Source organism: Xenopus laevis, chromosome 2S (assembly GCF_017654675.1).
Source record: "Xenopus laevis strain J_2021 chromosome 2S, Xenopus_laevis_v10.1, whole genome shotgun sequence".
Taxonomy (NCBI): Eukaryota; Metazoa; Chordata; class Amphibia; order Anura; family Pipidae; genus Xenopus; species Xenopus laevis.
The window spans coordinates 51,841,709-52,418,424 of NC_054374.1; the positions used below are offsets into that span (position 1 = coordinate 51,841,709).

Sequence of the window (576,716 nt, forward strand, 5' to 3'; positions counted from 1 at the left end):
ATTCCGAATATTTAGGCGGAACCTCTTTTCTTCTAATCGGAATGGGTGACCTTGTGTCAGCTGGAAAGACCTACTGGTAAATAAAGCATTAGAGAGATTATTATATGATCCCCTTATATATTTATACATAGTTATCATATCACCCCTTAAGCGCCTCTTCTCCAGCGTGAACATCCCCAATTTGGCCAGTCTTTCCTCATAGCTAAGATTTTCAATAGCTTTTACCAGCTTAGTTGCCCTTCTCTGTACCCTCTCTAATACAATAATGTGCTGTTTGAGTGATGGAGACCAAAACTGTACGGCATATTCTAGATGGGGCCTTACAAGTGCTCTATACAGTGGAAGAATGACCCCCTCCTCCCTTGACTCTATGCCCCTTTTAATACAGCTCAAGACCTTATTTGCCCTTGATGCTGCCAACTGGCATTGCTTGCTACAGCCAAGTTTATCATCCACAAGGACTCCAAGGTCCTTTTCCATAATGGATTTGCCTAGTGCAGTCCCATTAAGGGTATAAGTGGCTTGGATATTTTTACATCCCAGGTGTATGACTTTACATTTATCAACATTGAATCTCATTTGCCACTTAGCTGCCCAGATTGCCAGTTTGTCAAGATCCTGGATGGAATAAATTGGGCTGGATAATTTTGTGTCATCTGCAAACACTGATACATTACTTACAACACCCTCCCCTAAGTCATTAATGAACAAGTTAAATAAAAGTGGACCCAATACTGAGCCCTGGGGGACACCATTAAAAACCACCCTCTGTACCCGATCCTGTACCCGATCCTGTAGCCAGTTTCCTATCCACGTGCAAACGACTTTATTAAAGGGGAAGGAAACCTAGTCGGCGCAAACCCCCCACCCCCCTCCCGTTTGTTGCCCACCCACCCTCCTCCCCCCTGGCCTACTCGTCCCACTGGGCAAATGCCCCTAACTTGTTACTTACCCTTCTGCGCAGGTCCAGTCCAGGGAGTTCACCGACGACATCTTCTTCCACGCGATCTTCTTCCTGCTTTGACCGGCGCATGCGCAGTAGGATCATGTTGCCGGTACGATCTACTGCGCAAAACGCCGTTCACAGCAGGAAGAAGATCGCGTGGAAGAAGATGTCGTCGGTGAACTCGGGTTTGCGCCGACTAGGTTTCTTTCCCCTTTAAGCCAACAGACCTTAGTTTAGAAAGCAGTCGTTTGTGGGGCACAGTATTAAACGCTTTGGCAAAATCCAAATAGATCACATCTACTTCCCCCCCCCTCTGTCCAGAATCTTACTTACCACATCATAAAATGCAATCAAATTCGTCTGACATGACCTAACCTTCATAAAGCCATGCTGATTGTTGCTCATAATGCCATTCATTAGGACAAAATTTTGAGTGGTCCCTTAACAAGCCTTCAAATAATTTGCCCACCACAGATGTCAAGCTTACTGGCCTATAATTGCCAGGCTGAGATCGTAATCCCTTTTTAAATATTGGAATAACATCAGCTTTTCTCCAATCCATAGGCACCATACCAGATGACAGTGAATCTGAGGAAATCAGAAATAAGGGCTGGTCTAAAACTGAACTAAGCTCTCTTAGAACCCGGGGGTGTATGCCATCAGGCCCTGGAGCCTTGTTTACATTAATTTGTATTAAAACTTTTTGAATCATATCCTGAGTCAGCCACTCACTCGATTGAGCTGAACCATTCGTGCAGTTATAAAGTGAGCCTGTGAACCCAGACTCTTCTATTGTATACACTGAAGAAAAGAACTGATTTAACACATTTGCCTTTTCTGTATCTGTTACAACCATACTGGTACCATTATTTAATGGAGCAACACTCTCAACCTGCATATTTTTACTATTAATATATTTAAAAAACTTTTTAGGGTTAGTTTTCACCTCCACCGCAATTAACTCTTCATTTCTTTTCTTAGCCTTCCGGATTGCTGATTTACAACATTTATTACAGTGTTTATATTCATTAAATGCAGCTTCTGTCCCTACAGATTTGTGGTTTTTAAACGCCTTTCTCTTCTTTCCCATTAACTTCTTTACTTCTGTATTAAGCCAAACAGGATGATTCTTAGAGCTTCTACGTTTAGACCTTAAGGGAATAAAAATCATTTTAAAGGACAACCATTTCTGTTCTGTGTTTTTAGCTGAAAACTTATTGCTCCAATCAATGCTCTGTAGGGCAGCCCTCAAGGCACTACAATTAGCTTTTCCAAAATTCATGGTTTTTGTTGCCCCAGTATATTTTTGTTTTTTGTACCAGACATTAAAAGATATAACATTATGGTCACTATTACCCAGGGGTTCAATGACTTGCACATTTGCTATAAGTTCTGGGTGATTTGAGATCACTAAATCAAGAATAGCATTTTTTCTGGTAGGCTCCTCAACAACCTGTGCTAAAAAATTGTCGTGCAGTAAGTTTATAAACTTGTTCCCATTAGCTGATCTAGCAGTACTGTTGCTCCAGTCAATATCTGGGTATTTAAAATCCCCCATTATCATTACTTTACCTAAACTAGCAGCCTTTTCTATTTGCATTAGGAGCTTTGTCTCTTCCTCCTCACTTACATTAGGGGGTCTATAGCATACGCCTACAATTAATTTGCTGGATTCTTTACAATTGGTGTAGTACTCCACCCATACGACTTCTGCCCCCTCATTTTCTAACATAACCTCCTCCTTTATATGAGCTTTTAAATCCTGCCTAACATACAGACATACCCCTCCTCCTTTTCTATTGCCTCTGTCCCTCCGAAACAAAGTATAGCCACTGAAATTTACTGCCCAGTCATACGACTCATTCAGCCATGTTTTGGCCACACCAATCACATCATATTTTCCTTCCAACACCAGCAGCTCCAGCTCTCCCATTTTACCAGTCAGACTTCTTGCACTTGTAAACATACATTTAATACTGGTACCATATTGAACATATGACATGTGGTCCTCCCTATACTTAACAGTACCCCCAGCCAAATCTCCTCCCCCATTTTCCCTTTCTTTGTCCACTATCTCATCTAACCTGTCTTCCACTGAATCTTTTACTGAACCCTCCCCCCCCCCACACCTAGTTTAAAATCTCCTCCAACCGTCTAGCCATCTTCTCTCCCAAAACAGCTGCCCCATCATCATTGAGGGGCAGCCCATCCCTAGCAAAGAGCCTGTAGCCAACTGAGAAATCAGCCCAGTTCTCCAAAACCCAAAACCCTCCTCCCTACACCAATCTTTCAGCCACGCATTAATCTCTCTATGCTCCCACTGTCTCCTTAGTGTTGCTCGTGGCTCAGGTAATATCTCTGAGAAAATTACCTTGGAAGTCCTCGCCCTCAGCTTTGCACCTAGTTTTTTGAAATCATTTTTGAGGACTTCACCACCTCCTCTAACTTTGTCATTGGTACCTATGTGTACCAAGACCGCTGGGTCTTCCCCAGCCCCTCCCAATAATCTGTCCACTCGTTCCACCACATGCCGAACCCTAGCACCAGGCAAGCAGCAGACTGTTCGGCATGTAGGGGCCTTGCGACAGATTACACTATCCACCTTTCTAATAATTGAATCCCCTATAACTAGAACCTGCCTTTCCATACTTGCACTCCCCCCACCACCCGTATTAGAGCCACTGCCTCCCGGGGTGCTCCGAGAGTCCGCCTGCTCCATACACGCCAGTTCAGAGTTTTCCTCCCCAGCATCTTCAGCCAAAATGGTGAATTTGCTGTTTTGGACAAACTGTGGACCAGCCCCCCTTCTGTCCCCTACTTCCCCTCTTGACTGTCACAAACCTTCCTCCCTCATTAGCCTCCACTGCCCCTTCTCCTCCCTCACCTCCACTAGCCCCTGCCAGTAGTTGCTTTGCGAGCCTCCTGTCATTCCCCTTGTTTGCTGCTGCACTCAGTGCTGCAAGTTCACCCCGTAGAGTCTGCAGTTCAGATTCCAAGATGAAAACCCACCCTGAATCTTATTGTCTGCCCTTTCATAACCTGGCAACATTTTGTAAAATGGACATGGTAATTAGGGGGTGTGGCCACATAAATGGGCTTGGTCAAAAAAATTGTAGCCATGCTCGGTCCTGCAAATTTTTTTGTCCCTCTTTCTGTATCGTACTGGGCACAGACAGAGTAACCATTTCACCCAGAAGTGGTATTCACTGACATGTGAACTAGTCCCAAGCACTAACTAATGTTTACAGTACTGCTTACTCTAAGGGGGTTATTTATCAAACTTGAACATTTCTCACTACTTTGTTATAATCCCTCCGACCAAATTCCTGCTGACTTTTTTACCGTATTTATCAATAAATAATAAAATCGTTAATAAATCTGAATCGTATGTTTTATTGGATTTGACAACTGAAAACCCTGACTTTTTTGGATTATCTCCTGAAACCATGAAAATCTTTGAATTATTGTACGAACCCAGTGCAGATCAGAATATCTTCCAATTATTGCAAATGGGACATCTGCCATTGACTTCTATATGATCTCAGCAGGTTTGAGCTGGAGTACTTTTTTTATAGAAACTTTTAGCACCTACAAAAATTCTAGGTGTTTTCCCCTTTAAAAGTCCGACCAGATAAAATCTGACTTTAATAAATAACCACCTAAGAATCTCTTCACTGACCCTAATGGCTTAAATCCTTATACTGGTGGGAACTAACCCTTCTCCTTGTTGGAGCCTCAGGTTACGCTACTTACCTACCCTAAACCTTATTTTCTGGTCATTATGATAATATATATATATATCTAAACTCATTTAATGCATTTAACCTTATTAGCATACCAAAGCACCATTGTTCACAAATGGTGAACTCTAAATTTAATTAAAGTTTGATACATTTAAGTTATAAACTTTGACAGTACACGTAAGTGAAAGGGGGGAACTGAAAGGGTTAATTTCTATCCTTGAAACTTCTGTCCTTGCTCAAACTTCTTTGTGCAAAACATGCTTATATGGCACGTACTCCCCAGCTGGCCTGAGCAGCCCCCAATGCCCTTGGGCGAATATGTTTCTTATCTCTTCTTATCACGCATACCAGCACACCCCACTCTTACAACTTCTACAATGTTTCTTTCTGCAGACACATAATACTTTTCATTTTCCCTTAGGCTAAGGCATACCTTTGTAACACGTCATATTGGCTATATAAGCAACTGCTGTAACCCTAATAAATCGGAACTTGCTTTGCAACACACGTGCCTACTGTGTCGTTCTTTGTAAGACCCCTGCGCAGTGTATCTGGAGGGTGTAATCATATGGTTTCTGCCGTGCCAAGACGAACCGGTACACACAGGGATAGCACAAGGATAGCACAGTGAAAGCCCGGGATTTCTCCTGTTCCTTTCAGTAAGGAACCCACCTGCTTACTGTATGTATGTTTTAATTTTACCTGTCCCTTAACCATGATGTTAGTGCTCAGTAACCTGTAGCCCTTTAACTGCCACCAACAGGCAATATTTGTTAATATCTGAGTGGTGAATGATTATATGGCTTTGGAGGGTATTTCCTCTTTAACTGCTGGCTGCTTTAGCTGTATTGTTACATAGTTATCTTTGCAACTCAGCCAAGAGCTAAGTCCTTTTTAGGTGAACAATAAACTTTCTGATTTGCCATAAAACTGCATTTCATTGATAGTATGAACAAAGGGATTTGTTGGGACAATGTTCCTGACAAAACTTGTTGAGGTAGCTCTGCTACCGATCTGTCTCTATATACTGTCTCTATATATTAAATTCAGGCTTAAAACAAAACAAACAAAAAAAGGTGAATTGCTTCATAGCTCCCTGGTTCAATAAACTTTTGTAACAATTCCATTCCAGTGTCAGTGCCTCTGAAACACTTCTCCCTTCGGTACTTTGCATTATATACATATTTATAAACAGTTTTTCATCTTTCAGAGACCTAGTAATGCATTCTGTAAAGATCTTCACATTTGTGAATATTATATCAGTAAAGCAGATAACAAATGGAGAAGTTTCCATATCTTAATATAGAAGATTAGATATATATTAGTCCAGGTGCTGCATTTTAGTGACAGCAAATGGGAGTGGTGTTGTAAAAGCAATAATATTTTACACCCTTACTATATTACTTTCTGTAAAACTTCCCCCTCAATTACAGCGCCATAGAGGAGCCATAGTGCTACACTTCCCTGAGCCTAACCCCACTATTACTAGAATGTCTTCCTCATGTCCCATGTTAGTGTTGCACAAGAACACTGTATGTGTATTTTAAACACCATTGTTATGATACTTTATAAGCAGTGTCCCTTCAAATATCCTAAGTCCACCTATTGTCCCCTGGCTCCTCTTTGCCACCAATGATATGATCAGGGGTGCCACACATAGAGATTGTGGGCATTTGGTGACCCTGCTCATTCTGGGGTTTTGGCTGAAACTCAGAGCCTTTCCTGCCATGAGGCGGCAGTGAGCGGCCGGTTACAAGGGGCAGCAAAAAGCCTTCTCTTGTAACTTTCTTATCTGCTATTGCACTAATTGCAATAGGGATGCTGCCCTCATTTGACCCACTCGGAGCTGATTTTTAAAAGCGGAGCAGGAGAAGGGGCGACAGCAGCCACGGGAAGCCCCTGCTGAACATTACTTTTAATACAGCCAAAGTTGTCTAAGTTGTGGACTTGGGGGGGGGGGGGTTGGGGGACTAATTTTGTATCTGTTTTTTAAAATAAAATTTAGCATTACAATTTGTGTATATCCCCATCTCACTGTGTAGTATCCCCACGAGGAACTGTCAGCAAATGAGCTACTTGACCAACTTGGAGTATATTCCTCTCAAGAAGACTCAAGAAGACATTACTATAAAATAATTGAATCTGTAGAAAGGCTACCAAGATTATGAATCCCTATAGTATAAAAAAAATCTTTAATTTGAAAAAAGTTTTCAAACCCATTATTAACGTGACTCTTGGTGAAGTTGTTGGTTTCTAGTAATTTTTTCATGTGACACTTTATTCAACTTTAAGATCATATTTCTAATCAAATAAATGTAGCCTTATAATGTCTGTTGCAGTCCAGTTTCATAGTAATGTATTTGTTTGCAGTATTTATTTCACTACTGTACCTGTGTGTGTGACAGACTGACTTGTGGGAATGTGAGCACAAACTGCCACAAACCACTGAGATTAAAAGTTCAGCATGCAGGGCTTTGGTAAAGTTATTATATAAGGTTAGCCTTGATGTTTCATCCAGATTTTATGGATAATACATTTAGGGCCTATGACTGTATGTATCTAAATTGTGTAGAACTTTTGGTATGATTCAGAGTGATCTGCATAATGTTATAGAGAATATACAAAGAACTAAGATCCATAGGACTATAATTATCATTATTATTATTTACATTTATTTATATAGTGCCAGCATATCTCGTAGTGCTGTACAGTAAATGTGTTTATACAATTAAATCACATTAATTACATACATAGAACATATGGAATTACATACATCACAACCAATACTGGTACAAAAGGTGACTAAGGCCCTGTGCAAAAGAGCTTACAGTCTAAAGGGAAAGGGAATAAGAGACAAGGTGTGGGAGTGGGCAAGAGATGTAGTACTGTACATGGATACAGATGAGGCCTTAAACTGGCCATAGACGCAAAGATCTCATCGTAAGAATCGAGGATTCGTACGATTTTCGGACTGTGTGTGGAAAGTCCTGACATTTTTCATCCAGCGGAGATCGTTGTTTGGTCGATCGTACAGGTTAGAAAATTTCTTTCGGCTGCCGATAATATCTCTGCGTGTACTGCCGATCGTACGATTTTCAGTGGGAGACTGTCACTAACTTAGTCTATCATACGATTTCTGTCAGGGGCAGTCCCCGGGCAGAACATCGGCTGATCTGTTCTTTACTACTTTATTTGGTCGGAATGGTAAGACTTTGATCTGAATAATTAGTGGCTGGTCGGGAGATGGGAAAGTCCGAACGTACATTGATTTGTACGATCGGATCTCTGCGTCTGTGGCCAGCTTAACCAGGGACCTATAAAGAGGCAAAACTATGTTTTCATCCCTTCTTATGCAAGACAGTACATAGTACAGCCAATGTCACTACTATGCAGAAGGACAGGCTAGATCTACCAGCAGGGGAGGAAGTAGGGCAATGACAGTGAATCATTATACTGTAGTAGAAGAAAGTATTGCATGTGGCTGGGGAATGTGGTAGTCCCTGGTAGATCTGGAATATCCTTCTACATTATAGTGACCTACTGGCAGGGCCGGATTTCTGTTTCATCCACCCCTAGGCTGGAGCATGAAACTCCCTCCCCACTCCCCTCGCAAACATGCACACACAGGCTGCCTCCTGAACACTGGCGGTGTGCTGGAGATTGAAACAATCATCGGATTCCCAGTGCTTTCTATGAAATAAGAATGAGGCTGTGCAGCATGCTGTCCCTAAAATTTTGCTACCCTAGGCCGAGCCTTTGTGGCAGACCTGCCTACTGGCTGCTCGGGGGGGGCTATATTAAGTATGCTATGAATAATTTTGTCTGCTAAGCTGAACAGCATAGTAGGATAGCTGTCACGCTTGAGTCTGATATACACCTGTATGGCCTCTAGCTATTTTGAACTTTTGCATAAAATAAAACATCTAGAATAAGGTTTAATAAACGCATTTACTTTATGAATAAGGCTTAGGTGACTCAGATATGAGAATTGCCAAATAGTTCAGAAAGGCAATTTTGTAGTTGAATTTTATATTAGTTAGGTTTTTATTCTCAGATAATTCTCATCATCATTCCATTGTCATATGGCAGCCACATATGTGGTACAGCAAATAAGTGGGCCCTATAAGGAAAAGACCAACAGTACTCCCCAGCATGTATCCTGGGAGGACTGAGATAGGGGCATAAACTCCTAAAATGAATCCTTCAATATAAGATAGAATATACTTACAATATAATTGTAAGCAAACAAGCAACATAAAGTAGTAGTGATGGGCGAATTTATTCGCCAGGCGCAAATTCGCGGCGAATTTGCGCGTTTCGCCGCCAGCGAATAAATTCGCGAATCGCCTGCGAAAATTCGCGTCAAAAAATTCGCCGGCGTCAAAATTTTTTTTTCGAAAAACGAGACGTCGGCGCCGTTTCGCGAATTTTTCGCCGTTTCGCGAAATTTGCGAATTTTTCGGCGAAGCGAAACGGCGCAAATTCGCCCATCACTATAAAGTAGGTGTCTTGTATAACACTAAGGGGCCGATTCACTAAGGGTCGAATTTCGAAGTTAAAAATACTTCGAAATTCGACCCTCGAATTGAAATCCTTCGACTTCGAATATCGAAGTCGAAGGATTTAGCGCTAATCCTGCGATCGATCGATCGAAGGATTTTTCGTTCGATCGAACGATTAAATCCTTCGAATCGAACGATTCGAAGGATTTTAATCCAACGATCGAAGGAAAATCCTTCGATCAAAAAATCACAGGCAAGCCTATGGGGACCTTCCCCATAGGCTAACATTGACTTCGGTAGCTTTTAGCTGCCGAAGTAGGGGGTCGAAGTTTTTTTTAAAGGGGAAGTACTTCGACCATCGAATGGTCGAATAGTCGAAGGATTTTTCGTTCGATTCGTTCGATTTCGTTCGAATTCGAACTAATTTAACCAATTCGATGGTCGAAGTACCCAAAAAATACTTCGAAATTCGAATTTTTTTAATTCGAATCCTTCACTCGAGCTTAGTGAATCGGCCCCTAAATATGCACACCAGGATAGTGTCAAAGATGACACTAAATTCTTCATCTCCTAGTCCCATCCCATGTTAGCAGTCTCTCCTCCACTGACTTTTTGAGTCTTGATTTGATCTTCGTACTTTGTGACTTTTTATATTAACTTGATTCAAATGATCTTCCAAGGGGATAAGAGGACGAGCTAAACTATAGATGTATTATGTGGACACTAAGGGGCACATTTACTTAGTTCGAGTGAAGGAATAGAAAAAAACTTTCAAATGATTTTTTGGGCTACTTCGACCATAGAATTGGCTACTTCGACCTTCGACTACGACTTTGAATCGAACAATTCAAACTAAAAATAGTTTGACTATTCGACCATCCGATAGTCGAAGTACTGTCTCTTTAAAAAAAACTTCGACCCCCTACTTCGGCAAGTAAAACCTAACGATGTGCAAAGTGGGGGGGGGGGGAAGGTCCCCATAGGCTTTCTAAGCTTTTTTTGGTCGTAGAAAAATCGTTCGATCGATGGTTTAAAATCCTTCGAATCGTTCTAATCGAACTAATTGCGGTAAATCCTTTGACTTCGATATTCGACAGTTGAATATCGAGGGTTAATTAACCCTCGATATTCGACCCTATGTAAATCTGCCCCCAAATTCTTCATCTCCTGGTCCCTGCCCATGTTAGCAGTCTCTCCTCCACTGACTTGTTGAGTCTTGATTTGATCTTTGTACTTTGTGACTTTTTATATTAACTTGATTCAAATGATCTTCCAAGGGAAAAGAGGAAGAGCTAAACAATAGATGTATTATGCAACACACCCAATATTTGCATACCTTTGTTATCGCCTCTCAGCTCTAATTCATGAACGCAGTAGGTAGTACATTAAAGATAGTGAAATGACAAAGCACAAAAAAAAAAAACTAAAAAAAATTAATGAATTAAACAGGATCCAGAATACAGTTTTTAAAGAAATGATTAGTAATACTACCATCATTTAGCAAAAAGTCGATGTTTGGATTAAGGGTTTACTTGACTCTTCTTTAAATGTCTCATTCATTTAGGTTTTGCCCTAGTCTCTACTTCATGAAGACAGGGAAATTGGTGAACAAATAGCAATGAGAGATAGACCTCAACAGGGAAGTCTTCAGGGAGGAACAACAAAGTTATTTTTTCACAGGTAGAGAGCACAGTTTTTGCTGGTGGGCCCAGACCCATGCAGTAATGACTTTGCTCTGGACGTGTATACTATATAATAATACTGTGCTGTCTAAATCTTGGAGTGCTCTGTAATTATTTATGTATTTCTTTTCACTCTTTGTTTAGCTGCTATTATTGACGCCACAATAGATTTTTTGATCTGATGTCACTGGACATCAGATCAATAGAGGCCAGCTTAGACTTTCCATAAGAAATCTGAGAGAGATATAACCTTTACAGTACAGGAAAAACTTCAGATATTAAGCAAACTTAATGGCGAATAATGGATATCAGGCCACCTACACAGGCAAAGTTCAGCTATTCCAAGACTGTGATATTGCCAAGCACTACGAAAATGGTTTTGACTACAAAGTTAATAATTTCAAATCTATTTAGTCAAGAACAATTTCCAATACAGCAGTGTTACCAGATTCCCCACCCCCCTCTGAATCCAAGGACCCAAAACTACTCCATTTTTTCAGACACTCTCAATTTTTCCACTCTTAATTAATTCAAATTGTATTTTTTTAACCTGCTGCCTATAAAGGGGCTGTAGGTCAGATAGATTTATTCAAAATAGCAATGGACACCACACTGTTTCCCTTAGCACTAAACAAAGCCTGGCATATTGATCGAGATTGTGTCATCTCAGCAAAACAAGCAATGACAATGGCTTTACAGATATTGTGCCATTATTGTATATAGGATAGTATGATGCACATGTAGGGATGTGAACATCTTAGACACCCTTACACATTACAGACAGGCTTATGTAACCCCTGTAGTTCACACAGTGTACACCAGATGGCACTGTGCCAGAGTATAAAAGGTTTAGGAACCATGAGGTCTGGGTCCATTGCTTTAGCCCAACCAAGCAGGCTGGAAGGGAATGGGTAGTATCGACCCTAGGCGCCTAGGCCCTAGTAATTAGACAGCTATACTCAATTATAGATCAGTCTAGGAGTTACATAGTTACATAGTTAAATTGGGTTGAAAAAAGACAAAGTCCATCAAGTTCAACCCCTCCAAATGAAAACCCAGCATCCATACACACACCCCTCCCTACTTTTAATTAAATTCTATATACCCATACCAATACTAACTATAGAGCTTAGTATCACAATAGCCTTTGATATTATGACTGTCCAAGAAATCATCCAAGCCATTCTTAAAGGCATTAACTGAATCAGCCATCACAACATCACCCAGCAGTGCATTCCACAACCTCACTGTCCTGACTGTGAAGAACCCCCTACGTTGCTTCAAATGAAAGTTCTTTTCTTCTAGTCTAAAGGGGTGGCCTCTGGTACGGTGATCCACTTTATGGGTAAAAAGGTCCCCCGCTATTTGTCTATAATGGCGTCTAATGTACTTGTAAAGTGTAATCATGTCCCCTCGCAAGTGCCTTTTTTCCAGAGAAAACAACCCCAACCTTGACAGTCTGCCCTCATAATTTAAGTCTTCCGTCCCTCTAACCAATTTAGTTGCACGTCTCTGCACTCTCTCCAGCTCATTTATATCCCTCTTAAGGACTGGAGTCCAAACTGCACTGCATACTCCAGATGAGGCCTTACCAGGGACCTATAAAGAGGCATAATTATGTTTTCATCCCTTGAGTTAATGCCCTTTTTTATGCAAGACAGAACTTTATTTGCTTTATTAGCCACAGAATGACACTGCCCAGAATTAGACAATGTGTTATCTACAAAGACCCCTAGATCCTTCTCATTTAAGGAAACTCCCAACACACTGCCATTTAGTGTATAACTTGCATTTATATTATTTTTGCCAAAGTGCATAACCTTGCATTTATCAACATTGATCCTCATTTTCCAGTTTGCTGCCCAGTTTTACAGTTTAGCCAAATCACTCTGCAAAGTGGCAGCATCCTGCATGGAACCTAGTTCTGCACAATTTAGTATCATCTGCAAAAATAGAAACAGTACTTTCAATGCCCACCTCCAGGTCATTAATAAACAAGTTGAAAAGCAAGGGACCTAGTACAGAGCCCTGCGGTACTCCACTTACAACACTGGTCCAATTAGAAAATGTTCCATTTACCACCGCTCTCTATCCAGGTACAAATACTATGTTCCAGGCCAACATTCCTTAATTTAACCAGTAACCTTTTGTGTGGCACTGTATCAAATGCTTTAGCAAAGTCTAAGTAAATCACATCCACTGCCATCCCAGGAGTGATAGAGAGTTTATTTAGTTGAGCAGCTCAAGGCTCCGCCGAGGAGATTAGAGGGATTACTGACCCGGAGTAAGGACTAAAGTGTTGAGATAGGGATGATAGGAGTTCCCCTAATCTGCCACTGGAAGATATCCTGAAAACTGGGCAATACCCATCACATGCTGTCAACTTACTCTCTGCTGTATATTCCCTAACCTGTGGGAATTCAGCCTATACGTGCTGTGAGTATATGCTTCCTTTATGCCTTGTATGTTCTATGCTCCATTGTGGATTAATGTGCTGAATGATCTATGTGCTATTGTTCAATAAATACAGTTCTATGTTCAACCGTTAAATAACTACTGGCGCCCATCATTGTGCTATTGCACCTAGTTACAGTTACTCTACACCCTGCCTCCACCGCGTTGCGAGGGCTTGCCCCTGAGAAAAAGAGCTCATCTGTGGTCTCAGCCCACAAAGGAAAGTACAAAGCAGTTTACTATAGCGCTACACACACATAGAGTTAGGCCCATAAATCTTTGGAAAGAGACAACTTTTTTCTAATTTTGGTTCTGTACATTACCACAATTAATTTTCTAATAACACAACTCAGATGCATTTGAATTGCAGACTTTCAGCTTTAATTCAGTGGGTTGAAAAAAAAGATTGCATAAAAATGTGAGGAACTAAAGCCTTTTTTTAACACAATTACTTCATTTCAGGGATTCATAAGAAATTGGACAAATTTAAAAACTGAAAATAAAATGTTCATTTCTAATACATGTGTAGGGATGTGTAAAATAGCCACCCCTAGTATTTTGTGCAGGCAGTCCCTCAATGTTATGGACACCTAAAAGGGTCCTAAAATACAGTTGAGAGGGGTACTGTTTGCTCTTTTCTGCTCTAAGCTAGGCCCCTGCTACTTCTAACAGTGACCAGCAGATGGCACTGTGCTGGGATATAAAAGGCTCTGAAGCCATGCTTTCAGTCGTCCATTTTGTGTTAGTTCTGACTTGAATAGGCAGGCAGAGCTCTGTGGAACCTAGACAAGTCAGGTCTAGTAAGAATAGGCTACTCACCATTATAGGTCACTCTAGGAGTGACAGACAGACAGGTTATTTAGCTGAGCAGCTCCAGGCTCTGACGAGGAGAGTCAGAGGGATTAAGATCCCGGGTACTAATAGCCCAGAAGTAGGGACTAAGTGTATAGGAACAGGGTAGATATATTCCCCTCAGGTTCCACTTAGGGAAAGGCTGAAAGCTGGTTGTACCTTTATTGCTGCTGAGCATGTCCTCTTGCCTGTGGGGACTAATATTGGCCAAAAGGTGCTGTGAGTATTGCTTATTCCATGTGATACCAAATTCTGTCATGCTCTATTGTATACTCCACTGAGGATTGTGTATGTTCAATAAATCAGTTCATGTTTAAGTTATAAGAACCACTGGCGCCCAATTATTATACCCTGAATCCAGTTACAGTTGCTCTACATCCTGCCTCCACACCGTTGCGAGGGCTCACTCCCTAAGATTACAGGTCTCATCCGGTGCACATTTATCGGGAGTGGAGAACAATAGTGGTGTAAATAACACACAATTTACTATAGCGCTACATTTTGACGCCCAACATGGGGCTCGAGGGGTTAAACTGTAACACCGCACTGCAGCCTAGTGTGACAGGCGCTGCAGGTGCGGACTCAACAGGAAAAAGGCCAGTAGCGATAGTGGGTTTTTCTGTGGTTCTTAAAACCCATGTAGCTATGGTGTTTGAAAGTACTGTTAGTAACATGGATCAGATCCAGCCTAAAGAAGTGTCCGCATGGGCTGCCGAGAAAGCTGTAGACGCTGTTGCATTTTTGCTGTAGACGGCGTAGGCCCAGCGGTTATTCAGAGCGGCCTTCAGGAGGTGATGAAGGAGAAACCGTTATGCAAGGGGAGTCGATTAGTGGCTGAGGGCCGCTCTAGAATGCTAAATAGCCGGTCGTTGTTATATAAAGCTCCTCAGGAAATACGTCAAGGAGAGAGACTAACGAGGCTCTATCCGGCTGGATCGTTCCCAAATGGTTGCAATGTGATATACCCAGAGTGTGGTAATGTGTTTCAGGTTGAAGGCAAGGTAAAACCTGAACCAGAGGTCTCTGGTTTGACAGTGCATGGTGCTATCCCTTCAGCAATGGCAGTTCCCAGTTATCCCTCTCCTCAACCTGCTCAAGCCAACCTGGTGTTCACGGGGACTAAGTACCCAAAGTTAAAAGTGTTTTCCGGAACAATTCCTGTGCCAGAGGGAGAGCAAGGTTTTGACGAATGGCAAGAAACAGCAGAGCAGATGCTGGAGGAGGATCCGTGTTCAGAGAATGACAAGCGGATTTGATTGGTTGAAAATCTACGGCCTCCGGCTAGCAGAGTCAGGGCCGCCATTAGAAATCACGGGGCCCCGTACAACAAAATTTTTGGGGCCCCCTGGGCCCCGCCCACACTGACGACCAAGCTCCGCCCCATATTCCGCCCACATCGCAGTTAAAAGACCACACAGACATCAGCGCTAAAAAAGTAACCCCCCCCCCCACACAAGTTGTAAAAAGCTATTGATGGTCAGGGCCCCCTTATAAAAAAAATTGGGGCCCCAAAAAAAAAAAATTAAATTTTTTTTTTTTAAAAAACATTGGTGGCAGGGGCCCCCTGTTAAAAAAAACTTGGGGCCCCAACAAAAAAAATGTAAAAAAAACTAAAAAATAAACAAACATTGGTGGCAGGGGCCCCCTTCTAAGTTAAAAACAAATTGGGGCCCCAAAAAAAAATTTGAAAAAAAATTAACTTTTTTTGAAAAAAAAAAATGGTGGCAGGGGCCCCCTTACAAGTTAAAAACAAATTGGGGCCCCAAAAAAAATTTAAAAAAAAAATAATTTTTTTTTGAAAAAAAAAAAAAACTGGTGGCAGGGGCCCCCTTACAAGTTAAAAAAATTTGGGGCCACCAAAAAGAAAATTAATTTTTTTTTTTAAAAACAAAACCCAAAAAAAAACAATGGTAGCAAGGGGCCCCTTACGAGTTAAAAAAAAAATTGGGGCCCCAAAAACAAAAGTTTTAAAAAAAGATTGGTGGCAGGGGCCTATAGAATATTAAAATAATACATTGGTGGCCAGGGGATTAAAAAAAAAAAAACACAAACTGGTGTTCAGTAGAATTGAACTCATGGCTTCAGTACTTCAACTTCGCCTCCTTTCGTGACTTCGGGTCTTTTCACCGCTTCAGGACTTCGGCTTCGGCTGTTTTCGTGACTTCGGGTCTTTGCGCTGCTTCAGGACTTCGGCTTCGGCTGTTTTCGTGACTTCGGGTCTTTTCGGCGCTTCGTGACTTCGGCTTTTTCCGTGACTTCGGGTCTTTTCGTCGCATCGGCTTCGGCTTTTCGGCACTTCCGCATTCGGCACTGAAGAGGCAAGACGTACGGCTCGGGCGCTCGTAAGGGGGGCCCGGATCTTCAAAAAAATGCAGCGCTGCCGGGCCCCCCTTCATGCCCGGGCCCGGTACGCTTGTCCCCCCTGTCCCCCCCTGATGGCGGCCCTGAGCAGAGTGGTTAGGATGTTTCGTATGGGGCAGGATACAGTCACCGCTAGGGAGTGCTTGAAAGCCCTGGAGGATGTATATGGGACATGTGATCATCCTCATGTCTGGTTACAAAAATTCCACAGTTTGAGACAAAGGGAGATGGAGGAAGTTTCTGTTTTTGTGCAGCGCTTATATGATATATTGTGCAAAATGGTGCAGAAGAATATAATCACCCGAGGAGAAGTTGAAGATAAGATGAGGGATCAGCTTTTATGTAGCCTGCGTGGGGAACAGTCGGTGTCTACTGTATTAAGGATAAAATACCGGCATGGTCCTCCTCCCACTTTTGGAGATCTTATGCTTACGGTGAAAGAGTTGGAGGCTGAATTACATTATGCAACCGCTGATACCTCCAGAGAAGACGGTCCTAGTGCAAAATTCCCTGTGCCACGATGAGAGGTGTCCGAAAAGTCACTGCCGGGAAAGAAGTTTCCAGGGAACCGCGCCGGAGGCTCTTTTTGTAAGAGTCTCAGAATACAGTCTCTTCCCCAAAGTGCTTCCGATGTGGACACCTGGGACACCGTGTGCAGGAGTGTCCCATGCCTGAGGATGGTGGACACTTACAGAGTAACGCGGGGCAACTATCCAAGAAGCCTGGATATTCACCCCAGAAGATGGGTTCTCTTTGTCTTCCAGGAGTAGGCCGACGTTGCACTTTTGAACTGGTGGTTAATGATGTTCCGGCCACTGCTTTGTTTGATACGGGTTCACAATTGACCATCATTCACCGTCCCTTCTACCAAAGATATCTAAGCCATTTACCATTGCAGCCTGTAGGAGCTATACCTGTATTTGGGGTAGGACAGCACCCCACCTATATGGATGGGACTGTAAATGTATTATTGCACATTCCTGGAGTAATGGGGGAGCGAGATGAACCGGTTTCAGTGACTGCATATGTGGGTCCTCCATCGGGAGGTAGAGAGACCACCCCAGTGATTTTAGGCTCCAATGTGAACGTGGTGGAGGAGGCCTTTTTGAGTCTTTTTCAGCCTAAGGCTGCAACTACTTCAAATGCTGTACCTGGAGTTCCGGAAGTGTCTAAGTTTTGCCAGACTTCCAACCCAGAGTTGCCGGGAGGTTGTGTAGGAAACCCGTGGCATCCTGTGGAGATTCCACCAGGGGGAGTCTACAGCCTTAAATTATATGTGGAGATTGTGCCTGCTACTTGTGGTAGTTTTTACTTGTTGGAAACCAACCCGGTAGAAGCTGATTTGAATGGATGGGAGATAGTTCCTGAGAGGAAAGACTATCGCTATAGGAGCACTCTAACAGATGTGGTCACTGTCAAGAATATCACTTCTCACTCGGTGGTGATACCTGCCTGGCGTACAGTGGCATACTGTTATCCCGTGGAGTGTGTAGATTCGTGCCCTGTTCAAATGGGGTCACCTGATGCTAAACTGGCTTTCCATCTGGAAGAAGGTGAAGATCCTCCAGAACATCGAAGAAAGCTATAAGGGCGACTAGCATCATACAGTGATGTGTTCTCTGTGGATGACATGGACATGGGATGTGCTAGGCATGCTGAACACCGAATACGGTTGAGTGATGCTACTCCTTTCCGAGAGAGGTCCAGGCGGATTCCTCCTAGAGATTTAGAGGATGTCCGGAATTATCTAAATATGTTTCAGGATCAGAAGATAATTGTAGAATCTCGCAGTCCCTATGTCTTTCCAATTGTGATAGTACGGTAGAAGAATGGCAGTGTTCGGCTGTGTGTGGATTATCGAACCCTTAACCGACGCACTATACCAGATCAGTATACATTACCTCGTATTGATGAGGTGCTTGATGCATTACATGGCAGTGCTTGGTTTTCGGTGATGGATTTGAGGTCGGGGTATTATAAAATTCCCATGGACCCTGAGGATCTAGAAAAGACTGCTTTTATTTGCTCGTTAGGGTTTTATTAATTCACTCGAATGCCTCAAAGCATAAGTGGGGCTCCTGCCACATTCCAGCGCCTTATGGAAAAGGTGTTGGGAGATATAACTCCTCGACACTGTATAGTGTATTTGGATGACATTATAGTGTTTGGGTCTACCTTGGAGGAACATGATATTAGACTATTTAATGTGTTGGAGCGTCTCCGACAGGAAGGCTTAAAGCTCTCCCTGAACAAGTGCAAGTTTGCTCGGAAGTCTGTACGGTTTGTAGGACACATAGTGTCTGCAGATGGAGTTGCTACGGATCCTGAAAAAGTAGCTGCTGTACTAAGTTGGCCTAAACCCAGCAACGTGACTGAATTGAGATCGTTCTTGGGGTTTTGTGGATATTATCGGCGGTTTGTGGAAGGATATTCTAAAATTGCTCATCCTCTGAATGGACTGTTGAAAGGTAATAATACTAAAGAGAGATCTTCGGTGGCCTCCCAGTTTCAAAACAACTGGTCTCTGGAATGCGAAGAAGCTTTCCAGACTTTGAAGAAAAAGCTCACTGAAGCTCCTGTGCTGGCCTATGCTGATCCACAGAAACCTTATGTTTTGCATGTAGACGCAAGCTATGAAGGTTTAGGGGGAATACTCCACCAGGAATATCCCGTGGCCTATGTCAGTCGGAGTATCAGCAGCACTGAGAAGAATTATCCTGTGCATAAATTGGAGTTGTTGGCTCTAAAGTGGGCCATTACTGAGAAACTGCATGATTATCTATATGGGGCACAGTTTGAGGTAAGAACTGATAATAACCCGCTGACCTACATTTTAACCACTGCCAAATTGGATGCTCCAGGGCACCGATGGTTGGCTGCTTTAACAAATTATCAGTTCTCATTGAAATACAAGCCGGGACCTAAGAATGTGGTTGCAGATGCTCTTTCCCGTCGCCCTGGGCTACCTCAGCAACCGGATGAGGATGAATGGGAAGAGATTCCCAGTTTTGCTATTGCCGCTCACTGTGCCACAGCGGCGGTGAAAGGACAACACATAGCTTTCTCTAAGCTACGAGTGGTGGACTCTCTTGGGGCTGGAAAAGATTGTATTCCTGTTATGTATAGTTATCCTACTGCATTAGGGATATGATATGATTCAACTACAAAAGAAAGATTCTGTGATTCGGCATGTGAGAGAATCAGGAAAGACCCATAGTATATAAAGAGAGAAATACCAAAGGAGGGTAGTTCCTTCTTGAGAGAATGGGATAAGCTGAGAATTATTGATGGTCTCCTTTATAGGGTGCAGCTATATCATGATCACCCTGGTAGGAGACAACTAGTGCTTCCTCAAAGTTATAGAAAAATTGCATTGAGAAGTCTACATGATCAGCATGGGCATCTAGGCGTTGAAAAAACGTATGGCCTAGTACAAGACCGTTTTTTTTTGCCTAAAATGACGGATGCTGTTACAGAGTATTGTTGAAGATGTGTTCCCTGTTTGCAGAGAAAAACGTTGCCTACTCGGGCTGCACCCATGGAGCACTTCAAGAGTGTTGGTCCTTTGGATATGGTCTGCATGGACTTTTTGTGTATTGATAATGATACCAGTGGGACAGGAAATGTACTGGTTGTAACTGATCATTATGTTGGCTTTGAAAAAGCCAACATCTTGATCTACTAGTTCAGCTCGTTCTTATTATGTTGGCTATGAAATAGCCAACATACTGTTCTTCGAGTTCAGCTCGTTCTTCTTCTTATTATGTTGGCTATGAAATAGCCAACATACTGTTCTTCGAGTTCAGCTCGTTCTTCTTCTTATTATGTTGGCTATGAAATAGCCAACATACTGTTCTTCGAGTTCAGCTCGTTCTTCTTCTTATTATGTTGGCTATGAAATAGCCAACATACTGTTCTTCGAGTTCAGCTCGTTCTTCTTCTTATTATTATTATTGGCGAACCCCATTTTCTAAACGCTACTCCTCCTACAGTTTTAGGGGTGGATAGTTTTAAGACTATCGCTATAGGAGCACTCTAACAGATGTGGTCACTGTCAAGAATATCACTTCTCACTCGGTGGTGATACCTGCCTGGCGTACAGTGGCATACTGTTATCCCGTGGAGTGTGTAGATTCGTGCCCTGTTCAAATGGGGTCACCTGATGCTAAACTGGCTTTCCATCTGGAAGAAGGTGAAGATCCTCCAGAACATCGAAGAAAGCTAGAAGGGCGACTAGCATCATACAGTGATGTGTTCTCTGTGGATGACATGGACATGGGATGTGCTAGGCATGCTGAACACCGAATACGGTTGAGTGATGCTACTCCTTTCCGAGAGAGGTCCAGGCGGATTCCTCCTAGAGATTTAGAGGATGTCCGGAATTATCTAAATATGTTTCAGGATCAGAAGATAATTGTAGAATCTCGCAGTCCCTATGTCTTTCCAATTGTGATAGTACGGTAGAAGAATGGCAGTGTTCGGCTGTGTGTGGATTATCGAACCCTTAACCGACGCACTATACCAGATCAGTATACATTACCTCGTATTGATGAGGTGCTTGATGCATTACATGGCAGTGCTTGGTTTTCGGTGATGGATTTGAGGTCGGGGTATTATAAAATTCCCATGGACCCTGAGGATCTAGAAAAGACTGCTTTTATTTGCTCGTTAGGGTTTTATTAATTCACTCGAATGCCTCAAAGCATAAGTGGGGCTCCTGCCACATTCCAGCGCCTTATGGAAAAGGTGTTGGGAGATATAACTCCTCGACACTGTATAGTGTATTTGGATGACATTATAGTGTTTGGGTCTACCTTGGAGGAACATGATATTAGACTATTTAATGTGTTGGAGCGTCTCCGACAGGAAGGCTTAAAGCTCTCCCTGAACAAGTGCAAGTTTGCTCGGAAGTCTGTACGGTTTGTAGGACACATAGTGTCTGCAGATGGAGTTGCTACGGATCCTGAAAAAGTAGCTGCTGTACTAAGTTGGCCTAAACCCAGCAACGTGACTGAATTGAGATCGTTCTTGGGGTTTTGTGGATATTATCGGCGGTTTGTGGAAGGATATTCTAAAATTGCTCATCCTCTGAATGGACTGTTGAAAGGTAATAATACTAAAGAGAGATCTTCGGTGGCCTCCCAGTTTCAAAACAACTGGTCTCTGGAATGCGAAGAAGCTTTCCAGACTTTGAAGAAAAAGCTCACTGAAGCTCCTGTGCTGGCCTATTGCTGATCCACAGAAACCTTATGTTTTGCATGTAGACGCAAGCTATGAAGGTTTAGGGGGAATACTCCACCAGGAATATCCCGTGGCCTATGTCAGTCGGAGTATCAGCAGCACTGAGAAGAATTATCCTGTGCATAAATTGGAGTTTTTGGCTCTAAAGTGGGCCATTACTGAGAAACTGCATGATTATCTATATGGGGCACAGTTTGAGGTAAGAACTGATAATAACCCGCTGACCTACATTTAACCACTGCCAAATTGGATGCTCCAGGGCACCGATGGTTGGCTGCTTTAACAAATTATCAGTTCTCATTGAAATACAAGCCGGGACCTAAGAATGTGGTTGCAGATGCTCTTTCCCGTCGCCCTGGGCTACCTCAGCAACCGGATGAGGATGAATGGGAAGAGATTCCCAGTTTTGCTATTGCCGCTCACTGTGCCACAGCGGCGGTGAAAGGACAACACATAGCTTTCTCTAAGCTACGAGTGGTGGACTCTCTTGGGGCTGGAAAAGATTGTATTCCTGTTATGTATAGTTATCCTACTGCATTAGGGATATGATATGATTCAACTACAAAGAAAGATTCTGTGATTCGGCATGTGAGAGAATCAGGAAAGACCCATAGTATATAAAGAGAGAAATACCAAAGGAGGGTAGTTCCTTCTTGAGAGAATGGGATAAGCTGAGAATTATTGATGGTCTCCTTTATAGGGTGCAGCTATATCATGATCACCCTGGTAGGAGACAACTAGTGCTTCCTCAAAGTTATAGAAAAATTGCATTGAGAAGTCTACATGATCAGCATGGGCATCTAGGCGTTGAAAAAACGTATGGCCTAGTACAAGACCGTTTTTTTTTTGCCTAAAATGACGGATGCTGTTACAGAGTATTGTTGAAGATGTGTTCCCTGTTTGCAGAGAAAAACGTTGCCTACTCGGGCTGCACCCATGGAGCACTTCAAGAGTGTTGGTCCTTTGGATATGGTCTGCATGGACTTTTTGTGTATTGATAATGATACCAGTGGGACAGGAAATGTACTGGTTGTAACTGATCATTATGTTGGCTTTGAAAAAGCCAACATCTTGATCTACTAGTTCAGCTCGTTCTTATTATGTTGGCTATGAAATAGCCAACATACTGTTCTTCGAGTTCAGCTCGTTCTTCTTCTTATTATGTTGGCTATGAAATAGCCAACATACTGTTCTTCGAGTTCAGCTCGTTCTTCTTCTTATTATGTTGGCTATGAAATAGCCAACATACTGTTCTTCGAGTTCAGCTCGTTCTTCTTCTTATTATGTTGGCTATGAAATAGCCAACATACTGTTCTTCGAGTTCAGCTCGTTCTTCTTCTTATTATTATTATTGGCGAACCCCATTTTCTAAACGCTACTCCTCCTACAGTTTTAGGGGTGGATAGTTTTAAGACTATCGCTATAGGAGCACTCTAACAGATGTGGTCACTGTCAAGAATATCACTTCTCACTCGGTGGTGATACCTGCCTGGCGTACAGTGGCATACTGTTATCCCGTGGAGTGTGTAGATTCGTGCCCTGTTCAAATGGGGTCACCTGATGCTAAACTGGCTTTCCATCTGGAAGAAGGTGAAGATCCTCCAGAACATCGAAGAAAGCTAGAAGGGCGACTAGCATCATACAGTGATGTGTTCTCTGTGGATGACATGGACATGGGATGTGCTAGGCATGCTGAACACCGAATACGGTTGAGTGATGCTACTCCTTTCCGAGAGAGGTCCAGGCGGATTCCTCCTAGAGATTTAGAGGATGTCCGGAATTATCTAAATATGTTTCAGGATCAGAAGATAATTGTAGAATCTCGCAGTCCCTATGTCTTTCCAATTGTGATAGTACGGTAGAAGAATGGCAGTGTTCGGCTGTGTGTGGATTATCGAACCCTTAACCGACGCACTATACCAGATCAGTATACATTACCTCGTATTGATGAGGTGCTTGATGCATTACATGGCAGTGCTTGGTTTTCGGTGATGGATTTGAGGTCGGGGTATTATAAAATTCCCATGGACCCTGAGGATCTAGAAAAGACTGCTTTTATTTGCTCGTTAGGGTTTTATTAATTCACTCGAATGCCTCAAAGCATAAGTGGGGCTCCTGCCACATTCCAGCGCCTTATGGAAAAGGTGTTGGGAGATATAACTCCTCGACACTGTATAGTGTATTTGGATGACATTATAGTGTTTGGGTCTACCTTGGAGGAACATGATATTAGACTATTTAATGTGTTGGAGCGTCTCCGACAGGAAGGCTTAAAGCTCTCCCTGAACAAGTGCAAGTTTGCTCGGAAGTCTGTACGGTTTGTAGGACACATAGTGTCTGCAGATGGAGTTGCTACGGATCCTGAAAAAGTAGCTGCTGTACTAAGTTGGCCTAAACCCAGCAACGTGACTGAATTGAGATCGTTCTTGGGGTTTTGTGGATATTATCGGCGGTTTGTGGAAGGATATTCTAAAATTGCTCATCCTCTGAATGGACTGTTGAAAGGTAATAATACTAAAGAGAGATCTTCGGTGGCCTCCCAGTTTCAAAACAACTGGTCTCTGGAATGCGAAGAAGCTTTCCAGACTTTGAAGAAAAAGCTCACTGAAGCTCCTGTGCTGGCCTATGCTGATCCACAGAAACCTTATGTTTTGCATGTAGACGCAAGCTATGAAGGTTTAGGGGGAATACTCCACCAGGAATATCCCGTGGCCTATGTCAGTCGGAGTATCAGCAGCACTGAGAAGAATTATCCTGTGCATAAATTGGAGTTTTTGGCTCTAAAGTGGGCCATTACTGAGAAACTGCATGATTATCTATATGGGGCACAGTTTGAGGTAAGAACTGATAATAACCCGCTGACCTACATTTTAACCACTGCCAAATTGGATGCTCCAGGGCACCGATGGTTGGCTGCTTTAACAAATTATCAGTTCTCATTGAAATACAAGCCGGGACCTAAGAATGTGGTTGCAGATGCTCTTTCCCGTCGCCCTGGGCTACCTCAGCAACCGGATGAGGATGAATGGGAAGAGATTCCCAGTTTTGCTATTGCCGCTCACTGTGCCACAGCGGCGGTGAAAGGACAACACATAGCTTTCTCTAAGCTACGAGTGGTGGACTCTCTTGGGGCTGGAAAAGATTGTATTCCTGTTATGTATAGTTATCCTACTGCATTAGGGATATGATATGATTCAACTACAAAAGAAAGATTCTGTGATTCGGCATGTGAGAGAATCAGGAAAGACCCATAGTATATAAAGAGAGAAATACCAAAGGAGGGTAGTTCCTTCTTGAGAGAATGGGATAAGCTGAGAATTATTGATGGTCTCCTTTATAGGGTGCAGCTATATCATGATCACCCTGGTAGGAGACAACTAGTGCTTCCTCAAAGTTATAGAAAAATTGCATTGAGAAGTCTACATGATCAGCATGGGCATCTAGGCGTTGAAAAAACGTATGGCCTAGTACAAGACCGTTTTTTTTTTGCCTAAAATGACGGATGCTGTTACAGAGTATTGTTGAAGATGTGTTCCCTGTTTGCAGAGAAAAACGTTGCCTACTCGGGCTGCACCCATGGAGCACTTCAAGAGTGTTGGTCCTTTGGATATGGTCTGCATGGACTTTTTGTGTATTGATAATGATACCAGTGGGACAGGAAATGTACTGGTTGTAACTGATCATTATGTTGGCTTTGAAAAAGCCAACATCTTGATCTACTAGTTCAGCTCGTTCTTATTATGTTGGCTATGAAATAGCCAACATACTGTTCTTCGAGTTCAGCTCGTTCTTCTTCTTATTATGTTGGCTATGAAATAGCCAACATACTGTTCTTCGAGTTCAGCTCGTTCTTCTTCTTATTATGTTGGCTATGAAATAGCCAACATACTGTTCTTCGAGTTCAGCTCGTTCTTCTTCTTATTATGTTGGCTATGAAATAGCCAACATACTGTTCTTCGAGTTCAGCTCGTTCTTCTTCTTCTTATTATTATTGGCGAACCCCATTTTCTAAACGCTACTCCTCCTACAGTTTTAGGGGTGCAAGCGCCAAACTTTCCACACTTATTCCTCTTATAGCAAAGTACGTTGCTTGTGCTTTAATAAGCGATCCCACCCACCCTGCCCCTGTGGCGACCCCCCGACGACCCCTTTTTTCCCATTGACTTTGACAGGGAAAAATTTCAAATCGCCGCCACTCGTACAGTTTTGAAGATACAGTCCCCAAACTCGGACCACATATTGTTGATGTCACCCCGAATAAAAATAAGTATTTTGGGGGGCACCCCAAAGTGGGCGGAGCTACCAACGCCCAATGAAAATTTAGCAATTTTCTATACGCTACTCCTCCCAGAGGTTTAGGAGTACAATTATGAAACTTTGCCACACTTGTTCGACTCATACTCGAATAGGTTGCTTGTGCTTTGTTAAGCGATCCCAACCTCCGTGCCCCTGTGGCGACCCCCCGACGACCCTTTTTTCCCCATAGACTTTCATTGGAAAACTTGAAACTTTTGCCACTTGTACAGCTTTGAAGTTACACTCACCAAACTTGGCTCATTTAGTCATGAGGTGAAACTGAAAAATTCTGTCCTATTTTGGGGACCCAAAAAAGTGGGCGGAGCCGCAAACAACCAATCAGATTTTCCCTATTGACTTCAATGAGAAAATGTAAACAGCTGTAATTCTCACAGTATTAAAGCCAGAGCTCCCAAACTTGGCACCGTGGGTCACTGGGTGACTCGGCTAAAATTGACCTAAAGTGGGCGGAGTCTACAACAGCCAATCAAATTTCAGCCATTCAAATAAATAGGAAAATGTTAAACTGCTGCCGCTCTTAGACGGTTAATGGCAGGGTCCTCAAACTTGGCACAGTTGGTCACTGGGGGACTGGGATTAAAATTAAGAAAAGTGGGTGGAGCCAAAACCAACCAATCAGATTTCTTTGATTGATTTTAATGAGAACAATTAAGAAGGCTGCCATTCTCTCAGTATTGATGTCAGGGACCTTGAATATCACAAATGTGGTCGCTGGGGGTTTCCACTTCAAGTTTAGAAAAAGTGGGCGGAGCCACCACAACCAATCGAATTTCATTCATTGATTTTCACTAGAAAAAAATAAAAATGCTGCCATTTTTACACAATAAATGACAGCATTCCCAAACTTTGGAATGTTAGTCACTGAGTGACTGTGGTTCACAATTAGGAAAAAAAGGGGCGGGGCAACAACAGCCATCAGATTTCAGCCATTGACCTTAATTAAAAATGATAAACTGCTGCTATTATCACGGTTTAAATGCTAGGTGTACCAAACTTGGCTCAATTACTCACTGGGTGACTGCGGTCAAAATTTAGGAAAAGTGGGTGGAGCCAAAAACGGCCAATCAGTTTTCACCTATTGACTTCAATGTAAAATTTTTGATTACTGCCGTTCTCACAGTTTTAAAACCAGAGGTCCCAAACTTAGCACTGACCATGACTAGGTAACTGGGGTTAAAATTCAGAAACTGGGCGGAGCTTAAGACAGCCAATCAGATTTCTTTGATTGATTTTAATGGGAACAATTAAGAAGGCTGCCATTCTCACAGTATTGATGTCAGGGACCTTGAATATCACAAATGTGGCCGCTGGGGTTTCCACTTCAAGTTTAGAAAAAGTGGGCGGAGCCACCAACAACCAATCGAATTTCATTCATTGATTTTCACTAGAAAAAAATAAAAATGCTGCCATTTTTACACATTAAATCACAGCATTCACAAACTTTGAAATGTTAGTCACTGAGTGACTGTGGTTCATAATTAGGAAAAAAAGGGGCGGGGCAACAACAACCAATCAGATTTCAGCCATTGACCTTAAAGAAAAATGATAAACTGCTGCTATTATCACAGTTTAAATGCTAGGTGTACCAAACTTGACTCAATTACTCACTGGGTGACTGTGGTCAAAATTTAGGAAAAGTGGGTGGAGCCAAAAACAGCCAATCAGTTTTCACCTCTTGACTTTAATGTAAAATTTTGTATTACCGCCGTTCTCACAGTTTTAAAACCGGAGGCCCCAAACTTGGCACTGACCATGACTAGGTAACTTGGGTTAAAATTCAGAAACTGGGCGGAGCTTAAGACAGCCAATCACATTTTACCAAATGCTATTCAATGGGAATATTTAAATTCCTGTCAATCTTACACTGTTAATGTAAGAGTGCTCAAACTTGGTCCATTTGGTGAAGGGGTGACTGGGATGCAAATTTTTTAAAGTGGGCGGAGCCAAAAATAGCCAGTTTGTTTGAATGGATTTCAATGGTAAAATTGGATTGGCTTTAAATTTCACCGTTTTAATCCGGATTCTACCGACTTTGTGTACTCTCTAGGCACCGGGGGCGACTGGGCAAGACACCTATAGCGTTTCATAGCCAACATCCCGTGGTTTCTTCAGAAACGACACCCTCTAGTTATGTTGGCTATGAAATAGCCAACATACTGTTCTTCGAGTTCAGCTCGTTCTTCTTCTTATTATTATTATTATTGGCGAACCCCATTTTCTAAACGCTACTCCTCCTACAGTTTTAGGGGTGCAAGCGCCAAACTTTCCACACTTATTCCTCTTATAGCAAAGTACGTTGCTTGTGCTTTAATAAGCGATCCCACCCACCCCGCCCCTGTGGCGACCCCCCGACGACCCCTTTTTTCCCATTGACTTTGACAGGGAAAAATTTCAAATCGCCGCCATCGTACAGTTTTGAAGATACAGTCCCCAAACTCGGACCACATATTGTTGATGTCACCCCGAATAAAAATAAGTATTTTGGGGGGCACCCCAAAGTGGGCGGAGCTACCAACGCCCAATGAAATTTAGCAATTTTCTATAACGCTACTCCTCCAGAGGTTTAGGAGTACAATTATCATACTTTGCAACTTGTTCGGCTCATACCCGAATAGGTTGCTTGTGCTTTGTTAAGCGATCCCACCCTCCGTGCCCCTGTGGCGACCCCCGACGACCCCATTTTTCCCCATAGACTTTCATTGGAAACTTGAAACTTTTGCCACTTGTACAGCTTTTGAAGTTACAACTCACCAAACTTGGGTCATTTAGTCATGAGGTGAAGCTGAAAATTCTGTCTATTTTGGGGACCCCACCCCGCCCCTGTGGCGACCCCCCGACGACCCCTTTTTTCCCATTGAGATTGACAGGGAAAAATTTCAAATCGCTGCCACTTGTACAGTTTTGAAGATACAGTCCCCAAACTCGGACCACATATAGTTGATGTCACCCCGAATAAAAATAAGTATTTTGGGGGGGCACCCCAAAGTGGGCGGAGCTACCAACGCCCAATGAAAATTGAGCAATTTTCTAAACGCTACTCCTCCCAGAGTTTTAGGAGTACAATTATGAAACTTTGCACACTTGTTCGACTCATACTCGAATAGGTTGCTTGTGCTTTGTTAAGCGATCCCAACCTCCGTGCCCCTGTGGCGACCCCCCGACGACCCCTTTTTTCCCCATAGACTTTCATTGGAAAACTTGAAACTTTTGCCACTTGTACAGCTTTGAAGTTACACTCACCAAACTTGGCTCATTTAGTCATGGGGTGAAACTGAAAAATTCTGTCCTATTTTGGGGACCCAAAAAAGTGGGCGGAGCCGCAACAAACCAATCAGATTTTCCCTATTGACTTCAATGAGAAAATGTAAACAGCTGTAATTCTCACAGTATTAAAGCTAGAGCTCTCCCAGACTTGGCACCGTGGGTCACTGGGTGACTCGGCTAAAATTTACCTAAAGTGGGCGGAGTCTACAACAGCCAATCAAATTTCAGCCATTCAAATAAATAGGAAAATGTTAAACTGCTGCCGCTCTTAGACGGTTAATGGCAGGGTCCTCAAACTTGGCACAGTTGGTCACTGGGGACTGGGATTAAAATTAAGAAAAGTGGGTGGAGCCAAAACCAACCAATCAGATTTCTTTGATTGATTTAATGAGAACAATTAAGAAGGCTGCATTCTCTCAGTATTGATGTCAGGGACCTTGAATATCACAAATGTGGTCGCTGGGGGTTTCCACTTCAAGTTTAGAAAAAGTGGGCGGAGCCACCAACAACCAATCGAATTTCATTCATTGATTTTCACTAGAAAAAATAAAAATGCTGCCATTTTTACACAATAAATGACAGCATTCCCAAACTTTGGAATGTTAGTCACTGAGTGACTGTGGTTCACAATTAGGAAAAAAAAGGGGCGGGGCAACAACAGCCAATCAGATTTCAGCCATTGACCTTAATTAAAAATGATAAACTGCTGCTATTATCACGGTTTAAATGCTAGGTGTACCAAACTTGGCTCAATTACTCACTGGGTGACTGCGGTCAAAATTTAGGAAAAGTGGGTGGAGCCAAAAACGGCCAATCAGTTTTCACCTATTGACTTCAATGTAAAATTTTTGATTACTGCCGTTCTCACAGTTTTAAAACCAGAGGTCCCAAACTTAGCACTGACCATGACTAGGTAACTGGGGTTAAAATTCAGAAAACTGGGCGGAGCTTAAGACAGCCAATCAGATTTCTTTGATTGATTTTAATGGGAACAATTAAGAAGGCTGCCATTCTCACAGTATTGATGTCAGGGACCTTGAATATCACAAATGTGGCCGCTGGGGGTTTCCACTTCAAGTTAGAAAAAGTGGCGGAGCCACCAACAACCAATCAAATTTCATTCATTGATTTTCACTAGAAAAAAATAAAAATGCTGCCATTTTTACACATTAAATCACAGCATTCACAAACTTTGAAATGTTAGTCACTGAGTGACTGTGGTTCATAATTAGGAAAAAAAGGGGCGGGGCAACAACAACCAATCAGATTTCAGCCATTGACCTTAAAGAAAATGATAAACTGCTGCTATTATCACAGTTTAAATGCTAGGTGTACCAAACTTGACTCAATTACTCACTGGGTGACTGTGGTCAAAATTTAGGAAAAGTGGGTGGAGCCAAAAACAGCCAATCAGTTTTCACCTCTTGACTTTAATGTAAAATTTTGTATTACCGCCGTTCTCACACTTTTAAAACCGGAGGCCCCAAACTTGCACTGACCATGACTAGGTAACTGGGGTTAAAATTCAGAAAACTGGGCGGAGCTTAAGACAGCCAATCACATTTTACCAAACGCTATTCAATGGGAATATTTAAATTCCTGTCAATCTTACACTGTTAATGTAAGAGTGCTCAAACTTGGTCCATTTGGTGAAGGGGTGACTGGGATGCAAATTTTTAAAAGTGGGCGGAGCCAAAAATAGCCAGTTTGTTTGAATGGATTTCAATGGTAAAATTGGATTGGCTTTAAATTTCACCGTTTTAATCCGGATTCTACCGACTTTGTGTTACTCTCTAGGCACCGGGGCGACTGGGCAAGACACCTATAGCGTTTCATAGCCAACATCCCGTGGTTTCTTCAGAAACGACACCCTCTAGTTATGTTGGCTATGAAATAGCCAACATACTGTTCTTCGAGTTCAGCTCGTTCTTCTTATTATTATTATTATTATTGGCGAACCCCATTTTCTAAACGCTACTCCTCCTACAGTTTTAGGGGGTGCAAGCTCCAAAACTTTCCACACTTATTCCTCTTATAGCCAAGTACGTTGCTTGTGCTTTAATAAGCGATCCCACCCACCCCGCCCTGTGGCGAGCCCCCCCGACGACCCTTTTTTCCCATTGACTTTGACAGGGAAAATTTCAAATCGCGCACTCGTACATTTTTTGAAGATACAGTCCCCAAACTCGGACCACATATTGTTGATGTCACCCCGAATAAAAATAAGTATTTTGGGGGCACCCCAAATGTGGGACGGAAGCTACCAACGCCCAATGAAAAATTTTAGCAATTTTCTATACGCTACTCCTCCCAGAGGTTTAGGAGTACAATTATGATACTTTGCACACTTGTTCGGCTCATACCCGAATAGGTTGCTTGTGCTTTGTTAAGCGCGATCCCACCCTCCGTGCCCCTGTGGCGACCCCGACGACCCCATTTTTCCCCATAGACTTTCATGGAAAACTTGAACTTTTGCACTTGTACTAGCTTTTGAAGTTACACTCACCAAACTTGGCTCATTTAGTCTAGTTATTATTATTATTGGCGAACCCCATTTTCTAAACGCTACTCTCCTACAGTTTTAGGGGTGCAAGCGCCAAACTTTCCACACTTATTCCTCTTATAGCAAAGTACGTTGCTTGTGCTTTAATAAGCGATCCCACCCACCCCGCCCCTGTGGCGACCCCCCGACGACCCCTTTTTTCCCATTGACTTTGACAGGGAAAAATTTCAAATCGCCGCCACTCGTACAGTTTTGAAGATACAGTCCCAAACTCGGACCACATATTGTTGATGTCACCCCGAATAAAAATAAGTATTTTGGGGGGCACCCAAAGTGGGCGGAGCTACCAACGCCCAATGAAAATTTAGCAATTTTCTATACGCTACTCCTCCCAGAGGTTTAGGAGTACAATTATGATACTTTGCACACTTGTTCGCTCATACCCGAATAGGTTGCTTGTGCTTTGTTAAGCGATCCCACCCTCCGTGCCCCTGTGGCGACCCCCCGACGACCCCATTTTTCCCCATAGACTTTCATTGGAAAACTTGAAACTTTTGCCACTTGTACAGCTTTGAAGTTACACTCACCAAACTTGGTCATTTAGTCATGAGGTGAAGCTGAAAAATTCTGTCCTATTTTGGGGACCCACCCCGCCCCTGTGGCGACCCCCCGACGACCCCTTTTTTCCCATTGAGATTGACAGGGAAAAATTTCAAATCGCTGCCACTTGTACAGTTTTGAAGATACAGTCCCCAAACTCGGACCACATATAGTTGATGTCACCCCGAATAAAAATAAGTATTTTGGGGGGCACCCCAAAGTGGGCGGAGCTACCAACGCCCAATGAAAATTGAGCAATTTTCTAAACGCTACTCCTCCCAGAGTTTTAGGAGTACAATTATGAAACTTTGCACACTTGTTCGACTCATACTCGAATAGGTTGCTTGTGCTTTGTTAAGCGATCCCAACCTCCGTGCCCCTGTGGCGACCCCCCGACGACCCCTTTTTTCCCCATAGACTTTCATTGGAAAACTTGAAACTTTTGCCACTTGTACAGCTTTGAAGTTACACTCACCAAACTTGGCTCATTTAGTCATGGGGTGAAACTGAAAAATTCTGTCCTATTTTGGGGACCCAAAAAAGTGGGCGGAGCCGCAAACAACCAATCAGATTTTCCCTATTGACTTCAATGAGAAAATGTAAACAGCTGTAATTCTCACAGTATTAAAGCTAGAGCTCTCCAGACTTGGCACCGTGGGTCACTGGGTGACTCGGCTAAAATTTACCTAAAGTGGGCGGAGTCTACAAACAGCCAATCAAATTTCAGCCATTCAAATAAATAGGAAAATGTTAAACTGCTGCCGCTCTTAGACGGTTAATGGCAGGGTCCTCAAACTTGGCACAGTTGGTCACTGGGGGACTGGGATTAAAATTAAGAAAAGTGGGTGGAGCCAAAACCAACCAATCAGATTTCTTTGATTGATTTTAATGAGAACAATTAAGAAGGCTGCCATTCTCTCAGTATTGATGTCAGGGACCTTGAATATCACAAATGTGGTCGCTGGGGGTTTCCACTTCAAGTTTAGAAAAAGTGGGCGGAGCCACCAACAACCAATCGAATTTCATTCATTGATTTTCACTAGAAAAAATAAAAATGCTGCCATTTTTACACAATAAATGACAGCATTCCCAAACTTTGGAATGTTAGTCACTGAGTGACTGTGGTTCACAATTAGGAAAAAAAAGGGGCGGGGCAACAACAGCCAATCAGATTTCAGCCATTGACCTTAATTAAAAATGATAAACTGCTGCTATTATCACGGTTTAAATGCTAGGTGTACCAAACTTGGCTCAATTACTCACTGGGTGACTGCGGTCAAAATTTAGGAAAAGTGGGTGGAGCCAAAAAACGGCCAATCAGTTTTCACCTATTGACTTCAATGTAAAATTTTTGATTACTGCCGTTCTCACAGTTTTAAAACCAGAGGTCCCAAACTTAGCACTGACCATGACTAGGTAACTGGGGTTAAAATTCAGAAAACTGGGCGGAGCTTAAGACAGCCAATCAGATTTCTTTGATTGATTTTAATGGGAACAATTAAGAAGGCTGCCATTCTCACAGTATTGATGTCAGGGACCTTGAATATCACAAATGTGGCCGCTGGGGGTTTCCACTTCAAGTTTAGAAAAAGTGGGCGGAGCCACCAACAACCAATCAAATTTCATTCATTGATTTTCACTAGAAAAAAATAAAAATGCTGCCATTTTTACACATTAAATCACAGCATTCACAAACTTTGAAATGTTAGTCACTGAGTGACTGTGGTTCATAATTAGGAAAAAAAGGGGCGGGGCAACAACAACCAATCAGATTTCAGCCATTGACCTTAAAGAAAAATGATAAACTGCTGCTATTATCACAGTTTAAATGCTAGGTGTACCAAACTTGACTCAATTACTCACTGGGTGACTGTGGTCAAAATTTAGGAAAAGTGGGTGGAGCCAAAAACAGCCAATCAGTTTTCACCTCTTGACTTTAATGTAAAATTTTGTATTACCGCCGTTCTCACACTTTTAAAACCGGAGGCCCCAAACTTGGCACTGACCATGACTAGGTAACTGGGGTTAAAATTCAGAAAACTGGGCGGAGCTTAAGACAGCCAATCACATTTTACCAAACGCTATTCAATGGAATATTTAAATTCCTGTCAATCTTACACTGTTAATGTAAGAGTGCTCAAACTTGGTCCATTTGGTGAAGGGGTGACTGGGATGCAAATTTTTAAAAGTGGGCGGAGCCAAAAATAGCCAGTTTGTTTGAATGGATTTCAATGGTAAAATTGGATTGGCTTTAAATTTCACCGTTTTAATCCGGATTCTACCGACTTTGTGTACTCTCTAGGCACCGGGGGCGACTGGGCAAGACACCTATAGCGTTTCATAGCCAACATCCCGTGGTTTCTTCAGAAACGACACCCTCTAGTTATGTTGGCTATGAAATAGCCAACATACTGTTCTTCGAGTTCAGCTCGTTCTTCTTCTTATTATTATTATTATTGGCGAACCCCATTTTCTAAACGCTACTCCTCCTACAGTTTTAGGGTGCAAGCGCCAAACTTTCCACACTTATTCCTCTTATAGCAAAGTACGTTGCTTGTGCTTTAATAAGCGATCCCACCCCACCCGCCCCTGTGGCGACCCCCCGACGACCCCTTTTTTCCCATTGACTTTGACAGGGAAAAATTTCAAATCGCCGCCACTCGTACAGTTTTGAAGATACAGTCCCCAAACTCGGACCACATATTGTTGATGTCACCCGAATAAAAATAAGTATTTTGGGGGGCACCCCAAAGTGGGCGGAGCTACCAACGCCCAATGAAAATTTAGCAATTTTCTATACGCTACTCCTCCCGAGGTTTAGGAGTACAATTATGATACTTTGCACACTTGTTCGGCTCATACCCGAATAGGTTGCTTGTGCTTTGTTAAGCGATCCACCCTCCGTGCCCCTGTGGCGACCCCCCGACGACCCATTTTTCCCCATAGACTTTCATTGGAAAACTTGAAACTTTTGCCACTTGTACAGCTTTGAAGTTACACTCACCAAACTTGGGTCATTTAGTCATGGGGTGAAGCTGAAAAATTCTGTCCTATTTTGGGACCCACCCCGCCCCTGTGGCGACCCCCCGACGACCCCTTTTTTCCCATTGAGATTGACAGGGAAAAATTTCAAATCGCTGCCACTTGTACAGTTTTGAAGATACAGTCCCCAAACTCGGACCACATATAGTTGATGTCACCCCGAATAAAAATAAGTATTTTGGGGGGCACCCCAAAGTGGGCGGAGCTACCAACGCCCAATGAAAATTTAGCAATTTTCTATACGCTACTCCTCCCAGAGGTTTAGGAGTACAATTATGATACTTTGCACACTTGTTCGGCTCATACCCGAATAGGTTGCTTGTGCTTTGTTAAGCGATCCCACCCTCCGTGCCCCTGTGGCGACCCCCCGACGACCCCATTTTTCCCCATAGACTTTCATTGGAAAACTTGAAACTTTTGCCACTTGTACAGCTTTGAAGTTACACTCACCAAACTTGGGTCATTTAGTCATGGGGTGAAGCTGAAAAATTCTGTCCTATTTTGGGGACCCACCCCGCCCCTGTGGCGACCCCCCGACGACCCCTTTTTTTCCCATTGAGATTGACAGGGAAAAATTTCAAATCGCTGCCACTTGTACAGTTTTGAAGATACAGTCCCCAAACTCGGACCACATATAGTTGATGTCACCCCGAATAAAAATAAGTATTTTGGGGGGCACCCCAAAGTGGGCGGAGCTACCAACGCCCAATGAAAATTGAGCAATTTTCTAAACGCTACTCCTCCCAGAGTTTTAGGAGTACAATTATGAAACTTTGCACACTTGTTCGACTCATACTCGAATAGGTTGCTTGTGCTTTGTTAAGCGATCCCAACCTCCGTGCCCCTGTGGCGACCCCCCGACGACCCCTTTTTTCCCCATAGACTTTCATTGGAAAACTTGAAACTTTTGCCACTTGTACAGCTTTGAAGTTACACTCACCAAACTTGGCTCATTTAGTCATGGGGTGAAACTGAAAAATTCTGTCCTATTTTGGGGACCCAAAAAAGTGGGCGGAGCCGCAAACAACCAATCAGATTTTCCCTATTGACTTCAATGAGAAAATGTAAACAGCTGTAATTCTCACAGTATTAAAGCCAGAGCTCTCCCAAACTTGGCACCGTGGGTCACTGGGTGACTCGGCTAAAATTGACCTAAAGTGGGCGGAGTCTACAACAGCCAATCAAATTTCAGCCATTCAAATAAATAGGAAAATGTTAAACTGCTGCCGCTCTTAGACGGTTAATGGCAGGGTCCTCAAACTTGGCACAGTTGGTCACTGGGGGACTGGGATTAAAATTAAGAAAAGTGGGTGGAGCCAAAACCAACCAATCAGATTTCTTTGATTGATTTTAATGAGAACAATTAAGAAGGCTGCCATTCTCTCAGTATTGATGTCAGGGACCTTGAATATCACAAATGTGGTCGCTGGGGGTTTCCACTTCAAGTTTAGAAAAAGTGGGCGGAGCCACCAACAACCAATCGAATTTCATTCATTGATTTTCAATAGAAAAAAATAAAAATGCTGCCATTTTTACACAATAAATGACAGCATTCCCAAACTTTGGAATGTTAGTCACTGAGTGACTGTGGTTCACAATTAGGAAAAAAAAGGGGCGGGGCAACAACAGCCAATCAGATTTCAGCCATTGACCTTAATTAAAAATGATAAACTGCTGCTATTATCACGGTTTAAATGCTAGGTGTACCAAACTTGGCTCAATTACTCACTGGGTGACTGCGGTCAAAATTTAGGAAAAGTGGGTGGAGCCAAAAACGGCCAATCAGTTTTCACCTATTGACTTCAATGTAAAATTTTTGATTACTGCGTTCTCACAGTTTTAAAACCAGAGGTCCCAAACTTAGCACTGACCATGACTAGGTAACTGGGGTTAAAATTCAGAAAACTGGGCGGAGCTTAAGACAGCCAATCAGATTTCTTTGATTGATTTTAATGGGAACAATTAAGAAGGCTGCCATTCTCACAGTATTGATGTCAGGGACCTTGAATATCACAAATGTGGCCGCTGGGGGTTTCCACTTCAAGTTTAGAAAAAGTGGCGGAGCCACCAACAACCAATCGAATTTCATTCATTGATTTTCACTAGAAAAAAATAAAAATGCTGCCATTTTTACACATTAAATCACAGCATTCACAAACTTTGAAATGTTAGTCACTGAGTGACTGTGGTTCATAATTAGGAAAAAAAGGGGCGGGGCAACAACAACCAATCAGATTTCAGCCATTGACCTTAAAGAAAAATGATAAACTGCTGCTATTATCACAGTTTAAATGCTAGGTGTACCAAACTTGACTCAATTACTCACTGGGTGACTGCGGTCAAAATTTAGGAAAAGTGGGTGGAGCCAAAAACAGCCAATCAGTTTTCACCTCTTGACTTTAATGTAAAATTTTGTATTACCGCCGTTCTCACACTTTTAAAACCGGAGGCCCCAAACTTGGCACTGACCATGACTAGGTAACTGGGGTTAAAATTCAGAAAACTGGGCGGAGCTTAAGACAGCCAATCACATTTTACCAAACGCTATTCAATGGGAATATTTAAATTCCTGTCAATCTTACACTGTTAATGTAAGAGTGCTCAAACTTGGTCCATTTGGAAGGGGTGACTGGGATGCAAATTTTTAAAAGTGGGCGGAGCCAAAAATAGCCAGTTTGTTTGAATGGATTTCAATGGTAAAATTGGATTGGCTTTAAATTTCACCGTTTTAATCCGGATTCTACCGACTTTGTGTACTCTCTAGGCACCGGGGGCGACTGGGCAAGACACCTATAGCGTTTCATAGCCAACATCCCTGTTTCTCAGAAACGACACCCTCAGTTATTATTATGTTGGCTATGAAATAGCCAACATACTGTCTTCGAGTTCAGCTCGTTCTTCTTTATATTATGTGGCTATGAAATAGCCAACATATGTTCTTCGAGTTCAAGCTCGTTCTTCTTCTTATTATTATTGGCGAACCCCATTTTCTAAACGCTACTCTCTCCTACAGTTTAGGGGTGCAAGCGCCAAACTTCCACACTTATTCCTCTTATAAGCAAAGTACGTTGCTTTGTGCTTTAATAAGCGATCCCACCCACCCGCCCCTGTGGCGACCCCCCGACGACCCCTTTTTTTCCCATTGACTTTGACAGGGAAAAATTTCAAATCGCCGCCAACTCGTACAGTTTTGAAGATACAGTCCCCAAACTCGGACACACATATTGTTGATGTCACCGCCGAATAAAAATAAGTATTTTGGGGGGCCACCCCAAAGTGGGCGGAGCTACCCAACGCCTAATGAAAATTTAGCAATTTTCTATACGCTACTCCTCCCAGAGGTTTAGGAGTACAAATTATGATTACTTTGCACACTTGTTCGGCTCATACCCGAATAGGTTGCTTGTGCTTTGTTAAGCGATCCCACCCTCCGTGCCCCTGTGGCGACCCCCCGACGACCCCATTTTTCCCCATAGACTTTCATTGGAAAAACTTGAAACTTTTGCCACTTGTACAGCTTTGAAGTTACACTCACCAAACTTGGGTCATTTAGTCATGAGGTGAAGCTGAAAAATTCTGTCCTATTTTGGGGACCCACCCCCGCCCCTGTGGCGACCCCCCGACGACCCCTTTTTTCCCATTGAGATTGACAGGGAAAAATTTCAAATCGCTGCCACTTGTACAGTTTTGAAGATACAGTCCCCAAACTCGGACCACATATAGTTGATGTCACCCCGAATAAAAATAAGTATTTTGGGGGGGCACCCCAAAGTGGGCGGAGCTACCAACGCCCAATGAAAATTGAGCAATTTTCTAAACGCTACTCCTCCCAGAGTTTTAGGAGTACAATTATGAAACTTGCACACTTGTTCGACTCCATACTCGAATAGGTTGCTTGTGCTTTGTTAAGCGATCCCAACCTCCGTGCCCCTGTGGCGACCCCCCGACGACCCCTTTTTTCCCCATAGACTTTCATTGGAAAACTTGAAACTTTGCCACTTGTACAGCTTTGAAGTTACACTCACCAAACTTGGCTCATTTAGTCATGGGGTGAAACTGAAAAATTCTGTCCTATTTTGGGGACCCAAAAAAGTGGGCGGAGCCGCAAACAACCAATCAGATTTTCCCTATTGACTTCAATGAGAAATGTAAACAGCTGTAATTCTCACAGTATTAAAGCTAGAGCTCTCCCAAACTTGGCACCGTGGGTCACTGGGTGACTCGGCTAAAATTGACCTAAAGTGGGCGGAGTCTACAACAGCCAATCAAATTTCAGCCATTCAAATAAAATAGGAAAATGTTAAACTGCTGCCGCTCTTAGACGGTTAATGGCAGGGTCCTCAAACTTGGCACAGTTGGTCACTGGGGGACTGGGATTAAAATTAAGAAAAGTGGGTGGAGCCAAAACCAACCAATCAGATTTCTTTGATTGATTTTAATGAGAACAATTAAGAAGGCTGCCATTCTCTCAGTATTGATGTCAGGGACCTTGAATATCACAAATGTGGTCGCTGGGGGTTTCCACTTCAAGTTTAGAAAAAGTGGGCGGAGCCACCAACAACCAATCGAATTTCATTCATTGATTTTCAATAGAAAAAAATAAAAATGCTGCCATTTTTACACAATAAATGACAGCATTCCCAAACTTTGGAATGTTAGTCACTGAGTGACTGTGGTTCACAATTAGGAAAAAAAAGGGGCGGGGCAACAAAAGCCAATCAGATTTCAGCCATTGACCTTAATTAAAAATAATAAACTGCTGCTATTATCACGGTTTAAATGCTAGGTGTACCAAACTTGGCTCAATTACTCACTGGGTGACTGCGGTCAAAATTTAGGAAAAGTGGGTGGAGCCAAAAACGGCCAATCAGTTTTCACCTATTGACTTCAATGTAAAATTTTTGATTACTGCCGTTCTCACAGTTTTAAAACCAGAGGTCCCAAACTTAGCACTGACCATGACTAGGTAACTGGGGTTAAAATTCAGAAAACTGGGCGGAGCTTAAGACAGCCAATCAGATTTCTTTGATTGATTTTAATGGGAACAATTAAGAAGGCTGCCATTCTCACAGTATTGATGCCAGGGACCTTGAATATCACAAATGTGGCCGCTGGGGGTTTCCACTTCAAGTTTAGAAAAAGTGGGCGGAGCCACCAACAACCAATCGAATTTCATTCATTGATTTTCACTAGAAAAAAATAAAAATGCTGCCATTTTTACACATTAAATCACAGCATTCACAAACTTTGAAATGTTAGTCACTGAGTGACTGTGGTTCATAATTAGGAAAAAAGGGGCGGGGCAACAACAACCAATCAGATTTCAGCCATTGACCTTAAAGAAAAATGATAAACTGCTGCTATTATCACAGTTTAAATGCTAGGTGTACCAAACTTGACTCAATTACTCACTGGGTGACTGCGGTCAAAATTTAGGAAAAGTGGGTGGAACCAAAAACAGCCAATCAGTTTTCACCTCTTGACTTTAATGTAAAATTTTGTATTACCGCCGTTCTCACAGTTTTAAAACCGGAGGCCCCAAACTTGGCACTGACCATGACTAGGTAACTGGGGTTAAAATTCAGAAAACTGGGCGGAGCTTAAGACAGCCAATCACATTTTACCAAACGCTATTCAATGGGAATATTTAAATTCCTGTCAATCTTACACTGTTAATGTAAGAGTGCTCAAACTTGGTCCATTTGGTGAAGGGGTGACTGGGATGCAAATTTTTAAAAGTGGGCGGAGCCAAAAATAGCCAGTTTGTTTGAATGGATTTCAATGGTAAAATTGGATTGGCTTTAAATTTCACCGTTTTAATCCGGATTCTACCGACTTTGTGTACTCTCTAGGCACCGGGGGGCGACTGGGCAAGACACCTATAGCGTTTCATAGCCAACATCCCGTGGTTTCTTCAGAAACGACACCCTCTAGTTATTAGTGGTGCTTGCGAAGCAAAGCATCACTACTGTTATCTTGCAAACTTATTTTTATTTAGTGGTGCTTGCGAAGCAAAGCATCACTACTGTTATCTTGCAAACTTATTTTTATTCTTCTTCCGTATGAAAGTTTGGCGCGTAACTAGTCCCGCACCGTTTGTCCTAGACCCATGAATGAGGTGCCAATCGTGCGGCTTAATCGGGAATGGGGTGGTATGACTTTTCTAAGGGGTGGGTGGTTAATTGCCCCTTGCGGGGGCAATTAACCACCCCGAAAAGTCCCTCAGATTAACATTGAGGCCAACTTTTGACGGATTCTAGCGCAGAGAGGGAATCTTGTAGAAACGTTAAATTTACCACATTTGAAGAGGTTTGCGACCTGTGTCAGATGATACCCCACACGAGGGTATAAGTTTTACCCCCGGGGCAGGAGAGGTCCCCAAATTTGCCCCATTGACTTATAATGGGGAATTTATCGAATAATTAGTTTGTCGCAGACCCATGAATGAGGTGTCAAACCGTTCAGCTTATTCGGGAAAGGGGTGTTGTGACTTTTCTGTCCTATTTTGGGGACCCAAAAAAGTGAGCGGAGCCGCAAACAACCAATCAGATTTTCCCTTGACTTCAATGAGAAAATGTAAACAGCTGTAATTCTCACAGTAATAAAGCCAGAGCTCCCAAACTTGGCACCGTGGGTCACTGGGTGACTGCAGCCAAAATTTACAAAAAGTGGGCGGAGTCTACAACAGCCAATCAAATTTCAGCCATTCAATTAAATAGGAAAATTTTAAACTGCTGCCGCTCTTAGACGGTTAATGGCAGCCTCCTCAAAGTTGGCACAGTTGGTCACTGGGGGACTGGGATTAAAATTAAGAAAAGTGGGTGGAGCCAAAACCAACCAATCAGATTTCTTTGATTGGTTTTAATGGGAAAAATTAAGAAGGCTGCCATTCTCTCAGTATTGATGTCAGGGACCTTGAATATCACAAATGTGGTCGCTGGGGGTTTCCACTTCAAGTTTAGAAAAAGTGGGCGGAGCCACCAACAACCAATCAAATTTCATTCATTGATTTTCAATAGAAAAAAATAGAAATGCTGCCATTTTTACACATTAAATGACAGCATTCCCAAACTTTGGTATGTTAGTCACTGAGTGACTGTGGTTCACAATTAGGAAAAAAAGGGGCGGGGCAACAACAGCCAATCAGATTGGGCCTGAGTTTTGCCACGGCAAGCACCACTCACATTTTCTTCAGGAAATGTACCTCTCTAGTTATTATTATTAGCGCCCCCCGGTTTTCTAAACGCTACTCCTCCTACAGTTTTAGGGGTACAAGCGCCAAACTTTCCACACCTATTCGCCTTATAGCAAAGTACGTAGCTTGTGCTTTAGTAAGCGATCCCACCCACTGCGCCCGTGCGGCGGACCACCAAAGACGCCGTTTTTCGTATTGACTTTGACAGGGAAAATTTTCAAATCGCTGCCGCTCGTACAGTTTTGAAGCTACACTCCCCAAACTCGGACCACATATTGTTGGTGCCACCCCGAATAAAAATATGTATTTTTGGGGGGCACCCCAAAGTGGGCGGAGCTACCAACAGCCAATGAAATTTTAGCAATTTTCTAAACGCTACTCCTCCCAGAGTTTTAGGAGTACAATTATGAAACTTTGCACACTTGTTGGGCTCATACCCGAATAGGTTGCTTGTGCTCTGTTAAGCAATCCCACCCTCCGTGGCCCTGTGGCGGCCCCCCAAAGACCCTATTTTTTCCCATAGACTTTCATTGGAAAATTTGAAACTTTTGCCACTCGTACAGCATTAAAGTTACACTCACCAAACTTGGGTCACTTAGTCATGGGGTCAACCTGAAAAGTTCTGTCACATTTTGGGGGCTCCAAAAAGTGGGCGGAGCAACAAACAGCCAATCAGATTTTCCCTATTGACTTCAATGAGAAAATGTCAAACACTGTCATTCCCACAGTGTTAAAGCCAGAGACCCAAAACTTGGCACCATGGGTCACTGGGGTTAGAATTTGGAAAAGTGGGCGGAGTCTACCACAGCCAATCAAATATTAGCCATTTGTTTCAATGGGAAAAGTTAAAACTGTCGCCGCTCTTAGATTGTTCATGGGAGGGTCCTCAAACTTGGCACAGTTGGTCACTGGAGGACCGGGATCAAAATCTGGAAAAGTGGGTGGAGCCAAAAACAACCAATCAGATTTCTTTGATGATTTCAATGGGAAAAATTTAAATTGCTGCCATTTGCACGTTATTGATGTCATGGACCTCGAATATCACAAATGTGGTCACTGGTTGTTTGCACTTCAAAGTTAGGAAAAGTGGGTGGAGCCACCAACAACCAATCAAATGTCATTCATTGATTTTCAATAGAAAAACATAAAATTGCTGCCATTTTTCCATGTTAAATGTTATGATTCCGAAACCTTAAAGTGTTAGTCACTTGGTGACTCTGGTTCAGAATTAGGGAAAAAAGGGGGCGGGGCAACAACAGCCAATCGGACTTCAGCCATTGACCTTAATGAAAAACGCCAAATTGCTGCTATTATCACGGCGTACATGCCAAGTGTCCCAAACTCAGCACAATTACTCACTGGGTGACTGTGGTCAAAATTTAGGAAAAGTGGGCGGAGCCAATAACAGCCAATCAGATTTTACCTATTGACTTCAATGTAAAAGTTTCAAATGCTGCCATTCTCATAGTTTTAAAGCCAAAGGCCCCCAAACTTGGTACAGACCAAGCCTGGGTGACTGAGGTGAAAATTCGGAAAACTGGGTGGAGCTTAAAACAGCCAATCAAATTTTACCTATTGCTAATCAATGTCAATATATAAGTTGCTGCCATTCTTTCACAGTTAATGGCAGGGACATCAAACTTGGCACAGTCGGTCACAGGGGGACTGGGGTTCAAATTTTAAAAGTGGGTGGGGCCAAAAACAGCCAATCAGGTTTTTGGATTGATTTTAATGGTACAATTTGATCTGCTTCAATTTTTCCCGTTTTAAACCAGATTCTACCAACTTTGTGTACTCTCTATGCACCAGGGGCGACTGGCCCCAACACCTCTTGCGTTTCAAAGCCAACATCTTGTGGTTTCTTCAGAAACGACACCCTCTAGTTCTTATTATTATTATTATTATTAGCGCCCCCCGGTTTTCTAAACGCTACTCCTCCTACAGTTTTAGGGGTACAAGCGCCAAACTTTCCACACCTATTCGCCTTATAGCAAAGTACGTTGCTTGTGCTTTAGTAAGCGATCCCACCCACTGCGCCCGTGCGGCAGACCACCGAAGACGCCTTTTTTCGTATTGACTTTGACAGGGAAAATTTTCAAATCGCTGCCGCTCGTACAGTTTTGAAGCTACACTCCCCAAACTCGGACCGCATATTGTTGGTGCCACCCCGAATAAAAATATGTATTTTTGGGGGGCACCCCAAAGTGGGCGGAGCTACCAACAGCCAATGAAATTTTAGCAATTTTCTAAACGCTACTCCTCCCAGAGTTTTAGGAGTACAATTATGAAACTTTGCACACTTGTTGGGCTCATACCCGAATAGGTTGCTTGTGCTCTGTTAAGCAATCCCACCCTCCGTGGCCCTGTGGCGGCCCCCCAAAGACCCCATTTTTTCCCATAGACTTTCATTGGCAAATTTGAAACTTTTGCCACTCGTACAGCATTAAAGTTACACTCACCAAACTTGGGTCACTTAGTCATGGGGTCAACCTGAAAAGTTCTGTCACATTTTGGGGGCTCCAAAAAGTGGGCGGAGCAACAAACAGCCAATCAGATTTTCCCTATTGACTTCAATGAGAAAATGTCAAACACTGTCTATAGTTAGTATAGGTATGGGTATATAGAATTTTAATTAAAAGTAGGGAGGGGTGTGTGTATGGATGATGGGTTTTCATTTGGAGGGGTTGAACTTGATGGACTTTGTCTTTTTTCAACCCAATTTAACTATGTAACTATGTAACTATGTAACTGTCATTCCCACAGTGTTAAAGCCAGAGACCCCAAACTTGGCACCATGGGTCACTGGGGTTAGAATTTGGAAAAGTGGGCGGAGTCTACCACAGCCAATCAAATATTAGCCATTTGTTTCAATGGGAAAAGTTAAAACTGTCGCCGCTCTTAGATTGTTCATGGGAGGGTCCTCAAACTTGACACAGTTGGTCACTGGAGGACCGGGATCAAAATCATCAAATGTCATTCATTGATTTTCAAGAGAAAAACATAAAACTGCTGCCATTTTTACAGGTTTAATGTCATGATTCCGAAACCTTAAAGTGTTAGTCACTTGGTGACTCTGGTTCAGAATTAGGAAAAAAAGGGGGCGGGGCAACAACAGCCAATCGGACTTCAGCCATTGACCTTAATGAAAAACGCCAAATTGCTGCTATTATTATGGCGTCCATGCCAAGTGTCCCAAACTCAGCACAATTACTCACTGGGTGACTGTGGTCAAAATTTAGGAAAAGTGGGCGGAGCCAATAACAGCCAATCAGATTTTACCTATTGACTTCAATGTAAAAGTTTCAAATACTACCATTCTCACAGTTTTAAAGCCAGAGGCCCCAAACTTGGTACAGATCATGACTGGGTGACTGGGGTTAAAATTCGGAAAACTGGGTGGAGCTTAAAACAGCCAATCAAATGTTACCTATTGCTAATCAATGTCAATATATAAGTTGCTGCCATTCTTTCACAGTTAATGGTAGGGACATCAAACTTGGCACAGTCGGTCACAGGGGGACTGGGATTCAAATTTTAAAAGTGGGTGGAGCCAAAAACAGCCAATCAGGTTTTTTGGATTGATTTTAATGGTACAATTTGATCTGCTTCAATTTTCACAGTTTTAAACCAGATTCTACCAACTTTGTGTACTCTCTATGCACCAGGGGCGACTGGCCCCAACACCTCTTGCGTTTCAAAGCCAACATCTTGTGGTTTCTTCAGAAACGACACCATCTAGTTACACTTGTTATGCTCAGGCTTACCCTACCAAAGACCAGAAAGCTGCTACAGTGGCTAAGACTTTGTGGGAGAAATTCTGTGTTCATTATGGTTTGCAAAATCAACTTCACTCTGACCAAGGGCGAGATTTTGAAAGTCGGTTGATCAAGGAGCTGTTAGGAATGTTGAATATAGCGAAGAGTCGTACTACCCCTTACCATCCTGAGGGAGATGCTTTACCTGAACGGTTCAACAGAACCCTGTTGGACATGTTGGGAACACTGCCTGCCAATGCTAAGTCCTCTTGGAGTTGTCATGTGAGTGCACTGGTTCACGCATATAATTGTACTTGGCATGAGTCTACAGGATTTTCCCCCTATTTTTTAATGTTCGGGAGAGAAGCTCGACTTCCTATTGATGTACAAGCAGAAATATCGACTGACGGAGTGGGATGCAAAGAGCATTATCAATATGTGGCTCGTCTTTGAGCTAGCTTACAGGAGGCCTATTCTTTGGCTGAGGAAAATGCTGCCAAAATAAATGCTGGAAATAAAAGACGTTTTGATGCCAAGGCACGATACCGTGAATTGGTACCGGGCGATAAAGTTCTGCTGTGAAATTTGGGGCCTACTGCTAAACATAAATTGGCTGACAGATGGAGGAAGCAAGTGTTTGAGGTGATAAGCAAATTGCCGCGGATTCCTGTTTACCAAATTCGTGGTTCTGAGGGGCGGATTAAGGCATGGTATCGAAATCATTTGCTTCCTATACCACAGGTTCCTCCTGTGGGTGACAAGATGGATCCTGTAGGTGACACCAATGATGTTTCCAATGGGAGCGAATTGGAAGAGAGTGTGAACAATGACTGGTTTTTACCCTCAGAAGATCTGGTGGCTCCCACTGAGTCAGTTGGAGACAGTGTTGTTTTACCTCAAAGAGGTGGATTGAATGCTCAGGCCCCCCCGTTTTGTTCAGGAGAGGATAATGGACATTCCCCTGACACTGGTTCATTGGTAAATGCGGAGCCTACACCTGTCATGATGGTTCCTGAGGAAGTAAGGAGAGGGGATTGAATTAGGAGGCCTCCTTCATATTTTACTTATGATACTCTGGGGAGACCCTGCTATGCGGTGCCTTGTTATTCTGATCTATCTTTTCCTGCTATGAATATAATTGGTGCTCATACTGGACTTGTTGATATGATACCTGTTTGTTATTAACCCAATAAGCCTGGTACGATATGTTTAACTGTTTACTTTGCAGGTTAACCATTGTTCCCTGGTAGACCTATGGAGAGGCTACTAAAACGGATGTTAACCATACAGTAATGCCATAACAGGTTAAGGTTGCAATGTATTTTTGTGTGTTGTTATTTGAATATGTTCCTTGCCGGGACGTAAGGAATTCACCAGGGGAGAATGTAGGGATGTGTAAAATAGCCACCCCTAGTATTTTGTGCAGGCAGTCCGTCAATGTTATGGACACCTAAATGGGTCCTAAAATACAGTTGGGAGGGGTACTGTTTGCTCTTTTCTGCTCTAAGCTAGGCCCCTGCTACTTCTAACAGTGACCAGCAGATGGCACTGTGATGGGATATAAAAGGCTCTGAAGCCATGCTTTCAGTCGTCCATTTTGTGTTAGTTCTGACCTGAATAGGCAGGCAGAGCTCTGTGGAACCTAGACAAGTCAGGTCTAGTAAGAATAGGCTACTCACCATTATAGGTCACTCTAGGAGTGACAGACAGGTTATTTAGCTGAGCAGCTCCAGGCTCCGACGAGGAGAGTCAGAGGGATTAAGATCCCGGGTACAAATAGCCCAGAAGTAGGGACTAAGTGTATAGGATCAGGGTAGATATATTCCCCTCAGGTTCCACTTAGGGAAAGGCTGAAAGCTGGTTGTACCTTTATTGCTGCTGAGCATGTCCTCTTGCCTGTGGGGACTAATATTGGCCAAAAGGTGCTGTGAGTATTGCTTATTCCATGTGATACCAAATTCTGTCATGCTCTATTGTATAATCCACTGAGGATTGTGTATGTTCAATAAATCAGTTCATGTTTAAGTTATAAGAACCACTGGCGCCCAATTATTATACCCTGAATCCAGTTACAGTTGCTCTACACCCTCCCTCCACACTGTTGCGAGGGCTCACTCCCTAAGATTACAGGTCTCATCCGGTTCACATTTATTGGGAGTGGAGCTCAATAGTGGTGTAAATAACACACAATTTACTATAGCGCTACACATGGTTGAAACCCCTTTGCTGGCAATGACAGCCTGAACTCATGGACATCACCAGATTCTGGGTTTCCTCCCAGTGGCGTAACTAGACCTTTAAGGGCCCTGGTACGTAAATTTACAACTGGAACCCCCCGCCCACCCCCACCCCCCCGTGCATTGGGCTGAAACACAGTCTCCCATAGGCTCCATTATAATCAGATAATTAAACTTTTTAAAAGTGATTTCCATTTTTTCTCTTTAATAATAAAACAGTAGCTTGTACTTGATCCCAACTAAGATATCATTTATCCTTATTGGAGGCAAAACCAGCCTATTGGCTTTATTTAATGTTTATATGATTTTCTAGTAGACTAAAGGTATGAAGATCCAAATTACGGAAAGATCTGTTATCTGGATACCCCCCGGTTCCTGAGCATTCTGTATAACAGGTCCCAAACCTGTACTCAAAGGATATAAGCAAAGGAGTCTGAAACACATTTTTTACTGTGTTAATGTCCAGGGTTAATCAGTGCAGCAGTACATTTACTTTAATATGGTGGAGAGAGTGAATTTCTAAGAAACTTTGCAATTGTTTTTTTTTTCTTTGCGTCATTTAGCTTTTTATTCAGCAGCTCTCCAGTTTGCAATTTCAATAGTCTGGTTGCTAGTGTCTAAATTACCCTAGCAACTCTGAATTGATTTGAATGAAAGATTGGAATATGAATTGCAGAGAGCATGCAAAAAACAAAATCAAAATAACAATAAATGTATAGCCTTACAAGGTATTGTTGTTTAGATGGGTTCAGTGATCCCCCATTTTAAAGCTGGAAAGACTCAGAAGAAATATTAAAAGAAATAAATTAAGACCAATTGAAAAGTTGGTTAGAAATTACCATTCTATAACATACTAAAAGTTAACCTGAAGGTGAACCACCCCTTTAATGTTACACTATAGGGGCATGTGTAAGGCCTCTCTGCATGTTACATTCCATGCACAACCTAGAGCAGTAGGTGAATTGGTGCCTGACTGTAGGAGACTAGTTGGAATGAAATTTTTATAGACAGAACCATGGCAAATATCTTAGACCATTTATGTTCACTAACAACATTTACAGAGAACTTCTAGCCATTTTGGGGAACACCATAACAGTAATAATAAATATTGGAGGGGGCTGTTCCTGCTGAATTGTGCTTAGTACAGGGGAATATCTATGCTGCCATAGTTTTATGGGATCTCTCTGTACAGACTATTAACAAATTTAGGGATCTGTTCCTGCTGAATTCTGCTTAGTACAGAGGAATACCTATGCTCCATAGTTTTATGGGATCTCTCTGTACAGACTATGAGCAAACTTAGGGGACTGTTCCTGCTGAATTGTGCTTAGTACAGGGGAATACCTATGCTGCCATAGTTATATGGGATCTCTCTGTAAAGGCTATGAGCAAAGGGACTGTTACTGCACAAGTTAGACCATGCCCACTATATATATATATATATATATATATATATATATATATATATATATATATATATAGGACCAGAGAGTAGCACGCACGCCGTATCTTCTTTACTCCAAAGGATTTATTTAGAATACAAAAAGCATTTACATCGGTTATACATCGACGTTTCGGTTGTGTTCTACAACCTTTATCAAGATGTGTTACTTAATCAATGTATAATTTAAAATGAGCAGTAGAATTTAAAGACTGTGAAGCCCTGCCCAATCTGTGACATCACTACCTCTACATATACCTAACTCACACAGGTGAATTGATTCAAGTTACACAGAATAGGGTGAGAAGATCAGTACTCCTGTGCTACAAAAAGTTGTATCACTATATGTATACATTGTATCATCATGACAATAAAGAAAGTTACAAAAATTCAAAATGAAAAGAATGTTAAACAAAAATAAAAAAAATGAAAAGATACATATAAAACAAAAGTAGCAGTCTACCGCAGTTCAAGGAAGCAGCTGTAGGAACAATGTTCATTTAACCCTGCGGGTGTCAAAGTGCCTAAAGTTTTTATCCAAAAAGTTTCCCGCTGTAGTAAGAGACGTGATCTATCCACTGTGGTGGGGGATTGAACCTTCTGTTTAGCTTTCTCTAATGCTAAAAAAGCTAAACAGAAGGTTCAATCCCCCACCACAGTGGATAGATCCACGAACCCCCTAATTCTATCTACCTGCTTCAACAGTCTTTCAAAACCTATTGCTAGAGCGCTTAGATCAAATTGGAATATAATTATGGCTGATGACCGTTTGAGACAGCTATGCCCTAGACCGGCAATGGTTGGGTATCGAAGGGGCTCTAATCTTAGGGATCTCCTTGTCCATACTGATCCCGTTAAAGCTTATAAGAAAGAAAAACATGAGACGTCTTGGCTATCTGCAACCAAAAAGTTGGGATGCTTTAAATGTCCATCCTGTCTGTCTTGCCGATATATGACTCCCACAGACAGCTTTGTACACCCGAGAACAGGACATAGATTTAAGATTCGTCATCACATTACTTGTACAACTACCCATGTTATTTATCTAATTACTTACCCGTGTGGCTTGTCATATGTCGGCAAGACAGATCTTATGTTAAGATTACGTATGGACGCCCACCGTTCAGCTATCAATACAGCATACAGGGATTTAAAGAGTACTAAACCTGTTGCAAAGCACTTCTTGGAAGCTGGTCATAGGTTACCTATGTTCAAATATGTAGCAATTGATCATATCCCAATGCCCAAACGAGGCGGTGACAGATCACGTCTCTTACTACAGCGGGAAACTTTTTGGATAAAAACTTTAGGCACTTTGACACCCGCAGGGTTAAATGAACATTGTTCCTACAGCTGCTTCCTTGAACTGCGGTAGACTGCTACTTTTGTTTTATATGTATCTTTTCATTTTTTTTATTTTTGTTTAACATTCTTTTCATTTTGAATTTTTGTAACTTTCTTTATTGTCATGATGATACAATGTATACATATAGTGATACAACTTTTTGTAGCACAGGAGTACTGATCTTCTCACCCTATTCTGTGTAACTTGAATCAATTCACCTGTGTGAGTTAGGTATATGTAGAGGTAGTGATGTCACAGATTGGGCAGGGCTTCACAGTCTTTAAATTCTACTGCTCATTTTAAATTATACATTGATTAAGTAACACATCTTGATAAAGGTTGTAGAACACAACCGAAACGTCGATGTATAACCGATGTAAATGCTTTTTGTATTCTAAATAAATCCTTTGGAGTAAAGAAGATACGGTGTGCGTGCTACTTTCTGGTCCTGTACAACATTGAACTACAGCACAGCACCCGACATTTACTTAACAGCAGATAGCGTGTGCGGATTTTGGAGTCTTTTATATATATATATATATATATATATATATATATATATATATATATATATATATATATATATATATATATATATAAAAGCATCTATTTTAGCTCTTTCTAAAGTATAAATCTCATTGTTCTTAAAAATAAAGCCACTGATGCAATTTCATTTATAATGCCCATAAAACACTTAGCAGAATAAATCCAGTGGCAATTCCATGTATAAATACCCCCAGAACTTATATCTGAAGCTTCCGAAGCTGTATCAGGAGTCAGAGGCAGCAGTGCAGAGAAAGGGACAGACACAATGTTACACAGAACTATAAACCCAGTGAGAATGAGGAATGAATGGATATTGGGAAGTTGTATCAGGAGTCAGAGGCAGCAGTGCAGAGAAGAGAAAAGGACATGGGAGTAGGGAGAGATGGTGCCTATAGTAACAGTGGTATAATAGTCTCTGGGAAGGGAGTGTGACTGTGGCATAGCAGGTATAGTAGGGAGAGATGATGCCTATAGTAACAGTGGGATAATAGTCTCTTGGAAGGGAGTGTGACTGTGGGATAGCAGGTATAGTAGGGAGAGATGGTGCCTATAGTAACAGTGGAATAATAGTCTCTGGGAAGGGAGTGTGACTGTGGGATAGCAGGTATAGTAGGGAGAAATGGTGCCTATAGTAACAGTGGGATAATAGTCTCTGGGAAGGGAGTGTGACTGAGGGATAGCAGGTATAGTAGGGAGAGATAGTGCTTACTTTAGTAATCATGTAACAAGAATTGAGCATTAACTTTAATCTCTTTTTTCCCTTGGGCAAGTTATTTAAATGATATGAAATGCATGGTGTTTTACAGAGAATAATAATATGCAGTTCATGTATGGCCTCTTTAATGCGTTTGGAAAAGCTGGAGTATAACCTTACATATCTAGGCATTTATCTGATTGAAAAAAAATTCTACAGTGATACAAAAGACCCATTTGGAGATTGAATTTCCGGGAAGCAGATTTTCTGGGAACTGATATAAGGTGTAGGAACTACTATATGAAACTTTAAAAAGCAGCCTTTATGCTGAATCTTTCTGTGTCTGTTCATGAACAAACTGCTTAAAATGAATTAGTTTTCCTTAGAGTGCAGATATTAGAGTGCAGATATTAGAGTACAGATAAGCTCTTTCGCCCAATATTATGCTCCCTAGTAATGCCAATATAATTTTTCTTTATCTCTATTACCCAAACAAAGGATTTTAATGAAATGACTGCACTCTGGTAGTAAAAGAGTTAGCCAATCCCAAATACAAAAGGAATCTATGTTGGGAAATATTTTGTGATGCACATACAGTAAATAAAAGTTCCCTGATCAATAAAAACCTATTTAGATTTGCATTACTGCTTGTGGTATTTGTGTTGTGTCTGTGCCCAACGTGACTGATGAGCCAAGCGCTTAGCTAAAAACCTGACCTTTAGGGGCCCCCACAGCCCCTACAGCCCCAACCACCCCCTGCCTAGCACTTACCCACTGTCATGCAGTATGCTCACACAAACACTTAACTTAGTTCAGCTGCAGAGTGCCGCCTGTGGAGACTAAAGCGCGCCGGCGATGAAGTCACACGCAGCGCGCCCATCGATGACGTCGCACACAGAGCGCCGGCGGTGACGTCACACGCAGCACGCCGAGGAGTTTGCGATCTCCTCCCAATCTCCACTGCCACTAATAATTTGAATCTGGCTCTGACTTGCGGGCGGCGGGCCCCATCGGGGGTGCAGGGGCTCGGACCCTGGTGTCGCTGCACCTCTTGCACCCCTGGTAGTTCCGCCACTGTTTCCTCCTTTTTAATGCTTTGCCAGGCCTTTACTGCAGCAGCTTTCAGTTGCTTTTTGTTTGTGGGCCTTTCTGTCCGAAGTTTAGTCTTCAACAAGTGAAATGCATTCTCAATTGGGTTCAAATCAAGTGACTGACTTGGCCTCCTGGGTTGCTTTGGCTGTATGTTTTGGGCCATTGTCCATCTGTATTATTAAACGCTCCCAATCAATTTGACTGCATTTAGCTGGATTTGAGCAGACCGTATGTCTCTGAACACCTCAGAATTCATTCAGCTGCTTCTGTCCTGTGTCACATCATCGATAAACACTATTGTCCCAGTGCCATTGGCAGCCATGCATGCCCAAGCCATCACACTGCCTCTACCATGTTTTATAGATGATGTGGTATTCTTTGTATCATGAGCTGTTCTATGTATTTTGTCCATACTTTTTTCTTGCCATCATTATGGTAGAGGTTGATCTTGGTTTCATCTGCCCAAAGAATGTTTTCCCAGAACTGTGCTGGCTTTTTTAGATTTTTTTTAGCAAAGCCTTTCTATTCTTAAAGCTTATGAGTGGCTTGCACCTTGCAGTGCACCCTCTGTATTTACTTTCATGCAGTCTTCTCTTTTTGGTAGACTTGGATATCAATACGCCTACCTCCTGGAGAGTGTTGTTGGCTGTTGTGAAGGGGAAATGATTCTGCTATCATCCACCACTGTTGTCTTCCGTTGAGGTCCAGGTCTTTTTGCGTTGCTGATTTCACCAGTGCTTTCTTTTTTTCTCTCTCAGGATGTACCAAACTGTAGATTTTGCTACTTCTAATATTGTAGCCATTTCTTGATGTTTTTTTCTGTTTTTGCAGCTTAAAGGAAAAGTCAAGCCGCTTTTTTATTTTAGTATCCCTGTGTAGCCTACCTTAGCCCAATGTGAACCGCATTAGTCTCGCTTTGAAAAGCGCTCCAGTTTCCCTGCACCGTCGCATTCTTTGAACCATTGCGCACTGACTAACCTGGCAGCCATTTTTTCCTATATGCACTCTTCCTGATACCAATGCGCATGCGCCAATAGCGGCTTGATTATTTTGCCGACGCTAAACACAGTCATCTGCGCATATGTTAGATTTTTTTTGTGAACTGCGCATGAGCGTATTGCCAAATTACAGCGCGCATTCCTAAGGGAGGGGGGAGAGAGGCTGACAGTGCTGGAAACCAGCCGGAAGGGAAAAACAACAGTGCTGCTTAACGGATTACTTGTCAAGGACTGCAGTGGTCGGTATGTAAATCATGCTAAAAGGCTTTTCTCAGATAAAATTTGTGTTAGGGGGGTTGACATGCCCTTTAAGGATGGCTTGTTTCAACTGCATGGAGAGCTCCTTTGACCGCATGTTGTCTGTTCACAGCAAAATCTCCCACGTACAAGCACCTCCCCCTCTCAAATCAACTCCAGGGCTTTTATCTGCTTCATTGATAATAAAATAACGAAGGAATTACCCACACCTGTCCATGAAATAGCCTTTGAATCAATTGTCCAATTGCTTTTGAGCCCCTGAAATGAAGTGATTGTGTTAAAAAATGCTTTAGTTCCTCACATTTTTATGCAAACTTTTTGTTCAACCGACTGAATTAAAGCTGAAAGTCTGCAGTTCAACTGAATCTGGGTTGTTTCATTTAAAATTCATTGTGGTAATGTACAGAACCAAAATTAGAAAAAAGTTGTCTCTGTCCAAAGATTTATGGGCCTAACTGTAAATTACCATTTTCTTTGCTTCTCTGACAGCTCTTCACCTTCTGTTCTCCAACATCTCCTTGATGATCCTCTTCTGCTTTTTCTCCTCGCCCCAAGAATTACTTTTTGAGTTGTAAGAGATTCTGAAGGGGAAGTAATGAGTCAGTTAACATACAAACAAGTCCTGAAGAAGGGGGGACAAAGTCAGGAACAAAATAAGCAGGAGTGGGAAGGAATGGACATAGAGACAGGAACAGGCAGGAGTGGGATAGAGCAGACAAAAACATAGGACATACCTAGGAAAGGAATAGTACTGAGCAATAGGAGCAAGAACTAGGGGCAAGTCAAACTGCTCACATTACAGAAGCTATTACTCAGGCAAAGAAGTAATGTGGGAGCTGGGTTTACAGCTGTCTCTGATTTGCTGACCAAGAAGGCTGTTAGGATGAAATGGAAAAGGCAAGTGAAAGGTAATTAGAGTCACCAACGACTCTCCTGGCCTTAGTTCCTAGTTTGAATCTCAGCAAAGCCTTACATGAGCATTATCTCCCTGCTGACAAACCATATATCCTTTATTCACTTTTCACTTTTATCATCATCATTACTTTTTTAATTGTGACCAATGACTAGTGCCAACTCTTAATATTGGTGTCAATGGCTCTCTTGTACAGTATATGATCCACCCTGGAATTCTCAACCCCAATTAATCATGGTTGATCAATATCTAGCTATAAGAAATTAAGATGCCCGGACCTGACTGATCTTTACAGTCTGCACTGCTGCTTATCTCCATTTTTTCCGCTGTTACCAGATCTCCATCTCTTCATGAACTCAAAATACAATGTTTGTGACTCTACCTACACTTATGGACAAATGTATCCAGACAATCTTCCTGCAACTGCAGCTCCTCAGTTCCAAATTATTTTTGTAAGTATCAGCATAAGACCTCTTTATGGGAGGTATATGTTTTTCTTTTATTGGTTACTTACATCATGCATGCCATGCCTTGGCAGTTATGGTGTATATACCTATACCATTGGACTCATTATGCTTCACATCTGGCAGTTTATCAGATTAGTCTTGCAACTAGTGCAGTATCCAAAAATCTGGACAACGTGGTGATCGAAGTACCATACAGGTTACCTTAAGAGAGATGGCACAAGGCTCAGCGATCACCATCACAGGCCCTAGTCCTGCTGTAGAATACTTTTCTTCAGAACAGAAAAAGGTCGACACACAGGCATTAAAAGTGCAGGATTACCTGCTCATGTCAAGCAAAGGGGCGTGACCCCGAAACGTTGCATTCCGCACAATAAACGAGCAGGTAATCCTGCAACTTTAATGCATGTGTGCTGACCTTCTTCTGTTCTATAGTATATGTGAGGCTGCCGGATCCTCTAGGATTGTGCACCAGGCTGATCTGTGGAAGGGTGTGCGATTGTTCTATCTACTTTGGTGAATACTTTTCTTCCCCAGTACCTGTAATATAAATACACCCTATCCTCAACAGAAATTACTTCAAGCATAGAAAGCCATCACAAAGCTCCCACCTTCACCTGCTGAGAAATCAAAAGTGCAGAGTGACAACTTTGGCGGTAAATTGAAACAGTTGTCAATGTTTTCCCACCAATTGCCTCTCTACTGTACTGTCACTCTGTGTCTTCTGATGTACCACGGGGACATTTATGAAGGACGAGTTTCCCCTGGGACCTACAGGCCCTGTCCTCAGAAAACATGGATTTATTAAAGAATTTATCATTGTTGTCTGAATAACTGTTATTTTGTAACAAGAGTGACAACAGGGCTCATTTACAATTGCAAGGCACAGAATTGCATCCTTCAACTGGCCATCCACAAAGATGCCTGTACCAATATGTGAGCATACAGGTGCTTGATAGTGTACACCCATGTACCCAATTTAACATTTTCACAATCTTTCTAAAGGTGGCCATAGGTGTTACAATTATGATCTTTGGAAAGATTGTTCATTTTCAATACAAATGTGTAAAGTTGAATCGTCAGATATACAGGTGGAAACAATAGAATGAACAAAGGCAGCAGATGTTCAGGCGCATTAAAACTTTCTGGCCTGCCCAGTGGACAAGCTGACCAATATCCTTGTTTTCGGCGATATCGGTCAGCTCTTCTCTTTCCATACACACACACCGGATATTATAATGAACTTCATTTTAATGATATCTGTGCATCTTTGGTCACCTTTACTCTGCTATTGGGCCAAGTTCAGTTATGCAGGAATTCTGCAAACGTTTGAATTATGGGTACATATCCCAGATTACATTTTTTTTTTAGTTTACTAAATGAGCCCTTAAGTGTCCAAAACTACATGTCCTACAAGATCATTTTGCATTAATCTTTGTACTAATACAACACGTGTAAGGTAGCAATTCAGTAATGGGTAACTGGATCACAGAATCACAGATACATCACGTTATATTTATCTGACACAGGAAAAAAGAATCACACTACATAAACATCAGTGGGTATTATTAGTACATTTCTCAATTAAAAAAAGCCCCAAAACTTCCAAAACAAGCTTTTGACTTCATGATGACGGAGAATGTGCCTAAGGAGGTATTTATAGCAGTGCAAAATATGTGTTGCCTTTTTCCAGGCTTGTGACAACTTGCCCTTTGATCCTCCAATAAGTTTAGTCGGTGTTGTCTTTGCATAGAGAAGTTATTAGAACAAGGAAACCTTAGTTACTAAGTGTCAGAAGCAGCCATTGTGGGCAGAGACAATTATTACATTTATTATTGTATGCGTACAATGACGTTCCTGCTATGCTTTGGCTACAGTTCTTATCTACGCCACCTTCCAAAGTAAAGATCTCCAAAGCAGATCTAATGCCTTTTATGAAACAAAGAGAAGAATCGTGTAAAAATATGGATCGGGATTTATTTCAAAACCAGGGTTTATTAATTTGGACAGCCAGCTCTTTTTTCACAGCTTAACCCATGGTGTGCTGACTCATCTTTTGAATTTCCATGTTGAGTGTTAGCAGTGAACACCCAGTATGATCAAGATATAATCTACTGTATGATCTATAGTGTCAGCTCTAAGATATTTTTGTGGCAACAACTGGGCAGCGTTAAAAGGGTTATTGCAGTTTACACTTAATACCTCATTTTTCATGAAATCAATTTGTTCAATGTTTACTGGACTGTTTATAGTAAGGGCCATTTCCTTTAGGAAGATTTGAGGAAGTTATATGTAGCATGCTAAATTTAGCTAGTAACATATTACTTTCTCATATGAAAGCAAACTATTTCTAGCAGGCTACAGCAAGCTGCACCATATCTTCCTGGGTAATGTCAGCCAAAATGTCACCCTTTTACTGCAATGGGGCAGTCCCTTGCATTATGAACTTATACTGTATTGTTCATCACAAAACATGGTATTAAAGGGGAAATATACCCACTGAGCACTTTTGCAATTTACATATTTTTTTTAGATTTCATGATATTAGTAGTTTTACACTGTGATAATGTATAACAAAGATTGCCACCTGCTGTTATGTCATTCTATGCGAGCAGAGAAACATCAGGAGAAACTTCTTGTACCAGTTTACTCAATTTTTTTTTCATTCTGTCCAGCCCCCATTCAAACTGAACAGCAGAGGGGGGGGGGGGCACCAGTGCACACACAGTGATAATAGACTTTGCTAAAACACTACATGTGTATCAGCAAAGGCAATTGTCAGTATTGTCTATGGCAGGGTATTTTTTTGGCATTTTGTAGCAACAACAAGTAGCTGCTACTAGTAGCTTTGTGTTTCTTTACCCATAAAGCAACCCGGTAGCAAGCATAATGGAACAGAAAAATTGGCTTGAGTTTGAGATGGGGGGCCACAGTAATATAAGAATCCCCCCCCCAAATGAAAAGGCAAAAATATATAAATAAGGGATATCCCCAACCTTTCAGGTGGTGTCCCACTACAACTCTTAGCCTTCAGAGAGTGTCAGTTCCACAACAGGAGAACGGTTGGTCATTTCTGCAGTATATACTGAATATAAAATATTCCATTATGTATTCCACTATTCCATTATCTTATTATAAACATATGTTATCAAAATGATTCTGGAACTATTATATTGTTTTTGAATTATGTGGTTTCTGACTCTTTCCAACTTTCCAGCAGCAAAAAACTAATGTTACATTTTATCACTTATCTTTTACTGCAGGCCCTCTTCTATTCATATTCCTGTCTCTCATTCAAACCACTGACTGGTTACTAGGGTAAATAAAACCTTAGCAACCAGCTGCTGAAATGCCAAATTGGAGAGCTGCTGAACAAAAAGATAAATAACTGAAAAACCACAAAAAAATATTGTCTACATCCAGGGCCGCTATCACGCGGGGACTGGGGGGACATTTGTCCCGGGCCCGGTGCTTTTTGAGTGTTGGGGGGGGGGGTTTGTGGCTGTACTCATGCTGTGGCAGGGCCCCTGCTGCTGTGAGCGAGCTGCAGAATCGGGTGGTGAGAAGGGACCTGTAGTGTCTGCACGTTTCTTTCCCTTCCCTGTGAATGATAATTTCTTACTTCTTAACCTCCTAGTCCTTGTCTCTATTAGTTGGTCAGAACTAATTACATTGGCAGTGGGGGGTCCTACCCAGACTGTTGCACAAGAACAAATGGCCATAAATATATATCATATATATGGCATCAGGGCCAGAACTAGGGGTAGGCAGAAGAGGCACGTGCCTAGGGCGCAACAAAGTGGGGGCACCAAGCACGTACCTCTTCCTTCAGCCTACCCCTGGTCCAGACCCTTTCTCTCCCATCGGCACTGACTTCCCCCTCCTTAAAAGAAAATATTGAATGCAGATGCGCACTCCGGGACGCGCATGCATGTGCACTCTGGGACGTGCGTACTTAGTGACGCATGCACACTCCCGGACGCGATCGCACTCGGAGCTGTGCCGGCAAGAGGGCGAAGTGGCCAGCCAGGTTGCCTTGGTTGCCCAGCTGGCTTGGTCCGTGCCTGTATGGCATAAAGATACAGTACAATATAAGGGTAGACCATGCTCCCGCCTTATATATAGACAATTCCAACACTGGTAACTGGGAGGCTTCAGTGCTGCATTCATGCACAACAGGTTCTAAATATCCAGAACCTTTTTTTTCTCTTATTAATACAAAGAGGCATGAAGCCCCCATGGTCATAATAATAATTAGAGACTCAAGGATATGATTCGTGCCATTTGCACGTGTGTACCAAACTTACAGAAGAAAATATACACACAGAGATTCCAGCATAGCCCTGCTCAGTATATTTCCATAAGTCCCTATATAAAGGGGAATGTTGGGGGGATACACCTAATGTGGGGTGCCGAGATTGCAGCACAGCCCTGCACAGTATATTGTGTTGTGGGCTGAATCTGGAGTGGGTGGGCCAATGGGGCCCCGAAAAATTTTGTTGTACGGGGCCCTGTGATTTCTAATGGTGGCCCTGTCTACATCATACTAAAAGTTAATTTAAAGGTGAACAATCCCTTTAATACAGAGACAAAAAAGGAATTATGACAGGCTCTAGTATCCTGCTTTCCAACAACGACATGCTGGGAGCTATGTATGAAGGCAAGGAGCCTCATTGCCGTAACACGTCAGTCTGAGCTTGCAGGTGTACAGTACATAAAGCCCTGCATGTGGCAGACTTGCCCTCTTTCAGGCTGACTAATTCACTGTTTCCTACCATTGGTAAATTTATACTGTTTATTTTTTTCTCCAAAATGTGTTGCGAAAACAGCACAATGATAAATAAAATCAGTATAAGGAAAGTATGATGAATGGAACAGGGCAGTAATCGTATAGTTAAAGTGGACCTGTCATCTACACATAAAAAGCTGCATAATGAAAGTCCTTTGCAAATTAAATATGAAACCCAAAAAAATTTTTTCATTAAAACATCCATACCTGTTATAAAGGTGTTTAAATATCTAAACTGTCAATCAAATATTAACTGCCCCGCCTCTATGCCTGTGGCATAGAGGAGGGGCAGTCAATTACTTTCACTTTCCATTCAGCACTTCCTACATGTCACTGCTCTCCTCACATTCCCCCTTCCCTCCTCAGGCTCTATAATTGTGTAGGGCACTGCACATGGACATTAGGTCCCCCATTCTGGTGCATACACAAGATTTTGGGGTGATACACAATTTCTCTTAATAACCGTGTCCACAAAATGGCTGCTGCCTGCTTGCTGTGATTGTATAATTCCAAGACAGAAGGAAACAAAACGTAAATAATAAATACAGTGTAAGTAAAGTTTATTTTGCTCAACTAACATGATAGAAAAGAATTTGAAATTATTTTTTAGGGTGACAGGTCCCCTTTAAACATTGCATACATCAAATCTAAAAAGATCACATTTCTTTGTCACATGATTTAATGGCTGCTGGGGTTTTAGCACGCTGGATGTTTGTAAATGGATCAGCAACAGAAAGACCTTTAGACATGCAATAGTGTAACAGAGCTCGCCATCAGAAGGAAAGCAATATATATAGTTTAACTTCCAATTCTATCAGGAATGTTTAGAGAGTCTAAAATTAAGGGCATAGTATGTACAATAAAATGTTTAGAAAATTAAATATGCCGTACAATCCAATCAAACCAAAGGTATTGCTAGAGATTAGTATTTCCATTTTGTGAAAAGTCCAGAAACATGAATAATGCTACTAATTTGCACATAGGAAAATTCAGACAATAAAAGGCAGAGACAGGAGTCCCCATTTGGCCAGTTAACTTGTCCCATTATTACTTGATCCGATCAGATGGAAGACTTTCGGTAAGACATTTGAGCTGCTCCTCTCCAAGCTTGATTTTGTCTTCAAGCTCTCGCTGCTCAAGGATGAGTGCTGACTTCATCTTCACAAAGTGGTCATAATCGGCAAGATTTCCCTCATTATGGTAAGTCGCCAAAATATCATAAACAGTACGCTCACGCCGGTCCAGGTTCTCTTTTAATTCCTTGGCATCTTCATGCTGCCTTGTAAGCAATTTCCTCTTTTGCAACAAGGTTTTCTACAAGAATGTAATATACAAGTGAGTTATTGGCCAAAGCAACAATTTGAACATACAGATTTGCATACAAAGCATCCAATAACCAGAAAAAGAGCAAAGAGGACCTTGTCCAAAAGAGCATGCACACTAAAAGGTAAGCATTGTATTTAGAAGAAATATGTTTAAGAGACCTTTTAAGGGCAGAGAGCATTGGAAGAAAGCCAGACTGAAGGTATATTAGCCTGCAAGATTCATTATGTTTTGTAAAGGTGACAGTCTCTCTGAGGGAAGACCAATTAATAGAGATTTACAGTAGTCAATGAGTGATATGATGAGAGTCAGAATTTTGGTGAAATCTTTGGTGATAAATTATCATAATTTCCAAATATTCATTAGGTGAACATGACATGATTTAGTAAATGGCTACGAGGAGTGAAAGACAGGGCAGAATTAAGAATAATTCCAAGGTACTGGGCCTGGGAAGATGATGATACAACCCCAGTGAAACTGAGAACAATGTGTGATTCAATATGTAACATAGTTTATATCATCCCTTACCCGTTCATCAGGAGATACAGTCTCATCCAAGTTATTAAGAGCATTTTCCACTCGAGCAAGTCGCCCAGAAAGTGACAGCAGTAGATTGACGATTTTCTCTAGATCTCCAATGAACATCCTGAACTTGTCAAATTCATTTGGTTTGCAGACCTCTTTCACAATGATCTCCACCTCCTCCCCCAAAGCATTGTTACACTGGATATCTTCTAACAGGGTTTCTTTTGCATCTCACAGGACCTGCAGCTTCTTGCTGATACTGTCAATCAGTTCTTGCTGAAAGCCAAGGTTTAAAAGAATGCATTACTATTGTACAATTTCTTAGAATCAGTTCTGTAGATGATACACACAATGATCAACATTATATTTTGTATATCAAAACACATTTATTTAATGATTGGTATGTTCTATATAAGGTATCCTTGTTAAAAGGATACAAACAAAAAGTATGTGCATAAGGCATAAGAATGCATTACTATTGTACAATTTCTTAGAATCAGTTCTGTAGATGATACACACAATGATCAACATTATATTTTGTATATCAAAACACATTTATTTAATGATTGGTATGTTCTATATAAGATATCCTTGTTAAAAGGATACAAACAAAAAGTATGTGCATTAGGCAATAAAAATATAATTTTCCCCTTTGCATGGCAAATGCTACAAAGCAATACTAGAAATTCAGCTCTACTGATTAAGTCTCTAAAGTCTCAATCTAAGAAATATAATAATTCTACTTTATTCAATACTTAAGATTTTTCAGTACCAAAAACTGACTGGGACAGTCCTAGGAGAAAGGAAACAAAAGAGTCCTAGTTAAACGGATTTACGAAAACTCATTTTTCAGGGTACAAAGCTATATTGAGATAGAGGAGATGTTAAGATATAAGATTCATCTCCACATTCAAATTTTCTGAAATTTGTAAATTAAATATGTTGGGATAATGTTGTTTAGTGCGTGGTACAACCATTAATTCTAACGCTGTTCAGTGCCCTATTCTGTTAAAAAAGTGCGGCATCTTCATGGTTAGAAGCAAATACTGAGGTTTAAAGGGAAAGTATACCTCCCCTTTTTGACATGAGCTTATTTATTTGGGGTTATGTAGAAAAGGTGCATAAACACTATCTGAATTACACAGCAATACCTGATTCCACAGAAGCCATGTTACTTGTAAGAAGAATTTGGCAATTTTCTTTAGGCTCACAATATAGTCTAAACCCACCCTAACACTGTTCTATTGCAAAGTGGTGGATTCATAGCGGGTTGTGCACAGATTCTCTGTACAGCAGAGGTACCTCCAAGGCCCAAAATTCATCACTTCACATTCCCAATGGAACAAGGGAGAGAGGGGTTGAATCACTCTGGGTGACTAAAGGGGGGGGGGGAGAGCTTCAATCCAGTACAGGCAGATTATCATGGTTTCCTTTAATATTTTATCTTTAAACCCAGGCTTCCCATCGTAAAGAATTGCATCTCAGTTGTCTATGTCACTGTGTGATTTGGCACACTAGCTCTACATAAAGTAGTACTGTATGCCAGAATAAAGTCATTGAAATGAAAGCCCTGTTATTATGTTATTCAATCCAAGCCAACTGAAGCAAAAAACTGAAGCTTGCACTCATTAAATGGATTACTAAGGGAAGGAAATCTCAGGTATAAAATGCAGTACATTTCTTATGAGGTTTGGGGCTATAAATCTTTGAGCCACAGCCTGGAAAATTGGATATCAAGCAAACAAAGCTCACTGGTTTGAACATATGGCCAGGGTGCAACCAGACCTACACCAGTGGAAGGGGATGAAGTTGGTACTGACAGCACTCTGCCTATAGGCATAGCAGAACAAGCTCCAAGAAGTATAAGCTTCCCTTATAAACCCGTCTGTCTTTCAGTAAACCCCATCAAATAAAATCTAGGACTGTTCTGGGGAAAAAGTGGACAGCTGGCAGGTATTCGTTTAATCAAGATTCCAAACATATTTCCAGAACAGCACTGAGCAGCAATTACCTTTGAAATTTACTTTGAACAGTAAGGATTTCAGCTCATACATGGATTACTGTATATTTTGTATCAGATCCCATAACAAGAACTATAATTTACCTTATATTGGCAACAAAGGGTTGCGAACAGGCTAAAATATGGATCACAAAAAGTGGTGGAATGGATTATTTTCTAATTGGACCAGTGTTGTTAGTGGAGTACTGCAGTGCTCTGTACTTGGTCCTTTGCTGTTCAACTTGTTTATTAATGACCTGGAGATGGGCATTAAAAGTACGGTTTCTATTGTTGCTGATGATACTAAATTGCGCAGAACTATAGGCTCCATTTAGGATGTTGCCACTTTGCAGAGTGATTTGACTAAATAGGAAAACTAGGCAGCAAACTGAGGTTCAGTTTTGATAAATGCAAAGTTATGCACTTTGGCAAAAATAATATAAATGCAAGTTATACACTAAATGTAAGTGTGTTGGGATGTTCCTGAAAACATAATTTTGCCTCTTTATAGGTCCCTGGTAAGGCCTCATCTGGAGTTTGCAGTGCAATTTTGGACTCCAGTCCTTAAGCAAAATAAATGAGCTGGAGAAAATGCAGAGACATGCAACTAAACTGGTTAGAGGGATGGAAGAATAACGGAGGACCTTTTTATCCATAAAGAGGTTCACCACACCAGAGGCCACCCCTTAGAGGAGACTAGAGGAAAATAACTTTTATTTAAAGCAGTGCAGGTGGTTCTTCACAGTGAGGGCAATGAGGCTGTGGAATGTCCTGCTGGATGTTGTTGCGATGGCTGATTCTGTTAATGCCTTTAAGAGCGGCTTGGATGATTTCTTGGACAACCATAATATCCAAGGCTATTGTGATACTAAAATCTATAGTTAGTATAGATATGAGTATATATAGTTATGTGTATGAAGGGATCAGTGCGAGTGTATGTATGGATGGTGGGTTTCATTTGGAGGAGTTGAACTTTGGTCTTTTTTCTACCAAATGTAACTATGTAACCTGCATGTGTGATATGCTAAAGACAAATCTAAATTTAATTCAAGGGACACTGGACCTTTGTACCAAACAAGAAGGGCAGAGCATTATTACCACAATAGATGGTATACTTGATGGGCATGTTTATGATAGTTTTAGACATAGCTTTTCAGTTGCATTACGTTATAAAGTTGACATAAACTACTCACACACCCGTGCCATCTCCCAGGTAGATAAGTCTGGCACTCATTGGTAGAGGTTAAGCAAACTCAATTCACATAGTATGAAAGACATCCAATGGCACACAGAAATGCTGCAAGCAAGGTAAGTCTTGCACGTTTAATGCGGATGTGCATAAAAAAGGAGTTATTCAGTTCCAAATAAGTGCCATGGATAGTCTTTTAAGAGTGAATTTCAGGGGGAGGGGGGGCAGCAGCAACTGCTGCTGCTTCAGGCGGCAGAGGGGCCAGGATCGCCCCTGACCATGCTTTGCACTTCCAAAAAATAAGAACCTCCAGAGTGTTATGCTTATTATGCATTCAGAAGCATTTAACAAGTCTGCAATAAGGGCATAGAATTTGTAATACATTTTCATTGAATATCTTTTTAAAAAGGTGAATTGTTTCACATTATGCAGCCATTCCTTCCAACTCATTGCCAGATCAGGAGTCTTTAATTAAGAGAGCAGTATCCCAAACTCTTAAAGAGACAGTGCTTATGCTTAAAATCTCTCTGTGCCTATCAAGGTTTTCTCTATCTAGGAAATTTCCTTTAATATAGGGCCAGCAGCTAAGCTCAGTGACATGGTGTAATGGAAATGGAGGAACTTACCCCACGGGACATCCAAGATGGCGACCTCCTGCTCCACCATGCGGTTCTTCCTGGTCGCAGTGGGACTGCATCAGAAACGTGTCGCCCCAGGATTGGTCGCCGGCGACGGAATGTGCGTCGGCGTCAGGACACCAACGTGAGGACGCCGGCGTCAGCGTCATGATGTCAGCGCGTCAAGTTTTGGCGCAAAACTATGGACTATTTAAATCTATTTGCCCATCCTGTCATTGCCCAATTATAGGTCTATCTTGTATAGTTCCTGGGTGCGATTTCTTGCTATTTGGATTCTCCGTGTATTGACTTATTGCCTGTTTAACGATTCTGATTCTTTGCTGCCTGTACCGACCAATTTGCCTGCTTTTGACCATTCTTCTGATAAACCCTCTTGTACTGCGAACTTGGTGTTGTTTTGTCTCCTCCTTGGTCCACACTACAACAGAGCCTTCGGGCCCTGACAGTATAATTGGGCCATGGACCCTTCTGAGGAGCCTCAAGTTCCTACTGATGTCGGCAGAGCTGTTTGTGGATTGGCTTCTCGCATGCAGACCTACGAAGCCCAACAAACCCACTTCGGCCAGGCACTAGAAGCAATCCTGGAGAAATTGTCTGCCTTGTCTCCAGTGGTTCCAGTTCCTCTGCCTGTCCCTGCTACTCCGCTCCAGGTTTCCGAGCCTCGCATCCCTGCACCTCCTCTGTACAGCGGTGATCCGGAATCATGCCGTGGTTTCATCAACCAGTGTGAGATCCAATTCACCCTGCTTCCAGGTCAGTTTGTCTCGGAGCGAGCGAAGGTGGGCTATATCATCACCCGCCTGCAAGGGAAAGCTCTGGAGTGGGCTTCTCCTTTCTGGGAGAAGGAGGATCCGGTTATTGACGATGCCAAGGCCTTCATCCATGACCTTCGCACGGTGTTCGATGCTCCTGGTCGGGCTACCTCTGCCTCGGCTCGTTTATTTCAGCTGCAGCAAGGGACTCGTTCTGTTCCGGAATACGCCATCGAATTCCGCACTCTTGTGGCTGAAACTTCTTGGAATAATGATGGTTACCATGCTGCCTTCTACAACGGCCTGGCAATGCGCATCAAGAATGATCTTGTATCACGGGAAATTCCTTCTCGCTGGGAAGATCTTGTTGCGTTGGCTGTGAAAGTTGACACCAGACAAAGGGAGTTCCAAGTCGAACTTGACAGGGAACGCGCTAGGAAGTTTTCCAGGTTCCAACCCACCCTGGCTCCACGCTTCCAAAGACCCTTACTCTCCAGTCCGGCTTCCAACCTTCTTTCTCCGCCTCCTGCGGCATCTGCTACTTCTTCTTTACCTCCTGAAGAACCAATGCAGATTGGACGGGCACGTCTTTCCGAACAGGGGAAGCTCTGGAGAAGGGCTGCTGGGTTATGTCTCTACTGTGGGGGAAAAGCCCACTTCGCCCATGAATGCCCAGTGAAGCCGGGAAACTCCTGAACCTAGGTAAGATTGGGGAGACTTACCTGGGTGGAATTTTTCATTCTCCCCATTCCTCTGCTCAACGTTTTCTCCTTCCTATACAAATCCAGTTCGGCTCCAAGAAGATCCTTTCTCAAGCCTTCCTCGATTCTGGCGCTGCGGGCAACTTCATGGATCGAGCCTTTGCCGGTAAACATGCTATTCCGCTCCAACCCTTGGCAACCCCTCTTCGAGTCCTGGCGATCGATGATCGTCCTCTTTCTTCTGCCATCATCTCGCAGTCTACTCAGGAACTTTCTTTCAAGGTGGGCACTATGCATTTGGAAAGACTGTCTTTTCTTCTTATCGATTGCCCTTCCACTCCTGTTGTCCTGGGATTGCCGTGGCTGTATGTTCATAATCCAGTCATTGACTGGTCCACCACACAAGTGTCCCGTTGGAGCTCATTTTGTCTACATAATTGTTTGCCTGCTGTTCCTGTTGTTAAAGTTTCTTCAGTATCTTCAAATTCTTCTCTTCCTCCTGTGTATCAAGCCTTTTCCGATGTCTTTGATAAGAAATCCGCTGAGATTCTCCCACCTTATCGTCCCTATGATTGTCCTATTGAACTCTTACCCGGCTCAATGCCCCCCCGATGCCGCACTTACCCGCTTTCTCCCTCCGAAACTTCTGCTATGAAGTCATATATCCAGGAGAATCTTCAAAGAGGTTTCATTCGTCCTTCTACCTCCCCTGCTGGGGCAGGGTTCTTCTTTGTCGAAAAGAAAGACGGTAGTTTGCGGCCCTGCATTGACTACAGGGGGTTAAATAAGATCACCATAAAGAACAGATATCCTCTTCCTCTCATCTCCGAACTTTTTGATCGGCTTAAGGGTGCTAATTTCTTTACTAAGCTGGATCTACGTGGGGCCTACAATCTCATTCGGATCCGTGAGGGAGATGAATGGAAGACCGCTTTCAATACTCGCGATGGACATTACGAGTACCTCGTCATGCCATTTGGTCTCTGCAACGCTCCTGCGGTCTTCCAAGAATTAGTCAATGACATTTTTCGTGATCTTTTGGGACAGTGTGTGGTCGTGTATTTAGACGACATTCTTATTTTTTCTAAGAATCTTCTGGATCATCGTTGCCAAGTGCGAGAAGTTCTTTCCAGGTTGAGGAAAAACAATCTCTTCGCCAAATTGGAGAAATGCATCTTCGAAGCTTCTTCCATTCCTTTTCTTGGCTACATCATTTCTCCACAAGGCTTCAAGATGGATCCCGCCAAAGTCTCTGCAATCTTGGATTGGCCCCTTCCTACCAGCGTCAAGGCAGTTCAGAGGTTTATTGGCTTCGCCAATTATTATAGACAGTTTATCAAAGACTTTTCTTCCAAAATCTTTCCAATTCTTGCCTTGATCCGTAAAGGGAGTAAACCTCAACACTGGTTCCCCTCTAGCTCTCGAAGCCTTCAAGACCCTCAAAGAAGCCTTTTCTTCTGCTCCAATTCTTAGACACCCTGAACCTCTACTACCCTTCTTCATGGAAGTTGATGCCTCTGATGTTGGAGCTGGAGCAGTTCTGTCTCAAAGATCTTCTTCTGATGGTAAACTTCATCCTTGTGCTTTTTTCTCTAAAAAAATTTTCTTCCCCAGAGCAAAATTACGATGTTGGGAATCGCAAGCTACTTGCCGTTAAGTTGGCCCTGGAAGAATGGAGACATTTACTTGAAGGTTCTTCAGTTCCTGTGACCATCTTTACTGACCACAAAAATCTTGAATTTATTCAATCCCTCAAGCGCCTCAATCCCCGGCAAGCCAGGTGGGCACTTTTCTTTTCTCGCTTTAATTTTGTTATCACCTTTCATCCTGGCTCCAGAAACAGGAAGGCTGATGCTCTGTCCAGAAGCTTTGTTCCTGAAGATTCCTGCCCTGAAGATCCTGAACCCATTGTGCCTTCTACCAAGATTATTGCCGCCTTGTTTCCCTCCTGTGCCTCTCAGTTACTTTCTGCTCAGTCTTCGGCTCCTGTAGAGACTCCTCTTGGTGTTGCTTTTGTTCCTCCGGAATTCCGTCATGCCATTTTATCCCAATCTCACAGTTCCAAACAGGCTGGTCATCTCGGGATTAAGAAGACAACCGAGCTCTTGTCTCGTTTGCTTTGGTGGCCGACCCTAAGGAAAGATGTTAAAGACTTTGTCTCTTCTTGTTCCATTTGTGCTGTTTCCAAGTCCGGACATTCCCCCCCAAGGGTTTACTCTTGCCGCTTCCCATTCCATCTCGACCTTGGACTCACCTGGCAATGGATTTCATTGTTGATCTCCCTGTTTCTTCTGGCCACACTGTCATCTGGGTGGTAATCGACAGATTCAGCAAAATGGCTCACTTCACGCCGCTTCGGAAACTGCCTTCCGTCCCTGAACTCTCTGAACTTTTTATTAAACACATTTTTTGTCTTCATGGTTTTCCTGCCGAGATTGTGTCCGACCGGGGTTCCCAGTTTGTTTCCAAGTTCTGGAGATCTCTTTGCAAGGCTCTTAACATTTTTCTTCAATTTTCTTCTGCTTACCACCCACAGTCTAATGGAGATTAACTGAGAAGGCGGCTTTGCCAATAGATGACATTTCAGCACTGAAACATCGCAGGAATTAAAGAAATGTTATGTCTTCTGGATGGCCTATAGCTTACTGTAGCTCTGTGGCAGTTACAAAGGCCCGTTCTATGTGGACAAAGAATCTGGAACAAGTCGTTGAGGATTACGTTCCCAGAAAAAATAAAATAATAATAATAATAAATAATTAAAAAAATATATATTTTATAAAACTTAAAAGGTCTGGATGACTTCAGAATAAGCCTCTCTAGAGCTTGTCCAGCTGTCAGCTTGCTCTTTGTCATTGAAGTTGCAGCGCAGAGCCCTTTTGGTTAAAACATGGTTTGTAGATACTGGCTCCAGGAATTTCTTTGCAAGATGCCTTTTCAAGGGAAAGGATTATTTGGGAAAGCCTTAGGTGACATGGTCTCCAAGTCTTCAGGGGGAAGAGTACTTTGCTTTCCCAAGCAAGACAGTTCCATGACAATTCCATGACAATTCCAGGAATGTTTGTAGGTCTTCTCCAGAAGAAGAAAATTTTTTTTAAAAGTACAGCAACAGGCAAAGAATATGAATGTAGAACCTACGTGAACTGTCGAACTAACAATGTAATCTACCTAGCTACCTGCAAATGTGGATGTCAATATGTGGGGAGAACGATGCGTAGAATGAAAGATAGGATTCTAGAACACCTGGCATGTGTAGGAAGGAAAGATATTTCATCAGCAATAGCAGACCATTTAATAAATGTACATAATGGGAATATGAAATATATATCATTTCAGGGTATAGAACAAGTCAGTCTAGGAAAAAGGAAAGGAGATATGGAGAAATTGATAAATAAAAGAGAGGTGTGGTGGATGTTCACCCTGGAAACGGAGAGACCAATAGGTCTGAATAAAGATTGGGATATAAAGTATTATCTAGACAAGTAGAGGTATAGAGATGGATGCACTAATTGGAGCAAAATAAGTAAAACTAAAAATATAGAGATATGAAAAGATTTAAGGAGATATTTAGAGAATATATACACTAAAGGATATGTATTATGTAGATACTATGATGAGTGTATAAAAGAACTATCCCTCTAGATAAAAACTGTGAATGTACTTATTATTATAACCACTGCTTTTTAAATAATTGTTTTTAAATATGAAAATAAACAAAGCAAAAGGTGACATGCTGAGATACAGAAGATATGTATAGTTGAACATACTCCCCTTTAAATATCCCTTTAAGATTTTTTTGTTAAGGTGTGGGGTGTCTATAAAGTTGCGTGTTGTGATTGAAATGATATACTCTGAGGAAGTGCCTGCTAGTAAGGGCACGAAACGCGTCAGTGGTGTGTTATATGCACTGTGCCAATGCTGACAACCTTTTAAATATGAATAAATAAAGGATGTGAAGAATTTTAAACGTATCCAGAATGTGTCCGTGAATCAAGTCTTTGTAGTGAGAGAGTTGAAGGAATCCAATGCCAGGATGTGGGACTGGAGGTCACGTGAATAGCCTGGACGAATGGGGAGCTCCACACTCGCAGCGAGAAAGTTTGGACTTCTCCAGAAGAAGGCAGGACTCCAAAAATTTCCAATCCGGAGAATAATTTAGATTTTCATCTTGGCGATCAGGACAAGGTTCTTTCAGGTCCAGAGTTGGAGTCCCAAGATCTCCCAAACCTTCCTCAAAAGCTCATATACAGTCACTCCGTCCAGCCTACCCCAGGTTGCTCACCTTTCAGGAAGTCTCGGCTAGAAAAGTTCAAGATTCAGGGGTGAAAACTTATGTATCTTTCAATTATTTGTTTCTACTGCAATTCCTCAAGACGTAGGGGAAAAGGACATTTCTTGCCAGTGTTTCCAGGGCTGTTGTTAATAGAGCAATTTCAGTGGTTCCATCTCAGGAAGAAGGAAGAGTTTTCAATTCTCTGCTATTTGCTACTGGAGACTTAAGTCCCATATTAGACCTTGAGGAATGACACATTCCCAAAGAGCCAAACTTTAACTGAGACCCTTGCTACTATAAAGTTTGTAGTTTGTCCAAAGGATTGGCTAGCCTCTTTAGATTAAAGATGTTTATTTGCATGTGTCCATTGCTTTAGAACATCACAGATTTATACAATTTTGTCTCTAAGACCAACATTACCAATTTTGCTGTCTTCGCATTGACCTTGCTACTTCTCCCAGAACTTTTACCTTAGTTCTTGTTGTGATAATAGCCAAGCTAAAGGGCACATAGAGATCTACCATTACCTGGATGATTTACTTTAGGGGTGTGTGATCCAGCCACATCACCATCCATCTCATAAAAAGGATGTTTTAGAGAAGTTTGGCTGGATCATAAGGGTAGCAAAAGTCAGATGATACCATGCCAGAAAATGGCATACCTTGGAGCTCAAATTGACAGCTGTCCTTCAGGTAATGCAATTTTGGGAGAGGTCATTCATATCTGCGAAGTAATTCGTGATCATTCTGGGCCTTCTGATTTCAACTATAAACTTGGTGAAATGGACCAAATAGAGGATGAGGTTTATTCAGTTATTTTCTGAGGCAGTATGATCCTATAGTTTGAAACTGGCAATTCAGATCAACACAAGAGTGCAAGAGACATCTAGCCTGGTGGAAAATACCCAGCAATCCCTGCAAGGAGTTTCCCCTCGGGAAACCAGCTTGGATAGAGGTGTTCACAGATGCCTCAGGGGCAGGTAGAAGACCTTTTTCCTAGATACTGACCAATATCCTGGAGCTCAGTGTGGTTCTCCTGTGGTCTGCAGTGAAGATCAGACAATGCAGTGGCTGCAGCTTATTTTAGAAATCAAGGGGAACAAGGAGCAAGTTCTTGCTCAAAGAGTCTTTCCCAATCATGGAATGGGTTTAGACCGACCTTCAAGATTTAACTGCTCTGTACATTTCAGGAGTGCAATATCTTGAGGCAGATTATCTCAGCCAGCATCTACTGTCCGGAGCTGAATATGATGGCGATAGATCTGAACTCCAAGCTTCAGATCTTCCTCTTTAGAGTCCCTTGTGTGGGACTGTGGCAGTGGATGCCTTCTCCCAGAGTTGGGAGGGTCTGTTTGCTTACATCTTTCCTCCAGTACGGATAATATTTAGAGTCCTGCAAAGGGTCTTATTGTCAAGGAAGGACATGATGACCATTCTTCCGCTTGGCCCAGAAGACCTTGGTATCTACTCCTGAGAAGACTGTCAACTGTGTTTGTTACTACGTCCACAAACCAGAGTTCTCCTTCTCCAGGGCAGTTGAAAGCATCCAAACCCAATCACCAACTGATGGTGTGGAAGTTAAAAGGAGGATCCTAAGAATATGAATAGGAGTATGAATGTTCTGATCAGGTCAAACCCTTATCAATTCCAGTAAATTCAATACAAATTTTAAATATTATAAAGCATGGCAGATATTCTCTTACTGGGCTGTTGAGATGCATCTCAATCCATAACACCATCTGCGGTGGATATCCTGAAGTTTCTTAACACAGGGCTACAAAAGGGTCTGAGTCTCAGCACTCTAAAAGACCAAGTCTTTGCATTGTTGGCGATTTGGAGAAGAGGTGGTCGAGAGATCCATTAGTAGATACGTTTTTCCAATCAAAACTCAAAATACGTCCACCGTTGAACTGGTCTATTTGTCCAACCATGGGTCTTCCTCTTGATCAGAGATCCCTCTCCACTGCACGACTGAGCATTTAGATCAAGTTCTTTGTCGTTGCTTACACCTAGTTAGCTGTGAAGTCAAACTTTTGACGTCAGCCCTTTGAGGGCCAGGCCCTTCGATAGATGCTCCTTACAGGATGTTCCATGAGGAGAAAGTATTTCTCAGACTGTAATCAGTATCCTGCCTTAAGTTTTTTCTAAGTTCCACATTAATTAACAAATTGTATTGCTGTCCTTGGAGCCTCCAGCATCCTCTCGGGACGAGGATTCAAATATAGATATAGTCTTACAATGTTTTGAGATTTATTCAGAAGAAGAGAAGACTTCAGAAAGTCTAGAATACCGTTTGCTGTGCGAGCAGGAAGGAAAAAAGGGGAACTTGCCTCCATGTCTACTCTTCCTGGATAGTCAAGACCATATCAAGGGCTTGTAAATAGGAGGGCATCAGAGGCAGGAGTGTCTTGCAAAATTATCTGCAGTTACACCTACTACGTTTCTTTTTAGACTCTACAGATTCGAGGTTATGTCTTCATCTCAGGTCCTGTTTGGACAGTTAGTTCTTATTTTTTAGCCTGTTGGGCCATATAGATTGAAGTATAATTATTTTCCCTCCCTTGTGGTTTAATTGCTTGGGTATGACCCATTAGTGAATTTTCATGTTGACGGGGGATGGCCAGGAAAAAAGAAAATTCATATCATACTTACCGGAATTTTCTTTTCCTGGCCATCCTCCCCGTCAACATGCCCTCCCTATGGTGGCTTTATAAACAGACTGATGTGAGCCAGGAGGGGGTGGGCTTTATGGGTTCTTAAAATTAACTATCTCCTGTCCAGGCTGGGAGTAGCAGGAGATTAACCCATTAGTGAATTTTCATGTTGACAGGGAGGATGGGCAGGAAAAGAAAATATGTAAGTATGATAGGAATTTTCTTTTATTCTTATGTTTGGATATACTGCTGAATTGAAACTGTTTTGTTTTCTGTGCAACTGTTTGCTGCTGAAAGCCTAAACCTGAATTGAGAAAAAATAAACAGACTGTTTTACCTTCAATCTGGAGTGGCCTGCATGTCTGGTGGAAAACCCCGCTGTGATCCCCCAAACTTCACAACTGGTGCTCGGATGCGGGCAGTCACTACCGAAGGGTAAAGACAATTTTTTTTTCTCTCTCTGAAAACTGACATTTAAAGAGCCAGTAATCCATTTTTTGCTAAGATGGAGGAACTGTTGCAGCAACTTGCTCGGGCTACAGTTCAGCTTCAGCAGAGCATGGTCGTGCAGCAGCAGTCTACAGAGGCTCAGCAAAATACTCTGACTGCTCAGCAAAAGAGTCTGGAGGCTCAGCTGTCTGCTATGCTATGACTCAACAGCACTCCACAGATGCTCAGTTGTTTGCTCTGCAAGAGTCTGTAACTTTACAAGCAACCTTATTACAAGAGGCTACAATTGCCCAAGCCAAGGCATTGGCTGAGGCTGTACAGCAGTGTGCTCCAGGATGGGAGTCCATTGCCGTGGCTCAGGGGAACCAGGTAACCACCCGCGCAAGTCATTTTCTTCAAAAGTCCCACGGATGATGTGGACGCCTTTGTCACCACGTTTGAAAGGACTGCAGAGCGAGAAGGGTGGCCCAGAGATAAATGGGCTGGCCTAATAGCTCCATTTCTGTGTGGCGATCCACAGAAGGCATATTATGATCTTAACCCAGATGACGCCATGAATTATGATCGGCTAAAGGCAGAGATCCTAGCACGCCCAGGGGTAACCACTGCAGTCAGAGCACAAAGGGTACACAGATGGAAATATCAAACCAACCTACCGCCTAGGTCACAGATGCATGACCTTATCCATTTGGCTACCAAGTGGCTGCAACCCGAGGATCTGAATGGACCCCAAATTGTGGAGCGAGTTGTGACAGATCGGTACCTTTGGTCCCTCCCTGTTGACCTACAGCATTGGGTGAGTCATGGGGACCCCAAAACAGTGGATCAGCTGGTCAAGATGGTTGAGAGGTACACGGCTACCGAGGAACTACTAGCTCCCACCCATCAGCGACCGTTCACCATTCCACGTCCGGAGAAATCTACACCGGCCAGGAAAAGTTCCCCGCAGAGTCCTAGGCTTAGTGTGAAAGAAAGTGGAGAAGTGCCATAACCGGCCCAACAAGGGGCACCCGCAGATACCACTTCAACCTGGAAAGGGGGGGGGAACGTGCAGTGTTGGAAGTGTCAGGCCTGGGGGGACACTAGAGCACAGTGCCCATGGAAAGACGAGACCATGCAGTGTGGGGCTCTCACCCAGCTTTCCTGTTATGCACAGAAAGTTTACACTGCATGCCCTGACTTGTTTGAGGGGCAATTTGAGTGTGATGTTTACATCAATCAGATTCCTGTCAAGGCTCTCCTAGATTCGGGGAGTATGGTAACCCTGGTACTAGACAGTGTAATTGGAGAATTCAAACCAGCAGCCAAATCACTCCGGGTAATTTGTATCCATTGGGATATCCGGTCCTACCCGCTAGTCCCAGTGACCATCACTATTGCTGGTGAATCCATTGTGCATGAAGTTGGGGTGGTGAGTAAACTGTTGCATCATGCTATTTTGGGATGTGACTTTCCAAAGTTCTGGGACTTGTGGTAAAGTATGGGGAAGGAAACCACTGATTTGAGGGTGGGATTGGGTCCCCCCAAAACCCAAGGGATGTAATAATTGATATACCCAGTGATGTTGAAAATGATGTGATGTATGATTTTCAAAATGATGATGTGTCACTGCCCCAAACTCTGGAGAAGAGTAATAAGGTTATGGAGGATCTCGGTCAGAAGACCGGGCTGTCCTCTGAGGGGGGGATTTCTCTTCATTACAGGTAATGCTCGGGGAGGATGATGAGAATGATTCATCAAATCCCGTATCTCCTGATCTGGATGTGTCAAGGGGAGCCTTTAGCACTGCCCAGATGCAGGATCCCACCTTAGTTAATGCTAGAGAACAGGTGGTGATAAATGGTGTTCCCCAAGAACCAGGTGCAGATAACAGATGGCCGCACTTTGCTGTAAATAGTGATCTGCTTTATAGAGTCACCAAGGTCCGTGAGGAGGTTGTTAAACAACTGTTAGTTCCCCGGCCATAAAGACGAATGGTACTTGACCTGGCGCATAATGATGCCCTGGGTGGACACTTGGGGGTAGAGAAGACCGAAGCAAGAATCACAGACCGGTTTTACTGGCCAGGTTTAAAGTCCGAAGTAAAACCTACTGTGCGTCCTGTCCCACCTGCCAGTTAACATCCCCGGCTTCTCATTTTCGTAGCCCCTTGGTGCCCTTACCCATTATTGAAGTACCATTTGAACGTATAGCCATGGACTTGGTAGGCCCCCTGGTAAAATCTGCCCGAGGGCATCAGTATATCTTGGTAAACCTTGATTATGCCACCTGATACCCGGAAGCTATTCCCTTAAGGAATGCCACATCTAAAGCCATTGCCCGTGAGCTGTTCCTAATGTTTTGAAGGACAGGCTTCCCCAAGGAGATACTCACTGACCAGGGTACCCCATTTATGTCAAAGGTTATGGCTGGTGTGTGTAACTTGTTCCAGATAAAGCAGTTACATACGTCTGTCTACCATCCTCAGACAGATGGCTTGGTTGAACGTTTTAATAAGACCTTAAAAACCATGCTTAAGCGGGTGGTACAAAAAGATGGTAAGGATTGGGATTGTTTATTACCTGCTCTTTTATTCGCAATTCGAGAGGTGCCTCAGGCGACCACAGGTTTCTACCCCTTTGAGTTGGTGTACGGGCGCAGGCCCCGGGGACTGCTTGATATTGTAAAGGAGGCTTGGGAGAGTGAAGCTACTCCCCACAAAAGTGTTTTGGAATATGTCTCTCAAATGAGGGAAAGAATTGCAGGAGTGATGCCACTGGTTAAGGAACACATGCAAAGGGCCCAAGAAGCTCAGCGCCGGGTATACAATCGGTCCACTAAGGTGAGACAATTCCAGGTGGGAGTAGCAGTGTTGATCCCCACTGTAGAGAGCAAATTCTTGGCCTGATGGCAGGGCCATTTGAAATTGTAGAAAAAGTGGGTGAGGTGAACTATAAGGTTCACCAACCTGGTAAGAGAAAGCCCTACCAAATATATCACAAATTTGTTAAAGCCTTGGAGGGATAGAGAACCAGTTTCGGCACTGGCTAGTGGGAAACTTGAGTCTCAGGTTGGTGCTGACAGTGTCAGTGTGGCAACAGCATTGTCAAAAGTTCAGACCCAGCAAGTCAGTGAGTTTCTGCAGAGAAACAAAGATATTTTTTCTGATTTGCCTGGGATCACTAATGTCATAGAGCATGACGTAATTACAGAGCTGGGAGTAAAGGTGTGTCTCAAGTCTTACAGCATTCCAGAGGCTCACCGATGCTTCAGATGTAGGTCTAGGAGCTGTATTATCACAGGTCATTAATGGAGAAGAGCATCCCGTGGTGTTCCTCAGTAGAAAGCTGACTACAGCAGAGAAAAACTATGCAATAGTTGAGCGAGAATGCCTGGCCATCAAGTGGGCCTTGGACTTGCTCCGTTATTACCTTTTAGGTAGAAGGTTCAGGCTGGTTTCTGATCATGCCCCACTCACATGGATGAAGCAAAAAAAATGCCAGAGTAACACGGTGGTTCCTGGCACTCTAGGAGTTTAAGTTTAGGGTAGAGCACAGACCCGGAAAACAGCACCTGAATGCTGATGCTATTCCCGAGTCCATTGTTTGGGCTTTTCTGGTGCCTCCACCTCCCCTGGGTTGATTCAGAGGGGGGGGGGGATATGTAGAAGCTGGGGGGGATATATTGTAGATGACCGGTATATATCCCCATTCTTTAGGTTTTAAAACTACCTCTTTAAGAGACACCATGGGGTTAACCAGCCAGAGGTGGGCTGGACATCCAAGGGGTGTTTAATGGAGGTGAGCAGCAGGTGTGGAAGTTTTTCACAAGTGGTAACTCACTGCTGGGTTGAACAGAAAATGCTGTCTCTCTAAAAAGACTGGAGAGTTCATTCCCTAAAGACTGGATGTTATATGTTTGGCAAGTAAGCTAGTCTTATGTTTGGACTTAAATACTGCTGAAGTGAAGCTGTTTTGTTTTCTGTGCAACTGTTTGCTGCTGAAAGCCTAAACCTGAATTGAGAAAAAATAAACATGACTGTTTTACCTTCAATCTGGAGTGGCCTGCATGTCTGGTGGAAAACCCCGCTGTGATCCCCCAAACTTCACAACAGCAAAATAACCTATTTCTATCTGCAAAATTGATCATTCCACAGCACAATAATGCATATTTACATAGTCTAGCAATCTGTATTAAATGAGCACCAATTACATCAATATCATCCCTATGTAATATTTTGATTCTTCTTGAAAATAGGACACATTTATGCTTATACAAAAATAGGAAGTGTAGCTTGTTAATAAGCAGAGGGCATTCTTTTGTAAACAAAGTTACCCTTGTCTCAAGGACACAAATGTGCACATAAGCCCATCCACAGTCACTAAATGTGGCCATACACAGGTTGATAAAAGCTGCCATGTGCAGTAGTGCTTCACCCAGATATTGGTTGGGTTCATGGTCCCATGCACAGGCCTTTAAAAAAATAAATAAATGACCAAATATAAAATATTTTGTATCATTTGTTTAACTAGGATTTCTTTATGTACTTTTAGGACTTGTTTGAAAATCAAGTGATGTCTTAGGTCACATTCATATAAAGATATAGACAAGTTTAAAGGGTTCACAAATGTTCAAGCACCACTGTAGGCCTGTGCATGGAGCCATGAACCCAACCAATATCTGGGTGAAAAATAAAAATGGGCACATGTCAAGAGGACAGGTTTGAAAATCTGCAGTCCTTACTTTGAAGGCCTAAATATCCATCAAAGGGATCAACCTAATATCACCCACCTCAAGGTTGGCATATCCAGGAAAGATCTACTTGTTTGGCACCTTGCCAAGTGAGCAGATCTTTCAGTGTACTGAACTTTAAAAGCACACTTTTATAATTAATCTATGCCAGTTTTAAAATGCAAGATCATTTGCAATTGGTATTTTCTTTTATCTGCAGAGCTTGTGTTAGGAATAGATTTATGTTTGTATTTCAAAGTTTGTATTATAGTAAGAATGCACCGAATCCAATATTTATCCAATCGTTCGAAAAAGATTTGACCAAATACTGAACCAAATGCTAATTAGGGGTGGGAAGGGGAAAACATTTTTTACTTCCTTGTTTTGTGACAAAAAGTTTCCTCCCCGCCCTAATTTGCATATGTAAATTCGGATTAGGTTCGGCCGGGCACAAGGATTCGTCCGACACCAAACACTGCTGAAAAAGGCTGAATCCCGAACTGAATCCTGGATTCGTGTATCCATATATTATAGAAAACAGAAAAAAATGACAAATCACACATTTGTACCCACTTTTTTTTTTTTAAAAAAAAGTTTTTATTTTTGCAGTTTTGAACAACACAGCACAAACACATAGACATACAAAACAAAAAACCAAAAGACAAATCATACATAATAGACGTGGAACCAGCAGACAAAATACCATCGCACCTAGAACCCAATCTTAATGAGCGGCTTCATATTCCAACCAAGCTCCCCAGACGCCCTCGAATTTCTTGGGGCACCCTCTTGTGATATAAACCAATTTTTGGTAAGGAAGGACGTTGTTAACCTGACTTTTCCAGAAGGTGATGGTTGGGGGTTCAGTCGATTTCCAATGCAAAAGGATAGATTTTTTTGCATAGTATAAAAGTTGGAGGTAGCAAAGCTTGACTGCAGGCTTCAGCCCCAAATTATCCATTATTCCCAAAAGACAAACCAACGGGGTTCTAAAACTAGGGACATCTAAGACCAGAGAAGTATGGTGCAGGACCCCACCCCAGAACCCCTGGATTCTCGGGCAGTCCCAGAATACATGCATAACCGTGCCCACCTCCTGATTACATTTGGTGCATTGGTCTGAAACCGTAGGATATATTTTTGCAAGTCTGTAGGGCGTAAGGTATACTCTGTTCAGAAACTTATTTTGGATATACCTGTCCCTAACCGGCATGGTAATGACTGGGACCTGTTTCAGCGCATCTGTCCACATCTCCTCCTCCAGACCTGGAATATCCCTAGCCCATTTATTTCTTACCCTTTCCAGAGGATCGGGACCAGCCCTTTCCAGTATGGCATAGAACCAGGTGGTGGGTTTCCTAATGCCCTCTTTCCTCAAATAGACTTCTAGGGTAGTCTCCACAATTTCAATGGGTCTACTAGGAAATTGGGTTTGAAAGGCATGCCTGAGCTGGAGGTAGCGGAAAAACATGGAATGTGGCAATTGGAAAGTATGTTGAAGGCTCTGGAATTGTTTCAAATCCCCATGCTCAATGATATATGCCAAGGTTTTGACTCCCCGACTAGCCCAACAGCTCACCTCCGGTATATCCCTGAGGTGTGGGAGGTTACTGTTCCCCCATAGAGGCGTCCAACAGGACCACACAGGTCTAGCCTTATGGACCAGCTTTAATGCTCTCTGGAACACACCCACCACGGTGGCCATCGGCACAGTAATTGAACAATGCAATGAGGTTCCTCTATATAGTAATTTAGCCAGAGCCTCTAAGGAGCCCATGTTCACAGCTTCAAGCATGGTAGAAGGGTTGTCGGACTGTGGAACAACCCACCAATGCGCATAGATAAGTTGGCTCGCTAAAAAGTATGACCTAAGATTGGGCAAAGCAAGGCCTCCCCCAGATGTGGGTGCCTGTAGGGTTCTAAAGCTCACCCGAGGGTGCTCACCCGCCCAGAGGAAGGTACACAAAATGGAGTCAACATACTTAAACCACTGGTTCCGGGGGATTATGGGCGAATTGCGAAATAAATATAAAAACTTGGGGAGGAAAACCATTTTGAATAAGTTAACCCTCCCTGGGAGAGAGAGAGGTAGCGTCCGCCAGACCTCCGTTTTTGTACTAAGAGCTTTGACAATTGGGGTTAAATTATACTCTTCAAACTTTGTAAAGTCTGCCTGTATCACAATCCCCAGATATTTAAAGGATTGTACCACCCTCAATTGACCCAGTCGCTCTGGTGTCCCAGGGGGTAGAGGATCAAGTGGAAAAACAACTGACTTCGACTGGTTAATGCGCAACCCAGAAAATTCCCCAAATTCCTCAATACATTCCAACGCCTTAGTTAAGGCCCTGTGGGGGTTAGCCAAATATAGAAGCATGTCATCAGCATATAATGATAGTTTCTCCACAATTCTGCCAATGTTCAGTCCCTCTATGTCTGGGGAGTCCCTAATCAATGTCGCTAAGGGCTCTATAGCAAGGGCAAACAGTAACGGGGAGAGACGGGAGAGTCCCCCTCCCCAACTGTACCTCGTCAGATAGCAAACCATTCACCAGAACCTTAGCCTTGGGTTTAAGGTACAGGGCCCGAACCCAATCCAGAAAGCGCTGCCCAAAACCAAATTTAGTCAAGACCTCCCATAAATAAGCCCACGAGATTGTGTCAAACGCTTTGGCTGTGTCAATAGACACCACTATTCTGCTGCCCTTATTGCTGTGACCAAGAGCCAGGTTGTTATACAGTCTCTGAATATTAATATCTGTAGCTTTGCTTGGCATGAAGCCAGTTTGGTCCGGATGCACTAATTCCGCAATCACTTGCTTAACCCTATTAGCTAGGACCTTAGCAAAAATCTTGGCATCACAGTTCAGCAGCGTGATACAGTAGGACGGTATGAGGCACAGAATTCTGGTGGCTTCCCCACTTTTGGTATCAGAACAATGTGGGCCATATAGCAGGACTCTGGAAGGGACTTACTGTGTAAAATACTATTAAACAATGTGGCCAGCCTGGGAGTAAGAATTTTAGCGTGGGCCTTGTACCACTCAGCAGGAAGGCCATCTGGACCCGGGTAGCGTCCTGCAGGCATATCTACGATGGCACTCTCTATCTCTTCAGTCGTTATGTCCCCTTCTAGATCATCCCTCATGGGACCCGAGAGACGAGGAAGATCAATTCAGGCCAGATAAGCTACTAAGTGTTCTGTGGGAACCGGGGGAAGAGCAGCATATGTATCTTGAAAGTATTGCCTAAACCTATCAACCAACTGCTGTTTATCCACTAGTAGGTCTCCTCCTACACCGGTAATACTGTGTATCACTGTATGTGGGACTTCCCCTTTAGCTAGAAGGGCCAACAGCTTTCTGTTTTTATCCCCCCTATCATACCACGCAGCTTTCTTATATAGTTCACTCTGGGAGAATTTATCAATCAGCAACAGGTCGAGACGCCTTTGTGCTGCTGCCATTTTTTGTTTAGCCTCATCCGTGGGAGAAGTGACTAGCTCTCGCTCCCGAGTGGTCAATTCCACTCTGGCTCCCTCAATGTCGGCCTCAGTCTCTTTTCGTTTGGCAGAGATTAGTGATACATATTCCCCTCTAGTGTGAGGCTGCGTCCCATACTATAGCTTCCTGAGCTGTCTCTGGGTTTACCTGCCAATAGTTGTTCTAGGGATGGGGCGTACCTTTCCGCCACGGTAGGGTTACAAATCCACTTAGGGGAAAGCCTCCATAGTGATGCAGTTACTATGTTACGTCCCTCTAAAGATAAAACTACAGGGGCATGGTCGGAGCACATCCGAGTGGAAAAATTAATTTTATCCACCTTCCTAAGCAAATCACTAGTAACCAGTATAAGATCAATTCTGGATAATGCTGAAGAAGAAGTGGTGTAGCAAGTAAACTGCTGCCTTCCGGGGTTTTTTAATCTCCATACATCAGTAAGGCCAGTTGCATCTAACCAATGCGCTAGAGCTTTGGAGTCACCACCCACTATGGGACGGAGTCTATCCAAGGTGGGGTCCGGGACCATGTTAAAATCCCCCGCCCAGATCGTGGGAAAGCTGCCCAATGCCGCTACTTTTTGAAGGATCTCATTAAGAGTTTGTACATCAGCTGGGGGAGGAAGATACACATTAATAAAGAGATATGTACTGCCGTTCACTTGAGCTTTAAGTATCAAATATTTCCCCATCATGTCTGTCATTAGCTGTTCAAATTTGAAGCTGAGGGACTTACTCACTAGTATGGCCACTCCTCTCGAGTATGTAGAGTATTCTGCATGGTACACGTGGGAGACCCAGTGTCGCTTTAGGGCCCTCACCCTCTGTCCCACCAAGTGTGTCTCCTGCAACATGATAAGGTCCACCCCCAATTTCCTTAGTTGGCCTAGTATCACTGACCTCTTCACCTTGTCGTTGAGACCCCTAACGTTCCAGGACAGAAGCGTAAATTTAAATTGTACCGCCATTGCAACTCATATGAAAAGAAATACATTTGAGATTGGGAGTTTCTCCCACTTCACCCTTCAGTTTGGCATGACACTGCAGCTGGTTCCACTTTAGCGAAAAAAAAAAGGTTATTACAAACAAACACAACATACACAACCCCAAACCCCCAACCTTTCCCCCCTCCCGGTATCCTCCCCAAACAGCATAGGAGATACATCATTCCCAGAAAAACTTTATAGAGTGAGAGCTCACAACTGTAACCAGTAACTAGTCCATCAGTATTCACCAAGTTCCGTGAAACTGTACTGTCAATTCCCTTTTTGGAACCCAAAGGGCTTTGTGAAATGTACAGAGCAATCAAAACAACAGTCAGAGAGTTGCTCCTTGATGGATAAGGTACTGACCCTCAAATTACGATAACACATGAAAAGTAGTCGACTGTGGCAGAACACAAAGGGATGTAAGAGACCCGGACGTTACCCCGAGGGGTCCCACCTGCCCCGAACAGGAAAACTAGCAGGGGGATTGCCTCACAAGTAGAGCGGGATGAAATAGGTCCAGACACTCTATATTACTTTGGGGTACCCCGAAACAATGTACTTACGGCACCCTTCGGTCCAGATGGACCTATGCTTCATCATGGCTGACACAGAGGACTTCTTTGCGGCCCGGGGGGGCTTCGTTGCTGGGCTCGTGGATGGTTGTCCAACCAATGCTGGACATTGCTTGGTTGCTCAAAAAGCAGCACTTTGCCCCCATCTGTAATCCGCAACTTGGCCGGGAAAATCATGCTGTAGGGAATCCCCAGGTCTCGCAGGCGCCTCTTTACTCCAAAAAAGGTGTTACGCTGACGTTGCAGGGCAGCAGAATAATCTGGATAGAAGGACACTCGAGCACCCTGGTAGTAAATATCACCTTTGGCTCTCGCAGCTTTAAGTGCCGTGTCCCTGTCGCGGTAGTTCAGCAGTTTTATGAGGAAAGGTCTTGGAGGGGCTCCAGGAGGCAGGGCCCTTGTAGGTACCCTATGGGCTCTCTCAGCCACAAATTGCTGTGAAAATATCTCAGTTCCAAGCATCTCTTTCAGCCATTGTTCAGCAAAGAGTTCAGGAGTCTGACCCTCACTTTTTCAGGCAGGCCAACCACTCTGATGTTAGAGCGCCTCTGACGATTTTCGATGTCCTCCATTCGGTCAGAGGCTTGTTTCAGCAATTTATGCATCTGAGCAATCTCATTAGGCAAAGGAGCAGTACGATCCTCCACGGCCCCCACACGCTCCTCCACGGCACTTGTTCTTTCCCGAATATTCTGCACATCATGTTTAAGTAGTGAAATTTCAATCTTCACTTCTTCTATTTTGGTGGTAAGGGCTGCCGTCAGTGAGGATTGACAGGAGGATATGGCGGCTAAGACATCCTGCATGGTTGGCTCTGTGCAGCTCTGCTCCCCTTCCACCATGCTGCGTGGTTGCTACTGCCTAGAGGGGGAGGTGTGTGCGCCATTGTGAGTTGCGCCATTAGCCTGCTCCTCCTGCTCCAGCTCGGCCTCTACATGGTCCCGTGGCTTGGATTTACCTAGAGCAGGTTTGTGCGTTGTTTTCTTTATTACAGGGGAGCCTGCGCTGTCAGCACTATTGTGCCCCCTAGAGACTTGCTTCTCCGGAGACGGGGAGGCAGGGGAGACAGTGCGGACGCCATCTTGTTTGGCGCTTCGGGCGTACTGCTCTAGTTTAGCAGCCGTTTCCGAGCGTACCCGCTGGGCATTTTGGGCGTTCCGCTTCATACCTGGGATGCTGCGGAGTCGAAAGAGCCGTTCCTGCCACTTGTAGTCAGCGTGCGGGTCAGTATATGGGCTGTTCAGGAGTATTGTACGACTGAGCTCCTCAGATGCGCTGCCTACCGGTTCGGCATGCGGCTCCGCCCCCCCATTTGTACCCACTTTAAATCATGCATGCCCTGAGAAACACACACTGCTGTGTTCTTTGGAAACAGCATCAGCACAAAAACTATTCGCTACAGCATGAATAACGCCCAGCACTGCTTGAAGTGTAGTAGAGGTTGCTGTGTTTCTGAAAGGTATTCTCTGGAGTGATAAATTGAATGTCACCATCTGGCACTCTGTGGACAGATCAGGGTTTGGCAGATACCAAGAAAACACTACCTGCCTGAATGTTTAATGCTGACTGGGATGGGCAAGGACCATGGATTCCCCTGAAAGCAAATATTAAGGCTACAGTATACAATAACCTTTTGATAAATCCTTGCAGCTTTACTTTGTGACAATAGTTTGGGAAAGGTTCCTTTGCCTGTTTCACAACATAATGCCCCCATTTGCAAACTTCCATACTGAATTAGATTCCTGAGATGGGAGTTAATGAATCTGACTGGCATGCACTTGTAACACTGATTGCAGACTCCCTGATCCCCAACAATGTTTTAACATCTAGTGAGAAGATACCAATAAGAGGCTGTTATGGCAGCAAAGGGTGGACCAAATTCAACACAATCAATTCACAATAACCACCACTTCAGATTAACAATGGCATTGCAGGGGCTTAGTCATTCCAGTATGGAAAGTAATCCTCCATATCCTTTCACCAAATATGGGATTTGCATCAGAGAGCAATGATTTGGACAAATGTGGTATATGAGTACTCAAAAAAAAAATTCCCGGCAGACTTGAAACTTTTGATAAACAGGGAAAATGTTTGATATTTCACAAGAATGAAACCTCCTGGCTCTGCTATGTACCACACTTAATTTAGATGAGATCCTCATAAAAGTAATCAATCCAATAGGTGGGTAATGATACCAATAGGCACAGGGATTCTGCTGCAAGATGCTTTTATTAACAACACGACATGTGACGGAAATAGCTGTTAAGCTAGAAACAGGTCGTGTTGTTATTAAAAGCACCTTGCAGCAGAATCCCTACGCCTATTGGTATCATTACCCACCTATTGGATTGATTGATTTCATTGCTTTAGATGGAAGCAAGAGTTACGGATACCAGAATAAGGAAGGAAGGGTAATTTTACCAGTTTATTGACTTTGTATCCTCACAAAAGTAGTTACACATTTGTACAACAACCACAGGTATAAGGAGACTTACAGTTCAAGGTTGCAAGGCAGGTCCTGCTCCATCTGCCAGCAGCAGCTGGACTGTGGTATTATCTGTACTATGGATGTGCAATCTGTGGCCCTTCTTATGCTGGAGAACTACCTCAACAGAATCTACAATGTTGCCCAAACCAGTTAAAGTTTTTTTTTAAAAAAAATACTCATATTTCAACATAAAACTCTTTTACACATAAATTATGTTTCATAAGACCTACACATATAGTCATCAGCTCAGTTCTGACGTGCGGTGTTCTAGCTCTGACATTCCATTGGCAAATATGACATTTGGTGAATCAAATTGTATTAACTCATAAAGGTTAAATGTGACTATATTACATGTACACTCTTAATGTCAGTGCAATGATCTCTACAAGTTTTTGATACTTCATAAACAATAAATAGCACAATTAAAGTGTTTAAACTATTAAGTTACAACTGAAAGAGGTGCTGTTGTTTCCTGTTGGAAGTCTGTGCTACAATTTTAAGCCAATGTAATTTGTCCCACAGGAAATATATTTTTACAATAACTGTGCCATTCTACATCCTTAAGTTAAATCCATGCAGTTTATTTTGTTTTCCTTACCTTGGTAATGATAAGGGGCTCTCCATGTTCTTTGCCACCTTTCAAAGTAAATCCCCATGGAGCACCTCCAGTAAGAATAACATCCACCAGCCTAAAGCCTTCTATTACTTTCCTCTCCACCACTGTCTGCCCTTGATTCAACAAACCATGATGAATTCTTGCATCCTCAGGTAAAAACATCTCCTGCCCAGCTCTTGGCTCCAGGTTCTCCATGCTGGTAGATGTGCACTCAAGCCAACACTGTGCTGTCCAAGAGCAGCAGATGATTCTATGAACAAATCCCTGGGAGGAGGTAATACATTGCAGGTGCCTAAGACCAGCATGCACCTTCTGCAAGAACAAGATCCAAGTGCCTAAAAAAACACAATTCTCTTTCCATTATCAATTTCCTGACATATCGAATGTGCCTGTCCTTTATTCCACACACTACCCAAAGCCAAATTGTTCTAAGGAAAAGAACTTTAAGAATGTTTCCCTAGTAAAAAAAAGCAGCAAATCCAAAATGCGAGAACGGGGAGTTCAGCCAGGGCCTCCTATGGACTCCCACGCGCTGACCATTGCCCCAGTGCCAAGGGGCTAACGCCATCAGCCCAGCATAAAAGACAAATCCCTCTACGGCCGCAGTCAGGCAGTGATAGACTAAGATAAATCCAATCTGCAACACGGGACCTGCTTCATCTCCTCGGGCACTTTGCTTAGGGCAAACTTAAAGGACAAATGTCAATAGTAAGGCAATGGTCCCGTCTGCAATTCCCAGCAGGTGCCCGATTCCTTTTTGTGTCCCCTTCCTGGTAGAAGGCAGGAGCCGACCTCCTGGTTGCAGTGCTAGAGGTGACTGAGCCACTGCCTCCCTTGCTTCCTGCTTCCAACCTGAATGAATAATCAGTTCTGGCTCTTTTCTGCTCTCTGATCACCCCCCTCGGCCCTCGCACTGAAGCTTTACATTCCCCAACTCCAGACTTGTTTTTTTTTCCTCAGCCCGGGATGGATGATTGCTATTTGCTGGGAGGCACAAGCAAGCACAATTCCAGAAAGAAAAAAAGAAGCGGCTACAGGAGTTGCTTTCCTGCAGGCTGGCTTCCTCCCTTCCCCCAACTACTGCTTACTAATCACTCCCTGATTATCCCTTGGAGAGAATGCCTGTGTCATTATAACACTGTCTAATGCCAGGATCTCCAACCTGTTGTCTCCCGCTTCTGGTAAACTACAACTTCCAGAAACCCACGTCAGACAAAGGAATCTGGAAGATGTAGTTTGGTAACAGCTGAAAGAGCCTCGATATTCCCCCAATGACAAACTGAGTGTAATATTTTTTTTAATGGTTATAAGCAATGTGACCAGGAAGTACTTTAAGAAACGTTCATATTATTTGTAAAGAGCCAAAATATTCCACATTTCTCTATGATAAATGTGTTTACAGTAAACATACAAATTACATTGGCATAAAACCAATACAAGAGTTAAAGAGTGTCCTGCCAAAGAAAAAAATAAAATAAAAAATAAAAATATATATATATATATAATATCAAAACAGGAGGGTTGTGGGAGCACTCTAAAGGCTTTAAAGTATATATATATAAGTATAATAAATGCTATTGCATATGTACCCAAAACAGGGGTTATTTTGTTACAAAGTTATGATCATAAAATTAATAAGCCACCATACCACGTCAAGGTAAACCCCGAATGGCGGTCCCTAACTTGTTTTATTTTTTATGTGCATTCTAGCATTACCTGTAATCAATGTCCGTTGAACGCTGTTTTTTCACTGTTTTTTCACTGAGGGCTAAATCCTCCCCAGCCAGCAATCAGGCTATTAAAGGAGAGATATTCCCAAAACAAACGCCCAATTTTAAAAGCATAGGATCACCACTAGTTTAAAGGGGGGTATGGGGTGCTACAACCACTGAAGCTATGCCACAGCTTCCGGCTAAATATACAATATCAAAACAGGAGGGTTGTGGGAGCACTCTAAAGGCTTTAAAGTATATATATAAGGTAATAAATGCTATTGCATATGTACCCAAAACAGGGGTTATTTTGTTACAATTTTAAAAGCATAGGATCACCACTAGTTTAAAGGGGGGTATGGGGTGCTACAACCACTGAAGCTATGCCACAGCTTCCGGCTAAATATACAATATCAAAACAGGAGGGTTGTGGGAGCACTCTAAAGGCTTTAAAGTATATATATAAGTATAATAAATGCTATTGCATATGTACCCAAAACAGGGGTTATTTTGTTACAAAGTTATGATCATAAAATTGATAAGCCACCATACCACGTCAAGGTAAACCCCGAATGGCGGTCCCTATCTTGTTTTATTTTTTATGTGCATTCTAGCATTTGGGCGTTTGTTTTGGGAATATCTCTCCTTTAATAGCCTGATTGCTGGCTGGGGAGGATTTAGCCCTCAGTGAAAAAACAGCGTTCAACGGACATTGATTACAGGTAATGCTAGAATTACATTTATTTTAGGGATGCATCGAACCAATCCATTTTCAGGTTCAGGCAAATCCCCAAATCCAGGGTTACTGAGTCGGTCCAATTCCAAACCGAATCCCAACCCTTCCACAACCCAGGAAATGGTGAGGCACGAGCTCAGAAACCCAATTCACTCACAAAGTAACATAGTAAGTAAGGTTGAAAAAAGACACACGTCTATCAAGTTCAACCTTTTAGTTTTTTTTTATCTACCTAACTGCTAGTTGATCCAGAGGAATGCAAAAAACCCATCTGAAACCTCTCCAATTTGCCTCAGATGGGGAAAAATTTCTTCCTGAATCCAAAATGGCAATCGGATTAGTCCCTGGATCAACTTGTACTATGAGCTATCTCCCATAACCCTGTATTCCCTCACTTGCTAAAAAGCAATCCAACCCCTTCTTAAAGCTATCTAATGTAGCAGCCTGTACAACTGATTCAGGGAGTACACATCTAAATGTGTGCCAATTTTTTTCAGTTAGCTAGGGTTAGTATTTAGATCGGCCAAAACCTAATATTGTTAAAAATAGCTCGGATTCCGTGAAGCCCGGTTTTATTTTTTTTATACTTATATTAAATGTATTTTTTTTTACATCTGAAATGCTTACCTCACTATTCTTCATAAGTGGTGGAAAAAATAATGAGGGAAAACATTGGCGCCAGGGCCCCTCTATAAGTTAAAAAAAATAACATTGGTGCCTGGGCCCCCATAAAAGTTTTTTAAAAAACATTAGTGGTCAGGGCTAGAGGCCAAAAAAATAAATGGTGGCCAGGCCCCCCACCTATAAATTAAAAAAAAAAAATTGGCGGCCAGGGCCCCCTCTATAAATTAAAAAAAAAAACATTGGCGCCAGGGTCACCCATTTTTTTTTATTATAAAAAAACATAAGTGGTCAGGGCCCCCCTACAAGTTACAAAAAAATCATTGGTGGCAAAGGCGATCCCTGTAAATTAAAAAAAAAAAAACATTGGCGCCAGAGCCACCATAAAAAACATTGGTGGCTAGAGGCCTATATAGTATTAAAATAATACATTGGTGGCCAGGAGTTTAAAAAAATTCAGTGGAACTTACCTTAGGCTCCTTTCATGCCTTCAGGTCTTTTCACGGCTTTGGGGCTTCAGCTTCGACTCCTTTCGTGACTTCTGGTCTTTTCACAGCTTCGCGGCTTAAGCTTCCGCTCCTTTTGTGGCTTGGGTCTATTTGCAGTTTCAGGACTTCAACTGCGATTTAGGTCTTTTCGGGGCTTAGCCTCTTTGGAACTTTGGCTCTTCTGGACTTTGGCGGTTTGGCACTGTTAAGGGGGGCCTGGCTAATTTGAAATGTGCAGCTCAGCCGGGCTGCCATTTCGGCCTGGGCCTGGTACAGATGTACTCCTGTGCCCCTCTGATAGTGACCCTGCTAATAGCATCCATGAGATTTTCTCTGTTTGCAAAAAAATGTACAAGTGGGCATAGGCTTAGATCCAATGCCTTAACTAAAATCATTTTATTTATAAAAAAGAGAAATCATTTCATTGCTTATTGGTCCCTGGCCTTCTGGCCCCTCCATAACTTCTGAGAACCCCAACAGTTACAGGGTCTGCTTTTTCTGTAGTTATCTCTGGATTTAATCGGTGAGCCACACCAAGAAAGGGTAGTAGTAATGCTACTATACTTAACAACCCACCTCTACTTTGGAAACCACAAGAGCAAAATATAACTGATAGTTGGTATCCTTGAGGGACCTGAGCAAATGACCCTTTTGAACTTGAAAAAGAAACCTATCTCCAATATACTTTTATTAAAAAATGTCTACCTGGCCGTATGCAGTGAAATTCCCCCTTAATTTTACTTGCTCTGTCTGCTGTGGATAGACGGTGCCTAGCTGCTCTGCAGGAAAACGATCATACTTTCAAATGGCAGGGGGAGCCCCCCACCTTACTTCCCTGACCTCAAGCAGCTTTGTCTGTTTCCCTGTAAAGCAGACGGCGACTGTTAAAGATTTGTATCCACAGACCCAGTGCAGTCTTTACATTCTGATTATTAATCAGTCTTGCTGTATCAGCTTCCATGGCAGAGCTTTTTATTCAGCAGCTCTTCAATTTGCATATTAACCAATCTGGTAACTAGGGTCCAAATTACCCTAGCAACCATGCATTGATTTGAAGAGACGGGAATATGAATAGGAGAGGCCTGAATAGAAGGCAGGGCTGAAACTAGTAGAAGGCAGAATAGGCACGTGCCTAGGGCACAAAGCTGGGGGGGGCGAAAGGCATGTACCTGCTCTGTCACCTACCCCATTGTCTGGTCCTGTCTCTCCCTGACTGCCGCTGATATTTTTTCCGTAATTGTGCCTCTGCACATGCGCGCATGCAGATTCGCACATGCGCACCTGAGTGTAGTTTCGCGCATGCACACTCTAGCACGCACTCACCCCTCGCCGTGGCCAGCCAGGTTGCCTAGGGCATCTGGCCGGGTTGGCCCGGATCAGTAATAAAAAGTAGCAGTAACAATACTTTTGTAGCCTTACAGAGCATTTGTTTTTTAGAAGGGAGTCAAATATCTACAAAATAAAAACCAATTGAAAAGTTGCTTAGAATTGGCCATTCTATAACATAAAAGTTACTTTAAAGGTGAACCACCCCTTTAATGAAAAAATCTATCTCCAATATATTTTAATTAAAAAATGTGTACCATTTTTATAAAACCTATTGTATGCAGTGAAATTCCTCCTTCATTTTACTTGCTCTGACAGCTGCAAACTTCAGATGGTCCCTAACTGCTCTGCAGGGAAACATACCTTCAGATGGCAGGGGGGAGCCCCCCACCTTACTTCCCTGTCCTTGAGCAGCTTTGTTTATTTCCCTATAAAGCAGCTGGCGACTGTGTAGAGATTTGTATCCGAAGACCCAATGCAGTTTGCATATTCTGATTATTAATCAGTCTTGCTGTGGCAGATATTATTTGACTTATTGTTTTAATAATTTATGACGATCCCTAAGCTTAACTTCCCAACTGAAGCCCAGACCACACTGAGCATCAGGGGGGGGCAACCTGCATATGTATGCGCGCTCCCGTATGCACGCACACTCCCGTGTCTCAGAGGCAGGATCAGTCATCGGAGGCAGGTGTTTGCTGTGGTTCTGTTCAATAATGCAGAGACTGTGCAGGTCCACTCAGAGCTGCTGTTTAATCATGCTGCAGTGCAGATCTCACAATACATAACATGGCTGTCACAGCTTTATCACTTCCTGTGCTAGGAATACAAAACACATCCTGTGCTAATATACGGTCTGCCACTAGGTGACAGCATAACCCCTTAACATCTCCCTTTTCTAACTGTATAATCCAACATATTTAAACAATATTTCAAACCTTCAAGTAGTAACGTTATTTGCCCTACTGTACTTAAATAATATGCACATATGTAACTTTTTTCAAAGATAACCAAACATGACTGTTTGAAAACTATTTAAAGGTTAAGTCTTTTTGATGGCTGAATTCGCCTGCCACTGCGTGAGTAACGCGGGATCTCAGACTCAATCTCAGGCTGTGAGGCCGATGTGCAGTCCGTTGCAGGCAAGTGCTCTGACTGGCTCTCCACTGTGGCCTCCACTTCTAGTCTCGGCGTTTCACTGGATTCTGTTACTGTTACTGCAGGCTTGCTAGGACTGGGCTCTGCTGGCCTGAGGTCCACTCGCTCTGCTGGCCTGAGGTCCACTCGATTGCACCTGTACAGTGTACCCTCCACCTCAACCAGATAGGAGCGAGGGTCTGTTTGTTGGAGGCAAGTTCCTAGTCTCCATATGCCAGTCCTGTCACCTGGAAGAGGCTTCATTCTTATATTTTGCCCCACATTTAGTGCCGGAAGGTCCCTGGCCGTTTTATCATATGCATGTTTTGCCACTTGCCGTTTGAAATGCAGCTTGCCAGGAACTTCTGATGCAACGCAAGGTTCCAGTAGTGTGTCAGTCACTGGGAGGGGAGTTTTCAGCCTGCGGGCCATTAGGCGTTGCGCGGGGCTAGTGTCCATGCCAATTGTTGGCGTATTTCTCCACAGCAAGATTGATTTCCATGGGTCGTCTCCTGCACGTTTTGCTCGCCTGCACAGGCCTTTAACAATTTTCACTGCCGATTCTGCTTTACCGTTAGCTTTAGGGTACATTGGTGAAGAAGTAACATGCTCAAAACCCCATTCCTGAGAGAACTTGGTGAACAGAGCACAAGCAAATTGTGGACCATTGTCCGCGACGACTCGGTCGGGTTGGCCATACCTGGCAAGTTGAGGTCAGGCAGCAGTTCTATTTCCCAAAAATCTGAATAGTGATCGACGATAAGCAGAAAATCCTTGCCAGCGTAGTTGAATATGTCCATACTCAGAATCTGCCATGGCCGTGTAGGGAGGGGATGTGACATCATAGTCTCTTTTTGTTGTTCATGTGCATATTCGTTACACACAGTGCACTGTTCTACATAGTCTTTAATCTCCCCATGCATATTCGGCCAAAACAGTGTTTCTCTAGCCTGCCTGAAGCATGCCTCACCACCTATATGGCTCCAATGAATGCGACGTAGCATCTCTGCACGTAGTTGCTTTGGAATAATAATGCATTGGCCCTTGAAGAACACCCCATCCTGTAAGCTTATTTCATCCCGGTAGTTCCAATACTCTCTAATAGCCACAGGTGTCTCTGCCCTTGAATCAGGCCATCCGTTGAGCACAACTGATTTGAGGATCTTGAGGTGTTCATCTTGCTCAGAGGACTCCCTGATCTGCGACAGACGCTGATGCGTGACATTTAAATAGTCGGCCTGGTTTATGCCCTCTATGTCGAGCTCTTCACGGTACATGCTGCAGACTGAATGCTGGGCATGAGGTGCGTCCGCTTCGTGCCAGCGTGCTGTGGCTCTGCTCAGTGTATCACTGACATACATATATGGGCCCGGTTTATAGGTCACCTCCAGAGCATAGTTTTGGAGCGAGAGTAGCATGCTTTGAAGTCGTTTTGGGGCACTAAGCAAAGGTTTGTTGAATATCGCGACTAGCGGTTTGTGGTCTGTTTCAACCGTGATGTTTCCCCGACCGTACAAATAACTGTGGAAACGGTGGCAGGCAAACACAATGCTTAGGCATTCTTTCTCGATCTGAGCGTAATTCTGCTCAGTTGCAGTGAGGGCTCTGGAAGCAAATGCTACAGGTTGTCCATCTTGCAATAGGCAGCATCCGAGGCCATTCTGACTGGAGTCACTTTGAACTGTAATGGGCTTGCTAATGTCATAGTATCTTAGTACCGGTGCTGTGGTAATTAGTCACTTGACCTCATCAACTGCTTCCTGGTGCTGTGGCAGCCAGTGCCATGGCATGTCTTTATCCACGAGCCTGCGCAAGGGCTCGCACACCGCTGAGAGGCGGGGCATGAATTTTGACAGGTAGGTGACGAATCCGATGAACCTTTGCACTCCCTTTGAATCGGTTGGAGCAGGCATGTCTTTTATTGCCCTCACCTTTTCAGGATCTGGCTTTAACCCCTCTGCTGATAGTATATGACCGTGGAAGCGGACCTCATTAAGTTTAAACTGTAGCTTCTTGATGCTCAGTCTCAGTTTCACTTCTCTGCAGCGGTTCATAAGGGCAATCATGTTGGCATCGTGGTCGCGAGTGGCCTCTTCTAGTGAGTCTCCACAACCCACTATTAGTATATCATCTGCAATTGGCTCCACACCTCGCAAGCCGGCTAGTAGTTCATGTTGTTTTCTTTGATACACCTCTGGGGCTACAGACACACCGAAGGGTAGTTTGAGCCAGCGCATTCGCCCCCAGGGTGTCCAGAAGGTAGTAAGAAAGCTGCTCTCAGTGTCCAATTTGATTTGTAGGAATGCATCCCGGGCATCCACCAATGAGAAAGTACGGGCTTTGGGCAGTTTATAGAGGACATCTTCAAGTGTTGGCATTATATAGTGGGACCTTTTCAGCGCTTTGTTCAATGCCCTTGGGTCAATGCAGATTCTGATTTTGTCAGCTTTTTTGACTATAACCATGTTGCTTATCCAGTCTGTGGGTTCAGTCACTGAGGCTAGGTTCCCATCCTGTATGTGTTTTTCCAGCTGGGCCTTTACAGCTTCCCTCAGTGCGACTGGAACATTGCGTGGTGAGCATTGTACTGGTGTGACAGTTCGATCTAGGTCAAAGTGCACTTCCCCCGGTAGAGACTCTATCGGACTATTGTACACATCATGGTATGTGCTGGTAAGCTGGTGCTCAGTTAGCACCCCTGTGGTATGGCTTTCCAGATTATGGAGTTCGTCTGGAATAGTAATGCGCATTAGACCCAAACGTTCACATGTTGAGCCCGATAGGAGCGGGTTCTGGCTTGCTTGGACTATTTCGAATTCCAGTCTGTGTCGTAGACCCTTTATGAAGCATTCCGTACAAAAAAGGCCCAATGACTTCATCACCTCCCCCTAATACAGCTTGAGTCTGGTCTGGCTAGGTACTAGTCTTACCTTGGGTGCTATCTTGTGTTTATCATGAAGGCTCATGACGTTGCATGTTGCTCCTGAGTCAAGCTGGCAATGTTGTCGGATGCCATGGAGCTGAAGGTTGACAAACCACTTTTTTCCTCGGGAGCTGGGTGGGCCCATAGCACTGGCGGTGTATATATGTCCATTGTCCTCCTTGTCCACCTCCCATTCAAGCTCCGCTTGATCATCAACTGTATGTAGCTGACGCTGGTCATGTTTTGCTTTAAGGCACACTGCTGCAAAGTGGTTGAGGGTGCCGCAAAGTCGGCAAGTCTTGCCAAAAGCTGGGCATTGCGCTCTCCCCCGGTTGTGTGTGCTGCCACAATACTTACACTTTTCAGGGCTTCTGGAGTAGTTAGGATATCGTGCTATGCTGGGCTTTATGGTGCTTAGAAGTGCTGGCTTTTGGGCAGCTGTAGCATTAATACTGTCATCTGCTCTGGCCTGTGTCAGCACTTTCATTCGCAAGTCTGTTTGCTGCGCAGCTCGGCAAATATCAATGGCAGACGCCAACGTGAGTTCCCTTTCTCTTAGCAAGCGACGGCGCGTGCTTTCATCAGTAATACCTAGCACCAGCCTGTCTCTGATAAGTTCATCTTTTAACTGTCCATAATCACATGTTGCTGCTTTCTCCCTCAGTCTGGTTACAAAACAGTCAATCGTCTCACCCTGCTCTTGCTTGCATGATCCGAAGACAAAGCGCTCGAAGATTACATTCTTTGTCGGCTTGAAATGTGCTTCAAGGGCGTCCAAGATGGCAGTGGCGCTCTTTTGCTGTTCCTCTGTCAGATGCAGATTATGGCGATAGATGTGTCTGCACTCACCACCCATTAGACGCCTCAGAGTGGCTGCCTGTACCTCTTCCGATTTCTCGTCCAGTCCGGAAGCTAACATAAAGTCTTGAAATTCAGCTTTGAATGTTTCCCAGTTGGTAGCCAAGTCGCCGGACATCTTCATCTCGGCTGGTGGAGGTATCATGTTCGCGTACATGGTTGCTTAAATACCAATGCTTAGTATGCTGAGAGTTTCTTTTCCAGCTGGATGCGTGAATGGTGTGCTGTAGTTCAAGCTTCTGACACCATGTTTGCTGTGGTTCTGTTCAATAATGCAGAGACTGTGCAGGTCCACTCAGAGCTGCTGTTTAATCATGCTGCAGTGCAGATCTCACAATACATAACATGGCTGTCACAGCTTTATCACTTCCTGTGCTAGGAATACAAAACACATCCTGTGCTAATATCCGGTCTGCCACTAGGTGACAGCATAACCCCTTAACAGCAGGAGTGCAAAGTGTATTGTAAAGTAGCGATAATTACTAGTACCTTTACCCTTATGACTCAATTCTAGTATCCCATCACCTTGCTTCCATCCAAAGTGGTCAATATGTCAATCCAATGTGTAGGTGTGGATACAAAGATGCGCAGAGTTTCTGCTGCAAAAGGTGCCTTTATTCACAAACATGACATGTTTCGAGCTTGCTTGCGCTATACTTGATAAAGAGCAAGTAAGATCGAAACATGTCGTATTTGTGAAGAAAGGCACCTTTTGCAGCAGAAACTCTGCGCTTCTATGTATCCACACCAACACATTGGATTCATGTATTGTAAAGTATTTGTCTGCTCCTGTAGTGATCTGCAGCAGGCATCATCTTCACTTCAGGAGCTAGGAACTAGAGGCAGCTAGGGAGAAAAGGGAAGTGCTTGGCACCCTTCACCTTTGTGCCCTAGGCACGTGCCTCTTCTGCCTACCCCTAGTTCTGGCCCTACTGAGCATGTGAGTGGTCTTGCAAAGATGTTTAACAAAGTTACAAGATGACAGCTCCCTGCGGCCAACTTTGAAAATATAATTTTTTTAATTAGGCTTCTGGTGCAGTACGTTCATGTTTATGTTTCGTATACAAAATGCAGCATTTCTAGCATTCTTCTATTTTAACATTGATGCAAGAATCAGACCAGCAGAAAGCACCTTCAATAGCAATTAGGATTATAACCATGATGAACTCTTGCATCCTCAGGTAAAAACCTCCCCTGCCCAGGCTGCACACTTAGGGGCAGATTTATCAAGTGTCGAAGTGAATTCGAGGGAATTTTCGAAGCAAAAAAATTCAAAATTCAAAGTAATTTTTTGGATACTTCGACCATCAAATAGGATACTACGACTTTGAATTTACTTCGAATTCGAAGTAAAATAGTTTGAATATTCGAATATTCGATAATCGAAGTACTGTCTCTTTAAAAAAAACGTAGACTTCAATAGTTCGCCAAATTAAACCTACCAAAGTGCTATGTTAGCCTATGGGGACCTTCTAATGCATTTTTGTAAGTCTTCACACATCGAAGTAAAATCGTTCGATCATATGCTAAAATCGTTCGATCTAACGATTTTACTTTGATCGATGCGCCAAATTCGGTGAGAAATCCTTTGACTTCGATATTCAAAGTCGAAGTATTTTAATTCGACGGACGAATTTCAAAGTATTTTTTACTTCGAAATTCGACCCTTGATAAATCTGCCCCTTATTGTTATTGCTACTTTTGATTACTCTAGGCCCTCTCCTATTTATATTCCAGTCTCTTATTTAAATGCATGTTTTGCTAGGGTAATTTGGAACCTAGCAACCAGACTGGAGAGCTACTGACTAAAAAGCTAAATAATCATCATCATTTATTTATATAGCGCTGTCAAGATACGCAGTGCTTTACTGCAGTTATAGCAAACAGGGAATAAATGGTGGATAACAGACAAGGATTACAGAGTACAATAGGGTTTACAAACTAAAAGGTAAGGGTACAATTGAGACATTAGGATTGTATAAACACTTTGTCATTTTTGATACAGCAATGATTAGTTAAGGTACATCGAATAGGCCTCTTAATAACATAAAAAAACACAAACAACATATAAAAACAATTGCAAATTGTCTCAGAATAGCATTCAATACATAATACTAAAAGTTAACAACACATTTAAATATAGCATTATATAAGCAGGATATAAATTTGGAATAGTCTTATCCTGTCAATATTCTTTAAACATCACTCCATGTAGCTTAGAGAACAGGTCTCATAAATAATACAGTTTCAACTGGAACTTTTTTGCAGAATGCGAGTAAAGTACTTTTTCCTCTAAACTATTCTACTACACCACACATTCGTAATTGTTTTCAAGTATGAGTACAAACTTTATTTTTTCAAGATCATGGGATGGAATTCACAAAAGTGATGTTTGAAGTTTGGGGAGCTGGAGTTAAATTGAAGTAAAATGCTCATGTATGCCACAAAAGATTTTAAAAAAATTCCAGCTGGACACTTGTGACTAAATCTACCTGCAGAGCTAAGGGGGGGGGTGCCCTCTCATCTCTTCTCTTATCCCATCGTTGGTGGGGGTAATGGGGACTGCTGACACTATTTTAAAGCCTGCCCATAGCAACCCTTTCACCCAACAGGGCTGTGCTCAGCACCTTGGATCAACAAGCTGATGTAGATAAGCTTAATATTGGCCACCTCAATCGTTAAACATATGGCCAGCTTTAGAGAGTGAGTTAGACTGGTGAGTCATACTGATGGCTAATTAGCATTATGCATAAGCTATAATAGAGATCAGAAAATCAACACAACAACCAGTGGCGTAACTAGATATTACTGGGCCCCACAGCAAATTATTTTTCAGGCCCCCAAAATTTTTAGCAGTTGACTTGTTTTACCAATATTTATTTAAACTGTATATGAATTAGGGCCTCGTGGGGCCCCTATACCTCCTGGGCCCCCCTGCAGGCGCAGGGTCTGCTTGCTCTATAGTTACGCCCCTGACAACAACATAGCATATAACAAATCAAATATAAAGCCAAACAATTTATTCCCAAATTTCAGGTGCACTCAAGTTGTAAAATTATAAAAGCTAAGGACAGACTATGCATTTTTGGATAAAACTTGAATACCAGTCAATGCTATTCTGTATTTCTTAGCAGGGACAGTAATGGAACTCTTGTGTCAGTGTGCATACAGTATGAGGTGCATTTCTGCTCAAAAATTCACTTTAACAATTCTGGGTACTCTATGTCCACATTGACAGGCAGATGTCATTGCTAAGAGCGCCAGTGGAGAAAACACTTCTGGCATAATAGAAATGTGTCAAGTGGAGCAGTCTTAATCAAATAACAAAATAATTGCCCATAACAGGTAAACTGAATTTGCAAAGAAATAGTTGTTCAAGGCGAATTATACTGGCAGTGATAAAAAAAACCCTGCAAAACTGGCCTCAAGACTGATTCAGCAACAAAAAATTTTGCAATACAAACAGTAAGACAGGTCTAATTATTGTATAAAAATCTCTGCATGTGCTCTAGTGGTTTATAGTTTACAAAAACGAATTTTGCCTCTCCAGAATAGCAACAGGTTTTAAATTTCAGAACAGGCATTTCATTGATTATGTAGATTAATCAAAATTACTGGGATACTCATTAAGGACCACAACAGGCTATTCATTGGAAAAATCTTGATCAAGTATATGAGTAAATAAAAAAAACTGAGCTGGAACATAATTACTAAACTATGGAACTGCATATATACAGAGAACTCCATAAATGAGTATGCATTTGTGCTATATGTTTGATGTTTAATAATTCGGTGATATCATCTGGGTGACAGAAAGAAAAACATATTGATGATTAGAAAGGTTATACTGTAGATCTCTGTAGGCAATGATAGTACTAGCACCCCTATAAAATGCTACTGTTTCAAAGATTATTACTGAAGATTTTTAAAAATGTCTTTAATCTACAGCAAAACTAATCCTGGATAAAAGATGTAGTTTCATAGTCACCTGAGGGCCCCAGTTTTAACAAGCATAATGTAACTCATAGTGTACCAACCAAACAACTAGGGGTGATTTAAACAAGGTCCATTTGCTTTAAATAGGGCAGAGAAATAGTAATTAAATGAATGAATGCATAATATATGTGTAATGCTAAGAAACACTGCAAACACACCATACATTTATTATACCACTATATATATATACTATAGTCACTATGCGTAGGTGTCAGAATTTTAAACCAGATGGAACCCAGTTCAAGTTTTGATGCAGCTTTCTACTCAATAAGCAGAAATATCTTGTGCGGCTCATGTTGCTATGGATATATACTGCATATGGATACTGTATATACTGTATAGTAGTAAATGTGCAGGAACTTAAACTCATACATATAACCATGGCCATATAGGCAGGGGTGGATTAAAGGGGTTGTTCACCTTCAAACAACTAGTTGGTTTCAGATAGATCACCAGAAATAACGACTTTCTCCAATGACTTTCTATTTCCTATGTGTGACGGTTTTTCTAATATTGAAGTGTAAAGTGTAATTTCTCTCCTTCTGAAGCAGCTCTGGGAGGGGGGGGGGAGATCCTGTAAACTGTTCTAAATGGATACATTTAGGGCGACATTTATTATGCTGCGAAAATATTACCGTACATAAATACGCACACGCACGCCTCATTCCGATGTAATCCGTTTATGGCGATGAAATAATTTAGTCACTTATTTATGAAGGTATGTTTACGATACTTGCGAATGCGTATCGTATTTTTCCGACGATTGGTTAGCGCACTGAATCGTAATTTGATGCGGATATTATTATGTGTAAATCAGCGAATAACGTGTGAGGTGTTATGTTACTGCGCATGAGCATTACCTCCGTTTTCGTAGCATTCACTGGTGCTAATGCGCATGCTCTGGCATTTACGTCACGTTTTGTTATAAGGCATGGTTGAAATTTTGCGTATCTTCGCAAAACACACATTTCTCATTGTGAAGGAATTGTAATGGCGGCTGATGATAACTCTGAAAGTGGTGGTCATACAACAAAGGCCGGAAGAAATATCAAATTCACCTTCGATGAGAACTGCGCTTTGGTAGACAAGGTTGTTCAGTATTATGATCACATTTATGGGCATTTAGCTCCAAAAACTTCTCAGGCACGTAAAAGAGCTCTTTGGCTGAGAATATGTGAAGCAGTTAATGCAGTGGGTGCTCATCCACGAACAATTGACAATTGCAAGAAAAGAGTCAGCGACATCAAAAGATTGTTGAAGAAAAAGTTAGCTGAAGAAAAGAAGTATGCACGTGGTACTGGAGGTGGTGCTCCACATGAAATACATTATTTGGAATATGAAGAAGATTTTAAAAAGGTGATGGGACCAGATATAGTAGATGGCATCGATGGGCACATTGACACTGATGGTAAGATTTCTTTTTATTCTATTTTTTCTTATGTTCATATGTATGTACCCCTTTACAGCAGTTTACATTCTTGTTTAAAGGAACAAATTAAACAATGAAACAATGTACTGTTGCCCTGCACTGTTAAAACTACGCTGCTGTGTAGCCATGTGGGCAGCCATTACAAGGGGAAACGGCGCTTATATGTGTTATCTGCTATCAACCTGGGCTATTGAGCCATATTTAAAATGCCCCATGGCTATTGTTATTTCTTTGATTTATTTGTTTTATTTAAGAGTCTGCAGTTTCATCAAGGTCTGTTGTGACTGGAAACCATGAAAATCCTACTCAGATGTTAAATTCCACTCAAGGTACAAGTTCATCAGCAACCACTGGAGGACCTAGTGACATAGGTATGTATTATATGTTTATTCTAAATTCTACATGCATATTTAGTTGGCTAAACAATATTTTTTTTAACAGATGATACCGATCTTTCAAACCAACATGATGCTTCAGAGGACAACATACTATATTCTAGTGATTTCCCTGGTTAGTATTATTATGTATTTTTATTATTTTTCATTACAGTATATATGTCACATACAATGAACTAATAAATTTGATTTAGATGTCCCAAATGATGATGCTGGTTCAACTGTGACTTTGGTACTGGAACCTGTATTGCAAAGTGAAGGGGATCACATGGACAACCCTGGTAGAACATATCCTAATACAAGCGAAAATAATGATAGAGGAGAAATTTCAGATCTTCTTTTTCTCTCAAAAGTCGTTGAAAATTTTAGTACCAATACAAATGCTGTGAGAAAGCTGGAATTAAGGAAAATAAAAAAGATGAATAAGGTTGAGGCTCACCTTAAAATGTTAAATCAACATGTGTTAGAGATTCGTAATCAGCAAAGGGCAGATTCTCAGAGAACCAAACAGTACCGTTCAAGAAAGTTATTTCTGATGCAAGAGAATAATAAAATATTGCACAAGATATTACAGGAACCAAAACAAGTAAACCACTGTAATCCTACTACTGAAGCTGTCTCTGCTGCTGCTTTGAGTTCACAAAAATACAATACCCGCAATGGTCGCAATAAAAATGATAGCAATGCTGCTAAAATTACATCTGAGAAAGTTTTCACTAAAAAGAGAAAGAAGTAAAAAAAAGTGCAAAACACAAATTTTGTTCCATAGCGTGTTTTATTTTTTGAAAGTTTGCATTTCCAAAAAGTGCTCTTCTGAAGTTCAATATTGACATGGTTCCGTAGAATTTACATTGTCACAGATAACTGACATTGAGAATTGGTAATCCATTTCTGACATTTTCTGTGGGAAAAAAAGAATATGGTTAACATTTATTCATTGTAAGCAAAATAAAAAGTTTACAAAAACTTACATCTGAAGTGTGAGTTGATTAACTGCATCCTCACATTTCTTCCACTGTCAGTAGTTTCATTACAGCTGGAGCTTAACTGCTCTTGCACACTTTCAGAATACGTTTCTATGTCAGGCACACCATGCTTTAAAGCCAGATTATGCAGAATGCAGCACACTATAATGATATTTGTTACTTTTTTGGGTGTGTATTGTAGAACTCCTCCAGATTTATCTAGACATCTAAATCTGGCTTTTAACAATCCAAATGTTCTTTCAATTACTGATCGTGTGCTGCGATGTGCTTCATTGTATTTCTCCTCAGCTTGTGAATGTGGGTTTAGTACAGGAGTCATGAGCCATGGACGACATCCGTAACCAGAGTCACCTTAGACAATAAAGAAATAATATATACATCATATATACTATATATGCATTAATATACACATTATACTAATTAAAAGGAAAATGTTGCGAAAAAGAATATAAGCTTTCTCATACTGAAATAACAAACTTTGAAATAATCAAGTTTATATTCACTCTTCCTCTCTCAGCATCTGTTTGTTTTTATTCTGTCTTCATGCAGCAGTTGGGTGTCAGACGAATGATCCAATATATCTTGTAGGGGGGGCTCCTTTCCTAGCAGATGTATTAGAGTTCACTCAAATAACTGATTCCAGTACAATCATAATATGACAAATGAACTGCCTTTTGCACAAAATCTGCATGTACAGTGAATTCTGTATCTTCTATGCAAAAGGAGCCCCGTATGAGATATATTGGATCATTCATCTGACACCCAACTGCTGCATGAAGACAGAATGAGGAGAAACAGATGCTGAGAGAGATAGTGGAAAAAAAACTTGATTATTTCAGAAACAAAGCAGAATTTAAAACTGATAAAATTTTCATTTTTGCTATAGTTCCCCTTTAACTAAAAGGTGAACCACCCCTTTATTAAATTTTTAAACTTTTTTTGTTAGCTAATCTGAAAGCTCCTTTACATCATATGCTTATGTTATGTAAGTTATTTAGGCATGAATTGTAATGCATACACAGATATACTTACCAAGTAACCAACCATCTGGCATGTGTCCATCTTCAAATTTTTGAAATAAGGAGGACTGCCGAAGAACCTACGAGTCATGTGTAGAACCTGGGAATCCTGATTTAACACTCATTATCCTATGTTTACCATCACAGACCATCTGTACATTTATTGAGTGGAAGTGCTTTCTGTTTCTATATTGCTCTTCACCATTGCGAGGAGGCCGCAGTGGAACGTGTGTACAATCAATTGCACCTAACACATTAGGCATTGCAGCTATTCGGAAAAATTCAATTTTTACATCATCCCACTGTGCTCTGTTTTGAGGGAAATTAATGTATTCTTTAGCTTTAAGTGCAATTGCTGTTAAAACAGTTTCTAAATACCTTGAAAAGGTAGGTTGACTTATGCCTGAAACAATAGATGTAACAGCCTGAAAGGAGCCTGTTGCTAAAAAGTGTAATACAGCCAGTAATTTTACTTGTCCAGGTACTGCATGTGTCCGGCCAGTCAAAGGTTCAACTTTTTCTTTTATATTATTATATAAGCTGAGTATAGCCTCTCTGTTTAGGCGATATCTCTGAACTATCTCACTGTCACTTAGGTTGTCAAGGTTAGTTCTTTCCAGAAATAGTCTAGGCCTTCTGACTTTAACAATATTCTGGTGGTTGTCAGTGTTGTTGCTTCTAGAGGTTATACTGACACGATGTCTTCTGTGTATTATGGTTCTTCTTGCTAATGAAATCGATATGTCTGACAAAATCATTTCCATTATTCTCACCGACTACTCACTGTCCTGCGGCGATCGTTATGCGTAATACGCATCACACAATAACGCTACGCACGCAACTACCACAATCACGCGAGATTTTGTAATGTGTAATAGAGATAACACTGGACAACAGAAGAATGGAGCAACAATCTGTGTTAGCCAAAAAAAAAAATTTCACCCTTGAGGATCTGCATTTTATGGTTGACTACCTAGATAAGTATACATATGACAATCCACCAGTTGTGAATACGAATGCTTATAAGCACAAAGTTATGGGAAAGTTAGTGCGAATATTAGGACGCAAGACTGGAGTTCAAAGATCTATAAAAGAAGTTCAAGTACGCTATTCAGATCTAAAAAGAAGGGAAAAGAAGCTATATTTACAGATACTACAAGACATAGGTGCATATACTGTATGCCTTATACCAATATGAGTATGAGTTATTTTATGTTATTTATTGTATTAACTGATCATATACATTTTTTAGGTAAGTCAACAGAAGCCATGGAAAATGAACCTGGTACAAGTCAAAAAACAGGTAATTATATATGTCTTTCTATGATTTCAAAACTTTTTTATCGTTGTTTCTATTATCAGTTTTAATTTAATTTATATTTATTTTATAGCAAGTTCCCAGGGTGAAACTTCAACAAATGAAGCTGAAAAAAGCCAAACATCAGGTATAATGATGAATGTATTTATTTTTTCCCTCATCTTTTTCCCTTTATCATTTCTTTTTTTCTAACAACTCTTGCTATCATTCTCTTTAGACTACTGTATTTACCTTATTCTTCTATCTGCTCTCTCTCTCTCTCTCTCTCTCTCTCTCCCCCCCCCTATTTCCCAAGACTTTTCGCTTACATTCCTTTCTACTTTCTTCTGTTTTCTTAATAATGTTGAAGTCTATAGAAAAATAGTATATAGGCAACACTGTTATAGTTATTACTTACTATTATCAATAATAGAGAATTATTTGGCAAATCCAAATGGAAGCTCAGTCTGTTGTAAAACATTTTTAAAATATATCACCCGTATAGAATCGATTTGTAGTCAAAAGTGAACTTATGATCAGTTACTGTATACGATGAGCAGCAGTGTTATAAAGTTGTTTTTTTTGTAGATACAATTGATTCAACAACTTCTACAAATGCAATGCCTTCATCTAAAAAAAGAAACAAAAAGAAAAAACATACATGTGATTGTGACATTCACCTAACTGAAGTGAAAGAGATAATACAGAAAGTGGACAACAAAGTGGACTTTCTGCTTCAAAAAATGGAACCCTTACTCAAGGTTTCTTTTGTAATCCAGCAAGATGCAGAGCAACAGTCACAAGTTTAGAAAAATATTTTATTGTAGTCATTACATTTAGATTTATGGTGTTTTTTTAGATAAAGGAATAGTGACACATTCCATATTTTAATACATTCCATATTTTAACTACAACATGCCAACTTGGAATATAAACAGTGAATTTTTTTTACAAATTTTTTTCAATTACACACACATCCCCGCAATACTTTGTTTTACTAACTCACATCAGTCAGTAACTTCATGAGTGACATCATACTTGAGGGGGGTGTCAACTTGTCAAAAATGTAGGAATCTGCATTCAGCCTAATTGCACTTTTTATAATGAAAGCTTCAATCCACTCAGAAGGATTTAACGATCATCCTGGAATATCAGCCTTTCATTGAGAAAGAGGAGAGCACTCAAACTTGTCTGTTTAGTGATTAATATTTATTCATTCTGCTAAACACAGTGTTTAGCAGAATGAATAAACATTTATCAAAGCAGTTAATCTGTGTTTGAGTGCTCTTCTCTTTCTCATTGAAAGGGGGTGTCAAACTTCAGAGAGGTTGGAGGACAATGTGGAGTGTGTCACTATTCCTCTTGGGCATTACCCTTTCTTTATTTTCATTGATAAGATAATGCAAAAATTGCAGATAATGCCAAACATTTTTTCTATTGTTTAATTATGTTATCCTATATGTGACTGTGTTAATAATAACTGTAACACAACAGACCATTGTGTTGCATAGTTAATTAAGGAGACAATACATATTCTAAAATTGATAGAAACACATAAGTAAATTATGTGTATCTACATATTACATAAGTAATTATGTTTTGAACATATGCTATTGGGTATTACCCTTCCTTTATTTTCATTGAGAAGATAATGCAAAAATTGCAAATAATGCCAAAAAAGTTTTCCTGTGTTTAATTATGTTAATCTACAGATAATTCTTTAATAGTAACTAAATTCTCAAATGTGACTGTGAGAATAATAAGAGCAACTGTAACACAACAGACCATTGTGTTGCCTAGTTAATAATTCAAAGTTGATATACAGGCATAAGTAAACTTTACACAATAAAAATAAGTCTCTGGTGTACTTTTGTTGGCTGAGAAGTAGTTTTTTTTATCAATTACTATTCTGTCTGTCTGTCTGTATATGTATAGGGTGATACAGTCTCTTATCTGTCTGTCTATCTATATCCATCTCTCTTCCCCCTCGTTATCTATCTATCATCTCTCGTCTCTGACTGATTCACCTGTGCCAATGACCGATTCACCTGCGATAATTCACCTGTGGAGCCTCTTGTGCCACTGACTGATTCACCTATCTATCTTCATTCTCTATTTCTCTACGTAGTTAGTTAAATAGCGATCATGGTCTCTGTCTAAACTGTTTCATCTAGCTCTAATTATGTTTTATGAAGCTACATACATTTTGCTATATGTACTGGATCATTAACAAAGAATTTCAGCAACATTTATTAAGGCAAGAACAGCAACCAATATAAAATCGTCATTGATCCATAGGCGTATTTTAACAGCGAATTTTGAATCGTAATTTATAGAGAGAAATAAAAACGCCACTTGATGAATAAGCGATTCTTATCCAGTGGCAGAAAATCTCGTGACTTGCGAATCATGGTGTATGTATAACGCAGCCATCGAGTTTTTCCCGGTAACTACATTAATAAATTGGCGGATTTCGATTTACCGTATATTAGTGCGTAAATGTATGCGTATTATTCATACGAGCCTTTATAAATGTCGCCCTTAGTTGATACATTTCTTATCTTTGTCCCTGCTAAGCAGAATCTCTGGGTTTCATTACAGGCAGCTGTTAGAATTGATACAATTGTTGCTAATACTCCAGAGATGCTGCTGAGAAATGTATCAACTAAATGTTGCAAAATTGTAACAGTTTAGAGTCTGCACCTGAATTACTGGAAGGTCTGTATTTTTTACCTACTTGTGCCCAATGGCGTAACTAGATATTACTGGGCCCCACAGCAAATTATTTTTCAGGCCCCCAAAATTTTTAGCAGTTGACTTGTTTTACCAATATTTATTGAAACTGTATATGAATTAGGGCCTCGTGGGGCCCCTATACCTACTGGGCCCCCCTGCAGGTGCAGGGTCTGCTTCCTCTATAGTTACGCCCCTGCTTGTGCCCCACTCTAACTCTAAATCCTGCTCCACTCTGCCCCTCATACTACTTCATTTGACTACACTGGCCCATAGAGTATTAAGTGATAGACTCCTTAGTTTTAAGTCTACCATATAGGTAGGGGTGGATTAATTTTTTTACATTAAAATAATGCATTATTTATTTACCCACAGTTGAAAGATTATGACAAGCCATATTTATCAATTTTGTGGTGTGACAAATACAATGTCCTGCATTTTGTGGATTAATTTTTCTTTGTGCCTCACACCACTCCAACCCTAAATCCTGCTTCAGCTCTGCTCCTTGTCCCACTTCATCTGAAAACACTGTCAATAGGGTGTTATGGGCCCGGATATACTTTGTGCCTTAATTTTGCATATAAGATATATACCTTCTATATTCAGTATCTTCCAATACCTACCTATACCTTCCTAATAAGAAATGAGACTTTGGCATAGAAATCCACACACAGTTTACCACTTAGTTTTACATTACATGATAGTGTTTTTTATTTTGAAATTGTTATTTGGTGCAAAGCAAGAAAGACACTGTGAAAAACTGGGTGGTGTTATTCTGCCATAATGATAAAAAAAAAAATCAGCCTCACCAAATTTTTCCTGCTGCTGGTTACCTGTGATGAGTCGCCCTCTAATGGTCACAAGTTTTAATGAAAATGAGCAAATGTATTAAAAACATAATATAAGCGATTTGATTTATCAGGGACAGATTTATGGGATATCTGTCAACCCATTTCACTCAAGTTTTTTAAATATTTTCTATAGACAGATTTATATTTTTCTGGCATGAACTAGAACTGGAAAGATTTTTTAATTATGTGCAAAAACATACAACAATTTCTCAACAGTTGCAAATTTCACTTTGCTGTCCATTGTAATATTTATCAATGGTTTAAGCATTTTTGCCAGACCTTCATTAATCTGTCGCTATGTGTTTGTTACATAGAAGGATGCACCAAATAAATGCAAGCAACTTACTTAAATTCAGTTAATTTTTTTTCACATGATTGGGTAACCTTAGGCATGGCTCTGTGGAATAGCCATCTTTCAGCTTTTAACTAATTTTTAACCTGGGGGTATGGCAGATTTTGCATGGGTGACTAATTGCCCAATACCATCACCCTTAATGTTATATGACAATAGGTAGTATGAGCATAAACAGAAATGGATAACACTGAGTTTAAAACAGTGTGACAATAAACAAAGCACACAAATGGTACCCTCAACTGTTAGGGGGAACTACGTACAACCCAAAAAATCTCTATATGGGATTAATAACAGATTGAATAAGATTATGAATTTAGCAAAGCAGGGAAAATAACATACTGTAGTTGTACTTAGATAAGCATAACGTTAAAGTGGACATGTTTACAAAGGAAGCTATGATCGTATAGTATCACTTTAAGGATTTTTAATGATGTTATGGTTTTAGACAAAATATTTACAGTACTGAAATAAACAAGTCTGTTGCTGTGCCGTATGTGACTGCTGTGCCGTATGTGACTTGTGCAGTGGGAGAGGTGGTCAAGCTAGTGGCTGCTGACCTCACTCCCTGGCCCTCTGCACATCTGAAAGAAGGAGAATGTAGGCGCAGGGATGCTGGAGGGGCTCGGGCAGCAGGGTGCATGACAGCATCCACTGGTGGGCCCCCAGTCTGACGCTGTGCTAGGGTAACTTGGACCCTAGCAACTAGATTGTTGAAATTGCACACTGGAGAGCTGCTGAATAAAAAGCTAAATAACTCAAAACCACAAATAATAAAAAATGAAAATCAATTGCATATCACTTTCTACATAATACTAAAAGTTAATTTAAAGATGAACAACCCATTTAATGCACTCCCCTTAGAGCACCACTGCAGATGCATTACATAGTGGCTTGTCTTTCAGTATAACAACAAAATGATCACACTCTTTTCTGACGGTGGGTCTGCTATAATGAAATGTGTCAACAATAAGCATGGTAAATGAATAAAGGGTACATTCGATTTTCCTTTGTTTCGTACCAGTCCTGATATTTTACAACAATATTTATTCACATTTTTATTTGCTATGGGAGCTAAAATACTATGTAAATCTCTAATTTGCAAGATTATTTATTTAATAATTAATTATTTATTAACTTCAGAGATGGCTAAAAATCACATTGTATGTTGAGTGGGAAAAGAATAACATTAAATGGATAAGTCAACACCTACCTATTAATCTGACAGTGACACAGAATTAAGTTGATGGCCATGGACATATCCAATCCAAAATCTCATTCATGTGGTTGCTTTGATCTTTTTTTAAACACTAACCCTTAAATGTCTTAATTGGTTTACTGCAATTATACAAGTTATTTGTATTTCACAATATCCCATTGTTCTTTTGAGTAAAGTTACCAGATTATGTGAAAAACTGAGGACACTTCCAGTAACCCTCTAGCAGTCTAGCTAGATTCTATAGATGTGTGCAATAACTGCCAGAAACCAGAAGCATCCTGTACTTTTCATATAATCTGTGCTGAATAAAACTGAAAATCTATCAAAATAACTATGACCATGGCCAGTTACCAGATGCAGCAAAAAGACTCCTCTGGTAACTTTAAGAGCCGTGCAGCAAGTGCAATAGCTTATCTTAGAATAACTGTTTATCTTATTATGCAAAAACAGTTTTGGATGTAGATTCTATTTTTGATTGCATTTGATTAAAGGCGTGGCTCACCTTAAAGTTAACTTTTATGTAATAGTATGGCTAATTCAACAAAACTTTTCTATTGGACTTTAAATTTGAATTTGTTTTATAGTTTTTGAATTATTTGTCGCTTCTTACTCTTTCCAGCTTTCAAATACAGGTCACAGACCCCATCTAAAAAAAACCAAATGCTCTGTTAGGCTACAAATGTATTGTTATTGCTACTTTTTATTACTCGTCTTTCTATTCAGGTCCTCTCCTGTTTATATTCCAGTCTCTTATTCAAATCAATGCATGGTTGCTAGAGTAATTTGGACACTAGCAACCAGATTGTTGAAACTGCAAACGAGAGAACTGCTGATTAAAAAAAAAAAATAACTCAAAAACCGCAAGTAACAAACTTTAAAACCAATTGTAGATTGTCTCAGACAATCAGGGGCGGGCCCTGATGCATGGCGCGCAGCCGGGCCCCACCCCCCCCTCCGTACACGATGGCTTTCACTGGCGCACCCCCTGCTCCCCCGGTAGTTCCGCCACTGCACCCTAGACAGGTGCCTTTTCTGTCTACCCTTAGTTCTGGCCCTGATGAAGATGTATGTCTTAATGTGTGTTACAGCCTTACTTGCAATGCTCCTGAGGAACATGAGAGGGTGAAAAATGTAATTTAAATCATAGGGTGAAAAATGTAATTTAAATCATAGGGTGAAAAATGTAATTTAAATCATAGGGTGAAAAATGTAATTTAAATCAAAGGGTGAAAAATGTAATTTAAATCATAGGGTGAAAAATGTAATTTAAATCAAAGGGTGAAAAATGTAATTTAAATCATAGGGTGAAAAATGTAATTTAAATCATAGGGAAAAAATGGGTGGGGGTAAAAAGCAGCAACAATTATGTCTAATGTGCTATTTGAAAACAATTGTACTTAAAAAAGGAGTTTGAAAGTTGAACTGTCGCTTTAACAGCGACAGTGAAAAGGTCACAAGCTGAGAGTACTGCAAATATGGCTGGTTGCCTCCTTGTTTCAGTAAAGCACTTTCATCCTCCAGGCACATCTAAGGGATTATTTACGTGTGATTCTGTTGGATCCGATGCTGCGTGCAGCGTTTGACTCCGGCAATCGTGACGCGTCGGAAGAACGATGCGACACCATGTGACTTTTGTATTACTTACCTTGTTTCCTGTCGCATCCGACTTGGCGTGGGCATTTTGTCGCCAAGCGTCGGATCCGACAGAAGCGCACGGAAATCATCAGTGTCGGACTGGCCCACCGGGATACCAGGAAAAATCCCGGGGGGCCAAGGTGTCAGTGGGCCCTCATGCTGCTAAACTTTTGGCCTATTTCATGGCCATTCCCTATTTCTATGAGAACAAAGAGGCTAAATAGATGGAATAATTGATTATAGTATGTAAAGAAAACAGACTAGGAGAATAGAGGTTGATTGAGGAGATGAAGAATAATAGTACTGTGAGTGGCCCCCTGGTCTAAGGTTTTTGGGTGGGCCCCTGGTGTCCTAGTCCGACACTGGAAATCGTCCATGTAGTGCTACCCTAAACCAAAAAAATGCTTGGCAAAAACTTGTTGTCACATAGTGGATGAGGTTGAAAAAAGACACAAACACGTTTAAACTTTTTGACCTGACTAAGGAAAACAAAAGAATCTTTTTCAGTTTGTCTCAGAGGGCCGAAAACCTTCCTTCATGATGCCAAGATGGCAATTAGACCAGTCCCTGGATCAACTATGTTCAAAGCTAATTTTAGTAACTTTGTATTAAAGGAGAAGGAAATGCTGCATTTACTTGAGGGTGCCAAAAGTTAGGTACCCCAAGTGTATATACTTACCTAAAACCCAGGGCCAGTGCTCCTATCAGCAGAAAACTGCACCGCCCCAGGGTTATTCCAGCGAGCACCACGGATTGCTTCTCTTCTGGCTTCTTCTGTTTTCAAATTTCCCGGGGCAGATGCATGCACAGTAGAATGCAAAAGCAGAATTTTAAGTTAAAGTTCGGCTTTCCACTCAAATGCGCATGCACAGCTGCTAGAAGACAGAAGAAGCCGGAAGAGAATCACTCCGTGGTGCTCACTTGAATAACCCTGGGCCGGTGCAGTTTTCTGCTGATAGGTAGGGATGGGCGAATAAATTCGCGCCGAATTTCTGCGTTTTGCCGCGGGCGAATTTTTTGCGAAATTGCGGCAAAAATTTGCCTCGCGACTCGTTTTGCCGCGCGTCAAAATTTTCGTCGCGCGACGAGCCGCGACGCCGCGAGTGCGCGTCAAAAAAAAAAGACGTGCGACAAACTGAACGTCACCCACAGCCAGGGCCGCCATCAGGGGGGGACAGGGGGGACAAGCGTACCGGGCCCGGGCATGAAGGGGGGCCCGGCAGCGCTGCATTTTTTTGAAGATCCGGGCCCCCCTTACGAGCGCCCGAGCCGTACGTCTTGCCTCTTCAGTGCCGAATGCGGAAGTGCCGAAAAGCCGAAGCCAATGCGACGAAAAGACCCGAAGTCACGGAAAAAGCCGAAGTCCCGAAGTCACGAAGCGCCGAAAAGACCCGAAGTCACGAAAACAGCCGAAGCCGAAGTCCTGAAGCAGCGCAAAGACCCGAAGTCACGAAAACAGCCGAAGCCGAAGTCCTGAAGCGGTGAAAAGACCCGAAGTCACGAAAGGAGGCGAAGTTGAAGTACTGAAGCCATGAGTTCAATTCTACTGAACACCAGTTTGTGTTTTTTTTTTTTTTAATCCCCTGGCCACCAATGTATTATTTTAATATTCTATAGGCCCCTGCCACCAATCTTTTTTTTAAAACTTTTGTTTTTGGGGCCCCAATTTTTTTTTAACTCGTAAGGGGCCCCTTGCCACCATTGTTTTTTTTTGGGTTTTTTTTTTAAAAAAAAAATTAATTTTCTTTTTGGTGGCCCCAAATTTTTTTAACTTGTAAGGGGGCCCCTGCCACCAGTTTTTTTTTTTTTTCAAAAAAAAATTATTTTTTTTTTAAATTTTTTTTGGGGCCCCAATTTGTTTTTAACTTGTAAGGGGGCCCCTGCCACCATTTTTTTTTTTTCCCAAAAATTTTTTTTTCTCCAAATTTTTTTTTTGGGGCCCCAATTTGTTTTTAACTTATAAGGGGGCCCCTGCCGCCAATGTTTTTTTTTTTTTCAAAAAAAAATTAATTTTTTTTCAAATTTTTTTTTGGGGCCCCAATTTGTTTTTAACTTATAAGGGGGCCCCTGCCGCCAATGTTTTTTTTTTTTTTTCAAAAAAAAATTAATTTTTTTTCAAATTTTTTTTTGGGGCCCCAATTTGTTTTTAACTTAGAAGGGGGCCCCTGCCACCAATGTTTGTTTATTTTTTAGTTTTTTTTACATTTTTTTTTGTTGGGGCCCCAAGTTTTTTTTAACAGGGGGCCCCTGCCACCAATGTTTTTTAAAAAAAAAAATTTAAATTTTTTTTTTTTGGGGCCCCAATTTTTTTTATAAGGGGGCCCTGACCATCAATAGCTTTTTACAACTTGTGTGGGGGGGGGGGTTACTTTTTTAGCGCTGATGTCTGTGTGGTCTTTTAACTGCGATGTGGGCGGGATATGGGGCGGAGCTTGGTCGTAAGTGTGGGCGGGGCCCAGGGGGCCCCAAAAACTTTGTTGTACGGGGCCCCGTGATTTCTAATGGCGGCCCTGCCCACAGCAGCCAATAAGATGTGAGCCATCCCACTGTCTATATAAGGAGCTGCAGAGGCGGCCATTACTCGTGTCGTTTTTGGTAGAGGTAGAGAGAGCAGGATAGTGAGAGATTTGTGTGTGATTTAGCTAGTGGAGTTTGTGTAGAGAGCTTTTTTTTTTTCTGAGTCAGTGCAAGTGGAGGTTGTGGATTTCAGTTTACTGTTTTCCCTCTTCTGCTTGCCTGCTCACCACCCAATAGCCCTTTTTAAGGCTAACTGTCTTTGTCTTTGTCTGTGCTGGTGTGTGTACTCCTTGTGGGTGCACACTTCTGCTGAGGGGATTTAGTTGAGGGTTTTATTTTTTTCTCCTTTCCTTCCCCGAAATATCCAAACCCCCCCTATTTTATTTTTTTTTAGTTTAGTTGCCCAATATGACGGGCCGTGGGAGAGGGGGGAGGGGTGGTGTGGTGGTGGGAAGAAGGGTGGGATAGGGAGGGGTGGCTGAGGAAGAGGTCGTGGTGCTGGCCGTGGGCATCCAACCCCACAACAGCCCAGCCCATGTGCCATGCCCAGTCTGGGCACTGTAGCGCAGCACAAGCTGCCATCAAAGCAGCTGCCATCACAGCAGCAGCTGCAACAACAACAGCAGCAGCAGCAGCCGCAACAACAGCAGCAGCAGCAAATGCCACAGAAGCAGGTGGCTTTGGGTCGCAGTGGGGCAACTGGCACACGTAGGAATGTGCCAGATTTTTTTGCCACTGCTTCGCGACCCATACGCTCGCAGCAGGCAGAGGCAGTGGTAGACTGGCTGACCCAGGCTACCTTGTCTGCAGCGGGCACCAGTGAGCGGCAGGAGGTGGCATCACCTGCTAGCTCAGTGTGGGATGACACCCCATCCCTCTTATTTGATCCTGAGGTGGACTTGGGCCCAGACACCCAGGATCTTTTTGATGATCAGGCAGGAATGGGGGGGGTGTGCTGTATTGCATCAGCTATGCGTGATGTTGTCTACTGTTCTGTCCTGCTCACTGTCTGAAGTAAGATTGACAGGCAGATAACCCTTCTTCAAAGTACCACACTGTGTAAGTTGTTAACTTGTTTAATGGGTATTTAAAGATGAAAGGGTAAAACTGAAATACATACAAATAAAGAGGTATAAGAGGCTGGACTGGTAAAACAATATACATACAGTACACATGCATATACATTACACAGATGTAATAAATCTGTTACCAAACAGAAACAAACCTCTCTATCTAAGATGCAAAAGCTGAGTATATTAAACAAATAGAACTGTATACACTCACCAACAATGCTGCATAGGGCCTGTTTAGCATGGAGAAAGTTGAAAGCACATGAGATGAACTGCACAGGCTGGAAACACCTACTTCCTGTGACCTGGAGTTATGACATCAGAGGTCAATAACTAACTTTATTAAACAAATAACTAACACCAGGAAATATCTACAAGTGTCCAGTAGATGGAGCTGAAGGACTTCTCATACCTGTAATCAAATGAAAAGACATATACCTGTCCTAACAGTGTAATGGAAACTTCAACTCTCACCCAAGATGGCGTCCAAGATGGCAACCTTCTGCTCCACCGCATGGCTCCTGCCGGGCGCTTTCCTGTGACATCAGCGCCTTCTCCATCTAGGATTGGTCGCCGGCGACGGAACGGACGCCGGCGTCAGAATCGGGCGCCGGCGTCAGGACGTCAGCGTGGGGACGCTGGCGTCAGCGTCTGACGCCACCGCGTCAGCGTCTGACGCCAGCGCGTCAATATTTTGGCGCCAAGACTTGGACTATTTAAACCCCATTTCCCCTGTCTTCATTGCCCAATTATAGGTTCCTTTGACTAGTGTTCCTGGGTGTGACTTCTATTCTGATTATTCGTGTATTGACCTTTGCCTGTTTTTCGTATCTCCATTGTCTGCCGCCTGAATTGATCTTTTGCCTGTACCTTGACTACTCTTCTGGATAAACCCTTTTTGTACCTCGAACCCGGTTGTGTCTCCTCTTTGGTCCACTACTATTACTGCTGCGCCTTCGGGCCCATTACAGTATAATTGGGCCATGGACCCTTCGGAGGAGGCCCAAGCACCTCTTGATGTCGGAGGGGCTATTCGTGGGTTGGCTTCTCGTATGAAGACTTATGAAGCTCAACAATCCCATTTTGGCCAGGCCCTCGAGGCGATTCTGGAGAAGTTGACTGCTCTGTCTCCCGTGGTTCCGCCGGTTGTGCCTGCTCCGGCCATACCTATTCCGCTCCAGGTTTCTGAGCCTCGTATTCCTGCTCCACCTCTCTTCAGTGGTGATCCTGAAGCGTGCAGAGGCTTTATTAACCAATGCGAGATTCAGTTTGCCCTGCTTCCTGGTCAGTTCGTTTCTGAACGTGCAAAGGTGGGTTATATAATCACTCGTCTGCAGGGAAAAGCTTTGGAGTGGGCATCACCCTTTTGGGAAAAGGAGGATCCGCTGATTGACAACGCCAGGGCGTTTGTCCAAGAGCTTCGCACCGTGTTTGATGCTCCAGGTCGTGCCACTGCATCCTCCGCTAGGCTTTTTCAACTGCAGCAAGGTGTTCGCTCTGTCTCCGAGTATGCCATTGAATTTCGCACCCTGGTGGCGGAGACTTCTTGGAACAACGACGGTTACCATGCTGCCTTTTACAATGGTCTTGCCATGCGGATTAAGAATGATCTGGTGTCCCGTGAAATTCCCCCCAGATGGGAGGACCTGGTCGCTTTGGCAGTGAAAGTGGATACTCGCCAGCGAGAATTCCAGGTCGAATTAGACCGTGAACGCTCTAAAAGAAGTTCCCGATTTCAGCCTATCCTGGCTCCCCGCTTCCAGAGACCGTTACTCTACGACCCTGCTTACACCTCGTCCTCTCCAACCCCCGCGACGTCTGCTTCTTCCTCTTCATTACCAGCAGAGGAACCGATGCAGATCGGACGGGCCCGTCTTTCCGAACAGGAGAAGAATCGGAGAAGGGCGGCGGGTTATGTCTCTATTGTGGGGGCAAAGCTCACTTTGCTCTGGAATGCCCAGTGAAGCCGGGAAACGCCAAAGCCTAGGTAATTTTGGGGAGACTTACCTGGGTGGGATTTGTCGCTCTCCCCATTCTTCTGCTCAACGTTTCCTCCTCCCAGTGCAGATCCAGTTTGGTTCCAAAGAGATCTCTTCTCAGGCCTTTCTTGATTCCGGTGCCGCAGGAAATTTTATGGACCGTGTGTTCGCTGCAACCCACTCCATTCCTCTCCAATCCTTGGCGATTCCGCTTCGAGTCCTGGCAATCGATGATCGGCCCTTATCTTCTGCGACCATCTCACAGTCCACTCAAGAACTCTCTTTCAAGGTGGGCTCTTTGCATCTGGAAAGACTGTCTTTTCTTCTTATTGATTGCCCTCCACTCCGGTTGTTTTAGGTCTACCTTGGTTATGTCTCCACAATCCTGTTATCGATTGGTCCTCTACTCAAGTTTCCAGGTGGAGTCCATTTTGTGTACGGAACTGTTTACCTGCTGCTCCTGTCGTCAAAATTTCTTCTGTGTCTTCAAATTCTTCTCTTCCCTCCGTATATCAAGCATTTGCCGATGTCTTTAATAAAAATTCTGCCGAAAACCTTCCACCTCATCGTCCATACGACTGTCCAATTGAACTTTTATCCGGCTCCATGCCTCCTCGCGGCCGCACCTATCCACTTTCTCCCTCGGAGACTTCTGCAATGAAATCCTATATCCAGGAGAATCTGCAGAAAGGATTTATTCGTCCTTCCATCTCCCCTGCAGGAGCGGGGTTCTTCTTTGTTGAAAAGAAAGATGGTAGTTTGCGGCCCTGCATTGATTACAGAGGACTTAACAAGATCACCATTAAAAACAGGTACCCTCTTCCTCTCATTTCTGAACTGTTCGATCAACTTAGGGGTGCCAGTCTCTTCACTAAATTGGATCTTCGTGGGGCCTATAACCTCATTCGGATTCGTGAGGGGGACGAATGGAAGACCGCTTTAATACTCGTGATGGTCATTATGAGTACCTAGTCATGCCTTTTGGTCTCTGCAATGCCCCTGCGGTCTTCCAGGAATTTGTTAATGACATTTTTCGAGATTTATTGGGGCAGTGTGTGGTCGTCTATTTGGATGATATTCTTATTTTTTCTAAAAACCTCCAGGAACATCGCAGCCAAGTACCGTGAAGTACTATCCCAGACTGAGGAAAAACAACCTTTACGCCAAGTTGGAAAAGTGCACCTTTGAAGTCTCTTCTATTCCTTTTCTTGGGTACATTATTTCTTCCCTAGGCTTCAGGATGGATCCGGCCAAGGTCTCTGCAATCCTGGGACTGGCCTCTTCCTACCAGTGTTAAAGCTGTTCAAAGGTTTGTTGGCTTTGCCAATTACTATAGACAGTTCATTAAAAACTGCTTCTTCCAGACTTTTCTCCAATTCTTGCCCTGATCCGTGGTGGAAACAAAACCTCAGCACTGGCCCCTCAAGCTTTGGAAGCCTTCAAATCTCTCAAAGAAGCATTCTCCTCCGCTCCAGTCCTTAGACACCCCGAACCTCTTCAACCCTTTTTCATCGAAGTGGATGCCTCGGACGTCCGGTGCTGGTGGCAGTGTTATCCCAGAGATCTTCTTCTGACGGTAAACTTCATCCATGTGCCTTCTTTTCCAAAAAATTTTCTTCCCCCGAACAGAACTATGACGTTGGCAACCGGGAGCTTCTTGCTGTTAAGCTGGCCCTGGAAGAGTGGAGACACTTATTAGAGGGCTCTTCGGGTCCCAGGTAACGATCTTTACTGACCACAAAAAATCTCGAATTTATCCAGTCTCTCAAACGCCTCAATCCCCGGCAAGCCAGGTGGGCACTTTTCTTTTCTCGTTTTAATTTTGTTATTACTTTTCGCCCTGGGGTCCAGGAACAGGAAGGCCGACGCATTATCCAGAAGCTTTATTCCTGAAGACTCTTGCTCCAAAGATCCTGAACCTGGGTTGTTCCTTCCTCCAAGATCATCGCAGCTTTGTTTCCTTTCCTGCGCTTCTCAGTTACTCTCCGCTCAAGCTTCTGCTCCTGAAGAGACTCCGCCTGGGTTTAGCTTTTGTTCCTCCAGAGTTTCGTCCTGCCATCTTGGTCCCACTCCCACAATTCTAAACAGGCTGGTCATCCTGGATTAAAAAGGACTACCGAACTTTTGTCTCGTTTGGTTCTGGTGGCCATCTTTAAGGAAAGACGTTAAAGACTTTGTTTCATCATGTTCCACCTGTGCGTTTCTAAGTCTGGACATTCCCCCCCTAAGGGTTTTTGTTGCCTCTACCCATTCCTTCTAAGACCTGGACTCATATTTCCATGGACTTTATTGTCGATCTTCCAAATTTCTTCCGGCCACACTGTCATCTGGGTGGTGATTGACAGATTTAGTAAGATGGCTCATTTCACTCCCCTCCGCAAACTGGCCATCTGCCCCGGAACTTTCTGAACTCTTCATTAAACATATGTTTCGTCTCCATGGTTTTCCTGCTGAAATTGTGTCTGATCGTGGTCCTCAGTTTGTGTCTAAATTTTGGAGGTCTCTGTGTAAAGCTTTGAACATTTCTCTTCAATTTTCTTCCGCTTACCATCCTCAATCCAATGGGGCCGCCGAACGTGTCAACCAAGCATTGAACAGTTCCTACGTTGTCACGTGTCCCTGTGTCAGGATGACTGGTCAGACCTTCTTCCATGGGCGGAATTTGCCCACAACAATTCCCTGCATTCTTCTTCCCAGAAGTCTCCTTTTTTCTGTGTTTTTGGTTTAAACCCTTTTGGCATTTCCTCAGGACCTCCTACTCACCAACGTGCCTGCCGCCAATGATCAAGCAGCTCATATGATGGCCATCTGGCAGGCTACTGCCGCTAATTTGGAAAAGAGTGCTTCTTCCCAGAAGAAATTTGCCGACAAAAAGAGGATTGCTTCTCCAACATACTCTCTTGGTGACAAGGTTTGTTGTCTACTCGTAATATTCGTCTCAAGATTCCCTCTCCTAACTTGGTCCCAAGTTCATCGGTCCCTTTCCCATCATCGAGGTCATCAATCCTGTGGCTGTCCGTCTTCTTCTTCCACCTGAAATGAGGATCCCCTAATGTGTTTCATGTGTCTCTTCTTAAACCTGCAGTCTCCTCTCCCTCTTCTTCTTCCACAGCTCCTGTTGTCGTCAATGATTCTTTGGAGTTCGAAGTCAATCGAATCTTGGATTCCCGCATTTCCAGGGGTACTCTCCAATATCTCATTGAATGGAAGGGTTTCGGTCCTGAGGAGTGCTCCTGGGTAAAGAACTCTGACGTTCATGCTCCCATCCTTGTCCGCAGGTTCCACAAACAGTTTCCTTCTCGTCCTGGTCCTGGTGGTCCTGAGGCCCCCCCTAGGGAAGGGGGTACTGTAATGGAAACTTCAACTCTCACCCAAGATGGCGTCCAAGATGGCAACCTTCTGCTCAACCGCATGGCTCCTGCCGGGCGCTTTCCTGTGACATCAGCGCCTTCTCCATCTAGGATTGGTCGCCGGCGACGGACGCCGGCGTCAGAATCGGGCGCCGGCGTCAGGACGTCAGCGTGGGGACGCTGGCGTCAGCGTCTGACGCCACCGCGTCAGCGTCTGACGCCAGCGCGTCAATATTTTGGCGCCAAGACTTGGACTATTTAAACCCCATTTCCCCTGTCTTCATTGCCCAATTATAGGTTCCTTTGACTAGTGTTCCTGGGTGTGACTTCTATTCTGATTATTCGTGTATTGACCTTTGCCTGTTTTTCGTATCTCCATTGTCTGCCGCCTGAATTGATCTTTTGCCTGTACCTTGACTACTCTTCTGGATAAACCCTTTTTGTACCTCGAACCCGGTTGTGTCTCCTCTTTGGTCCACTACTATTACTGCTGCGCCTTCGGGCCCATTACAAACAGTACACTCCCCGCCTGGTGTCTGTAAGATCACCACAATTATTCTAATCCAATCAGGGAGCAGGGTCTTCAGACTGAAGAAGAAGGATGAGCTCTGTCACTAGTCTGAAGAATAATGTAGAACTCCCATCTCTGGCAATCTTTATTTCCACTTTGCGAACTTTGCCATCTTTATCAGGGAAAGTCTTTGTTACACGACCCATAGGCCATTCATTCCTCTTGGTATGTTGATTAAAGATCCAACACACCTCTTGTTTGGAAAGGAAACTTTCTATCTCTTCATAGTTAAGGTTGGAAGAGATTCCAAGTTCACGGCATGCTCCAACGAAGTTGGTACCACGATCAGATCTGATAGTTTTGACTTGACCACATATAGCTAAAAACCTTCTGAAAGAATTTATAAAGCTTGAAGTGTCCATGGATTCTATCACTTCAATATGAATGGCTCTGATATTTAGACAAGTAAAAAGAACTGCCCATCTTTTGCTGTCGGCAAAGCCTCCTCGTGTACGTCTTGAGCAGACTGTCCATGGCCCAAATACATCAAGGCCAATGTGAGTGAATGGTGGATCTGTTCTCAGTCTATCAGGTGGCAAATCTGCCATTTTTTGTGTTTCACAAGTATTTCTGAGCTTCTTGGATATGATACATTTAAAGATGAGACTACTCACACATCTCTTTCCTCCTGTTATCCAGTATCCTGCTGAGCGGACGGCTCCTTCTGTAATGTGGCGCCCTTGGTGTTGCGAATGGATGTGATAGTGACGAACAATGAGTGTAGCAATGTAGTGATGACCAGGCACAATAATTGGATTCCTTTCTTCTGGTCCTAGGTCTGCATTTCTCAAGCGACCACCTACTCTCAGTAGTCCATTTTCATCTATGAAAGGGTCCAATGCTCTGAGAGGACTATCATTTGGCATGCCTTCCTTTTCTAAAATGCTCTGTATTTCTTTTGCAAAAGTCTCTTTTTGAACATTCTGTATGATGACTGTTCTAGCTTTCTTAAAGTCATGCACCAAGTTTAGTTCTTTGCAAAGGTGCCAGCCCTTACAATGATCAAGTTGGCTGTCTCTTTTTTGTTTGAACAGATGCGCTACATGAATGAGGTGTGCTAATGCTCTCGTCAAAGTATTCCAGCTAGAGAACCTGCAAAAACGTTCAGACCCTAGTTCTTTACCATTGGATGTTGTACTCAAGGTTGTAACTTGTGGACGAATCTCTGTATCTTGAGCCGGATCCACGAATGTAAAGGTTTCAGTCTCTAGTTTCAAGTGGTGAGAATGACTCAAGAAGGCTGGACCTGTGAACCACATAGTATCTTTCAGGTGTGCTGCTGATACAGATCTTGTGGCCAGATCAGCTGGATTGCTCTCTGTTGACACATAGTGCCATTGTTCAGGGAGAGAGGATCTTCTTATTCGCTGAACTCTGTTGCTAACAAAGACATAAAATCTTCTTTTCTCATTGCAAATGTAGCCTAAAACTATTCTGCTGTCTGTGAAGTAGCTGACAGAGTCTATATTGGTGTCAATTTCTTTTGTTATGAATGCAGCTATATCCACTACGAGGACTGCTGCACAGAGTTCGAGTCGGGGGACAGTAAGTTCTGGACATGGGGCTAACTTAGCTTTTCCTAGCACAAAACCTATGTGGACCTGACTTTCAGAATCTATCACCTTTAAGTAGGCCACTGCTGCAATTGCTTGCGTGGAAGCATCTGAAAACACACAAAGTTCTTTGTATTGAGCATTAGAACAAGAAACAGATACATAGGGTCTAGTTACCTGTATGTGCTTCAACTGGTGAAGGGACTCTTTCCAATCTTCCCATGACAGTCTCTTACCTTCAGGCAGGGGTGCATCCCAATCTTGAGTCTCAGAGGTGAGATCACGAAGAAGAACTTTCCCTTGAATGGTTACTGGTGCAGCTATCCCCAAAGGGTCATACAAACTGTTTATTGTAGAGAGGACTCCTCTTCATGTGAAGGGTCTTTTCTCTGATGACACTTGGAAGGTCAGGGAATCGCTTTTAAGATCCCAGCAGATGCCTAAGCTTCTTTGCATGGGTAAATCATCATCATTGAAATTGAGATCTTTTAAGTCTGTTGCATGATCTTCAGAAGGAAAGGCAGTCATTACATCACTGCTATTGGATGCTATCTTATGTAAGCGGAGATTTGAACATGCTAGCATTTTTCTTGTCCTGTTCAAGAGGTCAATGGCTTCAGCTGCAGTGGGTACTAACTTCAGACCATCATCCACATAAAAGTCTCTTTTCACAAATCTTTTAGCGTCTGCACCAAACTCCTTTTCTTCCTGACAAGCTGCTTCTCTAAGACCATATATGGCCACTGCTGGAGAAGGGCTGTTACCAAAGATATGTACTTTCATTCTCCATTCTATGATGTCTTGTGTAGGGTCATTGTCTTTGTGCCAGAAGAACCTTAAGTAGTTTCTGTCTTCAGGTCTAACTAGAAAACAATGGAACATCTGTTGGATATCAGCCATGAATGCAATGGTGTCCTTGCGAAAGCGTAACAACACTCCAAGGAGGTTATTATTTAGGTCTGGGCCTTTCAACAGAATGTCATTCAGGGATACCCCACAACACTGTGCACTTGAATCAAAGACAACTCTAATCTGTTGGGGTTTCTTGGGGTGGTAGACTCCAAAGAGAGGCAGATACCAACACTCTTCCCTTGGATTGAGAGGTGGCGCTATCTCTGCGTGGCCATTTTGGATTACCTTTCCCATAAATGCAAAGAAATGCTGTCTCATCTCAGGTTTTACTTTAAGAGACCTCTGTAGGGACCTGAAACATTGCAATACTTGTTCTTTGTTATTTGGTAGCTGCTTTCTTTGTGGTTTGAAGGGTAGAGGAGCTACCCAGCTACTGTCTTCTGCTCTGTAGAAACCCTCCTTCATTGTTTTCATAAAGGCAAGATCTTCCAGAGAAGGAGCAACCGTCTCATCTTCTGTAGTTCTCTGAAAGATACTGTGGCTTACATGATCCTCAAACTCTTTGCAAGAGGATTTGTACGTAGACACTGAGGATTGCATAGTTACCCAAACATTCATGTCATAGTTTTCCCTCACATTGTAGAAGTATGGACAAGGTGGAAAGAGGGATCTGCAGCTCTCTTCTGAGGTTCTGGTGTAAAGACAGTGTACTAAGTGCATTTGAGGCACAGCAACGGTAACGAATATTGTTTTGTTTTAATAAAGTCTTTCTCTCATCAAGGGACTTACTTCTGAAGCCTCGGCATTTGTACAGAGGATGAGGTTTGTGATGAATCGGACATCCTTTAGTTAAGTCCATGGTCTTGGCATCAGTGAAAGCAGCAGAGTTTCCTGTAGCTTGAGATACTTCAGTCTTGTGCACCCTGATGGAACTTCTCTGAGGGGTGTTCTTGTATCGGTATTTCTCTGGCTTGTTGTCACCAAAGGTCTGGAACGTCTGAGCAAACCCTGGGTCATTGTACATCTTTGCCTGTTGAGAGATAAATTGCACGAAATAAGAGAATGGTGGGAATAGTACATTATGTATTTCCTTGTACATGGTCCCATGTGATGCCCATTTCCTTTTTAGAGAATCTGGCAGCTTTTTTACAAGGTCTTCTATTCCTCTAGCGGAATCAAGATTATCTAGTCCTAGAAAGCAACCTTCATTTTTTGCTGCCAACAGTTCTATTACCAGATCACTGAATTCTCTAAGTTTCTTGCTGCAATCTCTTTCAAAGATATTCCCAAAGTTGTCAATCCTGTCCCACAGGGATTTTTCTATCTTCTCTGGAGCTCCATAATCTTCATTCAACCTTTGCCATGACATCTGTAGTCCTTTACAAGAATCATTGACATATACTGCCCAAATGCCTTTCACTTGTCTGCTGGACTCTGGACCTAGCCACTTCACTAGGAGATCTGTTTCTTCTTTGTATGAAAGGTGTAGATCCTCTATAGGATTTTTGAATGATGCCTTCCAAGCCCTGTAGTTTTCTGGCTTCTCATCAAACTGAACAAGGCCTGATGTTATCATTTCTCTGCATGCCATAAATCTCACTAAGTCTGACATCTGCTGATTGCCAGTAAGTTGGTCTGAATCAGGCTTAATAGGAAGCGCTGGCTTGACATCTGGTGTGTACTGGTATGCTCCCTATGGAGAATGACTGCCTCTATCAGGAACCACTGGTTGTGTAACAGGAGGATAGCTGTATTTATTAGTAACAGGTAAAGTCCTCTGAATGTCATTATAGTATCTGGCTGCAGGAGTTTTCACATCAACAGGATACAATTGTTTGAAATCCTTTTGTTCTTGTAACAGAGCACCATCTGGTGGTGGGGTAGAGGTAACTACGGGCACATTGTAGTCACATTGCAAAGGAATGTTCTGGAGAGGTATACTATGTCTACTATCACTGTCTCTGTATTCACTAAGCTTTTCTAGGCTTGGCATTGATGGACTGTACTCCTGTGAATGTTTCAGCACATATTCTTTAGTACGTTGCATAGCAGTTTCTGGTTTTACATCAGGCTGCATAGTGAATTTCTGACTTGCTTGTTCTGTAGTGTCAAGAACTGCATCTAATGCATCTGCCTTGGCATTCGCAATTGCCACCGTCTTACGTAAATTAAGAATCTCAATTGAAGCTTCTAAGCGTGCCATTTGAAGCTTTGCCTCCACTTCTAACCTTGCCTTCTCTGCCTCTTTCTCAGCTGCCAGACGAGCCTTGTCTGCCTCCATCATAGCCTCTAAGCGTGTCTTCTCTAATTTTAGCTCTGTTTCCTTCCCAGTAAATGTGAGTTGAGCTAGTGCAGCGGCAGCTTCTGCACGGAAAAGCGCAGCGTCAGACACCTGGGAGAGGTTTGAGAGTCTGGATGAATGTGACACCCTAGATCTGGTCTTGATTGATCGTTCGGACATCTTGCCGTCTAATCTTGATAAGAGTTAGCACGTGGTACTATGTTAACTGAAGCTGTACTGTATCTCTGTGGTATTTGCTAATCCACTCTGCCTGTGGGCCTCTTGATACCAGCTGTTGTTTTACTGTGCTGTATTGCATCAGCTATGCGTGATGTTGTCTACTGTTCTGTCCTGCTCACTGTCTGAAGTAAGATTGACAGGCAGATAACCCTTCTTCAAAGTACCACACTGTGTAAGTTGTTAACTTGTTTAATGGGTATTTAAAGATGAAAGGGTAAAACTGAAATACATACAAATAAAGAGGTATAAGAGGCTGGACTGGTAAAACAATATACATACAGTACACATGCATATACATTACACAGATGTAATAAATCTGTTACCAAACAGAAACAAACCTCTCTATCTAAGATGCAAAAGCTGAGTATATTAAACAAATAGAACTGTATACACTCACCAACAATGCTGCATAGGGCCTGTTTAGCATGGAGAAAGCTGAAAGCACATGAGATGAACTGCACAGGCTGGAAACACCTACTTCCTGTGACCTGGAGTTATGACATCAGAGGTCAATAACTAACTTTATTAAACAAATAACTAACACCAGGAAATATCTACAAGTGTCCAGTAGATGGAGCTGAAGGACTGCTCATACCTGTAATCAAATGAAAAGACATATACCTGTCCTAACAGTACAGGGGGCATTCATGTCTGATGAAGAGGAGGAGGTCATGTCACAGCCCACATCAGTAGGGGATATTGGGCAGGGTCCCCTTATGGCAGGGCAGCAAGTTGCTGGTGTGGGGTCAGACACCAGCATGCTGGATGTGGGTATTGATGCCATGTATGAGGCAGGGTCTGGTCTGGGGGAGGACGATGACAGGGACAGACCCTGGGAGCCGGCTCCAGAGGATAACAGCAGCAGTTCAGGGGGGGAACTGTTTGTTGTTGATGAGGATGAAGAGCCGGCTCCACCGACCACTGCTAGGGGGGGCAGGCAACAGGGCAGCACTGCGCCTAGGTCCAAAGCCTATGGGCGTACGGGTGGGGACCATCCCCAACCCTCCACAGCAGGCAAGGCAGTGGCCCGCACTTCAGCAGTGTGGGCTTTTTTCACGTGCCATGCAGAGGACCAGGCAGTAGCAGTGTGCCAGCTCTGCCGGCAGAAGGTTCGAAGGGGGCAGGCAGGGTCACATATGAGAACATCAGCTTTAAGTTCCCATATGAAACGTCATCACAGGATGACGTGGGAGCAGCACCAAAGTGGCAGGGCACCGGGGGGCAGCGGTGCTTCCTGTCCACCTCCTCCCATTCCTCAGGGAAGAGGTGCTAGCTCCCCAGACCCTGCAGCAAGGGAAGAGGATTCTGGGGCTCACAGTCAGAGGCAGCCACTGTGTAGCTCAGCCTCTTCTGCAGCCTCCTCCTCCTCAATGCGGCCCCTGTCCCGCCAGGTTTCCCTCCCCCAGTTCCTCACCCGCAAGACGCCTCTTTCCCCCAGCCACCCCCAAGTGCAGAGGCTTAATGGCTGCCTGGCAAAACTTCTGGCAGTGCAGCTGCTGCCCTATCAGCTAGTCGAAGCAGCCCCCTTCCGACAGCTGATGGCTTGCGCTGCCCCTAACTGGCGGATCCCCAGCCACCATTATTTTGCCAGGAAGGCTGTCCCTGCCCTCCACCAGCAGGTGGTGGAGAATGTGTCCCTGTCGCTGGATCATGCTGTTGGCGGCAGGGTGCACTGCACCACTGACACGTGGACCAGCAGGCATGGGCAGGGGAGGTACATAACCTACACTGCGCACTGGGTCACCCTCATGAGTGCTGGGGAGGGTGCAAGCCGGGGTGCTCCCCTCAGGCTACAGGTGCCTCCCCGTGGGGTACAGGGCAAACCCCACAAGTCCACTTCCTCCTCCTCCTCCACTATGGATGAGCCACCCCTGAAGCGTCCCCGCAGCTACGCTTCAGTGCAGCACAGGCGATGTCAGGCTGTGCTGCAACTCCTCTCCCTGGGCGAGAGGAGTCATACTGCACCTGAGCTCATGGCTGCCTTCCAGACTCAGGTGCAGCGGTCGTTCACTCCCCGCCAGCTCCAAGCAGGTAACATTGTTTGCGACAACGGTCGCAACCTGCTGGCCGCCATCCAACTAGGGCACCTGACCCACGTGCCTTGCTTTGCACATGTCCTCAACCTTGTGGTGCAGCGTTTCCTCAAGAGCTACCAAGGGTTGGGTGACATGCTGGAGAAGGTACGTAGGGTATGTGCCCATTTTCGCAGGTCCCCCACCGCCAGCGCTTCTTTGGCATGGATGCAGTGGCAGCATAGTCTGCCACCCCACTGGCTCATCTGTGACCTGCCGACGCGCTGGAATTCCAACCTGCACATGGTGGAGCGCCTCGTAGAGCAGCGCTGGGCGGTCAGCAATTACCTGCTGGAGCACAGTGCCAGGGGTACTCAGGGGGCGGATTTGGGGTACTTTAGTGCAGAGCAGTGGCAGCAAATGAGGCAGCTCTGCCAAGTACTTGCCCCCTTTGAGCAGGCGACACGCTTTGTTAGCAGGGACAATGCGTGTCTTAGTGATGTGATACCCCTGGTGTTCCTCCTCAAGCGCACGTTGGATGGGCTGCTAGAGGAGGGTGACGTGCCTGAGGAAGAGAAGGAGGAGAGTAGGCCCCGTAGGCAGGCAGAGGGGGCTGAGGAGGAAATGGTGCCCGATGAGGGAGAGGAGGACTGGGTGACTGCGCAGCATGGGGAGCAGGGCACATGCCACCCAACCACCCCAGCTATTGTCCGCGGCTGGGAGGGTACAGAGCAGGGGCAGGTCGAGCCAGATGACCTGCTGCATCTGGAGGGCAGTCAAGAAGAGGTTGGTCGGGGGCACCTCTTTCACATGGCTGCCCATATGCAGACTTGCCTCCGAAGCGATCCCCGGGTCTGTTCTATCAAAGACCGGGAGGATTATTGGGTGGCTACTTTGCTTGACCCACGGTACAAGGGAAAGGTGGGGGAGTTCCTTGTACCCAGCCAGAGAGAGAGGAGGATGGGTCAATTGAGGAAGGCTCTGTGCTCAAAATTAGTGGAGGCCTTCCCCCAGTCTGACACTTCTCAGTAGTGATGGGCGAATTTGCACCGTTTCGCTTCGCAGAAAACTTCGCGAATTTCGCGCGAAATTCGCGAAACGGTGAAAAATTAGCGAAACGGCGCCGGCGTCTTGTTTTTGACGCTGGTGCCTGTTTTTGACGCCGGCGCCCGTTATTTCGACGCAGGCGTCCGTTTTTGACGCCGGCGTCCGTTTTTCCGAAAAATTTTTTTGAGGCCGGCGAATTTTTGCCACGAATTTTCACGGGCATTTTGCGAATTTATTTGCTGGCGGCGAATCGCGCAAATTCGCCGCAAATTCGCACCTGGCGAATAAATTCGTCCATCACTACTTCTCAGGCCTCCACTACTCCACACACCCAGCAGAGATCTCATGGGTGTGTGGAAGAGCTTTTTCGAGCCTCAACGGCCAGCAGCAGGCCCAGCCACCACCAGCAGCGGGTGGAGCATATGGTGGCTGACTACATGGGGTCAGTCAGCGTGCAGGATGCCATTCGCCCTGACGATGACCCCATGCATTATTGAGTCTCGAGGCTCGACCAGTGGCCAGAACTGGCACAGTACGCTCTGGAGGTGCTGGCTTGCCCCCCTGCCAGTGTCCTGTCAGAGCGTGTATTCAGTGCCGCAGGTGGGGTGGTCACTGAGAAGCGGACACGGCTATCCACTGGCAGCGTGGATAAGCTGACGTTCATTAAAATGAATGAGGCATGGATAAGCAGGGATATCCAAGTGCCCATTGCAGACAGCAGAGACTAGCCTCCTCTCCTCCTTCTCCTCCACAGATTTAGCCTCCTCTCTCCATTGCTGCCCATACTCTCCTCCTCAGTAGTATTGCCCATTCCCCATCTGTCTGCACCTGCTGCCCTTGCTGCTGCTGCTGCTGTAGCCTGCTACTAGCCCTAGTAGTACTGCTGCTGTGCTGCATTGTCGGCAAATTTTTTTATGGTGGGGGCCTATCAAAGCTCCTACTGCTATTAGGGATGTAGCGAACTGTTCGCCGGCGAACTTGTTTGCGCGAACTTCGACCGTTCGCGTCCGCCGAATGTTCGCGAACGTCGCGCTAAGTTCGCATTTTGCGTTCGCGTTCGATTCGAATACAAATCGTTCGACCATTCGACCATTCGACCATTCGAATTCCTTCGACCGCTAAAAATCGAACGATTTCCATTCGTTCGAACGATTGTAAGCATTCGATCGAATGAAAAGCATTTGATCGAATGCTTCGATCGTTCGATTCAAATGAAAATCGTTCGATCGAACGATTAAAATCCTTCGATCGTTCGAATCGAACGATTTTAGCGGGTGTTCGAAGTTCGCGAACTGTTCGCGAACTTTCGAATTTTTTGCCGGTGTTCGCGAACGACGTTCGCGAACACCAAATCGGCAGTTCGCTACATCCCTAACTGCTATCGTAGATACTACTGCTGCATTGTCGGCAAATTATTTTAGTAGTTGAGGCCTAACATGGCCTCTAAATATGTTTCTTCGAATACTGCCACATTGTTGGCTAATTTCTTCTGGTTGAGGCCTAACATGGCTTCTAAATATGTTGCTTATAATTTTGCCGCTAAATTGGCTAATTTCTTCTGGTTGAGGCCTAACATGGCTTCTAAAAATGTTTCCTCGAATACTGCCACATTGTTGGCTAATTTCTTCTGGTTGAGGCCTAACATGGCTTCTAAATATGTTGCTTATAATTTTGCCGCTAAATTGGCTAATTTCTTCTGGTTGAGGCCTAACATGGCTTCTAAAAATGTTTCCTCGAATACTGCCACATTGTTGGCTAATTTCTTCTGGTTGAGGCCTAACATGGCTTCTAAATATGTTGCTTATAATTTTGCCGCTAAATTGGCTAATTTATTCTGGTTGAGGCCTAACATGGCTTCTAAATATTTTTCTTACAATTTTGCGGCTAATGTCTTCTGTTTGGGGCCTGCCTCATTTAATTCTTCTGGCTCTAATATAGAGTTGATTTAAAGTTACAACATGACTGTTGCTACCGCTGCTGTTGCTACTAATGCCTCATTATTTGGCAAAAGTCTTCTGTTTGGGGCCTGCCTCATTTAATTCTTCTGGCTCTAATATAGAGTTGATTTAAAGTTAAAACATAACTGTTGCTGCCGCTGCTGTTGCTACTAATGCCTCATTATTTGGCAAAAGTCTTCTGTTTGAGGCCTGCCTCATTTAATTCTTCTGGCTCTAATATAGAGTTGATTTAAATTTACAACATGACTGTTGCTGCCGCTGCTGTTGCTACTAATGCCTCATTATTTGGCAAAAGTCTTCTGTTTGAGGCCTGCCTCATTTAATTCTTCTGGCTCTAATATAGAGTTGATTACAACATGACTGCCGCTGCTGTTGCTACTAATGCCTCGTTATTTGGCAAAAGTCTTCTCTGTTTGAGGCCTGCCTCATTTAATTCTTCTGGCTCTAATATAGAGTTGATTAAAAGTTACAACATGACTGTCGCTGCCGCTGCTGTTGCTACTAATGCCTCATTATTTGGCAAAAGTCTTCTGTTTGGGGCCTGCCTCATTTAATTCATCTGGCTCTAATAAATAGTTGATTAAAAGTTACAACATGACTGCCGCTGCTGATGCTACTAATGCCTCATTATTTGGCAAAAGTCTGGTGGGTGTCTATCAAGGCTCCTACTGCTGTTGCTGACACTACTGCTGCATTGTCGGCAATTTTTTTTGTAGTTGAGGCCTAACATGGTTTCTAAATAGGTTGCTTATAATTTTGCCGCTAAGTTGGCTAATTTCTTCTGGTGGTTGAGGCCTATCATGGCTTCTAAAAATGTTTCTTCGAATACTGCCCCATTGTTGGCTAATTTCTTCTGGTGGTTGAGGCCTAACATGGTTTCTAAAAATGTTTCTTCGAACACTGCCACATTGTTGGCTAATTTCTTCTGGTGGTTGAGGCCTAACATGGCTTCTAAAAATGTTTCTTCGAACACTGCCACATTGTTGGCTAATTTCTTCTGGTGGTTGAGGCCTAACATGGCCTCTAAAAATGTTTCTTCGAATACTGCCACATTGTTGGCTAATTTCTTCTGGTGGTTGAGGCCTAACATGGCTTCTAAATATGTTTCTTCGAACACTGCCACATTGTTGGCTAATTTCTTCTGGTGGTTGAGGCCTAACATGGTTTCTAAATAGGTTGCTTATAATTTTGCCGTTAAATTGGCTAATTTCTTCTGGTGGTTGAGGCCTAACATGGCTTCTAAAAATGTTTCTTCGAACACTGCCCCATTGTTGGCTAATTTCTTTGGGTTGAGGCCTAACATGGCCTCTAAAAATGTTTCTTCGAATACTGCCACATTGTTGGCTAATTTCTTCTGGTGGTTGAGGCCTAACATGGCTTCTAAATATGTTTCTTCGAACACTGCCACATTGTTGGCTAATTTCTTTGGGTTGAGGCCTAACATGGCCTCTAAAAATGTTTCTTCGAATACTGCCACATTGTTGGCTAATTTCTTCTGGTGGTTGAGGCCTAACATGGCTTCTAAAAATGTTTCTTCGAATACTGCCCCATTGTTGGCTAATTTCTTTGGGTTGAGGCCTAACATGGTTTCTAAATAGGTTGCTTATAATTTTGTCGCTAAGTTGGCTAATTTCTTCTGGTGGTTGAGACCTAACATGGCTTCTAAAAATGTTTCTTCGAATACTGCCACATTGTTGGCTAATTTCTTCTGGTGGTTGAGGCCTAACATGGCTTCTAAAAATGTTTCTTCGAACACTGCCACATTGTTGGCTAATTTCTTCTGGTGGTTGAGGCCTAACATGGCCTCTAAAATGTTTCTTCGAATACTGCCACATTGTTGGCTAATTTCTTCTGGTGGTTGAGGCCTAACATGGCTTCTAAAAATGTTTCTTCGAATACTGCCCCATTGTTGTCTAATTTCTTCTGGTGGTTGAGGCCTAACATGGCTTCTAAATATGTTTCTTCGAACACTGCCACATTGTTGGCTAATTTCTTTGGGTTGAGGCCTAACATGGCCTCTAAAAATGTTTTTTTCGAATACTGCCACATTGTTGGCTAATTTCTTCTGGTGGTTGAGGCCTAACATGGCTTCTAAATATGTTTCTTCGAATACTGCCCCATTGTTGGCTAATTTCTTTGGGTTGAGGCCTAACATGGTTTCTAAATAGGTTGCTTATAATTTTGCCGCTAAGTTGGCTAATTTCTTCTGGTGGTTGAGACCTAACATGGCTTCTAAAAATGTTTCTTCGAATACTGCCACATTGTTGGCTAATTTCTTCTGGTGGTTGAGGCCTAACATGGCTTCTAAAAATGTTTCTTCGAACACTGCCACATTGTTGGCTAATTTCTTCTGGTGGTTGAGGCCTAACATGGCCTCTAAATATGTTTCTTCGAATACTGCCCCATTGTTGGCTAATTTCTTTGGGTTGAGGCCTAACATGGTTTCTAAATAGGTTGCTTATAATTTTGCCGCTAAGTTGGCTAATTTCTTCTGGTGGTTGAGACCTAACATGGCTTCTAAAAATGTTTCTTCGAATACTGCCACATTGTTGGCTAATTTCTTCTGGTGGTTGAGGCCTAACATGGCTTCTAAAAATGTTTCTTCGAACACTGCCACATTGTTGGCTAATTTCTTCTGGTGGTTGAGGCCTAACATGGCCTCTAAAAATGTTTCTTCAAATACTGCCACATTGTTGGCTAATTTCTTCTGGTGGTTGAGGCCTAACATGGCTTCTAAAAATGTTTCTTCGAATACTGCCCCATTGTTGGCTAATTTCTTTGGGTTGAGGCCTAACATGGTTTCTAAATAGGTTGCTTATAATTTTGCCGCTAAGTTGGCTAATTTCTTCTGGTGGTTGAGGCCTGACATGGCTTCTAAAAATGTAGTTTCGAACACTGCCACATTGTTGGCTAATTTCTTTGGATTGAGGCCTAACATGGCCTCTAAAAATGTTTCTTTGAATACTGCCACATTGTTGGCTAATTTCTTCTGGTGATTGAGGCCTAACATGGCTTCTAAATATGTTTCTTCGAACACTGCCACATTGTTGGCTAATTTCTTTGGGTTGAGGCCTAATATGGCCTCTAAAAATGTTTCTTCGAATACTGCCACATTGTTGGCTAATTTCTTCTGGTGGTTGAGGCCTAACATGGCTTCTAAAAATGTTTTTTCGAATACTGCCCCATTGTTGGCTAATTTCTTTGGGTTGAGGCCTAACATGGTTTCTAAATAGGTTGCTTATAATTTTGCCGCTAAGTTGGCTAATTTCTTCTGGTGGTTGAGACCTAACATGGCTTCTAAAAATGTTTCTTCGAATACTGTCACATTGTTGGCTAATTTCTTCTGGTGGTTGAGGCCTAACATGGCTTCTAAAAATGTTTCTTCGAACACTGCCACATTGTTGGCTAATTTCTTCTGGTGGTTGAGGCCTATCATGGCCTCTAAAAATGTTTCTTCGAATACTGCCACATTGTTGGCTAATTTCTTCTGGTGGTTGAGGCCTAACATGGCTTCTAAATATGTTTCTTCGAATACTGCCCCATTGTTGGCTAATTTCTTTGGGTTGAGGCCTCACATGGTTTCTAAATAGGTTGCTTCTATTTTTGCTGCTTAGTGGGCTAATTTCTTCTGGTGGTTGAGATCTAACATGGCTTCTAAAAATGTTTCTTCGAATACTGTCACATTGTTGGCTAATTTCTTCTGGTGGTTGAGGCCTAACATGGCTTCTAAAAATGTTTCTTCGAACACTGCCACATTGTTGGCTAATTTCTTCTGGTGGTTGAGGCCTAACATGGCCTCTAAAAATGTTTCTTCGAATACTGCCACATTGTTGGCTAATTTCTTCTGGTGGTTGAGGCCTAACATGGCTTCTAAATATGTTTCTTCGAATACTGCCCCATTGTTGGCTAATTTCTTTGGGTTGAGGCCTCACATGGTTTCTAAATACGTTGCTTCTATTTTTGCTGCTTAGTGGGCTAATTTCTTCTGGTTGTTGAGACCTAACATGGCTTCTAAAAATGTTTCTTCGAATACTGTCACATTGTTGGCTAATTTCTTTTGGTGGTTGAGGCCTAACATGGCTTCTAAAAATGTTTCTTCGAACACTGCCACATTGTTGGCTAATTTCTTCTGGTGGTTGAGGCCTAACATGGCCTCTAAAAATGTTTCTTCGAATACTGCCACATTGTTGGCTAATTTCTTCTGGTGGTTGAGGCCTAACATGGCTTCTAAATATGTTTCTTCGAACACTGCCACATTGTTGGCTAATTTCTTCTGGTGGTTGAGGCCTAACATGGCCTCTAAAAATGTTTCTTCGAATACTGCCACATTGTTGGCTAATTTCTTCTGGTGGTTGAGGCCTAACATGGCTTCTAAATATGTTTCTTCGAATACTGCCCCATTGTTGGCTAATTTCTTTGGGTTGAGGCCTAACATGGTTTCTAAATAGGTTGCTTATAATTTTGCCGCTAAGTTGGCTAATTTCTTCTGGTGGTTGAGACCTAACATGGCTTCTAAACATGTTTCTTCGAATACTGCCACATTGTTGGCTAATTTCTTCTGGTGGTTGAGGCCTAACATGGCTTCTAAAAATGTTTCTTCGAACACTGCCACATTGTTGGCTAATTTCTTCTGGTGGTTGAGGCCCAACATGGCCTCTAAAAATGTCTCTTCGAATACTGCCACATTGTTGGCTAATTTCTTCTGGTGGTTGAGGCCTAACATGGCTTCTAAAAATGTTTCTTCGAATACTGCCCCATTGTTGGCTAATTTCTTCTGGTGGTTGAGGCCTAACATGGCTTCTAAAAATGTTTCTTCGAATACTGCCACATTGTTGGCTAATTTCTTTGGGTTGAGGCCTAACATGGTTTCTAAATAGGTTGCTTATAATTTTGCCGCTAAATTGGCTAATTTCTTCTGGTGGTTGAGGCCTAACATGGCTTCTAAAAATGTTTCTTCGAACACTGCCACATTGTTGGCTAATTTCTTTGGGTTGAGGCCTAACATGGCCTCTAAAAATGTTTCTTCGAATACTGCCACATTGTTGGCTAATTTCTTCTGGTGGTTGAGGCCTAACATGGCTTCTAAATATGTTTCTTCGAATACTGCCCCATTGTTGGCTAATTTCTTTGGGTTGAGGCCTAACATGGTTTCTAAATAGGTTGCTTATAATTTTGCCGCTTAGTTGGCTAATTTCTTCTGGAGGTTGAGGCCTAACATGGCTTCTAATTATGTTGCTTCTATTTTTGCTGCTTAGTGGGCTAATTTCTTCGGGTTAAGGCTTGCCTCATTTAATTCTTCTGGCTCTAATACAATTGATTACAACAATGCTTGCTGCTTGGTTGTCAAAAGTATTCACACTATTATTACCCCTGAAACGACTGCGGCCAAAAGTCCTGTGCCTCAGTCATTATTCTTTCTTTTGAAATGATAGGAGTGCTCTAAAAATGTATACAGGGAGGGCATGTGTGTGTAGCAGTAACTGAGTGAAACATAGGTGCGAATTGCTCTTCCCATTGATTTCAAAGCAAAACATGGCATATATACATTTATCACTGTGTACAAAGCTTAAAAGTAAGGGAAATGTTTTAATGGTAGCCCCAAAGCCATGTCTGGTCTGGGAGTCAAAATAGGCCCTGGCATTCAAATTACACAGAGGCCCAAACAGGCCCCAACCATCAGCCCAGTAAATTTGACTGGAAACCAACCAACCTGGCAACCCTGGGTGACGCAAACATAGCCATAAACTCTACTTAAATTCATGCTGTAAGCAATAATTTAGATGGAATTTGTCCTCTGTGAATGCTTTTGTCCTTGAGTTAAATAAACGAGACAACACAGTTTGCTTAATGGAAAGAGGAATTTCATTCCTAGATGGTGTCCATCTTAAATCCCACTTTCAGCTGCATCTGCTATTTTGCAACTTTCAACTTCACAAGCAGTCTTGTCCCAGTTTGCTGTCCATAACCTTCAAAGAGAACACACGCCATCCTTTGTTTCCAAACACTTTACACAACGTATTCATAGATCCAGTGCAAAGCCCTTAAAGGGGTGGTTCACCTTTAAGGTAACTTTTAGTATGCAATAGTATGGCAAATTCTTAATTTGGTTTTAATTATTTGCCTTTTTCTTCTAAGTTCTGACTCTTTGCAGCTTTTAAATGTGAGTCAATGAGTTGACCCCAACTAAAAAGCAAATACTATGTCAGGCTACAAATGTATTGTTAGTCATTGCTACTTTTTCCATTTAGGCCTCTCCTATTCATATTCCAGTCTCTTATTTAAATCAATGCATGATAGCTAGGGGAATAATGTTACTTCTAATAGTGCCTAATTACCAAATCTAGTGTGACTTAATATCATAATTTATTTAAAAAAATCAATGTATGCGGGTTTGCGCATGCGCATGTGTGCGCGCGTCGTGCGCGCGTCAAAAACGGGCGTCGCCACTATAAATAGCCACGCCCATGCTTACAGTTGTAGGAGTGCAGTTTGAAAATGGCAGGACCTGGCATGATGAACAGAGACCAGCTACGGTACTTCGTCAGGTACCTGCACCAGGAGGGATACGACAATATCCCTCCTGGTGTGAGAGGCATCCAGGCACTCCGGCGGAGTATAATGGAGAGGCTGAGGCGCAGGCTGCGGAGGGAGTTCCGCTTGCGCTTAAGCCTAAGGGAGCTCCAGAGGATCTGGAGTGATCTAAAAAGACGCCACAGCGCATTTGTTGAAGATCTGCGCGTGGAGGTTGAAGGTAGAGTTATTTAAAAAGAAAACATCTTATAATGATTTGCTATTTTACAGCAATACTGTAATTAGGATTGGAGCAGTTGACTTTGACTGACTGACATAATTGCAGACAAGTTAGATAACAAGTAAATGAGCTGTCAAATGGAGATTATTTAAACAGATTATAATAGATTTATTTAAATGGAATACATGGGTTTCCTTAACTACAATAAAGCCACTTGATTCCTATTTATTTTGGTATTTTGGAGCAAATGTGTATTTGTTTAGGCCTGTGACAAGGCTAATAAGAATTTTACTTCACATAAAGGTAGATTTATTTAAACGGAATAAATAGGTTTCCCTTCTACAATAAAGCCACTTGATTCCTATTTATTTTGGTATTTTGGAGCAAATGTGTATTTGTTTAGGCCTGTGACAAGGCTAATAAGAATTTTACTTCACATAAAGGTAGATTTATTTAAACGGAATAAATAGGTTTCCCTTCTACAATAAAGCCACTTGATTCCTATTTATTTTGGTATTTTGGAGCAAATGTGTATTTGTTTAGGCCTGTGACAAGGCTAATAAGAATTTTACTTCACATAAAGGTAGATTTATTTAAACGGAATAAGTAGGTTTCCCTTCTTAACTACAATAAAGCCACTTGATCAGGCTCGGATCTGTGGAAAGGCCACCAAGGCCCGGGCCTAGGGCTAGAGGATTTTAGGGGGCGGCATGCTGCCCAACCACACCCATATTGGTTCAGAAACACTGGGGATGCACAGGAGATACAATAGTTTCCCATGCAGCAATCCCCATTGCTCCTGTCCAGATGATAAAAATTTGCCCGAATAAAGGGGAGGGGACAGGGGCGACGAATGCCAGTGGGCCTAGGGGTGCCTACTATGTAAATCTTGCCCTGCACTTGATTCCTATTTATTTTGGTATTTTGGAGCAAATGTGTATTTGTTTAGGCCTGTGACAAGGCTAATAAGAATTTTACTTCACATAAAGGTAGATTTATTTAAACGGAATAAATAGGTTTCCCTTCTTAACTACAATAAAGTTAATTTTCCTGTAGTTACAACATGACACCTTATCCTGTATAATTCATACTGTACAAATGCAATTGCTGTGTTACTCAAACTGAAATTTATTCATTGCCAGCTGAGTGGATCCAGGATGATTCTGATGGTGATGGGGATGTACCACCACCACCACCTGACCAGACAGCACCGCCATCACCTGACGAGGCAGCACCGCCTTCACCAGACGAGGCAGCACCGCCTTCACCACCTGACCAGGCAGCACTGCCACCTGTCCAGGCGGCACCACCACCTCACGGGGCAGCACCACTACCCGAACGGGCGGCGGCACCACCACCGGACCAGGCACCACCACCACACCAGGAGCTCAGTGTAGGCACACAGACTGAACATGCCTACTATGACCACACTGAGCTCCTGGTCACCCTGATCCACCAGGTCAATGCCATCAGGCAAGATCTGGGAGAGGTCAGGGAGATAGTGGAGTCCCTTCAGAGGGTCGTTGCTCCTCCTCCTCCTCCTTCTCCACTGTAATGTAGATATACATCTGTTGGCCTAGCACCGTTCTGCTATTTTGTATATATTAAAAAAGTTTTTATATGATTATATCTCTATATTTTGAGTTAATTTTTCATTTAACTAAACTAATACTCACATGGTACTTGAAATTGTTTGGATTCTAATAACACAACGATGACTATTCTTAATCGGAGTCATTAAAATTACATTACATAGTATTTCAGAATCATTACAATTACATGATGTAAATATAAGGTTCATTCACATAAACATATGGTTTATTCATTTTTATCTGAGATACAAAGCATCCAGATACTATCTGTTCAGATTTATTAGTTGTACTTGTGTTAGTAATCTACTATTAGATATATAAAGTACAGATGGTACTTTTTGGTTAAACAGTGATATAGAATAGTAGTAGATACCATTACCAGTTGACCAGAGGTAATGTGAAAAAATCCACAAACGTTAAAAGTTTAAGAAACTTGCAAAATGGGAGCCATTTTTTCCAAGATAGGAGTCCTCTAACAATGCAGGGCATGTGTGTAGCAGTATACTAAGTGAAACACGCATGTGTATTGGTCTTCCCATGGAGTCCAATCCAATTCAGCACATTCAGACACAAAGCAAAAGATACCATATTCATTTATCATCACAGACTACAAAGCTTGAAACTAAGGGAAAATTTTTTATTTGTAGCCCCAAAGGTGAAAAAAGGTTATACAAACAAAACACCCATAGAAGATGGGTTTCATCAAATTGCAGTGCGAGTCAAAAATAACGGCGCGCGTTAAAACACTTATTTGCGTCTGCGACAAAATATTTTGACGCGCGACGAAATCGGGCCGTGCATCTCGTTTCGCAAATTTTTCGCCGTTTCGCGAATTTCGCTGGAAATTTGCGAATTATTCGGCGAAGCGAAACGCGACAGATTCGCCCATCACTACTGATAGGAGCACCGGCCCGGGATTTCAGGTAAGTAAATACATTCACTTGGGGAGTGCCTAAAATTTGGCTCCCCCAAGTGGTTAACAACTTTCCTTCTCCTTTTAAAGTAATAAAAATATAATGCAGTGTTGCCCTGCACTGCTAAACCTGTTGAGTTTGCTTCAGAAACACTACTACTGTGTAGCAATGGGGGGCAGCTATTCAAAAGAGAAAAGGCTCAAGTTACACAGCAGATGAGCTCTTTGGGATATAATGTTATCTGCTATCCACTATTTATCCTGTGTCATATAGCCTTTTTTCAATATCCGCCATTGGTACTCAGCAGCTTGTTTATATGAACTATAGTAGTGTTTCTGAACCAAACAGATCAGTTTTACCAGTGTTACCAGTGCAGGGCAACACTACATAATATTTTCATTACTTCAAAACACTTTATTTATTTTTTGTGTTACTGTTCCCTGATGTGTGTTCTGTGGCTCTATGTCTGTTGTACAACTGAATTAACACACAATGCATTTTATATTTCAACCCAGTGCCTAGGTTATCTCCCTTCTGATCTTGAAACCGCTGTTTGTCATTGCACTAGTACAAGCCAATACCTTGCTAGCCCTGAGGTTATTGTCACCCTAGGCTGCCTATGTGCAGCTGCGAGCATATTTGGAATGAAAATGCATACTTACACAGTTTTGTGCTGAAAACTGCACAGAACACACACAACAGATCCACCCCCATTGGCTGTTTCACATTAGCCTTACTGCTGCTAACTGGATTGCCTGCAATAGTTACATTTTTTTATCCACAAATGTATTCCACAGATGCAGTTTCAAAAAGTGCTCTAAGAAACTAAGCCATATCTATCTAAGAAAAATAACTGTTCTCAGTACCCTACCATGTCCTTATTAAAGTCCAGATAGGGGAATTTGGTAGAGGCTCTGGCCTAGCCACTCGCCAGTGAAATAGTCAAAAATAAATGGAAAGCCAATACCTTGTCTGCTACAAACGGGTGAATCCCAAACTTTATTCCATGGTGCTCACAACACTTCAATTTTCAAACGTTTCGGGACCGCATGGCCCTTCCTCAGTTTCCCTACCATGTCCTTACCCTCCAAATATGTGCAGCCTGTTTGGCACAATAAATACAGAGGATCACCTTGAGGAGGAGCAGTTCTGTGTGCCGGTAGTGTTTTATGAATGTTCCAGGTGTGTGTCAATCCCACCCGACACTTAAGGGCTGGTCCACACGAGAAGATTCGCCCGCGACAAGTCGCCGCGGTGAGAAAATCAAGAGTAGCGGCGACAAAGCGCATGAAAAAAACAGGCATAAAAAACGAAGCGATTTGGCTCACGCGCGACTATGTTTCCCATGGTGCATCCCAGTACTTCCTCCGCCCAAACTGTATTATGGGTAAAGGACGGAAGTACCAACAGTACAGTGTTGTTGTTGCTGGCGTGTTTACTTCGGCGTGTTTTCGCAGCGTCTTTTGAAAATGGAAGCAGATTTGGCTGCTGTTTTTTTTTTGGTTTACTTATATTTCTATTTGCTAGAGAAAGATAAACAGGAAAGGGCTGCTGCTGCTAGAAAATATTGGGTTCATCCCTTAACTGATCAGCGGCTAAGGAATGGACAATTTCATGTTTTATATGGTGAACTTCGGAACTATCCTGATAAATTCTTCAAGTATTTCAGAATGTCGATTGCAAGTTTTGATGAACTTCTCAGCATTGTAAAACCAGGACTGTGTCGTGCCCAAAGTTTGATGAGGGGTTCAATCTCACCAGAGGAGCGGCTGTGTGTGACACTAAGGTTGGTATGCTTTTTTTTTTTGCTGCTTCTTTGTGATATATATGGTTTTAGGTGACTGGTATGGGCAATTTGGTGTGTGTGTGTGTATATATATATGCTGGATATACTGTATACATATATAGAGATAGATAGATAGATAGATAGATAGATAGATTGATAGAGAAAGGTATATGTGTATTTTAGCAATAATACAGGTCCTCCCTATCATAATATATTTTTTTTTTATCAGAGTAGTAATGCTTATCTTTTCTTTTTCCTTCAGGTTTTTAGCGACTGGACAGTCATTTGCTTCTATGTACTTTCAATTCCTAATTGGTCGAAGCACTATAAGGGTAAGGCCACACTAAGCGATAGCGCGGCGATTTGACTCGCCGCGACTATTCGCCGCGACTTTTAATCCTCAATCGCTGGCGAAACTTTAGCGCTGGCGTCTATGGGGAATCGCTGCGTAAAAACACACGCGGCGATCTTTTTTCTATTGTCGCTCGAAATCGCCTCGCTAGGCGATTTCGAGCGACAATAGAAAAAAGATCGCCGCGTGTGTTTTTACGCTGGCGATTTTGCGCGATTTCCCATAGACGCCAGCGCCAAAGTTTCGCCAGCGATTGAGGATTAAAAGTCGCGGCGAATAGTCGCGGCGAGTCCAGATTATTTGGACTGAGCTGCAAAGAATTGTCATGCCGCCCCCAAATGAAAATGCTTGGCGTACCATTGCTGAAGATTTTTACAAACACACCAATTTTCCTAATTGCTTGGGGGCCTTGGATGGAAAGCACATCAGAGTTACAATGCCATTCAAAAGTGGATCAAAGTACTTTAATTACAAAAATACTTTTCAGTTGTCCTTCTGGCTAGTGTTGATGCCAATTATTGCTTCACTATCATTGATGTGGGATCCTATGGAAGCACTGGTGATGCCAGTGCTTTCCGGCATTCGGCATTGGGACGCAGATTATCAGAAGGGTCACTTGGTATACCTCTTCCTAGACCATTGCCTGGGACCACGGCACCTTCCTTGCCTTATGTTTTTGTGGGAGATGAAGCCTTTGGTCTCACAGAAAATATAATGCGGCCTTACCCAGGGTCACAAAGGGCAATAGAGAAACGTGTTTTTAATTACCGTTTATCAAGAGCACGACGTATGGTAGAGTGTGCTTTCGGCATTCTCTCAAACAAATGGCGTGTGTTCCATACAAGTATACAATTGGAACCCCAGTTTGTGGACATTATAATAAAAGCATGTTGTGTCCTACACAATTTTGTTCGCCTTAGGGATGGCTATCACTTTCAAGACACCCTGACTGATGATATCCCAGATATTGATTGGGCCCCTGTTAGAGGTCCAACAGGAGGGATGAGAGTTCGGGATCAGTTTGCAAATTATTTCATGTCTCCTGATGGAGCTATACCATGGCAGCTGAACCGAATTTAGTCTGCATACAGTTGCATACAGTTGCATAGATACGTATAATTAAAATACTCATTGTCTACATTGTATTAATAAAAAACTGTTTATTTCACAATCTATTGGTGTTACTCAGTTGTCTTTTCTGAAATGTTACTAAAATGACAATTTACTTTGCTACTGTAAGAGCCCAGTGCTTTAGTCTAGCTGTGTTGGGGAGTGGGACTGGTGTGTAGGGATATAGCGAACTGCCAATTATGTGTTCGCGAATGCGGTTTGCGAACACCGACAGAAATGCTAACGTTCGCGAACTTCGAACACCCGCAAAAATCGTTCCGAATCGAACGATTGCAAGCATTCATCGAATGATTTGCATTCAATCAAACGCTAAAATCGTTCGATCGTTCAATTAGAACGATTTTAGCGTTCGATTGAATGAAAATCATTTGATTGAAATGACGCGAACGGCTGAAGTTTGCGCAAACTAGTTCGCCGCAGAACAGTTGCTACATCCCTACTGGTGTGCTGCTCCTCCTAGTAGTTCACCACCACCAGCACCAACCAGAGTCAAAATTGTTACAAAGTACCTTAGTTGCACCTGTTAGCTGTTCTGAGCTCTCTTCCAAAAGCCAATTAAGTTAGTTCCAAAGTATGTTATTTGCACCTGTTAGCTGTTCTGAGCTCTCTGGCAGAATTAAGAATTAAGTTAGAAACTGTTTGGTTGTTCTGGCAGTGCAGATAAAAGAGGGACTTTCCAGTACAAAAGAGGGATGTGATAGAGGGTTGAGTGGTTAAAAGAGGGACTATCCCTCAGAACTGTCTAAAGACAACACGCAGACGTCAAAGAATATAGAAAATACGCCACGACAATACGCCCGTATACGACGGTACGCGTCATGCTTCATACGTTACGTCGTGCGTTACGTCGTGCGTTTTAGAGCCTGCGTCATTGTTTTTTGCAAAGTCGCAAGAATGGTGGGTCTGAACTCCCTTACTGATGGACAGACTTGGGAAATTGCTAGCTTTCTGCAGGCGGAAAGCTATGACAACTTGCCTATGTGGATGCCCAACAAAAGGGCACATAAGCAGAGCCTGCTGCGCAGGCTCCGGCGCAGGTTGAGGCATCACCATGGGGTAAATCTGGACCGCCGCACATTGCAGCGACTGTGGTCAGATTTAAAGCGGAGGGACCCAGATTATGTTATGCAAGTGCAGCTGCACCATCTCAGTGAGTATTTACTATTTCTAAACTAACCTTAACAATACATATATTAAATATATCCATTAATTGATTACATAATTTTCTATCAGGGGGACATCCACAGGCCAGAGCTGCTGTTGAGCAGGAGGCAGAGCTTTCTGATATGGAGGAGGGGGGACATCCACAGGCCAGAGCTGCTGATGCTGCAGAGCAAGTGCCTCCACTTGAGGAGGAGGCAGATTTCCTGGAGGCTGAGCAGTCCGATGTGGAAGCTGCAGAGGAGTTCATGGAAGCAGAGCTGCCAGTGGAGGTAGCAGAACAGGAGGCTCGTGCATCAGATGAAGGTAGCTGCAAGATGACATCACACCCCCCACATAAAAAAATGTTATGATATACTTAAACATGAGTTTATTATAATAATTCTATATTTTTTTTTTTTCATAGAAGACGATGAAAACTGGGACCATGCACGGCTGGTGGCAGAAGTGCGGCAGCTTAAAAATCGGGTGCTGGACCTGGAAAACCAGCTTATGTAATTTTTTTTTTTTTTTTTTTTTTTTGTAAATAGTTTTTTAAGTAAAAGCTTTCCACCTTATGGATATCTGTCTATCATTTTTATAAAAATATGGAGACAAGGAAGAATTGAGCTTAACAAGTTCACCATTTATTTAGAAACAATGGAAAAAAAAGTGCAAAAACATAACTAAAAAAGACAAAGTGCAAAGTGCAATCTGTTTGAATAAACAGTATACATTAATAAACATAATAAACTGCATAACAGTTAATGGTATACCAAACCAGTAATTATATTAAAGGTCGGTAAATGAATTTTGGGAAGGATCCCATGCTTGTGAAGTCGAAGGGTATGGAAAAGGGTAAGGATAAGGGTTTGGGGTACTACTTTGAGGCATACTGAATGATTGTGGGGGTTGATGAAATGGTTGCGGTGGGTGCATAAGAGGCCTGTTTGGTACGTTATTGCCTTGGGGTAAATATTTATATAGCAACTGCAAAAAGTCCATTCTCAGCATTTGCATATGCCCCTCAGGAACCATCATAATGGTTGGAATTAAACCAGTATAAAAGGCAAATTCTTGAGAATCCTCAAAGGCATAGGCCCTCTTAGCAGAAGATTCTTGGGAAGCCTCTCTGGAAGATGAGACCGAATCACATAACTTGGACAGCATATTTTGTACATCACCATATGAAATGTTTGATTTTTTTCTTTTTGCTGCCCGAGTGATGTCAGATTGAGATGATTGTGAAGGTGGGGTGATAGTGCTGCTTAAAGTGCCAGGTGGAGTGCGAGTACTGCTGGAAGTGCCAGGTGAGGTGACAGTGGTACTGGAAGTGCTAGGTCTTGTAGGAGTGCCAGTTGGTGTAACAGTTCTGTTATTGTTTGCAGGATCCACTGTTTCTTGAACCTCATCATCCAGATTGCTAGAAGTTCTAATGGCAAATACAAAAATAATACTGTTACAACAAGGCATTGTTTCCTTAAATGCATACATTTTGTATACTCTGGCATTCCTCTGCATTGTAGTGTTACATACATATACAGTAATACATATATATACCAGGGTAGGTAAAATTCAAATGGAGTTCACTGAGTCCACCTGAAGTTCATATAATCAAAGGCTACAATGTTATCCCAATAACAATTATTTATCTTCTTTCTATATAGGCCCAGTCCAAGATTAGTATGATGCATACCTCCCAACTTTTTTACAACTCAACCTGCAGTCCCTCATTTGTACTGGAAAGTCCCTCTTTTCTCCGCACTGAACAGCCAAAAAAAATGGTTTCTAACTTAATTTTGCCAGAGAGCTCAGAACAGCTAACAGGTGCAAATAACATACTTTGTAACAATTTTGAGATAAGAAATAGGAAAATAAGTAATTATAACAGTTTTGATAAGGAGACATACTTTCAAACTTTTCATAAGCTACCAAAAATGATGATGTAGCATTGATCAACCCCCCCCCCAAAATTAAGGAGGATTATTGACCCCCCAAAAATAAGGAGGATTATTGACTTACTGTCTCTTAGCAAAAGCAGGTAGTAAAAATGTTAAATGTTCTGCATAGATGTACTTCTTCCGTTTGGAAGGCGATGCACCACTCCGTGTGTCTGTCTTCTGGGCAGCCACTTCCCTACGAAAGCAATCACGAACATGCTTCCAGCGCATTTGCATTTCTTTGACTGGGACAAAGAAAAAATAAATATTAGTACTAAACAAAAAGAAAAAGCCATACTAATGATTACCACATACCTATATAGAAAAAAAAAACACATCCACAGGCTGTATGCATACCCCCTACATAAGCTTATAACAGTATAAGGTTCGGTCGGTATAACAATTTTAAAAAAAAGAAAGTGGCAGACATACCCTAAACTTTATATCAACTAAAATTGTGGCCATCACTTACCTCGCAAATTTTTTTCAACATCCGAAAGAGCTTCCCAGCCTTCAAACAGTTCAACCGCCACCTCATCCCACAATTGTCTCCTAGCAATTTTGTTGTGATATAACGGTTGCTCTGTCATATAGAGAGCAGGTCGGTTTTCCACCAATTGAATCAGCTTGTCTGTATCAACATACAGCTTTGTCAAAGACATTTTTCCAAAATGTGTTGGCGCAGGAGAAAAGTCGCACCGCGATGTCCCTCGACCAAACAAAGTTTGAAATTCGCGGGTCCGTGTTAACGCCGTGATTTATACGTTCACGCCTACGTCTTGTCGCCGTGACATCTACGGTCGTGAAATCTACGGTCGTGTCCTCGCATACGCAATTACGTATGCGTCATGTCGTAATGTATCGCCGCTGTTAGTAGCCTCGTCTATTTGCTACACGCATTTTCGTATGCTTTCCTATGCATTTGCTTTTTTCGTTGTTGCCGCGTCTTGTCGCTTCGAAAAGGGTCTCCATGCGTTTTCAGGCTACTGGCGCTTTTTAGTAGCCTGGTGTGGCAGGTATCTTGCGTTTCTCTGTCTTGCCTATTGCAAGACAAGACGAGCGTTTTGTCGCCGCTACTCTTGATTTTCTAACCGCGGCGACTTGTCGCGGGCGAATCTCCCCGTGTGGAATAGCCCTAAGAGTTTGGGTGTGCCTGTGTGTTCACTAAACTTACATAAACAAAACCACACCACAACCTTTATATCAGGTAGTGCCTGTAATATCTTTAGGTGATGGCACACTGGGAAATTAGTTGCCTGTGATAAATTTGCTTTACTGCAGGCAACTAATCTCCCAAAATTGCTTTCCTGTCAGTAAAAATGTAAATTACTGGTATGAAAACATCTGTGTTGCTTAGTTTTTCCGAGGATGCCTGAAGCAAATAAAGTGATGCATGTTTTGCAAGTGATTTACATTTTTGAAAGTCGGAAAGTATTTTTGGGAGATTTTGGGCAAATTTATTATGACTAATCTTCGCATGTGTCATGGCCGTTAACATGCTTTCTTCTTTTATTATTCATTGAAAAAAAAAATTATTAATAGTATGATTTATATTAAAGGGGACCCTGTCACCCAGACATTAAAACTGTATAATAAAAGTCCTTTGCAAATTAGACTTGAAACCCCATTCTTTTTTTCAATTATTAATATACAAACCTGTTATAAATGTATTTAGAAATCTGAGCTGTCAATCATATTTTGACTGCCTCAGGCATAAAGGTGTGGCAGTCAATTACTTTCACTTTCCACTTTTGTGAAAGTAAGATGATCGAAAAGGATTTGCAATGAATACTTGGGGTGCAGGTCCACTTTGCTGTCTTCGGGAGACTAATCTCCCCGAAAAGCCCTTTTTGGGGAGATTAGTAGCACGAAGAAGAGTCAATTAGTCGCCGGGCGACTAAATCTCCCCAAATCTTCGCGTCTGTCTTCACTTTACTGCTGTACTGCAGGTTGGAGTGATATCACCCCCCTCCCTTTTCCCCCCCAGCAGCCAAACAAAAGAACAATGGGAAGGTAACCAAGATAGCAGCTCCCTAATACAAGATAACAGCTGCCTGGTAGATCTAAGAACAACACTCAATAGTAAAAACCCATGTCCCACTGAGACACATTCCGTTACATTGAGAAGGAAAAACAGCAGCCTGCCAGAAAGCATTTCTCTCCTAAAGTGCAGGCACAAGTCACATGACTGGGGGCAGCTGGGAAATTGACAAAATGTCTAGCCCCATGTCAGATTTCAAAATTGAATATAAAAAATCTGTTTGCTCTTTTGAGAAATGGATTTCAGTGCAGAATTCTGCTGGAGTAGCACTATTAACTGATGCATTTTGAAAAAAACATGTTTTCCGATGACAGGATCCCTTTAAGGACAGGGGCATGTGAAACTACTGGGGGAGATTAGTTGGCTAGTGACAAATTGCTTCTTCTTCGGGCGACTAATCTCCCCGAAATGCCTCCCCGCCGACTTGAATCTAAATCGGCGGCGGGATGGCACTTGGGGCACTTCACTTGGGGCACTTTGTTTTCCAAAGTGGAAACTTCTGAAAATTCGGGGAGATTAGTTGCCCGAAGGACTGATTTGTCTCCCCCAGTAGCTTTGTGTGCACCTGCCCTAATGATAACATTATTATAATCACTAGATCTCTTACCAAGGTCCCCATCATACTGGATAACAGATCCCACATACATGAAGTTCTATGTAGTCCTTCTCACATCAGCAATGGCAAATCACACACTGTCAGTGTAAGCAAGCTGAAGAATAAACATTAGCAACTTTAGAAATGAATAATGAATATTCCCCCCAATCCCTTCTTGGTTTATGTTCACAGATATGTGTTTAGTGTTTAGCCCGTAAGCCTTTGTAATGCAATATCTCAGGAGATAACACTAACTCTGCATGCCCAAGCAACAACAGGCAGAATGTACAGCTGAAAAGACAAGTGTGAGTTGGGAGGGAGGAAGTCTCTCATATTTCACCTCCTCCTCCACCAAGCTTTACATAACAATCTGTATTCACAGACATGGAAGCAAACCCATCATTCCTATTTAACAGTAGAATCTGGTACATATGGCAGCCGTGTGAATGGCGGTCATTGAAAAGGTTACAGAATGCCTGCTGTTCCATCACTTCACTAACAGAGGAGCCAGCATTGAGCCAAACGAGACAGACACATAGCTGGGGGGATTGTAAAGGCACATGATCACATTATTCCCGTGATCAGCAGTGCTGTAGCATGAAGCTCAGGAGGTAGCGTACATCTACCCCAACACTTTCTCTTCTGCTGCTGCCTCCTGGAAGACAGCGGGCTTCCGTGCCCAAGGATGGCTTCCCCAAGGCTGGAGACGTTCTGCTGCCCTAACAGGGATGCAGCTACACAATTAGTGCTTGATTTCCAGCCTCAGGTTTATGGCTCGCTGTGTTTCGGCAGTGGATTGCTGAGTCTCTTGCTGACCATTGTCCAGCTGCTGCCCAAGACAATGCAGGGCTACAGGAGACATGGGAGATCAATGTTTCCTAAACCTTCCTCCTCCAGGATCTTGTTTCTAGTTATTGTCTGTGACCTGCTGGGCTGCCTAGGTAAGGGGATCTCCTCCATAAGCAACTCTCAACACTCTGCAACACGTGTGTGAAGCCCCTTTAAGTAGTAATGTAGTAATCTAGTAGTATATGAATGTATGATGACACCCCCCAAATATATCAGACTAATCCCTTGTTTGATAGTGTACAAAATACAATGTTAGAATGAGCTCCTTGGCCTTGCCCAAGAGCTTGCAGTCCATGAAATACTGTCCTGGGAAGCAATACTCAGAAAAAAAACACACAATTTTTGTTGGCATTTGTTTGATATTGTGTATCTGCATTACTATACTTTAATGGACAATATTCATTCAATATACATCTTTCTTCCTAGGCATTTTAATTCGATCATCAGTATGGATATCATCCTCAGGTTTCATTAGTAACATGTCACTAATGAATTCTTCAGACATCTGGCCTTCAACCTTTTGTGTTGGAAGTGCGGTATGTGTTTCTTTATTATTTTCTACGGCATTAAAATGATGTAGAGGGGGTACTACAGTCAGGTGTCCCATGGCAGAAGTGTGCCAAGAGACTTAAAAGTGTGATTGACATGTCACAAGTGTGGCCAGGTATTTATTTTTTCATTGAGGTCCCATTATACATTTTGCCAGGGTCCTTCATCCAGAAGCCCATCTGAACAATGGTTTAGTAATTGGGGGTTCCTTTTGGGGGGGGATATCCCATATAACTTAGTGGTATGGGGCCCATTGATTACTGATGGCTGCCTTGCTGAAAGTTATTTGTAATTGGTAGGGCCCATCCCATATTACTTGTGTCTATCTGTATGCCAGATGTTTTTACCTCTATGCACAGTGCTGTGGAATATCTTGGCTTTATAGATAAATATAATATATGCAGTGCCTCAGGTTTTATTGGTAAGGTGATATTTTGTTATTGTGATATTAAATTGATTTAGCTGGGAGTGGTCTTCATTTCATGTAGGGATGCACCGAATCCACTATTTTGGATTTGGCCGAACCCCCGAATCCTTTGTGAAAGATTCGGCCGAATGCCAAACCGAATCGGAATCCTAATTTGCATATGCAAATTAAGGGTGGGAAGGGGAAAATACTTTTTACTTCCCTGTTTTTTCACAAAAAGTCAGACGATTTCCCACACGCCCCTAATTTGCATATGCAAATTAGGAATCGGATTCGGTTCGGCCAGGCAGAAGGATTCGGCCAAATTCTGTTGAAAAAGGCCGAATCCCGAACCAAATCCTGGATTCGGTGCATCCCTAATTTAATTTAATCCCTGCACTAGAAGAACAGAATTTCCTGTTTATTATATAGTGAATAAAGTACCCCCTCTTGTAAAATATAAGGATATTATCAGTTACTGAGGAGTTTCATGACCATATAAAAACACGAGGCCGAAGGCCAAATGTTTTTATACAGGTCATGGAACTCCGAGGTAACTTCTAATATCCTCATATTTTGCAACGGGGGGTACTTTATTTATTATAATACACAAGTTTCAGTGAGTCATGTGACAGAAATGACATCAGAACTCACCATTTATAACTGATGACATCAGAACTCACCATTTATAAGGAAATGATTTACAGGATATTCATGGCTTTTGTGTATTATATGGAAATTCACTATTAAAGTTACCAGGAGCATTTTTTTTTTGCCACCCCTGGTAATGCAAGGTTTTCACTTCACCTCATGGCAGGTGTGACCTTGCATTCAGTAAGTTATTATGGTGTAGTGTTGTGTATACGGCAATACTTATGTATTTTTATATACAGTATATGAGTAGAATGTGTCATATTACTGAAAATTGCTCTGGTGTATTCAGTAAAAGAGTACATTCTGTGACAATAAGAGGGAAAGTTTATGTGAAAAGTCTGCATTGGCAAACAGTATTGTAGATTTAACTCGTATGAACCCCCCCCCTGTAATGGAAAAAATAGGCTAAAATTCCACTAAATTGTTAAATGTTTTTTTATTTAATATTACATTACATTACTTTCTAAATATGTACATTTTTTGTAGATGTGGATACAGCTGTTTTACAGTGCAAGTTCCTGGTGGTTATTTTGCTATGCAATTGATGCCTACCTCGTGGTTCGTAGATCTGCAGGAATAAGGTATAACTGATTTGTAGTCTCTACACAATGTAACAGTAAATCAGGCATTTACAAATCTCTACAAATAGACCTGCAATGCTTAAAAAAATACTGAGTCGTGATATAAAGGGACAAGAATTTTGGGTGGGTCTGGAATGGACCAAACAAATTGGCAAAATAGGTTGTGAGGGGATCAGGACTGGGGCTGTAACTCAGTGGGTCCAGACAGACAAATTAAACTAAATGTACCTGTATGTACTGTATATTGCCTGTAAATTTGTAATATCATGGCCATATCAGTGGTTTGCCAGCTAGGCTAGTTAAATAATATTCAATTTGCAAAAAAAATGTTATACTAGTTTCAGTCTTCAGTTTACTGGTTATTGTAATGATTGTGCAACTAAATAACTACTACATTTATATTAATACAAATAGAAATATAGGCATAATCTGTTTAAATGAAGACAGATGGACACATACACATGAATAGAATAGATAATAGTTGCTTTTGAACCTCAGCCCATCACAAGGCTTTATTGTAGTTGCCAATTTAATTCATCCAGTTTGGATCAGTCTTTCATTCACATACTGTATAATCTGCATGTGACAAAGGCAGAAAATGACCTTCTGTGATTCACATGATTTGCATGAGAGATTGCATTGAGATTGGAAAAGAAAAGAAGTATGTAGTATTTTCATATGACTGCAGGAATGCAATCAACTATTGCCATGGTTTGTCAATGAAAAAGTATGATAGTCACGGGACTGAGTCTCTCTGCCCAAGGAGCAAAGTAGAAATGTGCTTTGTGCCAAACCATTCACACAGACTTTCTAGTAATAATCAGCCATATATCTCATACATACTGTAGCAGGTCAGTGTAATACCTGTTCTAGTCCCTTGTGATACTTTTAAAGACCTCATGAAAAGGTCTCTGAACTAGTGGTTAAATCTTGTGACTTTTCATCACACTAACAAGAAAATTGTGGGTTTTTTACCCGTGCAGGGCATGATTCAGTTTGGGATTCGCCTGAATCCTTCATGAAATATTCAGGATTCAGCCTAATCCCAAAATAGTAGATTTGTTGTTAACCTACTTACATCAGTGCAAATGAACAGGGCTTGTGTTAAACATACTTTTTGACTATTGTTTTTATCATGAAAAATCTAATAGATAATTACACCAATGCACAGATAACCAGAAATCCATTATGCAGGCGATTATTGTGAGCTCTTGTAATCTACTCTGCAAGGACCAAATATTGAGTAGCTTTGATTTCCATGTGCACTATTTTCACACATGTCAACAGATATGTGGATAAAATTACTTGTATATAATAGTGCAAGATCCTGAATCTGCCTCCAGAATCTCACAAAAGTACTAACATTAGCACTTGTCATCTTAACCACATATGGGATTTTAAAAAATACTGTGTACCAAACACCTGAAAACTCCTTGTTTTCAATTGTAGGGTGATATTTTTATGATTATAGCAATGCATGCAACTGTGCAACAATGATTGACTATGGATAAAATACTGTACACTGGATAAAGTTATAGACATTTTTTTCAATAAACAATTTGCTTTGCATCTGTTATTTATGAATACCATTAAGTTTATGAGTTTGTATCAAGATATGTATAGGGACCCATTAAATTAATATTTTAATGATTTCTTTCCAGCACAATTGTTTTGTATCACATGATGACGTGGGGCCTGGCACTGATGCTGTGCATTGAAGGTGTTGCTATGCTTTACTATCCTTCGGTTTCCAAGTAAGTATTTAATGTCTGCATGTCATTTCGTTTTTCATTTTATTTTCATGTTTAAGTTAAAAACATATAAGTTATGCAATAAAAAGTTTGCTACAGGTCTAGTCATATGTAGCAGCCAAATAGCAAGATTCATTTACTGGTCACCTTTTTAAAAGCAAGCATCTTATTGGTTGCTATGGGTTTCTGTACCTCAGCAAACTTTGTACTTTTTATTACCTATTGGGATTGAGTATTCAGACACATGCCTGTCCAAAATCTCATTCGAAAATCAAGAGTATTTATGTGATATAGGTCCTTTCTTCCAAGAAACATTTTACCAATAGATATGTGAACATTGGTGATGAGATTTGCTTTCATTAAAGGAGAAGGAAACCCTTTCGGCGCAAAACCCCTCCCCCCGTAGGCTCCCCTCCCCCCGACCAAATGCCCCTAACTTGTTAGTCACCCCTCCATGCAGGTCCTCTCTTGCTGAGTTCAAGGGTGCCATCATCATCCGATCGCTCTTCTTCTTGTATTTGGCAGCTAATGCGCAGTAGGAGGCATTTGCCGGTTGAAACTACTGCACATGCGCCAAAAGTCACGAAGTTTTCAAAAAATTGGAAACTTTGTGAAATTCGGGCGCATGCGCAGTAGATACAACCGGCAAATGCCTCCTACTGCGCATTCGCCGCCAATCGCCAATCAGTACAGGAAGAAGAGTGCTCGGACGAAGAAATACTTTTAATATACTGTAGCATTAATAATCATAAATAACTAAAACAATCACAACTACCTGCTTGAAAGAGAATATATAAAAACAGCAAAAGCTGCAGGTAAAAAAGATCTCTAGGTAAAATCAATAGATTACTAAAGGAGCTACGATATGATTCCAAACTTTCATGTAAAGGATGAGAATCATTGCCGAAAATACTCATCAATTAGGACAACATCTTCTTCTCTAAAACCATCTCTAAAGTCTCTAATCTCAAACTTAAAACAGAACCTGTCCCCCTAATAAATTTATTAAGTCTATTTACATCAGCTACCTTTAGTCGACTTCCCAGGCACGCAACACCATAAAACATTAGCATAATTTCCTTGCAAACATTGAATGATCTTAATCTTCTATGGAAGAAAAGCCTACTCATGCCCTTCCTATATAGTACCGCTGTATTTTTGGCCCAGTTCAAACTATTATCAATAAAAATACCCAGGTATTTATATTCCTCTACCATATCTACAACAACCCCATTTATACAGACTGGTTGAAGATCAGTTTTAAACTTTCTAGAAATCCACTACAGTTTTTTGAATAGTTTTAATAGTCACAGGCTGACGTTGCACCAATAGCTTATATTGTGGCATATTATGATCCGATCTGCCAAGTGCAGGAAGAGCAAATGAACTATATGAATCCATAACATTAACATAAAACAAACCCAATACTTTGTCATTCTTTGTGCAACAGTCTACATATTGTTTAAAGGTCGGCAAGGCTTTAGTCAAGGTGACATGATTAAAATTCCCAGAAATTACCATAAATGCATTCTGATGCTGTGTCTGTAGTTTAGCTATCACAGAACTAACACAGCCCTTACCGCATTAGCCGTAGGGGGAATGTAAACCACAATCATAATAACTTGAGAAAACTCTCTAGGCAAATAATATGCAAGCAGCTCCATGTCCGGATTACATAAACATTCCTTAATTGTCATATGTCCGGGCTGGCACCACTTCACTCCGAGTCAGCACAACCAATTCCTCCATCTTATTAGGTAGTGATCTCACATTTCCCAGAATAATTGATGGTAAAAACGGCCTGAATCTTTTTCTTTTCAATCGTCGTTCCCTCCCCGCTCTACATCCACAAATCTGCTACTCAATGCCTTAGGAATATCCACACTCTTACCAGCCATGCCATGCGACCATAGGCACAGTAACTGCTCTGTACTATACACTACAGGTCCCAAAAGTATTGCCTCCAGCCGATTCAGATCCCTCCTGTCATATCAGTACACCCTTTGCTGGCACAACACTTAAATCCAACCGAAAAGGGCAATAGTAAAACGATGCTTCTTAGTGCAAGCTACCAAGTCCTCTCAATCACTGCAAGACCTCTCACTACCAGACCCGCTTAATTCATCTCCGAGCCAGGCACAGGAATCTTTTTTTCCTGTTCCTTTCACATGGCAGTGGGCACACAAAGGGTTAATCCCTCCTGCCGTGAGAAAGGCACAGGAAGTGACGAATAAAAGGACTTCCCCCAGCTCTGGCGCCCATTCTTTTTCTTCCTGTCATGCAATACCCCCACAATGTACCAGCAGAGCCGCTCTCCTCTGTTTGAAGCTCCTCTGGCCGAGATACAGGTTCTCATGTGAGCCGCAGGAGAAGCCGGCGGGCTTATGGCCATCCGTTGCCTGCAGCGCTGTAAGTCGCAATGCCGATCTTCAGACGGCGCATGCGCAATAAGACGCTGATGCGCCCAATGACCTCACGCCTAACCCGGAAGCACTACTGCGCATGTGCGCACTTCCTGGTAAGATTAAAAGGGACGGGAGGCGTGGTATAGACAAACATTTCAACCATTTTATGCTGTTTTTTGTCTGGCGTCTTACTGCTGTTAAAAAGAAGCAGAGTGCTTGAAGTAGTGCATTGCTGGTCCCAGGTGGAAGTAGTTACCTGTGGATATGGATTAAATCACGCTGGGAGCTCAGGTTTGGTAAAATGACTAACCTGCGGTGTGCATATCTCTTGCAGGCTGTCTGTAATGAATCACAGGCGTTCACACTCAGGCTCAAGGGGGTAAGCATTATCTAAGGAGAGAGCTTCTGGGACAGACTTTTCAAAATGTAAGTAACTTTACTCCTTTTTATTTATAGGAGCCCATCACAGGAAAATCAGCCAGAAAGATGTAAAAGTTCCAGACGGGAGTGTATAGCATGTGGTGAACCAGCCATGCTGGATAAAAGGCTGTGCAAAAAATGCCTAATGGAGGCTAGCAATCCTCCCATGGAACAACTGAATAGCATGATGGACTGGATGCAATCCACCTTCAAGCAATCCATGGCTACTATGGTAGATGAAGTCATGGGTAAAGTAATGCATAATCTGAGTAAACAAGGATGCATACCTGCTGCCAGTGCAGGGACGACAGCCGGATCATCTAGAACAGTACAAGAAAGAGACTCTATTTCCTCTGAAGGGGAAATATCAGAAACAGATACAGATGAAGCAGAGGAATCAGCTTTCAATATTGATTTTATTGAGCCTCTAATAAGACACATGAGAATCACACTAGACTTAGATGAAGAAGAACAGCTACCCAAACAAGATAAAATGTTCAGAACTAGAGAAAAGAAAACACAGGTGTTTCCGGTCCATGATGTGATTGCTAGCATGATAAATGCCGAATGGGAAACCCCTGACAGAAAAATGGGGGAATCTAAGAGGTTTAACAGAATGTTTCCTTTTTCAGAAAAATATGTGAAATCATGGAATGCTGTTCCCAAAGTAGATGCGGCAATCACCAGAGTGGCTAGACGAACAACATTGCCAGTTGATGAGGGTGTTTCCCTCAAAGATGCCATGGAAAGAAGGCAAGATGCCATTCTAAAGAAGCTGTACCTTGCAGGAGGAAAGGCTTGCAAAACAACGGTAGCAACCACATCACTCACCAGAGCCAACAGCATTTGGATATCTGAGGTTGAGAAAGCGGTTAAAGAAGGAGCAGATCAAGATAAAATTCTGGACATAATTCAAGACATTAAAACAGCAAATAATTTTGCTTCTGAAGCCTCCCTTGAGGGAGCAAGGGTGGCAGCCAGATCCATGGGCCTTGCAGTTGCAGCCAGACGAGCACTGTGGTTGCGTCATTGGCATGCAGACTCTCAGTCCAAGCATAACCTCTGCTCCCTGCCATTTAAAGGAGAATTCCTTTTTGGGGAACGTTTAGATCAAATAATCTCCAAGGCGTCAGCGGGAAAATCAGCTTTTTTGCCGCAAGATCGCAAGGATAGAAGGAATTTCAGAAATCAGAAACCATCATTCCGGGATACCAAACAATACAAACCAGGAAAGCCCTTTGTCCATAAGCCCTGGAGATCCAGGTTTCGTAACCAAGACAAAAGAGATCAGAAACCTGAGAAGAAAACAGCATGAAGGTGCGCGAGCCCCTCTGGCCCAAGTAGGTGGCAGATTAAGGGCGTTTGGGACAGTGTGGGCTCAACATATACAAGATTCCTGGGTCATCAATACAATTGTGGAAGGTTATGCATTGGAACTGATGAATATACCCCAAAGAAAATTTGTGTCATCAGACTGACAGAGATCAGACCAAGACAGAGGATGTCTCCAATCTGTCATCATGGATCTCTTGGACAAGGGGGTCATAGAGGAAGTTCCAAAAAGAAGTCATTTTTCAGGAATATATTCCCATTTATTCCTCAGACAGAAACACAACGGTTTGATTCGAGTAATACTCAACTTGAAAAGTCTCAATCAAAATCTCCATGTAAGAACATTCAAAATGGAATCCATCAGAACAATTACAATGCATATCTGCCATGGAGATTGGATGGCAAAGAACCACACAGGAAATTTCTGCGTTTCTTCATTTTGGGGAAACATTTTCAATACAAGACAGTCCCTTTCGGGTTGGCGACAGGTCCCAGGGTATTCACAAAGATCTTGGCACCTCTTTTAGCACACCTTCGTATGAAAGGAATTCAGATCTTTGCTTATCTAGACGATCTGTTCATAAAAGCTTCTTCATGCCAGTTGCTGACCGAGCACTTAAGGATTGTGGTAACCACTCTACAGAGTTAGGGCTGGTTAATAAATTGGGAAAAGTCACTTCTGACCCCAACTCAAGAAATATTGTTCTTAGGAACAACAATCAACACACAGGAAGGCCATCTGAGACTCCCGCTAGAAAAAATACCAGATATTCAATATCAAGTACAGCAGATTTGCGCAAAACACAAAGTTTCAGTGAAATTCTGCCAGCAAGTCCTCGGGAAACTGAGCTCTACAATAGACTCGGTCAAATGGGGAAGGATTCATACGAGAACACTACAGATGGAATTCCTAACACAATGGAGCAAGGGCCATCCAGAGTCGAACCAGACCATTTCTTTATCGGAGAAAACTATACTATCCCTAGCTTGGTGGTTAGAAGAAGAGAACTTGAAAAAACCAATATCTTTCATGCCAAAGATCATGGAGACAGTCACAACGGATGCCAGCAGAATAGGCTGGGGAGCACATTGCAGGACACAAACGTGCCAAGGAATTTGGTCTAAGGAAGACAGCAGAAAGAGCTCCAACTGAAGAGAATTGAAAGCAGTCCTACTAAGCCTGATAAGATTCCACGAAATAGTCAGAGGAAAAGAAGTCCAGATAAAATCAGACAATCTTACCGTGGTCAATTACATAAACAAGCAAGGGGACACCAAATCAAAAACCTTATTGACCACGACCATAGCTATTTTTTCGTGGGCGGAAGAGAACCTAATAGGTCTGTCGGCCTGTTACATACCGGGAGTCCAGAACTGCCTAGCAGATCAGCTCAGCAGGAAATTCCCGACAGTGGGAGAATGGGAACTCAGTCAAGAAATTTTCAATCTGATCAACAACAAGTGGGGTCCCTTCTCCATAGACCTGATGGCAACATCTCAGAACAAGAAGATCGCGACATTTTGTTCTTGGGGAAAGAACAGTCAAACGATATTTTGGGATGCCTTTTCCTTCCCATGGAAATTTCGAATGGCTTACATCTTTCCACCTCTAGCTGTGATTCCGAAAGTTCTCAAGAAAATCAGGACAGACAAGGCAAATGTGGTCATTGTGACACCTTGGTGGCCCAGAAGAGCTTGGTTTTCGACACTGATGGAGCTCATACAGGAAGAGCCATTCCACCTTCCAATAGTTCCAACTATTCTCCACCAGGGAATGGTGTTACATCCGAACCCAGGCCGTTGGGCCTTAGCAGCCTGGAAACTGAAAGGCTAAAGCTTAATCGGTTGGGATTATCAGACTCCACAGTATCTACCATATTAGCTTCAAAGAAAAAATCGACACACATAAAGTACGCCAGAACTTGGGAGGTCTTTATTGATTGGTGCAAAGCAAGAGGTCATGACCCTCTCAGAATATCTGAAGTCACCATCATAGAATTTCTACAAGCAGGCGTAGAACGCAATTTAAGTATTTCTACGCTTAAAGGACAGGTGACGGCGATTTCAGCACACACTGACTTTCACTGGGCTTCGGGTATCCTATTGAAAAGATTTTTTCAGGGATTGAAAAAATTTTGCCCTATCATCAGATCAGAAGTTCCACCTTGGGACCTATCGTTGGTCTTAAAAGCGTTAATGGAACACCCTTTTGAACCATTAGAGGAAGCATCTTTAAAAAATCTGTGCCTCAAAACAGTATTCTTGTTAGCCATCACATCTGCCAGAAGGGTAGGAGAATTGCAGGCATTATCAATTAAACCGTCTAAGCTATCCTTCTTTCCAGACAAGATGGTACTCAGAACGGAAGATAGATTCATACCCAAAGTACCATCTAGATTTCATCAGCAACAGGAACTGATCTTACCTGCATTCTATCCGGAACCACAAAATCAACAAGAAGAAAAGCTTCACTCCTTGGATGTAGTCAAATGCTTACGGATTTACCTTAAGAAAGTGGCAACTTTCAGAAAAACAGATTACCTTTTGGTGACCATTGGAAGTAATAATTCAGGAAACAGAGCTGCTAAAAGCACGATTGCAAGATGGTTGAAGCAGTGCATCGTAACAGCATATTCATTACAGTCAGCACCTGAACCAGCACCTAAAGCACACTCCATCAGAGGGATGGCAGCTTCCTGGACACTCAGAGCCCAGGTATCAGCAGAAGAAATCTGCAGAGCGGCCACTTGGTCATCTTTTTGCACTTTTTCCAAACATTACAAATTTGATACATATTCTAAGGATCTAGCCTGTTTTGGGCATTCAATTTTGGAGGCGGCTACTGCTGAATAAATGTATAATTGCAGTACTTGGTCTATGTTTGTTTTGTCCCTCCCTAAATGCTTAGCTTGTTAAGTCCCTTTGTGTGCCCACTGCCATGTGAAAGGAACAGGAAAACTGAAAATCATATCATACTTACCGAGATTTTCATTTCCTGGACTGGAACATGGCAGTGGGCAGGGGCTTCCCTCCCAGGGGTATTGTAATCAGTCAGAAAGAATGGGCGCCAGAGCTGGGGGAAGTCCTTTTATTCATCACTTCCTGTGCCTTTCTCACGGCAGGAGGGATTAACCCTTTGTGTGCCCACTGCCATGTTCCAGTCCAGGAAATGAAAATCTCGGTAAGTATGATATGATTTTCAGTTTTTCTGCGGATCCAGTGGATCAGCTAAATCAAGCAGCTAACAGCCGAACAGTGGCTCGCATTCCTCGGAGAGCCACTACCAGGGAGCAGAATTTGTAATATGACCCCTACAGGATGCGGTATCACTCAGCTCTCAGCTAAGCATATCCCAACCGCTTCTACAGCCAGGAAGTCTTTCCATAATCCATGGCCTCTCCCTTCCCTCACCCCCACAAAGGGTATAAAAGGATATAAAAATACCAAAAAGTAAATAAAACAAACATAAAAGAACACATAGACAAGCACTCTCTAGCAGGCAGCCGCCGGAAGCAGCAGAATTGTCCCAAATTCTGCCTCATAACACACTTGTCATTCATACAGGCTAGGTAGGGTCGACATGTGCAAAAACAAACAAACAGCAGTATAGTGTCATTTTGGAAGTATAGTCATCGTATTTGAATTGTTTTGATTTCAGTTGTGAAAATGGACTAGAACATGCAATTCCTCATTATGTCACAACCTATGCACCACTTCTTATCGTAATGTTTGTGAATCCAATCCTATTTAGAAGAACTGTTGCAGCAGGTAAGCGTACTTTAGATATAAAATTATTTCTAGTAATTTAATAGATGTTATTTTAAATGCAGGAAAGGGGTGCTTTGAAGGGCTATGGCACACAATTGCATTAGTAATGCATAATCTCCTGAAAATGCTATATTGTCCCTCTGGCCATTTGCACATTGCATAAATGTCGATGGGAAAACATATATATAGCCTATGCTTGGCATATTTAACTCATGAGGCAACTTCAGGCTACAGTACCATATGGTGCAGTGATCCCCAACCAGTAGCTCGTGAGCAACATGTTGCTCTCCAACCTCTTGGATGTTGCTCCCAGTGGCCTCAAAGCAGACTATTATTTTTGAATTCCAAGCTTGGAGGCAAGTTTTGATTGCATAAAAACCAGGTGAACTACCAAACAGAGCCTCAATGTAGGTTGACAATCCACATAGGGGCTACTAAATGGCCAATCACAGCACTTATTTGGCACCCCAAGAACATTTTTTATGCTAGTGTTGCTCCCCAACTCCTTTTTCTTCTGAATGTTGCTCACGGGTTCAAAAGGTTGGGGATCCCTGTGGTGTATATGTTTTTCCACTGGTGATTTAAATTAATGACGGTGGGAAAGTATTTTCAGGAGATTTGTTATCAGAGAGCGACTAATCTGTTCATCACCCTAAAGTGGGGAATGTTACCTTGTGGTTATAATAAATAGCTAGTATTTACTTACCATGCAAATTAGTGAAGAATTTAGTATGTAATACTATGATCATGAAAAGTTTAGGAAAAAATAGCAGTTCCTTCTTACAAATTGGTCACTGTTTCTGCATTTTAAAGAATATTAAAAGGGTAATAGCAGCATCTGATGTTGCATTAATGCAAATCGGCAGTGGTAAAACAAATGCATCACATTTGTTTTCATGTAGTAGCCTGACAGTAAAACATATGCACCATGTAATAACCCAAAGTTGCCTTGCAAAGAAACTTCAGGTTGCTATATGATGCACATGCTTCCCACCTACATTTTACATTTATGCCAGCAGGAATTTACGTTCAGACATTTTGTCAGCCACGCTCGAGGAAATTACACATGGGGAACAAAATATCCTGTCTGCCAGGGCCCTTAAAGGCAATATTGATTTTAGCGTGTCTGGGCCAACACACAAAAGAACATTGGTCCAAAACCAATTGGGTACATTTTTGCATATAAGGAGAGGAATAAGGAGAGAGGGAATGATACAATACAAATTTATGTTTGGTGCTTGTTTTATGCTTTTTTTCGTTACTCCACTACCCCTTCATACCACATATTAAATAAATGGATTTTTAGTTGCCTCTTTACTGAAAGGAAGACAAGGAATTTATACAGAGAATGAAAGACGTTTGGGGACAGAAATTCAACTCCGTTTTTTCAAGATCATGTTGGTGTTTATGATATGGTGAGTAATTTTTTCAGTGGTTATGCTCTTTTGGGTTTTTTTCGGCAGCTAAACAGATCAAACAGGGAATTTGAAACTAATCCTTGTTTGGTAATTATATGACCAGTTGACAGATAATCCCCCTAAATAGCAGGTAGGGATGTAGCGAACTGTTCGCCCGCGAACTTCGACCGTTCGCGTCCGCCGAATGTTCGCGAACGTTTGGGAACGTTCGCATTTTGAGTTCGCGTTCAATCGTTCGACCATTCGACCATTCGAATTCCTTCGACCGCTAAAAATCGAACGATTTCCATTCGTTCGAACGATTGTAAGCATTCGATCGAATGAAAAGCATTCGATCGAATGGCTTCGATCGTTCGATTCGAATGAAAATCCTTCGATCGAACGATTAAAATCCTTCGATCGTTCGAATCGAACGATTTTAGCGGGTGTTCGAAGTTTGCGAACTGTTCGCGAACGTTAGCATTTTTTGCCGGTGTTCGCGAACGGCATTCGCGAACACCAAATCGGGAGTTCGCTACATCCCTAATAACAGGCTTCTGCTTCTTTGTGCACTGATAATCTAACTATCTACATTGCATGTTTAGTAAGTAATTTCTGACCAACATAATCATCCAACGGTGATATACTGTAATGTAGTTTCCTCAACCTGTATACTAGATGACTAAAAGCTAGATTGCATAGGAATTTAAGGGGTTCACAGCCAATTGCTGGAAAGTAATTGAGCATTAAGGAGCTCTTTTGTGCCTAGCCCACTATAGTAACATAGTAAATTAGGTTGAAAAAAGACATACATCCATCAAGTTCAATCTTTTAACTCTATTATAAACTGCCTAACTGCTATTTGATCCAGAGGAAGGGAAAACACCCCATCTGAAGCCTCTCCAATTTGCCTCAGAGGGGGAAAAAATCCTTCCTGACTCCAAAATGGAAATCGACTAGTCCCTGGATCTACTTATACTATGAGCTATCTTCCATAACCCTGTATTCCCTCACTTGCTAAAAAGCCATCCAACCCCGTCTTAAAGCTATCTTATGTATCAGCCTGTAAAACTGATTCATTGAGAGAATTCCACATCTTCACAGCTCTCACTGTAAAAAAAACCCTTCAGAATATTTTGGCAGAACCTCCTTCTAATCTGAATGGGTGACCTCACTTCAGCTGGAAAGACCTTCTGGTAAATATATTATTATATAATCCCCTTATATATTTATACATAGTTATCTTAACATGCCTTAACCACCTCTTCTCCAGCATGAACATCCCCAATTTAGGCAGTCTTTCCTCATAGCTAAGACTTTTCCACTTTCTTTTACCAGCTTAGTTGCCCTTCTCTGTACCCTCTTTAATTCAATAATGTCCTGTTTGAGAACTGGAGACCAAAACTGTTGATGGGACCTTACCAGTGCTCCATACAGTGGAGGAATGATTCCTTCCTGCTGTGATTCAATGCCCCTTTTAATACAGCTCAATACCTTATTTGCCCTTGATGCTGCTGACAGGCATTGCTTGCTACAGCCAAGTGTATTATCTACAAGGACTCCAAGGTCCTTTTTCATTATGGATTTGCCTAGTGCAGTCCCATTTAGGGTATAAGTGGCTGGGATATTTTACATCCCATGAGTTATCAATATTGAATCTCATTTGCCACTTAGCTGCCCAGATTGCCAATTTGTCAAGATCGTGTTGCAATGATGCTGCCTCCTGGATGGAATTAATTGGGCTGGATAGTTTTGTGTCATCTGCAAACACTGATACATTACTTACAACAACCTCCCATAAGTCATTAATGAACGAGTTAAATAAAAGTGGACCCAATTCTGAGCCCTCGGGGACCCCACTAAGAACTTTACTCCAAGTAGAGAATGTGCCATTAACAACCACCCTCTGTAACCAATCCTGTACCCCGTTTCCTATCCATATGCAAATGACTGCATTAAGCCCAATAGACCTTAGTTTAGAAAGCAGTCATTTGTGGGGCATGATATAAAACGCTTTGGCAAAATCCAAATAGATATCAAATCTACCACTCCCCCACTGTCCAGCATCTTACTTACCTCATCATAAAAATCAATCAAATTTGTCTGACATGACCTATCCTTGATAAAGCCATGCTGATTGCTGCAAATAATGCCATTAGGACAATTTTTTGATGTGATCCCTTAACAAGCTTTCAAATAATTTGCCCACCACAAATGTCAAATTTACTGGCCTATAATGGCTGAGATCGTAATCCCTTTTTAAATGTTGGAATGACATCAGCTTTTCTCCAATCCATAGGTACCATAACAAATGAAAGCCAATCAGAAAATCAGAAATAGGGGCCAATCTAAAACTGAGCTGACACTTGAAAAAGGGCCAATAGGTCCGAAACATGTCGTGTGGTGACACAATAAACAGCATAATTGCAGTTAATCTGCTGTTGTGAGTGCTTCCCATACTTTACAATACTTTAAAACTGAGCTAAACTAAGCTCTCATAGAATCCAGGGGTATATGCAATCTGGCCCTGGTTCCTTGTTTACTTTGATTTTTGTTAAAGCTTTATGAATCATATCCTGAGTCAGCCACTGACTAGATTGAGCTGAGCCATCAGTGCAGCTATGAATTGAGCCTGGGAATTCTGACTCCTCTATTGTATACAGTACACTGAGGAAAAGAACTGATTTAGCACATTTGCTGGTACCAATATTTAAAGGAGCAATACTCTCAATCCGCTATTAATATACTTAAAAAAACTTTTTAATATACTTATAAAAACTTTTTGGGGTTAGTCTTAGCCTCATCCGCAATGAGCTCCTCATTTCCTTTCTTTGCCTTCCGGATTGCTGTTTTACAACATTTATTATGGTGTTTATATTCATTAAATACAGCTTCTGTCCCCATAGACTTGTAGTTTTTAAATGCCTTCTTTCCTATTAACTTCTATAGTAAGCCACATAGGGTGATTCTTAGTTCTTCTACATTTACTCCTTAAGGGAATAAATTGAGAACAATTAGAAAGAAATAGACAGTGTCTCCATTTTGCACACGGTGACTTATACTAACATATGGTCATTATGAGGAACTCCAGTACTTTTAGCCATCCAATTAGAATACCTATGACACGATATATTTTTAAAAGGTGTAAATTTTAATTCATCACTATTAAAAAGATTTTGCAAATCATGTGTACAAAGTTGATGTCATTTAACCATTTTTTTAAAAAAATACAATAGATAGAATATCACAATTCATGAAACAATTACGTATAAATTTGATATATTGAGATTAATTGATGAGAAAGAGTTAATGCTTCGAGCTTGCATTAAAAAGTCCATAGATTCCTATTAAAAAGGAGAAAGGAATTGATGTGGGAAGGAAATGTCGGAGGAATGAATCACTGAAGACACCCGCTCTAGGTTGTTAGAGAACAATCTCTGAAGGGATTCCGCGTGCTGGAAATAATTAGAGTCATTTGTTACTTTTAGAAATTACAGTATCCTATGTAGAAGGGAATACTGAAAGCATGTAACGATGTAAACCGCTTTCACTTTTTCTGCAGCCGTGTCGGTTTGCCAAAAGCTTGTGAAACAGTAAATCGATACACTGATTGACTCACTGTGCGCCGGCTGCAATTTGAATGCCTGCGAGTAAGCCGCTCCAAGTATACGTTACCCTCAGTTCAAGGTCTGTATTAATGTCTTTTGTCCAGACTCGGATATCTCAGACGCGGATATCGCAGACGAGGGAATGCACGTGTATCTCTGGATTTTGCGGCTTATTCAAGGGCTTACTCGCAGGCATTCAAATTGCAGCCGGCGCACAGTGAGTCAATCAGTGTATCGATTTACTGTTTCACAAGCTTTTGGCAAACCGACACGGCTGCAGAAAAAGTGAAGGCGGTTTACATCGTTACATGCTTTCAGTATTCCCTTCTACATAGGATACTGTAATTTCTAAAAGTAACAAATGACTCTAATTATTTCCAGCACGCGGAATCCCTTCAGAGATTGTTCTCTAACAACCTAGAGCGGGTGTCTTCAGTGATTCATTCCTCCGACATTTCCTTCCCACATCAATTCCTTTCTCCTTTTTAATAGGAATCTATGGACTTTTTAATGCAAGCTCGAAGCATTAACTCTTTCTCATCAATTAATCTCAATATATCAAATTTATACGTAATTGTTTCATGAATTGTGATATTCTATCTATTGTATTTTTTTTAAAAAAATGGTTAAATGACATCAACTTTGTACACATGATTTGCAAAATCTTTTTAATAGTGATGAATTAAAATTTACACCTTTTAAAAATATATCGTGTCATAGGTATTCTAATTGGATGGCTAAAAGTACTGGAGTTCCTCATAATGACCATATGTTAGTATAAGTCACCGTGTGCAAAATGGAGACACTGTCTATTTCTTTCTAATTATCCTTTTTTGCCTCCTGCACCGCCAAAAATTGTTGGCTGAGTGAGACTAAATTATAATATTGGGTGAGTGCTATGCCATTCTTTACATTTAATAAATTGAGAACAGTAACAATTTAATATCCTTTTAAATGACAACCATTTATGTTCTGTGTTTTAGCAGAAAATATCGTGCCCCAATCTATGTTCTGAAGGGCAGCCCTGAAGGCACTAAAATGAGCTTTTCTGAAATTTATGGTTTTTGTTGCCCCAATGTTTATTTGTTTTTTGCACAAGACATTAAATGATATAACATTATGGTTACTATTACACAGGGGTTCAAATGCTTGTACATTCACTATACGTTCTGGGTCATTAGAGATCACTAGATCCAGAATAGCATTTTTTCTGGTTGGCTCCTCAACAACCTTTTCCATAAAATTGTCATGCAAATAAGTTTATAAACTTGTTTCCATTAACTGACCTGGCAGTACTGTTGCTCCATTTAATAACTGAGTAATTAAAATCCCCCATTAGCATTAGGTTCCCCAAACTAGCAGCTTTTTCTTTTTGCATCAGGAGCTTAGCCTCCTCCTCCTCATATACATTATCATACTCCTACAATTAATTTGCTGGACTCTTTACAATTGCTGAAGAGCTCCACCCATAATTCTTCTGCCCTTTCATTTTCTAACATCACATCTTCCTTTATATTAGCTTTTAAATCCTGCCTAACAAACAGACATGCCCCTCATCCTTTTCTATTGCCTCCTTCCCTCCAAAACAAAGTATAGCTGCTGATATTAACTGCCCAGTCATGTGACACATTCAGCCATGTTTCGGCCACAAAAATCACATCATATTCTCCCTCCAGCACTAGCACTTCCAGCTCTTCCATTCTATCAGTGCATTTGCAAACATACATTTAAAACTGGTGCCAAATTTACCATATGACATGTGGTCCTCTCTATCCTTAACTAGGGCAGCCATCAGGGGGGGACAGGGGGGAGAGTTGTAGGGGTCCCGAGGGTAAGGGGGGCCCAGCCTGGCCATGCCACACTTACTTGATTAGCCGTGCCCCCCATCTTTCTGAGAGCTGCTGACTTCAGGAAGGCATGGATGTTTAAGGGGCCCTGGCCACCAATTTTCTCATAATGTGGGGGGGGGCTGGCCACCAATTTTGGCCACCAATATTTTTTAATGGGGGGCCCTGGCCACAAATGTTTTTTTATGGGGGGCCCTGACTACCAATATCTTTTTATTTTTTATTAACATGTGGGAATCCTAAACACCAATTTTTTTTTGTTTTTTACTGTGTGGTGGGGGGCAGACCTGGGGGGTGGGGAGGGCGGTCCTGTAGGTGGGGCTTGAGGTGGGTGAAGCCCAGGGGGCATAGGAAATTTTGTCGTATGGGGCCCTGCGATTTCTGATGGCGGTCTCTACCCCCCACTACACTGGCCCCTGCCAGTGATTGCTCTGTGAGTCTCCTTTCATCCTCCATATTTGACGCTGCCCACAGTGCTGCACGTTCCCCCCTTAGAGTCTGCAGTTCAGATTCCAAGATGAAAACCCACCGACATCTCTCACATCATATAAATACTGCATGGAATGGCTGCTGCAACACCACATACATGTGACAAGACACACACTGATTACAGTTGATAAACAATTCTTTTGTGGTTAATATTCAATCACTTTTAATCCCTAATTCAAGGCTGTGTAGAGGTATATAACCAAACAAATTATCCAGAAAAAGAATTAGCAGTAAAACCCCCCACTTCCTTGCCAGAATCTTCGACTCCCAATCAATCCCGTGCCAACACATGGTTAATACATAATATCTCAATAATTTGCTGAGTATAATAAATAGTCTCAAAAATCGATTGAGACTATTTATTAATTGTGCACAAGCATAAAAGTCACAGTATATGAATTATAGCACAAGCACTTTAATCAATTAATTTATTATACTAATATACTATACTATTATAATAATAATCGATTGAGATATTATATATTAACCATGTGTTGGCACGGGATTAATTGGGAGTCGAGCATGTGATAATAGCACTTTGCACTTTAAAGCACTTATATTTAGATCTCAATCAATTCTGGCAAGGAAGTGGGGGGTTTTACTGCTAATTCTTTTTCTGGATCAAGACACACACTGAGTCATTCCAGCAAACCCATTTATTCCTTGATAATGAAATCATGGGAACAGTCAGATCAGGCCTGAATTAAACAAAAATGTCTCATTTGGTTGCCTTGCTGAAGGCATATGTAAACCTTTAAAATAAGTAACTGTAAAATTGACAAGAGTGCTATTTTAAGTACTTTTGTCATTTACATTATTTTTTTTGGAATTCCAAGATATTGAGGAATACATGTACTGTTTAAATTAATGAATTTTGTTACAACAGCGCCACCTACTGGTCAGTTTCTGACCACCAAGTAGTCAAGGAGGTTTGTAAGACTTACTGGATTGATCCTGGCAGATGGGGGCCACAAACGGTAGCATGGGCATCTAGGCGCATGTGTGCACCAGGTTGCGGGTCAATGTCAATTTCATTGTGGACGTCAGTACGCATAGCATCATTATGCCCAGCGTCATTATGTCCAATGTCAATACGCTCAGCATCAATTTTCAATACGCACACACTCGTTTGGCGCCAAAACCTCCCTTTAAATAGACGCTCAAGGATTTCCTAGTGCTGGGTTATAATCCTAGCAGTGTGACCTTCTTCTTGTGATTTTTGATCTACTGCTTGAACTCCGCCTGAATCATCAGAGCATCCCTCTTTTTCCTGACAACTTCCTTGTCTACTTGGTGGTCAGAATGGTCAAAAACTGACCAGCAGGTGGTGCTGTAACAAATCCATTTATACTAACAGTAAATGTATCTCATAATATCTTGGAATGAAAAAAAAAATGATGGATGTAAGTTACAAAAGTGCTTAGAATATGAAACCCTCATCGATTTTATATTCACTTATTTTAAATACTACCTAATAATATATAAAAGTTGGGATAGGTATGGGACCTATTATCCAGGATGCGCATGACCAGGGGTTTTCTGGATAAGGGATCTTTCTGTTATTTGACTCGCCATACCTTAAGTCTGCTAAAAAAAAAAAATTAAATATTAAATAAACCCTATTGGGATTGTTTTATCACCAATATGGATTACTTATATCTTAGTTGGGATCAAGTACAGGCACTGTTTTATTATTACAGGGGAAATGGATATACTTTTAACAATGTCAAATTATTTGCTTAAAATGAGAGATGGCCTTCCTTTCTGGATGATGGGTTTACAGATAATGGGTCCTGTGGTGTAACTAGAGTGCGCCGGGCTCCCCTGCAAAAAATATTCAGAGGGGCCCAGCACACTCCGATCCCGATCCTCACGCCTACTTCCTGCCTCTGCCCACTTCCCATCTGGACTCCACCCAGACTCCACCAATTAACAGTCCAGACCCTGCTCACTCACTGTCCAAACTCTGTCCACTATCCACCCGTGCCGCAGGTAAGAGAGCGGCTGGGGAGGGGGGTTCTTGTTTAATATTGAGGAAGCAGATCCCGCAGTCCGGCCCCCCCTTTTCACCGGGCCCCCCTGCGACTGCGGGGTCTGCATCCTCTAAAGTATATACAAAATGAAATAATTTAAAAAGGAATAGTTTGGGTTGAGAAACAAGCCTTTAAAATTAGCAAAATAATTTTACTCTGCTTTTAATTTTGTTCATAACATATGTCTTATGTTCTCCTTTATCAGTTGGACAGCTAATATTATCAATGAGACCCTTTTGTTCTACCTGGAAATGCAACCAGACATCAGCACAGATCAGCTAAAAAATGTCAGGAATGCGGCACTCATCACATGGTTTATAATGGTAATTCAAGCATGATTTTAATTACTGGGGATCCTATAATTAATTACATCTGCTGTAGTTTAGCTGTTTCCTGTTTATTTTCTCAGCTTCATGCAGTTCAATATACTGAATATTAATGAATGCATTAAAACATCTGTATGAGAAGGCAAATTATAACAGATAATTGTGGTAGTAAGATAATTAACTGGTTGAATGCATGTTTTTGTATAGGGATCCCTTTTTGTATATCAGTTCAGTGTCGGACTGGCCCACCGGGATACCAGGAAAACTCCCGGTGGGCCAAGGTGTCAGTGGGCCCTCCTGCTTCTAAACTTTTGGCCTATTTCATGGTCATTCTCTATTTCTTTATGGGAATAAAGAGGCTTAATAATCGAAGAATAGAGAATAGTATGTAGAGAAAAGAAACTAGGAGAATAAAGAGGTTGAGTGAGGAGAGGAGGTATAATAGTTTGGAAAGTGGGCCCTCAACCTAAGGTTTTCTGGTGGGCCCCTGGTATCCCAGTCCGACACTGTATCAGTTTTAGGAAACAGCAAAATATTGGGCCATGTTTCCATGTTCAGGAACTGTCAGATATGCTCACAGGTGAGTAGATGGCAGGTAGGAGCCACTTTTACACTGGTAAAGAGGGTATTTGCGGTGTTGATAGGCAGGAAACATGTTTTTACAGAGAAGAATGATTTATTAATGAAGATTAAGCCAATACAACTAGTTAAATGCAAAGCAAGGTAACACAAGCCAATGGTCAGGGAGGCGGTGAACAAGGAGAGTCCGGTAAATGGGCAGAGGTCAGGGGCAGGCTGAAGTCAGAGAGTAGTCAGAGAAACAGGCAGAGGTACTAGGGGATCCAACAGAGACCAGGTAAGGGGAGCTGTAGCTGGACAAATCTGGAGTATAGTTATGGGATTTATTATCTGGAATAGTCTGCATCTGATGTTTTCTGGATAAGGGGTCTTTCGGTAATTCAGATCACAATACCTTGTCTATTAAAAAAATAATCTTAAACATTAAAATATCTTGCCAACAATATGGCTTAATGTAATTATGTAAATATGTAAATATGTAATTTTTGTTCAAAGTCTATAGGAGATGGCCTAAGGGCAGAGACACACGTTTAGATTTGGAGAGATTTAGTTGTCCGGCGATTAATTGCCTCTTCTTTGGGCGACTAATCTCCCCTACCTTCCACCCAGCTATAATGTAAATCACCAACGGGATGGCACTTGGAGCACTTCGTTTTCCAAAGTCGCCCGAAGTTTCCTCTCAAGGCAGTCGGCAGTTTGGGGAGATTAATCGCCTGAAGAAGAGGAGCTTTGTTGTTGGGTGACTAATCTCCCCGAATCTGAGCATGTGTCCCTGCCCTTAATGTAATTGGAGCTGCCTTAATGTAATCCGAGCTTTTTGGGTATCAGGTTTCTGAATTAAAGCTCCCTGTACAAGATTTTATGGAGTTATTAATTCCATTTTGCCAGATTAAATAGCCAGTGATAAGCGAAACTGGCCCTTTTCCTTTTGCCAAAATGTTTGCCAAACTACCAAATTTAACTAAATGCTTTGGAGCCAATGAGAAGGTGAACTTAGATTGCAGTTAATGTGCTTCTAGGTCTGTGGTGCACCCACACAACCAAATGCAAGCTCAAATATTTGGCTAAAATGCTGTTACAGGCATTTTATCACTTTAGAAACACATTCATGAGAATCTCAGTTGCTGGCCACAGGCCATTACATGGGCTAAGCTAGGCAGTGTTGCTTTTGTGCATAGACTATTTGCACTGGAACATTGCTTAACTGCAAGTCCACCTTTGCTAAATCCAGCTACTCCTAAGCAGATGTAGGTACAGTAGCATAAAATATGCTGAGTTCTCGGATGCAGGATATCTGGTGTGTTTTTTTTTGGGGGGGGGTTAGTGGCGCTCTCAGCTTAGGTGGGGGCCCCTGGACACCCCAGTCCGACACTGCTTGGATGATTACTCATACACCAGAGTCTCCATCTCTAAGTCCCTACACATTGTGAGTACCACCAGGACAAATACGCCACACTTATAAAGGTTTCACTGTTCTTTATGGGCTCTTGGTGGTAGCAATAAACTACCAACTAGGGGCATGAAAAGAAGATATGGAACAATTTGTATTTTCTATATTTATTCTGTACGGTCCACCTGTAGCACTGCCTGTCTTTGAGGAATGTATACATATGTACAGTATATGTATAGTAATTCCTCCATATTGCCATGAGAATTGTAGAGCAGTTTAAATATTAAATAATGTAGATTTATAGCTGTTTAATTGTTCTGTTCTGCCTAATTAGCCTTTGGACTTTTTACTGAATTATTGTTGATTTTGATTGTATTGCAGGGTATACTGAATCCAATGCAAGGCTTTCTCTTCACTCTGGCTTTCTACGGGTGGACAGGATGGAATATTGACTTTAATTTCAGACAAAAGGAAGCAGTTTTGGAAAGAGTATCAACATCTACAGTGACTGAAGCTGCACATAATGGCACCAATGGATCTTTCCTGGATTACCCTGGCTATATACAGAATCAAAACAAGACTGAAATTGGAAACAGTCAACGAACAGATGATGCTCTGAGCATACTATCTGAAGGTAATGGGAGTATAGTGGAACGCCTATGCAGGAACTCCCCTATTTATCAAGGATGGTAGTTTCCAAATGTCATTTTTCCGTCTAGGCTATTATTCCAGCCTATTATTCTACACTTTGGTGTAGAATTGTTTCCAGATGCCATAACACTTTCTTAAAAAAATGGTTACCTTGTACTATGAAGAAACAATTGCAATGACAGAACTTAAAATACATTCTCATGCTCATTTTCCATTACAAATTGTAACAGTTAATTTGAGTGCATGCTACCTGCCACTGATACCATACTGTATAATCAAGATGGGATATACTGTATAGTCTGCATCTTTTGCTGTACTCAGGGAAATATTATGGCCAAATAGAGCAATGTCATAAACAGAAATGGATGTTAGGGTTAGGAATTTTGGTAAAATGAATAAAACATTTTTTTGTACATGTCTATTGTTTCAGTTTGGTTCATAAATGTTTTGCATGGTCAGTGATTAAAGAGAAAGCTCAAAAATATAAAATAGCAGCAGAAGCATTTTTTATTACAATTTGTCTAAACTGGAAAACTGGGCAGTAAACTGGAAAATGAGGTTCAATGTTGATAAATGCAAGGTTATGCACTTTGGCAAAAATAATATAAATGCAAGTTATACACTAAATGGTAGTGTGTTGGGAATTTCCTTAAATGAGAAGGATCTAGGGGTCTTTGTAGATAACATGTTGTCAAATTCTGGGCAGTGTAATTCTGTCGCTGCTAAAGCAAATAAAGTTCTGTCTTGCATAAAAAGGGCATTAACTCAAGGGATGAAAACATAATTATGCCTCTTTATAGGTCCCTGGTAAGGCCTCATCTGGAGTATGTAGTGCAGTTTTGGACTCCAGTCCTTAAGAGGGATATAAATGAGCTGGAGAGAGTGCAGAGACGTGCAACTAAATTGGTTAGAGGGACGGAAGACTTAAATTATGAGGGTAGACTGTCAAGGTTGGGGTTGTTTTCTCTGTAAAAAAGGCGCTTGCGAGGGGACATGATTACACTTTACAAGTACATTAGAGGACATTATAGACAAATAGCAGGGGATCTTTTTACCCATAAAGTGGATCACCGTACCAGAGGCCACCCCTTTAGACTAGAAGAAAAGAACTTTCATTTGAAGCAACGTAGGGGGTTCTTCACAGTCAGGACAGTGAGGTTGTGGAATGCACTGCCGGGTTATGTTGTGATGGCTGATTCAGTTAATGCCTTTAAGAATGGTTTGGATGATTTTTTGGACAGACATAATATCAAAGGCTATTGTGATACTAAGCTCTATAGTTAGTATAGGTATGGGTATATAGAATTTAATTAAAATTAGGGAGGGGTGTGTGTATGGATGCTGGGTTTTCATTTGGTGGGGTTGAACTTGATGGACTTTGTCTTTTTTCAACCCAATTTAATTATGTAACTATGTAACTATGTAACCCCCCCAAATATTGTCATCAAACTTTAATAAAGTAATAAAGTTGCACAATAACATACCTGCTTTTCCAGTGAGGGAACATAATATTTCAATTATTTATTGCAAACAAAGGCATAGAACCCTTAATTATTTTGTGGTAAATCTAATTTACCATAATTTATCTAATTTATCTAATTATTTGGCCAAGTCATAATCGTGGCAAAATATTAGTGCAGTTTTTTTATACTTGAATGGAAATGTGAGGGGGTAGAGGTCCATGCACTGAGCTAAACTAGTAAATATATTGGGTATTGGGCCAGTTTTCCTTTTGGCCGATGAATTTTGGTGTAATCTCTCCAAAGGCAGATAAGAGAAGAAAATTAGTTTGAGATTAACAAACATACTGATTAGGTGAAAATGATGTAAATTGTTAAAGGGAAAAAAAGACACATGCTCCTGTGTTATTCTTGTTGTAGCACTTGTTTGATAATTCTATACAACAGGGAAAGTCAGGAGGCATACACCCCTCTTTAGGCAGACTAGGCATGGACCTTCATGTGCCTATATAGAAAATAAAGCCTTATATAGCTTGTCATAACAGGTTACATTAAATAATGTCTAGTGTAGATATATTGAGGCTTATACTACAAAGCAAAGAAAACATTTGACGTTGGTAAAAGCAAGGCTTGAAAGTATTTGCTTTCTTGTTTATAGTTAAAACTAGGCATATAAAACTTCCTAATCTGTTGAACAAATATGACATTCCATAACTCACAACATGACAGCAAACAGCCATGTTATACTGATAAGAAACCTACACAGCGACATCCAAAAAGTGCCTTGGAAAGCTAATGCAGGTTTGTATGTGTTTCTCTATTAACTGGTTTGAGGAGCAAAATGGGGGTCTCACCATTAAACACAAAAATCTAAGATCACACATAAAACTAATCCAAGCAAATGACAATGCAGCTTTGCAGTTTACATTCTGGTCTTTTGGTTAAGTCACAGCAACAGACCTTAGCACATGAAGGTAAGACAATGTTCTTTTATTTTGCTAGGTTCTGACGCTAGCACAATTGAGATCCACATATCCAGTGAGCTGCCAAACTTAGATGACATTGAGGCTGATGAGGAGTCACTGGAAAATGAGGAAGCCTAAAACCGGTGAAAAGATCCTGATGCTGGTTATAAGGAAGATAAACACTTGTCATGTTATTGGTCTTCCTATTGTCAGTTTTATAAGTATACCCACGGCACATCTCACTTTATAGCTTAGTAACACAAAACACAATTTTACTGTTGAATTTTTAAGTCACCTGAAAATCAACTCTCAATATTAAATTATTATACAATCTGGGATTGGTTGTGTTTTTCTATTTTTTTTTTTATTTGCTTTATGAGTTTTTTAATTAGGCTATTTGCATTTTTTAGACTATTATTTTTTAGAAATTAACTTTCTACTCTTGACTGCAACTCTTCATCTTCTAGGCTGCATAGTTTTCTGTGTCAGTGGAACCCTAGCAACCCAAAAACAACATCTGAAATCATTTAAAAATTACAAATAATAAAAAGACCAGTTGCTTATAAAATGCTGTAACCCTATTTTAACCCCTACATGTATTATGGGATGTACATCATCCATATCTTATGAGACACAGGTCCTGAATCCCCTTTGCTAAATTAAAGGGTACTGGGAATTTCTCTCAATGGCAGTGCCTCCACATAGTGGGATCTGGGATATACCTATGGGTGGCCCCACTAGGAAACAATAATTGTACACCCAAGTGCTGCAAACAAATTAAAACTTTATTTAGAAATAAAGAAAGGCAAATTGCAATAACAATATCAATATTAACCCTGCCCTGGGGTACCCATGTTGTCTACTCAAGACACAGTCCCACACTTCACTCTTGGTGGACACACAGTCACAATCCAAAGAGCTTTTTACCATGAGTAGCACTACCTGACCCATATACCTCTCCTTTGGTTAGAGGCAGTAGCTCCCACGTAGTATGCTATCGAGCACAACCTGTCCTCATACAAGGGACACATGCTGGGACCTTTCAATACCCTATTGTCAGGCCAAACATTGCTTACGGCTCACACAGAACTGGCACAGGTATCCACAGCTTATCAAAGAAATCTTCAGGCCGACTCCAACACTCATCCAAAGTGGGAGTATTTTTTTAGCCTTTTTCACTGGAATCCATCTCCAGGCATCTCTCTCTGGTAGATCTCTCTCACGATTATTGGGGTCTCATTATCCCTGTGCCCATCATGGGTATCACCACCCATGTGGTCTCTCTCCGTAGCCTGGGGCCTGTTGGTGCAAGAGCCTCAGATGGAACCAATCACTCCATCCTGAAGTGAAAAAGAGAAAGTAGACTGACACTGATCACATAGTACAGCTATATGAATTAATTACACAACAGTGACACCTTCTGGCCAAATCTGGAATCAGACAGGGAATATTGCATTAGGGACAAAGGACTCAATCCCTTTCCCTTATCCTATTTAGGCCCAACACTTAGCTGGCCACAGCAGGGGATTTTCAGACCATAGGGGAACTAAACCCTATGGTTCCCTAGAATGCCATTATACTAAAAGTTTGGTTAAGGTACCCTCTAAGGTCTAGAAGACCAACAAGATAGTATTAGAATAGTCATATATCCAAATCCTTAATTCATTAAAGGGGTTGTTCACCTTAAATTAACATTTAGTATGATATACAGAGTGATATTGTAATAAATTAATTTTCATGGTTTTATTATTTGTAGTTTGTTGGCTTCAGTAGCTCTCTGGTTTGCAATTTTAGCAATCTGGTTGCTGGGGTCAAATTTACCCTAGCAACCATGAATTGAATAAGAGGCTGGAATATGCATAGTAGAGGGCCTGAATAGATGAGGACTTCTAGTTCGGCACCCGCAGGGATGGAGGCGCAGAGATAGAGCTCCTGCTAGTTGGGGTCTAGAATCGGCACATAGTAATTGTTTCCCCCTCTCTAGATAAACAAACTCAAGAGCTAAAGTTGAAGTCCAAACAGTACATGCATTGTTTTATTTAAGTCTGCTCTTACTCTTCTTTCAGGTTGACGTTCTCATCTAAAACAAATTCATTATCCATTGTTTCCTGGAATGTAATGGATTAAATCATTTTTTCAATAGAAGTAGCATACTTAAAAGTTTGAAAAAAATGTGACATAGCATCCCTAAAACCCATTTGAATGGTTCAGAGACTACTTGGTTGAAAAAAGACTGGGTAGGTGAGCTAACCTTCCCCCTAGCTTTTACAAAAAATGTGGGTTGCTATTTTAATCCATCGCAAACTGAATGTTGCTATAACTAAGTCGACTGAAGATGAGTTTGGCAGATTTATACCGAAGTATTAATTAATGATGTTGTATGGAACTTATGTTCAGTGTATGCTCCAAATAGTTCTAAAAATTATCATTTTAATTGATTTAAAAAACAAATTTCTCCACTTCCTGCTAATAATATAATTTTGGCAGGGGACCTGAATGAGTCCTCTTTCAGTTCTTTAGATAGATCTGATTGGAAATTAAATAATCTTTGTAAGAAGTCTAATCTCCTACATTATTGTTGCAGAGATACCAACCGTAATGATGTATGGAGGCTTTTTCACCCTGCTGAAAAAGATTTTACTGTTTTTCTCATCTGCTCATCACGTAGGAACAACAATAGATTATTTTTTAATTTCCAATAATCTGATAAATAGAACTTTTGAAACAAATATAGGAAACATAGATATCTCAGACCATGCACCAATTTTATTTTTGGTTTCCAAGTCACCTGCCCCTAGAAATGATGTCTCTTGGTCTTTTCCTGATTCACTTAAAGATAATCCTGACTTCATTAAGATGCTACATAGCAGATGGGATTTGTTTTTGGATGAAAACAAAATACACTTGAATGACCCATCCTTATTATGAGAAACTTGGAAGGCAGTGGCTAGGGTTGAGATATATTCTTTTAAGTCTCACTTCTTTAGAAAAGTTCACAAAAAATTTCTTTAGTTAAGTTAATGACAGAGTGTCTCATTTCTTCGATTTAAACAGCACACCTCATTTGAAAATGCCCAAAAATATAACAATATTTTAGATGAATTTAAAATTGGGATTAAGTTGAGACTACATTTTTTTGCATCTTAATCGCAGGCTAAATTTAATAATTTGAGTAATAAAGCTAATAATTTGCTTTTTAATCATACTAAGGCAGAAAACAAGCAGACAAAGCTTACCAAATTAAAGATACTCATAACCAGCTAACAAATGACCCCAATAAATTTGTAGACATTTTCAAAAATTATTTTAAAGACTTGTACTCCAAATATAAACTCTGAGAAAATAAAAGTATTTTTTGAAAGATGTAAAATCCCTCAGATTTCGAAAGAACAGTTGGAAAATCTAAATAGTCCAATTTCCACTGAGGAAGTATCCAATATTATTAACATTGGACATGTGGCATGTGGCCCTGATGACATAACTCCATCTTTTTACAAAATGATGTAGGACAAAATCTCACCTTTTCTAACAAATTTATTTAACAATATTTTATTCTTTGGAAAAGTCTACCTTCTAGTGAACTATCAAATCTTAGAGTCATCCCGAAAAAAGACGAAGACTGATCCCTTCCCTCCTCCTATAGGCCAATTTCCTTCTAAATCAAGACTCTATCCAAGGTCCTTGCTGATATGCTTTCTTTAATTCTTCCCTCTACAATCTCTGAGGCCCAAAATGGCTTTATTAAAAACAGATCAGGAGTCAAAAATATTAGGGCTCTGATTCACATTTTATTTTTTGCCAAAAAGCACAAAATCCCTAGTACCATATTTAATATTGATGCTGAGAAGGCATTTGATAATATTACTTGGGAGAATCTATTTATTTCCTTTAAAAAAATGGTATCATGGGCCCATTTTTCCAATATATCAAATGTCTTTAGAAGAGTCCTCAAACACAAATAATTTTTTGGGGAGCTAGGTCATCACCTTTTGAAATATTTAAGGGTACGTGACAAGGCTGTCCGTTTTTGACCCTTTTATTTAATTTTGCACTAGAACCATTAATTTGGTTCTTTGATCAGTCAATTAAGGGAATAAGTTAATTAAGGGAAATACCATTAATAATATGCATCTCAAAGTTTATTATTTAGCTGATGATTTATTACTAATTTTTAAAAAAAAACAGAGTATTCACTCAAGGTTATTTTTGATTTCTTTCTTCAAGACATCCAGTCTTTTTCTGGCTATAAAGTTAATGTTGACAAATCTGAAGTAATGAATATATATGATTTTTTTTTTCAAACTCTCAACTTAAATACCAAAAGAATCAGATAAAATATTTAGGATTAACAATTCCTTCAGATTTAAAAAATTAATATTCATTAAATATTACACCAGCTTGTCAGAAGGTTTCCGCCATGTGTGAAAAATGGGGCAATTCTCCCCTTAATATTAAGGGACGGGTGCTCTTTTTTAAATCTTTGATATTTCCCAAGCTGATATATCCATTAATTAATTTCCCTTTGCTTATAAAACATTATGATATCAAGAAACTTAATTGTGCTTTAACTAAATGTATTTGTGATGGTAAAAATGCAAAGATTGCCCTCCATAAGTTAAGAGCTCCAGTTAAACTTGGAGGTTTAAACCTTTCTAATTTCAGAGCTTTCAATTTATCAGCCCTTACTAGATATCTCATTGAGTGGATCTCTCAAGGTAATCAATTTACAAACCCTGACACTGAGGTTTTTCAAGAATTCCACTTTGATATTTTATCTGTTTTACAATGTACCTTGTGATTTTAAGAAGAATCCTCTCTATTGCAATTTACTTTTTGCGTGGAAACATTTATTCTCTTCCTATAGGTATAGTTATATGCAAACTCATGCCAGCTAAGCTCTTACTTAAACCCTCAGATTTTCAAAAGTCCGATTCCTTTTTATTTTCTATAAAGAGACAATCAATAGTTTTAGTAAAATACTTATTTGATCCACTTAAGGAGACCCTAATATCTTGGTCAGAACTCAAAAAAAAGGTATAAGCTTCATGAATCTGATAGAAATTATTACTTAGCTTGTCAATGCGGTCTTTCTTTGTTTTAGCTGTGTAAGGAAATTTTAGAGTTAATACTTGAAACGCATGATATGTGAAATGTAGCTTCTTTTAACAATAACATGTCCTTGTGATAAATGTAGCTTCGTTTACAAGAACAAGTCCTTGTGACAATTTGAAACAGTTGCATATGTACGCAGCTAACTGTCCCCTGAATAAATGACGTGAATGTGGGGCAAGATCAGCTGCAGTAAGATTGCAACATTTTACAGCATCTATAAAATTTTCGCTACTTCCGGTATAAGGCAGACAACCAGCAGCTTGCTTCTGTATTGCTTGTCTCCTCACAGCGAGAATAAAACTTATCACATTCCTCTGAACCCTGAATGTCCTTGGCAGATTTTTCTAACAAGCTAACCACAGGCTAGCTGAAGATTTGGCAGAGTTTTTGGAACTCCCTTGTTTGATTTCTAATAACTCTCTATCTAGAAAATTTTGGAATGATTATGGGTCAGACTCACACCCGTTATCAAAAGTTTCCACCAAATGGACTGAGTTTTTACAATGTCAAGTGTCCCCCTCTGATTTGGTGGTCTATATATATAATTACAATAAATTAATTTTAGCAGAGAGTTGGAGGATACAACATTTTAAGCTTGTCCATCTAGGCTATGGAATTTTTTTTTTAAGGGTACCTCTAATAGTCCTGTATTATATTGTCCTAAATGTGATGAGACTTATGTGTCCCTTTTCCATTATCTATGGACTTGCCCAAAGATGAATCTATTTTGAAGGGAAGTCACTAGTTTTTTGAATTTTAGACTGAAGATAAAAATTAAATTGTCACAATGTTTTGCTTTGCTGCATCTAGATAATAATAAACGTTCTTCAATTCCTAAAATAAAATCTATTTCCCACAAGAGTAAATTATTGACAATTTTATTTCTATCTGCTTCCATGAAAGCTTTATTTAATTATTGCCTACAAAAAAATCTCCCTCATTATCAGACATCATTTCTCATATGAACCAGCTTAGTTGGCAAGAAGCCTTAATAGATAAAATAAAAGGAAGTAATACCAAAGGTCTCCTTACTTTGAGATCTGTAACTCCAGTATTAGTGGTCAAATAACTCTGTTTCTCTGTTGGCTAAGTTAATTTTAGTTAGTTTTTGTTAGTTTTTATATATTTCTTCATTGAATGTTATACATTTTTGTTAATAACTTGCTATTGTGTTGAATGCAGCACAGTTTCTTAGTCTGTATAATATTTGTTGTCATTTTGATTTAATTTGTTTAATGTGAAAATCAAATAAAATATTTCAAACTGTAGAAAGATGAAAATTCAAAACTAGCAGTTACAATAAATGTAGAGCCTTACAGAGCATTTGATTTTAGATGTATGTGGAATTAAGGAGATGTTGCACACACAACTTGGCATCATAAAATACTACATTTGTTTACAGGATATAGCCAAACATTATTATTTGAAACCAAGAACTCTTGAACGGCACTAGAATCATATCATGATTAATGATTATTGCAGCATTCATCATACAGTTTAAAATAAAAAAATAATATTAGATATTAATTAATAGATTAATTAATTAATGCATTTAATCAACATGATCAAAAGTATCAAAAGACCATACATGACAAACTAGGAAATAAAGTGCAGCACACAAGTGGGTGGGCCTGAGGAGTGTGTCAGTACTGTGAATTGCTTCATCAAATAACTTCTTTATTTGTAGAGTGGCAGATGATATGGCTCACAGTAGTCAAGAACTTAGTATAACTCTCCAAGTGCAATCAGTGCTCACAGTGGAAAACACCTTCACACTTTATGATATTGACAGTAGATCCCATTCAGGGGGTAGATTGGTGATTTGTGATTTTCCCCCTAGCACTAAGGATCCCACAGGGTATCTTGCTCCTTGACACTTTCCCTGCTCCTGAGCTCACCCACTCATGTCCCTGTCTGGTGGTTTAATTGCCGCAAGCATGCTAACCCCAACTATTCTTCTTGTTGGAGCCACAAAGCTGCTCACTTAATTACTCAGCTACTATCTTTGGTTCCTAGAGTGACTATAACATATAGGGGGTTATGCAATAAAAGGCACTAAGTTTGCCCAGGAGCAGTAACCCATAGCAACCAATCAGCAGGTAGAATTTACTGGTCATCTGTTTAAAAGCAAACATGTTATTTGTAGCTATGAGTTACTGCTCCTGGGCAAACTTAGTGCCATTTATTACATATGGGGGACAATGTCTATCACTATATAAACTTTCCCTAACTTACTGTCCAGACCCACTCCTGTACCCACCTCCCTGCAAGGTGGGATCCATAAAAAGAGCTCTGAGCATGTGTGTTCTCCCTTTTAAACTTTTATACATAACATTGCAACCTACTGGGGAAACCTTGAACTACAATGGACCCAGGAAAAGGAACATAGCTGCCTGGGTGAATCTAATGACAACTTATCCAAATACAGGGGAAATTGCTTGAGTAAAATAGCTAACCCTCAGGCTCTCAACAAAAGTGCACATTCATCAGCAGCCACGTTATATCTAGTGAACCCCCAGTTATATCCCCTCTTGTCCCTGCACTTAAGAGCTCACCGGTTTGCAAGTAACGCATTTGTAATTTATGTAAGAGAGCAAGAAATCCATATTCCATCAGCATTAAACTACATGCTGCTTGCATATTCCTTAGTCACTCAGCTCTTTACAAATGTGATTTTATCCGGACATTTATATAATCCATACACTTTTTGCAAAAGTTCATAAATACAGCACAATGTTGATAGCTATGTTGCTGCTTATATAGCCAAGAAGATGGTGAGGCTGTATCCTACTGTCTCCATGCCAGCAGGGGTGATGCGCCAATGAGGCAGCAGCACCCCACTGGTTACAGGGGTGGCAAAAATGCAGCTCCTGGTAAATTTAAGAGCCAATTTTCAAGCAATTGTGCTTCTCTGTGCTAGCATCATGGACCCTCTCGCCTCAGGGTGGCACAGGAGCCAGAAAGTGGACCTGTCACCCAGACATAAAAATCAGTATAATAAAAGTTCTATTCAAATTAAGCAAGAAATCCAAATTCTTTTTTTTTTATTTAAGTATTCATAGCTATTGTAAGCTCATTTAAAAATATCAGCTGTCAATCAAATACTGCCTAGAAAGGCAATTACTTTCACTTTCCATTCAGCACTTCCTAGATGTCACTGCACTACCCACTTTCCCCCTGTTCTCTTAACCATTTAATTGTGTAGCCAGTGCATGGGGATGGACAGCAGGCACGCCATTCTGGTGAATAAACAAGATTTTGAGATGATGCAAGGCTTGCCTTAATAACAGTGTCCACAAAATGAGTCCTGTCTGCTTGCTGTAATTATGAGTTCCCAGACAGAAGGAAAGAAAATTCAAATACTTTTTGCAGTGTAATTAAAGTTCATTTTGCTTGACTAACATTATAAAATAGGATTTGGAATAATTCTTTGGGGTAACGGGTCCCCTTCAAGAATTGCTTTTTTTTTCAAATCTTTTTATTGATTGATTGATTTTTCAAACAAAAAGAGTTTTACATTTTATCAGTGCATGCATTATAGTATACCAAAGAAATTCGATAGAAAAACTATGCTTAAATCATAACAGTTTTCTACTCGAGCATAGGCTGAAAGTAACAGCAGTCCAGGTTAATTGAAATTAAAAGTGCAATCAAAGCTAACAGTGGAAAACACCTTCACACTTTATATTGACAGTAGATCCCTTATGTTATCTAGAAAGAACCGAATTATGGAAAGGCCTTCTCCCAAAGGCCTTCTCTCCATTTTATTCAAATCCAAATTTTTAAAAATGATTTCCTTTTCCTCTGAACTAATAAAACAATAACTTGTACATGATCCCAAGCAGAACCAGCCTATTGGGCTTATTTACTGTTTACATGATTTTCTAGTAGACTTAAGGTATGAAGATCCAAATTATGGAAAGATCTGTTATCCAAAAAGCCAGAGGTCCCAAGCTTTCTGGATAACAGGTCTCATACCTGTATTAGATAAATAAACCTTATCTTAAGAGTAAAGTAAAGTTATAGTAAAAATGTTATAAAACAGCAATGTAAAAATGTAAATACGTCAATGTAAAAGAAATTAATACAATAGGCAAATCTCCGCTCAGTGAAGAAATAGAACAATTAGCTTTCATTTTTTTAATCCTTAAAAATTCATACTTGTAAAATTAAATTAAAAATAAAAATTCAATCTAACTCCCAACCACAGTTTGGCTTAATTTACTAAATACCTGAACAAAAATTGTATGTGCGGGGAAACATCTTCCAATTGTAAAAGGGACATCTGCCATTGACTTTTACATGACTTTGACAGGTTTTAGCTGGAGTATTTTCGGATTTGTATTTTTAACAGCTTTGGAGCATGATTACAAAGAGTAAAAACAGGTGGTAAATGAAACATTTTCTAATTGGACCAGTGTTGTTAGTGGAGTACTACAGGGCTCTGTACTTGGTCCTTTATTTTTTAACTTGTTTATGACTTGGAGGTGGGTACTGAAAGTAATGTTTCTATCTTTGCCGATGATACAAAATTGTACAGAACTATAGGTTCCATGAAGGATGCTGCCACTTTGCAGAGTGATTTGACTAAATTGGAGAACTGGGCAGCAAATTGGAAAATGAAGCTCATGTTGATAAATGCACTTTGGCAAAGAGAATATAAAGTTATACACTACATGGCAGCATGTTGGGAGTTTCCTTAACTGAGAAAGATATAGGGGTTTTAGTGGATAACAAGTTGTCTAATTCTGTGCAGTGTCATTCTGCAGCTACTAAAGCAAATAACGTTCTGTCTTGTATTAAAAAAAGCATTCACTCAAGGGATGAAACATAATTATGCCTCTTTATTGGTCAATGGTAAGGCCTCTCCTGGAGTATGCAGTGCAGTTTTGGGCTCCCGTTCTTAAGAGAGATATAAATAAGCTGGAGAGAGTGCAGAGACGTGCAACTAACTGATTAGAGGGATGGCAAACATGATTACACTTTACAAGTATATTAGAGGACATTATAGACAATTAGCAGGGGGCCCTTTTATCCATAAGGAGGATCACTGCACCAGAGGCTACCCCTTCAGACTACTGGAAAAAAACTTTTATTTGAAGCAGAGTAGGTGGTTCTTTACAGTGAGGGCAGTGCGGTTGTGGAATTCCCTACCTGATGTTGTTGTGATGGCCGATTCTGTTAATGCTTTTAAGAGTGGCTTGGAAAATGTGAGGATTAATGGATAGGCCCCTTAATATTGCTTAGCTCAATTAACTCTCTATCTTTTAAATCAGCAGTATTTATGAAAATCTCCTAACAATTTCTGTAAATATGTTTTGCTGTCAAAGAACCTACCTTAGAATACAAGGCTTCTTGCAGACTTCTGAATATATAATTTAAAACAAGTTTTAAATTTGGGAACTCATGTTGTATAATCATTGTTAAATACCAATTTTCTTTCAATTATGGTGTAGACCAGACAGCTTTTGCCCATATGTACCCTGCTGCTAGCAAGGAGAGAGCAGGCCAGGCTTCTCCCTTCTTCCCTGCCATCAGATGTTTCCTGCCTTGCACTGGCCTCTCCTTGCGGGACTGCTCCTTGTTTATTTTATAAAAGAGCATCCCAATTTCTTCATGTTCATAGCTGTAGAAACAGTGCCAAATGAATGGACGGCACTCCACTTGAAGAGGGAACAGATATTTATTGCAAGCTCATGCAGGGATCAAACGGCCCTACGCGTTTCGGGATATAATCCCTTAATCATAGGCATAGCTGTAGAAAACCAGGTCGCATGGGGCATTGGGAGGAGGATAGGGTAAACCATACACAGCAACCTTTGAGACCGATAATAGTAGGTCAAAAAAGGACACACAAACACGCTGAAGTGTAGAAATAGTACTCACTTACAAATGGACAACTCAAAATTGACAAAAAGGGAGGGCGCATGCGCGGCATGGAGTAGCTCAGTCGCAAGTTCACGGAGCTCCGTGTACCGGGACAGACAAACCTGGTAATTAGCGTGATAGAGCATTCCTTTTCTGCACCGGGTCCAGTAGCAGGTGTGGGACATCGTACACAGCATGGGAAAACGCAAAAACAAAGAACAGGCAGGCACGATGTCGCCTTTTTTACAGAAAACTCCTTCTGCCTCACAGCGCGTGCTCCAAGATGGCGCAGATGACTCAGATGTGGACCCTCGCCCGACCTCACAGGCCTCATCACCGGTGCACCCAAGATCTAAGGGGGACATGTCTGGCGAAGCAAGGGAAATGAGGCAAGTACAACCCTCAACAGAGTTAGTGACAGTACCAGTGCTCACACAACAGCTTACCCAGTTATACGATAAAATCACTGAGTCTGTTACAAACACAATACGCTCTGCCCTTCATGACCTACGCACTGATGTCAACTGTTTGGGGGACCGGACAGATAAGCTAGAGACGACCATAGATGATTTTATCCTGCTATATAATGCTTTGGAGGACAGCTACTCTGCAAGAAGAAGTAGCATTCCTCAGAGCGCACACAGAGGACATGGAAAACAGGTCGAGGCGCAAAAACTTACGCATTAGAGGCATATCTGAGGAAGTAGGCCCTCAAGACATTAGAGCATTCCTACGCTCCCTCTTTTCCAGCATTAGCCCTGACCTCCCAGCAGAAGCTTGGAGCCGATCACATGGAGGATCCGTGAGTAAAACCTCTGTTCTTCACATTTGAGTGCTTCCACTGCCACCGGGACGCTACCCAGTAAGGCAGTGAACGGCCTATCTTGACCCCACTTCATATACTTGCAGACTTTCTGCGAAACTTTTGGGTTCGTTATTTTTGAACTTTTTATTTTTTCCTTAATTTTTTCTTTTTTTTTTCTTTTCTGGTTCTTTATAACATATACAATTTGCTAAATGCAGGTTTACTCTGTTGTTAAACTACCACTGTTTTGTTGGTTTTCCCTACTGAGGTTTTATGCTTGCCAATGTTACACTTTTGTTTATAGCACGAGTTGCAATGTCAGTCATTAATATGAGCGTCCCTATCTTAAACATCGATAATGGTTAAGTTCCTAACGATTAATGTTAATGGATTAAACAGTGTGGTAAAAAGGTATCTAACTATACGAGAAATCCATAGGCTCAAGCCGGATATAGCCTTGATCCAGGTAACGCATATTAAGCGTTCTAATAGTCCTAGCCCTATCTTGAAGTCTAATATTTATCCAAGGGTATACCAGGCTTCGGCGGATACTAAGAAGGCAGAATTGCTAACCCTGATACATAGAGATTGTCCATTCCAGGTTTCTAATACTGATATCGACCCAGCAGGAAGGTATCTGATCCTCAGGGGAACACTAAGGGGCAAGCCCTTAACTGTCATGAATGTTTATGCGCCAAATAGACGGCAATTGAAATTTTTACACTCCAGTTTGAGCAAAGCTAGAGGGGACTACTCGACTCCCACAATAATTGGTGGAGACTTTAACTCAGTGCTTTCGGAGTTGAAAGATCGCTCCTCTCCACCCAATGCCAAAGATACAGCTGAACATTCCAAAAGACTCTGCCAATTACTTCGTAAACAAGACCTTAGGGACATCTGGAGGGTACACCACCCTAACGAGAGGGAATATACTTTTTTCTCAGCTAGACATAACCTCTCCACTAGAATAGATTTCTTTCTTGTATCTAGAGACCTCCTCTTAGTTCCAGCCACTTCCACCATTTTACCCACATGTTGGACGGATCATTCAGCAGTGATGCTGGAAATAGATGTAATGCACCCACCTAAGAGGTCTTCCCATTGGCGATTAAATTAAGTCCTCCTGAACAATCCAGAGATTAAAAAGAAGGCCCTAGAGACTATAACGGACTACTTTAGTACTAACCAGGGCTCGGTAGATGATGTGGCATGTCTATGGGAGGCTCATAAGGCAGTCCTCAGAGGCCACTTTATCTCAATTTCCTCTAAGCTTAAAAAACAGAGAACACTCCGCATATCGAGGCTGGAAAGCCAGCTGACACACTGGGAGAAACTATATGGCCGTACTCCATCTAGACTGGTAAGACAAAAAATCTCCCAAACACGTAGAGACCTTAAAACCATACTCTTAGCCGACACAGAAAAGGCCCTTAGATGGCTTAAACAGAAATATTACGAAAGCGGGGATAAGGCTCATACTCTATTGGCCAGGAAATTACGGGAACAACTGGCCCAGACGGCCATCCCATCTATAGATACGTGTGATAACCAGTTAGTATATTCCCCTGAGGCCATAGCTGAGACGTTTAGTATTTATTATTCCAAGCTATATAACATAAACGCCCAATCCTCACTGCCAGGGAAGCCCACAGATGAACTAAGAGAAACATTTCTCAGGGACAATATTAAAACTCAACTTACCCAATCTGAATTAGAGACTCTCAATGCTCCCATATCTACAGAGGAAATCGCAGCAACAATAAAATCTTTTCCCACAATGAAAGCCCCTGGCCCTGACGGCTTTACATACGCATATTATAAGGCATTTCATAGTGCTCTTCTCCCCTATCTGACCCAGCTATTTAACTCTTTTCTCACAGGATCACCTATTCCACCAACAATTGTAACCTCGTATATTACTCTGTTGCTTAAGGAGGGCAAAGATCCCAACCAATGTGGAAGTTATCGCCCTATTGCTCTACTAAATTCGGACCTTAAACTATTTACAAAAATTTTAGCCAATAGACTTGCCCCCTTTATGCCCCGGCTTGTCCACCCTGACCAGGTTGGATTTATTCAGGGCAGACAGGCGGGCGACAACACCCGCAGAGCTATTGATGTGATAGATCTTATTAATAGAACCCAAACCCCAGCGGTCATCCTCAGTTTGGACGCAGAGAAAGCATTTGACCGCTTGGATTGGGGTTTTTTGTTCGATCTGTTACGAAACATGGGATTTGAAGGCCCTTTCATGGCAGCAGTAAAAGTTCTATACTCTACACCCACAGCAACCCTTAAATTACCTGGGGCTTCTAGCCAATCCATCCCAATATCAAATGGCACCAGGCAGGGTTGCCCGCTCTCTCCCCTTCTATATGCCCTTAGCATTGAGCCACTAGCTACAGCTATACGGGAACACAAAGACATCACAGGACCCAGGCTGGGGGATAATGAGTTTCGGGTAGCCCTGTTCGCAGATGATGTCATTCTAACCATCACTAACCCCGTAGTCTCCCTTCCAAATCTGCACAGGCTACTTACTCAATACTGCAATCATTAGGATATAAGATGAATCTCCAGAAATCAGAGGCCTTAGCTTTAAATACTCCCTACCACACAAGAGAATTGTTGAAAGCTAATTTTAACTACAAATGGAGAGAACATTCCCTTCGATATCTTGGGGTACAGCTGACGAAATCCTACTTTCAACTTTATAAATTTAACTACATCCCACTACTGAAATCCATCTCTTCGCTCATAGAGAAATGGGGTGCTTATACCATATCTTGGCTGGGTAGGATAACAGCTGTGAAGATGTCAATTCTCCCTAAACTGTTATACCTCTTTGAGACTCTCCCTGTAATGGTGCCAACTGCAGTCTTACAGAATGTCCAAAGAATGTTTTTTAAGTTTATCTGGGCAAAGTCGAGGCACAGAGTTTTCTAAAAAGATAATGACCATGAACAGATCTCAGGGGGGTCTGGCAGTACCCAATATCCGCAGATATTATGAAGCGGCACAACTACGCCAGGTGTTGGGCTGGACCACCTATAACCCTACAACTAGGTGGGCACTCATTGAATCACTTTATATAGCGCCAACACACCCAAACGCTCTTCTGTGGCAGACCCCCAAACTGGTGAAGCTACCACTCAATATTTTACAGGCAACTAAATTCACTCTTAGAATTTGGGAACACTGCTCCAAAACAACGCCTTTGGTCAATTTTCCGTCCACAATGCAGTCCATTCTAGCTAACCCTCAATTTATACCAGGAATGTCTCCCTCCTTCCAAAAACGTTGGGGTTCAAAAGGCCTATTTAGAATACATGATTTTATCAGACCATTGGAGAATAGACTATACTCATTTGCAGAACTTCAGGAGAAGTATCAAATTCCCCAAAGCTGGTGTAATGACTTTTTGCAAATTATGCATTTCATTAAAGGAGTATTCAGGGGGCGCCCTCCGACCATTTCACTGACATTTTTTTAAAAGAAATGCCTGGGTGGCCTGCCACAGAAAGCATTGATCTCAATTATTTATTCCATCCTGAATATGGAACTAGAGGAACCATTTTCTAAGCATAGGTACATGATGCAATGGGAGAGAGAGCTCTCAACCACTTTCACTATAGAACAATGGCAAGAAATATGGGAGAATGCCCGGAAAAGTGTTACCTGTGTGAGACAGAAAGAAAGTATTTACAAAGCTATATTTTATTGGTACTATACCCCAGTGAAGCTAAGTAAAATGTACCCAACCACCTCAGCAATGTGCTGGAGGGCATGTGGACAGGAGGGCTCTCTCTCTACCATATTATGTGGTTCTGCCCAAAACTATCTGAATTTTGGAAAGCTATTGGGGTCATGGTGACAAAGCTCTTTTTTTATGAAATACCAATACATGCACCCAATGCACTATTAGGCCTACCCCATACAGATATCTCCCCCATCAGAACAAAAACTCCTGAATTTCATCTACAAAGCAGCCAGACTGTCTATGACCTCCAATTGTAAAACATCTCGTGCCCCAACGATAGGCGAAACTATCTCACGCATTCGCGATATGAAATTAATGGAAGAAATGACAGCTAAGCATCGCGGGTCCTTGCCTAAGCATGCGAAAGTTTGGTTGAAATGGGATTATTATATGTCTCAGACACCTATACAGGGATAAGGGGAATAACGCCTGTTGATATAATGATACTTGCATGGTACCTCATTGTTGATCAATGTTTTCTATCCACTTCTGTGTTACTGTGAGTTTATTGTGGCTACCATGCTAGCTTCCATTCTCTACCTTTACCAACAGAGAACTTTGTGAAAACAATAACCATGACCTTTTTTCTCTTTTATATATGTATCGTGTAATTTTCTTATGCTTGGAAACTTAAATGCTAAAGCCAAATGAAATTTAAGTTACAAAAAAAAATCGACAAAAAGGGTACTTGTTCTTTATTTGCCCTGTTTTTATTTTTTGCATGATTTAGACAAACCCAACATTTGCAATTACTGTTTGATTTTAAAATTAATTTTTTTAACATAAAAAATATTCTTCTTTTAAAAAATACAGTGGGTTCTTTCTCTTAAAAGTTCATCTTTCTTCTTAATTTTTATTTTATACCTTTGTAAAAAGCTCTTCTGGTGATGCAATCTTATAAAAAGCTTGTGACACAGTTTCACAAAAGTTCCATTATAAGCTAAATTGTGGAGAGGCGAAGAAGCCACTGCTATGCATTGATGGGGGCTCAGAGTTGTAGAGAATATGAAGGTAGGACCTAAAGTATGGAAAAAATAGGTTTGCAAAGAGCTGGGTTAAACATTCCTTCAAGTGCATTAATAGCCAGCACATCACATTAATTGCGGACAAAGCTGAGCCAAAAGCAACATTCGTTTCTCTGGAAAACCTGTAATCTTCTCTGTTGCATTCTCCCAAGCAAGTAGAAAACCACTGAATTACTGGACAAAGCAAAAATAAAGTAGTCTAAAAATAGAAAGTGTATTCATTAAAAAGTCAAATTGATTAATCGATAAAAACTGGTCTTTGTAGGTCATTTGGGAAAACAATCATAGTGTCCAGATTAGAAGGAAAAAAAAATAAAAATGATAATGATGTTTTCCCTTTTGGTTTGTTAGAGCCTCTATTTTTTTCCATCTGAGTCTGTAACCTTTTTGGTAAGGTCAGTTCTGCTATAGCAAGAAGTTTTTTAGACAAACAAATACAGATATCTGGAGCATTGGCCTGCTTTGTCTGAGTGAATTAGGTCCATTCGGAAACTAGTCATTGCAATAAAGTATCTTTTGAAATGGATCTAGGGTGGCATTTCTTTTCCTTAAGTATGAGGTTCTGTTTTTCTTGCACGCTCAGACTATGTCAAGTTCATACAGTTCTCGGAATCTCATGTCACAAACAGTGCACATTTGCTGCTGGTCCATTCTTACAGAATGTATAGCTTCACTTCAGTAGATCCAAAACGCAAACCTGCAAGAAGTACAATTTGTGGAAAATTATTTCTTTCTGTCACAGGGATACAGCTACCAATAGGTAGAGGAGACCTAAGACTGAAATAAAGAAAAAGTATAGGTATGGGATCTATTATCTGGAATGCCTGGAATTTGCAGCACATAGAAGGATAGAAAAAAAACCTTAATATTACAGTATATATATATATATATATATATATATATATATATATATATATATATATATATATATATATATATATATTGTAGGATATGGGCGTCAAAAGGGCCCAATATTGTATGTATTTTACCAGCATTAGGCTGGTGAAGTATAAACTCCAGGGAAAAGTCTGTGTGGCTGCAGCAAATAATGCTGTTAATTCTATTCTGGCTTGGGGAAAAGCTGGATAGTGGGTCCCTGGAGTGAATGGAAGAGAGCAGGGTGGGCTTCCATTCTTTGATTCAGTAAGGGTTTTCAGCTGCCAAGCTAGAGGCAGTTAACTAATTAAGCTACAGGTGAGCTGTGGTTAAAAGGAGGTGTGGAGCAACACCTCAGGGCTTCTTCCCCTGGATATCTCCTGGAGCTGGAGCTGGAGCTGGAGCTGGAGCTGGAGCTGGAGCTGGAGCTGGAGCTGGAGCTGGAGCTGGAGGAGGGTGTGGGGCCATGTAAGAATCTTGAGTTAAGGAAGGTGCCTGTGTGTAGCTGGGAAGAAGAGTGATTCCCTGCTGACCTGTGTTTGAGAGAGCTCTAAAAGACTGGAGAGGAAAAGAGAAACCCCTCCCAGGAGACAAGTGTGTCTTGAGTGTGCCCAGAGAGGATTCTGGGATTTGCGGTCCACCCAAAAGCCAGTGAGGGCTAAGGAAACCGTGAGTTACAGTTAACACCAGTGAGGGTGTGAATTAGGACTGTTAATGCTTATGTGAAGCTAATGTTATCCCCAATGTGAAGCCAGTGGGCTGAAGATTTGTGTTTGTGCCAAATAAAAGTCAGCAAAGCTGCATTTAAACTTAAAGGTGGTGTCAGTCTCCATTCTCTGTGCTGAAAACTGTGCCGGGCCTTGGGTTTCGCTACCTGAAGCTATGTATATGTATATGTATATGTATGTTGTTTTGCCATGAATATGTCTGATTATCAAACAGAATTAATAACAAATAAGCAAATCTACTTATTTATATAGGACTATAAATAGCAATGCTGCATTTCTGAAGTCTGTGGATGATGATTTGCAGACCCTATAGCTCGTATACCTGTACTGTAAATTATACAAAGAGAACACAATAAGGCATCCTCATGCTTTAGACTATTAATTAATCCACACTTGCATTGTCTTCAATCAACAACTGAATGTGTGCAGGATGTTATTCAAATTAATTTGTAAAGCACCATCTGTTTCTGTTGAGTTGTACAAGGAAAAGCAAACTGAGACATGAGGGTATTAGACATTTTGTACCATCATACATTTTGTTAAGGTAATGCTATTGCTCATAAATCATGTCACAACTGCCCATAATATTATTATAATCCTATGTATGTACTAACATAGGTTATGATCAGTGGTATGTTACTTGGCCCATAAATTCAAATTATAGAAATGGATAATTAATTAGTCCTTTACTGGACCCTATACACTGCTGGGCCCTCCTGCAGGGTCTGCTTCCTCTGTAGTTATGCCTATGGTCATAATATATACGTATATATATTACAATAGCAGACATTTTCCCTATTTTATTTTTTATTTGCAGACTTCAGTAAAATGCAATCTATTGTTTGCATTGCGGTTTCTGACTTAATACAATGTAGTAAAAGCCAAGTTGAAAAACCTGTGAAAAAGCATGCAAGGAACTGTGGGAAATGGCATATGGGCTGGAGGAGAGCTGACTTCTGCTACATTGTCAGAACCAGCAGCGGGAAAAGGAACAGATCAATACTGATTTCTTCTGCGACTACATTTACAAATATCTTGTGACAATCTAAATTATTATAGTTGCTTAGAGCTTCTTTCATTAGAAATGTTTTAGTTGTCCTTTGAATGGGAATTTGCAGGTCTTAACTAAATATATTATAGAACATATAATGGCCAATATGTATTTAATTAGATACTGAGTTAATATGGTGCAAGTGATTGATCCAAACATGAATAGCAGCCAATAAAATGTACTCACTGATCCATCAGATGCACTTGCCCCTACTTTGTCCCCTCTGGCATTCCAACATACTTCAAAGATCCCTCCTGTTCCTCTATAGCTGTGTACTAGGGACCCACTCTGATAATGAAAAATTGTATGTTTATTTAAAATGAAGTCATCAATAAAAGACTTACTTTTATCAACATATTTTACCAGATATTTGAAAAAAAATATTTTCTGTAAATATGCTGAATGCAAAAAATAGTTTAATAATTGTTTTTGCAGTGGCCATACTCAATGTTGCATACAAATATTGTGCACCAAGGGAAAGATGGAGCACAATAAAATGCACAATTAATTGAACATTTTAAAAAATGTACAATGCGTGTTACCAAATAAATACAATGCCCCAGCATTATTATCCTTTGAACTGAACCAAAATACAGTATTTGTTTGGTACACTTTGTTCAATCACTCAGTCCCTACACAGGCACACAAACATGGATGACCAATCTGTCAGTTGGCACCAGCATTTTTTTCTTGCCCTTGAGTTAGGTCCCTAAGGATTAGGCACGTTTGTTGTATGAAAAACATGTACATGTGTGGCCTACAACTGAGGGAGCTACCACAGACCAGACGGAACTCATGGAATGATAAACAGGAAATTAGGGGTACAGATGACATTTGTTTCACTTAAAACCTTTATTTTTCCAAGGAAACTAAGAAATATAAATTATGTTAAGGTCTGTACCCTTGCAAGTACAACACACTTTTTATATACATAAATATAAAAAATGGGCATTGCGCTGATTGTACATAACGGCTTTATTATTTTTGGACTTTTCTGAATCTTCCGCAAAAGATCTTGTAGAATACTCAATGCCCATGTGCATTGCCCCACACACCCCTTTTGAACACACACTGCTGAATACAGAGTTAATGGGAGGAACGCAGGATGTGTAGAACACAAGAGAAGTGCAGGGAACAGGACAAAGTGGTGGATTGCACCCAGTTTTTGCATATTGCACCCTGCTCTGCCCTTAAATTACCCCCTAAAAGTTACAGGACTTTAAAGGTTCAGATTTAGTTCGGCTGAAAACATGGTCAGACAAAATGATTACAGAAAAGGTGATTGATTTTTGATGAATCAGCACCTCTGCCCTAATTTCTGTAAAACCCAAATCTTGCATAGCATGCTGGGATGTGACTGAAACCGAATCCTAATTTGGTGTATCCCTAAAAGGATGTTCAAAGATAAAGACAATGTATACAATTTTAATGAACTGAATTTGTTTATATACCTGGGTGTTCCATATGTGAACACATTTATCAAATGAACCACTTGCGAGGTATTTGCCATCAGGGCTAAACGCTACACTGTAAACCGGTTCCTGGTGCTTGGTTAATGTGTGGATGCAAACGCCTCTTTCCACGTCCCACAATCTGACTGTTGAATCAAATGAGGCACTAAAATGAAAAAAGAAGAGAGATTATGAATATTCTGTAAAATATATACTGACACTGCACATAGAGATGTATTTTGATGCATATTTGTTTTATCCATGGCTGACCAGTGTAACATCTATTGACCGGTGGCGGCCACACAGGCTTACTCTTGCAATCGGCACTAGTAATAAATGAATAAATAAAAGTAAAAAATGCTCAGCAGGCTGGAATTATTCTATACAACTAACTGTACCTGTAAGTAAAACACTGATACTATAAAACGGATTGTGAAATGATTGAAAATATCATAAAATATAAACTTGTTCAAATATTTACATATATGCCAAATATTTAAATTTAATATGAATTAAAAATGAAGAAAAAAATGTAATATTTTCCCAACCATTCCAACATATTAAGGGCATTTTCATAAAATGGTGACGTTGGAAAATAGTTTGAAAATATATTTAGCAGCCTTGTGGAATTTTCCTGCAGCAGAGAAGTGAGTGTTGCTGCTTATTTCAGATAAGGAATATTAGGTTGATTTTACCTTGCAGCCTAAATGATTTACAAATGATCTCAGAACAGAGTGCTAGGTTAAGTATGAGGAATCTGTCTACCACTTTCTATGTCCATTACTATGTTTCCTTAAAGGAGAAGGAAAGCCTTAAAAATAAACCCCCTCTCAGATGTTCATCTTAACCCCCTCTCCTGAAACGCTGCCTTATTAACTTTCAAATCCTTACCATTCTCACACAGTATTAGTTGAAAAATCCCCACTATTTAAAAGTTTGCCGCCGCCATATTCCTCTGTGCACGTCACTTCCCTTCCTCCACTGTAATGCTACTGTGCTCTCGCCAGAATTTGACCCCACTACGTCAGTTTGTAAATTGAATGCTGTGTTCGTACAGACGACTGTCTGACAGACCTGAATGCAGCTGATGTATCTCTGTGTACTGCTCCTGAGGAGCGCAGTAGCTTCCAAACTTATCTTAACTTCGGGGCGTCTCCATGGCAACGGGACAGCAGTAATCCTACTGGCGCTTGAGCTAGAACAGGCAGGGGCAGCGAGGTCAGCAATTCCTTTCAGGTCACGTGACGTCTATATGCTGGGGAAAGCTTTCGACGTTGTGCGCATGTACAGGGCACCTCAGAAACTAACTGCGCCTGCGTGTGCCCTGAATAGAAGAATTTCTGGACTGCAGCAGAGGTATACTTTGCAGAACAGCTTAAAGCTTTTTTTTAAAATTGATTCCACCTTCAGAATAACTGACTAATTGTAGGAAAAAAATACTGATGGTATGTATATGTACATTTTACGGCCAATGATTAGAGCTTTATTTATTTTTAGCCTTTCCTTCTCCTTTAATCCTGGCAGCAATATCATATGAAGGTCATCCTCTGTAAATAATGAGTACATTCTTGGGTTTGTTTGCTTGTTGACGATGCTACAGAATATAGATGCTATGGGGGCAAATTCACTAAGATTCGTAGTTGCGCCAGGCGTAACTTCGCCGCACTTCACCAGGCGTAGTTTTACCAGCGCTTCGCAAATTCACTAATCCGAAGTTGCGCTCAGGGGTAGCGTAAGGTTGCGAAGTTGCGCTAGCGTTGGCTAATTTGCATACGGAGCGAAATTCAAATTTCAATGGAGGAATCAGCACTACAAATGGCTAGAAAACCTTCAAATCATCAAATATAAATTTTATTTTGCCCTACACATGTGCCGACTGTCTAGGTAAGTTGCCATGAGTCAGGAAATGTAGGGGGGAAGGAGGGGAGCCCCAAAAAAAAAATTCAATCTTTTTCAGCCTATCACCCATAATGTAGAAAACACGCCAGCGTTTTTGACATGCCTAAAAAACCCAGCAGTTTGTATACAGGTATGGGGCCTGTTATCCAGAATGCTCAGGACCTAGAGTATTCTGGATAAGGGATCTTTCCATAATTTGGATCTCCATACCTTAAATCTATTTAAAAATCATTTAGATATTAAATAAATCCAGTAGGATTGTTTTGCATCCAATAAAGATCAATTATATCTTATATAGTCAGGATCGATCAAGTACAAAGTACTGTTGTATTATTACAGAAAAAAAGAAATACTTTTTAAATATTTGAGTTGTTTGATTATAATGGAGTCTATGGGAGAGATTCCTGTAATTCTGAACTTTCTGGATAAAAGGCTTCAGGATAACAGATCCCATACCTGTACTATTCAGTCCATAGCAATGCACAGAACCATTATACAAATACTTACATTTTGGACTGACCCAGTGCAATCTCATTATATTCCATGGGAGAATGAAGAACTTCTTTTGGGCAAAATGAAAGCAGTCAGCAGTATTTCACCTGCATCTCATATATATATATATATATATATATATATATATATATATATATATATATATATATATATATATATATATATATATATATATATATATATATATATATATATATATATATATATGTAATTTTGTCTACGTTGTTGAAATGCAATTGGAATATTGGGATTACAGTTTAAAACATTTTCAATATCTTTGAAAATAATAATATTGTGCTGATGAGTTATGAATTATATGTTTTATAAATTGGTGAACTGGCCAGATTTTGGTCTATTTTCTTAAATTCCCAGGTTTGTACAGGTATAGGACCTGTTATCCAGAATTCTTGGGACCTGGGGTTTTTCTGGATAATGGATTTTTCAATAATTTGGATCTTCATACATTAAGTCTACTAGAAAATCATGTAAACATTAAATAAACACGGTAGGCTGGTTTTGCCTCCAATAAGGATTAATTATATCTTAGTTTGGAAGAACAAGGTACTTTTTTTATTATTACAGAGAAAACGAAATAGTTTTTAAAAGTTTGGATTATTATAGGAGAATGGACTAGGAGTGCTGGACTTTATCAGGAATACCTTGCTAACATGATGTTGGAGTTAGGGTTACTTGTGCCTGGACCAGTTGGACTCCATTTTATTGTGTAGATTTCTTTACTGTGTGCCTGTAGGTCATGCACACACACATCTTCTTTCATACTCCAGATCTGTAATAAACACATGATAAATGCATCAATTGTAACAATTGTAAATCAGTGAGGGAAGGCTTGTATCTCATATCATTCATTATTTGCAGCTACGCTATTTTGAAAGTGGAAGGATGACTGATTTATCCTGGCTTGCTAAATAGTGTTATGTTCCTTGTCTGTTATTTGCATTACAGAATAATTATTAGATCAAAAGAATCCCTTACACTCTCAAGACATTTGTCAATACCTTAAAGCAGGGGCCCCAACCTCTTTTATCCGTGAGTCACATTCACATGTAAAAAAGTCAGAGACAACAAAAACATGCAAAGAGCTCCTGGAAGTGCCAACTATGAGCTGTGATTGGCTTATCAGAAACCTCTATGTGGACTGAGAATCTACAGGAGGCTCTGTTTGGCAGTGCACCTGCTTTGTATGCAACTAAATCTTGCCTCCAAGCCAGGTATTCAAAAAGGAACATCTGCTTTAAGCCCACTAAGAGCAACATCCAAGGGGTCGTAGAGCAACATCAGGGCCGGAACTAGGTACATGCAGAAGAGGCCCGTGCCTATGGTTCAGCGGTGGTTGGCACCAGGCACGTATCTCTTCCATCACTTACCCCTAGTCCTGTAGCACCCCCTTACCCTTGTCCTGTAGCACCCCCTGTCTCGCCACGCTGTCATGCACGCACATGTGGTCGAATATGTACATGCATGTGGTCGCGCATGCATGCGGGGGGAGGGGGGTCAGCCTGGCCAGTCCTGTGCACTGCTTTAAAGGGAAACAATATATTTTGTAACAAAACTTAACTAACAGCTAATTCTTAACCAGTCATAATTGACCTACGAAAAAAATGGCATGTTTATTGCACAGACTTAGCCCTTTGCTGCAGGTTTCTATAAAAAATATATGTATAAATGTACAAAGTGCCTGCACTCAAAACTCTTATGATCAGAGGTGCATAATCAAAGATGATTGTATAAATAGATGAAGGATCAGCACACTCTTTAAATTGTAGATGTATGTTATTTTATTGTGATAGCATCTTATCCGATATTTCGATCCCACTTGGGGTCCTTTTTCAAAGAAAGGTCCCCAAATGGGATTGAAATGTTGGTGCTTTCACAAAAGAGCATAAATTCACAATTTTAAAGAGCGTGCTGATCATATATATAGATAGATAGATAGATAGATAGATAGATAGATAGATAGATAGATAGATAGATAGATAGATATGATCAGCAGTTGATAGCATAGTTTAATTGCACAGGATTACATAATACTGGCAGCCCACATGACCATGGTAAGAAATACAGGTTAAACTGAGTTGCTTACCTTTAATGTCATATCATCTGAACATGATGCTAAATGCATTCCTGATGGGTCCCATTTAATTGCATTCACTTCATTCTATTTGAAAATGGAATGAAACAAAATATATTGTAATACACCAGATGTCCAGAAGAGGGAGACTATGGATTACATTTACAAAGGTTTAGAGAAACCATCATGGTTAGGGATGAGAAGGACTAAAAGGAACCAGAGACCTCACAGTGCAAGAAATACAAAGAAAGCTTTTTAAAACAAAAATGTTTTCCTATGTGCAGTAATTCAGTTTCTCAAATACTTTTTAAAAGTGAAACACTTTTGTATATGGAGCAACTGTTTTCACATGCATTGTAGTTGTTTCACTTCTATATTTTGAAATTTTGAAAAGATTTTGAAACTGCACCTGCAGTTGAGTTGAAAACTCTCTTATTTCACCCAATATTGCATTATGTGAGGATAAAGTTAATATTGCAAAGGGTGATTCTTCCTCACTCAGATAAATACACTTGTATATTGTATAGCTTAAATTTAATAACAGTATAAACAGTTTAATGGCATAATATTTTGACTGATGTGCTGAAGACTTCCTGTGACCAAAAGCATTCTGTTGGAGAGTGGGGAGGATGTTCCCTCCAAAGGAATTAAAAAGCTAAATATGGGGAGCAATCTTAACAGCATCCTTTCACCACCTTACCTGGCTTTTCCAGGAATCACTTGCTAAACACTAGTCTGCACAGTACAGTAAAATCTTCCAAATATATTGAACTGCCTGTCTATGCATAGTGTATGCAGAGAATTCCTGGGAAATCCAGGTAAGTATCCAGATACACTGCTTTTCAGAAAAGCTTGCACCAACGCCAAAAAATTGTAACTTACTAGGGTTAGAGCACTCAAACGCAGATTAACTGCTTGTGATTAGTATTTATTCAGACTGTTAGACACGACATGTTTCGGCCCTTTAGTGCCCTTTCTCAAGTGAGGGTTTACTTGCCCTTTAATATATTGCTATCCTACTACAGGTATGGGACCTGTTAACCAAAATGCTTAAGACCTGTTTTTTTTTTTTAGATTTCCGTAATTTAGAAAATGCCATCTTAGTTTGAATCAAGTAAGTACAAAGCAATGTTTTATTATTACAGAGAAAAGGGAAATCATTTTTTAAAAAATTGGATTACTTGGATAAAATGGAGTATATGGCAGATAATTTGGAGCTTTTGGACAACAGGTTTCTGGATAATGGATACCATACCTGTACATCATTGAGTATTGAAATCATGTAAGAAATAGTCATACCTCAAACATTTCAGCCCTCTTATGGGGCCTGTGGACACACTGAGTTATACCCTGACATGCCCCACGTGAAACCTACTCCTGTAAGTTCCCCAATATGCACTTTTGTGGATCTGACAATGTTACTTACTGTATGTCCTTGAAAAGTTTTTAGTGGACGGTCACAGCCCAGTCTGCAAACATGAATGCACATATCTGTACTGCATGAAGCAAAGGTTGTATTGTTTTGCCAATCCACGTCTAGGGCAGGAGCTAAAGACAAAGTACAATATATCATTAAACAGAAACTAAATTACATTTCAGTTGTCCGAATTATGTTGTCTAAATCATAGGTGGATATACCCTATACTGCTATAATAAAATATACTATTTTTTTTATTTGTTTTGTTTCCTTTGACAAAGGTCACATTAAGTGACTGAAATGTTGGTTTACCACTACAAAAAAACACTCTTTATATTTTACTATACTTTTTTGAACTTTTATATAAATATTTGTAGTATGTTTTTTAAGTAAATAACAGCTCAGAGTATATAAAGAAAATATAGTTTGAGGTCATCGAATGCTATGGCATGGATGACAACTAATTTTAATGGAGTACCTCCTACTATTAACCATACTGCTTAATACCACCTCAGTGGCCGGCAGGGCACCCCAGGCAACCCAGCCAGCTATGTCTCCCCTTTCTCAAGCAGGTGCATGCACACGCATATGTGGAGGTGCGCGTGTGCACAGAAAGGATACCATAGATGCTGCCGGCGAGCCAGAGGACATCTGCATGTGCATATGCGCGGAAGAGCGTTGCCGCAGGCACACACTAAAGAGACAGGAGGAGCTACCAGAGAAGAAAGACACATGGGTCGGAGGCTGAGCTAGGGGAAAGCGGCAGAAGAGGCACCTACCTGGTGCCCCTCCACTTTTGCCTCTTCTGCCTATCCCTAATTCCGGCCCTGCCACCTCTCAACTCTCTTTTCTCATATTTGCTTTTTTTTCATATAACTGGCCTTTAGGCTGAATACCCCAGTTATTGCTCCAGGCCCCCTTAGGGGAATAAGCCCCATAGTTAAGGAACCTGTGGTTTAGAGAAGGGGACCCCAAACTTATTTTTTAATCATGAAAGGCATGAAAAATGTTCCTGGGGTACCAAATGAGGACTGTCCTATGTGCACTGGCAGTCTATGTGGAAACACAATCTAAAGAAGGCTCTGTTTGGCAGTACATCTGGTTTGGACCCTGCCTCCAAACCAAGAATTAAAAAACAAGTACCTGCTTTGAGTCCACTGGGAGCAACAGTCAAGCGGTTGGTGAGCAACATGGTGCTTACAAGCCACAGGTTGGGAATCACTGGTTTAGAGGATCCCAAGCAAATGTAGTGCTTAGACATGTCTTTCACTGATTAATAGGGATGTAGCGAACGTCGGAAAAAAAGTTCGCGAACATATTCGCGAACTTGCGCAAAAATGCGAGCGGTTCGCGAACGGTTCGCGAACCCCATAGACTTCAATGGGAAGGCGAACTTTAACATCTAGAAAAGACATTTCTGGCCAGAAAAATGATTTTAAAGTTGTTTAAAGGGTGCAACGACCTGGACAGTGGCATGCCAGAGGGGGATCATGGGCAAAAATGTTTCTAAAAAATCCATTGTTGACACAGCGCTGCGTTTTGTGCTGTAAAGGGCAGAAATCACACTACATTTCTAAACCTGTGTAATAAAATGCTTTAAAACGTCCGGCGTCTACATGCCAATCAAGTCGTGTAAAAGTTACAGCCTGTTCACACGCAAAGACGAAACGCGGTGCTTACTGCAACGCAAAAAGACGCAAAGAGCTTTAATGAATGATACCGTCAAGTGAGCAAATAATAGTTTTTAATTACTAGTTGCTTGTCACCTCCAGGATGTTCGTCCTGTTGGTGGCAATATTTCTGTAGTGGTGTGTTTAGCAGTCACCGTGCTTGTGCGCACGTGCACGGTCAGGCAGAGGTAATTCAATGTACAGTGAAGTGAACCAAAAAACACAGATTCTGCAGTGTGGGCCCAGTTTTGGTCTACTTTATTGATCACCTGCGGTGACCATAAAAGATGCGATTTTGCCACTGTTGCAGAACCCTGAAAAATTAGGCATGTGTACTTTCCTGAAAAATTATGTTTTTTTTGTCGCAGCCACTGAACCAGAAGTCCAGAAACAATATGCCATATAAATGCTGAAAATATTAATTTTTTTTTGTGGCAGCCACTGCAGCACAGAGGCCAGAAAAAATATGCCATATAAATGCAAACAATATTAATTTTTTTTTGTCGCAGCCACTGCAGCACAGAGGCCAGAAAAAATATGCCATATAAATGCAAACAATATTATTTTTTTTTTGTCGCAGCCACTGCAGCACAGAGGCCAGGAAAAATATGCCATATAAATGCTAACAATATACATTTTTTTTGTCGCAGACACTGAAGCACAGAGGCCATAAAAAATATGCCATATAAATGCAGAAAATATGCATTTTTTTGGTCGCAGCCACTGAAGCACAGTTGACAGAAAAATTATGCCATATAAATGCAGAAAATATAAATTTTTTTGGTTGCAGCCACTGAAGCACAGAGGCCAGAAAAATTATGTCATATAAATGCAGAAAATATGCATTTTTTTGGTCGCAGCCACTGAAGCACAGTTGACAGAAAAATTATGCCATATAAATGCAGAAAATATAAATTTTTTTGGTTGCAGCCACTGAAGCACAGTTGCCAGAAAAAATATGCCATATAAATGCAGAAAATATAAATTTTTTTGGTTGCAGCCACTGAAGCACAGTTGACAGAAAAATTATGTCATATAAATGCAGAAAATATGCATTTTTTTGGTCGCAGCCACTGAAGCACAGTTGACAGAAAAATTATGCCATATAAATGCAGAAAATATAAATTTTTTTGGTTGCAGCCACTGAAGCACAGAGGCCAGAAAAATTATGCCATATAAATGCAGAAAATATGCATTTTTTTGGTTGCAGCCACTGAAGCACAGAGGCCAGAAAAATTATGCCATATAAATGCAGAAAATATGCATTTTTTTGGACGCAGCCACTGAAGCACAGTTGCCAGAAAAAATATGCCATATAAATGCTGAAAATAGTCATTTTTCGCCATACGTTGACCTTGTAGACATTGTTTGCCCAGTTTTTTTGGTTGCAGCCACTGAAGCACAGAGGCCAGAAAAAATTAAACCAGTAGGGTTTGCACCCTAGTTTGTAACGGTGGCGGAGGGAGGAGGACGCTAAAGGACAGCTGTGTGTGGAGTCATGAGGCTTGAAGAGAAGGACAGCTGCATAGAAGTCAGAACAAGTCTTCCGGCGTGCAGTAACCCTCCGAGATCCACCCCTCATTCATTTTAATAAAGGTCAGGTAATCGACACTTTTGTGACCTAGGCGAGTTCTCTTCTCAGTTACAATCCCTCCTGCTGCACTGAAGGTCCTTTCTGAGAGCACACTTGAGGCTGGGCAAGACAAGAGGTTCATGGCAAATTGTGACAGCTCTGGCCACAGATCAAGCCTGCGCACCCAGTAGTCCAGGGGTTCATCGCTCCTCAGAGTGTCGATATCTGCAGTTAATGCCAGGTAGTCCGCTACCTGCCGGTCGAGGCGTTCTTTGAGGGTGGATCCAGAAGGGTTGTGGCGCTGCCTTGGACAGAAAAACATTTGCATGTCTGACGTTACAGACTGGCCAAAGGGCTTTGTCCTTGCAGGTGTGCTCGTGGCAGGATTACTGGCACCTCTGCCCCTGGAATGTTGATGAGTTCCTGAAGTGACATCACCCTTAAAAGCATTGTACAACATGTTTTGCAGGCTGGTTTGTAAATGCCGCATCTTTTCGGACTTGTGGTATGTTGGTAACATTTCTGACACTTTATGCTTGTACCGAGGGTCTAGTAGCGTTGCGACCCAGTACAGGTCCTTCTCCTTAAGCCTCTTGATACGGGGGTCCTTCAACAGGCATGACAGCATGAAAGACCCCATTCTCACAAGGTTGGATGCAGAGCTATCCATCTCCGCTTCCTCATTATCAAGGACTGCATCATCCACGGTCTCCTCCCCCCAGCCACGTACAAGACCAGGGGTCCCCAAAAGGTCACCACTAGCCCCCTGGGAAGCCTGCTCCTGTTGGTCCTCCTCCTCCTCCTCCACAAAGCCACCTTCCTCCTCTGACTCCACTTCTGGCACCTCTCCCTGCGTTGCAGCAGGTGCCTGGGTTCGTTCTGGTGATTCCGACCAGAAATCGTGCGCTTCCAGCTCCTCGTCACGCTGGTCTACAGCCTCATCTGTCACTCGTCGCACGGCACGCTCCAGGAATAAAGCGAAGGGTATTAGGTCGCTGATGGTGCCTTCGGTGCGACTGACCATATTTGTCACCTCTTCAAAAGGTCGCATGAGCCTGCAGGCATCGCGCATAAGCACCCAGTAACGGGGGAAAAAAATCCCCAGCTGTGCAGATCCAGTCCTACCACCCAGTTCAAAAAGGTACTCGTTGACGGCCCTTTGTTGTTGCAGCAGACGTTCCAACATAAGGAGCGTTGAATTCCAGCGAGTCTGGCTGTCAGAAATCAAACGCCTGACTGGCATGTTGTAGCGCTGCTGAATGTCAGCAAGGCGTGCCATGGCTGTGTAGGAACGCCTGAAATGGGCCGACACCTTTCTGGACTGGGTGAGAACGTCCTGGAATCCTGGGTACTTGGAGACAAAACGTTGGACTATTAAATTTAACACATGTGCCATGCAGGGCACATGTGTTAAATTGCCTAGTCTCAACGCTGCCAACAGATTGCTTCCATTGTCACACACCACTTTTCCGATCTGCAGTTGGTGTGGGGTCAGCCACCGATCGGCCTGTGACTGCAGAGATGACAGGAGTACAGATCCGGTATGGTTTTTGCTTTCCAGGCACGTCATCCCCAAGACAGCGTGACAACGGCGTACCTGGCACGTCGAATAGCCTAGGGGGAGCTGGGGGTGCACAGGTGTGGAGGAGGAGAAGGAGGACCCAGCAGCAGAGTAAGAAGAAGAAGAAGAAGACGAGGTAGAGAGCGATGGAGGAGTAGAGGTGGTGGCAGAACCGCGTGCAATCCGTGGCGGTGACACCAACTCCACTGTTGTTGTTGAGCTACCCATTCCCTGCTTCCCAGCCATTACCAAGTTCACCCAGTGGGCAGTGTAGGTGACATACCTGCCCTGACCATGCTTGGAGGACCATGCGTCAGTAGTCATATGGACCTTTGGCCCAACACTAAGTGACAGAGATGCGGTAACTTGGCTCTGCACATGTTGGTACAGGTGTGGTATTCCCTTTTTAGAAAAAAAATTGCGGCTGGGTACCTTCCACTGCGGTGTCCCAATTGCTACAAATTTGCGGAAGGCCTCAGAGTCCACCAGCTGGTATGGTAAAAGCTGGCGGGCTAAGAGTGCAGACAAGCCAGCTGTCAGACGCCGCGCAAGGGGGTGACAGTCAGACATTGGCTTCTTACGCTCAAACATGGCCTTCACAGAAACTTGGCTGGTGGCAGATGACTGGGAATGGGAACAGGTGGTCAAGGTGGAAGGCGGAGTGGAGGGTGGTTCAGACGGGTCAAGGAGAGCAGAGGTAGAGCAGTAAGATGCTGGACCAGAAGGAGTGTGGCTTTTAGTTTGCCTGTTGCCTTTGAGGTGTTGCTCCCAAAGTGCTTTGTGCTTGCCGCTCATGTGCCTTCGCATAGAAGTTGTACCTATGTGGCTGTTGGGCTTACCAAGGCTCAGTTTCTGACTGCACTCATTGCAAATTACAATGCTTTTGTCAGAGGCACACACATTAAAAAAATCCCACACTGCTGACTTTTTGGAAGTGTGCGATCTGGCGGTAACAGTAGAAGTTGGCGGAGTTGGCGGTATTGGCGGCAATGGCGGGTGCGTTGGCCGGCTGAACACAGGTGCCGATACATGTTGTTGCCCTACTGATCCCTGCGGGCTGTCCTCCCTGCTTCTTCTAGGTCTTATTCTCCTACTGCCTCTCTGACTCTCCGTCTCTCCATCTGAACTACCCTCCTCTTGCTCTCTTCTACTAGGCACCCACAAAACATCAATCTCCTCATCATCATTCTCCTCAGATGCATCAATTTCTTCTGACACATCACAGAAGGAAGCAGCAGCGGGGACCTCCTCCTCATCACTCATTATGTCCATCTCTATCGTGTTCTCTGCCAGAATTAAATCTGGTGTAAGGTCCTCATCTCCTTCATCTTCTTCTGGCAATAATGGTTGCGCATTACTCAGTTCAAGAAACTCATGGGAAAATAACTCCTCTGACCCCAGTGAAGAAGGGGCACCGGTGGTGGAGGAAGTGTTACGTGGGGTGGCCATAGCAGTGGAGGATGAGGAGGATGTTGTGGTAAAGTTAGAAACGGTAGAGGATGGGGTGTGCTGTGTAAGCCAGTCAACTACCTCTTCAGCATTTTGGGAGTTCAGGGTCATTGGCTTTTTAAAACTGGGCAATTTGCTAGGGCCACAGGATTGCATAGCAGCACGGCCCCTAGCACGGCCTCTGCGTGGCGGCCTGCCTTTGCCTGGCATTATTTTTAAAAAAACAACAACAACAAAAACTCAGTTGGTTTTTCTGGAAACGATAATACACACAGCTAGATGGCAGTTTGAAGAAAACAGTGTGCAAATAATGCCTACAAGGTCAACGTATACACAGCGGTGGATACGGATTACGTAAAATATATGAATGCTGCTTGAAAAAAAGTAACTCAAGTGGTTTTTCTAGAGACGATAATATTATCAATATTTAGACAAAATGTGAACAAGCTCACACAGCTAGATGGCGGTTTGAAGAAAACACTGTGCAAATAATGCCTACAAGGTCAACGTATACACAGCGGTGGATACGGATTACGTAAAATATAAGAATGCTGCTTGAAAAAAAGTCACTCCGGTGTTTTTTCTGGAGACGGTAATATTATGGATATTTAGACAGAATGTGAACACGGGCACACAGCTAGATAGCAGTTGGTTGAATAACACACTGGGCAAAAAATGCCTACAGGGCAAATAATGCCTACAAGGTCAACGTATACACAGCGGTGGATACGGATTACGTAAAATATAAGAATGCTGCTTGAAAAAAAGTCACTCCGGTGTTTTTTCTGGAGACGGTAATATTATGGATATTTAGACAGAATGTGAACACGGGCACACAGCTAGATAGCAGTTGGTTGAATAACACACTGGGCAAAAAATGCCTACAGGGCAAATAATGCCTACAAGGTCAACGTATACACAGCGGTGGATACGGATTACGTAAAATATAAGAATGCTGCTTGAAAAAAGTCACTCCGGTGTTTTTTCTGGAGACGGTAATATTATGGATATTTAGACAGAATGTGAACACGGGCACACAGCTAGATAGCAGTTGGTTGAATAACACACTGGGCAAAAAATGCCTACAGGGCAAATAATGCCTACAAGGTCAACGTATACACAGCGGTGGATACGGATTACGTAAAATATAAGAATGCTGCTTGAAAAAAAGTCACTCCGGTGTTTTTTCTGGAGACGGTAATATTATGGATATTTAGACAGAATGTGAACACGGGCACACAGCTAGATAGCAGTTGGTTGAATAACACACTGGGCAAAAAATGCCTACAGGGCAAATAATGCCTAAAAGGTCAACGTATACACAGCGGTGGATACGGATTACGTAAAATATAAGAATGCTGCTTGAAAAAAAGTCACTCCGGTGTTTTTTCTGGAGACGGTAATATTATGGATATTTAGACAGAATGTGAACACGGGCACACAGCTAGATAGCAGTTGGTTGAATAACACACTGGGCAAAAAATGCCTACAGGGCAAATAATGCCTACAAGGTCAACGTATACACAGCGGTGGATACGGATTACGTAAAATATAAGAATGCTGCTTGAAAAAAAGTCACTCCGGTGTTTTTTCTGGAGACGGTAATATTATGGATATTTAGACAGAATGTGAACACGGGCACACAGCTAGATAGCAGTTGGTTGAATAACACACTGGGCAAAAAATGCCTACAGGGCAAATAATGCCTACAAGGTCAACGTATACACAGCGGTGGATACGGATTACGTAAAATATAAGAATGCTGCTTGAAAAAAAGTCACTCCGGTGTTTTTTCTGGAGACGGTAATATTATGGATATTTAGACAGAATGTGAACACGGGCACACAGCTAGATAGCAGTTGGTTGAATAACACACTGGGCAAAAAATGCCTACAGGGCAAATAATGCCTACAAGGTCAACGTATACACAGCGGTGGATACGGATTACGTAAAATATAAGAATGCTGCTTGAAAAAAAGTCACTCCGGTGTTTTTTCTGGAGACGGTAATATTATGGATATTTAGACAGAATGTGAACACGGGCACACAGCTAGATAGCAGTTGGTTGAATAACACACTGGGCAAAAAATGCCTACAGGGCAAATAATGCCTACAAGGTCAACGTATACACAGCGGTGGATACGGATTACGTAAAATATAAGAATGCTGCTTGAAAAAAAGTCACTCCGGTGTTTTTTCTGGAGACGGTAATATTATGGATATTTAGACAGAATGTGAACACGGTCACACAGCTAGATAACAGTTGGTTGAATAACACACTGGGCAAAAAATGCCTACAGGGCAAATAATGCCTAAAAGGTCAACTTATACACTACTACAGCGATGGATACGGATTACGTAAAATTTATTATGGCTGCTTGAAAAAAGTCACTCCGGTGTTTTTTCTGGAGACGGTAATATTATGGATATTTAGACAGAATGTGAACACGGTCACACAGCTAGATAACAGTTGGTTGAATAACACACTGGGCAAAAAATGCCTACAGGGCAAATAATGCCTAAAAGGTCAACTTATACACTACTACAGCGATGGATACGGATTACGTAAAATTTATTATGGCTGCTTGAAAAAAGTCACTCCGGTGTTTTTTCTGGAGACGGTAATATTATGGATATTTAGACAGAATGTGAACACGGGCACACAGCTAGATAGCAGTTGGTTGAATAACACACTGGGCAAAAAATGCCTACAGGGCAAATAATGCCTAAAAGGTCAACTTATACACTACTACAGCGATGGATACGGATTACGTAAAATTTATTATGGCTGCTTGAAAAAAGTCACTCCGGTGTTTTTTCTGGAGACGGTAATATTATGGATATTTAGACAGAATGTGAACACGGGCACACAGCTAGATAGCAGTTGGTTGAATAACACACTGGGCAAAAAATGCCTACAGGGCAAATAATGCCTAAAAGGTCAACTTATACACTACTACAGCGATAGTAAAATAAAAAAAAGTTAAATAAAAAAAGAATGAATATTAAAAAAAAAAAATTAAAGTTGGTGCTGCTGAACTACTAGGAGCAGCAGATTAGCACACCAGTCCCACTCCCCAACACTGCTAGACTAATAGCACTGGGCTCTTATAGTAGTAGTAGTAGTAGTAGTAGTAGTAGTAGTAGTAAAACAACAAAAAAATAAATAAAAGCAGTCCTTACAAGGACTATTGCTATTGCAGCAGTCAGCAGATGAGATCAGAAGCAGGACAGCTGCCCACTGCAGCTACATACAGAGCACTGCAGTAGAAGGTAGATTACTAGCCAGCAAAGCTACCTAAGCTTAAATGTCCCTCAAACCCCTGCAGACTTCTGTCCCTCCAATAACAGAGCAGTATCAAAACGATTACTAGCCAGCAAACTTTCAACTGTCCCTGAAATCACTAACAGGCAGCAGCTCTCTCCCTACACTATCTCTTCAGCACACACAGGCAGAGTGAAAAAACGCTGCAGGGCTTCGGTTTTTATAGGGAAGGGGAGTGGTCCAGGGGAGAGCTTCCTGATTGGCTGCCATGTACCTGCTGGTCTGGGGTGAGAGGGCAAAAAAAAGCGCCAACAATGGCGAACCCAAAATGGCGAACGTCGCGCGACGTTCGCGAACTTCCGGCGAGCGCGAACACCCGATGTTCGCGCGAACAAGTTCGCCGGCGAACAGTTCGCGACATCTCTACTGATTAAAGCATAGAGCTGGTATTTATTGGGTTACACTTACATTTTCTATATTAAAATAGCTTTAGAGTATGTCAGTATATTATACCTGAGTGAAAGGGGAACTGTTGTTTTGCTTCTCCAGTGTGGGCATCCCAAATTATAGTTGTCTGTATAACACCAAAAAACAAAAAATATTAATAATGGAAATAAATGCATTAGACAAATTAATTCATGATGTATCACTTTACCAGTATGCTATAAGTAGAATTTTTTTTCTTGGATTCTGTTTCCATACAAAGGGGCTGAGTTATCAATTTTTACTGCAATTTTCTAAAACTCTAGAGATTGATTAAAGGGGTTGTTCACCTTCCAAACACCGTTTTCCATTTATTTATTTTCAGATTGCTCACCAAAAAAAGACTTTTTAAAATTGCTTTTCGTGTTTTATTTCTTGACCGTTTTTCCAAAATTGAAAAATTTCATGTTCTTGTCTCTGGTTTTTCAGTCTGGCAGCTCAATAATCCAGGTGCAGATTAAAAACTGTTACAATTTGCTACATTAGTTGATACAATTTTCAGCAGCATCTGTGGAATATTAGCTAACTAAATTATTGTAGCCATTCTAACAGCTGCCTTTAAAGGGCACCTGTTGGGCAAAAATGTTATCCCCAACTAAAGGTGCAAGCTAATGCTTTTCTCAGGGTTAAACACAGAACAAAAATGGGAAGTCTTTAAAATGCTGCTTAATAAATATACTTGTCAGTATATTCCACTTGTAAGCAAGGAACGTCGTTGCAAAGCAAAACCTTTTTGGTTCAATAGAAGCGTTGGTGTTGAGGTGGGTAAGAAAAGACGTGCTTTTAAGGCTTTCAAGTTAGCTGGTGCAGCCGAAACATTTATAAGGTACAAGGAGGCCAATAAATCATGCAAAGAAGCTATAAGGCAAGCTAAAATTGCTATAGAAAAGGATATTGCAGCAAGCAGTAAAAAAAATCCAAAATTATTTTTTAAATATGTTAATAGTAAAAAAATGAAGCAGGAAGGGGTGGGACCCTTACTACCAGAGGGGGGTCAGATGGTTGATGAAAACAAAATAAAAGCGCAGATTCTGAATTCATATTTTTCATCTGCCTACACAAATGAGGAATCCGTAAGTGAAGGTTTCCTTCTTAACAGTCCCAATTCTAGTAATACAACTAATGATGCATGGTTCACACATGAAGAAATTCAAAAGAGACTAGAACATGTTAAGATTAACAAAGGTCCAGGGCCAGATGGTATTCATCCCAGGTTAATTAGCGAGCTTAGCTCTGTGATTGCCAAACCTCTTTACTTAATTTTTCAGGATTCATTGAGATCTGGCATAGTGCCGAGAGACTGGCGAATTGCTAATGTGGTGCCTCTATTCAAAAAAGGATCCCGTTCTCAGCCTCAAAACTATAGGCCAGTTAGTCTGATGTCAGTGGTAGGAAAGCTTTTCGAAGGGTTAATAAAGGATAAGATACTGGACTTCATAGCAAATCATAATACTATGAGTTTGTGCCAGCATGGTTTTATGCGTAATAGATCTTGCCAGACTAACTTAATTTCTTTTTATGAGAATGTAAGTAGAGACCTTGATTCTGGGATGGCAGTGGATGTGATTTACTTAGATTTTGCTAAAGCATTTGATACAGTGCCACACAAAAGGTTACTGGTTAAATTAAGGAATGTTGGCCTGGAACATAGTATTTGTACCTGGATAGAGAACTGGCTAAAAGATAGACTACAAAGAGTGGTGGTAAATGGAACATTTTCTAATTGGACCAGTGTTGTTAGTGGAGTACCGCAGGGCTCTGTACTAGGTCCCTTGCTTTTCAACTTGTTTATTAATGACCTGGAGGTGGGCATTGAAAGTACTGTTTCTATTTTTGCAGATGATACTAAATTGTCCAGAACTATAGGTTCCATGCAGGATGCTGCCACTTTGCAGAGTGATTTGTCTAAACTGGAAAACTGGGCAGAAAACTGGAAAATGAGGTTCAATGTTGATAAATGCAAGGTTATGCACTTTGGCAAAAATAATATAAATGCAAGTTATACACTAAATGGCAGTGTGTTGGGAGTTTCCTTAAATGAGAAGGATCTAGGGGTCTTTGTAGATAACACGTTGTCTAATTCTGGGCAGTGTCATTCTGTGGCTACTAAAGCAAATAAAGTTCTGTCTTGCATAAAAAAGGGCATTAACTCAAGGGATGAAAACATAATTATGCCTCTTTATAGGTCCCTGGTAAGGCCTCATCTGGAGTATGCAGTGCAGTTTTGGACTCCAGTCCTTAAGAGGGATATAAATGAGCTGGAGAGAGTGCAGAGACGTGCAACTAAATTGGTTAGAGGGACGGAAGACTTAAATTATGAGGGTAGACTGTCAAGGTTGGGGTTGTTTTCTCTGGAAAAAAGGCGCTTGCGTGGGGACATGATTACACTTTACAAGTACATTAGAGGACATTATAGACAAATGGCAGGGGACCTTTTTACCCATAAAGTGGATCACCGTACCAGAGGCCACCCCTTTAGACTAGAAGAAAAGAACTTTCATTTGAAGCAACGTAGGGGGTTCTTCACAGTCAGGACAGTGAGGTTGTGGAATGCACTGCCGGGTGATGGCTGATTCAGTTAATGCCTTTAAGAATGGCTTGGATTATTTTTTGGACAGACATAATATCAAAGTCTATTGTGATACTAAGCTCTATAGTTAGTATAGGTATGGGTATATAGAATTTAATTAAAAGTAGAGAGGGGTGTATGTATGGATGCTGGGTTTTCATTTGGAGGGGTTGAACTTGATGGACTTTGTCTTTTTTCAACCCAATTTAACTATGTAACTATGTAACTATGTAACTAAAGGTGCAAGCTAATACAGCCCATGCTCCAGTTGGGGGGTAACATTCGTTTTAATTTAAATTGCCCCCCGCCAGTGCTAGTATACTCACACCGGGAGGGAGAGCTCAGTGCAAGCGGCCATGTTGTTAGAGCGCATTCGCAAATATTCTTCTGACGTCGCGCACATGTGCCCCAACATGGCCGCTCATACCAGGAGCTCCATCCCGTGTCTGGCCTAGTGCTGGCAGGGGGGAAATTACAAAAAAAAAGAAAAACACTGTTACCCCCAAACAGAGTGCTGGCTTAGCCCACACCTTCAGTTGGGGATAAAATTGTTGCCCAACAGGTCCCCTTTAATGAAACTCAAGGATTTGGCTCAGCAGGGCCAAAGATAAGAAATGTATCAACTAATGTATCATTGAGTTTACAACCGTGACCTCCCTCCAGAGCTGCTTCTCTGGACATAATGATGCAAAAAAATAAAAACTTCAACCCCATAAACTTCTAGAACTCTCTGGGAGTTATAATAACCTATAAAATAGCATACTTCAATGCTAGTTGAATGATTTGGATTTCTTCCCAAGAACTACTATGTGTATCAAGTATAAGAAAGAAGTCATGGTACATACTTTCCCTAATATAAATGCTGGCCATTGAAATTCATTGTTTACAATATAAAAATTTATTGTACCCTCATTTTACTGAATTACTTACCTTATCTACGCCAGCACTCAATATATAGTTTCCCTTCTTGTTCCATTTCAGTGCAAAGATGGGACCTTTGTGTTGTCCTAAAGTGCTTGCGAGATTGCCTGAATAAAAAGAAGTTAAAAATACCTTGGTTGTAAGTATTGCTCCTGAATTGCTGTTGCAAATAACCATATTTAAAAAAACAAAAAAAAGATAAAACCTATTACTGCTTATATATACTGCTTATATATATATATATATATATATATATATATATATATATATATATATATATATATATATATATATACAAATAGCTTACTGCTTGCAATGAAATATATATATATTTCATTGAAGGAAATGCATTGTTCTGCTGCATGTATGTATTTGTATTAATGACTCAAAGTTTCTTTTTTTTTTTAAGATATCAGTGATATCAGAATGCTATGGCTGTTGTCAGAAGATATGCACCCATAAATTGCATGGAATATTTACAAGAAGTGTTTTAAATTGTCCTTGATTATATTTGGTGTAATTAATTAATCATTCCATTAAAGAAGAATGACAAACTGGACCAATCCAACCACCTTGCCAAACATGGGTCACATAGTGGGATACATGTAGACATCGTGTTGGTAGAGAACAACATTCAGAGGAGAGGGATTAGATATTTATTAATACAACATTACTTTGGGACAAAACACTGCTGACTTGGTAAAGTCTGCAGTCAATAGCTGTCCCTGTATGGACACATTAAGCATTATTTTGTTTTTGCTTTAAAGAAAATATTTTATACTGTAAGAAATAATAGATTATTACAGTTCAGCATTTTATTTTTTTTCAATACCAAATAATAGCCAGCAGACTGTTGTTTTTACTGTGATATTCTTAATAAAAACAAGCAGCATTAAATTATAATTTTTTAATGGCCAACATCTAACCATGACGTTTCTTACCCATTTAGAAGCATCACCCCTTGTATTACAAGAGGTCTAGGGACCCTAGGAACAAGACCCTGAATAATTAATAATCAGGGCTGTTCCTACCATGAGCAAAAGTTAGAACCTTGCGTCTAGAGGCCAGTTACCAGGGGTGGCAAAAATCTTCCTCCTGTAATTTTAAAGGGGTTGTTTATCTTCCAAACACTGTTTTCAATTCAGTTGTTTTCAGATTATACCCCAGAAATAAAGACTTTTTTCAATTACTCTCCATTATTTATTTTTTTACTGTTTTTCTAAAATCTAAGTTAGAAATTGAATGTCCCTGTCTCTGGTGTTGGAGTCAGGTAGCTCAGTAATTCAGGTGCAGACTCTGAACTGTTACAATTTTGCAACATTTAGTTGATACATTTCTCAGCAGCATCCCTGGAGTATTAGCAGCTATTGTATCAATTCTAACAGCTGCCTGTAATGAAACTCAGGGATTCTGGTCAGCAGGGATAAAGATAAGAAATGTATCAACTAAATGTATCCATTTAGAACAGTTTACAGGGTTGGTTGGCAACCCCCCCTCCCCCTCCCAGAGCTGCTTCAGAAGGTGAAAAATGACACTTTACACTTCAATATTAGAAAGTCACACATAGAAAATAGAAAGTCATTGGAAAAAGTTGTTATTTCTGGTGATCTATCTGAAAACAACTAGTTGTTTGAAGGTGAACCACCCCTTTTTCTCTTTTTTTTCAGCTCCATTAGTGCAGAGAGTGATATAGCCCGTCCGTTTGCTAAAGTTTGGAGCAGTAGAGGGCAGGCAGCAGCAGCCCCAGAGTGTCCCTGCTAATAATGGCAAACATGATTGTTATTTATGTGCCTTTAAGCCTGTAAAGCAAGCACAGAGCAAAGGGTTGTTGTTAGATGCTAGTAGCTGGCCATGTGCAGAGTTCACCAGCGAAAAGTACTAGAGCACAGCATACTTGCAAATGAACTGTTAAATCATCAATATCACCAAACTGTCTAAGGATTGTATATTAACTGCTCCAAAAAATCACTTAAAGAGATAGTATTGTCAAAACAAAGTGTTACTTAAAAAAAGATATGGGAATAATTATCCAGAATGCTTGGGTCCTGGGTCCATAATTTGGATAACCACATCTACTAAATATAGTGTTGCCACCTTTGCCTCCAGTTAAGAATGGGTCAGTGATATTGGGGTAGAGTTAGTACATTGGAAGTGGGATTATTGCATCACTTCCGTACAACAGGGTTGATTTCTGCCTGGTTTTCAAAATGCTGAACAAGAGAGCCCCTTCAAAGCTGCACAGGTGGCAAACATAACTAAATAGCTAGTATTATTAAAAAAAAAAAAAAAATACCCAATAAGTATGTGTTACCACCAATATGGCTTTATGCAGCTTAATTCATTTTTACAAATATAACTGTAAAAAAACATCAACAAATAAATTAGTTTGATTGTTGACAATATTTCTCCCATTGACTAACCAGGTTTCAGTCTTCACACTTTTTAATTAGAATTTTCGAGATTTGTTCTGTTGATAAATCTTGAAAATTTGAGTTTGCAGAAACCAAAGGGCCCCTGTGCCTTTCAAATTAAAAAGTAAGCACAGCTAAAATAATGCAAAAAATGCATTTATTAAGTTGCTCAAGTTATTCAAGTAGAATAGCTTGAGCAACTTAATAAAATGAAATAGAAAGGAAAGCCCTAGAGCTATAAGCAAAGGGGCTGCATGACAAGGGATCCAAATGACCAGCAGCCAGATTATACTGGTCTAGGTCAGAGATGGGCAGAATCACATGTAACTGTGATTAGGTGAAAAGGAATGAGTTAAAGCAGGAGATGGCCAGACCCAGGGGTGGAGAAAGAGAGGGACGTGATGTCAGGGGAAGAAAAAGTTTGCTTCCTTATTGGCTGAACAGGTAGAAACATGTAAACTGAAGTTAATTAATAGCTGGTAATTTGTTTTATTATTAATAAAAGAAAATGGTTGGTATCCAGGATGCAATCAAAATGCCTTTGAATGTCTGTGTAAGCATCCTAGTCTACCACATGGACAGAGTAAATGGTAATTGGTAGCAAGATAACGCTGCTATTTCCTAGGTCAAGTCTTCTGGAAAATGTAATGTTTTAGTGGCTTTGGCTTTTTTTGTGTGGTCTGGCATGGCAGGCAATCTACTAGTAAGTTTGCATGGCTTTAACTTGACCAAGCAATATACATCCTGATGAGGGTTGCTGTCTTTGCATGCAGTTACACACAGTAATTAATTATTTTAAAGTATTTCAAAAAGGAATATATTTATGTTTTGTACATAGAATGTTAAAAATATGTGTATGTCATAAGTCTATTGGCCAATTTTATTCCATCCTGTGGTATGGTATGTTTGATACACAGAAACTGTGTCTATATGTTTTATGACTGTGAGTTGCTCACCTTCAAACACTTTTTCCAGTTTAATTGTTTCCAGATAGTTTACCAGAAATAAATACTTTTTGCATTTACTTTCTATTTTTTATTTGCGATCGTTTTGTTTTCTAATATTGAAGTATATAGTTTCATTTTTCATCTTCTAAAGCAGCTATGGGAGGGGTGTCGCCGACTCTGTAACTGTTCTAACTTGATACATTAAGTTGATATCTTTGTCCCTGCTGAGCAGAATCCATGAGTTTAAAGGAAGCTGTTTTGAATTGATACAATAGTTGTTAATATTCCAAAGACACTGCTGATAAATGTATCAACTCATGTAGCCACTAAATGTATCCATTTGTAACAGTTCAAAATCTGCTCCTGGATTACTGAGCTGCCAGACTTAGAAACCAAATACAGCATCTCTCCAGTTTGCAATTTCAGTAGTCAGGTTGCTAGTGTCCAATCTACCCTAGCAGCCATGCACTGATTTGAATGCACTGATTTGAAAGAGACTGGGATAGGAATAGGAGAGGGTCTGAATAGAAAGTGGTGTAATAAAAAGTAGTGATGACAATACATTTGTAGTCTTACAGAGAATTTGTTTTTTAGATGGGGGTCATTGACTGCTTGTCCTAGATGGGCAGCCCACTTGGATTTCCTTTCATCGAGACACTGCAGATGCAGGTCCGGCAGCAGGGCAGCTCAACTTCTCTAATGTTAGTGGCAGAGCATAGTAGCGGTGTTAGTAGCGGTCTCTTGTTAAATTCTGGCTTTAGAATATTGCCTCAGGTTAGGCTGGCAAGGTCCTATTTGTTTGATAAAATGTGAATAAACATTGTAGCCATTTTACACCCATCTCTGTCTCCTGGTTTCATTAAGGTATATAATAAGGGGGTTCAGCAACGGATTTCCCAGGCAGGCATCCCTAGGCTGTGCATTCCTAAATCCTACATGCACTACCCCCTTGGGAGCAAGAATGCATGCGTGCAGGGGCAGTCTGAGGTGCTCGCCTCAGGCGGCAGCACCAGATACATTTCCAGGGGAGGCAAAAAGCCGCTCCTGTAATTTTTAAGAGCCGAATTTCCAGTTTTGAAACCAAAAGTATGGCTTTAATAGTGCGGAAGAGCGCAGTTGCGCTCTCCGCACTAGTGTTCCTGCCTCGGATGCCTCCCCTGCAGATGGGTAAGCCGGCGAGGGGGCGGCATTTTGAGGAGCCGCCTCAGGCGGCTTCTTCACCGGAATCACCGCTGCATGCACGCAAGCGCCGGAGCACTGGGGAGCATGCCGCCCCTAATAATTTGCCTCCCTAGGCCTCGCCACAAATCCGGCCCTGATGGGCTTCAATAGGATGGCTCAAGGCGAAGGGTCAAATTGAGGAGTACTCTTGTCGTGCACTTAAGCATTCACTTACCATCTTGTGTCCAAATTCTTGCAAAGCCGTCATAGGATCCTGTAGCTAACAGAGTGCCATCAGTCTAGACAAAAAGAGGAACAAATATAATTGGCTTCTAGAAAACTTGTGATAGAGAAAGAACCTGAAAATCACATACTATACATGAGTACTTCTAAATGTAAAGCTGTTCCAGTTATATTTAACTTATTAGACATACATATCTGAAGAATTTATTTTGTATTATTTGAGTTGACCATTTCAATATTGAGTGCTATTGAAGCACCTACAACAGACTCTAGCACTCACACTGCTTATTTCCTCCTTACTTGTTCACCTTCCCTGTCTTTAACCCTTCTGTGTCCTACTATGCAATCTCTGTTATACTCCCCACCCTCCTCATTGAGGGGGATTGAAAATACCCAATCTTGCTTCATCCCTACCTTTTATATCATGGTGCCACCTGTAATGGCCTTGGTGACATAAAAAGGAACCCCCCTTACATGAGGTGGGACTTGTAACTGGTGGGAATACCCAAATGTCTCCCACCAGAAGGCCCTAAAAAGGATACATGCAGGTAGGTCCTTAGCCTTCTGCTCATCAGTCATTTACTTACTGAAAGGATGGCTGCCTCTTTTTTACCACATCAATGCACTACTGTATTTCTAATCTGAGATAGTCAACCTTCCACACCAATGCTTATAGCAATGTGCTAATTGTTTTCCTTAATATTTAGAAGAAATATAATGGAATGTTTTATCCTAGTATTAATTGTAAAAAACGTTTATACAAAATAACAAAAAACTATTTATAAATTGTGTGGGTGTTTCATTCTCAGCAGATAGGATGGTACAGTCTAACATGGGGTTCTAACATATTGCTAGCCTTTTACAGAAGCAGAAACTGTGAATGATCATATATTACAGACCACTAGGGGTGATGCTGGTCTTCAGATCTGTAGAAAACCAGAACCCAGTGAAAGGTTTCCTAAGGCAAATCTATTTAGTGTAAAAAAAACTATGTCCCTCTCCCTTTAATGTGTGCTTGTTTTTTTTCTACTGAATATATTTATTTATTGGACATTATTTTATTTTACCTTTCTCTTGCAGAGTAAACACCAAGTAAACCAGAACCAGGATGTCCATAAAGCCATTAAAATTTGTAGTCAAACTACGATAAACATTTTATTCGAATTTTAGTCTTAAAGAAATCAATTTGAGAAAAGGTGCTTCCAGGCTTTTTCAGAAAAGGGTAGGGTGGCATAAAGCACAAAATAGCTTAAAGGGATACTGTCATGGCAAAATGAATCAGTTAATAGTGCTGCCCCAGCAGAATACTGCACTGAAATCCATTTCTCAAAAGAGCAAACATATTTTTTTATATTCAATTTTGAAATCTGACATGGGGCTAGACATATTGTCAATTTCCCAGCTGCCCCAAGTCATGTGACTTGTGCTCTGATAAACTTCAATCACTCTTTACTGCTGTACTGCAAGTTGGAGTGATATCACCCCCTCAATTTTTCCCCCCCAGCAGCCAAACAAAAGAACAATGGGAAGGTAACCAGATAGCAGCTCCCTAACACAAGATAACAGCTGCCTGGTAGATCTAAGAACAACACTCAATAGTAAAAACCCATGTCTCACTGAGACACATTCAGTTACATTGAGAAGGAAAAACAGCAGCCTGCCAAAAAGCATTTCTCTCCTAAAGTGCAGGCACAAGTCACATGACCAGGGGCAGCTGGGAAATTGACAAAATGTCTAGCCCCATGTCAGATTTCAAAATTAAATATAAAAAAATCTGTTTGCTCTTTTGAGAAATGGATTTCAGTGCAGAATTCTGCTGGAGTAGCACTATTAACTGATTCATTTTGAATTTTTTTTTTTCCATGACAGTATCCCTTTAACCAAGTTGATATGTGCTAATTAAAAATTTAAGTCTTCTGATAAAACATTGTTTTTACTTTAATATAATGCTTTTTGACAGTAAATAACTTACATTCCAGTCCAAAGAAGTTACGTCTTTATTGCTGGGAACGTCTTGGCCACCCTCTCGTATACAGTGCCTTAAAACTAGTTGAGTTGAATTGCTATTGCTGTTTTCAATCAGGTTCCATATCCTTGCTGTTGAGTCTCCAGACCTTTGAAATGAAAGTTTATATTTATGACGGCAATCAAACCTCAATACCTTGGACACTGTGACGGTATGGCAGTAATGCAATGTTTTTTTCTATCTGTATATACTAAAAACCCAGAGGCTAGTGTTGGATTTTTGATCTGACACAAAAGACACAGTGCTGGTTGTGTTGTGCTATAGGTACAGCCAACATTTTTAATGTACACAAATGTAATGGGTGTAATTCTGCTCCCCTGAATACTCTAACACTTGCACCATACCCATAGTAAGTGAGTTGTTTGGGGTCATGTAATAAAAGTAATATTTATGTTAAGACATAACCCCCCCCCCACATGAAATAAAATTCACTAAGTTCATATATATGAGGGCTGGTGGGAAGAAATAAAAAAAGGAAAAAGAAAACAGTATACTGTTAAGAAAGTAAAAGCAAGAGAAAAAAGCATCAGAAAATTGAGTGAATGAGACAGAAGGTTATTTGATAGAGGAGGAAATATACCATTTTAGCCTATCATGCCAATCCTAAACTATCTCCCCTTTGCCCAAGTAGTTGCATACTTCATAATGTATATTCAACTATATAACAATTCTTCTTGTCTAAAGGAATTATGTCTCAACAGGATATGGAATATATAATAATACTATTCATATTGCAAAGCAATAATATTTTCCTTACCCAGATGCTAAGAGATCACTTACAGGATTCCAAGCACAAATGAATACCTCTGACTCATGCCCTCGAAGGACCGTTGCTTTGTTTGGAGGAATTTCTACATCCCCTTCAATTTCCATAGCTTCTGCATGGTTATCTGTGACATAAATCAGAAATGTATTATACACAAGTGAGATCCGATGATGCAAATCAGCTGGTGGCAACAAACAAATTTTTCTTCTGTTGAAGTGCTACAAGAAAATTGAAAAACAAAAATCCAAATTCTATTAAATGACATGGAAACGGATCACTACATATTGGACACGGTTTGTCAAGCCTTCAGAGAGAAGCCAATTTTATATCATAGTAACCATCACCGCAGTAATGTGTTGTATATATTCCAACAAAAGTCTTGTGTAAAATAACAGAAACGACATATGATGTCTATATATAATGATTCAAACAGAAGTATATTTGAAAGAAGCTAAGTATTGACAAATGCAATTTCACTCTTTAGCAAAGTGAAATGTTTCTAAAGAAGTCTCATTAAGAAGACATCAGAGCCAAACAGATCTTGCAAATTGAGAAACGGTATATATTGCTTTGAACTGTTCAGACACAATTCCAATGTTTTGAAGGAGCCCTAGGCAACTTGGCTGGCCACCACTTCCTTTCCCGAGCACGCACATGCATTGTGGAGGACAGGGGAAAGTGGCAGAAGGGAGGTGAATAAGGGGAGAACAACAGAGGGGAGGTGAATAAGGGGAGAGTGACAGAGGGGAGCCAACATGGACTAGGTAGAAGACACTTCAACAAGTACCTGTCCAGCCCCCATATTGTTGTGCCCTAGGCAGTTGCCCCTTCTGCCTACCCCTAGTTCTGGCTCTGAGCTGAATCCAGATTTGCCGGATAGAAGGATTCGGGCGAATCCGAAACCTGCTGAAAAAGGGCAAATCCCGAACTGAATCCTGCATTTTGGTGCATCCCTAATAAATAATTATATATTTATTTATTTAAAAAAAAAAAACACAAGGGACTATTCCCGGTCACAGTCAGTGAATGAAATGGGTTTGTAAATTGAATAAAAAAATGTATTCATGTTTGCATACGATCTGTTGAATGCTCAGATTTGGACTGGGCTGGTGGGATACTGGGAAAAAAACAGGTGGTCCCTTGCCTTTATGGGCCATGTCGACCCATACCCTCTCCCCATGAATGCTGCTGATGCTCTTCCCCTTAAAGAGCCTCTTGTCTGCAGCAGTTAAGAAGCAGGAAAGTGCTGTAAGCTATGCAGCGCTGTGCGGGCAGTAGGATACAGACACTGGAAGGGGGTCCCTCAGATTGTAGCTTGGGTGAACCCAGAAGACCCCAGATATGTGTAATATTATGCCAATTAATTCCACATTTGCTGCTGTTATTTTACATTGCTTCCAGCGTAACTTACTAAGAAAAAACTCGATATTTGACAATGTGTGGTGTATTATCCCACTGTTTTTTACACAGTGATATATTTTTGTGTGAATTCTCCTCCTTTGGGACTATATATATATATGCATATGTAGCGCTATAGTAAACTGACTTGTGCTAGGGCAGTTTTAGCTACTTTCCTTTGTGGGCTGAGACCACAGATGAGCTCTCTTTCTCAGGGGTAAGCCCTCGCAATGCGGTGGAGGTAGGGTGTAATGTAACTGTAACCTGGTGCGATAGCACAATGATGGGCGCCAGTAGTTCTTTAATGGTTGAACAAAGAACTGTGTTTATTGAACAATAGCACATAGATCATTTAGCACATTGATCCACAATGGAGCATAGAACATACACAGCAGCATAAAGGAAGCATAAACTCACAGCACGTATAGGCTGAATCAGGGCCGCCATTAGAAATCACGGGGCCCCGTACAACAAAATTTTTGGGGCCCCCTGGGCCCCGCCCACACTGACGACCAAGCTCCGCCCCATATCCCGCCCACATCGCAGTTAAAAGACCACACAGACATCAGCGCTAAAAAAGTAACCCCCCCCACACAAGTTGTAAAAAGCTATTGATGGTCAGGGCCCCCTTATAAAAAAAATTGGGGCCCCAAAAAAAAAAAATTTAAATTTTTTTTTTTTAAAAAAACATTGGTGGCAGGGGCCCCCTGTTAAAAAAAACTTGGGGCCCCAACAAAAAAAAATGTAAAAAAAACTAAAAAATAAACAAACATTGGTGGCAGGGGCCCCCTTCTAAGTTAAAAACAAATTGGGGCCCCAAAATAAAATTTGAAAAAAAATTAATTTTTTTTTGAAAAAAAAAAAAAACATTGGCGGCAGGGGCCCCCTTATAAGTTAAAAACAAATTGGGGCCCCAAAAAAAAATTTGAAAAAAAATTAATTTTTTTTTGAAAAAAAAAAAAAACATTGGCGGCAGGGGCCCCCTTATAAGTTAAAAACAAATTGGGGCCCCAAAAAAAAAATTTGGAGAAAAAAAAATTTTTTTGAAAAAAAAAAAATGGTGGCAGGGGCCCCCTTACAAGTTAAAAACAAATTGGGGCCCCAAAAAAAATTTAAAAAAAAATAATTTTTTTTTGAAAAAAAAAAAAACTGGTGGCAGGGGCCCCCTTACAAGTTAAAAAAATTTGGGGCCACCAAAAAGAAAATTAATTTTTTTTTTTAAAAAAAAAACCCAAAAAAAACAATGGTGGCAAGGGGCCCCTTACGAGTTAAAAAAAAAATTGGGGCCCCAAAAACAAAAGTTTTAAAAAAAAGATTGGTGGCAGGGGCCTATAGAATATTAAAATAATACATTGGTGGCCAGGGGATTAAAAAAAAAAAACACAAACTGGTGTTCAGTAGAATTGAACTCATGGCTTCAGTACTTCAACTTCGCCTCCTTTCGTGACTTCGGGTCTTTTCACCGCTTCAGGACTTCGGCTTCTGCTGTTTTCGTGACTTCGGGTCTTTGCGCTGCTTCAGGACTTCGGCTTCGGCTGTTTTCGTGACTTCGGGTCTTTTCGGCGCTTCGTGACTTCGGGACTTCGGCTTTTTCCGTGACTTCGGGTCTTTTCGTCGCATCGGCTTCGGCTTTTCGGCACTTCCGCATTCGGCACTGAAGAGGCAAGACGTACGGCTCGGGCGCTCGTAAGGGGGGCCCGGATCTTCAAAAAAATGCAGCGCTGCCGGGCCCCCCTTCATGCCCGGGCCCGGTACGCTTGTCCCCCCTGTCCCCCCCTGATGGCGGCCCTGGGCTGAATCCCCACAGGCTAGGGAATATGCAGCAGAGAGTAAGTTGACAGCATGTGATGGGTATTGCCCAGTTTTCAGGATATCTTCCAGTGGCAGATTAGGGGAACTCTTGACATCCCTATCTCAACACTTGGTTCCTTACTCTGGGTCAGTAATACCCTGGGATCTTAATCCCTCTAATCTCCTCGGCGGAGCCTTGAGCTGCTCAACTAAATAACCTCTCTATCACTCCTAGAGCGATCTATAAAACTAGTATAGCTGTCTAATTACTAGGGCCAAGGCGCCTAGGGTCAGCACTACCCATTCCCTTCCAGCCTGCTTGGTTGGGCTAAAGCAATGGACCCAGAGCACATGGTTCCTAAACCTTTTATACTCTGGCACAGTGCCATCTGGTGTACACTGTGTGAAATACAGCGGTTACATAAGCACAAGGTCCCCATAAGGACCCACTGAGGTGTCCATATTACTAGGGATGTGCCTGTATGTAAAGTGTAAGGGTGTCTAAGATATTCACATCTCTACATTCTCCCCCTGGTGAATTCCTTCCATCCCGGCAAGGAACCTTTCAAAGAGCAAATACTGAAAATATAGCAGTTAAGGCACATCATGCAAGAAACCTTTTCAGAGACCAAAAATACATTGCACTTAGCTATATGTATTGCATTTCTATACCATTACCTTATAACCTCTTTGGGGTAACTCTCCTGAGTAACCCAGGTACAATGGCATAGCTGGAAAGAAACATATCAATAGCAACAGTTTCATTCAGGGACAGGTAAACTTTATCAGTAAACACCTGCGAAAGAAGGTATAAGTTAGAGATACTGCATTTCAAACACATCAGTATTCTAGTCCATCAAATAGTCGAACCCACAGTCCTTTTCAAATGCACTTAGGAGGGTAAAGGGGAAAAATTGGATGAACCTACCAACGGGCAGGTGTTAACTAAACAGTCCTTGGACCTAACTCCAAGAGGAGCAAAAGAAGAAAAATCCTTCCCTGAAGAAAGTTCAGTCACTTTGGAGGGACAGGAAAACAGGTAGCTCAAAAACAGCTGTAAACAACTCCCATGGAGTATCATCAGTGGCAAAAACAATTTCCTTCCAACAAGAAACCCCCACCCACCAGTAGACTCAAATCATATGAAGAAACCTGGCCTTGGTGTCTTCGTAGGGGATGTAGTACTTGGGATGGGGTTTGTCCACCCATTGGCCATCTCCCAAGTATACTTCCAAATTAAAGTACTTTGTGGGATTATACTTGCCACAACTTTTCACGGCATTTTGAAGAATGGTGCGGCCATACCACCACTCTTTCTCGATGGAGAGCAGGTACTGCCAATCCTGCTCACGCCTCACCTTGTCGGGGTTTGTAAGGCAACTGTGGTGCATCTTCTCCTTCCGTAGGATCTCCTCGATCAACCAGTTCTCATAAGATGCAGCCACCTTTTCGTACACCCACAGAGGAGCATAGGGCATAAAATAACCCCAAGTTCGATGAACATGGAAGTTGATTACTCTCTGCACTCTGGAGACAGAAGTGAAGATGTTGGGATCTACCCGTCCTGGCAGCACCCAGAAATCTTTTTCCTCCTCGGGACCTATGATAGGAGGAGCAATGAAGCTACGAGGCACTTCTGTGGGAGGACCGGGACCATGCTCAGCTTCTGGAGTCTCCTCATATTCTTCCCATCCTGGAGCTGGTCCTAAGGGATTATCTTCCTTAGGCTTGGGAATAGCAGCAAGCAAATTCTTTTCCCTCTCCAGGGATATCTTTCCCCACTCATATTGGTACAATTCAGCCACTTAAGTGCTCTCTCCTGGCTCACTAGGAGTTTGAGGCACAATCACTTTGGGGCATATGAATTGGGTTGGCTCACTCACCACAGATCATTTACTCTGGCACCGAATCTGTGCAGGAACTTCCAGTATGGATGCATCAGCACTGTTCACACTGGAGGACATCAACTTCTCCAGCAGATCCTCATCATCCTCCAATATTGGAGGGTCTCGAATGGAGGGAGCTATGGGTGCAATCGGCCCCAATCGGTTGAATGAAAACTTCCTCCAATCCACATCATGGCCTATGACTGGAGTTGGAGTAGGAACAGCAAGGGCTGTATAGATGGTGACAGTCAAATCCCCACAAGGCTTTGAATCACTGAGCAACACTTTGCGGGATGAAGACTTTGGCTCAGAAGAATTAAACCTCACCTGAGGAGCGGCGGCTCCTGTAACAACCATAGGAGTATTGGAAACTTGAGATTCAACAAGAGGGTTCTCTGTTCCAGAAATCGAAACATGCTGATAGTATTCCTCCTCCGAGGATACAAGAACAGCGTCAGGCCTGCAGGCCACATCAACTTCAGGCGCGTGCCATGCCCTTTCCAGACAGTCCTCTGGTAGCGGCTCTGGTGCAGGGACACAAAAAATGGGGGCCCCTATAGCAGAAGGGGTACACACTTCTCCCCCTGGTGTATCTGACACTGTTGTAGATACAACCAATGGTGTGGGCATCACAGCCGCCAAAACATCACACAAGCCCTCAGGCTTCAATGAAGGGGTAGTGGAGCACACATCTACATTTCAAGGCCAAACATTCCACTAACAGTAGGTTTACCCTAAAAAACTACCCCTTATTTGGAAAGAACAGATTCTAACGAGTTCAAAATGGGTATATATATATTTGTACTCCAAACTACCAAGTTGCAATTCTTTCCTAAAGTTAGCAGTTTTTATAAAAATGTGTTACATTTTTGAAAAATTACCTCAACGTGTCCAGTCTACAGCATTGTATCTCCCACATATCATTATATACCAAGATACAACACCCCAAATATGAAAGCCCAGGGTCCGCTGAACAGTTTGATGCCCAATATGCATAGGGACACCTAAGTATGTGGCGTATAAGGGCCCCAGAACGAAGACATCCCATACGAGTTATCAGTTCTGGAATTCCAAATACTGCAAAATCCGCACATTTACATCATTTTTCAAGGGGCAAAAGTACAAAAATGTATGTTCACCCCAGAAAACCATATACTTTTAGAAAGTACATATTCTGACGAATCTAAAATGGGTATGCATGTCTTTCTACTCAAAAGTACCAAACCGCAAAGCTTTCCTACATTTCGCAGTTTTTATGACATTACCGAAAATCAACTCGATATTGCAACTCTGAAGCATCGTATCTCCCACATATCATTATATACCAAGATAAAATACCCTAAATATGAAAGCCCAGGGTCCACTGAACAGTTTGATTCCCAATATGGATAGGTATACCTAAGTATGTGGCGTATAGGGGGCCCCGAACGAAGACACCCTTATGAGTTATGAGTTCTGGAATTCCAAATACTGCAAAATCAGCACATTTACAGCATTATTCAAGGGGCAAAAGTACAACAATATATGTTCACCCCAGAAAACCATATGTTTTTGGAAAGTACACATCCTGACGAATCTAATATGGGTATGCATGTCTGTCTACTCCAAAGTACCAAGCCGCAAAGCTTTCCTACATTTGGCAATTTTTATGACATTACTGAAAATCACCTCAATATTGCAACTCTGAAGCATCGTATCTCCCACATATCATTACATACCAAGATAAAATATCTAAATATGAAAGCCCGGGGTCCGCTGAACAATTTGATGCCCAATATGCATAGGTACACCTAAGTATGTGGAGTATAGGGGCCCCAGAACAAAGACACCCCATACGAGTTATCAGTTCTGGAATTCCAAATACTGCAGAAGCCACAAAAAAGAAAGCTCTCTGTTTGATTTCAAATTAAGCAGAGAAATCCCTGTCTAAGGCAGGATTATTTGTTCTCATTTGATGTGTGAAGGTGTTAGCTACTTGGTGTGTGAATTTTGGGGAGTTTTGAGTTACTTTACTTTATTTAAAATCGAATTTTATTTTGACCCAGAAGGTGAGTGATTGCTAGCCCAGTTCCCTTCACTTCCTGTGGGCTACAAACTCACTGACAGATCCCCTTCCCCTCCCCCACACCTGGGTGTCAGTTTCACTTGTTTTTTGTATTTAGTTTCAGCTGAAATTTATCACAATTTGCACAGATTGTGTGTGTGCTTTTATTTTTATCCTTGTTTTGTAAGGAGAGAAAGCTAAAGGGAGAAGGATTTAAGAAAATAAAACATTTTCTAGTAGCAGTGCAACTCCCAGGCACCTGCTCACATTAACCCTCTCCCTGCTAAAGCTAGAATTAAGCTTACTTTTTTGTGGATTGTTTTGTAAAATAATGGGAGGGAATAAAAAACAAAATTATAAAAAAATACCTCAGGCTCCTAAAGGAAAAGAAGCTGAAAAACCTGGCTGTAGCTATGCTAAAAAGCACCAGTCACAGCCTTTGTCAAAAAGCTCCACTGTTTCTGTTTCTGCTGCTGCAGCCAATGTGACCCCTGCTAAAAGTTTTGCACAGGCAGTAGCTACTGGCAACAACCCAAGCCAAGTCACTGCTGGGGTGGAGCAGCTTACAAGGAAGCATGGGGTTAGATGTCTAATGACAGGAGCTCATGGCATAGAGGCTTACATAAAAGCTGCAGCTGAAGTGGTGGGCCCCACTGTAATAGTGGCAGCAAGTAAAATGTATGGGAAAGCCATAATATTTGCCCGTACACTAACTGCAGTGCATACTCTAGTGCAGAGAGGCATAACAGTAGGGGTAGTTATATCCCTGTAGAACCCCTAGAAGGATTAGGCATAAAGATAGTCTTATCTAATGTGCCCCCCTTCCTGCAAGACCATTTATTGCTACCCCACCTGCAAGCCCTGAAATGAAGTCAACTATTTCTAAACTTCCCTTGGGTTGCAAGGAGAGTAGATTGAGACATATCCTCTCTTTTAAAAGGCAGGTGCAATTACTTTTGCCTCGGGGTCAAGATACTATTGAGGGGTCCTTTGGTGTTCCATTTGAGGGGGTGCTGTATAAAAATTTTTACTGCACAGAAGAAGTGAGGTGCTTCCTTTGCAAGAACCTGGGGCACACTCGCCAGAGTTGCCCCAAAGGGCATATTAAGACCACAGTCCCTGTTCCTGCCCCAAGTACCTCTAATGCAACATCATACCCTGCTACAGCTATTGCTGCAGGCTCCTCAAAGGAGAAATCCCCTTCAGTAAAGAACCTTAAGGTGGTTGTCACACAAACCTCCAAACCTCCTCCTTCTTCACTCAAGTTTTCTAAGGATGCAGCCTATATTTCAATTTCAGCAAAAGAGAAGGGGGGGGAAGGAATGTCAATTCATCCCCCAGTGTTGCAGTTGTTTTTGCCAAAAACCAACTTAACCCTGTTATGAGCAATCCTAAGGGTGTGGGGGTGTCGGTGGTTGTAACACCTGTCATGTTGGAAGCAGAGAGTAGCATTTCCTCTTCAAATGACAAGAAAAAGAAGAGGAAATTAAATCCAACAGGATGATACCTGAGGAATGGGTTTCAGTGGTCAATGATGGAGCACCCCCATCCAAGGGCAAAAAGGGCAGCAAAACATCTGCTCCTCATGTGGTGATATTGTCTGGTCCAGCTGTTGGATGCAATCAACTGTTGCCAGACCATGCACCTATAGACTCAGTTGGGGAAGAGGAGATAAATGGTCTGGAGAAATTTGAACAGGGGATTATGGGTCTCCCCACAGAGTCAGGGGTGCTGCATCTGTCTCCAACAGGGGATCTTCCCCTGGAGTATATAGGGACAGCTAATGAAACCCCTGCAGAGTGGGCCGTAAGTGTTCCTGAGGTGTTGAGCTTTGGGAACTACAACCAGCCTCAGTGTTTACTGCCTCAGGGTATTTCACTCCAAGAAATGGAGAATATTGGGACAACCCCCATACAGGACCCTGCAGACAATGCTGTGAGGGAGGATAATGAGGCCGGAGTTGTAAATATGGCGGATAGCCAGACAGACTCGGTAAGGTCTACTGTGCATGTTAAGATCTCTCTTCCATTCTCTTCCACTGATCCCAATGTTATTGCTATTCAGGAGGCAGTGGAAAGGGCAGAGGTTGCCCATCGAGCCTCTAAAGCTCCTGTTGATAAGGAGCCAATTCCATCTGCTACCCCTGAGCCAAACACCTCCAAAGGTGTTCCAAGTAAAATTAAAGTTTTATCTGAGCCGTTGCAGGGTCTCCAGATAGCAGGTGCTTCTGATCCTTCTCCTGCAACTTCTTGTGTAGATATTATCAAAGCTCCAGTGGAGAGGGGGAATTATCAATCCCTTAGCCAAGAAGAGTTCATGGATGAGGGGGACATCGAAGGGGAGGTTGACACAGTTGTGACAAATCCTTCTACCCCAATGATACCAGCTGAGGAACTCAAGATGTTTCTTGAGAGCACCCTTGGTGTTAAATTGGAGAAGAAGCTACATATGGCTCTAGAGAAGTGGCATGATTTGACTTTGGTGATCAGTTCTGTGAGACAATACATCAAGGTCATAAAAGAGGCCAAAAACTATGGAACTGCAGAATATCTCCGTAGTGTTAAGTTCCACAAAAAGTGTTTGTCTCACCAGACCTCTGTGAGGGCTAAAGCATTTACTAACACACAATAATGGCTCTAAGTATAAGCACTCTTAATACAAATGGCTGTCGGGAGCCTTTTAGAATGTTTCAGGTACTCTCCTTTCTACGCCAAGGAGGGTACTCTGTGAGTTTCCTTCAAGAGACCCATATCACTCAGGAGCTTGAAGCGACCTGGCATCTGGAATGGAAGGGCAGAGTCTTTTTTAATCACCTCATGTGGACGTCATGTGGGGTGGTGACCTTGTTCTCAGAATCCTTCCAGCCAGAGGTACTGAGTGTTAATTCTGTCATCCCAGGCCGTCTGTTACATCTCCGGGTCCGGGAGTCTAGTGGAACATACAATCTGATAAACTTGTATGCCCCAACTACAGGACCAGAGAGAAAGTATTTTTTTGACAGTTTATCAGCCTATATGGAGACAATTGACTCAGGTGAAGCCATGATTATAGGGGTTGATTTCAATTACACCCTTGAGGCTCGGGACCGAAATGTTCCCCAGAAAAGGGATTCATCTGAGTCAGCTTTGCGGGAACTCATTGCCCGTTACTCCTTGGTAGACATCTGGAGAGAACAACACCCAGAAACCGATGCTTTCACCTATGTTAGGGTGAGGGATGGCCGTGTGTCTCAGTCCCGGATTGATAGGCTTTATATATCTAGCCATATTATGTCACGAGTTCGGTCCAGTAATATTAGCTTGGCACCTTTCTGGGACCACAATTGTGCTTCTTTGATAGTGGCAGTTGCACCATCTCTGCCCAAAGCAGCCTATTGGCACTTTAATAACAGCTTATTAAAGGATGAAGGGTTTGCAAAGGCAGTCCGGGAAATGTGGACAGACTGGAAGGTTTATCAGGATGAATTTGCCACACCGAGTCAATGGTGGGATGTAGGCAAGGTTCACCTAAAGCTCTTGTGTCAAGAGTATACAAAATGTTTGAGCAGACAGAAAAACGCAGAGATTGAGGCTCTGAATAGGGAGGTGCTTGATCTTGAGCAAAGGCTGTCAGGCTCTGAAGACCAAACCATACAGTGTGAATATGTAGAAAAGAACGAGACTCTGTGTAACATGGAACAGCGACAGGCTCGTGGTGCTTATGTGCGAAGCCGCATGCAGTTACTCTGTGATATGGATCGTGGCTCGCGTTTCTTCTATGCTCTGGAGAAGAAGAAGGGGAACCGAAAACAAATCACACGCCTTCTTGCAGAGGATGGCACCCCCCTTGAAGATCCGGAGGCTATCCGGGACAGAGCCCGGTCCTTCTATCAGAACCTTTTTTCTCCGGATCCCATCTCTCCGGATGCCTGCAGAGAGTTATGGAATGGGCTTCCAGTGGTCAGCGAGGGTAGAAGAGAGAGGTTGGAAAAACCAATCGCTCTCAAGCACTCCACTTAATTCCCCATAATAAATCTCCAGGGCTGGACGGATTGACTGAAGAGTTCTTCCAGTTCTTCTGGGATACTCTGGGACATGATTTCCATAGGGTTCTAAATGAGGCCCTCAAGACCGGTGAGATGCCACTTTCGTGTCGTTGAGCAGTGTTATCACTGCTACCTAAGAAGGGGGATCTCCGCCTTATTAAGAATTGGCGACCGGTCTCATTGCTCAGCACAGACTATAAAATTGTAGCCAAAGCTATATCACTCAGGCTAAAGTCTGTGCTGGCAGAGGTGGTTCATCCTGACCAGTCCTATACAGTCCCCGGCCGGACAATTTTTAACAATGTCTTTCTGGTTCGGGATTTACTACATTTTGCCCGGAAGGCTGGTCTATCTCTCGCTTTTCTCTCCCTGGATCAAGAGAAGGCATTTGACAGAGTAGATCACCAATATCTTTTAGGCACTCTGCAAGCCTATAGCTTTGGCCCACAGTTTGTGAACTATCTGAAAACACTGTACACCTCTGCAGAGTGTCTAGTTTAAATCAAGTAGTCTCTGACTGCACCTCTGGCCTTCAAACGAGGAGTTCGACAAGGATGCCCTTTGTCAGGACAGCTGTATGCACTGGCCATTGAGCCTTTCCTGTGTCTACTAAGGAAGAGTCTTACAGGACTCGTGCTCAGGGAACCTGACATGAGGGTAGTTCTTTCAGCATATGCTGATGATGTCATCCTTGTGGCCCAGGACCTAGTTGATCTTGAGCGAGCACAAGAATGCCAAGAGGTTTACGGTGCTGCCTCATCAGCTCGGATCAACTGGACCAAGAGCTCAGGCCTTCTGGAAGGTCCTTTACATGTAGATTCTTTGCCTTCTGCTTTTCGCGACATCTCATGGGAGACTAAAGTCATCAAATATTTAGGTGTCTATCTGTCAGATGAAGAGCGTCCTATTCCACAGAATTTCATTGAACTTGAGGAGCATGTTCTTACCCACCTGGGAAAGTGGAAGGGTCTTGCTAAAATGCTTTCTATGAGGGGGAGGGCTTTGGTGATTAACCAGCTGTTGGCCTCTCAACTCTGGTATAGGCTGACATGTCTTAGCCCAACCCAAGAATTCATTGCTAAAATCCAGAGAAGGTTGCTGGACTTTCTCTGGATGGGAAAGCACTGGGTCTCTGCAGGTGTTTCAAGCCTACCCTTGAGAGAGGAAGGACAGGGAGTTGTATGCATACGCTCTCAAGTACATACTTTCCGTCTCCAACAGATACAGAGATACTTGTATGCAGATCCTTCTCCACAGTGGTGTACCCTAGCATCCAGCTTTTATCATCAGGTACGCAACATGGGGTATGACCGGCAATTGTTTGTCATCGAACCTGAAGGATTCTTAAGAAGCCTCTCACCATTGCCGGCTTACTACCAAGAGACTCTAAAGACCTGGAGCATGGTAACTGTGCAAAGGCAAGGAGGCATTCAGGGGGAGGACATTCTAACTGAGCCCCTACTTTACAATCCATCTTTAAAGACTAGGATGTTGGAGTCCACCAGCATCTGCCACTGCCTTTGCAGGGCTCAGCTAACCAGAGTTGGGGATTTCCTGGATTTCGAGAGGTCAGATTGGGTGGAAGCTCGGGCAGTTATGCCACACATGGGGTACCTTACCACCAGAGTTCCACATCGTCTGCTCCAGGAGATCAAGTATAACCTCTCTCCTGAATCTCACACATTTATTGATGGGGTTTTACGTGGTGGAGAACCACATCCACCTTGGAACTCTCCACCTCCTGCCATAAAAATAGCACCCAAGACCCGTCAATCCCCTGACACACCTCCTTCCCCCAACTTGAGCCAGTTGGAGAATTTTACCTCGACGTGCTTTTTTGACATGACAAGTAAGCTATTGTACTCCCTCATGCTCCACACTGTACACTTTCTTGCTCTTGTCTCCCGCTATGATACCATCTGGAGGCGGGTGTTTAATGAGGGTGAGAAACCCCAGTGGCGAGCCCTTTATTCCAGCCTGGTGCCCAGACCCACTGGAGACTTGAGTTGGAGAGTGCTTCATGGTGCTTTGATCACAGGAGAGTACCTGGTCCATTTTACAGACTCCACAGCTGCTTGCCCATTCTGTGGCAAAAGGGAGTCTGTGTTTCATGCTTATTTTTCGTGTGCTAGACTGCAACCTCTTTTGGCTCTTTTGAGGAAACTTCACCTGCAGTTCTGGTTACATTTTTCCCCTCACGTTTTTATTTTTGGACGCCCAGTATCCCGGGACAATCGAGAGAAAGACCTTCTCTTCAACTTGCTCCTAGCTTTAGCCAAACTAGCCATTCATAAGTCTAGAATGCAATGTTTGGAGGGTGGGAATCCTCTACCGGTAGAGGCTTTGTTCCGGGTGCTGGTGCGTTCCCAGGTACACCCAGGCAGTGTTTACTGGCCAGTTGAGTGAATTTGCTGACCAGTGGGCAATAGATGGGTTGCTTTGCTCAGTATCCCCAGATTTGGTTTCTGTTAAGACAACTCTCACACTTCATATTTAAGTGCACTTTAATTTAAGTGACAGATCTATTATATTCATCATCAACATCTCCTTTGAGGTGTAATTAATTTTGGTGAGCAATCACTCACCTGTAATTTGAATAATATTCCAAATACTGCAAAATCAGAATATTTACAGCATTTTTCAAGGGGCAAAAGTACAAAAACGTATGTCCACCCCAGAAAATCCCCATATGTTTTTGGAAAGTACACATTACGACGAATCTAATATGGGTATGCACATCTTTCTACTCCAAAATACCAAGCCGCAAAGCTTTCCTACATTTGGCAATTTTTATGACATTACAGAAAATCACCTGAATTTTGCAATCTGAAGCATCGTATCTCCAACATATCATTATATACCAAGATAAAACACCCTAAATATGAAAGCTTGGGGTCCGCTGAACAGTTTGATGCCCAATATGGTACACATAAGTATATGGCGTATAGGGGCCATTGAACGAAGACAGTTCTGTAATTCCAAATACTGCAAAATCAGCACGTTTACAGCATTTTTCAAGGGGCAAAAGTACAAAAATTTATGTTCACCCCAGAAAACCATATATTTTTGGAAAGTACACATTCTGACGTATCTAAAATGGGTATGCACGATTTTCTACTCCACAGTACCAAGTCGCAAAGCTTTCCTACATTTCGCAATTTTTATGACATATACAAAAATCTCCTCAATACTCCAACTCTAAATCATTGTATCTCCTACATATCATTATATACCGAGATAAAACTCCAAAACTAAACATGAAAGTCTGGGGTCTGCTGAACAGTTTGATACCCAATATGCATAGGTACCCCTAAGTATGTGGCGTATAGGGGCCCCAGAAAGAAGACACCCCATACGAGTTCTGTAATTCCAGATACTGCATAATCAGCACATATACAGCATTTTGCGACAAGCAAAGGTACAAAAAACTAGGTTCACCCCAGAAAACCATATATTTTTGGAAAGTACACCTTCTGCCGAATAAAAATTTGCTAAAACTGTCTTTCTACTCCAAACGTACATACTGCAAAGCAACGCTAAAGGCAGTGGTTTTTATGATATTTCTGAAAATCTCCTAAAAATATTGCAGTTGGTCGCATTTATCTCACCCAATTTCTTACATACAATTGGAAAACACCATAAATATTGACGCCAAGGGTCTACTGAACAGTTTGATGCCCAATATGCATAAATATACCAAAGCAGGTAGGCATGTGCGGACCCCAAATGAAAACAGTGCATAAGAATTTTCTCAGCTGTCAATTCGCCTTCTGTGAACATAGCGCCCTGACTGCATATAATGTGCCGTAAGACCCCCTAACAGTACAAAGATCCCCCAAAACCATATATTTTTGGAAAGTATACATTCTGCTGAATAAAAATTTGCTACAACTGTCTTTCTACTCCAAACGTACATACTGCAAAGCAACGCCAAAGGCAGCGGTTTTTATGATATTTCTGAAAATCGCCTAAAAATATTGCAGTTGCTCGCATTTATCTCACCCAATTTCTTATATACAATTAGAAAACACCATAAATATTGACACTAAGGGTCTACTCAACAGTTTGATGCCCAATATGCATAGATATACCAAAGCAGGTGGGCATGTGCGGACCCCAAATGAAAATAGTGCTTAAGAATTTTCTCGGCTGTCAATTCGCCTTCTGTGAAGATAGCACTCTGACTGCATATAATGTGCCGTAAGACCCCCTAACAGTACAAAGACCCCCCAAAACCATATATTTTTGGAAAGTACACATTCTGCTGAATAAAAATTTGCTATTACTGTCTTTCTACTCCAAACTTACATACTGCAATACTATGCTAAAGGCAGCAGTTTTTATGACATTTATGAAAATCGCCTAAAAATATTGCAGTTGGTCGCATTTATCTCACCCAATTTCTTACATACAATTAGAAAACACCATAAATATTAACACTAAGGGTCTACTGAACAGTTTGATGCCCAATATGCATAGATAAACCAAAGCAGGTGGGCACGTGCGGACCCCAAATAAAAACAGTGCATACGAGTTTTCTCGGCTGTCAATTCGCCTCCTGTGAACATAGCACTCTGACTACATATAATGTGCAGTAAGACCCCCTAACAGTACAAAGACCCCCCAAAACCATATATTTTTGGAAAGTACACCTTGTGCCGAACAAAAATTTGCTAAAACTATCTTTCTGCTCCAAATGTACATACTGCAAAGCAACGCTAAAGGCAGTGGTTTTTATGATATTTCTGAAAATCGCCTAAAAATATTGCAGTTGGTCGCATTTATCTCACCCAATTTCTTACATTCAATTAGAAAACACCCTAAATATTGACGCCAAGGGTCTACTGAACAGTTTGATGCCCAATATGCATAAATATACCAAAGCAGGTGGGCACGTACGGACCCCAAATAAAAACAGTGCATAAGAATTTTCTCGGCTGTCAATTCGCCTCCTGTGAACATAGCACTCTGACTGCATATAATGTGCTGTAAGACCCCCTAACAGTACAAAGACCCCCCAAAACCATATATTTTTGGAAAGTACACATTCTGACAATCACAGAATTGCTAAAAATGTGTTTCTACCCCAAATTATCAAAGTGTAAATGATGCTAAAAAATTACATAAAACTGCAATAAAAATCACAAAAAAGCAAATACAATTAGAAAAATCAACGAAATAACAAAATAACTGATCCGACAGCATGGTTAGAGGTCAGAATGCTTGATCCAGTAGTCATGCTGTGAAATCTAAAGTTTTTAGGGAAATAAAACTTAGAAAATTAACTAAAAAAAAAAAAAGTGAAAAAAACTCCTATAAAAGTGTGTATTTGTGTATGCATGGATGTACAGCTCTAAAAAGTGTATAAATATGTGTAAATAAGTTTGAAAAATCAAAAAAATCAGAAAATCAAAAAACAAACAAACTACTTTTACTAGTATGTGTACTGTGTATATGTAAATGCCTGTAAATACCTGTAAATAAGTAAAAAAAAAAAAAAGGGGCACTTACCAACTCTAGATGAAGAGGAGTCCTTTTCAGTGCTGTAGGGTTGAGAAACACTGAGTCACTGCACCAGGAAGTGCGTGGGCGGAGCTGGAGCATGTGAGCTGCTGGTGCTGCGACAAGGAAGCTGTTGCTGCATCTCTCTGCGACCCTGGAGTGGAGGATCGCCAATCTTTTTCAGGTAAGCTCGTTGCCTAGGGGGTTCTGCTGCTAGCTGCTCCTCTCTGCACGCTGATTTTGCAGTGTGTGCAGAGAGAGCGCTGTTTTAGTAAAGAACGTAGCTCCTACGTTCTTGGCACTTAAAGCCTTTTTTCAAAAGAACGTAGGAGCTACTTTCTTGGCAGTTAAAAGGTTAAGCCCAGGGGTAGACATTTTAATTTCAGCGTGGCCTGAATCCTTGATACTACAGCCCCTTTTCTCTCCCCATAGTTTGGAGCCATAATAAGATTCATCTACCATTGGATATTCACACACAGAAGTCAGATTAAGCAATGATATAGGAGGACTACATATGAGCTGGGCAGACTTAGGCAGGCTCTGATACCGGCACGGACACCCCTCTGCAGAGACGGGTATACCTTGGAAGGCCATGTATCACTGTTAGGTACAGCAGGGACCCAATACAAGAACCGGACAAATCCTTTCTCATTGGAAGGTTCTTGCGCAACATACTCAAAAGCATTAAATATGGGGTTGCCCATTAAGGAGTGATTCACAATATCTATAGGGCACCCCTCTGGGACATTCTCCACTACAAACGTGTATTCAGGATCCGCTCCCATTTCTAAGGGCCAGTCCCACAATGCAGCTTCAGACAGGGGAGCCATTATGCTTTTATGTGACCAAATTGTGTGAGGGATACACTCTCACAATATAATCAGTAGGCACACTGCTCAGGGAATAAGAACTACAGACTTTCCCGCCTAGGTGCCTTTTTCCTAGGCGGGAGCGGTGTTACAGTTCAACCCTTTAACGGCCCCACATTGGGCGCCAAAATGTAGCGCTATAGTAAACTGACTTGTGCTTGGGCAGTTTTAGCTACTTTCCTTTGTGGGCTGAGACCACAGATGAGCTCTCTTTCTCAGGGGTAAGCCCTCGCAATGCGGTGGAGGTACGGTGTAATGTAACTGTAACCTGGTGCGATAGCACAATGAAGGGCGCCTGTGAGGATTTGGGTCTGCGTTCTTGCCGGCGCAGGCGCGTTAGTGCGCGTCGGCGTGTGACGTTGGGCGCTGGCGACGGTCGCGGAGGCGCCGGCGACGGTCGCCGATGCAAAGACGCAGACGCGAGCGCCTGAGACGGACGTGACGTCAGCACGGCGACGCCGGCGGAATGACGCCAGTTGGCGCCAAATTGTCATTATTTAAACCTGGTTCTGATGGAGATGCATTGCCTGGTTATTAGGTTATCTAACTGAAACCCTAGCATCTCTTCTCTTGTGATTTCCTGTTGTTGACCTTCACCTGTTCCCGGATTACGATTTCTGCTGCCTGTCTCGACCCTTCGGCCTGTCTCTCCGTTTACGAACCTTGCTGCCTGCCTTTTGACCTCGGACCTCCTGACCACGACTCTGCCTAATCCTCTTGTACCTTTGCTAATCGTTCCTGCTCCCTGTTCCACTCCAGGTGGGTAGCGGTTGTTTGAGGCGCTTGTGGGTTCACTATCTACGGCTCAAGCTCCTTCTACGACTGGATTATACTGGTAAGCTTGACAGTATAACCAGGCCAGATGGATCCAGCTGAGGGAGCGTCACCATTTGCCGTTTTGACCCAGCAGCTGTCCTCCCTTACGCAAGCAGTTCGGGAGTTGCAAAGTGGCTATTCACAGTTGCAGGAGCATATCAGAGCTCATCCGCCAGCTGTCCTTCCTTCCACGGCCGCTCCTCCTCCAGCTCCTACGGAGGTTCAGGTGATCACCTCGGAAATCTCCGAACCTAAAGTTGCCTTTCCGGAAAAGTTCGCTGGGGATCGGAAGGTGTTCCGGAACTTCAGGAGCAATTGTAAGCTATTATTTTCTCTTAAACCCCACACGTATCCCACTGAGCAAATCCGGGTTGGGGTCATCATTTCTTTTCTCACGGGCGAACCACAGACCTGGGCGTTCCGCCTCATGGATCGCCAGAGTCCTGTACTAACCTCGGTGGATTCCTTTTTTGATGCAATGGCGGTTATCTTCGACGATCCTCGCAGAGCCACCACTGCTGAGGCTGCCCTGCGCGCTCTGAAGCAAGGGGACCGTCCTGCGGAAGATTATACGCTGGAATTCCGGCAATGGGCGGATGATACGGAGTGGAACCCAGCTGCTTTAAAAAATCAGTTCCGTTTTGGACTTTCTTCTGAGCTAAAGAATGAGTTAGCTCGTACGGGCATCCCTGATAGCTTGGAAGATCTCATCCTCATCTCCATACAACTAGATTGAAGGCTCAGGGAACGCCGGGAAGAAGAAAAGGCTGAGAAAGCAGGTCTTCTTCCTCAGACTTGGTTGTTACCGTCCGCTCCTCCTCCTGTCCGAATGCCCTCCATAAGTTCTCCGGTTGCTTCTTCGTCCACCTTCAACGTGGCTCCAGAGCCCATGCAGATTGGTGCTATCAGGTCTGCATTAACACCTGAGGAGCGCATTAGACGTCGCAGACTTAACCTCTGCCTCTATTGCGGACAAGCTGGTCATCTGCTTCGTGGTTGCCCGACCCGTCCAACGGGTAAGAGGATTTTTGAAAAAGACTTTTCTGGGTGTCATGTTCCTGTGCCTCTCCTGACTATCTCTTTGTCTTTACAGTGGGGAGACAAGAGGGTCGAACTCCAAGCAATCCTTGACTCTGGGGCAAGCGGTTGTTTCTTGGACAATAGAGTGGCGTTAAAATTCCAGATCCCGCTCCAGTCTAAGAAGAACCCTATAGCTCTTCGTGTGGCAGATGGTTCTCTGATTACTTCTGGCCCTGTGGTGCAAGAGACTATCTCACTTTTCGTTTTGTTAAATAAAGGGCATGCTGAATTCATGAATTTCGATGTGGTTTCTTCTCCTTTGTTCCCTATCATCCTGGGATTACCGTGGTTGCAGAAACACAATCCGTCTATCAACTGGGCTACCGGTGAAGTAACTTTTCCTTCTAACTTTTGTCGTTCCCAATGCATCCTCCCTTCTAATGGTGTGTGCTCCTTATCTCCTGTCTCCGAGACCCAAAATCTTCTTCCTCAGGCATATTGGGAATTTTTGGACGTCTTCAATAAAAAAGGGGCCGACAGGTTACCTCCTCATCGTATTTATGATTGTCCTATTAACCTTCTTCCAGGGGCTCAAATTCCTTTTGGACGAGTGTATCCATTATCTGAGTCTGAACTTTCGGAGCTTCGTTCTTATTTGGATGAAAATTTGGCTAAAGGATTCATTAGGCAGTCTTCCTCTCCGGCAGGAGCTGGAATTTTCTTCGTTGAAAAGAAGGATCATTCTTTAAGGCCGTGTATTGACTACCGGGATCTGAACAAAATTACAGTCAAGAATCGGTACCCACTTCCTCTCATTCCAGAACTTTTCCAACGCCTGGCTGAGGCTAAAATTTTTTCAAAATTGGATCTTCGGGGTGCATATAACCTAGTCAGAATAAGGGAAGGGGATGAATGGAAGACGGCCTTTCGCACTCGTTACGGACATTTTGAATATTTGGTCATGCCCTTTGGTCTTTGTAACGCCCCTGCAACTTTTCAGCACTTATGTCTTCAGGGACTTTCTTGATATTTTCGTCATTATTTATTTAGATGACATTCTCATTTTTTCTAATTCTTTGGAAGAGCACAGGTTACATTTGAAGAAGGTCCTGACTCGCCTACGCACTCATCAGCTTTATGCCAAGATCGAAAAATGTGTGTTTGAACAAACTTCTGTAGATTTTTTGGGTTTCTTCATTTCTCCTCAGGGAATTCAGATGGACTCCAGGAAGATTTCTGCAATTCTTGATTGGCAACGTTTCATCGGTTTTGCAAATTTTTACAGGAAATTTATTAAGAACTTTTCTCAAGTCATTCTTCCAATCACTGAGCTGACTCGTAGTAATCAAAAGTTTTGTTGGTCATCTCAGGCTCAGGGGGCTTTTGAGAAACTGAAGAAACTTTTCACTTCTGGTCCAATTCTTCACCATCCAGATGTTTCTCTTCCTTTCACCTTGGAAGTTGACGCCTCGGAACTCGCAGTGGGTGCTGTCCTGTCACAGAGAACTGGGGTTCAAGACAATCTTCATCCTGTTGCTTTTTTTTCCCGTAAATTGGCCAAAAGCGAGTGTAACTATGATGTAGCTGACCGTGAATTACTTGCTATTAAGCTGGCGCTGGAAGAGTGGAGGTATCTTCTTGAAGGATCTAAACATCCGATTCTTATCTTTACAGATCATAGAAATCTGGAGTATCTACGCTCTGCTAAAAGGTTGAGACCTAGACAAGCAAGGTGGGCTTTGTTCTTCATGCGATTTAATTTTCATCTTACTTATCGACCTGGGTCAAAGAATGTTAAGGCAGATGCCTAATCCCGAATGTTTTCTCATGAAGATGAGGTTCCTCTGGTTCCTGAGACGATTTTAAGCTCTGATAATTTCCTCTTGTTGCAGTCTACTTTGGTAGATGGAATTAAAGATGCATCTTTAAACGTTTCCAAATCATCACTTGTTCCCAAGGATGGGTTTCTTCTTCATCAAGGCAAGATTTTTGTTCCTGAACAAATGCGTCTAAAGGTCCTTAAGAACATTCATGACTCCAAGCTGGCGGGTCATCCAGGTGTCAAAAAGACTATCATTCTGGCCAAGAGATTGTTTTGGTGTGCTGGGATGGCTAAAGACTGTTTCAAGTTTGTCTCTTCATGTGAGGTTTGCACCAGATCCAAGGACTCTCATCGTCCGTGGGGGTCAGTTTCTTTGGACTTTATTTCAGAGTTACCATTATCATGTGATTGTTCCACCATTGCTGTTTTTGTTGACCGTCTAACTAAGATGGCTCATTTTAAGGCTTTACCAAGACTTCCTTCTGCCTCTGAGACTGCTGATACCTTTATTAAGGAAGTAGTAAGGCTCCATGGTCTTCCAGATGAGGTGGTGTCCAATCGAGGTCCACAGTTCACATCGCAGTTTTGGAAATCTTTGTGTGGAGCACTCAAGATTTCGGTGTCCCTGTCTTCCGCTTTTCATCCCCAATCCAATGGCCAGACCGAGCGAACCAACCAGACCCTGGAGCAGTATTTAAGAAGTTATTCCTCGTACCTCCAAGATGACTGGGTTAATCTGCTTCCTCTTGCGGAGTTCGCTTACAACAATGCTCATCATTCCTCCATCCGACAATCCCCTTTCTTCGCAAACTATGGTCTTCATCCAGTCACCTTTCCCTCTGCCATTGTTTCTGATATTTTGGTTCCTGCAGTTAAGGATCGATTAACTTTATCTAATAATTTTCAGAAACTTCAAGAGAACATGAAGCGGGCTCAACAAGGTTTCAAAGCATATGCTGATCGAGGATGAAGAGGGGATCCAAAATTCAAGGTGGGTGACCTGGTGTGGCTGTCAACTGTTAACCTCAAGCTTTCCTGTCCCAGTAGGAAGTTGGGTCAACGTTTCTTAGGCCCTTTTCCCATCATTCGTCAAATCAATGCTGTGGCGTTCCAGCTTAAACTTCCAGCATCCTGGCACATTCATCCAGTGTTTCATACAGCACTTTTGAAACCGGCCTCAACGTTTCGATTTCCTGGACGTACGGCTCCTCCTCCGCTTCCTGTCGTGGTGGATGGTCAGGAAGAATTCGAGGTTGAAGAGATCTTGGATTCCAGGTTGAGAGGTAAACGTCTTTAGTACCTAGTTAAGTGCAAAGGCTTTGGTCCGGAAGAGAATTAGTGGGAACCAGTGTCTAACATTCACGCTTCTGATTTGTTGGAAAAATTCCATGGAACCTATCCTGGCCCTGATTAATATAAGAAGCCAGTAATGGCAGGCTGTGTCACTGTTCTAATGATGAGGCCCAACTCAAAAAGGAAAAATGGTTGTGGTGTGTGGCCAGTTAAAAAGCTGTATTAACCAAGACAACAAGAAAGTGAAACCCAGGACAGTGCATGTTGGCAAAGGGTGCATGAAAGGGGCGGGACAAAGCTGCCTGGCAGGGGATTGGCAATGGGTTTAGTGACGTAGTTGGGGGGTGGAGTTGTAAAGGGATGTATAGCACTAACTGCTAAGGAGGGCATCCATTTTGGAAGAATAAAAGGAGTCTCACCCTCCCTCCCTTGTATTAACCCTTTGTGCTAGTTGTCACAATTGTGGCCTGGGTGTCACGATTGCCGTCCGGAGCAGTTCAAGGAGCTCCGGGCGGCGCGTCCTCCCCTGCCGACGTCGCTCCCAAAATGGCGGCGCCCGTGGCCGCCATGTGGGTAGCGGCGCTGGCGCGATGATGTCAGCGCGTCAACGTCGGCGCAAGGACGCCGATGACGTCACTATGGCGCCAAATTCAAATATAAAAGCCCTACCAAGACGCCAGAATGGCGCCCAAGTATAGGATTCGTTTCTGTGTGTTTCCTGGGTTTCCTGTCTGCTATTTTGAGACTAATCTTGTTCCTGTTTGTTGCCGACCTCTTGCCTGGACTTTGGACTTGATGATTATTCTGCCTGCCCTTGAACCCTTGCCTGGACTCTGATTATTCTTCTGGTTTACCCCTTTTGGACAACGCGACCTTGACTCCCTGGTGGGCTTCCTCCTTGATCCTGACAACCTCCCTGGTGGGAGCATCCCGGCTCCCTGACATTATACTTGGGCCATGGATCCCACTGAGGAAGCTCAGCCAGATTTCGGCAGGGCCTTTCGAGGTCTGCATACCCGCATGGAGACGTACGAAGCTCGGCAAAATTATGTCGGACGCACGCTGGAGGCGATTTTGGAAAAGTTATCCATGCTAACGCCGACTACTCCAACGCCGACAACGCCCACGCTAGTTGCTGCCGACATGGCTACACAGTCCTCCACTTCTGGTCCGCGAATTCCTGCACCGCCTCTCTACAGTGGCGACCCTCAAGCCTGTCGTGGTTTTGTGAATCAGTGCCAGATTCGGTTCGCCTTGCAACCTGTGGAATTTAACTCTGAACGAGCAAAGGTTGGTTACGTGATCACTCGTCTGGTGGGGAAAGCGCTCGAATGGGCATCTCCGCACTGGGAGAAGGAGTCTCCCTTAATTGACGATTCCAAAGTCTTCCTTCATGAATTCCGGACTGTGTTCGATGCTCCCGGTCGGGTGGCGACCGCTGCTTCTCGTCTGTTCCAGATCCGCCAAGGAAATCTCAGTGTAGCAGAATATGCCATTGAATTCCATACTCTCGCTGCAGAGACTTGCTGGAACAATGATGCCTATCACGCTGCCTTCTACAATGGTCTCTCTATCCGCCTCAAAGATGACCTGGTCTCCCGTGAATTACCCACGCTGGTTGAAGACCTCATTGCTTTGTCTGTCAAGGTGGACACTCGTCAGAGAGAACATCAAGCTGATAGGGACCGAGTCAAGAAATTTCAACCCATGTTGGCTCCTCGCTTTCAAAGACCTCTGTTACCTCCTACCACCTAGCAGCCTTCTGTTATTCCTCCGGAGGAACCTATGCAAGTCAGAAGAGCTCGTCTCTCTGAACAGGAGAAACTCCGGAGACGTACGGCTGGACTTTGTCTCTACTGTGGGGGTCAATCTCACTTTGCCAACTCCTGTCCCGTGAAGCCTCAGAGTTCCCCTCTTCAAGGTAACCTTGGAAAGACTCATGTAGGGGGTGTTACTCCCAAGTCACAAGAGAACTCTCACAGGTTTCTTCTGCCTTTACAGATCCGTCTGTCCACTAAGACCATTGTTGGCTCAGCTTTTATTGACTCTGGAGCTGCCGGAAATTTCATGGATGCTCTCTTTGCCAAGCATATGAATGTTCCCCTGTTTCCATTGACTCCTCCACTTCGAGTAACCGCCATTGATGACCGACCCCTTGAATCCGAGTTTATCTCTATGACGATTGGGGAATTGCCTGTGCAGGTTGGGACACAAAGAAAAGTTATTGTTCCTGATTATTTCCTGTCCTTCTGTTCCAGTCGTCTTGGGGCTTCCCTGGTTACGCCTGCATAATCCTATCATTGATTGGTCCTCGGGGCAGGTTTCCCGTTGGAGTCCATACTGCCAACAGCACTGTCTTCCTGCTGAACCCATCCAGAGGGTGAATATTTCTACATCTGATTTGAAGACGCTTCCCTCCTCTTACAAGGAATTCTCTGATGTCTTCTGTAAAAAGTCTGCAGAATTTCTCCCTCCTCATCGTCTCTACAATTGTCCAGTTGATCTCCTGCCTGGAACTATGCCTCCTAGAGGTCGCACTTATCCTCTCTCCCCAGCTGAGACCGCTGCCATGAAGGAATATATCCAAGAAAATCTCCAGCGGGGGTTTATTCGCCCTTCCACTTCTCCTGCAGGGGCTGGATTCTTCTTCGTGGAGAAGAAGGATGGAGGCCTACGTCCTTGTATTGACTACCGGGGTCTTAATAAAATCACCGTTAAGAACCGGTATCCCTTGCCTCTGAGCCGCATCCGGGAAGGTGACGAATGGAAGACAGCATTCAACACTCGTGATGGGCACTATGAGTACCTCGTAATGCCCTTTGGTCTCTGCAATGCCCCCGCTGTCTTTCAAGAATTCGTGAATGACATTTTCTGGGATCTCTTGGGAAAGTTTGTGGTCGTGTACCTAGATGACATCCTGATTTTCTCCAAGGACCTTGCAAGCCATCGCTCCCAGGTGAAGGAAGTACTCTCTCGTTTGAGGAAGAACTCTCTCTTTGCCAAACTGGAGAAATGTGTGTTTGAAGTGTCCAAGATTCCTGTCACGGTCGGCACCCAACACCAGAACAAACACCAGGCACCCTGGTCTCGGCTCGTGCTTCACCAGTAGTGTGACCGCCTTTGGGCCTCGGGAGGAGCCCTCGGCTTACTTGGATGCCACCTGGACTTAAACGAGAGGTGCAAGATGAGGGTTCTGGATAGGCAGAGGGGCATGACAGTAAAGCAAAGTCTTTTGGACAGAAGATCGTAGTACAAGGCGTTTAGGCAAAAGAGTAGTCAGAACAGGCCGGGTCGAGGCAGGCAGAGAATAAACGTAATCAGGCAGGCAAGGGTCAAACCAGGAAGTCAATCAGAGGGTTAATCAGAAGAGGTAGTCGGTAATCAGGCAAGGGTCAGAATCCAGAAGTCAGAATAGTCAAAACAGCCAGGCAGGGGTCAAAACAGGGATCAAACAGGTTCAGAATATAGCTCAAAGCACCAGGAAACGAAATCCTATCACGGGCACTGAATAAAACTAGAGATCCCTTTAAATAGTATTTGAATTTCGCGCCACTGCGCGCTGACGTCATCACGTCAGCGCGCATGCGCATACGTGATGCGCCCTAACAGACCGGCGCGGCTCAGTGCGGCAGGCGTCCCTGCCGTCCCCCCACTAGACCACCAGGTAAGGTTGTTACATTACCCCCCTCGAGGGGGGGCCACAGGACCCCCAGGTCTCCCAGGAAATTTTAGATGGAATTTCTTCCTAAGTTTGTCAGCCTTGATGTCCCCTACTGAGACCCAAGAGTTCTCCTCAGGGCCATAGCCCTTCCACTTAATAAGGTATTGTAGCTTACCTCGTACGAGGCGGGAATCGAGGAACTCTTGGATCTCAAACTCAGGCTGACCTTCGACCAACACTGGGGGAGGTACAGACAAAGAACGAATAACAGGAGCAGGTTTCAGGAGGGATACATGAAATGAATTGAAAATCTTAAAATTAACAGGTAATTGCAGGCGGACAGAAGATGGGTTAATGATTTCAGAAATGGGATAGGGACCAATAAACCTGGGTCCCAGTTTGAGAGAGGGCACCTTTAACTTGATATTTTTTGTAGACAACCAAACCTGATCCCCCACTTTATACTGGGGTGCCTCTCTACGTGATCTGTCAGCAGCCTTTTTTTTGAGCGGAAGTAGCTGCTGACAGGGATTCATGCACTTGTGACCAAACCTTAGAGAATTGTTCGATAGAAGAATTGGCAGAAGGTACAGGGGAACCAGACCCAGAAAAGAAAAAAGCTTTGGGGTGCAGACCATATACAATAAAGAAAGGAGATTCCCCAGAGGAAGAATGGGTAGCATTATTGTATGCAAATTCTGCCCAGGGTAATAGTTCCGCCTACGCGGATTGGTTGTCAGATACATAACACCTGAGGTACTGTTCTAGGGATTGGTTTACCCTCTCAGTTTGACCGTTGGTTTGGGGGTGATAAGCAGAGGAAAAGGATAACTCAATCCCAACCAACGAACAGAATGCACGCCAAAACTTAGAAACGAATTGAACCCCCCTGTCGGAAACAATATTTTCAGGAAAACCATGAAACTTAAAAATGTGGGTAACAAATAGGTCAGCCAAAGTCTTAGCAGAAGGGAGGTGTGGAAGGGGAACAAAATGGCTCATCTTGCTAAACCTATCCACCACCACCCAGATTACCGTTTTGCCCTGAGAAGGGGGTAAATCAACAATGAAGTCCATTGACAAATGGGACCAAGGTTTTACTGGAATGGGTAAGGGAATTAACAGACCCTGAGAAGAATTTCGAGAAGACTTTGATCTTTGGCAGACTGGGCAGGAATTGAATGATGGCCACCAAACATGACGGGATAACAGGGACACTGTCTTAAAAATGCCCGGATGCCCTGCCATTTTAGAATCGTGAACCTCATTCAATACTTGTTCCCTTAACTCCTGTGGAACGAACAGCATCCCAGAGGGAGTATCCACCGGAGCAGATGATTGTACAGGGGACAATAAAGAGGAAAGGTCAGATTCAAGTGCAGCTACAATTATCTCCCTGGGGATGATGGGGATGCACTCGATAGACTCAGAGGGATCGGACTCGAAGCTTCTAGAGAGTGCATCCGCTTTGGTATTCTTGGAACCAGGCCTAAACGTTAAAGAAAAATTAAACCTGGTGAAAAACAGTGCCCATCTAGCCTGCCTAGGACTTAGTCGCTTGGCCGACTCAATGTACAGAAGATTCTTATGATCAGTATAAACCGTGATCATGTGTTTTGCTCCCTCCAGCAGATGCCGCCATTCCTCAAAGGCCCATTTAATAGCCAACAATTCTCTATTCCCAATATCATAGTTGATCTCAGCAGGAGAAAATTTCTTAGAGAAGAAAGCACAGGGATGCACCTTGTTGGTTGTTGGATGCCTTTGAGAAAGGACTGCCCCTGCCCCAACTTCAAAAGCATCTACCTCTACTATAAAAGGAAGCGCAGTGTCGGAGTGTCGAAGAATAGGGGCAGAACTGAATTCCTTCTTGAGGAAGACAAAAGCTTGTACCGCTTCAGGAGGCCAGATGCTGGGGTCAGCACCCTTCTTAGTCAAATCAGTAATGGGGGCCACAATTAAGGAAAAAAATTTAATAAACTGACGATAGTAATTTGCAAACCCCAGAAACCTTTGGGTAGCACGTAATGATTGGGGATGGGTCCAATCCAGTACAGCTCTCACCTTGCCTGGATCCATTTCAAGACCCTTGTTGGAAATATTAAACCCTAGAAACTGAACGGAACTAACCTCAAAGATACATTTCTCCAGTTTTGCATAAAGATTATTCTCTTCAGAATATAGCTCAAAGCACCAGGAAACGAAATCCTATCATGGGCACTGAATAAAACTAGAGATCCCTTTAAATAGTATTTGAATTTCGCGCCACTGCGCGCTGATGTCATCACGTCAGCGCGCATCCGCATAAAACCCAGGAAGAGGCGCGCGCGCTCGCCCTAACAGACCGGTGCGGCTCAGTGCGGCGAGCGTCCTCGCCGAGGGGGCGGCAGGCGTCCCTGCCGTCCCCCCACTAGACCACCAGGTAAGGTTGTTACAATTCCTTTTCTGGGCTATATCATCTCCCCAGAGGGTTTCGAGATGGATCCTGTGAAAGTGTCTGCTATCCAAGAATGGCCTCTACCGCTGAGCACTAAGGCAATCCAGAGATTCATTGGTTTTGCCAATTACTACCGGCAATTCATTAAGGGGTTCTCTTCTTGCATTCTCCTATCCTGGCCCTCATCCGAAAAGGGGGTAAACCCAGCTTGTGGCCTCCGTCTGCTATTGAAGCCTTTCAATCCCTGAAGGATACCTTCACTTCCGCTTCGGTCCTCCGCCATCCTGATCCGGAGTTACCTTTCTTCATTGAGGTGGATGCTTCTGAAGTTGGAGCTGGAGCTATCTTGTCCCAAAGACATCCCTCTGATGGAAAGCTACACCCATGTGCATATTTCTCTAAGAAGTTCTCTCCTGCTGAACATAATTATGATGTAGGAAATCGAGAACTCCTGGCTGTCAAGCTTGCCTTAGAAGAGTGGCGTCACCTCCTTGAAGGTTCCTTGATCCCAGTCACAATCTACACAGATCATAAGAATCTTGAATTCATTCAATCTCTCAAGAGGCTGAATCCCAGATAAGCAAGGTGGGCTCTCTTCTTCTCTCGATTTAACTTTATCTTGACTTATCGCCCTGGCTCCAAGAATCGGAAAGCCGATGCTCTGTCGCGAAGTTTCACTCTGGTGGATCGTTCTCCTGAAAGACAAGAGCCAATTATTCCTCCTGTCAAGATCATCGCTTCTTTGTACCCTCAATTTGCTGATCAAATCCTGGCTGGTCAATCTTCTGCCCCTCCTGATACCCCCATCGGAATGGCTTTTGTACCTCCTGAACTTCGTCTGCCTATCCTGCAACAGACTCATAGTTCCAAACAAGCTGGACATCCTGGTCCTGTTAAAACTCTTGAACTTTTACGGCGCCTAGTCTGGTGGCCGACAATCCGTAAAGATGTCAAAGACTTTGTTACTGCCTGTATCGTTTGTGCCACTTCCAAGTCCAGCCATTCTCGCCCCAGTGGGTTACTACAGCCGTTGCCGGTTCCCTCTCGTCCTTGGACGCACTTGGCAATGGACTTCATTGTTGAACTTCCTCCCTCCAGTGGGAACACGGTGATCTGGGTTGTCATTGACCGCTTTAGCAAGATGGCCCACTTCATCCCTCTACGGAAGCTTCCATCTGCAGTGGAGTTGTCACAGTTGTTTATTCAGTTCATTTTTCGCCTGCATGGCTTCCCGGCCGAGATCGTTTCTGACAGAGGGTCCCAATTCACGGCAAAGTTCTGGCGTTCCCTGTGCAAAGATCTGGGTATTAATCTTCAGTTCTCCTCAGCTTATCATCCCCAGACAAATGGAGCGGCTGAACGAGTGAACCAAGCCTTGGAACAGTTCTTGAGGAACCACGTTTCCCTTTGTCAAGATGATTGGTCTGATCTCCTCCCGTGGACGGAATTCGCTCATAACAATGCCTGCCACACTTCCACTGGAAGGTCCCCATTTATGTCGGTGTATGGTCAACATCCTCAAGCCTTCCCACAAGACTTTGTGTTGTCTGATGTTCCGGCCGCTGATGACCATGCAGCCCACATGTCTGCTATTTGGGCTGCAACCAAGTCAAACTTGGAAAAGAGCGCTCTGGTTCATAAGACATTTGCAGATCGTAGACGTAGACCCTCTCCTCCCTACAAGGTCGGTGATAAAGTCTGGTTGTCTTCCAGGAACATTCGGTTGAAGGTGCCATCTCCTAAGTTGGGTCCGAAGTTCGTAGGTCCATTCTCCATCTCGGAGGTGATCAATCCTGTGGCTGTCAGACTTCAGCTTCCCCCTGAGATGCGAATTCCCAACGGGTTTCATGTCTCCTTGGTGAAACCCGCTACCTCCAACCGCTTTTCTGATGTCCAGCATCCCCCTCCTACTATCTCTGTGGATGGCCAACAAGAATATGAGGTAGAAAAGATCCTTGACTCAAGAATCTCCAGGGGCTCTCTTCAGTACCTCATCAAGTGGAAAGGCTTTGGCCCTGAAGAATGCTCCTGGGAAGGACGCTCTGATGTCCATGCTCCTCGTCTTGTGAGGGATTTCCACTCCAAATTTCCCCAGAAGCCAAGTCCTGGTGGTCCGGAGGCCCCCCGTGAGGGGGGGTACTGTCACGATTGCTGCCCGGAGCAGTTCCAGGAGCTCTGGGCGGCGCGTCCTCCCCTGCCGGCATTGCTCCCAAAATGGCGGCGCCCATGGCCGCCACGTGGGTAGCGGCGCTGGCGCGATGACGTCAGCGCGTCGACGTCGGCGCAAGGACGCCGATGACGTCACTATGGCGCCAAATTCAAATATAAAAGCCCTACCAAGACGCCAGAATGGCGCCCAAGTATAGGATTCGTTTCTGTGTGTTTCCTGGGTTTCCTGTCTGCTATTTTGAGACTAATCTTGTTCCTGTTTGTTGCCGACCTCTTGCCTGGACTTTGGACTTTGCTGATTATTCTGCCTGCCCTTGAACCCTTGCCTGGACTCTGATTATTCTTCTGGTTTACCCCTTTTGGACAACGCGACCTTGACTCCCTGGTGGGCTTCCTCCTTGATCCTATGCAAACAGAAATAGTCAGCACAACCTTGTTAAATCTTCTTACTTTCTTTAGATGGGTGCAAGTTCTCCAGTGGCCACTTTCCACCAGCAAATGCAGTCAAAGTACGATATGAACAGCACCACAATTGTAATTGAAGTTAAAATGCCTTTATTGCTCAAGTGACGGGCATTACCGCAACGTTTCAGGCCTCATTTGGCCCTTTTTCAAGCTTGAAAAAGGGCCAAATGAGTCCTGAAACGTTGCGGTAATGCCCGTCACTTGAGCAATAAAGGCATTATAACTTCAATTACAATTGTGGTGCTGTTCATATCGTACTTTTCCTCCTTGATCCTGACAACCTCCCTGGTGGGAGCATCCCGGCTCCCTGACACTGGGTTAGTGGGGCACAGGATAAGTTGATGTGGAATGGTGAGTATTGGGCTGACTAACCAAGAGGTGTTGAGAGGGAACAGCACGTTGTCACAGCTGGGCAGCGGGTCCCTGGCAATGGGGAGAGTTAATTAAGTGGAGTTTTTTTTACCAAGTCCCAAGTTGGTTAATGGAACTTTGTTGGTGGTGTTCCTCTCTAAGAGCGGTAGTCTCTGGGAGGGTATGTTGTATTGGTGGTAGCATGCAGTCCTGCGTACACATCATGCTAGAAGGCACAAGCGGCTGGTGGCTTATACGATTGCATGCACCTAATTGGGTCCATTGCCAGGGGCCTGGCAGAGGATTAAAAAGTTAATGGTATATCACTGTTCATATTTGTATGTTTATAATGTTGTTAATATAACTGTTATTGATATATGTGTTATCTATTGTTGAATAATCTTTTGTGCAATAAAGCTGTGGACAAAAAGACTCCAACAAATAAAATATATGGTGAGTGAGTTGGTTATTCCTAGGCCAGTTTGGGGAAAAGAGGCAGGTATTTGTCCCTGCCCATGTCATGACATTCTAAGAGAAAAGATTCTACATTATGGTAAAATAAATTATTTGTGAATATTGATTTATGCAATTCCTAGAGGCAATTTGAGCCTCTAATAACTATGAGCTGATGATGTTTTTGGATATTTTAGTAACATAGAAATGTTTTTAATCCATCAACAGTCTTTTTTTGTTTTTAGGATTCTATACATTGGGCATACTTGTAAGTAATGAAAGAGCACCACACATTCCAACTCTTCTGACCATTGTGATAGTAGAGGTGCCAGTCAGGTGAATGACTTAAAGGAAAACATTTTGTATTTTTTAAAGGGTTATGCAGTAACATGGACAAGTCTGTCCCTGTTCAGTAATCCAGATATGTTGGGGGTTATTTCTGAAAATAATAAAAGTTCTCACTATTTTCTGAAAACTACTCCAGCCAAATCTACATGGACTCCCCCCCCCATTTATCAATAAATTATCACAAACTAACACCATCGGATTTTCATAAATCCTGAAAATTTCTAGTTTTGTTCCTATGAAAAAATCGTATTTCCCCCTTTAAAAGTCCGACTAGAATAATTTGGACCCCCTTATTCTTGTTATTTGCAATTTACTAGTAAATACTAACTGATGCTTGCAATGAGCTACTGGATTGGAAAAGTGTTTGTAAATGCTAACGTATAATTTTCTTAGTGACCCAGTTTGCATAAATGCTTATAACTGCCGCAATTTAGGGTGCATTGAAATTTAAATGTTCTCGCTTTGTTCCAAGAAATATTATCAGTCTGACAGCTGTTCAAGTATGGGTATTTTGGCAATTTCACTGTGGCTTTTGTGTGTCTAATGCATCCAATCAGATAGGAATATACAAATTATGTTTCAGATCCTAATTTGCTATGAAGCTGGCACTGTTTAGTCAAGTGCACACTAAGCACTGTGATAAAACTGTGAAATTAAGTCACAGAAAATCTGCTTACTTATTGCATGTGCCCCATTTTCTTCCCCATTCACAGTGGCTGCTCCGTTCTGTGGTGCACTCTGTTGTGATGTAGGTGCAGGTGCAGTTGACGCCACACTAGGTGCAGTGACTGTCGAAGCAGCTTGTAGTTGAGCTAACTTTTCCCTGAAGGCCTGTTGTCGTGTTTGTACAACATCTGGCATCACAGCATCAATTAGAGACAATGATTCTATTGGACGACCATCAAATACTGTACCATCCTAGACACAGAATTTTTTTTTTGTTTAACATGATAATATTAATCAACATATTATTATATTAACACTTTAACATATTATATTGACTCTTCCATCACATGGGAAATGTGGACTATAACAGAAAATAAGTTAACTGTTGCAAGTCTAACCCCCACCTTGGCTGTCTAACTGGCGCCCCCCCCCCCCACATGAAAATCTGCCTGCTGTGTCTGCTTTAAAAGGTATTACTACAGAGATTAACTGGCCCTTGCATTGTTTACACTTTAAATTTAGACAGTAATCCCCTGTATTGTTCACACATGTTATCGCCCTCCTGCATTGTTCACACCCCTAAAGCCATGTACTATTCACATGAGAGACCCAGACTGAAACTGCCCACATTGTTTACCTGTTCACACTTCATACAATCTGTTGAAGGGCAACAGCACTGTGTCAATGTATATAGTACATCTTAAAGTGGTCCTGTTAGGTTTCCCTGTCTCCTGCTCTTTTCTGCCTTCCCTATGCTCCGTGCATGCCATACTCTGCCTGCCGTATGCTCTCTGTGTGTGCCATACTCAGCCTGCCATATACTCCCTGTGTGTGCCATACTCTGCCTGCCCTATGATCAATGTATGTGCCATACTCTGCCTGTCCTATGGTCCCTGTGTGTGTGCCCTGTTCTGCCTGTGGAACATAAGCCTGGTATTTGTTTTGGGGGTTTGTTAGCATTTGAAAATTGTTAAAAAAATTTTAAGGTGTTGTTTAATCATGTGCTGTGGGGTTGCTGTGTTATACACAGGGGAGTAGGAGACGTGGATTTAAAGGTATATTTTAATATGACTTACATTTTTCACATATGAGTAGGGTTGCCACTTGGCCGGTATTTTACCGGCCTGGCCAATAAAAATGATGGAAAAAATATCCCAACAGAAAGAAACTGCCAAGAAGAGTTATCTTATCGTCGCACCATTCCAAAATTTATGATTAGTATGTGTGGAAAAAGAGAAAACACTACTTTGAGTGATCAATTCATTTTTATGAAAAATTCATTGTAACTTTCAATAAATAATGTGTAAAAAGTGAGAGACTGTTGTCATTTATATCTATTTCTCTTTTTTTCTTGTGCAAAAGATACTGGTTTTGGTGGTTAATGCATCAATTATATTAATTCATTAAGACTGTATTAATATAATTGATGCATTAACCACCTAAACCAGTATATTTTGCACAAGAAAAAAAGAGAAATACATAGATATTAATAACAACAGTCTCTCACTTTTTACTTTATTCATTGAAAGTCAAAATGAGAAAGTAGTGCTTTCTCTTTTTCCACACATACTAATCTTGTTTCACAAATTTTGGGATGGTGCGATGGAAGGAACTCTTCTTGGCAGTTCCTTTCTTTTGGGATATTTTTTTCAATTGTATATATAGAGTTGTCAGCACATCCTTAATAGATTGGACTCATCAACAGTATTGGTTTCTTGTTAGGAGGTGTGGATACACACAAACAAATTGAAACAATTAAAATCATGGTTGATCCCAATGTTATTAATAGAGAAAAAGATAAATATATAGGAAGGCAAGTATTTTTTTCCAGAAAAGGTGGCAACCATACTTATAAGTGATGAGTGATTAGGGATGTCGCGGACTGTTCTGCGGCGAACTTGTTCGCGCGAACATCGGCTGTTCGCGTCCGCCGCAAGTTCGCGAACGTCGCGCGACGTTCGCCAATAGGCGTTTGCGTCAAAATCGTTCGACCATTCGACCATTCGGTCGCTAAAATCGAACGATTTTCGTTCGATTCGAACGAAAATCGTTCGATCGAACGATTAAAATCCTTCGATCGTTCGAATCGAACGATTTTCGGATGTTCGAAGTTCGCGAACTGTTCGCGAACTGTTCGCATTTTTTGCCGGTGTTCGCGAACGGCGTTCGCGAACACATTATCGGCGGTTCGCTACATCCCTATGAGTGATATCCTTGCAGTAAGCACCAACTCTCTGTTTTTTTGGTCTGCTACCACCATTAATGTGGACATGGTCTTATGGTAACAGCATGGTTTAAATCAGGTGTAGTTTAGAAATAGGGAGTGGTCAACACTGACTAATTATTTTGCAATAGGCTATGTTTTTATCTAACCATGGTTTCTACACTGACATTTGTTACAATTAAACATCACTTACTTCATTGATGCTGATCTCAGCTTCCACATATTGTAAACCTTTCTGCAGAATAGAAATGAGGGCAGCAGGTGGCACTAGTGTCCCATTGATGCTGGACTGGCTTATGTGACTTTCAATACCAAATGTGAAGGCAGAGTGGGAGAAACCTGAAAACAAGAAAAGGCAGTGATGACAATAACACCCTGCATTAATGTAACGCTAAAAATGACGGCATTTTTTTTTTAACCACTCAGTGTAATATATGAGCTGGAACATAAAAAGGCACTTGTTCTGGTCTGTAGCTTCATAAATGTTATGTCATCTATGGCTTAACCAGAAAAAGAAATGATTTCTGCAAGTGATAAATTTAATAGAACTGAAGAGACATTTATGTCCCTAAACTAATACTTCATTTTATCCATTACATTTACTGTGTTAGCATTATGCAACGTGTCAGGGAATTTGCATTTCAGATGCCTGCACCTGAATAGGAGCAATGCAGTCATTTTTTCCTTCTTTTTTTTTAAATTCTGATCTGCTATCAATATTGTATTATATTGTTCCTTTAGACATAGAAGTGTAGTTCATGCAAATGCACTGCTACTATATTCACTAGTACTCAGCTGCCAGGGTAATGTTAGCAGGCCATGTTTCATATAATATAAAACAAACTGTCTCTCTTATGTATTTCAGAAGACTAATTGATGGATGGCTATTTTTATGGTCTATTTTGGGTTAAATATGTCTTCTCTTTCTTCTCACTAGCAATGAGATATGACAGCTATCTCCAGTCTTGCTATTGATGTCATATGTCACAGTAGTGCAACCTCAATCTGTTTTTTGCTAAAATGAAGTGCTTTGTGTGACCCTAGCAACTCTGAGTAGCTAAGCTTGGTCATGTCAGTTGATGTTGTGGGAAATCCAGACAGTAGATGATGGGGATATCAATTGACATGGCCATCCCTGATTTATGATGCTGTCAGCAGATAGCATGTAAATGATCAAGCAGTTGGTCATGTACCTAGCTATAGGGTTGTTACAGCCCAATATATACTCTTGGTAAATGTGGCCAGCCATACACATTTGGATTTTACTGTTATGCATATAAACAAAGCTATATAATCATTTAAGGCAATATCAAACATAGTACAGTGATATCCGTTACTGATTATTTGTTTTCAACAAACGCTCCTACTGAATAACAAAACCTGTACAGTTTGGCTACCTTAAGAGAAGGGTTCAGCTGGTAGAAGTGTAATTTGCTGCCATCTTCTTAATGTACAGTTCAACATTTTCATGTTATCTACAAGCTTGTATAGCCAGAGTCAATGGATTTTCAGGTTTGGGCTGTTTCCCATACTCAAATACAAATTGCCCAAGTAATACTGTAAGTCACTGTGCTCTGTGCCGTTTTAGCATGATACACAAAACAAATACTGCGGGTCTCAGGTTGAAGACTAATCTGCTTAAAATAACATTCTTTAAGAGCCATTCCTTGTTATTAAAATAATTATATGTCTGCTTTACTTATTAAGTCAGTCTGCTTACGGTAACAAGTCCTTATATTTTGTTCTGCATTTCTTGTATAGCATAAAATCTGAAGCAAAGACTGCCCACTGGGTGTTTGGTAGCAATAAAATAAAAATACAGCCAAATGCTCTTGACATAATATTCACATTTTTAATTGTCATCTGTGCACATGTAATGTTATTGTGCCTTACTTTTCATGCAGGCAGCTGGACAGGGTGCAGATAAAACTGTTGAAACATGTATACTAGCACATTTTCTTAAATGAATGGTAATAGTGAAAGAATTCTGGAAAGCATATCATGACAGCACTTGGGATTTTAGCAATCATTCTTTTTGGGTTGGAAGGCTAAAAACCAGTAGCAATGTTTTCCCAGGTGTAGTAAATCATAGCAGCAGATCAGATATTTGCTTTGAAACGGTTGACCAATAAATTCTACCTAATGATTAGCTGCTAGAGCTATAGCAAAATTTGCATTTTATTCACATTACCCACCCAAAACCTTCTATTAATGATCATTGTTTAATAAAGGCAGGACTTGCATTAGTCTGAGGTCCAAGTAATATAATAGTAGTGGGGCAAGTATTTTGGCATGTTTAGTAGTCGTTTCATCACTTCATATTTTGCATTCGTTTTTTATAATTTTGGTATGGGAATGGGGCTAAATGTAAGTCAAAATATTCTCTTGAATTTCTTTAAAGAGATACTGACACCAGAAATTATGCCTTTTTTACATCTAACATAAAATTGACTTTGCATGCTACTTATAATTTTGCCATAAAGTATTTGCCCAATTCTTTTACATTACCTATCTGACTCCTTGTGTTTGTCTATGATGGGATTGCAGCAGGAGTCTTTAACTGACAGGCTGAGTTAGGTTTAGGAACTTCAATTAACAACTAACAAACCTCTCAGCAAAAAATCAGCATGACCTATAGATAACTTTTAATGTACATTCATATTTTAAAAAGTAGTTTTTTAGTGTTAGTGTCAATTTAAGAGAAATAACTCTTACCACCAACTTTTACTTACAACCAAAAGTGTTGATATTGGATGTTATGATTCGCAGACCATTTTTTGCATAGAGTGCAAGGTATTTCTAAGGGGCCATTTAAATGCACAAAATCAAATATGCAAAATCATTTTGTTGGCTCGGATCTTAATTCCCTGTGCCTGGGATTTCCAGGTCTTAATGATTGGCCTATTCTGAGAAAGGGGCCTGGAGCTGCAGTGCCAACTTCTTTTCTTCTTTAAGGAACTGTTCAACCAGTAATTGGTTTGAATTTAGTGTAAATAGCAGCATTTTTAGACAGTTTGCAATTAGGCTTAATTTTTTTTGTGGTTTCTCAGTTATTTATTTTTTTTGTTCTTTGTTTAGTCTTTCATTTTTGAAATAAATATGTAAGATGAAAAGTAGTTAACCTGAAAACTTTAATTAGCAATACAAAATGATAATTACAATAACATTTCCTGACTTCTATCTACTCTTTGTTTGCAGGAATCAGTGAATAGACAACATTTTCAGACTAATAATGAAAAAAAACCCTGACAAACAAGGGAAAGTTGTGCTCACCACTATTTTTTAAAACCATTAGGCGGGGGTGCAATGAGGCTGTGACCACAAATAAATATAGTCAAATACAAGAGTCCTCTGCACTCAACCCATTATCAATATATTTAAGAAAGCGACATTTTGTGCATACTGCTACTAAAAAATGCCTTACCCTTTAAACAAAACAGGGATTGTTTGTCCATATATTGCAATATATTTAAGCTGGCCAACTACGTCAAAGTCATCCCATATCTGGCCAGTCCTATGCTCAATTTTATCTGACATTTTACAAAGGGACTAGGTTTTACCTGCAACTTACTTGCTGCTTTCAAAGTAAACCTCCATACTTGGCTGCCCTTTTATTAGACACCAGTGGGATCACCTGACTATAGCTGGGAAGGGTGGGAGCTACAACATGGAGCTGGTCACTGCTCCTGTATAAACTATAACAAACAAAGGAAAGTTGTGCTCACCACTATTTTTTAAAACCATTAGGCGGGATGCAATGAGGCTGTGACCACAAAATACATATACAGTAGTCAAATACAAGAGTCCTCTGCACTCAACCCATTATCAATATATTTAAGACAGCGACATTTTGTGCATACTGCTACTAAAAAATGCAGGTAAAACCTAGTCCCTTTGTAAAATGTATAATGAAGCAATAGAATTCTTAATGAATCAGATAAAATTGAGCATAGGACTGGCCAGATATGGGATGACTTTGACGTAGTTGGCTAGCTTAAATATATTGCAATATATGGACAAACAATCCCTGTTTTGTTTAAAGGGTAAGGCATTTTTTAGTAGCAGTATGCAAAAAATGTCGCGGTCTTAAATATATTGATAATGGGTTGAGTGCAGAGGACTCTTGTATTTGACTATATGTATTTTGTGGTCACAGCCTCATTGCACCCCCGCCTAATGGTTTTAAAAAATAGTGGTGAGCACAACTTTCCCTTGTTTGTTATAGTTTATACAGGAGCAGTGACCAGCTCCATGTTGTAGCTCCCACCCTTCCCAGCTATAGTCAGGTGATCCCACTGGTGTCTAATAAAAGGGCAGCCAAGTATGGAGGTTTACTTTGAAAGCAGCAAGTAAGTTGCAGGTAAAACCTAGTCCCTTTGTAAAATGTATAATGAAGCAATAGAATTCTTAATGAATCAGATAAAATTGAGCATAGGACTGGCCAGATATGGGATGACTTTGACGTAGTTGGCCAGCTTAAAGGGTAAGGCATTTTTCAGTAGCAGTATGCACAAAATGTCTCTGTCTTAAATATATTGATAATGGGTTGAGTGCAGAGGACTCTTGTATTTGACTATATGAAAAAAAAAACATACATAACCATAACAAAACCATACATAAGTAATGAGGGCCATTTGTAAAGTTCATTACAGTAGATCTATCTATGACATAGTAAAAGTTAATGTAAGGGATTTCTCCTACTATTGCCAGAACCAATAACAAGTGTGAAGCCCTTGTAGGACTTCCTGTTGGTATGGAGGGAAAAAAATTAAGGGGAGAGAATAATAGGTGAGTGGATTCCAAAGGACCAAAACACTGTCTGCGCAGCCACGGGCCTTTGTGTTTCAAAATGAGTGCAGAGACCCATTGCAATTCTGGGCGAGTGGAAGACCAATGTCCAATTGCAGCAATTTTATTACACTTTGCACCCCGCCTTACCATAAGTATAAGCCCCCTTATACGGGAATATTTTTTTTTGAGGCACACAGAGAATTTCATTCATACATGTAATGTGGATTTTTAACATAAAACTGGTATTAAACAAAGCCAACAATTTTTTACTGAAATAATACAAAAATAATTTAAAAAATGTCAAGAGATAAAAAGACAATCTCGGTTTTGCCTTTCATGTATGGAAATATATGACAAACAATTTTGTTGATGAGGTTGGTGAGCTTTGTAATAATCTTATGTGCCTTTGTCACATAAGTGCTCTGCCTAGAAGAACCACGGCCTGTAACCATCTGTTAAGAAAGGTAAGGGATCCTACTTATTAGAATCTATTAGAGCTATAGCCTGACTAATCATTACCTTGTGCTACATTAGGGAGCAGAGGCAAGAATGAATCTAGCTTTAAACTGGGATAGCAGCCATTATATAAATACAAAAAAAAAACTCATTGGTGTTCAGTAGAACTGGACTCATGGCTTCAGGACAGTGGCGCAATTACGCATCTAGCCCTGGAGGCTGTTGGGTACATTACTGCTTCCAGACTTCTGCTCCTTTCGTGGCTTCAGGACTTCAACTCCGGCTCCTTTCATAGATTCGGGTCTTTTCACAGCTTCAGGACTTCACATTTGGCTCCTTTCGTGGCTTTGCCTCTTTTTGCCGCTTTGGGACTTCAACTTCAGCTCCTTTGATGGCTTTGGGTCTTTTCGCTGCTTCGGGACTTCAACTCTTCGGAACTGTGGGACTTCGCAGATGAGGCATGTCTTCAGCGATGTCAAGGGGGGCCTGGCTATTTAGAAAAGTACAGCACAGCTGGGCCCCCTTTAGGCCCGGCCCGGTACAAGAGTACCCCCTGTGACCACCTTATGGCGGCCCTGGTCCATTTACGAAGCCCAACTGCAGTTACTGTACATGCATGCAAATAATCACAGTTACTGCATGAATCAGTGCAGTTTATTATTATCAGGTACTTGCATCTAATGCTGCTCCTTTCACTTCCACATACTTATGCTGTGTGGTTTTTGTTTGTCCCATTCCTTACAAAGAATCATGTGCCATTGTTGGGGAACCCTGGAGCTACCACCACCCTCAGCATGTTGCATCAATAGGCGCATTAGACTTGTGCACAAAGAACTGAACACTTTTACTAAGCTCGAGTGAAGGATTCAAAGTTAAAAACTTTGAATTTTGAAGGTTTTTTTGGGTACTTCGACCATCGAATAGGCTACTTCGAGCTTGACTATTCAACCATTCAATAGTCGTACTGTCTCTTTAAAAAAAAACTTTGACTACCTACTTCGGCACTTTAAACCTACCGAGCATCAATGTTAGCCTATGGGGACCTTCCCCATAACTTTCTAAGCTTTTTTTGATTGAAGGAAAATCCTTCGATCGATGGATTAAAATACTTCGAATTAACCCTTGATATTCGACCCTTAGTAAATGTGCCCTGAACACTATTTTTTTTAAATCTTTTTATTTATACATTTTCAAGTATGTAACAAAGAACAATGAAAACAAAAATGAAGAAAGCATGAAAAAAAGCATGATTACATATATTAAATAAAAAGGCAAAACAATGGAAAAAAAAACAAAAAAAACATAATTAAATAAAAGGCAAATTTACATTGTTGGGTTTTTGTTATTCCACACAATTACATCAAGCATATACTGAGAGATAGACTCAGATATAAGGGTAACAAATTGGGCACATTGTCTATCACAGTATCCAAAGACATCACATGAAAAATTAAAAAGCCTAAAGCCTAACCTATCAAGATAGAGAGATTGCTTTACCTTTTTGAAAAGTCTCCCAGGGTTCCCAAATTTGTTTTTATTAGTCTACTTTGTTGTTTACACTAACACTGCTATGAAACTTTTAGCTGCAACTTGCACCCGATCCACTAAGTAATGTTCATTTGTATTTATATATTCCGGTAAATGCAAAGCTGTGCCACAATGAAGCTGGATTTGTGTGAAATAATGCTGCATTTTGAGTTAAAAACATGGTGGCTTCTTCCACTTGTGTTAATAAATTAGCTTTTATATCTCATAATCTAATTTTAATTCATACATGCTATGATAGACCCAGCACCTTGTAGTGACACAAGAACATATTTGTTGCCCATATATCAGGTATACAATATATGCCTTATACCGTTATATATAAAGTGGGCGTGTTATTTTTTTGTTTCAGGCAATGTTACAACAAGGTTAAAAGTCAGAAGAAAAGTTTTAAAACTCCAAAAAACCCTCTAAAAGCTATAAATCTCTTCTCACCAATGAGTTACTTCTGATTACTTTTAGAGTACTTTATTTTCTATTTCAAGTCTCCAGATATCAGTCAATTCACAGGTCTTAACTGCTGATCACATAATAGGGAAAAAATCTAGTTCTAATTTCGTTCTTTGCTGTGAAGTGTGAAGAAACAGTTCATCTTGACATTTAAGTGAGAGATGATTTTTCACATTACTTTAACATAGTGTTTTCTGCCTTTATATATTTCTTTTTATAAAATCTAAATGGATGCTGCCATTTCCCTTTTAGATCCAACTGTGTTAATAGTAATAGCTCTAAATTGGCAAATATAAAGATTGTTCATCCTCCTTGTCCTGCCCCATTTAGTTATGTTGCTTAAATTCCAGTCATATATTGTACAGGCAATTGAACCTGTGTAGCATTTGCAGAGACAACTCATTTATCAGCACTGGGTAAATTTGCACCTGGGCAGTAACCCATAGCAACCAACAGCTACTTTTAGCCAGCGAGAACAATTAAAGCAAACATTTGGTTGGTTGCCATGGGTTACTGCCGAGGTGCAAATATGATGTTGAAAAATGAGCTGTACAATAAAAAAAAAACAGTACTCTAAACTTGCAATATGGCACTATAACATATGGTAAAGCTTCAGACCAATGTGTTACTTATGATTCTCTAAAATTATTACAGACTAGCATAAGGAGGTCAAACACATATAAAAAACAGTACAAGAATAAAGTCATAAATAAAGTATGCAAGAAATTGCAAATACCAGTGTGAGGTTTGTGCCTATGTACTAAAGAGTGCTTTGTAGAGACCTAATTAAAGTCACTACTAATATTCAGCAAGAATGTACCACTTGCCACTATGGGGGCTAGCACGTGGTCTCTACTATCCTTGGGAAAACAGTTATCTTGTGTGTTTGGCCTGTTTGGCCTGTTTTACCTATGAGTGGATTATTGTGAACACCTTGGGGCAAATTCACTAAAGGGTGAATTTTCACCTCCAAAGGCTTTGCCACAATCCAAGCCACTTTTCTCAGGCACAAATTCGCTACCACTAAGCTAATTCACTAAAATGCATCTCTGTAGCTGAGCGATCGGCTAAAATTAATTCGTCAGTGCGAGCATTTCATAGCGAACTTCGCTAGCGTTCATTTCTACCGAGCGAAACTTTGTTAATACTCTTACGATTAGGTCAATTTGAATAGGGCAGGTACATATAGGTCGTATAGATGTCTTTATTAGAGATGTTGGTGCAAATGCTTGTAGTGGCCACTTATTATTACAAATGTCCACGGGAGCATAATAAAGATGTATGGATCCATAGGGTTAACATGTCCCTATGACTTTAATTCCCTATACTTCCTGATCTCCCTAGTTGCTGGGCAGAGGCGCATGTAGCTAGATGCAATTTGCATAGTTGTGCCATTGGCCAGGAGGCGATGTGACCACGTCCTGTCACACTCTGGTATAGGGAGAGTGAAGGGCTGAATCTTCCTCTTTGGCTTCTGGATGCTGATCCAGCTGGATGTGCCCAGGGGAGCCTGGGTACAGCAATGCCCATAAAAGCCATGTGCTCTAGAGGGGCCAGTACCTCTAGAGAGATATGTCGGGGAGCAGGGACCCCATGAATGAGGCTAGTGAGTGGCAGGAATATAATGTTATAGACTCTCTAGGAGAGTAAGGCAGAGAGGAAAGAGAGAAAGAGCAGCTTTGTGCTCCATGAAGGAGATGTAGCAGGGAGTAGCTTCCCAGGCTGTAAGATTTGCCTACAGTGAAGGGACCACAGTGGATAAGGTGTCAGGCTTTCGGTTCTCCTCCCTGACCACTCCACTGGGTGGGATCCAGACCACGTGTGAGGTATTTCTGCCTGGAGGTATGCTGTACTGCCTTGACTACATCTTCAGGAAAATGCACCTGCTTCTACCTCTAAAGCTCTGTGTGAGTTATGTGCCTATCTATATTCTGCCTCTACCTATGAGCTCTTTGTGAGCCTGGCAGCTCTGTATGAGCTGTGGGGTGTGTGTGTGCATATATATATATTCTGCATCTACCATCTACCAAGTTGTCCATTCTTTTCCTGTTTTATAGCACAGTAGCCTGTGGGAGTTGTAGTTACACTACACCACACCTGAAATCTTCCACTTAGTGAAGGCCATAGCCTGAAGTGTTTGAGTCACATGTAACCCATGCTCTAAGCACTAGCTGGACATTAACCCCTTTTGGCCTGTATAGCCCAAGTTAGCGTTACAAAGACAAAAGAGATCCTCTAATGCCCTAGACATGAGCCCACCATAAAACAAATGTGGCATGCCCCTCAAATGGTTAGAAAAAAATGTTAACACAAAAATCTTTTAATAGCTAGAACTTGAAGGCAATCCCACTTTTAAATATGAAAAAACGCCACAGTTTTTAAAACTTTTAGGCATACAGGATATGATGTCACTAACATAAGATCGAGGAGTATGTAGCTTTATTTTATCAGTTTGTCAGGTCTAAGCTGTCGAAGGAAACTCTGGTGAAAGAGGTAACAATCTGTAAAATTCGCACTTCAATGAATTTCGCACCTCTACGCCTGTTAGTAAATTGGTAATGTCCCTGAGGATTGGATTTCTGGCGAATTTTTGCTAGCACGGCAACTTCACCCTTTACTAAATCTGCCCCCTTGCCTCTGGGTTTTATTTATTTTCTTCTGTCTTGCTAACCCTACTCCTGTGGAACACTGTTACCAGTTTTTTAATCACCTGCAAAATGAAGATTTCTTCTTCATCATTATCATCAACAAGGGTGAGCAAGTTCTCTCTTCAGGCCCCTTTTTGTCACATAATATTCTTTCTCTGTACAATGATCCCTCCCAAGGCAGGGGCAGCCTCAAACAGTGTCGGCCAAGAAGCAGCCCCTCTGGTGTTTCAAGGGCAATAATGGGACGGTGTGGTTCATCCCACCCATTCAGGATGTGTTGCACATATAGTTGTACAGAGCAGATGTACTTTCCGTTTACAACCTCATTTTAACATCCTCCACATAATAAGCCTGTGGATTTCCCTTCACATAAATCAGGTGACTGAGAGGGGCAGCATCCTCTCCTGGCTCCACACTGTGCTCATTGTGGGGGCATCTCTTCACCACCTCGGCCACATGCTAAGATTTCTTGTAGATGCCCGTAGCCAGGTGAATTGATCTGTGAGGTGGGGGCTGTCCACATGGATCAGAAAATAGCAAGTCTTGGTCAACTGGTAGAAGAGTTACCTGCAGGTTCATTCTGTTGGAACTCCAATTTAAGTCCATAGCTCCCAGCATAATCCTCAATTGAGGGTACAGCAGCTGAAGTCATAGTCATCAGAACCGTCATATCTGGTGCCAGGGGATACTCTGGAAACTCTGACAAGTTGTCAAGCTGGCATGTCCCAGTCTGCAGGGGGTCCAGCAAAAGACTCCACAGATCCTTGGAGGACTCGTGGAGAGGAGAATTGTGTCCTGGAGGAGAGGAGGCCAGTCTCAGAGGAAGGTTCCATCATGGAGACAGCAGACGGATCACTGGTTGCAAAGGGCTGGTAATGGGACAAGAAATGGCAGTTCTGGCATGCGCCACTCTTTACCAACCACTTTTTTTTTTTTTAATTGATATTGCCCTCAACCGTTTGTTACATCTATCAGGGGGCGTAACTACAGAGGAAACAGACCCTGCAGCTGCAGGGGGCCCCGGGGGTATAGGAGGCCCCATGAAGCCCTAACTAAAAGCATTTTCAACATATATTGGTGAAACAGGACAACCTCTGTATATGTTGGTAACATCTAGTTACGCCTTTGCGTTTATTCATTCATTCATTGTGGGGGCTTCATTACAAGTCATGTTGTTCATCTTAAACAAGCAGCTTATTTATTTTCTTGGGTTTGATTTTGTCCTGGCACTTGCGTCACTTTATTGTCAGTTTCTGCTGATCAAGGCTTTTTTTGTAATTCAAGTGTGTCATTAAGTTTTAGTATTTGACATAGACTTACAGCAGAGATTTAGTTAAAACAATGTAAAGCCTTAATGTAATAATATTTAACCTTGCATTTTTAATTATTTTGACACACACTGTGACCAGTGAACATGTTTATCCATCCAAGGTAAGGAAGATTCTTTCTCTCATGTATTTAAGCATTCACCATACACTTAGGATGAGCAGTGTTAACAGGACTGTGTTTTACATGCCACAGCTATTCTCATAAAAAGGTTAAATGATACTTGATTTCCACTTCCACTTCACTCATAAAATAAGTATAGATATAGGTAAATATTTGTACATCAGTCCCAAAAGGTCATTCTCACCTTAATTCGTCTATAGTCCCCCATACCACTGTTCCAAGCTTTCTAAGGGGACCAGTGCCACAGTTTGGGAACTACTGTATCCAAAAATGAATGGAGCATCATACTTCTGAGAACTGTAAGGTGGTAAAAGTCTTGTCCACTGCCCATGTTGAGACTACAGCTTGCAGAAGGGACTTAAAGAAGTTAGGTAAGAAAGATCTAAAATATTTTTGCCAATTATGTGAGAACTGCAGTCTATTATTTATTGCATATAGGTCAGGATTGTCTGTTTTGTGGAGAGATACTTAGGTTCTACTGTTCCTTATGCTACACTATTGCCAGAATGCCAAATATAATATCAGTATATATAAAGAGTCTGCTACCTCTGAATTTTATGGCAAGTGGTTCAAGTTTATCAGGCTGTGGGATGTATTTTGTTGCTTATTTTTACTTTCTGTATGTTTTAGTGTTTGCATTTGTAAAGTGTGAGTGGAAAGGGGCCCAAACCATATCAGTGTACAGAGACATTACACTGCCTTTTTACATTACTGAATTACAGGCATCTAGGAATTTTACATGAATCTTGATATTACTGTTTGTTAAGTCTGCACCATAGGAAGGGATAGGGATTGCCCTGCATACTTGGAAACTATTATGCATGCAGAGCTGCTACCTTCCATTATATTAATGCTAAATGCCTCATTTAATAACCCCATGACATACTGCACTGGTTACTTAGGAAACTTTATATACAAAACATGGTGCTATTACCCATTTTAGAACTAGATAGATCAGTTTTCAAAAACTGTAGTGGATTTTCAATCTACCCTTATTTTTACTATAGACATAAATCTAAATTGTAATGTTGCGTTTGCATATTGGGTGTAGAGACTTTATGTGCCCACTTTCATGGTGGAAATATCACTGAAATTACTTTTGATACTATCGCTGTCTTGTTTTAATTAACTTTGTTTCCTTACTATATACACAAGGCAAAATATATATGTTACACACAGAACCAGCCTGTGTGTGAGCTTTCAGCAGAATTAAAGGGGCAAACAAAGACATTGAAAATACTTCATCTTTGGTGCTTCAGAGGTTGAGATTACTTGTGCACAGATAATAACCCTAAGATAACAGTCACAACAAGGTAAAGGGAGGGTGTTGTATACTGGCATTGTAATTATTTACCTTGCTAGGATCAAACATGGAGTATTTTAATGCTCCCTGATTAGCTCAGGAAATAAATAAAAATGCTTTTTCATATTTAAAACAAGTTCTGCTTGCTGAATGCTTACTGCAACCCCAGGCCTATCCCCTGCCTTATGTCATTTTTCACTCTGAGCTGTAATTACTGTAGGTGAGCAAAATCTATAAGAGACAGTAATGGGCATATGCGAGAGCAAGGACTATCCATTTAGGTTATAGTTCACAAATTCCAACTGGAAGAGTTAAATTCCTGGACCTAGAAATGTATTTAAAATCTTTAGCCGGATATAATTAAATTCCTCTAGAGAATCTGCACTACCAGTTTTTCCGCATATGAAGACATTGTTCCTGAATGAATAACTGAAGAACAGGCTGATACATTTAAGGGTTGTTTTTTTTTAAATAAGGGTTATTCAAATTAGAAGTTAGTGCTATAAGCACAGTAAGGACTATTAGTGAGATATTACCTTTTACATAATTAACAACACAGAACTGGCCTAGTAAGGGAGGAGAGAATTACTGTTATTCAAGAATATAAACGTATATTACAGGTCTTTATATGGATCTTAAATCCTTATTAAATAATTTCTAAAGGTTCAAATCAAATTATTACACAGGGAAGCTGAAATACATTTTTATATAAGGGAGTTTGAAATCAATTTTATTCTTTCTGTTAAGCCTAGTATAAAATCCAGTAATAAGGCAAATATTCATAGCTAGCTGTTTTTAACTTCTCTCTTTTTTATTTTCAATAATATATTCATATCAAGACATCGGATACAGTTGTACAGTGAAGTCATTATATTGTTCTTTTACAGGTTTCGTCGATGCATAAGTTACAGTTGTATTAAAGTGTTTTCAAAGATTTATCTTGAAACGAATGTAGTAAAAGAGAGAGAAATAAACAAACTGTACAAAAAAAGAGTTAATAAATCAATAAACTTTCTCAAAAAAAATAAAGTAATAATAGACTTGTCCTCTTTATTTAAATTCTAGCAGAGGTAAGGGGCAAGATATTCTATAAGAAAGAACACCGCTAGCAGATATTAAGGTATGGAAAATATGTCATCTGAGAAATTTAACTGTGTTGCTGGGTAATCTCAGATTAGGTGAGTAGTAATGGGAACTTGGAAAATTGTTTAAATTCAGTCCATGGTTGCCCCCGTTCTGTATGAATCTCTCTATTATTCTCATTTATTGAGGTTAAGTATAGCATTTCCTCCATGTAGTTTAGTCTAGTAACATACTGTGTTATAGAGAGTGTCGGGGAGATCCAGTTTAATGCTATTACCCATCTAGCAGCAGCCCATAATTGTAGTAGTAAGTAAATTGCTTCTTTAGATAATCCGGGATAAGGGTAGTTTAACAAAGTATATTGTGGACAACATTTCAAGGAGACCTTTAGTATTAAGGAAGCCATTTTCACTATGGTTTGCCAAAAGTTCGCTACTATCGGACAGGACCACCAAGAATGTTTATAATCACTAATTGTACCACAACCTCTAAAACATAATGGAGATATATCAGAGTGTATCAAAGTGTACCACCTTGACAACACTTTATAAGATATTTCTCGAGTTGCAATGTTAGTTGAAATTTTGTGTGTAGATGTTAGTGATCTAGTCCAGTTCTCTAGAGACCAAGAAAGATTAAAGTATTTTTCCCATGCTGCCATATAAGAGGTTAGTATTGGTGGTTGTACTTCTATTAGTAGCGAATATATCTGTGAAATACTCCCTTTTGTAAATAGAGGGTTTCTACACCAATTCTCATTTAATGATCCCGTAAGAGTGGGTTTGCGATCCAACTGGGAGGAGTAAAAATGATAAGAGTTGAGAATACCTCAAAAATTCTCTTGGGGATATAGTTAACTGGTCTTTAAGAGTGGTCCATGATTTGAAACCTCCAAGAGTTAAAAGGTCATACAGTTTGGTGAGATTTTGAGAGGAACACCATTGAAATTCTTTATGATGCAGTCCTGGGGAAAATCCGGATTAACAATTATTCCTTGCATATGCAAGGAATAATTGGTAATCCGGATTTTGTTTGTGGGATGTGCTTTGCCTTCATTGTCTTCCATAAATGTAAATGGTAAGTAATAATGGGGTTGGTAATAGTGTGTTTTATAAAATTTTTGGTAGTGGTCCATAAAAGTGCTGAAAGTTGTAAAGGAAATATGGTATCATTTACAAAATCCATCCAGCGAAGCATGCCAGGGGCATTATGACATTGAATTATCTGGGCTAATCTGGCTGATCTATAATACTGTCGTATATTCAGAACCTTAACAGAGTATTCCTATTCAACCTATGAAGTTTATGTTTCCATATAAATTGCCAAGCCTGTTTCTGTAGTAATATAAGGTCCTTTGTTTTAACCGCTATCGGTAGAGCTCTGAATAAATACAACATCTTAGGGAGTACTATCATTCGTATGGCAGCAATACGACCGTACCTTGAGATATGTAATTTATTCCAATCTATAAAAAAATGTTCAATTTGTTATACATAGATGGAAAGTTAGATTGATATAAAGTTTGCTAAGACTTCGTGATTTTAAATCCGAGGTAGTCTATTGTAGTTGTCCGCCAGTGAAATGGGAAGTTGATTTCTAGTAATTTTATTTGTGAATTAGGAATATTAATTGGTAAGGCTTCTGTTTTTGAAACATTCACTTTTAAACCTGAAATTCTCGCAAATTTGTCCAAAAGAGAAAATAAATTAGGGAGACTCGTCAGGGATTTTATAAGAGTAAGGCATATGCCATCTGCATAAAGGTTAAGTTTATGTGATTGGTCTCTCTTAACGTACCCCGTAATATCATCACTGATACGCACAAGACAGGCCAAAGGCTCAATAGCTACAGAGAACAATAAGGGCGATAAAGGACAACCCTGACGAGTCCCCCTATGGATTTGTAAGGTTTGTCATCCCAAAAATTTTATATATGCTACTGGATCGTGGTAAAGTACTCTTAAAGCATCCAAAAAAGCTCCTGAGATGTTGTATTTAGGGAGACTATGAAATAAATATGGCCAAGTAATGGAATCAAATGCTTTTTGTATATCTAACATTAATACTAACAGCTGACATTGTGAATGGTTGCATCAGAAATAACATTAATAAGTTTACGAATACTGTCTGTGGTTTGGCGTCCAGGGATGAAACCAGTTTGATCTGGTTGTATTAAATTAGGTAGATATTTGCTAAATCGAGTGGCTAAAACTTTTGAAAAAAGTTTAACATCCACATTGATAACTGAAATGGGACGGTAATTTTGTGCCTCTGAATGATCCTTTCCTGGTTTAGTGATTAATGATAAGTTGGCATGCAACATCTCAGGGGGTAAAGAGTGGCCTTGAAGCATTTCTTTGAACAATACTACCAGATGAGGAAGGAGAAGTGTTTTAAATTTCTTATAATAAATGGCAGGAAAAACCATCAGGTCCGGGACTTGAAGTATTTTTTAATTGCTTGATTGCAATTTCAATTTCTTCAATAGTGATCAGGGAATTTAAATTATTGTGATCCTCCTCAGTTAATTTAGGTAAATGAGAGTGTCTTAGAAGGTTTTCTTTAATCACAGTATGATCTTGGGTTGGGGTAGCATATAATTTGGTATAAAAGTCCTGGAAGACTTTTAAAATCTCTACAGGATTTTGTAACAATTTACCATTTCCTGATTTTATAGCTTGTATGGGCTTGTAACCTTTTTCTAACTGTAATTTTTTTGAAAGAAGCCTATCAGGTTTATCTTTTAAGTGAAACAATTTTTGTTTAAACCATTTATTCTGCTTCTCAGCTCTGGAATGCAAGAGGGATGTTAACTGGTGCCTTGCTTCTAATAATTCCGTAAGCAGGTTAGATGTTGGAGTGTGCTTATGCTGTGTTTCAAGATGGGATATTTTCGTCTCTAGTAATGTCAACTGGTCATTACATAATTTCTTATGGTGAGTAGCCAGTTTAATTATCTCCCCTCTGTACATTTATGAGCTGCCCATAAGGTTCCCATTGATAACTGCTCATCTAAGTTATACAATACTGTTCTATAGCATTTGCAATTTGGTCTTGAACCCCTGGATTCATAATTAACGTTTCATTCACTCTCCAGGAGGGTCTGCCTGGAATGGAAGTGGGTAATTTTATATTAATCAGTACTAGTGCATGATCAGACCAGGTGATAGTATCTATAATTGCTGAATTTAGGGAAGGTAAAAAAGCCTGTGACAGAAAAATAAAATCTATTCGGGAATAGGAGCAATGCACCGGGGAAAAAAAAGTAAAGTCAAGCGTAGAAGGGTTTAAATACCGCCAAGTATCTATGAGGGCTGCATCCATTAGCATACGTTTCAAAAATTTTGGAGGCGCAGCTGAAGTATTTGCGAGTGTTCCTTTACGGTCTGTTAATGGGTTCATTACTAGATTAAAGTCACCTAAGAAAATAACCATTCCTTTAGCATAACGATGTAACAAATCAAAAACTTTGGTATAAAAGATCTGTAATGCTGTGAATGGAGCATAAATGTTAATTATGGTTACCTCCGAACCCAATATAGTGCCTTGTAAAAGTATATATCTGCTTTCCGAATCCAAAATAATTTTTTGTGGTACAAAAGCCAAATGTGAGCGAAATGCAATCGCAACCCCTCTTTTTTTTCTGTTTAGGTAGTCGCATATATTTGGGCATAAGATTTATGGAGATAAGGGGATGGACCTGCTTGCTGCCAGTGCGTTTCCTGCAACCCCACAATATCCACTTTGTGTCGTAAATAATATTGTGCTGCTATTTTCCACTTAGTTGGAAAATTCAATCCCTTTAAATTATGAGAAATAATTTAAGCGCCATTTAAAATTTGTAACGAAAAGCTAGAATCTGATACATCTATGTGGGTTTGAGCTCGTATATTTATAATAGTTGCTATCGTAAACCTATTACCTGCTATAGCAAACAAACATATTGTCATAAGATACTCTATCTTAGGACAAGAAATAATACATAAGAATAATAAAAAAACAATAAACAACTAATGTTGAAAATAAACAGTAAACTTGAAAAAAATAAATGCAAACTTGTCTGAGGATATAAAATCCTCGGGTAAACCATAGCCGTCACCAGTGATTTCCACAACAGTGATCCGTGGCTATCTTGAGGGAGGGAGAAGGCCATCCAGTCAAAACAAAAACGGCAAAATAGTGCAAAACAGTGCAAAACAGAGATATCTTCCAGATTAAAATGTAAAACGTGCATCTCGGGTAACACAATGGCTGTAATCGAGATAAAAAAATACAAACGGTGATATTCAAACTCCAGTCGCTATATCACAAATACAAAAATTTTGTCAGGGCCTGTGTCACGCTGGTTTCTTTTCCCATATTGGTTGAAGAGGTGGAGAGACGATTTTTTTCGGGGTAGATGAACTTTCTTTGGGTGTAACACCCAAACGGGCCAAAAGTCCCGAGCCATCTTGGGGATCCGTAATAGAAAACATAGTTCCATTCTTTAATACAGTAAGTCTAAAGGGGAAACCCCATCTATACTTCAAGCCTGCCTGTTGCAACGCTAAAGTCATTGGTCGTAATTCCCGACGTTTTTGTAGGGTGGAAGGTGCAATATCAGGGTACAATTGTAAGGGTTCCCCATCCAATTCCACTGCATCATGACTCCCGGCTGAGTGAAGTACTGTAGTTCTTCCTTAGTCTCAAAGTAGTGGAGTCTAGCAATAACATCACGGGGGGGGGGTTCCCCAATTTGTGGTTTAGGACGGAGGGCTCTGTGTACTCTATCCACCATTAACAGTTCAGGGCTGTACTCCGGTAATAATTTGGAAAATAAAAGTTCAAAGACTTTCGACAGGTCAGTAAAAGATTCAGGCACATTTCTGATACACAGATTATTGCGTCTCGATCTATTATCCAAATCTTTAGCGTGTATATTAAGCACAGCAACATTCCTTTGCAGTGAAAGTACTTGCTGTTGCAATGTTTCATGTACTTGTGCTAGGGTGTCATGTCTGGATTCCAAGGTGTCTGTACGCGCAACTAGAGCTGTTATTTCTGCTGTAAAATCAGCGACTGCAGATTTGAGCTCTGTGTGAAACGTCTTAGTAAGTTTAGTAAAGAAATTGTCCAGACCTGTTTCTAAGTCTTCTTTCTTCAGATAGGAATCATGTGAATCCACAGCTCGATGTTCTGGGCTGCTTGTAGGCGAACCGGCGCCATCTTGTTTTTTTGTCAGGCCCGGAGTGTGCTTCTTAAAGAAGTCTTTCTGTGAAGCACAGAGCCATTACCAGGTAGCTGAGGTCCTGTGGGGACACTTTATCAGAATTGTGCTTAACCCTTTGCCTGCCAAGCACGTACGCTGTACGTTCTGGCAGGCAAGGGCTTTAACTGCCAAGCACGTACATTGTACGTTCTTGCAGTTTAACATGCTGTACTCTGCATCAGCGGCTTTAGCCGCCTCTGCAGAGACTTAGCAGTGCTGACAGCCCCCTGGGCAACAAGGCTGGGGGGCTGTCATGTCGGTCCTGCAACAGGATTGTTGCAGGATCGACCTAAAATCGCAGAAAGAAGCAACTTACCAGCTCCTCCGTCTTCCTTCTGCTCTCTGCTTCTCTGGCGACGCCCACGCACTTCCTGGCTGCAGTGACTCATCACACACGCTGCTGAAAGAAGATTAGACTCTCTCTCCTGCTCCAGCAATGGTAAGTGGACTTTATTTGATAAATTACACACTACACAAACACTACATACACACTACACTACATTGTATAGATCTGTTCACAGTTACACAATCATTTTAGTAAAGATTTTTATTTTTTAATTTTTTTTGGAAAGTTATGTACACTTATTTGCACTTATTTCACACTTATATACACACTGTCACACCACTTTTAGAAGTGTATACACATGTATACACAAAAAACTCACAAAGAAGGATTTTTTTTTTTACTTTTTCATTTTACTAATTTGTGTTTTTTTACCCCTAAAAACCATTTGTTTTGGCAGCATGACTATTGGGTAATCGATTTTGGCCACTAATTATGCTGTTGGATCAGTAATTTTGTTATTTCGTTGATTTACACAATTTTTGTGGTTTTATTGCAATTTTATCCCTGCATTATTTTTCCTTATGTATCTTTAGTATAGTTTTGCTGTTTGGTGCTTTGGTATAGAAAGATAGATTTTACTTTGTTTGATCCGTCAGAATATGTACTTTCCAAAAATGTATGCTGTTCTGGGGGCTTTTTACAGTTTGGGGGTCTTACAACACATAACGCAAAGTTGGGGTACTGTTTTCAGTAGCTTAGTTGGCTAGTGTGAAAATTCATATGCGTTTTTCATTTGGGGTCCGTACACACCACATACTTTGGTAAATCTATGTATATTGGGCATCAAGCTATTCATCAGACCTCTGACGTCCATATTTAGGGTGATTTTTCTTTGTACGTAAAACATTGTGTGCGAAAAATGCGGCAAACTGCAGCATTTTTAGGCAATTTTCAGAAATGTTGTAAAAACCTCTAAGTTTAGAAAAGCTTTGCAGTTTGGTAGTTTGGTATAGAAAGACGTCATTATCTTTGTTGGATTCGTCAGAATGTGTACTTTCCAAAAACATATGGTTTTGGGGGGTCTTTGCTGTAAGGAGGGTCTTGAGGCACATAATATGAAGTCAATGGTCTATGTTTGGGGGTCTTACAACACATAACGCAAAGTTGGGGTACTGTTTTCAGCAGCTTAGTTGGCTAGTGTGAAAATTCATATGCGTTTTTCATTTGGGGTCCGTACACACCACATACTTTGGTAAATCTATGCATATTGGGCATCAAGCTATTCATCAGACCTCTGACGTCCATATTTAGGGTGATTTTTCTTTGTACGTAAAACATTGTGTGCGAAAAATGCGGCAAACTGCAGCATTTTTAGGCAATTTTCAGAAATGTTGTAAAAACCTCTAAGTTTAGAAAAGCTTTGCAGTTTGGTAGTTTGGTATAGAAAGACGTCTTTATCTTTGTTGGATTCGTCAGAATGTGTACTTTCCAAAAACATATGGTTTTGGGGGGTCTTTGCTGTAAGGAGGGTCTTGAGGCACATAATATGAAGTCAATGGTCTATGTTCACAGAAGGCGAATCGGCAGCGGAGAAAACTCATATGCACTATTTTTATTTGGGGTCTGCACATGCCAGCTGCCTTGGTGTATCTATGCATATTGGGCATCAAACTGTTCAGTAGTCCCTTACTTACTTTTTTCTACTTTTGCCCCCCCCCCCCAAAACAATGTAAATGTGTTGATTTTGCAGTACCTGAAATGACAGACCATATGGGGGTCTTCCTTTTGGGGCCCCTGTATGCCACGTGCTTGGGTACACCTATACATATTGGGCATCAAACTGTTTAGAGGACCCTAGGCTTTCATATTTGGGGTGATTTCTCTTGATACCTAAAAGTATGTGGGCAATATGATGCTGCAGGGTAGCTATTTTGAGGTGATTTTTGGAAATGTCGCCAAAATCACCAAATTTAGGAATGGTTTGCGGCTTGGCACTTTGGAGTACAAAGACATGCATACCCAATTTAGATTCGTGGGAATGTGTACTTTCCGAAAATATATGGTTTTCTGGGGTGAACTTACTTTTTTCTACTTTTACCCCCCCCCCCAAAACGATGCAAATGTGTTGATTTTGCAGTATCTGGAATTACAGAACAGCTCAAATGAGGTGTCTACATTTTAGGACCCCTATATGCCACATGTTTGGGTACACCTATATATATTGGGCATCAAATTGTTCAGCGGACCCCAGGCTTTTATATTTGGGGTGTTTTACATTGATACCTAATGATTTGTGGGAGATATGATTCTGTAGATTGGAAGCTTTGAGGTAATTTTTCAAAAAATTCACCAATTTCTATAAAACATTATAACTTTAGGAAACAATTGCAACTTGGTAGTTTGGAGGACAATGATATATTTACCCATTTTTGATTCACCAGAATCTGTTCTTTCTAATAATGGGTAGTTTTCTAGGGTAAACCTACTGTTAGTGGAATGTTTGGCCTTGAAAGCAGACGTATGCCGTTTGGGGAGCGGTGCTTTGGAAATTTGGTTGTGTACTGCTTGTAGATTTTGATCTATACAAGTGAGAAATCTCCATAAAACGATATATATTTGGTATTGCCGCATTCAGGAGACATAGACCTTTCCAAATAGGCTGTGTTCTCATACATAAAGTAAATGATGTTTCTGATATATGTGATTGTTCTTTGTGAAACATGATTTTTTTCATTTTATTGGACACTTAGAAGCCAATATTTTTTTACAGAAGTAGAATTACACCAAAATTCCTGCATATTTTGAAAGTTCAGGTTGTCCTGAAAAAAAGAATATATTGTTTTGCTGGGTAAACTAAAAGACCGTCCCAGGAAAGGCCCTTAAAGTGAAAGAGTGCAAAATATCTAAAAACTGCTTGGCAGTAGATGTTCGCATCTAGGACAAAATGGCTGGCAGGGAAAGGGTTAAGAAAGGTAATGAGTCCCCTCAAAATGCCGAGACAGTGCTTATTGATGAAGAGCTCTCAGAAGTTGCGTCCAGACAGCATGGCGTCAAGCTCCGCCCCCCATAGCTAGCTGTTTTAAATGCTCTTTGTATACATTTGGAAATGAGACTGTGTTTAAAGATGTTATGTCCTCTAATTTATCAGATCAAGTGCCTGGCAATTTATGTGTGAAATGAAAGTGAAAATTAATTGGAAGGAATATGTACGAAATAGGGATGCACCTAATCCAGGCTTACTTTTTTCTACATTTGCCCCCCTCAAAACAATGTAAATGTGTTGATTTTGCAGTATCTGAAATGACAGACTATATGGGGGTCTTCTTTTGGGGCCCCTATATGCCACATGCTTAGGTACACCTATACATATTGGGCATCAAACTGTTCAGAGGACCCTAAGCTTTCATATTTGGGGTGATTTCTCTTGATACCTAAAAGTATGTGGGTAAAACGATGCTGCAGGGTAGAAATTTTGAGGTGATTTTTGGAAATGTCACCGAAATCACCACATTTAGGAATGATTTGCAGCTTGGTACTTTGTAGTACAAAGACATGCATACCCAATTTAGATTCGTGGGAATGTGTACTTTCTGAAAATATATGGTTTTCTGGGGTGAATTTACCCTTTTCTATTTTTGCCCCCCCAAAACAATGTAAATGTCTTGATTTTGCAGTATCTGAAATGACAGACCATATGGGGGTCTTCCTTTTGGGGCCCCTATATGCCACGTGCGTGGGTACACCTATACATATTGCGAATCAAACTGTTCAGAGGACCCTAGGCTTTCATATTTGGGGTGATTTCTCTTGATACCTAAAAGTATGTGGGTAATACGATGGTGCAGGCTAGAAATTTTGAGCTGATTTTTGGAAATGTCACAGAAATCACCACATTTAGGAATGATTTGCAGCTTGGTACTTTGCAGTACAAAGACATGCATACCCAATTTAGATTCGTGGGAATGTGTACTTTCCGAAAATATATGGTTTTCTGGGGTGAACTTACCCTTTTCTACTTTTGCCCCCCCCCCCAAAACAATGTAAATGTCTTGATTTTGCAGTACCTGAAATGACAGACCATATGGGGGGGGGTCTTAATTTTAGGGCCCTTATATGCCACATGCTTAGGTACACCTATACATATTTGGCATCAAACTGTTCAGGGGACCCTAGGCTTTCATATTTGGGGTGATTTCTCTTGATACCTAAAAGTATGTGGGTAATACGATGCTGCAGGGTAGACATTTTGAGGTGGTTTTGGAAATGTCGCCAAAATCACCAAATTTAGGAATGGTTTGCGGCTTGGTACTTTGGAGTACAAAGACATGCATACCCAATTTAGATTAGTGGGAATGTGTACTTTCCGAAAATATATGGTTTTCTGGGGTGAACTTACTTTTTTCTACTTTTGCCCCCCCCCAAAACAATGTAAATGTGTTGATTTTGCAGTACCTGAAATGACAGACCATATGGGGGTCTTCATTTTGGGGCCCCTGTATGCCACGTGCTTGGGTACACCTATACATATTGGGCATCAAACTGTTCAGAGGAGCCTAGGCTTTCATATTTGGGGTGATTTCTCTTGATACCTAAAAGTATGTGGCAATACGATGCTGCAGGGTAGCTATTTTGAGGTGATTTTTGGAAATGTCGCCAAAATCACCAAATTTAGGAATGGTTTGCGGCTTGGCACTTTGGAGTACAAAGACATGCATACCCAATTTAGATTCGTGGGAATGTGTACTTTCCAAAAATATATGGTTTTCTGGGGGTGAACTTACTTTTTTCTACTTTTGCCCCCCCCCCCCAAAACAATGTAAATGTGTTGATTTTGCAGTACCTGAAATGACAGACCATATGGGGGTCTTCTTTTGGGGCCCCTGTATGCCACGTGCTTGGGTACACCTATACATATTGGGCATCAAACTGTTTAGAGGACCCTAGGCTTTCATATTTGGGGTGATTTCTCTTGATACCTAAAAGTATGTGGGCAATATGATGCTGCAGGGTAGCTATTTTGAGGTGATTTTTGGAAATGTCGCCAAAATCACCAAATTTAGGAATGGTTTGCGGCTTGGCACTTTGGAGTACAAAGACATGCATACCCAATTTAGATTCGTGGGAATGTGTACTTTCCGAAAATATATGGTTTTCTGGGGTGAACTTACTTTTTTCTAACTTTTACCCCCCCCCCCCCCAAAACGATGCAAATGTGTTGATTTTGCAGTATCTGGAATTACAGAACAGCTCAAATGAGGTGTCTACATTTTAGGGCCCCTATATGCCACATGTTTGGGTACACCTATATATATTGGGCATCAAATTGTTCAGCGGACCCCAGGCTTTTATATTTGGGGTGTTTTACATTGATACCTAATGATTTGTGGGAGATATGATTCTGTAGATTGGAAGCTTTGAGGTAATTTTTCAAAAAATGTAACAATGTAAATGTGTTGATTTTGCAGTACCTGAAATGACAGACCATATGGGGGTCTTCCTTTTGGGGCCCCTGTATGCCACGTGCTTGGGTACACCTATACATATTGGGCATCAAACTGTTCAGAGTAGCCTAGGCTTTCATATTTGGGGTGATTTCTCTTGATACCTAAAAGTATGTGGCAATACGATGCTGCAGGGTAGCTATTTTGAGGTGATTTTTGGAAATGTCGCCAAAATCACCAAATTTAGGAATGGTTTGCGGCTTGGCACTTTGGAGTACAAAGACATGCATACCCAATTTAGATTCGTGGGAATGTGTACTTTCCAAAAATATATGGTTTTCTGGGGTGAACTTACTTTTTTCTACTTTTGCCCCCCCCCCCCAAAACAATGTAAATGTGTTGATTTTGCAGTACCTGAAATGACAGACCATATGGGGGTCTTCCTTTTGGGGCCCTGTATGCCACGTGCTTGGGTACACCTATACATATTGGGCATCAAACTGTTTAGAGGACCCTAGGCTTTCATATTTGGGGTGATTTCTCTTGATACCTAAAAGTATGTGGGCAATATGATGCTGCAGGGTAGCTATTTTGAGGTGATTTTTGGAAATGTCGCCAAAATCACCAAATTTAGGAATGGTTTGCGGCTTGGCACTTTGGAGTACAAAGACATGCATACCCAATTTAGATTCGTGGGAATGTGTACTTTCCGAAAATATATGGTTTTCTGGGGTGAACTTACTTTTTTCTACTTTTACCCCCCCCCCCCCAAAACGATGCAAATGTGTTGATTTTGCAGTATCTGGAATTACAGAACAGCTCAAATGAGGTGTCTACATTTTAGGGCCCCTATATGCCACATGTTTGGGTACACCTATATATATTGGGCATCAAATTGTTCAGCGGACCCCAGGCTTTTATATTTGGGGTGTTTTACATTGATACCTAATGATTTGTGGGAGATATGATTCTGTAGATTGGAAGCTTTGAGGTAATTTTTCAAAAAATGTAACAATGTAAATGTGTTGATTTTGCAGTACCCTGAAATGACAGACCATATGGGGGTCTTCCTTTTGGGGCCCCTGTATGCAACGTGCTTGGGTACACCTATACATATTGGGCATCAAACTGTTCAGAGTAGCCTAGGCTTTCATATTTGGGGTGATTTCTCTTGATACCTAAAAGTATGTGGCAATACGATGCTGCAGGGTAGCTATTTTGAGGTGATTTTGGAAATGTCGCCAAAATCACCAAATTTAGGAATGGTTTGCGGCTTGGCACTTTGGAGTACAAAGACATGCATACCCAATTTAGATTCGTGGAATGTGTACTTTCCAAAAATATATGGTTTTCTGGGGTGAACTTACTTTTTTCTACTTTTGCCCCCCCCAAAACAATGTAAATGTGTTGATTTTGCAGTACCTGAAATGACAGACCATATGGGGGTCTTCATTTTGGGGCCCCTGTATGCCACGTGCTTGGGGTACACCTATACATATTGGGCATCAAACTGTTTAGAGGACCCTAGGCTTTCATATTTGGGGTGATTTCTCTTGATACCTAAAAGTATGTGGGCAATATGATGCTGCAGGGTAGCTATTTTGAGGTGATTTTTGGAAATGTCGCCAAAATCACCAAATTTAGGAATGGTTGCGGCTTGGCACTTTGGAGTACAAAGACATGCATACCCAATTTAGATTCGTGGGAATGTGTACTTTCCGAAAATATATGGTTTTCTGGGGTGAACTTACCCTTTTCTACTTTTGCCCCCCCCCCCCAAAACAATGTAAATGTCTTGATTTTGCAGTACCTGAAATGACAGACCATATGGGGGGGGGTCTTAATTTTAGGGCCCTTATATGCCACATGCTTAGGTACACCTATACATATTTGGCATCAAACTGTTCAGGGACCCTAGGCTTTCATATTTGGGGTGATTTCTCTTGATACCTAAAAGTATGTGGGTAATACGATGCTGCAGGGTAGACATTTTGAGGTGGTTTTTGGAAATGTCGCCAAAATCACCAAATTTAGGAATGGTTTGCGGCTTGGTACTTTGGAGTACAAAGACATGCATACCCAATTTAGATTAGTGGGAATGTGTACTTTCCGAAAATATATGGTTTTCTGGGGTGAACTTACTTTTTTCTACTTTTGCCCCCCCCCCAAAACAATGTAAATGTGTTGATTTTGCAGTACCTGAAATGACAGACCATATGGGGGTCTTCCTTTTGGGGCCCCTGTATGCCACGTGCTTGGGTACACCTATACATATTGGGCATCAAACTGTTTAGAGGACCCTAGGCTTTCATATTTGGGGTGATTTCTCTTGATACCTAAAAGTATGTGGGCAATATGATGCTGCAGGGTAGCTATTTTGAGGTGATTTTTGGAAATGTCGCCAAAATCACCAAATTTAGGAATGGTTTGCGGCTTGGCACTTTGGAGTACAAAGACATGCATACCCAATTTAGATTCGTGGGAATGTGTACTTTCCGAAAATATATGGTTTTCTGGGGTGAACTTACTTTTTTCTACTTTTACCCCCCCCCCCCCAAAACGATGCAAATGTGTTGATTTTGCAGTATCTGGAATTACAGAACAGCTCAAATGAGGTGTCTACATTTTAGGGCCCCTATATGCCACATGTTTGGGTAAACCTATATATATTGGGCATCAAATTGTTCAGCGGACCCAGGCTTTTATATTTGGGGTGTTTTACATTGATACCTAATGATTTGTGGGAGATATGATTCTGTAGATTGGAAGCTTTGAGGTAATTTTTCAAAAAATGTAACAATGTAAATGTGTTGATTTTGCAGTACCTGAAATGACAGACCATATGGGGGTCTTCCTTTGGGGCCCTGTATGCCACGTGCTTGGGTACACCTATACATATTGGGCATCAAACTGTTCAGAGGAGCCTAGGCTTTCATATTTGGGGTGATTTCTCTTGATACCTAAAAGTATGTGGCAATACGATGCTGCAGGGTAGCTATTTTGAGGTGATTTTTGGAAATGTCGCCAAAATCACCAAATTTAGGAATGGTTTGCGGGCTTGGCACTTTGGAGTACAAAGACATGCATACCCAATTTAGATTCGTGGGAATGTGTACTTTCCGAAAATATATGGTTTTCTGGGTGAACTTACCCTTTTCTACTTTTGCCCCCCCCCCCACAAAACAATGTAAATGTCTTGATTTTGCAGTACCTGAAATGACAGACCATATGGGGGGGGGTCTTAATTTTAGGGCCCTTATATGCCACATGCTTAGGTACACCTATACATATTTGGCATCAAACTGTTCAGGGAACCCTAGGCTTTCATATTTGGGGTGATTTCTCTTGATACCTAAAAGTATGTGGGTAATACGATGCTGCAGGGTAGACATTTTGAGGTGGTTTTTGGAAATGTAGCCAAAATCACCAAATTTAGGAATGGTTTGCGGCTTGGTACTTTGGAGTACAAAGACATGCATACCCAATTTAGATTAGTGGGAATGTGTACTTTCCGAAAATATATGGTTTTCTGGGGTGAACTTACTTTTTTCTACTTTTGCCCCCCCCCCCAAAACAATGTAAATGTGTTGATTTTGCAGTACCTGAAATGACAGACCATATGGGGGTCTTCATTTTGGGGCCCCTGTATGCCACGTGCTTGGGTACACCTATACATATTGGGCATCAAACTGTTCAGAGGAGCCTAGGCTTTCATATTTGGGGTGATTTCTCTTGATACCTAAAAGTATGTGGCAATACGATGCTGCAGGGTAGCTATTTTGAGGTGATTTTTGGAAATGTCGCCAAAATCACCAAATTTAGGAATGGTTTGCGGCTTGGCACTTTGGAGTACAAAGACATGCATACCCAATTTAGATTCGTGGGAATGTGTACTTTCCAAAAATATATGGTTTTCTGGGGTGAACTTACTTTTTTCTACTTTTGCCCCCCCCCCCCAAAACAATGTAAATGTGTTGATTTTGCAGTACCTGAAATGACAGACCATATGGGGGTCTTCTTTTGGGGCCCCTGTATGCCACGTGCTTGGGTACACCTATACATATTGGGCATCAAACTGTTTAGAGGACCCTAGGCTTTCATATTTGGGGTGATTTCTCTTGATACCTAAAAGTATGTGGGCAATATGATGCTGCAGGGTAGCTATTTTGAGGTGATTTTTGGAAATGTCGCCAAAATCACCAAATTTAGGAATGGTTTGCGGCTTGGCACTTTGGAGTACAAAGACATGCATACCCAATTTAGATTCGTGGGAATGTGTACTTTCCGAAAATATATGGTTTTCTGGGGTGAACTTACTTTTTTCTACTTTTACCCCCCCCCCCCCAAAACGATGCAAATGTGTTGATTTTGCAGTATCTGGAATTACAGAACAGCTCAAATGAGGTGTCTACATTTTAGGGCCCCTATATGCCACATGTTTGGGTACACCTATATATATTGGGCATCAAATTGTTCAGCGGACCCCAGGCTTTTATATTTGGGGTGTTTTACATTGATACCTAATGATTTGTGGGAGATATGGTTCTGTAGATTGGAAGCTTTGAGGTAATTTTTCAAAAAATGTAACAATGTAAATGTGTTGATTTTGCAGTACCTGAAATGACAGACCATATGGGGGTCTTCCTTTTGGGGCCCCTGTATGCCACGTGCTTGGTACACCTATACATATTGGGCATCAAACTGTTCAGAGTAGCCTAGGCTTTCATATTTGGGGTGATTTCTCTTGATACCTAAAAGTATGTGGCAATACGATGCTGCAGGGTAGCTATTTTGAGGTGATTTTTGGAAATGTCGCCAAAATCACCAAATTTAGGAATGGTTTGCGGCTTGGCACTTTGGAGTACAAAGACATGCATACCCAATTTAGATTCGTGGGAATGTGTACTTTCCAAAAATATATGGTTTTCTGGGGTGAACTTACTTTTTTCTACTTTTGCCCCCCCCCCCAAAACAATGTAAATGTGTTGATTTTGCAGTACCTGAAATGACAGACCATATGGGGGTCTTCCTTTTGGGGCCCCTGTATGCCACGTGCTTGGGTACACCTATACATATTGGGCATCAAACTGTTTAGAGGACCCTAGGCTTTCATATTTGGGGTGATTTCTCTTGATACCTAAAAGTATGTGGGCAATATGATGCTGCAGGGTAGCTATTTTGAGGTGATTTTTGGAAATGTCGCCAAAATCACCAAATTTAGGAATGGTTTGCGGCTTGGCACTTTGGAGTACAAAGACATGCATACCCAATTTAGATTCGTGGGAATGTGTACTTTCCGAAAATATATGGTTTTCTGGGGTGAACTTACTTTTTTCTACTTTTACCCCCCCCCCCCAAAACGATGCAAATGTGTTGATTTTGCAGTATCTGGAATTACAGAACAGCTCAAATGAGGTGTCTACATTTTAGGGCCCCTATATGCCACATGTTTGGGTACACCTATATATATTGGGCATCAAATTGTTCAGCGGACCCCAGGCTTTTATATTTGGGGTGTTTTACATTGATACCTAATGATTTGTGGGAGATATGATTCTGTAGATTGGAAGCTTTGAGGTAATTTTTCAAAAAATGTAACAATGTAAATGTGTTGATTTTGCAGTACCTGAAATGACAGACCATATGGGGGTCTTCCTTTTGGGGCCCCTGTATGCAACGTGCTTGGGTACACCTATACATATTGGGCATCAAACTGTTCAGAGTAGCCTAGGCTTTCATATTTGGGGTGATTTCTCTTGATACCTAAAAGTATGTGGCAATACGATGCTGCAGGGTAGCTATTTTGAGGTGATTTTTGGAAATGTCGCCAAAATCACCAAATTTAGGAATGGTTTGCGGCTTGGCACTTTGGAGTACAAAGACATGCATACCCAATTTAGATTCGTGGGAATGTGTACTTTCCAAAATATATGGTTTTCTGGGGTGAACTTACTTTTTTCTACTTTTGCCCCCCCCCAAAACAATGTAAATGTGTTGATTTTGCAGTACCTGAAATGACAGACCATATGGGGGTCTTCATTTGGGGCCCCTGTATGCCACGTGCTTGGGTACACCTATACATATTGGGCATCAAACTGTTTAGAGGACCCTAGGCTTTCATATTTGGGGTGATTTCTCTTGATACCTAAAAGTATGTGGGCAATATGATGCTGCAGGGTAGCTATTTTGAGGTGATTTTTGGAAATGTCGCCAAAATCACCAAATTTAGGAATGGTTTGCGGCTTGGCACTTTGGAGTACAAAGACATGCATACCCAATTTAGATTCGTGGGAATGTGTACTTTCCGAAAATATATGGTTTTCTGGGGTGAACTTACCCTTTTCTACTTTTGCCCCCCCCCCCCAAAACAATGTAAATGTCTTGATTTTGCAGTACCTGAAATGACAGACCATATGGGGGGGGGTCTTAATTTTAGGGCCCTTATATGCCACATGCTTAGGTACACCTATACATATTTGGCATCAAACTGTTCAGGGGACCCTAGGCTTTCATATTTGGGGTGATTTCTCTTGATACCTAAAAGTATGTGGGTAATACGATGCTGCAGGGTAGACATTTTGAGGTGGTTTTTGGAAATGTCGCCAAAATCACCAAATTTAGGAATGGTTTGCGGCTTGGTACTTTGGAGTACAAAGACATGCATACCCAATTTAGATTAGTGGGAATGTGTACTTCCGAAAATATATGGTTTTCTGGGGTGAACTTACTTTTTTCTACTTTTGCCCCCCCCCAAAACAATGTAAATGTGTTGATTTTGCAGTACCTGAAATGACAGACCATATGGGGGTCTTCCTTTTGGGGCCCCTGTATGCCACGTGCTTGGGTACACCTATACATATTGGGCATCAAACTGTTTAGAGGACCCTAGGCTTTCATATTTGGGGTGATTTCTCTTGATACCTAAAGTATGTGGGCAATATGATGCTGCAGGGTAGCTATTTTGAGGTGATTTTTGGAAATGTCGCCAAAATCACCAAATTTAGGAATGGTTTGCGGCTTGGCACTTTGGAGTACAAAGACATGCATACCCAATTTAGATTCGTGGGAATGTGTACTTTCCGAAAATATATGGTTTTCTGGGGTGAACTTACTTTTTTCTACTTTTACCCCCCCCCCCCAAAACGATGCAAATGTGTTGATTTTGCAGTATCTGGAATTACAGAACAGCTCAAATGAGGTGTCTACATTTTAGGGCCCCCTATATGCCACATGTTTGGGTAAACCTATATATATTGGGCATCAAATTGTTCAGCGGACCCCAGGCTTTTATATTTGGGGTGTTTACATTGATACCTAATGATTTGTGGGAGATATGATTCTGTAGATTGGAAGCTTTGAGGTAATTTTTCAAAAAATGTAACAATGTAAATGTGTTGATTTTGCAGTACCTGAAATGACAGACCATATGGGGGTCTTCCTTTTGGGGCCCCTGTATGCCACGTGCTTGGGTACACCTATACATATTGGGCATCAAACTGTTCAGAGGAGCCTAGGCTTTCATATTTGGGGTGATTTCTCTTGATACCTAAAGTATGTGGCAATACGATGCTGCAGGGTAGCTATTTTGAGGTGATTTTTGGAAATGTCGCCAAAATCACCAAATTTAGGAATGGTTTGCGGCTTGGCACTTTGGAGTACAAAGACATGCATACCCAATTTAGATTCGTGGGAATGTGTACTTTCCGAAAATATATGGTTTTCTGGGGTGAACTTACCCTTTTCTACTTTTGCCCCCCCCCCACAAAACAATGTAAATGTCTTGATTTTGCAGTACCTGAAATGACAGACCATATGGGGGGGGGGTCTTAATTTTAGGGCCCTTATATGCCACATGCTTAGGTACACCTATACATATTTGGCATCAAACTGTTCAGGGAACCCTAGGCTTTCATATTTGGGGTGATTTCTCTGATACCTAAAAGTATGTGGGTAATACGATGCTGCAGGGTAGACATTTTGAGGTGGTTTTTGGAAATGTAGCCAAAATCACCAAATTTAGGAATGGTTTGCGGCTTGGTACTTTGGAGTACAAAGACATGCATACCCAATTTAGATTAGTGGGAATGTGTACTTTCCGAAAATATATGGTTTTCTGGGGTGAACTTACTTTTTTCTACTTTTGCCCCCCCCCAAAACAATGTAAATGTTGTTGATTTTGCAGTACCTGAAATGACAGACCATATGGGGTCTTCATTTTGGGGCCCCTGTATGCCACGTGCTTGGGTACACCTATACATATTGGGCATCAAACTGTTCAGAGGAGCCTAGGCTTTCATATTTGGGGTGATTTCTCTTGATACCTAAAAGTATGTGGCAATACGATGCTGCAGGGTAGCTATTTTGAGGTGATTTTTGGAAATGTCGCCAAAATCACCAAATTTAGGAATGGTTTGCGGCTTGGCACTTTGGAGTACAAAGACATGCATACCCAATTTAGATTCGTGGGAATGTGTACTTTCCAAAAATATATGGTTTTCTGGGGTGAACTTACTTTTTTCTACTTTTGCCCCCCCCCCCCCAAAACAATGTAAATGTGTTGATTTTGCAGTACCTGAAATGACAGACCATATGGGGGTCTTCCTTTTGGGGCCCCTGTATGCCACGTGCTTGGGTACACCTATACATATTGGGCATCAAACTGTTTAGAGGACCCTAGGCTTTCATATTTGGGGTGATTTCTCTTGATACCTAAAAGTATGTGGGCAATATGATGCTGCAGGGTAGCTATTTTGAGGTGATTTTTGGAAATGTCGCCAAAATCACCAAATTTAGGAATGGTTTGCGGCTTGGCACTTTGGAGTACAAAGACATGCATACCCAATTTAGATTCGTGGGAATGTGTACTTTCCGAAAATATATGGTTTTCTGGGGTGAACTTACTTTTTTCTACTTTTACCCCCCCCCCCCAAAACGATGCAAATGTGTTGATTTTGCAGTATCTGGAATTACAGAACAGCTCAAATGAGGTGTCTACATTTTAGGGCCCCTATATGCCACATGTTTGGGTACACCTATATATATTGGGCATCAAATTGTTCAGCGGACCCCAGGCTTTTATATTTGGGGTGTTTTACATTGATACCTAATGATTTGTGGGAGATATGATTCTGTAGATTGGAAGCTTTGAGGTAATTTTTCAAAAAATTGTAACAATGTAAATGTGTTGATTTTGCAGTACCTGAAATGACAGACCATATGGGGGTCTTCCTTTTGGGGCCCCTGTATGCAACGTGCTTGGGTACACCTATACATATTGGGCATCAAACTGTTCAGAGTAGCCTAGGCTTTCATATTTGGGTGATTTCTCTTGATACCTAAAAGTATGTGGCAATACGATGCTGCAGGGTAGCTATTTTGAGGTGATTTTTGGAAATGTCGCCAAAATCACCAAATTTAGGAATGGTTTGCGGCTTGGCACTTTGGAGTACAAAGACATGCATACCCAATTTAGATTCGTGGGAATGTGTACTTTCCAAAAATATATGGTTTTCTGGGGTGAACTTACTTTTTTCTACTTTTGCCCCCCCCCCAAAACAATGTAAATGTGTTGATTTTGCAGTACCTGAAATGACAGACCATATGGGGGTCTTCATTTTGGGGCCCCTGTATGCCACGTGCTTGGGTACACCTATACATATTGGGCATCAAACTGTTTAGAGGACCCTAGGCTTTCATATTTGGGGTGATTTCTCTTGATACCTAAAAGTATGTGGGCAATATGATGCTGCAGGGTAGCTATTTTGAGGTGAATTTTTGGAAATGTCGCCAAAATCACCAAATTTAGAATCGGTTTGCGGCTTGGCACTTTGGAGTACAAAGACATGCATACCCAATTTAGATTCGTGGGAATGTGTACTTTCCGAAAATATATGGTTTTCTGGGTGAACTTACCCTTTTCTACTTTTGCCCCCCCCCCCAAAACAATGAAATGTCTTGATTTTGCAGTACCTGAAATGACAGACCATATGGGGGGGGGTCTTAATTTTAGGGCCCTTATATGCCACATGCTTAGGTACACCTATACATATTTGGCATCAAACTGTTCAGGGGACCCTAGGCTTTCATATTTGGGGTGATTTCTCTTGATACCTAAAAGTATGTGGGTAATACGATGCTGCAGGGTAGACATTTTGAGGTGGTTTTGGAAATGTCGCCAAAATCACCAAATTTAGGAATGGTTTGCGGCTTGGTACTTTGGAGCTACAAAGACATGCATACCCAATTTAGATTAGTGGAATGTGTACTTTCCGAAAATATATGGTTTTCTGGGGTGAACTTACTTTTTTCTACTTTTGCCCCCCCCCCCAAAACAATGTAAATGTGTTGATTTTGCAGTACCTGAAATGACAGACCATATGGGGGTCTTCCTTTTGGGGCCCCTGTATGCCACGTGCTTGGGTACACCTATACATATTGGGCATCAAACTGTTTAGAGGACCCTAGGCTTTCATATTTGGGGTGATTTCTCTTGATACCTAAAAGTATGTGGGCAATATGATGCTGCAGGGTAGCTATTTTGAGGTGATTTTTGGAAATGTCGCCAAAATCACCAAATTTAGGAATGGTTTGCGGCTTGGCACTTTGGAGTACAAAGACATGCATACCCAATTTAGATTCGTGGGAATGTGTACTTTCCGAAAATATATGGTTTCTGGGGTGAACTTACTTTTTTCTACTTTTACCCCCCCCCCCCAAACGATGCAAATGTGTTGATTTTGCAGTATCTGGAATTACAGAACAGCTCAAATGAGGTGTCTACATTTTAGGGCCCCTATATGCCACATGTTTGGGTAAACCTATATATATTGGGCATCAAATTGTTCAGCGGACCCCAGGCTTTTATATTTGGGGGTGTTTTACATTGATACCTAATGATTTGTGGGAGATATGATTCTGTAGATTGGAAGCTTTGAGGTAATTTTTCAAAAAATGTAACAATGTAAATGTGTTGATTTTGCAGTACCTGAAATGACAGACCATATGGGGGTCTTCCTTTTGGGGCCCCTGTATGCCACGTGCTTGGGTACACCTATACATATTGGGCATCAAACTGTTCAGAGGAGCCTAGGCTTTCATATTTGGGGTGATTTCTCTTGATACCTAAAAGTATGTGGCAATACGATGCTGCAGGGTAGCTATTTTGAGGTGATTTTTGGAAATGTCGCCAAAATCACCAAATTTAGGAATGGTTTGCGGCTTGGCACTTTGGAGTACAAAGACATGCATACCCAATTTAGATTCGTGGGAATGTGTACTTTCCGAAAATATATGGTTTTCTGGGGTGAACTTACCCTTTTCTACTTTTGCCCCCCCCCCACAAAACAATGTAAATGTCTTGATTTTGCAGTACCTGAAATGACAGACCATATGGGGGGGGTCTTAATTTTAGGGCCCTTATATGCCACATGCTTAGGTACACCTATACATATTTGGCATCAAACTGTTCAGGGAACCCTAGGCTTTCATATTTGGGGTGATTTCTCTTGATACCTAAAAGTATGTGGGTAATACGATGCTGCAGGGTAGACATTTTGAGGTGGTTTTTGGAAATGTAGCCAAAATCACCAAATTTAGGAATGGTTTGCGGCTTGGTACTTTGGAGTACAAAGACATGCATACCCAATTTAGATTAGTGGGAATGTGTACTTTCCGAAAATATATGGTTTTCTGGGGTGAACTTACTTTTTTCTACTTTTGCCCCCCCCCCAAAACAATGTAAATGTGTTGATTTTGCAGTACCTGAAATGACAGACCATATGGGGGGTCTTCATTTTGGGGCCCCTGTATGCCACGTGCTTGGGTACACCTATACATATTGGGCATCAAACTGTTCAGAGGAGCCTAGGCTTTCATATTTGGGGTGATTTCTCTTGATACCTAAAAGTATGTGGCAATACGATGCTGCAGGGTAGCTATTTTGAGGTGATTTTTGGAAATGTCGCCAAAATCACCAAATTTAGGAATGGTTTGCGGCTTGGCACTTTGGAGTACAAAGACATGCATACCCAATTTAGATTCGTGGGAATGTGTACTTTCCAAAAATATATGGTTTTCTGGGGTGAACTTACTTTTTTCTACTTTTGCCCCCCCCCCCCAAAACAATGTAAATGTGTTGATTTTGCAGTACCTGAAATGACAGACCATATGGGGGTCTTCCTTTTGGGGCCCCTGTATGCCACGTGCTTGGGTACACCTATACATATTGGGCATCAAACTGTTTAGAGGACCCTAGGCTTTCATATTTGGGGTGATTTCTCTTGATACCTAAAAGTATGTGGGCAATATGATGCTGCAGGGTAGCTATTTTGAGGTGATTTTTGGAAATGTCGCCAAAATCACCAAATTTAGGAATGGTTTGCGGCTTGGCACTTTGGAGTACAAAGACATGCATACCCAATTTAGATTCGTGGGAATGTGTACTTTCCGAAAATATATGGTTTTCTGGGGTGAACTTACTTTTTTCTACTTTTACCCCCCCCCCCCCAAAACGATGCAAATGTGTTGATTTTGCAGTATCTGGAATTACAGAACAGCTCAAATGAGGTGTCTACATTTTAGGGCCCCTATATGCCACATGTTTGGGTACACCTATATATATTGGGCATCAAATTGTTCAGCGGACCCCAGGCTTTTATATTTGGGGTGTTTTACATTGATACCTAACGATTTGTGGGAGTTATGATTCTGTAGATTGGAAGCTTTGAGGTAATTTTTCAAAAAATGTAACAATGTAAATGTGTTGATTTTGCAGTACCTGAAATGACAGACCATATGGGGGTCTTCCTTTTGGGGCCCCTGTATGCCACGTGCTTGGGTACACCTATACATATTGGGCATCAAACTGTTCAGAGGAGCCTAGGCTTTCATATTTGGGGTGATTTCTCTTGATACCTAAAAGTATGTGGCAATACGATGCTGCAGGGTAGCTATTTTGAGGTGATTTTTGGAAATGTCGCCAAAATCACCAAATTTAGGAATGGTTTGCGGCTTGGCACTTTGGAGTACAAAGACATGCATACCCAATTTAGATTCGTGGGAATGTGTACTTTCCAAAAATATATGGTTTTCTGGGGTGAACTTACTTTTTTCTACTTTTGCCCCCCCCCCCCAAAACAATGTAAATGTGTTGATTTTGCAGTACCTGAAATGACAGACCATATGGGGGTCTTCCTTTTGGGGCCCCTGTATGCCACGTGCTTGGGTACACCTATACATATTGGGCATCAAACTGTTTAGAGGACCCTAGGCTTTCATTTTTGGGGTGATTTCTCTTGGTACCTAAAAGTATGTGGGCAATATGATGCTGCAGGGTAGCTATTTTGAGGTGATTTTTGGAAATGTCGCCAAAATCACCAAATTTAGGAATGGTTTGCGGCTTGGCACTTTGGAGTACAAAGACATGCATACCCAATTTAGATTCGTGGGAATGTGTACTTTCCGAAAATATATGGTTTTCTGGGGTGAACTTACTTTTTTCTACTTTTACCCCCCCCCCCCAAACGATGCAAATGTGTTGATTTTGCAGTATCTGGAATTACAGAACAGCTCAAATGAGGTGTCTACATTTTAGGGCCCCTATATGCCACATGTTTGGGTACAAGTATATATATTGGGCATCAAATTGTTCAGCGGACCCCAGGCTTTTATATTTGGGGTGTTTTACATTGATACCTAATGATTTGTGGGAGATATGATTCTGTAGATTGGAAGCTTTGAGGTAATTTTTCAAAAAATGTAACAATGTAAATGTGTTGATTTTGCAGTACCTGAAATGACAGACCATATGGGGGTCTTCCTTTTGGGGCCCCTGTATGCCACGTGCTTGGGTACACCTATACATATTGGGCATCAAACTGTTCAGAGGAGCCTAGGCTTTCATATTTGGGGTGATTTCTCTTGATACCTAAAAGTATGTGGCAATACGATGCTGCAGGGTAGCTATTTTGAGGTGATTTTTGGAAATGTCGCCAAAATCACCAAATTTAGGAATGGTTTGCGGCTTGGCACTTTGGAGTACAAAGACATGCATACCCAATTTAGATTCGTGGGAATGTGTACTTTCCAAAAATATATGGTTTTCTGGGGTGAACTTACTTTTTTCTACTTTTGCCCCCCCCCCCAAAACAATGTAAATGTGTTGATTTTGCAGTACCTGAAATGACAGACCATATGGGGGTCTTCCTTTTGGGGCCCCTGTATGCCACGTGCTTGGGTACACCTATACATATTGGGCATCAAACTGTTTAGAGGACCCTAGGCTTTCATATTTGGGGTGATTTCTCTTGATACCTAAAAGTATGTGGGCAATATGATGCTGCAGGGTAGCTATTTTGAGGTGATTTTTGGAAATGTCGCCAAAATCACCAAATTTAGGAATGGTTTGCGGCTTGGCACTTTGGAGTACAAAGACATGCATACCCAATTTAGATTCGTGGGAATGTGTACTTTCCGAAAATATATGGTTTTCTGGGGTGAACTTACTTTTTTCTACTTTTACCCCCCCCCCCAAAACGATGCAAATGTGTTGATTTTGCAGTATCTGGAATTACAGAACAGCTCAAATGAGGTGTCTACATTTTAGGGCCCCTATATGCCACATGTTTGGGTACACCTATATATATTGGGCATCAAATTGTTCAGCGGACCCCAGGCTTTTATATTTGGGGTGTTTTACATTGATACCTAATGATTTGTGGGAGATATGATTCTGTAGATTGGAAGCTTTGAGGTAATTTTTCAAAAAATGTAACAATGTAAATGTGTTGATTTTGCAGTACCTGAAATGACAGACCATATGGGGGTCTTCCTTTTGGGGCCCCTGTATGCAACGTGCTTGGGTACACCTATACATATTGGGCATCAAACTGTTCAGAGTAGCCTAGGCTTTCATATTTGGGGTGATTTCTCTTGATACCTAAAAGTATGTGGCAATACGATGCTGCAGGGTAGCTATTTTGAGGTGATTTTTGGAAATGTCGCCAAAATCACCAAATTTAGGAATGGTTTGCGGCTTGGCACTTTGGAGTACAAAGACATGCATACCCAATTTAGATTCGTGGGAATGTGTACTTTCCAAAAATATATGGTTTTCTGGGGTGAACTTACTTTTTTCTACTTTTGCCCCCCCCCAAAACAATGTAAATGTGTTGATTTTGCAGTACCTGAAATGACAGACCATATGGGGGTCTTCATTTTGGGGCCCCTGTATGCCACGTGCTTGGGTACACCTATACATATTGGGCATCAAACTGTTTAGAGGACCCTAGGCTTTCATATTTGGGGTGATTTCTCTTGATACCTAAAAGTATGTGGGCAATATGATGCTGCAGGGTAGCTATTTTGAGGTGATTTTTGGAAATGTCGCCAAAATCACCAAATTTAGGAATGGTTTGCGGCTTGGCACTTTGGAGTACAAAGACATGCATACCCAATTTAGATTCGTGGGAATGTGTACTTTCCGAAAATATATGGTTTTCTGGGGTGAACTTACCCTTTTCTACTTTTGCCCCCCCCCCCCAAAACAATGTAAATGTGTTGATTTTGCAGTACCTGAAATGACAGACCATATGGGGGGGGGTCTTAATTTTAGGGCCCTTATATGCCACATGCTTAGGTACACCTATACATATTTGGCATCAAACTGTTCAGGGGACCCTAGGCTTTCATATTTGGGGTGATTTCTCTTGATACCTAAAAGTATGTGGGTAATACGATGCTGCAGGGTAGACATTTTGAGGTGGTTTTTGGAAATGTCGCCAAAATCACCAAATTTAGGAATGGTTTGCGGCTTGGTACTTTGGAGTACAAAGACATGCATACCCAATTTAGATTAGTGGGAATGTGTACTTTCCGAAAATATATGGTTTTCTGGGGTGAACTTACTTTTTTCTACTTTTGCCCCCCCCCCAAAACAATGTAAATGTGTTGATTTTGCAGTACCTGAAATGACAGACCATATGGGGGTCTTCCTTTTGGGGCCCCTGTATGCCACGTGCTTGGGTACACCTATACATATTGGGCATCAAACTGTTTAGAGGACCCTAGGCTTTCATATTTGGGGTGATTTCTCTTGATACCTAAAAGTATGTGGGCAATATGATGCTGCAGGGTAGCTATTTTGAGGTGATTTTTGGAAATGTCGCCAAAATCACCAAATTTAGGAATGGTTTGCGGCTTGGCACTTTGGAGTACAAAGACATGCATACCCAATTTAGATTCGTGGGAATGTGTACTTTCCGAAAATATATGGTTTTCTGGGGTGAACTTACTTTTTTCTACTTTTACCCCCCCCCCCCCAAAACGATGCAAATGTGTTGATTTTGCAGTATCTGGAATTACAGAACAGCTCAAATGAGGTGTCTACATTTTAGGGCCCCTATATGCCACATGTTTGGGTAAACCTATATATATTGGGCATCAAATTGTTCAGCGGACCCCAGGCTTTTATATTTGGGGTGTTTTACATTGATACCTAATGATTTGTGGGAGATATGATTCTGTAGATTGGAAGCTTTGAGGTAATTTTTCAAAAAATGTAACAATGTAAATGTGTTGATTTTGCAGTACCTGAAATGACAGACCATATGGGGGTCTTCCTTTTGGGGCCCCTGTATGCCACGTGCTTGGGTACACCTATACATATTGGGCATCAAACTGTTCAGAGGAGCCTAGGCTTTCATATTTGGGGTGATTTCTCTTGATACCTAAAAGTATGTGGCAATACGATGCTGCAGGGTAGCTATTTTGAGGTGATTTTTGGAAATGTCGCCAAAATCACCAAATTTAGGAATGGTTTGCGGCTTGGCACTTTGGAGTACAAAGACATGCATACCCAATTTAGATTCGTGGGAATGTGTACTTTCCGAAAATATATGGTTTTCTGGGGTGAACTTACCCTTTTCTACTTTTGCCCCCCCCCCACAAAACAATGTAAATGTCTTGATTTTGCAGTACCTGAAATGACAGACCATATGGGGGGGGGTCTTAATTTTAGGGCCCTTATATGCCACATGCTTAGGTACACCTATACATATTTGGCATCAAACTGTTCAGGGAACCCTAGGCTTTCATATTTGGGGTGATTTCTCTTGATACCTAAAAGTATGTGGGTAATACGATGCTGCAGGGTAGACATTTTGAGGTGGTTTTTGGAAATGTAGCCAAAATCACCAAATTTAGGAATGGTTTGCGGCTTGGTACTTTGGAGTACAAAGACATGCATACCCAATTTAGATTAGTGGGAATGTGTACTTTCCGAAAATATATGGTTTTCTGGGGTGAACTTACTTTTTTCTACTTTTGCCCCCCCCCAAAACAATGTAAATGTGTTGATTTTGCAGTACCTGAAATGACAGACCATATGGGGGTCTTCATTTTGGGGCCCCTGTATGCCACGTGCTTGGGTACACCTATACATATTGGGCATCAAACTGTTCAGAGGAGCCTAGGCTTTCATATTTGGGGTGATTTCTCTTGATACCTAAAAGTATGTGGCAATACGATGCTGCAGGGTAGCTATTTTGAGGTGATTTTTGGAAATGTCGCCAAAATCACCAAATTTAGGAATGGTTTGCGGCTTGGCACTTTGGAGTACAAAGACATGCATACCCAATTTAGATTCGTGGGAATGTGTACTTTCCAAAAATATATGGTTTTCTGGGGTGAACTTACTTTTTTCTACTTTTGCCCCCACCCCCAAAACAATGTAAATGTGTTGATTTTGCAGTACCTGAAATGACAGACCATATGGGGGTCTTCCTTTTGGGGCCCCTGTATGCCACGTGCTTGGGTACACCTATACATATTGGGCATCAAACTGTTTAGAGGACCCTAGGCTTTCATATTTGGGGTGATTTCTCTTGATACCTAAAAGTATGTGGGCAATATGATGCTGCAGGGTAGCTATTTTGAGGTGATTTTTGGAAATGTCGCCAAAATCACCAAATTTAGGAATGGTTTGCGGCTTGGCACTTTGGAGTACAAAGACATGCATACCCAATTTAGATTCGTGGGAATGTGTACTTTCCGAAAATATATGGTTTTCTGGGGTGAACTTACTTTTTTCTACTTTTACCCCCCCCCCAAAACGATGCAAATGTGTTGATTTTGCAGTATCTGGAATTACAGAACAGCTCAAATGAGGTGTCTACATTTTAGGGCCCCTATATGCCACATGTTTGGGTACACCTATATATATTGGGCATCAAATTGTTCAGCGGACCCCAGGCTTTTATATTTGGGGTGTTTTACATTGATACCTAACGATTTGTGGGAGTTATGATTCTGTAGATTGGAAGCTTTGAGGTAATTTTTCAAAAAATGTAACAATGTAAATGTGTTGATTTTGCAGTACCTGAAATGACAGACCATATGGGGGTCTTCCTTTTGGGGCCCCTGTATGCCACGTGCTTGGGTACACCTATACATATTGGGCATCAAACTGTTCAGAGTAGCCTAGGCTTTCATATTTGGGGTGATTTCTCTTGATACCTAAAAGTATGTGGCAATACGATGCTGCAGGGTAGCTATTTTGAGGTGATTTTTGGAAATGTCGCCAAAATCACCAAATTTAGGAATGGTTTGCGGCTTGGCACTTTGGAGTACAAAGACATGCATACCCAATTTAGATTCGTGGGAATGTGTACTTTCCAAAAATATATGGTTTTCTGGGGTGAACTTACTTTTTTCTACTTTTGCCCCCCCCCCCAAAACAATGTAAATGTGTTGATTTTGCAGTACCTGAAATGACAGACCATATGGGGGTCTTCCTTTTGGGGCCCCTGTATGCCACGTGCTTGGGTACACCTATACATATTGGGCATCAAACTGTTTAGAGGACCCTAGGCTTTCATATTTGGGGTGATTTCTCTTGGTACCTAAAAGTATGTGGGCAATATGATGCTGCAGGGTAGCTATTTTGAGGTGATTTTTGGAAATGTCGCCAAAATCACCAAATTTAGGAATGGTTTGCGGCTTGGCACTTTGGAGTACAAAGACATGCATACCCAATTTAGATTCGTGGGAATGTGTACTTTCCGAAAATATATGGTTTTCTGGGGTGAACTTACTTTTTTCTACTTTTACCCCCCCCCCCCCAAAACGATGCAAATGTGTTGATTTTGCAGTATCTGGAATTACAGAACAGCTCAAATGAGGTGTCTACATTTTAGGGCCCCTATATGCCACATGTTTGGGTACACCTATATATATTGGGCATCAAATTGTTCAGCGGACCCCAGGCTTTTATATTTGGGGTGTTTTACATTGATACCTAACGATTTGTGGGAGTTATGATTCTGTAGATTGGAAGCTTTGAGGTAATTTTTCAAAAAATGTAACAATGTAAATGTGTTGATTTTGCAGTACCTGAAATGACAGACCATATGGGGGTCTTCCTTTTGGGGCCCCTGTATGCCACGTGCTTGGGTACACCTATACATATTGGGCATCAAACTGTTCAGAGTAGCCTAGGCTTTCATATTTGGGGTGATTTCTCTTGATACCTAAAAGTATGTGGCAATACGATGCTGCAGGGTAGCTATTTTGAGGTGATTTTTGGAAATGTCGCCAAAATCACCAAATTTAGGAATGGTTTGCGGCTTGGCACTTTGGAGTACAAAGACATGCATACCCAATTTAGATTCGTGGGAATGTGTACTTTCCAAAAATATATGGTTTTCTGGGGTGAACTTACTTTTTTCTACTTTTGCCCCCCCCCCCAAAACAATGTAAATGTGTTGATTTTGCAGTACCTGAAATGACAGACCATATGGGGGTCATCCTTTTGGGGCCCCTGTATGCCACGTGCTTGGGTACACCTATACATATTGGGCATCAAACTGTTCAGAGGAGCCTAGGCTTTCATATTTGGGGTGATTTCTCTTGATACCTAAAAGTATGTGGCAATACGATGCTGCAGGGTAGCTATTTTGAGGTGATTTTTGGAAATGTCGCCAAAATCACCAAATTTAGGAATGGTTTGCGGCTTGGCACTTTGGAGTACAAAGACATGCATACCCAATTTAGATTCGTGGGAATGTGTACTTTCCAAAAATATATGGTTTTCTGGGGTGAACTTACTTTTTTCTACTTTTGCCCCCCCCCCAAAACAATGTAAATGTGTTGATTTTGCAGTACCTGAAATGACAGACCATATGGGGGTCTTCCTTTTGGGGCCCCTGTATGCCACGTGCTTGGGTACACCTATACATATTGGGCATCAAACTGTTTAGAGGACCCTAGGCTTTCATATTTGGGGTGATTTCTCTTGATACCTAAAAGTATGTGGGCAATATGATGCTGCAGGGTAGCTATTTTGAGGTGATTTTTGGAAATGTCGCCAAAATCACCAAATTTAGGAATGGTTTGCGGCTTGGCACTTTGGAGTACAAAGACATGCATACCCAATTTAGATTCGTGGGAATGTGTACTTTCCGAAAATATATGGTTTTCTGGGGTGAACTTACTTTTTTCTACTTTTACCCCCCCCCCCAAAACGATGCAAATGTGTTGATTTTGCAGTATCTGGAATTACAGAACAGCTCAAATGAGGTGTCTATATTTTAGGGCCCCTATATGCCACATGTTTGGGTACACCTATATATATTGGGCATCAAATTGTTCAGCGGACCCCAGGCTTTTATATTTGGGGTGTTTTACATTGATACCTAATGATTTGTGGGAGATATGATTCTGTAGATTGGAAGCTTTGAGGTAATTTTTCAAAAAATTCACCAATTTCTATAAAACATTATAACTTTAGGAAACAATTGCAACTTGGTAGTTTGGAGTACAACGATATATTTACCCATTTTTGATTCACCAGAATCTGTTCTTTCTAATAATGGGTAGTTTTCTAGGGTAAACCTACTGTTAGTGGAATGTTTGGCCTTGAAAGCAGACGTATGCCGTTTGGGGAGCGGTGCTTTGGAAATTTGGTTGTGTACTGCTTGTAGATTTTGATCTATACAAGTGAGAAATCTCCATAAAACGATATATATTTGGTATTGCCGCATTCAGGAGACATAGACCTTTCCAAATAGGCTGTGTTCTCATACATAAAGTAAATGATGTTTCTGATATATGTGATTGTTCTTTGTGAAACATGATTTTTTTTATTTTATTGGACACTTAGAAGCCAATATTTTTTTACAGAAGTAGAATTACACCAAAATTCCTGCATATTTTGAAAGTTCAGGTTGTCCTGAAAAAAACAATATATTGTTTTGCTGGGTAAACTAAAAGACCGTCCCAGGAAAGGCCCTTAAAGTGAAAGAGTGCAAAATATCTAAAAACTGCTTGGCAGTAGATGTTCGCATCTAGGACAAAATGGCTGGCAGGGAAAGGGTTAAGAAAGGTAATGAGACCCCTCAAAATGCCGAGACAGTTGATGAAGAGCTCTCAGAAGTTGCGTCCAAACAGCATGGCGTCAAGCTCCGCCCCCCATAGCTAGCTGTTTTAAATGCTCTTTGTATACATTTGGAAATGAGACTGTGTTTAAAGATGTTATGTCCTCTAATTTATCAGATCAAGTGCCTGGCAATTTATGTGTGAAATGAAAGTGAAAATTAATTGGAAGGAATATGTACGAAATAGGGATGCACCTAATCCAGGCTTCAGTTTGGGATTTTGCCTTTTTCATCAGGATTTGGATTCAGCCAGATCCAAGTGCCTGGCCAAACCAAATCCAAAAAATCACATGAATTTGTCACGCAAACAAGGAAGTAAAAAATGTTTCAAAATGTTTTCTCTTTCCCCCTCATTTCCCTAATTTACATATGCAAATTAGGGGTCAGATTCAGTTTGGTAAACTTTCATAAAGGATTTGGGATTCAGTGCAATCCTAGTAAGAAATATGACAATGCACTGTACAGCAGGACAGTTAATTAATAGAACAAACAGGTGTCCAAAATTGGGACAGTGAGGGGCACATTTACTATTGGTTGAATATGGAGGGTTAATTAACCCTCGATATTCGACCCTCGAAGTTAAATCCTTTGACTTCGAATATCAAAGTAGAAGGATTCTTCGAGTAAAATCGTTGGATCGAAGGATTTTAATCCATCGATCGAACAATTTTCTTTTGATCCCAAATTGCCTAGAAAGCCTATGGGGACCTTCCCACATAGGCTAACATTGGTGCTCGGTAGGTTTTAGGTGGCGAAGTACAGTAGGTGGTCAAAGTTTTTTTTAAAGAGACAGTACTTCGACTATCGAATGGTCGAATAGTCGAACGATTTTTAGTTTGAATCGTTCGATTCAAGGTCGAAGTAGTAGTCGAAGGTCGAAGTAGCCAATTCGATGGTCGAAGTAGCCAAAAAAATACTTTGAAATTCAAAGTATTTTTCCTTCTAATACTTCACTCAAGCTAAGTAAATGTGCCCCTAGCTGTACTTTGATTTATATTATTATATAAATCAAAGTACAGTTACTGTCCCGATTTTAGACAGCTCAACCTGCAGTCCCTTGTTTGTACTGTCAAGGCCAATTTTTCTCTGCACTGAACAGCCAGAAAAAGAAACAAAGTTTCTAACTTAATTGGCTTTTGGCCAAAGAACAGCCACAGCAGAAGATAAGATACTTTTGTAACAATTTCAAGATACGCAAATAAGTAATTGTAACAATATAAGATAAAAGATCACTTGGGAAATGTTAGACTCAGCTTGAAGGGCAATTCATCTTCATTAGCAAAACTGTAATAACTGGAAAAAAAACACAGAAATATGTTCAAACTTTCATAACCTGCCAAATTTTGTGAAATGAACATGGTAATTAGGTGGGGCCACAAAAGTGAGCGTGGTCAAAAAAATTTTTGCCGCGCTACATGCGCCAACTTTTTTGTCCCTCTTTTTATTTTCAAAATGTTTAGAGGTATGTAAGAGCAAAGTGTTAAAGAGACAAGAAGAAGGAGATACCTGTCCCGTAGAGCGTACAGGATGAGGGCTTAAAGACACACAAACAGGATGATATGAAGTGCTGCAGTGATCTCAAAGTGGGCTGGAAGAGAAGTAAGAATCATCTAATGTGACTGCAATATGGGACTCATGTATGGGTATTCCTGTTGCCAGTGCAGTAGCACTAAGGGGAGCCTTTTAGCATTCTTTCACATAGGGGTTTAAAATTCTGCACCTTAGGGCATCATTGCTTAGTTTAACTTGTGCCAGTTGCATATTTGTTGGCCCATCTAGCACATGCACAGTGAGCCATGAGTAGGCATCAATTGCAATGATCTAGTGAAAGCTCAAAGTAGGCTGGAAGAGAAGTAAGAATCATCTAATGTGACTGCAATATGGGACTCATGTATGGGTATTCCTGTTGCCAGTGCAGTAGCACTAAGGGGAGCCTTTTAGCATTCTTTCACATAGGGGTTTAAAATTCTGCACCTTAGGGCATCATTGCTTAGTTTGATTCGTGCCAGTTGCATATTTGTTGGCCCAACTAGCACATGCACAGTGAGCCATGAGTAGGCATCAATTGCAATTATCTAGTTGCCTCTTATGCATACTAACCAGCATGCATGTTGATGTGCATGAGCTGCCCATGTCAGACCTTAGTAGGTTGCGCCTGAAAACATAGCAATCACAGTCAAGAACATATCTGTGTGCAACACTATTTTGGGCTACTGTATATTGGATCAATAAAGGTTAATGTCCAGCTACTCAGTAGCGTAAGGTATACACTTTACTGTAACACCCAAGGCTCGGGCCTTTGCTATGTGGAAGGTTTGAAGGAATGGTGTAGTTGTACTACAACTCACATAGTCTACTGAGTTAATAAAATAAAATAATAAGGACGCCAGGAGGTTCTAACAGAAATAAAACAGAACAAATGCATTTGTCCAAGACAAATGATCCACAGGGTATACTCAGAAATCCACAGAAACAATGGCAGGAAAGATGTTAAAATGCCAGGACAGTTAGGTAGAAACAGCAAAATGTGGCACCATGTGGAAGCAGTTAGGGTAGTTTAATGTACAATTCCAGGATGGAATGCCCAGGCGTGGTCCAGATCCCATACAGTGGAAATGATCAGGGAGATAATCTAAGTCCAATTCCATAGACTCAGTGCCTAGGGGAGAGCTACCCCCTACCACAATCCTTGTAGGAACGCAAGCTGCTTGTGCTATTTCACCTCTCTTATCTTACTCTCATAATGAGTACTATTAAATGATCTAACCTGTCACTGGCTGGTCTCATTCACAGGATACTATGTTGAAAGAAAACTAACTACCCCCAAAATGAATACTTAAGCAACAGTTTATATCAAATTAAGTGGCATATTAAAGAAGAGTTTTACACATGAGCTGTTTTATGCAATATATTTTTATAAAGGCCTACCTTGTTTAGGGGGTATAGTGTAGGAGGAAGTGGCCATAGGCCAGTAGGCCAATGCCTGAAATATGTAAATAAATTAATTAGATACATTGGCATCTGACATAAGGAAGTGTAAGGATTTAAAACCATAGGAACATACTAAACCTATGGGTCCCTACATGTGCATCTCACACTAGGAGAGTTGCAACAGGCAGCATTAGATGCAAAAAAGTAGAGGCATGGTGGATTGTGGATAAAAGCATGGTGCATTGTGAATACAAATATGCTTTGTATCTGTGTTTTATACTTTGCATCTTGGTCCACTTTAATCAATATACCCAAAGTCTATATACAGCTATGGGTGGGTAATTCAAAAGGAAATCATTTAACATCTTTATGTACAACTGTATTATATATACTGTATATTGTAGTTTTACCTTTATAGAGTGGTTACATGTAAAGACATGGTTAAAATGCACAAATTTAAGAGCTTCATCACTAAAAAAGCCCAAGTGCACTATTACAGTATGTTGATAAAATAGTTACATGCAGCATTCCAAATGTGTACTAATCTAAACAAAAAAAGTTGTAATATACTTACTAAGCAATTCTGCATGCTGCAATAACAAAATCAGAATAAACACAGAGAAATCTGTGCAGACTTCAGATTGTCTCTTACTAAACAGCAATAAATCATGCCCCTATCCAAAAACAGAAGAGCTGGGCTGAATGCAAAGATTAAAGAGGTGTGTGGCCGGAGCATATGGTTATGTTCATATGCCTAAAGGAACACATCTGGCTTGAAGACAAGAGGATAGCATGCACAGCGATGTTGTAATATGCTACCGTGTTTGCAGAAAACTTTAACTAATAAGATGCACTGATGCACAGTGTATAAAACTTTTTGAAATTGTTGTATGAAACTGTTGTAAAAATGATCTTTTTGTATCAATTAAACTCATCCATCACCAGTTTATTATTATTAATTCCAAGTAATTTTAAAGTGCCAACATATTCTGCAGCACTGTGTAATAACAGAGAGTGTACACTGAACCTTACACAATACAATAATAAAAAAAAAACTATTACTCAAAAATAGACAATAAAATTAATAAACATGTATGGGACCTGTTATCCAGAATACTTGGGACCTGATAAGGAGTCCTTCTTTAATTTGGATCTTCATACCTTATGTCTACTAAACAAAAAATAATTTAAACATGAATAAATCTAATAAGATTGTTGTGCTTACAAAAAGGATTAATTACTTTTTAGTTGGGACCAATACAAAGTAGTGTTTTATTATTACCGAGAAAAGGTATATCATTTCATGAAAATTGTAATTATTTGATTTAAATGGAGTCTAGTTGGATCTTTTTTCTATAATTATGTCAAAGTGCTTTTGTATGCAGTGATGTACATTGGGGACCTATTATCCAGAATGCTTGGGACCTGAGGTTTTCCAGATAAGGAATCTTTCTGTAATTTGGATCTCCATACTTTAAGTCAGATATACAATCATAAAACATTAAAGAACCCCAATAGGTTGTTTAACCTTCAATAATGAATAATTATATCTTATCCGGGATCAAGTAAAAGGCTGTTTAATTATTACAGAGAACAAGGAAATTATTTTTACAAATTTGAATTGTTTGATTAAAATGGAGTGTAGGGGAGATGTTTTTTTCTGTAATTCAGAGCTTTCTGGATAATATGACTATGACGATTTTCATTCATCCAGGTCATGGTATATCTAATATAAATAATTATAAAGCAACTGGACTTGCTGAATAATGAGTTTCTGGTACCCATCCTGTCCCTAAAGCACACCTAAGGGTGAGCTACATGCTGATAAAGTTCTTCAAGCTGATAAAGATATAGCCAAATAATCACATCAGACAGCCCAATTAAGTCATTTAGTCAGTGATCATGTTCTTTTACCAGTGCAATCATTGGCAATCACCAAATCATTGGCCAGAATGTTCAATGAGAATGTGCACAAATGGTGGCGCCTTCCCATTGTATTCCTGCATGAACAGTGTGCAATGGCTATCTTTAATGCTGTATTTTTGCCAATAAACCTATTTTGATTTGATTAAAATGACTTAAAGAAGTATAAGGCTAAAATATGGGAGATGGGTGAGACATGGGGAAAGCAGAGATGGACTATAGATAAGGGTTACAAAATAGGGGATGGGGACTGGGAGGAAATAAATATGAGCAGAGGAATAACTAATGTATAGAAGTATAAGGTTAAAAGATGGGAGATGGGTGAGACATGCAAAAAGAGGAGATCGATTGAAAGGCAAATGTATATGAGCAGAAGGAGATTGCATGACTAACTTAAAGAAGTATAAGGTTGGATGAAAGATGGATAGGCCATGGAGAAGGGGAGATGAACTGTAGATTAGTGTTAAGAAGTAAGGGATGGGAACTGAAAGGTGAATGGACATGAGCAGAAGGGGACTGACCATGAAGAATACTGAGTTGAGGTGGTATAATGTAAGGAGTGAGGGACTGGGGCAAGAGAGGGTATATTTAATGAAGTGAGGGTTAGGGGATTGTGGTTGATAGGGCACGTAATAAGCAGTGGGAGGGATGTGGCTCAATGCAAACTAAATGTACATGCTTTGAAACCTAAAAGCATCCAAAAGCATTTGTAAAGCAGTTATTGACATTTAAATAAATAAGTACCAATTTAACTATATCTATTGAAATAAACATTGGAAGATATTGTCAAGACAGAGAGACAGAGTTAATGGACCATTGAATTAGCTTGCCAATAAACATTAAATAAGACTGTATTCCCTTATTGATATACAGCTAAACCCTAATACAAGTAATAGCTTGGCTGGTTAACACACTGACATTGACAGTAATTACCCAGCTTATTAAAAGGCATCAATAGCTGTAGGGTTGACATATGTTAAAATCGCACCTTTATCAGAATATTGTATTTTCTATTTCCTTTCTAGTTCAACCACTTATAGTCTATATAGATCTCGGTTGAGATGTTTCACGAAGACAGTATTTAGCAGATTTGAAGAAAAAAATATGAAAAAATAAGAACAATAATTTAGATTTTTGCGAACAGTTTTCATTACATAGGTTTATTTGATATGAAATCACAAATTCGTAGAGACATCCACAATGGACAAATAAAGTGTGCAATGTACCAATGCATCGTGTATGTCATAAAATATTTTCATATTAATGTTTGTTTGGATGCAAAAATAACCACCTTTAAGCTGGTCTTAAAATAAAAAAAAATTAAAGATTAAAGTAGTAAACTTTTTAAGGAACATTAATATTCTGCAAAATGTGCATATTTTTGATGGTTTTAATTATTTGTACAAGTTCAGTGAAACTAAATATTCAAGTGGGTTACCAAAAAAATCCACATAAGCAATCCTAAATTATAAACATGCATGAGGCTAACCATGAAAACTCCATAAACTCAAAGAAATATGCATGTAAAAAATAGTGAACGAAAATAAATATACCCCAATACAAGAGAAACAGCCTACAATATTACTATCCACTGTGTATACATATATACAATTTCATACCTCTTGAGGTGTAGCAGTCTCATCAGTCCATGATTAAGAGGAACTACAAGCTTAATGACCCCGAATTTGATGTCTGAATGGAAATTATATTGCTGCTTGATGAATGATCTTTGCTGACAAATTCTGCCCTTATATTCTGCACAGCCTCTGCCGAACATAGATAAGCCCACAAGGGTATACAAAGGCATCCCTTTAATGTGCAGGAATACAGGTATTCTGACCATGTGCCATACATTTGTACAGTAGCTATATCTTGTATTACTAAATATATTTCTTGTTATTACTAACTTTGATTTTATCACCCAGACATCATATGATAGTTCTAGACATTCTGGTATTTGTATTGGAGCTCATTTATAAACACTGGTTAAATTTGCTCCTGGCTTGTAACCCACAACAACTAATCAGCGATCAGCTTCATCAGACAGCCAACAATAACATAAAAAATCTGATTTGTTGCATTTGGTAACTGCCCAGATGTGTTTATAAGTGAGCCCATGCATATTTTTTATAGTTAATACAGAGCCCATCATTTGAGATGTCAGAAAAGTGATACATATCAACATGCACCCCTTATTGGGGAATACATAATGCAACTATGTACATAAAATTTAGAAACAATAAAATTCAGAATTATTTCTTCTTTTATGCATCTTATATTAAAAAGTATATTTTAGATTTATTTTAAACCCTATTTTTATCAGTTGTTTATTAATGTCCATTTGAATAACAGATACAAAACAGACTGTTAACATGGCCACTCCCAATAACTTTTTTAAATACTGATGTGTATTTTTTAGGAAAGCTCTTTTATCAGTTGTTTATTAATGTCCATTTGAAAAACAGATACAAACCAGACTGTCAACATGGCCACTCCCAATAACTTTTTTAAATACTGATGTGTATTTTTTAGGAAAGCTCTTAGTCCTGACCTTGTTTCAAATGCAGCAAGTGATATTTTAAGATTGAACAACTAATATTGAATATTTTGCCCATGAAGTTACCTTCCCTTCAAAGGAGGCGTTAAAATGGGGACCCTGAAAAGAAGACCTGATGGTGGTTGAGACTGGTGCAAAATTTTTATTCAATGTGTGCAATAGAGATATTTTTTGAAACTGCTAGCTATACCACTGATTTTTAAGTTGGGGACAAATTGGTTTGATGTCTATAACTTTCTGTGCCTCATTGACCTGGTGTCTTAAAAAACTTTCAGTGTAGCCAACCGAACAAAGATGTATGTGGTGTAATCAAATTAGCTTTGTTCCTTGTTTTTTCCAAGTGCTCTCGCTCTGCACTAGATATATAAGCATGCGGATAGAACTGGAGAACCCTACACACACATATGATTACCTGCTCATTATAGGAAAGCAATTGCAGTAAAAGAAGGGCAGTCAGTGGACCAGCAATGAGAGCCACATAGATGTCACAGGTAGTATCCAGAACATGCTAATAGTGGGTGACTGCATCTTTCCTGGGGTCACTGACACAAAGGTGGCCATAATTACACTATATAATGACTAGTTTAAAGTAGCTCAGCTCGATATTTACAATATGTTAAGGTGAAGCAGGCTTTTCTATGTACAGTACAGTCCGAAGAAAGTTGTGAACTTCCTATTAGAGGACATTGAAAATTTAGGAGCATATTTCTCAAGCCTACAATAGAACCATTGTACAAATATTTCTTTCTAATAAGACAAAACATAAAACCAAAGACTGAGCTAATCATATTCTATAAAAGCAGCTTTATATCAACCGTTAAAGTAGGACTTTGCTTGTGCACTACACACAGAAGACACTAGAACAATGCAGTTTGTACTTCTAGGACTCGGTTCAAACTGAGTAGTAAGAACAACAATACAACAATATTTGAATTGTTATTTCTCAGCCTCCCACTGTTTCACAGTTGACGCCTATTTGTAATGTTCCAGAAATTGTTCTTTGTTCACACTCCTGTGCTTTCTTGAATTTCTTTTGCATAAATAGTAAATTATTTCAGCAGGTTAAAAAAAATCACACTAAAACATGTCATTGCCATTAAATATAATAAAAGTCAATAAAGTAATAACAAAAATACTCTCAGCCTGACATAGTTTGCTAAATCAATTTGTCACTTGTCTTATTGTAAAGGTGATTTGGATGCATGCATATTCCTGTTATATGTACCAAAATACCAAATTATTAGTATCCTAATGTATATGAAATGTGTGAATAAAATAACAGCCAGTGGCCTAATACCTTTCCCAATAAATGAACGGCACAATAATACTAGACAAAGCAAAAGCTATTTTATAGTCCCTGAGTGTATTTCATGAAACACTGAGTAAAAATAATCTGATGTCCTAGTACAGTGTCTGACCCATAAGCAAAATTAAAGAACATGAAGGTGTATCTGAAAATTGATATGCCAGCTACTTCCATAGCCTTCTGCAAAACTCCAAAATAACCGTAAGAGAGATTCATGGTCATTCTCTCTATAGAGGTCTATGTGGTATTACAAATGATTTAAAACAGCATTATTTACCTGATTCCTGGAGATAGCGATACACCAAGAAATTAACTTCGTCACTAGTTATGCTCATCTTAGCCCCACCTCAAAATAATGAGGTCAGTAAGAAGCAAGAGCTCCACCCTGTGAAAGAAAATAAATAACATTTTAAAAAATACATTATAGTTCTAAATTGAGCTGCAAATTACATTGGTTTTGGATTGCTGCACAGGACAGGTATTGGACCTGATATCCAGAATGCTCGAAAACCTGGAGTTTTCCAGATGACAGATATTTCCTTGAAGGGGAACTCCGCCTTCCAAACCAAACATAACACAGAAACCTAATATACCCATCACCGTTATCGGTTTCTTCAAAAAATATGATTAAATGCCATTTTCTATGCTGAAATCCAGCTGTTTAATGGTGCTTTTCTTTCTGCGTCATTTGAAATCCTGGCAGTGAAGAAGGGACTAAAACACTGAAGTTACATAACAACTTCTCCACAGCTTACAGACAGCATGCAGGAACTACATAACCCACAGTGTATAGCACTGTGTTTTGTTCCTTATTGAATTCACGTGTGCAGGGAATTGTGGGGTTTGAAAGGATGCAGGCTGAGGACAGCTGGCTGCTGATACAAAGTAACAGTAGTCAGCCAGCTCAGCAAAGTAGTCAGAGAGATCAGAAGGAGAACAGGGGGCTAGCCTTAGGGAACTGTTGCAAACCATTACAAATCATGAAAAGTTTGCATTTTTTTTAACTGATGTATATGGCAAAGTTACTTGAAATTGTGTTTACTTTTTAAAAAGCTTAAGTTATGTTTTTGTGGAGTTCCCCTTTAAATTTACTAGAAAACATGTAAACATTGAATAAACCCAATACACTGATTTTGCTGCCAATAATGATTAATTCTATCCTAGTTGGGCTCAAGTACAAGGTGCTGTTTTATTATTACAGAAAAAGGGGAAATCAAATTGGATTATTTGGATAAATGGAGTCTCGGAGGTGGCCTCTCCAAATTTCTGAGTTTTCTGGATAACATGTTTCCGGATAATCGATCACATACCTATATAATGGACAGGCTTTCTGTCAAGTTCTTGGTATGCTCTATTATGGGTAAGGGATCTGTTATCTGGTATGATTGGGACCTAGAACTTTAGGATATTTTGGTCTTTATGTTTCAAGACTACAAAGTAATATTTAAATACTAAAAAAGCAGTTGTGTTTTGCCATGAATATAGATTTATGCTAATGATCATCAGGAACAAGGCAATGCAGTCATTCAGATTTTAATGGACAACAGGTATTTTGGAGCTCATACCTATGTCACAAATTTAGGTTTCATTTACATTGAATTAAAGATATTAAAAATTATCTTTTATTCCACACTGTTATTATTACTAGGGATGCACCAAATCCACTATTTTGGATTCGGCTGAACCTACGAATCCTTCGCTAAAGATTCGGCCGAATACTGAACCGGATCCTAATTTGCATATGCAAATTAGTGGTGGAAGGGGAAAACATTTTTATTTCCTTGTTTTGTGACAAAAAGTAATTTCCCTCCCCATACCTAATTTGCATATGCATATATCGAAATGGTTGAATTTCGAATTTATGGGAGTTTAGGGTAGTTTTTAAAAACTCATATGAATTTGAAATTTGACCTTTAATCAATGTGTCTCTGAGTCTCACTAGAAAACTAGGACACCCAGGTTCTATTGATATATTAAATCTGTTCTTGCTTCTGTTGGCCACAGGCACTATGATTGGGGTTTTGATCACCACTTTTTCCTTTAAGGATTAAAATGCTGCGTGTGTAAACCCAAATTGTTAAGATTAATCATAGTTATCTGTGTTGTTAGGAAAACCCAGTAGACTAATATCAGAGTTATGATTTTATATTATTTTTCTGCTCATTTTCTAGCCGCATGCTGATGGGGCTAAGTCTAATCCCATTCTCAAGCTGTAGACTTCACCCTTGCTTTTATAGTCTGATATAAGATGCCACCCCATGATCACAGCTTCATGCTATATCCTACAGCTCTGAGAACAGCACTGATAATTTTTTAATGTGCCGTATCTTATTAAGATCATTTGCAAATTATTTCAGATGTTGGTTTTTTTTGTATTTGCCAGCCCTCATTATACTTTTGTCAGGCCATTGTGATCTTATTCTGGTGTCTTTATGTACAGATAGCTAACAAAAGGGAAATAAATTGAATAATAAACACTAAAACAAACAAGTTCTCTTTTTTTAAAATTCAGTGTGGCAGTGTACCTCACAAATCCCTGCTAAAAAGTGTTTAATAACAGCCAGAACCAGGGTCGTTAAAGCATCTTATCATTAGCACTTCATCTAATTAATAATGCACAAGTGGAAGAAACTGCAGAGGAGCATGAAAACACTTAACAATAGCAATGTTTTCATTTTAGCTAATAGAACAAAGCCCTTCATTTTTAATTTAAAAAATGGGAAGAAAATATTCAGGAATAATTGACAAGAAGGACCCTGGGCACCACTGTAACAAAATATCACAATATAACAGTTGTTGACCAGAATTTATTACAGTTTTCCTTCACCGTTGAAACAGGCACTATAATTATACTCCTTTACACAGGTTGTTTACTTTTGTCTTTTCCACATGGCTTTATGTATATAAAAGTACATGATGTGCTTGCCTAGGGCGGCAGCTTTTGGGGGCTACCCATGTGTGCCTTTTAAAGAAAAATAAAACCCTTGAGCTGCAGTGGGAGGCTTTCTGCATAAATCAGCAGTGGAGCTGGGGGGGGGGGGCATGGTTAAGTAAGAGATTCAGGGCTTGTCATGGTGAAAACCCCGAAGTGACATATACTAGAAGTGATGTCACATGCACAGGTGTGATTGATGTCACTTCCAGTATGTGTCAGTTCTGTGCGTTGGGGGCACTGTTAGGTCTGGTCCTAAGATGGTACTGGACCTAAATAAAGAAATTGAGATGTAGACACTGTGCCTAGGCACAATAAACAAACAGGCCATTTTCTAATTGAAATGAATGGTGTATATTTTGTGCAATGTATGCCAGATATACAGCTTAAAGTAGCTCCATCTGTATGTACTTTTTTTGTATCACCAGGTTATACAATGCTACATAATCTCACAATACAATATTAAATGGATTTTGACATTTTCCAGTAGATGTGCTATTGCCATTTTGTATATATTAGAGTATAGCTGATGCAAACATAGAAGGACATCACTGATTAAATATCACTTATACAGAGAAACAAGCAGAGCCGGATTTACATAACAGGTGCCCCTAGGCCCGCTGTCTTTTGTCGCCCCCATCCCTTCCCCTTTATTTGCACAAATGTTCATTATCGGGACCGGAGCAATGGAGATTGGTGCACAGGAAATTAAAAAAACTATTGTATCTACAATTTATCCCCAGTGTTTCTGAACCAATGTCGGTGTGGTTGGGCAGTATGCTGCCCCCTAAAAATCTGCTGCCTTAGGCCCGGGCCTTGGTGGTCTTTCCACAAATCCAGGCCTGGAAACAAGAGTTCAAAAAAACTGGCTTTAAAGAGCTTCTGTACACTATGGAAAATTGTGCTTTTTGGCATGAACAATCTTTAATAAAACCCTGTGTTTCCAAACTCGTGCTGAATTTTGTGCCGAAAAACCTTGGCAGTCTTAGAAAGTTTCCCAGAATGGGGTTTTTTTAATGAAGAAAAACTTCAAACGTTCAAAATTATTATTATAACAACTATTCTTGAATTAAACCACTATACAGTTCAAAATAAAAATCAATACAAAACATGGTTCCATTATACTAGTGAATTGATTATATATAATATACACTTGTTATAAGCTTTGTTATTCTCTCCTACAGATGAAATCAGTTTTTTTTCCTCTAGGCTATACATTAATATGCAGCTACTGCAAGTTCTGGGCAGAATTATTTGGGCCTTTCTATCAATATTGTATACACCTGGATACAATTTGCCTGGCCCTAGTACCCTATATTAAAAAATTAGAGGTTTGCTTTTAATAATATTATACAGAATTGCATTAACTACTAAAAGGTAACATCTAATTGTTTCCATAGGTTACTATACTGTAGCAAAATTGTCCATGTTATGTCAAAATGTGTAGATAACTTTTTGCTATTTACATGAAGCATGGTTGTGGGCCAATTTTATCTAGCTGATTGAAGCTGTAGGATTTTATTGTTGCGCTGTTAGCTAGCTCTCTTCCTTTATATCTTTTGACCTGGTAACATAACAAGTCAACATAAATCATATGTGAGATCTGGGAATTCTTACACTGAGAAACCATATAGCAAAGCAGAATGGCTTAAATATAGTGGGGCTCATTTATTAAAGCAACGCAGCGCATAAGTGGACGCAAAAGATTGCCTGCGCCATCACAAGCGTGATCGCTAATATATTTGCGTGATATTGCGCATAACACAGAGCTTTTGCGATGCTTTTGTTTATGCGCATTGCGCAAAAGATTGGGCATTTATGTTGCAGACGATGCCGTGGTTGTTAGGGGCGTGGCTGTGGGCGTGGCTACAATGCGCTTGCACTGCGGCCGTCACAGATTTGCGTCTGTATATGTGCAAAACTGCACCCGGGCAACAGCACCACAATTTTTACGACTGCCTCTTCGTGGCGTAATAGTAACGCTCTTCAAAATGCGCATTCCTGCCCAGCTGCGCTAGTATATTCACATTTTTGCGTTTCATGTTGCTTAAAAGAGAATTTTATATATGTGTGCAGAGCCACACTGCTAAACTGGGTTCTGGCAAATACAATGGTGCTGCTGTTGGTGGGGATGTTTGTTATCTTATCTTATCAAAAGTCAAAAAAGAACAGATAATTCTTCATTTCAACATTTTTGGCATGCTTATTGCTGTGACTTTCTGAAAAATGCTCATTTTATAAACATGTCAGAGAATAACACAAGAAATTTATTCTGTATTTTTCTCTGAAATCTGAACTTTTTCAACTGGCAGATATCTTTTGACATAGACAATTCCAGGCACTATTATGAAAGATTATCTTGCAAAGGTATTTGATGCAAAATGTTAGAATCTTTACTTAGGTAAAGAATTTTTCTGTTCTAGTGTAATAGTTCATAACTATATATATATTTATAAATTACCTTGGGCATTAGCAGGGTATAGCAGAAATATTCAACACTGGAATAGTTTGAAAAATTATGGGCCATATACAGTATATAAAATGGCACAGTAGTTATGACTACTGCTTCACCTTGTATTATTTCGTTTTTGACCAGTTTGTTTCACAATATGTTTCTTTTCACAAAGTTATAACTTCATGGAATTTCCATCAGAGTTTGAGAGGAGTGCAGCAGTTGTCAAGGTAGTTGGAAATGTTGCTTATGTAATAAGACAATTATTTTAATGACAGTTCAACCAAGTTGATAAACAGGTAGCTAAGGGACAGATTTATCAAGGGTTGAATTTCGAATTTGAAAAACTTTGAAATTCGAATTCAAAAAGACCAACGAAATTAAGTCAAATTTTTTTTGGCCGAATAGGTCCGTTTTCGATCTAATAGTTCAAATTTGAATCATACGAATCGAAGTAATCGCACATTTGATCAAATTCAATCAAAGTTTTTCCCAAAAGTCTAAAACAGCAATTCACGTGTAAAAGAAACGGATCCGCACACACACACCGATTAGTGCAGTCGGGGATTATCCCCTTTTATTCAGCCACCAAACATCAACGTTTCGGGGGGGAGACCCTGGTTTCCCCCCCGAAACGTTGATGTTTGGTGGCTGAATAAAAGGGGATAATCCCGACTGCACTAATCGGTGTGTGTGCGGATCCGTTTCTTTTACACGTTGGTTGCTAAGGGACCCGGCCGGGTCAATGGAAGGAACGCACCACCAGCTTGCAGGATTGGTGAACTACAGGTGTGCGGTAGGAGAATTACATTGTAAAACAGCAATTCGGCAGGTTTTAGATGGAGAATGGTCAAAGTCTAATTTTTAAAGAGTCAGTACATGATAAATTTTGATAATCGAATTTTCTAATTTTTTTCAAATTCGAATTGAATTTGGAGTATTCCCTTATCGAGGTATACAAAAATAGCTTGAAATTCAATTTCTTTTAATTAAAAAATTCACCTTGACCTTTGATAAATCTGCCCCTAAGTATTAACAAAGGATTCTTTACATTTCTACAGGAAAATTAAATGATTTAGCTATGTCTGCAATGTCAAAAAAAATACATTTTTGTTTTTTCAGTGGATGCTGGAGTTATTTAAAAATATGGCAAAGTGAAGCTGCTTTGATATCATGTTGAAATTAACTTTTGAATTGTACTTTGTTTTGCAATTTTTAAATTGGTGTTATTCCCTTCTTCCTATTCACAACTTGTAAATGGGGTGCACTGTGATGCTTTAACTTAAATATTATTGCTACTTTTTATTACTCATCTTCTATGTCCTCACATGTTCAACTTTTAGTCTCTTATTCCTGCCTGATTCCTTGGCTAAACCAGACCCAAGTAGTAATGGGCGATTGTGATCCATTTTGCTTTGGTGAAAATTTAGCAAAGTTGCAAAAGTCCACTGGTTTTTTTTTTTAGTAACTTTCCCCAATTTATGCAAGACCCTAGCAATCTGCTGAGAACTGATTGAAAACATTATTTGGGAGGCACAACAGTTTGACCTAGAAGCCCTTCCATGGATACATTGCATTGGCATCTTTCTAAGTCTTGTTCTACAACTGGAGGTACCTCTACTCTGCAGGATCATAGCTAGCTGAAATTATATGAATATGAAAAAGACCAGGCAAATTTCTGTTTTTAAAGCCTGAGTAATAAAGGAATTATTAGGGGTTATTGTATAATAGGGTGATATTGGCAGTTATACTTCAAAAATAGGCACATTACAGAGGGTTTTGCAGTGGATTCCTCACTGATAACCAAATGTACAGTAGATTTAGCCTATAATAACAACTGTTAACATGCTCAGTTAACAATGGTATGCTGGTTTTCATAAGAAAAACAGACATGAACAGAGCAGATACAGGAACATAACCATTTTAGTTATTCTCTTGTTTCCAGCTGCTGATTTGCTGTCTTATGAAAGCATAGGCGGAAGGTGCATTTTTTGTTTGGGAAGGTTAAAATTGACCATTCTCTAGCGGACTAAGGGTTCTTACTTTTTTTTAGAAGCATCTAATACTATATCTGACATCAGCATTAAGGGCTCTTACACGCGGGCGTTTTTTGCTGCACTCCCCTGCGTTCCGATTTCTTCCGTTCAGCCGCAGGGGAGCACAGGAGTAGACTTATTAGATGCTGCTAAAAAAATTAACCCTCGCATCTACCTTGTGCACCTCCCACTGATTTCAATGGGAACTGTGCAGAAGAGCAGGTGGAAATGCTTTTCCATCCCAAAATGCTCAGGATGAGTTTACAGATGTTCCACTTAATTCTGCTCATCCATAATGAACGGGTAATCTTTTTTGTTAGGTGACCTTTTTTTTATTCAAGCAGCTCTCCAGTTTGTCATTTCAGCAATTTGGTTGCTAGGGTCCAAATTACCATAGCAACTATGCACTTATTTGAATAAGAGACGGGATTATGAATTAAAGAGGATCTGAATAAAAATATGAGTAATAAAATGTGAAAATAATAATACATTTGTAGCCTTACAGAGCATCTATTTATCAGACGGATTCAGTGAACCCCATTTAAAAGCTGGAAATAATCTGTTAATGCTTTTCAAAGTGGCTTGGATGATTTCTTGGACAGACATAATATCCAAGGCTATTGTGATACTAAAATCTATAGTTAGTATAGATATGGGTATATATAATAGTTTATGTGAGTATGTACGTATGGATGTTGGGTTTCATTTGGAAGGGTTAAACTTAATGGACTTTTTTCAACCCAATTTAACTATGTAACTATATGTAGAAGGCAGCAAATAAATAAATATACATAAATCCAATTGAAAAGTTGTTTAGAATTAGCGATGAGTTACCCCTTTAAATGAGATTTACTTACTTTTATACTGTGGAGGCAGAAGGCACTGAAACCGAGACATATTATATGCAGTAAGATGCAGTGCATACAACAAAACTAGCATGTTCTATACAATTAAAAGCAGTGAATACTGGCACACCAGGCACTGTACATACAGTAATTGTCAGCAGGCATGAACTAGGATTCAAAATAGGCCCAATCACCCATACCAGCCCACTAAATAGTCACAAACTATGGCATCTTACAGCAGCCCTTCTGGCATTTTCCAGAATCCACAGATTGTAAGTCTGGGTCTGACTGTAAGATAGTGGATATTGACACTTTCAGTGGGTACTGACAGATCAGGCATTTAGGCAGGGTACTAATACTGTAACATTGCCACAGAAACACAACCCAGTTTTTTTTTCAATGTATACATATATTTTTTTTTAAACAAATCTCTATACTTTCCCTTGTACAAAAAAAAAACATTTATTAACTATTGATCCCCCAACCCCTTTTGCTCCCCTTTCCATTCCCTCCTACAGTATCTCTTTCCATTTTTGTTACTCTTTACTCCTATCCCCCCCTCACACTACATTATCTTCTTCTATCTTTTATATGTTTTTCTGCAATTTGTTCACCCTTTATCCTACTCTTATTTTCTCAGTATTCTTTTACCCCCACTGACTGTTTCCACTACTGCATTTAATTATTGTGCCCACTACAGAGTGTAAATGCCAAAATGTATTTTGGGTAGTAGAAGAAAGCCCCTAATATATATAGTACGTTTGGGAGAAGGGATAAAATCTGCAGCAATGATTCGGTTAGTTAGGAGTAGGGATGTAGCGAACGTCGGAAAAAAAGTTCGCGAACATATTCGCGAACTTGCGCAAAAATGCGAGCGGTTCGCGAACGGTTCGCGAACCCCATAGACTTCAATGGGAAGGCGAACTTTAACATCTAGAAAAGACATTTCTGGCCAGAAAAATGATTTTAAAGTTGTTTAAAGGGTGCAACGACCTGGACAGTGGCATGCCAGAGGGGGATCAAGGGCAAAAATGTATCTGAAAAATCTGCCTGTGTGTGCTTGGAAGAGATAGTGTAGGGGGAGAGCTGTTAGTGATTTCAGGGACAGATGATAGTAAGTTTGCTGGCTAGTAATCTGCTTGATACTGCTCTGTATTGGAGGGACAGAAGTCTGCAGGGATTTGAAAAAAAGTGACTCCGGTGTTTTTTCTGGAGACGGTAATATTATGGATATTTAGACAGAATGGGAACAAGGTCACACAGCTCGATGGCGGGTTGAAGAAAACAGTGTGCAAATAATGCCTACAAGGCCAACGTATACACTACTACAGCGGTGGATACGGATTACGTAAAATATATTATGGCTGCTTGAAAAAAGTGACTCCGGTGTTTTTTCTGGAGACGGTAATATTATGGATATTTAGACAGAATGTGAACAAGGTCACACAGCTCGATGGCGGGTTGAAGAAAACAGTGTGCAAATAATGCCTACAGGGCAAATAATGCCTAAAAGGTCAACTTATACACTACTACAGCGGTAGTAAAATAAAAAAAAGTAAAATAAAAAAAAAAAGAATATTAAAAAAAAAAAATTAAAGTTGGTGCTGCTGAACTACTAGGAGCAGCAGATTAGCACACCAGTCCCACTCCCCAACACTGCTAGACTAATAGCACTGGGCTCTTATAGTAGTAGTAGTAGTAGTAGTAGTAAAACAACAAAAAAATAAATAAAAGCAGTCCTTACAAGGACTACTGTTATTGCAGCAGTCAGCAGATGAGATCAGAAGCAGGACAGCTGCCCACTGCAGCTACATACAGAGCACTGCAGTAGAAGGTAGATTACTAGCCAGCAAAGCTACCTAAGCTTAAATGTCCCTCAAACCCCTGCAGACTTCTGTCCCTCCAATAACAGAGCAGTATCAAAACGATTACTAGCCAGCAAACTTTCAACTGTCCCTGAAATCACTAACAGGCAGCAGCTCTCTCCCTACACTATCTCTTCAGCACACACAGGCAGAGTGAAAAAACGCTGCAGGGCTTCGGTTTTTATAGGGAAGGGGAGTGGTCCAGGGGAGAGCTTCCTGATTGGCTGCCATGTACCTGCTGGTCTGGGGTGAGAGGGCAAAAAAAAGCGCCAACAATGGCGAACCCAAAATGGCGAACGTCGCGCGACGTTCGCGAACTTCCGGCGAGCGCGAACACCCGATGTTCGCGCGAACAAGTTCGCCGGCGAACAGTTCGCGACATCTCTAGTTAGGAGTGCAGGTGAAATCTTACTGATCATTCTTATAAGTCTTCACTACTCTGACGAAGCCTTCAGTTCTTGTAATCTCCCTTGCCATGCCTACTACCAAGTGCTTGATTGGTAGATTTTGCTGTCTGTAATGAGAACTGCACTCTGATTGGAGAGGCTGAAAGCAGAAAGATCCAATCAGAATGCAGCTAATTACAGCAGTACCGGGCCCTGCAGAAATGAGAAGAGCTTTCCACCGATGTGCTGTTTAAAGTAAAAGCTACTTGCAGTAAGAGATTTTTTAACTTTTTTTTCTAGGTGTCAGCGAGGTTTGGGGAGGCTTAGCCTCCCCTAGCCTTATTGAAAATCTGCCCATGAATGGAAGAGCTATGTGTCATCACTCCATTGACACCCCTGTTATGTGTAACTCACTTATCCCAAGTTCTGCTGGCAAGCACATTAATGCATAAAAGAACCACTTTCCTTTGGTGGTTTCCTTTTATGCAAGTGTTACTGTGAAGATTGATGGCATTACAGCTGGCATTAAAGGAATTGTCCAGTGCAAAAATAAAAACTAGGCTGTACAAAATACAAAAATGTTTCTATTATAGTTAGCCAAAAATGTTATCTATAAAGGCTGGAGTGACTGGATGTCTTACATAATAGCCAGAATACTACCTGCTTTTCAGCTCTCTTGGTTTCCACTGATAGGTTACCAGGCAGTAACCAATAAGAGACTTGGGGAGGGCCATATGGGTCATAACTGTTGCTTTTGAATCTAAGCTGCATGCTGAGGATCAATTGCGAACTCACTGAACAGTTATGTCCCATGTGGCCCCCCTTCAAGTCACTGACTAACTCAGAGTTAGAGAGCTGAAATGCAGGTAGAAGTGTTCTGTTCTGTTAGACATCCAGTCACTCCAGCACTTTACAGATTACATTTTTGCCCAACTATATTAGAAACATTTTTTATTTTGGACAGGCTATCTATTAATCCAGTGTCACGTTCAGCATCCTAAATCCAGAACCAGTGCTAGGCTCCCTGGTGTCGGCTCTTGCTTCTGCCTTTAATAGCCGCCTTTCACTTCAGATGAGCAAAGGGGCACGATTGTTTTACCAAGGATATTGGATGGAAAGCGTAGTCAGGCAGACCGGGCTAGCACAAGCAGAGTTCAAGAATAGACAGACAGGCCGGGTCGGTACAGGCATCGTTTCACAGGATAAACAGACAGGCAAGGATCAGGATTGGAGAGTTAAGTCAGGCAGGCAATGGTCAGGATTGGAGAGATCAGAGTAGTCAAGCAGGCAGGCAAGGGTCAATACCGGAATACAGAGCAGAAGACAGAAGGAATAGCATCCAGGAACTAAATGAATTGGACCTAACAACGGGCAACTTCCTCAATTCAAAAATAGGAGACCTGGCACTCAGAGGACAAGGATGCGTGCCATGGGTGTCCCCGCAAGCCACTAGACCACCATGGTGAGCTGTCCTTGTGGACCTTACATCCAATTTTTATTTTCACACTGAACTGTTCTTTTAAAGATGCAATCATATTTTTGTTGACATAAATGAAGTTAAATCTATGTTATTTTTTAGTGAAGAGTCATTATACAATGTAATCAATGGGACTGTGGCAACACACTCTCCTGGTAGAGGGAGAATGCTCCAGTTAAGGGAAGTGAGAACAAGGGGGACATAATGTTTAGAGCAGTAACAGCCACTGATTTGGGAAGTAGAAGCCAACGGGGATATTTTGGGGGAAAATAAGCAGAAGTGAAGGCGCAAGGCCAGGGAATGCGCTGCTGTTTGCACTGAGTACAAGCTGAGCCCATTGTTAGCGGGGAGTAGGCGGTGTATTGGGCAGGCTGGGAGCTCTGCTTGTGCAGTGAAAGCCTCAGATTATCAGCCCCCCCCTTCTGCTCTGCACTGGGCTCCTCTGGCTCTTTGGCTGCCGCAGGTGGGCCCCTTCCTAAGGAATAAGGATGTGCTGTCCAAGCTGATCACCCTTCCGACACAGCATCTACAACTGTTCCACGTGCTGTCAGTACAACATGAGAGATAGCAAAGGAGGAGAAATCCAGCACCGCACAATGGATGGTCGCCATGTCGCCTTTTCTGAACAGGAGCGGAAGTGGAGTTTCGGTAAGTTATTTCTTAATAACTTAATGAAAAGAATTATGGAAGACAAAGTTTCTAGGCCACATGTGCCTGATGAATCTTAAAGAAACCATCCTGCATGAACCCACAGACACAGGACACAGACTTAGAGGACAGAAGTAAGAAAGAGGAGGCTTATGCTGAACTAATTCAATTTTTGGATGAAGAAATTATGTGAGAAGCATCTGATGATGGAAGGAAAGTGCTTCAAATCCTGAGAAACCACTATGCTGGCAAAGGTAAGCCATGAATAATTAGCTTATACACAGAGTTATCATCTCTGAAAGTGTCACAGACTATATAGCATATGCAGAAACAGCCATTACAGCACTAAGAAATGTTGGAGAGACACTTAGGGGGAGATTTATAAAAGGTGGAAGTGAAAATTTGTGCAACTTTTTGTGAAAACATTTTTGAAAAATTTGAATTAGAAATTAAATTTATTTAATTAAAAAATGTGAATATAAAATTTTATCCTGTACTGTCTCTTTAAAAAATTGACTTTGACCATTCGCCATCTAAAACCTGCCGAATTGCTGTTTTAGCCTATGGGTGGACTTTGAAAAATCAACGTTTTTTTGGGGAAAAACTTTGATTCACACAATTCGAATGCGCAATTACTTTGATTCATATGATTCAAATTCGATCAAAAACTGCCCTATTCCCCCCCCCCCAAAAAAACCCATATTTTTTGATAACTTTTGATTGGTCTTTTTTATTTGGAATTTCGAAGTTATGGGAGTTCAAAAAAACTTCAAAAAAACTGTCAATTGCCATCAATGATTCAGGCCTACATGAACACCAAAGGGACTAATGGTGGATACAGAAGCAACATCACATATAATTACAAACATTAAAAAGATTTGATGAGACATTCCACTACATGAAGTTGGCGGACGGTAAAAAGACTTTTCGTGAAGAGCTGAGGAGAGTTGACGCAGAAGTGTGCCTGACTGACAGCAAGGGGAACAGAGTAAAGACAACATTACTAAATGCACTGTATATACCCACATATCCTCAGGACATTGTCTCTGTTGAAGCAGCAACAAGCAATGGCGCATCTGTTAAATTTCGGCAAGACGGGAGTGAACTGATCCATAAGAATGGTACCAAAATTCACCATCTCATCAAAAGCGTTCAGATAATAATATTAATATTTTATTATCTGAACGCTTTTGATGAGACTGGTGACAGTTGTCATGGTTGTTATGATATTCAAACTTGGCATGAAATCCTTTATCATTGTTATTATGAGGATCTTTTAAAACTACAAACTGTAGTTGATGGAATGAAGATTATGGGTAAGGTTGATAACCTAAATTTTGAAATTTGTACCAAGGGAAAATTTGTTCAGAACAGAAACAGGGAGTCTGACACCCATGCCAAACAATCTCTTGAACTAGTACACCCTGATTTAGCAGGCACCATAGAGCCAATAGCAAAAGATGATTTTGGATATGTCATAGCATTTAGTGCTGATTACTCTGGTGCTGTATTTATGTACTTTCTGAAAAATAAGAGTGAAACAGTATTAGTCACAGAAAAGTTCATTACTGATACTGCCCGCTATGGGACTATCAAATGTATACAGTCTGATAATGGCACAGAATTTATGGTAAAGAACTTTCAGTCACTGCTCAGTAAGAAGAGCATAAGACATGAGACCTCAGCACCTATTATCAAAATGGGACTGAAAGAAATTGGAGAACACTATTTGAGATGGCAAGGTGTATGTTACTTGAGAGTAAATTGCCAAAAGAGTTATGGACATATGCAGTAATGACTGCTATGATTCGCAACAGGTGTTTTATGAATTGTTTAAGGCAATGTCCATACTACATGCTAACTGGGAGAAAGCCTAATCTATCAAAGATGATTAATACTAGTTATACTATAGGTTATACTTTCTGCTCTGACTTTGAAACCTAGATATTTAACACTAGAACTGTGAAAACAGTTATTCGAGTGCTAAAAGGAGAGCAGACAAGACCTGAGATCATGCTGAAAGGCTGTATATCCATCTGGTTTGCTTATACTCAGGGGAAGAAGCCTGAGCTTAACACAGAGCTGTTGACTCAGCAGGGTAATGAGCAGTCAGCATGCCTGTCGGAGGTTGTAAATAGCTCATCAGCAATTGCTTACTACTAAAAATCAGATCTGTCCAGTGTACTGGCAGTTTCTACTGCTCTCTTAAATTAGTTTTCTAGGAAAACGTTTTATTCTAATGAAAGCTCATTAGCCAATAAAATGAATTAAATCTAGAATATTTATCCCTACAACCTTCTTAAATGGGCACTCTAAAGATTTTGCCATGGGGGCATTTATGTTCACACACTAGTCTTAAATGGTACAGTCAACCATGTGAATCAGTTGCTCCATTTTATTAAAAATAATGAAACCAGATCACTTGGTAATTCAAGGACCCTTGTCATAATTTACAATTAAATTAATAACTCTAACAACTGATTTATATGCTAATGTTACTGAAGGCCATGTGTTTTTATTACTAATTTGTAATGTTACATGACATTATCAGTGCCATTAATAATGATCTAGGATTCTAGGCCCTAGATTCTATGGTATATAACAACAAAATATTATTAGGGATGAATGACAACTGAAGGGTATATACAGGTACATCTTAACACAGAAATTCAGACTGATATAGGAGCTTACAATCATATAAGGTACAGTATATATGCATGATAAACATATACAAGGGAGATGCCATAATGTACCTCATAGACTCTACTGAAAAATAACCTCATACAACTGAATGGAAAATGATTAAAGAAAATGGTACAATGCTTGTTGGCATTTTAAAGTGATATCCTTTGACTAAAGCACCTTTCATAGTGCAAGACCTTGTTTCAAGAAAAACTTCATTCACTGCTTTCACATTCCTCTATCAATAATATAATAATATGTGTGCAGGTGTCACTGTTTATAATAAAATGAAGCAATCAAACTGTGCAAAACAATATTTGTTTTTGAGTGAGGGCACTTTAAAGTAGCAAACACCCTTTACGTGTGTAATGTAGAGAGTACTTACTGCCAAGGTGCCCCTGTAGTGTTTTTCACAAAACAATATACACTAGCTAATGAGAATACAGCACTGTATTTATTGCTATGTGAATATTGTAAATGATTCCCATATAAATAGTGATGGGCGAATTTGCGCCGTTTCGCAAAACGTGAAGCGGTGAAAAATTCGCAAAACGGCGCGGGCGCCCGTTTTTTTTTGCCGGCGTCCGTTTTTTCGAAAAAAAAAATTTGACGCCGGCGAATTTTCGCGGGCGTTTCACAAATTTATTCGCTGGCGGCGAATCGCGCAAATTCGCCGCAAATTCGAGCATGGCGAATAAATTCGCCCATCACTACATATAAATAGTGTCCTCCTCTGCACTGCTGCACAGCCAGAAAAGGATTGCTATGTTCTATGTATCTAGACTGAATTGTACAATATTGTGACCAACAGACATACAGTAATTGTAATAGTAATTTCTGAATGACTGACAATGAATTTCATACCAGACCTCAAAGATATTTACCAAAACTCCCCAAATTGTATATTGCTTGATTGGAAGATTGCTTTGGAATTAATTAAATTTTTACTCCCTGGGTTCTTGTTTATTAACTTTTATTTGGTGCAAATTCAGATCTAATTTCAGTATCTTTAACATCATATCTCTTTAAAGGGGATCTTTTTTTTTTTTTAACAATATAAGAAAAAGCAACTTTCCAGCAAACAAGTTTTCAAGTTATTTGTAAATTGTAATTGTTTATGGAAGCAGTCTCTATCCATTTCTGTTCTCTAGGTCTGATTCTTAAAACAGGATCAGTTCTCCTCCAGATCTATCAATCAGAATAAAATATTTGTTTTACATTTAAAACTTGAATTTGTTGATCCAGCACCTACAACTATTTCTTGGCAACAAGCACCCTATTTTATATTGAGTAAAATACACATGCTTATTTGCATGACACATGAGATGAACATACAAGGGACTATATACAATATGGCTGACTTTCAGTTGCTCCATTTGTTCGGCCAGACAGCCTGAACAACTAGAACTGCAGGATGTGCATCATCATCATGCATCTCCTGTTGACTTCCTTTTCTGTTAAAAAACCATATAGAAGTCAAACAGGCCCAGTCCCTGAACAGACCAACATCTGTATATCATGTATATTGGTCAGAATACATGGGTAATATACATGCACAGAAAATTATTGGAAACTATTATTGTGCATGTATGGCCAGCTTTGCAGGGGTCTCCATTCTGTAATGATATAGAGAGCCATCAAAATCACTTGCTCTTTGTTTATAATCTAAAACCATGGTATTGTACAGAGCATTCAACTTAAATGGCTGCCCCATGGCTTCACAACAGCTTATATTATGTATGTACGTATATGACCTATTGTAGCAGTTCTGAAGCACCCTGCCCTAACCTGTTTACTCCCAACCTGCACCCAACCCGATCTGGCAAGGCACCTTCAATTATATTTCTACACTTGCCCCAACTCTAATGTCATGCAAAGGCAAGACTGGCAGGAGTGCACCTATAAATAGAGTCTGCTGGAGGTGGAAGCCAAGCAGAGTAAGGTTGCAGGCAGGGAGAGCAGAAGGGGAGCTAAGTCCAAACCTGCCTGTGACCTGCAAATACTGTGCAAATGTCAGTCTGAACACACTGACTGAAGGTTTTGGGACAGCCAGCTGCCAGGGGTAACAGTACCGTGTATACCCGAGTATAAGCCGAGTTTTTCAGCATCCAAAATGTGCTGAAAAAGTCTAACTCAGCTTATACTCGGGTCAGCGGTACCCGACCTGAGTAGCTGAGATTGCAGTCACTTTTAATCATTCCTATACCAACAGTTCACTTGGGGAGAGACTGCAATATCCCACAATGCCCTCTGTTGGTTATATGAACGAATAACAGTGCGCCCTCTGTTGGTTATATGAAAGAATAACAGTGACTGCAATATCACACAGCGCCATCTGTTGGTTATATGAAAGAATAACAGTGACTGCAATATCACACAGCACCCTCTGTTGGTTATATGAAAGAATAACAGTGACTGCAATATCACACAGCGCCATCTGTTGGTTATATGGAAGAATAACAGTGACTGCAATATCACACAGCACCCTCTGTTGGTTATATGAAAGATTAACAGTGACTGCAATATCACACAGCGCCATCTGTTGGTTATATGGAAGAATAACAGTGACTGCAATATCACACAGTGCCCTCTGTTGGTTATATGAAAGATTAACAGTGACTGCAATATCACACAGCGCCCTCTGTTGGTTATATGAAAGAATAACAGTGACTGCAATATCACACAGCGCCCTCTGTTGGTTATACGAAAGATTAACAGTGATGGCAATATCAAACAGCACCCTCTGCACATGGTAGTGGGACAGTGGGACAATGCACACAGTAATCCATTTGGCAATTCTCTGTCACCATCAACTTTGCAAAGAAGTCCGGTTGATCGCTGGGGGGGTCGCTTTGGCAGAATGTGCGCTGCTGGGAGACAGGGCTGTAGTTGTGTCTAGGCTTATACTAGAGTCAATAAGTTTTCCCAGTTTTCGTAGGTAAAATTAGGTACCTCGGCTTATACTCGGGTCGGCTTATACTCGAGTATATATGGTATATTATATTTGCAAATAAAACCCTTTCAGTTTTGATGTTAATAGTCCTTTCCTCCTTAATGGTTTGCAACTTTGTTTCAGGATTTAGAGACAATAGTGCAGAGAATGTAAACAGTCAGATATATTACTTACATATATTTTGACTTGCTCTCTTCCTACATACGTGCATATGAAAGCAGACTAGACTAGCAGCTCATACAAAAAAAATCAGCTGTCAGCTTAAAAATAAAACTATTCTCTTCTTGTTATATAATACCTCTTATCCTTTCACTCGGCTGCTCTGTTAATACTAGCATCTATTTTAGTATTGGCCTGTGGGCAAGTAAAGCTATGCAATACATGATAGGGTCTTAGTTTGCCAGAACAAAGTGCTGTACCTAGAATACATTCGTATGAAGCAGAGAAACAAACCTGGTTAGGGTGAGATGGGCTAAAAGGAGCCAAAGAAGCCCCTCACAATGACATGCAGTGTAAAGCCTTCTGAAAACAGACAGCATTTACTTGCCTCATGCTACGAACATAGCACTGTCTTCATACCAAAAATAGATTTTAACTCTCACCTAAGGCAGTTGAAATCTGATTTCTGTTATGAAGGCAGTGCAATGTGTGTAGGCATGTAAATTCCTTATTTTTTTTATAAAGCTTTACACTGCATGTATTGCATAATGAAGGGCTTTTTGGCTCCTTTTAGCCCATCTCACCCTAACCGGGTTGGTTTCTCTGCTTTGCTACTCTCCAAGTCCTACTTACTCAGAAGCCATGATTAATATCTTGCATTGATGAGATCTAACAAGATCGAAACAGACTGTCTGCAAGTTCGGATATACGACTCTGGATTATTAGTCTGTATCTGTGCTATAAAACCAGTGGTTTTGAATGCATAGTTGACCACATGAACATAAAGGAGTGATTTCCATGTCTCTGCCCATAATGCCTTTTGTGAGAGTTAAGATCTGGATTTCTTATGAAAAATGTGGCCTGGTCACCTACTGGTCTGCTGATGAACCCCAAAACATACCGATGGTATTTAGGGGTCTGTTTACTAAAGTGCGGTAAAGATATGCACGTTTTCGCCAGTTTACTAACCTGCGGTTAATATAAATTTGCAAATTTTCTTGCACAAGAATAAGTGTTCGCCAGTTATCGCATTCGCTGAAAATAACGCTATGTCCACATTAATGCCTGGTTTACTAAACAGCGAAATGTGCAAAAGACAAAATTTACGAAAGAATTTTTCGCAAAATTTTACCGCCACCTATGTAGTGGCGTAAAAGTATTTTTCCACCAGAAAATTCTCAAGGGGCAGGAAATATCCCATAATACTTTTTTTTTTACCCATTATTCTTTGCTGACAGGAGAGAGATCTGTAGCTATTCTTGACAGGATGTTTTGGCTTCTGCATCTATATGCTGCAACAGCAGCAGTTTCAGCTTAGAGGCGTATTATTGGCAGCGGGCATCACAGTCCAAGGATTAGGCAGCCTCTACGCTTTTTTGGTTGTATTGTGATTGGCGATATTAAACTGTGCATTTGTATGAAGCAAAGCGATTGACTGGTATGATTTCTTGTTCATATTATTCTATTGGCAGATGTGTTTATATTGTAGCGCTATAGTAAATTGTGTGTACTGTACACCACTATTGAGCTCCACTCCCAATAAATGTGCTCCGGATGAGACCTATAATCTTAGGGAGTGAGCCCTCGCAACTGTGTGAAGGCAGGGTGTAGTGCAACTGTAACTGGATACAGGGTATAATAATTGGGCGCCAGTGGATCTTATAACTTAACCATGAACTTATTTATTAAACTTACACAATCCTCAGTGGAGTATACAATACAGTAGACAGGATTTGGCATCACATTGAATAGGCAATACTCACAGCACCATTTGGTCAGTATTAGTCCCCACAGGCAAGAGGACGTGCTCAGCAGCAAGAAAGGTACACCCAGCTTTCAGCCTTTTCCCTAAGTGGAACCTGAGGGGAATCTATCTACCCTGTTCCTATACACTTAGTCCCTACTTCTGGGCTATTAGTAACCGGGATCTTAATCCCTCTGACTCTCCTCGTCGGAGCCTTGAGCTGCTCAGCTAAATAACCTGTCTTTCTGTCACTCCTAGAGTGACCTATAAGGGCGAGTAGCCTATTCTTATTAGACCTGACCTGTCCAGGTTCCACAGAGCTCTGCCTGCCTGTTCAGGTCAGAGCTAGCACAAAATGGACACTGAAAGCATGGCTTCAGAGCCTTTTATATCCTAGCACAGTGCCATCTGCTGGTCACTGTGAGAAACAGCAAGGGGCATAGCTTAGAGCAGGAAGAGCAAACAGTACCCCTCCCAACTGTATTTTAGGACCCAGTTGGGTGTCTATAACACTGAGGGACTGCCTGCCAATAATACTAGGGGTGGCTATTTTACACATCCCTACAATATGATGCATATATGTTTGATTGGTGTTACTCTGGTAATGTTGTTGGATGGTATAATCATCAGTCAATAAAGTTTATGAGTTTTGAAGATGCATTTCTGGCCATAAATGTCACAGTAAAAATTGCCATAATAACCTCCATAAAACAAGACTATTTTATAGCATAAATATTTCCAAAAACGTAATTTGTCGCCAGAAAATTCGCAACTCGCTAAAATTACTGCTAATGTAAGCTGGTTCGTTAACGTAGTTACCGCAAGTGATCGCAAAGACTTCTGAGTGCATCGCTGTTAGTAAACGTAGTCGCTGTGAATATTGTGGCGTAAAAATATTCTCAGCGATAACATGCGGAAAATTAAAGTCAAATTTACTGCACTTTATTAAATGGACCCCCAAGTCTTACTTTCTCCCAGAAACAGGCTAAGAGATAAAAAAAATGATTCAGCAAGTTTCAAAACTGGCATTTTGGGGCTTTTCCACATTAAATTTAAATCAATCAAAACAAATAGTGGAAAAGAATTTCACTGCATATTGAGAAATGTTCTAAGAAGCATTGTGAAGCGAGCCAACTGTACATTTATATATATATATATATATATATATATATATATATATATATATATATATATATATATATATATATATATATATATATATATATATATATATAGATAGCACAAAAATAGAACAGGCTCACGGCATTCTTGGATCATCATATTTGCTTGATATGATTCCCCTTCACCACAGTAAGCAGAAAAATCTCTCTTATAATCTTCCTCTTCATCTTGTACTGCAGCAATAATGACATTGATACAATATAGGGGCACGTTTATTAATACAGGCATGGGATCTGTTATCCAGAATTCTTGGGACCTGAGGCTTTCTGGATAAGGGATCTTTCTGCAATTTGGATGTTTATACTTCATCTACTTCATATATATTCATATAAACAGTAAACACAACCAACAGGCTGTTTTGCTTTCAGTTTGGATCAAATACAAGGCACTGTTTTATTTTTACAGATAAATGGGGGAATGTTATAAATGTCGCAAAGCGCAAAACAATTTGGACAAAAAAGAATAAAAATGTGCATTGCCACAACCAATAGACTCTTTTGCTTTCACTTTGGATCAAATACAGGGCACTGTTTTATTATTCAGATAAATACATTTTGAATATTTGATTAAAATGGAGTCTATGGGAAAAGATCTTCCTATTATTCAGAGCGTTCTGAATAACTGGTTTCTGGATAACTGATCCTATACCAGTATTAGAGATAATGTTGAAAAAAAAGCAAGAGCAAAAATCAAACTACAATTCAATTGACTTTTCCAGCAATTGCAAGCTTAGTTAATAAAAAACTCAAATGAGTTCAGGGCTTTATTCTTGTCTGGGGCTTCCCTACGTCTTTTACCACTCATTCTTATGATGCCACTTTTACCGTCACCCACAACTGATACCGCCAACCTCTGCCGCTGGGAATCTGGCGGCAGGGGAAAAGGCGTCAGGGGAAAATGTATTTACCATATAGGCATCCGAGGGCTGTCACCTTAAAGGTGCCTTCTTAGGCATAGGCCCTCAAGTTCCTATAAGGCAAAAATGGCCCTGAATGAAAATTGCATGCATTTAAAAAAATGAATATGGGATAGGTCCATAGCAGAAAATTAGACAACTTTGTAATGTTTATCTGTTAAAATGTTGTGTATATCTACTTTGAAGTACATGTGATTGTTTCTGCAGCTTTCACTTCTTTTCCTTGATAGAATGCCCCTTAAAGTTCAGCAGCAGCTTACCTGTAGGATAAAGCTCAAGGATGCTTTAACCCTTATATATACAGTATATATATATATATATATATATATATACAAACGAAAAGATGGACAGCACTCACTGTTAATGCTTAAATTCTGTATTAAAAGATAAAAAACTTCACATCACCATATATGTGCACATATCAATCGGCGACGTTTCGAGCCGTCTAGGCCCTTTCTCAAGCCATGTGTAGCAATGGTATAAAGGTATAGTCCGTATCCAAAATGAAATTTAAAGTCCAGAGAAGGAAGTGACATATAGTGTATTTTTCACACATCGTGCAGGGCTTCCACCCCATAACCTGAATAGAATCAGATACAATTAATACATACTTAATATAGTTTTAGCTATTTTCACGCATACATATTGTCTTTACGAAATACAACAAATTAACTATAAGAATAAATATAAATCATCTTTGTTAAGACCATGAGGGTGAGGTGTGTTTAATTTATTAATCCACCACACCTCCCGCTGTTTCAATCTTAGCTCTCGATCCCCCCCTCTTTTCAGTGGAGGTACAGTTTCCAACACCATGAATCGTAGTTGGTCACTTGTGTGCCCATGTTCCCGAAAATGCCTAGATAGTGGTAATGCTAGATTACCTGATTTGATTGTTGATTTATGTTGGGAAATCCGTGCCTTCACTTTCTGCACGGTTTCCCCAACATACAATTTATTACACGGGCATACGATCACGTAGACCACATATTGTGACACACAAGTATGGTAGCCCCTAATATGGATTGTCTCACCGGTATCGGGATGTACAAAGTTCTTTCCTCGGATTACATGTTTGCATTGTACACAATTTAAACATACCAGTATTTCTAGTACCCAAAAATGTGTTGGTACAATTGTCTACCTTGACTGTCTTGGTTCTAGATAACACTGAACCAATTGTTTTGCCCCTTTTATATGAGGTCAAAGGAGGTAAGGCAAACTCTCTTATTGTGGGATATGCTCTACGTAGTATGTACCAGTGTTTGCGTAAAATCACATTGATCTTGTTACTTAAAACTGTCAATCAGGTCCTGACATATTTCATATGGGGGGGGGTTAAGACACCCAGGCTGGCCTGGTGTAAACTTATTTGCACCACTAAAGACGGGGGCCTGGAACTACCAGATTTGTAACTGTATTAACTAGCCAGTCAACTACACTATGTTAAATGGTGGTTCAACCCAGACCCTTACAACCCAAATACTAATCTCCAAGCACTGACTGTGGGCTCACTAGAAGGTCTCAGGCATCTGCCGTATAGAGCACAAGCAGATTATGAGAAACTATAAGCCGTTAAGACCACTCTAAGAAAGGCCTGAAACCTAGCACTCAAGCTCTACCCCAACACTCTTCATATTTAACCCCCAATGCACTCCAATGGGTGAAATCCTGCCTCCCCCATTTCCAGAAAGTCCCTGACTTTCTATACTGACCCAAAAAGAGGATCAGGCGTTTACAAGATGTATTAGTTGGAACCACATTGGATCGTACAAATTCTTTAAAGAGAAACTTACTGGAACCAACTTATCTGACTTTAGATACTTCCAACTCAGACAGGTATCCCAGGCACAGTTTGGTAGATTAGATATACAAATTTCCCAACCTCAATTTGAAATAGCACTTTGGTCCCCAACATTGACTAAACCAACGTCAACACTATATAAAGTCTTACTACAAACAATCCCCCCACCCTTGAATCGCTCATGTTTAAAGACACTGAGATATCAGCCAAACCACTGAATGAAACACCAACACAATGTAAAACACTTAAGTGTTTTAACTGTATTATTTTAGTGGCATGAATTGTCTTATGTTATATGGGTTTAAAACAATAAAAACGTTACCTTAAAAAATAAAAAAAATACGGCTGCCCCTAAAAGCATCAGCAGGCCTAGATTTGCCCGTAGACCACAAAGACCAGGCTTAAGTTGGCATGGCACCTGCTTGCCGCATCTCAACTAGGCATCTAAATGGATTCAAAATCATGTTTAATGAATTTGGGCACCTCGTTGTACCCATGTAGAAAGCTTTAATTGCAAAAGAATAGGTGTGCACTAACCTTTTTGCTTTACCTGGAGAATGATTTATGTGTAATTTTACTCTTTCAGTGAGATGAGTTTGCAGACAAAATATAATCTGGCCTCTTATAATATAAGATCACAATCTTTTTCATTGCTGTAGCTGACCTGCAAGTTTCTTCGATAGAAAAGAGCATTTTAGAACACTCACAGATTTTATTAAAATTTTCATAGTCATACGAGCATTCCTTTCAATACAAGAGGAATCCTATGTCCTCCAGCACTGCTTTAATGCACTGGTGTACTGTATATTATACTGTAACATTAATTACTATGACAATAAGGGCTAATAATTTATTTTAGCAAACCCAAGGGCATAAATCTTACATCAAACTTTGTCTGCTTCCTTGTAATGTCACTCCACCAATAATAAGGTAATTCATTATATTTGTACAGTTCAGCAGAATGGAAGGAAATGAAAGCTATCATTGGCATTACTAAAATAGAAACATTTTTTGAGGAAAAATGATTTAAACATTCAGTAATAGCAGGAAATCAAAATTAAGTTTCCTTACTGGTGGGTATTTGCAAGTTCAGCACAATATCTCCAATGTATGACATTTTTGATCAAAATAAGTAGTGTTTCTGGTAGGGAATTTGAGAAAAAATAACAAATGAACAAATAACAAATAAATATTATCTAATTCCACAGATCTCTCCAGTGTGGTTAAGACAGCTGTGGCTTGAAAACAAAATAGATCATGCCCAACACAGTGAAACAATACAATACTACTTCAAAGTAAAATTTTTCTCTATGTACATGATAGATATAAAACTGTGCTATTTACTTTAACTTCCTTTTACAACAGGGGTCCCAGGAGCCACATACAAATGTATAAAGAGATATTTGCCTTGTTGCATTTTGTGGTGGGCATTGTTCATTTAATTTTTACAAGACAGACATTTGTAAAGTAAAATGTAAAGGAATAATATTTTTGATTCATTTATTTCAAAACAGGGACTTCCAGGAACAATTACCCCTTGATAGTAAGGCAAATATATATTTTATGAGTTGCTTCATTCTCTGTTACATTATTAAATAGATCTTTTTTTAAACATGGTTATTTGGCGTACTGCAGAAGTTGTGTAGCAACTAGCCTAGTGTTTTAACTCAGCCGATTGCACGATTCTCAACACTCTTCATAATTTAAATCTACTAAAAAATCATTAAACATGAAATAAACCCAATAGAACTGTTTTACCTGCAATAAGGATTAATTATATCTTAGTTGGGATCAGGTTACAATACTGTTTTATTATTACAGAGAAAAAGGAATACATTTTTCAAAACTAGAATTATTTGATTAAAATACAGTCTATGGGAGTTGGCCCTCCTGTAATTTACAGATTTGTAAATGGAGTCATATGATTTTCTCACTCCATCATAATGCCATTTACACATTCGAATTGAACTGGCTAGAAAATTCCACTACAAGGCAGCAGAACAAAATTACAGTGCAATAGTGCCCAGTTGATACAGTCTTTACATATGATTTAAAATGTTATTTTCTTTTTCAGCTTATACTTATTCACCAGTGACTGTATAAATACCCTATATTATATTCTAGACCAGGGATAGACATCAACCTAAATTGTCGCTTGTGGTTTTAAGCTACAGACAAATTCTTTAGTCCCACTTCTGTTTGATAGCCTACAGCTTTGTGACAGCATTTTTAGTGATATACCATTATTTGTTTACTGCATTTTATGTGTTTTTCACCAGTTTTTCACCTGAATAAGTTTTTGCATATTTTTCATCTGATTATATCTGTGTTTGTGTATAGTAGCTGAGCATTAGTATAACTCAGGGGTGTCCAAACGTTTTGCTACGAGGGCCTGATTTAGTGAGGTGAAAATCTGTGAGGGCCGACCATTCAGCCTGACATCCATTCTGATGTAGCTGTAGGAGATGGACGCGTTTAGGAAGTAGAGAAGCGGAGTCTGTTTAGACTTATTCTCCATGCCTCATTTAAACATGAAATCATGTAGCCGAAGCAGTAGTATTTGGGCACATGATTAGTGAAATGATCTGCCACTTGGCCTATATTGCTGCGTGTGTGCTGAAGGTGTTTGGCTATAGACACGTACTGGCACATAGTGACGCACCGCTCTTGCGGTCTTTAGTTCACTGTACTGGCACCTCAGTACGCAGGGCCGGATTTACATAGTGGACGCCCCTAGGCCCACTGCCGTTTGTCGCCCCTGTCCCCTTCCCTTTATTCTTGCAAATTTTCATGGAGATTGTATCTCCTGTGCATCCCCAGTGTTTTTGAACCAATGTGGGTGTGGTTGGGCAGTATGCCGCCCCCCTAAAATCCTGCCGCCCTAGGCCCGGGCCTAGGTGGCCTTCCCACAAACTATTGCACCTTCAGCCCTAAAAAAGTATGCAAGAGCAGTGCATCACTACGTTCAGCACACAGGCAACAGTATAGATCAAGTGGTAGATCATTTCACTAATGTGCCTAAATATTACTGCTACGGCTACACGATTCCCGATTGCACTGTGCTGGTGTAAGGGCCCGAAGGCGCAGTTGGAGTGAGGACCAAGGAGGAGGCAGGTAGCAAGCCGATATCGAAGTACAAAGGGATGAGACGAGAGAATAGTCGAAGTCCAGGCAAAAGTTCAGTTCAGGCAGTAAAGAGTCAATCCAAAAGACAAGCAGGAGTCGGTACACAAGAAATCAATAGCAGTAATCACACCCAGGAATACACAAGGTAAGACCTATATTTGGGCAATGATAGCAATGTCCAGAGGCTTAATATAGGCCAGGTTTTGGCGCCAATTTGGACGCAATGGCGTCAAGGCGTTGGTTCCAACGTCCTGACGCTGACGCATTGACGCTGGCGCACGTTCTGACGCCGGCGACCATTCCGTCGCCGGCGACCAATCGGCAGACGGGAGGAAGAAGGCATCATAGAGCCGCGACCAACAGGATCCACATGGTGAGGTCGGGAGTCGCCATTTTGGACGCCGTCGCCATCTTGGACGCCATCTTGGAAACCTTCCATTTCCATTACAGTACCCCCTTCCTTAGGGGGGGCCTCAGGACCACCATGACAGGGACTGGAAGGAAATTGCTTATGAAATTTTCGAATAAGAAAAGGTGCGTGAACATCGGAATCCTTCACCCAGGAGCACTCCTCAGGACCGAAACCCTTCCATTCAATGAGGTACTGCAACACACCCCTGGAAATTCGGGAATCCAAGATTCTCTTGACTTCGAACTCCTGATGACCATCCACAAGGACAGGAGTGGGAGAAGAAGAAGAAGAAGATGATGTTGCAGGCTTGAGAAGAGAAACATGAAATACATTGGGAACCCGCATTTCAGGGGAAAGTTGAAGCCGAACTGCCACAGGATTAATAATTTCGATAACTGGAAAAGGACCAATGAACTTCGGACCAAGCTTGGGAGTGGGTACCTTGAGATGAATGTTTCGAGTAGACAACCAGACTTTGTCACCAAGGTTATATTGAGGAGACGAAATCCTTTTCCTATCGGCAAATTTTTTTTGAGAGAGGGAACTCTTTTCCAAATTGGCTTTGGTGGAGAGCCAGATAGCGAGCATGTGGGCGGCTTGATCGTTGGCAGCGGGAACATTTGAGGGTGATAGGCAGAAGAAAATTGGAGAAAAATATGTAGAGCCTTGCATAACGATCTCCAAAACTTAGAAACGAATTGGGAACCTCTGTCGGAAACTATTTCAGCCGGAAATCCATGAAGACGAAAGATATGTTGAATGAATAGTTTTGAAAGTTCTTGAGCAGTAGGTAATTTGCGTAGAGGAATGAAATGAGCCATCTTACTGAACCTGTCGATCACGACCCAGATGACTGTATACCCAAGAGACACAGGAAGATCCACAATGAAATCCATCACCAGATGAGTCCAAGGTCGGGAAGGAATGGGTAACGGCAGAACTAGACCTTTAGGAGGGGAGTGACCGGACTTAGAAGTGGCACAAATGGAGCAAGAAGAGACAAAGTTCTTAACGTCTTTCCGGAGAGAGGGCCACCAGACCAAACGGGACAGAAGTTCGGTGGTCTTTTTGATCCCAGGATGACCAGCCTGTTTAGAATTATGGGATTGAAACAGGATGGATTGACGAAGTTCTGGAGGAACAAATGCGAGTCCCAACGGAGTATTGTCAGGAGCAGAGGTTTGAGCCGATGGTAACTGGGAAGCCATGGTGGGAAGCAAGGCAGCAATGATTTTGGTAGAAGGCACAATGGGTTCGGGATCCTCGGAACACATGTCTTCAGGAAGGAAACTTCTAGATAGGGCGTCAGCCTTCTTGTTCCGGGAACCTGGGCGGAAAGTAATAATGAAGTTGAACCTGGAGAAGAAAAGAGCCCACCTAGCTTGCCTGGGATTAAGGCGCTTGAGGGATTGGATGTATTCTAGGTTCTTGTGGTCGGTGAAGATAGAGACTGGTATTGAAGAGCCTTCCAACAGATGTCTCCATTCTTCTAATGCCAGTTTGACGGCCAACAGCTCACGGTTTCCCACATCATAGTTCTGTTCAGAAGAAGAAAACTTTTTAGAAAAGAAAGCACAGGGATGCAGTTTTCTATCATGTGAGGATCTTTGAGACAGAACAGCCCCGGCCCCGACGTCGGAAGCATCAACTTCTATGAAGAAAGGAAGAAGAGGGTCTGGATGTCTGAGGATAGGGGCAGAAGAAAAGGAGTCTTTGAGAGTTTTGAATGCTTCTAAGGCTTCAGGGGACTAACATCGAGGTTTCCCCCCTTTTCGAATAAGGGACAGAATAGCCTTTGATGAACTGCCTATAATAATTGGCGAAACCAATAAACCTCTGGATAGCCTTAGTGCTGGTGGGGAGCGGCCAGTCTTGAATTGCAGAAACCTTTGTTGGATCCATCTTGAAACCTTGTTGGGAAATAATGTACCCCAGGAAGGGGATAGAAGAAACTTCGAAGGAGCACTTTTCAAGCTTGGCGAAAAGATTATTTTTCCTCAAACGAGATAAGACTTCCCACACCTGGAGCCGATGTTCAAAGAGATTAGAAGAAAAGATGAGAATATCGTCCAAGTAAACGACAACACTGATACCCAACAAGTCCCGGAAGATGTCGTTGACTAGCTCTTGAAAGACTGCGGGAGCGTTACAGAGTCCAAAAGGCATCACGAGGTACTCGTAGTGCCCATCGCGAGTATTAAATGCAGTCTTCCATTCATCCCCTTCTCTGATCCGGATGAGATTGTAAGCCCCAAGAAGATCTAGTTTGGTGAAGATGCTGGCACCTTTAAGCTGATCAAACAATTCAGATATAAGGGGTAGAGGATAGCGGTTCTTTATAGTGATTTTGTTCAAACCGCGGTAATCGATACAGGGTCGTAGACTGCCATCTTTATTTTCAACGAAGAAGAATCCCGCACCAGCAGGAGAAGAAGAAGGACGAATAAAACCTCGAAGAAGATTTTCCTGGATATACTCTTTCATCGCTGCCGTTTCGGATGGAGAGAGTGGATAGGTACGTCCTCGAGGGGGCATGGTGCCAGGAAGGAGGTCGATAGGGCAGTCATACGACCGATGAGGAGGAAGTGTCTCAGCGGATTTCTTATTGAAGACATCAGTGAAGTCTTGGTAATCAGGAGGGATGAAAGGATTAGGAACCACAGAAGAAACTTTGACAAGGGGCTGAGCCGGAAGGCAGTTTTGTTGACAATATGAGCTCCAGCGACAGATTTGAGTTGCGGACCAGTCAATGACCGGGTTATGAATATGCAACCAGGGGAGTCCTAGAACAACTGGAGTAGACGGGCAATCGATCAACAGAAACGAAAGTCTCTCAGAGTGCAGGGTGCCCACTTTGAAGGATAATTCTTGTGAAGACTTGTAAATGAAAGCAGAAGAGAGTGGTTGATCATTAGAGATGTCGCGAACTGTTCGCCGGCGAACTTGTTCGCGCAAACATCGGGTGTTCGCGCTCGCCGGAAGTTCGCGAACGTCGCGCGACGTTCGCCATTTTGGGTTCGCCATTGTTGGCGCTTTTTTTTGCCCTCTCACCCCAGACCAGCAGGTACATGGCAGCCAATCAGGAAGCTCTCCCCTGGACCACTCCCCTTCCCTATAAAAACCGAAGCCCTGCAGCGTTTTTTCACTCTGCCTGTGTGTGCTGAAGAGATAGTGTAGGGAGAGAGCTGCTGCCTGTTAGTGATTTCAGGGACAGTTGAAAGTTTGCTGGCTAGTAATCGTTTTGATACTGCTCTGTTATTGGAGGGACAGAAGTCTGCAGGGGTTTGAGGGACATTTAAGCTTAGGTAGCTTTGCTGGCTAGTAATCTACCTTCTACTGCAGTGCTCTGTATGTAGCTGCAGTGGGCAGCTGTCCTGCTTCTGATCTCATCTGCTGACTGCTGCAATAACAGTAGTCCTTGTAAGGACTGCTTTTATTTATTTTTTTGTTGTTTTACTACTACTACTACTACTACTATAAGAGCCCAGTGCTATTAGTCTAGCAGTGTTGGGGAGTGGGACTGGTGTGCTAATCTGCTGCTCCTAGTAGTTCAGCAGCACCAACTTTAATTTTTTTTTTTTAATATTCATTTTTTTTTTATTTTACTTTTTTTTATTTTACTACCGCTGTAGTAGTGTATAAGTTGACCTTTTAGGCATTATTTGCCCTGAAGGCATTATTTGCACACTGTTTTCTTCAACCCGCCATCTAGCTGTGTGACCTTGTTCACATTCTGTCTAAATATCCATAATATTACCGTCTCCAGAAAAAACACCGGAGTGACTTTTTTCAAGCAGCCATAATATATTTTACGTAATCCGTATCCACCGCTGTAGTAGTGTATACGTTGACCTTGTAGGCATTATTTGCACACTGTTTTCTTCAACCCGCCATCTAGCTGTGTGACCTTGTTCACATTCTGTCTAAATATCCATAATATTACCGTCTCCAGAAAAAACACCGGAGTGACTTTTTTCAAGCAGCCATAATATATTTTACGTAATCCGTATCCACCGCTGTAGTAGTGTATACGTTGACCTTGTAGGCATTATTTGCACACTGTTTTCTTCAACCCGCCATCTAGCTGTGTGTATTATCGTTTCCAGAAAAACCAACTGAGTTTTTGTTGTTGTTGTTGTTTTTTTAAAAATAATGCCAGGCAAAGGCAGGCCGCCACGCAGAGGCCGTGCTAGGGGCCGTGCTGCTATGCAATCCTGTGGCCCTAGCAAATTGCCCAGTTTTAAAAAGCCAATGACCCTGAACTCCCAAAATGCTGAAGAGGTAGTTGACTGGCTTACACAGCACACCCCATCCTCTACCGTTTCTAACTTTACCACAACATCCTCCTCATCCTCCACTGCTATGGCCACCCCACGTAACACTTCCTCCACCACCGGTGCCCCTTCTTCACTGGGGTCAGAGGAGTTATTTTCCCATGAGTTTCTTGAACTGAGTAATGCGCAACCATTATTGCCAGAAGAAGATGAAGGAGATGAGGACCTTACACCAGATTTAATTCTGGCAGAGAACACGATAGAGATGGACATAATGAGTGATGAGGAGGAGGTCCCCGCTGCTGCTTCCTTCTGTGATGTGTCAGAAGAAATTGATGCATCTGAGGAGAATGATGATGAGGAGATTGATGTTTTGTGGGTGCCTAGTAGAAGAGAGCAAGAGGAGGGTAGTTCAGATGGAGAGACGGAGAGTCAGAGAGGCAGTAGGAGAATAAGACTTAGAAGAAGCAGGGAGGACAGCCCGCAGGGATCAGTAGGGCAACAACATGTATCGGCACCTGTGTTCAGCCGGCCAACGCACCCGCCATTGCCGCCAATACCGCCAACTCCGCCAACTTCTACTGTTACCGCCAGATCGCACACTTCCAAAAAGTCAGCAGTGTGGGATTTTTTTAATGTGTGTGCCTCTGACAAAAGCATTGTAATTTGCAATGAGTGCAGTCAGAAACTGAGCCTTGGTAAGCCCAACAGCCACATAGGTACAACTTCTATGCGAAGGCACATGAGCGGCAAGCACAAAGCACTTTGGGAGCAACACCTCAAAGGCAACAGGCAAACTAAAAGCCACACTCCTTCTGGTCCAGCATCTTACTGCTCTACCTCTGCTCTCCTTGACCCGTCTGAACCACCCTCCACTCCGCCTTCCACCTTGACCACCTGTTCCCATTCCCAGTCATCTGCCACCAGCCAAGTTTCTGTGAAGGCCATGTTTGAGCGTAAGAAGCCAATGTCTGACTGTCACCCCCTTGCCCGGCGTCTGACAGCTGGCTTGTCTGCACTCTTAGCCCGCCAGCTTTTACCATACCAGCTGGTGGACTCTGAGGCCTTCCGCAAATTTGTAGCAATTGGGACACCGCAGTGGAAGGTACCCAGCCGCAATTTTTTTTCTAAAAAGGGAATACCACACCTGTACCAACATGTGCAGAGCCAAGTTACCGCATCTCTGTCACTTAGTGTTGGGCCAAAGGTCCATATGACTACTGACGCATGGTCCTCCAAGCATGGTCAGGGCAGGTATGTCACCTACACTGCCCACTGGGTGAACTTGGTAATGGCTGGGAAGCAGGGAATGGGTAGCTCAACAACAACAGTGGAGTTGGTGTCACCACCACGGATTGCACGCGGTTCTGCCACCACCTCTACTCCTCCATCGCTCTCTACCTCGTCTTCTTCTTCTTCTTACTCTGCTGCTGGGTCCTCCTTCTCCTCCTCCACACCTGTGCACCCCCAGCTCCCCCTAGGCTATTCGACGTGCCAGGTACGCCGTTGTCACGCTGTCTTGGGGATGACGTGCCTGGAAAGCAAAAACCATACCGGATCTGTACTCCTGTCATCTCTGCAGTCACAGGCCGATCGGTGGCTGACCCCACACCAACTGCAGATCGGAAAAGTGGTGTGTGACAATGGAAGCAATCTGTTGGCAGCGTTGAGACTAGGCAATTTAACACATGTGCCCTGCATGGCACATGTGTTAAATTTAATAGTCCAACGTTTTGTCTCCAAGTACCCAGGATTCCAGGACGTTCTCACCCAGTCCAGAAAGGTGTCGGCCCATTTCAGACGTTCCTACACAGCCATGGCACGCCTTGCTGACATTCAGCAGCGCTACAACATGCCAGTCAGGCGTTTGATTTCTGACAGCCAGACTCGCTGGAATTCAACGCTCCTTATGTTGGAACGTCTGCTGCAACAACAAAGGGCCGTCAACGAGTACCTTTTTGAACTGGGTGGTAGGACTGGATCTGCACAGCTGGGGATTTTTTTCCCCCGTTACTGGGTGCTTATGCGCGATGCCTGCAGGCTCATGCGACCTTTTGAAGAGGTGACAAATATGGTCAGTCGCACCGAAGGCACCATCAGCGACCTAATACCCTTCGCTTTCTTCCTGGAGCGTGCCGTGCGACGAGTGACAGATGAGGCTGTAGACCAGCGTGACGAGGAGCTGGAAGCGCACGATTTCTGGTCGGAATCACCAGAACGAACCCAGGCACCTGCTGCAACGCAGGGAGAGGTGCCAGAAGTGGAGTCAGAGGAGGAAGGTGGCTTTGTGGAGGAGGAGGAGGAGGACCAACAGGAGCAGGCTTCCCAGGGGGCTAGTGGTGACCTTTTGGGGACCCCTGGTCTTGTACGTGGCTGGGGGGAGGAGACCGTGGATGATGCAGTCCTTGATAATGAGGAAGCGGAGATGGATAGCTCTGCATCCAACCTTGTGAGAATGGGGTCTTTCATGCTGTCATGCCTGTTGAAGGACCCCCGTATCAAGAGGCTTAAGGAGAAGGACCTGTACTGGGTCGCAACGCTACTAGACCCTCGGTACAAGCATAAAGTGTCAGAAATGTTACCAACATACCACAAGTCCGAAAAGATGCGGCATTTACAAACCAGCCTGCAAAACATGTTGTACAATGCTTTTAAGGGTGATGTCACTTCAGGAACTCATCAACATTCCAGGGGCAGAGGTGCCAGTAATCCTGCCACGAGCACACCTGCAAGGACAAAGCCCTTTGGCCAGTCTGTAACGTCAGACATGCAAATGTTTTTCTGTCCAAGGCAGCGCCACAACCCTTCTGGATCCACCCTCAAAGAACGCCTCGACCGCCAGGTAGCGGACTACCTGGCATTAACTGCAGATATCGACAAGCGATGAACCCCTGGACTACTGGGTGCGCAGGCTTGATCTGTGGCCAGAGCTGTCACAATTTGCCATGAACCTCTTGTCTTGCCCAGCCTCAAGTGTGCTCTCAGAAAGGACCTTCAGTGCAGCAGGAGGGATTGTAACTGAGAAGAGAACTCGCCTAGGTCACAAAAGTGTCGATTACCTGACCTTTATTAAAATGAATGAGGGGTGGATCTCGGAGGGTTACTGCACGCCGGAAGACTTGTTCTGACTTCTATGCAGCTGTCCTTCTCTTCAAGCCTCATGACTCCACACACAGCTGTCCTTTAGCGTCCTCCTCCTCCCTCCGCCACCGTTACAAACTAGGGTGCAAACCCTACTGGTTTAATTTTTTCTGGCCTCTGTGCTTCAGTGGCTGCAACCAAAAAAATTGGGCAAACAATGTCTACAAGGTCAACGAATGGCAAAAAATGACTATTTTCAGCATTTATATGGCATATTTTTTCTGGCAACTGTGCTTCAGTGGCTGCGTCCAAAAAAATGCATATTTTCTGCATTTATATGGCATAATTTTTCTGGCAACTGTGCTTCAGTGGCTGCGACCAAAAAAATGCATATTTTCTGCATTTATATGGCATAATTTTTCTGGCCTCTGTGCTTCAGTGGCTGCAACCAAAAAAATTTATATTTTCAGCATTTATATGGCATAATTTTTCTGGCCTCTGTGCTTCAGTGGCTGCAACCAAAAAAATTTATATTTTCAGCATTTATATGGCATAATTTTTCTGGCAACTGTGCTTCAGTGGCTGCGACCAAAAAAATTACTATTTTCAGCATTTATATGGCATATTTTTTCTGGCCTCTGTGCTTCAGTGGCTGCGGCCAAAAAAACTGGGCAAACAATGCCTACAAGGTCAACGACGTTGACCTTGTAGGCATTGTTTGCCCAGTTTTTTTGGCCGCAGCCACTGAAGCACAGAGGCCAGAAAAAATATGCCATATAAATGCTGAAAATAGTAATTTTTTGCCATACGTTGACTCAACGTATATGGCAAAAAATGACTATTTTCAGCATTTATATGGCATATTTTTTCTGGCAACTGTGCTTCAGTGGCTGCGACCAAAAAAATGCATATTTTCTGCATTTATATGGCATAATTTTTCTGGCCTCTGTGCTTCAGTGGCTGCAACCAAAAAAATTTATATTTTCAGCATTTATATGGCATAATTTTTCTGGCAACTGTGCTTCAGTGGCTGCGACCAAAAAATGCATATTTTCTGCATTTATATGGCATAATTTTTCTGGCCTCTGTGCTTCAGTGGCTGCAACCAAAAAAATTTATATTTTCAGCATTTATATGGCATAATTTTTCTGGCAACTGTGCTTCAGTGGCTGCGTCCAAAAAAACTGGGCAAACAATGTCTACAAGGTCAACGTATGGCGAAAAATTACTATTTTCAGCATTTATATGGCATATTTTTTCTGGCAACTGTGCTTCAGTGGCTGCGTCCAAAAAAACTGGGCAAACAATGCCTACAAGGTCAACGTATGGCAGTTGTTTAAAGAGAACAGTAGATTACTAGCCAGCAAAGCTACCTAAGCTAAAATGTCCCTCAAATCCCTGCAGACTTCTGTCCCTCCAATACAGAGCAGTATCAAGCAGATTACTAGCCAGCAAGCTTACTATCATCTGTCCCTGAAATCACTAACAGCTCTCCCCCTACACTATCTCTTCCAAGCACACACAGGCAGATTTTTCAGATACATTTTTGCCCTTGATCCCCCTCTGGCATGCCACTGTCCAGGTCGTTGCACCCTTTAAACAACTTTAAAATCATTTTTCTGGCCAGAAATGTCTTTTCTAGATGTTAAAGTTCGCCTTCCCATTGAAGTCTATGGGGTTCGCGAACCGTTCGCGAACCGCTCGCATTTTTGCGCAAGTTCGCGAATATGTTCGCAAACTTTTTTTCCGACGTTCGCTACATCCCTATTGATCATCAATGGCTAGGACTCGAAGTGGTACAGCCAGGGTTTGCAGAGGAATGGAATGAAGTTCCGCAAAGACTTTATCCAGGAAGTTCCCAGCTGCGCCGGAATCAAGGAAGGCGTGGGTAGAAATGATCTTGGAAGCAAACTGTATCTGTACCTGGAGAAGAAAACGTTGAGCAGAAGATTGGGGAAAATGATCAATTCCGCCCAGGTAAGTTTCCCCAAACTTACCTAGGCGCTGGCGTTTCCCGACTTCACAGGGCACTCATGGGCGAAGTGGGATTTGCCTCCGCAATATAAGCAAAGTCCTGCAGCTCTTCTCCGTAACTTTTCCTGTTCGGAAAGACGAGCACGTCCAATCTGCATTGGCTCTTCAGTGGGAGCAGGAGAAGAGACATGAGTTGAAGAAGAGGTAGCAGCTGGGCTAGGAAGAAATGGTCTCTGGAAGCGAGGAGCCAAAGGAGGTTGGACCCTCCTCACCCGTTCTTTAATAGCTTGATGTTCCCTTTGCCGGGTATCCACCTTAACTGCCAGGGCGATAAGATCTTCCCAGCGTGTGGGCACCTCACGGGAAACCAGGTCGTCCTTAATGCGCATAGACAGCCCATTATAGAAAGCGGCATGGTAGCTGTCGTTATTCCAGCTGGTTTCAGCGACCAAGGTGCGAAATTCAATCGCATATTCAGGTACAGAACGTGTTCCCTGACGAATCTGGAATAAGCGTGACGAAGCGGACGCTGCCCGGCCAGGAGCATCAAACACCGTGCGTAGTTCTCGGATAAAGGCCTTGGAGTCATCGATTAAGAGATCCTCCTTCTCCCATAGCGGTGATGCCCATTCCAACGCTTTCCCAGTCAGGCGAGTAATGATGTACCCAACCTTTGCGCGTTCGGAGACATATTGATGGGGAAGCAAAGTAAACTGGATCTCACACTGGTTTATGAATCCTCTACAGGCCGCCGCTGAAGAGTGGCGGAGCCGGAATGCGAGGTTCAGAGACATGAATCGGTGCCACAGGAATCATAGCCGGGACGTCAGCAGGAACCTAGACCGTGGGTGAGAGAGCCGACAACTTGTCCAAAATAGCTTCAAGAGCTTGACAAAAGTGGGTCTGCCGGGCTTCGTAGGCCTCCATGCGAGAGGCAATTCCTCGGAAAGCTCTCCCAAAGTCAGGCTGAGCAGAGGCCTCCTCAGACGGGTCCATGGCCCAAATATACTGTAAGGGCCCGAAGGCGCAGTTGGAGTGAGGACCAAGGAGGAGGCAGGTAGCAAGCCGAAGTACAAAGGGATGAGACGAGAGAATAGTCGAAGTCCAGGCAAAAGTTCAGTTCAGGCAGCCAAGAATCAATCCAAAAGACAAGCAGGAGTCGGTACACAAGAAATCAATAGCAGTAATCACACCCAGGAATACACAAGGTAAGACCTATATTTGGGCAATGATAGCAATGTCCAGAGGCTTAATATAGGCCAGGTTTTGGCGCCAATTTGGACGCAATGGCGTCAAGGCGTTGGTTCCGACATCCTGACGCTGACGCATTGACGCCGGCGCACGTTCTGATGCCGGCGACCATTCCGTCGCCGGCGACCAATCGGCAGACGGGAGGAAGAAGGCGTCATAGAGCCGCGACCAACAGGATCCACATGGTGAGGTCGGGAGTCGCCATTTTGGATGCCGTCGCCATCTTGGACGCCATCTTGGAAACCTTCCATTTCCATTACAGCTGGGAGGCCACATTATTATTAATTTCTTGATGGAGTCTGAGGGCCGGTGTAAATTTGAAAATGGGCAGCAATTGGCCCATGGGCCTGACTTTGGACATGCCTCGTATAATTGTTTAAATTGGCCAATTTTTATGAAATAAATGGCCGGCAAGTATTGGCATTATGGAAGTGGTTTCTTTGGCTGTTGTTGCAATCTTTATCCAGTGGAGGAGGCAGCGGACTAGACATACTGAAGGGCATTTCACATAGCTCCATTTAGACCTAATACCTCACTAACACAAGCTTGTTTACCCTCCTCTGATGAATTGCGTGCAGTCGAACACAAGGTGCAAAGTGCAGGGCATACAAAAACAAGGTGATCCCTGCCTTAAAAATTGTTACTTCTACGGTTCCATTAATGTGTTGTGCCTACACATGGCTCTGACTTGTGCTGAGTGAAGCATGCGCTAATGCCTGATTTGTGTTCGCAATATTAAATCGTGTGCAAATAACTACACACTATTTTTGCTATCTGTACTCACATGGCAATTTGTCGGCTAAAATAACTCTCTTGTTTATTGGTTGGCACTGATCAATCTTTCTGTCCTTGCTTTGGGAATTTTTCCCTCTATTTTCAAAATGCTTCAATTTAAGAACTTTTTGTTTGACTTAAGATTAGTACATTAGTTTGATCCTCTTTTGATTACCAGTTTAACACAGTGGACAGAAATTCTGGCTCACCTTAATCAGAGCAGAACCAGCATCAAAACATTAGACACATAAAATGTATTATATTATTATGTGGTGTGCAGACTGCGATATCATAAGGTAAATTCATTTTTTGGCTAGATTAAGTTAATCACACTGCCTTATTTCATAAGATTTACTGCATCTCTGAATGCATATAATGTTTACAAATCTCCTGCCTTTGAGAATTGTTTTGATAGAAAGTATCTTTCAGCTCAGTAAAACAAATACCGAGGGCTTAAAGCATGCCCTGTACTTTAGCTAAGAGATAAAGCAAATTTCACATTAGTAGCAGGGGTTCTCGGTTCTGAAATAAATATGTTCTATTCCTTGATTTGAAGGATGTTCCTTACCATTTTCCATACCAAAAAAATAATTATTTAGGGCTCATTTAGAAAGAGTGAATGTAACAGTTATTACCAACATAGTGCAAGTGTTGTATGTCAACATGATAAGGAAGCTATTTGATTATTTACTCCTGTGTTATGAAGAATAATCTTCTAATAACCATATTCATCATCATAATTACCATATATTTATATAGCACCAGCAAGCTGTGAAGCAGAATAAAAATGGAAGATTGGAGGGCCCTGCTCACTACACGACCAATTCATCTAATAATTTATTGTAGGTTTTGGACACAAGAAGCCTAATATACCATTATCCCACTATAGGGCCCACAACCTTGAATCACATGCTAGGAGGGTTCCAGGGGTCACTCTTTTGTAGTTAACCTACTGTCCACTTTGGATATAGTGAAGCTGAACAGCTGCACACCCGATTACAACCTGTTGGTGCTGGATAAGGAGCAAAGTCCACTTGTCCAAGGCAGTATTCGAAAGATTGCTTTCAGAAAATGGCCTACAATTTTCAATAAGGTTAGAAAAATAAAAAGGAACATTATTTAAAGCAGTGCCTATGGTTCATGGAAAAATATTTCAATGGAATAACAAACACATGGAGGTTTTTTTAAAAAAAAAAAAAAAAAAAAAGTAGGAAGCCAGATAGAACTATAGCAGAAGCAAGTGTCTGGAGGCAAAGAAAAAAATATTGTCTATGTTTGTAACTATAGAAACACTAGTGGAAATGGTGTGTTGGCGCCATTTTGTGAGCAGGACTTTATACCTGGAGTAGAGAATTTGATATGAAGGAAATGTATGTGAGTAGTGTGTGTTATTATTACAGTACAGGTATGGGATCCGTTATCCGGAAACTGTTATCCAGAAATTACGAAATAGCAGTCTCCCATTTTATGCAAATTTTTTAAATTATTTCCTTTTTCTCTGGATAACAGGTCCCATACCCATATAACAAATAACAAGAGTTAAATCACAAAATTCAAGCTAAGAGGCCAGTAGGAAGTTGCAAATTGTTCAAGTACAGTCTTCCAAGGGTAAAGGCAGGAAATAATTTAAAGGAGAGGGTTAAAATGAACAAATTGTTGGTAAAGTGATAAACAGGAGAATGAATTCAGCAGGGATTGTAGATTGATGTAGATATGTACAACAACTCATTTAAAATGAATTGATACCCCACAGTCATATTTGTGCAGCTAAATAAATAAATGCAGTACTGTTAATTTTCTATAACAGCTTTCCGAAACACTGACAATTTTTTGTTGATATATGCTACTAGTCACACTTAATAGGTCAGTTTAGCTCTGGATAAGACTGAACTAAAGCAATTTCTAGTGTTGATTTAATGGGTAATAAATCTGTAATATAATATCACAATCTTTTACATTGCTCTAGCTGACCTGCAAGCTTCTTCTGTAGAAAAGAGCATTTTATAACAATTTATAATTATAATTTCAATTTTCATAGTCATACGAGCATTCCTTTCAATACAAGAGGAATCCTATGTCCTGCAGCACTGCTTTAATGCACCAGTGTACTGTATATTATAGCATTAATTGCTATGACAATAAGGCCTAATCATTTATTTTAGCAAACCCAAGGGCATAAATCGGACATCAAACTTTGCCTGCTTCCTTGTAATGTCACTCCACCAATCATAAGGTAATTATATTTGTACAGTTCAGCAGAAGGGAAGGAAATGAAGGCTATCATTGGCATTACTAAAATAGCAATATTTAGAGGATAAAGAATTTAAACATTCAGTAGTAGCAGGAAATCAAAATTCAGTTTCCTTACTGGGCACTCTGCAAAGTTCAGCACAATTTTTCCAATGTATGACATTTCTGATCAAAATAAGTAGTGTTTCTAGTAGGGTATTTGGGAGAAAATAACAAATGAACAAATAACAAATAAATATTATCTAAAGTTCCACAGATCTCCCCAGTGTGGGTAAAACAGACAGTTGTGGCTTGAAAACAAAAGCGATCATGCACAACACATGCCCAACACAGTGAAACAATACAATACTACTTCAAAGTAAAGTTTTTTTCTATGTACATGCTAGATATAAAACTGTGCTATTTACTTTAACTTCCTTTTACAACAGGGGTCACAGGAGCCACATTCAAATGTAAAAGGAGTTGAGGAGCAACACAAGCATGAAAAAAGTTTCAGGGGTTCCACATAAGGGCTGTGATTGGTTGTTTGGAAGAACCTATATTTACTAGCAGCCTACAGGAGGCTCTGGTTGGCAGCACATCTGTATTTTTATTTGCAACCAAAACTTGCCTCCAAAGCTGGCATTCAAAAAAAAGCAAGGCACTGATTGGGGATCACTGCTTTAGAACACGAAGGGATACAAGAGCATGCTTGTCGCAGCCTGTTTTTGCACTTTGCACGCTACCTTCTGTTAACTCAAATAACCCAGATGACCCAATCTGATGTCAAGCAAAACTGATTTTAGTGTTAATATTACTGGTCCCTTAGGGGCAAATTCACTAAGCGCCGAAGCGCCGAACGCTAGCGTTACTTCGCTAGCGTTTGGCATTTTCGTTACTGCGCAAATTCACTAAACAACGCTGGCGTAGTTTCGCTAGTGTTACTTCGCACCCTTACGCCTGGCGAAGATTCGCTAGCGACGTAACTACGCAAATTCACTAACGCGCGCAGTGTACTGAACGCTACCTTTTACGCTAGACTTCCTTCGCCACCTCAGACCAGGCGAAGCGCAATGGCCTGGCGCAACTACGAATCTTAGTGAATTTGCCCCTATGATTCAGCATCAGAATAATCAATATAAAAAGTAATGTTTCTTACAATTTCCCAGTGGATTCAGTGAGCAATAGAAAATTAATAATATGCTACATAGACATTGAAAAACATTGGCTTTTTTTAACCAAAGGAAGACTAAAACTCATAATAGGGGTTGTTTACTTAACAGAAGGCACTGTGCAAAAAACATTTGAAATCAGCCATTTTTTGCATTTTGCACACTGCCATCAACACATTCTACAGTGCAATACTCCTGCTCTCCTATCCATTTGGGAGAGGACGCAGGCTGCGTCCTCACTTGCCCTACAGCAGGCAATAAAAACTGGACTGGCCTGTGCCCCATATCAATGCAGTCTACAACACCAAATTTGTTTATTTGGTGCAAGGTGCAGACTGCATTCAGACCAGGGAAAGATGTGTGTAATGAATAAGTACTAGGAAGTGTGCTCTTGAACTTCTTCCCTGGGTCATTATAATATAGTTTGCCATCTGTGGAGTCCTCATGTGGGAGTCATTAGTTATGCTCTTGTACTCTGTGGTTCAAACAAGGTTTCCTCATGGTGTTAACATATTCCAAAATGCTAAATAAATTTAAAAGTGGTTGCATAAACTGTAGGATGAAGTCAAACACCTTCCTCAGTGAAAAAGCGAATTTCTTTTTTGAAGGATGGTTTAGTATCCAACTACCTACAGGTACCTACAAGGGGAATCTACTATCCAATTGGTAGTAGATTCCCCGTGTAGGTACCTGTAGGTAGTTGGATATAAACACTATTAAGGGGATTATTTTATTTTTGTTCAGTATGGTATTATAAAACCTCATAAATAAAGCTACATTTCAGATGCAAATTTTATATTCTATTGTATAGTTTGAATAATTGATACACACTTATCATTGTAATACACTGTTCGGTACCTGTTCTTTTAGAAAGGTCTTTAAATGTCAGTTTGCCTGAAGTGTCATCAAAAATGTTTTCATGCTTTAGAATCAATATAAATCTTGATGTCTCCTGTCGATTGATGATAAGACATCAATAAATTATGTGGTCAGCGCTCCCTTATAAATCATCGACTTTGACTTCCACGTGGCATTTAATGTATTTTACTTTCTGCATGCAACAAGTAATAAAAACATTTCAATTGATTTTATGACGGTTTAGACTTATTAGAGAAGCTTTGGATCTGCCAGCAAGGTTACACAGAAATGCAATTGTTTTCGCAATAATCATATTAGGGAAGAAGAGTTACCATTTATACTTTAAAAATAGACATATAAGTTCTGTAAAACAAATACATTAGGGGCATATTATATTATTCCCAGTACATACACAATTATGAAACTGACACAATTATTAAAGCTTTGAGCAGTTTACATAATATGTTACATAGTAACATAGTATGTTAGGTTGAAAAAAGCCACACATCCATCAAGTTCAACCTTTTAGCTCTATTTTAATCTGCCTAACTGCTAGTTGATCCAGTGGAAGGCAAAAAATCTCTCCAATGAATCCTCTCCAATTTGCCTCAGAGGGGTAAAAAAATCCTTCCTGGTTCCAAAATGACAATCATAGTAGTCCCTGGATCAACTTGTACTGTGAGCTATATCCCCTCACTTGCTAAAAAGCCACCCAACCCCTTCTTAAATCGAATGTATCAGCCTGTACGACTGATTCAGGGAGAGAATTCCACATCTTCACAGTTCTCACTGTAAAAAACCCCTTCTGAATATTTAGGCGGAACCTCCTTTCTTCTAATCGGAGTGGGTGACCTTGCCTGGTAGTACTGTAGCCCAAGTCAATATCTGGGTAATTAAAATCCCCCATTATCATTACTTTCCCCAAACTAGCAGCCTTTTCTATTTCCATCAGGAGCTTAGCCTCCTCCTCCTCACTTACATTAGGGGGTCTATAGCATACTCCTACAATACTACAAGTCTTCTGCTATCGGTCAACTCTTTTCCCAGCATACATGCACCGAATATTGTACGAAAATTCATTTTGTACGATATTATCTGTGCGTCTATGGCCACCTTTAGAGTCTGTTGGAACTCCTGCTTGGATTTATGCACTTTTTAGATCAGTCTCTCTGTCAGGAGTGCCAATGCCCCTATCAACCACCATCACCAACAGGGTTCTGCAAGAAATCTTCTCTCAAAACATCTCTCTTCTCCTTTCTGTTCAACACACTCTTCAATACACTCTTCAACAGCTTCCTACCATCAGGAGTTCTGCAGCACTGGCGACCTTTTTGTTACTTCCTACTCACCCTTAAGGTTTATTCCAGATATAATGAGTTATGGCATGATAAGCAACATGACAGACCAGACATCTTTGGCCACATTTACCACAATTACCACCTTTGGATTCAGTCATTTGTAGCTAAAGCTATCTTTTGTCACGCCATTATTATTCTAGCACCTTATAAATTCTGTTTATATCTGTAAACAATGCAAGAAGCACTGCAGGAGATAATTTCTCCTAACTTTCCTTAATGTAAATATTAATATGTTAATATGTTTTGATATATTTTGCCCATATTGAACAAAGTGCACTGTGTCAAACTTGCTGTATGGTTGGCAACTTGCAGGCAATCCAGAAAACACTTTCCATCCTGTGCTCCTTGCTGTTAAGAAATCAAAGCCTCAGAGGTTTTGCAGCAAGACATACTGTATACTTCAGTGATATGTTTATGATTGCTGCCTCCACATTTTACAGGATAAACTAGCTCTCTCAAACTGTTAGAATTATTATTCCCAAAAAACATACATATATACGTTTAAATAATAAAAAGTAATGCTACTAGTATAAAGAGCAGTTGTGAATAAAGAAGCAAACTAACATGGGGATAAAGATTTAAATACAACCTGCCTTTACATGAAAAGGTGCAGTTGACCAAAACATTACAGGGAACCCATTTGCTGCTGAACAAGGAAACTGACCAGAAGCAAAATAAAATATATTTTCAAATATTGATTCTTTCTTTCTATTTCATGTCAACTTTCTCGATTCCAAGCAGAGCAAAGCATGAAAGTGTAATGAGTTTCTGAATACACAATCTAATGGTGCAGGCTGTATCAAAGCTTTCAGCAGTTGCCTAGATGCAGCTTCCCAGCAGTACTAAACAACTTAACTATAGTTAGCTGGAAGACCTATAGGCTGCATTTCCCCACTGGAACAATGCTTTCACTAATCCATTTACTGTATCATTTCAGCTCCTATATGAAGAGACTGGCAAGTGAAGCTGGTTGCATGGGATGGCATGGACAGTGAAACATATGAGGAAGCAAGAGAAAGGGGACGGTTTAGTGGTGGGAATTAAGCATTACAGTGAAGGTGCTGGGAGAAGTTCACGATATCAAAGCAACTGGAGGGGAGGCTAAATTTTGGAGGGCTCTAAGAACATGAAGAGGAATTTTTAGAGAGGCTGTTGCTGCAGCTAAACTGAGTTATGTATGACAATGAAGGAAAACATCTGAGTGTGATTGCAGAGCAAGAAATGAAATGTATGTGGAATTAATAGAGGATATCTAATTCAAATTTGGGAAGAGACCCTTCTGCCTGCAGCCTTGTAGTTTTATATAAAAGCCTTATGTCTTTACATATTTCAGTATGGGCTACATTATTCTCTGCACTGCCAAGCTCACATATAAATCAGCATTAATTATACAGTAATACATTTCATTGTGCTCTAGATAATATAAAATAACAAAGTTCTACACACATTAGTGGCAGGTGATAGGCAGCCTGTTTTTACAATTTCCTTGCACTGCACTCTGCACCTCGCAACCCCGCATCATTTTTTAATCTCTGCAAGGTGCAGAATGCAGCAAGGTCCAATGTGCAAATGAATGAACATTAAGGGGAGTGGTTTTCATCTTTTAGTGCTCACATTTGCACAACACCTGTAGATACAGTTGCCATGCAATGGGTGAAATCATATGCCCAAATTATGACTTACATTAAGTTTGGTACACCATTATTTACTGATAATAAATGTTAGTAATTGACAGGTACCTCTTTGGGGAAATGCCAGGAGTCCAAGCAATTATATTATATTTTATATATATCCTGCATTTCTCTGCTTCAGAAAAGCTTTTGTTGAAAGCTTCAATATTAGTCTGCAACAGAAAAAACATAAAGCACTGATTATGTAAAATTACCTCTATAATTCTCTAAAAAGATAAATAAGGAACACCAACATGAAAATGGAATGGAATAGATGATGTAGAATGGGGGAGAAATGATGGAAGGCGAAGGAGCTAAAGAAATATATATTGCTGCATATGAAACTCTGCTTTAATTGTAAACATTTGATCATTTGCTTTTAAAGAGAAGTTAATCTCAAAAAAGATGCCTATGTTACCCTAGCATTCAGTTCATTAAACAGGGACATTGGAAGAACAGGGGCTTGATTTGAATAGGAGAAAATGGAGGGATCCAAACGTGGATAAGCATTTTAAATCCTGTAAAACTGTACAAAAAATATATATATAATAAATATACGGTCAAGTTTGTTTTACAAAAAGCATAGCAGAAAATGTAGACATTACAAGTATATGACCTTCATGCTTTCTTCTAAAAAATAATTTAAACATTAAATAAACCTAATCTGTTGGTTTTGCCTTCAATGAGGATTAATTATATCTTAGTTTGGATCAAGGTACTTTTTTATCATTATAGAGAAAAAGGAAATAGTTCATACAAAATTGGATTATTTGGATAAAATGGATTCTATGGGGCAAATTCACTAACAATCGAAGTTGCGCCAGGCGCAACTTCGCCGCGCTTCGCCGCACTTCGCCAGGCAAATTTTCGCCAGCGCTCCGCAAATTCACTAAAATGCGAAGTTGCGCACAGGGGTAGCGTAAGTTTGCGAAGTTGCGCTAGCGTTAATTCGCTATATAAAGCGAAGTTGCGCTAGCGAAGGCTAATTTGCATACGGCGCGAAATTCAAATTTCAATGGAGGAACACATATCTGCACTACAAATGCCTAGAAAACCTTCAAATCTGCCAATAAAAATTTTATTTTGCCCTACACATGTGCCCACTGTCTAGGTAAGTTGCCATGAGTCAGGAAAAGTAGGGGGGAGGAAGGGGAGCCCCAAAAAAATTTCGATCTTTTTCAGCCTATCAGCCATCATGTAGAAAACACGCCAGCGTTTTTTGGGACTTAGAAAAAATTTTGACTTTTTTGGAAACAATCCCTATCTACTCTATTGCGCTTCGCCAGGTCTGAGGTGGCGAAGGAAGTCTAGCGTAAAAGGTAGCGTTCGCTACACTGCGCAAGTTAGTGAATTTGCGTAGTTTGGTCGCTAGCGAAAAATCGCCTGGCGTAAGGTTGCGAAGTAACACTAGCGAAACTACGCCAGCGTTCGTTAGTGAATTTGCGCAGTAGCGAAAATGCCGAACGCTAGCGAAAAAACGCTAGCGTTCGGCGCTTCGCGCCTTAGTGAATTTGCCCCTATGGGAGATGGCCTGATGAAATTCTGAACTTTCTGGGTAATGGGTTTCCAGATAACAGATACTTACTATGCCTGTATTAAAATTTGTATTATCTGTATTAAAATTTTAGTTGGGAATTTTTGAATTTTGGCAAATTCTGATACCATTCGGACAATCACTATCAACCAATCAGCAACTGGCTTTGATTAACCTGTTGCAGGTGGAGGTATAAAATAATGATTGGTTGCTATAGGTTACTGCACTAGGGCAGATTTGTTCAGCATTAGTAAAGTAGCATTTATGAAGAGGGTACTAGTTAATGTACTACTCTGACACATATTTAATATATTTGACTATATTTTAATTGTCTTTTACAACATTCCATTTGCTGGCCAAGGTAGAAAGTAGGAAAAGAAATGTCAACGTAGTAATAAGTAAAATTGGATTAACATGAAACATTTTCAATGCCATTTAATGTCTTCAACCAGATTATGACAGAATAATCATTATGAATTTCACTTTTGTGATTTGGTAAGAGGGACAAATAAGTAAAAACATGTAATGCAGAAGCTGAATCAACCAAATGTCAGACTGAAATATTTTGTGTTATATATGGATAGACGCATATGTACCACTCCTAAAAAGATTATTTTTGTAGTTGACAATTTATTTTCTATGCTGGAACACTTGCATGGGGGGAGCAAGGCCAAATGAAAAAATATATTTTATCAATGGGTAAAGAGAATATTGGCCTAAAGAATGCATACTACATATACAGGGCCACTCCTGCCATGAGGCAAGGTGAGCGAGCGTCCAGTTACAAGGGGTTGCGCTATTGTGCTCATTGCACTAGTGATGCTGCTCCCCTTTGACATTCTTCGACACTGATTTTTAAGCATGTAGCGGGGGGTGCAGATTTGGGAGCTTTAGTAAATAACCTCATTATTTTCACTATAAGTAGTGGAATGGAAAAAAACTTGGAAAAACAAGCCTGCAGTTGTGCATGACTGACTGCTAAGTACTGTAGTTCAGCTACATACTGTACATCAAAGTTGTATAGAAAACATCTTAACCATGAACCTGAATTGCTGAGTGTAACAGTGTTATATGGGAAACTTACCATTTCTTTATGGTAGTGCCACATAAGCATATTGTAGTTGAGAATTTAATAGACCAAGAGGCATATTTAACAGATTTTGTTCTAAGTCACAAACTCGAATTAGATTTACTAAAATTTTGTGATTTTGTATTTTAAGCATCTTAAAGCTGCTGATGTAATGTAGATGTCAATGGGGGTTGTCCTAGGTAAATGTAAGTGATTTTTTTTTTCAATTCAATTTTTCAATGTTTTTTTGGAAAGTTTGCAACTTAAAAAAAATTCACAAATTCAAATTTTGATAAACGATTAAATAGTGACAAGTTATATACCATTTATATACTGTGTGGCTTGTAAAAAATTGAAATACATTTTTCACATATATAGTGATGAGCGAATGTGTCCCATTTGCTTTGCTGAAAAAAGGCAAGACAAGACGACAACATTTTTTTACTCAACAATTATTTACACGCACAACTTTTCTTTTCTCACTTCAATGGGGCTTTCCTTTTGGCGACTTTTTAGTCTAGGCAACTTTTTTTCCAAATGTGTTAAAGTCAATAAGCATTTTTGCTGCAGTTTCTCTGAAAGATTTGCAGAAATGGAGAAATGTGGAATTTCGCATTCGCTCATCACTAGTTATCTGCAAACACAGGTATACATATGCATCTGGTATTTAGAGGGTCCCTAAATATATTGTTGTCAAGTTTGAATTTTTGGTTTAGCCAGCTTACACCGTAAGAAAAAAATCTTTTTAAACATGAATTTTATGCAGTTATTGAAATTTGTCCCTGCATTTTTTTTTTAATTTAAAGGGATGAACTTTTTAAGTAATTATAAGTGGTCAGTGTACTGAAATCTCTGCAATTGTGTATGGGATCTGTTACCAAAAATGCTCAGGACCTGGGCTATTCCAGATGTCTACTAGAAAATCATTTAAATATTATTTAAACCCAATAGGATTGTTTTGCCTTCAATATGGCTTAATTATATCCTATATGGAAGTTTGGGTCAAATTCAAGGTACTGTTTTATTATTACAGAGAAAAAGGAAAAAATTAGAATCATTTGATATAAAATGTAGAAGGATTCCCAGCTATTTGATCTGTTTTTCTAGTATATTTTCTAAAACTAACTAATAAATAATGACACATCTAATTTAAATACTCATAGAAACAAGGCTTAAAGGTCTAGGCTGCACACAATAGGCATGTCTGTATACATGTGAGAGATACATAGACACCATGATTACATGTAGCCAAAGGCTCTGCAGTTCTCAAAGAACAATTGTGCAATTGCTATTTGCTTATTTACTATTCGTTATTCTTTTTTATTTATTCTATTTGAAACAGTGTGACCATGCAATAACAGGCAAGAGAGGCAATTAGTGACAATTCCCTTGGGTATTTCTCAGCCTCAGTTAAAATAAAATGAATAATCCTGTTGAAAGTGTTACCACTACTGCCAGAAAGCCACTGTAATTGATTGCTAATGCACTTTAAACAGTCAATGGTGATCTGATTTAAAAGCAAAGGGGGGGCGTGGCTACATGGCGTACTGAGCAGTCGCAGGGAACAGGCTCTCCCGACCCAGGCCAGCTGAAACGCAGATTAAAGAAAGACCCGAGGCCTGCAACCATGGGGAAACACCACAAAAAGTCGGAGCAACCCTCCCAGAACCAGACACAGAGTGCTCAAAACACCATGTCTCCATACCTGGGTAAGAAAGTGGTGCGACGCGTGGAAACCCGGGAATCCAAGATGGCGGGCGCAGAGGCCCGAAGCCCAAGCCCAGCAGGCTCTACTGCTTCCAGTTTTAGCACCGCATCGGCACCGTCTGATATTCGAGCCATGCTTGCCGCTTTGCCGACCAAGACGGATCTTAGGGCGATGGCGAAAACCTTGCAAGAATCCCATAAGGCAGACATAGCCGAGATGAAAGTGGAACTACGCAGTATTTGTAAGTCGCAGAGCAAACTCGACACGCGGTTGGGCAAAGTCGAAGTAGCGCATAACCAGCTTACCCACAGAGCTAACGATCACCACAGGTACATTTACCTTCTTCGCAAGCATATGGAAGACCTGGATAATAGGGGGCGACGCAATAACCTTAGGGTCCGGGGCATACCTGACTCGGTCCCTCCAACCGAACTGCGCAACACGGTGAGTGCCATTTTCAATACAATTTTGGGGAAAGATCCTACCACCCCCCCTGGAGCTGGATCGGGTTCACCGCACCCTGGGGACCCCCAGAATTAGAACCGAACGCCCTAAAGATGTTATTTGCTGCGTCCATAAGTTCACGATTAAGGAGGACATACTCCAGGCTCTACGCAACACAGATAAATACCAATATCAGGACTATGAAATTTCCATTTTTCAGGACCTAGCTTGGTTGACTATACAGCAATGCCGCGCCCTTAGACCCTTCACCACAGTCCTCAGGGCCAAAAACATTGCGTATCGTTGGGGCTTCCCATTCTCCCTCACTATCACGAAGGATGGGAGACAGCATAGCCTTAGGGAACCAGACGGCATAAAGGAGTTTTGCCATCACCTGGACCTGCCCGTGCCTGATCTCAAGGACTAGAGGGACTTGGCATATAATGGTGATCTGTTAGAGGCTTTGGATGTCGACCATTGGCAATGCAAGAGTAGAGCCCAGAGGCCTTCACGTCAGGCTACCCCGGAGCCTACGAAATGATACCCAAGCCGGGACAACTGTCCTATGGGACACCCTTGACGGGTCTTTAATCTGTCTAACTTTGTCACTCTTATGGACTGGCCGTTATTGGACACCTGCCTATCTGTCCCAGCTTACGGGTCTTTGTAAGCCTTCATGGTCCGCTTCCAGGCCCCGGATATTGGCCTTCTCTACCTCATCGTGGTCTTATACGGGACTTCCCAGATCGCACGACGGTGCTGTGAAGATAGAGCTCCGAGCTCTCCGCGTCATGCTACTCCTGGGCCCACGACTCATCGCCTAGACTGGGTCAACAGCCTCATGCGGACTCTGGATTATGCTGCACATCTTTTTGCTTACACAGTGGCTGGCTTTTGGAATCACTCGCCTCCTCACCGTCTTGGGGACCACTACAAGAATCGGCTCCTTTTACTCTCCATCTCTCCCATATTTTCCCCCGGGTCTTCCCTGGAGGGTCCCAACGCATGCCAGACATTCCTTTATTACACGGATCGGCTGATTCTGGACACCTATCCTATTTGTTTTACCTCCCGAGACTTTAGCTACAAAGATAACACACAGAAGATTCTTTGGTTATAAGTATTTTAAGTATTACTGTTTGTTACTCCTTTTCTGCCATGTTTGGAAAGATTTTCACGTTCTGCATTTAGATATCGAATGTACTTAGCGTAATTCTAAAGTAGTTGTGTCGTTACTGACTTTACCTGGGTCTTCCCACTTCCCCCACTGTACTTATACGTTTAGACTTCCAAGGGAGTCAGGCTCTGGTTTCGCATATGGTTCTCCCCGTTTCAGGGGACAGTGGTTTCGGAGGAGGGGTATTGAGGGAGGCGGATGAACAAAGCAGAGGGAAAAAAAAAAAAAAAAAAAAAAAGGGGGCATACGGGGAGACTGTACAGTTAGATAACTTGTGAATATACTGATATATGACAGTGATAACATTGTTATAGTGCTTTTTCGGCATTTCAACCCCCCCCCAGGCTTCCGTGTTACTTGCACCTCTGCCCATGACATATTGCTGTCATGTAAACTTTAGCTAGACCATAACCCCCACCTCTTGCCCCACTAACCCCATTCTAGTCTCGCTGCGATAGGTCTCAGGTTAGATTATAGCAGCTGACTGGGATCGGAGAGTCTACTAACCCACTCCAGTGCGCCAGACCCACGTTTCCTCACTTCAGGACCATTGGGTTCACTTTCGATACGATTTGGGCGATAATCGTATTGATTGCTTGGTCATGTTCTCCTTGTGTATATTGCACAATTGTTTTGTTACTCTATGTTTTTCTTTTCTGCTTTCCCCTCCTTTCCCCTTCCCCTCTCTTCCTGACACACTGACTGGGACTCTGATGCTTTCTCTTTTTATCACATTCAGCTTGCCCTTGGGTCGAGGCCTCCTCCGCGACGCCGGCGCTCTCACTAAGACCCATGGCTGACATACGCATTGGATCCATAAACGCCAAGGGGCTTAATTCCCCCATCAAAAGGTACAATCTTGCACGGGACATAAAGCGGCTCAGACTAGAAATTGTACTTGTCCAGGAGACTCACTTTAAAAAACAACAAACCCCTCTCCTCAGGTTCAAAGGCTTCTCTACTTTCGCTCACAGCACCCCCCTTGACACTAAAACTAGGGGAGTGATGATCTTGGTGTCTGATTCCATAGGCTTCACCCCCCTAGAGATTAAATCTGACAATTTAGGAAGATTCGTTTTTCTCAAAGGCACCATAAATGGCCTTAAACACACATTGGCAGCGGTATACCTCCCCCCTACTGAACAACAACAAGCCTTAACTCAGATGCTCCAGGCTCTGACACTATTTGAAGAAGGCATGCTTATTCTAGGTGGGGACCTCAACATGACATTAGAACCGGTGCTGGATTCATCTACTGGCAAATCTAGTATACCTCATAGAAAACTTGAAGCCTTCAGGAAACAGCTCAGGGACCATACTTTAGTTGACACCTGGTGACTCACTAATCCAGCGACGCGCGACTACTCCTTCTATTCCCACCCTCACAATACTTATAGCAGATTGGACTATATTTTCATCCGCCACGCAGATGTTAGCCTACTCAAAGACGCTACGATTGAGGCTATTACTTGGTCCGACCACGCCCCAGTCACTTGTACTCTTACACGCCAGACCCCCTCTGGCAAATCCAGGGTTTGGAGATTGAACGATTCCCTCTTACGTAATATAGCTGACAAAGATGACATAATACAGAAACTACGCAATTATTTTAAAGAAAATAAATCCGAACATATAAACCCTTGGACAGTCTGGCTAGCACACAAGTGTGTGATAAGAGGAGAACTCATCCAATTGGGGGCCAGGAAACAAAGAGAACGTAATGCTAATCTACAACAATTGATTTAAAAGCAAAGAATTGTAAAGGCTGATCACAAAAAGTAGACAGTAAATTCCCCAAGTAAGATTAAAAAATTGAAGAAAGTAGGACTCGGTATATTGAAGTAAACATTTACAACATCGTGTTATCAACAAGTGATGGGGGACAGACCCCCAAAATCTGGTAACGCCCAAAAAATATGGGGGAATTGACAGCTCTGCCAATGTTTCCCTTTCCGCATGTTGGGCCACTCTGAAATGAACAATGTGAATGTGCACCCATTTACTATCTTACCTTGCAGACCCCCCATCTGTGTGTAATTTATTATCTAGTTTAAATCCAGAAAATGTTGTGTCTAATTGTGGCAACCACAATCACATTTCTAGAAAAAAATGTTTCATTGTCAAAAAAATTACAGTAAATTGAGCCACTTTTTGCACTTATTATTTTGAACCCTATTGTTTCTCTAAGAAACATAGCCATTTTAAGGAACAAGGCTAAGACACATTTATTTGTAGTGATGGGCGAATTTGCGCCATTTTGGTTCACCGAAAAATTAGCGAATTTCCCACAAAATTCACAAAATGGCAAAAAATTCATGAAACGGCGCCGGCGTTTCGTTTTTGATGCCGGCGTCTGTGTTTGACACCGACGTCTGTTTTTTGGACGCCGGTGGACGTTTTTTGGACGCCGGCACAATTTTCTCCAAATCTCCTAATTCTCCGAATCTGAGCCTGGCAATTAATTTTGCCCATCACTATTTATTTGTAGCAATCCATAAATCCCAAGTGCTAGAGAAGCTTTCTTTGACATTTATTTGCTTTAATGTTAAATAAAAATAAAAAATGGTTCACATTATAATTTGGCAAAATTAAAAATATTTTTTCCTGTGTTTTCAAAACCACAAACATTTCTGTAATTTTGGTTACTTGGCACAGCAGCCCACTCAACAGAAAGGTTCCTTATTATAGCTCTGCAGTGAGCAGGGGCACGGACATGCGTTACTAAAATCCCCATATAGACTCTGAGTCATATCCTTTTTATTTTTATATGTTTTTATTATTTTATCTATCCATCTTTCAGATGTTATTTCTGAATTAAAGTAGTATCTAACTATCTATCTATCTATCATCGATCTATCTATAAATACTGTATTTTTTTTAACCTTTACAGGTATGTTAGTTATAGAGCATTTGTGGGGTCAGCCATTTCTGGCATATTTCCCATTTAAATGATATCACACTTATGGCTGCTATAGAAAAGACCCACTATGATTTAGACTGCAAATCATGCTTGTAAACATAATAAATTATGTTAAAAAGTAATAATATCTGAATGAATTATCTCTCGGTAATAAAAGATCCAAGTTTTCAATCAACTGTACAACATATTTTATTTTTTTATTTATGTTGAAAAGAAATCTATGGGATCTATTATACAGCAGATTTGGCCATGCCAGTTGCCATAGTGTCCATCATAATATTATTTTTAATGTACATGCAGCAAGACAGCAATAATTTATAAAAAGTAAGAATTATACCATAATATAGCAAACAAGGGATATAAAATAAAAAATAAATTCTTTTATTTGGCAGATTTGTTTTTGCTTTGTAATGTTAAGACAGTGTCAGGGAGCCGGGAGATCCCTCCAGGGAGGTAGTCAGGATCGAGGAGGAAGCCCTCTTGAGGGAGCAAGGTCGCGGTGTCCAAAGGGTTAATCCAAAGAGTAGTCAGAATCCAGGCAAGAGTTCAGGGGCAGGCAGATAACAGCAAAGTCCAAAGTCCAGGCAGGGTTAAGATAAGTAATCCGGAACAAGATTAGCAATATCAGCTCACAGGAAACCCAGGATACACTTAGGGAATGTTTCCTATACTTGGGCGCCATTCTGGCGTCTAGATAGCGTTTTTATTTTGAATTTGGCGCCATTGTGATGTCATTGGCGTCCTTGCGCTGACGTCATCGCGCCGGCGCCACTACCCACGTGGCGGCCATGGGCGCCGCCATTTTGGGAGCGACGCCGGCAGGGGAGGACGCGCCGCCCGGAGCTCCAGGACCTGCTCCGGGCGGCGATCGTGACAGACAGTAAGTTGTACTTGCTGAACTATACTAAAGTAGTTCAATACTCCATCTCAATCACAAAACAACCCCATTGATTTTTTTAATGTTTTCGTGACCTTAAGACATGGTTTCAAGTATTGCAAGATGAAAGAACCCATACCTGCACCATCTCAGACTTGAGAATTTAAGGAATCAGAATCAGGCATTAGTAGTTGGGGTACACTACAAACATTTCCAATTGTGATCTCAAAATAACCCTTGCCGTTTTATTAGGTAACTGGCTTGCCAATTCATCAGTGTTTAGTGACCTATAGCAAGTACAAGACCCACAGGTGTTCATGTTACTCTCTTCCTAAATTTCTCACATTTTTCTCTTTGTTCTTCATGCTAGACATCATTCAGTACACGCAGAAACCAAATAATCTCTTGCCATTCATCAGTCAAATAGACTTCAAGGTCAGCAACAGCGGTTTTGTAAAGTACAATTAACTAGAAATAATGCAGAATCTCTCAGAATATTTGTTTTTTTTTGTAACTTATATTTTATTGACAGGTTTAAAAGTTTAGAATATTTGTTTATGTTCTGCATAATAGTAATGTTCCTTGTTTTATTGTTTTTATGACCTTGGAAAAGTCTGTTGGTGGACTGGTGTTAAGGTCCTGTACTTATAACCAGTACATACAGGGCTCCTTTGTGCTAACTAAACTGTGGGGATAAAACTATCTGGGTCCCCAGGCAGTACTGGAGATGGGGAGTGCCCCACCTGTGTCATGATTACAGATTTGTGACTTCCTACAGTATCCTGGCACCCTGTAGGTTAATACTTGTGGGATTAGCGGGATTAGAAATGGAACTGGCAGACCAAATCAGCCTAAATGCCTGTATGTTTGAGTACTTGGAAAAATATAACATATAGTTTGGATGGGGAGTATAATTCATTCAGATAATCCATCTGATTACTGCATGCATGCAGTTACTAGGGCAACATTAGGATGAAGAGAGGCCATGAAATTTATCTTTTTGGGTCCCTTTGGGACTCTTAATTCAGGCTGCCGCTGTAAAAGACATGCTAATAATCCAACACTGGATTGGGGAAAATATTGGCATGCTCATACATGCATCATTATTTATTACAGTGGAACCTCAATTTTACATACCCTGAATTTAAGTTTTTCTGTATTTTACACAGTTTTTCTGTGGTTCTACCAATAGGCAGTATATAATGCATAAAACATTTTACATTATGCTGGATTTTACACCATATTTTTCTAGCCCTGTGAAAAATGTAAAATGAGAATTCTACTGTATATATTATACATTATTTACTCACTATGTCCTCAGTAAGCTGCAATGGTAATAGAACTTGCTAGAAACTAAATATTTCTCTCTCGTTTCTCCATAATCTGTAACTAAATGTTCAAGGTTTTTTGATTCTGCACAATAATATAGTGGGTAATCTTTAAAGTATTTGAGGACCAGGATTGTCTCTAATTACACAGTTTTAAAGTTACAGTTGCCTTATACTTACATACCCATTTTAAAATATATTTTGGAGCATATCATGTATTTGCTTTAATCGTCAAATCCAACTGCATAGTTGTAAAAGAAATGAGAGTAGTATAATTAGGGATAATAATCTATACAGTATGTTCCTAGCTAACCTTTTCCTTATTCCTAGATTCACATCTCTGTGGCTTTTCTATATAAAATGTATTCAAAAACAGCTATATTGTATGAGATGTTTCTGGGTGTATGATTATTAGAAAATGATAATGCAACAATTATTTGTCATATTGAGATGTAAATTCGGCAAGCTGAAAAAAAACTAAATTTCAAACAACTTAAAAGATATACACTTTTTTCTACTTCTATTTTTTCCAGTAAAAACATTATGTGCCATGTAGGCTGAGTAAAGATTACATTAATACTTATTCTGTATTTAAATGTTATTTTTTTTTTTTTTGTAATAATAAGTGCTTTTTACCTGAAGGTAACCTGAAACACAGGGGGTTATTTATTAAAGTCCGAATGCACAAAATCAAAAAAAAATTCTAGTTTTATTATAAAGTCTGAATTTTTAGTGGGAAAAAAAAGTCAAATTTGTCAAGATTTATTATACCCCGAAGGCTGCAAAAAGTCAGAATGAGAAAATACTCCATCTTCAACCTGTCGAGTTCCTGTAGAAGTAAATGGCAGAGGTCCTATTTTTTGTCGCTTTTTTTATTGATAAATAAGGGTAAATCGTGGATTCTAGTTTGGTCAGATTTTTTTTATTTAAAAAAACAGAAAAACTCAGATTTTGATAAATAACCCCCTAAATGTTATTTAGTAGCTTTAAAACATGGCAGGATTTCAAATTATGGATAGACCACATTTGCAAACCCCAGCACACCACTAAGTATAAATACAATCTAAAATATATAAAACCATACAGGTCATTTATATCTCCTTGGGGCACAAATGCATGAGAGCACCCCTAAGTTCTCATGTAAGAAGCACTTGCATCACAGGGAATGATACACCTAGTGCCTCTGGCATGGGAAGAAAAAATGTGCCAAAAAAAAAAAACGTCCATTAACTTCAATGCATTTTGGTCATTACTAAGGGGCAGATTTATCAAGGGTTGAATTGAAAATTCAGATTCGAAATATGAATTTTCGGTTTTTTATGGTCAAAACTGTCAAATTCGACTAGGGAGTTATTCAAATTTGATTCAGGTTTTTTTTTAAAAAAAAAATTGAAACCTGCCGAAGGGGTTCTGTCATGATTTTTATGGTGTTGTTTTTATTTCTAAAATTACACTGTTTACACTGCAAATAATTCGGTCTACATTCCTGAACCAGCAAGTGTATTTTTTTTTTTAGTTGTAATATTAGTGTGTAGGCAGCCATCTCAGGTCATTTTGTCAGGTCATGTGCTTTCAGAAAGAGCCAGCAGGATGGAACTGCTTTCTGGCAGGCTGTTGTTTCTCCAACTGAATGTAACTGAACGTGTCACAGTGGGATCTGGATTTTACTTTTGAGTGCTGTTCTTAGATCTACCAGGGAGCTGTTATCTTGTGTCAGGGAGCTGCTACCTGGTTACTTTTCCATTGTTCTGTTGTTAGGCTGCTAGGGAAAAGGGGAGGGGGTGAAATCACTTCAACTTGCAGTACAGCAGTAAAGAGTATCTGAAGTTTATAAGCGCACAAGTCATATGACTGGGGGCAGTTGGGAAAATGACAATATGTCTAGCCTCATGTCAGATTTCAAAATTAAATATAAAAAAATCTGTTTGCTCTTTTGAGAAACGGATTTCAGTGCAGAATTCTGCTGGAGCAGCACTATTGATAGATGCATTTTGAAAAAACACATATGTTCCCATGATAGTATCCCTTTAAGTCTATGGGAGAGGTCCAGGGATCAATTTGCAGTTGTTTGCAGCCTTCCTGACATTTGAGTTTTTTTCGGAGAAAAAACTCAAATCGAGTTTTTAAAATTCGAATCTAATTCAAATTGAATTTGATTCGAGTTTTTGGGCTGATTTAATTCACCCGAGTTTAAAAAATATGATTTTATTACCACATTTTGATTGGTTGAATTTATGAGAGTTTAGGGGAGTTTTTAAAAACTGACATGAATTTAAAATTCGACCTTTGATAAATGTGTCTCTCCATGTGAACCCTGTTCCAGACATGGGAGGTTGTTTATTTTATTACTCCAAGAAACATTACTAAATATACAGTATAATATTCTGTTCTATGGCTGCTGAACTACTGCTTTCAGTTGCATATGTGAATGGTTAGCATTGCTGCTTTAAAGTGACTCTAACATTTCAAATTTAAGTTGTTTGACTGAAATAAGAGCATGCTGTAATTTAGCATGGTATTTGTGGTTAAGGTTTATATGCTTGCATCAATGGCGTTTCAGGGTGGTGCATCTAGCCCTTATGTCTACTTCAGTGAGCATAGACTAATTCTTCATTTCCTCTCTTATAATATTTGAGTTCACCTACTTGTGTATGATAGACTTAAAATATGGTGATCCAAGTGACAGAAAAACCCCAGGTCCCAGGCATTCTGTATAATAGATCCCATACCTGTATCTACATGTATATTAACTGTGAACCCTGAAGAACAGGGATCTTCTTCCTATTTGTATAGCTCTGCACATGCATGTTTTGTTTGTAAATGCTCTTCTACTCATTCTGGATAGTTCTAAGACAGTGCCACACAGGACCATTTCAAGCACATTGTTGCACACATCAATTAACAGCTGAGGAGTGAAGGATAAAATATCACCCCATTTATTTATAGTGCAATGGCCTACATAGGAAAGTTCACTCACTTGGCAGGTGATTGTTGTTAATTGGCTTTGGATTAAATTGACCTTAGAGTGTTGTTTGATTAGAGAAATTTAGACTATATCCTTTACTGACCAGTGTGACTAAAGGAACAGTTTCCATAAAGCTTGGCATAACATGTAGTTGCTGTTAATATAACGGATACTAATAATTTTAAAAAAATTGAGATTTCAAATGTGAATGTGCTTTTAACTTAAAGGAATAATTCAGTGTGGAAATAAAAACTAGGTAAATAGATAAGCTGTGCAAAATAAAAAATGTTTCTAATATAGTTAGTTAACCAAAAATGTAATATATAAAGGCTGGAGTGAACAGATGTCTAATAAAACAGCCAGAATCCAACTTCCTGCTTTTCAGCTCTATAACTCTGAGCTAGTCAGCGACTTGAAGGGGGGCCACATGGTACATTTCTGTTCAGTGAGTTTGTAATTTATCCTCAGCATTCAGCTCAGATTCAAAAGCAACAGATATGACCCATGTGGCCCCCCCTCAAGTCTCTGATTGGTTACTGCCTGGTAGCTGTGTTGATAATTGTTGATGTTAATAAAGTTTGTCAGAACAAGGAAGCAGCGGGCGGGGTCAGCTCACAGGAGATGAGAGTGAGTTGCACAGAGATACATGCTTCCTTGGTGCACTGTATTTGAATAAATAAGTTGCTGCTGCAAACTCAGAATCTGGTTATTAAAGCATACAACACATGGTACCAGAAGTGGATTCACTCAGCACACAAAGCCTGAACAATGTCAGAACCTGCAAGAGGTACAGAGGATGCAGCAGGCCCATCCCAGCCTGTGAGTGTAACAGTCCCTGCACAGATAAGGACAGACAGTCTACATCCACCTACTCCAGTTAAGTTTGTGGGAAATGTTGGGGAAGCATGGAAAATCTTTAAGCAGAGACTGTTACTATATATGAAAGCTACTAACACTATAACACTGCCCAGTGCACAGAAAGTGGCCCTGTTCCTAACAATAGCAGGGGAAGAAGCCTTGCAAATATTCAATTCATTTCAACTTAATGAACATGACAGTGATGATTTTGAAGTGGTTATGGGAAAGTTTGAAGATTACTGCACCCCTAAGGTGAATGAGACATATGAAAGATTTATCTTTAACTCCAGAGTGCAGTCTCCAATAGAAAGCATAGAGGAATACATAACAGACCTCAAGCTCAAAAGCAGAACATGTAACTTTGGTCAGCTGAGAGATTCATTAATCCGAGACAGACTTGTAATTGGATGTAATGATCAAAAAGTGCAAGAAAGATTGCTAAGGGAACAGGATCTTACATTAGAAAAAGCTATACGAATCTGTCAAGCAGCTGAACTCACAAAACAGCAGCTCAAAGTGTTAACAGGGATAAGAAGTGAAGAGAAGGTTTCACAAGTGAGTAGAGTGGCCACATCCTCAGTTACACCAAGGGCTCACATAAGTAAATCAGATTTTAAGAAAGGCAAAGGGAAAATTGATGCAAGATTCACCAAATACAAGGTCTGCAATAATTGTGGCAACACCCATGCATTTAACAACTGCCCAGCATTTGGTAAACAGTGCAAAGCGTGTGGCAAATATAATCACTTCGCCAAGCAATGTTACAGTAAAAGCAAACTAAATGCAGTCATGGACAGCAGTAGTGAGGAGAGTCAGGAGGAGATCTATGTGAGTGCTGTCAGTAAAAGGAATGGAAGTGGGAAAAGCTGGACTATAGACATTGATACAAATGGTTCCCTGATTAAGTATAAAGTGGACACAGGGGCAGAAACAAACATTATCACAGAAAAAATATGGAGAAACTTACAAATGAAAGCAAAACTAAAAAGTAAAACATCAGTGCTAAAGGCCTACAATGAGTCTGAAATCCCATCAGTAGGAAAATGCACCCTCATTCTTACTTATAAAGGAAAGACAAGCAAGCATGAATTTACAGTAGTAATTGGTAATTACTGTCCTCTATTAGGTGCACAAACATGTGAAAAGTTGGGACTGGTAAACAAATTATTTGTTGTGGAAGAATCACCACAAAGCAACATAGACATACTGCTAAGTGAATATAAGGATGTGTTTGCAGGTCTTGGAAAACTACCAGTTATATATGATATTTCATTAAAAGCTGATGCAAAACCAGTTGTACAAGCCAAAAGGCATGTGCCAGTGGCACTGAGAGAAAGACTTAAACATGAATTGCAGCGCCTGACAGAGTTAGATGTAATTGAACCTATCAGTGAACCTTCCTCTTGGGTGCATTCCTTAGTCATTGTAGAGAAAAAAGACGGGTCTCTAAGATTGTGTTTGGATCCCAAAGAGTTAAATGAAAACATAAGGAGAGAACATTTTCATATACCCACTCGGAATGAAATCCTGGGTGAAATGGCAAATGCCAAATTGTTTACAATCCTAGATGCCTCAAATGGATTTTGGCAGATTCCTCTCACTAAGAGGAGTAGAAAATTATGTACTTTTAATACACCTTTTGGAAGGTATCAGTTCAAGCGTCTGCCTTTTGGATTAAGTTCAGCCCCAGAGATTTTTCACAGAACAATGCAGCAACTCTTGGAAGGGGTTGAAGGAGTTAAAGTCTATATAGATGATATTTTAATTTGGGGCACCACAGAAGCAGAGCATGACAAAAGACTAAAGCAAGTCTTACAGATAGCACAAGAAAATGGACTTAAACTGAACCACACTAAATGTCAGTTTAAGAAAACAGAAATTTTGTATCTTGGTGAAATCATTTCTCACACTGGAGTGAAACCAGATCCTGCAAAAGTTCTAGCAATTAAACGAATGGCCAGCCCCAGTAATAAAAAAGAACTGCAGCGGTTCATTGGTATGTTAAACTACCTTAGCAAGTATATTCCCAATCTGGCAGACAAGACTCCCCATATGAGGAGTATGTTACTAAAGCACGCTGAGTGGAAATGGACAGAGAAGCAGGAACAGGAGTTCAAATCACTCAAAGACATTCTTTGTTGTGCACAGACGCTGCAATATTTTGACATATGCCGGCTTTCAAAAATATCAACAGATGCATCAAAAGATGGAATAGGCGCAGTTCTACTACAACAGTATGGAATGGAATGGAAGCCAGTTGCATATGCATCACGCCCATTCACACACACACAGAGCACAAATATGCACAAATAGAAAAAGAGACTCTTGGTATTGCTTTTGGATGTGAAGCATTCCACAACTTTGTGTATGGGACAAAATTTATTGTTGAAACAGATCACAAGCCACTACTTACCATCACACAGAAAGAACTATGGAAAGCTCCTCCACGCATTCAACGTTTGTTGTTGAAATTGCAGAAATATGACTACAAAGTAGAATATACACCAGGCCGATTCCTTCTGGTTGCAGATGCTTTATCAAGGACATGGAATGAGGACACTGTTGCATCAGACAGTGAAAAGGAATCAAGTGTGGAAATACATATTAATAGTGTCATGTCTTGGAAAGCAGTATCAGAAGACATGTGGAAGAAATTTAAAACAAGCACTGCCTCTGATGATCATCTACAAGAAGTGATAACTGCATTACATTCAAACAATCCAAAAAAATATCTTCCAAAGTCATATCGGCAATGTTGTGATGAACTTTCTACATGGGATGGAGTATTGCTCAAAGGATCTCAACTTGTTGTGCCTTCATCGCTGCGAAAGGACATGTTAAGAATAATTCATGAAGGGCATCTTGGAATTCAAAAATGCAAAAGACGAGCAAAAGAATCTTTATTTTGGCCCTCTATAAATGAGGATATTGCTCAAATGATAACAAGCTGCACAACTTGCCAAACCTTTGCCCCAGCACTTCCAAGGGAGCCTCTAATACAGAGAGAAATACCATTTGGTCCCTGGGATACAATTGGAGTTGATATATTCATGATGAATGGAAAGGAGCACTTGGCAATATTGGACGCATACTCTAATTATCCAGAAGTTCGAAAATTGAAAAACAGCACATCATTTGAAGTATGCAAAATACTTAAGACACAGTTCTGCAGATATGGAATACCAAGAGAAGTAAGAACAGACAATGGTCCTCAATTTATAGGAAAAGACTTTGTAAGGTTCACAGAAGAATTTGGATTCAACCATGTCACTTCAAGCCCTAGATTCCCATAGAGTAATGGACTTGCAGAGTGTGGTGTAAAGATTATAAAACAGTTGATGAAAAAAGCTGTTCATTCAGGGCAGGACCCAGAAGTGGCACTTTTAAACTACAGAGCAACATCCCTGGAAGGAGGCAAATCTCCAGCAGAGTTGTTCTTTGCAAGACAAATACAGACAAAATTACCTGCATTGGAGCTTAAGTGTTACCACAATGATAAGACCCTTCATAAACGGTACAGACAACAGAAACAAAATATGAGAGAGAGACAAAAGAAAAATTATGATAAAAGTACAAAACCACTTGAAAATTTACACATTGGAGATGAGGTCAGAATTTGGAATGGATCTACCTGGTGTGAAAAAGCTCAAGTGCTACGCCTAGTCGCACCTCGTTCTTATGAGGTTAAAACAAGTGATGGAAAAATTTTAAGGCGAAATAGAAGGCATTTGTATAAAATCCCAAAAATACCAAGCGTGACTCATTCAGATGGTCAGCATTGTAATCAGTCAGAGGAAGCACAGGATCAGGATTGGATTCACATGGAGCAGCATCTACCAGTGGATGCTTACTGGCCAGAGGACATATCACAATCCTTTCTGAGAGATACTTCACTGTAATGGAATCTACTCCAAGTCTTCAAGATGGCGTCCAAGATGGCGACCACCTGCCTCACCACATGGCTCCTGCCGGGCACAGGTCTATGACCTCATCTCCTTCCCAGTCCAGGATTGGTCGTCGGCGACGGAATGGACGCCGGCGTCAAAATCGGGCGCCGGCGTCAAGACGTCAGCGTGGGGACGCTGGCGTCTGCGTCTGACGCAAGCGCGTCAAAATTTGGCGCCAACCCAGGGACTACTTAAACTCACTTCCCCTTCCAGTCCTTGCCCAACTATAGGTTCCTGCTACAGTGTTCCTGGGTGTTATTATCTATTTTGATTCTTGTGTACCGATTCCTGCCTGTTCTTCGATTTTGCTTGTCTTCTGCCTGGTCTGACCTTTTGCCTGTATTTTGACGATTCTTTGGATAAACCCTTTTGTACCTCGAACCTGGTCTGGTCTCCTCTTTGGTCTACACTATTACTGTGCCTTCGGGCCCGTTACAGTATAGTTGGGCCATGGACCCTTCGGAGGAGACTCCAGCTCCACCTGATGTCGGTGGTGCTATCCGAGGTTTGGCTTCCCGCATGCAGTCATACGAAGCCCAGCAGACACACTTCGGTCAGGCTCTTGAAGCTATCCTGGACAAGTTGTCGGCGTTGTCACCTGTGGCCCCGGTCCCTGTGGCCATTCCTGCAAGCCCACTTCAGCCTTCGGAACCTCGCATTCCTGCGCCTCCCCTCTACAGCGGCGATCCTGTTGCATGCAGAGGTTTCATCAACCAGTGCGAGATCCAGTTCGCCCTGCTGCCAGGTCAGTTTGTATCTGAACAAGCTAAAGTGGGGTACATGATTACTCGCCTACAGGGGAAGGCTTTGGAGTGGGCATCACCTTTGTGGGAAAAGAGGGATCCTTTGATTGACGATGCCAGTGCCTTCATCCGTGAACTTCGGGTTGTCTTTGATGCCCCTGGCCGAGCTACGGCATCCTCTGCTCGCCTGTTCCAGATCCAGCAAGGCACTCGCTCTGTTCCGGAGTACGCCATTGAGTTCCGCACCCTAGTGGCGGAGACCACCTGGAACAATGATGGGTACCATGCCGCCTTTTACAACGGCCTAGCCATGCGGATCAAAAACGATTTGGTCTCCCGGGAAATTCCTTCTCGGTGGGAGGATCTGGTGGCGTTGGCCATAAAGGTTGACACCCGACAGAGGGAATTTCAACTCGAGCTCGACAGAGAGCGTTCGAAGAAGTATCCCCGGTTCCAATCCACCCTGGCTCCTCGCTTTCAGAGACCCCTACTCTTCAATCCGGCTTCTGCTTTCCCCTCTCCTACTCCTGCGGCTTCTGCTTCCTCTGCTCCATCTACTGAGGAACCCATGCAGATCGGACGGGCTCGTCTTTCCGAACAGGAGAAGCTACGGAGAAGGGCTGCCGGCCTATGCCTGTATTGTGGGGGCAAATCACACTTTGCCCATGAGTGTCCTGTGAAGCCGGGAAACGCCAGCACCTAGGTAGGTTTGGGGAGACCTATCTGGGTGGTGTTTGTCATTCTCCCCAACCCTCTATTCAACGCTTCCTTCTTCCGGCACAGATCCAATTCGGTTCCCAGAAGATCCCAGTGCAAGCTTTCCTGGACTCTGGTGCTGCTGGAAATTTCTTGGACAGAGTTTTTGCTGCTCGCTATGCGGTTCCTCTACAACCTTTGGCTTCTCCTCTGCGAGTCTTGGCTATTGATGACCGCCCTCTGTCTTCGGCCATTATTTCTCAAACCACCGTCGAACTTTCTCTTAGAGTGGGCACCATGCATCTGGAGAGATTGGCCTTTCTAATCATCGACTGCCCTTCAACTCCACTTGTTTTGGGGCTCCCCTGGTTGTGTACCCATAATCCAGTCATTGACTGGACCTCCGCTCAAGTCTCCCGCTGGAGCCCCTATTGCCAACAGAACTGTTTGCCTGCTGTGCCCCTTATCAAGGTTTCTTCTATTTCTCCCAAGTTGACCCTTCCGTCCATCTATCAAGATTTTGCTGACGTCTTCAATAAGGGCTCTGCAGAGATTCTTCCTCCTCATCGACCCTATGACTGTCCAGTCGAACTTCTTCCTGGTTCCATGCCTCCCCGGGGTCGCACCTATCCTCTTTCCCCCTCTGAGACGGCTGCCATGAAGACCTACATTCAGGAAAATCTCCAAAGAGGCTTCATCCGCCCTTCTCCCTCCCCTGCTGGTGCTGGATTTTTCTTTGTCGAAAAGAAGGACGGAGGTCTGCGACCATGCATCGACTATAGGGGGTTAAACAAAATCACCATTAAAAACCGTTACCCTCTCCCCCTAATCTCCGAACTCTTCGATCAGTTAAGAGGGGCCAAGATCTTCACCAAGCTGGATCTTCGGGGTGCCTATAACCTCATTAGAGTTCGTGAAGGGGACGAATGGAAGACCGCCTTCAATACCCGAGATGGGCATTATGAATATCTAGTCATGCCATTTGGACTATGTAACGCCCCCGCGGTCTTCCAAGAGTTCGTGAATGATATATTCAGAGACCTGTTGGGGCAAAGTGTTGTTGTCTATCTGGATGACATTCTTGTCTTTTCCAAAAATCTCCACGAGCATCACTCCCAAGTGAAGGAAGTTCTTCTTCGTCTAAGAAAGAATAATCTCTTCGCTAAATTGGAAAAGTGTTCGTTTGAAGTGTCCTCCATCCCTTTTCTTGGGTACATCATCTCCCAGCAGGGTTTCAAGATGGATCCAGCCAAGGTTTCAGCAATTCTTGATTGGCCCCTCCCCACAAGTGTCAAGGCTGTCCAGAGATTTATTGGCTTTGCCAACTATTACAGACAATTTATTAAAGGTTTCTCTTCCAAAATCTCTCCTATCCTGGCCCTCATCCGCAAAGGGGGTAAGCCACAACACTGGCCTCCTCCAGCCCTGGAAGCCTTTGAATCCCTGAAAACTGCCTTTTCTTCTGCACCTATTCTCAGACACCCTGATCTTCTTCTTCCCTTCTTCCTCGAAGTCGACGCCTCAGATGTGGGAGCTGGAGCTGTCTTGTCACAGAGATCTTCCTTGGATGGGAAATTGCATCCCTGTGCATTTTTCTCTAAGAAGTTTTCCTCCTCCGAGCAGAACTACGATGTGGGGAATCGTGAGTTATTGGCAGTGAAACTCGCCCTGGAGGAGTGGAGACATTTACTGGAAGGATCCTCCATTCCCGTGACCATCTTTACAGACCATAAGAACCTCGAATTTATCCAGTCCCTCAAACGTTTGAATCCTCGACAAGCCAGATGGTCACTATTCTTCTCCCGTTTTAACTTCGTCATCACCTTTAGTCCTGGCTCTAGAAATAGAAAGGCTGATGCTTTGTCTAGAAGTTTTATCCCTGAAGTTCCCTGTTCCGAAGATCCTGAACCCATTGTGCCTTCCTCCAAGATCGTAGCTGCCCTATTTCCCTCCTTGGCCTCGCAAATCCTTTCCGCTCAAGCTTCTGCTCCGGACAATATTCCTCTAGGGGTTGCCTTTGTTCCTCCTGATTGTCGCCAGTCTATTCTATCCCAGGCTCACAGTTCTAAACAGGCTGGTCATCCCGGAGTAGAGAAGACTACCGAACTCCTTTCTCGCCTGGTGTGGTGGCCATCCATGAAGAAAGACGTCAAAGACTTTGTTTCTTCTTGTACCATCTGTGCCATTTCCAAGTCTGGACATTCTCCCCCTAAAGGACTCCTTCTTCCATTACCTATTCCATCTCGTCCTTGGACTCATCTTGCCATGGATTTTATTGTGGAACTGCCTGTCTCCTCCGGTCACACTGTCATCTGGGTTGTCGTTGACAGGTTTAGCAAGATGGCTCATTTCATTCCCCTCCACAAACTTCCCTCTGCTCCTGAACTTTCCAAGCTTTTCATCCATCATATTTTTCGTCTCCATGGGTTTCCTGCCGAGATCGTCTCTGACCGTGGCTCACAATTCGTCTCTAGGTTTTGGAGATCCTTATGCAAAGCTCTCAACATTTCTTTACAATTTTCTTCTGCCTATCACCCGCAATCCAATGGAGCTGCTGAGAGAGTGAACCAGGCGTTGGAACAATTTCTTCGCTGCCATGTTTCCCTGTGCCAAGACGATTGGTCGGATCTCCTTCCCTGGGCTGAGTTCGCCCATAACAACGCCTTGCATTCTTCATCACATCAGTCCCCTTTCTTCTGTGTCTACGGTCAGAATCCATTGGCGTTTCCCCAGGATCTTCTCCTCACCAATGTTCCTGCCGCCAACGACCAGGCTGCCCACATGATGGCGATTTGGGCTGCTGTTGCCTCTAATCTACAGAAGAGCTCTCTGATCCAAAAGAGGTTTGCCAACAAGAAGAGGATTCCTGCTCCGCCCTATGCTCCTGGTGATAAGGTCTGGCTTTCCACCCGTAACATCCGCCTGAAGATTCCTACCCCAAAGCTTGGTCCCAGATTCATCGGTCCCTATCCTGTCATTGAAATCATCAATCCGGTGGCGGTTCGTCTTCAACTCCCCCCAGAGATGCGGATCCCGAATGTCTTCCATGTCTCTCTCCATAAGCCTGCTGTGTCTCTTTCTTCTTCTTCTTCTCCCCCAGCTCCAGTCCTGGTTGACAATCACCAGGAATTCGAAGTGAAGAGGATTTTGGACTCTCGTCTTTCCAGGGGCACTCTTCAATATCTCATCGAGTGGCAGGGGTTCGGTCCCGAAGAGTGCTCCTGGGTCAGGAGCTCAGATGTCCATGCGCCCATCTTGGTTCGTAGATTCCATAAATTATTCCCTCTCTCCCCTAGACTCGGTGGTCCTGAGGCCCCCCCTAAGAAGGGGGGTACTGTAATGGAATCTACTCCAAGTCTTCAAGATGGCGTCCAAGATGGCGACCGCCTGCCTCACCACATGGCTCCTGCCGGGCACAGGTCTATGACCTCATCTCCTTCCCAGTCCAGGATTGGTCGTCGGCGACGGAATGGACGCCGGCGTCAAAATCGGGCGCCGGCGTCAAGACGTCAGCGTGGGGACGCTGGCGTCTGCGTCTGACGCAAGCGCGTCAAAATTTGGCGCCAACCCAGGGACTACTTAAACTCACTTCCCCTTCCAGTCCTTGCCCAACTATAGGTTCCTGCTACAGTGTTCCTGGGTGTTATTATCTATTTTGATTCTTGTGTACCGATTCCTGCCTGTTCTTCGATTTTGCTTGTCTTCTGCCTGGTCTGACCTTTTGCCTGTATTTTGACGATTCTTTGGATAAACCCTTTTGTACCTCGAACCTGGTCTGGTCTCCTCTTTGGTCTACACTATTACTGTGCCTTCGGGCCCGTTACATTCACCCATTCAAGGAACAAGAAACTCAGATCAGTCCACAATTAATACACATAATACAACTGGCAATAACCAGGCACAAACACTTACTCATGGAGTACAAACACGTTATGGCCGGATTATCAAGAAACCATCAAGACTAGTTGAACAGTGTTAAAGTGACTTGGTCAGTTGCCACAGCATTATAAGTGTAGCAAACCACCTGTACTAAGTTCCAACTATTTCGATAGGTTGTTTTTATTACCACCATTTTTGTTGAAATGTTTAAAAGGGAAGGATGTGTTGATAATTGTTGATGTTAATAAAGTTTGTCAGAACAAGGAAGCAGCGGGCGGGGTCAGCTCACAGGAGATGAGAGTGAGTTGCACAGAGATACATGTTTCCTTGGTGCACTGTATTTGAATAAATAAGTTGCTGCTGCAAACTCAGAATCTGGTTATTAAAGCATACAACACAGTAGCCAGGGTAACCAGTCAGTGTAAACCAAGAGAGCTGAAAAGCAGGAAGTAGTGATCTGACTGACATGTTATACATCAAATCACTCCAGCCTTTATACATTAAATTTTTGGCTAACTAACTATATTAGAAACATTTTTTATTTTGCAATCTATTTACACAGTTCTTTTTTTTACACTGAACAATTCCTTTAATAGCTTAAAGGTAAACTATACCCCCAAAATGAATACTTAAGCAACAGATAGTTTATATCAAATTGAATGACATATTAAAGAATCTTACCAAACTGGAATATATATTTACATAAATATTGCCCTTTTACATCTCTTGCCTTGAACCACCATTTCGTGACTCTATCTGTGCTGCCTCAGTGATCACCTGACCAGAAATACTATAACACTTACTGTAACAGGAAGAAGTGAGGAAGCAAAAGGCAGAACTCTGTCTGTTAATTGGCTCATGTGACCTTACATGTGGTTTGTATGTGTACACAGTGAATCTTACTATCTCAGGGGGCGGCCCTTATTTTTTTAAAATGGCAATTTTCTATTTATGATTACCCAATGGCACATACTACTAAAAAAGTATATTATTATGATAATGGTTAATTTACATGAAGCAGGGTTTTACACATGAGCGGTTTTACTCAGTATCTTTTAATAGAGACCTACATTGTTTGGGGGTATAGTTTTCCTTTAAGCATAATGATTGAAAACACTATTTGAATTTTTTTGCTTGTGGGGCAGTGCAATGACATTTAAAGAAGTTTGAGGACTTCTGTGGCATTTTTACAGGACACAAGGTACTGACTTTTAAGAGCAAATTTATCAAGGGTTGAATTTTGCCCAAATAGGTCAGTTTTCCAATATAATTCGAATCAAAGTAATAGCGCATTTCAATCGTAAGATTCGAAGTTTTTCCCCAAAAAAACCTTTGATTTTTCAAAGTCCACCAATTGACTCCAAAGAGGTCCCCCATAGGCTAAAACAGCAATTCTGCAAGTTTTAGATGGCTAATGGTTGAAGTCGAATTTTTAAAGAGACCATACATTATAAATTTTGAAATTCTAATTTTTTAATTCTTTTCAAATTTGAATTGAATTTGGACTATTCCCTAGTCGAAGTACACAAAAATTAGCTAGAGATTCTAATTTTTTTTATTTGAATTTTCACTTCGAACTTTATTAAATCTGCCCCTAAATATCCTTAGTAACTTTTGATAGAGAGTTTAGAAACTTGTGGAAAACTGCAGTTTGCCCATTTTACATTCTTATCTGGGATACATTACCTGGAGAAATTATACAGCATTCATTTCTTTGTGTGTTCAGTTAAGTTTAAATGACAACTTTCTGCATCAGTGCTTTTGTAATAAATATACTCCCTGCATCTTTGCTAGTTTTATTTAACATTTTTACCACTTTACCACTCTGGAATGTTTTGCTTATAGCAATGATTTTACATGAGTAATTGAAGTGCCTAAAAAGGAATGCTCGGAAAAATTATAGTCCAGTATGTAGACAAACACTATGAATATATTCTATTGGGAATTAGTAGGCTATAATAATGAAAATTACATTAAAAAAAAAAACACACAATACCTCAAATCTAATAAATAAACAAACAGCACACGCCAATTTATAAACTTGAAAGCCATAAGATCAATAGAGCTCAGACTATAGTAGGTTTATATGGATCATGTATTTATTAATCTTCTTGCTGTTTATAGACAGACAAGAAAATGCAATATATGACTGTAGAATTTGCATCTGCAGTAAAAAAAATCTTAAATCTCTTCCATGCTTTCTACTAAGAGAGGCAATGAAAATATTAATAGATAATAGCATAGCAAAATGTGTTTGAGAAACAGGAACTTTTAAGAGTTTAAGTAAAATATAAAACAAAACACACAGCATCTCGCCAACATCAAGCAGTAGCAAATATACTGTATATACAGTATGCTTAGAACACAAGATACCAAATCTTTGGGTTGATCTCTGAAATAACTGGGATTTTTTTTGTCTCCAGGTAGGCCGATTTATCCAATATCTAATTTTGGATTTTTTTTAGTTTGAAAAACTTGAATTTTCATCAAACTTGAATGTGCTTTTATTTATTACAAAAACCTGAATCTCAAAAACTCAATTGCCTAAAAATGTGAACACAGAGAAATCACATTTTACCCATCTGCAGCACTGTTATACTCTACTCATCCTCGGCTACCCAAAACATAACAAGGTGCTTTAAAGGAGAGAATTATCACAAAGTTTCAGTCACTAATCACAGACCTTTATCAACAACTTTGACTTGTTGTTAGACCTGTAGACCTTTATTAACATTTCTACTTGAGATTTTTTCCCCTAAAACATGAATTTTTGTAATTTAGCAAAGAAGTGGTTCACCTTTAAATTACCTTTAAGTATGTTATAGAATGGCTGATGCAAACAACTTTTCAATTGGCCTTTATTTTCCCTAGCATATAAATAGCTGCTAGAATTCCAAACTGGAGAGCTGCTGAATTTAAACCAATTGCAAATTGACTGAATATTACTCTCTATGTCATGGTAAAAGTCATCCTAAAGGTGAACAACCCCTTTAAGCCCAAAAAAAGCTTGTCAAAATGCTTTATCTAAAAGCTAGCAAGTTGAGGTTGTTGTGTCTAAGCAAAATTCAAGTGTTGGTTTTCAGTTTTTCTGAAAATTGGTAGAGAAATTGAAAAAGATGAGTAGAATACGACTGCACTGCATTCAAGTTATATGTTATGTTTTTAAGCATCACTTTTCAAGATTCAATATTTTAAAATACATTTATCACATTTACATTAGATGAGTTTTTGAGTCCTATAATTTATAAATTCGAATTTTGATAAATAGCTCCCATGTTAGTTAGTATCCTTGAAGTCAAAACATGTTACAAGGCCCACCACAATATGTAAACAGCAAGGCAACCACTCACACTAAGAGTAAGGCCACACAAGGAGATTCGGGGAGATTTTGTCGCCTGGCGACTAAGCGCCTCGTCTTTTGAGCGACTATCTCCCCGAACTGCCTCAGCGTTTTTCCCCATAGGCTACAATGTAAAGTCGCCTGCGCTAATGCACTTGCGGCGATGCATTTTCAATAGTCGCACAAAGTTGCCTCAGTGAGTATTGTGTATTTTTGCTAAGGAAAAGTTGTCAAGAAAAATATGCTACATTAGAAATCAATTTACGAATTAGATTTATGTAAAACAACTAAATATGAATTATGCATTTTGGTATTTTTATGTGATATTTATGTATTTCTGAAAACCAAACAAATACAAAATGCTACCAACAGAATTTATTTAGACCAGGTCAGTATTTTTTTCATAAAGCAGATTTTTTTGTAATATATTACAGAAATCAGAACAATTACTTCATTTAGAGGGATCCATGTTTCACATTACTGTGCATTTTTCTTTTATAAAGTCAAGCCGTGGTGATACTATTCTTGTTCTGCCCACCTATGTTCCTTTGGTTAAATGTAGCAGATGAGAAGGCTACTGCAATCAATACAGAATATATCAGGTTTCCAACCAAGTTTAATTTTTTGATGTGATTTTTGTCAGCAGTACTATACAGAGCAGATTGTGCTTCTTGGTTCACTGCAGTTGTAAGTGATCACTGCCAGTAGGCATCTTCATTAATCACTTGCAAACAACTCATCTTGCTGCATTGCTTTGCAGATCTGCATTGAAGCACACTGTGATTTGGAACAGGGCTCTTGTTCACAAAATAAAATATATACTCCCAAGTCATTAAAAGGAGGCCTGCTGTTACTCATAAGAAAAAAACGTTTAAAATGGCCACTTAATTATTTTATTGCAAGGGAAGTTGTGCACTGCAATTCAATGTGCTTGACCTGGTGGCAGCTAACAGTAAGGGGCAGATGTATTAAGGGTCGAATATCGAGGGTTAATTAACCCTCGATATTCGACTAGGAACTAAAATCCTTCGACTTCGAATATCGAAGTCGAAGGATTTAGCGCAAATGCTGCGATCGAACGATTAAATCCTTCGAATCGAACGATTCGAAGGATTTTAATACAATGATCGAAGGAATATCCTTCGATCAAAAAAACTTAGGCAAGCCTATGGGGACCTTCCCCATAGGCTAACATTGACTTCGGTAGCTTTTAGCTGCCGAAGTAGGGGGTCGAAGTTTTTTTTAAAGAGGCAGTACTTCGACTATCGAATGGTCGAATAGTCGAACGATTTTTAGTTCGAATTGTTCGATTCGTAGTCGTAGTCGAAGGTCGAAGTAGCCCATTCGATGGTCGAAGTAGCCCAAAAAACACTACGAAATTCGAAGTTTTTTTACTTTGAATCCTTTACTCGAGCTTCATGAATCGGCCCCTAAGTAATTTATTTGTAGTGAGCTCTAGGAAACAAGCACAACAATCAAACTGTGTTTGTGAGAGGGGAAGAATAGGCTGGAAATACACTTTTTCCATAGCTATTTAATGTGTGGGATGGGAACTATTTATTACAGCCATGGAAAAGATTTCTTATATAATTATCTGAGCATCCCTTATGACAGATTCCACTTATATAAATACATAGAAAGTAAAATTAATGTTTGTATTTTCTGAAATATAAGACATAGTCAGAAACAACATTAATGAAAAGCTAAATAACATTTTTATTTTTCCAACTAACTCTAGTCTAAGCATAATTTAAAGTCTAACAATTACCCAATACTTAATAATACAAAATGATTGTAGAGCTTTGAGCCGATTAAGTAACAGGGCTGGAATTCTGCATCTTACTAACAGTTAATTCAAAGGTGAACACCTCCTTAAAGCACATACTTAACGGCACACTAAACCTTCTTTCCACAGGAGAAATAAATATATCAGTAGGGAAACTGCTGCCCTATCTGCCTGCACACACAGAGCAGAAAGATGTGTAGAGCCTGCAACAACTAACTGTTTATTAAAGCAAACAGCTTCACGAACATAAAAAAACAACAACATTGTCTAACAAGCATTACAACCCTGAAAAAAGAATAAAAGATCATTTCAATAAAAGATCATTACAAACATAAAAAAAAATTAAACATTTCAAATTCTGCTGCATAAGTCCAATGAATTAATTACACCATAACACAGTTATTAACATTTTGAAATTAACCAAAGCATGTAAGCATACAACATAAAAAAGATCAAACTCAAAGGCAGACCGATGCTTGCTAATGATACAACTAGAACACTAAGGGGCAGATTTATCAAGGGTCGAAGTTTTTTTTTTTTCGGGTGAATAGGCTGTTTTCGTTCGAATTCGAATAGTACGAATCAAAGTAACATCCTATTCAATCAAAGTTTTTTCTAAAAAAGACAGTCCATGATAAATTTCGATATTCAAATTTTCGAATTTTTTTTTTCAAATTCATTTCAAATTTGGACTATTCCCTAGTCTAAGTACACAAAAAAATAGCTTGAAATTCTAATTTTTTTAATTCGAAATTTCACTTCGACCCTTGATAAATTTGACCCTAGATGTGATTGATTTCAGCAGCACATTCTTTCTAGGCATTAAAACAGATCTCCTATAACATTACATTTTATTATTGATTTATGGGTCTTGATCACTGCTGCTTCCTATACAATAGTCAATTGAATAGCTGCATGAAGCATTCCATTTAATAAAGGAAGTATGTAGGTTTTATTGGTGTAGTAAAAGCTAGTATGTGGGGGTTGAATATAGTACGAGAGTCTGATATAAGCTACTTAAAAAACAGTGGCACTGCAGCAAGTAAAATTATTGTATAATTTTAGTGCTTATGCCATGCAAAACAGTTCTTTCAGGGACTATGGAAGGTGGACAGACTTTAAGCACTGCTTGCCAATGATAAATAGTGGAGATAAGCCTAAACAGCATTATGTTTACAAATAAACAGATAACAGATAGTTTCAGAGTAGCCTGTATGTCAAGTCTGTGTCTATATATACACTGTCTATATGACGGATGACAGTAATATTGAATATATATTCTTATGAGTGATGCTTGGATAAAGATAAAGGCATATTTTGCTAAATGTCCACTATTTCCCCTCACATCAACAGTTCTACTACATGTACTCAACTGGCACTAATATGTTCAACATTCAGGGGCAAATTCACTAAGATTCGTAGTTGCGCCGCACTTCGCCAGGCGTATTTTCGCAGCGATACGCAAATTCACTAAAATCCAAAGTTGTGCTCAGGGGAAGCTTAAGGTTGCGAAGTTGCGCTAGCGTTAATTCGCCAAGCAAAGCGAAGTTACGCTAGCGATGCTTAATTTGCATACGGCGCCAAATTTAAGTTACAATGGAGGTATATGTAACAGCACTACACAAGCCTGGGAAACCTTCAAAACAGCAAATAAAATTTTTATTTTGCCCTACACATGTGCCCACTGTATAGTTAAGGTGCCATGAGTTAGGAAATGTAGGAGGGAAGGAGGGTACCCCCCAAAAAAATTTCAATCTTTTTCAGCCTATCACCCATAAAAAAAGAAAAAACGCCAGCGTTTTTTGGGACTTAGAAATTTTTTTAACTTTTTTTGAAGCAATCCCTATCTACTCTATTGCACTTCGCCTGGTCTGAGGTGGCGAAGGAAGTCTGGCGTAAAAGGTAGCATTCAGAATAATTTGCGCATCAGTGAATTTGCGTAGTTACGTCCGTTGCGCAAATACGCCATCGTCCGTTAGTGAATCGGCGAATTAATGAAAATGCACTATGCTAGCTAATTAATGCTAGCGTTAGGCGCTTTGTGAATTTGCCCCTCAGACTCATGCAAAATAATTGGTCACCTGTGTAAAGAAAAGCACATCCTCTCTGCTATTTATTTGTGGGTAGTGCTCAAAGTATCTTCACTTTGCAAAGTCCAGCCTGTTACTAATGTTTAGTGATGGGCGAATTTATTCGCCAGGCGCGAATTCGCGCGATTCGCCGCCAGCGAATAAATTTGCGAAACGCCAGCGAAAATTCGCGTAAAAAATTCGAAAAAACGGACGCCGGCGCCAAAAACGGGCGCCGGCGCCAAAAACGAGACGCCGGCGCAATTTCGCGAATTTTTCGCCGTTTCGCGAATTTCGCGAATTTTTCGGCGAATCGAAACGGCGCAAATTCGCCCATCACTACTAGTGTTCATGATAAGTGTATTGCCATCATAAATGGCACTGATTGCTGTGAGCTTCATTATGTGATCCCCTACATTTTTAGCACTTTGTACTCCACAACACCTTTACACTATTCCTCCTTGCAGCAGAAAAACCTAATAAGTGCTAAACTACCCCTTACTAAGAAAAAGAAGAAAATAAAAAAGTCACCAAGGAGTTGGTACAAAAAACCCAAAAAACATTCAACCTGCTCCCTTGCTTATTTATACTGTTAGGAAGATGGTGGTGAATTGAAATACTCAAGCACGTCACAGCTGGAATATGTTCTCCTATATAATTACTTTCTAGTTTCTTTGTTTATTAAGCAATTTGTATAGAGTTAATATTTCATAATTTTAACACTTTATATATGCATTCACTTCATTACTTTTATTTGCAAATTATATAAGTTCTTATTAAAATGCAATCACTGAATGGGCCAGAAACACCAAAACAAACACACTCCAAAAATGAATTATTCATATACATTGCTAAAAAATATATATTCATGACCTCCCTCAGAAAAACCTAAGAAACAAAACTACAAATATTTTGACTAAAAGACTGAATATTAAAATGTGTGAGTTTAGAGTATTTTTATTTACTGAGTCCCACAGAAAATTATTTTTCAGGCCTGCAAAATGGCTAGAGGTTCTCTATAATTTGCCCCTGATCTTCATATCTCACTTCATATGAATTAAAAACATTTTTTAATAATATTCCTCTTTCTAAGGGTACTTCAAACACAGCTGGCATGTTTTGCAAAGGAAATAAATGAACTGATATTTTATTTATAGTGAGAACAGTCTGTTCCTTTTTAATTAAAGTGGTTGTTCACCTTCAAACACTTTTTTCAGTTCAGTTGCTTTCAGCTTATTAACCAAAAATAAAGACTTTTATTCAATTACTTTCTATTTTCTATTTGTGACCATTTTTCTTATATTGAAGTGTAAAATATAATTTTTCATCTTCTAAAGCAGCTCTAGGAAGGGAGCGCCGATTCTTTAACTGTTTTAAATTGATACATCTTGTTTGCTACATTTGTTATCTTTGTCCCTGTAGAGTAGAATACCTAATAATAAATAGTTTTATTAAAGGCAGCCGTGAATTGGTACAATAATTGTTAATATTTCCCAGATGCTGCTGAAAATGTATCCACTAATGCAGCAAATTGTAACAGTACAGAATCTGCACCTGGACAACTGAGCTTCCAGACTGAAGAACTAGAGACGGGAACATTAAACTTTTAACTTACATTTTTGGAAAACTATAAAAAATAAAATGGAAAGCAATTGAAAAAAAGTATTTGTTTATGGTAAAAAATCTGAAAACAACTCAACTGAAAAAAGTGTTTGGAAGGTGAACAACCCCCTTAAGCCTTCAGAGCAGTGCATAAATAACACATTAAAGGGTCACTGTTCCTTTGTGTAGTACTTAGTAGAGAGACATACCTTTGCTGGATTAATAATCAGATCAACTAAGAATAATAAAGGCAAGCCTAAACTTAAATTTGAGCCAGTAACACTTGCTTTAACGGTATACAATTCAGAACAATAGAAAATGGACATTTATTATTATTTATGGCATATCTGCATATTAAAGGAAATATAATTGGTTAAAGGCACGAGAAAACTGTAAACTTACAAAGGCTTAGATGTGGCCAGTCTCCACTATCTTTTAATTTTCACAGGCTCTCTATCCAAGCCAGTTTCAGTGATATTTTCTTACCTGTTAACAAAGTAAACCATATTTTCACATTAAAACCAATTGAATTTGATGGATTTATTGCAACTGATATGGTCACTGGTATCTTTTTGTCTTAAAAAATAAAATTTGCCATTAAAGGCAGCTGTTAGAATTGATACAATAGTTCCTATTCCAAAGCTTTAAAGGGGTTGTTCACGTTTTTCAGTTCAATTGTTTTCAGATTGTTCACCAGAAATAAAGACATTTTTCAATTTAAAATGTAATGTCCCTGTCTCTGGTGTTTCAGTCTGACAGCTCAGTAATCCAGGGGTATATTCTGAACTGTTACAATTTGCTATATTTAGTCGATCCATTTCTCAGCAGTATTAGCAACTTTTGTATCAATTCTAACAGCTGCCTTTGATGAAACTCAGGGATTCTACTCAGCAGGGACAAATATAATAAATGTATCAACTAGATGTATCCATTTATAACAGTTGACAGAGTCACAACCCCCCCTCTCCCAGAGCTGCTTTAGAAGGTAAAAAATGACAAAATAATACGTAGTGTTGCTCTGCACTGTAAAACAAGTGTGTTTGCTAAATAAGTTCTACTATAGTTTATATAACCAAGCTGTTCTGTAGCCATGGAGGCAGTCATTCAAAGCTGAAGAAGGAGAAAAGGCACAGGATACACAGTAGTTAAAGGAAAACTATACCCCCCAAACAATGTAGGTCTCTATTAAAAGATACTGAGTAAAACCGCTCATGTGTAAAACCCTGCTTCATGTAAATGAACCATTATCATCATATACTTTTTTAGTAGTATGTGCCATTGGGTAATCATAAACAGAAAATTGCCATTTTAAAAAATAAGGGCCGCCCCCTGAGATCGTAAGATTCACTGTGCACACATAAAAAACCACATGTAAGGTCACATGAGCCAATTAACAGACAGAGTTCTGCCTTTTGCTTCCTCACTTCTTCCTGTTACAGTAAGTGTTGTAGTATTTCTGGTCAGGTGATCTCTGAGGAAGCACAGATAGGGGCAAATTCACTAAGGCGCGAAGCGCCGAACACTAGCGTTAATTCGCTAGCGTTTGGCATTTTCGCTAATGCGCAAATTCACTAACGAACGCTGGCATAGTTTCGCTAGTGTTACTTCGCAACCTTACGCCAGGCGAATCTTCGCTAGCGACGAAACTACGCAAATTCACTAACTTGCGCAGTGTAGCGAACGCTACCTTTTACGCTAGACTTCCTTCGCCACCTCAGACCTGGCGAAGCGCAATAGAGTAGATAGGGATTGTTTCAAAAAAAGTCAAAAATTTTTCTAAGTCCCAAAAAACGCTGGCATGTTTTCTACATGATGGCTGATAGGCTGAAAAAGATCGAAAAAATTTTGGGGCTCCCCTTCCTCCCCCCTACTTTTCCTGACTCATGGCAACTTACCTAGACAGTGGGCACATGTGTAGGGCAAAATAAAATTTTTATTTGCAGATTTGAAGGTTTTCTAGGCATTTGTAGTGCAGATACGTGTTCCTCCATTGAAATTTGAATTTCGCGCCGTATGCAAATTAGCCTTCGCTAGCACAACTTCGCTTTATATAGCGAAACAACGATAGCGCAACTCCGCAACCTTACGCTACCCCTGTGCGCAACTTCGGATTTTAGTGAATTTGCGAAGCGCTGGCGAAAGTGCGGCGAAGTTGTGCCTGGCGCAAATTTGCATCTTAGTGAATTTGCCCCATAGAGTCACGAAATGGTGGTTCAAGGCAAGAGATGTAAAAGGGCAATATTTATGTAAATATATATTCCAGTTTGGTAAGATTCTTTAATATGTCATTCAATTTAATATAAACTACAGTATCTGTTGCTTAAGTATTCATTTTGGGGGTATAGTTTTCTTTAGATATGCTCTATAGGAAAGAGTGGGGTTCTACAGGGCTTATGAGTTATCTATTGTGTATTCTGTGCTTGAATGTCTGACCCCATGACTCTAACTATAGTAGAATTTCTGTTGCAAGCAAATGTCTACAAATATTTTAATGGCAAAGACACAAATCTAGCTCTGGAATTGTTAATACACTTGAAAGAGAGAACTATTGGTCTGCTAAAATTTTAAATAGGCTGATGGTGAAAAAAATGTGGTGCAGACAAAATAATATAAGAGTCATAACTCTGAGCCAAAGTGGACATCTTTATCCACTTTACAAGCAAATCATGCCTTGGGCACACACAGATTAGTATGCGAATCAGTGATTCAGTAACTTTAGTTTTTCTTACTTACACACTTGCATTGACTCACACACTTGCACTAACAGTCTCAGACTAGTGAGAAACAACTCATCTCCTGGAACCCACTCACTTTTGCCTCTTCATTGACAGGCACAGTGTTGGCCTGGGTGCATACACTCAGAGCAGATTTTGGAGTGAAAACATGCATTTGTGCTGAAACCCGTTCTGTGTATATTTACCCAGGCTGAAATAGTGCCCTCTCATTTCAAATGAGTTGAAGCCAATAAACATCATGTGTGGCACTAGCATGAGATGGACACACATGTGAAAGAAAAAACCTGCATTATTTAGAAAAGACATTTATTTGATCCTTTATACATTAGTGGTGCTGGGAGCTCCAGAAGTGGTGCGGGCACAAGCAGAGGGTGATATTTTGGTTTGGGAAGGTTAATTACAGCTATAAACTCAATTAGTTGTTTCATAATCAAATGGCACTTCATGCAAGCACATACAGTGCAGTGCCAATCTGATATGTAATGCCCCAGAATAGAGTTTTGGTGCCAATATCATGTAAATGGTCTCCATGTGGTAATAGGGTCAGCTCTGTATATAATAGACCTAAATACCTTACAGTGTAAACATGGTCTCAATTCAATAAAGAATCCCCCAGAACACAGTGCAGAATAATTTTTATAACAAACCAGAAAACACACCAGAATTAATATAGTGCAAATAACAATGGTTCTCTAGAAGACAAGGCTGGATAGATACAAAAAAACAGTTGTAAAGCTGATCACATGGGAGAATAAATAGGGTGAGGGTCCTGCCATCAGTGTACATGAGCTTTACTCAACCACAAAAGCAGATGTAACAGGCACACTTACACATGTAGAGAAATTGTGACAATACTTAACAAACACAGACAGATCTGGGTCAGATCTGGATCAGTAGCACAAACAGATCTGGGTCAGATCCAAACACAAAAATGTAGAATCAGATACACTAAGTAAAACACACACATGTACATGGCAGGCACACACATACACAAGACATTAGACGATTAGGACAAATCTGGAGTTTTCACTGATGAACTTTAGTGCTATTATCTTATTCCAAGCCTGCTGCTGCCTGCAGAAACTGCTCATCTTCAGCTCAGTCTATATCCCAGTACAGCTGCACAGGGATTGTCTAGGATGCAGAGTGAATCCTTCCAGTCTTTCCAACCATGTACAGCTGTACAGTGATTGGCTAGACTGCTGGGTGTAACGAACATACCTGGTGGTCTAGGGGGGGGACGACAGGGACGCCTGTCGCCCCCTCGGCGGGGACGCCCGCCTCGACGAGCGGCTTCCGTTAGGCCGCAGGCGCCGGCATCTTAGGGCGCGTGCGGCGCGCTCTGGGTTTTCTTAATGGCGCAGGCGCGCTGACGTTGTGACGTCAGCGCGCAAGGGCGCGCAATTCAAAAACTATTTAAAGCCTATTAGGGCTGTGGGACTTGGCCCGTGATAGGATTTCGTTCCTGGTGCTTTTGAGCTTTTGCTATTTTCTGAACCTGTTTGATTCCTGTTTTTGATCCCTGCCTGGCTATTTGACTATTCTGAATTCTGGATCCTGACCTTGCCTGCTTACGACTACTCTACTGTTTAACCCTTCGATTGATCACCCGGTTTTGACCCTTTTGCCTGTTTGACAATTCTTGTTATCTGCCTGCCTCGACCCAGCCTGTCTGACGATTCTGTTGCCTGTTCCGTTTGTACCGTGACCTTCGGCCCAAAAGACTCTGCTACCTGCCGTGCCCCTCTGCTAGCCAGAACATCTTGCCTTGTACCCCTCGTTAAGTCCAGGTGGCACCCAAGTAAGCTGAGGGCTCCTCCCGAAGCCCAACGGTGGTCACACTACTGGTGAAGCCGAGCCGAGACCAGGGTACTTGGCACCTGTTCTGGTATTGGGTGCTGGCCGTGACATTATCACGGGCACTGGAGGACGAAAATCACGACGAAGCTGCTGCCGCTGCTGCTCCTCCAACTACCACCGAAGTGCTTCTTACTACACTATTACAGCGCTTGGAGGATCATGAACAGAAGCAAAATTACCTCCTACAGGGTTTTCACAATCTAACCCGACAGCTGGAGGGTACGCAAGCTTCGCAGCAGCAATCTGTTCCGGTTCCAACACCTTCTGTGGGTTCCTCTGCCAATTGGGGTAACTCATCAAAACCCCATGAACCAAAAATTGTGTTCCCCGAAAGGTTCAGTGGGGATTGCACTAAATTTTTTGTTTTCAAAGAGGCATGTAAGCTGTACCTTAGTTTCTTTCCTCATTCTTTCCCATCTGATGAGGAGAAAGTAAGGTTCATAATGACCCTGCTTTTGGGTGACCCCCAAATTTGGGCCCTCAGGCTGCCTTCCTCTGACCCTGCTCGTTATTCCCTAGACACTTTCTTTAACAGCATGGCCATTCTCTACGATGACCCGGATCGTGCATCGTCTGCCGCGATTCGTAAGTTGCGCCAAGGGAAAAGGGATGCGGAGGTGTATTGCACCGAATTCCGCCGGTGGGCAGTGGAAACTGGGTGGAATGATTTGGCTCTTAGGAGTCAATTCCGTTTGGGGTTATCCGATTCCGTAAAGGATAGTCTGGTTAATTTTCCCCTACCTTCTAATCTAGACGACCTCATGTCCTTCGCCATCCAGGTAGATAGAAGACAAAGGGAGAGAAGGGGTGAGAGGAGTACAAACTTCTCTGGGGTTACTAATATAAGATCCAATGTGGTGACCAATGTAAAATCTCCTAACCCCTTTGTGCCTCTGCCTCAGGAGGAGCCTATGCAATTAGGCATATCCCACCTAACTCCTGAGGAAAAGGCACGCAGGCGTTCCATGGGTCTCTGTATGTACTGTGGAGAGAAGGGACATTTTCTGAACCAATGTTCTAAGAGGCCGGGAAACTCTGAAGCCTAAATGGAAAAGGGGAGCTCCATTTGGGTGCAGGAGTTTCCTCTCCCCAATCTGCCTCTAAAGTTTTGTTACCAGTTAAACTAACTTGGCCTACGGGCTCTGTTAAACTGTCCGCATTTGTGGACTCAGGGGCGGAGGGTAATTTTCTGGATACTGCTTTTGCAGCTAAATTCTGTATCCCTGTAGTTCCTCTAAGTGCCCCCATGAGAATAATGGCAGTGGACAGAAGACCCTTAGGGTCAGGTGTAATCTCTAAAGAGACGGTAACTCTTTCCTTGTGTGTTAATAATTTGCATTGTGAGGAGATAGCTTTTTACCTCATAGAGGGTGCTTCCTCTCCTCTTATTTTGGGGTTACCGTGGCTCCAGAGGCATAACCCTCTGATTGACTGGGTCTCCAGGGAAGTGGTTCAGTGGGGTACTATGTGTGATGGAGTATGTGTTCCCTCTGTAGTAGCAACTACATCGCTTGAAGGGTTACCTGCTGCATATGCATTCGCTGATGTCTTCTCTAAAAAGGCAGCAGAAACCTTTCCCCCACACCGGCAGTATGACTGCCCAATTGATCTGGTTCCTGGATCTACTCCTCCTCGTGGTAGAACCTATCCTCTTTCATTGCCCGAAGCCCAGGCAATGAAAGAGTATATAAAGGAAAATCTAGAAAGGGGTTTCATCAGACCTTCTAGTTCCCCTGCGGGGGCGGGCTTCTTTTTGTTGGGAAAAAAGATGGTGGTCTTCGCCCCTGTATTGATTATAGGGGGCTCAATAAGATCACCATAAAAAACCGCTACCCTCTCCCTTTAATTTCTGAACTCTTTGATCAGGTCAAAGATGCTAAAATCTTTTCCAAGCTTGATCTTAGGGGGGCTTATAATCTGATCCGTATTAGGGAGGGTGATGAGTGGAAGACTGCATTTAACACCAGGGATGGCGACTACGAGTATCTCGTTATGCCTTTCGGCCTCTGTAATGCCCCCGCAGTGTTTCAGGAGTTTGTTAATGACATCTTCCGGGACCTGCTGGGGATCTTCGTAGTGGTCTTCCTAGACGATATTCTGATTTTTTCCTCTAACCTGAAGGAACATCAAAATCATGTTCGTGAAGTCTTACGGAGGCTAAGGGGAAATAATCTTTATGCGAAACTAGAGAAATGTACTTTTGGGGTTTCTTCTGTTCAGTTTTTGGGGTTTAACATTTCCAGCAAGGGTCTAGAAATGGATCCAGGCAAGGTGAGAGCAGTCCTGGATTGGACCCAACCCCTTTCGTTACGTGCAACCCAAAGATTTCTTGGTTTTGCTAATTATTACCGTCAATTTATCAAAAAATTTTCCCTCATTGTGGCCCCCATCACTAATCTAACTAAAAAGGGCGCTGACCCCAGTATGTGGCCCCCTGAGGCCGTTCAAGCTTTTGAATTCCTCAAAAAGGAGTTCAGCTCTGCCCCAATCCTTCGTCACCCCGACACTGCGCTTCCTTTTATTGTGGAGGTTGACGCCTCTGAGGTGGGAGCTGGGGCAGTCCTTTCTCAAAGGCACCCGACTACCAACAAGTTACATCCCTGTGCTTTCTTCTCCAGGAAGTTTTTACCCGCAGAGGTACTGTAAATTATGATATAGGTAACAGGGATTTGCTGGCAGTCAAATGGGCCTTTGAGGAATGGCGGCATCTCCTGGAGGGTGCAAAACATCTGGTGACGGTCTATACTGACCACAAAAATCTGTTGTATATAGAGTCTGCTAAACGCCTTAATCCAAGGCAGGCTAGGTGGGCTCTATTTTTCACAAGGTTTAATTTTTCTTTGACTTTCAGGCCTGGGACTAAAAATACCAAGGCGGATGCACTCTCTAGGAGTTTTGAAGCAATTTCCCCTGACTCTAGTGAGTGTACTCCCATCATTCCCAGGGAAATAATTGTTGCAACCTTGGAATCTGACCTCTCTTCCTTGTTGTCCCCTTTACAGTCATCTGCTCCTGCTGAAACCCCATCTGGTAGATGGTTCGTTCCTGAGGAGCTTAGAGAACAAGTGTTGAGAGAGGTTCATGATTCTAAAGTGGCAGGTCATCCAGGTATTACAAAAACCATTTCTCTTTTATCCCGTCATGTCTGGTGGTCTTCCTTCAAACAGGATACTAAAACATTTGTCATTTCCTGTCCAGTCTGCCAGAGGTCTAAGTCATCTCATCATCTGTCCCAGGGTCTATTAAACCCCTTACCCGTTCCAGAGAAACCATGGTCTCACATTTCCATGGATTTTATTGTAGAGTTGCCTCCTTCTCAGGGTAAGACAGTGATTTGGGTGGTGGTCGATAGGTTCAGTAAAATGGCTCATTTTATTCCTCTTCCACATCTCCCTTCTGCTAAAACCCTGGCTGACTTATTCATTACTCATATTTTTAAGTTTCATGGTTTTCCTGAGAATATTGTTTCTGACAGGGGGGTTCAGTTTGTTTCCAGATTTTGGCGTGCTTTCTGTTCCTTGGTAGGTACTGAATTGTCTTTTTCCTCTGCCTATCACCCTCAAACTAACGGTCAAACCGAAAGGGTGAACCAGTCCCTTGAGCAGTATCTCAGATGCTATGTGTCCGATAACCAGTCCACATGGTCCGAACTGCTACCCTGGGCAGAATTTGCATGCAATAATGCTACCCATTCCTCCTCAGGAGAGTCTCCTTTTTTTGTTGTCTATGGTTTGCACCCCAAAGCGTTTTCTTTTTCTGACTCTAATTCCCCTGTACCCTCTGCCAATTCTTCTGTCCTGAAATTTTCCGAAATTTGGTCTCAAGTTCATAATTCTTTATCCGCAGCTTCCCTAGCTCAGAAAAGGGCTGCTGACAAATCCCGTAGGGAGGCACCCTAGTACAAGGTGGGAGATTTAGTATGGTTGTCGACAAAGAATATCAAGTTGAAGGTTCCCTCTCCTAAACTGGGTCCTAGATTCATTGGTCCATACCCCATCATTGCAGTAATCAATCCATCCTCTGTTCGTCTTCAGTTACCTCCTAATTTCAGAATTTCTAATTCCTTCCATGTCTCTCTTTTGAAGCCTGCCAATAATTCTCGTCATCTGTTTGTTCCTCCCCCAGTGCTAGTTGAAGGTCAGCCTGAGTATGAGATCCAGGAGTTCCTCGACTCCCGCCTCGTGAGGTGTAAGTTACAATATCTTACCAGGTGGAAGGGCTTCGGGCCTGAGGAGAACTCTTGGGTCTCAGTTGATGACATCAAGGCTGACCGCCTCAGGAGACAATACCATGCTAGGTTTCCCGGTAAGCCTGGGGGTCCAGTGGCCCCCCCTAGAGAGGGGATAATGTAACGAACATACCTGGTGGTCTAGGGGGGGGGCGAAAGGGACGGCATCTTAGGGCATCTTAGGGCGCGCGTGGCGCGCTCTGGGTTTTCTTAAAGGCGCAGGCGCGCTGACGTTGTGACGTCAGCGCGCAAGGGCGCGCAATTCAAAAACTATTTAAAGCCCATTAGGGCTGTGGGACTTGGCCCATGATAGGATTTAGTTCCTGGTGCTTTTGAGCTTTTGCTATTTTCTGAACCTGTTTGATTCCTGTTTTTGATCCCTGCCTGGCTATTTGACTATTCTGAATTCTGGATCCTGACCTTGCCTGCTTACGACTACTCTACTGTTTAACCCTTCGATTGATCACCCGGTTTTGACCCTTTTGCCTGTTTGACGATTCTTGTTATCTGCCTGCCTCGACCCAGCCTGTCTGACGATTCTGTTGCCTGTTCCGTTTGTACCGTGACCTTCGGCCCAAAAGACTCTGCTACCTGCCGTGCCCCTCTGCTAGCCAGAACATCTTGCCTTGTACCCCTCGTTAAGTCCAGGTGGCACCCAAGTAAGCTGAGGGCTCCTCCCGAAGCCCAACGGTGGTCACACTACTGGTGAAGCCGAGCCGAGACCAGGGTACTTGGCACCTGTTCTGGTATTGGGTGCCGGCCGTGACACTGGGTCAATCCTTCTAGCCTACCCAATCGGTGTTAAGTTGTACTGGGACTTAGACACTAAGATCGTATCTACAGGCAGTGGCTTGAAACAGCTTCAGTTCAGGTCAGAAACTCCAAGGGGGTAAATTGCTCTCCCTTGCCCCTATTTGTGGATGACCATGTATAGCAACAATGCACTGAATTGAATAAGAGGCAGGAATATGGATAGGAGAGAGCCTGAATAAATAGAAAGAAGAGTAATCATAAATAGCAATAACAAAAAAATTGTAGGTTTATTTTTTAGATGCAGTAAGTGACCTCCATTTGAAAGCTGGAAGAGTCAGAAGAAGACAAATAATTAAAAAGCTATAAAAAATAAACATTGAAGACGAATTGAAAGGTTGCTTAGAATTGACCTATACATAGCATAATAAAAACATTTTGTGTAAAAAATGTACCAGTGCGTTATACTAATTTAGATATAGCAGAATTGTCCTTAAAAAAGTAATGTTTCAGGCTGATTTATTGAATATTTCTGCAAAAACCCTAATAATTCTCTTCCACTTCCCGCTCCCTGAATTCCCAGGCTGTGCAGGGTGCTGGTGGCATTCAGCTCACTGCACTGTAGGATAGGAACCAGCTAACAGGACCTTATAGGGAACTGAAGCATGTCTGTGCTTGTGTGACTGCAGTGCTGTGATTGTCTGTCCCCCTCCTACTGTGCTTCTGGCAGGGACCGTTAGGACGCACCCACCCCTTATTTGAAACAGGGACCAGTGAACATCTTAAGGGAGCTCCAATAAAGGTGCTATTTTTAAAGATAATATTTTTTAGCACCATGTAAAAGCAATGCCATATATCACTTAGCATTGTCTACAAAATAAGGGTCTTTTTGATTTATCCTATATGTCTCCTTTAAAGGTGAACCAGACCTTATTTAAAGGATATTAAGGAAAGTCAACATGACATACCAACTATTACCGTGTAAATAAAAATGCTTCTTAACAGTATATGCTGTATAACCAATATATTGTAATAATCACAAAACAAAGAAACAAAGAATAAAGTGCACATTTCCTGTGTCAAAACCCAGTGCTAGTTCACAAATTAGGAAGCTAGGATTTGTAGGTATATAGTGTCTTTTGTATACTTTCATGTCTTTGCAGGCTTAAAAATTTGCCAACTTCTTCAATAAATGCATAGATGTAGTCCAGGCTTTGCATGCTATACTGACTTCCTGTACTGAAAATGCTATTGGTCACAACATAAATTAATTATATAAATACGTGATTAATCCAATATTATTAATAGCGTACACTAAAATTATTTAGGTCATTTCTTAATGACCTGCAAAAAGGAACCAGCAGCACACTGTGTTTAAGTTGCAAAAGTGCACTTTTCAGTGAGATGAGCATTCCACATTAACAGGTGTATACAATTTCTTAACGACCTGTGAGTATTTTTGTTATGGCTAATAGTGATGGGTGAATTTATTCAGCAGGTGCAAATTTGCGTCGAATTTCCACATTTCACCGCAAATTCACAAAATCACCAAAATATTTTTGACGCAGTCGACAATTCTGATGGCGATGACATTTCCGACGACGGTGACAATTAATAGGTGCCCATTGACTTTAATGTGCGGCAGAATTGTTGCCAGCGGCAGAATTGTTCCTGGCATCAAAATAATTTTGATGCCGTCGTCAAAATTCTCGCTTCGGTAATTATTCCACATTTCATGAATTTTGCAGGAAATTTGCTAATTTTTCAGCTAAGCAAAATGGGAGAAATTCCCCATCACTGATCAAAATATTACACATAAACAGAGTGGCACAAATTAGCTTGTTTGTGACAAGTTTTCATGTTTTTACAGGAAAGCCAAAAACATTTTTCCATTCTATGGAAAAGGTTATGTTAAGTAATAGTTTTGCATTCATAAACTATACTGTAAGATATGTGGGCAATCAAATGGACATTGCAACAGAATAGGTTAAAACTCTGTTATAGGGGACCTAGCTGAGCAAAATAAACTTATATACACTATATGTATTATTTATATATTTTTGTTTCCTTCAGTCTTAGAATTACACTTAACGTAATGCCCATGCACAGTGCCCTACATAATTATAGAGCCCAAGGAGGGAAGGGCAATGTGAGTGCAGTAACATGTAGTAAGTGCTGAATTGAAAGTGAAAGTAATAGCCTGCCCCACCTCTATGCCTCAGGCATAGAGGCGGGGCATATAATATCTGATTGACAGCTCAAATATTTAAATACCTTTATAACAGGTATGGATGTTTTAATGAAAAAAATAATTTGTGTAGCTTTTTATGTGTAGGTGACAGGTCCACTTTAATAATGCACATCAAACAAGTTTTTCTGTTGTAAAGCTCAAATAACTTCAGGGTTATACATGTAACCTCTACAAAAGATGCATTAAATTGCAATAATCCAATTACAGAAAGACCATAATATATGAGATTCCAAACAAGTATCATACCTAAAAGGATACATTGATTGTGCTGTGTGTGGGCTTACACGACCCAAAACTGAAACCACACTCTTTTTTGGCAGGGCCCTCTTGTATCAGTTATAAAATGTATTTTTACAATTGCAATCTATATGTTCAGCATAATCAAATTTACTGTAATGCTAGTTCCCTAACTAATAAAATAACATGTGACATTTCAAATATTTGCATTTCATACCACTACTCAGTCAACAGGTATCATAGTCTTTCAACTGATTTACAGTTATATCCAGCTTGGGCAGATTTACCTAGGGTCGAATATCGAGGGTTAATTAACCCTCGATATTCGACTGTCGAATGTAAATCCTTTGACTTCGAATATCGAAGTCGAAGGATTTAGCGCAAATAGTTCGATTAAACGAAAAATCTATTAAATCCTTTGAATCGTTCGATTCGAAGGATTTTAATCCATCGATTGAACGAATTTTCTTCAACCAAAAAAAGATTGCAAAGCCTATGGGGACCTTCCCCATAGGCTAACATTGACTTCGGTAGGTTTTAGGTGGCGAACTAGGGGGTCGAAGTTTTTTTAAAAAAGACAGTACTTCAACTATCGAATGGTTGAATATTCGAACGATTTTTAGTTTGATTCGAAGTCGTAGTCGAAGTAGCCAATTCGATGGTTGAAATTCAACGTTTTTTTAATTCTATTCCTTCACTAGAAATAAGTAAATGGGCCCCCAAATGTTAATGCTAATGTTTTTGGAGAGTGGGAACAGGAATCTTACTTTATTTCAGCAGGTCAGTCTCAATTCCATCGTGTTTTTACTGGAGAGTTTGAGTTAGCGTGGATTGAGATATTCAGATTTTACCTTGTGGATCAGGGAAATAATTGTCCAGATTTTTTTCAGAATATTGGGAGACAAGTAAAAAAACAAATATATTCTACATTCTATCTTATAGATGCAATATATACCAGTGTTCAACATGTACTACATAAATATAGTATTACACAATTCTGTGGTCTGTGTTTCATAAGTTGTACAGAAGACCATTTACCTTACAAGTTAAATAATATGCTATTACATAAAAAATAAAAATAATTTAAAAATAGGCCTATAATATCATACAACATGTTTAAGTCATGCACCTCGGATGTAAAATATCCAAGCTACTAATACCTATACTTATACTGCACTAGGCACATCTATAATGGAAAAGGACCTTGGAGTTCATGTAGATAATAAACTTGGCTGTAGCAAACAATGCCAGTCAGCAGCCCCTTTTAATACAGTCTTGAGCTGTATTAAAAGTGGCATAGATTTGCGGGAGGAGGGGGTTATTCTTCCACTGTACAGGGCCCGAAGGTACAGTTTGCAGTGTGGACCAAGGAGGAGTCTTGCAGGTATAACCAAAGTCCGTGGTACAAAAGGGGGTCAAGAAAAAGAGTCATCAATCAAGGCAAAAGGTCAGTTCAGGCAGCAAAGTTTTGTAAAAGGGATACAGGCAAGGTCAAGATCAGAAGTTCAAATAAAAATAGTCACACCCAGGAACCTATACTCAGCAATGGCTGAAATCCTCTGGCGTTCTTTTATAGGCGAATTTTCGCCCCAAATGTGCGTGATTTCGTCATGCATACGCGCTGGCGTACAATTGACACACTGGCGTCCAATGTCCTTGTGGTTCCCCCTGGGCGTTGTCATGGACGGAGGCGCCGGCAAGCGCTCCTTACAACTGGTAAGGCCCAATCTAGAATATGCCGTACAGTTTTGGTCTCCGGTGTTCAAACAGGACATTATTGAATAAAAGAGGGTGCAGAGAAGGGCAACTAAGCTGGTAAAAGGTATGGAAAATCTTAGCTATGAAGAAAGACTTCCCAAGTTGGGGTTGTTCATGCTGGAGAAGAGGCACATAAGGGATGATTTGCTAACTATGTATAAATATATAAATATATAAAGGGATCATATATAATCTCTCATGCGCATGCTAAGACTCCCGTCACGCCTTACATTGGAGAGGCTGGAGTGATTTGATGTCAGTCAGAACACTACTTCCTGCTTTTCAGCTCTCTTGGTTTACACTGACTGGTTACCTGGTTACCAGGCAGTAACCAATCAGTGACTTGAGGGGGGGCACATGGGTCATATCTGTTGCTTTTGAATCTGAGCTGAATGCTGAGGATCAATTGCAAACTCACTGAACAGAAATGTACCATGTGGCCCCCCTTCAAGTAGCTGACTAGCTCAGAGTTATAGAGCTGAAAAGCAGGAAGTTGGATTCTGGCTGTTTTATCTGTTCACTCCAGCCTTTATATATTACATTTTTGGCTAACTAACTATATTAGAAACATTTTTTATTTTGCACAGCCTATCTATTTACACAGTTTTTATTTTCACACTGAACTGTTCCTTTAAAAGGTTAAACTTGATGAACGTGTGTCTTTTTCAACCTAATTTATTATGCTACTATGCTATGCTATCACAAGAAAAGTAAAATACATAAAAAACAAAAAATCATATATTTAGTATTTTTCATAAATTCATATGTAGGGATGTGTAAAATAGCCACCCCTAGTATTATTGTCAGGCAGTCCCTCCATGTTATAGACACCTAACTGGGTCCTAAAATACAGTTGGGAGGGGTACTGTTTGTTCTTCCTGCTCTAACCTATACCCCTTGCTATTTCTCACAGTGACCAGCAGATGGCACTGTGCTAGGATATAAGAGACTCTGAGGCCATGCTTTCAGTGTCCATTTTGTGCTGGCTCTAGCCTGAGCTATAACAGGCTGAGTTTGTGTGGAACCTGATTGTCTTAGAATTAGTCAGGGTAGGCTAGGCACCCTTATAGGTCACTCTAGGAGTGACAGACAGACAGGTTATTTAGCTGAGCAGCTCAAGGCTCCGACGAGGAGAGTCAGAGGGATTAAGATCCCGGGTACTAATAGCCCAGAAGTAGGGACTAAGGGGCCCATTCACTAAGCTCGAGTGAAGGATTCGAATGAAAAATACTTCGAATTTCGAAGTATTTTTTGGGTACTTCGACCTTCGACTACGACCTTCGACTTCGATTCGAACGTTTCGAACGAAAAATCGTTCGACTATTCGACCATTCGATAGTCGAAGTACTTTCCCTTTAAAAAAACTTCGACCCCCTACTTCGGCAGATAAAACCTACCGAAGTCAATGTTAGCCTATGGGGAAGGTCCCCATAGGTTTGCTAACCTTTTTTTGATCGAAGGATTTTCCTTCGATCGTTGGATTAAAATCCTTCGAATCGTTCGAACGAATGTTTAGCGCTAAATCCTTCGACTTCGATATTCGAAGTCGAAGGATTTCAATTCGAGGGTCGAATTTCGAAGTATTTTTTACTTCGAAATTCGACCCTTAGTGAATCTGCCCCCAAGTGTATAGGAACAGGGTAGATAGATTCCCCTCAGGTTCCACTTAGGGAAAAGGCTGAAAGCTGGGTGTACTTGCTGTGTTTCTTGCTGCTGAGCATGTCCTCTTGTCTGTGGGGACTAATACTGACCAAATGGTGCTGTGAGTATTGCCTATTCAATGTGATGCCAAATCCTATCTGCTCTATTGTATACTCCACTGAGAATTGTGTATGTTAATAAATAAGTTCATGGTTAAGTTATAAGAACCACTGGCGCCCAATTATTATACCCTGTATTCAGTTGTATACAGTTCATCATCATTTATTTATATAGCGCTGTCAAGATACGCAGTATAAAGTTGCACTAGTCTACACCCTGCCTCCACACCGTTGCGAGGGCTCACTCCCTAAGATTATAGGTCTCATCCGGAGCACATTTATTGGGAGTGGAGCTCAATAGTGGTGTATAGCACACACAATTTACTATAGCGCTATACATATTATCTACAATTTTAATTGAATGCAGCTAGTTTATCAGGGGAGTAGAATCAATTAGCTATTTAATTGATTGCTTAAAGCAGTGAAAGTGAAAGAGCTATTGGTTGCATTATTAGTGCTTATGCTACTATAATTAATAATTGCAGAAATGATGATTGAGTGTAACTAGCCTTAGATGACTTAAAGAACAAGAATTTCCTATGCTTTGTGTTAACATAGAAAGACAGGATACATCTACTAAAGCTGGCCATAGATGTTGAGATTTTTAAAAGATCAGATCCTGATCGTGAGACCACGATCTTCTCAGAACGATCGTACGATCGTACGAATTTACCATCAACTAAAAAGACCAATTTGCCAGGAAAACAAAGGGGAGCTGCCTGCTTGGCCCTGCAAACATAGATAGATTGCACTGGGACCGACAAAGATTTTTTGACCTGGCCGATCAATTTCCCGACAGATGTCGGCCGAAAAAATCGTAAGATGTACGATCGTTCGAATACCACTAACCGCACGATTATTTCGAAGGATTGGTCGGGCTTCCCTAAAATCGGTCGTTTGGCAAGAAGAATCATCGCGTCTATGGGGAGCTTAAGTCTGCTAAGCCTTCTTTGGAATACCAGAGGCACTGATCTAATAAAACTTTAAAAAAGCACAACCTTTTCTTATTGTCTGAAGAAAACAATTCAGCAACCTAGTCAGAGAAAAGCCCCTAATCCCTATATAGTTTATAAAAACTTGCAGGTGAATTTATTATTACACTTTATTATAAAAACCTCATGTTTTTTGCAGTGCTTTCACTTTGTATTTTCAAAGGCACTTTTTGTGTGTTAAGATTAACCACTCATCATTATATCATTAGTGGTGCTTGCGAAGCAAAGCATCACTACTGTTATCTTGCAAACTTATTTTTATTCTTCTTCCGTATGAAAGTTTGGCGCGTAACTAGTCCCGCACCGTTTGTCCTAGACCCATGAATGAGGTGTCAAATCGTGCGGCTTAATCGGGAATGGGGTGGTATGACTTTTCTAAGGGGTGGGTGGTTAATTGCCCCTTGCGGGGGCAATTAACCACCCCGAAAAGTCCCATAGATTAACATTGAGGCCAACTTTTGACGGATTCTAGCGCAGAGAGGGAATCTTGTAGAAACGTTAAATTTACCACATTTGAAGAGGTTTGCGACCTGTGTCAGATGATACCCCACACGAGGGTATAAGTTTTACCCCCGGGGCAGGAGAGGTCCCCAAATTTGCCCCATTGACTTATAATGGGGAATTTATCGAATAATTAGTTTGTCGCAGACCCATGAATGAGGTGTCAAACCGTTCAGCTTATTCGGGAATGGGGTGTTGTGACTTTTCTGTCCTATTTTGGGGACCCAAAAAAGTGAGCGGAGCCGCAAACAACCAATCAGATTTTCCCTATTGACTTCAATGAGAAAATGTAAACAGCTGTAATTCTCACAGTAATAAAGCCAGAGCTCCCAAACTTGGCACCGTGGGTCACTGGGTGACTGCAGCCAAAATTTACAAAAAGTGGGCGGAGTCTACAACAGCCAATCAAATTTCAGCCATTCAATTAAATAGGAAAATTTTAAACTGCTGCCGCTCTTAGACGGTTAATGGCAGCCTCCTCAAAGTTGGCACAGTTGGTCACTGGGGGACTGGGATTAAAATTAAGAAAAGTGGGTGGAGCCAAAACCAACCAATCAGATTTCTTTGATTGGTTTTAATGGGAAAAATTAAGAAGGCTGCCATTCTCTCAGTATTGATGTCAGGGACCTTGAATATCACAAATGTGGTCGCTGGGGGTTTCCACTTCAAGTTTAGAAAAAGTGGGCGGAGCCACCAACAACCAATCAAATTTCATTCATTGATTTTCAATAGAAAAAAATAGAAATGCTGCCATTTTTACACATTAAATGACAGCATTCCCAAACTTTGGTATGTTAGTCACTGAGTGACTGTGGTTCACAATTAGGAAAAAAAGGGGCGGGGCAACAACAGCCAATCAGATTTGGGCCTGAGTTTTGCCACGGCAAGCACCACTCACATTTTCTTCAGGAAATGTACCTCTCTAGTTTTATAAGGTATTCTTTTAAATATTTAAGATAGAGTGATCTAGCCTAATCTGGCAAGATAAGTTTAAAATGTACATTAGCATTGTTAAGAAACAAGTATAGGTGCTGTATGGGACCTGTTATCCAGAATGCTTGAGACCTGGGGCTTTCTGGATCATGGATCTTTACGTAATTTGGATCTTTATAACCTAAGTCTACAAGAAAATCATGTATACATTAAATAAACCCAATAGGCTGGTTCTGCGTCCAATAGGAATTAATTATATCTTAGTTTGGATCAAATACAAGGTACTGTTTTATTCTTACAGAGAAAAAAAAAGGATTTTTAAAAATTTGAATTATTTGGATAAAATGTAATCTATGGAAGACAGCCTTTCCGTGATTTGGATCTTTAAGAATACATGTTTCCAGATAAAGGATCCCATATCTGTATATGCCTGAAGTGTCATTGTATTCAGGTATCTTTTTTCTGTGTATCTGTTTGACGTTTTGTGTGCCAGTGAGTCTTAGTTTAGTTATTTTGAAAACATTATTATTATAAAATCAACCAATCACCAACATGCTGTATATTTTCGTATTGCTTTAACTTCTTTAAACATTTGCAGGACAGACTCAGATGCACACTAAAATGGCCTCTTAACCCTATGTGTAAGATTATTAAATAATGAATGTAATTTTTAAATAAGCAGTACAGGTATGGTTGATGTTGCTGTATTTCTTGGTCTTTGTTATGATTCTGCAGGCTTTGTTAAAATGAAATAACCTATACAATCGTTAACGTTTGTGTTACTACATCTTTTTAAAATATTGAGACTAATAATATTCTTTCATACAAAATCGGCAAATAAGATGAATGATTGAAACAAATATCAGACAGGCGTAATAAAGGGCAAAACATAAATCTGCAGCTAGGATTATAAAGGAGCATTGTTGGAAATCTAGAAAGCTTTTCTCTCCTTGCCTCTTCCCTCTGCAACAGCGCGAGAGGCTTTCACGTGACCTTAGAGATCTAATTTAGGAAACACACTTCTTCCTGCAGTGCTTGGACAGGAAGCAGCAATGACAGAAATTTGCTGTCATTACCCATCCAATAGCAGAGGTACGAAGGATCAGAGCAAGAGTGTAAATCTGTATGTCCTTCAACAGCTTTTTAAATCCCTGCTCAAATCTTTGGTCAACGATTTCTCGCCTTTCTCATCAACATACATACAGCAACTGACCCTTATTTCCAGTCTGGATTTGCTAAGAAATATGTTGTTTTCTATATTTTTAAAAGACATCTGTATTCCATCTCATACACAGCTATTGATTTATTATTTGGCATCCTGCATTTGATCTTGTATTAGCCTTTTCCTTGTCCCACGTCTACAGCAAGCTGCCAAAACATTTTTTTTTTCATAATGATGAAAATGTATTATTCCAATTGACAGTAAATCCAATACAAAATCTCAATTGTTTTCAGGTATTGGTATGGGATCCTTTATCTGGAAATCGTTATCATTACAAATATGGAAAGGCTATCTCCCATAGACTTTATTTTATCCAAATAATCCAAATTTTTGAAAATGATTTCTTTTTTATTTGTAATTATAAAACTAAGATATAATTAACCCTTATTGGAAGCAAAACCAGCCTGTTGTGTTTATTTAATGTTTCCATGATTTTCTAGTAAACTTAAAGTATGAAGAGCCGTTATCCAGTAAAATTCCAGGTCCCAAGCATTCTGGATAACTGGTCCCATACCTGTAATATGTAAATATGTTTTTATGCCCTGAACTTGTGGTTCAGAATCCTGAAACAATGTTGCAGAACCCATCTAGTTGCTGTTATGTATACACATAGGGGCACATTTACTTAGCTCGAGTGAAGGAATAGAATAAAAAATACTTCGAATTTCGAAGTATTTTTTTGGCTACTTCGACCATCGAATTGGCTACTTCAACCTTCCACTTCGACTTCGAATCGAACGCTTCAAACTAAAAATCGTTCGACCATTCGACAGTCAAAGTACTGTCTCAAAGTACTACCCCCTACTTCGCCACCTAAAACGTACCGAACATCAATGTTAGCCTATGGGGAAGGTCCCCATAGGCTTTCTAGCCAACTTCTGATCGAAGGAAAATCGTTTGATCGATGGAATAAAATCCTTCGATTCGAAGGATTTAATCGTTCGATCGAAAGAATTATTTCTACGATTGAACGATTATTCCTTTGATCGATCGAATAGCGCTAAATCCTTCGATATTCGACGTCGAAGGATTTAACTTCGCCGGTCGAATATCGAGGGTTAATTAATGCCCCATACTGTAAATATAGTGAGATTATTCCTCAGTTGTATATTCGACATTTGTTCAAAATTACTTTTAAAATATTTTCTTAATATTTTCTTTCATTATGCAAAAAAAAACTGTTTTGGGTGGAATTGCATTATATAGACAATAACAACAAAAAATAAGTCAGTCAACAACAATAATGCACTCCGTCATAATATGTCATGAAAAAGCTCATTTTCTGACTTTAAAAGAATAATAAACATGGTCTACCTTCATAAGGAGCTTTGTAAGTTTGTAGGAACTGCATAAACATTGCTCTTGTCTGGAGGAGATATTAATATTTATGTAACTTGGAAAGATACATTTGGTGCCTATAATTACAGCGTTGACAGCCTGTGTCATCTGCACTATGAGCTACAGCTTGTGTTGTTCCATGAGGTCAGGCAGAAATTCTCAGTGTAAAGAAAGTGAGAGTGGTTTTCATTTTCTTGTAAATGATGAATGTTTCTAGGCAGGAAGTCTGAGTATGTCTGTTGTAAGTGGTTCCAGCAGAAGAGGAGTAGTCAGCACATTGATTCTCACTTTTCTTTGGAGATGGTGCACGTTCTACAATGGCCACTTTCCATTTGGCAAAACTGTGTAGCAGAAGATTGAACAGCACCACCAATTCTTCAAATAGTTAAAAAGCCTTTATTTATGCTTTTGTGGGCATCACCGCAACTTTTCAGGCCATGCAGCCTTTTATCAAGCTTGATAAAAGGTTGCATGGCCTGAAACGTTGCATAAATAAAATGCTTTTTTTTTTGTTGCATAAATAAAGGCTTTTTAACTATTTGAAGTAAGTGGTTCCAGCCCCATGTAAAAGTGCCAATGTCCAAGGTTATAAAAGGTACAATTTTTGCTCCAGGTCTATTAACCCATCAGCAACCAATGAGAGCTTTGCATTGAACAAGACTGGATGAAAAAATCTTAAATCAATGGGGGGGGGGTTAAGATTAATTGCAGTTAGACCATGCACACTTTGCTACAACTGGTATAGTTGTTTATTTTCTTTTCTTATTAACTGTGTTTTTAATTAATTACATTTTTCCTTATTCATTCCAAATAATGACACATTTTCCTTGAATATTCATACTCCTCAAAAACTTCAAATTCCTCAAATGAACTGCCAAATTATAAGTAAGCATGACTATTATTTTTTTTTAAAATCTAATAATGCTACCTTAACAAAAACAGTGTTATCCATCCACTATGTGATTAATCAGCATGTTGAATATAATTTTATATGAAACTGCCTGTAGATATCAGATAACAACATGACATTGAACTGTAGCTAGGGGAATACAGTGTACAATTTATTACAGCTTTACTATGTATATCTCCTAGCCAGGTTTTGTTAACAACTTAGTTAAATGCAAGCTACGCTTACACTATATAAAGTACATTTTTTATAGCATATAAGGTAGCATATAAAGTATTAATACTTTATATAAGATACTGGTTATGACTCATTAGTCATAATATAAAAAATTGCCTTTGGCTTCAGTCTTTAAAGAAGAACTAAACCCTAAACCCTAAACATGGCTATGGCTACTTATGCCATATTTTATATACTGAACTTATTGAACCAGCCTAAAGGTTCAACATCTCTATAGTAGCAGTGATCCAGGCCTTCAAATTTGTCACAGGAGTTTCCCATCTTGGATTTTGCTAGGAGTGTGTCAGGAATCTTCCTTCCTGAGAGCCTGATATGTGAGGAGATGGTTAAATAGTCTAGAAAAAGACTAACCATCCAGGTGCAATCAGAAATAGCCGAGGGTAATAGAAGAATGTACCAAAGGTCAATAAAGAGGCAGAAGTCAGGACAGAGTGCAGTCATAGTCAGTAGGCAAAGCAGAGGTAGAGACGGGCAGAGTTCAAACGTAATTGGTAAGCAAGCAGAGGTCGAGACGAGCAGAGTTCAGTCAAAGTCGGTAGGCAAAGCAGAAGTCAGGAAACAGGATCAAATCAGCAGGATACATAATAACAGGAGCTAGGTTTATAACCAAGCACAGAACCAATTCCTGAGCGTCCTTTTAACAAAGGCAATTTGGCACCGAATTTAATGATGGCTGAGTCCACGTTGACGTGCGCGTCCATGTTAGCAGGCGCTTAGATGCCCAATTCCGCTTCAGTCCACTGCTGTGTAATGACACACACGCGTTTGCATCATTGCATGTTTTGTCATGTGCGTCTGCATTCGCGTGCGAGAATGTGCAGACACCTTACAGAGTGTCTGTGACATGTCCATGCTCAGGGTGCTTTGAGCAGCTGTTGAGATGCTAAGCTTAGGGGTCGTTGCAAAGCATCGAGCAGAAAATAAGGTTTGCCTGTCATATAGGCTGATTATTCAATTCATTGTTTTGGTTTCTGAGCTGCCATATACCAATAATCTGATTTACTTATATTGTGACATTTATATTGTATCTTGTGATTTGGTCCCTAAGCTCAGTAAGTGACCGCAGCACAGAGCATGTGCAGTGAATCAGCAGAAAAGGGTGGGGAATAATAGGTACATCTTAGAGGGAACAGATCTTCCCTGCTAAAGGCTGTGGTTGCCTTGGGCTGGTACAGAAGCCCAAAACACAACTTACAACATTTGTGCTTTAGTTAAGTTTTAGTTCTCCTTTAATGCAACTTACAACAGGTAGCAAGAAATGTAAGGAAAACGGAAGGGCAAGTAACAGCTTTATTATGAATAAATCGGAATGTAAAAAACTCAAATATCTCAAATGTTTATAGGCTTAAAAACTTGAATTTGTGAGTTTACAAACTCGAAAATGTGAAAATCTCGAATTAAAAAAAATGGCTTGAATTTTGCCTTGGATAACTTCTGTTGACTTCTACATGACCTTGTCTGATTTTAGATGCCGATTTTTTTACATTCGAGCTTTCAAGTTTTTTTGCTTAATTAACACCAGACATTTGAGTTTGTGAGTTTTTGTGCAAACAGATTTGAATCGTGAAAGCACATACAAACAACTACTTTTAACATTTTGCAAATTCTGAACCATTTATAGATAGCACAGGGTTTGTATCATTTTTTTATGGTAGGGCTTTTTGAGGCAGTGCATTAAAATCTATTATCTAAGGCTACATTCTACACAATTGGCTGTGTGGGATTTTGTATAAGACAGACAAACACACCAGAGCTGATAAAAAAACAGATAAAAACAGACCTTTGGTTTCAAAGATTATAAAAATAATTTTTGATGTTTCTAATCCTTTAAAAAGCAGGGTTTATTCCCCTTTGTATTTGGCTAGTGTTGGTTGTGCAGATAGTAATTCCTCTAAAGAAATAATTGTGTGGCATTAATGTAGACTTAAAGATGGACTGTGCATACATTAAATAAACCATACCTACTGTATATACCTATAAATAATAAATAAATCATGCCTACATACCTATACTGTATGTAACTGCCTTTTATGTAAAAATCAGTAGGAGAGTCACACTGTTAATTCAGTTTTGAATCGTTTGAATGTATTGTACCAGCTAGAAGACTACAATTCAGCAAAAACCTATTGACTGCAACCAGCAGAGTTTAAAGACTGGCTCCATCACATAGATATTTCTTTATGTAAGCAGCAGATAAATAATTAAATATCCCTTTCAAGGTGTACATTATAAAATATTATATGACAGTTTTACTGTAATGATAAAGCATTAAAAGAGAAAATAATTAGACTGGAATTATCTGAGCAAAGGGTTAGAATATTCTTTGACCTATTGCTTGAAATGGTAAAAGAAGATATAGTAGCTATTAAATAGCTCTTTTGAAAAGCATAAATAGAATATTAAAGCTGAAAAAATGGTTTTATTGTATATGCAATAAAAAGATATCTTACAAGTGTGTATTCATGTAAATGCATTATTTATTGTATGTATGATCAATCAAGAAAATTATAGTTTATCACATGAAAACTCATGGACAAAATTCAATTTGAGGAGAAATAACTTAATTCAGTTCCAGTTTTTTTCCCAGTAGAATTCAGTTAAGAGTTTTCACACTGAGATATGTTGTGATAAACATTTTTCTCAATGAACTGAATCTGCCCGAATATGAGATAAAATATGAAATAAGCAAAACTTGTTCTCTCTCAGATTCAGAATGTTAGATTAATAACATTTACTAACATTGAATTCCTTATCCTTACAAGTTGCATCCGGCAGCTACTTTTAAGTTGTTCCTAATATGCACCCCAATTAAAAATTACGTACTTTAGGAACAAAGAAAAAAAAAATCTCAGTGAGGGAATGAATTTTATACCAAGAACAGCTTAAAGCTTTAAGAACAGCTTAAAGGAAAACTATAACCCCAAAATGAATACTTAGGGGCACATTTACTTAGGGTCGAATATCGAGGGAAACTATAACTATAAAATGAATACTTGGGGGCACATTTACTTAGGGTCGAATATCGAGGGTTAATTAACCCTCGATATTCGACCGAAGTAAAATCCTTCGACTTCGAATATCGAAGTCGAAGGATTTACCGCATTTCCTACGATCGAACGATCGAAGGAAAAATCGATCGAACGATTTTCCTTCGATCAGAAAATTGTTAGGAAGCCTATGGGGACCTTCCCCATAGGCTTCCAACATTGATGTTCGGTAGGTGGCGAAGTACTTGGTCGAAGTTTTTTTTAAAGAGACAGTACTTCGACTATCGAATGGTCGAATAGTCAAACGATTTTTAGTTTGAATCGTTCGATTCGAAGGTCAAAGTAGCCAATTCGATGGTCGAAGTAGCCAAAAAAAACATTTGAAATTCAAAGTATTTTTTCTTCTATTCCCTCACTTGAGCTAAGTAAATGTGCCCCTATGGGGCACATTTACTTAGGGACGAAATATCGAGGGTTAATTTACCCTCGATATTCGAAGTAAAATCCTTCGACTTTGAATATCGAAGTCGAAGGATTTACCGCATTTTCTACGATCGATCGTATTCCTTCACTCGAGCTAAGTAAATGTGCCCCTTGGTCTCTGTGCTGCATCAGAGATCACCCGACCAGAAATACTGCAACACAAACTGTAATAGGAAGAAGTTTGGAAGCAAAAGACAGAACTCTGTCTGTTAATTGGCTCATGTGAACTAACATGCATAATTTGTTAGTAGTTAGTAGTAGTTTTCTATTTATGATTACACAATGGCACATACTGCTAAAAAATATATTATTATGAAAATGGTTTATTTACATTAAGCAGGGTTTAACATTTTGCAAATACATATGAGCTGTTTTATGCAATATATTTTTATAGAGACCTACATTGTTTGAGGGGTATCATTTGCCTTTAACTCAGCAATATTTAAAAGACAGCACAAAGAAAGTATAGAGACTGGGTTTGTCATTAATTTACTCAATGCTCCCAGATGGTAATTTTTTCATTGGATATTACATGTAATTACCACCAATTAAAAGCATTGTTTTCAAATTAGCTATCAGACTCTCCCCTTCCTTCCAAACTTTCACGTTCCCTAAAGACCCAGTGTTTAGGAAAATGTATTTAATGTATTTTAATTGATCAGACATCAGCTTATCATAAATCACCAATTGTTCTCATATTCCTTATCTTTCAAATGTGCCCTAACCCATTTATATTGTAAGCTCTTTTGAGTAGGGCTCGCTGATCCTACTCTTTACTCTGTAACCCTTGTTTGTTAAAATCTTATAAGATCTCTGCCCACTATAAATTAATTTAAAACGCAATGTAACTTGCAGGCACTATTTAAATAAGTCCTAATGATGATTAATGTAATCAAAACATACCTAGTTGGTTATACATGGGGAGGGCCTATTTATCAAAGTTTTTATTTTTTTTCTACTTCAAATAAACTCACAATCTAAAAAACTGAAATTGCTTATTTTGATAAAATACAATCGTTAAAAAAAACTTGAATACCTTTAATTTTACGAGTTTATAGGCTTGAAAAAAATCTTTATTTGGTTTTCTTTTTTCAGAAAAATAAAGCAAAAACAATATACAGAAACAAGAATGAAAAACAAAATAATAATAAAAAAGTATATCAGAAGGGTGTGACCCCTGGTTGCATTCACAAGACAGTTGTACAGTCAATGCATTCAGAATTATATAATATTTGACATATTCTCTGGAACAATAAAAGTAGTATCCATTGACTTTCTTTTAATCAGTTATGTCAAGGGTCTTCAAAACAATAAAAAGACAGGGGTGGATCAGCACATCACAGTCCAACATCACAATCTATCTTCTAGCTTGTAGTACAAGAAAATCTCATATTTCGATATTACCCTTCTCACTAAGAAACATCATACAGCAGCTAAAGCACGGGTATATTTCAGGGATGATTTGAATAAGGTCCAGGACGTCCAGGTTTTTATATAATTGTTGGGGGATTTATTAGAGTATGAGAGTAGCTCTTCCATGCGTTGTATCTGATTGATTTCCGTTACCCATTCAGCCACTGTAGGAGGCCTAGTACATTTCCATAGGGGGGTGACAGTTCTAGCTGCTGCTATCGCAAATGCTACAAAACCCTTAGGTACAATTTTCAACTGTGCATTAGGGGATGGTATTGTTAGCAATGCTAAAGAGGGATCAGGTGGAATATCTATCCCTATGACTTTGGAGATTAATTGGAAGACTGAAACCAAAAAGGGTTGCAGTAATTGACAACCCCACCAAATATGTGTCATATCATCCTTCTCCATGTTACAGCGCCAGCATAAATCTGACACCCCGGGATAAATAATATGCAGGGTCGTGGGGCACCTGTACCATCTGGTGCTTTGCATGCGGTAGCCAATTTGTGGGTAAGGACAAAGAATTATACCCAGTCTTTGACACTAAAAGAAGCGTTAAGGTCTTTCTCCCTTTGTGCTTTAAATTTGAGGTCTTGGGTACCTTTTAGGTCTAAGAGTATGGAGTACACCTGCGCTAAAGTATGAGTAGGTTTTAGTGTAGCTAAACAGAGATCATCAAATACTGTGCTGTCTGCCAATAGCAGATTTTTCTCTGGGTTTGTTTTAAACCAATGGGTTAATTGATGGTGCATAAACCGCTGGGCAAAGGAATGCGTGGGAGTCTCTAAAATATTTTCTAGAGGGGCCACTCCAGTTAAACTTCTCACCCTTATAAAGGGGTAATTCTTCCTCTGACGTTTAGCCATAAAACCTTTACTAAGCATACCCGGCGGAAATGCTGGTGTCATTGGTCCTGACCTAGCTGATATAGGTAGTAGTTGTAGGAGTTTATCCCATGTCAGTATTATATTGTGTATAATTATGGGTAACAACAAAATTTCTTGTCTATCTTTGGGATTTATCCAAGGTAATGCAGCCAAAGGCTGCTTCACTTGAGACTGTTCTAACTGAATCCATTATTTTTGGTCCTGATGGTGGAAACAGTCTACCAATCTAGTGCAGGTTGCCGCTTGCCAATAAGTATATAAGTTGGGCAATCCTGCACCTCCCTTCTGTTTGCGCCTGTGCAAGGTTGACAGTTTGATTCGGGGTGACTTGTTAGCCCAAACAAATTGCGTGAGGAGCCTATTGGCTTTCTTGAAGAAACTCATATTAGGTGGCATGAGAAGGGTCTGGAAGAGATATAGGAATTTTCGGAGGATTATAATTTTTACAAAGTTAATCCTCCCAAACCAAGTGATTTGTGAATGGTCAATTCTTTGCAAGTCTGTTTGATTTGGTTAAGCAATTTGGAGTAATTGAGTGTTGCGGCATTGGAACTGTCGTACGGGACCAGAATCCCTAGGTATTTAAGGGATGTAGGCTGCCATGCAATTGGGAAATTCTGTTGCAGTCTGAGTAGATCAGTTTTGGACAGAGATACATTTAACGCCTCAGATTTTGTCGTGTTAATTTTGAAATTACTATATTGGCCAAATCTTTCTAATTCCTGCATTAGTGTGGGGATTGACAGAAATGGGGATTTCACATTAACTAATAAATCATCTGCAAATGCAGCTGCTTTAACCTCCTTTACACCTATTTTCACACCTTGTGTTAAATTATTATTCCTGATTGCAGTTATTAAGTTTTCCATTGTGAATATGTAAAGTAGGGGAGACAAGGGGCATCCCTGGCGCGTTCCATTTGTAAGAGAGAAGGCTTCTGATAGAGTTCCATTTATCCTGATCTTGGCCGTTGGGACCGTATATAATGCCATGACCTTAGATATAAATGATTGCCCCAATCCAACCTGTACGAGAGATTCCCTGAGGAATTTCCAGCTTACCCGATCAAAGGCCTTCTCCGCATCCGTTGATAACAGTATAAGTTGGATTTTGTGCCTTTGAGCATATTGGAGAACGGAGAAGGTCTTGATAGTGTTGTCTCTTGCTTCCCATCCCGGGACAAACCGCACCTGATCAGTGTGTATAAGCGTGCTTAATAGGGGTTTCAGTCTATTGGCCAACATCTTGGCATACAATTTCGTGTCAACATTCAATAGGGAAATGGGACGGTAGCTTGAACAGTTTGTCGGGTCTTTACCCCGGCTTAGGCAGTACTGTTATGGTCGCTTCCAGGAAGGACTGGGAGGGAGGCTTTGTGTCAGAAATGTCATTAAATGCTGAGATGATAACTGATGCTAGGGGATCCCCTAGATATATATACAGCCCTATGGAAAAGCCATCCGGCCCAGGGCATTTCACTTGTGGGGTAGAGGAGATGGCAAGTTCCTCTTGGAGGAGGGGTCTGTTTAATGCTTCATGTACTTCTGGGTCTATTAATCGCGTATGTGTGGTTTCCGCTATGTAGTCCTTTAATTGTTGTTCCTCAGGGGGCGGGTCTGCCCTTAGGTTATATAATTTAGAATAATATAGTTTAAAAGTCTGAGCAATCTTATTGGTATGATGGGTGGTTTGTCCCTCCGCTGTTTGAATGTTCTGGATATAATTTATGTTCTGCTGCTGTTTATACAATTTCGCGAATAGCTTACCGCACTTATTGCCCCAAGCATAAAATTTCCCCTCGCCTCTCTCTATGTACTTGTGGTATTGAAGTTGGGACATGTCCTTAAGCTCCTGCCTGGCTTTTTGGAGTTTACCATATGTTTCTGCATCAAGGTCGGCCTTATGAGTGGTCTCTAATAGATGGATTTGTTGGAGTAATTGATTATACCTCAGTGTCCTGGCTTTCTTGAGTCTAGAGCCGTGCTTAATAAGAGTACCCCTAAGTATACACTTTAATGCCTCCCTTCTCGTCAGTGGGGTTGTGTCGTCCCCGTCGTGGTCTCGCTTAAAATTTGTTATAGTTTGTTTAAGGTCAGACATACAGTCCTGGTCTCTCAATAAGGATTCATTAAGACGCCACGTCCACTGCTGAGCTGGGAGGTCAGGAATCTTTATGTCTATAAATATGGGGTTATGATCAGAATTAGTTTGCGGTCTGATGTCTGACAAGGAGACCCAGTCCAGGATGTGGTGAGATACTAAAATATAGTCAATTCTACTGTATTGATTGAAAGGGGGGGAATAATATGTGAAATCTTTGACAGTCGGATGTTGAATTCTCCAGGGATCAATAAGCTGATACTTGTAAAGGACTTTTTTGTCTTAAACGTTGGAATGGAATACTAGATTTGCCAGTCGAAGTGTCTAAGCAGGGATTTAAAGCCATATTAAAGTCTCCTACCACTATGAGCTGACCTTCTATGAACCCCTCTAAGAGCAATAACATTTGTTCCAAAAACTGCGTCTGCCCTGAGTTTGGAGCATAACAATTGATGATTGTTAAAACAGTTCTCTGGATCTCTATTTTGATGGCTTGTATGCGTCCAGTGCTGTCTATTTTCTTATCTTTCACAATGCATTGACAGTTTTTGTTTATCGCTATAGCTGTACCCTTACATTTAGCTACAGGATTATCATTTCAAAACCAATTCGGGAAGTATTTGTTGGCTATCCTGGGCCTATGTCCTACCTTAAAATGAGTTTCCTGCATTAGGAGTATATCAGTCTTGTCTTTATGCATCTCATAAAATATTTGAGATTGCTTCTCAGGTGTATTGAGGCCTCTACAATTTATGGATGTTATCCATAGTCCTGCCATGAGGGTGCATTTTGAGGAACGTTACCGTAGGGGTCCAATACACCTGTAGCAGATTGTATTACTGTGTAGACTGTGATATGATCCGGGAGAAAGGGAAAGGAAGAAAGGGGGGTGCAATACCAGAAAAGATAATCAAAAAAGACAAACAAATCTAACTGTAACATTATTCTCATATTTGTGGGTACCTGTCCCACATATATCCTAGGTGGGGGGTGGGGGTCTGTCATCTGACCAAAAGGCCACATTGAAAACTTTGGTATCATAGGGGGTCTATTTTTATGTAGACGTAATTGAACAGGTGCCGAAAAAGAACATGGGTTGGAAGATATAGAGAACAGTAATCTGTGTGTTCCATGGGGCAGAAATGAGAACATCAACAGGCACGGAAATCAGCCAATGTTGGCTGCAACCAGGAGCGTGACTACTTTTCTAGGTTGCAGACAACTGCACATTATTCTGAGGCGTTGCATTGAACGCTTACCCAACAATGCCCATGACTTTGCAAGTACAGTTCTAGGTTCACTTCATATGGGCAAGACTGTTGTATTATATAGTAAGTACAGTGGATCTATGTCCCTCTCTGCAAGTCTACATTTGACTATTATTGATACCTTACGTCACAGTGCCACAATATCATTTTCATGCACCCTGATTAGCTCGGTTGGCCTGATTCCTCTGATATATAAACTAGAGAATTTTTTTTCCCCCTGGAGATCTATCAAAAGATATGGCACCTTATCACTACAGACTTTGAGTATTGAATGAGTATCTTACATTGACGTAAAAGGTGTATGAATTCTCTAGTCTCAATAACCAGATGAGCAAGTCTGTTCCATAATAGTATGTCCATACATTACCAGGGCAACGGGAACTGGGTGCAGTAGTATTCATAAACCTGTAACCATATAGTAGTAACTGTTCAGTCAAACTTAAACCGTGAAGACTTTGGGTTTCTTCCATGTCTCACTTGATTCTCAGTTGAGTCGTCCATCTCGGATCTGTTGCTGTTAAATCACTCCGGAACCGGCTGTGTTGTTCCAGATGCAGCGAATCTCCAGGAGTCTGGACCCTTCCATGCAGGTAACGTCATCAGGGGTAAAGAGAGCCTCTTCAGAAAGCCTTCCAAATCCGCTGGTTTCCTCAGAGTGGCGGGTTTGCCCTGGTGGAAAGCTGTTAAGGCAAAGGGGAATCCCCACTTGTATTTAATCCCCTTTGTTTGGAGGATTTGTGGCAGAGATCACAGTGCCCTCCTCTGGGCCATTGTAGTTCTGGATAGGTCTGGAAAAAATTTGAGCTTGGCTCCATCAAAGTCAAAGTCTCTGGCTAAGTTAGCCTTTGCCATTATTTGCTCTTTCTCAGCATAAAAGTGAATACGACAAATGACATCTCGCGGTATGGGAGCGTCTGCCCGAAGTGGCCGCAGTTCTCTGTGTACTCTGTCAATTTCTATAGGCGTTGTAGGGGGCCTACCCAGTAGTTGGTTAAATATGCCTTGCACTGAGGGCCTCAGATCCTCCGGACCAGTGGCTTCTGGTAGCCCTTTGATGCGGATGTTGTTGCGCCTTCCCCTGTTTTCCTGATCATCTAAATGTTGTTGCAGAAGGTATATCTGTGTGGCTTGTATAGTCACTGTTTTTTGGAGGGCCCCAATTTGATCCGACTGCGCAGATTGGGTCTTCTCTAGTGCTGTGACCCTATTATTCACTTGTTGGAAGTTCTTATTAAGGTCAGCTAATTCCGTTTGCAGGGCACTCTCAAGCTTGTTCACCACCTGGGTCAGGTCTGTCTTCGTAGATCCGCCGTAAGTGCTGCTTGGTCTGCGCTATATGGGCCGGCAGCTACTAATTCACTTCTATGCTGCATCATATGTATTGGCCCAAAATGCGTGTTTGTGGGAGTTGTAGCTCCGGTATCTTGTGTTTTGCAGCAGCTATCTGGCCACGGTGGGATTGTGAACGCGGGGCTGGGTAACACCCCATTAACATTATCGCAGGGAGTGCAAAGTAGTGGGTTACCCGTTACGGTACCTTTAATGGCGTCATTGGCTGGAGTTCCCACAGAAGCTTTAAGGGCTCCGTCACGACTGTCCCCGGCTTGCCAGTCTACTCCATCTCCTGAGCTCCACACCGATGCACTGCTGTCTGGCGTGGTGCGCAGGCCATCCGCTTGCACACCGTGAATTTGTGCTTGGATAGTCATCTGCCGCTTACTGATGTCGGCTGGCGGGGAAGGTACAGGTGTGGTTGCTATGTCTTCCTCGTTCATTTGCCCCACTCTGGCTGCTTCGTCATCAAGGCCGCTGGTCCAAGATGGCTGCCACGTGGCTGCTGAGAAGTGGGCGCTATTGTCCTTTGCGCGGAAGAAGGATCCGATTTTACCCCTGGGAGAGTTCCCTTCAGGTTTCTGCATTTGTCCAAGGAAGAAAAATAAAGACAAAGAGATCCCTATTGTCCTAGGCATATATATGACATGACCCTCAAATGATTTAAACAAAAAACAGTATAACCTTGCAAAGCAGTCTGACGAAAAGGGTAACGTAGTGTAAAAATGTAGGCATATATATGACATGACCCTCAAATGATTTAAACAAAAAACAGTATAAACTTGCAAAGCAGTCTGACGAAAAGGGTAACGTAGTGTAAAAATTCAAATTCTGATGAATTTACAGAGTAATGATAGTTTGCCTGAGCAAAAGGGAACAAATCTTTGTTAGTGCTGAGCTCTTTCACTAGCGAATTGTCCTCTATTGTGGGTCACATTCTTTTTAACTGACAGAAGAGACTACCAAGCAGGTCAAAGTTTTCATATAGATGTGCATCTCTAAAGTGAGGTCATTAAAAATGCAGACTGATTGTCATTCAATTCAATAACAGATGGAAATCCTATATTCCTATAATATCAGATAATATCAGATGCAACATGCAGTATTTATAATTCATGTTATAACTTCAAAATAAGTTTTTTTTAAGCAAAACAAACTTGAATGTAAAACCTTTAAAGTTTGTGAGGTCATGTAGAAGTCAACGGGAGCTTTACACAAATTTTAACTTTGCTGATTAGGCCTCCCAATATCTAAAATTTGTAGGCCTGACCACCAGGGCTCGGACTGATGTAAATGATATAAGCAAACAAGGAAGTCTGGAGAGTCTTTGAAAGGTGCAGAGGAAGGACCTATTGGGTCCGAAACATGTAGTGCGATAATAAAAACTACACACCTTTCAAAGACTCTCCAGACTTCCTTGTTTGCTTATGTTACTGAGTTGGAGATGGCTACTCCATTGGTCTGTGGAAGAGTCTGATTACTTGAAAACTGCTGGAGGATCACTGAGAAAACCTTTTTGATGTAAATGATATACAATAATTGTAAAGCACTGCAGAATATGTCAATGCAGTGCAAATGAAAGGTAATGATAGTTGTATATCTTCTTTACATGGAATATTTTCCATACAAGAATTCAAAAGAATAATAAAAATGTACAAGGTATTTATGCACAATGTCATTGGCCTGTTAAAATCACATTGATTCTGTTCTTGACAAGAAATTCCTACATTTGCGTTCTATCAAATCCTGATTAAATCATTGTATTATTTGTGTTCTATTCTGAAACTCCAGAGTTGTTTTACTGGTATGTACAAACACAATCAATGTAATTACAGGGCTGTAAGGCAACATCCCAAACAGTGTAATTAAAAGAAAACAGTGTCATGAATGGGTATGATGTCCCTTTAACAATCTACTGCATACACAGAGCACATTTTATGAATGAACAGGAATAATACTGTATTTTCTTAGCCTTTGTCTTCATAAATGTAACTTTTAGACAATCAGTTTTTTTACGTTTTTGTTTTAAATCTCTTCCACTTGTTATATGCAAAAAGAAGCCCCAAGCTGCTGTTTTGTTACATAACAACACCACAGGATCTTACATCATTTTCAGACTAGTTTCCAGGTGAGACTAAGCTGGAATCACATGACTGGAAGAAATTAGATTGGTCTAGGTGAACCTGGAAACTTGCAAGCTAGATATGGCAATAACTTCCAGAAGAAAGTTAAATTAAATTTTCTTCCTATTACTGATCTCATTTAATAAACTATGGGACATATTGATCAAATATTGAACTTCTGGGAATCCATCAAAATTTCACAACTTTTAATAACATTTAAAAAAACATTTTATTTAAGTCTAACATTCTAAAATTAAAGGAGTGATTATATAGCAATTTGATCAAGGCACATGCTGAACAAGGGTTAGCACAAGTGTCAAAAAAGATTTGTTCTATGCATTCAATGGGCTTGGGTAAATGTTTATTTATCAATTTATTCCTCATATCTCCTTACTCATAATCCCAACCTTTATAATCTATTTTTTTTGTATCAAACACCATAGAGGACACACATGCACTCTAGAGACAGAAGAAGAAAAAGTACAAATCGTCCTTTTACAAAACCTCCGTTTTAGGGCTGCCACCTTTCTTCATGGGGACACCCGGAATTAGGAAAACCGGCCAGGCAGTTTTGACCCAGACAGCCGTTCAAAAAAGACAGGTGGAATCCCTACTCCTTCTGTATCATACAGTTAAAAGAGAGGCAGGGAAATTATTACTTTTACGTATCCATTATTACTGTTATAATCAAGAAAAATATGTAAAACTATCTGTTGCTTAAGTATTTATTTTGGGGGTATATGTAAAACTTGTTACAGGTCATCTTTATAATTTTTATTATGTTTTCTCAATCAAAACATCATTTATGAATATAACATCGGAACTGAAACTGAGGGTATTTATAACTGACAGGCACTAATGGAAAAAAAGTAGTCATTGCTTCAAATGTTTCAATGAATACAATAAATAAATAAACAAACAAATAAATAAATAAATACCGATAGAAATAGACAGAGGAAAATGCAGGCCAATGCAAATGTAGACAAACATTGGTGAACACGTAAGATGCAGAATGAATGCTACAAATACTGTACAACCGTACATATGCTAAACACTATCTGTAAGTTATTTTCAAGAGACGGGTGAATGCCTATTTTAGAAAGTGAGAAATTACTCCACTGATATTTAGTGCAAAGACACTTGTAGCGCATTAAACATTTCCCTCAGCCTTCGGATTTAATAACAGGTTTTTTTTACATTTGTATGGAGTTCATTATCTGGAAACCTTTTGAAACAGGTGGAGACTATAGAGTCCTATCTGATCAAATATATTTTTTTAATGATTTATTTTATCTTTAGCAATAATATAACTGGAAATATTCCTTTATAAGTTCCATGCATTCCAACAAATATATCCCATACCTGTATTTGGCAACTGCACTCAGGTTATGAGATTATTTCTAGATAATAGTACTTTTAATTCACTCTGCACAGTAACCCTCTGAATGAGACACCAGTCCTGACTAATGGGCTTGAGAGAAGCAGTGGTGATATTACAGTTATTATACAATATTATTAAAAAATATTTTAAAAATTGTTTAAAAAAAATGTGAACTTGTAATGTGTTAGTTAACCAGTAATTAATATTAGAGTACTATCACTAGTGATACCAAGCATCTGGAACTACTATTTGACACTGTCTTGTTGTTGTCTATTAGTTTTGCAGGACTTTTCAGTGTAGAACAGGCAATCTAATGAGTTGAAGAACAGGACTGGCATTCAATGGTCTTTCAGGTTACAACAAGAGATTCATAGGTACATGCATGTTATTTGTGCCTGCAGTTTTAACCTGCAATTAAAATAGTACTGTATGTTTAGACATTATTAAAGCATTATAACAAAGCTGTTGGTGTTAGTTCTACTACATCAAGTGTCAATATCATTTTTACGGCTGTCTTGCCACACCATAGTTTGTTGACTCGTATAATCATTAAGCAAACATGTTGAATATTTTGAATCATATATATATTTTTGCTTCTCTTCTATGAGAATAAAAGAGTAATATTAGTGAGCGAAGTGGACATAATTTAGTACAAAAAACATCTTACACAAATTTCTAAGTCATTATCTGCATAGTACAAAAGTTTGTCTATGAACTCTGATGCTTAAACACATTGGAAACAAAATATTCAAAAGGCTAAAAAAAAAAGCCTAGGACAAAGTTTATAAAGTTACATATGCTGTTCTTCAGTAGTCTCTGAGAAGAATTTTCCAGACGTATGTCATTCAGATATACTCCTGGTATGAGACTGCAAGGCAAATAATAAAAAAATATTTTCCATCTTTTTGCAGATCAAGGCATCTCTTACCAAGGTATAGCGATGCCTATGTATAATAGACATATTATGTATATAATAAACTAGGTTGTAGTTTTGGACTGCAGAACTTTATACAGAGGTTAAAAAACATACCATAATGTATCTATGTTTAGATCCATCTACATACTTAGAGGGCTGGTTTATAAATAAGTGAAATATATTTAATTCCAAAACTGTGCATAAATAATTTGACAAACTTTGAGGTGTTCCTTTCAGTAACAGACACAGGTATATTGATGGCTTTGTTAAAACGTGACCCAAGGACACAGTTGGGAGTTACTGTATTATACCGAGTCAGATTGAATCACAGTCAACATTTAATTCCTACAGCAACCACTTATATCCCTTCAATAAAAACTACATTTCTATATAATCTATGTATTTTGCTTAATATCAAAACCATTTTAGCTTTTAACTTATGCTGTACTGAATGCAGTATAGGAGTGTTTTTACTAACATTTGTGATGTCAGGTTCAGCAACAGTTTGTTCCTCTGGGATAATTTCAGAAATGTTGTGGCAAATAATTTAGGCAGAAAGTTCAGACCATACAACTAGGGATGTCGCGAACGTCCGGACAAAAATGCGAACGGTTCGCGAACGTTGCGAACCCCATAGACTTCAATGGGAAGGCGAATTTTAAAAGCTAGAAAAGACATTTCTGGCCAGAAAAATGATTTTAAAGTTGTTTAAAGGGTGCAACGACCTGGACAGTGGCATGCCAGAGGGGGATCAAGGGCAAATATGTTTCTAAAAAATCCATTGTTGACACAGCGCTGCGTTTTGTGCTGTAAAGGACAGAAATCACACTACGTCACTCAGGTGGTGTTTCTGGAGACGGTATTATTATTGATATTTAGACAGAATGTGAAAAAGCTCACACAGCTAGGTGGCAGTGGTTTGAAGAACAGATGCAGATGAGAGATCAGCAGCAGGACAGACAGCTGCCCACAGCAGCTACATACAGAGCACTGCAGTAGAAGGTAGATTACTAGCCAGCAAAGCTACCTAACCTAAAATGTCCCTCAAATCCCTGCAGAGTTCTGTCCCTACAATACAGAGCAGTATCAAGTAGATTACTAGCCAGCAAAGTTACTATCAACTGTCCCTCAAATCACTAACAGCTCTCTCCCTACACTAGCTCTTCCAAGCACACACAGGCAGAATGAAAAAACGCTGCAGGGCTTCAGTTTATATATGGAAGGGGAGTGGTCCAGGGGGTGTGGGGGTGGTCCAGGAGGGAGAGCTTCCTGATTGGCTGCCATGTATCTGCTGGTCTGGGGGAGAAATGGCAAAAAAAAGCGCCAGCTAAGGCGAACCCAAATTGGCGAACGTTGCGTTACGTTCGCGAACATTCGGCTGACGCGAACGGTCGATGTTCGCGCGAACAAGTTCGCCGGCGAACAGTCCGCGACATCCCTACATACAACCATTCAAAGAACATATTCCCTAGAAGACAAAGAAGCTTTAAAAGCAATGTAGTAATTTTCCCTGGGTGACACAGCATACAATGCCACTGGAGGAATGTTTGTGTGTAGGCTTTTGTGTGGAGAAAACAAAAGTATAATAACACCACTAAGCTAGATTCAGCTATATAAGCTACTTTTTCAGAGCGCTTCCTAAACAGTAAAGCTTTCCATGATGGAAAATACTATACTTTTCATAGAGAGAATCAGATATACTGTATATGGTTAGTAATAAGGGCAGGGAAAATATGAAATGAAATGTATCTATATAAAAATTTATTCAAAAAATATATATATTCAATCTAGGGCCTATGGGCCTTGACTTTCCTGAGTTAAAAACATTTGCTTGAATTTTTTTAGTATTCTTTATATCAGAAAAAAAGGAAACTAAAAATATCGATTAACTTTAACATCTAATTAATAGTAGCAACTTTGCTATTAAAGAGGTCTCCTAGGGATGCAGGCATAATATTGCTATAAAGTCAAGGTACATAAACAAAACAAATTAAGTCAAATTTAGTCAATTACAACTAATTGCTTTAAAACTGTGAACTAGGAAAAGTTGTTGGTTTTTAAATGAAAAAAAGCATCCTCTGTCATGGCTGAACACTCATGAAGTTAATGACAGACATAAAACTTAATGACAGGCCCTTCTCTCATGAGCATGCTGAGCTTTGCAGATTTTTTTAAATTTATTTAAGGAAATAACACATTTTTTTGGTTTCCTATTTACAATTTAACAAACTTCCAAGTCGAATAAATGTAGATGTGTCTGTAGTTCATACACATAATAATTTGGTTGCTTCTATCATGCTTTATTTTGCACGTGTTTACTTTTTTTATTGTTTCAGTTGTAAATAATTGCATCTCTTAATGGGATGCTCACCTTAAAATGAGCTTGAAATATGTTGCACGGAAGAACATTGATAAGACAATTTGCAATGGGTCTTCACTGTTCTAGATAGAGATTTCAAGCACATGCATTTTCTTCCAGGGCAGGGGACTAATATCAGTGATGAACAATTCCTGTAACCTACAATCTGTGGCACTGACATAAAAGTAAAAATGTACTAGCTCTGCAGATTCATCATTTCAGGGTTACATGTAGCCCTGTATGCTTTGCTAGTGAAGTGGTTACAGAAACAGTCACACCTGCAATACCATCATCATGGTGAATGTTCACAGTTTCACAACCTTTCTTCACATTATGCAGTAAACCCTGTTTGTTTCTTTCTCATGGAGATAGACACAATTGTGAAAGATCCCCTTCATTGCTTCACATCTTTGTTATACAAACAGGTAACAAACATTGTATATTAACAGTAAATAAAATGTTAACAAAAGTTATGATAATAATGACTAATAATGCATTTTCGTGTTTTGAGAGTTTGTCTATGATCAGGCAAAATGCTTGTCAGGTGCCCTTATATTTAGTTTTATTCATTCTATTATTTTACTTTTCTTATGGTCTCTTTGTTTATTCTTTATTGTGTACTCATGTACACAATAAAGAATTTTTGAGCAACCACCCAAAATTGCATCCAGTGCGCTTAAGAACTTGTAAAGGTGGCCATAGACGTAAGAATTACGATATTTCTTGGAAAAGATCTTTCCAAGAAAGGTCGTTCGTTTCAATACACACATGTAGAGTGGAATCGTTGGATATACAGGTAGAAACAATAGAATTCTACCTGTATCTGACAATTCAGCACTAACAATGGCCGATGTTTGGGTTCCTGCAAAGGTACCCGATCAAAATTTTCTGTCCCGCCCGATCGACGAACCAACCGATATCCAAGTCTTCTGCCGATATCGGTCAGCTTGTTTCCCACCATACATATTTGTGTAGTGGTATTAATAGCAAGTGGCACCTACAACAAATTATCATTATATTTAACAAGGCATATGAATTACTATTATATTGTTTTTAATAGGGATGCAATGAATACACTATTTTGAATTCGGCTGAACCCTCGAATCCTTCGAGAAAGATTCGGCCAAATACTGAACCAAATCCAAATCCTAATTTGCATATGCAAATTAGGGGTGGGAAGGGGAAAACATTTACTTCCTTGTTTTGTGACAAAAAGTCAAGAGATTTCCCTCCCTGACCCTAATTTGCATATGCAAATTATGATTCAGGTTTGGTTCGAATCCTGCTGAAATAGGCAGAATCCTGGCCGAATCCCGAACCAATATATAAGAGTCTGCTATAAATGGACATGAAAGGGAAGTGGTTGTCGATGGTTTAAAAGAAATGTAATTACTGGCCTCTGAGAATAAAAAAAAATCCTTTGTGACACTGGACTTTTATATAGCTAACAAAACAGCAGTGATGGAGCAAACTAAGCAATTTCAATCAGTTATTTTAGGTAAGCAAAGAAAACTCTCTTTGCTTCAACAACAAATGTCAGCAAAACATGGAACTATCTAAGCAGGAACAAGCAAAAGTCTTTCTTTCTTTTTTTCTTTCTTTCTTTGTGATTTTGAAGCACATATTGGAACATACATTATTTTTTCATCAGAAGGTAACTAGGCACACAAAGGTGTACAGCACTGAATTGTTTATATGCAAGAACTTAAATGGAATGTTGTGCGTAGAAGGTAGGTTGCAGGAAACACATGAATATAAATACATAGCATAACAGCAATAATATATATATATCTCTATATATATATATATATATATATATATATATATATATATAACAAACAAGGGAAAGTTGTGCTCACCACTATTTTTTAAAACCATTAGGCGGGGGGTGCAATGAGGTTGTGACCACAAAATACATATAGTCAACTACAAGAGGTCCTCTGCACTCAACCCATTATCAATATATTTAAGACAGAGACATTTTGTGCAAATATATTGATAATGGGTTGAGTGCAGAGGACCTCTTGTAGTTGACTACATGTATTTTGTGGTCACAACCTCATTGCACCCCCGCCTAATGGTTTTAAAAAATAGTGGTGAGCACAACTTTCCCTTGTTTGTTATAGTTATACAGGAGCAGTGACCAGCTCCATGTTGTAGCTCCCACCCCTCCCAGCTATAGTCAGGTGATCCCACTAGTGTCTAATAAAAGGGCAGCCAAGTTTGGGAGTTTTACTTTGAAAGCAGCTAGTAAGTTGCAGGTAAAACTTTGTCCCTTTGTAAAATGTATAATTAAGCAATTGAATTCTTAATGAATCAGATGAAAATTAAGCGTAGGACTGGCCAGATATGGGATGACTTTGACGTAGTTGGCCAGCTTAAATATATTGCAATATATGGACAAACAATCCCTGTGTTATTTAAAGGGTAAGGCATTTTTTAGTAGCAGTATGCACAAAATGTCTCTGTCTTAAATATATTGATAATGGGTTGAGTGCAGAGGACCTCTTGTAGTTGAATATATATATATATATATATATATATATATATATATATATATATATATATATATATATATATATATATATATATATATATATATATATATATATATAAACAAACAAGGAAAAGTTGTGCTCACCACTAGTTTTTAAAATCATTAGGCGGGGGTGCAATGAGGGTGTGACCACAAAATACATATAGACAAATACAAGATTCCTCTGCACTCAACCCATTATCAATATATTTAAGACAGAGACATTTTGTGCATACTGCTACTGAAAAATGCCTTACCCTTTAAACAAAACAGGGATTGTTTGTCCATATATTGCAATATATTTAAGCTGGCCAACTACGTCAAAGTCATCCCATATCTGGCCAGTCCTATGCTCAATTTTCATTTGATTCATTAAGAATTCTATGGTTTCATTATACATTTTATAAAAGGGACGAATACGTTTTACCTGCAACTTACTAGCTGCTTTCAAAGTAAAACTCCCAAACTTGGCTGCCCTTTTATTAGACACCAGTGGGATCACCTGACTATAGTTGGAGGGGGTGGGAGCTACAACATGGAGCTGGTCACTGCTCCTGTAGAACTATAACAAACAAGGAAAAGTTGTGCTCACCACTAGTTTTTAAAATCATTAGGCGGGGGTGCAATGAGGGTGTGACCACAAAATACATATAGACAAATACAAGATTCCTCTGCACTCAACCCATTATCAATATATTTAAGACAGAGACATTTTGTGCATACTGCTACTGAAAAATGCCTTACCCTTTAAACAAAACAGGGATTGTTTGTCCATATATTGCAATATATTTAAGCTGGCCAACTACGTCAAAGTCATCCCATATCTGGCCAGTCCTATGCTCAATTTTCATTTGATTCATTAAGAATTCTATGGTTTCATTATACATTTTATAAAAGCTAGTAAGTTGCAGGTAAAACGTATTCGTCCCTTTTATAAAATGTATAATGAAACCATAGAATTCTTAATGAATCAAATGAAAATTGAGCATAGGACTGGCCAGATTTGGGATGACTTTGACGTAGTTGGCCAGCTTATATATATATATATATATATATATTGTGACAGCAGGTCAGTAAAAGTTTGTGGATTTGTGCAGGATGATGTGTATGTCTGTCCAAGGTTTGAGCAGATTGCTCTCAGTTTCTGGTAATGCAGCTCACAGACCAGTTAACGAGCTCAGCAGAATCGAATCTGCTGATCCAGGTTGCTTTAAGAATTCCCAGCCTGCTTAGGTTTTCGCTCCACCCTGGAACCAGTTCTGACGGGAGATATCAGGCTGGGGAGTTCTGTGAAAGACTTGTTTTTTTGGTAAGCAAACTTTTGGGGTTTTGTGTGAAATACAAACCTTTCTTTTGTGTGTGGTGAAGACTGCTGTTGCTAACGTAGAGACCAGAGCAACGCAAGGTTGTTTCCGGTCTGATAGTCAGGGAAGCCTGAATGTATAGTTAGCTGCCAAGCTGGCAAGGGTTTATTTTGCTGTTTTGTTTTATTTTTAACCCTTTTCCATTTTGTACAGCTCTAAATGGTGTGCATAGGGCTGTTTAAATAAAAATCCACACGTGTGTTTCACCAAACCCATTGTTCTACTGTGCCTGATTTAATCGGTGTACTCATCCAGGGAGTCACCGTTATCCCGTTGCTGGGCTAATCCCTACATATGGTGTCGGATGCGGGCAATTCTGTGTGGAAATGGCCAGTATGGAGGAATTATTGAGGCCAACTGGTGTTGGCGAATGCAAATCAACAAAAGGCAAATGAACAGATACACCTGGCTGTGCAGCGAACAGAGGTTCGTCAGCAAGAGGCGCAGCAGCAGTTTCAGCAGAGTATGGCTGTACAACAACAAGCCCAGGCGGAAGCGGAAGCCCGCCACAGAGAGCTAATGTTACAGCAGGAGCAGCGCCATCAACAGCAGATTGAGGCCATTGTGAAACAACTCCCACTGAGACAGCAGGCTACAGCAGAAGGTAGTCCCAGCAGTACACCATCATACAGGGTAAGCAGATTGTTACCCAAGATGACTGCAGATGATGATTCTGAGGTGTTTCTGACAACATTTGAAAGAACTGCTGAGAGGGAGTGCTGGCCAAAGGAACAGTGGGCTGGACTGCTGGCCCCTTTGTTAACTGGCGAGCCCCAGAAAGCTTACTTTGATCTGGAACCTATGGAAGCCAGAGACTATGAACGCTTAAAAGCTGAAATACTTGCACGGCTAGGCGTAACCTTACCTGTTCGAGCTCAGCGAGTGTATAACTGGACTTATCAGGGGGGGAAACCGCCCCGATCGCAGATGTATGACCTGATACATTTGACCAGAAGGTGGTTACAACCAGAAACTTTGTCAGCACCCCAGATTGTGGAACGAGTCGTCATGGACAAGTACTTGAGATCCCTGCCTGTCGCCCTCCAAAAGTGGATGAGCCATGGAGATCCAGCCACAGCTGATAAATTGGTGGATCTTGTTGAAAGGTTTTTGGCTGCAGAGAATCTAACGGCATCGCTTAAAGATTCACGGACTTTCCACTCCAAGACCAGACCGTCCCCAAATTCTGGTAAGATTGTACCAAGGGATGGGGGTGGAGAGAGTGAAAAAGGTAAAGCCAGAGGTAATGTGGGAACTTATTCTCCTGTATGGCGTGAGGGTTCTGGATGGCCAAATTCACAGGAGATAACTAAAAGGATTGTTTGCTATCGCTGCAGAGAAGAAGGACATATTGCCGCAAACTGTCCTGTGGTAACAGAACCTATGCAATGTGACTTTGTTAGAGACAGACGGCAATCCATGTATGCAACAGTCGTCTGTACCACCCTGCAGGGAACTGAAAAACATTTATGTAATCTGTGAATGGTAAAAAGGCTGTGGTGTTACTCGATTCAGGAAGTCTGGTGACATTGGTAAAACCCCAGCTTTTGTCCCCAGAGTCTCTCATTGGTAGGAGAGTAGCTGTCGTTTGTGTGCATGGGGATACTAAAGAATATCCCATGGCAACTGTGTTGGTAACCTATGCCATCAGGTGGGTGTGGTTACCAATTTACCACATGAAGCTATTGTGGGAAGGGATTTTCCTAAGTTTTGGGAGCTGTGGGATTGTCCTGATCACCAATCTGTTTTCTCTGCGCAGGAAAGTGTTCCTGGGGATTCCTCTGAGAGTGAGGACTCTCCAGAGTTCCCCCTAACCGTATTAGCGGGGGAAACAATAGAGCCAGGGGAAGAGGTGGCATCTGCAGAGGATGTTCAACCCGCTCTTGATTTCCCTGATTTAGAAGTACATCGGGAAAATTTTGCCACAGAACAGTTAAAAGATCCTACTCTGATAAGAGCCCGAGAGAATGTGGTAGAAGTAGATGGGGTGTCTGTTAACCCAGGTGAGAGGGTTGCTATTCCCTACTTTATAATGGAAAGGGACCTGTTATACCGGGTGTCCAAAAGGGAGGAAGAAATAATTGAACAGTTAGTGGTGCCTAAAACATACCGGAAGCTGGTATTGGAGTTAGCCCATGGGCATTTGTTGGGAGGACACTTGGGAACAGAAAAAACCAGAGAGAGAATTATACAGAGGTTCTACTGGCCGGGAATAGCTAAAGAAGTAGAAACCTATTGTGCTTCCTGTCCTGTTTGCCAAATGTCTGCCCCTAGGCCACATTTTCGCAGTCCCTTGGTTCCACTACCTATCATTGAGGTGCCTTTTGAGAGGATTGCTATGGATTTGGTTGGTCCTTTACTAAAGTCCACTAGAGGGCATCAGTATATACTGGTAATTATGGACTATGCCACCCGTTATCCAGAAGCCATACCTCTCCGCAATTCCTCAGCCAAAACCATAGCCAAAGAATTGCTCCAGGTGTACAGTCGGGTGGGCATTCCCAAGGAAGTCCTTACAGACCAAGGTACTCCTTTCATGTCCCGGGTAACTAAAGAGCTTTGTAAATTCCTTAAGGTAAAACAGTTACGCACCTCAGTATATCACCCTCAAACAGACGGCTTAGTGGAGAGATTTAATAAAACTTTAAAGCAGATGCTGAGGAAAGTGGTGGATAGAGATGGGAAAAACTGGGATTTCCTTATTCCTTATCTGATGTTTGCTATCAGAGAGGTCCCACAATCCTCCACGGGATTCTCCCCTTTTGAACTGTTGTACGGTAGACAACCTAGGGGGCTGTTAGACATCGCTAAAGAAACTTGGGAAAGTGAATGTACGCCTCATAGAAGTGTCATTGAACATGTCTCCCAGATGCAAGACAGACTTGCCCAGGTAATGCCCATGGTAAGGGAACATTTGGCGCAAGCACAGTTGGCTCAGTAAAGAATTTATAATCGTGGGGCCCAGGTTCGTACGTTTTCACCTGGTGATCGGGTGTTGGTATTGGTTCCCACTGTAGAAAGCAAATTCTTAGCCCAATGGCAAGGTCCCTATGAAATAATGGAGAAAGTCAGTGAGGTAACTTACAAGGTTAGTCAGCCAGGAAAACGGAAACCAGAGCAAATCTACCATATCAATTTGCTGAAACCTTGGAAAGAGAGAGAATCCTTGACTGCGAACACTAACCTGGTTCCCACTCAGTATGAATGTTTGATCTCTGAAATAAAAATAGCAGATACTTTGTCAAAAGCTCAGCAACAGGAAGTCAAAGATCTCTTGTTGAGGAATAAAGATATCTTTTCAGAATTTCCTGGGCAGACAACTGTTACAAAACATGACATTGTAACCCAACCTGGGGAAAAGGTTAAACTGAAACCTTATCGTATTCCGGAATCTAGACGGAACGCGATAACTGAAGAAGTTAACAAAATGTTAGAGCTTGGAGTAATAGAGGAATCCAATAGTGACTGGTCCAGTCCAATTGTGCTGGTTCCCAAGCCAGATGGAAGTTGGCGTTTTTGCAACGACTTCCGAAAGGTAAACACCATCACCAAATTTGATACCTATCCCATGCCTCGTATTGATGAATTGATCGACCGCCTGGGATCTGCCCGTTATATGACTACGCTAGATCTGACCAAAGGGTACTGGCAGATACCTCTCTCTGAAGGAGCCAAGGAGAAAACGGCTTTTGTAACTCCAGATGGGGCGTTCCACTATCGGATGATGCCATTTGGGTTACAAAATGCTCCTGCTACGTTTCAGAGGGCAATGGATAAAATCCTTCGGCATCATCAAAAATATGCTGCGGCCTACTTGGATGATGTCATTATCCATAGTGCTGATTGGGCAACTCATCTGCCAAGAGTACAAGCAGTGTTGAATGCTTTGCGGGAGGCCAATTTCAAAGCCAATCCTAAGAGGTGTGCTATCGGCCTTGAAGAGGCCAAATATTTGGGACATACCATTGGAAGGGGGGTGATAAAACCTCAAATCAATAAAGTTGAAGCTATCCAGAATTGGCCTCGCCCTAATAACAAAAAACAGGTTTGAGCTTTCTTGGGGATTGCTGGCTATTGCCGTCGTTTTATTCCTCACTTTGCCACCTTAGCGGCTCCCCTCTCAGATTTGACCAAAGGTAAAAATTCAGTCATGATTAAATGGTCCCCAGAGGCGGAAAAATCATTTGAAACCTTAAAACAGGCTCTATGTGACCAGCCAGTGCTATATTCTCCTGATTTTTCCCGAGAGTTTGTGGTACAAACTGATGCCTCGAATGTAGGATTAGGGGCGGTATTGTCCCAAAGTGCAGAATGGGGAGGAACATCCCATAGTTTTCCTTAGCCGGAAGTTGAATGAACATGAGAAAAATTATGCAACAATTGAAAAAGAATGCTTAGCGATAAAATGGGCCTTAGACTCTCTGAGGTACTATTTGTTAGGGAAACATTTTGATTTAATTACCGATCATGCTCCCTTAAAATGGATGGCCAAAAACAAAGAGACCAACAGTAAGATTAACCGGTGGTTCCTAGCCTTACAAGAATTTAGTTTTACAGTTAAACACCGTCCTGGGTCTAAAATGGCTAATGTAGATGCTTTATCTCGGGTTCATTCGTACCTTGTGGCCTGTGTTCCAACCTCTGGGTCGAAACAAGAGGGGGGGGTATGTGACAGCAGGTCAGTAAAAGTTTGTGGATTTGTGCAGGATGATGTGTATGTCTGTCCAAGGTTTGAGCAGTTTGCTCTCAGTTTCTGGTAATGCAGCTCACAGACCAGTTAACGAGCTCAGCAGAATCAAATCTGCTGATCCAGGTTGCTTTAAGAATTCCCAGCCTGCTTAGGTTTTCGCTCCACCCTGGAACCAGTTCTGACGGGAGATATCAGGCTGGGGAGTTCTGTGAAAGACTTATTTTTTTTGGTAAAGCAAACTTTTGGGGTTTTGGGTGAAATACAAACCTTTCTTTTGTGTGTGGTGAAGACTGCTGTTGCTAACGTAGAGACCAGAGCAACGCAAGGTTGTTTCCGGTCTGATAGTCAGGGAAGCCTGAATGTATAGTTAGCTGCCAAGCTGGCAAGGGTTTATTTTGCTGTTTTGTTTTATTTTTAACCCTTTTCCGTTTTGTACAGCTCTAAATGGTGTGCATAGGGCTGTTTAAATATAAATCCACACGTGTGTTTCACCAAACCCATTGTTCTACTGTGCCTGATTTAATCATTTAATCAGTGTACTCATCCAGGGAGTCACCATTATCCCTATGCTGGGCTAATCCCTACAATATATAGATATATATATATATATATATATATATATATATATATATATATACACAGTATATATACTCATTCCTGCAGCTGGAGCACTCTTAATCCATTAGGCACTTGCCCGGGTGCAGGTTATAATGAATCATACATAGAATAACAAAAAAAACGCACACACAGGACTTGTAAGGTGCAATAAATCTTTTTTATTTTTTGCACCTTACAAGTCCTGTGTGTGCGGTTTTTTGTTGTTCTATCTATCTATATATATATATATATATATATATATATATATATATATATATATATATATATATATATATATATATATATATATATATATATATATATATAATATATTTCAGTATAATATTTTACATGATTATATAATATAATATCAATAACCAACTCCATAGCAGGCACACCATGTCAATACAGCATTACATATTGGCAACTTTTAAATTATTTATATATATATATATATATATATATATATATATATATATATATATATATGTCCTTCATAGACCAATTTACTAACCTTACTTAAAGGAGCAGTAACACTAAAAAGTTAAAGTGTTTTAAAGGAATGTCAATATAGAGTACGTTTGCCCTCCACTCATAAAACTGTTATGTTTGCTACAGCAGTACAACTATAGTTTATATAAACAAGCTGCTCTGTAGCCATAGGGGCAGCCATTCAAACACAGGATACACAGTACATAACAGATACTTTTTTATCCCATTGTATACTACATAGCTGTATCTTTTATCTGCTGTGTATCCTATGCCTTTTCTCCTTTTTCAGTTTTGAATGGCTGCCCTCATGGCTACACAAAAGCTTGTTTATTTAAAATATAGTTTCTGAAGCAAACACACCAGCTGTACCAGTGCAGCACAAAAGTACATTCTATTTTAATTACTTCATACCACTTTCATGTTTTTGATGTTAATCTGTTTTCCTTCTTTTAGTTGCTCAGTATTTAAACTGCTCCTACATCTAAGAATCATTTCATTGTGGTTCTTGTCACATAAACACTACAGTTTTCATTTTTTACCAATAAAATTTTAATACAGACATGTTCATTCTGTTTGGTATATAGGATTGCCATCTTGCTGGTGAAAACTATGGTTGGTAACAATGTTATTAATCATGATAAAAACATAAAAATATAAGAAGACCAGCATTTTTTTCTAGAAAAGGTGCCAGCCCTATAGGTGCTATTACTATGGGAATTACTTTTTGGGTCAGGCTTTTTGACTGAAAAAATTAAAAAGTTTTTTGCAGTATTTTTTCCAGGATTATTTATTGTGCATTTGAAAATACTTCAGCTAAAACCAATGACAGATGTTCCTTTTACAACTGGAAGCAATAAAGAAAAATTAATTATATACAGACACCTCTTTCTTCAGTTCCATTTAAAACCTCTATTATTGTTTATGCTGTCCTAACAATTTATACTTAAGAGAGATAAACGCTGATCATTCTCTATGATGGTCCATGGACATTTCATTTGTTTCCAAACACCTTGAACACAGCACAAAAAGCTACAGTCACTGAAGTGCATTTCCAGAGTGAAATCTAAAACTCACTGAAGAAACAGAGTTCCTATGAACTGAAAATCAAGAGTAAATTATGTAAAGTTATTTTAGTATAATGCCTGTTACTGTCTTGTTTTCACCAACACATATGATTTCCTCCCAGTAACATTTAAATCAAAATAATAGTTTTCCAGCATCCAGTGTTCCAGTATCCAGTAATTTCTGGCATCCTTATATTCTGGGCTCAGCAGAATTTTACACTGCACATAAAACATAATATTGTTAGGCTTTCGTATTTGTATATATTTATTTTCTTAACTTTATTATATAGTACTGGCAAAATAACCAAAACTGCGGAGATGTAAATGCTGACAAAGAATTCAAGCTTCAAAAAGGACTTGGATTAATTTCTATACAGTTTAGGCAATTCCCTTTTTATATACGTGAAGAGAAAGCCCAAGGAATAACACAGAAGCTGGTGTGCCAGAGGCACAGACCCAATCTCCTGTAAGCAAATTACTGTGGCTACCGTCTGAATATAGAAACTGTGAGGAATAAAAATGATTTGCAAAGTAAGTGGGCATGCTGGCAGTATTATGGGAAGATTTTATTCATAACCATAACTTAATTTTTGCGGAAAGATTTATTCACAGTTGGGGGCACATTTACTAAGCTCGAGTGAAGGATTCGAATGAAAAAAACTTTGAATTTCGAAGTATTTTTTTGGGTACTTCGACCATCAAATAGATTACTACGACCTTCGACTTCGATTCGAACGATTCAAAGTAAAAATCGTTCGACTATTTGAGGTGGAGTACTGAGGGGATTTAGTGTGCCAAAAAGTAGAGTGAATTGCTACTTATCTGCCTCTCATCTGCCTGTATTTAGAGACTTCAATGTTAGCCTACGGGGACCTTCCCCATCACTTTTCTAAGCTTTTTTTGATCGAAGAAAAATCCTTTGATCGATCGCTTTAAATGGTTCGATTCAAAGGATTTTATCGTTTGATTGAACGATTTTTCCTTTGATCGATCGATCGTAGGATTTGCGGTAAATCCTTTGAATTCGATATTCGAATTCGTAGGATTTTACTTTGAGGGTCGAATTTGAGGGTTTATTAACCCTCGATATTCGACCCTTAGTAAATGTGCCCCCTTATGTAATTTTAATTAAAGTGAGATTCAAATACATATTGCCTATAATAGCAGTCTTCTATTGTGTTCTTTTTGAGCCTTCTATTTGTGTGATGTAAACATTCATGCCATGTTATTGCCCTAGCTAACAATCAAGTGGGCAGTCTGCTTGGAGGATTAGGAACAGCTAAAAAACTGTATTAGATGAACTACTAGAACTTCTGATTTGTTCATCATCATCATCATCATTTATTTAAATAGCGCCAGCAACTTATGCAGTAGTTTACACTTATTTACAACAAACAGGGGTTTAGGGAACAAAGGTATCATTGCAGACTTTTTCTTCTAAATTAATTCTTATTATTAGTATTACTAATATGTAATTACAAAACACTTACATATTCTAAGCACTGTAAAATAGAATGGTGTGTACATTAAATGGCTCTAAATGCTTCTGGTTGAATTTCTCATAGTAGCACAGGTGGACTTTTGGTTCGACAGTGTATAAATATTGAATATAAATATTGATGGATACAAGTGGTAAAGAGGGTGCTGTTTATTAGAGTTTATAATTTAAAAAGAGAAGCAAGACATTAGGGGGCCTTGACACAAAAGTAACATAAGTATAATAAGTAACCTGCACACAAAAAAATATGATACCTGATCATTCAACCAGCCACTTTGCACAGTAGTGAAACATTCCTTCAGGGAAATTCTGAGGTGGGAGTGTAAGAAACTTACCCTGGTGGTCTAGTGGGCAGCGGGGTCCACGCCGCGGCGCCGATCCTGTCCTGCCTTTGCTGGCGCCATCTTCGATTCCAAGGGTGCGCGCGGCACCCCGGTGCGTCTCTTAAAGGCGCAGGTGCTCAGGCGTGATTGCGCCAGCACGCAATGGCACGAAATTGCGCACGTTTTGGCGCCAATTGGATCCCTATTTAAGGCCCATTCAGACCTGTAGCCAGTGCCCATTATAGGATCATATCCTGTGGTTTCCTGAGCTTTGTGCTACCTGTTCCTGAATTTGCTATCCTGACTGATTATCCGTGTTTGACCCTGCCTGTTCCTGACTACTCTGCATTCTGTATCCTGACCTTTGCCTGCCACGACAACTCTTCCTGCTTAACCCCTTGATTGACAATCCGGTTTGACCCTTGCCTGCCTGACGATTCTGATATCCGCCTGCCTCGACCCAGCCTGTCTGACCATCCTTCTGCCTTATCTAGTCTGTCTGATTATCTGGTTTTGACCCCTTGCCTGCCTGACAATTCTGTTATCTGCCTGTCCTGATCCGGTCTGTTCCGTTTCCACCAGACGCCTTGTCCTTGACCTTCTGCCCAAAGACTTGCTATCCGGTCGTGCCCCTTTGCCAGCCAGAACACCTTGCCTTGTACCCCTCGTTAAGTCCAGGTGGCACCCAATTAAGCTGAGGGCTTCTCCCGAAGCCCAAAGGTGGTCACACTACTGGTGAAGCCGAGCCAAGACCAGGGTCCTTGGCATTTGTTCTGGTATTGGGTGCCGGCCATGACAGGGAGGAAGTTAACAAAAATGTATATTTTGCAAACAATAGTCCTTGTAACATGGGGGTACATTTGAAGGTATTGTGAAGGCAACTGTGGTAATTATGTGCTTTTAGGGGATGCATCATGCTATGTCTAACACCTTATCTGAATTAAAGGTCAGAGAGCATGTGAGTGGTAAGTAGCTCCTGACATAGCACAACCTAGGAGGAGATAGTGAAAAAGACCATGCTGTGGGGTTAGTAATGCCAAGTTGACACATGTCAGGTGTAGGGAAAAAAGTGGAAAGGAACCAGGGGTAGTTACTTCATGGGGTAAGAACACTGAAACAAAATGGTATACGGAGATTGACAATCTTGGTCTGACCTGAATTTAACCTAAAAAGAAACAGTCATATTTCTAAAATGTGTTTCTGATAAGAATGTATGATCTATCAGGTACATGATGCTTTTTTATCTAACATTGTCTTTAAATTGAATTTATTTTTTAATAAATCTGTTGCAGTTGTCTAAAATCCACTAGTACCTTTGATTTTTTCTTCTGCACCCTCATAAAAGGGAACTTTTTACAAAAGTGATTTGTGAAAAAAATTATTAAGCAGCCACTACACTGCATTTTATCATTATTATTATTATCATCAAATATTTATAAAGACACAACATATTCCAAAGCTAATTACAATAAATGACTGTATAACTGAATATTTACATACAACCAATTCCCAGTACAAGAGTTTCAAGAGGGGCTTGCCCAAAAGAGTTTACAACTATGATCAAGCTCAGATAACACAATTTACAGTATCTACAGTCCTACACTAAATTGAACTGAGGCTATATATCCCCATATAGCTCCAGGCCCGTTAAAATAGGTCCATAATTATCTTCCAATATCATTCTGAAGGGGAACAGTAGTCCATATATAAAATGTAAGCCTGTTATATTTTTTAGCTGCAGAACCCAAAGACTTATACTCTAGTCATATGGTGCAACATTTTATTGCATGCTTATTTCATTTATTAAGCACACAAACACACAATCAATACATACAGTATATTATCAAAGGATTAACTGATTTTATCTTTTACTATCTCAAATTATATCCAAAAATGTCAAAGTTATTTACAAACTATTATTGCAAATTGTATAGATGAGTGTTATTTATAGAACAAATGTCTAGTAAAAATTATGTCTTGAATTTGTATTGAAATGCTTGTATTTTGTGTTAATTTCACTGGTCATCAGCATTATAATCATGTCCGAATGCATTCAGAAAACATAAAAGTAGAACACAGGCAAACAGTTAGGGGCCTCATTATTATGTTGTGTAAAAATAAATTCATGGAAAAAAACATGCACAAAGCTGTGTAAAATAAATGGTGGATTTATCTTGGTGTGTTTAATTTTATGCCAAGCGAACACCAGATTTGCCACAGCTATTTTACACTGCTCCAGACCTTTCTAAGTTCCAGTAGAAGTTGCTTAAATATAAAGAGGGTAAAATAATGATGCCATCATTACTCCATTTTTTTTCCGTAGGGGCAGATTTATCAAGGGTCGAATTTCGAAGTTAAAAATACTTCGAAATTCGACCATCGAATCAAAATACTTCGACTTCGAATATCGAAGTTTTTTTCAGCGAATTTGGGTATCCTACGGTCGAAGTAAAATCGTTCAATCGAAGGATTAAATCATTTGAATCGAACGCTTCGAAGGATTTCAGTGATCGATGGAATGATTTTACTTTGACTTCTAAAAACTTAGAAAAATGCTCTAGAAGTTCCCCATAGGCTAACATAGCACTTCGGCAGGTTTAATTTGGCGAAGTATTCAAACCAATTTCTTTTTTTTGAAGAGACAGTATTTCGATTATCGAATGGTCGAATATTCGAACGATTTTACTTCTAATCAAATTCGAAGTTGAAGTCGTAGCATCCTATTCAATGGTCAAAGTATCCAAAAAATTACTTTGAATTTTGAATTTTTTTTACTTCGAAAACTCCCTCGAATTCACTTTCGACCCTTGATAAATCTTCCCCATGGTGATGCCTGGCAATGTATGATGCATAATTCTGCCATTTTTTACACCACATAATAAATCTGCCTCATAACACACACAAAGAATGTGGTGTAGTTTTAGGGTCCAGTCCTTGAAGGAATTATATGATAAAAACTGGGTAAATAGATAGACTGTGCAAACATGTTTTCAATATAGTTAGTTTAGTTAGCCCAAAGTGTAAACTGCAAAGGCTGTAATTACTGGATGCCTAATATAATAGCCAGAACACTACTTCCTGCTTCACAGCTCTCTTGGTTTCCACTGATTGGTTACCAGGCAGTAACTACAGTGACTTAAGGGGGGGGGGGGCACATGGGTCATAACTGTTTGCTTTTGAATCTGACCTGCATTCTGAGGATCAAAAATAAACAAACTAAACAGTTATGTCCCATGTGGCCCCTCTTACTAAGAAAGTTGAAAACCAGAAGTTGTGTTCTGTTATGTTAGCCATCAGTTCACTCCAGCCTTTATAGATTACATTTAAGGCTAACTAACTATACTAGAAATATTCTATATTTTGCACAGTCTATTTCTTTAACCATTTTTTATTTTTGCACTGAACTATTCCTTTAAAAAAGCTATTGCTCCAGAAGATTTTTTTTCACCTCTGAAAATAATCCCCACATGCAATCTGTATCTGGGATTTGGACAGGTATTAGTACACAGTGCTGCACCTGGGCTCCACTGTTTACTGAAATCCAAATTCAATGAATGTATTCACCTGCTCAAAGCAGTCTAAACACACAAGCGAATTGGTGCATTGATAAGCCTTGGTGTCAATGAGTTGATACCATCATAACTGTCAGTTATGCCACAGCTTCCGGCTAAATATACAATATCAAAACAGGAGGGTTGTGGGAGCACTCTAAAGACTTTAAAGGCTTTGTAACAAAATAACCCCTGTTTTAGGTACATATGCAATAGCATTTATTATACTTATATATATATATACTTTAAAGCCTTTAGAGTGCTCCCACAACCCTCCTGTTTTGATATTGTATATTTAGCCGGAAGCTGTGGCATAGCTTCAGTGGTTGTAGCACCCCATACCCCCCTTTAAACTAGTGGTGATCCTATGCTTTTAAAATTGGGCGTTTGTACACAGCACACGGTGTATGTTAGATCAGTTTCTGCTAAGACCCTTTGTTAAAAAGAGGGCAAAAATCACAATCAAAACTAAGCCAAAAGCAAAGAAGCAGCTATTTCAAAAACTCAGGTTTATACACATTTTTTCATGATTCAGGAAAAAAAGAAAGCAATCTCTTGTTTTCAGGTTGTTAAACAGACATTGTGCCAACACGTTATCTCTGGTCCTCAAGATTCACCAGTAGAGCATACTGGACACTATCCCAGCCCTTGTGGCTCACCTCTTGGTAGAAACTGGTGGTTGACTTGGCCACTCATAAATATTTGGAAGTCCACAGACAGTTAAACTCTGCTAATATTTCTCTTTCCAGTCTATTCCCAGTAATTATAGTATATTTAATTTTATCAGCTCTATCTGCTTTAAATAATGAATAATAACTTAAAATGAATAGCTTTTCTGTTACTTTTACATAGTTATTTTGGCCTCAAAAAGGACATTTAGGCCAATAACCACCTGTACTTGCAGTATCAGGTAGTTATTGAAGACTGATCAAAAAGCAGATATAATAATTGTGTACAAAAAGTTGCATTTATAGACATGTGTAGAAATCAGTGTGATTAGTAAAGCTGTGTACCAAACACAAACATTTTATGCAGTTAATCACAAAGGTGCTTTTTAGGTTTAGTATTTTCTCCCTATACACAAACCTTACATGGCTTTGCCCAATGATAAGGTTGATGACTCGATCTTTTAGCACCTGTTAGTGAATAGCTGCATACATGGGGCAAATCATGGGACAAAAACTCACATTTTACACCAAAATACATTCCGTGTGTATTCTCACATGGAATGGGGCAGATAGGAGAGGTTCAGCCTTGACCTGCTGCCACTTCAGGGTCGAACTGGGCTGGCAGGATTCCAGGAAAAAACCTGGTGGGCCATGTGGTCTTATGGCCCCTGCCAGCCAGACCTGCTCCCCCAGGCGCCAAACTGTTAACTGCATGGCATTTAATGATCAGGGGGGTCCCCGGGGACTGCCAGGAGGTACCTTCATTTTGCAGCCCCAATGGGCCCCCAAGACTCCAGTCTGACCCTGTGCCACTCCCCCTGTTTGTCACCACGCATTTCCCCTACGTGATTTTACTGTGCATGCCCCCACACATTCACACAGGCTCACATGGGCTAGGGTGTCTAATTGCCTTGGCCTGCCATTATACCCAGATTTCAGATACAGGTATCTGGTATTTCAGACAGTTGTGTCTAACTATCATCTATCTGTCTGTCTGTCTGTCTATGAAGTTAAAATAATATAAAATCAACCAATAGCTTTTTTCAAGGCTTATTCTGTCAGACTAAAAGGTTTGTTTATACAACATTAAGAGATTATTCATCATTCCTATCAGGAGTGTTTAAAGGGGCGGTTCACCTTTGAGTTCACTTTAATATGTTATAGAATGGCCAATTCTAAGCTACTTTTCAATTGGTCTCTTTATTTATTTAATTTTTATAGTTTTTGAATTATTTGTCTTCTTCTTTTAAATCTTTCTTGCTTTCAAATGGGGGTCATTGACACCATCTAAAAACAAATGCTCTATAAGGCTACAAATGTATTGTTGATGTAACTTTTCATTACCCATTTTTGTATTTAGTCTCTCTCCTATTCATATTTCAGTTTCTTATTCAAATCAATGCATGGTTGCTAGGGTAATTTGGACCATTGCAACCAGACTAATGACACTGCAGACCGGGGAGCTTCTGAATTAAAAGCGAAAAATAAAAAACAAAATCCAATTGCAAAATGTCTCAGAATATACTCTCTACATCATACTAAAAGGTAATTTTAAGGTGAACAACCCTTTAAGGAAACTGAGGAACCAGTAGGAAAACAATTCAGACATGTGGAGAACATTATTTGAAAGAAAAAAGATTAACTCTTAAAACAAAATAAATAAATACTCAGACTCTACAGCCACCAAAGGAGTGTTAATCAATTATAAAGGAAAAAGGAAAGAAAAAGAACCTTGTTTTGTGACTGTATCGATTCACCAGACCTCCTATAGTTTGAACACTTCCCTTAATATTTGTAACAATGATAATGGTTACTCAGTTTCTATTCGTTGTATAGTTTGAAAGGGATAACCTTATCTGCCTAAATTATCCAACTTGATACTTTGTTTCAAGTCTTTAAGATAAGCTGATAACACCAGGCTATATAAATAATAATTACAATGTTGCTTGTTGTTAAGATTAAGAAAGTTTAGCTTCACCCTGCTATATATTAATGAATGTAACGTGCCACATGCAACATTCACCTTCAAAAAACCCACAATAAAACGTTTTGAATGAAAGGAAAATTGTCAATTGATTGAGTTGTTATTTTATTCAGGTTAAACCCACAGCACCAACATCAACTGAAGGTAAACCAGGAGTTAATCACTATTAATTCAATCAACTTAATTAATTTAAAATGCCAATACTATGTAAAACTCCACTTGATTCATAAATTAATTATATTCGCTCTTAACATTTTATCAACCAACTTAACTAATAAATAGGTTATTGCTACAATTCATTAAAGTGCACAGTGTAAAGTGACCTGTACAATCAATTGTGCTTTGATTTTTAAATTAATCGGATGTGTTCTAATTTATAAAGTGCCTTGTGCAATTAATTGATTCACCAATTCATTTGATCTAAGCTACACAATTTCAGAGTGACTTGTGCATAAATTAACTAAAATCTAAAAAAGTTAATTAATATGATCACAATCATGAACCCTTAGTTATCAACCTTTTAATTAAAAGTTAAGGAAAGGTGAAAATTGTATAGAGGGTGGAGTTGCTCCCAAGATTCTAGCTAATCGTTTTTTCTAAGTCCCTAGGAGCACCACAAAGATGTAGAACGGCAGGAACTGTCTCAATTGTACTGTCCTATCTATATTGGAAGAGGCTAACTTAACCTACAAAACCGCAAACCCAACAGTCCTTGGAATAGAAAATAGATAATGTGGAGAACAAACAAACTTCATGGTCAGAACTAAATTCAAGAACCCAGCAGTGTATGTGTATAATCTTAATATTAATCTTATATTTTAAGGGACATAATCTAAAGACTAAAGAAATAGCTCTCTGATGTATTAATCATTCTGCTATAAGATTGTTCTTTACTTTTGTTTTGTTCAATGCTACACAGAGAGAATGCCTGACTGAAACCCCATCTTAATGTAGTGCTAAGCATACACACTGGAGAGAAAAATTGCCAACTTCCAATGCAGGCATTGACCCCACCTGAGAATTTAGTTATAGATAAATTATAGATACATACAGAGTTACAAATTGTCTTGAACCATACTGGACCCCCATCCAAAATTTTGGTTAAATTTTGGTTAAGCCAATTCTGTACACTTTAGATCTATAGAATTGGCCATACATTATAGGATCCGCTCATTTGGCTAGGTCCCCCCAAACAAGCAGATTGTTCACTGATATGCCCACCCTAATGTGGGCATATTAGGCTAATATGATCATAGTAATTTCTAAATTGAGGCTAAATTCTGCCTAAAGCCTGGATACCTTTGTGTGTGCAGGATTCCAGGAAAAAACCTGGTGGGCCATGTGGTCTTATGGCCCCTGCCAGCCAGACCTGCTCCCCCAGGCGCCAAACTGTTAACTGCATGGCATTTAATGATCAGGGGGGTCCCCGGGGACTGCCAGGAGGTACCTTCATTTTGCAGCCCCAATGGGCCCCCAAGACTCCAGTCTGACCCTGTGCCACTCCCCCTGTTTGTCACCACGCATTTCCCCTACCTGATTTTACTGTGCATGCCCCCACACATTCACACAGGCTCACATGGGCTAGGGTGTCTAATTGCCTTGGCCTGCCATTATACCCAGATTTCAGATACAGGTATCTGGTATTTCAGACAGTTGTGTCTAACTATCATCTATCTGTCTGTCTGTCTGTCTATGAAGTTAAAATAATATAAAATCAACCAATAGCTTTTTTCAAGGCTTATTCTGTCAGTCTAAAAGGTTTGTTTATACAACATTAAGAGATTATTCATCATTCCTATCAGGAGTGTTTAAAGGGGCGGTTCACCTTTGAGTTCACTTTTAATATGTTATAGAATGGCCAATTCTAAGCTACTTTTCAATTGGTCTCTTTATTTATTTAATTTTTATAGTTTTTGAATTATTTGTCTTCTTCTTTTAAATCTTTCTTGCTTTCAAATGGGGGTCATTGACACCATCTAAAAACAAATGCTCTATAAGGCTACAAATGTATTGTTGATGTAACTTTTCATTACCCATTTTTGTATTTAGTCTCTCTCCTATTCATATTTCAGTTTCTTATTCAAATCAATGCATGGTTGCTAGGGTAATTTGGACCATTGCAACCAGACTAATGACACTGCAGACCGGGGAGCTTCTGAATTAAAAGCGAAAATAAAAAACAAAATCCAATTGCAAAATGTCTCAGAATATACTCTCTACATCATACTAAAAGGTAATTTTAAGGTGAACAACCCTTTAAGGAAACTGAGGAACCAGTAGGAAAACAATTCAGACATGTGGAGAACATTATTTGAAAGAAAAAAGATTAACTCTTAAAACAAAATAAATAAATACTCAGACTCTACAGCCACCAAAGGAGTGTTAATCAATTATAAAGGAAAAAGGAAAGAAAAAGAACCTTGTTTTGTGACTGTATCGATTCACCAGACCTCCTATAGTTTGAACACTTCCCTTAATATTTGTAACAATGATAATGGTTACTCAGTTTCTATTCGTTGTATAGTTTGAAAGGGATAACCTTATCTGCCTAAATTATCCAACTTGATACTTTGTTTCAAGTCTTTAAGATAAGCTGATAACACCAGGCTATATAAATAATAATTACAATGTTGCTTGTTGTTAAGATTAAGAAAGTTTAGCTTCACCCTGCTATATATTAATGAATGTAACGTGCCACATGCAACATTCACCTTCAAAAAACCCACAATAAAACGTTTTGAATGAAAGGAAAATTGTCAATTGATTGAGTTGTTATTTTATTCAGGTTAAACCCACAGCACCAACATCAACTGAAGGTAAACCAGGAGTTAATCACTATTAATTCAATCAACTTAATTAATTTAAAATGCCAATACTATGTAAAACTCCACTTGATTCATAAATTAATTATATTCGCTCTTAACATTTTATCAACCAACTTAACTAATAAATAGGTTATTGCTACAATTCATTAAAGTGCACAGTGTAAAGTGACCTGTACAATCAATTGTGCTTTGATTTTTAAATTAATCGGATGTGTTCTAATTTATAAAGTGCCTTGTGCAATTAATTGATTCACCAATTCATTTGATCTAAGCTACACAATTTCAGAGTGACTTGTGCATAAATTAACTAAAATCTAAAAAAGTTAATTAATATGATCACAATCATGAACCCTTAGTTATCAACCTTTTAATTAAAAGTTAAGGAAAGGTGAAAATTGTATAGAGGGTGGAGTTGCTCCCAAGATTCTAGCTAATCGTTTTTTCTAAGTCCCTAGGAGCACCACAAAGATGTAGAACGGCAGGAACTGTCTCAATTGTACTGTCCTATCTATATTGGAAGAGGCTAACTTAACCTACAAAACCGCAAACCCAACAGTCCTTGGAATAGAAAATAGATAATGTGGAGAACAAACAAACTTCATGGTCAGAACTAAATTCAAGAACCCAGCAGTGTATGTGTATAATCTTAATATTAATCTTATATTTTAAGGGACATAATCTAAAGACTAAAGAAATAGCTCTCTGATGTATTAATCATTCTGCTATAAGATTGTTCTTTACTTTTGTTTTGTTCAATGCTACACAGAGAGAATGCCTGACTGAAACCCCATCTTAATGTAGTGCTAAGCATACACACTGGAGAGAAAAATTGCCAACTTCCAATGCAGGCATTGACCCCACCTGAGAATTTAGTTATAGATAAATTATAGATACATACAGAGTTACAAATTGTCTTGAACCATACTGGACCCCCATCCAAAATTTTGGTTAAATTTTGGTTAAGCCAATTCTGTACACTTTAGATCTATAGAATTGGCCATACATTATAGGATCCGCTCATTTGGCTAGGTCCCCCCAAACAAGCAGATTGTTCACTGATATGCCCACCCTAATGTGGGCATATTAGGCTAATATGATCATAGTAATTTCTAAATTGAGGCTAAATTCTGCCTAAAGCCTGGATGCCTTTGTGTAATGTAATATAAGGTATAGCATTAGCTACAGTACCTACTGATTGGTTGCTATAGGACTTTTCTGTTATAAAACGTTGAACCTATCCTTAAAGGAGCCAAATACATGCATTTCTGAGTCAGTGTGCAGGAACTGACCTAATTCTGCTCCATTCTTGAAGGAATAAACTACTGTTTAACCAATAATCTGTTTATATATTAGTGATTTGGCAGTGTTAAATAGCACAACTGATATGACACACTAAATTAGATTCAATTCAAAGACAAATCTTATTTCATGATCTATCACATGAAGACCTCGTGGAAGGCTATTTGGAAATTAGAAACTGAATTAAGAAATACGTTTTTCTCATAAAACTGAATCTGCCTGATTATATAAGCAACTGAAAAAAAATGCATTTGGACTTTCTACATAAATGCTACATTAACCTTTTTTTTTTAATCACAAAACCCATATCACTTAAATTTATTATGTTTTCAAGAATTTTCAGTGGTTTTTTTTAATGAAAGAGTTTTCTGTATACCAAAGTTAATCCTTTGTGAATTTCTGTGCTTATTGTATTCATTCAGCAAACCAGATCAGGCTCATTAACACAAAAACATAAACAATGTCAATGGTTGTAAAAATTCTTTCCAATACATTTGAGCAACACTCTGATTTATATTTATTTACATAGATAATAATAATTGATTAGCTGTCATATTTTAGTATACTATATATCTAGTTTACATCCTGATATCTGTACAATGTAACAATGTTGTCATATTGTTACTTAAGAAATAATTATATCAATACATTCCAGGCAATTGATTTCAAAACAGTAGGGTGCATGTTCCCAGAAAAATCTGGAACATTGAGATATTGTCGAGCGATATGACCTCTCCTAGTTACAGATATTAATGCAAACAAATGGAGAAGAAATGTACACAGTATAGTTCACTATGGGCCTTATTTAAGATCACTCAAGCTTTGGGCTTCAGCCATCTTTAAGGAAACCCTGCATGAAACGCAGGGTTTCAAGGATCGATAACCTTCATTTATTTCAACAAGCATTTTTTTTTTTAATGGTGAAGATTTACAAGGTTATTGGGTCCGAAACCACGTTCATTAACTCACGCAAGGAAAACTAAACCCTAAAAATTAATATGGCTGAAAATGCCTTATTTTACATACTGAACTCACTGAGTTTCCCATCTTTGATTTTGTTAGAAGTGTCTGCAACAAGCACCTGCTCAATGTGCTGTTGAGAAGCAGGTTTGCTCGTCATATAAGCTGATGCTAAAGGACTCATTATTAAATTCTTATGATAATTGTCAGCACAGTGCGTGTGCAGTCAATCAGCAGTGAAAAAGATGGGCAGCTACTGGGGCATTTTTAAGGCACAGATCTTTACTGCTAAAGGGCTCTGGCTGCCTTGGGCTGGTACAGAAGCCCAAAACATACTGTAATATACAACATTTTGCCCTACTTCTTTAGCTAAGCTTTAGTTCTTCTTTAAAGACTGCTGGAGCATGAAAGCTTGAGCAATCTTAAACAGGCGCCCCAACTAACTAAACCCCAAAAATGTTCACATCTCTTGGTATATTCATACAAGCATGTAAAAGAATTCTATTTACTCCCGCCAGACATGCCATCCATAGAAGAGGTAGCCAGTTTACCTAGCAAGCTACCCTGGTGATAAATGCAACTCATTATTAATATTTACTAAACAAAACACCAAAGAGTGGCACAATATAGAAATATAAATAGTGAAAAAAAAAGGTACAAATTAAATGAACATTTTAAGACAAGTGTAGTTATAATGTGATAAATATATCAGCAAAGTATACAGCTGTACAACAAAATAGGGGTCCTTTACTATTAGTAAAGCAGTGTTTAAAGTGCAAAAAAATGGTTGCAGTGCTGTATTTGATCAACAATGTGTGACTCATGTCCCCTGACACTGTGGCCTACATTATGGGGTGCAAACAGTTATAATAGGGCAACCTTTTTAGAGATCACTGACATTTAGTAAGGTAAAAATAATTGTCTTAAACTAGCCCAAGATGCACAGATATAGTTGTGTGAAACTATTTTAGGACAATCTGTGGACTTCCAGACAATTTTTGTAACATGGTGATTGTCTATTTAGTTGATCAGGCAAGTTAGAACATTTCTTTTGGATAATAACAATATCTTTGCATGTTTTACCTGTCTGATGATATCCATGGGTGACTGTCACTACTATTTGCAGAATATTGTCTGATTTAATTTTACTACTTTAATCCTGAAATCTAAATGGTTAGTTTTAGATTGTCGCATAAAACAAACAATAGATAAGCAAACATTCGTCCTACAAGAAATTAGAATATTTACGGCGAGCTTAATTTGCACACGTTGGAGGGTTTGATAAATGCATTAAATACACAACATTGACTACATTAGCAATAGAGTCTGTAGATATAGTGTTACCTCTTAGGGCAAGGGCACACATAGTGATTCTGGACATTTTGTCTCCTGGGTGATTAATATCTCCATGGGCAGGTGACAAAATGCTTGGAATTCTTCTTCACTGATTTAAACGTTAGTCGCTGCAATCACAGGTTCACTTTCACGGTAAGCAACAAACATTGCAAAATAAATTCACCAAAAAAAATTGTTTAGGAAAATTCCCAACCCACCCATTTGTCAGTTACTAATTTTATGTCCATCCACAGTGCCAATAATATGTATAGAAGTAGTACAAGCATTCAATATTGTAAATGGAAGTTATTCAGACACAAATTATTAGGTTACATAGTGTACATATTGAGGCACATTTATGACAGTTTTATCAATCTGACAAATTATCTAAGAAGAATCTGTGTAAATTAATTACAATGCATTTAAGTAGTCAAATACTATTCTGTGCAATTCCGTGTACTCATCATATGCAAATCACATGTAAGAAGAAGGAAACCAGTATCGATAAGGATTGATAGCAGTTTATTATTATTATTATTACATGCTCCCCCTAAATAAATTAGCCTTAGTGTGTATTTTGTGTTACAGAAACATTGAATAACTGTGTGAGAATCGAAATGTGAAAATATATTACCCAAGAGCACAACACCTCAGCATCACAATGTATTTATTGCAGGAACGTCATGCACCACATGTTTCAGCCCAATAGCCTTCCTTAGGTGCATACAATAAGTGACACAGCAAAGCAGCATTTAATGGCAGTACTTCTTTGGTCTCATAATTATCTATGTACCTGGCCACACCATGAAGTGGTAAAATGTATTGGTGGGTTGAAGTTTTTAAATGCAACAGGTTACTCTCACTGACAAGTTGTCATTTCAAGACCCTCAAGTACAAAATTGTAAATTACATCAATCCTCAGACTAAATATTTACCTCCCAAATAAAATGTTGAATATTACATAGTAAGTTAGATAGACACACGTCCATCACGTTCAACCTTTTTAGTCTATATTTATAACCTTCCTAACTGCTAATTGATCCAGAGGAAGGCAAAACAATATGCCACAGAGGGGGAAAAAATTCCTTCCTGACTCCAAGATAGCGGACTAGTCCCTGGATAAACTTGTACTATCTTCCATAACCCTGTATTCCCTCATTTGCTAAAAACCCCTCTAACCCCTTCTTAAAGCTATCTAATGTATCAACCTATATGACTGCTTCAGGGAGAGAATTCCACCTCTTCACAGCTTTCACTGTAAAATCCCCCTTTTGAATATTGAGCCGGAACCTCTTTTCTCTTAATCAGAACGGGTGACTTTGTGTCAGTTGGAAAGACTTACTGGTAAATAAAACATTAGAGAGATTATTATATGATCACCTTATATATTTATACATACTGTAGTTATCATATCACCCCTCAGCGTGAACAACCCCAGCTTGGCCAGTCTTTCCTCATAGCTTTCCTCCATATCTTTTAGTTAGCTTAGTTGCCCTTCGCTGCACCTTCTCTAATTCAATAATGTCCTGTTTGAGCACTGGAGACCAAAAACTGTATGGCATATTTTAGATGGGGCCTTACCATCAACCACCCTCTGTAACCGATCCTGTAGCCATTTTTCTATCCATGTACAAACTACTTCATTAAGCCCAAAAGACCTTAGTTCAGAAAGCAGTCATTTGTGGGGCACGGTATCAAACACTTTGGCAAAATTCGAATAGAACATCCCCTGTTGTCCAGCATCTTACTTGCCTCGTCATAAAAAGCAATCCTCTGACATAACCTATCTTTTATAAAGCCACTCTGATTGCTGCTCATAATGCCATTCACTAGGACAAAATTTTGAATGTGATCCCTTAACCCTTTAAGTGCCAGCAGAATTGACCAATTTGGTTACGCGAAATGCCAGACGTTTTTGAAACATTCTGTGCTCTCTCACTTTAGGGGCATTTTCTGAGGGGAAACCTATAGTTCACCTAGGAAAACTATACATTGTTTTTTTTGGGAGAAACTGAGCTTTCTAAATCTGCCTGAGTTTTCATGTATTTCCACCTCTGCAAAAAGATTTATAGTGCTAAATACAAAAAAAAATGAAAAATTCCTATTTTTCACAATATATGAACTTATACCTGAAAAATATTTCATTTTACGCATGAAAATCCAACTGATTTGGAAAGCCTCATGTCTCTTGAACGTGCCAATACCAAATATGTATAGTTTTAGGCAGATTTAGGACATCTGTACAGCAAAAACTCCCGGCAGTATATTACCGAATTTTGAAAGCAGAAGGCAGAAAACGGCATACTTTTGATTCCAAGGCCACAAAATCCTGAAACAGTATGTTTACTTACCCACAGGACTATTTATATGCACTAACTTCATTTTGGGGCCTCTAAATGCCAGATTCTTTGGTAAACCTATGAACAATGGCCACCAAACTGTTTGGAGGAACCCTGGCAATCATATTTAGGGTGCTTTTTCTTGATACGTAATGATACATGGGTGATATGGTGCTGGGAATTTGAAGCTTTGAGGCAATTTTTAGATATTTCACCAAAACCGACAATTTTGGGAAGGCCTTGCGACTCAGTAGTTTGGAGCAGAAAGGCATGGGTACCCATTTTAGATTCGGTAGAATGTGTACTTTTCAAAAATATATGGTTTTGGGGGGTAAACATATATTTCTGTGTTTTTACCCCACAAAAATCTCCCAAATGAAAATAGTACATATGAATTTTCACATATGACACTCTGACTGCTACAATACAAGCACCTGGTATGTGCATTATGCACCATAAGACCCCCTAACAGTATAGAGACCCTAGAAAACCATATATTTTCTGAAAGCACACATTCAGACGAATCTAAAGCAAGTAATTACATCTTTCTACTGCAAACTACAAAACCACAAAGCAATGCTAAACATAACGCTTTTTATGGAATTTCTGAAAATAGTCACAAAGCTTGCATTTTACCCCATTATATACCCCACATTTTGTAACGTACCAGCAAAAGTCATCCTCAATATGAAAGCCAGGAGTGTACTGAACAGTGTGATGCCTGATATTAAAAGATTTACCAAACTAGGTGGCATACAGAGACACCCAAATGAAGATAGTACATATGAATTTTCACATGTGACGCTCTGACTGCTACAATACAAGCACATGGTATGTGCATTATGCACCATAAGACCCCCTAACAGTATAGAGACCCTAGAAAACCATATATTTTCTGAAAGCACACATTCAGACGAATCTAAAGCAAGTAATTACATCTTTCTACTGCAAACTACAAAACCGCAAAGCAATGCTAAACATAATGCTTTTTATGGAATTTCTGAAAATAGTCACAAAGCTTGCATTTTACCCCATTATATAACCCACATTTTGTAACGTAGCAGCAAAAGTCATCCTAAATATGAAAGCAAGGAGTGTACTGAACAGTTTGATGCCTGATATGAAAAGATTTACCAAACTAGGTGGCATACAGAGACACCCAAATGAAGATAGTACATATGAATTTTCACATGTGACGCTCTGACTGCTACAATACAAGCACATGGTATGTGCATTATGCACCGTAAGACCCCCTAACAGTATGGAGACCCTAGAAACCCATATATTTTCTGAAATTACACATTCGGACGTATCTAAAGCAGGTAATTACATCTTTCTATTGTGAAACTACCAAACCGAAAAAGCAATTCTAAACATACCGTAGATACTCGCGTATAAGCCGAGTTTTTCAGCACCCAAAATGTGCTGAAAATCTCGACCTCGGCTTATACGCGGGTCAGCTGCACATACCGTAGCCAATCCCTCACCGGCCGCAGATACGAGGCTCCTTCCGCGGCCCCAACACACCTCCCTCTCCCATAGCGCATCAGGAGAAGACGTAGCGCAGCTCCTCCTGTCTGGTGACGTAGGAGGTTGTCGCTAGAGGTGTCATGGCTGCTCAGAAGATCAATGAGGCGCTGCACCTAGCAAAAGCAGAAAAAAGGTACCGTATCGACTGTCACGATCGCCGCCCGGAGCAGGTCCAGGAGCTCCGTGCGGCGCGTCCTTCCCTGCCGGCGTCGCTCCCAAAATGGCCGCCATTTTGGGAGTGACGCCGGCAGGGAAGGACGCGCCGCCCGGAGCTCCTGGACCTGCTCCGGGCGGCGATCGTGACAGTCGGTACGGTACCTTTTTTCTGCTTTTGCTAGGTGCAGCGCCTCATTGATCTTCTGAGCAGCCATGACAGGTGGGAGGTCACAGGGAAAACAAGTGGCAATTGTCCAGCTAATAGTTCTGACTCTTTTAAATCGTTTTAGATAGATTTCTATGCCATAAAACATGATTACACATTTACACATTCACATTTTGAAATCTGACATGGGGCCCCTAGGCTTATACACGAGTCAATAAATTTTTCCAGTTTTCTTAGGTAAATTAGGTACCTCGGCTTATACACAGGTCGGCTTATACACGAGTATATACGGTAACCCTTTTATGGAAATTCTGAAAATAGTCACAAAGCTTGCATTTTACCCCATTATATACCCCACATTTTGTAACGTACCAGCAAAAGTCATCCTAAATATGAAAGCCAGGAGTGTACTGAACAGTTTGATGCCTGATATGAAAAGATTTACCAAACTAGGTGGCATACAGAGACGTCCCAATAAAAATAGTACATATGAATTTTCACATATGACACTCTGACTGCTACAATACAACACCTGGTATGTGCATTATGCACCATAAGACCCCCTAACAGTATGGAGACCCTAGAAACCCATATATTTTCTGAAAGTACACATTCAGACGAATCTAAAGCAGGTAATTAAAATTTTCTACTGCAAACTACCAAACCGCAAAGCAATGCTAAACATAACGCTTTTTATGGAAATTCTGAAAATAGTCACAAAGCTTGCATTTTACCCCATTATATACCCCACATTTTGTAACGTACCAGCAAAAGTCATCCTAAATATGAAAGCAAGGAGTGTACTGAACAGTTTGATGCCTGATATGAAAAGATTTACCAAACTATTTTGTACACAGAGACCTCCAAATGGTTATATAGCAGACAAAATTTCCAAGGTCAAAATGAAGTAACAAAAATCACTAAAATCCAACAAAACCGCAAAAATCAATGCTTTTTTTTTCTCGCCTACTGTAATCAGCAGTCAGAATAAATTTTTGATAATTTTAGCATGGCCAAATAGGTTTTACAGACAGAAAAAGGGGAACAACACCTTTGCAAAGCTGAAAATGTAATAAAATGGCAAAACATGCAATAAAATGTCTAAAAATGCACCAAAATCACCCAAATTGCAGTATAATCACCAAAATAACATACAAAAGGTATTGCGCAGTGCAATTAGCGAATACGCTATTCGCAATGGCAATAAAACAGTTTTTTCAGCCAAAAAAACAGACGATGCGATAAGGAAAAAAAAAAAAAAAAGACACAACAGTGCAAGTGTGTATGTGTGTGTACAACTGACCAATTGCATGTTGTGTGTGTGTGCAAGCATGTGGGGGTGCTGTGAATGTGTGTGACCCCCCTGATCCCCCAAAAATGTATGTGATTGTGTGTAAGTGTGAATGTAAGTGTGTAATGGGAAAATAAGTGTGTGTTTGTGTGTTTGTGTGTGTTTCTGTGTGTGGATGGGCACTAACCTGGGGGAAGCAGGTCCAGATCGTTGTGCAGGGCTGGAGGAAGAAAATGCTGCATCACCCAGGAAGATCCGTTGTGAGGGGGCGGAGCTTCGGCTCAGGAAGTGAAAGCAGCAGCAGGACACGCAGTGTGCACGTGTCTGCTGCTGCATTTGGGGCCCCTGGGCGATCGCGCCTCAGGGGCCACTCGTTCCCGGCCCCTGCTCGTTGCCTGGGGGCTGGGGAACGAAGAGGAACGGAGCAAGCGGCTTGAAAAGCCGCTCCTCCGTTCCTTAACCCTGAAATGCTGCAGAACGTAGAATCTACGTTCTGTGGCATTTCAAGTGCCATCCCCACAGAACGTAGATTCTACGTGGGGTGGCACTTAAAGGGTTAACAAGTCTTCAAATAATTTGCCTACCACAGATGTCAAATTTACTGGCCTATAACTGCCAGGCTGATATCTTAATCACTCTTTAAATATTGGAATGACATCATATTTCCTCCAATCCATAGGTACCCTACCAGATTAAAGCGAATCTGAGAATATCAGTTTAAAGGTGTGTTCCTGTACCACCTCAGCCTATGATAAAGCATTCTTTGTAGCCACTACTCAACCAATTAAATAATTGGGACCTTGAGACATTCTCACTTCCATTTTCATTTCAAAGATAAAGATCAAGACTCCTGCCCACACCATATAGTCAGTTGTCGAAGACAAGAGGGCTTATTTACTTTTCCCTTAAGTGCTCATCTAACAAGAAAAAATCCTAGAAATTCTGTACTCTGCACCTAGTACCAGATTAAAAATCTGTGTAGAGTAAACAGGGGGCTTCAGAAGGTGCTAGCCAGGCCCGGAACTAGGGGTAGGCAGAAGAAGCATGTGCCTAGCCCACCAGGCATTTTCCTTGTCTGCCTCCTTCTCCTAGTCTGGATCCCAGTGTTGGCCACCTATGCCAGCACTTCCTATTTCTTTCCTGATGATCAGCGTGAAAATGCATTTTTCCGTGCATGCGAACATGTTCTCGTTCACACATTTTTCTGCGTATGCACACGCGAATGTGCACACATGTGCCTGAAAGTAGAGATGACATAGTCGGCAGGGCTGCCTAGGGCACCCAGCCAGTTTGGCCTGCCACTGGTGCTAGCATCCTTTCTCGCTCCCTAACTTGCGTATCTGAATGACACACAATTTAGGTGATTGGTAGAAGGGGCGCCTAGGTGCTTCCTCACTCATGTACTAAATTTGTCAAAAAACAAAGGCCATAGTTACCTACACAATTATTAAATACTTCCAGTATCCCTCAGCATCCCCTAGCATAGGATATTACTATGACCCAGGACTGGCTTCTTCCGAGCTTTTTGTTTTGATTAGGTTACCATGGGCTTCTGTAGTAACACAACTCATCCATTCTCCAGAACTCAAGTAAGTAGAATTATAGAAATATTTAAATTCAAACCCATGCTTATATGTCAATTGTTTTAAATGTCTTAAATTGTTTCTGTTGGAAAATGCCAGGGAGAAGAAATGTTGATAAATAGCAAAAAACATCATAAAAGATAATTTAGAAACAAACTCAATAAATCTGCTAAATCTGGTAAAATCTGATAAAAATCTGATAAATCTGCCCCTAAATTTTACATTAATGGAGAATTATACACAGTAGTTGCTTATTAGAAACTTTATTCTGCATGGATCACTTCTTACAAGAGCAAATATGGGAACCTAGTTGAATTTCAGCATTTCATTCCAGAGAAGGGGTAAACTGCACCCCATAGTGTTCATTCAATGTATGATGTATGGGGTCTCATGATGTATGAAAAACCCCTAGTGAATGCAGTGCTGCTTAACACAGGCAGCACAGTATTCATCAGGCAGGTGCACATTCTGCACAGCACAGGGTGGAAATATACAAAATGCAGGACAGGGTGCATTCATTTTTTGCACCTTGTAAACTAATCTTGAACAGATCTGTGTAAACAGGGGGAGTACTAGTCATTCTGAGTCTTTTCCTTATGTCTCAATTGTGTGAATCCTCACTCATTTGGTTTCGCTGTTTCAGTTTAAAGACTATTTTGGACTGACGAGCTAAACTGTTATTCGGCAGATCCTGACCAGTACAAACCCTAGGTATGTCTTTAAACTCCTGCTGTGTGGGTACTTATTAAGCTGAATATCATTATCTACAGAGCTGTGAACAAGAGAATATTACTTAAAAGAGCAGTTATTGATTGAGTTATGTCTTTTTTCTATTATAAACATGATAGGATCCCTTAGCAAATCCACAATATCTATACTTGGAATATTTGGAATGCTTTTATTCTATATTCTATAGGCTCTTGGTTGCAGTTTGCATAAATTTTGTTAATGTTACTTCTTCTTCGAGTTATGTACATACCGAGATTATCATTTAAAAAATGTTATAAGAACAAACACAGTGCTGTAGAATAGATTAATGTGTACATTGAACAGATTATGTGCAAACATTCACCAACACATAGGGTAAAAAAGACCCCTGCTCCATCAAGGTTGGGAGATGACCCCTGAATTTGCAGAACCCTCAAGTCTTAGCTGAAACTTTAGAAATATGGAGAAAAAAAAGATTTTCAAGAGAAAACAGGGGAGCAAAACATGTAACAAGTCTACCTCTTTAACAAAATGTAAAGTACAGTATAATGAGCTGAACTAAGTTTTGGCAACTTCCTTAGTTCGTTTGAGGGGGGTGTTTTCCCCCACAGGTATATAAAAGCCCCATACGCACAATAATGAAAGTTCTGTCTGTAAAACATTTTGACATTTGACTTAAGGCATCAAACGCTGTCTAACATAAAGCCAATGAATGGGGACTCCCCTCCCCCAACCCAATGGCTTAAAGGAACTCCACACCATCTGCAATATGAATACCTGGCATTTTTACAGTCCCCCCCCTCTTTCTTTTTATTGAAAATAACATGCTAAATCAGTAAAGTATTTTAAACCCCATCCCCCAACACTCTTGGGTAAATATCCATGTAAATAAAAAAACAGCATAATCACAGGAATAGTTCAGTAACATTAACTCTTCCAAGCAAATGCAAAATCATAAAGTTTCCAATTCAAAGTTTTCATGACTTCAAAGGGATTTAAAAGAAAATATCAGAGAGGAAAAGAGAAGCAACGAACATGGCAAATCAGGCACTGAATCTGCAGGCAAGTTTTGCCAGCTCTGACATATACCAATGACAATTCTGGAAAGCTCTCAGCTGATTCACAATCAATGGATTTTAAGTCAGCCCCATGCAATTAAAATATAGACTCACCTCACACAACGTGAAATATAAGACACTGTTTGCAGTTCATGTAGCAGTTGGTTAAAGCCTTAACTTCTTATAGGAAGCAAGCACACACAGGGACTTTTCTTCACTTGCAGAACCTATTAACTCTTCCTTCGCAGTTCCTGGATTTGCAAACAACCATATATGATCTTTAACTGTAAATCCTCCACACTTATGTAGAAAAAATATAAAAGTAGATTTAAAAAACCATTTGACTTTAAAAAATAAGCAACCCACAAAAGTGACAAATCTGACTTTATTAAGACTGTAATATATATATTTAAAAAAAATTCATATATATTTGGTGAAGCAATCAAAAAGGTACTGCTAAATTATTCATTAGCAGAGTTAGTTAGCCTGTGTTTGTGTGTAAGTGAAGCTCCAAAGACAGAAGCAGAAGCTCAGAGAAGGGGGAAAGAGAGAGACTGGCAGGAAAAAAAGATCCACACACACACATGCACACACACAGACACATACAGAAACTGAGACACTGAGCCAGTGACCTCCTAGAGAGAAAAAAAACTAGAAAACCCTGTACAGACAGATCAATTGACCTGAACTAGTGGAAAACAATAACATGTTTTTTCCCCTTCCTTTTAAGTGTAGCCATTTCCTGTTGTTCCTTTTTAAAATTCAACATTTACAATTTTGTTTGTGGCTTATATGAAATTCCACTTAATAAGAGTAGAATCATATTTTCTGCAGGCAATATTTAGTCGATGACAATGAAGCTGATTACAGAGCCTGTATTATAGAAAATGGTGCTGGGTGACACTGCACATCGGGCATTTAATATATTTTAGTGGGGGTGGGGGGAGATGCTCTGCCTGGAGAATTCTTATATACTTTTTATTATTACAAAAAGAAATGCATGTACATAGCTGCTGCTACGGTAGCTACGGAAAAAATGCATTTATTCTACATTATTTAGTCCTCAGAATATGAAAATAAATACATCTTTTCAATGTTAATTTGGAAAGCTAAATGATAGAATAATATTCTATTGCTTCTGCAATGTTTGATTATTTTATCTGCATTTCCTTTCAATCATATAAAGGATAACATCTTATTACTACTGATACAATAACCATAACAGTTAAAACACATTGTCACATATATTAGAATTAATTTGCTATATAAACTGAACAATTGAAATACTGCACTGGAATACACTATAGATCACACTATATATACACTATAATAAACCAAACAGCAGACCAGCGTTCACAATCATTGCAATGTTATATCACAACCATGTGCCACAAAAGTTTTAAACTGTGTTTCAGAGACAGATATAGTAAAATGTTGGACTTACAGGAACTCCATAATTCTGAATCAGCAGAACTTAAAAAAATTGCTGCTGACAATCCGACAAAAGTCTTATTTTACAGCCCATATAGTATACGACCCCTTTTCTGATTCTTAACGATTTAGCACGTTTTTTTTCTTAGATCCTTACATATTACCTTGAACAGAGAAAACAAATGAAAATGAGAAGAGTGCCTTAAAAAGCCAGGATGAGTACATGGTGCAAGATTGCCTTGGTTACATGTGCTTCCCTTCCCCCATGGCTCGCTGTGGGAGTGCTGTTTTTTCCGCCTGTAGGGTCACATTGTGGTTGATTGATTCTCCTTTCGCCTTGCTCAGTCATTCAGATTTGGAAAGTAAATAACAAGTTGACATCATTACAGCTCTCTGCATTACTGTGACACATTCCTCTGCTACCACACAAATACTAATATAAGCGCACAAAAACAAAAATAGATGCTTTTCTTAAATGTTTCAAGTATTGGTTTGAAAGCCTAATTACTGATTTTTGCTTTTTGCAAAGATATTACTTTTTAAAAACAATGCAGAACTAAAAAATATAGACACAAAAATATAGGGTGGTAAATTCAGCACCTCAACATATTTATGGCCATATTTATTATGTTGTGTAAAAAAGGTGGGATAATACACCACACATAGCCACTCTTACATACATCTTGATAAATTTGCCGTTTATTTTACACAGCTTTTTACACTGTTTTTGGCAAATTTCGTTTTACACAGCATAATAAATATGCCCTCCAAATGTAGGAGCCAGACAGCAGCTCAGCAGCGCCATGCCTCCCACCACCAAGCTTCTCCCTTACCTTTGCCCTGAAGGTTTGCTGGGAGTATAAAATCTTACTATTGAAGAGAGTGCATTTAATTTTCCTGTAGTAGCAAGATCTGAACCTCTTCTTTAAAACAAGATATTTATTTCTTTAAGGAAATCTATACTCCTGAACAATGCAGGTGTCTATAAAAATATATTGCATAAAACAGCTCATAGTTATATACTTTTTTAGTAATATGTGCCGTTGGGTAATCCTAAATAGAAAATTGCAATATTAAGAACTAAGGGTCGCCCCTCTTGGATCATGATTCACGGTGCACATAAACAAACCATACATCTTAGGTGAAATCAGCCAATTAATGGACAACATTCTGTGGTTTGCTTCCACGTTTCTTCCTGTTACAGTTAGAGCTACAGTATTTCTGGTCAGGTGATCTCTGATGCAGCACACCACCATGAAATCGTGGTTCAAGGCAAGATATGTAAAAGGGCAATATTTACTTAAATATATATGCCAGTTTGGTAAGATTCTTTCATATGCCACTTAATATGGTATGATCTCTTGCTTAAGTATTAATTTTGGGGGTATAGTTTTCCTTTAAACTTACATGCACTTATTTAACTTCTCATGTTGCAGCTATTGGCTGCTCATACAGGAGTGTCAAGTAAGGAAAAGAACCACCTTTGCCTCATTATTGAAAAGCTTCTGGAATTCTTAGATGACCAAGTCACCCACCTTGGTCCTAGTTAACATGTTTTGCTGTGACTAAGGGCAGCATCTGGCAGTGTGAGGTCCTGATAAGAATCAGCACTGCTGAAGATAGGGGAAGCATTGAGGTGCAATCAGGCCCAAATTTGTAGCAAGGCCATAAATGCCCAGGCCTAGAGTGGCAGAATGTCAGGGGTGGCATGCCGCCCAGCCACATTCGAATTGGTTACAAGCAACCAAGACACAAGGGAGATTTGCAAGTTCTTTAAATATACTGCACACCAGTCTTCAGTTTTGTGCTAGTGCTCCGGACCCGAGCACATGCACTCATGCACAGGAAGGGGAAGAGCAAGGTGAAGGGGACAGGGAGGGGTGACGAGCAGTGCCAGCCCAGGGTTGTCCAGTTTGTAAATTTGGGCCTGGATGCAATCTACTGCACATCTTTTTAATGGACATTTCAAGTTCAGAATTTCCTAAGTGACATGTCAGAAGCCATGTTCCAATATCTAGCTCTAATGAGATCTAACAAGATCCAAACAGGCTGTTTGGATATATGGCTCTGCATTATAAGGCTATATCTGTGCTATTAAACCAGCGGTTCTGAATGCATAGGAGTGATTTACATGTCTCCACCAATAATTTCTTTTGTGAACATAAAACTTTCATATTTGGTATGAAGGCAGTGCTATGCATAATGCATGAGACAAGTAAATACCTTTTGTTTTCAGAAGTCTTTATGCAAATTGACATGTTAATATCAAACAAGAAAGGGTACTTGTAAGGCCATTTTTTGAGGGGATGCTTAATCATCTTGGTGTTGCCTTGCAAAGTAAAGTTCAAGACAAATTGGCAAGTTCTGTATTATATTAAAGGAGAAGGAAAGATCCAATCGATAGGTAGTGCCAAAAGTTAGGGCACTTTATACCCTGGGCTGGTGCTCATGTTAGCAGGAAGCTGTACTGGCCAGTGACATTTGAAAGCAAGTGATCCTCTTACTTCTATCTCCTTTCTTCAAAATCCAGCATCTGACACATGAGCAGTAGAGTGAAAAAGCTTTTTAGTTAATTTTATCTCTACTGTGCATGCATGCCTGTGAGAAGAAAGAAGCTTCTCAACATCCAAGCATGTGCCTAGTAGGATGCATGATGGCAAACTCCTGTGGACAGTTTTGAGAGCCTAGATCATTACTATTATTGGGTTGTTGAATCTATGTGCTAGTATAGTCTATATAATTATTTGCATGCATATCTTCTAACCACTTTAATTTCATGTCTAGTACCTATTTCTTCAATTCATATCTACTCATTCATATTCTACTCATTCCCCTTCATCATGCAGTCTCCATCTTCTCCTTCCAATTACAGACCCCTTACCTTTCATTAGGTACTACACAAGCCCTCTGCATGACCTAATTGCATATCTCCTGGTTTCTTCCAGATCTTCCCATCTCCTCACTGAATTTCCCTTTTTAGTATTATCTCCTCCATAATTTTTTATTCTCTTTTTATTCTCTAGTTAACTACAGTACGTGTTAACTGCAGTAAGTAGTTAAGAAATAGATAAATACAGTGAAAACATGGCTCTGGTGAAAAGGGATATGGCTATCCCTTTTTTCACCAGAGCCATGTTTTCACTGTATTTATCTATTTCTTAACTACTTACTGCAGTACTGTATAACTAAATCTTTTGACTGAACTCTTCCCCTTGCAGAACATGCAATCAAACTAATTTTGTGCTGCATCCAGCTCATTTTCCTAAGCCAACTCTCCATCATACTGCCCTATTTAGCTATTGTTGAACCATGACTCCCTGCATTCACAGATAGCAGACAGGGAGACAGATTTTTTTTTTTTTTGTAACATATTTTTTACTAGCAAGAAAAAGAGTCATACATAATCAGGAGCCTTACAAAATAACACAAGTCATCACAAACAGTGTTGAACAGTTACAGGGTCCATGAGGCTTCCCTCAAGTTTAAAGGGTAAATAAAGAAGAAAAGGGGAGGTAGAAAAGGAGGTGGGGGTGGGGGAAGGGGAAGGGATTGGGGGAGGAAATGGGCAAAGAAGAATAAAAAGGGTAAGTGAGTGAACAATAGAGGTAAAAGATAAAATAAAATAATAAAGAACCAGAAAAGTCAGCCTTGGGTCGATAACATAATTTGAGTTAGTATCAATGATACATGAAAGTAAAACTCTCTGGTAACAAATCTTGAGTTAACCTATAGGCACGCGTGCCTTACTCTGCCAGACCCCCAAGTACCCAATCAGACCAGATCTGCAAGTATTTAGGGGTTTTGTTCTGTAAAAAAGCTATTCTTTCCTCAAAGAATCGATTACTGTTAACCCGAGTTATCACTTCAGTTAAGGTTGGGGGATCTGTGGATTTCCATTTGGCTGCTATAACTAATCTTGTAGCTGTTAAAACCTGGTTAACTAAGATCTGGGATTGTTTGGATAGCCGGGGGAATGGCTTACCTATAAGGTAAGTTAAAGGATCTCTGGGCAAATTATAGGTGGTTATTTTGGTTAGTAAGTTCTCTATATCATCCCATAATGTTTGTAGTTTGGGGCAGGACCAAAAAGTATGTAAGAATGAGCCAACTTCACCACATTGCCTCCAGCAGGTGTTTGGGTGGTCCGGAAACAAAGCGTGTAGTTTATCTGGTGTGTGATACCATCTCATAAGCACCTTGTATACACTCTCCTTTTGTCTGGTGCCAGTGACCATTTTCTGTGCGTTAGACCAGATTGCGGCCCAATCTTCTGTGCTCAGTTATTGTGCTAAGTTCTCTTCCCATTTGATCATATATGAGTGCTTTGGACAGTTGTCTAGTGGCGTGTCCATCAAAATTTTGTAAATCCTGGAAATTAGGCCTTTCTATGGTAAGCCCGATCTAGCTAAAAGTTCAAATGGTGGAGGAATTGCAGATTTAGCCTGCTGTATGTACGGTTGCAAGAAATGCCATAGTTGAAAATACTCAAATTGTCGAAGTTGAGCTAGTGGGGCTTTTTGGCAAAGTTCTCCATATGTCAGCAGTGAGTTAGTGGGAGTCAGTAAGTCTTTGATCCTGCATAGATTTGATCTAGAGTAAAATCCCTGTAGTGTACCTGGATAAAAGTCCGGGTTTTTCAAGAAGATTGTATTCAAGGAGTAAGCAGATTTTAAATTAAATTTTGTTTTAAGGTTAATCCATATTCTCAGGGTGTGTTGTGTAGAATGCAGAAGACCAGATAACGGAGTTGGTTGTTTGCTGGAGGACCATATACGGAAGTTAAGACGGTTTCCTAAGGTCTGTTCGTTTTCAATATGGCTCCAAATGGTATTAGAGTCCCAATGAGACCAGGCCAATACCTGTCTGAGGTGGGATGCCTCATAGTACCTCTGGAGTGAGGGAACGCCAAGACCTCCTTTTCTTATCGGAGTGGTTAATGTTGTTTTAGATATCCTATGGTGTATGTTTCCCAAAATGAAATAATGAAATGCGGTCTGGATATCCTGAAAGGTTTTGCGGGGGAACGAGATGGGTAGCGTCTCAAATAGGTACAAAAATTTGGGGAGAATGTTCATTTTCAATGCAGCAATCCTCCCAAACCAGGAAAGAGAATGAGTACTCCACTGTTGTAAGGTGGTCTTCGTTTGGTTGATAAGAGGTGTGAAGTTGGGTAATTTTTGTGCCCAAATAGGTAATGAAATTAGATTTCCAGTTTTATTTAAATTTAGATTGTAGAATTTCTAAAGTCATTTGGGGTAATTGCACTTGCAGGGCATCCGTTTTGGTCAAGTTGATTTTATATCCTGATAAACTGCCGTACACCTCCAATATTTTATGCAAAGATGGCAAGGTTAATAAAGGGTTAGTGATGGTTAGTAGTACTGTATATCGTCAGCAAATAGTGATAATGTAAATTGCTCATGAAAAGCAATAACTCCAGCAGCACTCCGATATGTGAATCAAAGGTTATTTATTCATGCCATTAGCAGAGCGACGTTTCGGGCTATTCCAGCCCTTTATCAAGCTTGATAAAGGGCTGGAATAGCCCGAAACGTCGCTCTGCTAATGGCATGAATAAATAACCTTTGATTCACATATCGGAGTGCTGCTGGAGTTATTGCTTTTCATTTGAATTTTTCCTCGGGCAGAGAGGAACACAGCTGTGCACCCGACGCTGCAAAAGGTGATTCTGTGTAAGTGTGGCACCTTACTGATGTGATTTGTAAATTGCTCATGATTAACCTGTACCCCAGTGATATCTTTGTTGTTCCTGATTACTGCTGCTAGAGGCCCTATACTAAGGGCGTACAGTAGAGGAGAGAGAGAGAGAGGGCACCTCTGCCTCGTGCCATTAGCGATCAAAATAGCACTGTGGGCTTGACCTGGAAGCTTAAAATATGTTGTTGGAGTGCTATATAAGCTTTGTAGTGCTGTTTAATAGGGCCCTGCTAGGTCTAGATGGCGAAGAAGTGCAAATAGGAAAGGCCACCTTAAGCGATCAAAAGCCTTTTCGGCATCTAGGCTAAGTAGGAGCATTGGTTGTTTCCGCTTATGAGCAACTTCTAGAAGATCAATGGTCCTTTTTGTGTTATCTCCCGCTTGTTGGCCCTGTATAAAACCCACCTGATCTCTGTGTATGAGACGGGGCAGAATGGGGGCGAGACGGTTAGCAAGGATCTTGGAAAATAATTTTAAATCGGAATTTAGTAAGGCTATTGGCCTATAGTTGGTACATAATGTTGCATCCTTTCCTTCTTTGGGGATTAAAGCTAGGTATGAAGTAAGATCTGTATGTGGAATAGGGTTACCCTGAAGGTATTCATTAAAAAGTTTTGTAAGAAGTGGAGAGAAGATATGTAAGAAAGTCTTATAGTATTTATATGTAAACCTGTCAGGTCCTGGGGTTTTAGCATTAGGCACTGACTTAAGAGTCGCTGCTATCTCCTCCGGAGTGATGGGTTGGTTAAGTGTTTGCAGGTCTGATTCCATGAATTTTGGCAGGTTTGCTTCCATGAGAAAGTTTGTAAGAGGGTTTGGGTCTGAGTCGTTACCAACTGGCAATTGCAAGTCTAAGTTATATAGTTTATGGTAAAAATCATGAAATATCTGCCCTATATGGTCAGGATTATATGTTAGCTGGCCTGACTGGGTTTTGATAGCAGCTATCCTGGTCGAAGCTTTTTGTTCCCTTCGTTTTTTCACTAAAAGTGTATGTTGCTTGTCGCCTTTCTCATAGTATTTTAATTTGGTCCATACCATAGCTTTCTCAATCTCTTTATATTTAGCTGCTTTCAGTTCACCCCTTACTTGTAGAATTTGTGTCAGCAACGTGGTTGAATTGTGAGTGTTATAGGAGCTCTCTAACATGCGTAGTTGGGTTTGTAGATCTTTGTAGGAACTAAGATATAGCTTTTTTTTGTGCTGCAAGGGCTATAAATCTGCCACTGATAGTAGCCTTATGAGCTTCCCATAGAGTTGGTAAAGACTGTACTGAGTTCGTGTTAAATTGAAAATATTCCTTTAGTGCTGACTCAATTTGTTTAACTGTGTCAGCATCATGAAGGATAGTCTCGTTTAATCGCCAATGCGGTTCTCGGCCTGGGAGTGTAGCAAGTTGTAATTGTAGGATAATGGGGGAATGATCGGACCATGTGATGGGAAGTATATCTGTGGAGTAATAAAGTTTCAAGCAGGGATGTGAAATTAGGAAGTAGTCTATACGTGTGTGAAGTTTGTGGGGGTTGGAGTAGAATGTATACTGTTTCTCGTTTAGATGGTTGATTCGCCATGCATCGAATAAAGAGAACTGTCTTGTTAGTTGTCTAAATTTTCTGGACATATTATGGGATGCCTGGTTTAGGGCCTGTTGTGAGCGGTCCATTGTTTGCGAATAAATCATATTAAAGTCACCTCCAATTACTAAGTAGGGGTGGAGAGTATCTAGGTATTTCTGTAGGATCCTCTGTTGGGGGAGTATATATTAAGTAAGCTAATTGGAATCCCTGTATAGGTAGCTGATAGTAGTAAATAGTGTCCTTCAGGATCGTTAATGACCTGGTTGACAATAAGGGGGCAGTCTTTATGAATTAGTATGGCCACTCCAGCTTTCTTTTGTTTACTGGAAGCACAGTAACCAATTGGAAAATATTTAGAGCTCAGTTTATGTGGTTTGGATGCATCAAAATGGGTTTCTTGTATGAAAGCTATGTCAGCCCTCGAGAGCCTCAATTCCTTGAGAGTCAGGTATCTTTTGGTTATACTGTTTAGACCTTTGACATTTAACAATATCAATTTAACCATTATTAATCATAAAATGTTTGGACGCTAAACTGATACAGGAAGTTTATTCTCGTAGGGCAGATCCCCTATGTTTCAAAAGTAGCTTCATAGCATTTAACAACTCATGGCTAATAACAAATTGCAAACCCACAGAATTATTACCCAACCGAGCATTGATTCTAAGTTCAGATACATTGCATGCATTTTTAACCCAATGATATTTGAATGTAGATAGACAAAAGAAATTAAGTTCCAAGGCTGAAAATAATAAAAACAAAAACAAGGTTAACTGTATAAAGCATCCGGCAGCATGAGAGGTAGATGACCTGCCAAAGTCCGGAAGGTAGATTTCGTGGCTCAGGTAATACAGTCATTTATGAGCCAAAAAGAGCCCTCGGCTCTATATGAGGGGGGTAGGTAACAGGTGAAGTAACACAGGTCTAGTCAGCATCCTGCCAGATGACCTTTGGTAACTAACTAAATCAGAGGTTGAGTGATCCATTAGGTAAACCTATCCGTCTCCTGCTAGAGGAGAGTGGCTTAGTGTAAGTCTGGGTTCTGGTGAGGAAGTAGGAACCCTGTTCCATTGAGGAGTGAGTGCTGGTTTGACTGGAGATTGTCGTGGTGAGGTGTTGGGGCTTTTGGATTGAAGCCCTAATGCTGTCAGCAATTTACTTCCCTTTGCCAGGTTCAAAAGTGTGTGTGTCGTGCCACGATGATTGACAACCAATTTGAAGGGGAAACCCCACCGGTAAGGAATTTTGTTTTCTCTCAATTTCTGTGTGATTGGCTTGAGCTCCCTTCTCTTGGCCAGGGTGACTGGTGACACATCTGCAAATATCTGTAGTTTATGGTTATGAAATTCCACTGTGTGCATAGAACGTGTTGCAGAGGCTATCATTTCTTTGCCTTCGTAGTAGTGAAACCTCGCAATTATGTCGTGTGGCGGTTTGTTGTCTGGTGGTTTAGAGGCCAATGAGCGGTGGGCTCTGTCCAACAGCCAAAGTTTTGAGGACGCTTGGGGGCAAAGGTCACAGAATAAATCTTGCAAATATTTCACAAATTCAGGGCCTCCCACTGTCTCAGGGATTCCTTTAAATCTCAGATTTTGCCTTCTATCTTTAAGCTGTATCCTTAAGGTATGTTAATTCCTCTCTTAGTGAGTAATTTTCGTCTTCTAAGAGCCCCAGCCTTTGAGCTACGTCGTCAGAATATGTCTCCAACTTGTCCGTGCGTTCACCCAGATCAGTTAAATCCCTCTGAACCTCCCTGATTGCTGTTGTAACTGTTTGCGTGATAGTGTCCTGCAGTGCCTCTTTAAGCTGCACCAAATGTTGCGTAATATTGGGGCAGTAACTGGTTGTACATTGCCCAGGAGTATATCAGTGCTGTGGGACTGACCTGTAAGGTGAAGCTGTGGGCTGTGGGTAATAGATGCGCCATAGATCTTTCTGCGCCATCTTGCCTCACGGCCTTCGTTTTCTGCGACTGTGATCTCTGAAGGTATGGAGACATGGTAGCGGCTTGATCTTTGAGCTTTTTCTTGCCCATGTTATATAGCGGGTTACCTCCTATAACGCCTAACCCGATTTTGTCTAGCTTGTTAAGCTGGTTGCTGATTTTTGGGCTTAAAAGATCTTTTAAGGCGAGGAGCTCCTAGTCAAAGTGTGCTTCCTCCATCAAGGTTGGCCACGCCCCCCCGGGAGACAAATTTATTGATTTTCAAGTAAGTTTTCTTTTCAACTGGATGAAGGAAAAAATGAGATTAAACTAGTTTGATTTTTTTTTCTATTCCTAGTATATGGCTGAAAACACTTTACTTGGATAAAAATAATCACACTAAATTGTGGATAAACTCAATCACAATGAAAATGTCATCCAATTCATTTTTAAAAATCTGTTAAAAAAAACTAAAAATTAAAATAGTTTGAATATTTCAAATACATCTCTCACTGACTTGTATAGGGGCTCCCCAGGTTTTAGCTGTTGAACTTTTACTTAAATTAAACAAATTAATAATACTCAATTTTTTTTTTAAATATTTAAAAATATTTTAATAATCTGCCCACATGAACTCAGCAAAGCCTGTATGGACAGGGCCTCTTTAAAGGCAACTATACCTCTGAACATTGCAGGTCTCTATAAAATTATTTTGCATATTTTATTATAAATGTTCAGCAGCAGCATAGGAAGCTGGGGGAACAATGTGCTTGACACTTGAAACAATTGATTGAGATACAATACTTGGAAGACACGACTGTGTACCAAACATCTCCTATCTTCAACGATATTAAAGACATACAGGGTATCCTAGTTGCCACATGCTGGAGGCCTAACTCTCCCTAGAAAAGCTGCTGTCCATGTCTAACTTGTTGCCAAAAAGGCCACCTCCCTCCTGATTCCTGTTCATTGTATTCCTTCCTTCAACTAAATTTTGTGTTATCTTAAACATTAAACAAAAGACAGTTCACTGCTAGATGCCTTATAGATGCTACTTAATCTGATAATTATTATCCTTTATTTATGTTACTCTAATTTATGTAATGACTTTAGCACATTCTTCAGTGTTTCCCACTGCCTCATTGGAGCTTAAAGTTTAAAGTTCCAGTCACATTCACACACTATGGTTAGAGTATCCAGAAAAAAACACTGTATGAAATCAAACCTAGGACCCCAAAATTGCAAGACTAAAACCAATGTGTATATTAATAAAGTATATTGTAGGCTCCTTTTCCATTTGCTACTTTTTAAGATGTACAGTGTGTGAAAAGTGTATGTGTGTGGCCAACCACTGCAGCCCTGTACAGATGAACTGGTCTAAAAAACTATTAACCAAGGTAATGATTACACAAAGTCATTACATTTAATATATATCTGCAAAACATTTATTTTCAGGCAATGCTGCCATGACAATACATTTGAGGTGGTTCAATTTTATGTGAACATCCTCTTTCATTGGTATGGAAGAACTAGGACAAACAAACCACAGCATTAAGTTTTTAGCAATTAAAAGAACCATCTTTATGCAACAAAAGCAATAAATGAATTACCTTTTTATATGGAACACAGATCCTTGTTTACACATTAATTGAAAACATTATAATTAAAGTAAATGTGGAAGCACCTATTGCCTTGCTACAGGAAACCCACCTAACCGGGAGCAAAACGTTGGTGCTCCAACATCCGTGGGTGGGTTGGGCGTACCACTCCACCTATTCTAATCACTCATCGGGGGTTTCTATATTAGTCCACAAAAAAGTCCCCTTTAAAATGCTTCATCTACGCTCGGATGTAAAGGGGAGAGACCTGTTCCTCCACTGCATGGTGGGCCAAACTGAGCTATTACTAGCAAACTTCTACATCCTACCCCCGTATGCAGACACCTGTATCAAAGAATGGGCCAAGTACCAAGTAGACTTCCCCCGTGCAACCCCTATATGTGCAGGGGATTTCAACATGGTCATGAATCCCAAAATAGACAGAGTAAGGCGGGCAGGCTCCCAAGGACCAGAGGGGAACTCCAACTTAAAGCTTCTTATGCAGGAGCTAGGCCTCTTGGACCTGTGGAGGTGTCAACACCCAAATATACTCCAGTACTCCTGCTATTCCACATCCCACAGTGTACTATCTAGACTAGATATGCTGTTCACCACAGCGGCAATTGCTACTAGAGCAGAAACGTCCAGGTACTTACCCCGGGGCATATCAGATCACGCCTCTGCTCACCCCACTTAACCTAACACAGCCCCCCACCCGGGCGAGATGGTCTTTCAACCCGATTTGGTTCAGTATACTTAATAATCAGCAGGACCTAGACGACGCAATCAATACCTTTCTAGAGGCCAACCTTGGCTCCACTTAAACTCTGGGAAGCACTTAAGGCATATCTTAGAGGGGTCCTTAATGCTCAGATTGTCTGCCACAAGCAAAGATCCAGGGCTGCCATAGCAATACTTGAAGCCAAAGTGGCTGGGGCAGATTGGGAGGCGAGCCAAAACCCATCAGATACTAACCTGCAGGCCCTAAAACTATTACAGGAGCAATACGCACAACACATGTGGGAAAGGACGCACCGCAAACATCTTTTCTCAAAGATAAACGTCTTTGAACACGGTGAGAAAGCTGGCAAAATGCTTGCATACATGGCCAAACACCAGGGGGGACCAGACCCCATAACTGGCCTTCAAGACACGGCTGGGCAGATCAAAACTGATACACTAGAAATAGAAAACATACTTGTATCCTTTTACAGGGAACTGTACTCCTCCAAACTGAAGGTTACCCAGGTTGAAATCCAACAGTTCCTCAGCTGACTAGGTCTGCCCAAAATGGATGGGGAGCATAGATGGTACCTAGACATGGAAATCACTTCGGACGAGATCACATGTGCCATAGATTCGTTCCCCCAGGGCAAAGCAGCAGGAGCAGATGGCCTGCCTGTGGAGCTCTATAAGAGGCATATTAAAATCCTGGCTCCTATCCTTCAGAGAGTCTACTCGGAAGCACTGACCCAGGGCAGGTTACCCCCCTCTATGTATGAGGCGGCAATAGTACTGATAGACAAACCTGGTAAAGACCTCCAAAAATGTGAGTCATACTGCCCAATTTCTCTCCTGACGGCAGACGTAAAAATACTGGCGAAGGTCCTGGCGAATCGCCTAGATAAGGTAATAACCAGTCTGGTGGGTTGTGTGATGTGTTTATACCGGGTAAGACAACGGCTATTAATCTCAGGAGACTGTATCTTAATCTATCCCTATCACATCCTAACAGCAATACGAGGGCAGTGGCTGCACTGGATATCGCCAAGGCCTTCAATACTGTGGAGTGGACATATACAGTGGAGGTAATGTCCACTGTGGGCTTTGGTACACTGTTTACTATGTATGTTAAATTATTGTATGCTCAACCTAATGCTTTTCTTAGGGTAAATGCAAACTCCTCAGCCCCCTTTGACCTGGGTCGTGGTACTCGACAGGGATGCCCCCTGTCCCCCCTGCTGTTTGCCCTGGCAATTGAGCCATTCGCCCAGGCAGTGAGAACTCACCCAGATATAGTTGGCCTGAGAGTAGGGCATAGGGTGGAAAAAATCCAGCTATACGCAGATGATACACTGATATACCTGGGGGACAGGGGCTCCTCACTTACTAACTTGACCAATCTTACAGCCCAATTTGGTGCTCTGTCAGGGCTAGGGCTGTGTGTTAGCCCCACAAAATCGGTGCTATTCCTACTAGACCCACTGACAGACTCTGAAAACCTCACACACTGCCCACTGCAGCTGGTGAATAAGTTTACTTACCTAGGGGTACAAGTTGCCCTACCAGTGGAACATTACTACTTACACAATGTGGAACCTATGCTCACCTGGGCAAAAAACAAGATTGATCTATGGGCCAAACTCCCACTAGGACCAATGGGCCGCATACAGTTGATTAAAAGCTAGTTACCCCAAAAATACAATATCCCCTCTGGCATTCCCCGATCTGGATTGACAAATTTTTTTTTACAGCTCTTAATAATACTCTTAGAAACTTTATATGGGGGAACGGCCGTAGCAGACTCTCCTTTGAAATCTTACGACTCCTACAAGAAGCAGGAGGAATAGCACTCCCAGACATGTTCCAGTATTATATCTCAGCCCAGTTAGCACACTGCAGGCAAATGCTACCCCATTTAGCGGATGAGAGCCTCCTGCATCTATGGTCCACTGTTACCCCACAATACGAGACGCCTTTCCAGGGCTTGCTACCCAGTGGTTCACAAATACATCCCTTACTCAAACTGCAAAGAAAAATCTGGACCATAGCGCATCGGCAGATTGGATTTTGTTCCATGCATCCCCACACCCCAATTACGAATAATCCAACTTTTCCAACGATGCGCCAGGTAATGCTCCACAAGGTATGGAAAGCTGGGGGTCTGACTGCCATAGGCAAGGTGTGGGATGAAGGCAGTCCAGTCTCTTTTAGGACTCTGAGAGCCGAACAACTCCTTCCTAATTCACAGTGGCTGCCATACAGAGCCATTTGCTCAGCACTGACCAAACATAACAAAACCAAGCCTATCCAAGTTGAATGCTCCCCACTCGCCAAAGTTGTAGAAGCTGATACCCACAAAAGGCTGGTGTCCAAACTGTACAAGGTTACGCAAAAACATAGGGCAGAACACTATATGATCAAAGCACAGGATAAATGGGACCAAGACCTAGTTTACCTTACTGACGCCCAATGGGCCCAGGCCCTAAAGGTACCCTCACTGGTCTCCCTCAACTACAAATACAGGTTAATACAACTCTACATATTGCATAGGGTGTACTATACTAAAACTAGATTGCATATAATCAATCCGACCATATCCCCTCTTTGCAACCGTTGCAACCAACACCAAGGCACCTTCTTGCATACGATGTGCGACTGTACCCACCTGGTCCACTACTGGTCCAACATACTGGACACTCTGTCCCAACAGAACCTAAGGTGTGCCTTCTAGGGATAATGTCTACCCATGATATCCCTTCTGATAAGCAGCTGTACTTACAAAGAGTCTTATTCCTAGCCAGAAAAGGTATTACCTGCCATTGGAAAAGCTCAGTCCCTCCGACATTTGAACAATGGTATAAATCAGTCCAAGATTTACATAATACAGAACAAATTATATGTAGAAAAAACGGCAATCTCCTTAAATATGAGGTAATCTGGGGCTACTGGCTCAGGGCACAGGAGGAAGCTACTACCTAGTATATAGCTGATTTCTTGTATATCACAATTCTATCCTTGTTGTAACTCAACTGACGTGATAACCTGTGTCTATGTAAGAACAAAGAATGTTTACCCATGTCTTGTATCTGCTTACTTGCTTTTCAATAAAAACTTTCTTGAGCAAAATAAAATGTGGAAGCACCAAGAATCACCCTATGTGGCTTAATATAGAAGTAAAGAAGTTAATAGGAAAGAAGATAAATGCCTGTGGGGACAGAAGCTGCATTCGATGAAAATAAACACTATAATAAATGTTGTAAAACCACAATCCGGAAGGCAAAGATAGTAAATGAGGAGCGCATTGCAGCAGAGGCTAAGACTAACCCTAAAATAATTTAATAATTGTAAAAAGATGTGGGTTGAGTGTTGCTCCTTTAAATAATGGTACCAATATGACTGTTACAGATACAGAAAAGGCAAATGTGCTAAATCAGTTCAATTCTTCTTTGTATACAATAGAGGAGTCCGAATTCTCAAGCTCACTTCATAGCTGCACTGATGGTTCAGCTCAATCTAGTCAGTGGCTGAATCAGGATATGATTCATAAAGCTTTAATAAAAATTAATGTAAACAAGGTGCCAGGGCCAGATGGCATACAACCCCAGGTTCTAAGAGAGCTTAGTTCAGTTTTAGACCAGCCTCTATTTTCTGATTTTCTCAGATTAGTTTTCATCTGGTATGGTACCTATGGGTTGGAGGAAAGCTGATGTCATTCCAATATTTAAAAAGGGATTACGATCTCAACCTGGCAATTATAGGCAAGTACGTTTGGTGGACAAATTATTTGAAGGCTTGTTACTGGATCATATTCATAATTTTATCCTAGTGAATGGCATTATGAGTAGTGATGGGCGAATCTGTTGCGTTTCGCTTCGGCGAATAATTTGCGAATTTCCAGCTAAAATCGCGAAACATCGAAAAATTCGCAAAACGAGACGCGCGGCCCGATTTTGTCGCGCGTCAAAATAATTTTGTCACGGGCGCATATAAGTGTTTTAACGCGCGACGTATTTTTTGATGCGCAGTGCAATTTGTGGAAACCCATCTTCTATGGGTGTTTTGTTTGTATAACCTTTTTTCACCTTTGGGGCTACGAATAAAAAATTTTCCCTTAGTTTCAAGCTTTGTAGTCTGTGATGATAAATGAATATGGTATCTTTTGCTTTGTGTCTGAATGTGCTGAATTGGATTGGACTCCATGGGAAGACCAATACACACGTGTGTTTCACTTAGTATACTGCTACACGCATGCCCTGCATTGTTAGAGGACTCCTATCTTGAAAAAAATGGCTCCCATTTTGCAAGTTTCTTAAACTTTTAACGTTTGTGGATTTTTTTACATTACCTCTGGTCAATTGGTAATGGTATCTACTACTACTCTATATCACTGTTTAACCAAAAAGTACCATCTGTACTTTATATATCTAATAGTAGATTACTAACACAAGTACAACTAATAAATCTGAACAGATAGTATCTGGATGCTTTGTATCTCAGATAAAAATGAATAAACCATATGTTTATGTGAATGAACCTTATATTTACATCATGTAATTGTAATGATTCTGAAATACTATGTAATGTAATTTTAATGACTCCGATTAAGAATAGTCATCGTTGTGTTATTAGAATCCAAACAATTTCAAGTACCATGTGAGTATTAGTTTAGTTAAATGAAAAATGAACTCAAAATATAGAGATATAAAAAAACTTTTTTAATATACAAAATAGCACAACAGTGCTGCTAGGCCAAAAAAGCAATATATTACAGTGGAGGAGGAGGAGCAATGACCCTCTGCAGGGACTCCACAATATCCCTGACCTCTCCCAGATCCTGCCTGATGGCATTCACCTGGAGGACCAGGGTGACCAGGAGCTCAGTGTGGTCATAATAGGCATTCCCAGTCTGAGTGCCTACACTGAGCCCCTGGTTAGGTGGTGGTGCTGCCTGTTCCGGTGGTGGTGCTGCCCGGTCAGGTGTTGGTGCCCAATCCAGTGGTGGTGCCGCCCGTTCGGGTAGTGGCGCTGCCCGGTGAGGTGGTGGTGCCTGGATAGCTGGTGGTGCTGCCTGGTCAGGTGGCAGTGCTGTCTGGTCAGGTGGTGGTGGTGCTGCCTGGTCAGGTGGTGGTGGTGCATTATCATCAGATTCAGGATCATCCTGGATCCACTCAGCTGGCAATGAATGAATTTCAGTTTGAGTAACACAGCAATTGCATTTGTACAGTATGAATTTTACAAGATAAGGTGTCATGTTGTAACTACAGGAAAATTAACTTTATTGTAGTTAAGAAGGGAAACCTATTTATTCCGTTTAAATAAATCTACCTTTATGTGAAGTAAAATTCTTATTAGCCTTGCCACAGGCCTAAACAAATACACATTTGCTTCAAAATACCAAAATAAATAGGAATCAAGTGCAGGGCAAGATTTACATAGTAGGCACCCCTAGGCCCACTGCCATTCGTCGCCCCTGTCCCCTCCCCTTTATTCGGGCAAATTTTTATCATCTGGACAGGAGCAATGGGGATTGCTGCATGGGAAACTATTGTATCTCCTGTGCATCCCCAGTGTTTCTGAACCAATATGGGTGTGGTTGGGCAGCATGCCGCCACCCTAAAATCCTCCAGCCCTAGGCCCGGGCCTTGGTGGCCTTTCCACAGATCCGAGCCTGATCAAGTGGCTTTATTGTAGTTAAGAAGGGAAACCTATTTATTCCGTTTAAATAAATCTACCTTTATGTGAAGTAAAATTCTTATTAGCCTTGCCACAGGCCTAAACATACATTTGCTCCAAAATACCAAAATAGGAATCAAGTGGCTTTATTGTAGTTAAAAAGGGAAACCCATGTATTCCGTTTAAATAAATCTATTATAATCTGTTCAAATAATCTCCATTTGACAGCTCTTTACTTGTTATCTAATTTGTCTGCAATTATGACAGTCAGTCAAAGTCAACTGTTCCAATCCTAATTACAGTATTCTCTTAAATACATTTTTGCTGTAAAATAGCAAATCATTATAAGATGTTTTCTTTTTAAATAACTCTAACTTCAACCTCCACGCGCAGTTCTTCAACAAATGCGCTGTGGTGCCTTTTCAAATCGCTCCAGATCCTCTGGAGCTCCCTCAGACTTAGGCGCACGCGGAACTCCCTCCGCAGCCTGCGCCTCAGCCTCTCCATTATACTGCGGCGGAGTGCCTGGATACCTCTCACACCAGGAGGGATATTGTCGTATCCCTCCCAGTGCAGGTACCTGACGAAGTACCGCAGCTGCTCCTCACTCATCATACCAGGTCCTGCCATTTTCTAACTGCACTCCTACAACTGTAAGCAAGGGCGGGGCTATTTATAGTGGCGACGCCCGTTTTTGACGTGCGCACGACGCACGCACGCATGCGCACGACGCACGCACGCATGCGCAAACCTAGTTTTGCTATGACGCACGCCGAATTTTGTCGCGACAGCGCCAAAATTTATAAATTGACTACTGTAACACTCAAATACATTGATTTTTCTAAATAAATTTTGATATTAAGTCACACTATATTTGCTAATGAGGCACTATTAGAAGTAACATTATTCCCCTAGCAATCATGCATTGATTTAAATAAGAGACTGGAATATGAATAGGAGAGGCCTAAATAGAAAAAAGTAGCAATGACTAACAATACATTTGTAGTCTGACATAGTATTTGCTTTTTAGTTGGGGTCAATGACCCACATTTAAAAGCTGCAAAGAGTCAGAACTTAGAAGAAAAAGGCAAATAACTAAAAAACCAAAAAAATAAATAATGAAAACCAAATTAAAAGTTGCTTAGAATTTGCCATACTATTGCATACTAAAAGTTACCTTAAAGGTGAACCACCCCTTTAAGGGCTTTGCACTGGATCTATGAATACGTTGTGTAAAGTGTTTGGAAACAAAGGATGGCGTGTGTTCTCTTTGAAGGTTATGGACAGCAAACTGGGACAAGACTACTTGTGAAGTTGAAAGTTGCAAAATAGCAGATGCAGCTGAAAGTGGGATTTAAGCTGGACATCATCTAGCAATGAAATTCCTCTTTCCATCCAGCAAACTGTGTTGTCTCGTTTATTTAACTCAAGGACAAAAGTATTCATAGAGGACAAATTCCATCTAAATTATTGCTTACAGCATGAATTTAAGTAGAGTTTATGGCTATGTTTGCGTCACCCAGGGTTGCCAGGTTGGTTGGTTTCCAGTCAAATTTACTGGGCTGATGGTTGGGGCCTGTTTGGGCCTCTGTGTAATTTGAATGCCAGGGCCTATTTTGACTCCCAGACCAGACATGGCTTTGGGGCTACCATTAAAACATTTCCCTTACTTTTAAGCTTTGTACACAGTGATAAATGTATATATGCCATGTTTTGCTTTGAAATCAATGGGAAGAGCAATTCGCACCTATGTTTCACTCAGTAACTGCTACACACACATGCCCTCCCTGTATACATTTTTAGAGCACTCCTATCATTTCAAAAGAAAGAATAATGACTGAGGCACAGGACTTTTGGCCGCAGTCGTTTCAGGGGTAATAATAGTGTGAATACATTTGCCAACCAAGCAGCAAGCATTGTAATCAACTGTATTAGAACCAGAAGAATTAAATGAGGCAGGCCTCAACCCGAAGAAATTAGCCCAGTAACCAGCAAAAATAGAAGCAACATATTTAGAAGCCATGTTAGGCCTCAAACAGAAGAAATTAGCCAACTAAGCGGCAAAATCACAAGCAACATATTTAGAGGCCATGTTAGGCCTCAACCCAAAGAAATTAGCCAACAATTTGGCAGTATTCGAAGAAACATATTTAGAAGCCATGTTAGGCTTCAACCACCAGAAGAAATTAGCCAACTAAGCGGTAAAAATAGAAGCAACATATTTAGAAGCCATGTTAGGCCTCAACCCGACGAAATTAGCCAACAATGTGGCAGTATTCGAAGAAACATATTTAGAAGCCATGTTAGGCCTCAACCCGGAAGAAATTAGCCCACTAAGCAGCAAAAATAGAAGCAACATATTTAGAAGCCATGTTAGGCCTCAAACAGAACAATGTGGCAGTATTCGAAGAAACATTTTTAGAGGCCATGTTAGGCCTTAACTACTAAAAAAATTTGCTGATAATGCAGCAGTAGTGTCAGCGACAGCAGTAGGAGCCTTGATAGGCCCCCACCAGACTTTTGCCAAATAATGAGGCATTAGTAGCAACAGCAGCGGCAGTCATGTTGTAATCAACTCTATTTTAGAGCCAGAAGAATTAAATGAGGCAGGCCTCAAACAGAAGACATTAGCCGCAAAATTGTAAGAAAAATATTTAGAAGCCATGTTAGGCCTCAACCAGAAGAAATTAGCCAACTAAGCGGCAAAATTATAATCAACATATTTAGAAGCCATGTTAGGCCTCAACTAGAAGAAATTAGCCAACAATGTGGCAGTATTCGAAGAAACATATTTAGAGGCCATGTTAGGCCTCAACTACTAATTAAATTTGCTGACAATGCAGCAGTAGTATCTACGATAGCAGTAGGAGCTTTGATAGGACCCCACCTGCTGCCCTAGCAGCAGCAAGGGCAGCAGGTGCAGACAGATGGGGAATGGGCAATACTACTGAGGAGGAGAGTATGGGTAGCAATGGAGAGAGGAGGCTAAATCTGTGGAGGAGGAGGAGGAGAGGAGGCTAGTCTCTGCTGTCTGCAATGGGCACTTTGATATCCCCGCTTATCCATACCTCATTAATTTTAATAAACGTCAGCTTATCCACGCTGCCAGTGGATAGCCGTGTCCGCTTCTCAGTGACCACCCCACCTGCGGCACTGAAGACACGCTCTGACAGGACACTGGCAGGGGGGCAAGCCAACACCTCCAGAGCGTACTGTGCCAGTTCTGGCCACTGGTCGAGCCTCGAGACCCAATAATGCATGGGGTCATCGTCAGGGCGAATGGCGTCCTGCACGCTGACTGACCCCATGTAGTCAGCCACCATATGCTCCACCCGCTGCTGGTGGTGGCTTTGGGTGCTGACTGGGCCTGCTGCTGGCAGTTGAGGCTCAAAAAAGCTCTTCCACACACCCATGAGATCTCCGCCCTTGCTGCTGCTGCTGCTAGGCCCCTGTCTCTGCTGGGTGTGTGGAGTAGTGGAGGCCTGAGAAGTGTCAGACTGGGGGAAGGCCTCCACTAATTTTGAGCACAGAGCCCTCCTCAATTGACCCATCCTCCTCTCTCTCTGGCTGGGTACAAGGAACTCCCCCACCTTTCCCTTGTACCGTGGGTCAAGCAAAGTAGCCACCCAATAATCCTCCTGGTCTTTGATAGAACAGACCCGGGGATCGCTTCGGAGGCAAGTCTGCATATGTAAAAGAGGTGCCCCCGACCAACCTCTTCTTGACTGCCCTCCAGATGCAGCAGGTCATCTGGCTCGACCTGCTCTGTACCCTCCCAGCCGCGGACAATAGCTGGGGTGGTTGGGTGGCATGTGCCCTGCTCCCCATGCTGCGCAAGCACCCAGTCCTCCTCTCCCTCATCCTCCTCATCGGGCACCACTTCCTCCTCAGCCCCCTCTGCCTGCCTACAGGGCCTACTCTCCTCCTCCTCAGGCACGTCACCCTCCTCTAGCAGCCAATCCAATGTGCACTTGAGGAGGTACCTGTACACCAGGGGTATCACATCACTAAGACATGCATTGTCCCTGCTAACAAAGCATGTCGCCTGCTCAAAGGGGGCAAGTACTTGGCAGAGCTGCCTCATTTGCTGCCACTGCTCTGCACTAAATTACCCCAAATCTGCCCCCTGAGTACCCCTGGCACTGTGCTCCAGCAGGTAATTGCTGACCACCCAGCGCTGCTCTACAAGGCGCTCCACCATGTGCAGGGTGGAATTCCAGCGCGTCGACAGGTCACAGATGAGCCGGTGGGGTGGCATATTATGCTGCCGCTGCATCCATGCCAAAGACGCGCTGGTGGTGGGGGACCTGCGAAAATGGGCACATACCCTACGTACCTTCTCCAGCATGTCACCCAAACCTTGGTAGCTCTTGAGGAAGCGCTGCACCACAAGGTTGAGGACATGTGCAAAGCAAGGCACGTGGGTCAGGTGGCCTAGGTGGATGGCGGCCAGCAGGTTGCGACCGTTGTCGCAAACAATGTTACCTGCTTGGAGCTGGCGGGGAGTGAACCACCGCTGCACCTGAGTCTGGAAGGCAGCCATGAGCTCAGGTGCAGTATGACTCCTCTCGCCCAGGGAGAGGAGTTGCAGCACAGCCTGACATCGCCTGTGCTGCACTGAAGCGTAGCTGTGGGGACGCTTCAGGGGTGGCTCATCCATAGTGGAGGAGGAGGAGGAAGTGGGCATGTGGGGTTTGCCCTGTACCCCACGGGGACAGGGACACATTCTCCACCACCTGCTGGTGGAGGGCAGGGGCGGCCTTCCTGGCAAAATAATGGCGGCTGGGGATCCGCCAGTTAGGGGCAGCGCAAGCCATCAGCTGACGGAAGGGGGCTGCTTCGACTAGCTGATAGGGCAGCAGCTGCACTGCCAGAAGTTTTGCCAGGCAGCCATTAAGCCTCTGCACTTGAGGGTGGCTGGGGGAGAGAGGCGTCTTGAGGGTGAGGAACTGGGGGAGGGAAACCTGGCGGGACAGGGGCCGCATTGAGGAGGAGGAGGCTGCAGAAGAGGCTGAGCTACACAGTGGCTGCTTCTGACTGTGAGCCCCAGAATCCTCTTCCCTTGCTGTAGGGTCTGGGGAGCTAGCACCTCTTCCCTGAGGAACGGGAGGAGGTGGACAGGAAGCACCGCTGCCCCCGGTGCCCTGCCACTTTGGTGCTGCTCCCACGTCATCTTGTGATGACGTTTCATATGGGAACTTAAAGCTGATGTTCCCATATGTGACCCTGCCTGCCCCCTTCAACCTTCTGCCGGCAGAGCTGGCACACTGCTACTGCCTGGTCCTCTGCCTGGCACGTGAAAAAAGTCCACACTGCGGGCCACTGCCTTGCCTGCTGTGGAGGGTTGGGGATGGTCCCCACCCGTATGCCCATAGGCTTTGGATCGAGGCGCAGTGCTGCCCTGTTGCCTGCCCCCCCTAGCAGTGGTTGGTGGAGCCGGCTCTTCATCCTCATCAACAACAAACAGTTCCCCCCCTGAACTGCTGCTGTTATCCTCTGGAGCCGGCTCCCAGGGTCTGTCCCTGTCATCGTCCTCCCCCAGACCAGACCCTGCCTCATACATGGCATCAATACCCACATCCAGCATGCTGGTGTCTGACCCCACACCAGCAACCTGCTGCCCTGCCATAAGGGGACCCTGCCCAATATCCCCTACTGATGTGGGCTGTGACATGACCTCCTCCTCTTCACCAGACATGAATGCCCCCCATTCCTGCCTGATCATCAAAAAGATCCTGGGTGTCTGGGCCCAAGTCCACCTCAGGATCAAATAAGAGGGATGGGGTGTCATCCCACACTGAGCTAGCAGGTGATGCCACCTCCTGCCGCTCACTGGTGCCCGTTGCAGATGAGGTAGCCTGGGTCAGCCAGTCTACCACCGCCTCTGCCTTCTGCGAGCGTATGGGTCGTGAAGCAGTGTGCCAGTTGCCCCACTGCGACCCAAAGCCACCTGCTGCTGTGGCATTTGCTGCTGCTGCTGTTGTTGCGGCTGCTGCTGTTGTTGTTGCAGCTGCTGCTGTGATGGCAGCTGCTTTGATGGCAGCTTGTGCTGCGCTACAGTGCCCAGACTGGGCATGGCACATGGGCTGGGCTGTTGTGGGGTTGGATGCCCACGGCCAGCACCACGGCCTCTTCCTCGGCCACCCCTCCCTATCCCACCCTTCTTCCCAACACCACCACCCCTCCCCCTCTCCCACGGCCAGTCATATTGGGCAACTAAACTAAAAAAAAAAACAATAAGGGGGGGGGTTTGGATATTTGGGGGAAGGAAAGGAGAAAAAAATAAAACCTTCAACTAAATCCCCTCAGCAGAAGTGTGTACCCACAAGGAGTACACACACAAGCACAGACAAAGACAAAGACAGTTAGCCCTAAAAAGGGCTATTGGGTGGTGAGCAGGCAAGCAGAAGATGGAAAACAGTAAACTGAAATCCACAACCTCCACTTGCACTGACTCAGAAAAAAAAAAAGCTCTGTACACAAACTCCACTAGCTAAATCACACACAAATGTCTCACTATCCTGCTCTCTCTACCTCTACCAAAAACGCCAAGAGTAATGGCCGCCTCTGCAGCTCCTTATATAGTGGGATGGCTCACATCCAATTGGCTGCTGTGGGTGACGTTCAGTTTGTCGCGCGTCTTTTTTTTTTTTTGACGCGCACTCTCTGCGTCACGGCTCGTCGCATGACGAAAAATTTAACCCGTGGCGAAACGAGGCACAAGGCGAATCTTTGGCGCAATTTCACGAAAAATTTGCTCGTGGCGAAACGCAGAAATTCGCCGCAAATTTAACTATGGCGAATTTATTCGCCTATCCCTAATTATGAGCAGCAATCAGAATTTATGATGATGGGGGAGCAGTAGATATGATCTATTTGGATTTTGCCAAAGAGTTTGCTACCATACCCCATAAATAACTGCTTTCTAAACTAAGGTCTGTTGGGCTTAATTAAGTTGTTTGCACATGGATAGAGAACTGGCTACAAGATTGGGTACAGAGGATGATTGTTAATGGAATACTAACACTAATGGTTCCTTGTGGGGTTCCTCAGGGTTCAGTATTGGGTCTACTTTTATTTAACTTGTTCATTAAAGGGATACTGTCATGGGAAAACATGTTTTTTTCAAAATGCATCAGTTCCGCACCGATTGTTTTTCAAAAGAGCAAACTGATTTTTTTATATTTAATTTTGAATTATGACATGGGGCTAGACATATTGCCATTTTCCAAGATGCCTCCAGTCATATGACTTGTACGCTGATAAACTTTAGTCACTCATTACTGCTGCACTGCAAGTTGGAATGATATCACCTCCTCCATTCTTCCCCCAGTAGCATATCAGTAGAACCAGGTAACCAGATAACAGCTCCCTGGTAGATATAAGCACAGCACTCAATGATAAAAATCCATGTCCCACTGAGACACTTTAGTTACAGTATATGAAATAGGCCTGCCTGAATGCAATTCTGTCCTGAAGTGCGGGCTCTTTCTGAAAGCACATGACCAGGCAAAATTACCTTAGATGGCTGCTTACACACCAATATTACAACTAAAAAAATACACTTGTTGGGTTAGGAATGACATTTTACATGGTAGAGTGAATTATTTGCAATGTTAACAGTGTAATTTAGAAATTAAAACTACCCCATAAAAGTCATGTAAGAATCCCTTTAATGATTTAGGGGAGGGTATTGTAAGTAATTTATCAGTGTTTGCAGATGACACAAAACTATGCAGCTCAATTAATTCCATCCAGGATGCAGGATGCTTGCAACAGGATCTTGACTAACTGGCAATCTGGGCAGCTAAGTGGCAGGTGAGACTTTAGAATTGTAATTTAGAAATTAAAACTACCCCATAAAAGTAATGCAAGAATCCCTTTAATCACTTAGGGGAGGGTATTATAAGTAATTTATCAGTGTTTGCAGATGACACAAAACTATGCAGCTCAATTAATTCCATCCAGGATGCAGCATCCTTGCAACAGGATCTTGACTAACTGGCAATCTGGGCAGCTAAGTGGCAGGTGAGACTTTAGTATTGTAATTTAGAAATTAAAACTACCCCATAAAAGTAATGCAAGAATCCCTTTAATGACTTAGGGGAGGGTATTATAAGTAATTTATCAGTGTTTGCAGATGACACAAAACTATACAGCTCAATTAATTCCTTCCAGGATGCAGCATCCTTGCAACAGGAACTTGACAAACTGGCAATCTGGGCAGCTAAGTGGCAGATGAGACTTAGGGGCAGATTTATCTAGGGTCGAATTGAAAATTTGAATCTTGAATTCAAATTTTCGAGTTTTTTTTTATAGCCAAAAAAAATTTTTTTGAAAAAAATTTTTTTAGAAAAAATTAGAATCAAGATTCTAATTGGATTCCAGTTTTCGGGTCGATCCTATTGACCCAAGTTTAAAAAATTAGATTTTTTAAATAAATTTCAATTTGTCGAATTTCTAGTTCATGAAAGTTTACAGGAGTTTTTAAAAACTCACATGAATTCGAAATTCGACCTTTGATAAATTTGCCTCCCCCATGTTGATAAATGTAAAGTCATGCACCTGGGATGTAAAAATAGCCAAACCAGTTCTATCCTTAATGGGACTGCATTAGCAAATCTATTATGGAAAAAACTATGGAGTCCTTGTAGATAATAAACTTGGCTGTAGCAACCAATGCCAGGCAGCAGCATCAAGGGCAAATAAGGTATTGAGCTGTACTAAAAGGGGGCATAGATTTGTGGGAGGAGGGGTCTTTTGTCCACTGTGTAGAGCATTGATAAGACCCCATCTAGAATATTCTGTACAGTTTTGGTCTCCAGTGCTCAAACAGGACATTATTGAATTAGAGAGGGTACAGAGAAGGACAACTAAGCTGGTAAAAGGTATGGAAAATCTTAGCTACTGTATGAGAAAAGACTGGTCAAGTTGGGGTTGTGATTTATTTACCAGTAGGTCTTTCCAACTGACACAAGGTCACCCATTCCAATTACAAGAAAGGCGGTTCTGTCTTTATATTCAGAAGGGGTTTTTATTTTACAGTGAGAGTGATTCTCTCCCTGAATCAGTCGTACAGGCTGATGCATTACATACAGTAGCTTTAAGAAGTGGTTGGATAGCTTTTTTAAGGGAGGGAATATAGGGTTATAGAAGATAGCTCATAGTTGATCCAGGGACTAGTCTGAGTCAGGACCATCTTGGAGTCAGGAAGAATTTTTTTCCCCTCTGATGCAAATTGGAGAGGCTTCAAATGTTTTTATTGCCTTCCTCTGGATCAACTAGCAGTTAGGCAGGTTATACAGTGTATAGACTTGGTTGAACTTGATAAACGTGTGTCTATTGTTAACCTAACTTACTATGTTGCTATGTAAATGATCAAAATATTCATTTTGATGTTGCAGTTCACTGTTTTATTAAATCTTATTTTTTTTAATTTGTACCAGCAGGATATAATCATATTAACCATAAACTGAAATACAGGTAAGAAAAAGAACAGCATCATCTAAGCAAAGAAGAAACTGTTTCATCTTTACTGAATAAAATGAAAAAAGTATGCTGAGTTATGCCGTGAAAAATCTGTTTTGCATCAAACAGAAGGATGTCCTACAAGAGGCAAAATGTGCTCCTCCAATAATATCTGCTATAGTATAAAAGTATTTACATCCTCATTTATTTGCCACCATGTAACCACAAAACTAGACAGTATTAAAGAAAGGATACTGTTAAAGGGGACATATAGCATACATTTTCATTGCATCAAACCATGTAAAATAATGTAAAATAGAAGATATATTTTTTATTTTAATACCTTTTCTGATCAAAAATGTCTGTATAAGCTTGAAAACTGTGCTCGGCCCTCCCCCTTTGCAACTTCCTGTCCAGGACTTTTCAGTATCTGACTCTAGAGCCACCGGCTCTTTCTGCTTAAGTTACAGACCAGCAGCCACTGAGAGAGGAGTGGGTGTATTTGTGATGTCACACCCAGTCCTTCCCTGCAGACATCTGTTAACCCTACTACTTGTTTTCCCTCCTCTTCACTGAACTGCTCCTTTCTGTCCCTCTCTGTCTTACATAGTTACATTGTCGTGTCTCCAGCATAAGCTGTCATCATGGATAACACCTGAACTGGTACTTATATAACAGTGTAACAAACTGTAACCCACAGCACCTTAATACCCCTCTGAATTGTGTCTGTATGTTACCCTCCCATTTAGACTGTAAGCCCTATGGGGTAGGGTCCTCTAGCCTTTTGTTTCCTTGACACTGAGCACTTAATCTGCATTGTAATTATATTTTATATTTTTGTGAATTGTATTCTAATAATGCACTTATTGTTACTTTTTATTCCAATGACCCCTTGTTTGTTACTACTAATTTGTTTTGTTGTACAGTGCTTTGCCCTCAAGGAGCGCTTTACAAATAAAAATATACATACATACATACATACATCATGCCTTCATATTTCACAATCCATTTGCTCGGAGCTCCCTCCACTGGACGCTTGCTCAACATCACTTCCTGTATTGAATTTACACCTCCATAAGGCTTATAGCAGAATCTGAACTAATCAGGCTACCACACTCCCACAATGTGACCTAGAGCAATGCCTTGTGGGAGCCAGTACTCCATTTCACAGACCATGCTGCTGGAAGAAGCACACAGTTCTGTATCTCCCTTTATGATAGAATCATTGGTAAGCCAATAGTTACACCAAAACACCTCCACAGCTGCCAGCACCCCCAGAGACATTGCTGCATAGACTTTTGTGCCAGTATTTTATGCTGCAGTTATATGTTCATTTGCATGTTTTTATATAGTTCATTGCAAGCACACTTATTATATTTTCTGCTGTTTGTATTACAGTTTCACCTATATTCCCCTTTGCTATCCAGTAAAATCTACAGACTTCAGTTCACAGTCTCTTTATTGGAGTGTGGGGAGGTTTAGCTGTATGTCAAACTACACACTGCCCCAGGGTAATACGTAGGGAGGACAGAACAAACATAGTTAAATCAGGTTGAAAAAAGACAAAGTCCATCAAGTCCAACCCCTCCAAATGAAAACCCAGCATCCATACACACACACCCCTCCCTACTTTCACACAAATTATATATACCCATACCTATACTAACTATAGAGTTTAGTATCACAATAGCCTTTGATATTCTATCTTTCCAAAAAATCATCCAAGCCATTCTTGAATCATCCATTACAACATCACCTGGCAGTGCATTCCACAACCTCACTGTCCTGACCGTGAAGAACCCCCTACGTTGCTTCAAATGAAAGTTCTTTTCTTCTAGTCTAAAGGCCTCTGGTACGGTGATCCTCTTTATGGGTAAAAAGGCTCCCTGCTATTTGTCTATAATGTCCTCTAATGTACTTGTAAAGTGTAATCATGTCCCCTCGCGAATGCTTTTTTTCCAGAGAAAACAACCCCAACCTTGACAGTCTACCCTCATAATTTAAGTCTTCCGTCCCTCTAACCAATTTAGTTGCACGTCTCTGCACTCTCTCCAGCTCATTTATATCCCTCTTAAAGGAGAAGGAAAGCTACGGAGGCATTTTATTGCCAATAGATTAGCTGCAATAGTGCAAGCTAGAATGCTATATTTATTCTGTAGAATGTTTTACCATACCTGAGTAAAAAGCTCTAGAAACTCTCTGTTTGTTTAGGATAGGAGCTGCAGGATTAACATGGTGTGACATCACTTCCCTCCTGAGTCTCTCCCTGCTCTGGGCTCAGATTACAGTAGAGAAGGGAGGGGTGGGGGGAGAGGAGAGGAGAGAAGCAAACTGAGCATGCTCTTGCCCAGGGCAATGAGGTTTAAGCTGAAGGCAGGGAGTTTGATACAGAAGCCCATGTGTACACAATATAAGGAAAGAAATGCTGTGTTTCTTTTGACAGGGGACTCAGAGCAGCACTACTTTGGGGGTTTACTGGAATATTTAGATGGACCTTTCTGATAAGGCTTACTTAGTTTTAACCTTTCCTTCTCCTTTAAGGACTGGAGTCCAAAACTGAACTGCATACTCCAGATGAGGCCTTACCAGGGACCTATAAAGAGGCATAATTATGTTTTCATCCCTTGAGTTAATGCCCTTTTTTATGCAAGACAGAACTTTATTTGCTTTATTAGCCACAGAATGACACTGCCCAGAATTAGACAACGTGTTATCTACAAAGACCCCTAGATCCTTCTCATTTAAGGAAACTCCCAACACACTGCCATTTAGTGTATAACTTGCATTTATATTCATTTTGCCAAAGTGCATAACCTTGCATTTATCAACATTGAACCTCATTTTCCAGTTTGCTGCCCAGTTTACCAGTTTACACAAATCACTCTGCAAAGTGGCAGCATCCTGCATGGAACTTATAGCTGTGCACAATTTAGTATCATCTGCAAAAATAGAAACAGTACTTTCAATGCCCACCTCCAGGTCATTAATAAACAAATTGAAAAGCAAGGGACCTAGTACAGAGCCTTGCGGTACTCCACTAACAACAATTAGAAAATGTTCCATTTACCACCACCCTTTGTAGTCTATTGTTTAGCCAGTTCTCTATCCAGGTACAAATATTATGTTCCAGGCCAGCATTCCTTAATTTAACCAGTAACCTTTTGTGTGGCACTGTATCAAATGCTTAAGCAAAGTCTAAGTAAATCACATCCACTGCCATCCCAGAATCGAGGTCCCTGCTTACCTTCTCATAAAAAGAAATTAAGTTAGTCTGGCAAGATCCATTACGCATAAAACCATGCTGGCATACACTCATAGTATTATGATTTGATATAAAGTCCAGTATCTTATCCTTTAATAACCCTTCAAAAAGCTTTCCTGCTACTGACGTCAGACTAACTGGCCTATAATTTTGAGGCTGAGAACGGAATCCTTTTTTGAATAGAGGCACCACATTAGCAATTCGCCAGTCTTTCGGCACTATGCCAGACCTAAATGAAACCTGAAAAATTAAGTAAAGAGGTTTGGCAATCACAGAGCTAAGCTCACTAAGTACCCTGGGATGAATACCATCTGGCCCAGGACCTTTGTTTTCTTATCATGTTCTAGTCTCATTGGAATTTCCTCATGTGTGAACCATGCATCATTAGTTGTATTACTAGAATTGGGACTATTAAGAAAGAAATCTTCAATAACTGGTTCCTCATTTGTGTAGACAGACGAAAAATATGAATTCAGAATCTGCGCTTTTAATTTGTTTTCATCAACCAGCTGAGCCCCCTCTGAAACTAAAGGTCCCACTCCTTCCTGCTTCATTTTTTTACTATTAACATATTTAAAAAATAATTTTGGATTCTTTTTACTGCTTGCTGCAATATCCTTTTCCATATCAATTTTAGCTTGCCTTATAGCTTCTTTGCATGATTTATTGGCCTCCTTGTACCTTATAAATGATTTGGCTGTCCCAGCTAACTTGAAAGCCTTAAAAGCACACATTTTCTCAACACCAACACTTCTATTGAACCAAAAAGGTTTTGCTTTGCAACGTCGTTCCTTGCTTACAAGGGGAATATACTGACATGTATATTTATTAAGCAGCATTTTAAAGACTTCCCATTTTTGTTCCGTGTTTAACCCTGTGAAAAGCATTTCCCACTTAATATGTTGCAGAGATACCCTTATACTGTCAAAGTTTGCACGTCTGAAATTTAGTGTTTTAGTTACTCCCTTATAGAATTGCTTCTGCAACAGAATCTCAAAGGAGACCATGTTATGATCACTATTCCCTAAATGCTCACCCACACAAATGTTAGAGATGAGTTCAGTATTATTAGTTATTACAAGGTCCAAAAGTGAGTTATTCCTAGTAGGTTCTTGAACAAGCTGAAATAAAAAGTTGTCATTCAGCATATTTACAAACCTACTAGCTTTTTCTGCCTTGGCAACCCCATTACTCCAGTCAATGTCTGGATAATCGAAGTTACCCATAGCAACAACTACACAGCTGTGAAGCCGCTTGTAGCTGCAAGAGTAGCTGGGCTTCATACTTGTCACTTATACGAGGTGGTTTATAGCATAAACCAATGATAATTCTTTTTGTAACCTTTTGCTCTTGTCAAAATCTCTACCCAGAGGGATTCTACACCCTCACCAGGGCCAGCTATGGTTATTTCTTTAGCGCATGGCTTTAATTCAGGCTTTACATACAAACACACTCCTCCACCCTTTTTTTATCCCTCTGTCCCTCCTAAATAGGGTGTAACCATTTAAATTCACAGTCCAGTCACATGTTTCATCCCACCAAGTATCAGTGATACCAATTATATCATAATTTTTAGAGCATGCAATTAATTCTAGGTCTCCCATTTTACCTGACATTTGCCAGCATACGGCGGAGGTTACTACTTTTACTTTTGAAATTTGCATTACTTAGTGGAGAATTATATGTTAAGTTAGCATTATTCTGTTTTCCTTGTAACAGAGGGACCTCCTTAACTGGTAAACTATATGCCCCCCTCACTTCTCCCCCATGACCCCTTACTAACCCAACTGCCCTGTCTACCCTAACTTCCCAATAATTCTTTATCTCACCCGCCTCCCCTTGCCTAGTTTAAACACTCCTCCAACCTCTTAGCCATTCTTTCCCCTAGCACAGTTGACCCCCTTCCATTGAGGTGTAAACCGTCACGACTGCATAGGTTGTACCCCAAGGAAAAATCAGCCCAGTCTCAGTCTTGTTCCTTTCCCCCCTCCCTTTCCTACACTATTCATTTCTCTCCCTCTCTGTCCTGTTCGTTTAACCCCATCCCTGCATTGTTTGTTTCTCTCCCTCTCTGCCCTATTCATTTAACCCCCTCTCTGCCCTGTTAGTTTTGCTCTCCCTCCCTTCACTGCTTGTTCCTTTCCCTTGCCCTGCAATAATTGGGTAAAAAAAAGAAAAGCAAACTTCTGTATAAATAAAACATAATATGCTAATAAATGTATTTTATTCTTTTCTGGTGGAAATGTGTATCAGAAGTTAGTGTAAATACCAAAGTCATTTTCTACACAATATTATGTATACAAAAAGCAATCAACATCTTTTCAGTTTTCCTTTGTAACCCACTGCATCTGTTGTTATTATATGTTATACAATTCCAGAACATTATCTGCATTTATTCCCTTGCAACTACCTGCACTTAAAAATAAATATAAAATAAAATTGTTCCATAACAGCTAAATTTTTACCTTGTAACTCTGTACACCTGATCATAAATTGTTCCAGAACAGCTGCAGGTATTCCCTTGCAACTCCCTGTGCCAGACCATAAACTTCCACAAAAGCTGCATTTTCCCTTGCAACTCCCAGCACCTGGTCATAAATTGTCCCAAAACAGCTGCATTTATTCCCTTGCAACTCACTGCAATTAAACATAAATTTCTCAGAACTGCTGCATTTATCCCCTTGCAACTCCCTGCACCTGATCATATATCAATATGCAGGAAAACTAACCTACAGCTGTTGTTCTGGAATATCATAACAGTAAACACTAATGTACACTGTTTATATAACTATCATAATGTAGAGAGTTGCATGGTGTATAAAAATGTATTATGGACTATAGATTATGTCCAGCTGGGCATGTACATGTGTGACTGATGCCTATTTGCCGTGGAACAGAGGAGCATACTGTTGTACTTTAAATAACAGCAAATATTACTATTAAATAATTATTACAGTTTCTATAAACCTTCAGACACAGTTATGTGCAGGCTGGGAACACACAGAACAGAGGGTGGGAGAGGAGGCATTTTCCTGCATAGTTCAGCCTGTCAGTCAGTGACCACTTCCCATGAGTGAATGAACAGACACTCCCACTCTTCATTTAAGCCTAGCTTCTGACCTGTAAACATCTCTCTGCAGCTCTGATATAATGCCAGTTTTATGGTAGAGACACACACTGCTTTTACAAAAAAAGCATTAAAATTCTTTCAAAGCGTTTTTCTTTCTGGATCATTACATGTTTCGAGGAAGCATGAGTAATATATCTGAATATGAAGGTTATATAAAATGTCTCCTTTAAGCCTCAAACTAGTAATACAAATAATGATGCATGGTTCACACATGAGGAAATTCAAAAGAGACTAGAACTAGAAGATACTGGACTTCATAGCAAATCAAAATAATATGAATTTGTGCCAATATTGTTTTATGTGTAATAGATCTTGCCAGACTTACTTACCGTATCTACTCAAGTATAAGCCGAGTTTTTCAGCATCCAAAATGTGCTGAAAAAGTCTACCTCTGCTTATACTCGAGTCAGCGGGCAGTAGCTGAGATTGCAGTCACTTTTATTTATTCCTATACCAACAGTTCGCTTGGGGAGAGACTGCAATATCACACAGCGCCATCTGTTGGTTATATGAAAGAATAACAGTGCTCCCTCTGTTGGTTATATGAAAGAATAACAGTCACTGCAATATCACACAGCGCCATCTGTTGGTTATATGAAAGAATAACAGTGACTGCAATATCACACAGCACCCTCTGTTGGTTATATGAAAGAATAACAGTGACTGCAATATCACACAGCACCATCTGTTGGTTATATGAAAGAATAACAGTGCGCCCTCTGTTGGTTATATGAAAGATTAACAGTGACTGCAATATCACACAGCACCCTCTGAATAACAGTGACTGCAATATCACACAGCACCCTCTGTTGGTTATATGAAAGAATAACAGTGACTGCAATATCACACAGCGCCCTCTGTTGGTTATATGAAGGATTAACAGTGATGGCAATATTACACTGCACCCTCTGTTGGTTATACGAAAGATTAACAGTGATGGCAATATCACACAGCACCCTCTGCACATGGTAGTGGGACAGTGGGACAATGCACACAGTAATCCATTTGGCAATTCTCTGTCACCATCAACTTTGCAAAGAAGTCCGGTTGATCGCTGGGGGGTCGCTTTGGCGGAATGTGCGCTGCTGGGAGACAGGGCTGTAGTTGTGTCTAGGCTTATACTCAAGTCAATAAGTTTTCCCAGTTTTCGTAGGTAAAATTAGGTTCCTCGGCTTATACTCGGGTCGGCTTACGGCTTATATACGGTGATTTCTTTTTAAGAGATGGTAAGCAGGGACCTTGATTCTGGGATGGCAGTGGATGTGATTTACTTAGACTTTGCTAAAGCATTTGATACAGTGCCACACAGAAGCTTACTGTTTAAATTAAGGAATGTTGGCCTGGAACATAGTATTTGTACCTGGCTAGAGAACTGGTTAAAATATAGACTACAAAGAGTGGTGGTAAATAAAACATTTTCTAATTGGACCAGTGTTGTTAGTGGAGTACCGCAGGGCTCTGTACTAGGTCACTTGTCTTTCAACTTGTTTATTAATGACCTGGAGGTGGGCATTGAAAGTACTGTTTCTATATTTGCAGATGATACTAAATTGTGCAGAACTATAGATTCCATGCAGTATGCTGCCACTTTGCAGAGTGATTTGTCTAAGTTGGGAAACTGGGCAGCAAACTGGAAAATGAGGTTTAATGTTGATAAATGCACTTTGACAAAAATAATATAAATGTAAGTTATACACTAAATGGCAGTGTGTTTGGGAAGGATCTTGGGGTTTTTGTAGATAGCAAGTTGTCTAATTCTGGGCAGTGTCATTCTGTGGCTACTAAAGCAAATAAAGTTCTGTCTTGCATAAATGGTATTAACTCAAAGGATGAAAACATAATTATGCCTCTTTATAAGTCCCTGGTAAGGCCTCATCTGGAGTATGCAGTTCAGTTTTTGGATATAAATGAGGTGGAGAGAGTTCAGAGATGTGCAACTAAACTGTCACATTCGGCACCCTATATCCAGAACCCAAGCTAAGCTCCCTGGTCTCGGCTCTCACTTCTGCCTCTAACCGCCACCTTTCACCTCGGGAGGAGCCCTCGGCTAATCAGATGCCGCCAGGTCTTATTTGAGAGAGGAGCTAAGCTAACGGTTCTGGACGAGCAAAGGGGCACGATCGTCTCACCAGGATACTGGAATAAGAAAACCACCAGGAACAGGCAGGCCAGCACAAGCAGAGAATCGTCAGACAGGCCAGATTCAGGTTTGGAGAGCGTAGAATAGTCAGTGGACAGGCAAATGATCAGGATTGGAGAGTTTGGAGTTAACAGCAAGGGTTAGGATTGGAGAGGATCAGAATAGTCAAGAAGGCAGGCAAGGTCAAACACAGTAGATCAGATAGAATTCACTAAGAATTAACACCCAGGAACTTTTCTAAATAGAACCTAACAATGGGAGATCATATACACACTGAATTCCCCCTTTATACTTTTTCAAATTCGCTCCCTTGCGCATAAACCAGGAAGCGCCATAGGGGAACCGGCACTGAAAGAGGCAGGACGCACACGGCGGGCGTCAACGCCAGGGCCACTGCGTGCGTCCCTGCTAACCACTAGAGCACCAGGGAAGGCCACTGGACCACCAGGGTAAGCGTCGATATTCTTTACATAAACTGGTTAGAGTGATGAAAGACTTATTATGAGGGTAGATGAGAAATTATGAGGGTAGACTGACAAGGTTGGGGTTGTTTTCTCTTGGAAAAAAGGCGCTTGCGAGGGGACATGAATACACTTTACAAGTATATTAGAGGACATTATAGACAAATAGCAGGGGAACTTTTTACCCATAAAGAGGATCACCGTACAAAAGGCCACCCCTTCAGACTAGAAGAAAACTCACAGTAATGACAGTGAGGTTATGGAATGTACTGCCGGGTGATATTGTAAGGCTGATTCTGTTAATGCCTTTAAGAATGGATGATTTCTTGGACAGATATAATATCAAAGGCTATTGTGATACTAAACTCTATAGTTAGTATAAATATGGGTATATAAAATTTATGTGAAAGTATGGAGGGGTGTGTGTAATGCTGGGTTTTAATTTGGAGGGGTTGAACTTGATGGACTTTGTCTTTTTTCAACCTGTATTTTTATATTACAAAATGTATCTGCTTGAACCGAGGTAAACAAATTTGTTTCCATACATCATCTAAATCTAAAGTATAATTGTGTTAGTTATGTATTAAATCTGCAAATGTAAGTGTATATTAATTTAACCTAATAAGTCTAAGCAGAGACTGGGCTTGCCAGGTGTTCAAGAATTATTATTAATGAAATAATGTAATGGCTATAATATGTTCCTATTCCATTGTCTAGATCTTCTATATCAAATGCATTAAAACAATGCTTGAATAAACAAGAGGTTAAAATGTATATATATTTGCAAAACGTTTGATCTTAAGTAACCTAATTTTGTCAAAGGAGGTTCATTTGCACTCATAGTGAATGGCAATCATTTTCTTTATTTTGCAAAAAAAATATTTTAATATATTCTTAAAAAAGAAAAAAAGCCGTAATTACATCTGTGCTGTGGCTTTTTAAGTCAGATAATGCTGTGAATAACAAAAGACAGATTAATTAATAATTATGAATATTTAAAATGTGCCTCCTCATAGTTACATAGTTACATAGTTACATAGTTAAATTGGGTTGAAAAAAGACAAAGTCCATCAAGTTCAACCCCTCCAAATGAAAACCCAGCATCCATACATACACCCATCCCTACTTTTAATTAAATTCTATATACCCATACCTATACTAACTATAGAGCTTAGTATCAGAATAGCCTTTGATATTATGTCTATCCAAAAAATCATCCAAGCCATTCTTAAAGGCATTAACTGAATCAGCCATCACAACATCACCCGGCAGTGCATTCCACAACCTCACTGTCCTGACTGTGAAGAACCCCCTACGTTGCTTCAAATGAAAGTTCTTTTCTTCTAGTCTAAAGGGGTGGCCTCTGGTACGGTGATCCACTTTATGGGTAAAAAGTTCCCCTGCGATTTGTCTATAATTTCCTCTAATGTACTTGTAAAGTGTAATCATGTCCCCTCGCAAGCGCCTTTTTTCCAGAGAAAACAACCCCAACCTTGACAGTCTACCCTCATAATTTAAGTCTTCCGTCCCTCTAACCAATTTAGTTGCATGTCTCTGCACTCTCTCCAGCTCATTTATATCCCTCTTAAGGACTGGAGTCCAAAACTGAACTGCATACTCCAGATGAGGCCTTACCAGGGACCTATAAAGAGGCATAATTATGTTTTCATCCCTTGAGTTAATGCCCTTTTTTATGCAAGACAGAACTTTATTTGCTTTAGTAGCCACAGAATGACACTGCCCAGAATTAGACAACGTGTTATCTACAAAGACCCCTAGATCCTTCTCATTTAAGGAAACTCCCAACACACTGCCATTTAGTGTATAACTTGTATTTATATTCTTTTTGCCAAAGTGCATAACCTTGCATTTATCAACATTGAACCTCATTTTCCAGTTTGCTGCCCAGTTTTCCAGTTTAGCCAAATCACTCTGCAAAGTGGCAGCATCCTGCATGGAACCTATAGTTCTGCACAATTTAGTATCATCTGCAAAAATAGAAACAGTACTTTCAATGCCCACCTCCAGGTCATTAATAAACAAGTTGAAAAGCAAGGGACCTAGTACAGAGCCCTGTGGTACTCCACTAACAACACTGGTCCAATTAGAAAATGTTCCATTTACCACCACTCTTTGTAGTCTATCTTTTAGCCAGTTCTCTATCCAGGTACAAATACTATGTTCCAGGCCAACATTCCTTAATTTAACCAGTAACCATTTGTGTGGCACTGTATCAAATGCTTTAGCAAAGTCTAAGTAAATCACATCCACTGCCATCCCAGAATCGAGGTCTCTACTTACATTCTCATAAAAAGAAATTAAGTTAGTCTGGCAAGATCTATTACGCATAAAACCATGCTGGCACAAACTCTTGGGGGCCGATTCACTAAATTCGAGTGAAGGATTCGAAGTAAAAAAACTTCGAATTTCGAAGTATTTTTTGGGCTACTTCGACCATCGAATGGGCTACTTCGACCTTCGACTACGACTACGAATCGAAGGATTTGTACTAAAAATCGTTCGACTATTCGACCATTCGATAGTCGAAGTACTGTCTCTTTAAAAAAAACTTCGACCCCCTACTTCGGCAGATAAAAGCTACCGAAGTCAATGTTAGCCTATGGGGAAGGCTTGGCTAACTTTTTTTGATCGAAGGATATTCCTTCGATCGTTGGATTTAAATCCTTCGAATCGTCCGATTCGAAGGATTTAATCGTTCGATTCGAAGGATTTAATCGTTCGATCGAAGGAATAATCCTTCGATCGTACGATCGTAGCATTTGCGCTAAATCCTTCGACTTCGATATTCGAATTCAAAGGATTTCAATTCCTAGTCGAATATCGAGGATTAATTAACCCTCGATATTCGACCCATAGTGAATCAGCCCCATAGTATTATGATTTGCTATGAAGTCCAGTATCTTATCCTTTATTAACCCTTCGAAAAGCTTTCCTACCACTGACGTCAGACTAACTGGCCTATAGTTTTGATGCTGAGAACGGGATCCTTTTTTGAATAGGGGCACCACATTAGCAATTCGCCAGTCTCTCAGCACTATGCCAGATCTCAGTATGCAGTACTAAAATAAAAATGGTTTATTTAGATGAAGCAGTGTTTTACACATGAGCTGTCATTTGCAATATATTTTATAGAGACATGTTCATGGTGTACGGTTTCCCTGTAAGTATTACACGGCAGGGGTTTCTGGAAAAAAATACAGTCCTTCCTATATATTTAGCCTTCCACATTATTAAAGACATTAGGATCAAGCATAATTTTTACATAGGCTGGTAAAATACCAGTCAAGTTGCAATTCTATATAATGGCTGGTAAAATACATACAGTGTGGCTATATGTGGCTGGTAAAATACTAGCCATGTACCATAAGTAGAGAGTAGAATTTGATTTGAAATCTGTGCATGCTGCTATTTTGAGTTAACACCACCTTCACATCACAGAGTTTATGAGCCCAAATTCCATGTTAGTAAATATCTAACCAATCTATTCGATGAAGATGCAGTTAACGCTAACATATATTATTGTGTTTGAAAAGTAAAATTACAAAGAGTTGTCAGCATGCTTCTTTCCCGAATAAGGACTGCCACCTGCTTCCTCAGGTTTAAATGTCTGTACTAAAAGTCAGTGCTGCCCCAGGAACCTCTTCCTAGGGACAAATAGCTAGCCTTTTGCCTCCATCAAGTTTGAATGCCTGTGCCAACCCCGGGGGGCAGATTAATCAAAAATTGGAGTTTGAGGGTTTTTCAAGATTCTAAAAAAAAAAGTGTTAATTATAATAATAATAATAATAATAATAAACTAGTAAAAAGAAAAGTAAAATCTGATGAGATTCAATAGAAGCCAATGGAAATGGTATCTAACCACAACTTTATGTATGTTAATCAAAACATTCAATTTAGTGAGTTAAGAACCACAAAGGTCACCAAAAATAGGTTAAAAACAAAAAAGTGTAGGTGAACATCACTTTTGCCTTACATGTATATTGCACTCCTTGCTGAGGGGCTGGGGCACCTGGACCATGTTATAATATTGGCTAGTGATAGTGATCAGCGAATAAATTTGCCAGGCCTGGATTCCGAGTTTCACCGCCCGCAAATGTTGTCTTGAAACTGCATCGAAAATTCCCTGGTGAAAAATCCACGCCAAAAAAAAAAAATTGTTGTGCGTCAAAATTGGTGCCCACATAAAAATTTTCATGCGTCAAAATTATTCGGATGCCCATTTACCTTAATGCATCTGGACAAAATAGTCGCATGTATAAAAATTGTTGAACGCGTCAAAAATTTGATGCCCAAGTTTCCCGATTTTTTTCGCTGTTTTGCGAATTATTTCCTGAAGCGAAACCAAGGACAGATTTGCCCATCACTAGCAAGTGACTGTTTACAACATTTACTTTCTACCATGGTACTGTATTTTGTGTTTCTTATATTGTTCACTTTTGTATTCAAGTTTTTTAGCCTCATTGAACATAAATGGAACAATGTGATTCTCAATGGCTGTTGCCTTTTCATCTGCAAATAAATGTGCATGAATATTAAAGTTTTGTTGTGGGTTTTTTTTTTTATTGATTCGCATGTTTTTTTCCACCTAATATCAACAATTTGTAAACTGGTCTTTCCCGGTATTTCTCAAGGCATGCAAATGCTGCATCTACTTGACTATTGGTAAAAATATAAATGTTTAATACCACAACAGTAAAAAATTTTGCAGCTGAAAAAGAAAGGATTTCTGAACAAACTGAGGCCATACAAGTCTATGGGCGTCATTTTTTTCGGCGAAACAAGGCGAAAAAATTCGCCAATCCCTAATAGATTATCAAGAAAAAAAATATATACATATATCACAAATCAAATATTGTAAGAAGGAAAACAAAAACAAGGCTTAATAGGTGCTAATATTATGACAGAAATCTGCATCTCGTCTGATATAATTATTTAAATATTTTAAACACTGAAATGACCTGCATGGTGGTAGCAATTCGTGATGAATGAAATGTTTTGCAAGGTTTCGCCACAAAGAAAATGCCCCTACAATTCAACGTTTCACCGCAAAAAAAGAAGTTACTCTCATAACTAGTAAACATATTTAACTCATCTATGGCTAGGAGTTTGCAACTGAAGCAGTACTTTTGTTGTTAATAAGATTATTATCACATGGGGCACCTTTCAACCTGAAGTTTATCAGCATCTCTGCTTCTCTTTTACTTCAGTTTGATAAGGGAATAGAACATTACATTAATTACATTATGAGGAAAGACAAGGTTGGGGCTATTGTCCTGGTGCCCAGTGATAGAGGAATCGTACAGTAACTGTGGTCCAGATCAAGAGGGTTGAAGAAACAGCTGCATAAATTGGAGGAATACTACAAAGCCATTCCAGAGACAGACATGGCGGTAATGCGCGACCTGGAGGTGAGGATGGAATGTCTGCAGGAGGATCTGCTACAGATGAGGCTCCGCAAGTTTACACGCGACACCAAGGATTACAGCAGAGGAGAGGTGTACACGTGGAAAGACAGAAGGTGCCAAACTCGGATGCATCGCACCGCATCCGTGCTTTCATCCGACAGGGGATCATCGGAGAGTGGACAAGAGTCACCTTCCTCTTCTCAAGGAGCTGCGGTACCTTTTTTAGGCAAAGGCCAACCAAGATGCATCAGAAGACCAGAAGAGGCCAATGCAAGCCAGCATGACAGTCCACGTACCAGCAGGAAGAAAGGGAACCGCAAGTAAACAATGTTTTCAACCTGTCACAAAACAAACTCTCCAGGGCTGAACTGTAGGTACTGTAGGTCACATGACCAGGGGCAGCTGGGCAATTGACAAAATGTCTAGCCCCATGTCAGATTTCAAAATTGAATATAAAAAAAATCTGTTTGCTCTTTTGAGAAATGGATTTCAGTGCAGAAGTCTGCTGGAGTAGCACTATTAACTGATGCGTTTTGGAAAAAAAACATGTTTTCAGATGACAGGATCCCTTTAAGAAGTTCATTAACCCCCCGGACGACCCATAGATATACAAGATATACTGCCCAGACTAAAACCCTTTCTCACTGACACCACAGAGTTTCTCAATAGGTTGGCAAACATAACCATTCCATTAGGTGATTTTTTCTTCTGTTCCCTGGATGTTAAAGATCTTTTTACATCTATACCCCATGATGAGGGAATTGAATGTATCCGTATGTACTTGGCCCAAGGGAAGCTACCTAATCACACAATTAATTTTGTCTGTACCCTACTTAAAAATGTTCTGCTTGAAAATTATATTCATTTTAAGGAGGAGTTTTATTTACAGTTACAGGGCTGTGCCATGGGAGCCAACCTGGCACCTGCCTATGCCAACATTTATATGGACTATTTTCAAAATACTTTTATTTTTTCAAATACTGCCTTGAATATTCATGCCTACATGCAATACATGGACGATACATTAATCTTATGGTCCGGTACATTGGACAGGTTGAATGAGTTCCTGGCTTATTTGAATAATGTACATTCTACTATTAAATTCATGCATTCATTCATGCAACTATGTCAGTCAGTTGCACTTCTTAGATGTAAGCATCAATTACACAGGGCAAAAATTTCACACTTCAGTTTGCACAAAGCCCACGGATAGAAACAATCTAACTGCTCGAGAAAAGGGTTATGAACCCGAAAAAGACCTCAAGAATACCTTTTATTTCTTTGATGCAAACTCCAAGGTCTGCAGGAAAATTATTTTGAAATATTGGGGTCTTTTAAGCACAGACTCTAAGTATGGCCAGGTGTTTCAGACCCCCCCTTTTTTTCATACAGATGGGGAAAAATGGTCAAGTCCAGGCAAAAGGTCAATTCAGGCAGCAAGGTTTTTAGGAATCAAGATCAATATCAAAAGTCACGTGCAGGAACACAATAAGTAGAACCTATAATTGGGCAAGGTCTGTAATATTCTGGCATTTTATATAGGCTGATTTTCACGCCAAACGAGCGCGTGATGACATAATGCATTATGTGCTGACGTTGCGTGTTGCAGCTGCATGTTTTGATGCGCTGGCATCATGCCGTTGCACACATATTGACCCGTTGGTGTCAGGACAAGCCACGTGGGAGGACTGGGCGCCACAATCTTGTCCATGGCATCGGCTGGAATCGGCATACAGATAAGTATTCCTTACAGGAACCTTTAGACACAAGGTATGAAAGACTTTCTCTTAAACATTTCACGTTTATTGTTGTGACTCCTTCATAACAAGTAGCCTGGAACAACCTTTTTCCCTCACTTTTCCTTAACAAATAATGCTGTCCCTTCCTCTATCACTACCAGGATAGCCACCGTATTTCCTTTTCCTGTTTTCTTTATTCACTTTTCAGTACCAACAACTTTATATTTCACAGTTCCAATTAGGAAGCACTGCCACCTAGTGGCCAAACTAATACATTCTCCTTACACTCCTCCCTTTTGAAAACCAGACGCATCTTTGTGTCTGCCAATCACCATCACTTACATCTCATTTTCTCACCATACATTCAGGCCAGTACTTTTAAGACCTTTCTTCTCCTATTCATATAACAAATCACTAACACATCAGTATGGTTCACAAAATCTTTCTCCCAAATCCTGCCATGGCACAATGGCTGCTGCAAAAGAATATCAGGTTATAACATCATAACACTATAAATTTGCACTAGCAATATTTCACATCACTCAGCAATATTTTATATCTTCCTTTCAGTCATACCATCGTCTATAGTCACTGAGCATACTCCAATCACCTCAAGTGCATACTTACTGTAGTTATCTTAAACATTTTCAATATAAACAACACATTATTAACTCTCAACATAATGCTACATGAACATCAGCTTCTGTGTTGCCAGCTGGCCCACACATACTGTCTTGCTGTGGAAGAAACAATACTCTTAAACCGTAAAGCTGGCAGGATCCCAAGCCTCCTGGCTGGGCCTCCTACTCCAAATCTTCTGATTGGGGCTCCTCCTCTAAGTCAGTTGCGGGTTACACAACCTCATCTAGTATAGAACCCTCAGGTCCTTTTGTTGCTGAAGATCGTCCCAATTACACCTCGTTTGGCCAAATATACGGTGGTCCCACTGGTGCTGAGGCTTTCTCAGACTCCCCTCCTGGCTCTGCCAGCCTTTAATCTGTGGTGGAGTAAAATATACACACACAGTTTGAACAGATCTCTGTGTACTTTCCACTCTTTCATTGAGGTGCTACCAGAAAGACTGGAGAGTTCTTATGTGGCTGAGATATGTACCACTATATAAGGATCAGGTTCCCACCTCGGACACAGCTTGGAACCTCGTTGTGCTTTTTGATTCCACATCAACACTGGTCCCCTGGTTTTAATGGCGCCGGCTCCACTCGTGGCACCTCCTTAAAGGCCTCCTTTAGTACTAAGTTCAGTAGCTCCCGCAACCACCTAGCTAGCACCGGTATCCACAGTTCCTCTGCTGCCAGTAGTATTAGGTCTAATGGTAGCCTAGCCTGTCTATCTAACAGCAAGAAGAATGGGGTATACCCTGTACTGGCATGCACTGTGTTTTGTAAGCCTATACTATATCCGTCAGAACCTCTGGCCACCTATCATGGTACTCCTCCCCCAGAGTTCGCAACAGATTTATCAATGTCTGATTAAAGTGCTCACAGACCCTATTGCCCTGGGACAGGCTTGTCTCAGGGGCAGATGCCACCCCCCTCCCGCTGCGCGCTTCTAACTTGTAGCATTGAAGCGGGTTGAGGAGGGCCACATCGCTAGTGCTGCAAGCACTATTGTGCTCGCTGCACTAGAAGAGACGAATTTCCATTTAAAAAAATGGAAATTCAACTCTTAAAGGCTACCTCAGATCTTTTACTATTCCCTGGGGAGGGTTTCTGCCTGCTTCTGACTTGGCCTCAGGGACAGCAACTGTTGCAGTTCTGGGGAGTTTGTTTTCTCTTCTTGACTTCCCTCTATAGCCTCCTGCAAAACAACCCAGAATATGCCACTGTTGGCTCACACTTTTTCCTTTAACACAGTTCTTACTCTTGCTTTGTGTAGGCATGCCTGAATTGTTTCACAAAGGAGGCTATGCGGATCAGTCAACACAGCCAGTCCTCAGCTATCCACCTTGGTTAGCTTGTTGTAAACTGGGGGAGTGGCTCCCAAACTTGTTGGGTTGAGCACACTTGGCCACCAGTGTGACAGTGTACCTTAGAGAGAGCATCAGCATTTCCCTGTTGACTCCCTAGTCTGTGTTCTACTACAAACTTGAAATTTTGTAGTGCCAGAAACCATCTGGTTACCCTGGCGTTTTTCTCTTTGTTTTGCGCCATCCACATTAAAGGAGCGTGATCAGTCACTAACCTGAGCTGGCGCCCTAAGAGATAATACCTTAGGGCTTCTAGAGCCCACTTAATGGCCAGGAACTCCTTTTCCACAATGGCATAATTTCTTTCCCCTGATGTTAGCTTCCTGCTAAGGTAGGCCACTGGGTTTTCTTCACCCCTGATCACCTGGGACGTAACAGCGCCTAGTCCCACATCTGAGGCATCTGTTTGAACTATGAATTCACGGTTGAAATCAGGGGTAATCAAAACTGGGCACTTACAGAGAACAGTTTTTAGATTTTGGAATGCTGTCTCTGCTTCTGGGTTCCATGTAACCATGGCAGATTTTCTACCTCTAGTTAACTCTGTTAGTGGGGCTGCGATAGTGGCAAAATTGGGCACAAATCTCCTGTAGTAGCCCACCATTCCTAAAAAAGCTCTTACTTGTTTTTTTGACAGTGGCTGGGGCCAGTTTTGTATAGCCTCAATTTTTTGTATCTGGGGCTTAATTACCCCCCTTCCAATTACATATCCCAGGTAACAGGCCTCTTCTAACCCAAGGGCACATTTTTTTGGGTTGGCTATTAAACCAGCCGCTCTGATTGAATCCAGAACAGCCTCGACTCTGGGTAAGTGACTTTGCCAATCTGTGCTGAAGATGACCATGTCATCAAGATAGGCTGAGGCATATTTCTGATGGGGCTTAAGAACACGGTACATCAGCCTTTGAAATGTAGCTGGGGCTCCATGTAAACCAAAAGGCAGTACTTTGTACTGGAATAAACCTTCAGGGGTGGAAAAAGCAGTTTTCTCTTTGGCCGTCAGTTAAGGGAACTTGCCAGTAACCCTTTGTAAGGTCAAGGGTGGTTATATACCTTGCTGGGTCAAACCTCTCAATCAGCTCATCTACTCTGGGCATGGGGTATGCGTCAAATTTAGAGACTTCATTTAATTTTCTGAAATCATTACAAAAACGGAGACTGCCATCTGACTTAGGAATTAAGACAATGGGGTTAGACCACTCACTGCATGACTCTTCTATTACCCCAAGCTCTAACATCTTTTTAACTTCATCTGAGATCGCCTGCCTGCGAGCTTCAGGCATCCTATAGGGTTTCAAGTTTACTTTTACCCCAGGTTCTGTCATAATGTCATGGTTAATCACCATGGTTTGTCCTGGCAACTCTGAAAACACATCCTTATTTTTTTGTAAGAATTCTTTTACCTCTTGTGTTTGACTTGGCGACAGGGTCTCAGATATTTTTACCTCTGGAACCGAACTATCTGCTGTTTCCCTAGGGAAGGTTACAGCTGCAAGGGTCTCGCGGTCCTTCCAGGGCTTAATCAAATTTACATGATACACTTGGTAGGGTTTCCTTTTCCCAGGTTGATGAACCTTGTAATTAACTTCTCCTACCTTCTCTACAATCTCATAAGGACCTTGCCATTTTGCTTAGAATTTACTTTCTACTGTAGGAACAAGACCCAGTACTCTATCCCCCGGATTAAAGGTTCTCATCCTAGCCGAGATATTATACACCCTGGACTGGGCCTCCTGAGCCTGTTGCAAATGCTCCCGTACAATAGGCATAACCTTTTTGATTCTATCTTGCATTTGACTGATATGTTCAATTACACTCTTAAAGGGAGTGGCTTCCTGTTCCCAGGTCTCCTTAGTAATATCCAGGAGACCCCTTGGGTGTCTACCATACACCAGTTCAAAAGGAGAGAACCCAGTGGAAGCTTGGGGCACCTCCCGTATGGCAAACATGAGGTAAGGTAAAAGGCCATCCCAGTCTTTACCATCCGTAGCTACCACCCTCTTTAACATGCCTTTTAGCGTTTTGTTAAACCTCTCTACCAACCCATCTGTTTGGGGGTGGTACACTGAGGTATGCAGTTGGGTGATTTTCAGTAACTTACACAATTCTTTTGTTACCTTTGACATAAAGGGTGTCCCCTTGTCAGTGAGGATCTCCTTTTGGATCCCCATACGTATAAACATCATAACCAACTCTTTGGCAATGCTTTTTGCCTAGGCGTTCCTTAGTGGAATTGCCTCGGGATACCGCGTGTCTAGCGGTTATTTTTATGTTCATAAAGACTTGCTCACCGCTGTTGTGGTTCGGGTGCACTTCCCCCGAACCCTCCGCTTTAAACTTTCCAATACAATAAGTTGTGGGTCACTCACCGCTCCTGTTCGGTGGCCCGGGTGCTGCGACCCACACCCTCAGCATGGGGGAGACATCAAGACTTGGAAATCGGCAGTTTGGCACGCACTCAACAGGACTCCATATAGCGGTAAAATATCTCTTTACTTTATTGCAATCATATAATGATATTATTATGTTTATGTGTGGTAACACACAAAACGCGTTAGGACGATAGATGTTTGTGCAATAAAGTAAAGAGATATTTTACCGCTATCTGGAGTCCTGTTGAGTGCGTGCCAAACTGCCGATTTCCAAGATCTGACTAGAGGGCCTACCAGATCCATGGCAATCCTGTCAAAAGGTACCTCAATTATAGGCAAGGGTACAAGGGGACTTTTGAAATGTGGCATTGGGGCCGTTAACTGACAAATGAGACAGGAATCACAATATTGTTTTACTTCTCTGTGTACCCCAATACAGTAAAACTCTTTCATTTTCTCATAGCCCAAATGTCCCCCTAACATATGGGCGTGTGTCAGATCCAGGACTGTACGTCTATGGGCTTGGGGAACTATCAGTTGCTCTATCCTCTCACCCCGTACTTCATTTACTCTATACAGTAAATCATTTTCCATTGCAAAATGAGGAAATATTTTATCAGCACCTGGTTCCTGGGGCACCCTATTTACAACCTTTATTTGTTCCCGAGCTTTACTTAAGGTGGGGTCCCTTAGTTGGGCAGTGCCGAAATTATCCCGGGAAATGGGTAGATCAGGCAGATCAAGTTCAGGCTCCGCATCCTCTCCTACCAAGACCTCTAAGGGAAAATTGCAATTTTTATCCGAGACCACTACTACAGCCTCACCTGGGGAAAAACACTCTAAAGGCTCAGGACATATGGGAAGATTAGACTCTAAAGATTCAGGACATATTGGGGAAATAGACATTGGAGGCACACTTCCCTCCTTGCACCCTTTTACTTTACCCCATAAGTCCCAAAACACAGGAAAATCACATCCCAAAATAACATCATGCATTAAATTTGTTACCACTCCCACTTCATGAATGCAAATTTCACCAGCCATTTCAAAGGAGAGGGAAGCTGTGGGATAGTTTTTAACATCCCCATGTATGCAAATAACTCCCATCTCGTATGACTGAGTTTCTGCTTGTCTACCAGGCTGGCATGAACCAAAGTTACCAGACTTCCTGAGTCTAGAAGGCCAGAAACTTCCTTCCCATCTACTTTTACAATACACATTTGTGGCTCCACTTCTGCACCCGGTTGGGCAATACAAATAGGCTTAGCAAATAAGGAGAAATGTGGTTGTGCAGTGCTACAATCCATGGGTTCCAGGGTAAGTGGGCAACTGGCTGCCATATGCCCTGGCTCATGACAGCACCAACAAATTACTTGTCCTCTATCCCTAACTTGCAGGTCTGGTTTAGGGCTTTGCCCTCTCAATGACTTGGTCATGGAATCATTTCCACCTTTTGGGGCCTCTTTCCACCCCTTAGTGGTTGGTAGGTCTTAACCCGGTGCCTTTTGACTCATGGGGCCAGCACTTTTAGCTGTTGAACTTTGAAGAAAATCCTCTGTGGTAAGAAACTGCTCCACCAGGGCCACCCTCTGGTTAGCATCAGTTGTATCAGCTTGGCCTGCAAAACGTTGCAGCCGAACGGGTAAAGCATGGAGAAAAAGATCCAGAACCACTCTTTCCACTATTAGTGCAGGAGTTAATTCCTCTGGTTGTAGTCACTTTTGGACAAGATGTATTAGGGCATACATCTGTGACCTTACAGGTTTGACCACATCAAATGTCCAGGCATGTACCTGCTGGGCCCTCATAGCCAGGGTTACTCCCAACCGGGCCACTATTCCCGTTTTTAACTTTTGGTACTGATGGGCATCCTCAGGATTCAAATCAAAATAAGCTTTTTGTGAATCTCCGGACAAAAAGGGAGCAAGCACCCCGTCCACTGGTCAGGTGAAAGTTTTTCCCGCTCTGCCACTCTTTCAAATATGGCGAGATAAGCCTCCACATCATCCTCTGATGTCATCTTTTGTAAAGAGGTTTGCACTCTTTTATACACAGAGATGGGCTCTCTTGATCCACTTTGGGACTTTTCCATAGTCTCGATCCATTTTAGAAGCTGACTGTTGATAGCCTGCTGTTCCTTTAAAGCTGTTTGAGCAGACTCTGCAAGTATTTGATTAGTCCGCTGCTGATGAGCATTGGTTTGCTGCTGATGAGCATTGGCTTGCAGCAGATGAGCATTGGTGTGTGCTGCTGCTGCTGCAGTTGCTGAGCATTGGCTTGCTGCTGCTGAGCATTGGACTTTACAAATTCTTTTAGAATCTCCTCCATATTGGCAATGTTCTGTGAAAGTCACACTACTGTGCTTGATATCACAATCCTTTAATATGACTGTCTCTTTAAGGAGCTGCCCGCATCCGAGCACCAATTGTGGGTAGTAGCAGCAGCAACTCCTTCCACACAGATAGTAGACAGTACACAGGTTTCCAGCTGATCTCACGTGTGCATTTATTTAACACAGCATCTTAAACACCAACATAACAGTTCATACTCTTTGGGAAGGCAGTAAACAAAAGTTAATCCAGCTGTACTGATAAATGAAAATGTCCTTTTCCCAAAGGTCCCACAGTCTCCCACTTGGGCAATATAAGCCCAGCAAACAAAATTAACTGTTAACTCACAGTCCTTTGGAGATTCCTTGTGCTTTTCTCCTGGAAGCAGCCCGCTCCCAAAACACTTGAGGCAGTAGCTGGTAGCCAGACCTTGCTACCAGATAACTTGTCTCTTTCTGGAAACTTGTGCCCAGCAATAAAAGTCCTTTATGCAAACTTTTAACACAGTCCTCCAGTAGCTCTCCTTTCTCTCTCTCCAGGGCAGAGAGCAGCCTTAATTGAGCCCCCACCTTTTTACTCCAGGTGAGGCATCTCCCTGCTACTCAGAGCCTCATTTTCACATCCCTCTGCACTGCTTCATAGAGGATTCTGGGAGGGATATACTTTCCATCTATGATTTTCCAAACCATGCTACAATACTTAATTACTGGAGAATATATTGCTAAATGGTGCAAGTAAAGTATACATTTGAATGGAGATCTGGGCACTTCAACTCCTATAATTGAAGTAACCAAATATAGTATGGATGCTAACTACAATGTGGTGAGATGAGCACTTTAACAGCAAGGGGGGACCTGGATGGTCCATGTGAGTGGGTTAGATGCTTTCATGTTGGTGTTACTTTATTAGAATTTATGACTATTGGTTAAGTGCCAGAAACTTTCAAAACAAACTTATCCATACTTATTGCCATGCAACTGTGCTGCAGTTGTCGTTCATATCCATACTTATTGCGATGTAATTCTGCTGCAGGGCCGTTCCTGCCATGAGGCAAGATGAGCACCTTGCCTCAGACGGCAGGGAATGGCCAGTTACAAGGGGCAGCAAAAAGCCGCCTCCTGTTACTTTAAGAGCCGAATTTCAGTTTTTTAAAGCTGAAATTCAGCTCTGTTAGTGCAGAAAGCACAGTACGCGCTCATTATACTAGCGATGCCGCACCTTTTGACCCGCTCCAATGCTAAACTTTTAAGCGCTGAGCGGGAGAGGGGGGTGGCATCGAGGTTGCTGCCTCAGGCGGCAGCAGCCCGCGGATCACCCCTGCATGAACCACAGCAATATTCTTAGGCTTGTACATATACAGAAAATAGTTATTTTTCTTAGCTCTCTTGAATATGTGTGTATACCAACATTTTTGGGATAACCTCTTGTATACGCTACACAAAAGATCAGATAGCACTTAGGTAGGTTTTATTAAGGCAAACGTTTAACTTCATAGATTTCTGTTCTGTTCTGTGTTTTACCTACAGTACATCTACTATGATACAAACTATAACTGTTGCTATAGAGACAACACACCTGGGGGCCCATGAACTAAATGAACTAAAGTGGCCCAGTGGAACTGTTTCTGATAAGCAGATGCAATATACAGTATGTGTATGGAAAATGCCTTGTTCCTAAAGTTTAGGAGGCTCAATGATCTTGCTGTGGGACCAGCATTCCACTGCTGGAAAGTTCCTGTAGATGACAGCTCATATAGTTCAGTAAATAGACCCCAATATAAACATTTCAGTCAATAATAAGTAGTTCATATAAATAGTTCAGTTAATGAATGTGCTAGTAAGTCAGCCAATTTGTTGAAGGTCAGGGAAATTTTTTAATTAATTTTAATTAATTTTTAATTCATTGGTGAATTTTAAACCCTATTCACCCGTCTGACCCTGGCATGCTGCTCTTGGTATATTATATAGGTCTCTATGTAAGTTTCTTAAGTGCCATAACTTTAACTTCACAGTGCCATCAGAAAAGGAGGAAAAAAGGGATTAGTCTGAGTGATTTAGAACTAAATTACCAGACCAGGCCCAGGTCATGCTATGTTTTGGAAACAGAAGTCCTTAAGCACACTTTCAGAGCTCCTGCACACTGTAAAAAACAGCAGGATAATACACCACACATGACACCATGAATCGTACAAAGTTCGATGAATTAAAAACCACAAGACTGAATCAGCCCAGAGGACAGAGGACAGCCAAGATGGTGCAGTAAATCACAGGTCTTGACATCGGAACCGCTAGACCCAAGTGCTGGCCAGGCGTTATAATGCCTATCCTCTAAGAAAATGCTAGAAGGACTCCTAGCAAATGGAACGCAAATTGGGGAGCCGCTTCATCGGAGAACATACCAACCATCTGGAAGGTCGGAACTCATAAAATTGCAATTGTCAATTTAAGCCACTCGCAAGAAGATGAACTAGCTGCACTTAAGGTGAAGTTGGCGGATTTAGAGGACAATTTTAGCAATAATTTGAGCTCCAGGGGCAAATCAGAGGAGACCAAGCAGGATGGACTGGTGGAGTTCATGCAGGGATTCTTCCAGGCCCTCTTGCCCCAACTAGAGAACTCACTACTACAGACATTTTTTTCAGACCAAGGACCAGATTCAACAAGCACATCACAATGCCCCCAAGCACCCAGAACTCTATCAAGGACTCAAAATATTTTCAGATCTTTCCACTCATACAATACAACATAAGAAAGTTCCAACTGATCATTTCATCCTTTTCTTTTCTTTCTATGTTGAAAATTTAATAAAGAGCTATTTTAACTAAACATTATTTCATAACAATTGTGGATTATGGAACAAGAATAATAAACACATCATGATGAAATGGTGACTTGATAGTATTTGTGCATGAACTGAGCTTCTGTTATTATATGAGAGGTTGGAGCAATAAAAGCAGAACTTGGAGCTGTACGAGTTCTGCAGATTGATGAATAGGAGAATTGCATGTATCTGTATTGCCTGGTGTGTGTCTTTCCTATACATTTTACTGTTTTACTAATTATAAATTATTATTAATCCAATTTTATTTATAGAGCTATATTTGTTGGGAGTTATACCATGATAAACAAATACCTAACCTGCATTTTTAACCTTAAGGGGAATAAGGATGCTTTTTACTTTTAATAGTATTGAAATGAGTAAAATATACTGCACAAGGATCTTTATGTAAAGCTGTATTAATGAATTCATTCATTCATTCATTCATTCATTCATTATATTAATCTGATTTATTAGTTTCCATCGGACCAGAAAGGGATTTCAACCTACAAATATGTTGTAGCATACACACTGCAATTTATTTTATATACATTAAACTAGCAGGGAGCAACCTATTTTTGGATCACAGTTCTTTTTCTCTTAACCCCTTATTCTGCATCGCTTTGCACCATTACTGGAATACAGATCTGTATTCTGAGTTAAAAAACTTGCTACATTACATGTATGCAGTCACCTAGATTTACTATATGCAAAACATTTCAAGGGCGAATTCACCCTACCTCTAAGGGGCAAATTTACTAAAGGGCATAAAAAACAATGCGCTATCAAAAGAGTTCATCGCTAACGAAGTGTCGTGCCCTTTTGCCAGGTGAATTTTCACTCAGGTGGTCGATCGATAAGCCACAAATTCATTGAAGTGCAAATTTTCTATTACGTTTCTACTTTCGCCAGAGTTTCCTTCCCCAGGTTAGACCTGGCAAAAATTGAAAATGTACCTACCGACTAATGGGAGCCTATAGCTCTGGATTATAATTGGTATTTTTTTTAAAAAACTATTTGCAATTATTATAAATACAAATGTAATTTGCGCTCCTTTGTAGGATAGGAAAACATATGCAGAGTTTTACTTTGATTCACCTCTATTTCCCCAACTTATTGTTTAACGCTCAATGTAAATGCTGATTGGTTGCAATAAGGGATTTAGCAAACTTTACACCTTGTATTACATACCTTAAAGAAGTGCTTTATGCTGTAGTAACATTTCTTTGTTGTACATTGATGCATTTCATATCTTACCGGACACTTTTCCAAGATTTGTATAATGGTACGTGTAGTACCTGAGTTTATGAAAGAATTGGGGAACCAGAGGTGAACTTAATGAAAGAGCTGCAGTATTATAAGAATTATTGGTCAATTAATGGCTTTTGATGCAATAAAAAACTTATAAATACTGGTAGAATTGCACTGTACCAATAAGTGGATCATACTTTAAAAGTTATCAGCAGAAAGTCAGTTTTAAAAAATTACTTGGCTGGAAATGCTACAGATATTATTTGACTCCAGTCCTTTTAGTGTTTTTATCACTTCCCCTTTTTGTGAGCAAGAGAATATAGAAAGAGATAAATGGGGGAATGTAATAAAAGTCGCAAAGAGCAAAACAATTCGCACCGATAAGAATAAAAATCCATATATCGCAATGTAATATTGTTTCTTAAATTGTTATTACATTACTAATTTTAATTGCGCATTTTTGAAGTGCTTGAAGATGTTGTAATCTTTTGGAGCAAACATAATGACTTTTTCAGTAAGAAGTTTTATTACATTGACTGCACATTGGCGCAAACTATAAAATTCTCTTATAACTTTTTGCATTGCGAATAGTTTTTCCGTTATCGACTTTTATTACATTCCTCCTCTAGTACTAACCTGCCATCTAGATAGATTGTGGAGTTTAGAGGTAAGGTATAATCAGATTCAAAATATCCAAGATAATTTACCAGCTCAGCACATAAACTTTACAATTATACTCCAAACACTCATTCTTCTAAATCTCATGGTTAATGAATTCGTTTGAGAAGCAAATGCATTGAGGTATAGTTTTCCTCTATGTATACACACTCATTTGCAGTATCATCTTGCTCTTTTCTATTCTTCACTACTTTATTTTACTAATCCACTTTGTTGCTAGAGCCAGACATTTTTTCTTGTAGTGTGATAATCCATATGCAAGCAATCGATACAGAGCAAAAGTGGTGTTGTGTGATTGTCTGTCAATGTTCTATTCACATATTTTCATCCCTGCTCCCATCCACAAAATCCAGCTCTTATACACTCTACAACTACTTACATCACCTTTGTCCTCCAGTTACTAACAATACACGCATGTACAGTCACCTCAAAGCCTCTTCCCAAATCTTCTCACTCTTTTTCCTACTTGCTGCAGGGGATGTCTTTGCAAACCCCTTTTTATCAATAAATTTTCATGTAAATTTCTTGTGCGATAAAATCTTGAAAAAATACGAATCGTGCAGATTTTAGGGATTTGTTGCCGAAAACTGTGACTTTTGCAGATTTGAAGCCAGAAACCTGCGACTTTTTCTGATTATTGACTGAAAACCCCAATATCTTTGGATTATTTAGGAAAACCCAGCACAGAGCAGGATATCTTTCAAATGTAAACAGGAAATTTGCTATTAACTTCTACATGAACTCGGCAGGTCCGAGATGGAATACTCTTTTATTCAGACATTTAACACCATCGAGGTGTTATGTCAGCATAGGGTGTGTTTCCCTACCTGAACCGCATTATTGTTGTGCCCCAATTCCACTTCTACGTCCTGTACCGCTGCCTTCTTCATCACTATGTTAAGCGTTTCATCCAGTGGCCATTTTCCTGACATGGAAACATCTTTTCCCTCCTCTTTTTCCTAATTCGCATGTGTGCATAGCCCCTCCTGTTTGACCTCTCTAAGCAGACATTGTATCGGCGGTACTCAGCTGCCTCAAACTGCACATGTTCCCCAGCCAAGCGCCAAGAAGAATTCTGAAGGGAGGGGGGAGAGGGACTTGAGCCAGCTGCTTATATGCAGAGAGATCAAGGAAACTAACTAGCTTCCCTGTTTACTCTTCAGCGATCAAAGTGGCAAGTATTTCACAAAAAAATGTAGGTTGTTTCCTAAGAAAAATTGTATTTTAAAAGTCCGACCAGTAAAATATTTACTACAATAAATAACCTCCTTAGTCTTCTTGCAGTAACAGAAACATGGCTTTCACAGAATGATACAGCCTTTGAGGCTGCACTTTTTCATGGTGGTCTCTCTTTCACTCACACCCCCATGAAACATTGTACACTGTGGGGGTGTCACGGTCGGCACCCGAAACCAGAACTAGTGCCAAGCTCCCTGGTCTCGGCTCGGCTTCATCGGCTCGGCTTCAATCGGGAGGAGCCCTCAGCGTACTCAGATGCCATCTGGACCTTTCGAGAGGAGCAAGGTGAAGAGTTCTGGCAAGCAAAGGAGCACGGCTGTTTAAAGTCAGTTAGGCCGAAGGTCACGGTACAAGAGGATAAGGCAGAATCGTAGTCAGGCAGGCTGGGTCGAGGTAGGCAGATAACTAGGATCTTCATGCAGGCAAAGGGTCAAACCCAGTACGAATATCAGGTTGGTCAAAAACAGGCAAGGTCACAACAGGAGATCAATAACAAACAGGAACAGAGGAACAGATGCACAAAGGCTCAAAGGCACCAGGAAACTAATCCTATCACAGGCAATATACAAATACAAATTGTCCCTTTAAATACATTTAAAATTTGCGCCATTGCGCGCTGACATCATACGCCAGTGCGCCTTTAAGACGCAGACAGACGCGGCGCGCACGCCCTAGGTGCAGAAGATCCTTGCAGGTGTCCCCGCTTGGAGTGCGGCGGGCGTCCCCGCCGAACCCCACCACCCCTACCGAGGTAAGTTATTACAGGGGGATTTGGAATTCTCCTCTCCTTCAAACCTTTTCCTGTTCTATCAGCCTTCTCATTCATCTCATGCTGTTTTGGGTAACCAATGGTGTGCAGATAGTTGGCCTAATGATTGGGTAGATTTGGGGCTTTTAAAAAATTTAGTTTTATTGGAGTTTTTTCCTTTATTGTTGGTTTTGGAAGTTTGGGGGAAAAAGTTGGAGGATTCTTTGGCATTGTGATTATAGGGGTGTGGTGCATGTGGTTAACAATCTTTCCTCTGATTCCCCGCCTGTATTACGTTTATTGAGACAAGTTGTTTTTAGAGCTCTTAAGTGGAATATTTGGATAAAAGCTAAGCATATTTCTGGTGAATCAAACTATGTTGCCGACGCACTGTCTAGGTTTCAGTTTCACAGGCTCTGGGAGTTCAACAGTCAGCTGGATCTTCAAGGGACACCTTGCCCGAGTTATTTATGGGATCTTGTGCTGCCAGAGTTCAGCGTTGGTTGACTTGTTCATTGGCGGATAAAACTTGGCAGTCTTATTTGGGGAGTTGGTGCAAATGGATTGCCTTTAAGGACGGTCTTCATCGGGAGACTGGTCTGGGTGATAGGGAATTAATTTTATGGTTCATTCTGGAACAGGGTCAGGCCAAGTATTCAGCCAGTTCTATTCAAAAGCATTTAGCATTTGGAAGATGTTACCAAATCATTTTTGGTGAAGCAAATTTTAAAAGGAATCAGCAGAGTTGGACGGTCTAGTGATACGAGGAAGCCCATTACTTTACTGATTCTTAACAAGCTATTGGCAGCTCTGCCTCAAGTGTGCTTTTCACTGTATGAGCAAGTTTTATTCAGGGTTTTGTTCATTTTTTGTTTTTTCGCTGCTCTACGGGTTAGTGAGGCATTGTCAAGTAGCAAGTCAATTCCAGGTGGTCTCCAATGGGATGATGTTACTTTAGTGAATGGAAAGCTTAGTTTGCTTATTAGGTCATCAAAAACCGATCAGTCTGGCAAAGGTGCGGTTTTGTGGTTGGGTAATAGTGCCATTCCTAGTCTATGTTCAATTCAATCCTTTGGAGCATTTGTCGCCATTCGTCCGTCAGTCTGTGGCCCATTTTTTATCCACGCTGTTGGTTCTTACCTTACGAAACATTATTTCACTAAAGTTTTACATGATTGTATTGTGCGGGTGGGTCTTTCTCCTAATGATTACAAGACGCACTCTTTTCGTATTGGTGCTGCTACTCAAGCTTCTATTTTCGGTTTCAGTGATATGTCTATTCAAAAATTGGGCAGGTGGAGTTCTAAGCGTTTTTTGTCTTATGTCCGCCCTGCATTAGTTGATCTTTAATTTTTTGTCTTTTCATTTTCAGTTTCCCCTCCTCTAATTTGGCTGATTGGTCACTCTTTCCTTCGTCGAGCAAAGCAGAGAGCTGAATCCCGTGTTTACAACATCAATTTGGGTTTGGAGAATGTTAAAATTGTTTGGATGGGGATTCAAGGTTTATGATGGGCTGATTTTATACCTGTCACTCTGCAGATGAAGGCAAAATGGGGATTCCCTGCTGTTATCTTTGTCCATCTTGGTGGCAATGATATCGGTATCATATGCTCCTGTGGGGCCTATATTCCCCCATAAAACTTTCTTTTCATTCAGATATTTATTCTGTAAAGGTTACATAGCAATTACAGTGAATTCTCCTTAAAAACCTTAAAGGATTGCAAAGTGAAAAGAAGTCAGAAGAGTACATGACAGAGGCGGGACAAAGCTGCCTGGCAGGGGATTAGTTGTGGGTTTAGTGATGTAGTTGGGGGGTGGAGTTTAAGGGGACTTATAGCACTAACTGTTAAGGAGGGCATCCATTTTGGTAAGAAAAAAGGAGCCCCGCCCTCCCTCCCTTGTATTAACCCTTTATGCTAGTTGACACAATTGTGGCCTGGGTTAGTGGGGCACAGGTTAAGCTGACGTGGAATGGTGAGTATTGGATTGACTAACCAGGATGTGATTAGAGGGGATAGCCCATTGTCAGAGCTGGGCGGCGGGTCCCTGGCAATGGGGAAATTTAATTGAGAAGCTGGAGTTTTAACCAAGTCTCAAGTTGGTTTATGGAACTTGGTTGGTGGTGTTCCTCTCTAAGAGCGTTGGTCTCTGGGAGGGTATGTTGTATTGGTGGTAGCATGCAATCCAGCGTACCCATCATGCTAGAAGTCACAAGCGAGCTGGTGGCATGCACCTAATTGAGTCCATTGCCAGGGGCCTTGCAGAGGATTATAACTTAATGGTACATCACTGTTCAAATTTGTATGTTTACAATGTTGTTAAAATAAATTGTTATTGATATATGTGTTATCTATTGTTTAAATGATGTTTGGTACAATAAAGCTGTGGCCAAAAAAGATTTCAACAAAATAAATGGATGTGAGTGAGTTGGTTATTACTAGGCCAGTTTGGGGAAAACGGCAGGTATTTGTCTCTGCCCATGTCCTGACACAGCAAATAAAAACATTATACATGAAGGAAATAATGATAAGATGATATTACCATATGCCACTTTATTAAGGCTAATATTTAATATTTATGACAGTCCTCATAGTATGATAAACATTCACAAAATAGTATACTAATGGTATATAACAATGCATGATTGCAAGTGCATTTCAATTACAATTAGGGATGTAGCGAACGTCGGAAAAAAAGTTCGCGAACATATTCGCGAACTTGCGCAAAAATGCGAGCGGTTCGCGAACGGTTCGCGAACCCCATAGACTTCAATGGGAAGGCGAACTTTAACATCTAGAAAAGACATTTCTGGCCAGAAAAATGATTTTAAAGTTGTTTAAAGGGTGCAACGACCTGGACAGTGGCATGCCAGAGGGGGATCAAGGGCAAAAATGTATCTGAAAAATCTGCCTGTGTGTGCTTGGAAGAGATAGTGTAGGGGGAGAGCTGTTAGTGATTTCAGGGACAGATGATAGTAAGTTTGCTGGCTAGTAATCTGCTTGATACTGCTCTGTATTGGAGGGACAGAAGTCTGCAGGGATTTGAGGGACATTTTAGCTTAGGTAGCTTTGCTGGCTAGTAATCTACTGTTCTCTTTAAACAACTGCCATACGTTGACCTTGTAGGCATTGTTTGCCCAGTTTTTTTGGACGCAGCCACTGAAGCACAGTTGCCATAAAAAATATGCCATATAAATGCTGAAAATAGTAATTTTTCGCCATACGTTGACCTTGTAGACATTGTTTGCCCAGTTTTTTTGGTTGCAGCCACTGAAGCACAGTTGCCAGAAAAAATATGCCATATAAATGCTGAAAATAGTCATTTTTTGCCATACGTTGACCTTGTAGGCATTGTTTGCCCAGTTTTTTTGGTCGCAGCCACTGAAGCACAGTTGCCAGAAAAAATTAAACCAGTAGGGTTTGCACCCTAGTTTGTAACGGTGGCGGAGGGAGGAGGAGGACGCTAAAGGACAGCTGTGTGTGGAGTCATGAGGCTTGAAGAGAAGGACAGCTGCATAGAAGTCAGAACAAGTCTTCCGGCGTGCAGTAACCCTCCGAGATCCACCCCTCATTCATTTTAATAAAGGTCAGGTAATCGACACTTTTGTGACCTAGGCGAGTTCTCTTCTCAGTTACAATCCCTCCTGCTGCACTGAAGGTCCTTTCTGAGAGCACACTTGAGGCTGGGCAAGACAAGAGGTTCATGGCAAATTGTGACAGCTCTGGCCACAGATCAAGCCTGCGCACCCAGTAGTCCAGGGGTTCATCGCTCCTCAGAGTGTCGATATCTGCAGTTAATGCCAGGTAGTCCGCTACCTGGCGGTCGAGGCGTTCTTTGAGGGTGGATCCAGAAGGGTTGTGGCGCTGCCTTGGACAGAAAAACATTTGCATGTCTGACGTTACAGACTGGCCAAAGGGCTTTGTCCTTGCAGGTGTGCTCGTGGCAGGATTACTGGCACCTCTGCCCCTGGAATGTTGATGAGTTCCTGAAGTGACATCACCCTTAAAAGCATTGTACAACATGTTTTGCAGGCTGGTTTGTAAATGCCGCATCTTTTTGGACTTGTGGTATGTTGGTAACATTTCTGACACTTTATGCTTGTACCGAGGGTCTAGTAGCGTTGCGACCCAGTACAGGTCCTTCTCCTTAAGCCTCTTGATACGGGGGTCCTTCAACAGGCATGACAGCATGAAAGACCCCATTCTCACAAGGTTGGATGCAGAGCTATCCATCTCCGCTTCCTCATTATCAAGGACTGCATCATCCACGGTCTCCTCCCCCCAGCCACGTACAAGACCAGGGGTCCCCAAAAGGTCACCACTAGCCCCCTGGGAAGCCTGCTCCTGTTGGTCCTCCTCCTCCTCCTCCTCCACAAAGCCACCTTCCTCCTCTGACTCCACTTCTGGCACCTCTCCCTGCGTTGCAGCAGGTGCCTGGGTTCGTTCTGGTGATTCCGACCAGAAATCGTGCGCTTCCAGCTCCTCGTCACGCTGGTCTACAGCCTCATCTGTCACTCGTCGCACGGCACGCTCCAGGAAGAAAGCGAAGGGTATTAGGTCGCTGATGGTGCCTTCGGTGCGACTGACCATATTTGTCACCTCTTCAAAAGGTCGCATGAGCCTGCAGGCATCGCGCATAAGCACCCAGTAACGGGGGAAAAAAATCCCCAGCTGTGCAGATCCAGTCCTACCACCCAGTTCAAAAAGGTACTCGTTGACGGCCCTTTGTTGTTGCAGCAGACGTTCCAACATAAGGAGCGTTGAATTCCAGCGAGTCTGGCTGTCAGAAATCAAACGCCTGACTGGCATGTTGTAGCGCTGCTGAATGTCAGCAAGGCGTGCCATGGCTGTGTAGGAACGTCTGAAATGGCCCGACACCTTTCTGGACTGGGTGAGAACGTCCTGGAATCCTGGGTACTTGGAGACAAAACGTTGGACTATTAAATTTAACACATGTGCCATGCAGGGCACATGTGTTAAATTGCCTAGTCTCAATGCTGCCAACAGATTGCTTCCATTGTCACACACCACTTTTCCGATCTGCAGTTGGTGTGGGGTCAGCCACCGATCGGCCTGTGACTGCAGAGATGACAGGAGTACAGATCCGGTATGGTTTTTGCTTTCCAGGCACGTCATCCCCAAGACAGCGTGACAACGGCGTACCTGGCACGTCGAATAGCCTAGGGGGAGCTGGGGGTGCACAGGTGTGGAGGAGGAGAAGGAGGACCCAGCAGCAGAGTAAGAAGAAGAAGAAGACGAGGTAGAGAGCGATGGAGGAGTAGAGGTGGTGGCAGAACCGCGTGCAATCCGTGGCGGTGACACCAACTCCACTGTTGTTGTTGAGCTACCCATTCCCTGCTTCCCAGCCATTACCAAGTTCACCCAGTGGGCAGTGTAGGTGACATACCTGCCCTGACCATGCTTGGAGGACCATGCGTCAGTAGTCATATGGACCTTTGGCCCAACACTAAGTGACAGAGATGCGGTAACTTGGCTCTGCACATGTTGGTACAGGTGTGGTATTCCCTTTTTAGAAAAAAAATTGCGGCTGGGTACCTTCCACTGCGGTGTCCCAATTGCTACAAATTTGCGGAAGGCCTCAGAGTCCACCAGCTGGTATGGTAAAAGCTGGCGGGCTAAGAGTGCAGACAAGCCAGCTGTCAGACGCCGGGCAAGGGGGTGACAGTCAGACATTGGCTTCTTACGCTCAAACATGGCCTTCACAGAAACTTGGCTGGTGGCAGATGACTGGGAATGGGAACAGGTGGTCAAGGTGGAAGGCGGAGTGGAGGGTGGTTCAGACGGGTCAAGGAGAGCAGAGGTAGAGCAGTAAGATGCTGGACCAGAAGGAGTGTGGCTTTTAGTTTGCCTGTTGCCTTTGAGGTGTTGCTCCCAAAGTGCTTTGTGCTTGCCGCTCATGTGCCTTCGCATAGAAGTTGTACCTATGTGGCTGTTGGGCTTACCAAGGCTCAGTTTCTGACTGCACTCATTGCAAATTACAATGCTTTTGTCAGAGGCACACACATTAAAAAAATCCCACACTGCTGACTTTTTGGAAGTGTGCGATCTGGCGGTAACAGTAGAAGTTGGCGGCATTGGCGGCAATGGCGGGTGCGTTGGCCGGCTGAACACAGGTGCCGATACATGTTGTTGCCCTACTGATCCCTGCGGGCTGTCCTCCCTGCTTCTTCTAAGTCTTATTCTCCTACTGCCTCTCTGACTCTCCGTCTCTCCATCTGAACTACCCTCCTCTTGCTCTCTTCTACTAGGCACCCACAAAACATCAATCTCCTCATCATCATTCTCCTCAGATGCATCAATTTCTTCTGACACATCACAGAAGGAAGCAGCAGCGGGGACCTCCTCCTCATCACTCATTATGTCCATCTCTATCGTGTTCTCTGCCAGAATTAAATCTGGTGTAAGGTCCTCATCTCCTTCATCTTCTTCTGGCAATAATGGTTGCGCATTACTCAGTTCAAGAAACTCATGGGAAAATAACTCCTCTGACCCCAGTGAAGAAGGGGCACCGGTGGTGGAGGAAGTGTTACGTGGGGTGGCCATAGCAGTGGAGGATGAGGAGGATGTTGTGGTAAAGTTAGAAACGGTAGAGGATGGGGTGTGCTGTGTAAGCCAGTCAACTACCTCTTCAGCATTTTGGGAGTTCAGGGTCATTGGCTTTTTAAAACTGGGCAATTTGCTAGGGCCACAGGATTGCATAGCAGCACGGCCCCTAGCACGGCCTCTGCGTGGCGGCCTGCCTTTGCCTGGCATTATTTTTAAAAAACAACAACAACAACAAAAACTCAGTTGGTTTTTCTGGAAACGATAATACACACAGCTAGATGGCGGGTTGAAGAAAACAGTGTGCAAATAATGCCTACAAGGTCAACGTATACACTACTACAGCGGTGGATACGGATTACGTAAAATATATGAATGCTGCTTGAAAAAAAGTAACTCAAGTGGTTTTTCTAGAGACGATAATATTATCAATATTTAGACAAAATGTGAACAAGCTCACACAGCTAGATGGCGGGTTGAAGAAAACAGTGTGCAAATAATGCCTACAAGGTCAACGTATACACTACTACAGCGGTGGATACGGATTACGTAAAATATATGAATGCTGCTTGAAAAAAAGTAACTCAAGTGGTTTTTCTAGAGACGATAATATTATCAATATTTAGACAAAATGTGAACAAGCTCACACAGCTAGATGGCGGGTTGAAGAAAACAGTGTGCAAATAATGCCTACAAGGTCAACGTATACACTACTACAGCGGTGGATACGGATTACGTAAAATATATTATGGCTGCTTGAAAAAAGTCACTCCGGTGTTTTTTCTGGAGACGGTAATATTATGGATATTTAGACAGAATGTGAACAAGGTCACACAGCTAGATGGCGGGTTGAAGAAAACAGTGTGCAAATAATGCCTACAAGGTCAACGTATACACTACTACAGCGGTGGATACGGATTACGTAAAATATATGAATGCTGCTTGAAAAAAGTCACTCCGGTGTTTTTTCTGGAGACGGTAATATTATGGATATTTAGACAGAATGTGAACAAGGTCACACAGCTAGATGGCGGGTTGAAGAAAACAGTGTGCAAATAATGCCTACAAGGTCAACGTATACACTACTACAGCGGTGGATACGGATTACGTAAAATATATGAATGCTGCTTGAAAAAAGTCACTCCGGTGTTTTTTCTGGAGACGGTAATATTATGGATATTTAGACAGAATGTGAACAAGGTCACACAGCTAGATGGCGGGTTGAAGAAAACAGTGTGCAAATAATGCCTACAAGGTCAACGTATACACTACTACAGCGGTGGATACGGATTACGTAAAATATATTATGGCTGCTTGAAAAAAGTCACTCCGGTGTTTTTTCTGGAGACGGTAATATTATGGATATTTAGACAGAATGTGAACAAGGTCACACAGCTAGATGGCGGGTTGAAGAAAACAGTGTGCAAATAATGCCTACAAGGTCAACGTATACACTACTACAGCGGTGGATACGGATTACGTAAAATATATTATGGCTGCTTGAAAAAAGTCACTCCGGTGTTTTTTCTGGAGACGGTAATATTATGGATATTTAGACAGAATGTGAACAAGGTCACACAGCTAGATGGCGGGTTGAAGAAAACAGTGTGCAAATAATGCCTACAAGGTCAACGTATACACTACTACAGCGGTGGATACGGATTACGTAAAATATATGAATGCTGCTTGAAAAAAAGTAACTCAAGTGGTTTTTCTAGAGACGATAATATTATCAATATTTAGACAAAATGTGAACAAGCTCACACAGCTAGATGGCGGGTTGAAGAAAACACTGTGCAAATAATGCCTACAAGGTCAACGTATACACTACTACAGCGGTGGATACGGATTACGTAAAATATATTATGGCTGCTTGAAAAAAGTCACTCCGGTGTTTTTTCTGGAGACGGTAATATTATGGATATTTAGACAGAATGTGAACAAGGTCACACAGCTAGATGGCGGGTTGAAGAAAACAGTGTGCAAATAATGCCTACAGGGCAAATAATGCCTAAAAGGTCAACTTATACACTACTACAGCGGTAGTAAAATAAAAAAAAGTAAAATAAAAAAAAAATGAATATTAAAAAAAAAAATTAAAGTTGGTGCTGCTGAACTACTAGGAGCAGCAGATTAGCACACCAGTCCCACTCCCCAACACTGCTAGACTAATAGCACTGGGCTCTTATAGTAGTAGTAGTAGTAGTAGTAAAACAACAAAAAAATAAATAAAAGCAGTCCTTACAAGGACTACTGTTATTGCAGCAGTCAGCAGATGAGATCAGAAGCAGGACAGCTGCCCACTGCAGCTACATACAGAGCACTGCAGTAGAAGGTAGATTACTAGCCAGCAAAGCTACCTAAGCTTAAATGTCCCTCAAACCCCTGCAGACTTCTGTCCCTCCAATAACAGAGCAGTATCAAAACGATTACTAGCCAGCAAACTTTCAACTGTCCCTGAAATCACTAACAGGCAGCAGCTCTCTCCCTACACTATCTCTTCAGCACACACAGGCAGAGTGAAAAAACGCTGCAGGGCTTCGGTTTTTATAGGGAAGGGGAGTGGTCCAGGGGAGAGCTTCCTGATTGGCTGCCATGTACCTGCTGGTCTGGGGTGAGAGGGCAAAAAAAAGCGCCAACAATGGCGAACCCAAAATGGCGAACGTCGCGCGACGTTCGCGAACTTCCGGCGAGCGCGAACACCCGATGTTCGCGCGAACAAGTTCGCCGGCGAACAGTTCGCGACATCTCTAATTACAATGAAAGTTGTGAAGGATTTAATGTGTGCCTTATAGTGTGGCACACTACTGCATGCCTAAGTCAGGAGTGCCCATACCTTATTAATGTGGGGTCTACTTTTTTTGATGTCCCATTATGATCTACATCCTATCAGGGCCTAATGGCTCAATTAGCAGAGAAGTCCGGACCAAGGAGGAAGCACTAGATATAAAGTCTAGTACCTGGTAGCCAAGGGGTTAAGAAGGGTCGTAGTCATAATTAGGCAAAGGTTCAAAGGCAGGCAGCAATCAGATGAAATCAGGAACAAAACAGAGGGTCAGAAGTCCAGGAAACAGTCAGCAGAGAAATAAGAAGCACCCAGGAACACTAGCAAGTGCAACCTATTTTTGGGCATTAAACCTGTGTCTTGACATTCCTTTTAATTTGAATTTTCTTGTTGTTTCAGTGAGATGATATCACACACATGCCGTGATGCGATCTACCTTTTGAACACCCCTGGCTTAGAGCAACATAGTCATCTGATTATTAGACTGTAGACTCCACTAGGGTAGGGATTGATGTGAATGATAACTATCTCCGTTATGCACTTTGCAAATGTATTAGTGCTATTTAAGTATAAAGATAAAAGAACAAATGCATGTTTAGCAGCAAAAAAATCGAATGTTTTAAATCGGCACTCAATACAGTTCCAGTAAGCCTTCAAGTCTGATACCATGAAAGAGTGCCTACTTTCTGTATGGTTGTCTAAGGCCAAAGACACATACAACTGAGCATCTGCTTCCCTCTGTCTGCATTTTGTGTCTGTATTTTCCTGTAGCTATATTTACAGGCAAAGCATTGGCTTTTGTGGCTCTACCCTGAGTGGATATTGGCACAAAAATGCTTACTCTCATGTTTCCCCACTGATATACACTCATTCCGATGCTGTATCTACCAGTGGAGCTACATAAAGGAGCACATGACAGCAGATTCTCTTTCCTCAGCCTTCACACAAGATGCAGGCAGAGGTAGGCGGATGATCTGCTGCATGTTCCCTTGGCCTAAGGCGTTTCCACCACTATTGCTCACAGCATAGCCCATGCTTGCAACAGAAAGTGCTGAGGTGACTGTGTTGCTATGCTAAGTAAAATATATAAAAAAAGATAATTTACAACTAAGGACTACCATATAAAATGGTAATGTAAAACCAGAATTGGCTTGGGGCTGAAAAACATATTGATGCTGTGGTTTAGTAAGAGAAATGCAAATCATTCCATAGCCATTAGATTATTTCATAACAGGAAGCAGCATGATTAGTCAAAGGCTAGTCTAGATATTTTACAGATTTGGCATAATCCAACTACATCTTTATTGGTATTCTTTATGCTGGGTTCTAGAAATATAGTTTTAATTACACCTGCAAACCATTTTCCATTTAGGAATGAAATGTCTGCAGCTCAATCTTAAATAACATGTACTGTACTGTAAATGTAGCATGCACACTGCTCAAAGAAGAAACATCAGCAAGCAAATACTATATACATATCTATGCATTTTAGCATGCATTTATTATATGCACATACCAAAAACATACACAGCCCTCTTTAGAGCAAGTTTACCTGAAAGCAAATTAAAGATAAAAAAAGATAAGATATAGAAGAGAAACCCATTAGAAGGGAGAAGCTCAGGGATTATGGAGCATTAAAATGCCTCTGTTTTTGGTATGGTATTAATGTACATAATGTAGAATGCACAACATAGGGTTGCCGCCTGGTTGGTATTTTACTAACCTGGCTGATAAAAATAATGCTTGATACCTATGTTATTAATAGGGAATATAGCTAAAACAGTTTTGAATCTGGAAACAGGAAGTAAAATAAAGCAGAATATACAAGCAGAATATATAAACTGAAATTAGAATTGCCAAATCCTCATAAACTGAAATTAGAATTGCTAAATCCATTTTCACAATGCAACTGTCACGATCGGCTCCCTAAATCCAGAACAAGTGCTAAGCTCCCTGGTCACGGCTCTGCTTATGCCTGTAGCAGCCGCCTTTGACTTTGGGAGGAGCCCTCAGCTACTCAGATGCCAGGTCTTAATAAGAGAGGAGCAAAGCAAGAGTTCTGGACAGGCAAAAGGGGCATGGTCGTTACCGATGTTTTGGAGGGAAGGGAATAGATGAAAATCATAGTCAGGCAGAGTTCAAGCAAGGTCAGACAAGCAGTGGTTGGTTCAGGTGGAGTTCAAGTAAGATCGATCAGACCGGGTCGCTACAGGCCGCATTCAAAGGATAGTCAGACAGGCAAGGGTCAATACCGGTAGAGTTCAGAATAGTCAGGCAGGCATGGGTCAGGATTATCAGAGTTCAGAATAGTCGGGCAGACAAGGGTCAGAATTAGCAGATTCAAAGCCCCTTTAAATATTCAAAATTCACACCAAACGTGATGACTTCATGACACTCCTGACACATAAAACCTGGAATAGAGAAAAGGCAAGTGAAGGAAGGGGATCACCGAAGCAGTCGCCCCTATCGAAGGCACAGTGGGCTTCTCCCCTGTCCACTAGACCACCAGGGTACGTTACATTACCCCCCCTCGAGGAGGGACCATGCAATCTGAAAATGTTAAAAATAAACAATTCAGCCAGAGTTTTTGCAGAAGAGGAATAAAATGACTCATCCTATCAACCACTACCCAGATCACAGTTTTCCTCTGAGAGGAAGATCCATTATAAAATCCATAAAGAGATGGGACCAGGGTCTATCCGGAATAGGCAATGACCTTAACAAGCCTTGAGATAACTTCCTAGAAGGTTTTGACCTTTGACAAACAGGACAAGCATTAACAAAACTTTGTCCGTCTTGTTTAAATGAAGGCCACCAAACATTTCTAGACAATACAGCAGTAGTTTTGGTAATACCAGGATGCCCGTCATTTTAGAGTTGTGAGCTTCACTAAGTGCCTGCTCAATCAGATTTTCAGAAACAAATAATCTCCCAGAAGGAATACCGCCAGGAGCCAATGTCTGTGACTGAGATAGATTTGTGGCCAGATCTGACCCTAAAGCTGCTACAATCATCTCTTTGGGAATAATAGAAACACATTCTAACAGTTCAGACAGGCTTGATTAAAAGCTGCTAGAGAGTGTGTCTGCTTTAGTATTATTGGAACCAGGCCTGTATGTTAGAGAAAAATTAAATCTGGTAAAGAATAAGCCCATCTGGCCTGTCTTGGATTCAAACATTTTGCTGACTCAATATATAAAAGATATTTTTATGGTCAGTATAAACTGTGATCGTATACAGTATGTTTAGCCCCATCCAACAAGTGTCTCCATTCCTCAAAGACCCATTTAATAGCCAACAATTCTCTATTACAAATATCATAATTGGCCTCAGACGACGAGAATTTCCTAGAAAAAAAGCACACGGATGTACCTTGTTAGTTATTGGATGCCTTTGGGAAAGAACTGCCCCTGCCCCAACCTCTGAGGCATCTACCTCCACAATAAAGGGTAGGGTTGTGTCAGGATGATGAAGAATAGGGGCAGAGACAAATTCCTTTTTTAAGAACTCGAAGGCTTGGATAGCCTCAGGAGGCCACATATTGGGATCCGCACCCTTCTTGAAATCTGTAATTGGGGACACAACAAGAGAATTTTTTTTATGAACCGCCTGTAGTAGTTTGCAAAACCTAAAAACCTTTGGGTTGCACGTAATGAGAGGTGTTGAGCCCAGTCCAATATGGCCTTAACTTTCCCAGGATTCATCTCCAACCCCTTCCCAGATATGTTGAACCCCAAAAATTTTACCGAGGAAACCTCAAATGTACATTTCTCTAATTATGCAAACAAATTATTCCTCCTAAACCTGAGTAAAACCTCACACACATGCTGTCGGGGGTCATCCACGTTAGAAGAAAAAAAATAAAATGTCAATAAGATGTACTACTACAAACAGCCCAAGTAAATCCAAGAAAATGTGATTGACAAATTCTTGAAACACTGAAGGGGCATTGCATAGGCCACACAGCATGACCAAATACTCAAAGTGGCCATCCCTGGTGTTAAAGGCTGTTTACCACTCATCTCCTTTCCTAATACAAATGAGGTTATATGCATCTCTAAGATCAAGTTTAGTGTAGATGGTAGCATTCTTGACTTGAACGAACAACTCAGAAATTAACGGAAGGGGATAGCGTTTCTTTAACGTCATTTTATTAAGGCCACGACAGTCAATGCATGGGCAAAGACCCCCCATCTTTTTTGCCCACAAAAAAGAAACCAGAAACCTGCAGGGGAATTGGAGGGTCTGATAAAGCCTCTTTCCAGATTTTTTTTCCAGCTTTCATAGCCTGAGCCTCAGGCAAAAAAAGAGATTATGTTCTCCCTCTTGGAGGAGTAGACCCTAGGGTTAAATCAATGGGGAAGTCGTAGTGCCTATGTGAGGTAAGCAATTCAGCGACTTTCTTAGAAAATACTGTACATCCGTGAAATCAGCATAGGATGAGCGTAAACCCTCCAAAGAGGCAATAGCCATCATTTGAGGAGAGATTAAACAAGATATTTTACACTTAAATTCCCACTGAACAATCTCCCCAGTTACCCAATCTATGTTGGGTTTGTGTACCTGTAACCAGGGTAAAACGAAAATTAACGGAGAAGAGGAAGAACCATCAATAACATGAAAAGATAATTCCTCAACATGCATTTTGTTTGCACACATAGTTAAAACCGTAGATTTTTGGGTTGCCAGACCTGACCTAAGTGGGCTTTTATCAATTACCAAAATTCTCATAGGAGATAAGGGGAATATTATATCTTACTGCAAATGCAGCATCCAAGAAATTCCCCCGCCCCAGAATCCACAAATGCAGAGATTTTAACTGAACCCCCAGGACAGGACAGAATAACAGGTACCGAGATCCTAGAGGAAAATTGGGGAGAGGAATCTTCTCGACCCAAACGGAGCTCCCCTTCTCCATTTAGGCTTTGAAGTTTTCCGGCCTCTTAGGACACTGGTTAAGGAAATGACCTTTGTCCCCACAATACATACACAGACCTTGAGATCGCCTTCGAGCCTTTTCCTCAGGGGACAGATGAGTAACCCCAAATTGCATGGGTTCCTCCTGAGGGATAGGTAAAGAAGGGATTGGAATTAAGTGAGTATTAACTACCGTAGGAAAAGAGTTACCCCTTTCAACTCACCTCTCCCTATGTCTCCTATCAATCTGGATGGCTACCCTCATAAGGTAATACAGAGTGGAAGGAGGGGGATAATGAACCAGACTGTCTTTGGCAAAGTCAGAAACCCCATCCGGAATTGGCTATGGATAGTATTATCAATCCACCCAGTCTCAACTGGCCAGAGGTGGAATTCTTTACAGTACTCCTCAATTACTCTTCTCCCTTGACGGAGTTTACTAATCGCGGTACCGGCAGAGGTAGCACCATCTGGGTCAGCGTATATATATGGCCATGGTGCTAAAAAATACCTCAAGGGAAAAATGAGCAGGATCAGAGGGGGTTACCTTAATGCCCAAACTTGTGGGTCACCTTGTAGTAAGGTCATAATGAACCTTACTTTTTCCTCACCAAAGGAGAAGGAGTGAGGTACAATTTACACGCTTCTTGAAAAATGTACTCCTATACCCACGAAACTTGTCACGGAAGGAGATTTTTGGGATCATGGGGACTGCTTCTATTACCCAGCGGTAGAAGATCCCACGGAAACAGCAACCAGTGGTTGGACCACAGGAATTGGTAATTGCTAAACTGCATCCAAACTGGCAGAGAGATTATGCAGACCTTGCACCATAAAGTCCTGTCTCCTCTCTTGCTCCTCTAAGCGTTGTAGGAGTGTTGAATGAAGCATCTCAGGGGTCAGAGGAGCAGCATGACCTTTGGCGTCCATCTCATGGCCCATTGTACTTTCATGATAGGCTCCCTAAATCCAGAACAAGTGCTGAGCTCCCTAGTCACGGCTCTGCTTCCGCCTGAAGCCACCTTTGGCTTCGGGGGGAGCCCTCAAATACTCAGATACCACCAGGTCTTAATAAGAGAAGAGCCAAGAAAGATTTCTGGACAAGCAAAGGGGCACGGTAGTTACCGATGTTTTGGACAGAAGGCAACAGTTGAGGGAATAGATGAAAAGCATAGTCAGGTAGGCCGGGTCGATACAGGCAGAGTTCAGCAGGGTCAGCCAGACAGGGGTCGGTTCAGGCGAGTTAAAGCAAGGTCAATCAAGCCGGGGTCGGTACAGGCAGCGTTCAAAGGATAGTCAGGCAGGCAAGGGTCAATACCAAAAGAGTTCTGAATAGTAAGGCTGTCAAGGGTCAGGATTAGCAGAGTTCCGAATAGTCAGGCAGGCAAGGCTCAGGATTGGCAGAGTTCAGAATAGTCAGGCAGGCAAGGATCAAAACTGGAATCAGACAGGACAGAAATCGCACCCAGGATACTAACAAGATAGACCTAGCAATGGGCAATGAGTTTGGATTCAAAAATTCAAATTCAGGACAAACGCGATGACGTCAGGACGCTCGAGATGCATAAAAACCCGGATTGCGTGCCGTGCGCGCCTGAGATAGTCCGGCAAGTAAAGGAAGAGGATCCACTAGACCACCACGGTACGCTACAGCAATAGGTCAAGCTTCATTAATAGATACTTTTAAATAGCATTTTTCCAGAGCTGATCTACTTCATTCAACATTTTCATCCAACATTCAGTCCCATGCTTCCCTACATCATGTAAAAAATTTAGTATACAGGTATGGGATACAGCAATAGGTCAAGCTTCATTAATAGATACTTTTAAATAGCATTTTTCCAGAGCTGATCTACTTCATTCAACATTTTCATCCAACATTCAGTCCCCTGCTTCCCTACATCATGTAAAAAATGTAGTATACAGGTATGGGATCCATTATCCGGAAACCTATTATCCAGATGTACGGAAAGGATGTCTCCCATAGACTCCACTATATTCAAATAATCAACATTTTTAGAAATGATTCCCTTTTTCTCTGCAATAATAAAACATAGTTACATAGTTAAGAAAAAAACAGTACAGTGCACTTGATCCAAACTAAAACAAAATCCTTATTGAAAGCAAAACCAGTCTATTGGGTTTATTTAGGGGCAGATTTATGAAAGGTTGAAGTGAAAATTCGAATTTAAATTTTTTTTAGCTAATTTGTGTGTACTTCGACTAGGGAATAGTCCAAATTCCATTCAAATTTGAAAAAAGTTTGAAAATTCAAAATTTATCATGTACTGTCTCTTCAAAAACTCAACTTTGACTATTCGCCATCTAAAACCTGTCAAATTGCTGTTTTAGCCTATGGGGGACCTCTATATGGAACCTATTTGGAGTCAGTTGGTGGACTTTGAAAAATCAAAAGTTTTTTTTGGAAAAACTTTGAATTGAATTCGTTTGAATGTGCTATTACTTGGTTGGTCTTTTTGAATTCGAATTTGAAATTTTTCAAATTCGAAATTCAACCCTTGATAAAGGTTAGTTAGCCAAAAATGTAATCTATAAAGGCTGGAGTGACTGGATGTCTAACATAATTTTTTTGTGCGGGAAAATACTCAATAAAATTGGGGAAAATGTGAATCATCTGATTTGTTTTAATTTGTCAACGAAAACAAATATTTGACCACAAAACCTGCAACTTTTTCGTATTTGATGCCCAAAACCATGAAAACTTTGTATTATTAAACAAAACCCAGAGCAGATCAGGATATCTTCAAAATGTCAATGGGACATCTACCATTGACTTCGACATGAACTCGGCAAGTCTGAGTTGGTTTACTTTTTTATTCAGACTTTTAACAAATTTAATAAATCTCGAAAAAAAAATTGTACTTTCATAAATAACCCCCTTTTTGTAATACTCAAAAAGAATATTATTCCCTCAAATTATTTACCCTTGACATCAATGGAAATTTTTGCAGTATGGTCTGCAGAGGCAATCATAGTGCTACAAATAGTACATGTTTCTGGGTGATATTTGCGGTGAAACTTTTCTTATTGGTGTCAGTGGAAAAATACCTGCAGAAAAAAAATTAATTATCCATAAAAATTAAATGAAAAAATGTAATGAAGGCCAATTAGGATTAATAGTTTTCTAACAAAAATACACTAAGCCATAAAAACACAATGCTTGTTTTATTAAGCAGCTTAACCTTTTAAATGCCACAGATCATAGAATCTACGTTCTGTGGCAAAGGTACTTGAAATGCCACAGAATGTAGATTCTACGTTCTGCAGCATTTCCCTCCCTGCAGAAAGCGGTGTGCATTTAAAAGCTGCGCACCCCTTCTATCCTGTGCAGAACCCCCTAGGCAACGAGCAAAGAAGGTCATACTTACCGATCCGGTAAGCGATCGGTTTTGGGGAGCCAATAGGAGCAGTGGAGACGCAAGGAGCACAGTAATGACGTCTCCACTGCTCCCCCCATAAATTACAGCCGTAAAACGCCGCCCCTTCCACTCCTGCTGCGCATCTGCTACAGTTGGAGCCCCCCTGCTGCCATTCTGCTGGTTTCCTGCCGAGTTGGTTGCTTTGATTGCCTGGATTCGACTGAGTGAGCTCAACTACACCTCTCTACACCCTTTGTTTCTGTTTATTTCTGTTTATAACTGTCTAAAAAAAAAAAATTCTTTTTTTTTTTCCTTCTCTCTTTGGCCTTAGTACACTTTTGCACTCAAACACACTTACAGTCAACTTTGCCAAGCACACACTCACACTTACTCTTACTTTTTTTCTCTATACTTATATCTTTTCTTTTTTACTTTGCTTTCTTTAGTAGTTTTTCTTTATTTGTTGTTCAAACTTTATTTCTGATCTTGTATTACAATTATTTGATTGCTTTTTACTGTTTTTTGCCATTTTATCATTGGTTTGTGTTTTTTATTGCTCTTATTGGTTTATTTCCCCTTTGCATTGTTCTTTACTGCTGGTTTAGTTCCCCTTTGCATTGTTCTTTACTGCTGGTTTCCCTTTGCCGTAATACTGGTGGATCTATAGTTCAGACCACCGATTTCACCCCAAAAACTTAATTTTCATTGCTTTTGGTGATTTTATTCGTTTATTCTTAGCATTGTTCTTTACTGCTGGTTTCCCCTTTGCATTGTCCTTTACTGCTGATTTAGTTCCATAGAAAAGTTTCCCTTTGCAGTGACGCTGGTGGATCTATAGTCCAGACCACTGATTTCACTCCAATAACTGTTCATTTTCATTGCTTTTGGTGATTTTATTAGTTTATTGTTTGCATTGTTCTTTACTGCTGGTTTCCCCTTTGCATTGTCCTTTACTGCTGATTTAGTTCCATAGAAAAGTTTCCCTTTGCAGTGACGCTGGTGGATCTATAGTTCTGACCACCAAATTTCACTCCAATAACTGTTCATTTTCATTGCTTTTGGTGATTTTATTAGTTTATTGTTTGCATTGTTCTTTACTGCTGGTTTCCCCTTTGCATTGTCCTTTACTGCTGATTTAGTTCCATAGAAAAGTTTCCCTTTGCAGTGACGCTGGTGGATCTATAGTTCTGACCACCAATTTCACTCCAATAACAGTTATTTTGCTTTAGCTAATTTTGCTGCATCTTGTTGATTATATTCAGTTTTTCCCTTGCATTGTTTTTACTACTTGCTTAGCTCCCCAAAAAAAGGTTTCCTTTGCAGGGACACTAGTGCATCTAGGACCCTTGACCACTGATTTCAGTGCAATCGCTGTTGTTTTATTGCTTTGGGTAGTGTTATTGCATTTTAGTGATTGTATTCAAGAGTTTTCTTTGCACTGTTCTTTATTGCTTGTTTAGTGCCCCTAAAAAACGTTCCCTTTGCTGTGACATAGTTTTAGTGGTCTTATTCCGCTCGATTCAGCTGATTGTCCCAGAAATTTCCCCAAAGGGGTTGGGTTGATTGTAAGCTGTGCCATATCTTTATTCTGTAGAGTACCGGAAAGGGTTCATCAGTTCAAGCTCAAGGGGGTTAACTTGCTGGCTTGTTTTTTTTTTTTTGTTCTGGTGGTTTATATTAGCAGGGGTTAGTTCTTGGTCATCTTGCTGGCTTGGTTTTTTATTTTTTATTCTGGTTGTTTATATTAGCAGGGGTTAATTCTTGGTCATCTTGCTGGCTTGGTTTTTTTTTTATTCTGGTTGTTTATATTAGCAGGGGTTAATTCTTGGTCATCTTGCTGGCTTGGGTTTTTTTTTGTTCTGGTTGTTTATATTAGGAGGGGTTAACTTTTGGTCATCTTGCTAGCTTGTGTTTTTTTTTTTTGTTCTGGTTGTTTGTATTAGCAGTGCTTGGTCATATTATGCTGGCTTTTTATTATTCTCATATTTCAAGTAGGAGCTGTCTTGCTTTCTCATTTGTTTGACTGCCTATTGATTCATAGCTTTGCAATTGTCTGTATATTTCTGGCACAATGGCCAAATGGTTTTATACCGCTGAGGAAGCGGCTAGGTTTTGCATGGACGCCAGCTCAGAGGAATTTAGTGATTCAGATTCTGAGTATGTCCCATCTGATGCCTCTACTGAGGAATCAGAGGTTGGTGATAGCAGCACTATTAGCGCAGAGGCTAGTAGTGGCGGCACGCTTACTGCTGAAGAGGCAGAGGATGGTGGCAGTGTGCCAGATGCACCCATGGAGGTAGAAGAGGGTGAGGGTAGTGGTGATGCAGCAGTTGGAGCGCCTGTGTGGGGGCCTCCCTGTAATTATGCCCCAGAAATTCCCCCATTCACTGCAGTCAAGGCGGACACCACTAACTTTCAAATCATAGATTTCTTCAATCAATTTATTACAGAGGCCATCCTACAGGACATGGTCCATTTTACAAATTTATACGCTGAGCAGTATCTTGCCAGCCACCCTTTACCAGGGTATTCAAGAGCCCATGCGTGGTATCCCACTAATGTCAGTGAAATCAAAAGATTCCTGGCACTCACATTGGCAATGGGACTCGTAGAACGTAACACCTTAGCCTCATACTGGGATACCACTACAGTCCTTTCCATCCCTCTTTTTTCAGCCGTTATGCCAAGAAACCGTTACCAAATTTTACTGCGGTTTCTTCATTTTAACGACAATGCAGTGGCTGTTCCCCCTAATGAGCCCGGTCACGACAGGCTTTACAAATTGAGGCCCCTTATAGATAGCCTGTCTCAGCGCTTCGCAGAGGTCTACACCCCCTCCCAAAATATATGTGTGGACGAGTCCCTTTTGCTCTTCAAAGGGCGCCTAAGATTTCGCCAATACATCCCTAGTAAGCGGGCTCGCTATGGGATGAAATTTTACAAACTCAGCGAAAGCAGCACGGGCTATACTAGTTTTTTCATGTTCTATGAAGAAAAGGACTCTAATTTGGACCCCCCCCGGTTGTCCCCTTGATTTGACTGCCAGTAGTAAAATTGTCTGGGAGCTCATAACTCCACTGTTTGGCCAAGGTTACCAGTTATACGTGGATAACTTTTACACGAGCATCCTCTTATTTAGAACCCTTTATTGTTTGGACACCCTTGCCTGTGGCACCGTTAGGCAAAACCGCAAAGGACTGCCTAAGGAACTGGTGGACAAGAAATTGAAACGTGGAGAAGTAAATGCTCTAAGAAGCGATGAGCTCCTGGCCCTAAATTTTGCAGACACCAAAAAGGTTTTAATGCTTACTACTATCCACAATGAGAGTGTAGTTGTCCAACACAGACGTGGCAGGCCCGCAAAATCAAAGCCACTCTGTTGTAAAGAATATAGTAAGCATATGGGTGGCGTCGATAAAACAGACCAAATTCAAACTTACTATGACGCCACCAGAAAAACCAGGGCCTGGTACAAAAAAGCAGCAATTTACATGATTCAAATGGCCCTCTATAATTCTTATGTCGTTTACAAGGCGGCAGTACCAGGCCCCAAATTGTCTTATTACAATTTTCTGCTGCAACTGCTCCCTGCCCTTTTGTTTGGAGATGTACAGGAGGTTCCAGATGTTCCTGGCAATGACAATGTTGCCCGAATGGTGGGTAAGCATTTCATTGCCCAAATTCCACCAACACCTAATAAAAGATATGCCCAGAGAGCTTGTAAGGTTTGTCGTTCCAGGGGTGTTAGAAAAGATGTGCAGTATTTTTGTCCCAAGTGTCCTAGCAAGCCTGCTTTGTGTTTCCAACCCTGTTTTGAGGTGTACCATACTGTGGTGCACTTCGAGAGGACTTGAATTCTGTATTGTGTTGGTAGGTTAGGGCTCTCTGGGTTTGTTGGTGGTAAAAGGATTTAGTAAATCTGTATAGTAAGCTTGGCATTCTCTGGTTAGGTGGTTAGGTGTGCTGGCAAAGTGATGCACTTTTTTTTGTGTTTTGTGCAGTGGTTTTTCAGATTCAAGCCCCCCATTGAGATCTAACATTTCACGCTCTAGGTTTTTATGCACACACTAGCAGTAACTGGTTAGGTGTGCTGTCAAAGTGAAGCTTTTTTTGTGTTTTTTGTGCAGTGGTTTTTTAGATTCAAGCCCCCCCATTGAGATCATTTTGGCAGGTCCCTTCTTCACTTATAAATAGGTTATAGATAAAAATGAAAAAAAAGTTTGACAAGATAAAAGTTGGCAGTTTTTTTTCTGTATAGTAATGATCTTTGATTTATGGTGTAGGATTTGGCACAGGGTGTGCAATTTTTTTGTGCTGTGTAGCAGTAAAAACAGTTGTGTATATAGGTTTGTTATTAGTCTATGCATTCAGCTTTTGTGTTGAGCTACGGTGCTTTAGGCCAGTTGTAGTGTTATGGATAGCACTTGTATTGCGCTGGTGCCATAGCGAACTGAGGTGCTGGTTGGTCGAGAGGGCGCACGATAGAACTTGTGGTGCGTGATGAATACGTGGGATGATGTGCATCTCTAATGCTGATGCCACAAGTCTTTTTTTTTACTGGCACCTCAAAAGCTCATCTATCAGCGCAGTTATCTATAGTTTTGTCTGTATTTCTGGGCAACATTTGCATTTGTTTTTGTAGATTTAGGCATCTCTGGATTTGTGGGCAGTATGTCTTCAGTTTTCTTGAATAGCAAAGGTTTTTGAGCACAGGGTGACCGAAACAATATGGTCTATCGTTTAGATTTGTTCTTAGTGTATGCATTCAGCATATTTTTCCTGATAAGTTGTGGTTGGAATAATCCATTTTTTTTGTACTTATAGCACAAATTGAATATATATGCAGTGTTTAGGTTAGACTAAGTTGCAGTGCTCTCTGAATACTAATAGCACTTTGCCATGCCTGTTACCAGTGGGGCACCAGCTTTCTACAAACTTCTGCTGGGCATAATTTTATCTCCACTGCTAATGCCCCAATCCTTATTGTTGCCACCTAAATTCCTAAACTTCTTAGGACACTTGCATAATTTATGGGCCAAATTTACTACGGATTTTGTTGGTAAATATATCTGCAAATGTGGTACAGATTTTGTCATTGCTGAAATAGTGTAGGAAGAAGCAAACAAATTGGTATTGTAACACCACAGGACAGATGAAACTCAAAGACGCTCCACTGAATCCAAAATGGTGAGTGAAATATATTTTGGGGTTAATATGGGGTAGTAGCAACCATATACAGATCCACAGAGTAGCCCCAAAATTCTCTAGGAGAATTCTTGGGGATAAATCTAACTTTGTACATTGTATTTTCCTTTATTTCAGACCAAAGCACAGAGTTTTACAATGGAATGCAACCACAATTCTCCACGTAGTAAAGCAAGAATGGCATCTCTGAATAGTTGAAGGTGTTTATTTTCAAGAAATCTATAGTTTTTGGGGGTTATTTCATTGGTAAGGGACAGTTTAGGATGAAATATGGATACTTGCACATAAATTCACAGAACCAATATTAGACATTGTGCCTGTTTTGGGGTGTTTGGTGGCTGCGTCTCTATGTCTATTTATACATATGGGGTATCGTTTTATTCAGGGGAACGTGCAGATTGTTATTAAGCAGGTTTTTGTCAGTTGCCATGGAAACTTAGAGAAAAATATAACTTTTTATATCTTTTTTCCTTTATTTCAGAGCAAATTGCTGACTTCTATGAATGACTGCAGCTACAATTCTCTGTGTAGAAAAGCGAGAATGGTATCTTTGAATAGCTGAAGAAGTGTACTTTTCGGATATATATGGTTTATGGGGGTTATTTTACAGGTAAGGGGATGTTTATGATGAAAAAACTTGAGAACTGTACATAAATTCGCAGCCCCAATATTAGGCATTGTGCCTGTTTTGGGGGTGTTTGGGGGCTGCGTCTCTATGTGTATCCATACATATGGGGTATTGTTCTATTCAGGGGAACTTGCAGATTGTTGTTGAGCAGGTTTTTGTTAGTTGCCATGGAAACTTTGGAACTCTTTTTTCCTTTATTTCAGACCAAATCGCTGACTTCTAAGAATGACTGCGGCCACAATTCTCCATGTAGAAAAGCAAGAATGGCATCTTTGAATAGCTGAAGAAGTGTACTTTTCGGACATAGAAGGTTTGTGGGGGTTATTTCACAGTTTGGGGGGTGTTTAGACTGAAAAACTGCAAGTAGTACACATAGAGCACAGCCGCCAGATTTTCAACTGCAATTGCCCTTATGCGTTGCTCCTGTTTTGGGGTGTTTGGTGGCTGCGTCTCTATGTGTATCCATACATATGGGGTATTGTTCTATTCAGGGGAACTTGCAGATTGTTGTTGAGCAGGTTTTTGTTAGTTGCCATGGAAACTTTTGGAGAAATCTAACTTTGGAACTCTTTTTTCCTTTATTTCAGACCAAATCGCTGACTTCTAAGTATGACTGCGGCCACAATTCTCCGTGTAGAAAAGCAAGAATGGCATCTTTGAATAGCTGAAGAAGTGTACTTTTCGGACATATTAGGTTTGTGGGGGTTATTTCACAGTTTGGGGGATGTTTAGACTGAAAAACTGCAAGTAGTACCCATAGAGCGCAGCCGCCAGATTTTCAACTGCAATTGCCCTTATGCGTTGCTCCTGTTTTGGGGTGTTTGGTGGCTGCGTCTCTATGTGTATCCATACATATGGGGTATTGTTCTATTCAGGGGAACTTGCAGATTGTTGTTGAGCAGGTTTTTGTTAGTTGCCATGGAAACTTTGGGAGAAATCTAACTTTGGAACTCTTTTTTCCTTTATTTCAGACCAAATCGCTGACTTCTAAGAATGACTGCGGCCACAATTCTCCGTGTAGAAAAGCAAAAATGGCATCTTTGAATAGCTGAAGAAGTGTACTTTTCGGACATATAAGGTTTGTGGGGGTTATTTCACAGTTTGGGGGGTGTTTAGACTGAAAAACTGCAAGTAGTACACATAGAGTGCAGCCGCCAGATTTTCAACTGCAATTGCCCTTATGCGTTGCTCCTGTTTTGGGGTGTTTGGTGGCTGCGTCTCTATGTGTATCCATACATATGGGGTATTGTTCTATTCAGGGGAACTTGCAGATTGTTGTTGAGCAGGTTTTTGTTAGTTGCCATGGAAACTTTGGGAGAAATCTAACTTTGGAACTCTTTTTTCCTTTATTTCAGACCAAATCGCTGACTTCTAAGAATGACTGCGGCCACAATTCTCCGTGTAGAAAAGCAAGAATGGCATCTTTGAATAGCTAAAGAAGTGTACTTTTCGGACATATAAGGTTTGTGGGGGTTATTTCACAGTTTGGGGGGTGTTTAGACTGAAAAACTGCAAGTAGTACACATAGAGAGCAGCCGCCAGATTTTCAACTGCAATTGCCCTTATGCGTTGCTCCTGTTTTGGGGTGTTTGGTGGCTGCGTCTCTATGTGTATCCATACATATGGGGTATTGTTCTATTCATGGGAACTTGCAGATTGGTGTTGAGCAGGTTTTTGTTAGTTGCCATGGAAACTTTGGGAGAAATCTAACTTTAGCCACAATTCTCCGTGTAGAAAAGCAAAAATGGCATCTTTGAATAGCTGAAGAAGTGTACTTTTCGGACATATAAGGTTTGTGGGGGTTATTTCACAGTTTGGGGGGTGTTTAGACTGAAAAACTGCAAGTAGTACACATAGAGTGCAGCCGCCAGATTTTCAACTGCAATTGCCCTTATGCGTTGCTCCTGTTTTGGGGTGTTTGGTGGCTGCGTCTCTATGTGTATCCATACATATGGGGTATTGTTCTATTCAGGGGAACTTGCAGATTGTTGTTGAGCAGGTTTTTGTTAGTTGCCATGGAAACTTTGGGAGAAATCTAACTTTGGAACTCTTTTTTCCTTTATTTCAGACCAAATCGCTGACTTCTAAGAATGACTGCGGCCACAATTCTCCGTGTAGAAAAGCAAGAATGGCATCTTTGAATAGCTAAAGAAGTGTACTTTTCGGACATATAAGGTTTGTGGGGGTTATTTCACAGTTTGGGGGGTGTTTAGACTGAAAAACTGCAAGTAGTACACATAGAGAGCAGCCGCCAGATTTTCAACTGCAATTGCCCTTATGCGTTGCTCCTGTTTTGGGGTGTTTGGTGGCTGCGTCTCTATGTGTATCCATACATATGGGGTATTGTTCTATTCATGGGAACTTGCAGATTGGTGTTGAGCAGGTTTTTGTTAGTTGCCATGGAAACTTTGGGAGAAATCTAACTTTAGCCACAATTCTCCGTGTAGAAAAGCAAAAATGGCATCTTTGAATAGCTGAAGAAGTGTACTTTTCGGACATATAAGGTTTGTGGGGGTTATTTCACAGTTTGGGGGGTGTTTAGACTGAAAAACTGCAAGTAGTACACATAGAGTGCAGCCGCCAGATTTTCAACTGCAATTGCCCTTATGCGTTGCTCCTGTTTTGGGGTGTTTGGTGGCTGCGTCTCTATGTGTATCCATACATATGGGGTATTGTTCTATTCAGGGGAACTTGCAGATTGTTGTTGAGCAGGTTTTTGTTAGTTGCCATGGAAACTTTGGGAGAAATCTAACTTTGGAACTCTTTTTTCCTTTATTTCAGACCAAATCGCTGACTTCTAAGAATGACTGCGGCCACAATTCTCCGTGTAGAAAAGCAAGAATGGCATCTTTGAATAGCTAAAGAAGTGTACTTTTCGGACATATAAGGTTTGTGGGGGTTATTTCACAGTTTGGGGGGGTGTTTAGACTGAAAAACTGCAAGTAGTACACATAGAGAGCAGCCGCCAGATTTTCAACTGCAATTGCCCTTATGCGTTGCTCCTGTTTTGGGGTGTTTGGTGGCTGCGTCTCTATGTGTATCCATACATATGGGGTATTGTTCTATTCATGGGAACTTGCAGATTGGTGTTGAGCAGGTTTTTGTTAGTTGCCATGGAAACTTTGGGAGAAATCTAACTTTAGCCACAATTCTCCGTGTAGAAAAGCAAGAATGGCATCTTTGAATAGCTGAAGAAGTGTACTTTTCGGACATATAAGGTTTGTGGGGGTTATTTCACAGTTTGGGGGGTGTTTAGACTGAAAAACTGCAAGTAGTACACATAGAGTGCAGCCGCCAGATTTTCAACTGCAATTGCCCTTATGCGTTGCTCCTGTTTTGGGGTGTTTGGTGGCTGCGTCTCTATGTGTATCCATACATATGGGGTATTGTTCTATTCAGGGGAACTTGCAGATTGTTGTTGAGCAGGTTTTTGTTAGTTGCCATGGAAACTTTGGGAGAAATCTAACTTTGGAACTCTTTTTTCCTTTATTTCAGACCAAATCGCTGACTTCTAAGAATGACTGCGGCCACAATTCTCCGTGTAGAAAAGCAAGAATGGCATCTTTGAATAGCTAAAGAAGTGTACTTTTCGGACATATAAGGTTTGTGGGGGTTATTTCACAGTTTGGGGGGTGTTTAGACTGAAAAACTGCAAGTAGTACACATAGAGAGCAGCCGCCAGATTTTCAACTGCAATTGCCCTTATGCGTTGCTCCTGTTTTGGGGTGTTTGGTGGCTGCGTCTCTATGTGTATCCATACATATGGGGTATTGTTCTATTCAGGGGAACTTGCAGATTGTTGTTGAGCAGGTTTTTGTTAGTTGCCATGGAAACATTGGGAGAAATCTAACTTTGGAACTCTTTTTTCCTCACAGACTTCTACGAACAACTGCGCCACAATTCTCCATGTAGAAAAGTGAGAATGGCATCTTTGAATAGCTGAAGAAGTGTACTTTTCGGACATATATGGTTTGTGGGGGTTATTTCACAGTTTGGGGGTTGTTTAGACTGAAAAACTGCAAGTAGTACACATAGAGCGCAGCCGCCAGATTTTCAACTGCAATTGCCCTTATGCGTTGCTCCTGTTTTGGGGTGTTTGGTGGCTGCGTCTCTATGTATATCCATATATATGGGGTATCGTTTTGTTCAGGAGAAGTTTGTCTTTCAAATTGTCTGTAATTATAGCATTTATAACGGTGTTATTTTGTCAGATTTACATTTATTCCTGCGTCTAAGTTTGCATTTTAGAAAAAAACTAAAAATGCAACAAAAAAGCTCTAAATATCACAACGCACTGGTAAAATGTATTTGAATTTTGAGTGAAAACTACAGCACCCCTAGAAACCTGAAGGTCTGTAGTTTCTAAAAATACCAAACTTGAAGGGATAATTTAGATTTACATATAAATTATGCTGCATCAACTGTCACGTGTGCTTGTCCAATTTGTTCTGGTGTAAAATTCTACAAAATGCTGTTTTAGTTTGGGGGTTACTCCTGGACAAAAAAAGTGGGTTACTGATACATATTGGGTATCGTTGGACTTGGCAGGATTAGGGCTTTTACAAACACAAAAAAAATGCATGTAAAATTAACTTTTCTGTGGAAAAAAAACTCAAGATATACATAATTTTTTAACAATTTTTTTTTTTTTACATATTTCACCCAAAACTCACATTAAATCCCCAGAAAAGTCGCAAAATTCTGCTTGCACGTCAAAGCCCATTTTAAAATGAAAAAAACAATATATAATTTTCCTAGTTTCATGGAGGTTTTTCTACAATAAAACCTTGTTAAACTGAACAAGTACAAAATGCTTAAAAACGGCTGGCATTTCGCGTAACCAAAATGGGAAATTCTGCTGGCACTTAACGGGTTAATACTCTCTGATACCCTGTCCAGCCAACAAAAACACACCAAACAACACTATTATGCGATAATTGTAATATAAACATTAATCAGCCTGCATAATTTTTACTTTTCATTTAATTTGCTGAGAACATTGGTCACTGCCAGAAGCATGTACAACTGGACATACCAAGTTACATAGTAGCAGAGAATGGAAAAAAGACACATCCTTCAAGTTCAAACTTTTGATTACGTGGTAAAATATTAGCTGTATATCTGTACACTAGATTGCAGTCAACTGGCCTGTGATGCCCTTCCCAATACATATTTGGGCTTGGTTTGTGTTGTGTTTTGGTAGCCGAGGATGAATAGAGTATAACAGTGCTTTATTAGCAGGTTCATGCAGCCATTACACATCAACAGTAGCTTCACTCTAACACCCCAAGGTGTATATAGTATGCACAGCAAAACTCATGTGCACAGTAACACCAACAGGCCATTTGTATAAACACCACATATTTCCCCTATAGTAGGAAAGCATTTGGGCAAATGTAATAAACAACAACAATTCATCTTAAAGCAATAATATACTGTACATTCTTCACATCACATAGTCCTTGGTCCATGCAGGTAGTTTTCTGATTGTCTCAGCAAGCCTTATAGGTTCACTTTCTTCAGGTCTATCGCAGTTGGCATCAGGAGTAGGAAAATGTCTTTCATCAAATGAAGCTTCTCCAAAGTCATATCTAGCAGGAGCAAGACGACTTGCATTCCATATGCATCCATCAGAGAGTTCATCTGAAAATGGTCCTCGCTGGCGTCTCACTTCAAGTGGTGTAGTAAATTTAGATTGTCCTTGTTTCAGTATTCCTGGTTTCCTAATTCTGACTAAAGATCCAGGCTGAAAGTGCACTTCTCTTGCACCATGTTTTCTGTCAGTATAAGCCTTGCATTTGGCTTGTTGACATTTGACAATGTCAGCAGTAGATGATTTTGTAGGCACAGTATTTTATGGAAGCAACATGTTACTTAGTGCACATCTGTCTGCCATGTAATAATTCAGCTGGAGATTGTCAGGGAGCCGGGAGCTCCCTCCAGGGAGGTAGTCTGGATCAAGGAGGAAGCCCTCTTGAGGGAGCAAGGTCGCGGTATCCAAAGGGTTAAGCAGAATCAGTAGTAGTGGTCACAGGCAGGAGTTAAGGAGGGCAGGCAGATCAGATGCAAATATCAAGAGTTCAGGCAGGGGGTCAGAACCAAGGTAGGAGCTAGAAACAGACTGGGAGCAGGATTCAGGCTGGGAGCTGGAAACAGGCTGGAATAAGGCTGGAATCAGGAATCAGGAAACACAAACAGGAACCCAGGATTAATGGCAGCAAATCCTATTCTTGGGCGCCGTCACAGTGTTTTGGGCGCCCTTTTATGATGAGATCCCGGCACCAGTGATGACATCATCATACAGCGACGCTGCAGCCATGTGTTCAGCATGGGCGCCGCCATCTTGGATCTTCACTGTGACCGCCGGGAATGTAAACAGCGCCGTCGGATACTTCTGGGTCGGGTACTTCTGGCAGTCCTGACAGTACCCCCTCCCCCGCGGGGGGCCTCTGGACCACCAGGACAAGGCTTTTGGGGAAACCTAGCGTGGAAATCCCTCACAAGACGAGGAGCATGAACATCAGAGTGTCCTTCCCAGGAGCATTCTTCAGGGCCAAAGCCCTTCCACTTGATGAGGTACTGAAGAGAACCCCTGGAGATTCTGGAGTCAAGGATCTTTTCCACCTCATATTCTTGTTGACCATCCACAGAGATAGTAGGAGGGGGAGACTGGTCAATAGAAAAGCGGTTGGAGGTAGCGGGTTTCACCAAGGAGACATGAAACACGTTGGGGATTCGCATCTCAGGGGGAAGCTGAAGTCTGACAGCCACAGGATTGATAATTTCCAAGATGGGAAATGGACCCACAAACTTCGGACCCAACTTGGGAGATGGCACCTTCAGACGAATGTTTCGGGAAGAAAGCCAAACTTTATCACCAACCTTGAAGAGAGGAGAGGACCTACGTCTCCGATCCGCGAAGGTCTTGTGCACAAGAGCGCTCTTCTCCAAATTAGACTTGGTTGCAGCCCAAATAGCGGACATATGGGCCGCATGGTCATCAGCGGCTGGGACATCAGTCAAAACAAAGTCTTGCAGAAAGGCTTGAGGATGTTGGCCATACACAGACATGAATGGAGATCTTCCAGTGGATGAATGACAGGCGTTGTTATGAGCAAATTCCGCCCACGGGAGAAGGTCAGACCAATCATCTTGGCAGAAGGAGACATGATTTCTCAGGAATTGTTCTAAGGCTTGATTGACTCGCTCCGCTGCCCCATTCGTTTGGGGATGATAGGCAGAGGAGAATTGGAGAGCAATACCCAAGACCTTGCATAAGGAACGCCAAAACTTCGCCGTGAACTGGGAACCTCTGTCAGAGACAATCTCCACCGGGAAGCCATGCAGGCGGAAAATGAATTGAATAAACAACTGTGACAACTCCACTGCAGATGGAAGCTTCCGTAAAGGGATGAAGTGGGCCATCTTGCTAAAACAATCTATGACGACCCAGATCACGGTGTTCCCACTGGAGGGAGGAAGTTCGACTATGAAGTCCATTGCCAAATGCGTCCAAGGACGAGAGGGGACAGGCAAAGGCTGTAGTAACCCGCTAGGGCGAGAATGGCTAGGCTTGGAAGTGGCACAAATGGTACAAGCAGCAACAAAGTCTTTGACATCTTTACGAATAGTCGGCCACCAGACTAGACGCCATAAAAGTTCTAGAGTCTTAGCAGGACCAGGGTGTCCCGCTTGCTTGGAGCTATGAGTCTGTTGCAGGATAGGCAGACGAAGTTCAGGAGGTACGAATGCCATTCCGATGGGAGTCTCAGGAGGAGCAGAAGATTGACCAGCCAGAATTTGATCAGCAAATTGAGGGTATAAAGAAGCGATGATCTTGACAGGAGGAATAATTGGCTCTTGTCTTTCAGGAGTACAATCCACCGGAGTGAAACTTCGAGACAGAGCATCGGCTTTCCGATTCTTGGAGCCAGGGTGATAAGACAAGACAAAGTTAAATCGAGAGAAGAAGAGAGCCCACCTTGCTTGTCTGGGATTCAGCCTCTTGAGCGATTGAATGAACTCAAGATTCTTATGATCTGTGTAGATCGTGACTGGGATCAAGGAACCTTCAAGGAGGTGACGCCACTCTTCTAAGGCAAGCTTGACAGCCAGGAGTTCTCGATTTCCTACATCATAATTATGTTCGGCAGGAGAGAACTTCTTAGAGAAATATGCACATGGGTGCAACTTTCCATCAGAGGGATGTCTTTGGGACAAGATAGCTCCAGCTCTAACTTCAGAAGCATCCACCTCGATGAAGAAAGGTAACTCCGGATCAGGATGGCGGAGAACCAAAGCGGAAGTGAAGGCATCCTTCAGGGATTGAAAGGCTTCAATAGCAGACGGGGGCCACAAGCTGGGTTTACCCTCTTTTCGGATGAGGGCCAGGATAGGAGCAATGCGAGAAGAGAACCCCTTAATGAATTGCCGGTAGTAATTGGCAAAACCAATGAATCTCTGGATTGCCTTAGTGCTCAGCGGTAGGGGCCACTCTTGGATTGCAGACACTTTCACAGGATCCATCTCGAAACCCTCTGGGGAGATGATATAGCCCAGAAAAGGAATCTTGGACACTTCAAACACACATTTCTCCAGTTTGGCAAAGAGAGAGTTCTTCCTCAAACAAGAGAGTACTTCCTTCACCTGGGAGCGATGGCTTGCAAGGTCCTTGGAGAAAATCAGGATGTCATCTAGGTACACGACCACAAACTTTCCCAAGAGATCCCGGAAAATGTCGTTCACGAATTCTTGAAAGCATTGCAGAGACCAAAGGGCATTACGAGGTACTCATAGTGCCCATCACGAGTGTTGAATGCTGTCTTCCATTCGTCACCTTCACGGATGCGAATGAGGTTATACGCCCCACGGAGATCCAACTTAGTGAAGATTTTAGCCCCCTTCAGTTGGTCAAAAAGTTCTGCGATCAGAGGCAAGGGATACCGGTTCTTAACGGTGATTTTATTAAGACCCCGGTAGTCAATACAAGGACGTAGGCCTCCATCCTTCTTCTCCATGAAGAAGAATCCAGCCCCTGCAGGAGAAGTAGAAGGACGAATAAACCCCCGCTGGAGATTTTCTTGGATATATTCCTTCATGGCAGCGGTCTCTGCTGGGGAGAGAGGATAAGTGTGACCTCTAGGAGGCATGGTTCCAGGCAGGAGATCAACTGGACAATCGTAGTGACGATGAGGAGGGAGAAATTCTGCAGACTTTTTACAGAAGACATCAGAGAATTCCTTGTAGAAGGAGGGAAGCGTCTTCAAATCTGACGTAGAAATATTCACCCTCTGGATGGGTTCAGCAGGAAGGCAATGCTGTTGGCAGTATGGACTCCAACGGGAAACCTGCCCCGAGGACCAATCAATGATAGGGTTATGCAGGCGTAACCAGGGAAGCCCCAAGACGACTGGAACAGAAGGACAGGAAATAATCAGGAACGATAACCTGCACAGGCAATTCCCCAGTCGTCATAGAGATAAACTCGGATTCAAGGGGTCGGTCATCAATGGCGGTTACTCGAAGTGGAGGAGTCAATGGAAACAGGGGAACATTCATATGCTTGGCAAAGAGAGCGTCCATGAAATTTCAGAGATGATTGGGTTGTTGCATGGTGGGTTGCTTTGTAGTTATGTAGGAACTCTGTTGTAAATTATTTCACGGATTTCCCAGTAAGATTTGCTGTCTGTAGTGCTTCTGTCAGACTTCTATTGAATCATTCAATTTCTCCATTTGCTTGTGGGTAATACACTGAAGATTTCCTATGCACAATATTCCTCTGTCTCAGAAAGAATTCAAACTCAGATGAGACAAACTGTGGTCCGTTATCTGATATTAAGTCCTTTGGATTACCTTCTCTGCTGAAGACTGTAGACAGAAATGTTATTACTGTAGCTGATGTTACCGTATATACTCGAGTGTAAGCAGAGTTTTTCAGCAGCCAAAATGTGCTGAAAAAGTTCAACCTCGGCTTATACTCAAGTCAATGATGTGAATGGCTGTGCTTCAGCAGAACACACGCTCCTGTGTGTGCACCATTCACTTCTTACCTGGCCCGCATCTCCCTGGCACCTCCTGCTCACTCACGCCTTCTTCACGTGACGTCATCAGAGGCAGTGGGCAACATGGCGACGAGCATAGTTCCTTCTACTGCAGCCTCCCCACCTCTGCAGTCCTGTGGCGTCTGCGAGGACTCGCGCTAGAGGCGAGTAGTGGCCAAGTAAGTGGCTGGTGTTCTGGGCCAGGGATAGGGGGCAGGCTTCTGTAAATCCAGATGCTCCAATGCAGAGGCAGGTTTATCCCTCCGCTCGCGTGTGGAGTGGGCTGAGCCTGTGGGAGAGCGAGCTTGTGAATGTCTCATTGCCTTACCTGGCTGCGTATGGTGCAGCACTTGCCCGACCCTTGCTGTATGTTTGTATGTATGTATGTGTATGTAATGTATGTATGTGTATGTAAATGTAATGTATTTATGTATATATGTATGTATACCCTTACAACAGCAAATGTGTGCAGCACAGAGCTGTGACTCCAGCCTCTTCGGATCAGTAAGTAAGAGGCGAGTTCTTCCCTAGCAGAACGCACGCAGGAGCGTGGCTTCTGCTGAAGATGTCCTAAAATGCATTTCTCACCCCTAGGCTTATACTCGAGTCAATACATTTTACAAGTTTTTGTAGGTAAAATTAGGTACCTCGGCTTATACTCGGGTCGGCTTATACTTGAGTATATATGGTATATGAGAAACAAATGCAACTTCTGGCCATTTACTGTAATAATCTATCAAGGTTATAGCAAATCTGCAGTCTATAGGAGCATCTATAAAAGGACCCACAATATCAATAGCAAGTTTTTCCCATGGTGGCTGAAGTGGTGGTGTATGTGTGATAGCTGAATGGCAGTTACCACATCAGCATCCATTGCTGGCTACCAGTATAGTTCCCATATTCTTTGGTTTGTACGTACAATTCCTTGATGACTCTCATGTGCAAGTTGTATGAGCTTTTCTCGCAAGGTCTCTGGTACCAGTAAACGGTGAGCTCCATGGACAACATAGCCATCTTCTAAGGATAGTTCATATCTAATCTGAGTAAGGTTGAAGATCAGGACTGAGTTTCGTCTCAGCATTGGCCATTTGCTTTGTAAGATGTCCCATAGTTTTACTTGAATTGGACATGTGAGGCAAGCTTGCTTAAAATCACCAGCTGTAACTGTAGATGATAGTAAATCAGTCAGTGCTACAACTTCTATATCCTCATCCAGTGTATCAGAAGCTGCAGGTAAAGGTAAACGTGACAAACAAATCAAACCTGGTTTGTATTGCATTTTGTAATTGAAATTCAGTAGCCTTGCTGACCATCTAGCTATATGCATTCCAGCTCTTCCTATTCCCTTTGTTGTAAGTAGTGTAGTTAAAGGGCTATGATCTATGCATACGGTAAATTCTCTACCCCATAGGTAGGTTCTCCATTTTTCTGTTGCCCAAACACATGCTAGAGCTTCTTTTTCAACAGTTATGCTCTGTCTCTGTAAGTGTTCTGGATGCAAATGCAAATGTTTTCTCTGTATGATCAGCATGGATCTGCACCAATGCCATAGTCTGAAGCATCTGTAGTAACCATAATGGGTAGTGCAGGATCAAATAAAGCTAGCGCTGGACTGTTCACAATTAGCTGTTTCACTATTTCAAAGCTATGTTGAGCAGTCTCTGACCACACCAGACTTAAAGTTCCATATAGTAGTGCTCTAAGTGGCTCCACAGCTGAAGCATAGTTGGGAATAAACTTAGACTACCATGAAGTAAGACCTAAGAAAACTTGTAAGGTCTGGAAATCAGATGGTTTAGGTGCTTGTGTAACAGTGTTGACATGGTCAGGGTCAGGCAGTAATCCATCTTGTGATATTATATGACCCAGAAATGACAGCTGAGTTTGTCTGAAGTGGCATTTGGAAAGGTTTAGTTTCAGTACTACAGAATGCATTTCAGAACATTTTTTAGGTACTTGTCATGAAGATCCATAGTTGGAGCGTAGACAATTATATCATCCAAGTAGACAGGTAGACATCAGTCTTTGAAAACAACTTGGTGCTGAAGCCAGTCCATAAGGTACACGCTTGAACCGAAACAAACCATCATTGGTGATAAATGCAGTGAGGTCTCTGCTTTCCTCATGCAGTAATACTTGATGATAAGCAGTCTGAAGATCCAGAGTAGAAAAGAATTTTGCTCCTCAGAGTTCTGAAAATATTTCCTCTATGTGTGGCAAAGGATGATTATCCATAACAACTGCTTTATTAGGGTAATGAAGCTCAACACACAATCGAATACCTCCAGTTTTCTTCATTATAACAATTGGTGAAATCCATTTGGAGTGATTTTGCAATCACATCTTGTTCTACCAGTTTGTTTAGTTCCTTTGAGACAATCTCCCTTATAAAGTATGGCAATCACCTTAATTTGTGGCGTAATGGTTTTACATCTGGTCTCAACTTAACTTTGTGTACAAAGTTCTTTGCACAACCCAGTGAAGTGTTGTTTTTGTGGTGAAATTTTAGACACTGGCTGTATGGCAGGCACTGGTGCTGTTGTAATGATACCATCAACTAATTGTAGGTTTAATGCAGCAAAGAGATCCCTTCCAAGTATAGCAGCACCCTTAATCACAATGTAAAAGTCACATTTTGCAGTATTTGGTTCAAAATGTACAGTCACTGGCAAGCAACCAATCACAGGGATTGGATCCTTTAAGTAACTGACCAGTCTCAGGGCAGGTGCAACAAGCGGATCCTTTGCAAAGTATTTCAAGAAAATATCCTTTGGTAGTATAGAAACAGCTGAACCTGTATCAGGCATGAGGTTAATGGATTGCCCCTTGTCAGCAGAAGCAGTATTGACACTGACAGTGAATGTAAACTTGTCTGGAATAAATGTTTCAGATTTATATTTTACACTTAATACTATGACATTTGTAGTAGTGACTTTATGAACATCTTTAGCAGAAATACGGCAGATCTTAGCAAAATGTCTTACTTTTTTGCATTTGCGGCACTGTATAGCTTTTGCAGGACATGTAGCATAATTTGCAGTGTGTTCTGTTGAACCACAGCAAAAGCAGTATTTTTTATTTGTATTTGCTGCAAAGTTTTGCAGTGAAAACTGTACTGTATTTTGCCTGTGACTGTGCATTATTAGGCCACAGTGCTGAATTCACAGTCTGTACATTCCCAGCAGTTCCCTGACTGAGAGTGTTAGCCTTTGCCACTGCTGTTTCAATTTGGCTAGTAACTGTAATAGCCTTTGCAAGGGTTAAATCCTGCTTTAGAAGCAGTCTCTCGCTAATGTGAGGTGAGTTTGTTTTTCCATTATTTGGTCTCTTAGCATTTCATCTGATTTCCAAACTCACAGGTAACAACCAGCTCTCTCAAAGCTGCTACAAATTGTTCAGTGGATTCGCTATTATGCTGTCCACATTGGCGGAATTTATATCTTTCAGCAACCACATTTACTCTTGGCATGAAAAAGTTCTTTATTGCAGTAAGTGCAGTTTCATAAGTCTCATGGTAATGGTAATGTATAGAATATATGCTGTCCCTCTGCTCCCAGGCAGTGAATAAGTAAAGTACGCTTTCTAGCAGCAGAAATCTCCCCTTGGTCAGCAGCAATAATGTAATTTTCAAAAATACGGATTCAAGCTGTAAAATGTATGGTGGGCTCACCAGGGTTTGGGAGAAAAGGTGCAGGCTGCTGCAGAGTTAGAAGAGACATCTCGTCACCAATTTGTTGTGTTTTGGTAGCCGAGGATGAGTATAGTATAACATTGCTTTATTAGCATTACACATCAACAGTAGCTTCACTCTAACATCCCAAGCTGTATAGAAAGCACTGTGCATACACAGCACAACTCATGTGCACAGTGACACCTACAGACCATTTGTATAAACACCACAGTTTGATATTATTTGATCTGGATCAAAAGTCATATAGGCCATGGAGACATAAGTCTGAGAATTTGGCCCTTAGTTGACAGGTCTGCACATAACCACCATGTGGTCTTAATCTTGACATTGGGCTAAATTACTGAATTCATAAATCTTGGTCACCAAATAGTTAACCATATCAGAAACAAATCTGTTTATTTGTTTACCTTGCTAAAGGAGTTGGTCTCCTGAGTATGGCCAGTTTTACTAGTTTAGCCCCATTCCTCTACACAGATACCTGGTTTATATGCTGGAAGTTGTTTATTTCCATTACTATTGTAAATTGGAAACCACAATTGTTTGATTAAAATGTGTGAGGCTGATGATAAATGTGAGAACACAATAATTTCATTAGGTGAGAACCTTTTTGTCAAAAACATAATGCCTCAGACATATTTTCAAAATATATCATAGAAAGGAAGGACTGCAACATGCAAGGGACTGGGTGTTACTTACTAAATATACTTAATGAAATGAACATTTAATACCACCTAACTGTCTTTCTAAATTCTTACAGTTTTAGGATGTGGCCTGTCGAAGTAAAAATCATTACTGTCCTCCACACAAAATATTTTTTAATTTCCACAAGCTTTCCTTCAGTTTGATCAAAGAGAACAAGAAAATATGATTCCTAGAAATTAATTTTAGATTTATTTCTAACATGTATTAAAGCATAAACATATAACCTAACATGAGTTTTCTACAACTTCTATAGCTATAAAGCTTTAATTGATTTTGCTCTACATTTTTAAGGTACCTAGCAATCAAATGTGTACTGTACTCTGTGAGTGTATTTCCCCATTGTTTTGTGCCTTTGTTCATTCAAGATTTTATAGTGGTTCTATACCCTATGGTAGTTATTTATTTACCCCTAACAACTGAAAAATATTGATAGTCTGTGTTAGAAATCATATGTTGATAGTCTGTGCAATACCTATTATCAAAACAGCTATAATCAGGCATCCTGGAAATGTACATTTTTTTCTTGCTGTTTGTTTAGATTCAAGCTTTTTTACAGTATTTCTTTTTTTAACCCTTTCCCTGACAGCCGTTTTGTCCTAGATGCGAACATCTGCTGCCAAGCAGTTTTTAGATATTTTGCACTCTTTCACTTTAAGGGCCTTTAATGGGGTGGTCTTTTAGTTTACCCAATATACAATATATTGTTTTTTTCAGGACAACCTGAACTTTCACAATATGCAAGAATTTTGGTGTAATTCTACTTCTGTAAAAAAAATATAGGCTTCTAAGTGTCTAATAAAATGAAAAAAATCATGTTTCACGAAGAACAATCACATATATCAGAAACATCATTTATTTTATGTACGAGAACACAGCCGATTTAGAAAGGTCTATGTCTCCTGAACGCGGCAATACCAAATATATATAGTTTTATGGAGATTTCTCACTTGTATAGCTCAAAATCTACAAGCAGTACACAACCAAATTTCCAAAGCAGCGCTCCCCAAACGGCATACTTCTGATTTCAAGGCCAAACATTCCGCTAACAGTAGGTCTACCCTATAAAATTACCCATTACTAGAAAGAACAGATTCTGGTGAACCAAAAATGGGTAAAAATATCTTTGTACTCCAAACTACCAAGTTGCAATTGTTTCCTAAAGTTATAATGTTTTATAGAATTTGGTGAATTTTTTGAAAAATTACCTCAAAGCTTCCACTCTACAGCAACATATCTCCCACACATAATTAGGTATCAATGTAAAACACCCCAAATATGAAATCCTGGGGTCCACTGAACAGTTTGATGCCCAATATGTATAGGTGTATCCAAGCACGTGGCATAGGGGGCCCCAAAAGGAAGACCCCCCATTTGTTCTGTCATTTCAGATACTGCAAAATCAACACATTTACATAGTTTTGGGGGGCGGCAAAGGTAGAAAAAAGGACGTTCACCCCAGAAAACCATATATTTTCGGAAAGTACACATTCCTCTGAATCCAAATTGGGTATGCATGTCTTTTTACACCAAAGTACCAAGCGGCAAACCATTCCTAGATTTGGTGATTTTGGCGACATTTCCAAAAATCACCTAAAAATTTCTACCCTGCAGCATCGTATTGCCCACATACTTTTAGGTATCAAGACAAATCACCCCAAATATGAAAGCCTAGGGTCCTCTGAACAGTTTGATGCCCAATATGTATAGGTGTACCCAAGCAAGTGGCATATAGGGGCCTGAAAAGGAAGACCCCCATATGGTCTGTCATTTTAGGTACTGCAAAATCAACACATTTACATCGTTTTGGGGGGGCAAAAGTAGAAAAAAGTAAGTTCACCCAAGAAAACCATATATTTTCGGAAAGTACACATTCCCACGAATCCAAATTGGGTATGCATGTCTTTCTACGCCAAGGTAGAAAAAAGTAAGTTCACCCCAAAAAAAACATATATTTTTGGAAAGTACACATTGCCACGAATCTAAATTGGGTATGCATGTCTTTGTACTACAAAGTACCAAGCCGCAAACCATTCCTAAATTTGGTGATTTTGGTGACATTTCCAAAAATTACTTCAAAATTTCTACCCTGCAGCATCGTATTATCCACATACTTTTAGGTATCAAGACAAATCACCCCAAATATGAAAGCCTAGGGTCCTCTGAACAGTTTGATGCCCAATATGTGTACCCAAGCACTTGGCATATAGGGGCCCCAAAAGGAAGACCCCCATATGGTCTGTCATTTCAGGTACTGCAAAATCAACACATTTACATTGTTTTTGGGGGGCAAATGTAGAAAAAAGTAAGTTCACCCCAGAAAACCATATATTTTCAGAAAGAACACATTCTCACGAATCCAAATTGGGTATGCATGTCTTTCTACTCCAAAGTACCAAGCTGCAAACCATTCCTAAATTTGGTTGTTTTGGTGACATTTCCAAAAGTCACCTCAAAATTTCTACCCTGCAGCATCGTATTACCCACATACTTTTAGGTATCAAGAGAAATCACCCCAAATATGAAAGCCTAGGGTCCTCTGAACAGTTTGATGCCCAATATGTATAGGTGTACTGAAGCACGTGGCATATACGGGCCCCAAAACGAAGACCCCCATTTGTTCTGTCATTTCAGATACTGCAAAATCAGCACATTTATATAGTTTTGGGGGGCTGCAAAGGTAGAAAAAAGTACGTTCACCCCAGAAAACCATATATTTTCGGAAAGTACACATTCCCCTGAATCCAAATTGGGTATGCATGTCTTTCTACTCCAAAGTACCAAGCCGCAAACCATTCCTAAATTTGGTGATTTTGGTGACATTTCCAAAAATCACTTCAAAATTTCTACCCTGCAGCATCGTATTACCCACATACTTTTAGGTATCAAGATAAATCACCCCAAATATGAAAGCTTAGGGTCCTCTGAACAGTTTGATGCCCAAAACGTATAGGTGTACCCAAGCTCGTGGCATACAGGGCCCCCAAAAGGAAGACCCCATATGGTCTGTCATTTCAGATACTGAAAAATCAACACATTTACATTGTTTTGAGGGGGGGCAAATGTAGAAAAAAGTAAGTTCACCCCAGAAAACTATATATTTTCAGAAAGAACACATTCTCACGAATCCAAATTGGGTATGCATGTCTTTCTACTCCAAAGTACCAAGCCGCAAACCATTCCTAAATTTGGTGATATTTCCAAAAATCACCTAAAAATTTCCACCATGCAGCATCGTATTTCCCACATACTTTTAGGTATCAAGATAAATCACCCCAAATATGAAAGCTTAGGGTCCTCTGAACAGTTTTATGCCCAAAATGTATAGGTGTACCCAAGCACGTGGCATACAGGGCCCCCAAAAGGAAGACCCCATATGGTCTGTCATTTCAGATACTGAAAAATCAACACATTTACATTGTTTTGAGGGGGGGCAAATGTAGAAAAAAGTAAGTTCACCCTAGAAAACCATATATTTTCGGAAAGTACACATTGCCACGAATCTAAATTGGGTATTCATGTCTTTGTACTCCAAAGTACCAAGCCGCAAACCATTCCTAAATTTGGTGATTTTGGTGACATTTCCAAAAATGACTTCAAAATTTCTACCCTGCAGCATCGTATTACCCACATACTTTTAGGTATCAAGAGAAATCACCCCAAATATGAAAGCGTAGGGTCCTCTGAACAGTTTGATACCCAATATGTATAGGTGTACCCAAGCACATGGCATACAGGGCCCCCAAAACGAAGACCCCCATATGGTCTGTCATTTCAGATACTGCAAAATCAACACATTTACATTGTTTTGAGGGGGGCAAATGTAGAAAAAAGTAAGTTCACCCCAGAAAACCATATATTTTCGGAAAGTACACATTGCCACAAATCTAAATTGGGTATGCATGTCTTTGTACTCCAAAGTACCAAGCAGCAAACCATTCCTAAATTTGGTGATTTTGGTGAAATTTCCAAAAGTCACCTCAAAATTTCTAACCTGCAGCATCGTATTACACACATACTTTTAGGTATCAAGAGAAATCACCCTAGATATGAAAGCCTAGGGTCCTCTGAACAGTTTGATGCGCAATATGTATAGGTGTACCCAAGCACGTGGCATATAGGGCCCCCAAAAGGAAGACCCCCATATGGTCTGTCATTTCAGGTACTGCAAAATCAACACATATACATAGTTTTGGGGGGGAGCAAAGGTAGAAAAATGCACATTCACCCCAGAAAACCATATATTTTCGGAAAGTACACATTCCCGCGAATCCAAATTGGGTATGCATGTCTTTGTACTCCAAAGTACCAAGTCGCAAGCCTTTCCTAAATTTGGCGATAAAAGCAACAGTTTTTACATTTTTGAAATTGCCTAAAAATATTGCAATTGGCCGCATTTATCTCACCCAATTTTTTGCATACAATTGTAAAACACTATAAATATTGATGCCAAGGGTCTACTGAACAGTTTGATGCCCAATATGCATTGATATACCAAGGCAGCTGGCATGTGCGGACCCCAAATGAAAATAGTGCATATGATTTTTCTCCGCTGCCGATTCGCCTTCTGTGAACATAGACCCTTGACTTCATATTATGTGCCTCAAGACCCTCCTAACAGCAAAGACCCCCCAAAACCATATGTTTTTGGAAAGTACACATTCTGACGAATCCACCAAAGATAAAGACGTCTTTCTACACCAAACTGCAAAGCTTTTCTAAACGTAGAGGTTTTTACAACATTTCTGAAAATCGCCTAAAATTGTTGCAGTTTGCCGCATTTATCGCACACAATGTTTTAGGTATAAAGAAAAATCAGCCTAAATATGGACGTCAGAGGTCTACTGAATAGTTTGATGCCCAATATGCAAAGATTTACCAAAGTATGTGGCGTGTACGGACCCCAAATGAAAAACATGCATCTGAATTTTCACGCTAGCCAACTAAGCTGCAGAAAAGAGAGCCCCAACTGTGCGTTATGTGCTGTAAGACCCACAAAATGTAAAAAGACCCCCAGAAAACTATATATTTTTGGAAAGCATATATTCTGGCGAATCAAACTAAGTAAAATAAATCTTTCTATACCAAAGCACCAAACAGCAAAAAAATACTAAAGATTCATAAGGAATAATAATGCAGGGATAAAATTGCAATAAAACCACAAAAATAGCGTAAATCAATGAAATAACAAAATAATTGATCCAACAGCGTAATTAGTGGCCGAAATCGATTATCCAATAGTCACGCTGTCAAAATAACATGTTTTTAGGCAAAACAAACGGTACAATGAATAAGTAAAAAAAAAACCTGTTTGTGAGTTTTTGTGTATACATATTTGTGCACTAATAAAAGTTGTCTGAGTGTGCAAATACATGTAATTAAGTGTAAATAAGTGTACAAAATTGACCAAGTGTGCTAAAATAAAACTATAAAAAATACAAATTTTTACTAAAATGTTTGTGTAAGTGTATAAATGTACTGTAGGTATGTGTAAGTGCAGGTAAGTGGGTAAAAAAACGTGCACTTACCGTTTTTGTAGCAGGAGGATCGCTGGAACAGATGGAGGCAGCCAGAACAGCGTGTCTTGCAGAGTTACTGCGCAGCAGGAAGTGTGTGGGCGGCTGTGCAGGAAGGAAGAGGTGAGTATGATGCAGCAGCGCTATTTCCAGCACATTTGCGACTTTGAAGTCGGATCTGCTACAATCATGTCGCAGATCCGACTCGACAGCCCCCCAGCCTTGTTGCCCGGGGGCTATCAACCCTTCTGACTCTCTGCGGAGGCGGCAAAAGCCGCCGATGCAGAGAGTAGGGCTCAGCTGCAGGAGAACATACATGGTACGTTCTTGGCAGCCTGAGCCCTGAACCGCCAGCACGTACGCCGTACGTGCTTGGCGGTTAAAGGGTTAAAGAAACCGGATGCTAATTAGTAAATATTAACAAATCACAGAGCAAATTGCTTTAAAAAACAATTTAATTGTTTTTTGTCATGTTCAAAATATTTGATTGTAAGAATGTTATTTCTTCCTGTCTCCTGGATCAGATTTCTATGATTTATTAATATGAAAAATATGTGGGAAACAGTACTTTCAAGGAGATGTAGAAACAATTATTTTAGGGTGAATATAATAAAGGTTATTAGCACAAAAATTCACAATGCAAAGAATTATTCATCAGGGTATTCACAAAAGCACAGGGAGTACATGATGGAGTACATGTATGCAGAACATACACACATATATATATATATATATATATATATATATATATATATATATATATATATATATATATTATTCTGTCTCAGTATCGGTTGTACCGGCCACAAGCTCCATGTAGACCCAGTCTGTAAGGATATGTGCAGCAGGTTGAATGAAGCCTTTTTTATAGGTAAATTTCTAATGGAGTTACACAGCTTACACACACTGCAGTCTCTTCATAACACACTAAACCAAGGGGGAGGTTACAGAAAAAAATGGAGGGCGGGAGCAACTATCTAGCAAGAAACAGTGGGGGTGAAAGGATGATACCAAATACCATTATAACATAACATTTAATATCAACTGCTAGGCAGCAAAACTACGTTGCAGCACACTCCCTGCCTGGTATCGTGAGATACCACTACACAATTATTTTTCTTTAACATATTATTAACAGTAACATAAAATGCTATTTATCGTTCTCAAGTCTATGAGTTAGCTATATTAGAGTTTGAGTAGTTCCCTGATATTAGACTAGATCAGAACTTTTGGAAGCAGGCATAATTAACACAATATCAGTGACTGGTCTGAGGAAGGTTTTTGAGTCCCCATCCTTAACGATCTTGACTTCCACACTTCGGACCTTCCCATCATCACTGGCAATGGCCTTTGTAATGAGTCCAACTGGCCACTGGATCCGATGAGTTTGCTGGTCTTTTAACAGGACCAAGTCCCCTTCCTTTAAGTTGGGCTTCTGGGTTTGCCACCTTTTGCGACCTTGGAGAAGTGTGAGATATTCCTTTCTCCATCTGTCCCAGAAACAATCCGCAAGGTATTGAGCGTATCTCCACTGTCGTTTATACATGTCCTTTTCATCGAAGATACCCTTTGGTGCTGAAATCTGTCCAATCTTCCAGTTCAACAATGTGGCTGGACTTAAGATAGTTGGAGACTCTGGGTCTGTAGATATGGCAGTCAATGGTCTTGAGTTGATTATTGCTGCAACCTCAGCAAAGAAAGTGGTGAGCACCTCATGGGTAAGGTGTGAAGAACTTGCATCAAGCAACATTGCATCCAGTATGCGCCTTGCCATCCCAATCATGCGTTCCCATGCTCCGCCCATGTGTGAAGAGTGTGGTGGGTTGAATTTCCACACGCAGCCTTGATCACTCAAATAATTTGCAACTTGTTGTTGGTCTATCTGTAACTCTCTACAAGCACCAATGAAGTTGGTTCCACAGTCCGATCTCAACATCTTCACAGGACCTCTTAGAGCAAGAAATCTCCGGAGAGCATTAATGAAACTAGAGGTGTCCATTGACTCGATCGCTTCGATATGTACGGCTCTTACACTTGAGTGAACATTACAGCCAATCTTTTGCTGTTGACTTGACCACCGCGGGTTCTTTTGGCCGTCACTGTCCATGGTCCAAATACATCAATCCCGACGTATGTAAAGGGTGCATCTTCGCTCAGTCTGTCTGCGGGTAAGTCAGCCATCTGTTGATCTTGCTGTCTACCTCTTAACTTCTGACATTTGACACAGTTGTGAATGATCGTGGCTATTTGTCTTTTCACTCCAACTATCCAGAACCCTGCAACTCTGAGAGCACCTTCTGTGTAGTGTCTTCCTTGGTGTCTTACTTCCTCATGGTAATGCCGGATAATCAAGGTCGCCAGATGGTGGTTTCTTGGTACTATCAAGGGGTTCTGTTCTCGTCTTGGCAAGTTTGACTTATTTAGCCGTCCACCGACTCTAAGTATTCCTTCATTGTCGATTACTGGGTTCAGGGTGAATAGTGGGCCACCCTTCGAGACTGGTCTATTGCCTCTCAAGCACTTACTTTCTTCTGCAAAGACTTCTTCTTGCACATGACGTATGATGAATGACTCTGCCTTCTCATACTCTAATGCATTAGGTGGCTCTTTGCAGGTATACCATCCATGACAAGATGAAATCTGATTGGACTTGCTGAAACTCTGTGCAATATGACTTAATCTTGCGATAGTCTTTACTAATCTTTTCCAAGAAGAGAAACGTTCAAACCGTCTCACCTCCAAGTTTCTTCTTGAGCAGATGTTGGAGCTCAATGTTTTAACCTCTGGTCGGATTTCTGGATCAGTATCTGGATCCACCAGGTGGAAGTTGACGTCTCCTTCAGAGTCTATAGAAGACTGGTCTGTTAGGAACTTGGGTCCTGACAACCAAATGGTTTGTGTAAGGACAACTGCTGGCACAGACCTTGTGGCGATGTCTGCGGGATTCAAACCAGTCGGGACATAGTTCCATTGTTCAGGTCTACTGATTCTTCGTATTCGTTCTACCCTGTTAGCCACATACACGTAGAACCTTCTTACACTGTTGCATATGTACCCAAGTACGACCTTGCTGTCAGTGTAGTACTTAACCTGATCAATTTCAATGTCCATTTCATTTTGTAGGAATTCTGCAACTTCGACAGCCAGGATTGCACCACACAATTCTAATCTTGGAATCGTGTGAGCAGGTTTTGGAGCTAACTTGGCTCTTCCTAGTAGGAAACCGACATGAAATCTTCCGGAGGGATCCATGATCTTGAGATAGGCCACAACCGCTAACGCCTCTGTGGATGCATCACAAAAGATGTGAATCTCTCTCCTCTGACTACTTGAGAATGAAGTGGGTGAATAGCAGCGTGGGATGTTAAGTTCTTTCAAAACCTTCAAGGAGTTTCTCCATTTCTCCCATTTAGGCCGTAGGTCTACTGGCAAAGGAGCGTCCCAATCTGTCACTCTCTCGGTAAGCTGACGAAGTATGGATCGCCCTTGGACGGTAACTGGAGTTACTAAGCCTAGGGGATCATAAAGGCTATTGACAGTTGACAGGACTCCTCGTCTCGTGAATGGCTTCTCAGTGTCTGAGACCTGAAAGGTAAATGTGTCTGAATTCACATTCCAGAGAAGACCGAGACTCCTTTGCGTGGGTAGGGCATCTGTTTCCAAGTCCAGATCCTTCAAATCCTTTGCATGATCTTCTGGGTTGAAAGCCTTCATTACTTCATGCGATCTTATGAAGCCTTAAGTTAGCAGTCGACAGGAGCTGTTGAGTTCTTTTTATCAGATTGACGGTTTCTTCAGGTGTTGAGAAGGATTTCAGGCCATCATCTACATAGAAATCTCTTTCAATGAATTTCCTGGCGTCAGATCCAAATTCCTTTTCACCTTCCTGCGCTGTTCTTCTTAGTCCATAAGTTGCCACGGCAGGAGATGGACTATTACCAAAAACATGGACTCTCATACGATACTCTGTCACCTGATCGTTAATGTCATTGTTGCGATGCCACAAGAATCTAAGAAAGTATCTGTGGTCCTCTCTGACTATGAAACAGTGGAACATTTGTTGGATGTCAGCTGTCACAGCAACAGGTTCCTTCCTGAACCGCATTAACACTCCTACAAGGTTGTTTGTTAAATTTGGACCAGTTAGAAGTACATTATTCAAGGAAGTTTCCTTGAATTGAGCGCTTGAGTCAAAAACGATTCTGATTTGCCCCGGTTTGCAAGGATGGTAAAGTCCAAAGGATGGAAGGTACCAGCATTCTTCGCCTTCCTTAAGGTCTGGTGCCGGCTCAGCATGATGGTTATCTAAAATCTTCTGCATGAATGCTAGGAAGTGTTCTTGCATCTCAGGCTTGCTACGAAGGGTTCTCTTCAATGCAGCAAATCTGGCAAAAGCTTGTTCTTGATTATTAGGGAGAGTGAGCCTTGGTAACCGGAAGGGTAATGGAGCTACCCAACTGTTGGAGTTGTCCTTGAAGAACTCTTGATTCATAATCTTGATGAATTCCCTGTCTTCGACTGAAGGGGCAATCTTGTTGTCATCACAAGTAGTCTGGTACACTGACTCACCAAGGTCCATGTGAGAAGTGAACTTGCAAGTGATACCTTGGAGTGTTTGACATGGAGCTTCAGATTTGAAATCAAGTCTTTCCTTCAAGTGATGTGCAATGGACATTTCATCGTCCGATAGGTACGTTCTGATCTCTCCACATTGGTTTTGTAGGAAGCCACGTCCCACTGCTTGTGCGATCGATTTAGACAGACCTCTCCTATTATCACCAATCCAAGATCGAGTTTCTGGGCATGGGGAGCATCATCTGGACCGTTACATGACTCTCTTATTTTATGAACTCTGGGAATGTCTCTCTCTAGAAGGATCATGATCTTTGCATCCTTGTTAAGTGATGGAATGTAATCAGCAATGGGATTCAAATGAGAGTGATGACGTGCAACCTCAGGTGTGGGGATCTCTTCTCTATTATTCGGTAGCTGATCACATTCGATTAGCGTTGGTAGAGGAAACTCTGTGTTCTCATATTCTGATGCCACTATGAAGCCGTGGGCTCTTCTTCCAGAAGTGCTGACTTGTCCGGCACATGTCTGCAAGGTATAGGACCAGGTCTCTCCATGAATGTTGAATGAGTCAAAGAATTCTGGACTGGCCAATGAGCGATTGCTCTGATCGTCGAGTATGGCGTACATTTTTATGGCATTTTGCGGGCATCCTTCAGGAAAAACCCTAACGAGACATATCTTGCTGCAAGACTTGCTATGAAGCCCTTCTCCACACACCTCTGTACATCTTGTGGTTACAGGGTTGGCGTTTTGCTTAGTTCTCTCCCCGCCATCATCTAGTGTAGTTTTGGGGTTGCTGCTAGGTGAAGGTTTCCTTTTGAATGAGTCCGAGTGAAGAGCGTCCACATGCTTGGCACTGTTACACAGGGAACATCTGACATCATTCTTACAGTCTTTAGCTAGGTGATCGGAGGATGCGCAACACTTGAAGCAGATATTATGTTCCTTGAGGTATGTCATGCGTTCTTTGATAGGCTTGTCCCTGAATGCGTGACATATAGAGAGAGAACGTGGTGCATCATGAATGGGACACTGTTGATCAATATTGCTTGACTTGGTATCTTGTAATTTAGTATCTGTAGCCAAGACATTGGATGCAATTGCGGTCTTTCTCACAGCAATAGGATGTCTTAAGTCCTTGAATTTACTGTTGGTGGCAATACCCTTTGGAGTAGTTGAAGGAAGGGTGGTTGTGTCTGGATACGAGAAGCTTGGGTCGTTCTTGGATCTTGCGATCTTCCTCACGAACTCTGCAAAATAAGAAAAGGGTGGGAAAGAGACATGGTGTTCATATTTATACCTTGATCCTACGCTAGTCCACTTCTCCTGGAGATGATAAGGCAACTTTGCTACAATAGGATTTACCCCCTGAGCGGTGTCTAAATAGCTAAGACCTGGCAAACTAGGATCTGACTTAGCGATTTCAAGTTCAAGAAGAAGGTCACCTAACTCTCTAAGCTTATGATTGTCCTTAATAGAGATTTTAGGGAAGTCTTTTAGTCTCTGGAATAAGGCAGATTCGATGACTTCTGGGCTCCCATAGTCTTGTTCCAAACGTTCCCAGGCAGCATCAAGGCCTGCTTCAAAGTTATGAATGTAGACAGATTTAAGTCTCTTTACTTGTTCTGAAGATTGTCGCCCCAACCACTTTATTAGTAAGTAAAGTTCTG

General features: G+C 41.0%; 4 protein-coding genes and 1 pseudogene across 15 annotated transcripts; 1 reads left to right on the plus strand and 4 right to left on the minus strand.

The window, feature by feature from the left end:
- Positions 1–61,777: 61,777 nt before the first annotated feature.
- Positions 61,778–118,297, minus strand: LOC108709433 (protein Shroom2). 4 transcript variants are annotated; one of them, XM_041583775.1, is made up of 3 exons: positions 118,123–118,297; positions 63,086–63,358; positions 61,778–62,548 (listed from the first exon to the last, which is right to left on the minus strand). In XM_041583775.1, the coding sequence occupies exons 2-3, from the start codon at positions 63,200–63,202 to the stop codon at positions 62,282–62,284; spliced, it is 384 nt and encodes a 127-aa protein (XP_041439709.1). In that variant the 5' UTR covers positions 63,203–63,358; positions 118,123–118,297; the 3' UTR covers positions 61,778–62,281. The 4 variants fall into 4 exon arrangements, with proteins under 4 accessions (XP_041439709.1, XP_041439710.1, XP_018104730.1 ...); XM_041583776.1 differs by lacking the exon at positions 118,123–118,297 and adding an exon at positions 90,325–90,381; XM_018249241.2 differs by lacking the exon at positions 118,123–118,297 and adding an exon at positions 88,591–89,697.
- Positions 118,298–148,090: 29,793 nt separating this feature from the next.
- On the minus strand, positions 148,091–150,490 carry LOC121400526. Its single transcript, XM_041583778.1, has 3 exons — positions 149,830–150,490; positions 149,440–149,602; positions 148,091–148,849 (listed from the first exon to the last, which is right to left on the minus strand). Exons 1-3 carry the CDS (start codon positions 150,017–150,019, stop codon positions 148,210–148,212), a joined length of 993 nt encoding a protein of 330 aa, XP_041439712.1. The 5' UTR covers positions 150,020–150,490; the 3' UTR covers positions 148,091–148,209.
- Positions 150,491–152,027: 1,537 nt separating this feature from the next.
- Positions 152,028–179,789, plus strand: gpr143.S (G protein-coupled receptor 143 S homeolog). Of its 3 annotated transcripts, XM_018248267.2 has the most exons (9): positions 152,303–152,934; positions 153,269–153,378; positions 154,938–155,032; positions 156,694–156,786; positions 164,599–164,708; positions 166,015–166,123; positions 174,288–174,405; positions 176,759–177,011; positions 179,491–179,789. In XM_018248267.2, exons 1-9 carry the CDS (start codon positions 152,679–152,681, stop codon positions 179,589–179,591), a joined length of 1,245 nt encoding a protein of 414 aa, XP_018103756.1. In that variant the 5' UTR covers positions 152,303–152,678; the 3' UTR covers positions 179,592–179,789.
- A 15,897-nt stretch (positions 179,790–195,686) lies between these two features.
- Positions 195,687–471,145, minus strand: LOC108708905 (F-box-like/WD repeat-containing protein TBL1X). 7 transcript variants are annotated; one of them, XM_041583782.1, is made up of 19 exons: positions 470,800–471,143; positions 469,470–469,606; positions 396,780–396,863; positions 363,505–363,608; positions 360,408–360,501; positions 317,453–317,560; positions 262,525–262,670; positions 260,119–260,359; positions 227,084–227,216; positions 226,273–226,414; positions 224,293–224,356; positions 219,548–219,645; positions 216,079–216,139; positions 206,057–206,178; positions 204,643–204,717; positions 203,201–203,328; positions 200,130–200,295; positions 198,865–198,966; positions 195,687–196,720 (listed from the first exon to the last, which is right to left on the minus strand). In XM_041583782.1, the coding sequence occupies exons 6-19, from the start codon at positions 317,508–317,510 to the stop codon at positions 196,694–196,696; spliced, it is 1,563 nt and encodes a 520-aa protein (XP_041439716.1). In that variant the 5' UTR covers positions 317,511–317,560; positions 360,408–360,501; positions 363,505–363,608; positions 396,780–396,863; positions 469,470–469,606; positions 470,800–471,143; the 3' UTR covers positions 195,687–196,693. The 7 variants fall into 7 exon arrangements, with proteins under 7 accessions (XP_041439716.1, XP_041439714.1, XP_041439718.1 ...); XM_041583780.1 differs by lacking the exon at positions 360,408–360,501; XM_041583784.1 differs by lacking the exons at positions 360,408–360,501; positions 396,780–396,863.
- On the minus strand, positions 272,206–273,223 carry LOC108705589 (annotated as a pseudogene).
- Positions 471,146–576,716: the final 105,571 nt, after the last annotated feature.

Excerpts from the sequence above, each read along its gene's own strand:
- LOC108709433 (XM_041583775.1), bottom strand. The coding sequence starts at position 63,202 with ATGTTCATTGGAGATCTAGAGAAAATCGTCAATCTACTGCTGTCACTT. Across the intron at positions 62,549-63,085 it reads CTGTATCTCCTGATGAACGG|AAAACCTTGTTGCAAAAGAG; the intron begins GTAAGGGATGAT and ends ACATTCTTGTAG.
- LOC121400526 (XM_041583778.1), bottom strand. The coding sequence starts at position 150,019 with ATGTCTTTGACAAAGCTGTATGTTGATACAGACAAGCTGATTCAATTG. Across the intron at positions 149,603-149,829 it reads TGTTGAAAAAAATTTGCGAG|TCAAAGAAATGCAAATGCGC; the intron begins GTAAGTGATGGC and ends TCTTTGTCCCAG. Across the intron at positions 148,850-149,439 it reads CCTGCTTTTGCTAAGAGACA|AACTTCTAGCAATCTGGATG; the intron begins GTAAGTCAATAA and ends ATTTGCCATTAG.
- gpr143.S (XM_041583115.1), top strand. The coding sequence starts at position 152,679 with ATGGCTTCCCCAAGGCTGGAGACGTTCTGCTGCCCTAACAGGGATGCA. Across the intron at positions 152,935-153,268 it reads TGACCTGCTGGGCTGCCTAG|GCATTTTAATTCGATCATCA; the intron begins GTAAGGGGATCT and ends CTTTCTTCCTAG. Across the intron at positions 159,568-159,644 it reads TCACACTCAGGCTCAAGGGG|GAGCCCATCACAGGAAAATC; the intron begins GTAAGCATTATC and ends TTTTATTTATAG.
- LOC108708905 (XM_041583779.1), bottom strand. The coding sequence starts at position 317,510 with ATGAGCATAACTAGTGACGAAGTTAATTTCTTGGTGTATCGCTATCTC. Across the intron at positions 219,646-224,292 it reads AAGAATTTGGACACAAGATG|GCAATCTCGCAAGCACTTTA; the intron begins GTAAGTGAATGC and ends CTTTTTATTCAG. Across the intron at positions 200,296-203,200 it reads TCCAACATCATGTTAGCAAG|TGCCTCATTTGATTCAACAG; the intron begins GTATTCCTGATA and ends TTTTCATTTTAG.